Source organism: Trichosurus vulpecula, chromosome 7 (assembly GCF_011100635.1).
Source record: "Trichosurus vulpecula isolate mTriVul1 chromosome 7, mTriVul1.pri, whole genome shotgun sequence".
NCBI lineage: Eukaryota > Metazoa > Chordata > Mammalia > Diprotodontia > Phalangeridae > Trichosurus > Trichosurus vulpecula.
In genome coordinates this window covers 222813449-223390164 of record NC_050579.1, presented here as the reverse complement: position 1 = coordinate 223390164, position 576716 = coordinate 222813449, and the positions used below count along the sequence as shown (strand labels likewise).

The following is a 576716-nucleotide window of genomic DNA, read 5'->3' as shown; positions in this document are numbered from 1 at the left end:
GAACGTCAAATTTTCTATTCAGCTTTGGTTTATCATTAGGAATGCTTGAAAGTCTTCTATTTCATTAAATATCCATTTTTCTCCTGAGACAGCTATGTGGTCTAGTGGTTAGAGGGCTGGACTTGAAGTATGGAAAGTCTATTTTTTAGCCCTGCCTCAGGCAAATACTAGCTATATGATTGTTGGCAAATCTCTTAACCTCGTTCAGCTTCACTTTCCTCATTTATAAAATAAGGAAATTGGATTCAATGACCAATTCTTTTCCAGTTCTACATCCAACATCCTATGAGTCTATGTGCTAAGTGAATAACTACCAGCTTGAAATTGGAGTTTAATGGGAAGAACATGATTAGGGTAATTAACACCTATATCACACCAGTTGTAGTGCATACTTTAAAAACCATAAAATGAATTGAAACAGGTTTGAAAAATATTTTAACAAAAACCCATAGGATGCTAACAAAACAAAGTACCTATCACCCTGAGGCAGCTAGAGAAAGGTTAACACTTCCACCCTAAAAAGGAATAAAAAGATGGACATTCTCGGTGCATGTGATAAACACTTCCAAAACCTACAGAAACACTGTCAGAACTGACATCATTTTACCAAGCAATAGTAAAAGCTATTAACAGGGACATATCCTGTTGCTGAACATAACTGAATGTGGTTTACCTCCCAGTGGAGCCTAGGAAACAATATACAGGAGTCTGCAAACTATGGCCCAAGGACCAAATCTGGCCTGCTTTCTTTTGTAAAGCCCACTGAGAATGGCTTTTACATTTTAAAACACAATACCATTTTATGTAAAAATGTAAAAATCACTCTTAGCTAGTGGGGCTTGACAAAAGCAGGTGGCCAGATATTGCCTGCAGGCCACAGTTTGTGGAACCCACTCTAAGATCCAAGAATGGAATAAAGAAAAGCCTCAGTGGGAAACATCTACATTAAATCAGCCTACAATATGTTTTAAAAGCATTGAACAAATAGTTAAGTCAAGTAGACTTGGAAATAGATGAGTTTGTGATAGCCAGGTCATTGCCACTAGAAATTATATACAGTTATCCTTGAGCCTAGACTTAGTTGTCACAGGAAACTATGCAAGGAAATGGTAGAAATTATGCAACACAGGCTACAAAAATGTGGCCTTTACCGAGTACCTTCCAAAGAACAAGACAAATATTAGTCAATATTTTTTAAAAGGATAGCTCATATTTCTACCTAACATAACAAATACTTATTGAAGACCTATTTAATGAATGAATGAAAAAGCATATATGTAGTGCTTAATATTTGCCAGGCACTATGCTAATTCCTGTGTGTAAATCTCTGTTATGGACTATTGGGACTAAAAGATGCAGATAAGATACAGTTCCTAGCATCCTGAATAATTATAATCTAGTTGAGGGATAAGATACCAATGCAGGTAAAAATAAAAACATTTTTAATGATAATTGTGTCAAAAAGAACATAAAAATGTTATGTGAAGTCTAAACAGGAATATGCTATTGACCTAAATCATCAAAAAAAATCATGGTGGAGTTTTGTTTTAAAGAATAGATAAGAATTCAATAGATGAAGTAATATAGAGAGGTCATCCTGCACATAACAATAATAATATTAATATACTGCTGAAAGCACTAACACATTTTCCTCACAATAATCCTGCAAAGGATATAGCTTATAAAAGTATTATTATTTCCTATTTTATAGATGAGAAAACCAAAGTTCAGAGAGGCTGAAGTGACTTGCCCATCACCAAACCTGTTAAGTGCAGGTGCAGAGTAGGAGCTTAATAATTGCTTGATTGATTGACTGTTTATGGAAGATTTTGAATGATAAGAATAAAAGGTATTATCTTTACTTCTCAGGCTAGTTAAGTGGAACCATTGTAAAAAAAAAAATTAACAGCATCAGGACCAGATGTATTCATAGTTGTTACTGCTCCCTCCTTCCTCAAATTGCTCTTTATTTAATTATTTGTGAATAGGTTATATCCTCTTATCACCTGTTAGTAGCTCTTTGAAAATATTTTGTTTTTTGTTTTTGTCTTATGGTATCACCATTGCCTGGCAAATGGCTTTAATAATTGTTTATATATTTTAATGCTGGCAATATTTGGAGGGAGAAGCATTGGAGAAGGCTTTGGGAGGACTTGTCTGAAAATTATTGCTAATGTCCAACCAGGTGATAATAAAGTACTTAGTCAGTGGCAGACAGAGGTGATGTGATGTGATGTGATGTGATGTGATGTGATGTGATGTGATGTGATGTGATGTGATGTGATGTGTGCACATGTATAAAAAATGATAGAATTGATAGGACAAGGTAATTAAGGCTATGTCCTGGGCCCTATTCTCCCTCTAGTTTCCTTGGTGATATCATCAGCCCCCATGTAATTATTCTCAATTACTCTCTCTCTATGCAGAAGATTCCTAAGTCTATCAAAACCTAACCTCTCTCCTGGCCTCCCATCTGTCATCCTAACTGCCTCTTAGACATCTCAAATTGTAGGTCCTGTAAACATATTAAATTCAACATGTCTAAAACTAAATTTACCATCTTTGCCTAAAATCTCTCCCCTCTTCTTAACTTCCTTGATACTATCTAGGACTCCACTATCCTTCCAGTCATGCAGGTTCACAACCTTGATGTCATCCTCAACTTTTCAATCCCTTTAACCTCCATGTCCAATCTGTTACCAAGGCCTCTCAATTTTATTTTCAATACATTTTTGACACATACCTCTTTCTCTCCTCTGACACTGCCACCATCCTGGTCTAGACCCTGATCACCTCATGGCTGGACAAGTGCAATAGCATTACTGGTTAACCTTTCCTGCTTTATGTCTCTCTCCCATTCCAGTGCATCCTCCATTCAGCTATCAAAGTGATCTTCCTAAAGTACAAGTCTGAATGTGTCATCCTACCTACTCAGTGAACTCTAGCATAGCCCTATCACCTCCCTAATCAATTATAAAATCCCCTTTTTGGAGCTTAAGCCTTCATAATCTTAGGCACCCCCTCGCCCCACCCAGCTCATCAACCTTTCTAGCATACTTAACACCTTACCACCCTGCAATCCTCTATGATCCAGTGTCTTTGATTTCCTCGTCATTTTTCACACAAGATACTCTTTCTCCCTGTTCCATGATTTTTTACTCCCTCTCCCCAATGCCTAGAATTCTCCCCATCCTCTTCTCTTTCTCCTGGTTTCCCTGGCTTTCTTCAAATCTCAGCTAAAAATCTCATCTTCTGCAGTAAATCTTCCCTAATCTCCTTAATATTAATGTCATTACTTCAAGATTAGCTTCAATTTATCCTGTAAATATTTTGTTTGTACATAGTTGTTTCCCTGTTGTCTCCTCCCATTAGATTGTGATCTCCTTGAGGTCAAGGACCATGGTATTGTTTTGGTTTTTTTTTCATTTCTTTTTATCTTCAGCCTTTAGAATGGTGCCTGACACACAGTAAAAAGTTAGTAAATGTTTGTTCATGACTTGAATATGAGAGATGAAGATAGAAAAGTCACATATGACCACCATTCTAAAAGTATAGAAGAATAATTAAATGGCATTGCTATAGATCGAAGTGGGAAAAATAATTAACTTAATTTTGTACTTGTTGGGGTTGAGGTACAAGTGGGACACCCAGATAGAGATTTAATTGAATTTAAAATCTAGTAGTTATTTTTGGTAGTTCGATTGGTATGGCACTGAATAGATAGATTAATTTAGGTAAAATTGTCATTTTTATTATATTAGCTCAGCCTAACCATGAGCAACTGATATTTTTCCATTTATTTAGATCTGATTTTATTCACGTGAAAAGTGTGTCATAGTTATGTTCATATAGGCCCTGGGTTTGTCTTGGCAGATAGACTCCCAAATATTTTATAGTGTCTTATTATTAAATTATTTTACTGAGCTGGACAAAATAATAACAAAATTCATCTGGAAAAACAAGAGGTCTAGAATATATAGGGTATTAATGAAAAGAAATGCTAGAGAAGGTGGCCTAGCCATACCAGATATTAAACTGTACTACAGAGCAGCAGTCATCAAAACTGCCTGGTACTGGTTAAGAAACAGGGGTGTGCATCAGTGGAATAGGATAGGTACACAAGTAGGAGAAATCAACAAGTTTAGCAATCTACTCTTTGATAAACCTGAAGAGGCCAGCTTCTGGGCTAATAATTCACTATTTCACAAAAACTGTTGGGAAAATTGGAAAATGGTAGGGCAGAAACTGGGCATAGACCAATATCTCACACCATATACCAAAATAAAGTCAAAATGGGTTCATGATTTAGGAGTAAAATCTGATACTATAAGTAATTTGGGAAATCAAGGAATAGTTTATTTGTCAGATTTATGGAAAAGTAAAGAATTCATGACCCAACAAGAGATAGAGAGCATTACAAAATGCAAAATGGATAATTTTGATTATGTCAAATTGAAATGTTTTTGTACAAAAAAAGCCAATGCAACAAGAATTAGGAGGGAAGCAGAAAATTGGGAGAAAATCTTTGCAACTAGTTTCTCTGATAAAGGCCTCATTTCTAAAATATACAGGGAATTGAGCCAAATATATAGGAATACAAGCCATTCCCCAATTGAGAAATGGTCAAAGGATATGAACAGGCAGTTTTCAGAGGAAGAAATTAACGCTATCTATAGGCATATGAAAAAATGCTCTGGATCACTACTGATTAGAGAAATGCAAATCAAAACAACTCTCAGATACCACATCTCTCCTGTCAGATTGGCTAAAATAGCAAAACAGGAGGATGACAAATGCTGGAGAGGATGTGGGAAAATTGGAACATTGTTACATTGCTGGCGGAGTTGTGAGCTGATCCAGCCATTTTGGAGAGCAATTTGGAACTATGCCCAAAGGGCTATAAAAATGTTCATACCCTTTGACCCAGCAATACCACTTCTAGGGTTGTATCCCAAAGAAATCACACAAGCGGGAAAAGGACCCATATGTACAAGGATAGTTATAGTGGCTCTTTTTGTGGTAGCCAAGAATTGGAAATCAAAGGGATGCCCATCAATTGGGGAATGGCTGAACAAGCTGTGGTATATGAATGTAATGGAATACTATTGTGCCATAAGAAATGGGGATGATACGGACTTCGTAACAATCTGGAAAAACCTACACGATATAATGCTGAGTGAGCAGAGCAGAGCCAGGAGAACATTGTATACAACCACAGATATATGGATTCTGTGAGGACCAACCCTGACATACTTCGCTCTTCTCAGCAATGTAAGGTGCAAGGACAACTCCAGGGGACTTAGGATGGAGAATGTTATCTTCATCCAGAGAAAGAACTGTGATGTTTGAATGCAGATTGAGGCCCACTTCATGCTCCCCTTTTTTCTTCTCTTTTGTTTTTGTTTTTGGGTTTTTTTTTTTGGTTCTGTCTCTTCTTTCTCATGATTCACTCCATTGGTCATAATTCTTCTCCACAACTTGACTAGTGTATAAATTAATTCAATGCAAAGTTATAAAAAAAATCTAGTAGTTATTAAATTAAACTGAATAAAAAGTGTTGATCTGGAGCTCAAAAGTAAGAACTTGGCTTCAATAGAAATGTAATTGTGTAATGGAGCTTGCTCAAACTGGGTTTTGAGAGCCAACTTTTAAATTGTTTTAGCGTGAGTAAAATTAGCAAACACTCCAAATAGTGACTTTATTTATTGTTTTGTTGATTGTCTAGACTTAAGAAAGTAATGGAGAAAATGCTAATAGTGTAGAGCAGGGCTGTCCAACCTTAGGTTATCTTAGGGCCACGTTAAAATAAAATAATTATTCGAGGGCCGCACCCAGAATAAAAAATACAGCACACTAATAGAAAGTGGGGGAACGCACATCATCAATATGACATGCAAAGGCATGAAGCATGAAAGCAAACACAAAACAACAAAGCAACAACACAACAGTATAAAGGTAGATGCATACTGACTAGTCTGCACTGTACAGAAGGAATGCATTCCACAAATCAATTGAAAATTCCATGTGATATGTTCCATCCATACTACTTAAAAACACCAAAGAAAATTAATGTCAATGAGATCATTTATTAGTGATGGAATTAAAAAATCTATTATGTACCACATGCAAATTATTTTTATTTTTTCGCTCGTGAAAATTAAAACCCACAGGTGGGCCACATAAAATCGAACTGTGAGCTGCAAGTGGCCCGCAGGCTGTATTTTGGACAGCCATGGTATAGATTAAACTTTAAAATGTGTCTTGCACCACATTTTGGGGAGGGAGGAGCTGGTTGTTAAACATTTACCAGCATACCCTCTGGATATGTGCATGCTCTATATGCAAGTAGTGGTTGAAACTACAAGAATAAATTTGGACAGAGAAAGGAAGAGAGCCGATAACAGAACATGGAATAAAATCCACATGGAGTAGAGGGGAACAGTAAAAGGATGAGCAGCATGGATGGACAACAAAGATTTGTTCACTAAAAGAGGACATGCAAGACTATGACATGGTAGATAAAGCACTGAACCTAGAGTCAAAACCACATGAGTTCCCATCCAGCGTCAGACATTTACTACCTATGTCACCCTGAGGAAGTCACTAAACTTCTATCTGTCTAAGTTTCCTCAACTATGTAAGGATGATTATAACTGCATCTTACTCCCATGGTTATTGTGAGGTAAATTGAGGGAAAATGTACAAAACTTTTTGTAAGCCTTAAAGTATTATATAATTGCTAGCTATTATTAACTTTTATTATTGTTGAAAAGGTTACTAAATTAAGTCATGTACATTGTGTAGATGTAGTTTACAGAGGTTTCAGCAAAATGTTTGATACAATATCTCATTCTTATAAAAAAATGGAGAGATATGGGCTTAATGATATTGGAGTTAGATTAATTCAGAATTGGTCAGGGGCTAAACTTGAAGATAGTCGTTTTTTTTTAATTGGTGACTTGGATAAAGGCAAAAATTCCAATCTCATTAAATCTGTAATTGCACAAATCAACAAAGGAAAGCTAACACAAGGGATAACTGAAGTAGGCTCCAATAAATATCTTGACAGACTAGAAAGATAATCTGAATCAAAAATCAATAGAGATCAAGGTAAAGATGTTTGTATTAGAGGATTGCTAAGGTCTTTCCAACTCTAAATTCTACGAACTTTTCTTTTGTTTTAAGATGATCTTCGAAGGACGTAATAATTTGGCCTAGGAATTGCAAATCATAAGAGATCAAAGAATTCTCATTAACAAAGCATAAATAAAAGAAGTGGATAATTCTTTATTATCCCTGGTGTAAGCAGGGACACAATGGGGAAAAAAATAATACAATATGGACACCAGAGGGCAGTGTGTTCTCAATAATGTTATGGCTGAATTACATTGTAAATTAAAATATGAGAATTGGTATTATCTTAGAATTTGGAAGTGGAAGAAATCTCAGAGACCATCCACTCTACCTCCAGTTCTACAGTGAGGAAACAGACCCAGGGAGATTAAGTGATTTGCCTAAGGTACCACAGGTAGTAAGTGGGAGAGGCAGAATTTGAATCTTGACTTGGAATCCAGTCATACACACACACACACACACACACACACACACACACACACACCAAATATACAACTATAACAATGTAATTTTTTTCTAAGCCAAGTTTTATCTTATTAAGCAAGACAGTGCCTGCGAGACGTTATATTTATCTTGTTTTAAAACACAGAAGAGAAATGTAGCCATATCTGAATTATACACTATATAAGGGAATAAGGGTACCAATCCAAAATCCACGTGATTACATGATTTGGAATATGTCAGTTATATGATGTCTAACATGCTTTCCTAATAATATTTTAGCTCCTATATTTGTAAAATCAGTGAATCTTCTCTGAGTGCGCCTCAGCTTAGTAGTACGGGGAGGTAGCTTAAAGAGGAATATAATTTAAAAAGAAGGAATTGTTGTTGTTTAACCTGGAGATAGGGTTATTTTTTTTTAAATATGAACAAACTGCAAGACAGTATTTTTTCTCACATGAATATCAATTTGACCACAGTTTGACGTAGTAAAGGGTAGGTCAATTCAAAATATATTTTCAAAGAACAATTTTGTTTGTTTTTGTTTTTCCAATGAAGCAGTATAAGTGTATAACAGAGTCAGGAAGATCTAGTTGAATGTTTACCTCTGATTTTTACTGTGCCACTGTAGGCAAGTCACTTAATTTCCGATTCTCAATTTCCTCCTCTGTAAAATAAAGATAATAAGGTCAACAGTCCCTATCTCATATGCTTGCCATGAGGCTTGATTGAGATAAGGTATTTTAGCACAGCTGTGATAGGCAGCATTGCTCTGAGACCCCCAGCCTAGTGCCTCACTTCAGTCCTTGATCTTTAACTTTGTGGTCTGCCTGGTTTCAAAGGATGAGATTGCCTAACTTCCGGAGAAGAGCTGATTTCCCATTTTCAAGAGGAAAAGAAAGTAGATCTTGCCAACTGTGGGCTAGTGAGATTGATTGTGATTCCTGGCAAACTTCTAGAATGGAATGAAATGGTCGTTGTGCATCTAGAAATAGAAAGCTGTGATTACAAATAGCTAGCATAGCTTCATCAAGAACAGATCATGATGGACTGACCACATCTATGTTTTTCTAGAGTTACTGAACCAGTAGATATAGATAATATTAAAGCTATAGTTTACCTAGATTTTAGAAAGATCTTTGATAAATTATCTCATATTCTTCCTGAGGAATAGATGAAGAGATGTGGTCTAGGTTGTAATGCAGTTAGATAAAGACAGAACTGGTTGAGTGTCTGGACTGAATTCAAAGTGTGATTACACCGTTGAGACAGCCAAATGTCCCAGTGGATAGAGAGCTGGGCCTGGAGTCAGAAAAACTGACTCCAGGAAAACTGAGTTCAAAACTAGCTTCATATATTTACTAGCTATGGGACCTCAAGCAAGTCAATGAGCCTCTGTGTTCCTCAGTTTCCTAAACTGTAAAATGTGCATGATAACAGTACTCATCTCATAGTGTTGTTGTGAGGATGAAATGAGATATTTATAAAGTGCTTAACACATAGTAGGAACTATATAAGTAGTTATTCCTTCCTTTCACCTTTCCATTAATTGTTCAGTGTCAATTTGACAAGAAGTTTTCAGGAGAGTGGCCAGAAATCTGTATTTGGGCCTGTTCTATTAAATATTTTTTATCAATGAGTAAGAAAAAGATATGGATGTTGTGGTTATCAAATTTTCAGGTGACCACAAAGCTGAGAGGGACAGCATATTGGAGAAAAGAGTGAGGCTCTAAAAAGATTTTGACAGCCTAGAGAATTAGAGTGAATATAAGATGAAAATCAGTAAGGATGTGTCAAGTCTTAGATTTGGACCCCAAAAATAAACTGTACAAGTGCAAGATGAGGGAGATATATTTAACCAACAATTTGCCTGGAGAAGATCTGAGGGTTTTAGTGGGCTGAACCGTAAAAGGGCAACCAAAGAAAAAGTGATGCTATTTTGAATTGATGCGAAGCTTCTAGGAATAGGAAAGTAAAGATACTGCTGTATCTTTACTGGTGAGAACACATGTGGATTACTGTGTTCAGTTCTCAGTGCCGTAGTTTAAGAAAGATATTAATAGCCTTTATTCTAGGTGGAGCTAAGATGATAGGGTAGAGGCAGCAACCCAGCTGAGCTCTCCCAACATTAATCTCCAAACAACCTTAAAAAAACACCTCAAATCAAACTGTGGAGTGGCAGAGTCAATAAAAAGTTTAGGGCAAAGCATTTTTCCAGCCCAAGACAATTTAGGAGGTTAGTAGGAGAGGTCTATGAAACCTAGTTCAGGCAGGCCAAGAGAATATGCAGCAGCAATACCAGTGGTGGGCCTTGGAGGAGGCTGTGAGTAATATGAGCTTGGAAAGGCCTCATGTCAGAGATGGTAAAGGTGGGGCGAGGGGTGAGACAACTAGTGAGAAAGACATTAGAGGGGATCCTTTGTTGGCCTTTGTTGTAAGACACAATTCTGGGTCGCAGTTCCAGGATGGAGAGGAGCACTTCTGGTAGGTCCTAAGGGAGCAGGGGCCCTTGTTGCAGTTTCAAAGCAGAGAAGAGCATTAGTGCTTGTGGTTGCAGGACAGCAGGGGACTTAGCTGCAGGGGATCACGGGCTCTTCCAGAGGACAGACTAGGAGAGCAGGGATGGAAAATTGCAGACCCCCCGAACTAGATCAGAAAACTGCGGCATGAAAAAGCATGAGGCTTAGGACAGTGCCTTCCCCCGCTGAGTTGAGCAGAGCCCCACTTTAACATAAAGTTCAAAGTCAAGAAATAGGCTAGGAAAATGAGCAAATGACAACAACAAAAGAACTGGACCATAAAAAGCTACTATGGTGTGAGGAAAGATCAAGACACAAACTCAGAAGACAACAACATGAAAATAGCTATATGCAAAGCCTCAAAGAAAAACAAATGCTAATTGGACACAAACTCATCAAGCACTCCTAAAAAAAACTTAAAGAAAAAAAGTATAGGGGAAAATTTGAAAAAAGAAATCAGAACAATGCTAGAAAATTATGAAAAGACAATCAAACAGTTTGTTAAAGGAGGCACAAAAATACTGAAGAAAATAACACCTTAAAAAACAGAATTGGCCAAATACTAAAAAAAGACAACAAACTACATTGAAGAAGGGAACTCCTTAAGAAGCAGAATTGGACAGGTGGAAGCTAACAACTTAATGAGACATGAAGAAACAAACAAAAAAAAAGTCAAAAGAATGAAAAAAATACAAGAAAATGTGAAATCTCTCATTGGAAAAACAACTGAGATGGAAAATAGATGAAGAAAGCATAATTTCAGAATTATTGAGCTACCTGAAAGCCATAATCAAAAAAGGGCCTAATATTTCAAGAAATTATAAAGGAAAACTGCCTGAATATCCTAGATCCAGAGGGCAATATAGATATTTAAAGAATGCTCTGATTGCCATCTTTTGGCAAAGAGATCTTAAAATGAAAACTCTGAGAAGTATGATAGCAGATTTCAGAGCTCTGAGGTTAAGGAAAAAATATTGCAGACAGCCAGAAAGAAACAATCCAAACAGGGGCAGCTAGGTGGCACAGTGAGTAGAGCACCAGCTCCAGAGTCAGGAGGACCTGAGTTCAAAACCGGCCTCAGATACTTGACACATGTACTAGCTGTGTGACCTTGGGCAAGTCACTTAACCCCAATTGCCCTGCCCCCCCCCAAAAAAAACAAAGAAACAATCCAAATATTGTGGAGCCATAGTCAAGATTACACAGGACTTAGCAGCTTCCAACTTAAAGGTATGGAGCCCTCAACAAAACCGTGTATAATATTTTGGGGTGGGGAGAAATGGATATTCAATGAAATAGAAACCTTTTAAGCATTCCTTGTGATAAAATGAGAGCTGAATTGAAAATCTGACATTCAAACACAAGAAGCATAAAAAGGTGAACATAAAAAATTATAAGGGAATCCATAAAGCTAAACTATTTACATTTCTTTATGGGATGATGAAAGATGTAACTCCTAAGAACTTGATGATTGTTAAGGAAGTTAAAGGCGTGTAGGACAGCTAGGTGGCACAGTGGATAAAGCACCTGGCCTGGAATCAGGAACACCTGAGTTCAAACACCACCTCCGAGAGTTATGTGAACCTATGCAAGTTACTTAACCTTGTTTGCCCCAGTTCCCTCATCTGTAATGGTGTAATGTAATGTAAGCGCTCACCAGCTAGAGAAGGAAATAGCCAACCACTCTAGTGTCTTTGCCAAGAAAACCCCAAATGGGGTCAATAAAGTCAGACACAACTGAACAACAGCAAATGGAGTCTACATAGACAGAGGGAATGGAAGTGAGTTGATTGTGTTTGGATGGTCTAAAAGCAATGAAGTTGTGAGACAGAGTGATACCCTGGGAGAAGGGGGAAAGAGAATAGAAGAATAGGTTCCAATTGTGACTCTGCTACTCCCAGTTCCAAGCTAGTATCCTCATAACCTAGTGAACATAAGTTGCCTTATCTGTCCTTTGATTGTTTTTGTTTTTTGCTTGTCATCTCCACCTACAAAATCTTTCTTATTAGGACAGATTCTTGCAAATAATAGATGCTCAATACATATTTGTTTAATAAATGAAAATTAATGAATAATAAAACATTGTGTAGTCCGATGGCTATTTCCGAAAATGATGAATTTGAAATAAATAATCTCACCCCACTATTACCAAGAGAGTAAGTTCAAGTTGACAGAGAAGTGTTTGTCCCCAATCCTGCAAGCCCATTGTGAATGAGTATAGAACAGAACTAGTGACACTTTTCTGGGTTTCCAGGGCAAATCATTAGAAAACACTCATTTAGAGGAAAGGTGAAATTTCCTTCTAGTTAAGTGTTAAGCATCTCCTTTGATTTAATGCTGTATTTTGTTCTTTTCTAACATTTCAACACATTTAAAATGTTTTCATTACCTCAAGCCAAGACTTTTACAATAGCCTTCTGGTTGTTTTCCTCTCTCAAGTCTCTCCTCAATAAAAACATCTTCCACTCAGCTATCAAAATGAGCTTCCTAAAGTGCAGATCTGACCATATCATTCTCATATTCCATCATCTTCAGGAGCACTCATTTCATGGATCAAATGCAAAATACTGTGCTTAGCTTTTAAGAACCTTCATAACCTGGCCAACTTTCTATCTTTCCATTCTTCTTATGCTACTTCCCTCCACATACTCCCCTCTACAATCCAATGACACCAGCCATCTTGTTGTTCTTTGCCCAAAACACCCCATCTTTTGACCCTGTGAGTTATCACAGAGAGAAATATGATGTGGCTGTCCCTCATATCTGGAATGCTTTCCCTCTCCTTATTTCTGCTTCATGGCTTCCCTTCAAATCCTAACTAAAATCCTACATTCTACAAGAAGCTTATTCTTTCATGATTAAGGATTTTAAGTGCCTCCAATTTATCCTGTGTATAATGTTTGTTCAGTATCATTTTCATATTGTCTCCCTCATTAGTCTACAATCTCCTTGAGAGCAAAGGCCGCTTTTTGTCGTTGGTTTTTACTTTTGTATCTCCAGCACTGAGCACAATGCCTGGCATATCGTAAATACTTAACAAATGTTTGTTGACTTGACTCTTTTTCCTAAGGAACTATGACATGGAAACAGAAAATTAGATTATATTAATAAAAGAGAGGATAGAAATTGGGCCTGTGACTTCATTAAGACAAAGATTTCTCAGATAAGGAAACTCCTATCAATATAGGCTGACACCTACTCCCTAAGTTATCATCTTAGAGGGTTGCCTAGTGTAGTGACAATTGAAGTGACTTGCTTAGGTTCACACAGCCTTTATGTATCTGAAGTAGGACTTGGACACAGATCCTCCTGTCTGAGTCTGGTTTTTTATCCACAATGTATCACTATCTCTATCAATGAAAGATAGAAAATGATATTAAACTGATTAGAGAGAACATTTATTCAAGTGCTCAAGGGTCTGTGATTTCAACGATAAGGGTATTAACTCTTTTTACTCTAATGTTGCTCTTTCTATAACTTAGTAGAGGCTTTTTAGAGTTATCATTATCTCAGAATTCATCACTGTGCCTAAATTCATGATGACCCTTTCCTAATGTAACTAGGCAAATCCTTAAATAACAGATATCCATCACAGATTCCTAGAGTAAAGTCAAACTCTGATTTTTCATCATAGAGTGAAGGTGACCTAGGGTTCTTGAAGGTTTTGACAGCATAGAGTCTCTTCTGGTATGGTCTATCAAATTGGAAATGTTTCATGTGGGAGCCTGATGATGACTAGGAAAAAAATTTGATTTAATATTGTAGGATCCCTACTACATATAGGAACTCAAGAATTCATTGTCTCTCTTCAGCCTCTAAGTAGTACTTAATGTCTAAATTAGAATATTAAAACTCTTGACTTTAAAGATCTCCAGTCTTCTTTAATATCTAATTCTCATTGCTATGTCAACCAATACAATTCAAGGCATTGTGGTATAGTATTCTGATAATAGTGGAAAGTAAGAGGGTGATTCTGGGGCAAAGTTAAGAGAGCACTTTGCAAAGGTTAGGAGAGAAGCAAAGTATAGAGCTGAAAGAAGCAGCATGTACAGAAATGAGAGGAGACAGAAGTGTAGAGCTGAGGGGAGAAGAGGAAAAGAGGAGGCACGAAGTAAGTCTATTGATGAATATAAAGGTCACAGTTCTTATTGAGATCCTTGCTGTTGCCATGCATAGATTTCCAGATCAATATCTATCCTCCCCAATACATGTAGCACCTAACATGGTCTTCTTTTCTACTCTAACCCCTGCCTCCTTAGAACCTTGTGGCCTCACAGTTTCTCAATCTTTTTAATTCCCAAGACCTTTGACCAGGGGTGGGGAACCTGCAGCATCAAGGCTGTACCCCACCCCAGCTTTTGACACTAAGCTACCTCAAATATTCATAGGAGTAATCATAACTTACACTTTGCCCCTTCCTACCACATCTGCTTAATTGAATTTGCTCCAGGTGCCGGAACTCCTAGTTATGGCTTTATGAGCCTAATTCTCATCTTAATTCTCATTCATTGCACATATATGGATGGTAGCACACAAGGATACTTTAGCTCACAGAGTCAGAGCTGGAATAGACCCTTAAGGTCAACTACTCCAATCCTCACATTGAGGATTGGAGATGAGGAAATTGCGGTAAACATAAATGAAGTGACTTGCTCAAAGTCACCCAAATAATAAGTGTCAGATATAGGATCTGAACTCAGGTCCTCTGATTTCACATCTTGAATTCTTTCTAGGATGCCATGCTGTCTCTCCAAGTGCTATACAAATTATTGTTGTTAATAATATTAATATCATTATTAATAATAGCATAACTAACATTTATATAACTCCTTATGCATATATCACAACAAATCTGTGAGCTATGTGCCAGAGATGTTATAGCCTCATGAGGCTCGAAAGGGTTAAATGACTTGCCCATAGTCACACTGTTATCAAGAATAAGAATGAGGACTTGAACCCAGATCTTCTTGATTCCATGCCCAGCACCCTATCTAATATACCACATTATTCCTTCAGCTAGGTAGCCCTGCGTGTAGAGCACTGGGCCTGGAGTCAGGAAGACTTAAATTTAAATCAAGCCTCAGACACTTGGTAGCTACGTGACCTTAGGCAACTCACTTAAGCTGTTTGCCTCAGTTCCTCTATCTATAAAGTGGGGATGATAATAATAGCACCTACCTAACAGGGTTGTTGTGCCAAACAATTGAGATAATATTTGTAAAGAGTGACACATAATAAGTGCCATATAAATGCTAGCTCTAATTATTATCATTGCTCATGCAGAACACCAAGGTCAGCTTTACGGGTAGCCAGTAAGTTTGGAAGTACACTTTGTTGGCTACATCTTGAAATTCCCCACATAGACTTTGCTTCTGTTAGTTTATGGTTTTGTTGTCTACTAAAATGCAATGGGAAAATAACCCTTTGTCCTGGCCCGGTCTGGCCTGGCCCAGAATGACTGGTAGCGATTCACACAGGGAGCATAAACCCTGGCAGCTACCTGAGACAGGGCAGATCAAAGCCAGAGTTCTTGCAGAGGGTTGGGTTTTCCAAATGAGGAGTTAATAGCACAAGTAAAGCAGGAAGACGAAGAGTGTAGGATCAATCAGGCGCTCTTGGACCAAGCAGAGGTCCTTGTCAGTGAAGCAATCTTCACAGACAAATGAGCCTGAGAAAAGGTCAATCTAGAGACGACAAAGTAATTCAGGTCACAGCAGCTGAGTCCCAAGAATAGGAGATTTAACTAAAAGGACATAACCAAGAGGTTGATCTGCATCATTTCATCCTGGTCCAATTTATCCAGGGAGTGCTAATAAACAGGATATGGAACAGGGAGAATGAAACTGTGAGTTACAGCAGTAACGAGGATTTTATCTGACTTACCTAGCTGATAGCGATAACCATCTAGGCTAGAGAGGGAGTGTTCAGCCCATCTTTCCTCCCATTATAACATGAAGCATGGCAGTTGCTAGGGCTTCCAATATATTTCTCTTATTGGTGATAGGAATTTTTTGGTGATTGTGATTTTAGCATATTTCAGTGTAATTTTATATGGGAGTCCTATAATCAAGAAATCAAGTGCTACTAAGAACATTGGATTTGAAGTCGTAAGTGCTAGGTTTGAAATGGGATGGTATGTTCTGTGGACTGAATGATACTTAGTCTACTGACTTTAAATGTTATCTCTAGCTCTTTCTATTCTATGTATTCTATTTTGAAATATGGTCATGCTTTTTTTTTATTTTATCCAATTTCAAGGAATTCCCAATGAAGAAACTTTCTTTGTTGATTCAAGTAAACATCTTATCTTTGACTTAAAGTCTTAAGAGATTTTCTTGGGAGGGAGGGAAAGAAGGAGAACTAGACCGAGAGAGAGAGAGAAAAAGAGACAGATACAGATATAGATAATATAGATATATAAATATATATTTATACACACGTATATAAAACAATTACACACAAATATATAACACATGTGCATCTAGATGGATACAGAATATGTACATATATATGCATACATAGACAAATATATGCATGTGTATGTCTCTATAGACAAGTATGTATACACAATTATACACATATCCCTATATACATATGTATACTTACAATATTAATAAGCAATATTTAATATTTTAAGATATTAAGGTATCACATATATCAGTGGTAGGACTTGAACCCAGGTCTTTTTAACTCTGAGGCCAGAGTTCTATCTACTACACCATGATACTCATGCTTATTACATGCATTACATTGCATTTGTGGATTTCATGTTTTATTTACCTGCAGGGAACTATAGTAGTAGCCAAGATAATCATCTGTGACTATCTTATAGACAAATTTATAATGCTTATATGTCTAACATGTCCCTGCATATTACCATGTAATTTTCAGTAACTGAAAGTTCTTACTAGAGAAGAGATATAAAGGACTATGTGACCACGCACTCTAGCTGAAGCAAGACTTAGATAAGGTGAGGTAACTGGTGACACTGTGGCAACGTGACTTTCATTGTCACTATCGACTTGCAGATCAATAGTGACAGAGGGTACATATACCAGGATATAAAAGTATGAAGGTGAAAGAATGGGGGAGACAGAAAGACATAGCCATTCTGGAGTTTCTTCTCTAGATTCCAGCTTTCTTAGGTCCTCTATTAGGAGTGTTCCCAGCGGTCAGGCAAATGTAGACCTATTCTTCCCAATAAGAGTGGTTCTGGGAAGATCCAGCTAAGTCCAAATAGATCCTGAGACCACAACAAACATCATGGAGAGAAGAGGCTGCCAAACCACTCTAAGTCTTCAGTTTTATGATCCAGTTTTGAGATGATTTGGCAAGTTTTACCCTTTTCTACTATCTATTCACAGGAGTAAAACTCAGTGTGATCATGAAGAAGGAGAGGTTTCTGTTGCAGAAACAGTTTATTGAACAGCTGCAGTATGAAGACAGAGAAGCAGATTCTAGCCAGAACTTAGTTTCTGTCTTATAGAAGGATGAATCCAAGAAATGGCGGGAATGTGATGGCTATTTTACAAGTGACTGATGCTTTTGCTTTTACTATGTATTTATTAATCTTATTGAACTATGTGCTTCAATTATGTACTTGAGTGAAGGTGGATACAGTAAGTAACATGACAAAAAGGCCCAGAAGGGATAAGGCCAAGTAGGTGGGAAACAAGCCAGAATTTGAATGATTCATATATATTCTTATAAAAGAATCTAGGGCCTTACAGTGGCATGGCTTTGGAGGATAGAGTGCTGATTAATTGACAACCATGTGTCCCGGGATCCCTGATTGCTGTTAGGATTTAAACAACTACCTTTGTCTACCCCTGTTACACATATTAAATTTTGTTTCTTTAGGGACAACATGGGGGCCTCTACGTGGCACAGTGGATAGAATGCTGGGTCTGGAATCAAGAAGACATCTTTCTGAGTTAAAATCTGTGGCCTCAGACACTTACTTGCTGTGCAACCCTGGGCAAGTTGCTTAAACCTACTTGCCTCAGTTTCTCATCTGTAAAGTGAGGAGGATAAGTAAATGGCAAACCATTCCAGTATCTTTGCCAAGAAAACCCAAAATGGGGTCATGAAAAATTGGACAGGACTGAAATGACTCAGAATCAAAAAGTGACAAAACAATATGTTAGCCTGTTTAGATTTTTTTTTTGCATCTTTACAATGTCATTCAATAGATTAACCATCTCTCCTAGCTTCGAGTCTACCATCTGCAAATTTAATTAGCATCCCTTTTTGGAAGTGTCCAAGACATCTAGAAAAATGTTAAGCAGTAGGAGGCCAAGGACAGCTTCCCTTGGGCATGAATTTAGTTATCTGAGTCATTGATAATATCTAAAAGTTCACTTTCAATTGAGGAAAGAAGTCAGTTTGCAAGACTTAGTAGAACTATGGATGGATGGAATATGGAAGCATTGTTCTAAAAATTTTCTCAGTGTGATAGGGGTGATGTGCCAATAGCTTTAAGATGTTTAAGGGAATGATTGGGACAACCTGAGAACGTTTATTGTCAGGGAAGAATGGCAAGTGTAAAAGAGACTGAAGATGTCAGAGTGAAAGATATGACAAAGAATCAGGGAAGTCAGTAGGGAAGGCAATCAAGGACTCATGTAGTTCAGGAACCACTGTATTTGTAAAATCTTCCCTGGTTCGCCTCCCCCTCGCCTTTGCTAGTTAACGACAGTTAGCTTTATAATTCCTCAAATTTCCTTGCATGTATCGGTATACATTTTTTGTTTCTCCAGTAGAAGATAAGGTCCTACAGAGCACAGACTGTTCCATTTGTGTCTTAGAAAGGATTCTTCTTCTTCAGAGACAGAAAGAAAATGGAAGAGAATTAATGAGTATGTGGAGAAATTCTGAGACAGGAGAGAAACTGAGGGACTTCCCATTAGATTTCTCCAATTCTATAAAAGCATGGGTGAGCTCATCTATTGAGAGTGGTAAAAATTGGGTTTGAAAGTCTGTGGAGATGAAAATATTTAGAAAGCTACTGCTAGAAATATGATAGGGAGTAAATAAAAAGATGACTGAAAGGATCTGAGATGTAGAGCTTGAAGAGAAATTATAAGCTATCATGCAAACCCTCTCATTCAACAGATGAGGAATCTGGGGTCCCCCCAAATTAATTGTCTTGATTAAGCTTACCAAGTGAGGGGACTGAGGGGATTGGGTCAGCAAATGGTTAATTATGGCAATTGAGTGAATCATACTGACTCTGTCTTGTGAGAGAGGTAATAAGGGCATGAATTAAAGTGTGTCATTGGTAGCACAAAATATTTGAAAAAAATCAGAGAAAGCTCCCCAATACCTTGGGCAGATGGTGAGGAAGGATTTACAGAATGACAGTATAGACAAATCACATAAGAAAAAGTATGGAGGGAGTTGCATTGTGTACTCATGTCACACTTATGACAACACTGATTCATCAAAATCTTAAGCTACTGAAATAATGAAGAGAGGTAGAAAAAAGAAGGCAGGAGCTGGATTGACAATCGCCATCTGTTTTCAAGAAAGTGTTTATCGCTTCACTCAGTAAGTTTGTCTAGCTTTTATTTTCTGTATCAGGACTGAAGAGAGTTCTGGAGAAGTGCTCAGAGGGCATGAAAAGAGCACACAATATCTTTAGAATGCACTTGAGATTCTTGAAAGTCTCTAAGGACTCCAACACTTTGAAGATTCATATTTCATGTAAAAGTTTCAAAGGCCAAATCCAGCCTCCTCATAAGCAATCTAGCCCCTACATCGTCAATGGGAAACATCAAAGAAAGATCTTTCCACTTCAAAGCGCTAACAAAGGTGACCTATTAGAAAGAAATACATTCAGCACTCCTTCATCTAAGACAAAAGCATCCCCCATTGACCAAGAATATTACTATTTTGCGTGGTTATAAAACAGGCAAAGTATAAGAAGTTCCTTTTTGTTGCAAAACTACTCTGGGAAAGGCAGGGTCAATATGCAAGGATTTTTGCAGCAATTGGGACCCAGCAATAGTTATAAAGTTCATAAAAATGTAAGCAACCAGGAAGGAAAGAAGAGCTGAAAGTATAGTGTGATTTAATCTCTTTATGGGGCCTGAACCAATCTTCCTCTCAGAGCACTGTAGAATACAACTAGCGTTACTCAAAACACTGCCCCCCCCATAAAAAGCAAGAAAGTAAAGCATTAATAGGAATCTCCCCTCCCCCCCAAAAGGAGAAACTTGCACCTAAATGCCTCCTGGATTCAAAACTATATATGTATCAAGAGGGATGGAGCTGATACTAAGTGGCTCCTTCCAGTGTCCACATCCTCTGATTCTCCTGTGTCCCCACGACTGGGATTTGGGTCAAAGATGTTTAGTGATTGAGCTGGGACAAACTACCCACTCTGTATTTTATAAGGAGTTAGGAGAGACGGCTCCTGGTTTCATTTCAAGGGGCTTCTTTGTTGGGACACAGCACTTGCATGGATTTTCAGTAAGAAGGGAAAGAATTATCATCCATTTTCCCTTCAGCCGGGTCACCTGCACACACATGGCAGCAAGAATGTATACTTGCCTGTGAACATGGACAGTTCTGTTACACTTAGAATTAAGAATTAAGGAGGCCATCTATGAATATTCTATTCCACGACTTCATTGCTGCATGGGTTCTTGGGTACTATGCCAGCAGAACTCAAGCTTGGAGAGGTTCTATCAATCTTTAAAGGCCTTGAACATGGATTTGATGATAGATTGTTGTCCAAGAACAAGCCTGGCTAAAATTGAAAAAACACTCACTGTTTCTAAAGCTTGAAGCATCATCTTCCCAGTTATTCAGACTAATAGTCTCAGAGTCATTTTTATCTCTCTCCTCTCCATCATATCTTATCATTTTCCATACTTCTACAGCACTTTTTATTCACTCAATTCCAATTCCAACAACCTTATTTGAAGGCTTCATTATCTCTTGCATGGATTATTGTAGTGGCTCTTCAAATAGCCTTCTTAAATCTAGTAGAGTCAATCTCCAACCTTTCATTCATAGTATTCCATAAGTAAAGAGGATTGTAATAATGATAACAATATGATGATGATAATGATAAAGATAATTATAGCATTTATATAGCGCTTCACAAATACCTCACTTTTCCTCACAACAACCATTTTATAGATGGGTATAGATTTTATAGATGAGTATACTGAGACAAACAGAGGCCAAGTGACTTGCCAAGGATCACGCAGCTAATAACTACTTAAGACCATATTTGAATTCAGGTCTTTCTGACAATAAACTCCATGCTCTATCCACTGGGCCACTTAGCTGCCCTCAAGTAATCTTTTTAACCTTTGGAAGTAATCTATTTGAAATCTTCCAGTAGTCTCCCCGCTGGCTAGCAAATTAAATGTAAACTCCTGATTCATCCTATTAACCATGTACTATGCATTCCCTATGCCTTTCTCGTAGTTGGTTGCATTACTATCTTAATAAACAGAGGAAGCAGATACAGAGACTGTTTTCTTTTGAATCCTTTCTTTACTTTGCAGATAGGGACACTGATCTTTGGATTGAAGCTACAGCCACTGTTTGTACTTCTGTCTTTTCATCTCACCAGCTGTGATTTGCTGATGTTTTTGTTGCTGATAAAGACTTACTCCATATATGATCCTTGCCATACAGGTCTATCTGTGTGTCTCTGGTGTACTTAGGAATTGCTGTACCGAGGCTAACAGCCTCTATGGTGTTCTATGATGTACGTTTTTTGACTTTTCTTTCCTCTCTATCCCACTTCAACTCTCCATATAGCAACACTTTAGGACCCCAGTAATCCATTTGCCACCTTAAATATCTACATTAATTTGGCAAGGTGTAATGGATAGAGTATTGGAGTCAGAAAGATGTAGGTTCAAATCTTTCTAAGACTTTTTTTGCTAAGTGAATTCAGGCAAACCACTTAACCTGTCTAGATTTCAGTTTTATCATGTGAAAAAACAAAGGGTTAGAAAGCATTATCCTCTTAGGATTCTTCCAACTTGAAATCTGTAATCCTATGAACCTATTACTCTTCTATCTAGATAGAATTGCACTTCAATAGATATACTACTATTAAGACCAGATAGAATAATAATGGATAAAACTGAAAAAGGTCATAGCATCATAGATCTAAAGCTGGAAGGGGACTCAGGCTATTTGTAACACCATCCTCATTTTACAGATGAAGAAACTGAGGCCTAGGAACTTTAAGTGACTTGTGCAATATCACATAGGTAGTAAGCAGCAGAGCCAGGATTCAACCCTAGGTCCTTTGACTATGAATCCAACACTCTCTCTACTATGCCATACTTCCTTAAATGTAAGTAGATCTGTAGCTTGCTAGGACCTCCCCCTTCTAAAATGAGATTTAGGAATCCCAATTCCAATTCCTTCACATGCAGTGGATGTTTGTACTACATAGAGAAATCTCACCACCTGTCAAATTCCTATCAGGCAAGACATTTTGGCAGCATGCTATATGCTTGTTTGGAGCCAACTTTCTTTTTTTCCTTTCCTCCCTCTCTGGGAACTCCCTTCTGTATTCTGTTCATGAGAAAGCTATTTAAATCACTTTCCAAAAATGTATTCTGCAAAGCCACTTATAAGAAACACATCCTTTGTTGTGAGGTGAACCTGAATTTAAGGATGAGTTCCTTATTAGTTTAAAATCAGGAAACCAAAGTTAGTAGCCCAGATTTTTTACAAGGATAAGCATGCTGCCATCATTTGATAATGATAGTTAAGAATGCTGTTGTTCTTGACTCAGACCAAACTTAGATTAGAGAAATGCTATTCAGGACCTCTTGATTCTGCAGCATATCATAGTAATGTGGTCAGAACCACTATTCATTATTCAGTTTCTTACAGAATGCCCCATTGTTTCCTTCATCTGTCAAAGACCTTTTAGTATTCCAATACTTCAGCTTGAAGGATCTATGATTTCATTGCAGTGGATACTCCCCTCATTCATATAGAACACAAACTCTTGCTACCAAGTCAAGTCACTAAGAATTTATTAAGTACCTACTATGTGGCAAGCACATGCTAAGCACTAAAGATACAAAGGGGAAAAAAGGAACTCAGAGCCTAATGGAGATGACAACATGAAAACAATTATGTACAAATGAGATACATACAGAATAAATTGGAGATAATCAACAGAGAGAAGTCATTGGCATTAAGGAGGATTAGGAATGGCCTTTTGTAGCACCTGCGATTTTAGATGAGACTTTTAGGAAGTCAAGAAATCCAGGAAACAGAGATGAGAAGGGAAAAAAATCCAAGCATGGGGGACATCCAGCGAAAACACATAAAATCAGGAGATGGATTGCTTTGGGCAAGAAAGAGCAAAGAGGCCAGTGTCATTGGAACTTAAAGTATATAGAGGGGAATGAGGTGAAAGAAGACTGGAATAATAGGAAGGGGCCAAGTTAGGAAGATTATAAAATTCCAGAAAAAGGAATTGTACTTTTTATGTATTATATATAAATTTTTTATATATTATATATAAATTTATATTTGATCAAGCACATTTATATGCAAAACCTATAGGGGGGGAGATATTTTTGGAATCTTCTAAATACTGTCTGTGAGATTATCTGGAATTGATAAAATAAAGATCGTTGTGCTCCAAAGAAAGAAAAATATGACTTGGGAAAAATGAAATACCAAGTCTCTGGGAGAAATCTGATAATTCACCCTTTCCTAATAATTGATTTAAAATTATAAGACTCACAATTACTCCCATAAAAAAGAGTACAATAGAGTGTAACAATTGATAGTTGATATGGGGAAGGAGGTGGGAGAGAGAGATAGAAAGACAGAGTTAGAGACAGCCAGAGAGTGAGAGACAAAGAGAAAGAGGAGGGGGGAGAGAGTGAAATTAATAAATAAGTGAATGAATGAATAGAAAAATATACATAGGTGGATGGAAGAATGGATAGATAGATAGACTGACAGATAGATAAATAGATATACAGACAGACTTGAATCATTGGATATAGGAGGTCTGGCCCCATATATGAAAAGGAAATTTCTTCCTCAGTCTAGCTCACATGACTCACTGAGGATAACAGTTTTGACTCGAAGGGCCATACCTTATTCGTGATTCAATCTTTGAAACCGCTTATGCTGGCTGGAGTCAAGTGAGAGAGGAAGAGGTTATGATATGTCCTCTTCCTATTCAAGCAGCTGCTAAAATATGTCATCTACCAATTGATGCTACAGATGGATGAGCTGAAGAAGCCATGTAACACCTTCCACGATTTAACAGATGGATTTCATGAGTTTCTATGACCTAAACTTTAAATACTTATAAATCAACCTGGTAATGAGATGTCTCCAAATTTCTCTAGGCTGGCTTTCAGATGATGGACATACAGTCCATTTCTTGACCATACTTGAAGTCCTTTCAGTTGGTTAGGATCTTCTAGAAATTTGCTCTTCTTGCATAGACTTGAAAGCACATGATTAATTCTAGTCCATAATGAGTCTATGAAGGAGGACTTGGGTGTACTTATAGAGGCTAATTATTTAATTCTAAAAAGGGGTTTTGGTTGTCTGAACTGATTTATGAGTTGCTTATTTCATTTAAGAAGATTGACCCAATTTAATATCACAATTTGGTTTGGAACTGTGACTTCACTGGTATAGAAAACTTCTGGTGAAGAGACTCACTATTCCATCAGTACAGATTAGTAACTATTCTGCAACTTATATTATCTAAGCAAGCTCCCTTGAGCAATAAGAGATTAAGTGACTTATCCATGGTCATAAAGCCAAAGTGTTTAAAAGTAGGAGTTAATGTTAGGTCTTCATGTCTCCAAGTCTAGCTCTTTATGTATTACACTGTATTACATCCAATTACAATTCTCACAGTATTCAGAATACAATGACAATGTACCCATTTCCTCAATGTCCTTCATCATAAGAAAATTAGTGATGTAAGAAAAGGTTGAAACCAACTCAGTTAAAAGGTTCAATTAGCAAAACAGAGTTCAGAAAATTCCCACTCTTTATATGACCATTTAAGAATATAGATACTCATAACTTATTCACCTTCAGAAGGTGCTTGTTTAGTCAATGCTTCTTTTATTTGTGTTCAGATTTAAAGTTTCAGAATTAAGTTTATACATTGTTCATAGGACAGAAGACTAGAAGGGACATTAACAAAAAATCTAGACCAGCCTTTTCATCCAACATATGAGATAATCAAGCACTAGAGAGGAAGCACGTTCAGGACATAAATCAGGTGCTCCGACTCTAGGTCCAGTATATTTCCCACAGGCCCTGCATGCCTCTTGATTAACAGGACTATTTGGGTAGCTCAAGACTCTAGGAAATAATGGTCACCTTTTTTTTTGCTTTCTTGAACTAACATATGTAATTGTCTCTTAATTGTTGTCCATGCTTTAGCCTCTCCAATCCCTATCCTATCCTCCAAATAGCTGACAAAATCATCTTCATAAGACAGATGTCAGACCAGGTCAATCCCTTGTTCAAAGACATTCAAAAAGATTTCGTTGCCTCTGGATCAGAGGTTCCAAAACTTATTTGGCCTACTATCCCCTTTACAAAAAAAAATTTTACTCAGTGCCCCCCTGGAGATCTACTTTCTTTAACCCTTTAATGTTTCTTTTTAATTTGCATCATTTCAACTATATATATATATATGTATATATATATATATATATACATATATTTAAATGATACATCTTAAATTTAATAGTTTATTGTAAATTTGTGGGTTTTTCCTTCATTGAAATTTTGATAATGCAATATTGCATCATGTAACCATAAAGTATCATATTGTAAATAAGTCATTACACGCACGTATTCCTGCTGATGTATGCTGGACTTCCTGACGATGTGTGGCAAGCTCTCCTGCAAACACGTGCTTGTTAAGACCCATCCGTGGACTTGACCACTGATTGCATTTTGTGTGTTTATTAGGAAACTAGGATAATACTAATCTTTAATACAGAAAGTTGTTAGTCTGGGGATTTCAAAGAAGAGATACAGCTATGCCCAACTCTAGGTAACTATAAGTTTTCCTGAAAAAGTACAAAAGGATTTAGAATACAAGATTTATGTACTCTTTCTCTCTCACTGGAATCTCAAGTCTCTACTTGGCCTGATTTGGGAAAGTGAAGCTACACTGCATGTAAAAAGAGTTAGAGAAAGAAAGATATCCCTTTTTATTTCCTCTTATAACCTATGGAGTGAGCAACACTTCCTGGGTCCCATGCCAATCATCTTTAAAACAGCCCACAATCATAGGGACGCATAGGAGCAACCAGGATCTGCTTGTCACCCATGTTTTTTAGTAAAAGATCAGAGTATGAGATCCACCAGAAGGCAATGCTATGGTTGTTGAGTGGTTTCAGTCATGTCTGACTCTTCATGACCCCATTTGGGGTTTTCTTGGCAAAGATAGTGGAGTAGTTTGCTATTTCCTTCTCCAGCTCATTTTACAGATGAGAAACCTGAGGCATACCTAGCCCTATTACCCTTGTTACAAGAGGATGATAGCATCATAGATTGGAAGAGACCTTAAAGGTCATCTAGTCCATTACTCTCCAGCACAGCCATCAGCCATCAAAGTTGGCTCATTAAATAATGAAAGTAAGTACTTATTTCACCTAAGAAGACTGAATATAGCACATATAGCACAAGTATTCAGGGACAATGAAGTTGCCACATTCACCATCGGTGCAATACAGTCCCATATCACCTCTTTTAGCCTAAAGGTATTGTTGTTGTTTGTCCTTTGCTCTTGCAGAACACCATGGCATCAGGAAGGTGATGCCATGACCTACAAGTGAATTGGATTTAAGTGAGGGAGGGCTGTGCAAAGTCACCAGCCTCACTTCCTCCTCCAGAGCTATGTGGGTCCAGTGGCCAGATATAGATAAGAATGACTGGAGATGGCCCTCTAGCCTAAAGGAAATACTTAAGAGATGAGGTTAAGATTGCTTTTGAAAGAAATCCCTACTTTATACATATGAAATTCTTTTCATTAATATAATGCAAAGTATTTTGCCAGTTGTTAACCAGAAAAAATTTTGTCCTGGCTTTACAGAAAGGGAAATTGAAGCATAGAAAACGGCATGTTTAAGTGAATGAGTCAGTAAAGGAACTTGGGAAAACTTCATACCTCCTTCCTTCTAGTTAAGCAATTTGGAACATGAAATGATTAATGGTGTCACTCCACAGTAAAACTAAAAATAACAATGATCATTTTTTTAAAAAAATGTTTTATTAACTTAAATTTTAATTTATGGAATAAAGCAAGTATTTCTATAACATTGTATAATAATAAAAAAGATGATTTCACATGAAACTGCAAATCTATTAGGTACAACTTGCTATTCCTTTTAAATATATAATAAAATTATCTTGTGGTTTTCTAAAATTTTTTTCTTCCCCCCTGCCTGAGAGATGGCCATCATTAGACACAAATATGTATATAGATGTATGTGTATGTGTGTGTGTGTGTGTGTGTGTGTGTGTGTGTGTGTGTGCAGCAGCAATGTTGCTAGCAGCTGCTGTGGAGGTGAAAGACAAACAACAAGAGCACACAAGAGGGCTGCTAGCACAGGTTCTTTAATCTGCTTTCTAAGGAAAGCAACTTTAAGAGATTAACAATCTTACTTTAATGAAACATACATATGTCATTCACTTAGTTTAGGGGGGAAAGTCAGCACCCTGAACTTCAGAGCAAATACAAACAGAAAAATAAACAGATCAACAGACAGGCTTTTGTCTGATCAAGATATCACATATGTAGTTACCAGAAACAGAAGCCCCAACAACTGGGTTTTCAAGGGGGAGGGGCTTGATGGCTACCCAGAGTCTCCACACCAACACTCTTCGAATGGGTGTCCCCCCAAAAGCAAAACGTCAACTTCAGAGCTCATATACCCTGTTCAGGAACCTGAGGGCTCAGGGCCTACTTAGCAAAAGTGGTGTGGGAAAAATGTTTAATCACTAGCACCACATCATATACATTGTTTCCAATCAATGACTATTGATTAAATCAAAGGCAAGACTCAAAGACACCCTTATTGCCTCAGTGCTGAGGAGCACTCCAAGACAACAAAAGGTCCCATTTTACTTGCCATTACATTTGAAAGGCAAGACTCATTAAAGGCATTTGATTGCCTTAGCACTCCAAAAGAGAAAACAGTAAAAAAGTCCCATGTCCCACCCTTCTTACCATTGTAGAGAGAGAGAGAGAGAGAATGTGTATGTGTGTGTGTGTGTGTGTGTGTGTGTGTATGAGAGAGAGACACAGAGAGAGACAGCATGTGAAATCACTCTATACATAATTCTATTTATCAGTTCTTTTTCTGGATGAAGATAGCATCTTCTTTCATATATCCTTCATAATTAATTTGGCCATTTATAATAGTTAAAATGACTTAGTCACTCAAAGTTATTCTTAAACCCAATTCATTATTGGTGGAATAATGGTTAGAATTTAACATAGTAAGTAGCAAGTTGCAGATATGTATCAGAGAAGGGAGTTTCCATAGTGGAAGTTTACTGATGAAATCATGAAGTCTAGTCAAAAATCAATAAATCAATTACTCAAACCACTTTGTTTTTTTTTTTTTACCAGCCTATTTGCTTTCTGTGATCTACTCAATTCCAAAGCTCAGTATCTTCTACTTCAATTCTGCAACAGAGGTATATCAAGCAGCATTCCAAGGGAAAGTAAAAAAAAAATTGTTCAGTGTCAAATAACTGTGATTTTAAGTGAAACATGGGGAAAATTAACAACAACTAAAAAAGGAGAAGGCTCTTCTGATGTTCACAGAATCTTGTAATTGGAAGGGATATTAAAAGCTCTCTAGTTTGACCCATACCTGAACATAGATCCCCTTTTCAACACAGCTAAGAAGTGGTTATAGAAATTTTGCCAAAATATCTCCAGCGAGCAGGATCCCATTACTTCCTAAGGAAGCCCATTTCACTTTGAGACAATCTAATAGTTAGGAAACACTTCCCTTCTTTACATAGAAACTTACTTCTGCAATTTCCACATGTTTCCACTTCCACCCATTTTCAGTTCTGCCCTCTGGTCCCAAGAAGAACATTTTAATCCCTCTTCCACATGTTAGTCTTTCAAGTACTTGAGGACAACTATCACGTCTGCCTTCCAAAATCTGGCCCTGACTTACTTTTCCAGCCTTACTATACATTTGTCTTCTTTCCTCACTTGACATTCCAGACAAATCAGCCTTCTGGCTATTTCTTGCCCAGGACAATCCATCTCTTATTCCTATGCCTTTGCAGGGGTTATCTCTAACATCTGCAATGCATTACCTCCTTATCTCTACCTCTGAGAATCCTGTGTTTCCTTCGAAATGCAGTTCAAGCAGGACTTTTCAAATGAAATGTTTGGACATCCTCCAGAGGCAGTAGTGCCCCTATTCCCAAATTACTTCGTAATTATTTTGAGTTTAGATATATAGATTATATAATATAATAACATCATACATACATATATTTATCCACACAATGCATATACATATGTACATATTAGCTACAAAGGAACATTTGCCTCCTTGAATTAAGATCTTTATTTCATTTTGCCTATTACCCACTGCTACTGTCTTTCAATCATTTTAGCCATGTCCAACTCTTCATGATCCTATTTGAGATTTTCTTGGCAAAGATACTGAAGTGGTTTGACATTTTCTTTTCTAGCTCATTTTACCAATGAGGAAACTGAGGTAAATAAGATTAAGTGACTTACCCAGAGTCACATAGCTGGTAAGTATCTGAGGCCAGATATGAATTCAGGTCTTCCTGACTTTAGGCCGAACACTCTATCCACTTTACAACCTAGCTATCTAGTTATTACCCATAGATGCTTCATATCTGTATAGATATGATAGCATTTATTCCTGGTTCTTTCTTAGATTTTTCTCTCCTTTGATTTTTCTGGGCATCACATTTGCTATTTTCCCCTGTATTATAGTGACTCCTTATAGTATCTGGCTTTGTGGATAGATGTAGGCAGTTTCCTTATTTCCACTTCCCTTTCAAAGTTTTTTTAAACTATCTGAACAAGATTATGGCATATATATTCTTACCAAAACTTGCTATTTATACTCCATGCCTGGCCAGGAGGTTATCCTGCAGTCCATATATGCAAAGTCCATTCACATACATAATTTTCTTACCAGGTGGTCACTTTCCAAATCGGCCTTACTGTTATTTATGGTCATTTTCTTGTCTACTTCATTAGTGAGTGCTACAACCTGCCTCATGATCAAAGATGCTTCTGATGTATAAATTTCTACACATAAACCAAGGACAGGGATGGTCCAAACCCCTAAGACTGAATCCATTTATTACCTGCCTTATATAAAAACTATCAGAACAAAACCTCTTTCCTGGGTAGAAGTAATACTTCTATTAAATTAGTAGATATAATCTTTTTATTGCTTGCAAGCTAACTGTTTTCTTTTAAGTATATAATAATCACTTGTGACTTTTAAAAGTTCAACTTCTTTCCCTCTACTCCTCTTAGTAACTTTTATTTGAAGGCTTATTGTATAGATTTTGTACTCTAATGTAACACTACTTTCTTTAAGGTCTTTATTAGGGTAATTATGAAAAACTTCACTGGGCAGGCAGCCCACCTGGAGATAATAGCTGCTTCTAAATACTGATAAATGTGTGCCAAGTCCAAGATGCCCAAAAGAATAATTATGATTTCAGGAAGACTATACTTGGGCTCAGTCATCTATGCCCTGTCAATCAATGGACTCCCCAAACTTTTAAGCCTAGACAAAAATCAAGAACATACTAATAAAGCACATCAGAAGCAAGGCTTTTTTTTTCCTAAATGGCCAAGGACAACCCAGCCTCAAATGAGTGATGTCAAAGATTCACCACACTCTGCCCTCTACAGTCACGGGAGCTAACCATCAGCATGCAGATATGAAGACTCAACATAATCCCACAAAGAACGTTGGAGGCAGAAGTATTCTGATAACATTCAGCATCATCTTGGGATATGTCTGGTTTTGTTATATCCTTCAATAAACCATCATTAAATATGCTATGCATTATACCACTTTTGCTTTTTAGTGGCATGATGGTAATGCTTACCATATAGCCATGCATTTAGAGTATTCACAACTGAATGATGGGGAAAAAGCAGGAAAGATTGATAGTTCTCTAAACTAAAAAAAAAAAAAGAAAAAAAAAAAGATCTCAGTTCAAGGACTACATTCCATTCTGAAGTTCTTTACTTTTACCAGCAGGAATGAAGAAAACACAATTTGTTCCCCCTAAAGATCTTCAGTTTCTTTCCTAAGTCTTTGTAATCTTTAGAAATTCCTTCTGGAAGTATCATCTGTTTCCATAAGAACCACTGAAAGTTGATAGTAGTCACCTAATTTGGAGGTCTAATGACATTCTCTCCTATATCTTTCTATGTCCCTACTCAAGAAGAATCTTCACATGCTCCATCACAGGCGTACTCTGACAAGATCCTTATAAATACATAGATTTGAAGAATAAATTTAATGTGTTACCTTCTCTGCATACCACAGGCCATCAAATCAAACTTGTTTGTGCCCAATAGTCTAAAAATTGATCAGCTGTTAGAAATTACAAGTCATTTTTTATGTCCTTTAAGAAGACAATTCATGACAAGAGGTATTTAAGTTCTGCATAAAAAAATTAACAAGTCATAGTACATGAGCAACATTGAAAAGAAATGCTGGTCAAGGAAACATTTTTAAGCAAAACATTGCAATCATATATTCCATTCTGGGTGCTTGTTGGAATGAATGTATGATAATAACAGGATTATATTATTCTAATCATATTCTTGGCATGTTGGACCTAACCCCAGCTGCGTCAGCTGACTAAAATCAACAGCCTCAAATGTATGCATTTTTCTCTTACACAGATACCTCTCTAATCCCCAGATCAGGATGGGGGGAGTGGGAGAAATGTAGGGGGCGGGGGGAACCTGGGCCAGAATGATTTTTAGAAACTGCTTGTTTTTTCATACATTCAATCATACAATTTTGGAAAATTTGAGTCTTGCCAGGGACAACATCTTCAGATTAGCCAGAAGTTAGCAATTTAGGACATTTCTAAATGATATTGAAAGATACCGTAACTAAGCACCACCTCTTTACCTCCCCCATCTTCCTTTCTCATATTTCCATATCAAAAATTATTTTTTTTAATTTTGGTCAAGTAATTGATTTTTAATTCTACTTTTTCCACCTCTGGCAAAACTGCTGACATCCATTAGCTTCTGTCTCCTTTGAGAAAGAATGAGGGTCATAACAAATGGAAAGTACAAATTATGATTTTTTATAAAAGAGATATTTTTATTAAGTTATATTATGTATAGTAATATAAACTAATAGAGTTCCCCATCCCCCTGCCCCCAGTATTGCTGAAATGCTTTAATGGATAAGAATCATTTGTAAGTCTCTCTTTGTATGCAAATTGTTATTGCAAATGCCTTTTAAAAGTAGTTTTTGTTCCTATTATCTTAAATAAGTTAAACTTTCCCCAGGAAGTTTCTTTATACCATTTGCCTGGCAAATACACTTTTCATAGATAGCTGATAGTCCCTGTAAACTTCTCAACTCTAGACCTTTATGTTGAATATGGATAAATAAATTTTAACTGCTATTTAATTACTGATGATTGTCTAATAGAAGGTAAACTCCTTGAGGGCAGAGACTATCTTTTATACTTGTATTCCCAGTATCTAGCACAGCATCTCACATACAGTAAGACTTTAATAAATGCTTCCTTTTTGACTATTTGATTAATAGCAGAGAAAAATTAAATCAATAATTTAAGTGTCTGAGGGTTAAATGTCAGTCAACAGTCAATAAACATTTTTCAAGTGTCTACCATGTGCCAGAGGGCAGCTAGGTGGTGCAGTAGATAGTGTTGGCCCTAGAAACAGGAAGACTTATTTTCATGAGTTTAAATCTAGCCTCAGACACTAGCTGTGTGACTGTGTCCAAGTCATTTAACCCTGTTTACCTCAGTTTCTTTATTTGTAAAATGAGCTGAAGACAGAAATGGCAAACCACATCAGTATCTTTGCCAAGAAAACCTCAAATGGAGTCATGAGGAGTTAGACATGATGGAAAATGACCAAACAATAACGGTGCTGCTTATCAAATCTTAACTAGAAAATCATTGCATATTACTACCACTACCACCACTTCTACCAGGACACTGTGTTTACAAATTTCCTTTCCTCACAAAAATGTTACGAGACAGGGCAAATATTATTTCCGTTTTTCAGATAAAAACACCAAGGGCCAAAATCTTAATTGATTCTCCTGAGGTCATAAAACTAGTAACTGATTTAAATTCTAAGGGTTTCTTCATTAAAACCATCCACTGTAATGACATAAGCCAAACTAGTACATAAAAAGAAAATAGATAATATTTTCAAGCTGTAAATAAGGTGGTGGGTTTTTTTGGGGGGGGGGGAGGAGTTTGTAATCAACATTCTGTGATCATCACAGGGTCACTATATCGCAGTGTAATTGAACTTGCCTGACCTACAGCATTCCATTTCTGGATGAAAACAGCCCAGTGTCTTGTGGCAGCCTGTCAAAATATCCTTATCACTAGGCAACCAAAAACAGTCTAGTAGATTCACTAGACTTTATTTGCATGATTCTAAAATAGGGAAGTCTGATTTCTTCGACATAATCATGTCCAGGAATGATTTAACTGCTATATCATTTATTCAGTGCAGCTAATAAATATTATATTTACTTGAACTCTACAAACCTTTCTCAAAGAACAGGTTGACTTTATTTTTTTTTCCTAGTTACAATACAACCATGAAATATCACATAAGAAATTCCATAAAGAAGCAAAGAAAATGTTTTTCCTTTCCACAGAAGCACTCTATCATAGGACCAGGAATAGGCAAGTAAGTAAAGTAAGTACTATTCTACAATGTCCTTTCAAAGGCTTGAGAACAACCTCGAAGCCTCAACAAAGAGGGTGCCCCTGTCCCTTGACTAATCATAAAATTTCACCACATTCTCTCTTTGAGCTCAGTTCTTTAACTAGGCCTTTGATTCTTCTTTAAATGGACAGACTCCCAGAGAAAGTAATATTTTTAAAGCACAGCCAGTTATTTAAGTCTTAATGTGAATTAAAGACTTAAAGCAAGATTTAAATAATAGGGGAGAGAGAAGAGGAGGTATTGTGTATGGGAGAAGGCCAAACTGGGAACTGAGCAGTGGTGAGATGCAAATAAATTTAAAACTAGTTCATGTTTTGACTCAGTGATTTTTTTTTCAATTCCAAACATGATGTTCATAATGTGAATTTTTATCATCCTGCAAGACAAATTTTGCAAAAAAATTTTCCTCATCCAGCAAAGCATATGTAAACTAGGTCACTCTTAAACTGAGGTTCTACTGTACTGGACCTAAAGTCAGAAAGACTCATCTTCCTGAATTCAACTCTGGACTCAGACACTTACTAGTTGTGTGAGCTTCGCCATGTCACTTAACTCTGCTTGCCTCGGTTTCCTCATCTATAAAATGAACTGAAGAAGAAAATGGCAAACCAGTCCAGTATCTTTGCCAAAAAAAAAAACAAACAAACAACAGAAAAGTAAACCCAAATGAGGTCACAAAGAATCAGACACAACTGGAAAATGACTGAACAGATATATAGCTGACTTCAGTCAGGAAGACTTGGGTTCTTCAAGTCCTGCCTCTGACTCTTAGTGGTTTCTGGACCCTAGTAATACTCAGTGACTCTGAAGTTTCTAAGGCTACAAATTATAAAGGTGCTGTCCATCTGTATTTGTAGAAAGAGTTGCCTGAGATTTTAGAAAAACCTGGAAAGACTTACATGAACTGATACTGAGTGAAGTGAACAGAGCCAGGAGAACATTGTACACAGTAATAGTAACATTGTGCGATGTCCAACTTTGATACACTTAGCTCTTCTCAGAAATGCAATGATCTAGGACAACTCCCAAAGACTCATGATGGAAAATGCTATCCACATCCAGAGAAAGAACTATAGAGTCTGAATGCAGATCAAAACATGCTATTTTCTCTCTCTTTTTTTTTTCTTTCTCATGGTTTTTCTCTTTTGTTCTGATTCTTCTTTCATGACCTGACTAATGTGAAAATATGTTTAATAAGATTGTACATGTATAGCCTACATCATATTGCATGCAATCTTGGGGAAAGGGGAGGGGGGAAATTTTAAAACTCAAAATCTTATAAAAGGGGCAGCTAGGTGGCACAGTAGGTAGAGCACCGGATGTGGAGTCAGGAGGACCTGAGTTCAAATCTGATCTCAGACACTTGACACACTTACTAGCTGTGTGACCTTGGATGAGTTACTTAACCCCAATTGCATTGCCTTCCCCACTGCAAAAAAAAAATCTTATAAAAGTGAATGTTGAAAACTTAAAATGAATAAATAATACTTTAAAAAAATCATATGTATATACATGTATTTATATACAGGCAAGTGTCCTGTAATTCTCTATACTAGCATAAGATAAGACCAAAAAGATAATAATAATAATAACAATAATTTATTTAGACCATATGTCCTCAAGAAGATAATAAATTCTTTGAAGGGAGAGACTATGTTTTATACTTTTTTATATCTCTGATATTGAAGGCAACTAGATATTCATTAATTGATTGATTCAAGCCTCAAATTTGTCCTTTCACAAAAAGCTAATCCATGCTGAATCTAAAGATAATAAGATCATAGATTTCAAACTGGAAGAGACTTTTAAGATCATTCACTCTAATCTGTTTATTTTGCAGAAGAGGAAACTGAGGCCCAGTGAGAATAAGTGAATTAATCATTGCCCAGAGTCAAACAACTAGAAAGTGTCTCAGGTAAAATTTAAACCCAGAGCTTCCTGACTTGAAGGTCAACCAGTGCTCTATTAAATATACAACACTGCCTTTCACAATTCTTAGTGACATCACTCTCCACTTAAATTTAAGAGTACTTTTAGCTTGCATCATTCTTTTATACTTTATTAAAAATAAACTTTAAAAAATCTTTATGCAGCTAGGTGGCTAGTGGATAGAATGATGAGCTTGGAGTCAATACACCTGAATTTAAAATCAACCTCAGTTATTTACAAGCTGTATGACCTTGGGTAAATCATTTTACTTCTATTTGTCTCAGTTTCCATTGTAAAAATGGGGATAATAATAGTATCTACTTCCTAGGTTGCACTTAATAAATATTTGTTCCCTTCCCTTCCATTTATACTATCTTTTATATCATTAGGTGTGTATATTATCCTTTTCAATATCTACTTTTTAAAGATTCTTTACCTCACAACAAACGTAAAAATATGCCCTAATCACATGAAGTGAGTAGGAGAGGTACTAGATCTGTAATTTCATTGCTATAGAGAACTCTCAAGGTGGAAACTCTCTCTCCCAACACAGATAAACACTCCCTCAGCAAAAAGTTAAATGATTTGGGTTTGATGTGGTGTTAATGTGATTAAAGATCTTTCCCTGCCCATTTAATACGCCTCAGGTGGAGCTAGTAAAGGGAAGCTTGATTAGAAGAGGCTTTTTTGTAGGCAGGCCCACACCCTTTAGTTGATTAGGTGTGAAGCCCTCAGGCCCTAAAAAGGGTGTATATATATATATATATATATATATATATACCCTGAAGGTAGCTGTTAAGCTCAGAAAAGAGAACATTGAAGGAGGGAGAGCTGTGAGAGAGAAGAGAGAACTGTGGAGAGAAAGAAGATAGAACTGTGAAGATAGAGAAGAGAGAATTGCAGAGAGAGAACTGAAAGGGCTAAGAGAGAGAACTGCAGGAGGAGAGGACACAGGCAAGCAGACAGCTAGGATTTGTAGGTGAGTGTTTACTTGAAGGCCCCAGCAGAGGAGAAGGTTACAGAATGGCTTGGCTCTTTGCTGTGATACTGTGTTTTAATTTCCTTGCTATTATGATAAAGTGGACTTACTGGTTTTGGGACACAATAGCTGCTATGACAAATTGGAATTATTGGTTTGGGGATTTGATCCTCTGGTGTCTGAATAAATTACTTCTTCTGCCTTCTATGTAGAGATTCTCTTATATTATGTGATACCAAACTATAAAGGCATATTCATGGTCACCACTGATATCGTGAATCTTGTCTTACTGATACACTTAGTCACATAGTTACTATGCATTAGAGGCAGTACTTGAACCCAAATCTTCTAGATTCAAAAATCAGTCCTGTCTACACTATACCAGGTTGCCCTGTTATATCTATTGCTTATCTACTAACCTGGTACCTTACTTCTATTTATGCATACTTGACAATATGCACATATGCACATAATTTATGTATCTATCTATATGTATATATACATATTCACACACATAAATATACACATGCATATGTGTTTCTATATACTCATTGTGTTTACAAATTTTGCATTCATATATACAAGAAATAAGTATATATATGACTATATATACATATACATATTTAGGCAAATATAAGCAAAATTGTATTGCATATGGATGCAAAAAGGGATATATGAATAGATGCAGATGTATATATGCACACATTATATATAACATGCATATTGGAAGGAAAGAAATGTCTTAACATGTAAGTACATATATGCACATATAAGTTTACATAGTAATGTATATGTACAAAAATAATTATATGCATATACATGTATTTATACACAGACAAAAACATAAAAATATAGGGAAGGTACAAGATTAGTGGGTTATAAATTAAGTTTTAATAGATTGAAAAAAATCTTCTCTGATTCTAGAATCAGGATAGTACCTTTATTTAAAATTGCCCAAACTATTTTCCCACAAATAAGGCAAAGTTGGGGTAGGCATACCAGAATGTTTTATCTGCACTGAATTAAGGCCACTTATCATTACTCAGAGGTTCTTAATACTGTCATATGAACATGATTAGAATTTATGTTAGTGAAAAGTTTGCTAATTTTCCAATAGATAACTGCAATGTTTAGACCACTGGAAAACTAAAGAGGTCCATCCTGAGTAATGACACAAGGGGACAGAGAAAAGACAATGGATCTGTTCTTTTTTTTATTTCGCAAAGATTCAAATAACTGTAGGAATGAAGTTCATAATGTTCCACCCTGCTACCACATGACTTGTGATTCATTGTGTATTTAAGAGAACTACAATATTTTCCAACATCTATTCATTACAAACCCTAATTTGTGAATTTCAAGACCATTGGAAGAGAGGAGATATCTTTGAACAGTTTCCCCATGAGGAAACTCATTGCTGCTAGGATCTATGATCCCACTCTCTTATGCAAATCACAAACCATTCTATAACTGTATGCCAATATCAGAAAATAAAATGGTTTCTCATTCATGCATTTATTAAGCACTTATTTTTTGCAAAGCATTTTTCTAGACACTAGGGATACAAAGACAAAAACAAATAAACACTGCAGTCCTTTACATCAAGGAACTTACTGGGGAGATACAACCTGTACACAAATGAATAAATAGAAAGTAATTTTTTTTGGAGGGGGCAGGCAGTTGCACTAACAGATAGGAGGACCAGGAGTTGCCTTGTTTCCTTTGCATAAGATGGCACCTACCTGAGCCGAGCTTTAGAAGATAAGATTTTAGAGGCAAATTGAACAGGTAATCCAATCCAAACACAAGGAACCACCTGTAAAGCAATGGAGGCAAGAGAAAGAAGGTTGGTTGTTTTTTAATCAACTTTATTTTCTTTCTTTCTTTGATCCCCTTCAGTCATCTGGGCTTACAAAAGCCCAGTGATATGCTAGATCGGGGTGGGGTTTGTGAAGTTTGGATTCAGTCAAATGGCAGCACTTGGGGACCTCCCTAGAGGGCCACATGTGGCCTTGAGGAAGCAGGTTCTCCACTCCTCTGCTAGATCCTTCCCCTATCTACCCATCACATAAGGAAACCTGTCTCTTTAGAAATTACTTTATACTCAAAGTTCATTATGACTTATCAGTGACTAATGTCAGACTCTGACCTTACAGAGTTAAGCCATTGATGACACAGACTACGAAAAATTCCTGGAATTTGTTAGCTGAGTGATGATGACAGAAGCCAAAACAATTTTCATAAAGGTCATACTAAGTCAATGCTTCCCTCTTACACTGAGGGAAAATCTCTGAATTCTCTAAGTAACTTTGGGCAAGGTTATAAGGTTCCCCACACTTGAGGTATTCCTGAAATATGTTGACATACAAGTTTGAGGGACTTATTTGTCCCTTATAACTCACAGGCATACTCCAATGCACAAAAGACCCACTATTTTATCCCACAGAGAATATAGAATATTAGTAATTTAGTACCGATCCACCTAGTATGTTTCTGAACATTTATTTATATGCAAGAATTTCATTTTTCTGCAATCGACAAAAGAAAAAAAAGCACCCAGATGTGTTCATCAGCTTGACTGATACTCCTAAAAGTTATGGTTATATACTTCATCACTGATCAAAAGTTTTGGGGTGAGAGTTGTTTCCTGCTGCCTGGTCAGATCTACATTTAAGGAAAATCATTTTGGCAGCTGTGTGGAGTGGGGAGAGACTGGAAGCAGGGAGACCAATTAGGAGGTTTTGGAGTAGTCTAGGTTGTTGTTGTTTGTCCTTCATTCTCAAAGAGGACCAGGACACCAGGACACCAGGGAGGTGATGCCATGACATACAAGTAAATTGGATTTAAAAGAGGGAGGGCTCTGCAAAGTCACCAGGCTCACTTTCCCTTCTGGAGCCTTCTAGGTAATGAGGGAATGGACCAAGGTGGTGATTGTGTGAATAGGTCACATGTAACACCGAAGAAATGATTCGGTCAATAACAATGATTTATATATGTGGTACTGATGCCTGTCAAGAGCTCAATCCAAACATACAACTGTCAGAAATGAAAATTAGAATCTTTAGTTATAATTATAAAGATTTGAGGCACAAAACTATTCCTGGAAAGAAGAGAGCAATGTGTTAAATAATTAATATTTATCCAAGGCCTTTTAGTGCCCAACTAGACATGGGCAAAGTGGACATCTCAGCTTCTAATAGAGAGAAAAAAGAGACAAAAGGAAAAGAATGTTTGGTGTTCTTCTGCTCACCAGATGACAACCTACTACCCACCTTTTTCCATAAAAGAGGATGGAGGGTCTCTAATCTTCCTGTGGTTCTGTTAAAAGGAAAATTCTTGCCCAGATTAAAGAGGCAAAAGTCAGGAAAATAAAGTTTAAAAGGAGTTTATTAACACACCAGTGAAACAGTGTTGGGCCAAGCCCTAGGCTCACCAGAGATTCAAAGTGAGCTCTACTTTTATAGACAATAAGTAAGCATCTTCCACATAATGGCAAAGGTATTTTGATTGGATTAAGCAAGTATGAGGAGGTGGGATTAGTGTAGCCTCAGCTCCTCCCTAAGTATTTTGATTGTTGAGGAGATGGGGTTAGTAAGCATGCGTGGCAGCTGCTGTCCAGAGGAATTACCTCTAAGGAGATATGACTACAGATAAGGAGTTAGGATTACCACAGAGCACACTTGGAAGGTCCTCTAGTGCAGGACTACCCTTCTTGAAGTCGAACAAGGTTAAAACATGAGGTCACTTCAGAAGGAGTGCATTAGGGACTCATTTTACACAATTCCCTCTTCAAAAAGAAGAAAGAATTGAGAGAGAAAGACTGCTGTACTCCTTGATTTAACCTGAGGGAAAAGAGCAGAGAGAGCAGAAACAAGCAAAAAGAGAGACATCTGCATTCAAGGAGATTACATTTCTAATGGGGTAAGACAGCACAAAAAAATAAGCTAAATGGAACAAGTGGGGTGAACATAGAGGGAGGGAAAGGTATCCTTGTTAGGGCATTGTTCTCATGTGCTGCTTTAAGGAAAGGAGTAAGGCCAAGAGAAAGACCCAAAAAGGCTGTCTCTTGAAATTCCATCTTCTACTGCGGTCAAGTTGGGTCATACGCTCCTAGTTATTTTGTACTCCTGTGGAAGGGAGAAGATAATTCTAGAATTTTGCCACCACTTCCTCTCCTTAGGTCTCCACTTCTTGCAATATGGCTTCTAAATTCTTCACATCACAGAAAATGCTTTTCTCCAGTGTTGATCTCTAATCTAAAAGCCTTTTAGCATCATCAGTCCTTCTTTTCCCATTCACATCATTAAGCGCTATTATTACCTATTCCCTTTGGATGTTCTCTGCTTTCTGGAGTCCCATGCTATTGATCTCTCTTGATTCTATCTTTCTTTGTGTTACACTTCAGTCTCCATTGCTGGATAATCATCCATGCCCCATCCCCTAAATGTGTGTATAACTCAAGGCTCTCTAATGGGTGCTCTCTTTACACTTCTTGCTGTCCTCATCAGTTCTCATTGACTCAACCTTCAGATAGTTTCCTAAGCTCCAATCCTTTGTCATCATCTACTTATTGGACATTTCCAACCGAATCTTTCATAGGTATCACAAATTCAACATATTCAAAACAGCACATAGTATATTTTCCCAGAAACCCATCCTGTTTTCTAATGTCCTAATTTGAACTCATCTTTAATCCCTGACTTCCCTACCACACTAATATATCAAATAAATTGATAATTTTGTCCATTCCACCATATCTCTCACATCTTTCTCCTTTCTACTCCTACAGGTACCACTCCAATTTAAGCCTTGTTAGCCTATCACCTAGATTATTACCATACTAGCCTTCTAACTAGTCTCCTAATTAATCTGTCTGGTTCAAGATTCTCCCCTCTTCCAACCGTCCTCTTCACAGCTCTCAAAGTGATTTTTCCCGAAGTGCATGTCTGACCATATCACTGCCCTGTTCAATAAGCTCTATTGGCTTCCTCTTCCTGCTTTTTGGATCATACTCTTTGGTCTGGTTTTTGGATTACTTTACCACCTGGCTCCAGCCTACCCCATCCAGACTTATAAAGTAATCCCCTTCACACAAAATGAAGTCTGTATCTATTGGCCTAGGTAACTATTCTCTCACAAGATATTCCATCCCCTAACCATGTGCCTCACCACACAATCTATTCCCCTAAGCCTGGAACACATTCCTTTCTTACCTTTTCTTCTTAGTCATGGTCTGCAGTTTTAAATTGCACCCGTATCCACAGTTCATGTACCACCTCCTTGAAACCTTTTTCTTATTCCCCAGTATCTAGTACAAACAGCCACTTGGAAATTACTTTGTTTTAACTTTGAATATATTTTGTATCTACTTACTTATTTCCTCCTACATAATATAAGTCGGCCTCAACATATCTTTCCAACTTCTCCCTTCCATACTCTGTCATTGTAGCAACAGTCTTGCTAGCAGCTACTGTGGCTGTGTAAAACCAACAACTAGCACACAGAAGGCCACTAACACAGGTTCTTTGATCTGCTTTTCTAAGGAAAGCCACTTTAAGGGGTTAATAATCTCAGTTTAATCAAATATACATATATCAATTACTTCATTCAAGGGGAAAAGATCAACCCCCTGAACTTCAAGGCAAGTACAAACAGGAATTACGAACATCAGCAGACAGACCTTGTCTGATTCAAATCACAATTCATGGTTATCAGAGGAGCACCAATATCTGCCTGGGTTATCAAAGCCAGGGGGCAGTTACACAGCTTGCCCAGAGTCTCAACACTCCTTCCCTGAGTGAGCCCCAAAAGTCAAACACCAAGCTCACCTAAATTATATCCTGTTCAGAGCCCTGAGGTCTCTGACCTCACCCGGGCTGGGTGTGTGAAAGTTCCCCATCCCCAGTATCACATCATATACAAGTCAATGACTTCTGATTGCCTCAGTACTGAGAAATTTTCCAAAACAAAGACAGCAAAAGTTTCCCACCAATTCAAACAAAGGGGAGCCTTCATAGTCTTAGCATCCCAAAAGGGAAGAACAGGGAAAAGTCTGATTGCCTTAATATTTCCACCCCTCCAGGATCCTTGGCTTTAATATAAGTTAAATAGCCATGGATCCTGGAACCATAGAGGCATTACATTTTGTGATCCCATCTTAGAACTAAAGCATAATATTCACAACGTATCATTCAGTATCATTCCCAAAACACCATCCACCCCTGGGTCAAAGCAAGTAACAATTTCTTTAGTCACTACAGAGTGTCCAAGCAAAGTTCTTCTTGAGGGGTGTGTCCTTCTCCCCACACAGCCCTTGCAGATTCCTCCTGGTACTCTCAGGTACCTGTATGCTTTAATTAGCAAAGTCCCAAAGCAAACAAAAAAGTCTAAATAAAGTTCTCTTGGGGTTGTGTCCTTCTCCCCACACTGCTCCAGGACCTTGCTTCCAAGTCCTAAGGGGAAGTTGGGCAAAAAAGCCAGCACAGTGGGGTCCTGGGGGTCTATAGCACTTCCCTCCTACCACCATGGTCAACTCCACCCCTCCCTCCTGGGTCCCAAACCATCTCAGGGGAAGGCAGCAAAAAAGCACACTCAGGGCCATGCTACAAAGTTTCCATCTTGCCCCAGGTCTGAAGTCCAAGCTCCTGGGTTCCTGGTTATCCAGCTCCTGCTGGCCACTCCTGGCTTCTGCCGGAATCCCCATGTAGGCAGTTCCTTACCTTTGTGCTCACCTCATCAAAGTGGGCTCTAAGGCAGCTCATAGCTCTCATCTTTCCAAAGTTCTCATGCAAGCAGTCTTCCACTCCGTCTGGATCAATATGTTGGCAGCCACCTTCTGCTTCTTCCTTCTCCTCACCAGTCGCTCCCACCAAATTTGTATGAAGGCCATTCTCCACTCCTGTTTCAAAACTCCACATACAATACAATCTCAAGACATTAGCCTTTTCAGCACAATCTGGAGCTGGGCTAATCCACTCAAGTCCTTGCTCATGCCACCCACACCTCCCCCAAGCCTCTGCTTGTTTTCCTCCCACAGCTTCTGCTCTGGCCCTGTCTCCTTCAGAGTGCTAGTGGGGTAAGGAGAGGGAAAGAGAGATTATCTCCCAGGGCAGCTGCTCTGGGATCCTGGGAAACCACTTCCATCACTGCCACTTGCCTGTTCTCTTTCAGGCCTCTGGGGCTCCACAGAACCATAGCCTCCACAAGTACAAAGAGCAGCCCAATAACGGGGCCACATTCAACCACTATCTCAGTACCCCAGACCTCCATACTTTCCTTTTAATCTGCAGATCCTGCATACAACAATCTTGCTAACAGCTACTGTGGTTATGTAAAACCAACAACAACCAGCACACAGAGGGCTGCGAACACTCATTTTGTCAAACTGGCCTTCTTGCTGTTTCTCACATATGACAATCTGTATCCTGTCTTCATGCCTTTGAACTGGCAAATACTCATGCCTTGAATGCACTCCTTCCTTACCTTTGCATCGTAGAATCCATTTCTTCTTTTCTTTAAGATACAATTCAAGCCTCATCTTCTACCTGAAATGTTCCTTGATCCCCAATTCCTAGTGCTCTCTTTGGCTCACTACCTTGTATTAAATTATTTGTGCTTATTTATTATTCTGTTCTATTTGTATTCATTCTCCACATATTTAAATGTCTTCTCGAAGCCCTAGTTAGAATATATGCTCTTTGAAAGATGTGATTATGTCATTCTCCATATTTGTATCTTCAGCATCTAACACAGTGCCTTTAACATAGTAAGCAGCCTTGATAGGTCCCAAGGCTGTGCTCCAGACCTATGATTTCATCATTTTAGGAATCACCTGGTGAGGTGGCAATTATTCTGCAACTTATCCTGTTAGGGAAGAAAATTGACTGGGACACTTAGAAGTTAAGTGACTTGCCCTGAGTCACACAGATTATATGCAGTTAGCATTTGAGCTCAAGTCTTCCTAATTCTGAGGCCAGCTTTCTATATAACCTTATGATCTCTCCTATGGATCATTGCCATAGTCTCCTAATTAGTTTTTCTAGTTCAAGCCTGATCATGCCTACCAAAATGTATTGGGAAGATTGAGTGCATAGTATATACCATGTATAAACAAAGATGTATATACAATATAATTTGAGGAGGGCACTAGCAGTTAAGGGAATCAGGAATCAGGAAATGCTTTTTCTAGGTGATGACCCAGGACATGAGCTCTGAAAGAATATAAAAATTTTATGGGCCAAAGGTGAGAAGAGACAGGATTTGAAGCATGAGGGATTATCTTACAAAAGCACAATTTTGAGAGATGGAATGCCAAGTTTGAGGAACAGCAAGGAGGCCAGTTTGGTTAGAACAAAGAGTATATGCCATAAACTTGGCAAGATAAGCTGGAGCTAGATCATCAGGGGCTTTTTCAATTAAAAAGACAATTTTAAATCAAAGGCATCCTTCTCTGTTTATAATGGAATTCTTCCCCAAGCAACCTGAAGGTCTTTGTTCCAGATGTTGACTATGATGTTGTCAAGGAAGGGCAAGATGAAGAGGGTTTACAAAGCTTCCAGATATTTAAACCAGAGTAGAAAAACAAAGTTTCTTATATGGCAAGGAAAATAATTTTTATAATCCACTAAAAATTCCAATCTGGCCATTCCAGACAAAACCAAAGAAATTTTTGAATTCCTGAATAGAAAACAAGGTAATTATGAATTTGAAAAAATTTCTAGTGTTTGGAGCCAAAATAACAATTATATCTTTTTCTATTGTAACAAAATATGTTATTTAAGTATTCCAATGTGTTTAACACAGAAACCTGAAAACATGAAATGGAATAAAATCGAAACACAATACAGTAAAAGCAAACTGGAAAGATTGTCCCTTGCACTTTAGTTTATAATCTGAAAGATGTATCATTAACAACATAGAGTAGATAGTACATTAGATTTGTGTGTCATAATATTTACATTTGAATCCTACTTCTGTTATTTCTCATTATGTGACCATGGGTTAGTCATTCAACCTAACTGGGTTGTCATTTTCTCAGTTATAAAATAGGCATAATATAATAGCACCTTGTGCATATGGTTTTGAGGCTCAAGTGAGAAAATAAATATAAGGTACTTTACAAACTTTAAATGTGACAAATGTCAATAATTAACAGTATTATTCTGTTACAGAGCAGCTTTGTTAATGTCTAACATTACAAAGTTTCCTGCTTTTCGATGTTCTTACCCTGTTGCTACCAATCACTTAATGAACATTTATTGAGGTTATACAGTGACTTAATTTGGACAATATTAACCACCAGCTCTCCTCCTGGGTACTCTCTCTTCCCTGGGTTTTTGTTATACTATTCTTTCCTGGTTGTCCTTCTGTCTGCCTAAAAACTCCTTGGTTTCCTTTGTCTACTCTTTATCTCTCAGCTGTGAGTATTCTCTCCTGGGTTCTCTTCCCCCTCTACAATTTCTTCATTGATGGGCTCACAAGCTCCCAGAGTTTTAATTGTCACCTTAGAAAGAGGACTTAATGAACTATATATTTAGTCCTAGTCTCTCCCCAAACTTCAGTCCTGACTCACCAGCTGCCAATTGGGTATTTCACACTATATATCCAGGAGACATATTAAACCAGAGGTTCCCAAACTTATTTGGCCTACCACCCCATTTTCAGAAAAAAATATTACTCAGCGCCCCACCCCTGGAAATCTACTTTCTTTAATCCTTTAATGATTTTTTTAAAATTTGCATCATTTCACAAAAATATAAAATATAAATTTTTTAAAATGACCCATCTTAAATTTAATTATTTGTTGTAAATTTGTGGGGTTTTTCCTGCGTTGAAATTTTGATGACACAATATTGGATCATGTAACCATACAATATTGTATTGTAAACAAATCATTACATGCACATATTCGGGCAGCTGCATGCTGGACTTTCTGACAATATTCACCTGCCAACATTTGCTTATTAAGACCTGTCAGCAGACTTGACCACTGATTGGTTATAACTTGCATTTTTTGTGTTTACTTGGAAAATAATGTGATCGCTACAACTTTAACTCTGTTACAGAACAGATGAAACATGCATGAATGGTTTTTCAAAATTTTCTTATGTTCTCTTCTTTCCTTGTGCTTCCACTCCCCCTTATTTTTATTCAATGTCCCCCAATTGCAGCCGAGGCTACTACCTTACCATCCTCCCTGATCATTCTAGTGCCCTCAACATACCCGACACTGAACTCATAGTCTTAACCCACCCTTCTAAATTTCCTGTTTGTTTTGGTTTTTTTTTGAAGGTACCACCATTCTTCCAATGTCCCAGTTTTCTAATCTTGGTATTTTCCTTGACTCCTCACTCTTTCTCACTTCACACACATAATTAGTAGTCAAATCTGGTCATTTCTATCTCTACAATAGCTCTCACATTTCTTCTCTAAACAGCTACCACTGAAATCCAGACCCTTTTTACCTCTCTCCTTCAATTTAGTTTACCTTCCTCAAGTATCTCTCTACTATAGCACATTTACTCAACTGCCAAAGTGACATTACTCAAGGGTGGGTCTGACCATATCATTCCTCTACTCACAAATTCTAGTAGTTCCCCCTTGCCTGAAAGACAAAATAAAAACTTCCCTGTTTAGTTTTAAGGACCTTCACAACCTTGTCCCAACCTACCTATAACATTTTGCTACCTAAACTCTTTAGTCGAGGGAAGCTGGATAACCCCCTGCTGTTCAAACATAATACTCCTTTTTCTCATCTTGGTACCTTTACATGATCTGTCTCTCAGATCTTTGATGTGCTCCTTCCTCCCCTGTGCCCCACAGAATACCGTTAGTACCACCATTACTACTACTGCTAGTACAGTATGGTAGTAGTAGCAGAAGTAGAAATAGTCGTGGTAGTGGTAGTAATGGTAGTGGTGGTGGTAGTAGTAGTAGTATTGATAGTACTGATAGTAGCAGTAGTAGTAGTAGTAGTAGTAAAGTATTTTAGTAATAACTAGCATTTATATAGCTCTCAAAAGCTTGCAAAGCACTTTACAAATATCACCCTGGGAGGTAGGGACTATTGTTATCATTTTTATAGATGATGAAACTGAGGCAGAGAAAGGTTAAGTAACATGCCTAAGGTCACACATCTAGCAAGTGTCTGAGTATTTGAACATAAACTTCTCTACATTAGCTTTTCTTTACACAATACTGACTGCTCTGGATTGTCAGGAGGTGTCTGAAGCTGCATTACCTCTCACCTGGTACCAGTGCTTGGTGGCATAGAAGAGGGACTACTTGGTTCCAGGTGATGTACCTGACTCCCACAGGGTTATGGACATGTTTGGTCCTAGTTCTTTTACCACCTGGTCATCTTTTCCAAATTATTCACTTCCAGTAGGAGCTTATCCAACCACACTCCACAATGGGGCAGCATTATCAATTGATATCCTCTGTGTGTGTGTGTGTGTGTGTGTGTGTGTGTGTGTGTGTGTAACTGGGGGTTTTTGGTGGGTTTTTTGTTTGTTTTGTTTTTTAGTGTTATAACTTTTCTGGTCACTAAGATATCCTTATTTTTGAAGCCTTACTGAATTCAGAGTATTTTTTTCCCTCAGTTGTCTTTTTCTCAATCAACATATGACTATTAGCACAAGTATTATCCTGTGGAAGTCCATTACAAAGGGACCTTCATGGGGCAGCTATGTGGTGCAGTGAATAGAGCACAGGCCGTGGAGTCAGGAGAACCTGAGTTCAAATCTGGCCTCAGATACTTGACAGGTACTAGCTGTGTGACCTTGGGCAATTCACTTAACCCATTAGTAATTGCTTTGCCTTCCCCTCTCCAAAAACAAACAAAGGGACCTTAGTATTTAAAGAAAGATTAAGAACTGCTTGGCTTAAAGTGATATTCCTTGCAGTGATCAACTCTGGAATTTGTGTCTTTGTCTAGTTACTGCCTGTCATAATAGTGCTGAAAGCTAGCACAGAAACCTTACTCTGCTTCTGTGATCTGAGCAACATAGATGCTGCTTGCTTCTGAATGACTTTCTTGGTCAGTTATAAATGCTAAGACCCCCACTGCTTCTCACCCTGGCATTCTTCACAGGTTTACTCCTCAGTCCACCCTGGATTTTTGACATATACCTTGGCATAGTGAGTGAGAGAGCTGTCAGTTCTTGCACCTTCCCAGGGTTTGGTCCCAGTTTGCTGGTCCTAGTGAACAGTCTCTCTGTGCCCTAGAGTGATCCAGGCAGCATGAGTGTGACTAGATTTTGTCACCATTGTCCACAGACTTTCCTTTGCCTTTATGATGACCTGAGCCAGAAAATTATTCATCGTGATTTTTCTTTGGATTTTCCTATAAGGATTCAGTCTGGCACATTTTGTATATTGGTTTAGGAGTTGGGAGCAGTGCAGAGCTTGCTGGGTTTCTTTATTGCTACTCTGACATCTGACATCTTAGTTCTGACTTCTAATAATCTCTTTTTTTCCTTTTTTGGAGGGGAGAAAGCAGGGCAATTGGGGTTAAGTGACTTGCCCGAGGTCACACAGCTAGTAACTTGTGTGTCTGAGGTCACATTTGAACTCAGGTCCTCACGACTCCAGGGCCTGTGCTCTACTCACTGTACCACCTAGCTGCTCCCTAATAATCTCTTAATTACTAAATTCAATGGGCTCTTATCAACCTTTATCTCTCTTGTATTTTCTGTAGCATTTTATAGTCTCAAGCACCTCCCCCTCCTGGGTGTTCTCTCCTCTCTGTTATTCCTAACACCATTTTTTCCATATCTCCTCCTGCCTGTCTGAACATTATTTCTGTCTTCTTAGCTCATTCATCAATTAAGCCATACCTCCCAGCTGTGAGTGTATCTAAGGCTATATCCTGGACCCTCTTTTCTTCCTTTCTATTCTCGCTTAGTGACCTCATTAACTCCCATTGACTGTGTTACCACCTTCGTGTTGCTATCTCCCAGATCCATATAGCCACCCCTTGCCTATTTTGTAACAGACATATTTTCATTTCTTCAATAGTCCTCTGGACATTTTGAGCCAGATGCCCTGTAGGCTTCTGAAAGTCAAGATGTACAAGACAGAATACATAATTTTTCTCTACCCCCTACTGAATTGCCCCATTATTGTTGAGTGCGTCACCATCCTTTCAATCAGAAGGTCAGCTACATCAGTATCATCCTCGAATCCTCAATCCCATTCAACCCACATATCCTATCAGCTGCTAATCTTGTCTTTTCTATCTTTTTATAAATCTGTCTTTTTATAAATCCATTCAATGACAATTAAACATCCATGAGCCTAGTTCAGGTCCTCATCCTCTTTCCTCTGAATTACTGCCTTAGTCTCCTATTTTTATTTCCCTGCCTCAAACTTCTCCCCACTCTAATTCATGTGCCTCATAACCACCACAATTATTTTCCTATATTGCAGAGCTGATCATGTCAAACTCCTATCATTCCCAATTAGCTCTGGGACCAAGTATAAACTTCTCTGTATGGCATTTAAAATACTTTAGAAACTGGTCGCTACCAACTTTTCAAACTTATACATTATTCCCTTCTACTCAGTAAGATTTGACTTACTGCCCTACTACCATGTCTGCTATTCTTTTATGCTTTTGCAATGACTGCCCCCTTTTCAGGAGTATAGCCTTTCCTTACCTCTGCCTCTCAGAATCCCTAATATCCTTCAAGACCCAGCTCAATAACCAAGACTTAGCTCAAGTACCACCTATTAGTCATCATAGGGTTTTGATGTGCCTGATGACTGATGCCCACCCCCAGAAAGTGGGCTAGCAGGGTGTAATTATAGAGAAGGAAAGAAGACTGGGATATCTGCTCTCTAGAAATCATGGCAGCCAGGGTAATGTCTCTAGATACTAGAAAGCCCTAACCTGTCTTGTGGGTGGTGATCATGATAATATACACATATTCAAAGGCTGAAAGAATGACCATGGCCACTACTAGACCATTGACATGTGGAACCTTCAAGCTAATTTGTACTTATTTTGTATATATTATGAATTTACTTTTATATGTACTTATGGTCTCTCCCATGACAATATAAACTCCAAGATCTATTGATTGATTGAGTAACAAAAGGGAAAGAGAGGCATCACATAATATTTGACATAGCACTAAATATAGAAGCGGCTCATTCCCTCCAAGGTCTCCCCCCTCATTTTCATTGTACAGTTTTTCAGGGTAACACCATTGTCTGCAAATACTTTCTGTCTATTCTACAAATAACTCTTCCTTTCATGACTTTAAAGTCTATGAAGGAAATGAGCATTTGTATGTTTAAAGGAGGAAGAATAATGGAAGCTGAAAGTTACTGACAACAATGAACAATTTGTGAGCTTTTTGTGGTTAGTTAAGGGACCAATTGGGCAACTACTTCCCTGAGTACATGGAGTAGTACTGGGCCTGGAGTCAAGAACTCAAATCCCTGAATTAAAAATCTGACCTCAGACACTTACTAACTGTGTGACCCTGGGCAAGTCACTTAATCCAGTTTGCCTCAGTTCCCCATCTGTAAAATGAGTTGAAGAAGGAAATGGCAAACCACTCCAGTATATTTGCCAAGAAAACCCCAATGAGGTCACAAGGAATCAGGCACTATTGAAACAGCTGAACAAAAAAAATGGTATTAATTATATCATCAAGCACATAAAGGGTCTATTAGGCCTAGACCAGGAAAAAGCTAAATATCAAAGAAGCTTTGCATTTCCAAAGCCATTTGCAAAATGACATAGAAAAGTAATTCAATAATTTTGCAAATACCTGGAATTCATTCTCACCTCACATTGACCTCTGAATCTCTTTCTTCCTTCAAGATTTAGCTCATATGCCACTTTCCACAGGAAGTCTTTTTAATCCACTTGGTTGTTACCAATTTCTCTCTCCTTTTCAAATTATTGTTTATATACTTATTAGTTTCAATCTCCTAAATAAAGAGGGACTGTTTTTCATGTTGGCTCTATACCCTAACCTTCACGCCCAATGCCTCTCACATAGTGATTGCTTATTGTTTCTTCTTTGGTTGTGTTAAACTATCTATACAAATGATGGTGGATGTATCTATCTAAATAAGTGGGTCAGAAATATCCTAAGTTTAACAACAATGTTGCTAGCAGCTGCTATGGAGGTGAAAGACCAACAACAAGAGCACACAGAAGGGCTGCCAGCACAGATTCTTTGATCTGCTTTTCTAAGGAAAGGTTTTATCTGTCTGACCAAATCACAATACATACATTGTTACCAGAGAGTAAAACCAATATCTGGGTTTTCAAAGCCAGGGGCAGGGGGCAAAGGGCGGAGTTTGGGCACTCCAACAGCTACCCAGACTCTTGTCTGGCCAAATCACCAACTCTTCCAATGAATGTGTCCCCCAAAAGAAAAATGCCAACCTCAGAGCTCTTATGCCCTGTTCAGGGCCCCAAGGCACTTGATTACCTCAGTGCTGAGAAGCACTCAGACAAAAAACAAAAAAAAAAGTCCCATTTTGCTTGCCAGCACATTTGAAAGCCAAGATTCATCAAAGGTACTTGATTACCTTAGCATTCTAAAAGAGAAAACAGTAAAAAATAAAAAAATAAAAAAATAAAAAAAAAGTCCTACCCTAATTACCATAACACTAAGCAGGAAAAGTTAGTGACTGTTCATTCATAATTCCATTTATGAAGAAATGCACATGAAATAAAACCAGGTGCCCTGCAGATCTGAAAAGGCCTTGTGCTGAGCTGAGTCCTAATCACATATACAGACGATAACACAGAAGCCATAACAGAAAAGGAGCAATTTTAAAACTATGTAAGGAATACACGAAAGTGGCTGGGGTGGGGTGGAAGGTTTTAAAATTAAGGCCAACCTAAACAGATGATTCTGCAAAGCAATCAAGGTCTTTTACAGAAAACAAGAGGGCTTGTAATCATTCCTCTAGAGCAGAAAGGGATCTTGAGGACATATAGTTCAATGTTCTCATTTTCCACATGAAAAAACTGAGCCTCAGAGATGTTAACTGACTTATCAAAGGCCATACAAGTAGTAAACAGATGCAGGATTTAACTTAGGTCCTCTGACTTCAGAGCCAGCCTTTCTTCTACTGCCTTCTTTCAGAGACATCCACAGTCCTCTAAGTTGTGTGAAGTCGTTGATCTGTTGGGACATGTTGCAAACGTCTTCATACCTTCCAAGATAAGAACATCTGGAGACTTTCATCTTTTCTGTCAGATCTCACATGCATTTTATAAATTATATGTTCTGTATATTTAAGATATGTGTTTTCATGTTTCCCTTCTTATCTGCATTGATGCTGTTATTATAAAAACTTTTCAATTTCATGCACCAAAATCACTTATTTTCATTTAGTCTATTGCTTATCTGATTAAGAACTCTCTCTAAAAGTAGCCAAAATTGTGAAAAGTATCTTTATCCATATCCTCCAATCTTTAATGGTGTCTTTCCAATTAGGATTTGATGAATTATATGGCATAAGATGCTATTCTACACTAACGTTTTTGCCTTCTTCTACACTAACATTTCCAGCTTTCCTAGCAGTTCTTGTCAGACAGGAAGGTTTTTCCCCAGAGTAGTTTGTACTCTTTGTATATAGACCATTGGGTCAGCTGTTTCCCATTGTTGCTTATCTAGGATGTTCATTCCACTAACCTATTTTCTACAATTTGTTTACAATTCATTTGATAGTTACTCTAATGGATAAAAACTCTTTAGGGGAAACACCACCACCAATAATCATAATAATGACAATAATAAGAAGCATTTTAAATGTTTTAAAATTTGCAAAATGTTTCATATATGGTAAATTATAAATTTGAAATATGTCAAACCATAACATTCGTTGACTCATAAGCTCTTATATAATTAGGATCTCAATTATAATTGTAATTTAAAAGTCTCCAAAATGGAGACTTTACCTACTGAAACTATTGTGATCTGTAGGAGATCTGTGAGAATATAAGCATTTGGTAAAACCTGCCAAGGCATTGCCTAAACTAAAAAAAAAAATCCTCTGAGTTCAGAGAACTCTGGAATATAGATGGACAAAGTATGCATATGTGTGTTCATGTGCCCATGTGTCTTCTGAAAAGTATGGACAATCAAAGAGTAAAAGTGTTTTTGAGCTTCTGCAGACGTAGTAGTATAATTATACTTTTGGCTAGATTCAACCCAGTTTGTTGTTTCTGTCTCTGTACCAATGCTGCATATGCTTGTACAGATTGAGTGAGAACTTTTTAACAATGGATTTAGAGCATTTAAATTATAATCTTGAAACTGGAAATGAAAGAGTCCTGAGGTTTATAGCCTCAGCCTGTGTATACTCATTGTGAACATAAACTCAACAGGCATCCTAATGTTTTAAAGTATGATGACTATTTACTACAATGAGTAAACAAGAAAAACTTAGAATTGTGGCTTTGTGGTGCCCTTTAATAGCCATCTCCAAAAATCTAGACAGATTTCCAGGGGTAGAGCTAAGATGGCAGAGCAGAGAAAACACTCAGCTGAACTTTCCCAATATTTCCCTCAAAACAACTTTGAAATAATGCCTCAAATTAAGTTCTGAAGTGGTAGAGCCAACAAAAAGTCAAAGTGAGGCATTCTTCCAGCCCAAGACCGCTTAGAAGATCAGAAAGACAGATGTGTGATATAGACTTGGTACCTGGCCCTGAGCTCATATGGATGAAACTACGGTGGTAGGACCAACTGGTGGCAACAGAAGCAGCAACAGCTTCAAGAGCTCTCAAGTCAAAGATGGACTTGGCAACTGGTCGGAAGATGATGGGGGATCCCTGTAGCACTAGACACAGAACCAGATGCTTTTTGGCAACTCCATTCCCTGTACCCACTCTGGATCATAGTTCAAGGACTAAGAGGAGCACTTTCAGTCAAGAGGAATCAGAATACCTGAGAGGTAGTGTCACTTTTGCTCAAAAGGGATCAGGGACCCTGAGGAACAGTATCAATTGCAATCCCAAAGGATTCAAGACCTTCCTGGGAAAAGACCAGAGTGCAGACCAGGAAAGCAGTGACCATACCTTTCCCCAGATCACACCACCTTAGAAGTACTGAAAACTTCTAACTCTCTATCCCCCAGAACTAGCTGTGAAACAAGCAAAAAGCAGTGTGAAAAAGTTGAAGCTAGAGACAGCCCCCCACTCCCACTCATGCCAGAAACAGAGCACAATTTTAAAATAAAGTTCAAAATCAAGAAATAGGGTAGAAAAAATGAGCAAACAACTGAAAAAGAACCTGACTGTGAAAAACTACTATGGTGATAGGAAGATCAAGACAAATTGAGAAGAAGACAATAAAGTCAAAACAGCTATAAGCAAATCCTCAAAGGGGAAAAAAAAATAAGAATTGGATGCAAGCCTACTAAGAATTCCTAGACGAGCTAAAAAATGATTTTCAAAATCAAGTAAGTGTGGTAGAGGAAAAATTAGGTAAATCAATAAAAGTAAAAGAAGAAAATCATGAAAAGACATTTAACAGCTTGGTAAAAGCATGCATGCATTCTCGCACATGCACATGCACGTGCATGCACACGCATACACACACACACACACACACAAACACCACTGAAGAAAATAGCATCTTAAAAAACAGAATGGCCAAATGGAAAAAGAGGTACAACAGTTCAATGCAGAAAACAACTCCTTAAAAAGCAGAATTAGCAAAATGGAAAAAAGAGGCACAAAAGCTCACTGAATAAAATAAGTCCTTAAAAATTGGAATTGGACAAGTGGAAGCTAATGACTGTAAAACCTCAGTAAACAATGAAATTAAAAAGAATTTAAAAAAGAAGAAAACATGAAATATCTTATGGGAAAAAAACTTACTTGGAAAATAGATGGAGGAGAGATAATTTAAGAATTATTGGATTGCCTAAAACCATGATCAAAGAATGAGCCTAGGCATAATATTTCAAGGAACTGTTAAGGAAAAACTGCTGAGATATACTAGAACCATAGGGGAAAAATAGAAATGGAAAATTTATTATACCTCAGCTGGAGTAAAAAGGCAGGCGTAGCATTCATGATATCAGAAAAAGCAAAAGGAAAAAATAGGCCTAATTAAAAGTGACAAACAGGGAAACTACATTTTACGAAAACAACATATATGTACCAAATTGCATAGCATCCAAAATCTTAGAGAAAAAGTTAAATGAACTATGGGAGGAAATAGGCAGCAAACTATATTAGTGGTGGACCTCAACTTTCCCCTGTCAGAACTAGATAAATCTAAGCATAAAATAAATAAGAAAAAAAGTCAAGGAGATGAATAGAATCTTAGAAAAGTTAGATACAAGATCTCTGGAGAAAATTGAGAGGGAATAGAATGGAGCATACCTTTTGCTCAGCTGTACATTATGCCTTCACAAATTGTAAATAATATATTATTGGATTCTGGTTTCTAATCCATTTTGCTATCTGCTTCAGTTTTACGGGTAAGTTCAACTTATTTATATTCACAGTTATGATTACTAACTGCATTTCCTTTCATCCTATTGTTTTCTGTTTCTTCTCTTTTTTTATCTTCTTCCTACTTTAGAGTTTGTTTTGCTTCTGACCGCTGTCTTCTTTTATCTGCCCTCCTTTTTATCACCTTGCCATGTCTTTATCCCTTTTCCCTCCTAGTTCCCTGATGGGTAAGATAGATTTCTATTACCAACTGAATATGTGTGTACATATTGTGTGTGTGTGTGTGTGTGTGTGTGTGTGTGTATGCACACAAATATATGTAAATAAATTGAACTTACCCATAAAACTGAAGTAGATAGCAACATAGAAACCAGAATCCAACAATATAATATTTACAAGAAACACATCCAAAACAGAGAGAGATACACAGAGTCAAAATAAACATCTGGATCAAAATCTATTATGCCTCAGCTGCCATAAAAAAGGCAGGAGTAGCAATCATGATATCAGACAAAGCAGAAGGAAAAAAAAACAGAACTAATTAAAAGGGATAAAGAGGGAAACCACATTTTAACAAACTTAACCAAATGGTATAGTATCCAAATTCTTAAAGAAAAAGTTAAATGAACTATGAGAGGAAATAGACAGTAAGCTATACTAATGGGGGACCTCAACTTTCCCCTCTTAGAACTAGATAAATCTAAGCATAAAATAATCAAGAAAAATGTCAAAGAGATGAATAGAATCTTCGAAAAGTTAGATGTGAGATCTCTGGAAAAAATTGAATGGAAGTAGAAAGGAGCATACTTTTTTCTCGGTTGTACATTATACCTCCACAAAAAGTAACCATGTATTAAGGCATAAAAACCTTACAATTAAATTCAGAAAAGCAGGAATATTAAATGCATACTTTTCAAAACATAATGCAATAAAATTATATTTAATAAAGAGCCATGGAAGCATAGATTAAAAATTAATTGGAAACTAAATAATCTAATCCTAGAGAATGAGAGGTCAAGGAAAAAGTCATAGAAACAATTAATAATTAATGAGAATGACAACAATGAGACAACAATCCAAAATTTATGGGAATCCATAAATTGGTAAAACAGAAAGAGCAGATCAATGAATTGGACATGCAACTAAAAAAGCTAGATAACTAATAATTTAAAAATCCCCAGTGAAACATCAAAATGGAAACTCTGAAAATTAAAGATTAATAAAATTGAAAGTAAGAAAAGTGGATCTGGTCTTATAAAATTGACAATAAAATAAACAACCATTGGTTAATTTGATTTTAAAAAGAAAACCAAATTACTTTTTCTCAAAAATGAAAAGGGTGAATACACTACCATGAAGATGAAATAAAAGTATTTATTAGAAGCTGTTTTGCCCAGTTATGTATCAGTAATACTGACAAAAATGAAGTGGATAAACATTTATAAAAATATAAATTTCCCAGATTAACTAAAAGGAAATAGAATATTTAAATAACCCTGTCTTAGAAAAAAGAAATTCAAAAAGCCATCATTGAGACCCTACCCCCCCAAAAAAAAAGAAGTCCCCTGGAATAGATGGATTTACAAGTGAATTCTACCAAACATTTGAACAGTTAATTCCAATAGTATATAAACTATTTGAAAAAGGTCAGTAGAGGAGTCCTTCTGAATTCCTTTTATAACTAAAAATGGTTTTGATACTTAAACCAGGGAGAGCAAAAGTGGGGGTGGGTGGAAGCTATAAACCAATTTCCTTAATGAATATCAATGCAAAAATTTTTAAATAAAATACTAGCTTAGAGAATATAGTAATATATTACAAAGATCATCCACTATGACCAGGTGGGATTTATACCAGGAATGCAGGCCTGGTTCAGTAATAGGAAAACTGGTAGCATAATTGACCATATCAATAACAAAAACAAGAGAAATCATATGATTATTATCAATAGGTGCAGAAAAAGTCTTTAACAAAATATAATGCCCATTCCTATTTGTAATGGGGATAAGCTAGAAGCCTTTTACATAAGATCAGAGCCAAAGTACCACTATTATTCAGTATTGTACTAGAAATGCTAGTTATAGGATTAATACAAAAAAAGGAAACGAAAGAATTAGAGTGGGCAATGAGAAAGCAAAACTCTCACTCTTCGCATATGATGCGATGGTATACTCAGAATCTTAGAAGATCAACTATTTGAAACAATGACTTAGGCAAAATTTCAGGATGTAAGAAAACCCATAGAAATCATCAGCATTTCTACATATTACCAATAAAGTCCAGCAGGAAAAGACAGAGAATTTCCATTTAAAATAACTGCAGGCAGTATAAAAAACTTGGCAGTCTACTTGCCAGGACAAACCCAGTGATCATATGAACACAATTATAAAACACTTCACACAAATAAAGACAGATAGAAACAATTGGAGAAATATTAGTTGCTCATGGTTAGGCCAAGCCAATATAATAAAAATGACAATTCTAGCCTAATTAATTTATTTATTCAGTGCCATACCAATCAAATTATTAAAGAATTATTTTATAGATCTAGAAAAAAATTAAAAATTCATCTGGAAGGAGAAAAAGGCCAAGGGAAAAACACCAAGTGAAAGAATGAAAAAATGTTAAGGAAGGCAGTCTAGTAGTACCATGGTGACTATAGAAATATGATTCGCATGACTCCACATGTATAATTGATATCCAATTACTTGACTTCTCACGAAGGAATAGGGATGAGAGAGAGAGAGAGAGAGAGAATTTGGAACTCAGATTTTGAAAAACTTATTGTTAAAAATGTTACATGTAAATGAGAAGTGTTAATAAAGTAAATAAAATATATTTAAAAGTTTTTAATAGCCATCTTTTTAGTCTTGCATTCACCTTTGCCTATATATTTTAAAAGATTTATTTGAAATTTTATTATTTTTTCCCTGAACTCCTCTGAAACAAGAATCTGGAATAGCCGTAGGTTCTGAACCAAAGTACTGTATGGATTCCCTAGATTTCTTCCCAGTCCTAATTGACTTTTGCAGTTTATTTTTCCATTTGGGTAATAATTCCAGGACTTTGGACTCATGGACACAATATTTGTTCTCCTCTGCCTTGAAATGGTTTTAGATAGATTGGTGATAGATACATAGATAGATGGATAGATGGACAGATGGATGGATGGATGATTGGATAGATAATCAGAAAAGATAGTGCTTCTTATTCTTTTTGGTAGTACACTTATAGCCGGTATGTTTTGCCACCAAGATCTCTGTTTCCTCATATTTAAAAGCAAGATATTGCTGCTTAGAGTGCCTACCTTAAAGAGTTGTGAAGAATCTTTGAAATGATGTGTGTAAAATTCTTTGTTCTTGAAGTGTTTTGTTGACATCAACTGTCATTGTTCTAATCCTTCTTTTATCCTGAAGGACAACTGGTTTAGACTGTTTTACTTGTTGCGATTACTAATTCATCCCATATTTATGCTGTTTGACTGGAATTATATTTTGATTTTCCTTCCAGCCATATTTTCACTATTCTCTTTCATTGTCTGGCCAAACTGATCTCGTTATTCCTCATATACTCTATTTTTCATTTTTGTGCCTTTGTACTAATTGTCTCACATGTCTAGAATTACCTCTTTCCTCACTTCTGCCTCTTAGTACCATTAGATTTTCTTAAAACTTAGTTCAAAAGCCACTCTCTAAATGATGGTGAAAAGAGCTTGTTCTAACAATATAGATTCTTTCCATCTTTCTTTTGGTTTTATCCTTTTTCTTTTTTTAATTTTTAAATGTATTTGGATTTAATTTGGGTATTTCTTCAAGCTTTCTTTAAACTGGCTTTCTCCACTACTATTTCTATTTTATGAAGTGATATTGCTCATAATATACCCTTATTCTTTTTCATAACATTTTATAAATGGGTTCATATCCTAAACTGATCTTGTCTTTGTCAGCCATATGGCTCTGGCACATAAGCCTTGTGTTTGAGGTGCTCTTTAGGACTTTACATAATGACAATCAATTTTCATTGGTTAAACTTCTATAGGAAATTATGGTATTCAATGTCTGTCACTTTTCCTTCCTCCATAATGTATTTTCCATCATGAATAATTTGTTTAAATAAACTTATGTTAGGGGTGTGTGTGTGTGTGTGTGTGTGTGTGTGTGTGTGTGTGTATGCATGCTTGACGGGGAGAAGGAGAGAGAGAGGGAGAGATATCAAAACATTATGATTTGGATAATCCACCAAGATAGCTCAAGAGAGAGTCTCCGTAATTTGAGAAATAATTAGGGAGAAATTAGAGTACTATGTAAGTTTTAGAATAATTGAAGAGTCATTGCCTAAAATGGTAGGTGAGGTATCCCTTCTCAGTATCTGAGATAGAAAGTATATCAAGATTTGTAGTCACCCTATCTAGAACTGGTGTTAGAGACTACACAAAAGTCCTTCTTTTGAGTATGCTTTTAAAAACTCAGAGTTCTTGTGCTTAAAGGGCTATAAAACTGTGCATATCCTTTGACCCAGCAATAGCACTAATAGGTATATATCCCAAAAAGTTTAAAGAAAAAGGAAAAGACCCTGTATGTCCAAAAATATTTATAGCAGCTCTTTTTGTGGTGGCAAAGAATCAGAAATTCAGGGGATGGCCATCAGTTGGGGAATGACTTAACAAGTTGTGGTATATGATTGTGATGAAATACTATTGTGCTATATAAGAAATGACAAGAAGGATGGTTTCAGAAAAACCTGAGAAGATTTATATGAACTGAATCAAAATGAGGTAACTAAAAGCAGGAAAACATTGTACATAGTCATAGCAATATTTGTAATGATGATCAATAGTGAGAGACTTAGCTACTCTGATCAATACAATGATCCAAGACAATTCCAAAGGACTCATGACAAAAAAAAATGCTGTGCACCTCCAGAGAGAGAACGGATGAACCCTGAGTACAGATTGAAGCATACTTTTTTTCCCTTTCTTTATCTTTCTTGCTTTTTTTGTAACATAGCTAACATGGAAATATGTTTTCATGACTTCACATTTATAATTGATATCATATTGCTTGCCTGCTCCGTGGGTAGGGAAAGGGTTGGAATGAGTAGAATTTGAAACTCAAAAAATTTTAAAAGGAATGTTAATTAGTTAAAAAAAGACAAAAAAAAACCCAAAAGAGCTGCCAAAGAATTATAGGAGGCAAGAGCAGAGGACCAGGTTATAGTCGTAACATTCTAATACTTGATATAGGTATTTGAGAAAGTGTTGTTCATTGAAAGGTGTCTTTATTTTCCAAGAGTACTGTTTTTGAGAGTTCTATTTTAGTTTCTATATCTTTTTAATAAAGCCTCTTTTTTGTGAGCTCCCTGTTTTAGAAGGAGTCAGCCTAAGTGTACCAAGGGCAGTAAAATACAGATATTCCCCCTCTCCCCAAGTTTCCAGGGTGGAGATTATAAGCCTATCTTCCTCAAAATCTGTCTATCCAGACTCTTTGTGTCAGGTCTCCAATGTGTACCTTCCAGATGTCATATTTCCAGGACTGACAGAGTCTATTATGGTTCAGGTAGGTTATATACTTGCATAAAATATGGAAGGATACAATCTTTTGCAGCCAGCCAACCCATTAGTGAGTCCCAGAGGAATGACCTCTAGGATCCAAATCAGAAGTAGATGACAAGGTCTCATACAGTGGCTTTGCCCCATTTGGAAGTGAACTTGGTGAGACAAATGTTGTATAGAAATTGTATCTACTTTAAGCCCACTATCCCCAAAACGAAGAGAGAGTCCATGAAAGGATATTCTGTAATCCAGGCAGTGAGGTGAAAAATATCAAATAACTTGCTCGACTCGCACCACAATCACATAGTACTGGGGTTGGTAGGGTCAATTTCAGGTAGAAATCACTTTATGTTTTGCCCGCTCTCCCAAGGGACTGAAGTAATATGAGAAAAAGTATGCCCAATGTGTTTGCAGGAAATGATTGTAACTTTTACTCTTATTATACCTTTTCAATAAATACCCTGTTGTAAAAGCTAATTTTATTAATTCATTAAATGGGTCTGGAGTGTTAATTGATGTCAGCTAACAGTTGGGGAAACACCTGAATAGGGGTTCCAACCAATAAACACTACAGAAATATACCCTCAATACTTCAGGGATACCCTTAGTATCTGAAGGGAGAGATGTTGCTCGTCTTGCTCTGGCAAAGTGAATTAAACATCTCACTGCATCATCATTATGAATATTGTTTTCCCTTGATTAATCACAATTCCCCATGTTCTTCTGAGTTCTTCATAGTAATCATTTTTCTAAAATAAATTTTATAAATATCTCCTATTGTTTGATTACATACATTTCCCAATTAAAAAAGAATAAAATGAGAACAAAAAAAATTGAATTCAGTAAAACTAAACAATACATCAAAATTCTGTCCTTGTTCCAAGCCTCCATTCTCCTTCTATGGAAAGAAGACAGAATTCTCGTATTTCTTTTTTGGGCTCAGGCTTGGTTGTTGTCTTTTCATAGAGGTCATTGTCATTTCGTAAAGGTCATTGTCATTTCATAGAGGTCATTGTCATTTCATGGTGTTGTTATTTCCATTTTCATTCTTGTAATCATTGTCCATATGTTGTTTTCCTCATTCTGCTAACTTTACTTTGTATTAGTTCCTATAAGCATTGTCGTGCTTCTCAGTATTCGTCATAGCTCTTTTTTAAGTATTGTAAACACAGAAAACTGTAAGTCAACAATATTCTACTACATCATTGTGATACAATGTGTTTAGCTGTTATTCAATGCATGGGAATCTATTTTGTTTCCAATTCTTTGATGCTATGAACAGTACTGCTATGCATGTGTTGGTCTTAAGGGACTTTCAGTCATTTACTTCCTTCTGATATATGACTAATAGTGACATCTCTGGGTCAAAAGGTATGAACATTTTAGCCATTTTTACAGCACAATTCCAAATTGTTTTTCAGACTTATTGGATGAATTTACTGCTTAACTTACAGTATATTATTAGTGGATATATTCTCTCACAGTCCTTCCAACATTGACAATTCTTACCTTTCGTCATCTTTGTCAGATTGCTGGATGTGAGGTACAACCTCAGAATGGTTTTGCTTTGCATTTGTAACTTTATTAATTTGAGCAATATTTTATATGGTTCCTAGTGGTCTGTAGTTCTTTCGAGAACTATGAAGTAAGGCTGGAAAGTAGCTATCTTTGTCATGGATGCCATGTGATTACTATGATATTTCCAAGATCTAAGTAGTACTTGCATAGTAGTTGCTAAGCAAATGTTTATTAACAGAAGCAAACTATATAATCAAATGCAGAAGACCAATATTCTGAGTTGACGGGGAAGAGAAAGCAGAGAAATGAAGGGTTGACTTTATTCGTCCACAGATGCCAGTTTGATTTCGTTCTGGCTCTAGGATTGGGGGGAGAGGGTGAAGTAAATATGTATGAACTCCTTTGAATTCTTTCCTTTCCCCTATCTGGTAATGATCTTCCCCCTTGAATCTTACATAGTGTTTTATTTTGTAAGTCTAAGGCATTTATCAGGTAATATTATATATTTTAGCTGTGTTCTTTTACCTTAAAAACCAAGGGACTTATCTAAATGTTGTATGTTCTCCAATGCCTAGTATAGTTCTATTAGGGGAGGTCCTGATTTCTGCATTACATCAGTTCAGGTTCAACATTAGGACAAAATGAAGTATTCATAAGCCAGTGAATAATTAACAAAAAGGTGTTTACTTAGCCCAAACACAGCAAGTACATGCAACAAGGGTGCAGAGGCTCTTTTTATGTAGTCTTCGGATATCCACCAAGTTGGATAGGCCTGGACTCCACATGGGTGGGACTTTTAATGCTTTTGGATTTCCAGGAAGAATGTCACCACAGCAAGATATTACCAGGAACCTGGATCAGAGGAGGCAGTGGCCAGTCAGGCCCTAGGAACAATTTTGTTGCCTTTTAGGGAAAAATTAATTCATATTGCTGGGGGGAAGGATGGAAATCCCTAAGATGTACTAGTACTCTGACAAGGACACTACATGCTGTAGCACTTACCAAATAGTTATTATCTTGTAATATTGTAAACTTTAAAAGCTAACTTCACAGGGATTGTTCGTCTTCTTCTATTGCATTTTTTGAAGTAATAACAGAAGATTTTAAAGTTAGAAATTTTCACAAACACATATACCATTGCTGATTTGCCACAGACCCAAATGACTTGGCCTAAAAAAGAAAACAATTTGTAAGCAACTAAAAAGTAGAGTGCAAATTGAAATTCACAACTAAGTAATTTTGCAATTCTCTAGTAACTATGGGAAAAACCAGTACTTTTTGTTTCGATTCATAGAATCATAAAAGACCTCTGGTGAGGGAAACTCATGCTAACTCTTACTCCAAAGTCAACAAGTTCCATTTTCAAAAATCTACATACATTAAGATAGAAATGTCTAGAATTACGAAGTATCTTCACAACATTCAAGTCCACCTGAGATATGAAAGGAAGCCCCACTATAACACATCCAACTAGCTGCTCAAGGTGCAGAGTGGAGAGAAACCCAACAGCTCCAGAGGCAGCCCACTCTATCTTTGGATATCTCTAATCATTAGGAAGTATTGTTTTTGGCTTTGGGGGTTTTTTCCCTTACGTTAAGCCTAGATTTGCCTCACTACAACTTCTAACCATTGTTCCAAGTTTCAGAGAATTGAGTAAAATAAATTGCCTCCATGTAATGCCACCCAATCATTCATTCAGGAAGAACATTCACTAAAACAAAACAAAACTATATATATATTATTATGGGCTAGGTATTGTAATATGTGCTTGAGAGCATAGTGACTAAGAATAAACTGACCCAACTCACAAGGAGTTTGCGTTCTACTGAGGGGAAAGTAGATATATAGGGATAAGGAATAACCTATGATTCTATTGATAGAGTGAGTTCATTGAGAACACTGTGGCTGGCAATGAAGGTGAGCACTTTCTCTCTAGATTATAGTTTTAAAGAGTTGCTTGGACTATTGAAATGTCAAGTGACTTGCCCAGGGTCATACAGCCAATGTCTTAAACTAGACTAAACCCTTCCTATGATATGCTTATAGGAACTTGACACTGTCATATTCATCCTACAACCCTCCCTTCCAGCTGTCATAGAGCCTCCATTCTAAGTAAGTTTAACTTATTTGATAAACTTCTCTGTACAACCCAATCCATCTTTAAACACTTCCTTTCTTATGTAAAATCAGAGCCAGTTGTGACTAAGTTGCCAGAATATCATTCTTGACAGCTTTCTACTTTTCATGAACTATTTTCCCTTTTAAAGATCAGGCCATCGCCTAAGGCAAATCTCTGAACTCTTCAGCCTAGGCTTTCCGAGGTTTGTCTGAGAAGCCAAGGATGCTACTTAACATAGCTCAGTGAATGGAGCTGTTGGAATCTATTTCCCCTATCCTTACTCCCTATTTCAAATCTATAAGCTCAGTCGAGTTCAGAGAGCATGCCTTATATCTCCTTTATTTTGCTCAAGACCTAGCCTCAGACTTGCATCCCTCCCCTCCACAACCCAAAAACCCCTCTGCTCTAAAACCAGAAAGAAAAACGATTCCCTCTGTCGTTCATTCCTAAAGATTAGCACACCTGCTGAGGCTAGGGAGCTGGAGTTTTCTCCCTTTCCTTCTCCTCTAAGAGGACCCCTTGCTCTATGTCCATAAAAGCAGATTAAATTGGTTCACTTCTAGGGGAGCCTTGCCTCCAATTGAAAAGGGTTACTTAAGTCTCCCTTTTCTCGTACTCTAACTAATTACATTGCCACCTGGATAAAATATCCTTGGCTTGTGGTTTATGTCCAGGGTCACTTCAAAAGAGGGGCGGGAATAGAAAAGTGTTCAATATGCAATACTAATTAAATATGGACAGGTATTTATTTCCTACACACAACAGAAATGCTGACAGATGTAGAAGACTAAAGGCAAGTATTGACAAGATTTAAATAATCAGTTAATATACAACACTATTGCAATCTGCTGGGAAGTAGAATCATGGGAATGTGTTTTGTAAGGTGGCTGAATACAAATTGTCACATAAAGCATCAGTTCAGCATTGTACCCTTCAAGGCCAATGCCTTCTGCTAATCCTGCCAATCTAGCACAGAGTTTGGACCCATTCTGCTGCCAACAATCATTTTTTTTCTCTGATGATGAAACTTCCTTTACCATAAATCAGTTCCACCCAATAGACACAATATCTCTCTGGACCTTTCAAATACCCAAAGTCACTTCCATTCCTGGACACATCAATTTCAAGACCAATATTTAGTTACCTATTCAAGAAATTAAACCTAAAGCAGGAGCTTAGGGATATGGTCTCCTAGTTGAGTCTCCTAGCTTTAGAAGCTATGTGGGGGCATTCTCCAAAAATCTGGATTAGGTTAAGGTGTTTCCCATTTCCATATCACCTCAGGGAAATTCTAGTGAAAACATATCTACTTGACCATCCCCTCCCCTCTGCTTTATTGCCTCTTTTTGTATGTTTTCTTCCATTTTAGAATGTAAGCTCTTTGATGGTAGAGAACATCTTTCTTTTTATTAATCATTTACCCAGAGCTTAGCACAGTGCCTGGCACATAGCAGGCATTTAATAAATGCTGATTGGATTAGATTGGATTGGACCCTTGGGAGAATCTAGGACAGAAAGAGAAATTGGCAGTTGCTTCCTGAGCAAGTGGCTCTTCATGCCCAATAGTTAATAAAGATATGTTAATAAAGATATTTGTTCACATGCTTACAGACAGAGTCATCTGGAATCAAGAAAGACAACTCTATTCAAACCAAAATTATACATGAGACTGTCAAAGATACCTCCCCACCTCTATAATCAAAAGATCCCTACATTCCTTAGCAAATGCTAGCGTAAAACACTGAATCTCCAGCTGCCAAAGTGCCCATTCTTCACCCCTTGCCACAATTTCCATTTATCTTATCCTCATCCACCTCACTTCTGCCCCTCCAATGTCCCAATTTAGTTCTGCCTACCCCTTTCCATTGAACCTTTTGGAATCTTTATTCTGACAAAATTCCCTTTATCTTAGACTTTGTCTTCTTCTGCTCCTCCCATCTTGTGGCATTTGTGAGGGCCTTAACATCCTTTCCAGTACAGTATTGCTGGCATATTTTCTCATAAGTCTCCAACACACAGATACTAGAGAAGTTAACATACTCCTTGCATTGCATTACCTCTTCTAAAGCATCCCCCACTCCCAAATCTATATATCTAAACTGTCTCTCCTGAATTCAAAACTCATATTACCAACCTCCTATTGTATATTTCTGCTTGAATGTTTTATATGTCGAGCTCAAAATCTCTAAAATGGAATTTAGTATCTTTTTTTACCCAAACTCACTTCTTTCTCAAACTTTACAATCAAGTAAACGTTTATTAAGTGCTTGCAATGTGCTATGCACTGGAGACATGATTAACAGAAAGAAAAGCAGTCCCTATCCTCAAGGAGCTTATTATAATCTAATGGAGGAGTTCACAATCCCCCTACTTCTGCTTAGGGTACCAACTTCTTTCCAATCACCCAGTTTCACAAACTCAGTACCATGCTCAATTTCTCCATCTCCCTCACCTCACACAATCATTGCTAAGACTTGTCAATTCTGACTTTACAATAGCATTTGCGTTTGCTCCTTTCTATCTAGTAATATAAACACCATCCTAGCTTAGGATCCCATCACTTCTTGCATAGAATATCACAATAGTCTTCTAATTGGTTTACCTTTCTCCAGTTTCTATTTTCTCTCCAACCCATTCTCTAAATTACTAAAGGAATATTCCTAAACACAGATGCCATCCCCTATCAATGAACTCAAGTGACTCCCTATTACCTCTATGATCAGATTTCAAACAAACAAACAAACAAAAATTCCTCTGTTTGATATTTAAAGTTCTTTACAACATGAATCCAACCCATCTCTTTGGCATTATTGTATATTTTTATACTTTAGTTCAGTCAGTTTGTTCTTGTCCTCACACAGGACATCTTATTTAAGCAGCTAGGTCATATAACACATAAGCATAATGGTCTTAGACTCAGGAAAATCTGTGTTAAAATACTACCTTACATGCTTAATAGCTGTGTGACCCTGGGGAGGTTCACTTAATCTCTCTCAGCCTTAGTTTCCTTGGATCTGTAAAATGGGGTTAATAAAAGCATGCATCTCACAGGGTTGTTTTAAGGATCAAATAAGTTAACATGTTCAGTGCTTTGAAAACTTTAAGGTGTTATATAAATGCTAGCTATTATTATTATCTCCTATTTTCATGCCTTTAAAGTCTGTCTCTCTTGCCTGGAATGTATTCCCTCCATACTATTTCCTCTTGGAATCTCTGTTTTTCTTTAAACAAGGTGTTACCTCCTGTACAAAGCCTTTCCAGTTCTACCAGCTGTTAGTGCCTGCCCTCCAAAAAATGACTTTATATTTATCTTGTATTTATAATTTATATGGTTATGTGTTCCCTCTCTTGGTACAGTGTAAATTTCTTCAGAGCAGGGATTGTTTTGTTTTTATCATTGTGTCCTAAGTATCAAGAACAGTGTCCGGAACTTAGTAGGCACCAATTAGTTGATTCAGAATCTATTACCCTTAAGACTAAAGTATGACATGCCTACTTTTCCTTTTTTACAATTTACAATTTAAAGTAATTTGCAATTACCTTTGTCACTTCTTCTTCCTTATGAAAAATTAATTATCAAGAAGACAACTCTAAATGCCTTAGCTATTTGGCTTTTGGCAAAGAGAGAATTTCGGAATACTTCTAGATATCTGAAGGACCCCATCACAATTATATCTTGTTTCTGTGCCAATTTTATTATCTATATCAGGAACTCATCTTCCCTTTCCTCTAGGCCACCCCTACCTAGTATACCATGATAATATTTCCTCCCTTTCTTTGATCTTCACCCAAATGCATCCCATCATATTTCCCCATCAGACATGGATTTCCCACATGGGTGAAAATCTTTTTAATGTATATAATATGTGTATAATGTATATATACAATGTATATATGTATGTATACATATATAATGTAGATGTATATATAATGTATACAATATGTATACAATATGTGTATGTACATATACTACGTATGTACATAATGTATATAATAATGTACAATTCTTTTCCTCTGCCTCCTTCATCTAATCTATTCCTTTTCAACAATGCACACTCTTCTATTGCCACATGGAAAGTGTAAGTTATGTTCCACAAAATCCTAATGGTACTTTTTTCACAGAGATTATTTATTTTGGTTTAATAGGGTATTTTTCTCCCAGTTACATGTCAAGAACATTTTTAGAATTTTTTATGAGATTTTGAGTTCTAAATTTTTCTCCCTCCCTTCCCTCCTCTTTTCTGGAAATGGTAGACAGTTTGATATAGTTTATACATATGCCATCATGTAAAAATATTTCCATATTAGTCACAGTTGTGAAAAAAGAAATAGATCAAAAGGAAGAAAAGAAACAATGAGAAAGAATGAAGTAAGTGAAAAAAATATGTTTCAGCCTGCATTCAGAGTCCATCAGTTCTTTATCTGGACATGGATAGCATTTTCCTTCAAGAGTATTTTGTACTTGTCTTGGATCATTGTGTTGCTGAGAAAAACTGAGTCATTCATAGTTGAACATCACATAATGTTGCGGGTACAATGTACAATGTTTGCGTGGTTCTGCTCATTTCACTTTGCATCAGCTAGTCAAAGTCTTTCCAAGATTTTCTGAAATTTGCCTGTCCATCATTTCTTATTGCACAATAGTATTCCATTACATTTGTAAACCACAGCTTGTTGTTCAGCCATTCTACAATTCCAATATTTTGCTGCCATGAAATGGGCTACTATAAATATTTTTGCATAGGTAGGTCCTTCCATTTAATAGGTGACTTCATCCCACTCACATTTATAGTAATGATAATTAACTGTATATTTCCCTCCATACCATTTTCCCATTGTTTATTCCCCTCTCTCTGTTATGCACCTTCTCCCTCCTCAAAAGTGTTTTAATTCTGATGACTGCCTTCTCCAATCTACTCTCCCTTTTGTCAGTCTCCCCTCTCCCTTCTATTATTACTATCCCTTTTTACTTCCTTATACAGTGAGATAGATTTCTGTATCCAATTGAGTGTGTATGCTATTCCCTCTTTGAGCCAATTTTGATGACAGTAAGGTTTAAGCTTTGCCCACCCTCCTGTATCTTATTCTTCATTATAATAGCTCTTTCATGCCTCTTTTATGTTGGATAATTTACCCCATTCTTCCCCCCCCCTTCTTCCACTGCAATTTTCTTTTTCAACCCTTTATTTAGGTTTTGTGGGGAGTATCATCCCATCAAAGTCACCTTATATCCACACTCTCTGTCTACATATACTCCTTCTAATTGCCCTTATAGTAATAAAATACTTAAGAGTTACAAATATTATCTTAACATATAGAAATATAAACAGTTTAACCTTATTGAATTTCTTATGTTTTCTCTTTCTAATTTTTTTTCCTTTTTATGTTTCCCTTGAGTCTTGTATTTGGAAGTCAATTTTTTTTTTATTCAGCTCTCACCTTTTATTTGGGAATGCTTGAAAGTCTTCTATTTCATTAAATGTCTATTCTTCCTCCAAAAGATTATATTCAATTTTGCTGGGTAGGTGATTCTTGGTTGTAATCCTAACTCCTTTGCCTTTCAGTATATCGTAGTTCAAGTGGAAGCTGATGAATCCTGTAATCCTGACTGTAACTCCATGACATTTGAATTGTTTCTTTATGGCTGCTTGCAGTAATTTTTTCTTGAACATATAAGACATACTATAGTGGAGATGAAAATGGGAGGGTAGACCATGAGCATACCTTGAACCTTACTCTCATCAGTATTGACTCAAAGAGGGAATCATCTACACAGTCAGTTGAATATAGAAATCTAGCTTACCTGACAGGAAAGTAATAGGGGAGGAGATTAAGTAAAGGAAGTGTGAGAACTGACAGAAGGAATGCCAGATTGGGGTGGTGGTAGACAGAAGCAAAACACTGGCTAAGAGGGAAAATGTGAAAGGAGAGAGAGAACAAACAGGAAAATAGGTTGGATGGAAATATATAGATAGTAATCATAACTGAATGTGAAGGGGATGAACTCTCCCATAAAACAGAAGTGGATAGCAGAATGGATTAAAAACCAGAGTCCTACAATATGTTGTTTACAAGAAACACACTTGAAGCAGAGAGATATACCTAGGGTAAAGGTAAGTGGCTGCAGAAGAATCCATTGTGCTTCAGCTGAAAGAAAGAAAGCAGGGGTAGTAATCATGATCTCAGACAAAACAAAAGCAAAAAATAGATCCAATTAAAAGATATAAGGAAGGAAACTATATCTTGCTAAAAGGTTCCATAGACAGTGAAATTATATCAATACTAAACATATATGCACCAAATGGTATAACATTTAAATTTTTGAAGTTGAATGAGCTAAATGAGGAAATAGATAATAAAACTATACTAGTAGGGGACCTCTCAACTTTCCTCTCTCAAAACTAGATAAATCTAACCAAAAAATAAACAAAAAAGAAGTTAAGGAAGTGAACAAAATTCTGGGAAAGTTAGATATAATGGCTCTCTGGATAAAACTGAATGGGATAGAAAGGAATATACCATTTTCTCAGCAGTACGTGGCACCTACACAAAAATTGACCATTAGGACATAAAAACCTCACAACCAAATGCAGAAAATAAAAAAAAATAGTAAGTGAATCCTTTTCAGACCATAATGCAATAAAAATTACATTCAACAATGGACAATGAAAAGAGATTAAAAATTAACTGTAAGTTAAGTAATCTAATCCTTAAAAAATGGACCAAGGAAAAATAATTGAAACAATTGAAAATTTGAACATACAAAAATTTATGGGATGCAGCCAAAACAGTACTTAGGGGAAAATGTACATCTCTAATTGCTTATATCAATGAAAAAGAGAAAAAGCAGTTCAATGAATTGGGCAAGCAACATAAAAAAAAGCTAGAAAAGAACATATTAAAAATCCCCAGTTAAACACCAAATTGGAAAACTTAAAAGTCAAAGGATAGATAAATAATATTGAATGTAAGAAAACCATTGAACCAATAAATAAAACTAGCAGGTGGTTTTATTTAAAAAGCCAATAAATAGATAAACCATTGGTTAATTTGATTTTTTTAAAAAAGCAAAGAAGAAAATCAAATTACTATATCAAAAACAAAAAGGGTAAATTTAGTACCAATGAAGAGAAAATTAAGATGATTGTTAAGAGCTATTTTGCCCAATTATACACCAATACATTTGAAAATCTAAATGAAATGGACAAAACTATAAATTACTCATTAACAGAAGAAGAAATAAAATATTTAAATAACCCAGTCTTAGAAAAAGAAATGAATAACCCATCCATGAAATTCCTAAGAAAAAGTTCCCAGGACCAGATAGATTCACAAATGAATTCTACCAAACATTTAAAGAACAATTAATCCTAATACTATGTAAACTATTTGGAAAGATAGGCAAAGAAGGAGTCCTACTAAATTCCTCTTATGGCACAAATATGGTGCTAATACTTAAACCAGGAAGAGCCATAACAGAGAAAGAAAAAATTGTAGACCAACTTCCCTAATGAATATCAATGTCAAAATTTTAAATAAAATACTAGCTAAAACTAAATACAGCAATATATCACATGAATTATACACTATGACCAAGTGGGATTTATGCCAGAAATGCAGAACTGGTTCAATATTAGAAAAATTACCAGCATAGTTGACCATATCAATAACAAAACCAACAGAAATCCTATGAATATCTCAATAGATGCTTAAATAGCACCCCTTCCTATTAAAAACACTAGAGAGCATGTCATTGATTGATCAGCAGTAGGTCCCAAGCCAAGCCCCACTTGATCATTGTTTGGATCCTCATGGGCTCAGAGTGAATGTAAATAGCAAATGTTTCTATTTTGGCTAGAAGCCCTGAGGGTCTTTCCCTCCCAGATTGATTTTGCTTTTTGGACTAGGTAAAAAAAAGCCATTCTCTGCCTCCTTTCATATTACCTAGCCTTAATCACTGAATGGCCATTACCTCAGTCAAACTGAGACATGTTAAAGACCTTAGCTTAAAAAAGAGCAAACAGAATTCCCTGTCAGAGGGCACAGAGTATAGAGTACTGAGAATCAATTTAGAAAGACCTAAGTTCAAACCATCAGAGGCAGGTAGATGGCTCAGTGGATAGAGCACTGGACCTAGAGTTAGGAAGACTTTGAATTCAAATCCAGCCTCTCAGACATATTAGCTGTGTGACCCTGGGCAAGTTACTTAACTTCTATTTGCCTTAATCCATTGGAGAAGAAAACAGCAAACCACTCCTGCATCTTTGCCAAGAAAACTCCAATAACATTATGTTTTGTCCATGAGGTCACAGAGTAGGACATGACTAAACGACTGGACAACAACAAAATTCAAATTTGCCTAATTCTCCACTGCTGCAGTAGGGTACCCTTCCAGTTTTTAAAGTCTGAATCTATCTCAGGCCTGCAGGGGAAGAAGCATCAGGATATCAGGAGTGGCAGGTGGAAACATGTTTTCCCTAAATCTAGAATTGAAAGGGACTTCAAAGGCCATAGTCCAAGGCCCTCATGTTACAGAAAAGCAAACTAAAGCTCAGAATAATTTAAGTGACTTACCCAGTGACACATGGGTGATAAACATCAGAGGTTGGATTCAAACCCAAGTCTTTTCACTTTCGCCTTCCTCCATTCTTTCTCTTGTCTTTTTCCTTCAAAGTTCTGTGTGTGACTTTGGACAATTCATTTGGTCTCTCTCTCTGTTTCTTCAGTGGTAAAATGGGGATTTTTTTTCTGGTGCTGTTGTGAGGATCAAATAAAGCACTTAGCACAGTGCCTAGTGAATAATAGGTACTCAATAAATGTTTCCTTCCTTCTTTCTACTTTAAAAATGGGACTAGAAAAAGGTTAAATGACCCTCTCACTATCTATAGCTGGAGAAGAAAATACTCCTCAGCCCTAGAGAGGATCTAAGGATTTTGCCAGTTCTTTAGCTTAAGGGAAATACTTGTCACTGAAATAGTTAAGACTGAGTGCCCTGGCAAGAGTGGCTGTGTGCTAAAAGAGGTTAGCCCTGTTTTAATGGCTCAAGGGTAGTAAGGACCAGAAAGCAAGCAGATGGGAAAGAAGTGGTTTTGCCTATCAAGTGATGTGTGTTTCAGATTCTTCTCTGAAAATACCAAAAGCACCAAAACCTGCTATCTAAAATTGTAAGTAATCCCAAACATAAGTTTCCTTACTTATGTACATCCCTGATAGTTTTCTGTATGTGTACCTATTCTTTCTTCCCAGATATTGAAGGCATTGATGAGAAAATGTAACCCAGGTTGTGAACTATTATATTGTGATTATTCCTGCTTTTCTCATCTATTTAGTAAATGTTATTATTATTGCTGTTTTTGTCTTCTATTGAGTAAATATTATAATTACTCTTGCTTTTTACCTTCCTGTTTAGTAAATTTGACATATTTAAGAGCCAGTGATGCCATTATGTCAGATTCTGTGTAAACTGGAAGTATGCCTGTTGGAGCTCAGCAACTACAGTGTTGAATAGTAGGATTGTATCCCTTCAACCTGCTCTCCCAAGTGCATACACATACACACACACACACACACACACACACACACACACACACACACACACACCCTTACCCTTCTGTGGTTACTCAGGCTAATGAACAAGTTCAATGGTGGTGGCATCCTCTCCAAGAAACTACCTGGACCTGAAAGGTAAGTATGGGTTGGGGTGGGCAAACCAGCATCAGCCCAGGGAGAGAGAGAGTGAGGATAACTGGAGTTTAGAACCGTGTCCAGGCTACACATATTAGTGCATTCTTCTTGGCCCTTATAATATATACTATGTCTAAGACCAAGACCCCATCATTCCTCTCTCATAGTCTAGAAATTCAAATTCCATTCTCAGACACCACCTTCTTAGCCAGTTTCTCTCTTTCCCATCTAACTACCTCATTGCTGATTAGCAACACTGATGAAAGTATTACATCTGTATTTAAATCCTTAAATTTTCTGTGCATGTCTTTATAATTGTGAAAAATTACTTCCAGGTTCCTTCTGCATTTACTGTATAGGGGTCACCATAAGTGTACAGTAATTGTCAGGTGAGATGAATCTCAGGAAGCTCTCAGGCATATCCCAAGTGCATACACTGGGAAGACAGCCGACCTCCCAAATATTTATTTCAATTTGACATGTGTCCAACATATGGTTGACAGATATTTTTGCTTTGCTCTGCAAGTTTGCCTGATGTTATTCTGTAAAGTCATACTCCTCTAGCTTTGGAGCTAGAATGTCATCTATTCTAATACCTTCATTTTAAAGATGAGTCCATTTTACAAATGAGTATCCTAAAGTCCTGAAAAGGTTAAGTGACTTACCAAAGTTTGTCCAACAAGTTAATTGAAAAAAAAAAGAACCATAACTCAGATCCCCAGAGTCTCTTTCTAGGCTTTGCCCTTAGGGTAGTAGGAACAGTACTGGAATTGTAGTCATAAGACCTGGATTCAAATGTTGGCTCTGCCACCTATTATTTATGTAACTTGGGGTAACTCTTAAACTCTCTGAGACTGTTTCCCTATCTGCAAAACATGAGTGTCAGAGTAGATGATTTTAAAGGTCTTTTCCAGCTCTAACACTAAGACATCATAATCCTAATTTCCATTGACTGATTTCAAATTACCCTAATTGCTTTCACCATAGCTTCATTCCCTAATTCTTCACTGCTGCAGTAGGGTACCCTTCCAGTTTTTAAAGTCTGAATCTATCTCAGGCCTGCAGGGGAAGAAGCATCAGGATATCAGGAGTGGCAGGTGGAAACATGTTTTCCCTAAATCTAGAATTGAAAGGGACTTCAAAGGCCATAGTCCAAGGCCCTCATGTTACAGAAAAGCAAACTAAAGCTCAGAATAATTTAAGTGACTTACCCAGTGACACATGGGTGATAAACATCAGAGGTTGGATTCAAAACCAAGTCTTTTCACTTTCACCTCCCTCCATTCTTTCTCTTGTCTTTTTCCTTCTGAGTTCTCAAATTCTCAGTACCATTGTAAATTATGACATTCAAATGAAGATTTCTTGGATAGGTAATTAAATGTAAATGTAAATCTTTTTAGATCATTGAACTGGCAGTTAAGAAAACTTTAACCTCTGACTTTGTGGTTGTTCGGATGATTCAGTCATGTCCAACTCTTGGTGACCCCGTTTGTAATTTCCTTGGCAAAGATACTGGAATGGTTTGCCATTTCCTTCTCCAGCTCATTTTATAGATGAGGAAACTGAGGCAAACAGGATTAAGTGACTTACTGAGGGTCATATAGCTAGTAAATAAGGCCAGATTTGAACTCAGGAAGAGGAGTTTTCCTGATTCCAGGACCAGCACCCTATCTACTGTGCCACCTAGCTGCCCCTGACAATTAGCTGCAATTCACTTCATTTCCTTAGGTGAACTTTCCCCATCTGCAAAAATAAAGGGATTGGAACAGATTATTTCTAATGTACCATACAGCTCTAAAATCCATAATAGAATATTCTTTTAGTTTTCAAAGTACAACTTCACTTTTAAGGATAATATCTCAAACTCAGAAGTCAATTTGCTTGTTGACTTTACAATGCATAATTTTCCAAATGAAAAGGCCAAATAATAATTTTCCTAAATGTGGAGCCACAAGTGAACTTTGAATATACTTTGCTCATGCAAGCCCACGGCTGTAAAAACGTCACTTTCTGTGAGGGAGTTTCCAGTTGTTCTTACTCTGTTTACAGCAAAAGTGTCATATTTTAACATTAGGCAGGAGAGTAAGTTTCCAAATGCACTGTTCATAGCAACAAGAAACAAGATTCAGTTTGCTAGCCAGCACATATGGTAGGTCCATTAGCTTAGAGAGTAACCAATAGGAATACCTCAAGATCGGCTATATACAGGAGCTGTTGAATTCTGTGGCAGCTGCGTGTATTTTTTTTTCCAGTTTAACAAACTGTGCTAATAAGTTGGCTGAAAAGTCAATGATTCCTGGCAATTTTATTTATTGTATCAGCATATGTTTTAGTCACTTTCTAGTTTTTGTCAATGTGGCTGAACAATTAAAAAATGAGGGGAAAAACACAAGGTGACTTAGATAGTAGGGGTGGGGTAGAGGGGAATGGGACAGGAATTTATTGCGCCATGAAGTGAACTTTGTTTTGAACTTACTTTTGGAATTCAATTCAACAAAAATTTATTAAGTGTCTACTATGGGAAGCATATTGCATTAGGCACTCTGGCAGATATGAAGGTGAAAAACCCTCAGGAAAATTGCAAGCTATTAAGGGCACAAGAGAAGTACACAAATTATTATGATACACGTTAAAATATAACTTCAGAGGTGAGGGGCCTGGGGTCCATGAGCATAGAACATTGTACACAATGTCAAGTTTTTATTTAAGGTATTTGATTGGTTTTGCTGAATATTCTACTCTTATTTATTTATTCTTCTTTTTTTAATATTGGCTCCTAGGAATTGTTCTATGGCTATCTGGGAGGGGGGAAGGGGACATACAGAAGGGGAAATCTAGGCAAAGTAAAAATAAAAGATAACAATTAAAATCCATTATATATGCAGAAGGGAGTTGAAATAAAGGAAGATGGGAAATTGAGGAAGGACGGAAATAGAACAAATGATTTTGGAGACAGAGTATTGTTGTGTGTTGCTTTTAGAGTCAGAGAACTTGAGTTTGAATCTTGGCTCTGCCATTTACTACCTATATGATGTTGACCAAGGTCACTTAAACTCACTAAACCCAAGTTTCTACATTTGTAAAAGGAAAGGGTTGGATTAAGTGGCATATAAGGTCCCTTCTAACTCTGAATCTTTGATCCTATAAAATAGAGTTTTAGTTTCTAATTCACAATTATTCTCCAATAGGTCTCTGATCTCATCCACATGAGCTCTCCCTGTAACGATACTGGTTACAACTCATCCCTCATCCATACCTGCCCATCCTGTGTTAGTCTCATTTATGCCCTCCTAACATTCAAGAGTGTCCACCCACAGGTGTACTTAAAGGTGGACTGTGGTCCTCTGGGTACATTCCCTCAGGTCCTTAGACTAATGAAAAGGGGAGGTCCAATAGAAATGTTTTCCCAATCTGTAATAATAGACACCATCTACACTCCATGCCCCCAAATGCTAAGGATTTTCTTCACTTATTCTTGACATTATGTCAATATCCATAGAACATGTGGGCTGTCTGCTGATTAACTCTGCCTCTTGCTGCATGAATATACTCTCTTTTTTTCCTGGTCAACTTGAATTTCCCCTAAGGAAACAAAGAAATCAGCTAATATTAATCATTGATTATAATTACCTATCATTTAACCTTATAAAGATCTTATGAGGTGAGCCTCTTCAACCTTCAGTCTCCTAGCTAGTGCCATATTTTTTTTAAGTGGGAGAAGACAAAATGAGTAGCCTAGATTCAGAGAATATCCAGGGTAGTTTGAACCATTCAAGATCAGATAGTCCAATCCCCTTGTTTTACAGATGAGCAAAGTGAAGCCCCAAACCAGGAACTGATTTGCCCAAGGATTTAACAAGGATGGTTGCCATAAAAGCATTTGAATCCCAGACTTTTGTCTCAGTCAGTTGATCTACAGCAATGCTTTCTCATGTAGCAGAGGCCTGGCACTTGTGCAAAGCCCTCTGATGGTATGTGACTACCTTGAGATAATAAGGAGTTATGATAATGTATAAAGGAAGTGTCTTGGAGAGACCTTGGAGCAGGTGTAGACATTCTGTAACTTGTTTCTTCTTGCTAACTGATGGGAATGGGGTCTGAACCCCTAAAAGGAAAAGACAACGTCTTTGGGCTCTGGATCCCAAAAAGGGAAAAGCCCCTAAAATTTCCCACGTGGCCCAGGTCCCTGGCGTTTACCAGGGGCACCAAGCCCTTCCTGATCCTTCCGTTACCTCCCAGTCACCCCAGACTATTAGGCCATTCCTGGATCGTTCCCACAGTCTTTCTGTATAGAAGGTCCATATTGCCTCCCCCCAATAAATTGCTCAGATTCCTTAAAAACCTGGCATGCTTGCATTAGCGATACAAATATGCTCAGGTTCCTTAAGAGTCTGGCCAATGCTCAGATTCGATCTGGCCCGCTTATCAATACAAGTGTCACAAATACAGCGGACTCTTAAATCTCGTCCACCCAGACAGATGTTCTAATAAACCTTACCTCTGGCTGAAAGAAGGCTTGAATGAAATTCATTCAAGGCAGGACCTGCGTATCTTTTGCCCTTGAATTTCAGGGTTCCAGAACCCCTAGACCTCAACACTAACCAGATGGGTAGGAGAAGCCTTTTTCAATTGGCTGTTTAGCCAGATACCTTCAAGAAACACCTCAGCCATTCTCTTAGGCTCATTAACTTCCCCTTTCTACTCATATTTGGACTTTGTCACTGATTGTGTCAGGTGAGAATCTGCTATAAGGGGAAAAGACTTAGGCCAACATAAGGCAATTGTGTTTCTGCTCAGCTTTTTTATAACTTTGATAATTATATAATCTTATCCATTGTCATTGAATGTTGTCCAAAGAGAGTAGAGGGAAATAACTCAATGAATTAATTTAAAATAATGTTGGGTAGATGTGGGTAGTATAAAAGTTCAATTCATTCACATTTGCTAAGTAATAATTTCATAAATAAAAAATTATACAAAGGCAGTATGGTGTGATGGGCAGAAAGCTTGAGAACAAGATCTGGATTTGAATCTTGGGTGACATACTTATGAGCTATGTGATCCTCTACAAATCATCCAAACTCTGTAAGCCTCCTTTTTTTCACCTAGCTCTCAGGATCAGATGACTGAATTAATGCTTGGCAAGTCCTAAAATGCTATAGGGATGTGAGCTGTTTTTAAAGTACTGAACTAGAAATTGAATACAGAATTTCTTTCAAAGACTTGATTATAGCTCTCTCATCCTTGAAGACAGAAGAAAATCAGGGATATCCCAAATAAAGTCTAAATATAACATGGGGAAATTTCAAGAAGGCTGAATTTAAATATAAATATAAAAGAAATAGATTCACTGTAGCAGAAATTGTAAGTCTGATGAGAGCCTTCCAAAAGTCTTTTTTTAACGGATTCATGAGAAATTAGAGGAACTTTGATTTTATAGTATTTAAGCCCATGTGGCCAAATCATCCCATATAATTCTTGAACAATTCTCTGTAGATGAAAGGCCAAAACAAAGCCCTAGGTTTTCTTAACAGATACTTCCCAAAATGTGTAAGTTCTATGTTTTCCAGTTTTCTTAAGGTGTTAAATTATGTCATATGAATCTCTAATTGAAAACAGGCTGACTGTAAGTACATACTTGGGCCACCTCTGTGAAGTAAACCTCATCACTTTTAGTGAAGCTGGAGGCTGGAGGGCAGCAGGGGTGGGGGTGGGGGGTCTTACTCTCTGGCTTTTATTTAGATCACCCAGAGAGAGAGATAGTTTCTAAATATCCTAAGTCAAAATCTAAACTCTCTGGAGATCAGCGACCTACATAGCTAATTCCATTTCCAGCTTAGTTTTCACTTGCCTGAAAACACCTCCCCAATGCATTTATAGAACCTAAGAGATTACACGTTCCCTACTCTAACTGTGGAATTATTTTTCCATGTCCTTTTTCTCCTTTAGCAGTATACTGCATGAGCATTTTGCCAGTTTTAATGGAAAAGGGAATATGCCAAATAAGTAAATACTCATGCCATGACAACAAATGGGGGTTTGTCTTAGTTTGGAAGACAATGGACCAGAAGAAATAGGAAGACTTTTTTAAGCATTTTTAAATTATTATCTCACTGAATCCTCTCAACAACCCTCAGAGATAAGTGTTGTTATTTTTCTCATTTTCTCATTTTATTGCTGAGGAAGCTGAGGCAGAGGTTAAGTGACTTGCCCAGGGTCACACTGCTAGTAAGAGTCTGAGGCTAAATTTTTACTGCAAGTCTTCCTGACTTCAGGCCCAGTGCTCTATTCACTATGCCACCTAGTTGCCTAGATTGACTTATCTCTGTTACACATCTTATAGTGCTGGGGAGTTATGATTCTCCAACATCACAGACTCATAGTATTTGGAATTCCAAGAAACCTCATAAGGCATCTAATACAGTTGCTCATACTTCCCCATTCCTCTCAATAAAAGAGAGAGAACATTTTATTACTATTTTCAGAAGGGGATTCAATATGCCGAATACAATTATTTTGGACCCTGCATTATTATCCTCATCTGTAAAACAAGACAGATTTCTTTGATAAAGATGTTGACATGGAAGGTGCCAGCCAAATTCAGCTTCCTCTAAAACTACTTGAATAACAGTAAAAAATTAAATAAAATACCAGTAAAAGAGATCAATGAAAAGGAACTACAATAAGCCAATCTGTATAAAAAAGAAACTATATCAAAGGACCAGACTTCAAAATATACACAAAGTAAACACAGGGCAATTTCTAGGGGCAAGAGTGCTAGTACCTTGTTGGCAGGGAGGGAGTCAGCAAAAGCCCCATGTAGAAGGTAGCAAAAGAGTTTGACTTTCAAGGAAGCAGAGGAATCTATGAGTAAGAGGTGAGACAGGAGTACATTTTCAAGGACTGCAGACTGATGACAGAATGTCGTCCACTGTTAGGCCAGTTCAGCTCTTTATAAGGAGAATAAAATGCAGTATGCCTGGAAAGATAGGAGGCAGATTGTGAAGAGCTGTAAAAGCCAGTCGGAGGAATTTGACTTTATCCTAGAGATAGGAGGAATCCATTGGAGCTTCTTAAATCAGAGAATGATCATTATCAGGCCTGTGTTGTAGAAATGCAACTTTGACAGGTATATGAAGAACGGATTGAAGAGGAGAGACACTAGAGGAAGGGCAACCAATTCAAAAGTTATTGCAATAATCTAAGTAAAACGAAATGATGACCTGAATTATCGTGATGGCTATGTGAGTGGAGAAAAGGGAACATGCAAGAGAAAGAATGTGGAGGTACAAGAGACAAAAACTTAACAATTGTAAGTATATGAAGAGTGAAGGATAATGAAAAGTCCAAAATGACTTCAAGATTTTGTAAACGAAAGGATGATGGTCCCTTTGAAATTAGGAATAGAGACAGAGCCAAAATGGTAGGTTAAAGGGAGCATTCTAGCCAAACTCTCCCAATATTCCCCTCTATGAAACTTTAAATAACACATCAAATAGAGTTGTAAAGCAGCATGACCAATTAAAGGTTGGGATGACACATTTTTCAAGTCCTGGACAACTTAGGAGGTGGGAAGCCAAGTTCATTGGAAGGACTGGCTGGGAGCCCAGCATGGAGGTGAAATCATCTATTGGCCTTGGAGGCAGCAAATGGTAAAGGCAGTGGTGGCAGCAGAAACAGTACCGGGAGCTCTTAGTCCAGAGATGGCAAAGGAACTGAACACCTGGTCAAAAAGAGATTCTAGGGGTTCCCTGTGCTATCACTGAACAGAGGTCCAGGTGCCATTTGGAAATTCCATTGCCCAGTACCCAGATCCAAGTCACAGATCCAAGGCAGAGAAAAGTACTTGTGGTTGCAAGGGAGCAGGAGCTCTGGTTCCAGGGTCTTAGTCACAGGGCAGAGAGGCATAGTTACCCTACCTGGGTAAGGACCAGAGCACAGACCAAAAGAGCATGACCACACTTCTCCCTGGTTCACAACACCTTAGAAGCACTGGAAACTTACAGGTCCCCAGAACTAGCTGTGAAAACAACAGGGTGAAAACTGTGAAGCTTGGGACATTGATCCCCCCTCACTACTACCACACCCTAAAACAGGTGAGCAGTGCCCAGCTCTACTATCAAGTCCAAAGTCAAGAAATAGGCTAGAAAAATGAACAAACAACAACAACAACAAGAACCTTATCATAAAAAGCTACAGTGTTGTATCACCAATGCAATATTCACAGTGCTGGAGAAGACTATGAATACGCTGGTGTAGTTCTGAATCGCAAAATATGACAGACTCTCTGTATGGAAGACAGAACCAAAACATTTATTCAAACACCAGAAAGCCAAATCCATCACAGCAACAAAAAAATCCATATACAATAACAATGCAGGAGGCACTACCATCCCAAAGCCTTCCCCCTGCTCAGGCCTTCCCACAAACAAACACTCACAGCTAGCTGCCTGCTTGCCTGGTTCCTCTCTCTCACTCAGCTCTAACTGCTCTGACCAACTTCCTCCCAGCTCTGCTCCACCTTTCCTGCTCCTTCTGGAAGAACAATGTTGCTACCCGCTACTGTGGCTGTGTAAGACCAACAACAATAGCACACAGAAGGGCTGCCAACACAGATTCTTTGATCTGCTTTTCTAAGGAAAGCAACTTTGAGGGGTTAACAATCTCAGTTTAATTAAACATACATGTATCATTCGCTTAGTTCAGGGGGAAAAGATCAGCCTCCTGAACTTCAGGGCAAATACAAACAGAAATTATAAGCATACATTATAAACAGAGCAAATAACACAAACCAGTCTATCCATAGCAACACATAGTTACCAGAGAAGCACCAACATCTGTCTGGGTTATCAAAGCCGGGGAAGGGGGGTGCTTTTTCAACAGCTTGCCCAGAGTCTTGTCATTCTTTCAATGAGTATATCCCCAAAAGTGAAACGCTAACCTTCCAACATATAAACCCTGTTCAGGACCCTGAGGGCTGGGGCCCAACTTAGCATTTAGGGTATGGGAAACCAGGGTGTGGGAAAGCTCTCCAATCACCAGTACCACATCTTATACACATCAATGCCTCTGTTTTGTGATTGTCCCAGTGCTGAGAAACCCTCCAAGACAAAAAAGATCACACTTTACCTGCCCCATTCAAACAAAGGAGAGACTCATCAAAGGCATTTGACAGCCTTAGCATTCCAAAAGAGAAGAACAACAAAAAGTCCTGCCCTGATTACCATTATACCTTCCTGTTCAGCCAGCTTCTCCCACCACAGGCTTCATGTGACTTAGGCTTCCCTAATTGACAAATGGTCAAAGGATATGAACTGACAATTTTCAAAAAAAAAATTAAAGCTATCAATAGTCACATGAAAATTTGCTCTAAATCACTAAAAATTACAGAAATACAAATTAAAATAGCACACCTATCAGAATAGTGTAATGACAATGTGTCTAGCAGCTCCTGTGGCTGTGTAAGACCAACAGCCAGCACACAAAAAGTCTGCTAATACAGGTTCTTTGATCTGCTTTTCTAAGGAAAGCAAATTTAAGGGGTTAACAATCTCAGTTTAGTCAAAATACATATATCATTCACATAGTTCAGGGAGAAAAGATCAGCCCCTTGAACTTCAGGGCAAATACAAACAGAAATTACAAACATCAACAGACAGACCTTATATGATTCAAATCACAATTCATAGTTACCAAAGAAGCACAAACATCTATCTGTCTGGGTTACAAAGCTGGGGTGGGGGGGCACTATTTCAAGGGCTTGCCCAGAGTCTCATCACCCATACTCTCTTAATGAGTATACCCCTCAAAACAAAACACCAATCTCAGATCTTATATACCCATCTCAGGGCCCTGAGGGCTCAAGGCTCACCATTTAGAGTGGGAGAAATGACTAACACCAAGAGTGTGGGAAAGTTCCAACCACTAGCACCACATCATACACAATTCAATGACTCTTGGTTGTCTTAGGGCTGAGAAACACTTTACTTGCCCCATTCAAACAAAGATCAGTGAAAAGTCCCATTTTGCTTGCCATTACAATGGGCTACTATGACAGAAAAAAGAAAATGATAAATTCTGGAAAGGATGTGGAAAAAAAATGCTCTGTTGGTAGAGTTCTGAAATGGCCCAACTATTCTGCAGAACAATTGGGAACTATGCCTCAAGTGCTCTCAAGTTGCCCGTACCCTTTGACTGAGCCCCACTTAACTCTAACTCACACACAAATCAAGACATCACCCTATGAAGTCATTGGTCGTCTTCAAAAACAAAGGACAAGCAACAACAACAATAACCACTCCTGGTTCTGTATCCCAAGACTTCAAAGAAAAAGGAAAAAAGCCCCTTATATACAAAAATATTTATAGTGACTCTTTTTGTGGTAGCAAAGAATTGGAAATTGAAGAAATACCAATCAGGTTAGGAAAGCTAAACAAGTTGTTATGTGTGTATGATTGTCTATGGAATACTATTGTATTGGAATATGGAATACTATTGTGCTATAAGAAATGACAAGCAGGATGGTTTCAGAAAAACTTGGGAAGATTTATGAATTGATGCAAAGTGAAGTGAGCAGAACAAGGAGAACATTGTGCACAATAAGAGTAATATTGTCAAAATGATCAACTTTGAAAGACTTAGCTATTGTGATTAATACAGTGATCCATGACTACTCGAAAGGATTCATGATGAAAAATGCTATCTACCTCCAGAGAGCGACATGATGAATTCTTAAGTACAAATTGAATCATATTTTTTCTCTTAATTTTTCTTGCTTTTTTTTTGCAACTTGGCTAGTATGGAAATGTATTTTGTATGACTTCACATGTATAATGGGCATCATATCATCTCAATGGATGGGATAGCAACTGGATGGAGAGAAGGAATTCAGAACAGAAAATAAAGAAAAATGCTTAAATAAATAAAATAAAACATTTTAAAAAGAAAAATTGAGAAGTTAGGAAGGAAGGTTTGGGTAAAAACATAATGAATTCACATATTTAGCAATACCTCTCTGGCATTCTTATGGAGAAATAACAGCAACTCCCCCTCCCCACCCCCTCAGCCTGGCACTGGTTTGTTTTATTTCACTCTAAGACTTAAAAGGTAATCCAGAAATATGCAATGGAATTGCCTCTTTCTATCTGTCTCTGTCTCTCCCTCCCTCTCTCCTCTTTTTTTTCTCTCTTCAGCTCAATCTCAAAGGAAAAAAAAGATATACTTTTAATAAAATTAAAGACTTCCTAGTATTCTTCATGAGTTAAACAGAGCTAGGTAGAAGCTTTGAAAACACAAATTCTGGAGAAAAGAGAAACTTTTAAAAAGCTTAATAATAGTAAGTAATCTAAAAAGATTGAATGATAATCAAATGCTTATGTCTACCATGTCTAACTCTGGGCCTGGGTGACAGAAGAAGGAAAGGGAAGGAATACAGGACTGGAGAGGGGAGGGGAAGGAAAGGGGTGAGGGGACTAGGGAAAAAAGCATCCTATGGGTAAAATGAAAAAGGATAGAGAATCTTATTTCTTATAATTGAACTTCCAATGATATTATACAAGCATAGAGGTAAGTGGGTGAGAGAAGTGAGTAATTCCATGTAATTTACTATTATATGAGCTAGTTAGGGGAAATTGAGGGGGACATTGTTTATTATAAAAAATAGTGTAAAGTAAATGGGATTTGGGGTTGAGAAACCAGGGAGAGAAGGGGAGTTTAAGAGGAAAGATGGAGTTAAGGATGGAAAAATCAAAAGGAACACCAACCATCTAAGGAGGACCAGTTATGAAAGCAGGAAAGGGGAAAGGCAGCATCCAATAATCTGAATGTGGGTTGGGAGAAGTGGGAAAATATTTCTCCAAAGACAAATGACACTTCTCCCCTGCCCACAAACACATACACCTTTTTTTCCTTATTAAAAAGGGAAGGGCAAAGAAGGAAAATAAGTTGGAATGAAGGGGAAAAACAACAATCATGATTATAAATAAGTATGGTATAACAGAGGGAGTGGCACAATGGATTAGAATTCAGAACTCAACAATTTGCTATTAATAAAAAATACACGAATTATAAAGATTCATCCGGATTTAACAATTGAGTTAGAGTAAAATGTTTTATGCCCTAGCTGAATCCAAGAAATATTATCTTAGAAAAGGTAATAGTGACAAAAAACATGGTGGTAGTGGGGCATAGTTAAGAGATATAACAAAATTATGCTCTAAGTCACTACAGATAAAAAAATATTGCCAAATATAAACTAAATAAATATGCACTAAGTAGCATAACACATAAGTTTAAAAATGAAGAGCTAACCCAACTACACTAGAAATTTTTTAACATTTAATTTTGGAGGCCTTCAATGTATCTTTTCCTTATCTTGACAAATACAACATAAAGATACATAAGAAAGAAGTTAAAGATTTACACAAATTAGAATTATTAGATATGATGAAATCCAAGCAATTATTGGAGAAAAATCGTAAGTATCAATATTTTTCAGCTTTTCATGAAACTTTTGCAAAAATTAATAATGTACTAGGGTCTGACAACTTATATTGAATTTATAAATATAGCAGAATTGAACAACTCCTTTAAAGACTACAACAAAATTTTAAAATGTAATTAATAAGGAAAATTCAAAGATACATATGTCCCTTGAACACTCTGATCTCCCACTGTACTGACTAATGCAATTCTTGTGACTTTCATCTCTAGTACCTCTTAACCATCTTTCATCACCACAAAATGCAACTTCTTCATGGTCTTGAATTCTGACGTTTCTGTCCTTGATAAGATAGAATCTTCCGTCTTTCCAGCTCTCCCTCTCCCTTCCTTTAACTTATTCTTTGTCTTCACTAGGGTCCTTCTGTGTTCTCCTAGTTTAGAACATTATTTTCCTTCTACCATAGTGTTTACACTATAGTTAACCAATTCAACTTTGTACCATCCTCCACCCTTGTAGCCCTTGCCCCCTTGTCCCTACCACAGTTTATGTTCTGACAATTATCAAACATGGGTCACTTCAACTATTTCCTTTATCATATTCCACTCCCCTAATACTAAATAACACTGAGAGAAGTTACACAATCATGTGGACCTGGTGCAATAAAAATCTATACCATATAACCTGTTAATGTTGTTGTCGTTCAATCATAGAATTGTATCTAACTCTTTGTAAGCCCATGGATGCTACTGCTGTCCATGGGGTTGTCTTGGCAAAGATACTGGAGTGGTTTGCTATTTCCTTCTCCAGTGTATTAAGGCAAATAGAGGTGTGACTTGCCCAGGGTTGCACAACCAAGTGTCTGAGGCCAAATTTGAACTCAGGTCTTCCCAACTCCAGGCCTAGCATTCTATTCACTGAGCCACCTAGCTCCTTCCACTATATAATCTAGTAATTCTTAATTCTTATCTTAATCTCTCATATTCAGTCAATTTTGAAGTCCTGTCATTTATACTGTCGTTATGTCTCTTGGATCACCATCATCTTCTCTTCCATCTGTGGTCATCATATGGTCCTCTGGTTCAGGAATTTATGTCCTCCAACCATCCAATGGGATGTAATTTTAAACTCCTCACTTTCATTCACCCCACAGAGCTAGTCCAATGCCACATCTGGTTTCTACCTTCACATTGCTCATGTATGTTACCTTCTCCACACTCATCTAACCACAACCCTAGTTCATGACCTTATCCCCTCTTAAATGGATAATTGCAAAGCCTTTTTAGCTATTCTCCCCTCCTCAAGTCTCTCCCAGTCTACTTCATCCTGCATTCAGCTACCAAGGCCTAATTTTGCCTCCTTGCCTGTAGTCCCACTCCTATGCTCCCCAAAGCTGTCAAATTATCTTTCTGAGGTAGAGGTCTGACCATGTCACTGATGCTCAAAAAACTTAAGGGGTTTCCTATTGCCCGTAGCATCAATTGCAAAGACTGCTGCATGATGTTTGAGGCTTTCCACAATCTTAGTCCAAAGAAAAGGGAATAAACATTATCAGGCACCTACTACGTGTCAGGCACTGTGCAAATCACTTTACAGTTATTATTTTACTTGAGGCAACAACCTTGTAAAGTAGGTTGTTATTATCCATGTTTTAGAGTTGAAGAAATTGAGGCAAACAGTTTAAATGACTTCCCCAGGATCATATAACTAGTAGGTACCCGATTCCAGATTTGAATTCATGTCTTCTTGACTGACTTCAGCCCAAATGCTCTATCCATTTTACCATCTCCAGGTGGTTCAACCACCTGTCCAGACTTATTTCATTTCACTCCCTAAAACATACTTTTCTTTACAGCTAAACTGGGCTACTATTTATTCCTCAAATTCAAAATTCAGTCTCTCACCTCCATCAATTTATACATGCTATTTTTCATGACTGGGATATACTGCCTCTTAGTATTTTCATTTCAGAATTGTTATCTTCTTTCAAGGCTTAGCTCAGGTTCCAACTCCTCTGAAAAGCATACCTAGATTCCCTCCTGCCAGGTCCTGTCCTCTTGTTGGAAGTCATTCCCTACCCAAACTACTTCATACAATATGTAACCATGTCCCTATTTTAGACATAGATGAGTTTTACTGTAACACATGCTAGACCTGTAGGGAAACACCACTCTGGAGTCTAAACCTGCCTCTGACACTTTCGAGGTACTTAACCTTGAAAAAAATTGATTAAAATTTATATTCTGCAGGCAACTAATTCCTTAGGTTCCACAGGAGGAATGTCCATCTTTAAACTCCTTGAATTCAAGAAGAGGTTGTTTCTTTTCTAGCTTTTGCTACTAGTGGCTTACACATAGTAGGTGCTTAATAATTATTTATTGGATTTTATTCTGTGGTCAGAATTTGAGCCTTGACACACAAATGAATTTTCCAGATGAATGATGCATACTCCTTTAAACACTGAAAGGGAAAATTTCTTTCCTCAGAATTCAAATTGTTCTTCATAACTTTTTACTAGGTACAAACAAGTGTTTGTTTTATTTGGGATTATAGCTTTTTGTGTTCAAGTTTTATCTTTCCTACCGTATGGAAAGTTCTTTGAGGGCTAATCAATGTATTATAATAGCAATACGTATGATAATAACAAATAAATGATGACAACAAAGACGGTGATGATAACCATGATTGACCTTTATTTAGTGCTTTAAGTTTTTCACATTTTCTTCACAACAAGCCTTGTGAAGAGGGTAGTATAAACCTTATTAGCAGCTTTTAATTCAAAAGACAACAGTCCCAGTGAGGTAAGTGATTTGCCATAGCCAAGCATCTATTAAGTGTCATAACTGGCATTTGTACCCAGTTAATAAAGTCTATAGTTCTTTTATTTGCCTTTTTATCTCCTTCACCAGTCATCACAAAATAGATTGCAAGTATCTTTAAATACATGGAGGTCTATCATGTGCGTCACAAGAAAAGAAGCTTAGTTTGCCTTTTCCTTAATTCCAGCAGGTAAAATAAGCAGAAGTAGAAGAGTGCAGAATTTTTGCAACCTAGTTTGTCTGGTTTGTCTGGAACTCAGAAAATTTGTCGGTCTAGTACAAGATAAGGAGGATCTTAAGGAATCAATGTATGCCCCGTCCCACCACCCTGGACAGAGCCCCTAAATGACTTCCATGGGGTGAAGGCTCAGCTTTGGAGAGTGTGGAGGTCTTGAGGCAGAGCCATAAACTTGTCACTATAGGGGACTCTAGAGCAGAATAACCCAGGTTCTATGCAGAAATTTGAAGAAAAAAGGTCAGTAAGAGAGAAACAAACTGAAAATAAACTGAAAACTATTGAGTTGATAAACAAAACTAAAAAGTAAGCTAAACATTAACTAATATATTAAAAAGGTAAATCAAATAACCAAAATGAAAAATGAAAAGGAAGAATTCACAACAAATGAAAAAGAAATAAAGGATCTTAGAATCATGGAACAAGAATTGGAAGGAGCCTCAGAGGCTATCTATTCCAATGCCCATATTTTATAGATGAGGAAACTATGATCCAGGGAAATTTAATGACTTGCATAGGTAATAAACATAAGAAGTAGCAATTGGACCCCAGATTGGGGGTGGAGGAAAGGAATTGGCTCCAAGTTATCTTTAATTTTATTTTATTTTATTTTATTTTTTTTGCTTTTTGGCAGGGCAATTGGGATTAAGTGACTTGCCCAAGGTCACACAACTAGTACATGTGTCAAGTGTCTGAGGCCGGATTTGAACTCAGGTCCTCCTGACTCCAGGGCCAGTGCTCTACTCACTGCGCCACCTAGCTGCCCCTTTAATTTTATTTTTAAAAAATCCCTGTCATAAAGGTTACAACTTCACTTCCCATACCGCCTCTACTCCACATCAGATGCCAGATGTGATGAAATAATTAATTATTCCTGATAACTTGATAAAGTCTATTTAAATAGGAAGGCAACTAACTGTTCTCTTACTCTGAGTAGGCAGGTGGCATGTGGGCATTCTCCCAAGCAGTGGCCTTGTGATTTTGTGGGGTCTCTATTTCCTGCCCCACAAATACACACACACACACACACACACACACACACACACACACACACTGGTATCTTCCCTCCCTCCAAGTTAAAGTACTTTGACTGCCACTTGTCCAGAAAACAGCTTGAGGTCCCTTGTCCAGATACAAAAATTCCTAATTATGACTTTTTTTCAGAATCACAGAGATGATACATGAAACCATGAGTTCAGCCAAAGAGAGGGTGTAGAAATAGAAAGGAGGACCAGGATAGATCCTGGAAAATACCCACAGTTAGTAGGTAGGACATATATAAAGAACTAGTGAAAACTTAGAGAGGAGAAGACTAGAAATCAGGCAAACACAAAATATGCAATGAATAAAATTTCAATCTTGAATTTTCTGAAATTACAAAAATACCCATGATAAAGCATGACTAGAACTGACATGGAGTGATCAGGGTTTTGACCTAGAGTTGGTGCTGATAAAATATGAACAGTTTAATGGCAAAGACTTTTATTTTTGTCTTTCTATATCTAAACCAAGTATAGTACCTGGCACACAATGGTGCTCAATAAATTTTTTTTAAAAAGATAATGATTTGGTCTTCTGGAAGCCAAAATGGAAGCAGTAAATCACTGTAACTCTCCCATAGTCACCTCTAAACAATCATAAAGTAGTATCCCAAAACAAATCCTGGAAGAGCAGAACCAGCAAAAAGATAGGGAAAAACAATCTTTGAGCCCAAGAAACTTGGAAGATCAGCAAGAAAGTTCCCTCTCACTTGGGGAAAAAAGGAGCACATTCCAGGACAGGAAGTATCCCAGAAAGTCAGCAGCAAGCTCCACTTCAGCAAACCAGCAGGAGATTCTGAGCCCCAGTGTGGTAGAGCAGGCAAACACCAATACCAGGACTTCCCATATGCCTTAGCAGGGGAACTGGCAGATTCCAGCCCCAAGAAATAGGCATCCTCCAGTGGCCAGACCTCCACATGATTTGGTGTAGCCCTGGGGAAAGGCAGAAACACTACTGGACCACCCCACCAGGCCTCAGCACATGCCAGGCACTACCACTAGGACCCCAGCTCAGCACCAGGTAAGCTGCTAAATCCTATGGCCTCCAGCAGTGCAAGCAACCCACGCTCCACCCCCCTGCATAGCACCAGACACAAGAGTCCCTCAGGGACGTCAGGGAAAGCCCAGGTAAACAGCCAGGGCCTATAGCCACTGGCACAAAAAGCCTAAGGAAGTGTCCCTTCCACCTTGGGTGCAGAGCTCAAATTAAAAAGAAAGGGAAAAGGCTATTAAAAAAAAGAGATGAGCAAAAAATAACAAAGAAAATATTCTGACCATAGAAAGTTATTATGGTGACATAACATTCACTCTGAGCTGAGAGGGCCCAAAAATTAACCAAATAACCATCTGCTTGGGCAGATACCTACTGTTGTCCAATCCTTGAGATCCAGAGTGAGTTGGGTTTAAGCTTTCTAATTTATTAAAATAAATTTTTTTGAGTTTTTGAGAAAGAAATCTAGCCAGTAAACACAAATTTAACTAAGTAGCTTTCTGCCATCAAAATTTACCTTCCTTTGGGCAGAACACACTCAGGTAAGGGGAGAGAACAGGAGAAGAAAGGAGAGGAGAAAAGACCAAGCCTTAAACCCAACTCACTCTGGATCTCATGGATTGGACAACCACAGGTCCCTGCCCAAGTACCACTTAATGCTTATGTTTTGGACCCTCCTGGCCCAAAGTGAATGTAAATAGTAATTGCTTCCCTTTTGACCAGCAATCCTGAGGGTGTCCCCCCACCCATTTTGACTTCCTTTCTTTTTTTTTTTTAATTAAAGGGTCCATCCCCTGACTCACTTCTTATAGAAGCCTATTTACTGAATGGGCATTGCCTCACTCAAATTGTTAGCTAAACCCAGTGGTATATCGTTCAGATAAAGAAGAAATTAAGTGAGTTACAGGAAGAAATAGATAACAAAATTATACTAGTGGGAGCCCCAACTGTAGTCTCTCAGAACTTGATAAATAAAAGCAAAATTAAAGAAGATACTAAGGAGGTAAATAGAATATTAGAGATGTTAGATATGATAGGCCTTTGGCATGATTTAGACGTAAAGAGTGACACCATAAGCAAATTAGAAGAGCAAGAAATAGCATTATAAAATGTAAAATAGATAATTTTAATTGTACTAAATTAAAAATCATTTGTACAAACAAAACCAATGCAACCAAGATTAGAAGAAAAGTAGAAAGCTGGGAAACAATCTATATATATATATATCTGATAAAGACCTCATTTCTCAAATAGATAGAGAACTGAGCCAAATTTACAAGAATATAAACCATTCCTCTATTGATAAATGGTCAAAGGATATGACGAGGCAGTTTTCAGATGAAGAAATCAAAGTTATCTACAAGCATAAGAAGAAGTGCTCTAAATCACTGTTGATAAGAGAAATGCAAATTAAAACAACTCTGAGATACTACCTCACACCTGTGAAATTTGATGACAGAAAAAAAAGGAAAATCATAAATGTTAGAGAGGATGTGGGAAAATTGGGACACGTGTACTGTTGGTGGAATTGTGGACTGATCTAGCCATTCTGGAGAGCAATTTTGAACTATGCTCAAAGGACTATAAAACTGTGCATACTCTTTGATTTAGCAATACCATTACTAGGTCTGTATGCCAAAGAGATCATAAAAAAGGGCACAGGACCTACATGTGCAAAAACATTTATAGCAGCCCTTTTTGTTTTGGCAAAATATTAGAAATTGAGGAGTGGCTGAACAGCAAGCTATTGTATATGAATGTAATGGAATACTATTGTGCAATAAGAAATGACGAACAGGCAGATTTCAGAAAATACCTGGAAAGATTAAGATGAACTGATGCAAAGTGAAATGTGCAGAACCAGGAAAATATTGTACACAGTATCAACAACATTGTGTGATGATCAACTATGAATGGCTCAACACAATGATCCAACACAAGTACAAAGGACTCAGGAAGGAAAATGCTATCCATATCCAGATAAAGAACAGATGGACTCAATGTAGATTGAAGCATATTTTTTCATTTACTTTATACTTTCTAATATATTTTTTTCCTTTTGATCTGTTTCTTCTTTCACAACTGTGTCTAATATGGAAATATTTTTATAAAATGGCACATATATAAAGTATATCAAACTGCCTACCATTTTCAGAAGAGGGGAGGGAGAAAAATTTGGAACTCGAAGTCTTATAAAAATGAATTCTAAAAACTTTCTTGACATGTAATTGGGGAAAAAATAAAGTAGTATTTAAAGAAAAGATAGGTCAAGTAGATTAGGAGAACCAGGAGAGAATACTATTATGAAAGTTGAGGGAGGAAAAAAGAGATGCTAGTAGGGTAAAAAGCTGAAGAGTGGGAATAAGAAAAATGAGGAAAGACTATTGAATTTAGCAATTAAGAGGGCCTTAGAAATTTTGAATGGAATAATTTTTGTCAAGTTATAGGGTACAGGCCTTGGAAACTCTTTCCCCTCCACCCCGCCCAACTTCCCCTGAACTCTCCTTCAATTTTCCTACTTGGTCAAGTCCCTGGTGTTCCCCAGAGGCATTGACCAATCCCAGTAATCCTCTCAACCGGCTTTTCATTGTGGCCTACACCCAATGCCCTACCTTGTCTGTTACCTCAGGATCACCCCCAGCTATTTCCCATCCTTAATTCTATCTAGGCCCCATTCTCTCTTGGCCACATAGTCCAGGTCCCCGGCATTTGCCTAGGGTACCGGGCATTTCTCTATTACCTCCCAGTCATCCCAACCTACTGGTCACTCCCATACAAATCTTCCCTAGACCCCTTCTCCAAATCACCCCAGACTACTTGACCACTTCTAGATCCCTCCCACAATCTTTATGTAAGATCCATCTTGCTTCCATTAAGGTGCTCATATTTAATCTGGCTCACTTGTCAATTCCAGCATCACAAATGGTTAGATTCCTTAAGAGTCTGGCCAGTATGGTGGATTTTTAAAATCACAGCCACCCTGACTGGTGTTCTAGTAAACCTTGTCTTTGGTTGAAAGAAGGCTTGAAATGAATTCATTTGAGGCAGGACTCATACATCACTATTTCTGGGTCCCAGCACCCCTAAACCTCAATAAAGTGATAATGTCACAAGGGTTGAAAAGTGAGCAGGAGGAAGATGGCCTGGTCTTCTATCCTTTATCTTCCTTCCTCTCTTTTCTAGCATCATAATTTCAGTATGCACATAATCCCAATCCTAAAGTATTACACTAAAGTATTGATAGCTGGTAGCTAAAAGTATTATCCCCCAGGGATATTTGTATTTTAATGAAAGGCAATTCCTTAACAAGCCAAAGGAATAAACCTCAAAAGGCAGAATTTTGGGCAGTTACATAGTCTAGCATATAGGAATATCTAAGGTCACAGGGACTTTCCAAGTATCTTTCAAATCATAGAATCAGGCATTTTGCTTCTTTGTCCTTTATCTGTATAAAAACTTCTCTAACTTCTGCCCCAAGATGTGGAGTTGGCATGAATATTTCTTCTGTGGTTGGATGGACGTTGAAATAGTGCACAATCCCTATGCTGCAGGCGGGTATCAAGATGTTCAAGACCCGATCACAGCAGGCTCTCTGCCTGCGTCAGACTCTATTTGCCTGGTTAATGCCATTTCATCCTTCAAAAAATCAGCCTAAATACCACCTCCTCCAAAAAGCCCTTCCTGATCTCCTAAGGTGGGAACAACCTTTTCCTTCAGATTTCACATAGTACTGGGAGCTGTACTCTCCCATTCATTTACCAATTAAATATTATGCATTGTCTATGCTGGTTTCATCCCCCTACCTACCAGATCTTTAAGTTCCAGAAGGGCAACAGCTATGCTTTATCAGAATCCTTTATATTCTCTAGTATCTAGCATAGTGCTCTGTGCAGAGTAGGTGCTTGTACAGGAATCATGCTGTTAAAGGTTTCTACTTTCTCAAGTCAAATGAATTTCTCTAACTCTTCCTTGAATTAAGATCCAGGAATGGTGTGGCTGCAGGTTCCTCTGATTTCTGGGACATCCCATTGAAATATAAGTAATTTGGTATTAAGATCATCTGGTATTAAGATCATCCCTCTAACTCATAATGTGGGAAGGTAATGTGAATCAGTGGGAAAAGTAGCAAATTTGAAGTCAAGGGCTGTTGTTATTGTTCAGTTGTTCAGTCATGTTTGACTCTTTATGACCCCAGAAACCATAGCACATCAGGCCTTTCTGTCTTCCACTATCTATTAATTGTTTTGGAGGGAGGAAGGCAGGGTAATTGGGGTTAAGTGACCTGCCCAAGGTTACACAGCTAGTATGTGTGTCAAGTATCTGAGGCTGGATTTAAAACTCAGGTCCTCCTAACTCCACGGTCAGTGCTCCACTCACTGCACCACCTAGCTGCTCCTTCCACCATCTCTTAAAGTCTGTCCAAATTCATGTTCATTGTTTTTATGACATTAACTATCCATCTTATCCTCTGCCACCCCCTTTTGTTTTGCCTTCAATCTTTCCCAACATCAGGGTCTTTTCCAAAGAGTCCTATCTTCCCTAGGTTCAAATTTCAACTTAGGTACTTACTACTTTTTTGACCTTGGACAATCTCTCTAGGTCCCTTTTCTTTGTTGTGTGTGGGTTTTTTTGGGAGGGGGGGGGGAAGGCAGGGCAATTGAGGTTAAGTGACTTGCCCAAGGTCACACAGCTAGTAAGTGTGTCAAGCATCTGAGGCTGGATTTGAACTCAGGTCCTCCTGACTCCTTGGCCAGACTCATTGTGCCACCTAGCTGCCCCACTAGGTCCCTTTTCTTAGCTACAGAAATAGAGTACAAAAGAAACAGGAGACTACTAAAGTCCGTTTTAACTCTTAACCTGTGATACAGGGATTTCAAATCAAATTCCTCAAAGCAACCAGGCATGAAACTGTAGGAAGCTCTTTGTATTTTCTTTGCTCCCTCCAAGAACATAAATAAAGTTAAGAAAGGTTTCAATAAATTCATAAATGAAGAATCATAATGGATTATTAAAGGGAAGTTAGGGATAATCATTTATATACATACATATATTATATGTATATGTGTGTATGTATGTGTGCATGTGTGTGTGTATGTGTGTGTAAATTATAGTGAGCAGTGTTGAACGTGATACAAAGGGAGAGGGGAGGAGAATGCCATAGCTATGTCCATTTGGCATTTCTACTTTCATCCCTCCACTTCCCAGTAGTACAAATTGCTTAGGAAAGCTCCTCCCACCTCCTCTTCTCTCTTTTCCCTTTTTCACATCTTTCTTTTCCTTCACTAAAGTCTTATTCACGTTTCTTATAAGGTGTGGAAATGGTTGTAGGTTCTTGAAAATAATATCTGCAGAGCGTAAACACTGGCAAGTGCTCCCAGGATAGAAAGGAATTAAGAATGGCCCCAAAGGTGGACATATTTCTTTCATAAGTATCAGCCTGAGTATGAAAAAGCCAGAAAGTTGGCTATCAGGGGGTGAATTATTTGAGCCAATGATATTCATCCTAGACTCTGATATATACACATGACTGTGAGTCAGTCATGTTGCCTCTCTGGACCTAAGTTTCTTGTTAGACAAGATGATTTCTAATTTCCCTTCCAGGCCTAAACTTGTCTTGGACATCTACATTGTAGCTAGATGCTTGTCTCACCAAGCTTTTGACTGTCCACTCTGCCAATTTGTGACAACGGGGACACCCCCCTACACATACACTTTTCTTTTCCTCAGTGAACAGTCATCAGATTAATCCTACCAAAGCTCCTAGAAAAGATACTTGGAAATATACTCTCCAATGGGTCTATTCACTTTCCCTCTAACTTTCCAAACTAAAATATCCCTTCCTGGCTACCACTTCTCTTTACGTGTTTTCTTCCCCTTTTACAATGTAAGCCTCTTGAAGGCCTGTCTTGCATTTGTATCTGTGTCCCCAGTGCTTATCAAGTACCTGGTGCATTGGAAGACACAGACCTTTGAACTGCCACGAGACCTTTCCCCTTCTCTTCTTCCAAAGTGAGAAATGAATGGAGATCAAGGTGGAAGAGTACTTGAGATTTAGAAATAGCATTTAGGGTTAGTAGCAGAAGAGATATTCTAATTGTTCTCTTGTTGATTTGTGTCTTAAACCACTAACCCTCATGGCCACTACATCATTCTCCCACAAATCATCCCTTTGAGAAACTGCCATGACTGGATAAACTGTTTGTCTGCCCCAGTGTTTCCTTTCTTGTTTCTGTCCTCTGAAAAATGCTCGCTGTTGCAAATTGGATCCAGAATTTCCTCATCAACCCTTTACATGTTGACTTTGAGGCAATATCATCACTCATATAACTTGTCTGGTCCTGACATTCATTTCTGTATTTGTAGATTGTTCCCCAAGTATATTCCCTAAACATTTCACAAGACCAAAACAAACAGTAAATATCACTAGGGGAGGAAGGAGTGAGATATCACACCTAACCTGGTTGTAGGTAACCACCCAAGAAGTCCTTGATAAAAGACCCAGGGGTGCATAATGGCAGAAGGAGTCCTAAAAGACACCACCAACCTGGAATTCATTGTATGGTCTGTCTGCTCTCAGATTCTGCAAGGCAAATCACAAAGTGTTATTGAGATCTATAAAGATCCATTAACACACTGTTTTGAATAGAAAATATTCTCTTCAGTTAGTCCCTCTAATTTAGTAAGGAAATACCCACTTGCTGAAAACCAGTTACCTCTGGTACTCCTGTGGTTCCGATCTTCAGGGACAAATATGAAAGGCAATGAAAGGGCCAACTGACATTATAACAAGATAGAAAGATACAGACAAGTGTTTCCATCTTTTCTCTCAATAAAAACCAAAATTCTTAACAAATCCTTATTTGATTTTTCATGAGAGTGTGTAGGTGACTCTGTTCTTCACTCAATCAACCAACAAGCATGTATTGAGCACCCATCATAAATCAAGCATTGTGATAGGTCCTAAGGATATAAAGACAAAATGTAGTACAGTCCTTGCCACCATTGTGTGTGTGTGCCATCCTTGATGAAGTGAATCAAGCAAAGTGCATGGGTGGGCAGAACAGGAGGAGTTTTGTTGGAATATAACACAACCACAAATAAGTAAAATAGGCAGCTAGTTGGTGTAATAGCTAGAGTATTGCACTCGATTTAGGAATTTAGGAAAAACTTAAATGAAAATCCTGTCTGTGACTTTTACTAGCTGTGTGACTCTGGGAAAGTCAGGTAAGCTCAATCAGCCTCAGTTTCCCCATCTATAAAATAGGACTGTATAACATAAATAAAAGCGCTGAATAAATTTTAAAGTGCTAAATAAATGCTAACTTTTATTACAGGATGTATACAAAATGAATCGCAAATTATTATGGAGGGGGAATCAACATTGGGGGGTAAATGAGGAGGGGCCTTAAAGGAAGCAGTACTCCTTGAAGGTTATGTAAGTAAAGTTTAAACTCTGTCTGCCCTACCAAACTGAAATGGCTTGAAATAGAGGGCCCAGCAAGAAAGTGGACGTCTGATCAGAAAATATGCCACAGCAGCTATGGCAGACCAATTTAGGAGATCCATAGTCTACATAAAGCAAAAAAGAAATCTCAGAGCGTTAATATATAGGTGCAACTACCCTGAACTGAAAGAATCCAGAAATGCTTTTACTTGGCACTTAATAAAAGGCTTGGGAGACAGTTAAGAAACTTGATTTTGGTGTCTAATATTTCCATCTATCTCACGAGGGTTTATCATTAAATTGATTCAACTGATCCCATAGTAAAGATTTAGCCTTAATTACCTTTTATTACTAGATATTTTAAACTGTAATAGATAAAGAAAAAAAATCTTCACTTAAAGGGCAAAAAAAGAAATTGTGAAGGGAAAGAAAAGATCAGTCCAAGACACCATTCTGTCTACTTCTGTCAAGTCATGCTCTCCCAGAAGAGGGCAGTGCTAAGGAATAAATAAGTGAAACTCATCTTACAGCCTGATCTTGGGGTTAAATCTAATTCACATCCACTACAAATATGTTTGACTAGATTTGTGATCTCATCAAGGTAGATCTATACGTGTCCGTTCTCTACTATTCTTCCAAGTGTCCTCCTATTAATTGTTCATAGTTGAATGAAAATAATCTCTATGAAAGACTTCCCTGTTTCCTACTGTTATCAAAAGGGCATAAGGGGAGCACATAATTTGATCAGCTCATCTCCTTTTTTTGATTGTATGTTTCTATGATGACATTTTCCTCAGATGCTCATTCAGATCTCTTTGCTATATGTTGCGGCCTGCAATTCACTTCTCCATTGTCCTCTAAGTGAAAGTCAGTTTTAATTCTTTGGAGACCATACTCTTCCATTACTTATAGCCTTACAAAATCTTTGGCAGAATATGAGTATTAAGCAGATTTTTTAGGAACAATTTGTGGTCATTGAAGGAGCTTTGTAATTGATTTATTTTGGGGTGGGGGGGTTGAGGCAATCAGGGTTAAGTGACTTGCCCAGGGTCACACAGCTAGTAAGTGTCAAATGTTTGTAGCAATATTTGAACTCAGGTCCTCCTGACCCCAGGGTCAGTGCTCTATCCACTAGCTTTGTAATTTCTTGAGAGAAATCTAGCCCATTGTCTTCTATTTGGATAATTCTAGTGCCATTTGCACTATATGTTGAATATAAGCATACATACATACACATACACACACAAATACCCATGTATGAGCTCTCTAGGTTGTCCATCAAAATGCATATTAAAATCTGGATAATAAGGATTCTTCATTTTGTTTTCCTCAGTGGATGGTTGAATTATTTACAGTGACTATAAAAGGCATTCAGAAGGCCCTGTAGTATTCTTGGGCTTGGGAGAACAAGCCCAACATCATCCACAAACAGGAATATTTGGAGGCTCTCGCCATCCATAAAGAATCGTTCTTCTATTGTACTCTGCTAGGTCTCTTACATGAATAAAGGGTTAATGATGTGTAGATGTGGAGTTTCCGCATAATCTACAAGTCTTTATATTTATTCCATATTCCTCCCTTCTAATATATTTCTCACTATCTTTATTTGTTTTCTCCTTTGCATTGATATCACCAAATATCAAAGCTCAATTTTCAAGAATAGCCATTTAAATCAAAGAGGTGTTTTCTTCCAAGATCACCTTCTAACATATATGAAATTCATCTTTAGTTTAATATTGGGCTTCTATAATATCATAATTACAATTACTCTTCAAATAACCGTATAGCAATTACCTTATAATCTTCAGAAATCTAGCACTATGCTATCATATACCATCTAGTACTCACATTGATGTCAGGCTCCCATAAATGTCAAAGGAGGTTATACCATGTCCAAGTGAACACTAATCAAATCACAAGCCTACACTGTCCCAAGAATCAGCATCCCCTCAGCATCTGTGGGACTGTGAAATCCTGGTATTCCTTGCAAAGACAAGTAAGTGATAAATACTCAGAAATTTCAATTACCACTCTACTTCAGGGACTGTCTTAAGAATGTATTCACATATCAAAAAACTGGAGAGATTGATTTGGACAATTGGGAGGCTATTGAAAGACCACAGCTTAGAATCTACCTCAGAGCCTTTATAGAGACTATAAAACACATATGTAACAAAAAATATCTGATTTATTTCATACATTCATTTAAAGTTTTTGTTTTTGTTCTGGGCTGTACACAAATAGAGCCACAAAGACCTAAATTCTGCCCTTGGTTACGGAAGAGACTGCCGCCTTACAAATAACATCATGCTTTCATCTGGTGACAGAGTGAGGTCTTGGCTCATTCTTTTGATGAACCAATTTGGGTTAGTTGCTATTTGTTTGGTTAGACAGGGCTTACTTTATCTCCTTAGAATATTCACAAAAAGGGGGAAAACAATACAACTATGCTTTGAAAATAGGAGATGTGCAATATTCAGTGGGTCTGGGGGAAACTTTAGAGCACTCTTGTATAGTACTTAGTACTTATGGTGTGTGGGTTGTTGCTTTTTTTTTAATTGTGGTACTTTTTTGCCCAGGACTTAAATTTTCATATTTTACCTTCAAGATACTAGTCCCGAAAATTCAAGAGATTCATTTCCCCAGTCCAAAGCAAGGCAATACCAAAAAATTATAATAAGACTTTAGAAGAATTTTTTTTGATCTAGAGATGGAAGGGAACTAGATGAAGAAAATGAGACCTAAAGGGATTATTTTCTCAAGATTATGCAGTGCCTCCTTCAACCATGCGACCCAGTTAGCTAACTCAGTTTCTAAGTATTTTATGGATCAGAACCTTTTCTATACTGTAACCCAACAACAGGTTAACTTTTTTTTACTTTACTGTTGCTAGTCATTTAGAGAATATGCCTAGTTCAAAACAAAGACATTTGGAAATATCACAACAATAAAGATAATAATAGGAATTTCTTCACATAAACTTGGAGCTCTCTTATAAATACACTTGGCCTCAGGAGGTAGACCCGGATCATACGCAAAGATCACATCTGGGACATGCATATATATGAAAGCCGTGTGTGAACAGGATACCTGCATACAAGGGCAATGCAAATCAATGATGAGCTGCCCATGCTTTCTCTTGATGTTATCATGTTGCTTTCTTCTAGGCCTTCTCCTCATTGGCATCCTGTCTCAGGTCCACCTGTTATCCAGTATTGTAGCCATCTTTTAAAAATATTTTCCTTTTTTGTTATGAACTTAACAATTATTAATAAAACAGCATTTCAATAATTTTTTAAAAATATTATGAACCACTACAGTTTATCTATAGGAGTGTGTGTTAAATTTGTTAAAATAGTACAATTACCTTGTTTGTATCATCTTCTCAATTTCCTTTAATGATTTTTTATGTATTTTTATATTTTCTTCATAGGTTTTTCTTCTCTTCTCTCTCTCTCTCTCTCTGTCTCTCTCTCTCTCTCTCTCTCTCTCTTTCTCTCTCTCTCTCCTTCTCTCCTTCCCACTCTCTCTCTCCTTCCATTATAACAAACAAGGATAGTCAAGCAAAATACATCAATATATCAGCTGCGTCAGAAAATCGATGTCTCATTATGCACTTCTAATCCATCATATCTTGGGTAAAAGGTAAGATGAATGCATCACCAGTTTTCTGAAGTTATGGTTGGTTACTGTGTTGATCAGAGTTCTGAAATAGCTCAAAGTTGTTTTCTTTTACACTACTGTAGACATCCTACAAGTTGTTCTCCTAGTTCTGTTCATCCTAGTCCACATCAGTTCATGCAAGCCTTCCAAGATTTCTCTGAATCCATCCCTTTCATCATTACTTAAGATCATTACCTTTGTACACCATAATTTGTTCAGCAATCTTGCAGACACCATGTGGATGCCTACTCTCATTTTTTTTACCTCTTTGATATATGTGACTAATAGGTGTATTGCTGGTTCCAGGATATGTATATTTTAGTAGCTGTCAAGGTATGGTTCCATTTTCTTTTCAGAATAAACTGTCCTCTCATAATACTTCTAACATCTGCCATTTTTGTCTTTTGTCACCTTAGCCAATCTGATTACCATGTGGTGGAACATCAAAATTGTTTTAATTTGGTTCTCCAACTGCTCCTCACCATGTTTCTTCTGAGCAGCATCTTTGGAGTTCAGCTGTTGCGGTCAACATCTTGGCAGGAAATGCCAGGATTGGATACCTAGCCCCAGTTTCTGAGCTACAACTCTTATGTCAGGTTGGCAGTTCAAAGACATCACCCTTTCTGACTTCAAAGGGAAATGCAATGTGTTCTTCTTTTATCCCTTGGTCATCACCTCCATGTGTCCCATGGATATTACTGTATTAAGTGATTGAACAGAAGAGTTTAAGAAACTCAACTGCCAAGTGATTGGTGTTTCACTGGACTCACACTTCTGTTTCCTTGCCTGGGTTAATATATTCAAGAAGCAAGGTGGTCTAAGAGCCATGATTATCTCATTGGTGTCTGACCCCAAATATACCATTGCCTAAGATTATGAGGTCTTTAAGACAGATGAAGGAATTTCATTTGGGGGTGTTCTTAGTGCTGGCTGGAAACCTAGGAGTGATATAATCAAGCCAGAAGTTCAGAGGAATAAAGAACACTTCTCCGTGAAGCACCGAGCATCTCTTTACAGATATCCTACCTCAGGGGGACACACCTAGCTTCTGTTGGCAGGTCAAGAACAAACATGCTCGATCCTTTCTCATGCTTTCAAAAGGAAGGCCTTTGTAGAGGCTGTCAAGGCAGTGTGGTATAGCTGAGAATGTCTTCTCCTCATGGGGAGAATTCAGATCATCCCTGCCTTTCCCCCTCCCTCAGAGCAGCAGCTGGGCCTCTGCCTTAGGCCTGTTGTGTTTCTCTTTCTCACTCTAATAACCAAGTGCTGTGTTAACAATGTTTGTTTCTACCATAGTCAGCCCTTGGGGACTGAGCCCATCTGATGTCTTTGGAAATCTGTTAAACTTCCCCTAAAGGAAAAAAATGTTTTAATCTGTATTTCTCTTACTTTTATGATTTGGAGCATTTTTCTTGTAGTTGTGAACTTTGATTTCTTCTACGTAAAAGAGTGTCTTTTCCAAAAAAAATAGGTCTAGTAGATCTAACTTCTAAAAATAGGCTAATATGGAAATGTGCTTTGCATGACTCCACATGTATAATTGATATCATATTGCTTGCCTTTTCAATGGGCAGGGAGGGGCTGGAGAAAGGCAGAGCATTGGGAACTCAATTTCTTTTTGGAAAATGAATGTTAAAATAAAGTATAATTTTTAAAATATGCTCTAGTTTTATCAATTTTTATTCTATTTGAAAAACAATGTCTCTTCTGCGATTCTCAGAATTTCAATTTTGTTTTTATTTTGTGTGTTTATTGATTGATTTTTAGTGCTTGCTCTTAGTTGCAAGTTAAATTCACTTTTCTCTTCTTTCTTTTGTTTAAGAAAGTGTTTAATGATACATATTTTCCCTTAAGAACTGCTTTGACTGCATTTCAAAAGTTTTAATAAGTTGTCAAATTGTCATCACTTTCTTTGATATAGTTATGTGTTATTTTAAAAATAAATTTCTGTTCACATCTTTTGTTTTCACCTCACCTATATTTTCTACTGTATCTCTCCCTTATCTACTTGAAGAGACAGATCCCTTAAAAGGAAGAATTTTTTAAGAAGATTTAAATTTTTTAAAGAGAATTCAGCAAAATTAAATAACATACAGAAAAAAGGATGACTTTTATATATAGTGGTACACAGTCATGTTCCCCAAACTCTGCAAAAAAGCAAATGGACATGTCTTTATGTATCTTTCTTGTGCCTAAGTGTGGTAATTATAATTTTTACCAGATTCAATTTTGTTTTTTGTTGCTGTTATTTTTTCTATTATATATGGTAATCATTTTATATTATTTTTCCAGCTCAGCTGGTTTTACTTTGTATCGGCTCATCTAAATCTTCCCATGGTTTTCTCTAGTTTATATTCATCATTTCTTTATGAATAGTTATATTCTATTGCATTCCTATATGACAATTTGTTTAACCATTCTACAAGCAATTCGTATCTAGTTTGTTTATATTTCTTTGGTGATACAGAAAGTGCTGGTGAAATATTTTAGTGTACATATGGTGTATTTCTCCTTTATCACCAACTTCCTAGCCATATACTCCAATAGTGCAATCCCTGGGTCAAATTGCATAGGTATTTTAGAAACTCTCTTTGCACAATTCTGGTTTGCTTTCCAGAATACTTGTACAAATTCACAAGTTAACCAACAAGGCATCAATCTTTTTTTTTCACAATCTTTCCAATATTTACTATTCCAGTATTTTTTTTCTTTTCCATTTAGCTAATTGTGAGGTAAAATTAGGGAATTTTGATTTGAATTATTCTTTGTATTTTTGGTGTTGAGCATTATTTCATATGGTTGCTAATGACTTTGCTTTTTTTCTTCTAGAAACTGATTGTTGATTCCTTTTGATCATTTACCTTTTGGGGGATGACCTTTGATCTTGTTTGTTCCTGTTGTCTATATATCTTGAATATTAGACCCTTATCAGGGACTTTTTTATAAGATTTTTTCCCCCAGAGGAATCCCCTTCTTGTCCTACTTTCATGAATTTTGTTAATGCAGAAATCCTTCAACTTAATGAAAGTGAAATCATTTATTATATCTTTTGTAACTGCTTCTATCCCTCCTTTGACTCCCTCCCTGCCCCCTCCCAGCTATGATTGTTTAACACTGGAAGAATTGAGTGTCTCGATAAATGTAAAAGTCTACTTGGTGCTTCAAGGTATTCTTGAATTCTAGTAAGCTACTCGATCTACTTCTCTTTTGCTTCTAATGGTATGATCTTTATTATATGTTCAGCATATTCATTTTAAATTTATTGTGCCATATAAGATGTTGATCTATCTTTTCCAGTTTTCCCTGTTGTCAACTGGATAAAATTCAGCATCAAAATTCTGTTGACACTGTAAATCTTGCCAAATATGCTGGGGTCCCATTCCCACCAAGGTAATCTATGTTTGTGAAGGCAGCTACATGGTGCAGTGGGTAGAGTGCCAGGCCTAGGGTCAGAAAAACTTATCTTCATAGTTCAAATCCAGCCTCAGACACTTACTACTTATGTGACCCTGAGCAAGTCACTTAACCCTGTTTGCCTCCATTCCTCATCAGTAAAATGAGCTAGAGAAAGAAATGGCAAACCACTCCAGTGTCTTTGTCAAGAAAAACCAAATGGTGTCACAAATGGACCCTGAAACATGCCTGGAAAATGACTGAAAAATCTATGTTTGACCCATTCTTTTACATATTAAATGTTATTTTTAAATTATCAAACATTTATTTATTTTACCTTTCAGAACCAAATTTTACCCAAAGTACCAAAATCCTTGTAACAAATAAGCAGAATCAAGAAAAACAAATTCCTGTAGAGGTTACACACAAAAACATTTATCTCAGTTTACAAATCGGTTTGTCCCTCTCTGTCAGGAAGGCATAGCATTCTTCAACATTGGTTCTGTGGAATCATGGTTGATACTTGGATTGGTCAGAGTTCTTCAGTCTTTCATTTTTGCTTATATTTACATTGTTGATATTATCATATAAATTGTTTTCCTGGTCTTTCTCACTTCATTCTGCATCATGTCATAAAAGTTTTCCCCAGTTTCTCTAAAACTAATTCTTTCTTAGTTTCTTAGAAAACAATAGTATTCCATTATATTCACATAGAATAACTTCTTGAGCAGTTTCCCAATTGACATCTCTTAGTTACTAGTTCTTTGCCACTAAAAAGAACTGATATAAACCTTTTTATATGTATAGAACCTTTTCCTCTTTCTTTGATTTTCTTGGGAGTATAAATAGACCTAGTAGTGGTATTGTTGAGTCATATGGCATGCACAATTTAATAAGTTTGGGGGTAGAGTTCCAAATTGCTTTCCTGAATGGATAGATCAGTTCAAAGCTCCATAAACATTACATCAGTGTGTCTGTTTTCCCACAGCCCTTACAACATTTGAAATTTTCTTTTTTGCCAATTTTGCAATCTGATGGGTGTGAGGTAGAACTTCAGAGATGCTTTAAGTTATATTCCTCAAATTATTAGAGATTTTGAGCATTTTTCATATGGCTATACCTAGCTTGGATGTCTTCCCTTGACAACTGCTTTTTCATATTATTTAATATTTATTAATTTAAAATGCCTCTTATTCTTATAAATGTAAATCAGTTCCATATATTAGTTGGAAATGAGAACCTTATTAGAAAAACATTCTGCAAAAAAAATGTTTCCCTCCAGGTTAACTTCTTTGTTTCTACTTTTTAGCATTTGTATTTTGAAAAACTCTTTTTAACTTTTAATAAAACTGTCTAATTTATCCATTGTGATGATTTCCATTCCTGGTTTTGACCAACTGATCCTCTAGGACTGCATAATTTAGTCACCATTTATATTTGAATCCTTTCTTCAAATTCATCTCACTAATTATAGTTTTTTCACTGTGATAGGTCAAAGAAATATTTAATATTTCTATTTTTCTGCATGTATGTAATTTTTTATCCAGCATTTGTAAAATTTTAAAAAGTAGAAACATACAACAGAAATGACATATATACTCACTTAAATAATTTTATCTACTTCTTTAACCAAAAGACACTAATTTCCACAAGAAAGAGAACAAGAGTCCAGAAAGTATATTAGTTAGAAAACATGTGACTTACTTGCTTGTTAGAGAAAGATGACTGCCAAGGTAAATACCAGGTAAAAGCATAATTCATTTTAAAAACCTTATGAAGGGGAGGAGAGTAAATCATGATAGTGGAGAAGCAGAAGAGAAGCATCACTAATCTCTACCCTGTGACTCTTCAACACAGATCTGGAAAATGTACTGGACCATTACTGAATGAGAAATCTAAGAGAGAATTTGACCTTTAATAGAATTTGGAACTTTCCCACATTTCTGTTGACAAAACCAAAGCTGGTTAGAAATAAGAACCTAGGATATAAGAGAAATCTAGAAAGGAAAATATATTTGAGCAATTTGAAAAGGGACAAATAGTTCCCATAAACATCTTTCCTAATAGGAGCAAAAGACACCACTATATTTATATTAGAATCCACTATATTTAAGGATAAAAGAAGTAACAAACATGAACTCAGAGTTTTAATGTGATTTTACTCAGTTTTGCTTGTTTGTTTTTTAAAGAAGGAAAGGGGAAGAAAAAAATAAACTAGGAGGGAAATGAAGATATGTCCATGTCCTTATATCATAATTAGGGTCCATCGAATGAAGAACATGAAAATACATAATTTTCACCAGGCGAGCCAGGATCTAATGATCTTCACACATCTGAGCTAAGCAGGCAAAGAAGGTTAAATGTCCAGATAAACCTTCATAAAACAATCAGAAACCCATTTTGTTTCTTGGTTCCTATCTTATTCTACTGAGCAGGGGCCAAAGGGACCCCAGGAGTCTATTTCCTTAGATGGAAAAAGTTGAGTGAAGCTACAGTAAAGAAATCTTTTAACATACTCAAATAATCTTCTTTCCTATGAAATTATAAAGACTAAGATAGTTGGTGAGTTTTGATCTACCTCTATCAGCTCTACCAGATCTACCAGCTCTGAGTGAATGTAGATGGTAGTTGTTTCTGTTTAGGTGAGAAACATTGAGGGTCTTCCCCTCCCAGAGTAATTTTTTGGTGAAGGCAAATTAGGTCAACTTTTGCCTCCATCCTTAACCTTTAATTACTGAATGAGTGAGGCCTCAGACAAAGTGAGACCTGGGAAAGACTGCTTAAAAAGGCCAAGGTCTTCCACTGTATCTGGGGCCATTGCCAGTCATCCTGACCTATGTCTTGCCACTGGACTCTGATGACTCTGGAGGAGAGAGTGAGGCTGATGACTTTGCTTAGCTCAGCCTCATTTGAATGCAATTAACTTACAAGTCAAGTCATCACCCTCCTAATGTCATTGGTCCTATTTGAGAATGAAGGATGAACAACAACACCTCCACCCAGCAACCAATCACAGCTTAACTTCTCTACAGTAGTGAAGCAAAGATTCCAACACAAATCTTCTGAATCCAAATTCAGTGCTCTTTCCACTATTTCAAACTATATCCCCATGGAGAAACTGAATTTCCACGGAAGATTTCCAAATTTCATGTGTGTTAAAGAGAGGGGAAAAATGGAATGATGCCATTGAAAACAGTGATTAACACAATAAACAACTAAGAAATTAAGTAACATCTGGACTTCATTCAGATTGAATCATATAGATGAATGAGTTGCTTTTAAAGATGGATTCATTCAAATTAGCTACTTTAAAAAACATTGCTGAGCATGGTGTAGTGGTGTAGTGGGGAAAATATTAGGTTGGGAGTCAGAAACCCTGGGCATTAGTTGGACCTCTGCTACTAGTTTGTTCTGTGGCTTTGAAGAAGTCACTTAATATCTCCAGACTTCAATTTCCTTGGTAAAGTGAAGAGAATGGATTAGGTTGTTCATTTGTTTTCTCTTTATTTTTTGAGCCTCTTCCATAAACAAAGCACTGGCTGAAATGCAAAGATTTATAGGGGCCATTCCTTTGCCATAAAAGAGCTTATAACTGTAATCAACAACAATTAATAAGTATTTACTAAATGTTTAATATCCACCAGCCCTGTGCTAAGTACTGAGAATCCCAAGAAAGTACAAAAAGCCCTCTTCTCTCAAGAAACTTACATTCCAAAGAGAGGAAACAACATATTTAAATCTGTATACATAAGATAAATCCAGAGAAGGTGAAAGGTGGCCTTAGAAGAAATGTCAGTAGAAGCTGTGGGGACTGGGATAGTATTCCTGAAGGAGATGACACTTGAACTGATTCATGAAGGAAGCCAGGGGAACTAAGTGGTAGAACCAAGGATGTTAAATATTCCAGACACAGAGAGTGTCAGGATAATGGATGGAGAAGGGAGATGGAGTGCCATGTCTGAGGAATAGCAGTATCACTAGATTATAGATTTCATAAAGGGGTGTAAAATATAAGGAGACTGAAAATGTAGGAAGGATCCCGCTGGTGAAGAGCTTTAAATGCCAAATAGAGAACTTTATATTTTATCCTATAGGTAATTGGGAGACATGAAAGTTTACTGAGTAGAGGAATAACATGGTCAGACTTACACTTCAGTAAAATATATTTGATAGCTGAGTGAAAGAGGATGGATTAGCATCGTCAGAGACTTGAGGTAGGGGAATTAACAAAAAAACTTACTGCTATAGTCCAGGAGATAAGGGACTGTTCCAGTCTTGTTATTGTATGAATAGACAGAAGAATTTGTACATAAAAGGTAATGTGAAGGTAGAAATGACAAGACATGATAATAGATTGAATAGGTGGGGTGAGTACAATAGAGAAATCAAAGAAAATAATGAGGTTATGAGCCTGGATAACTGAGAATACAGTGGTGCCCTTAACACTAATATCTAAGTTGGGAAGAGGAGAAAATTTGTGAGTAAAGATGACGAATTATATTTTGGACATAATGACTTTGAGATGCCTATGTGATATTCAGGTCTAATGTCCCAAAGGAAGTTGGTGGTGTGAGATCAATGCTCAGAAGAAAGGTAAAGTCTGGATGTATAGATCTGGAAATCTTTTGCATAGGGATAACAATTGAATCTATGGCAGTTGATGAGATCCCCAAGTGAGATAGTATAGAGTGAGAAGAGGGTCAAGGACAGATAATTGAGGCATGCTCATGATTATTGAGGGTGACCTGGGTAAAAGCCACCAAAGTTGATTGAAGGAGAGCAGCAAAATGAGAAAACCAGAAGAAAGCATTGTCTCAGAAACCTAAAAGGAGAAAGTATTCACTAGGTGATCAATAGTCAAATACTGCAAAGAGTTCAAGAAGAAACATGATTGAGAAAATGTCATTAACAGTGAGTAGATGATTAATAATTTTGGAGACAGCAGTTTTAATTGAACCACAAAATCATAAATCAGATTTTAGAGATCATCAAGTCAGCAATATGTATTATTTTCTTACTATGTGCCAGGAACTGGCTAAGGACTTGGGATACAAATAGAAGGAAAGGAAAAGCAGTCCCTGCCCACAATGGGCTTACATTCTAATGGGGCTTCTCCCATTAGAATGTAAACACCTAAAAGGGATGGGGAAAGAATACGTGTGGTTGGGGAGGTGGTACCTATGTGTCAGCATGGTAGCAAAATTTTGAGAGTAAAGAACAGCTGGCAAAAAACTGAAGGATGCCAAGGCTGGATCCTTAACATGGTTTCAGGAGGAATCCACCGAAGGGAAAAAGGGGGAACAAGGGTGGAGAAATGTTCCAAGGGGAGAAGGCCACAAGAGAGTAGAAATATAGGACAAGAGCTAAGGATATGGGTAGGATCAAATGAACATTTTAAAAAGATGGTGGGGATCGGGGTCTGTTTCGGAGCATCAAGAAAGGAACTAGCAGATAGGGAGAGATGGAAGATTACAAGGAATTTGTGGATGACAATGGGGGAACTTTGCTAGAGGAGATGGAGTCAAAGGTATGTGTAAAGCATTTTGCCTTGGCAAGTAGAAATATCACCTCATTACTAGTGAATGGAGTGAAGGAAAACATAGCAATGCCTGATGTCAGGAGAATATGAAATGAACAGTGTGAGCTGAGGTCCTTGGCAGAAAGGCTGAGGGAAAGAAGGGCTGTAGGAAGCTTGAGCAGAGGAAGGTTTGGAATAGCTACTGTGGAGAAACCATTAGTGAAGAGTAGAAGAATTGCCTTTCTTTAGGGGATCCTAGTTTATATTAGCTGCAAAATCTGTACTGGACCCAGTTGATGTTAGATTCAAAATTTCTCTAGTCCTAGAGTAGGAGTTTAGGAAATGAAAACTAGGGGTAATCCACAGTTGGAAATTGGCAAGGCATGATTTGCCAGGAAGCCAGAGAATGGAGAATGGTGCAAAGTTTAACTGGTAAACAAAGGGGTCATTATTTCGAAGGAAGGAGAATGTAGCTAGAGCAGTGATAGTGGCCTGGGATAGGATTATGGGATGGAGAGATTGAAGGGCATAGTTAGGATGAAAAGTAGGTTTAGGAGTAAGGCACAGGGGAATTCAAACTCTCTGACCATGGGAAGTAGAACACTTCTGGGTGATGGCAAATTTAGGTCCTTTCTAGCTTTGACATTCTGAATCTAAAAAAAAAATAACATCTCCAAGAAGTTCTGTTACTAATATACTGAAGCATTACAAAGAAATGGTGCCACTTGCAGCTTTATGTGGAAAAAATGAAAGAGAAGGAAAAGTTTCAAGATTAATTACTTTAAGATGTGTTGCTAAAGTCTCTTAATGGAATAGGCTTAAAGGATAACTTCACATTTATATGCTTCATATGGATTTACTGAACTAAAATTTCCAAGTATTTTAAGAAAAAAGTTTGTTTTCAAATGAGTAGCTTTAATAAAGGGAACACCATATTCTTTTAATATTGTAAGACTTCAAAAACCTAGTTGTTGTTGTATACTCCCTGCATGCCTCAGTTGACAGTTTCCTGAGTCTCTATGGCAAGAAACTCATTACCTTGTAACCTACTTTCTGGTGATGAGTCTTTCTGAAGTAGTATTGTCCTTCAATAAAAGACATATGGCCCATCATAGTACCCAGTGTGAGAGACTTTCAATCTGCTGTTCTGCCTAGTTTCAGCTCTGCAGAACAAGATGTCCGTCTTAGGTTAAGCATATCATCTCTAATCTCAGCACCATACTGCTAACTCAAACCTATATTGACACTACCTCCTTCAGTTTCCTCTCTCTTCTGATTGGAGGGCTGGAGGGCGACATACCAAACTCCTCCCAATACCTTCCTTTACAGAGGGCAGAAACTAGACGTTCAGCTCACTCCACTCTGAATCAGCTGCTCTGTCTGCTTTCAAATCATGGCATAAGATGTCCCCATGACAGGTACCCGCTATTGTCCTTCCCTTCTAACTCTTTCCACTTCCTACCTCCTTTTGTGTATTGTCTCCCCCATACACATTAGATTATAAAATCCTTGAGGGCAAGGACTTTCTTTCTTTTTTATTCTTTTTTAATTTTTTAAATTTATTTAATATATTTAGTTTTCAGCATCGATTTTCATAAAAGTTTGAATTACAAATTTTTTCCCCATTTCTACCCTTCCCCTCACTCCAAGATGGTGTATATTCTGGTTGCCCCATTCCCCAGTCAGCCCTCCCATCTGTCGCCCCACTCCGCTCCCATCCACCTTTCCCTTCTTCTCTTGCAGGGCGAGATAAATTTCTATGCCCATTGCCTGCATATCTTATTTCCTAGTTGCATGCAAAAACTTTTTGTTGTTGTTGTTGTTTTTGAACATCTGTTTTTAAAACTTTGAGTTCCAAATTCTCTCCCCTCTTCCCTGCCCACCCACCCTCTCTAAGAAGGCAAGCAATTCAACATAGGCCACATGTGTATCATTACGTAAAACCCTTCCACAATACTCATGTTGTGAAAGATTAACTATGTTTTGCTCCTTCTTAACCCATCCCCCTTTATTGAATTTTCTCCCTTGACCCTGTCCCTTTTCGAAAGTATTTGTTTTTGTTTACCTCCTCCCCCCATCTACCCTCCCTTCTATCATCCCCCCTTTTTTATCTTCTTCCTCCTTCTTTCCTGTGGGGGGAGATACCCAATTGAGTGTGTATGGTATTCCCTCCTCAGGTCAAATCCAATGAGAGCAAGATTTACTCATTCCCCCTCACCTGCCCCCTCTTCCCTTCCTACAGAACCACTTTTTCTTGCCACTTTTATGCGAGATAATTTGCCCCATTCTATCTCTCCCTTTCTTTCTCTCTCAATATATTCCTCTCTTATCCCTTAAATTGATTTTATTTTTTTAGATATCATCCCTTCATATTCAACTCACCCTGTGCCCTTTGTGTGTGTGTGTATATATATATATATATATATATATATATATATATATACATATACCTACATATATACATACATATATATGTACATATATACACATATATATATGCATATTCCTTTCAGCTACTATGATATTGAGGTCTCATGAATCATACACATCATCTTTCTATGTAGGAATGTAAACAAAACAGTTCAACTTTAGTAAGTCCCTTATGATTTCTCTTTCTTGTTTACCTTTCCATGCTTCTCTTGATTCTTGTGTTTGAAAGTCAAATTTTCTATTCAGCTCCGGTCTTTTCACTGAGAAAGCTTGAAAGTCCTCTATTTTATTGAAAGTCCATATGTTACCTTGCAGCAAGATACTCAGTTTCGCTGGGTAGGTGATTCTTGGTTTTAATCCTAGCTCCATTGACCTCTGGAATATCGTATTCCAAGCCCTTCGGTCCCTTAATGTGGAAGCTGCTGTTATCCTGATTGTTTTTCCACAATATTCAAATTGTTTCTTTCTGGCTGCTTGCAGTATTTTCTCCTTGACCTGGGAGCTCTGGAATTTAGCGACAATGTTCCTAGGAGTTTTCTTTTTGGGATCTATTTGAGGAGGCGATCGGTGGATTCTTTCAATTTCTATTTTACCCTCTGGCTCTAGAATATCAGGGCAATTCTTCTTGATAATTTCTTGAAAGATGATATCTAGGCTCTTTTTTTGATCATGGCTTTCAGGTAGTCCAATAATTTTTAAATTATCTCTCCTGGATCTATTTTCTAGGTCAGTGGTTTTTCCAATGGGATATTTGACATTGTCTTCCATTTTTTCATTCCTTTGGTTCTGTTTTATAATATCTTGATTTCTCATCAAGTCACTAGCTTCCACTTGCTCCAATCTAATTTTTAAGGTAGTATTTTCTTCAGTGGTCTTTTGGACCTCCTTTTCCATTTGGGTAATTCTGCCTTTCAAGGCATTCTTCTCCTCATTGGCTTTTTGGAGCTCTTTTGCCATTTGAGTTAGTTTATTTTTTAAAGTTTTGTTTTCTTCAATATTTTTTCAGTATTTTTTGGGTCTCCTTTAGCAAGTCATTGACTTGTTTTTCATGGTTTTCTTGCATCATTCTCATTTCTCATCCCAATTTTTCCTCTACTTCTCTAACTTGCTTTCTCAACTCCTTTTTGAGCTCTTCCATGGCCTGAGACCAGTTCATGTTTTTCTTGGAGGCTTTTGTTGTAGGCTCTTTGACTTTGTTGACTTCTTCATGCTGTATGTTTTGGTCTTCTTTGTCACCAAAGAAAGATTCCAAAGTCTGAGACTGAATCTGGGTGCATTTTCGCTGCCTGGCCATGTTCCCAGCCAACTTACTTGACCCTTGAGTTTTTTGTCAGGGTATGACTGCTTGTAGAGCAAAGAATACTTTGTTCCAAGCTTGACAGGATGTGCCATTGATTTCAGAGCTATTTCTATATAGCCAGCTCTGCCACCCCAGCATTCCTCCTTCCTCAAGAACCACCAACCCGAACCTGATGCAAAATTTCAGCAGGCTCTTCACTCCTGCTCTGATCTGCCACTTAATTCCTCCCACCACATGGGCCTGGGGCTGGAAGTAAATGCAGCTGTAGTTCTGCAGCTGCACCTTCCCCGCTGCCCCTGGGGCAGTGGCCAAACCATGAACTCTGTCCCCCGCAACTTTTCCTACTAACCTTCTCCATTGTCTTTGGTGTTTGTGGGTTGAGAAGTCCAGTAGCTGCCACAGCTCACTGATTCAGGGTGCTAGGGACTGTTCTGCCCGGCTCCTGGTCTGGCTGGTCCTGCTGCCTCCCACGCTGAGCTCCGCTCCCTTGTACTCCATGGGTGATAGACCTCATCCAGCGACCATCCAGGCTGTCCTGGGCTGGATCCCTGCTTCCCTCTGCTATTTCGTGGGTTCTGCAGTTCTAGAATTTGTTCAGAGCCATTTTTTATAAGTTTTTCGAGGGACGTGGTGGGGAACTCAAGCAAGTCCCTGCTTTCCAGCCTCCATCTAGGAGTTATTAGTTCTTAAAAGCTTTCTTTCTTTTTATTAATTCTATCCCCAGTGTTTAGCACAGTGCCTGTGTTTCAATAATTCAGCCAGCAGCTGCTGTGGGGGGTGTAAAATCAACAACAACCAGATCAAAGAATGCTGCAAAAGCCCAGGTTTTTTTGATATGCTTTACTAAGGAAAGCAATGTTAAGGGGTTAACAAGCTTACTTTAATTCACTTAGTTCAGGGGAAAAAGCCAGCACCCCAAACTTCAGAGCAAATACAAATTACAAACATCAACAGACAAACCAGATACAATTCATAGTTACCAACATCTAAGTTCAGCCTGGGAGCTCAGAGTCATGAGCCACCACTGCTGTGGGTTAGAGCTCCAGAAAAGGAAAGCCAACCCCTGGTTTTATATCTTTTTGCAGGGTCAAGGGGAGTCACACACGCGACTCACCCACGTCACCTAAAATCATCACAAGAAATGGGACTTAAACCCACTTGGTCTAAAAGTCTCCGATGTCACAAACATGTCACTCAAACCCATGTAAACTAGTCCTTCCCTTGTGGAAAGGAGGTCCTCAAGGACTCCTAATCTAATCAAGGAAATAAAGGCCAAACTCTTCAAGGGCACTTGGTTGAATTAAGTGCTAAGTGCCCATTTTGATTGTCAGTGTGCTCCACAGTTAATCTCTTCAATCAATCATTGCATATCAATAAATGATATGAATCAATGTATAATGCCTCTATTTGTTCCAGGACGCATGGCCATTTAATTTAGATTTTTCTTAGGCCATGGAACCTGGAAGGGGTGGGGTGTAATATCAATTAAGTTGGGACTTTCTTACTGTTTTAAAATGATTAATTAAGTGTCTTTGATTGAGTCTTACTAGGTGCTAAACCCCAGGCCCAAATCCCTATTAAGTTCTAAGTCTATGTGTTTGTGAATTAGTAACTAAGGTGGGGTTCCAGGTGGGTCCAGTGAAGGGAGGTGCTAACACCAGAGCCAATCATAGGAGCCTAACTTCTGGTCGCTCAGATGATGCTTGATGACATCTGAAACTTTATAAAAAGGGAGAACAGAGCTATTTGCTTAAGGCTCTCACTCCTGGAGGGTGGGACTCGGGGCAGCCTATGTAAGGGCCTTCTGGCTGAACTCAGATGTTGATGGCTCTCTTGTTAACTATGAATTGTATTGGATCTGTTTGTAATTTGATTGTATTTGCTCTGAAGTTCAGGGTGCTGGCTTTTTCCCCTGAACTAAGTGAATGATATTTGTATGTTGGATTAAAGTAAGATTGTTAACCCCTTAAGGTTGCTTTCCTTAGTAAAGCAGATCAAAAGAACTTGGCCTTGTAGTGTTCTGTGACCTGGTTGTTGTTGGTTTTTCACCCCCACAGCAGCTGCTAGCCGGATTGTTGAAACAGCCTGGCACATAGTAAGTGCTTAAGAGGATTGAATTGGATATAGGACCCACCAGAAGTGGTGTTCTGCTGACAATGCCAATGAGATTTTTGAGCTGTCTTCATGGCAAAGAGAAAAACCAATGGGCAAGAAGATAATATTATCTGTCTATCTATCTATCTATCTATCTATCCATCTATCTATCTATCTGTCTGTCTGTCTCACCAGGACAGCATCTTTCTCTGTCTACTGCCTTAGTTATCAAGCAAAATATGACCACAGAGCACACACATGGGCCTACACCTGACCACAGCAGAGCAGGATCAGATCCCAGTGGAATGAATCATCGGCTTCAGTGGCAACCCCCAAACCTCTCAGTGCAGGACTGGAGTCTGTCAGAACTATGTGAGACAAGTGCAGAACCTGCAGCAGTGGCGGCAGCTACTCCTGGGGCTATCAGCCTACACACTAAATGTTTGAAAGTCACTTTCTTGAACTTCTGGGAGGAATGATTATAGAGTAAAGTGTAAGTCCTCTCATCCCACCCTTGTTGACCTTGAATAATCCAGAGAATACAGCCCTAGGAAGAACCCTGGAATAAAGGGGCCAGAAGTAGAGGTACACTAGTCTTTTAGCTCAGGAAGATAGGGAGAAGGGTCCCTCTTGCTGTGGCAGTAGAGGACCAGTGTAGGAAGGAAGGCATCCAAGCAAGCCCCACTGCAGCAGACCAGTGGGAGTTCTTGAGTCCCAGGGGGGTGGAGCCAACAAGTGCCAACACCAGGACCCCAGGCATGCCTTTACACAGTCAGGGGAAGTGGCAGATAACAGCGCAGGTGATGGCTGAGGCACCCAGTAAAACCCTAGGGGAAGAGGAGACTCCCAACAGCCAGACCACCCCTCACACACACCTCACACTGAGAGCTTCAGTGTGACCCCAGGGAAATTCAGAAAGATTTCCCTAGGCCTCGATCCTTGGCACACACCAGCCAGCTCCAGCTCAGCACCAGATGAGCTGCAGCATTACATAGCTTCTAGCTGACAAAACCAAAGGCCACAGCACATAAAACCAGTAACCAGGCCCCTAGTTCCCAGGACAAGAAGCTTGGGACAGAGGCCCCTGGGGCCCAGAAGCAGAGATCCATTTTAAAAGCCAGGAAAAAAGCACAGCCATGAAGAAGCAAACTAGGAAAGCAAAAACCATAGATTCTTACTATGGGGACAGGGAAGATAAAAATATGAATTCAGAAAAGGACAGTATTGACACTGTACCCACATCTGAAACCCCAAAAGGGAATGTGAACTAGTCTCAAGCCCAAAAAGCATTCCTAGAAGAGCTCAAGGAGGATTTTTAAAGATGAATAAGAGAGATAAAAGAAAAACTGACCAATTCTTTTAAAAATACAACCAAATGGAAAAAAATGCACTGATAAGTACAAATCTTTAAAAAGTAAAATGGATAAGGAGATATAGAATCCAACAGGAGTAAATAACTCCTTGAAAAGTAAAATTGGCCAAATGGAAAGAGAGGTACAGAAGCTAACTGAAGAAAACAATTTGTTAAAAATTAAAATTCGGTAAGTAGACACTAATGATGACTCTATGAGGCATCAAGAATCATTCAAACAAAATCTAAAGAATGAATAAATGGAAGAAAATGTAAAATATCATATTGGAAAAACAGCTGACCTGGAAAATACATCCAGGAGAGATAATCTAAGAATTGTTGGTCTTCAGAAAGCCATGAGGAAAAAAGAGCCAGGACAGTATCTTCCAAGAAACCATCAAGAAAAATTTCTCCAAGGTCCTAGAACCAAAGGGTAAAATAGTCATCAAAAGAATGCACTAATCACACCCTGAAAGAGATCCCAAATTGAAAACTCCAAGGAATATTGTAGTCAAATTCCAGAATTATCAGGCCAAGGATAAAATACTGCAAGCAGCCAGAAAGAAACAATTCAATTAGTCAAGATCACACAGGATCTTGCAGCTTCTACATTAAAAAATCAGAGGGATTGGAATATAATATTCCAAAAGGCAAAGGAACTTGGACTACTGTTTCAACAATTTGGCTAGCAGCTGTTGTGGGGGTGAAAGAGTAACACAAGCCCAACAACAAGAATGCTGCCCAAAGCCCAGGTTCTTTTGATATGCTTTACTAAGGAAAGCAATGTTAAGGGATTGATAATCTCACTTTAATCCAGCATACAAATACCATTCACATAGTTCAAGGGAAAAAGGCAGCACCCTGAACTTCAGAGCAAATACAAACAAATTACAAACATCGACAGACAAACGGAATGCAATTCATAGCTACCAACACATAAATTCAGCCCTGGAGGTCATAACAAGGGCTGGCCCAGAGTCACATGAGCCACCACAGCTGTGGGTAAGAGCTCCAAAAAAGAGAAAGCCAATTCCTAGTTTTATATCATTTTCAGGATCAAGGGTGAGTCACACATGCAACTCACCCACGTGACCTGAAATCATCACAAAGAGGCGACTTAAATCCACGTGGTCTAAAAGCCTCTGATGTCCCAAACACGCCACTCAAACCCATGTAAACTAGGCCCTCCCCTGAGACAAGGAAGTCACCAAGGACTCCCAATCTAATCAAGGAAACAAAGGCCAAACTCTTCAAGGGCACTTGGTTGAACTGAGTGTTAAGAGCCCATTTTGATCGCCAACACAACTACAACCAAGGATCAATTACCTAGCAGAACTGAGCATAATCTTTCAAGCAAAGAGATGGACATTCAATGAAATAAGGGAATTCCAGACCTTCCTGAAGCAAAGGCTAGAGCTCAATGGAAAATCTGACATTCAATTGTAAGACTCAAAAGAGGCATAAAAAGTTAAACAGGAAAAAAAGGAAACAAACCTTGTTATTCAATAAGGGCAAATTGTTTACATCCCTATATAGGAGAATGATACTTGTTAATCTTGTGAATGGTATAGTTGTTATGACATTTAAAAGGGATATACATAGACAGAGGGTTTGGGTATAAATTATCTGATGTGATGATAAAAAACCTAACTAAGGGGTGCAAAAAGATTGTAATTGGAGAAGAGGTAAGGAGGAGGCAGAAAAGGTAAATTACATCAGATAAAGAGACACAAAAGCATATTATAGTAGAGGGAAAGAAGGGAAAGAGAAGAGCAGCGTTCAAGCTTTGCTGTCATTGGATTTGGTTCAAGGAGGGAATAACATACTCTGTTAAATTTAGAAGTCAAACTTGCCCTACAGGCAGTAGGAGAGGAAAGGGGCAAGAAAGCGGGGGGGGGGGGGCTGGTTAGAAGGGAAGGAAGAAGTAGTAAGGGAAAAGGTTAAGATAAGGGAGGGGGGCTGACAGAGAGGGGAAATTGAGGGAGGCCTTGGTCAAAAGCAAAACTTTTTTGAGGAGGTGAAAGAAGAAGGGAGAAGAAAGAGCATAAACAGGGTAGAAAATGGGATGGAGAAAAAGACACAAATAGTAATCATAACTGTGAATGTGAATGGGATGAACTCCCCTATAAAATGGAGGCAGATAGCATAATGGATTCAAAACCATAATCCTACAATATACTGTTTACAAGAAACACACTTGAAATGGGGGGATACACAAAGGGTAAGGGTAAAAGGCTGGGGTAGATACATTATGCTTCTGCTAAAGCAAATAAAAGCAGGGGTAGCAATCGTAATCTCAGGCAAAGCAAAAGCAAAGATATATCTTATTAAAATAGATAAGGAAGGAAACTATATCCTGCTAAAAGTCACCATAGACAATGAAGTAATATCATTATTTAACATATATGCACCAAGTGGTATAGGATCCAGATTCTTAGAGGAGAACTTACTAGAACCCAGAGGATCATTCAATCGCCTAAACGATGCATTCTCACATCACGTCCCAGGCCTGCAGACCACAGACTTAACATATTCTGATTCTAGTCTAGCATGACCACTGTGAATCAAAAGTCCCAAAACTTCCTTACTTATCTCAGTTTTCTTCAGCTCATGCTGCTTCTCTCAAATACATTCTGACTCTCTTGCACACACCATCAATTCTTAGAATCACATTTTGCTTCTCTCAAGGCTCTGACTCTGCACTAAACTCCATTGTTAGTTCTCGTCCTCTGTTCTTTACACACCAAATCTCCTTAAATACTCTTTAGGGGTGGATTGTCTTCACAAATGACTCATACTACTATCCTAAATAAATCCTGACACCTCTTAAATAAGCTCATAAAATTATAGGCAGGTATATAGGAATACCTTTCTACCTTTTCAAGTCAGGCAAAGATTAGTAATCAACCACAGTAATTACTTATTAAAGGGATTATTTTATTTATAACATGAAATATAATTAACTAGCTTGCACTCTTCCTGCTAACTCTGTTTTCCAAATCTGAGGAAAGCCTAGGCTGTGTACCCATGCATTTAAATTCCAAAGCATCACTATTCACTTGGTGACAATTACTAGAAGGGAAGATCGAATGATCTAACGCTCAAGAGGAAGCAAACTATCTTGTAAATGCTTGCCTTGAAACTCCTTATTTTAAAGCCGATATTTTTTAAATCATAGTAGAAGAAAAGAACAAAAGGATAGACTGAAGTTTTGATTCTTCTCAGGGCCAAGGCATTGCAAGGAGGCACAGAGGAAACTTGAATAAGGCAAGTATCTCCATTTCTAAGAAAATCACTTGCGTACACCTTGGTTACAAAATGGAGCTGTTTAAGTGAGCTCCAGAAACATTGTGTCCAGAGGAGGGCAACCATCATGGTACAGGGTTTAAAGTCTGGAGAAGGAAAGACTCAGGGAGTCTATGTTTAGTTCTAGTCAACTATTCAAAGGGAGGAAAGATTAGATTAGGACAGAACCAGCAAACAAAAGTGGGGCAGGAGACAAGTTTAGTTTTAATGTCAGGAGGGAAAATTAAAAAAATTAAGGAAAACCCTTTCGAATAAATAAAGCCATCTAAAAGTGGACTGGCCATGTAGGTAGTGATTTCTTTCTTAGTTGAAATTGTGGTTTCTCTTTTCTTGAAGGTACTTATGAAAAGGCTAAATAACTCATCAGTTAAGTTATTGCAGGGATTCCTCTTGGGTATGTAATAGATTAGATGGATAGTAGCTTTTGGGTTTTTTCCAATTCTCAAATTCTTTGACTCAATGATTTAAGCCAATTCTAGCATCCTCCCTTGCTGGAGAGAGCCCTACCTCTCTATAAGGCTGCTGATATCATCTGCAGGTTTTCTCTGTTGAGCTTCTGGTTCTCTGCTGAATTGCTGCTTCTCTCTGCTGGTTCTCCACTAAATTTCAGCTATGTGGAATCTTCTCCATGGGGAAATGTTTACAGCTCTTTTGTAATGATACCCCATAGTATCAATCAAGTCTGTTTTGACTCTTGGTGAGTCAAATCCTCATCTGTACTTAGACCAGGAGTGGGGAACCTGCAGCCTCAAAGCCACCTGTGGTCCTCTCGCTCAAGTGCAGGCCTTTGACTTAATGCTTTAATAAAAGGATTTGTTCTGTAAAACTTGGACTCAGTCAAAAGGCTGCACTTGAGGACTGAGAGGGCCACATATGGCCTTAAGGCTGCAGGTTTCCCACCCCTGACCTAGACAGAACTGTCAGTGTAATTTAATTCAATGCTTTGCTTCACCTTCCTAGACCTACCTGATATTTTTCTTATGGTGAGTAATTTTTTTTCCCATTACTAACATTAAGATGTTAGTAATTAATGGACATCTATTCATAGAGCTCAAGGGCTTATAAATAGAGTAGTGTGATGTGTGATGAAGTATGTGATCATCACTGTTGTGATTAAGGCCTTATGAAAAATCTACATTCAAGTGATTGGAAGCACTGAGTTTTTATTTCAGCTACCTTGGGGATGAAGTCTATGAAGAGACCTAAATAGATTGCATATTTGAAGAAATGTAATGATTGAAAAATACATAATGGTGTCCACTTAGTATAATTAAAAGAACATTGTACAAAGAGCCAGAGGACCTAGGGCCAAGTCTTTGGTTCCGCTGTGTACCAGCTGCATGAGCAAGAATAAATCCATGAACCTGTTTCCTTTTCTATAAAGGATTCTATTACTAAAATGTATCTGTGATTACACTGATATGGATATTCCCTTCAGTGATTTAAATAACAGTCCATTATCCCTGCCCAACCTATGTGGCTCTTGTCCTTGTCCTCCCATAAGTTTCCCACTGGGGTCCTAAAGACTTCACTCTCTTCCTCTTTTCATCAAAGTGGAGTTAACAGGCTGTCTAATGTCCTTTGCTCTCATCATATGACTAGCTCATCTTTTGTTTCCCTCACACATTTCTCTTATGACAGCATTTCTCTTCTCTAGTTCATAATTGTTCACATCTTTCACAGCTTGCTCATACCCACCGTGGTCCCTTTCCATTATCCATTGTATGAGCTTCAATTTCAGCTCTTCCAAAACTATAGCATTCCATGACTTGTAGCCATAAGAAACAGAATTGAGGCAATATTAGCATTAAAAATAGAGGCTTTTTTCATGGAAAAGCTTAAGGTCATTAAGAGAATGGCAATTTCTCAAAGCCAATTGAGTACACTCTTATCCTTCTACTCAATTCCGGTCCAAACTCATTGTCCATTTACATTATGTGTGTGCAAGCACTCTATAAGTATTCCAGCCAATTGCATATCACTGGCTGTCTAATGCATTCTTTCTCCACTATGTTATTCCTGTGTGGATACTTAGGTCAAACTCTTTCAGCAATTTGGGATCTTATTCAAAAGGGTCAGCAAAATTTGGGACTTGATACAATAAATACAATTTCATACACAAAAAGGAGCATCTACAATCCCTCCACCATCTGTAGGAATTTACGGTTCAAATCACTCTGCACTGGATCTGTTATATAACAGTGGTGCCTTTGCTCACCATTGGTGAGCAAAGTGTGTGGTTTTTTTGGTTTGTTTCATGTCTCACCTCATATTAATGATGAAAGAATTTTAGAACAAGATTATTTCTGGAGATAAAATTTTCTAAGAATATTGCATTATTTTGACGTGTATGGGAGATGTATCTTTAGAGGAAAACCTTTGACGCAGCATTTTGTTCTACTTAATCAGATAGATGGATTGATAGAGATAACTTTGCATACTATATACATGAAATAAAAATCACAGTAAGATTGTGTTCTTTACATGCATTTGATGATGAAAATGTGGTCTACTGTAGATATATCACTTATAAATAATTGTGTTTCCTTCTAATGCTCTAGACTAGTAGTAACCCTTGATGCATATTTAGTCATATAACATGTCCATATAGAAGCAAATGTAGCTAAATGTATCAACAATTACAAATGTTCTTTCAGTTGTCTTTTGGGGGGGATAAGTAAGATTTGAGTCTTTTGCCATGCTTTGTGATATCTCTCCTTCAGACATTTTGCAAATTGATCCCCCAATGCCATCAAAATTGTATTGTCTCCATAACAGCTGTTCTCTGTGAGTACTTGATGTATTCCAGCTGCTTCTCCAGTTGTTGATCTCTTCAGCACCATTTCCACATCCTCTCTAATAATATCCAGGATGGTGATGTTACAGTCAAAATATGGTGGCTCCGCTGTGGTTAATGATGAAAATAATTTGTTACACTTTTCTCCCAGATCTTTTCTATGTTTTGTTTGTTGTCTGCCTTCCTTTTTCATCCTGAAATGTTCCCAGGATGGCTGATAGCTTAGGTTTCTTGCCAATCTTTCTTTAATTTTTATTTACAGCTATTCTTTTTGTTTTATGAAATAATACTATGTGTAATCTTCCACTATACATCTCTGAAAGATTTTACAAATGAGTTTACATCCTAAAGAATTTCTGCTCTTAGCTGCTATATCTTTCCATTTGTTAATTAAACCAAGTGTTTGTTGACTAAGGTGCTTTTTAGGCCCTGTTGTTTTTCTAATTGGGATAGCTGATTTATATCAGTTATACTTCTGTAAGAAATTATTATAATTAATTGCTCTTTCTGTCATTCTGTCACAAATTTCCCAATTTGGCATTAAAGTTTGTTTTAATAAAACAAGTTGGTCTACTTGCAGCTAAAACTTTTTCTCATTTTCCTTCTTTTCCACAGTAATTTATTTGACTTTTATACTTTCTCAAGCAGGGAAATGGTCTGATTTTATACAATTGATTCCGAAATTACTTTCACATCAATAAGTTGTTTCCTGGCTATTAAACATGTAATTAGTTTCATGTTTTGTGATGTTATTCAATATTCACAATGAACTTTGATTAATGATTCTTTTTTAAAGAAAATATTGTTTCCCCATTGATAAATGGTCAAAGTATATTTTCTGAAGAAGAAATACAAGCTATCAATAGCCAGGTTAAAATGGCCCAAATCACTAATAATTAGAAAAATGAAAATTAAAGTAACTCTGAGGTTCCACCTCACACCCAGCAGATTTATAAAGTTGAAGAAAAAAAAAGAAAAATGAAAAATGTTAAAGGGGCATCAGGAAAATGTGCATATTGATGGCCTGTGGACTGGTATAGCTATTCTAGGGGTAGCTAGGTGGCACAGTGAGTAGCGTACCAGCCCTGAAGTCCAGAGGACCTGAGTTTAAATCCAGCCTCAGACACTTGATTTACTAGCTGTGTGACCTTGGGCAAGTCTCTTAATCCCACTTGCCCTGCCTTCCCCACTGCAAATAAAAAAAGAAAGAAAGAAAGGTATAGCTATTCTAGAGAAAAATTTAGACTCATAGCCAAAAAGTTATTAAATTGTACATGCCCTTTGACCTTATAAAGCCACTACTAGGTATATATGCCAAAAATGGTGGGGGGGACCCAGTATGTACAAAAATATTTAAAGCAGTTCTATTTCTAGTAGTAAAGAACTAGAAACTAAGTGGGTACCCATTAATTGGGGAATGACTGAACAAATTATGGATGTAATTAATTTCTCTTATGCCATAAGAAATGGTGAAATGGATGGTTTAAGAGAAACCTATGAAGATTTGTATGAACTGATACAGAAAAAATTAAATAGAACTAGAACTTACGTATTAGCAGCATTGTAAAAAGAAACAATTTTAAAAGTTGTAAGAAATCTAATAAATGATGATTCCAGACAATTGATAACGAAAGATGCTATCTACCTCCTGACAGAGAGGTTGTGATATATCCAGGCTTCTGAATAAAACATATATTCATTGGATGTTACCAATACAAGGATTTTTTGACAACAGATATTTGTTTTTTTTCCTTATCTCCCCATATTGAGGGGAGGAGAAGTTTAGAGGGAAGGAAAATATATTTTTGTCAATTGAAAAAATGAAAATAATTTTAAAAATTTAAAGAAAACATTCATAATGGAATGTTGTGAGACTTCTGTGTAGTCTTCATATATTTAGTATCTTTCACTATGACTGAACAATATTTTCTAACATTTTTGTCTCATTTTTTACTATTGCCACCTTTTTACAAAAGTCTGCAAGTGTCAGAATACATATTTATTTAATTGGGGAAGGAAGTTTTCTCGAGGATTCTGTAGAATTTCTCTGTCTTTTCATCTGTATCAATAGATGTTGCTACATAAGCTATAGTTATCTTCTTGGTGGTCTTTTCGCAAGTACTTATCATCATGTGTTGCAAAATAAGATATTAAAATGTTTCATAAGATGATGCTTCTTTTTTGCCACTTGACACATGATAAAAGTCATGAAAAAATTATCCTTTCTCTTTCTTTTTTTGTCTCTCCAAGAAGAACCTCAGAACCATCTCAACATTTTACTACCAGTTCCTTGTCTTCTGGTTTCATTTTTAGCAGGAATGACAAGTTGATATGATTCAGTTCTCTTAATAATATGTCCACTCAAGGTCACTAAACAAGGAGCTCATGTTTATAGTAATTACAGCTTTGTTAATGTTTCTAGATTCCTTGCACTCTCTCTTCCCCTTTCCACTCCTTCACTACTATCACTACAGAAGCAGGAGGGACACATAAGACTGAGACATTTTGTCTTTTTTCTGAAATAGGATTCCTTGGCCAAAGATTTCATCACCAAGTAGCAAGTCTACTTTTAATGAACATCTTCATCCATCTAGGATGACAGATGAAGAGTTGAAAGTGTTCTCTGAATCCATCTAGTCCAATTGTCTCATTTTATGGATGAGGAAACTGAGTCTAAGGAAGTTAACAAGCATTTATTAAGTGCCTACTGTGTGACAAAAACTGTGTCAAATCATAAGGAATCAGAGAAGAGCAAGGAAAAAAAACAGTCTGCTCTCAAGAAACTCACCATCTAATAGGGGAGAGAATATGCAAACATCTATGTACAAACAAGATACACACAGGATAACATAATGTGTCAGAGCTTTTACTGTGCTGACATTATCTCTGAGAAATGAGGGTCTACTCTGCAACCATTATGAGGATTCAGTGTAGGACTTGGTATATGAGCTATGAAATGGGGATAATAATACATTCCCTGTCTAATGTACAGAATTGTGGTAACATCTACCACTTGAAAGGACTTCATAAGATTGTAAAGAACTACACAGACATAGAGTACTATTATTGTCCCTTTTGATTACTTTTAGTTGTGGACAGGGCTCCAAAGTCAGTACCTTCTTAGTTCAGGTTTGATGTTGGGACCAAATGAGGCGCTCACAAGTCAGGGAACTTTTAAGAAATTACTTTGCCCTAATACATCAAGAGTATGCAAGGATACAGTGACACTAGTCACCCCTCTCATCTCTATCTAAAATGGTTTTAATCAGTTAACAGGAAAGGATGAGAACACACAAGTTCTCAGGCACCCACTGAATATGAGAAAAGTACCAACTACATGGATCTGGGACCTTTTTTGCCCCCACACCAGGAAGTTGCTTCAGGGAAGCTTAAGCTGATCAGGATGTAAGGTGGGGAAGGAAGCTGTGTCAGGGACAGGGAATAAGATATGTTAAAAACTACTGGTCCCATAAGTCTTGAACTCAAAATTGGGGCACAAGATAACACAGTCTGTACATTTGAATTGGGGCATATTGTTCTATCCCATTTTATGCCCCACATATTAATTCTTGCATTCGACCTAGTTAGAAGCTTGGAAACTGACATTTTGCTAATGCTATTTCTAACTACATCTTAAAGAACTGCTCAGGTTCTTTCCCCCATCCTTTTCTCTTATACAACCTCCCTCTTCCTTATAGGAGATACGATGATATTAAAAATGAGCGATAATGATGATTATAGGATAATAATAATGGTAATAATGAACTGAAGTTGATTTCATATTAATGGATCAATTGGTCATTATAATTGCAAATTATAATTTAATTTTATGTTACTCAATAGACATGATATTAAAAAGAATTATGCTAAGGCTAACCTAGCATAATAACCAATATGCAAAATTCTCAGAGGCATAAAACAATGACCATGGAAAATTTAAAAAAAAACACCAAGGACATCCCACAGAGGCAGAGATACTACCATATATTAGTGTGAACCTTTGCTTACCACAGACCTTAGGCAATGTAACAGATAAGAGGGATAAGCATAAATAAGCAGAAAAGAAGACTCTGAGACCAGAGTCACAACTAAAGCAGTACAAAAGGAGCTTTGTCCTAGGGCAAAGGCACTAAATTTAAAATAATGATATATTTTTATGGATCATGGAATTGAAAATTTTTTACATTAACATTTTGACAGAATTCATACTCCAATAGTGTAGAAATAAGTGAGTTTAGTATTTAAATATTAAGAATAATTATTAAAGATGGGAAACTACTTCTCCCACACACATTTTAATGTTACCTCCAACTAACTCCCTCCTTCCCAACTGCACCTTGCCCCTCAGATTCCTGAATTAGAGTTAGAAAGATCTGCTTTCATCCTGTCTTGGTGGTCTTTTGGTATCCTGAACTCTGTCTCCTGCAAAGCTAATGTCTAGGACACTCAACCTTGGAACACTGTCTCTCCCACATTATTTCAGCGCCCTGACAGCTTGTACTATTTTTACAACATGAATTAGAAAGTTGATTTGGGGGCAAGTTTTGTACTACTTTTTCTAGGTGCCCAAATAGCCAGTTATAACACAGCAAAAACTGCTGGGAAAGGATTCACTTCTACCATGGCTTATATGACCTCTGAGGTCAACTTTCTGGTCACAGGCCTCTCTGAGTCTAGCTAGGCTAGACCTTGAATAGCACTCTATATTACATTAAAATATAGAAGGAAATTCTATATAACATTTGACAGTATACTTTTTCTATTAGCATTCCTAATTGGATACCTTGTTCCTCTGATTTTCCTGACTCCCTCATAATATCAGAGAGCAGCTACGTGGCACAGTGGATAGAGCACTGGCTCTGGAATTAGGAGGACCTGAGTTCAAATCCAGTCTCAGACACTTGACACTTAATAGCTGTGTGACCCTGGTCAAGTCACTTAACCCCGATTGCCTCCCAAAAATTCACTTCTTAAAGAGGCTTATTCACTGAATCGGCATTACCTCCCTCAAAGTGAGAACCTGAAAAGATCTTGGCCTGAGAAGGCCAGGGTCACCCAATGCATCCTGGGCCATCTCTAGTCATACTGGTGAATATCAGGCAACTGGACCCAGATGGCTCTGGAGCAGAAAGTGAGGCTGATGACTTTGCACAGCCATGACTTACTCAAATCAAAGTCAACTGCAAGTCATATCATCATTTCCCTGATGTCACGGTCCTCTTTGAGAGCAAAGGATAAACACACACACACAAAATATCAGAAGTTGTCATATCTATTATACTAATGATGGTGATGATAAAGATGATGATGGTAACTCTCATTTATATAGCACTTTAAGATTTAGACTGCACTTTACGTTGTTATCTCATTTGATTATTACTATGATTTCATGTAATATTATGACCTGTCTAATGAGGCACAGTAGACAGAGTGTTGCATTTGGATTTGAATCTTACCTCAGTTTATAGGTTCTGAATTTCCTCAACTGTAAAATAGGATAATGATAGCATTTATGTCACCTACTTTTTGAGAAGGTAAGATGAAATACTGTATGGGAAGCTCTTTGTAAACCCTAAAAATATCATATAAAAATAAGTGATTATTAAAGAAAATATAAAACCTAGAATAGCAAGGACTCTGAAAAATAAGAAAAGAGGGTTCCAGAACAAAACTACATAAACGCAAAGATTCCCTGTGTTCTTAGCCTTATCCTTGACATAATTCAGTTGATAATTTGACTTTGAATGAACCCCCAAAAAATTGAACAAAGGAAACAGTTATTAGTGCCTGTGGTCAGTATAATAGGAATAGGAAATAGACCTGTATTTTCATTTGTATGTAGGGAATTCTTGGATGAGGAAACTTCCCATATCAATAATATTAGCACCTTCTCTGCAATTTAGTCTTAGATCTAAATATACTAAGAGACAAAGTAAATTATCTAAAGTAATATAGCAGGTATGTGTTAGAGGCGGAAATTTAACCCAGATCTTCTAGAATATAAGCTAAGTCTCCATTCATTCATCACAGCTGCTTCTTGGGAAATACAATGCAATTTTTAAATGGCCTCTATAGCCCTCAAGAGCTTCCAATCTAGTGAAGGAATTGAAATGTTTATCTATATAAAGAGATAAGCAATGTAACCAAGTTGTAAAATTAAGCCAAGTGAAGAGTATCACTGAACTTAGAGGAGGGATTATTGTGGGCTAAAGGCTTCAAAAAGAAAATGTTCTCTTAAGGGGCCTTTTTTTTAATTGGAAGATTCCTTTTCTCAATTGCCTCTATAGTAATAGGATATAGATCTGGTTAATGTGTTTGGTCTTCAAGAAAGCCAACCAAATTAGGGCCAAATGAAAGGAAAAGAGATGATTAATAATTAGCCTTTAAGGGAGTGCCTGGGGAAGGAGTGGGATGGAAGATGACCGGAAAAGGTAGACCAGAAGTTTGGCAAAGAGAGTCACTCTAGGGAGATGTCACAGAAAGTTTCTTAATGGCAAAGTGAGACTGGAAAAAGATGAAGAAGAAAAGAATTGATGATAAAAAAAAAGGAACAAAGGTTTGGAGAACTAAGAAAAATGAAAGATGAAAAGGAAGTAAAAGATACTCCTCCAGCATACTCCAACTAAAAGGGTCATCATTCCCATCATTTCCAGATCATTTCTCTACCACAGTTCCTCAAAGCTTTTTCCTCTTTTGAGGTCCATATAATTAATTTACACCACCATCTCCCCATCCTTGTTACTATAGTCTACACACTCTCAGGCTATTCTATCAGTATGTTTTTAATTGACTCATGATCTACAACTCTACTTCATCTTCAGCATTGATATTTATGAAGATTTTTAAGTTAATAGGCTTTTCTTTGGCTGGGGAGAGGGGGGATAAATCAGTCAAGCTTCCTAAAGGACCTTTTATAAAGAAACAGATAAACAAAAAATTCTTAGAGATAAGGGCATGGAAACTTTCTGTAAATCATCCCCAACATAGCTTCACCTCAAAAAATTGAACAAAGGAAACAGTTAGGCAAAAACATTTAATGAATGACTATGTTTCACAATGTGAATAATATGCTGCCCTTGTAGTCACTGCCAAAATGTCATTGGTTCTCTCCACAAACACCAACTTCCTGTTTTATTTTTACTGTTTATTTTTAGATCCCAAATGTATGTCATATGTATGTATATATATATGTATTATGAATACATATGTATCCCAATTAAATATCATCTTAATAAATTTGGCTCATCCTTCTACCATTTCTAAGCCTTTTAGGACCCTGATTTTATTCATCCAACTTGGTAGCCATCTTTTCTATTTTCATGCTATTAGAAAATTTATTCCTACTTGAGGCTCAAGTTTATCCTTCAAGAATGATTGTGATAGGCAGAGATGTGGTCAAAGGTAATCCCCATGTACCTAAAAGAAAAAGACTTATTTGGGTAATAGAGTGCAGATATATTTGACTAAAATGGAAAATTCATGTGGAGTAGTAGCCTATGTCAGCAAAGGAAGATGGTACTAAGATTATAGATGGTACTTAATGCAAAGCTTAGTAGTTTAGACTCCTCAGGGGGCATGTTTTGGCTGGGTATGATTGTTCTTTATAAGATTATACCCTACCAAACACATGGTTTTTACATCATTTCCCATAGTGGATATGATATATGAGTGTATATGTACTTTGATGGTATCAATATTTTCAACTTATGACAATTCTGGAGGTGTTTGGGGGATCAGAAAGCTTGGGGATCAGAAAAGGTCCTTACCTTATCTAGGACTTGAAGAAATCTAAGAGGCAGAGGTGAGAAGGGATAGGATTCTGGGCATGGTGACCAGTCAGTGAAAATTCCCTGAGTCTGGAGACAGAGTTTCTTCTTTGATGAACAGCAAGAAGACCATGGTCACGGGCTCAAAGAGCACTCAAAGGGTAGGGGTGAGGGGTGGGAGTAAGGTGGAAGAAGACTGGAAAGGTACAGGGGAGGCAAGCTGTGAAGGGTTTTGAATGCCATAGGATATAATATTTGGCCCTAGAATTAATATAAAGCCACTAGATTTTATTGAATAAGGCAGTTGCTGTGGCCAGATCTGCATTTTAGGAAAATGACTTTGGCAGCCAAGTGGAGGATTGACTTAAATGAGGAAAGATTTAGGTCAGGGAAACCAACCAGTAGGCAAATGCAATACTATAGGTATAAGGCAATGAGGGCCTACACCAGGATGGCAGTGTCACCCTCCAACCTTTGGCAAATCAATCAACCTTCTAGAGCTCTAGGCAACCATCTAAAATTACAAATTGCAGAGAAAGTGCTGACTTGTTTTGGTTGAATCAATCAGTAAACGATCAGTAAATAAACATGCACTGTATGTGAGTCACCAGGCTAAGCCATGGGGATAAAAAGGAAGGCAAACGCTGAACCTGTCCTCAAGGAGCTTACATTTTAATGGGTGAGAAAATATGCAAATAACTAGGTACGTACAAGAAATATACAGAGTAGATGAAAGGTTAAGATAGAGGGAGTTACCTGTACCAAGAGTCCTTTACAGTGATGAAATAAAGCTTGAGTTCATCCCTAAACTTTCCCCTACAAGCTTTAGGAGTAATGAACAAAACATACTGTATGTTTTCTGAAGTGTTTCTTTTCAATTCCACATCCCTCTAAATTCCTGCAATAAATAATAATTATAACGCATGCTGCGCTGGGAACTGACTGACTCAGCTTTTTTTTTTTTAAATTAGGAAATGAACTTAGAGTTCATTTAGAATTCACGTCAGCATGAGCCAAATTTTGATGAACACTGGGGCTCTCACAATCACTTTTGTTCTTTTTTTCTCCTGTCCAGGATACTAATATGTTCATTCTAAGCTAATTTTCCCAGCCCTGTTATTCTCATTTAGCTCATTTTGGGTGTCCTTTTACTGTAAAGCCATACTTTCTCCACAATGAAAAATCATTCCCCTTTTCAAAAAGTCTTCTCTTTCCTTACAACTTCTTCTCCCGCACATCTCCCCTTTCTTTTTAGTTTCATCATTCCTGTAGTGGACTGAACTGTAAAAGCATAAACTGGGGTTGGAGGCTGGAGGTTCAAAACCTTTTATGTATCGTGGACCCTTTAGTAGTATGGTAAAGCCTATGAACCTCTTCTCAGAATAATATTTTTAAAAAGTATAAAATAAAATGCATAGGATTACAAAGAAAATTACATTGAAACATAGTTATCAATTTTTTTAAAGCTCACAGACTCCAAATTAAGAACTTTTGATATTGGCATAATATAATAATTTTATCCAGGATTTTTTAAAGTGCTTAAAAAATAAAAAAGAGACCAGTCAACCTGTACAGGCTAAGTCCTGGAAAAAATCCCACAGCCCCAGATCTACAATCTGTTCTCTTGTCTCTCCCTGACAAAAATATCGATATAAATTCAACATGCATTTATTAAGTACCTACTATCTGATAAGCACTGTATCAGGCCCTGGGGAATATATAAAAAAATAAAACTACCTATTCTCAAGGACCTTTCTTACGACAGTTTTCTATACAAAAAGCTAACCTACTTACCTAGAAAATTAACAAAGTTAAGAGCCTGATATATGTCACAAATATATAGTAGTCAAGAAAATCTAACTAAGGGGCCTCATGAGTGTCAGAGATAGGGGACAGCAAGAACACAGAGGGAAATAAAAACATGCAATGTTAGGAATGCAGATGACCATGGGAGACCAGCAAAGACAAACAAGAAAAAAAGAGAAAAAAATAATTTCCATAACCCTACCATGAAAAAGGAGTCTTAATTTATGAAGTGACTACATATATTATAGTTTTAATAGTCATATAAGTTGTTACAGCCTATGATTTTTTTCTCACTCAGTGGCTCATGTGACTAAGGTAATAAACTGTTTAAATTCCTAGGCTTTTAAAATAAAATTTTATTGATATATTTTGTTTTTACACCACACACATTTCCAAATACATCCATCCATATTACCTCCTGGAGAAAAGAAAGAAGGCAAAATTGTACTTTCTTGTTTCAATTCTTTTGGTTCAATCATGTTCATTATAATATGACAGCATTAAGTTTTAATTACTTTGCTATGGTTCTTTTTATTTGTGTTATAATCATTGCATACATTCCTTGTTGAGTTACCTTTATTTCCATCATTTTATGTGTCTTTCCATGTCTCATTATATTCATTCTTTCTTATGGCACAATAATATTCCTTTGTTTTCATTGGCTACAATTTGTTCACTTCTCCATTGACATATACTTTGTTTCTAGGTCTTTGCTACTGCAAAAAAATACTTTGAACATGTTTTGAGATATATATGTGTGTATGTATATAGATATAGATACAGATATATAGATACATACATCTCTTTTTTATCATTGACTTTCTTGGTCAATATGTCTAGTAGTCAACTCTTTGGAACAAAGTATATGGGCATTTTTCTCACTTTCATGGCATAACAATAAATTGGTTTCTTGATTGGCTAGACCCATTCAACCAAGCTCAAAATTTCTGGTATTACTATACACATTGTCTTGGGAACAAATTGGTTGCATAGCTGCTACCTTCCCCCAAACCCAGTACCTTGGAGCAGGAATGTATCACATAAATTGGGATGGAAGTCTTCCATTTAAGTACTCTTACTTCTGTGAATTGGAGAAAACGTAATGGGATTAAGAACAGGGCCAGTTTCTGTAGAAATAAATAACCAAAAAAATTGTCCTTGTTCTCTGACATTTCAAAAAGTTGAATACCAAGGGACATAACTTTTGGATTTACTATAAACTTATGCTTAGGTGATATGGATGTAATTTATCTCTGTCATTAATTCAACCTTTTCCCCCTCAGGCTACAACTATAAACAGTTCAAACACAGGCAGAAACCACCTCTTAGCTTCCTTACTGCTCCAAGCACATAATAAAGTGAGGGCCACAAATCTTACCCCAGTTCACAGATATAATAATTAAAGGCTAGCTATGCCAACTCAAAACCTAGTCTCTGAACCTGCTAATCAACTGACTTCATCATCAGACCTATTACTCTGCCAGAACCCATTCCCCAATGGTTAGCTTTCTTCCATCACCTCCTATCCTTCTCCTCCTTCTTATGCTGAACACCTAGCTGCTAATAACCCCTCTCCCTAAAAAGCAAACATATAAACAAACGACCAAAAAGAACCTCAGCTAGACTATTTGCTCTCTCATCCCTACCCCTCTTACCTCTGCCTTCTCAATGTCCCACTCCAGACTTACCCATTCCTTCTACTGTGCTCTAGGGTATATTTGCTCTACAATAAACAAAATCATATTCATCTTAACCTTCATCCTTTTTTGCTTGTTCCATCTTCTGGCACTTAATGCATCCTGGCTCCCTCCTAATAAGACTGCATTCCTATACACCCCATCTAGTACCAGTGGCACTTTAATTCATAGCCCCTTCTTCTCTCCCCCATAAACCCTTGGCAGTTTTGGTAGGGGAGTTGGAATTCTACTTGCTTACCATTGCTATTTCATGACTCTGCCTCTATTGTCATCACTTTGCAACCTCTCCTCCTGAGGTTCATGGAATCCAAATTGTAACCCAACCCAAAAGCTACTGGTCATTATGTACCAATAGCTGCAATTATATTGAAGATATATATATATATATATATATATATATATATATATATATCTCTTAAAGACAGAAACGAAAGAGAACGAATAGCTCTTGCTATATAATGACCAATAGGTTTTGGTTTGCGTGATTATAATAATTTTATGCCTCTCTCTCTCTCTCTCTGTCTCTCTCTGTCTGTCTCTCTGTCTGTTTCTCTCTGTCTCTCTCAAATATGCATGTACATATATAGGCATCTAGGTGCCACAATGGATGGAGCTCCAAGTCTGGGGTCAGACTCATCTTTATGAGTTTAACACTAGCCTCAGACACATACTAGCTGTGTGACCCTGACCAAGTCACCTAACCTCATTTACCTCAGTTTCCTCATCTGTGAGATGAGCTGGAGAAGGAAATGGCAGACCATTTCAGTATCTTCACCAAGAAAATCCCAAATGTGGTCACAAAGAGTCGAACAAAACTGAACAAGTACATACATACATATGCGTATATGTGTGTATCAGGAGGGCAGAGTTTATAATCTCAAAGAAGATCATAAACATGTCTGAAAGGTTCGGAATCGCCGGATAGAAGAAACTCTCAAAGTAGAAGGCAGAAGAATCAAAACATTTATTTAGGCTCCACAGTAACCAACCCATGAACCAGAAGCCCCATTTTGATATGTTGGTCATAATCTTCCAGGCCCAATAAGTACGCCTTGAAAGAGTAACCAGGAGGCTACAGAGAAACATGATTGCGTAAAGCAAAATCATGTTTCCCCCTTGATGGTAATAAGATTACCCACTGGACTGAAGTCTTTGTTCAGCTTCCTCCCGTAGATCAGCTCTGCTGCTGGCAGCTCCTGCCTCAGCTGTGTCTGTTTCTGAAACTGAAGCTGCAACTGAAACTGACGATGTAACGGTCGTAACTGCCTCTGTAACGGTCGTTGTAACTGCCTCTGGCTCCAACCGGAAAAGGAAAGAGAGGGAGAACTCTCCGAGCTGTCCTCTCCCCTCTTATAGGGTCTCTGACATCATCAAGCTCCGCCCAAATGACCAGGGCCGATTGGTTCTTGAGTTGGCCCCTCCCCCTAGCATAGACATCAACACCTCCCCTCAGCCAGCCCCATGACTCCTCACACAGGAAGCTGTCTGCTTCCCGGCATGCTCCCCGGGCCTCCTGCCCCGGAAGAGCAAGCCACAGTGTCCAGAGGCTCAATGAGGCAAGCTGAGCCATTCAAAGAAAACAAAAGCCATTATGGCTACACTCCACCCCTTGTTATAGGATACATAATCTAATCAGCCATGTATCCTAGAACATACATTGTGATCCAATTACAAAGGAAACTAAAACATATCATTCATTATAAAGCAAAACATATCATTCAGTGACATTCCCAAACATTGGTTAACGATTCAAATGCAATCCACCCCTAGATCCCAGCAAAATAATCTCTTCAATCAATCATCCCCAAAATAATTATTAATAATTCAAATGTCCACCCCTAAATCCTTGTATCCATTACATAGGATCAATAATATCATAACAATAAAACAACACAGCAAGGATAACACAAAATAAGTAAACAGAACACTATCATCATTTCCACCCCCCTTGAACGATTGGGGCTCAAAATCTTGGGGTGAGGGGTGAAGGTCTCATTTTCCATAGCTTCTTCATGCTGAAATTGGATGTAGAGATGGCCCTGCCCCCAAAAAGTCCCATTCCAGAGGTCATTTCTTTAACGAGCTGGCAGGAATTCCAAGAATGCTACATGCTTAGGCAGTCACCGGAAAGTGCAGGGTGCTTAAGCCTGAAGGAAACAAAACTAGCAACAAGGTTAGCCAAAACAAAGGACAAAAAGAATAGTCTGTATGGACTATAATTCTTCAAATAAAATCATCTCAAGTTTGGTTGAGATTTCAGTTATGCAAAGATCCAACATCAGAGCCAAACTCAGGTGGGAAATGTTTCTTTTCAAAAGGAACATAATGAGGAAGCCAAGAGGATCCCACCCTAGATATAGACTAAGATTGTCCTCCCAGCCTTTCCCCAAATGTACAAGTTTTCATCCGTTAATCACACAAGGTCACCTTCAGTCTGAGTGGCTTGTAGGCTTGCAGGAGCAGTTCTTATTTCCCTATTTCTCGTGTTATCAAGTCCTCTATACATTCTGTATAATTCATTGGTTGGAATTCCATCTATCATTTCAAAACCTACCCCTGCTCTCAATAAAGTAGTAAACATTTCTTTCCTTGTTACTCTCCTTTGGCGCCAAGTTTGCTGGTTATTCACCCTTCTCTCTTGAGGAGATCTATCCCTTCCCCAGTCACCTAAGTCATATAACTGTAAAATCTTATTTATCACTGTTGTAAGACGGCTCCCTACTTCTCCAAGTAATAAATTCAAAATTAGTTGTTTATAAGCAGGGGGAGCTGTCCTAATTATTAAATTCCTATGAGACAGTCCCATTGGATCATTGTAATATTTGTCTGCAGTTCCTGTCATAATGGCAGTCTTCATTACCTCCTCCTTTAGTCTCATGATACAATCTCTAAGTGAATACCAGGGTCTGTGCTCAGTGGGCCACATAGAATCAGTATCATATCTCTTATTGCATCCCACAGCGGCTAATGCCAACAGAGTAGTCCTGCTATCACCATCTCCTTGCTGATGATGTTCCCTAAAAGCTTGTTGAACTAGAGGATCATGGCTGATACCTATGAATCTCATGCAGTCTGTCCCATCTACTGATATTCCACCGGCCCCTTGATCACTGAGTCTTACCATCCAAGATATCAATGGTTCTCCTATTCTTTGGCTGAATCTACTCAAAATATCTGTGACCTCTTGCGGTGAGAAATCTTCCTGAATTTCCCTTGTAACTGAATCTTCACCTCGGGTTTCTGTCTTCCTCCTTTGTATGGGTCGAGCCCTTGTCTGATCATTTAACCATCTCCTATGCTCTGTGTGTGGCACATCCTGAACCCCAGTAGTGTTTTGTGCCTCAGCCGGCTCTTTCTGGGCTGGGTTGAAATGCACTCTGGGCTTTTTTGGTCTCCTATTGCTCTTAGCCACATTAATAGAAAAGTTCTCATTTGAGTCAGTTTGGTCTTCTGCTATCTGAGATTTCCCTTCTTCCTGTGGGGTAGGAGTGCCCCCATGTCTTTCACTTAATCTCAATCTTTCGTATACTAGCCGGTAGGCTGATAACACTATCCAGCTTTGCCTAGATAGTGATGCCCCTGACTGAATCCCAACTTCTCGTAAACACTTTTCCAAATCCCTAGGATCTCCTCTCCGTAGCCTTGGTTCCCAGTTTTCACAGGGTCCAGCTTTTTTAGCCAATTCTTTTGCTAGGGAGGAATAAAATGGATCCTCCCATCCTGGGATATTTATCTCTTCCTCTGGAATTGTTCTGCTTCTAAATAGAGATCTTATACCTAGCGATCCTGTTCGTGACGCCAAATGTATCAGGAGGGCAGAGTTTATAATCTCAAAGAAGATCATAAACATGTCTGAAAGGTTCGGAATCGCCGGATAGAAGAAACTCTCAAAGTAGAAGGCAGAAGAATCAAAACATTTATTTAGGCTCCACAGTAACCAACCCATGAACCAGAAGCCCCATTTTGATATGTTGGTCATAATCTTCCAGGCCCAATAAGTACGCCTTGAAAGAGTAACCAGGAGGCTACAGAGAAACATGATTGCGTAAAGCAAAATCATGTTTCCCCCTTGATGGTAATAAGATTACCCACTGGACTGAAGTCTTTGTTCAGCTTCCTCCCGTAGATCAGCTCTGCTGCTGGCAGCTCCTGCCTCAGCTGTGTCTGTTTCTGAAACTGAAGCTGCAACTGAAACTGACGATGTAACGGTCGTAACTGCCTCTGTAACGGTCGTTGTAACTGCCTCTGGCTCCAACCGGAAAAGGAAAGAGAGGGAGAACTCTCCGAGCTGTCCTCTCCCCTCTTATAGGGTCTCTGACATCATCAAGCTCCGCCCAAATGACCAGGGCCGATTGGTTCTTGAGTTGGCCCCTCCCCCTAGCATAGACATCAACACCTCCCCTCAGCCAGCCCCATGACTCCTCACACAGGAAGCTGTCTGCTTCCCGGCATGCTCCCCGGGCCTCCTGCCCCGGAAGAGCAAGCCACAGTGTCCAGAGGCTCAATGAGGCAAGCTGAGCCATTCAAAGAAAACAAAAGCCATTATGGCTACAATGTGTTACATATAAATATATATATATATGTGTGTGTGTTCTGAACTTAAAAACACACACAAAATGAGTCAGTGCTTGAAGTTACTACATCACTCTTTCCTTTTGGGATATCTTTGTATTTGTTGTTGTTCAGTCATTTTCTAGTCATGTTCGACTCTTCATGGGTCCATTTGGGGTTTTCTTGGCAAAGATACCAGGCTGGTTTGCCCTTCCCCCCTCCAGCTCATTTTACAGATAAGGAAACTGAGGCCAACAGGGTTCAGTGACTTGCTCAGGGTCACACAGCTACTAAATGTCTGAGGCCAGATTTGAACTCAGGAAAATAAGTCTTCCTGGCTCTAGGCATGGCTTTGCACTGTGCCACCTAGCTGCCCCTATCTTTGTACCTACAATAATTTTAACAGATTTTTACCACTATCTTTTATTTTTGACATCATGAGAAAGCTCATGGCACAGTCAATAGAGGGCTGAGTATGGAGTTAGGAAGTTCTGAGCTCAAATCCATTCTTAGATCATTACTAGCCTTGTGATGCAAGTCACTTAACCTCTGTTTGCCTCAGTTTTCTCAGCTGTAAAATGAGTATAATAATAGCACCTACCTCTCAGTGCTTTTGTAAGGAACAAATTATATATGTGTTTGTCTTTTTTTAAGACTGCTTAGCACTCTTTTTTGTGGTAGCCAAGAATTGGAAATCAAAGGGATGCCCATCAATTGGGGAATGGCTGAACAAGCTGTGGTATATGAAGGTAATGGAATACTATTGTGCTATAAGAAATGGGGATGATACGGACTTCATAACAACCTGGAAAAACCTACACGACATAATGCTGAGTGAGCGGAGCAGAGCCAGGAGAACATTGTACACAACCACAGATATCCTGACAGACTTCCCTCTTCTCAGCAACACAAGGTGCAAGGACAACTCCAAAGGACTCATGATGGAGAATGCTATCTATATCCAGAGAAAGAACTATGAAGTATGAATGCAGATTGAGGCACACTTCATGCTAGCCTTTTTTTCCCTGCTTTCTTTTTTCTTTTTCTCTTTTTTGTTTTTGTTTTTGGGTTGTTTTTTGTTTGTTTGTTTGTTTGGTTTTTTTTGGTCCTGTTTCTTCTTTCGCATGATTCATTTCATTGATCACAGTTCTTCTCCATAACTTGACTAGTGTGTAAATTAATTCAATGCGAAGTTATACGTGGAAGCTATATGGGATTCCATGCCATCTTGGGGAGGGAGGGAAGAAAATCTGGAACTCAAAATTATGTGGAACCGAGTGTTGTAAACTAAAAATAAAAAAAATGCCATAAAAATAAAATAAAATATAAAAAAAGACTGCTTAGCACTGTGCCAGGCACATAGTAGGCACTATATAAATATCCCCTTCTTCTCTCCCCATAACCCAACCATCTAGCCCGCTCTTGTTTCAGAACACCGTCTATCCAATTAAGATTGTTTTCATGAAAAAAGAATATATTTCAACAAAGTTAGGCAATAGTTTGAAAAAAATATGACATTATATCCAAAGTTTCCCATTTGTGTACCTCCCACTCCAGCCAAGCAAAAGAATGTGAGGAAATACCTTCTCATATCTCCTCTTTGGAGAAAAGTTTGTTCTTTGTAAATTTTTCAATTATAATTTTTGGTTGTTCTTTTCATTTATATTATTGTAATCATTGCCTGTATTGTTTTCTTTACTCTGCTAAGTTTAAATTGATTTATGTAAATCTTGCTATGTTTCCCTGTATCTACAAAAACTGTTTATACTAGTTGATATTTTCTTTAATTTACTTATCTCTCAAGCTTTACTTCCTGAATTGGGGCTTTGTGCCAAGTCCCAGCTCCAGCCCTGCTGCTGCTTTTAGGTTTGGAGTCCTGTTTAATCTCTCTCTGGGTTCCCTGGGTTTCTTCACTGACTTCCATTTCCTGGGGTTAGCTCCCCTTCCTCTCTCATTTTTGAAGTTCAGAGCTTTAGATATTTGGGACTCTCTGTGGCACCTCAGGACAAAATACTAAAGGCCTAAGAGTCCCTGAGCTGTCTCATTCTGAGCTCTGCTATGTTTCTCTAGTTGCTGCTGGTCCTCAGGGCTTCCAAGGCCCTCACCTTAGAGTTTTCTTGCTTCCTTGAAGTTTTCTCAGGAGAGCCCCTGCTCTTTCTGTCTCTAGACACACAGGCCTGTGTACTATATGTTTTGTTTTATTTTTTTTTACTTGTCACTGGTTGTACTGGGAAGCTTGGTTTCTTTGCCTGCCCTGGAACTGGCTTGGCTAACAGCCCCATTTCCTATTGCTTAATGAGTGAGTTTTTTTGTAGGTTGCAGGTGGGGAGGACTAGAAGTAGTCATTCTAGTTTCTCACTGGATTACTTGATCATTATTCAAACTAGTGCAGATTTCAAGGATTGTTTTGTTGCAGTAGTTGTTATTTTTTTTTTCTTTTCTGCCTGTTTCTCTTTTCTTCCTGGAGTAGTTTTGTGGAGCTGAGTGGTTTGCTTACTCCCCAGGCAGCCATTTTGGCCAACAGTCTCTCCCTCCTTTCCCTGAGAGTTCAGCGCTTTACCCACTTTTTACTTTCCCTTCTAAAACAATCCCTTCCTCCATTTAGAGAACTTCAACATACATGTTGATATTTCCTCAAATACCCTCAGTCTGAACAAACCCCCCATACTGCTCCTCCCCTCCATCTCAGCCACTCACACAGGAATGGTCATGATTTTAATCTTGTTATGGCCCCCAGGTATTCCATTTCTGTGATCCAGAACTGAGTTACCTTTATCTGATCATAATCTTTTATCTTTCCATCTCTCCATTTGAACCACTCTTCCAAAACCTACTCTTAGTCCTCATCATGGCATCCATTTACTCCATCCCTCAGTGCTATCTCAAAATATTACCCATATTTAGACTATGTTTTTCTTGACCCCTCGATGAAACAGTTCCACTCCACAATTCCTCTACACATAGTCTCCTTTTCCTTTGTCTTGTCCCTGAACAATTCTTGCCAAATACCAACCCTGGATTATTCTTATCCTCTGCTGCCAGTGAACCTACTAATGTGCTCCTGAATGGAACTGGAGTAAATTATGAAACCACATTGGCTCAGTCAACCACAAATTTATACTAGTCAATCTAAACAGAGACTTCACTACATCAAGGAAATCCCACTACTCATCCCTAAATAATGTTGCACTTGCACACACTACAATTGCTGTTCCAAATCTTTTCTTTTTTGCTGAGGGCTTCCATACCACTACTCAGACCTTAAATGATACTTAATGCAAAAAAATTGGAGCCATTTACAGAGAGCTTCTTCTCACATCCTCTTCATTTCACATCGCCCTCCCTATCTCCTCCTTCATATCTCCTCTGATGATGTCTCTGTGTTTGCCAAGGCCAACCCTTCTACATGTACCCTTTATTCTATCTCCTCTCATCCTCTCTGATAGATTGTTCCTACCATCTCCCCCAACTTTTTGCAATCTTCAACCTTTCATACATACTGGTTCTTTCCCTGTTACCAACAAGTATATTGAAGTTTCTCCTACCTTAAAAAACAAATTTACCATATCCTACTATGCCTATCAACTATCATACTGTATCTCTCATCCTTTTCTCATTTAAACTACTTGAAAAGCCATCTATAATATATACCTCTTCTTTTCTCACTTTCTTCTAAACTCCCTTACTAGTGACCTCTTAATTGACAAATCTGATAGCCTCTTCTAATTCCTTTATAGCGTTTGATACTGTTGATGAGCTTTTACTCCTGAAAAATCTCTCCTCTATGGATTGTCATGATTCTGCTGTCTCTTATTCTCCTTCTATATATTTAACTTTTGTTCTTAATCAATTTGGTTGGAACTTCATCCATGTCATGCTCATGGGTGCCCCTAGGCTCTATTCAAGGCACACATGTGCTCTCTCTCTCTCTCTCTCTCTCTCTCTCTCTTTCCACCACCTCCTCTTTCCCTCTATTCACACAGCTGCCACCTACTTTAAGGCCTCAGCCCGCTCACATATACCACTGCAATAGCATACTAACTAAACTCCTTACCTTAAGTTTCTTTCTTTTCCAAAGCTAGTCTCAGAACAATTTTCCTAAATCACAGGTCTGATCATGACACTTGCCTACTCAATAAATACCAGATTCATCTAGTGTAACCCCTTTATTTTACAAATGAAGTAACTGAAGCCCAGTAAAATTAAATGACTTACCCAAAATCATACTATTAGTAAGTGACAGAGCTAGCATGTGAACCCAGATCCTTTCATTCCAAAAATACTCATTGAATTGAGTTGAAGGAATTAATTTTCAGACATGTATTGTACTATACAATTTGTGAGATCCCTTCCAATTATTTTTGTGTGACAAAATGATTCTGAGTCTTGATGGCAATGGAGAGCAGGGTCAGGGGCATATGTGCTCAGGTGCTTTCTATGTCATTTAGCACAAAAAGGAAAAAATCAAATAATCTGGAGTTTCAATGCTTCCCAAATGATGAATTGGTTAAACTCTAAGAACTTTTGCATGTATTTCCTTCAAAAACAAATGCTTATTGACTGTTGGTTAAATAGGCTGTGTTTCTTGCTTCATTTAGTAAGATTTCCTAGGTCTTCTTTAGACCCGCCCTTGAGAAGAATCATAGCTCTTTATGGCACTAGAGCTTGAATTGATGGTTAGCCTAAAAGAGGGTAGAGTCTTTCACTCTATACTCGTAAATGTATATTGCCAAGCTAATGACTTGGCCATGCCAAAATAGAGCTGAGCTTTTCTTCCCCTTTGACAAGCAATCGTCTATCTAGCATGACTCCCTGTAGCAAAGCTGGTAAATTAATAAGCCCCTCACTGAGAAATCTTACACAAAAGACTGTTCTTTTTAGTTATGAAGCCTTCTTTCATTTAGGCAGCTTTATTTTGGTTGCTGGAGAGCAGGATCTGTTAGCAAAAGAATGCCTTTTTATTGGCCCCAGCAGTGATGCACCAAGTAGAATAATGTAGCAAAGAGTGTTGGTTATGGGAAACTAAATGCAATATCGATGTAAAAATAGGACAGAAAGAACATCTAAAAACTCATGATAATAAATTTTAAGAGCCCAGAAAAACTGAGCACCAGGAATTTACTAGCTTTATGAGAACAAGGGAAACTGCCAAACAGTCTTAAGTGACCAGGAAATTAACAGAGAAAACTTAGTAGAAAAGAAATATATATATATATATAGCGCCCTAGATATGGAAGCTAAACATATGAATGCATGTAAACAAAAATAAGCCATCCTTGTTAAAAGATATCATCACTTGATATTCTTTTTGGCATAGAAATGATCCAGTGGTTCTGACTACCTCCATCCCCAAACCCCCAGGGGAAGAAAGAAGGGAGAACAACAATGTCTGGGCAGAAAACAGAGAGGAAAAAACTCCCTTCCTCTAAAGAAATTGGAGAACTGCTACGTGGCATCTATTTGCCCATATGTAGGCCTCAGTACACAAGATCCCATGGGGACACATTGGAGGGCAAGGACAGAGCCAGAAGCCAGGGTGGCAAACTGTATCATATCATCTTGTATTATTATGTCATTGCAGCTAGTGCTCCCTTCTACAGCATTAACTTCCTCAGACATCACTTTACCCTTTAAAAGCAACAAAGGAAACTTCTTGGTGGTTGCCTATAGTCAGCCAGAGCAACTGAGGTATAATGGCTTTGGAGGATTTACCTAGGAGAGAGTTCTTGGAGTCCAGGTGGCTGGGTTTAAATGATGCCTCACATAATGACTAGCCATGCGATCATGGATTAGTCACCCAATCTCTCAGAAACTTGGATTTTCTTTTATCTATAAAATGATACTTATTATACCTCTATTTTCTATGACTCCACTATACCGCAAGCCAGGTTCTTTGCTTTGCAAAAAGTAAAGTGTATTTTTTGGTTCCTGGATTCCAAGATGACCAAAAAGAGGAGAAAACAATGGGTTGCCAAGAAGCCACAGCCCCATGTAGCCCTTCTGCTAAACCCAGCTGTGCCTGCTGTGTGTCCAAAGACAAGGCCTTCGAGAAGTTTATCATCTGCAGCATCATGGAAGCCACAGCAATCAGAAACATCTCAAGGCCAACATGTCTGACTCCTATGTGCTGCCCAAGCTGTATGTAAAACTCCATTACTGTGTGAGCTGCACGATCTACAGCAAGGCAGTGAGGAATTGGTCCCATGAGCCACAAAAGGATCAGGCACCCCCCACCCTGCTTCAGACCTGCAGCTGCTGCCCCCAGACCCACTGCAAAGCCCATGTGGAATGCTATCTGCCCATCAACTTTCTTGAACTGATCAGAGGAAAATAAAAAAGTTGGTCTAAAAAAAAGTGAAGTATATAGAATACACATACATGGATAGAAACAAATGTACAAAAACCATAAATGTATTGAAATGCCACAAGTAAAATGGCATCACCTTCCTTTTCATGGCAGGTAGAGGAGGAAAACATATGATTCTTAAATCCCAAATATGAAGGAATTATTGAGACAATGCTAGTCAGTAATTTTGCTAAGATCAGAATACAATGGAATTATTTAATGTGTATATTACTACTGAAAATATACCACTTTTATTAGTTTTATATTTTGAATTAATTCCCCATCCCACTCCCTATCTTTATCTAGTATAATAATTTATAATTGTAAAATCTGTTATAGTTCACAAATTGCTTTCATAATCCATTATTTCTCTTGATGTAACAATCTTATGAGAGAGCCAGTACAGATTATTCAGGGGCATACTTGCGATCCATCAATGGGAAGAAATTCCTGTGTGAAAATTCCTTTAAGCAGTGCAGCTTGTTATGAATCTTAGTCTTAGAGAGACACCAAGGCTCTGACAGGTTAATTAGCCTACTATGGTCATGCATATAGCATGTGTAAGAGGCAGGACTTGAACACAGGTCTTCCTGATGATAAGGCCAGCCCTCTGTGCATTAGACCACACTATCTCTTGGCAGATATTTTTCATTCGATTTTATGGTAGAAAGGCAACATGGTGTGGATAGAGAGCAGGCCTTGGTTACAAGGAAATTTTAAGGAAACTTAGTTAAAATATATACTGCATGTGTGACCCTACAGAGGTCACTGAGAAATAGGTGCTATTAATATTCCCATTTTCCTTATCTGTAAAATGGGGATAAATAATACCAACTATCTCAGAGAGTTGCTATCAGAATCAAATAATACAAAACATGTGTTTTACAAACATTAAGGTGCTGTGTAAGTAGATTGTCAGCATTCTTATTACTACCATTATTGTTATCATGTTCCAGACAAGTCCCAGTGTCCCAGACAAGTCTCTAAGATTATAAATTGCAGAATAGGTATGTCTTTTGCATTGGTAGTGGAGGTTTCCCAACAGTGATGAAATTACATAGATGGCAAACAAAAATATGGATAAGGAAACTGAAGCTGAAAGAGTTCTGCTGACTCCAAACCCAGTGCTCTTTCCAGTATAATACGCTGCCTTTTTTATCAACATTTTCCTCTAGTTGTGTGTTTTTATTCTCTCTCTGAAGAGTCATGACATCAAGTTCATTTCAGTGGGATTCTGAAGCGACACCGGCAAAAGCCAGAACTTGAGTCAAACTGATTTAAACTCTGGAATAGCATATTCTTCTGTCAATGCTTTAATTATTTAAAGTGCACTGGAATAGGAAACATCAGCAGACATACCAAGGTCCCCAGGATAGGTTGGAAACGAAAGTCCTAAACAGGACAGAGATAATGAGAAGATAAGAGAATGGCCTCTTCTTAAATAGAGAATTCTGCTTCCCAACTGAAGAGGAGAGGAGAGAAAAGTCATAAGATGCATCCACCAGGGAATACAAAGTCACTTTTGGAAGCCTTGAGGTTTGATCAGCCCTTGTAAACCAAAGGTCCACTTTTGGTAAGCTCAAGGTTTGATGAGCACCTGGATAAAGGGCTTTTAAACCAAAGATTCCACTTTGGGAATGTCTGAGGTTTGATCAGCACAAGAAGCCTTTAAACCAAAGGCCCACTTTTAGAATCCTTGAGGTTTGATCAGCACCTGTACAAGGTTTGTTTCAAACCAGTTTGTTCATGCTATATTCCAACATGAATATGGACACTTTGTACCACCCACATAGATCAAATAAACAAACGAGCACTTGCTAGGTGACAGATATTATACTAGGCACTGGACATCCAAGTACAAAAATAGAGACATTCCCTACTCAACAGAAGCTTACATCTTGACAAGGAAAACAACAAATTCATATATAAGCCTATATTGGGTAAATATAAGGAAGATAAATACAAGGTAGTTAAATAAAACATAAGAAGGGCACTAACAACTGGGACAAGGAAAGGCTTTATGTGGAAGAAGATGCTTCCATTTTATCTTGAAGGAAGAGAGGGATTTTTCAAGAGGAATTGAAATTGGAGGGCATTCCAGTGTAAAGGCATGACAATGTTTTGGTACAGTGATGAGCAATATGGTGTGATCCCTGAAAGGGAACTCATGAGACCCAGATCTCAGCACCAACTCAACCACTTACCAGCTCTTCTTGTGCACTGGTTCTTTGGAAATATCCAGTGAATAAGCACTAAGCTCCACTGAGCCTACTTTTCTCATCAACATAAGGATAATAATACTATAGGGTGATTGATCCAGACTTGGCAGAGATATTAGGAATCATCTACTCCAATCCTGAAATTTTACAGCTATAGAAGCCACTAGTGGCAGTGAAGAGGGCACTGGGCTTGAAGTTAGTCCAGAAGACCTAAGTTCAAATCCTACTTCAGACATTTACTACACTTACTGAAAAGCACTTTCCACTTATAAAGTAACCCTAGGCAAAACAGAAGCAACACAAATTATCTCAGCCTCACTTTCCTCATCTGCTCAAAAAAAAGCATCTGGACTCTGGACTTGATGGCACATAATGTCTTTTCTACCCCTAAACTTATTATTCTATGTTCCTAATAGCTTGAGGCCCAAGAAAGTTAAATGACTTACCCAGGGTTACAAAGATAAGTGTCAGAGCTGGAATTTGAACTAGATCTTCTGAATTCAGAGTTCTCTCCACTGTACCCTACAGAATTTTCTACCCGCCTTATAGAGTTGTTGTGAATAGAGAGAATTCTCTGTAAATGGCAATATACTGTAGAAATATAAATTATTTATCATTATTTAATCCAATTCCTTTGACATACAGATGAAGAAAATGAAACCCAGAGATGTGAAAATGGCTGAAATAATATACAGTGGGGTTTTAAAATTGAAATGATACTTGGGTACCGTTTCAAAGTATAGTAGATATACAATGTACTTGGTAGTTAAAAGATCTAGGTTCAAATCTTAGGTTTGCTGCTTAATTGGCTCTGTGATCTTGAGCAAGTTACTTCACCCCTCTGAGCTTTTTATGTTCTTAGGATTATGGCTTCAGAGCTGGAAAAGACAATAGAGATAATTGAGTTCGGTCCCCTCATTTTAGAAAAAAAAAAATGAAACTGAGACACAAGTGACATAGTTGGTAAGTGATAAAGCCAGAATCTGAACCCAGGTTGGGTGACTCCAAATTTAGCTCTTCTCCTGCTGTTGTGCAATCTCATATGAAACATGTTGTTTCTCCCACTAGAATATAAACTCCTTGAGGACAAGAAAGCATCTGTTTTGCTTTGTCCTACCTTTCCGGTCTTCTTACAACTCACTCCCCAATATGTTCTCTTTGATCCTCTTTAATACGCTGGCCTCCTGGATGTTCCAAGAGCAAGACACTCCTTCTCTCGGCTCCAGGAATTTTTTCTAGTTGTTTCCCATTCTTGTAACACTTTCCTCCTCCATTCTGACTGATGACCTCCCTGGCTCCTTTTAAGGCCCAACTAAATTCCTACCTTCTACAAGAATTCTTCCCCAACCTTCTTAATTCTAATGTTCTCTCTTTTTAAAGTATTTTCTGTTTATCCTTTACATACTTGCCTTGTATATATGTGTTTACATTTTTTTTATCCATTAGGTTGTATGTTCTTTTAGGGTAGGGACTGTCTTTTGCCTCTTTTGGTGAACCTAACATTTATCACAATGCCTGGCACATAGTAGGCACTTAGTAAACACTTATTGAATTGAAATGAATCCTTATAGCCCAGAGACTGGTAGTGTTCTGGGCGCATACTTTCTTTTTTTTCTCTTCCTCAACAAATTTACGTTGAAATCAAGCTCACACTATGTCTACTTTCTCAAGCAGGAGAGTTGGTGGTGAGGGGGCAGGGAGGGGATGAGGGGAGAGGTCACAGCAAATGAGAGACAGATTTTATCCCCACCACCTGTGGTTAGAGCAGGGATGGGCAGAAATTGAACCCTAGAATTAGCCTTGATTCTCAAAGGCAGCCACAGGTCCAAAGAAAAGGTCATCTGGTCAGTGAGGAGGAACACAGGGGTGACCAAGGACTGGGCTTCAGTAACTGAGTGCGACAACGCTCCCTGGGGATAAAATGTAGCAGGGTAGGTGATGGAAGGCTTGGTCTGGAGTTCTATCCTGGGACAGAGGAGAACAGAGAGATTTATGTATGTGTGTCTCTGTATATCTGACTTTCTCTGTGTGTCTGTCTGTGTCTCTGTGTATAGCTGTCTCTACTTTTACCAATATCTGTTTCAATATGTGCCTCTGTGTGTGTGTGTGTGTGTGTGTGTGTCTATATCTATAGGTGCATGTGCCCCCAGGGGCCAAACTTCCATGATGGTCTGAGTCAGGAAGTAAGAGGTGTCTGGGTAGGTGGAGGGCTCCTCCAAAAGATGTCCAGCAGGCTCAGACAAGTGCTATTTGCAGTTGTGGTTGTAGTAGCCAGTGATGTAGCCAATGATGAAGATGACCCAGAACAGAATAATTCTACCTGCCACCTTCACGGCAATGCCCAGCTTCCCAGTGCATAGTTTGGTGCAGATCCACTCACAGTACATGCCTCCTGAGGCTGACATATTCATGCTGAACTCATCTTGGCTGTTGCTATATCTGTTGTACTAATGGTGCTCTTCTGGGGTTCTGTCATTCCAAGGTGGGAGTGAGAGACCTTAGGATCGAAGGTCTCAAGGTCTGTGGATCTGCTGCTCTGGTACACAAAGTCACCCAATGGAACCTTGTGTTCTTCTCAGTCTTAGGAGAGAGTGTTGGGTGCAGAGGTATTTCCCCTGACTCTCACCTGCAGCTCCCCACCTGTCCCCCAGTTCCCTGGCTCTGGGCCAAGATGTGTCTTGGATGAAGAGTCCTTCTGTTTCTGACCTTTGGCAGAAGTTGGTGTGGGGCATCTTACAAAGCCAGTAGTTCAGCTCACTGGGTTTTTCTAGGCACATACTTAATAAAATTTCATTAAATGGAGAGACCTCAGGTTCCTTATCTATAAAATGAAGGGGTCGGACTAGATGGCCTCTGAGGAACCTTCTAGTTTTAAATCTCTGATTCACTAAAATTAATAATTTATATCCTAAAGCTACATTTTGTAAACTATGTAATGTAATATTGATTGCTACTAAGGTTATAAACATCTAAGGGACTATGACAATCCATTGAAAATCAATGAAAGGGATTATTCTTTCCAGTTACTGGCATTCTCCACAAGTTGACCATACTACAATGTTGTGATGCTTGTAAAAATGTTAGAGCCATCATCCTTTGCTTTCAATGCCATTGTCCTTATTTAAAAGCTCAGCCAAGTCAAAGAATAGAGTGAGGCCTAACACTTGATTTTTGAAACCCTTCCCATAGGGAGTGTGTTTTCATTTTCTTTTATTATTTTTCTGCCCATTGTTTTTCTTTTTTGGAATAATTTACAAGATCAGAGCTGCAGACTTCAAAGTGACCTCTGATGACATCCAGACCAACAAGACTAAAAGAAGATAATCATTTGCCCAAGGGCACATGTTGGGTGGGGAGAGATTTGAACCCAGGTTCTCTGGCTCCAAAGCCAATACTGTACCATACAGCTTAAGACCAAAAGAATATTTGTAATGAGCAAATCTAAAAATAGCAGCAACAACCAAAAAAACCCCACAGAAAAACCCTCACAAAAATACATGAAATAAAGGGTATTGATTTTATTGGTGTAGGGAACTTTTTAACTTGAAACTCCCTTAGAGAATTGCCTAGGTTGGATGTGGGAGGGATTAAGAAATTAAGTAATTTGCGGATTACAAAAAAAAAAGTGTCAGAGATATATCAAACTCACCTCTTCTAACCACAAGATAGGCACTCAAGACACTACCTTCATTCCAGTCTTCCAGGATTCTAACCTTGGAGTCATCTACTTATCACTCTCGTTCACCCCACAAATCCAATTAATTGCCAAATCTTGCCATTTCTACCTCCACAAGATCTCTCTCATCAGTGCCTTCTCTCTAGTCACACAGCTACCGCCTTACTCCATGCCCTTATCACCTCTCACCTAGATGATTGCAAAAGCCTTCTAATTGCTCTCCTTGTATCTAATGTCTGCTTACTTCAGTACATTATCCATTCTCTTGTTAATAAAATTTTCCTTAAACATAGATCTGATCATGTGCCTTTTCTACTAAATAAATTCCAATAGCTTCATATTGCCTCTAGAATAAAATAAATACTCACATTTAGTTTTTTTAAATTTATTTTTCCTCGGTTTGAATACTGGATCTGCCCATATGACCTTGGGTGTGTCACTTAGTCTTTACGGGCTTCAGTATTCTATAACATGCTGGGTTTGGACCAGGACCCCTAAAGTCTCTATCAGCTCCAAATCTATGAATAGATCGTGATATCATATACAACTCTATAGCCCTTTGTAGTTTATTTAGCTAGATTCTTGTGTCTTCCCTTAAAAATAGTTCCTATTCATTCTGAGAGTGGTAGGATGACATAGTGGATAGAGAGCTTGTATCAAAAACAGGAAGACCTGGCTTAAAGTACCTCATACACATATTGGCTCTTTGGCCCTCAGTAAATCTTTTAACTTCTTAGTGACCTAAAAACTCACTAGGATTGTTAATTGAGTAGAAGTTGCCCACCTGCATTGGGAGAGGGGGTTTTCTGACTTCCAATCTCCTGATACCAATCACTGTCGTTGCTGGGTTTGTCCTTCATTGTCAAAGAGGACCATGACATCAGGGAAATGATGACGTGACTTGCAGTTGTCTTTGATTTGAGTGAGGAAGGGCTGTGCAAGGTCACCAGCCTCACTTTCTCCTCCAGAGCCATCTGGGTCCAGTGGCCTGATATTCCCCAGGATGACTGGAGATGGCCCAGGATGCATTGGGAGACCCTGGCCCTTTCAGGCTAAGGTCTTTTCAGGTTCTCACTTTAAGTGAGGTAATGCCCATTCAGTGAATAGGCCGCTTTAAGAAGTTACTCAAGGGGTGGCCCCTTTAATCAAAAGTCAAAAAAAAATCAAACTGGGAGGGGAAGATCCTCAGGGTTCCTGGCCAAAAGAGAAACTGTTACTATTTAGTAATTACAATCAAGGACTTACTCAATCACCAGGCACTGTGCTAAGGGCTAGGGATCCAAAAAGATGCAAAAGAAAGTCTCTGCCATGAGGAAGCTCACAGTCTAATGGAGGAAACAACTAGCAAACAAATAGGTACAAATAATTTATAATGTAGGTCAACTAGGAAATAATTAACAGAGGAAAGGTGGTGGGATTAAGAGATGTTGGGGAAGGCTTCCTGTAGAAGGTAGGATTTCAATTGAGATTTAAAGGAAGCCAAAGAAATCATTAGTCAGAACAGAGGAGGGACAGCTTTTTAGGCAAGAGGGAAAAATAGAAAAAATGCCCAGAGTCAAGAGATGGAATGCCTTGTTTATGGAATAGCCAGGAGGCCAGTGTCACTGGATTGAAGAGTATATGTCTGGCAGGGAATAAGGTGTAAGAAGATTGTAAAGGTAGGAGGGAGCTAGATTATGAAGGGCTTTGAAGGACAAGCAGAGGATTTTTTTTATTTTATCCTGGGGGAAATCGAGAGCCACTGGAGTTTATTGAGTGGAAAGGACAGGGCAGGGGGTGTGGGGCAAGGTGGGGTGGGAGAGGTTTTAATTAAATCCATGACAGTTGAAGAGGTCACCGAGTGAAATAGAATAAGAGAGAGGAGAGAGCTCAGGACAGAAGCATAAGGGACTCTTGGGGTTAGAGGCCATGACCTGGAAGAAGATCCGGAAAAGGAGACAGAGAAAAAAATAGTCAGAAAGGTAGGAGGAGAACCAAGAGAGAATGGTATCTTGAAAGCCTAGAGAGAAGAGACGATCAAGGAGGAGAGAGGGATCAACACTCAAAGGCTACAGAGAGCTCAACGGGAATGAGGATTGAGAAAAGTTCATTGGATTTGGCAACTAAGAGATCATTAGTAACTTCAGAGAGGGCTTTCAATGAAATAGCAAAGTTGGAAGCCTGACTGTCAGGAGTTGAGGAGAGTGAGAGGAGAAAGTGGAGGCACCTATAATATATGGTCCTTTTGAGGAGCTTATCTACAAAAGATATAGGACAATAATTATCAGGGATGGTAGAATCAAGTCAGGATTGTTTCAGGATGAGGCAGACATGGGCATGTCTGTAGGCAGTAGGAAATGAGTCAGAGGACAGGAAGAGATTGAGAATAAGTGAAAGAGTAGGGGTGTCTGTTGGAGGAGACAGGATGGAATAGAATCACTTAAACAAGAGGGGGGTGGTGACTAGTCTTAGGAAGGAGTAAGGCCACTTCATCATATGAAAGTGGCGAGGAACAAAACAGTGGAAGAAGGTATCTGAATGACAGGAGATGAGGAAGAAGGGGAAAGGGGAAGTTCTTGGCAAATGGCTTTAATTTTATCTGTAAAACACAAGACAAGGTTCTTACTGAGAGACTGGGTAGGGGGATCCATGAGTAGTTTGAGGAAGAATGAAAACGTTTGGAAGAGCTGCTATGGAGAATGGGATGGTGAGCTGATAATAGTAAGATATAGTAATAATCATAGAACGATAGTAATAATGATAGAAGTAGTAAGATTACCTAGCAGCAGTGAGGGCCCAGCTGAAATTGTATACCATAAATTTGTAGTACACCCAATCAGGACAACTGCATGATTTTTTCCACCTTCATTTAGCAGCGTGTATGTATGAGTAAAAGCTGTGATTGGTGAAAGTGATCAAAAGTTGAGGCTTGACTACACATAATCAATGATATGATAATGGGGCTAGAGATCCAAGAGAGGACAGTGTGGAGTTGAATTGGTTCAGCAAGGAGTGAAGAAGAGGAGAGGAGGAAAGTGTGGCTGGCGCAGGGGAGGTGTCCTGGCAGAGAATTGAGGGTTCAAGAAATTGGAAGTCACAGTTCAGATGAAGAGTAGGGTTTTGTAAGAGAAGGCAGAGGGTGAGGTGAAAGGTCCGTAGAGTATGGACAGCTAAGGGGATTTCAGAATTCTTGAACATAGAGGTAGCACTTTTGTGGGTGGGTGATGGTAAGATCAAGGGTATGAACGTCTCTTTGTGTGGCTGAAGTTGGGTGGGCGAGTAGCTTATGAGAGAGGAATAGGTTATGAAATTGAGTGATTAGGGGATTTGAGAGAGAATTAATATGTATGCTGAAATTCTTTAGTATTTATAAGGACAGGAGGAGAGGAAAATTGTGAGGCAGGTGTGAGACTCATAGAAGAGGGAAGGGAAATGACCTCAGGTTCTATAGACAACAGGCACAAAGATTTTGGTTGGGTGGTGGATGTGAAAAGCATGAAGCTCAAAGAAAGGTAGATTATTAATTGATTTATTACAAAGCACTTTCACAGCTATCACCTTATCTGAACTTCTCAACAAACCTGTAATGTAAGCAGAGCCTCTATTCCTATCTTACAAAGGAAGAAATAATGATCCATAGAGGTTGATTGACTTGCTTAGTGTCACTCCCTAATAAATGAGACAAGCAAAACTTGAACAAAGAGCTTCTAATTATAGGTCCAGTATTCTTTTTTAAAATTTTGTTTCTTCAACAAATATCTACATACAGATAATTCTCAGATCGTTTTATCTAGCCCTAATCTCTCTCCTGATTTCCAGTCTCACTTCCCCAATTACCTATTGGACATTTTCAATTGTATGTCCTATAAACATCTTGAATTCAACATGTCCAAAACTGAGCTCATTATCTTCCACCCCCAAACACTTTCCCTTTCAAGTTTCCCTTTTACTTTTAAGAGTATCACCATCCCCCCAGTCATGCAAATTTGAAACCTTGATGTCATTTTCTACTCTTTACTCTCTTTCTCACTCCCATGCACCTCTAATCTCCCATTTGTTGCCAAATCTAATCAATTCGACCTTTATAACAATTCTTGTTTGCACTCCCTTCTCTTCTCTTGACACTGCTACCAATTTGGTGCGGGTCCTCATCACCTCACCTTCCGACTATTGTAAAAACTTTTGGTTTGTCTCCCTCCTTCAATTCTTTCCCCACCCCAATTCGTCTTTCACTCAGCTGTCAAAATGATCTCCCTGAAGTGAAGATCTGATCACGTCATCTTCATAATTCAATCAATTCCTATGGGGTCTTCTATGATCAAATATAAAACCCTTTAAAAATGTAAAGATGTTTATAACCTGGCTGTTTCCTACCTTTCCAAGATACTTATACCTCACTCCTCTCCACATATTTTACAATTCAGTGGTACTGGCATCCTTACTTTTCCTTGCACAAGACATTACATTGTTTTCACTGGCTGTCTCCTTCCCCTCCCCAGCCCCTCCACCCCAATTTTCTGCCCCCTGTTTCACTGTTACCTGGCTTTTTCCTTTGAGTATTGCTAAAATCTTACCTTCTACAAGAAGTCTTTCCCAAATTTCCCTTAATCCTAGCATCTTTGCCGTTAGACAATCTCCAGTTTATCCTTTATATTTTGTTTCCACATAATTGTTTGTGTATTTTTTCTACCATTAGACCATGACCTAGGGAGAGTAAGGACTATTTTTTGTCTTTCTTTATATGCTCAGCACTAATAACAGTGCCTGACATGTTGTAGGTACTTAATAAATGTTTCTTGCCTTGCCTTGACTAAAACAGACATAAATTTTTCTCTTCAGACTGTCCATTCATTACTGATCCATTAGCAGATAAAACGTTTAAACAATCTCTGTACTTAGTAAATTTTTCATTGATACTACTTGGCCCTCCAACAGACATAATAGTCTTCATAATTTGGTTTTCTTTCTCTTTGTCCATTGGTACATCTCCGCATGGTGCCATGTGAGGGGATGTATGGGATGGCTTCCAAATTAAACTTTGATTTGGGACAATTTTGAGAAACCTCCTCTGAACCAAGTCTCTAAATTCAATGTTATATCAACATTACCATATTTGGCATATTGGTTCTGATCTATTCCATGACTATAATTGTAATTGTGGAGTGTTACAAACTGCTATTTGTGGCGTAAAGCATGCTATTGGACATCCCGCTAAATAAAGAGTCCCTGAAGGAGAATTTGAGGACGTAGACATCTGCCCTCAATCATAGTGACTTTTTGACTAGATGAGACCTTCCATGTTGTACAAATCATGCCATAACGTCAGGACTGATCTCATGCCTAAGTGCTTGACTATGCGATATGGTTTGAAGGATACTGTTAAGGCTTCCTCTATCCAAATATTTCTCTCTTACTGGTTTACTTGCGGTCTGCAGAATTCCACTGACAGAGGTTCATCCCTTTGGAATAAGGATTTTTGTCTCATGGAGTCAAATTTTCAAATACAAATATTGCTGAATCAGGAAGTTAAGATGCTTTTTATTCACTAAACCTTAAAGCGCAAGGTTTAGTGATATAGCAAATTACTTTAAAAAGTGCCATCTAGCTAGGAAGCAAGGCTGTAGCAGAAATATTAATGAATTAGGAATCAAAGTACCCAGGTTCATAGGCTTGTAGATTTAGGGCTAGCAGGGACCCTACAAGGCCACTGAGCAAACCCCCTTATTTTACAGATGAGGAAACTGAGGCACAAAGAGGTGAAGTCATTTTGCAAAGTCATATAGCTAATAAGTATCTGAAGCAGAATTTGAACCCAAGTTTTCCGAATCCCAAGGCCAGTGCCCTATCCATTCCATCTCCTCCAACAGATTGCCTCCTCAGTCATCCACACTTTTTCACTTATTTCAATCTCTCCCTCACTATTGACTCATTTTTTCTGCCTACAAAAGTGCCCAGGTCTCCCCTATCTTGAAATCAACCCTTCGCTTGATTCTTCTATACCTGCTAATTATCATCCTGTATCTCATTTGCCCTTTGTAGATAAACTCCTTGAAAAGGTCATCTACAATAGGTGCCTCCACTTTCCCCTTCAGAGGATTTTGTGAGGAGGGAATGTCTCCAGCCAAAAATTGAGGAACAACTGAAGAAGTGTTTCTTCTGCTGCCATGCTCCTAGTTCAGATTCTGTTAGTGAAACACTGAAAGCAGCAAAGTTATGGCAGCTGGCAGATATGCTGACAAGGGAGGTCCAGGAGAACCAGGATGTCAAGAAACAGCAGAAAGGGCAGTGCTCCTCGAAAATCAGATTTCCACCTATTCTCAGAAGCTCCTCTGCTGTCTTTCACTGCTGCAGAGGCTTCTTCAGGAACACTGGCTAAAAACACAATCAGAGCTGGATCATATTAATGCCAAGTACTTGGAGATCAACTGTTGTACCATGATTCTGAAGCTAAGAATGGAGGAGCTACAGATTTTGTCAGACACACATCTGAGAAGGTTCATCGACTCTTTAGGGTTAGTCTAGAGGGGGCCATTCACCTACAGGAGGAAGACATGGAGAAATCATGCCAGGTCTTGAGCACTTATGAGGTACTGCATGAGAAATGTGACAAGCTGCTGAAGGAGTACACCCATTTGAAGCAGGCAACTGAGAACAAGTGCTGGGCTCTTCAAGGGTTTAATAAGTCTTACCATTGAGTTTTGCAGAAACCAAGGACCACGATCCTTCTGCCCCAGCAGCACACATGCTTCCTGCCCTGTTTTTCCCATATAGGTATTGCCTTCTCAATTCTCAAAAGGGGGAATGAGGTGATACCACTCATATATAAGAACTCTAGTGGACTAGTTTCTGTCTTGTGCTTGCAATTACCTGGCTTCCTCCAATTCCTCCCTAGGAATAGATTTGCATATCTTGTGGTCTTTTAAGAAAACCTGCCTTTTGTCCAATTGTTCCCTAAATAAAATGATGATATGGTTTAAAAAAACTGAAGAAAAAAAAACCCTAAACTTCTGTCTCTAAAGTTATGAGCCATGTCTTAGTTGTCAAATCCAGTAGCCTTTTCTCAATCTTTATTCTCCTTGAGCTTTCTGTAGGCTTTGACTTTATTGATCACTCTCTCCATCTTGATCATCTCTTTTCTCTAGGCTTTCAGGACACCATTCTCTCCTGGTTCTCCTCATATTTATCTGACCACTCCTCTCCCTCTCCCTCCTTCTCTCTCTCCCTCTCTCTCTCTCTCTGTCTCTCTCTGTGTCTCTTTCTCTGTCTCTGTCTCTGTCTGTGTCTCTCTGTCTCTCTCTCTTTCTCTGTCACTCCGTCTCTCCCTGTGCCTCTTTCTCTGTCTTTGTCTCTATCTCTCTCTCTCTCTCTCTCTCTCTCTCTTTCTCTGTCTTTGTCTCTATCTCTGTCTCTCTCTCTCTCTCTCTCTCTCTGTATCTCCCTGTGTCTCTTTATCTTTGTCTCTGTCTCTCTCTGTCTCTCTTTCTCTGTCTCTCTCCCAGATCACAGCCTCTAACCCTAAATATCCCTTGCAGTTCCATCCTAGGCCCTTTTTTCTCCCTCTATACTACTTCATTTGGTGATCTCATCAGCTCCTATGGATTTAATTACCATCTCTATGTTGATGATTCTAAAATCAACCTTTCCTGCCTCAATCTCTCTGCCGACCTCCAATCTTACATTTCTAACTGCCTTTTAGAAAGTTAAAAATGGATGTCCAGTAGACATCTTAAACACATTATGTCAAAAAAAGAGAACTTGCTAACTTTCCCATAAATCCTCTGCTATTCCTACCGTTCCTATTATTGTAGAAGTTAAATCCAATTCTATCCTCCCAGTCCCTCAGGCTCCCAACCTGAAATTATCCTGGGTTCCTCATTATCTCTTACCCACTATATCTAATCTGTTGCCAAGGCCTCTTGATTTCACCCTTGCAACATCTCTTGAATATACCTCCTTCTCTCCCCTGACATTACCACCACTCTAATACAAGCCCTCATCATCTCGTGGCTGGATTTTTGCAATGGCCTGCTTGCATGCCTCAACTCTCTCCCCACTCCAGTCCATCCTCCAATCAGCCATTGAAGTGATTTTCTTAAAGTGCATGTCTGACCATGTCAACTCCTCCTACCCACACTACTCAATAAATTCCTGTGGCTTCCCATTGCCTCCAGGAACAAATACAAAATGCTCTGTTTGGCATTCAAAGCCCTTCATAACCTAATTCCATCCTACCTTTCCAGTCTTCTTAAATCTTACTCTCTGATACCTACTCTTCAATCCAGTGACACTGGCCCTCTGACTGTTCCACAAACAAGACTTAGTTCCCAGCATTTTCTCTGGCTTTCCTTCATGCCAGGCATGCTTTCTCTCCTCAACTCTGAATATGGATCCCTTTAAGTACCACTTAAAATTCCACCTTCACATGAAGCTTTCCCCAACCCCTCTTAATTCTAGTATCTTCCCCCTGTTAATTATTTCCTATTTATCCCATGTATAGCTTATTTTCTATATATTTACTTGCATGTTGTCTCTCTCCCCCATTAGGTTGTAAGCTCCTTGAGAGCAGGGACTGTCTTTTAACTTTTTTTGTATCCCCAGTGCTTAGCACAATACTTGTCAGAGAGTAGATACTTAATAATGAAATAAATAAATGTTGGTTGATTGATTATACAATACTCCCTCTCAAGTCATGAATCTTACTTCAGAGTTCTTGTAAAGTTCTGAGGCTTGCTGTTACCATACGCTACTGTTCAGAAGCAGAAGCTTCTTGAAGCTCTCATGAACTATAAGCAATCCCTCCTCTATTTGGACCTACCCTAGGACACCTTTCATTAACTTGGTGAACACCTTTGACAAGCATACATCTCATTATGTGATGTCTTTCTGGATGGCAATAAATTAGTGAGCCATTGGAAAACTGAACAGTTTTAACTGTGTTAACATTTATGAAGGGCTTGACTGATTTGAATATGTGTACAAGAGTCCTTGTTCTAGGAAATCCATTAAAGTTTTTTGTTCTTCCAAGCAAAATGCCTTTGTTTGCAGGGGATTGGGAGTACAGGAAGAGATATGAGGACATAGGATCATTAAAAAACAATAATGCAATTTCTGCACCTTCTAGAAAATACAGTTGGACCTCCCCTCCTACTATAAATCTCAAGATTCTACTAAAACAAACACAGCAGGCACATTTTGTTTTCCAATTATGTGGCCAAATTTTTCTCCTTCCCTCCCTCATTTCCCCCCTCCCTAAAAGTCTATTTTATTTTTTCTAATTACATGCTCAAATTTAACATTTGCTGTTGTTATTAAGTTGTTTAGCAGTCACACTTTGATAAGAAGAAAGGGGAAGGATAATAAGAACGTTGCAAAAAGAGGGTAGGCATGGGTGAATTGATGCAATAGTGGATGGGCATCAAGGGAATAGTATAAGGGCATTAATTGTATGGTTAAGGAAATACCTAGAGATAGATAGCAAGAGGTAATTTGGAGGTAATGAGTGCAAAAGAGAAAGTTAGTCAATTTTAGAATTTTTCATGGGGAAATAGCATCTTATAATTTATTAGCAATTATATCTTATAATTATTGGTAGTAACATTTTTATTAATAATAACATTTTATAATTTATTAGTAAAAATTATATATCCAAGGATGTGATATCTATCAGATACTTCAAAATTATAATGTACTCATTCCACCGACTGTGAGGTTGCTCAACCACCAGAAAATGATTTGTGTTTGTTTTAAAAAAAGAAAAAGGAAAAAAAATCTTCTGATCACCCCCTCTGTCTTAATCTGAGTGAGATTCTTGAGGTAGAGAAATGAAATAACTGGGAACTTTTCTTATAAGAGTCACAGAATAAGCTATTGTTTCAAATAATTTTGATGGAAAAGATTTTGTAAGAAAAGATTGCTTGCTTTACAGGTTACATGTTAAGGCCTTTTTAAAAATCAGAAATTTAGAAAAATAATTTTAGAAGCAAATAATTATTCTATCATACTGTAACTCCCTAGTTGTCTGAAATGATGGTTGAAGCCTGGTGCATTTTTCTTGTTAATCTTTTAATCACCAGCACTTTTTTAAGTCCTGTTGATGGAAATTTGAAATATCAAATAAAGAAAGAATATTGAACATGCTAAATTTGAAATAGGTCATAGGTTTCATGAAGAAATAATATTGAATATGTTCTTACTCTTTTTTATTCTATAAACCATTGTACTGTACTGGAAATGCATATGGATTGGGCCTTAGTGCTGGCAAACATAACTAAAGATGGCCGGGACTCAAATATTAGAAAAACCTCCAGGGTAGTAACATGTCAGTGAAAGAGGCCAAAGCAAAGAAGATGATGCCCAAGAAAAGTAGAAATTGGCATTAGTTAGTCTGTCAGAAAACATTTATTGTCTGGCGTTGTTTTAGGAATTTGTAATACAAAGACAAAAGTGAAAAATCCCTGCCCTAGGGGAGCATGTATTCTAATAGGGAGACTATACATATAAGTGTGTTCATAACCTATACAAAATGAATACCAACAAGTTATGATTGAGAGGGACCAGGACAAGCTTCATGTAGAAAGTGGAATTTGAGCTGAGTCTTAAAAGGAACTAAGGGCCATAGGGCTTCTCCATCAGACTTAAAGCTGAAACTTCCAATATGTTGCCTCCTTATTGCCACGTGAACTCCTTAAGAGCAAGGGCTATCTTGTTTTTCTATTTATATCTCCAGCATTTGGTAAAGTACATGGCATATAGTAAGTACTTAATAAATGCTTCTCCATTCTCTTATTCACTCACTCACTGACTCACTCATACATTCATTCTAAGAAGTGGAGATTAGGAGGAAATACATTCCAGGCATAGGAGACAGTCAATGGAAAGTTAGGGATCTAGGGGATGGAGTACAATGTGTGGGGAACAGCAAGTAGCCGAGTAGGGCTGGATTGCAAAGTGTGTAAGAAGACTGCAATGGTAGGAAGGGGGCAAGCTATGAAGAGCAGTAAGTGCCAAAAAGAGGTATTTATATTTGTCCTCAAAGTAATAGGGAACCATTAGAGTTTGTTGAGTAGAGCAGTGCCATGATCAGAATTGGACTTTAGGAAAATTAGCAAAGACTATCAGTAGACATAATTAGAAACTTCTGGCAGTTGCAGTTGATGTTTCGTATTGCTTTGCTCATGGAGATGCAGGCACAGGGGAACAGGTCTCAAGAGAAAGACAATTACTTGTATGAATTGGACAAGTCAACTAATGTCTTTTGGCTTCAGTTTCCGTGTATGTAAAATGAAAGGACTGAACTAGACAAATTTTAAGGTCCTTCCTATCTCTGAATCTATGCTCTACTGACAACTTCACACTGTGACCGAAGGCAAAGCAAGATCCCTATCCTGGAGGAATGGGGTACTAGGTACATAAGACATGCTAGGGGCACTGATAGACAAAGTAAGGGTGCAATTATTGTCCCTGCATATAAGAAATGAGTTTGGTTAATGGGAAAATGTCAGAATCATATTTATTTGGAACAGGAAAGGACAATGGCTATAGGGCCCTTACATAGAGCTATGCTTGGTCCTAGATTTTATGGTGGAGTTGCATTTACAGATAGAGGTAACGTAACTGCATCAGGGAAATTAAGAAGTATATCGAACTATGGAGTTAAACACCTTGTTACAATATTCAACTGAATTGGCATTAGTCTCAGGCATACTCCAGAATTTGCTCTTAAAAAAATCACTTATGTCACCTTGGTTTCCCACTCTTGAAACTTTCTTCATAAAAATGGATTAAAAGATATGTACTACATGATTTATTCGTCATTAATTACTCAATCAAAGATGAAGCAATGTTTTCTAAGTGATTTTTTTCTTCTCCCAATTCACCCTCATTTGACTTATCAGCAGGCTTTAATTTCTCAATAGCCCAGAGCATTCTATTATATTGGGTCTATGTCTATGCATCATGAATATTTTCTTCCAAAAAAAAAGAGTTGGAAGAGACTGGGCATAACAAGGACCAAATAAAAGCACACCACTTGGCACAAAGTAAGTACTCAAATGTTCATTGACTGAAATGACTGATTACTGAGGTGGGCATCATATAAGAACCAACTGTGTATGGTCAGAACATTAATGACTATTTGTGGCAAAGATCAAAATCAACATGGAATTAGAAGAATACAGATGAGAAGAGACTATGAACGACTATAACAGCTTATGGCAAATAGAAAAAAAAAAGGTACTGACTTCATAGAATATGACCATTTCCTACAATAGTTTAACACAGCAATATCCACAATAAACAAGGCCAAAGAGCCCCTAACCCACAGCCAGCAGGCATTTGACCTCCTTACCAACCAAAGAGATATGGAAGACAAACAGAGCACTGTTTTAGAATATAGCATTAGAGTAGGAAGGGAATTCTGTGTTCATTTAGTCGAACATAGACAATACAAACTTATTTTTAACAGAATAGCAAAAGATTAGAAGCAATTATTCCTTCATAAAATAACAAAATAAAACTTTGGAAGCAAAAGTAAGTCTACAAAAGCTTAATGTGAATCTCAACAGAGACATACCACCTCGAGACAATTTATGCATGAAATTAAGAAAAGATGGATAATAGATGGACTATAGAATGCATCTGTCTATATTTCTATAGCTATCTTTCCAACTTATTGACTTTTCATTTTTTTAATCTTATATTTATTTGCATTACATTTTGATTTCTGAGCTGTCTCCCTCCCTGCTAAACCCACACTAGAGAAAGCTAACATCTGACACAGATATAGCCGTACAATCCATACTTCTATATATCAGTTCTTTCTCTGGAGGTGGATAGCACCTTCCTTTGCAAGTCTTTTGTAGTTGGTTTGAACATTCATATTGCTCAGAATACCTTAATTGTTCACAGTTACTCTTTGAACAATATTGCTATTCCTGCACAGGGTTCTCTTGATTCTGTTCATTTCCCTCTTTATTATTTCATGCAACTCTTTCCCTGTTTTTTTTTTCTGAAATCAACCTGATCATCATTTCTTATACCACAGTAGTATTCTATCACAATTATATAGCACAACTTATTCAGTCATTCCCTCAATTGATGTACATCCCCTCAATTTCCAGTTCTTTCCCACCACGAAGAGAGCTGCTATGAATATTTTTGTACATATAGGTCCTTTTTCTTTTTCCCTGACCATCTTGGAAAACAGATCTAATAGTGGTATTGCTGGGTCAAAGGTTATGTAGTTTCATGGCTATTTGGGCATAAATCCAAATTGTTCCCCAAAATAGTAGAGTCAGTTCACAGTTCCACCGATAGTGTATGTGTTCTAATTTTTCCACATCCCCTCCAATATTTGTCATTTTCCCCTCTTCTCATAAAGCTATTTATTCTCATAATCAGTAGAACTACTGGGATTGAACTCAACAGCTTAGTCCCCTTTGTGATATGTGAAGTTAAAATTTAAGTAGAGAAAGCGCTGAAAAGAAGCTGGACAAGATCAAGTACTCACTGAAGAAATCTATGCTGCAGGCCATAATCTTGAAAGCAACGAGTGATTCTTTTATAAGGTAACTCAAAGAAAGGGAGAATGCCAAACTAATGGGAAAAAATCAGAGAGGTTACTCATAGGGCTCTCTTCTCATATTTATAAATCATCTACATGCACATTGACAATATTCTTAATGAAAGTAGGAGATGGGAAAGGAAATGTTTCACATATGATCTTGTATAATATACAACATATTTAAAGCTATACAGTTGCCTGAAAAGTTAAAAGTATAAAATCCCTCTGTGTGTATTGTTTGTTAATATTTAAAAATTACTTGACTTGTTAAGTACAATATAGCCTTAAAGAGTTTCCTTCATTAAGGACTGTCATGCACATAGGTTAAACAATTGTGCAAGATTCCTCAACCAGTGATAACTGTTCAATTAGTCTAATTATTACAATCATGAAAGCTGTAACAAAGTTGTTCACCATTGTCATCGAGAATGTCCTGTATGAGGTGCAAGTGGAAGAGTGATTCCTAATATATAGTTACAGGCCTTAAGATTTTCCTGTTTGTTATCTGATTCCATCAAGCCTCAAAAATTTGCAAGACCTCCTCAACGAGATACATGATTGCTCCAAAGATTTAAACTTAATGGATGAAGAATGAATGTGACATGAATTTGGAGGGACAGTCTATTGAATAAATCAATGGATAAATATTTATCTGAGTCAGACATTGCAGATAGATAGTGAGTTGAGTTAAGCCTTGAATAGTAAGAAGAAATCAGGCTGAATTACATCTGGTAAACTGTTCTGTTTTTTTCAATGATCTCAGGCTGCTTTCCAGAAAAAAAAAAAACTAAAGAGTTGGACTGTCTTGAATAGTAAGAAGAAATCAGGCTCAGTTGTATCTGGGAAACTGTGCTGTTTTCAATGATCCCAGGCTGCTCCTCAGAAAAAAAAATGTTTATACATATGTATGTGTATATATGTGTGTATATTTGTGTATGTCTGTGTACACATATATAAATACACACATACACATATATGTACATGTATATATTAAACTTATGCACGTATACTTTCTAGATGAGGTATACTTGGGAATTACCATTGTAGATGACTCAAAGAGGGTAATGGAAGGATGCACATTAGTCTCAAATAGGCTATAATAAATTAACAATAATGATTTAGATAAAAACAATGATATAAAATACAAAAAAGGGAAAAGTGTGAAATGAAAAGGAAGTAAGTAAACAATTCATATAGTGAAGGAAAACAGACAGAAAGACTATTTAGTCAACAAACACTTTTTTAAGCATCTACTAAGTGCCAGGCACTGCGCTAAGTGCTGTGGATATAAAAGAGGGGGGAACACACAATCCCTGCCCTCAAGCTCATAATCTAATGGGAGAGACAATAAGTGAACATATATGTACAAATAAGCTCTATATATACGATAATAGAAAATAATAGAAGGAAGTCACTAGAGTTTAGGGAAAGGCTCCATGTAAAAGATAGGATTATAGATGGGACTTAAAAGGATCCAGGAAAGCCAGTGGGTAAAGATGATGGAGGAGAGTATTCCAGGTATGAGGGACAGCCAGGAAATGTACCCAGAGGGGAGAAATGGAAGTGTCTTGTTCATAGAATAACTGAAGGCTAATATCCCTGGATCAAAGAGTATATATTGGGGAATAAGGTGTAGGAAGACTGGAAAGTAGGAGAAGGTTAGGTTATGAAGGGCTTTGAAGGCCGAGAAGAAAATTTTTTTTATGAGATCCTGGAGATAACAGAGAGCCACTGGAGTTTACTGAGTGGGAAGGGAGGGTGGGAGCAGGGGAGGGTAGTGAGTGGGGATGATGTGATCATAAAAATAACTTTAGTGGTCGAATGGAAAATGGGTTAGAGAGGGGAGAGACTCAAGCTATGCAAACCCACCAGCAAGCTATTGCAATAATCTAGGCATGAGAGGGCTAGGGCCTGCCCTACAGTGGTCAGAGGAGCAAGGGGACCATATTCAAAAGATATTTCAAAAGTAAAATCAACAGACCTTGGCGACAAATTGGTTATGGTGAATGAAAGATAATGAGGAATCAAGGATGATAGTTTGAGATCCTGAAAAACTAGGAGGATGGCAGCACTCTACAGTAACAGAGAAGGGGGCAGGAGGGGGAATTTGCAGGTTTAGAGAGAAAGACAATAAGTTCGGCTTTAGATACGCTGAGTTTAAGATGTCTAGTAGACATCCAGTTCAAGATGTGAGACTGGAGGTCAGCAGCAAGGTTGAGGCAAGATAGATAGATTTGAGAATCATCGCCAGAGTGATGTTAATAAAATCCCTGGGAGCTGATCAGCTGACGAACTTCATAAAGTGAAATAGTATAGAGGGAGAATTGAAGAGGGCCCAGGAGAGAACTCTGTGGGACACCTAGGGTCAGAGGCTGGATGAGGATTCAGCAAAGGAAACTGAAAAGGAACAGTCAGATAGTTAGAAGGAGAAACATAAAAGCATGGTATCTCAAAAACCTAGAGAGAAGAGTGTATCAAGGAGAAGAGGGTGATGCAGCTGTCAAGGTGAATGAGGATTGAGAAAAGGCCACTGAATTAGGTAACTAACATCATTGGAGAGAGAAGCTTTGAAGGAAAGAAGAGGTCAGAAGTCCAATTGTAAGGGATTAAGAACAAAATGGGAGGAGAGAAAATGGAGGCATCTATCAGGCAGACAGAGTCAGGAAGACTCATCCTCCTAAGTTCAAATCTGGCCTCAAGCACTTACTGGATATATGACCCTGGGCAAGTCACTTAACCCTGTTTGCCTCAGTTTCCTCATCTGTAAAATGAGCTGGAGAAGGAAATGGCAAACCACTCCAATACCTTTGCCAAGAAAACCATAAATTGGATCATGAAGAGTCAGATACAACTGAAAACAGCTCAACAATAACAACACTGTAAATGGTCTTTGCAAAGTTTGGCCACAAAGGGAAGGAGAGATATAGGCCTTTAGCAGAGATGGAAGAATCAAGTGAGAGTTTTTTGAAACTAAGTGGAGGGACCTCCATGAAATGTAAAAAGACCTAGAAGATGTTGGATAGAGGATCTAGGAGAACACATGGATACGGGTTGCAGAGTATGAGAAGTCATGAGTGGAGACAATTTACACTGATAGAGGCAATGTCCATATCAGAGAGTAAGGAGATCATAGATTCATTAAATTATTGAAGTGTATGTGAAATTATTTTAATATTATACTAGAACTCTGTTTTCACAATACTTTACCTTCATTGTTCCATGAGCCATACATAATATCATGAGGTAAATAATGTAAATTTTATTACCATTTTACAAATGAGGAAACTGAGGTTCAGGGAGGAAAATTTCTTTACCCCATATCCCATAGCTAGTGAGTGGCAATAAAGCCAACATTTGAATATTTAACTCTCAACTCCAGTTCTCCTGCTTGTTCCCATTATAACCATGTTAACATGATGCTTCATTAACCACAACTTACAGGTGTGGTACATTAGAACATGCTGTGTGAATGACAAGACCTAGGTCGTACTCCAGGCTGTGCCACTAACTAATTTGGAACAAGCCAAGTAGTCATTTTTGATTTTCAGTAAAGTCATCTATTAAAAAAAAGGTTGATTAGACTCCTAAGGCCTCTATTAGATCTAACTTTCTAAGATTCTTAGATACTATCTTGCTTTAATTTCTCATCTAGAAAATATTGTATCAATCTACATACCTTTGTTAATACTATTTCCTCTGCCAGAAAAAATGCTTTATGATCTCCCATCCTACTATTCCCTCCCCCTACCTGGTTCCACAACCCCATTTTGCCTATGGAAGAGGCCATGGAGTGTAATGCCTGCCTCCCACCACCCCCATCAAGTTTTATACAAAAATCCCCAAAACACTGAAGCCAGAATGTTGCAGATTCATGATGTGTTGTGGTGGGACCATCTCAAAGAATTTAGAGTAGACAACTTCTAATCCAAGTATAGGCATTTATTGACACTGACGCTCCTCATGAAGCAGGCTAAGTTCCAAGAGGAACTAGCAAACTTCAGTAAGGCAAGACATACAATTTTAGAGAATATGATGCTGATTATGAAATAAAAATTTACATAGAATATAGGAATATGATTAATATTAAAAAGGCAGGAAGAGTTTGTCAAGAGATTAGGTAATAGGGGAGGGGTCCCTTCTGTGGTTCAGTGGTTAAGCATTCTGGTTGTGCTGCCCTCCAGTAGACTAGCTATTGTGGTCTTGTCTGGTCAAGATAGATAGATATTGTGGTCCTGTCTTGGGCTAAATGATGTGATTGTGGTTGAGTACAAAGCACACCTGTTGTTCTAGTGAGGCGTGAGGCATATATGAAGAAGTTAGGATATTGAGTGGGGGGGTGGTGGTGAGTGGCTAGGTAGGTGCAGTGGACCTGCTATTCAGTGGGGCCTATAAGGGAGTTAGAATATTGGGGCTGGGGGCAGCTTTATCAGGATTCCATCAAGAATATTAAGTGAATTGCACAAGATTACATAAGAGATCTGGGATTTGACTTCCAGTCTTCTTTCTTCAAATTCAATACATTTTCCATTCTGTTCCACATTCTATGAAAACTATTTTTAATAAAACTAAGGAAAAATCTTGTTCAATCACAATTCAGGCCAATAGGAAACTCTATATAAGAGGGAAAAAAGTAAGAAAAAGCTGCCCCTTAAGTCAAATAGAAACCAATATGGGTGATTGTTTTGATTAACTAAATTCAGAACAAAAAAGACAAAGTTTATTTTATGACTTGTGGTTTAACACAAGCAGGAAAGAAAGAAGAAAGGCCCATTCCAGGTTCTTTTGAAATTGTAAAACACTGAAAAAAGGAAAAAAAACCACCCCATTCTTTGGTTCATTGGGTTTATAAATCATGTTTCTTCTGTGTAATCAGATGCATAAAGTATTGTGATTTTTTTCAACCTCAGCGTTTTTTCCCCTTGGGAGACATTATGTAAGAACTTTGTGCTTTGATAGGCATTTAAAATTTGTGTGTGTAAATACATATTTGGGAAAGAGTGTTTCCTTGCCAATTTCCAATGTAGAAATTAGATAATACTAGACTGAAGAGTTTAGTGATTTTTTTTCTTTCTCCTTCAGGCCAAACTTTGATTCTAAAGTACCAAAATGTCCAATACTCACTTCTCTCTACATTCATTTTCCTGCCCAATAACATATTTCATTAGCAATTAGCACTGTGGAATCCAGAATTTGAAGCCAGAGGAAAAATTATTCCTTTGACAATTAGATAACACATTCATGTCACCAGAAAGCATGAACATAAAGTCAGTGACTCAGTACAAGGAATGAGTTTGAGGATCACAGCAATGTGTTATTCCAGAACTGTTTATGTTGCTCATGGATCCTCCTTTCCACAATGTCTCACTTTCATCTTTTTCCCCCAAGACTGACTCTCTGGCTTAATTTTTAACCTAGCATTTTATTTTTCCATAGAACAAAATTAACCATAATGTTTAACTAACTTAATATTTTTTCTTCTTCATTCATTCATTCCCCCATTCAACAAAACATTTATTAAATGTGTATGCTGTTCTTGACCTTAGGGATACAGAGATACTAATACAAATTATCTTTTCCCTCAAGGAGCTTACATTTTCTTTGGGGACTAGAGTATTTTATTGACAGATAAGTGAATATAAAGAAAATTTCTAAGCACTGGGAGATCAGAAAAAGGCTTCATGTAGGAAGTGGTGCTGGAGAGGAGCCTTGAAGCAAATTGGTGATTTCTAGAGTTAGAGGAGAAGGAAGAAATAGTGAATATTGCAGTGAAGAAAAAAGTTATCTTTATTATTCATGTAGAAAAACTAGAAAAAACTGGGTTATATATTAATGTAGAAGCTTCATGAGGGCAGAAACTCTTATTTACCCTTTTTTCTCTGTCACTGTCTCTGTCTCTCTCACAGCCATACGCAGCTATGGTGGCATAGAGTAGGCATTTTATATATTTGAATGAACGAATACTTTATGAACACCTGCAATTGTCAAAAAAGATTGTCGTAATTCCATTATAGCACAAAAGATAATAATTACAACCTATTCCCTTTCCCAGTGGAATTGTGAAATGTTGTTGACTACTATATGAAATGAAGCCATGTGACCCAATGGATAGAATGCTGGGACTGGAGTCAGGAAGACCTGAGTTCAAATGTGGCCTCAGACATGTAATAGCTGTGTGACCCTGGGCAAGTCACTTAACCCTGTTTGCCTCAGTTTCCTCATCTATAAAATGATCTGGAGAAGGAAATGGTGAGCCACTCCAGTATCTTTGCCAAGAAAACCCCAAATGGGGTCAACAAGAATTGGACACAATTGAAAAATGATTGAACAAAACTGTCTAAAAAGCTGGAGCAGAATAAATACAAACAGAATGAAATAAGAAATATTATAAGGATATATGATTTAATGTCACCATTCAACAATGATCAGCAATTCAGCTGGTCCAAGGGATGACTAAAGACAACATCAATTATAAATCTATCTGCCAGCTCCCATGTTGACAATGCCCTATCAGTGTAGAAAAGGCTGCACATAATGAGGAAGAATGAGGATAAGGAAGTGGGTGAAAATAGTGATTTCACATTCAATGAATCAATTAACATTTCTTAAGTGCTAATTATGTGCCAGGCACTGTGCTATGTACTGGGGATAGGAAAAGAGCCAAGGAAGCTGGGGAAGGCAATAGGCAGAGATGAGCAGGAAGAACATTCCAGGAATTGAGGATAATCAGAAAAAATGCCCACAGGTGAGAGGTGGAATGCCTTGTTTGTGCAGTAGCAAGGAGGCCATTTGTATTGGATCAAGGAGCATTTATCTGGGAGTAATGAAACTGGTGAGTCAGCTAGATGACAGAGTAATGGGCCTGAAGTCAGGAAGACCTGAGTTCAAATCCAGCCTCAGAAACTTACTAGCTATGTGACCTCAGGCAAATCACTTAACATTTTGCCTCAGTTTCCTCATCTGTAAAATGAGCTGGAGACGGAAACGGCAAACCATTCCAGCATCTTTGCCAAGAAAAACCCCAAAGGAGTCACGAACAGTTGGAGGGACTGAAATAAACAGCAATCTATCTATATATGTGTGTATATATTTGCACATATATATTATATATACACATACAAACATATGTATATATATGAAATACCTATCATATATATGTGTATTTTGTATATGCATATAAATATAATACAATAAGGTGCCTGGAATAAATATAGGGCAATATAAAAATAGGGGTGGGAGGGCAGGGATACGGACTGGACCTCTCATTTTATTTACACAGAAATATCTTGGTTAAGGATACTTCCTCTACTAATGCAGATTGGCACCTTTGATGCTATTTATACTCTTAGAGAGTTGCCTAGACTAGTGACTTAAGTGTTCTGTTCAGAGCTTGCACAGCCAGTACGTGTCAGAAATGGGAGTTGGGGCTGCCGCGTGGGAAGGCGGAAGTGCATGGTGGGGCGAAGAGCCCCTGGGTCTGTGATCCTGGGATCTGGTGGGAGGCTGAGCTCGCTATGGCGGCCGGGGCCGGGGCCATTTCTCCCGCAGCCCCGTCGCTGGTGGATCGCTACTTCACCCGCTGGTACAAGGCCGATGTGAAGGGAAAGCCGTGTGAGGATCACTGTATATTGCAACACTCTAACAGAATCTGTGTGATCACATTGGCAGAATCTCATCCGCTTCTTCAAAATGGAAAAACAATTAAGAGCATTAACTACCAAATCAGTGCCAGCCGTAGCAGACTGCAGAACGAGGTTTCTGGGAAGTTTAAACGGGGTGCACAATTTCTAACAGAACTTGCACCGCTTTGTGGGATATCTTGTTCAGGTGGAGAAGAATATACTGTGTCAAGCTGTGTGAGAGGACGGTTGATGGAGGTGAATGAAAATATTCTAGATAAGCCATCCATTTTGCAGGAAAAGCCATCCACTGAGGGTTATATTGCTGTCGTGCTACCCAAATTTGAAGAAAGCAAGACCGTCACTGAGGGATTATTGACACGAAAAGAATATGAAGAAGTTGTGGTGAAACGAATTAATAACAGATCAGAAACATCATGAAGATAGATGAAATCAAAAGAAACATAAATTTACACGTGTTAAAGGACCAACTGCTGTTGACCATGACTGGACAAGAAAGTGGTGGAACAGTCCTCTCCATAGTGTGGGATGGCTGTGCTTCAGTTCCTGGCCACTTGGGTATTGGTGGTCTTTGCCAGTTCATCTTGATTTATTAGGTCATCTTTCTCTCCCTCTTAGATTGGCTCTGTCCCAGTATGCCCCATTTCTCCCTAGCTCTTTTCACTTATTTAAACACAACATAAACAATTGGGAAACTGCACACACTATTTCCTAAATACTTTGTTTTTATTTTGTGTTCACTTTGGTGAAACAAAAGACACTCCCCCTCCCCTCAGGCCTCCTCCTTTACCAGTTTCACCAGAACATTTAGACAAGGTAGTATACTTTGCCCAAGGACACTTCTTTTTTTAGTGTTTTTATTTATTTGGAGGGGGAAGGCAGGGCAGTTGGGGTTGAGTGACTTGCCCAAGGTCACACAGCTGGTGGGTATGTTAAGTGTCTGAGGCTGAATTTGGGCTCGGGTCCTCCTGACTCCAGGGCTGGTGCTCTGCTCACTGCACCACCTAGCTGCCCCCCAAGGACATGTCTTGATTGCCTGAACTGGAAGAGTAGCGATTGGGAATGAGAGGAGGTTATTTTTTGACCAGACCTATTATTTTATCAGTGTGGGGAGCTTTTGGTGAGGCTTTCTCACTCCCATTGCAGATGGCCACATGCCTTTCAGTTTAAAGAGCCTAAAAAAGCTGCTTGGGGTCCCAAGAGATTAGGGATGTTACCAAGGTAAAATTGTCTGTGTCAGAGGCAGGACTTGAATCCAGGTCTTTCTGTCTCTAAGCCCAGCTCTTTCTGTCCATCATGCTATTTCCCTTGTCATCAGATCTTCAGTAAAGCTTTTTTTATGTCTATTCCTCCCTTGTTTCTGGGGTGTCCTCTCTCATCTTGGCCCAGAGCCGAGACTCTGAGATTTAAGTATGTGAATTCTTGCCACCAGCGGCTATGGCGCCAAATTGGCCCAAGATGGCCAAATGCCCCGGAGAGTGAAAAGATTACATGGGCCAGGCAGGAGAGTATAGGACAGCTCCGTTTATTAAGCTGAAGAAAAGGGCTTATATACCTTTTTAGGCAAGCAGATCAACAAATTCATGTGCGAGACATTTGTTACATTGCATGACTTCCTTATGCTTTGTTCCCCTTTTGCTGAAAACAATACTGTGTTAATAGCCTACAGGTGGTGTTTAGCAGTGTGTGCCATGGAGGTTTTAGAGAGCCCACGTGCTGAGTTATCAACCCAAGGGCAAGAACAGGCTTCAGGGAAAAACGTGGCCTGTATCCTATCCCAGAATGGACTTTCTCAGAGCTGGCCCTCTACAGATTCTCACTAAAGTTGGTAGCAAAATAGTTTTAGTGCATATGAAAGTACTATAAAAAGTATAAAATGCTAAAAAAAAAAAAAAAAGAAATGGGAGTTGGACCCGAGTCTTTCTAGTTAGGTCTCAATCCGCTATATCATACTGCTTCTCTATAAAAATACATCAATTGATAAGTAACTTGGTAGAGGAGACCATAATGAATCAACTATAGACAGGGGAATATGTGGTGGGAAGGAAAAACTCTTATTTAAGGACCAAACTACAAGACACATATGGGCAAGCCTGTAATCTTTGGATTGTGCTTATAGGTAAAGAACAGCTGTTTGACTTGGTTTGGGAAAGAGGTTTTCAAAAGAGCTTTTTAAAAATCTGTAACTAGAGCTTTCCTTAGTTTCCTCTCAGCCCCAGATACCTCCCAAAGTTTAAAAAAAATGTTCACAAAAGCCTCAGAATGATTATGGTCCTGATTAGAGATAAGTTCTGAGAAAATGCACCGAAAGGATTCCACCCATCAATGTCTGACCCTCTGTCCCCATGGTCCCTGGTAGACCTTGCTCCCAGCTAACCTCATAATCCCTTCACCGTATCCCTTAAGAAATGACCTTTCCTTCTTCAGAGCTACCATATCCCCTGGCTTATAGCATTCTATGTTTCGCATCCTCTATTTTATTATCATAGTCTTGTCCATCTCATCTACCTCATTTTCCCAATTCAGTTGGAAGCAAGGACCATGCTTTGTTCATCTTAACTGCCACCCCCACTGTGCCCCACCCCTCGCCTCCCAGGGGGGCTATACACGTAGGAGGCATTTGATGAGTGCTTTTTAGGTTAAGCTGAATCTATTCACGTCAGGGTTGTCCAGTGTATTAGTCACCAACCAGACCTAGTATCTCTTTCTTAATGAGTCCCACATCACAAGACTGAAATAAAAAATCAAGGTCATTTTCCATGCTTTCTTATTACTGTAACAGAGACACCAATCGAATATGACAACGAAGTACTTCTTCGCCTTGTCTTGAATGAGAGATATGGAGCCAGTAATTTGCCAGACATTTTGGTGCCACCAGAAAATACAAATGAGAAATGGTTAGAACTTGAATGGACTCTAGTAATCAATCCAAACCTTTCCTTTCATAGAAGAGAAAGCTTATATCCAGGGAAAGACCAAGTACCTTATTCAAGGTCACAGAAGACATCAGTGGGCTCTTTCTACCTTTTCCTCAAATTGACTAATTCCACAGCTGATTTTGCTTTGATCACACTATTCAGACTGGATTTTGACACCACCCTATCTTAAAGGACAATGGAATTAGAAAAAGAAGTGAGACTATTAGAAGGAAAAGGGTGCCTATTCCTCATCCTGTCTGAAGTGTTCCTCTAGCTTTGGTGTTTCAAGGAGTTGCCAAGAGATAGACCGATTATACTTACAGGGACAGTTATGACTTTTGCAGACTTGGATATCAGCAAAGTATTTAAAGTCTGCCTAATACTCCAAAATTCATATTTCATTTACCACAAGGATGTTGCCTGGGAAAGCAGAACCTGGAAATTTTCATTTAATGAGAATTTAGTGTGCTGGGGTTCATAGTCCAAGACCAGAAGAAAGGTAGGGAGATAGGACCACACAGTTGCTCAAAACCACTACAGAGAAAAACCTTGGCACCTCCTTTTAAAACTAAGAGAATGTTCCATTCACAGAAATCCTTTCATTGTTATTTGCTTTAGCTTTCAAGGAAGTCTATTTCCCAATATTTAATTTCTGTCACTATTTTCACCAAGGCAAAGCTGCTAGCTAACTCTACAAATATGTACAACCCATAAATCGGAAGCTTGTCTATTAATATCCTGTAGTTGAGCCCTTAAAGTATTACTTTTCTCTTCACATAATGTCACTCCTACTGCTGAGAGCCTGCTTGGAGTAGCAGATAGAGACCAAACCTCGGAGCCAATAAAACCTGGGGTCAAATTCGGCCTCTGCCACATACCATCTTTGTGAGCTTATTAGGCAAGTCACCAAACCTCTCACTACTCTAAGCCAGAGGTGTCAAACATGTGGCCCTGAGTGTAGATCCAAACCAGATTAAAATGAAATTGGGAAATATTTAAACAAAATCAATAAAAATACGATAAAACTAAAAATAGAAAATAGTACATTTTACAACTAAGTCAACATGTGATTGATGCTTCAAGATTCTTACATACAGATTAGTAGCCCTGCTTCTATTTGATTTTTGACACTATGGATCTTTATAAATCCAGCTTTTTAAGGCTATGAGCTTTAAAAATGGTAGAACCTATATTAGTAGAAGGGGGTTGCTTCCGTGGAAATTCTCTATGCCTGTGAAATCACAGGTCCAGCGCCTCTTCCTCTTTATACCACAGCTTTGTATCTGTGATTGATTCATTATGATGTTTCCAAGTGTGCCACTAAAAAAAGGAAATGCCTTTCTATACGAGGTAATAATGCTGCTAAGAGTGTGTCAGTTTGGTGAGTAAAAAGGTTAGAAAATGCTTGAGGTGATCTTGAAGGGGGTTCAAAGCAACCTTTCCTGAAAATAAAAAAATAGCAAAATAGTAATTTAACATATATAATATATAATTAAAGGCTAATTTTTTAAGCTTATACATTTCTTCTACCAGCACTTTAAAATGAGTAACCATCATATTCATGGATGACTTTAAGGTGTGGGCCCAATCATTCCTTTTTTTCGAAGGGGAAACAAAAGTGAGGTACTCCAGAACATGTGAGCATTGGTCTGTTACCATAATGAGAACTGCACTGTCTTGGGACCTAATCTTGCTTCTAGTTTTAGGGCATTAAAAATGAAACAAATAGCAAGATATATCCCATATCTCATTCTGCATGTTAATTCCATCACCTCTGTGTCACACAAGGGGTAGCATTCTTTTTCTACTCTGAAATTGTTCTTCTTCTTCTTTTTTTATTTTTTGCAGGGGGGAAGGCAGGGCAATTGGGGTTAAGTGCCTTGCCCAAGGTCACACAGCTAGTAAATGTGTCAAATGTCTGAGGTTGGATTTGAACTCAGGTCCTCCTGACCCCATGGCCAGTGTTGTACTCACTGTGCCATCTAGCTGTCCCTACTCTGAAATTTTGGTGATAATTATGATAATCAGAGGTCTTAATCTAGAAACAAAAAATATCTTGAGATGAGAAACTATGGGAGAAAACAATTATTTTGAAAATATGTGGAAATTGAAATTTGCGGGATTTTCTCTAACTTTTCCTTATTCCTTTATCAAGCCTGTAGCGGTATCATGAAGAAAGAGCCCCTTTTATTCCTCCTTAAGATAACATATCATGTACATTGTCAGTTGGGTTATCCAAGTCTCTAAAAGTCTTATTCCATCTCTTGGACTAATGAGATCAGAAAAGTAAGAGATCCTAGTTTTTATTGGTATTTGAATGAGAACTATCTTTCCCAGGTAAGTCAAATGGGGTCTTATGCTCTGAGCTATAGTTTTAAATTTTCTTTAAAACTGTTGGGAACAGGAGCTAAGTATTTGAAAAGCTACAGACTTTCCCTCAAGCTAGATACTCCTGTTTCTTGCAGTTAATTAAAGGGAAGATCACCAAACAACAAAAGTCAGCTTGCCCAAACCCAAGAACAGAACATCCAATAGACCGTTTCATTAGCCATCATTAAAGTGTTTTCCTTTAGAAAGCAAGCTTACAGTGCTCATCTTTTGGAGGGAATGAGCTGGTAATTAAGCTACCCCACTAGGTTCAGCCAACAACAACAAAAAAAAATGATCAGGATAATTACGTACACATAGTGTGAATAATAGAATTAGTGTGGCAGTAAAAACATGATGGCTTTGGCTTTTTGCTGCCATCTGCTGGGGACAAAGTAAAACAATGTTTTCTAGTTGAGTTGAAGGCCGTACAACTGGTCTAAGGGTGGAGCATTTTACCAATGGCAAAACCACTTACGGAAAAAAGCACTGAGAATAAATGGCAAGATTTGGCTTTCTAACTATCCCTTCATGTGGTCATCTAGGCAAAGGTATTATTTTGGCATTTGGACCACTAGCTTAGATTGCATTATATTGCATTATATTTGATAGAAAAGCCTCCTATCAGACCAAGGTTTTCCATGTTCTATACAGTGTAAGAAGGGGTATCAAACACTGAATTCTTCTAAATACAAAATAAGTCTCCTGTCTCATGTTCTCTATTAATAATTGGTACAGAACTGAGAGCTTCATTTTTGACGTGGTTAAACTGAAGGATTTCATTCATTATTCATTATGACCAACATTCATTTAAATAATTTCTAATGGATTTTCAGTATCTTTTAGCAGAACTATGATGCTTCAGCATCCACAAGATCACTCTGACACAATAAGAAATTATTTGTCGGGGCGGAGCCAAGATGGCCGCATGAAGGCAGCCTCTTACCGGAGCTCTCTCACAAGGTCTGTCAGATTCCCATAAAAAAGTGAATTTGAGCAGATTTGAGAGAGTCAGAAACCGCGAGCAGTCTGCGTGGGGCAAATTTCCGAGCCGGGAGAGTCTGAAAGGCCAGAGGAACGAACCTGCAGGCGCGGAGAGTGCTCGGTGCGGAGCTGCTCCAGACCAAGGCGGAAGCGGCCGGCCGGGAAATCCACGTGGGAGACGAGCTGGGAGAAAGCTGGGCGCCCGAAACCGGCAGAGATCCCCAGGCCTCCCAACACAGGACGGCAGTCTCTGGGAGCGACGAGAGGCAGCGCAACGCCAACAGCCGCGAAAACACCCAGTTCTGACGCTTGCAAAACCCAGGATCTCGGCCTCTTGAACTTCCGGAAGACTCAATGGCTAGGTAAGCGGCTCTAACCCCTCCCCCCCTCACCCAGAGAATTCCTCGGGAAAAAAAAAAAAAAAAAAGAGAACTGAAACAGAGGAGAGAGTAGCGGGGCTTCACAGGACTAATACTAGAAGCTCATTAGTCCCAGAGGGGAAGAGTCGGCAGGGGGCCAAGCCAGGAGCCCAGACGTAACCTTGCTCCCCCAGGGGAAGCGCCAGTCATCAGCTCAAACAACAAACAGCTGAGACCATTGCTGAAAAGCAAGTGCTGGAGAGCACCCATAGGGAGTGAGACGCCAGGGAGCCAGACCCCTCCCCCACACCTCAGGAAACTGAAGGTTATAATTTTAGACTCACAACCCCCAGAATAAGAAAGCTGGGACAGAAAGCCCTGAGACTCACAGATAGAAATTCGTTCTAACGCCAGCAAAAGGCAATCCAACATGAAGAAGAACACAAAAAAACCGAGGACAATAGATTCTTTTTATGGAGACAGGCAGGATCAAAATATCGACTTAGAAGAAGATAGCAATGACACGGTAGATGCATCAGATACCTCAAAAGCTAATATGATCTGGTCTCCAGCCCAAAAAGCACTGCTGGAGGAGCTAAAAGAGGATTTTAAAAACCAAATTAGGGAGCTAAAAGAAAATATGGAAAAAATGGAAAAAAGGGAGAAAAAATCCACTGACGAAATCAAGTCCCTAAAGAATAAGATTGGCGAAATGGCTATGGAGATTCAGAATCTAGAGAGAGAAAAGGACACCCTGAGAGGTGAAATCAACCAATTGAAAATGGAGGCTCAAAAGCAAAATGTAAACACTAACTCATTTAAAATTAGACTTGAGCAAGTGGAAGCTAATGAATCTATGAGGCATCAAGAAGTAATAAAACAAAATGTAAAGAATGAAAAAATAGAAAAAAATGTGAAATATCTGATTGGCAAAACAACTGACCTGGAAAATAGATCCAGGAGAGACAATTTGAGAGTTATTGGTCTACCGGAAATCCACGATGAAAAAAGGAGCCTTGACAGTATCTTCGAAGAAATTATCAAAGACAACTGCCCAGAGGTCCTAGAACCAGAGGGCAAAATAGTCATTGAAAGAATTCACCGATCACCCCCTGAAAGAGATCCCAAACTGAAAACACCAAGAAATATTATAGCCAAATTTCAGAGCTATAAACTTAAGGAGAAAATACTGCAAGCAGCCAAAAAGAAGCAATTCAAATATCGTGGAACTACAGTCAGGATCACGCAGGATCTCTCAGCTTCCACATTAAAAGACAGGAGAAATTGGAATATGATATTCCGAAGGGCAAAGGAGTTGGGACTACAACCAAGGATCAACTACCCAGCAAAACTAAGCATAATTTTCCAGGCAAGGCGATGGACATTCAATGAAATAAGGGAATTCCAGACCTTCCTGACGAAAAGGCCAGAACTCAATGGAAAATTTGATCTCCAAATACAAACCTCAAGAGAGACATAAAAAGGTAACCGGGGGAAAAACGCCACAAACTTCATTAACCAATAAGCTTAGGTTGTTTACATCTTTATGTGGGATTATATCATCTTATGTATGTTTTTTATGTATATATATATACATATACATATATAAGTCATTCTTGTGAATGGTACAACTATTGTGAGAAATGAAAGGGATATACATAGGTTGTGAATGCCTGTATAAATTAACTGATGTAAAGATATAAAATATAAATAAGAGATATAAAGGGAGGGCTATGAGGGAAGTGGTAAGAAGGTTGTAGAAAAGGGTAAATTACACCAAAGGAAGTGGCAAAAAAACATATTATAGTAGAGGGAAAGAAGGGAGGGAGAAGAGCAGTATTTGAGCTTTACTGTCATCTGATCTAGTTCAAGAAGGGAATAACATACTCTGATAAGTTTAGAAATCTAACTTGTCCTACGGGAAGTGGGAGGGAAAGGGGGGAAAAAGGGAGGGGGGAGGGCAGAAGGAAGAGGAGAAGTAGCAAGTGGGTAACGGTTAGATAAGGGAGGGGAATAAAGAGGGAGGGTTAACTGAGGAAAGCGGCGGTCAAAAGCAAAACTTTGTTGGGGAGGAGAAGGGGAAAGGGAGAAATAAAAGCATAAACAGGGGGAATTAGGATGGAGAAAAAGACACAGATAGAAATCATAACCCTGAACGTGCAGGGGATGAACATTCTCACAAAACAGAAGCAGATAGCAGAATGGATTAAAAACCATAATCCTACAATATGCTGTTTACAAGAAACACATCTGAAACAGGGGGATACACATAGGGTTAAGGTAAAAGGCTGGAGTAAAATATATTGTGCCTCAGCTAAAGTAAAAAAAGCAGGTGTCGCAATCCTAATCTCAGACAAAGCAAAAGTAAAGATAGATCTAATTAGAAGAGATAAGGAAGGACATTATATCCTGCTAAAAGGCACCATAAACAATGAAGCAATATCATTGCTTAACATATATGCACCAAGTGGTAAGGCATACAAATTCTTAGAGGAGAGGTTAAGGGAGTTACAGGAAGAAATAGACAGCAAAACTATAATATTGGGAGACCTCAACCTCCCCCTTTCTGAACTTGATAAATCTAACCTCAAAATAAATAAGAAAAAAGTTAAGGAGGTAAACAGAATTTTAGAAAAGGCACATATGATTGACCTCTGGAGAAAACTGAATGGGGATAAAAAGGAATATACTTTCTTCTCAAAAGTACATGGCACATACTCAAAAATTGACCATGTACTTGGGCATAAAAACCTCACAATCCAGTGCAGAAAAGCAGAAGTAGTCAATGCATCCTTTTCAGATCATGATGCAATAAGAATCATTTTTAATAAAGCACCATGGAAAAATAAGCTAAAAACTAATTGGAAACTAAATAATTTAATTCTAAAGAGTGGGCCAAAGATCAAATCAGAGAAACAATTAATAATTTCATTCAAGAGAATGACAATAATGAAACAACATACCAAAACTTTTGGGATGCAGCAAAAGCTGTTCTTAGGGGAAGTTTTATATCTCTAAATGCCTACATGAATAAAATAGGGAAAGAGGAGATCAATGATCTGGGCATACAGCTGAAAAAGCTAGAAAAAGAGCAAATTGAAAACCCCCAATTAAATACCAAATTAGAAATACTGAAAATCAAAGGAGAGATTAATAAAATTGAAACCAAGAAAACTATTGAATTAATAAATAAAACAAAGAGCTGGTTTTATGAAAAAACCAATAAAATTGACAAACCTTTGGCCAATTTGATTAAAAAAAAGAAAGAAGAAAATCAAATTACCAGTATAAAAAATGAAAAGGGTGAGGTCACCTCTAATGAAGAGGAAATCAAAACAATAATTAGGAATTATTTTGCCCAACTGTATGCCCATAAATTTGACAACCTTAGAGATATGGATGAATATCTACAAAAACATAAACTGCCCAGACTAACAGAGAAGGAAGTGAAATTTCTTAATGACCCCATATCAGAAAAAGAAATTGAGCAGGCCATCAACGAACTCCCTAGGAAAAAATCTCCAGGGCCAGATGGTTTTACATGTGAATTCTATCAAACATTTAAAGAACAACTAATTCCAATACTTTGCAGACTATTTGGGAAAATAGGGGAAGAAGGAGTCCTACCAAATTCTTTTTATGACACAAATATGGTACTAATACCTAAACCAGGTAGAGTTAAAACAGAGAAAGAAAATTATAGACCAATTTCTCTAATGAATATTGATGCAAAAATTTTAAATAAAATATTAGCAAAAAGATTGCAGCAACTCATTACGAGAATAATACACCATGACCAGGTAGGATTTATTCCAGGAATGCAAGGCTGGTTCAATATTAGGAAAACTATTAGCATAATTGATCATATCAACAACAAAACTAGCAAAAACCATATGATCATCTCAATAGACGCAGAAAAAGCCTTTGACAAAGTACAACACCCATTCCTATTAAAAACACTAGAAAGCATAGGAATAAGGGGAACCTTCCTCAAAATTATAAATAGCATCTACCTAAAACCATCAACAAGCATTATTTGTAATGGGGATAAACTAGATGCATTCCCAATAAGATCAGGGGTGAAACAAGGATGTCCATTATCACCCCTATTATTCAATTTGGTTCTAGAAACATTAGCTGTAGCAATAAGAGAAGAAAAAGAAATTGAAGGAATTAGAATAGGAAAAGAAGAAACTAAATTATCACTTTTTGCAGATGATATGATGATTTATCTAGAGAATCCTAGAGAATCAAGTAAAAAACTACTTGAAATAATAAACAACTTTAGCAAAGTTGCAGGATATAAAATAAACCCACATAAATCCTCAGCATTCCTATACATTAATGACAAAGCCCAACAGCAAGAGATAGAAAGAGAAATTCCATTCAAAGTTACTGAAGGCACTATAAAATATTTGGGGGTCTATTTGCCAAGACAAACCCAGGGCCTATATGAACATAACTATGAAACACTTTTCACGCGAATAAAATCAGATCTAAATAAATGGAGAAATATCAGTTGCTCATGGTTAGGCCGAGCTAATATAATAAAAATGACAATTCTACCTAAATTAATCTATCTATTCAGTGCCATACCAATCGAACTACCAAAATTTTTTTTTACTGAGCTGGACAAAATAATAACAAAATTCATTTGGAAAAACAAGAGGTCTAGAGTATCTAGGATATTAATGAAAAGACATGCTAGGGATGGTGGTTTAGCCACACCAGATATTAAACTGTACTACACAGCAGCAGTCATCAAAACTGCCTGGTACTGGTTAAGAAACAGGGGTGTGGATCAGTGGTATAGGATAGGTACACAAGTAGGTGAAATCAACAAGTTTAGCAATCTACTCTTTGATAAACCCAAAGAAGCCAGTTTCTGGGCTAATAATTCACTATTTCACAAAAACTGTTGGGAAAATTGGAAAATGGTAGGGCAAAAACTGGGCATAGACCAATATCTTACACCATATACCAAAATAAAGTCAAAATGGGTTCATGATTTAGGAGTAAAAGTTGATACTCTAAGTAATTTGGGAAAGCAAGGAATAGTTTACTTATCAGATTTGTGGAAAAGTAAAGAATTCATGACCCAACAAGAGATAGAGAGCATTACAAAATGCAAAGTGGATAATTTTGATTATGTCAAATTGAAATGTTTTTGTACAAAAAAAGCCAATGCAACAAGAATTAGGAGGGAAGCAGAAAATTGGGAGAAAATCTTTGCAACTAGTATCTCTGATAAAGGCCTCATTTCTAAAATATACAGGGAGCTAAGCCAAATATATAGGAATACAAGCCATTCCCCAATTGAGAAATGGTCAAGGGATATGAACAGGCAGTTTTCAGAGGAAGAAATTAAAGCTATCTACAGGCATATGGAAAAATGCTCTGGATCGCTGCTGATTAGAGAAATGCAAATCAAAACAACTCTTAGATACCACATCTCTCCTGTCAGATTGGCTAAAATAACAAATCAGGAGAATGATAAATGCTGGAAAGGATGTGGGGAAATTGGAACATTGTTGCATTGCTGGTGGAGTTGCGAGCTGATCCAGCCATTTTGGAGGGCGGTGTGGAACTATGCCCAAAGGGCTATAGAAATGTTCATACCCTTTGACCCAGTAATACCACTTCTAGGGTTGTATCCCAAAGAAATCAGGCAAGCGGGAAAAGGACCCATATGTACAAGAATATTTATAGCAGCTCTCTTTGTGGTAGCCAAGAATTGGAAATCAAAGGGATGCCCATCAATTGGGGAATGGCTGAACAAGCTGTGGTATATGAAGGTGATGGAATACTATTGTGCCATAAGAAATGGGGATGATGCAGACTTCATAACAACATGGAAAAACCTACACGACATAATGCTGAGTGAGCGGAGCAGAGCCAGGAGAACGCTGTGCACAGCCACAGATATGTGGATTCCTTGAGGACCAACCCTGACATACTGCGCTTCTCTCAGCAACCTAAAGGGGCAAGGACAACTCCAGGGGACTCACGATGGAGAATGCTATCTTCATTCAGAGAAAGAACTGCGAAGTTTGAATACAGACTGAGGCACACTACTACATGCTCGCCTTTTCTGCTTCTCTTTTGTTTTTGGTTTTGGGGTTTTTTTTTTGTTTTTTTTTTTTTGGTTCTGTTTCTTCTTTCTCATGATTCATTCCATTGGTCAAAATTCTTCTCCACGACTTGACTGGAGCGTGGATTAATTCAATGCGAAGTTATACATGACAGTTGTATGAGACTTCATGCCGTCTTGGGGAGGGAGGGGGGAGGGAGGGGAGAAAAACTGGAGCTCAAAACTATGTAGAACCGTGTGTGGTAAACTAAAAATAAATAAAAAATAAATTTAAAAAAAAAAAAAAAGAAATTATTTGTCGTGTTTATGTTGACTCCTTAGTGATATTGACTTGTGAGAAGGAGTTGATCATGTAATTCTCAAGGTCTCGGTGTTCTAGTTACTATCCTAGCATGGATTTCCCCATTCTTCTCTAAAGAGAGAATAAGGAACAAAGATGTAAAATATGCCCAATTGCATGAAAATCCTGGATCACTACTATGTTATCTTCAGATATGTTTTTAACAGCTTTTTAGAAAAAAGTCATATATTCACCTTAGGTCTTTCCACAATGCTGCTCCTTCCTTCCCTCCTTCTTTCCCTCCTTCCTTCCTTTCTTCCTTCCTTCCTTCCTTTCTTCCTTCCTTCCTTCCCTCCCTCCTTTCTTCCCTCCTTCTTTCCCTTCTTCTTTCCTTCTTTCCTTCCTTTCTTCCTTCCTTCCTTCCTTTCTTCCTTCCTTCCTTCCCTCCCTCCTTTCTTCCCTCCTTCTTTCCCTTCTTCTTTCCTTCTTTCCTTCCTTTCTTCCTTCCTTCCTTCCTCCCTCCCTTCCTTCCTTCTTTCCCTCCTCCCTCCCTCCCTCTGTCTACATGGAGAATCATGTACTTACATGTGGGTGCTCTGCCAAAAGGAAAGTAGATTTCTTGAAATACAACTCTGGAAACCAGGCTTTGGTAAGGCCCACTGGGATTCAAATGGTGCTACTTGAGTATGACTTAAACCCAAATCCCTTGGCTCTCACTGACTGGCCAATAATAAGTCCCAGCCCAAGTCTCCCTTGGTCATTTTGATGTCTCAGAGTAAGCGTAAAGAGAAATTGTTTCTGTTTTGGCCAGAAACCCTGACAGTCTTCCCCTGCAGATTGATTTTTAATCTGAGTAGGTAAAAGAGGCCTTCTTTGCCTCATTTCTTAACTAGTTTTAATCACTGAATGGGTACAGTCTCCGACAAACTGAGACTTGGGAAAGAATTTAGCTTAAGAAGTCCAAGGTCTCCCACTGAATCCCAGGCCATCTCCAGTTATTCTGATCTATCCCTTGCCACTGGACCAGATGGCTCTGGAGGAGAGAGTGAGGCTGGTGACTTTGCACAGTCCTCCCTCACTTAAATCCAATTCATTTGCAAAACAAGACATCACCTTCCTAATGTCGTTGGTCCTCTCTGAGAACAAAGAACAAACAACAAGGTATATTCCATTCTGCAGGTTAACTCCATCACCTCTCTGTCACACAAAGGGGTAGCATTCTTTTCCTACCCTAGTTTGGTTTATAATTAGGTTGATCAGAGGTCTTAAGTCTTTAAAATTGCTAATGTTTATTTGTTTGTGCGTATTTGTTATAAGGGATTGGTTTTGGTGGAGAGAGAGAAAATAAATACTCAAGTATCAAAAATAATAATTAAAAATATATTCTATATTTCATTCTGTTCGCAGAAGAGTAGCACTGTGATTTGTGGGATCCCAGGTGGGTACGTTGGTATGCAAAGAAATCATACTCTTGCAGCTACGATTCCAATTCCAGTGGTCAACCTGGCTCCATATACTTGGAATAAAAGAAGTTCCAGGGCATAAACAAAAATGTAAATTATAAGCCTATGGAAGTGTTGGAGCTTCAGCATTATTTCTGCAAGCACAGAAAGATGGAAAGGGATATATGATAGGCAGAGAATGACTTACAGCGGTAGAATTAAACTCAAATAGAAATAGATCCCTGTGGACCACTAATTAAGTTAGGAAACCATAGCTTAGCATCATCTATGTTATATTTTTATTTCTATTGTTAAAAATGTCCCTATTAGATTTTAATCTGGGGCCACACTCTGGAGTTTTAGTGTACTAGCAGCCCTGGGGCAGGCGTTTGACACCTTTGGATGTTCGATACTTCGGATTGAGCAGAGCCTCCAAGGGAACAAAGTGGCATAGAAGAATGAACCTTGATTTTAGAGGCACAGGATTCAAATTCCAGCTTTGTTGCTTACTGTTTAAACGAGCTTGAACAAGTCCCTTTATCTCTCTAGGATTAAGCTCCCTTATCTATAAGATGAAGGGATTGGAATAGATCATCTGTAAGGCACCTTCCAGATCAATGTCTGTAACCCTATAATCCTAACACTTAAGTAAATATGATAGGGCAGCATGTGGGCAAAATTCAAGGAATCTGGATAGCCAAGACCAACTCTTATTTTGAGAATTGAGAAGAATACCCTATCAGATTATCCTAAAATTTATTTATTGGTTAGAAGAAACAGTTATTCTGGAAGTAGGAAAACATGTACTAGATAGCCACTAGATAGGTATGAAAGTTTGAATGATGGAAGAATTTGTTGTTCGGTCATTTTCAATCATGTCTGACTCTTTGTGTTCCCATTTGGAGTTTTCTTGGCACAGATATTGGAGTGGTTTGCCATTCTTTTCTACAGCTCAGTTTACAGATGAGGAAACAGGCAAACAGGGTTAAGAGACTTGCCCAGGGTCACACAGCTAGTAAGTTTCTGAGGCCAGATTTGAACTTAGTAAGATGAATCTTCCTGACTCCAGGCCTGGCACTCTATCTATCATCTATCATCCACCTAACTGCCCCTAAAAATTTGATAGTACCATTAAATAGCAAAGTGAATGTAAGGAAGGAAAAATGTAAAGAATGACTTCTACCACCATCATCAGAATCTGTACAAAATTTTATTTGACCTTGAATGTCAAGCACAGTACAAAAGTTATAGCATGACAACTGAAAAACCAAACATCTGAAAGTCACTTCTACATAAAAGCTTTTCTGTACAGTACATGACTGAGCAATATTAATTTAACCATCTGCCTTAATTGATCAATGAGCAGTGGGATTTGTGCAACTGCTGTCCTTTCAACTGAAGCCTGTTTTGTTTTCTTTTTTCCTGTTAGGGATACATACAAAAATTAACATACATTAACATAGACATGTAGTGAATAAAATGGAAAATGAAGGCATACAACAAACATTGCAGTTAGGCAGAGAGCATGGGGAATGAAGGCCTCAGCATTTGTACTCATACTTTTTTTTTTGAACATGCAGGAGAGAGTAATAATGAAACTGACTTTTCCCCACAACATTCTGTATTTTTTAGTATCATCTGTCTAGTATAATTTCTTTCCTAGTCAGTTTTAAATTAATCATTATGGTCATTAATTAAGCAGTGAGAGAAATAGCTACATAAAGGATATTTCATGTAGTTTTCAATAACCAAATTCATCTTCCCCTTTGGCTAATGAACAAGCAAGAATTGTGAGATATGAAGCATACATAACCATGAGATTCACACAAACATGAAACTGAAATCAAATGATTTGCTGCATGGAGACTGAATGTGAAACATTTCACAGTGATGGGCAACTGATAAACTAATACTGCACTGCTACAAGGCAATGGTGGTAGCTAATTTTATTCAATTTTAATTCAAATTAGTGGACTTATGAGGAACCCTCCTCATTTAGCTAATGCTTCTAATGTAAAGGCTCCATATGGAGAAGCCTTTAAAACCAAGAAGCAGCATTATCTTTTCATTATTTCATTATTTGTTTTCTTTATAAAACCGAGGTACTTCAGTTCCTTTTCAAAGGATTATTGCCGATAATCTTCCTGAGACTTGCAAGACCGTAAAAGAAAAGCACCATGCCTAGTCTGCTGATGAAGGCATTGCATATTAATAGTTTGGCCCTTTTCTAAATGGATCTCTTCCAACGATCACACTGAAACATAAGGATGGATCACAGATTCCAGGGGGTCCAGTTGGCCCTTGTATTCCAGGATTTCCTTGGTCTCCATCTTTGCCGGGAAGACCTGGTTCTCCGGGATGCCCTTCTTTGCTAATTCCAGGAGGACCCTCGGGACCTACAACAAAAATATTATTCATCGATGAATAGACAACCTTCTGATTACACCACCTATCACATTAGACAGGGCAGCTAGATAGTTCGATGGATAGAGCTTTGAGGCCAGAGTCAGGAAGACCTTAATTCAAATTCAGCCTCAGACACTTACTAGCTGTGTGACCCTGAGCAAATCACTTTAATCTCTTATTTGTCTTAATCCACTCAAGAAGGAAATGGCAAAGCACTCTAGTATCTGTGCCAAGAAAACCTCACAGACAGTAGGGTCCTTGGGGTCACGAAGAGTCGAATGTGACTGAATCAACTGAACAGCAACCACATTAGACAGATCAACATGATTTTTTAAAAAGCAATATCTATTTTGCCAAAAAGCTAAGCTAACATGTTGGGGCAATTGATATTTCCCTTCCTGAAAACTGCAGTCATCCTTCAGCTACTCCGGGGCTGACTTTTCCATTTTTGACATGTTCTTGCTCCTTTATTGGGAAGAAGGCAACGCTTCCTGGATTTTAGAACCAGAGAACCTGTGTTCAAATTCTGTTGTTGTTTTTGTTGTTCAGTCATTTAGTCTTTCAGTCAACTCTTCATGACCCCAAGGACCACACTGTCCATGGGGTTTTCTTGGCAAAGGTACTGGAGTGGTTTGCCATTTTCTACTCCAGTACATGAAGGCAAACAGAGGTTAAGTGACTGGTCCAGGGTCATGCATCTAGTAAATATCTGAAGCCGAAATTGAATTCAGGTCTTCCTGACTGTAGGCCTCCATTGAAATCCTAGTGATTCAAGTTACTTCTACCCATGTGACTTTGAGCTTCTACCTGCATGACATTAATATCTCTGAGCCTCATTTTTCTCATAAGGAAAACTAAATAACATCAAAGTCTTCTTCTAAATCTAAATCTATGGTCCTATGATTCCATGAGTCTTTTGAGGCGTTTCATGATAAATCAGGAGTGGTTGAATTAAGGTACAGACAAATAAGTTTTACTCCTTATTAGAAGATCTATAATATATCTAAGATGTGCAATTTCTATTATCTATTTTTTTACATATCTAAACTTATTATCATAATCCAACATATGTCAGACCAATGCCCAATTGTTTGTTCTGGCACTATTCAAACGACTACATTCAACTCAAATGTGGATTCACTAAGCCACCAAAATTAGTCAGGGATACAGAATTACAGATTCTCGGGGTTAGACAGGATCTCAAAGGTCATCATCTAGTTCCATAAATACTTAAAAATAAATGCCTTTTCTACAAATCCCTGACAAGTGGTTATCCAGCCTTCACTAGGATGCCTTCAGCAATAGAGAACTCACACCTCCTGAGGCAGCCTATCACCTCTCTAGAGAAGTCAAGGCCTAGTTTGGCTTGGCACCAGATAAACCACTCTACGAACTGGGTGGCAGAATTTGTTGTTGTTGTTGAGCTGTTTTCCAGTTGTGTCCAACTCTTCGTGAACCCATTTGGGGTTTTCTTGGCAAAGATATTGGTGTGGTTTGCCATTTCCTCCTTTAGTTCATTTTACAGATGAAGAAACTGAGGCAAACAAGATTAAGTCACTTGCCCAGCTTCACACAGCTAATAAGTGTCTGAGGCCAGATTTCAACTCAGAAAGATGAGTCTTCCTGACTCCAGACCTGGCACTCTATCCACAATTCCACCTACCTTCCCTGTTCAGTCATTTCAAACTCTTTGTTACCCTATTTGTAATTTCCTTGGCAAAGATACTAGAGTGGTTTGCCATTTCTTTCTCCAGCTCATTTTGTAGATGAGAAACTGAATCAAAGAGGGTTAAGTAACTTTGTCCAAGGTCATAGATCTAGTAAGCATCTGAAGCTGGATTTGAACCCAGGTGTTCCTGAATCCAGGCCTGGAACCCTATATCACCTAGCTGTTCTTGTGGCAGAATTAAATAGGTACTAAGAAAGAGATAAGGATCAGAGGATTCATGGAAAATCTTCAGATGACAAGAAGCCAAACGTATTGCTGTATTAAATATATTAAAATGGATAAAATGAGATATTTGTACAGTACTTTGCAACCTTAAAGTACTATAGAAATGCTGGCTATTAATATTGTTATTAGTTAATTCTTAAAACAAATATGCAATATTTACTTGGTTTATGTCAACCCTTACCTGGAGGGCCTGGGGGGCCTTGTTCTCCTGGAGGCCCAAACCCTTGGTTACCCTTTGCCCCATTTCTTCCTGGTTGTCCTGCAGAATATTAAACTATTATCTTTCTTGATAAATCACTCAAGTTTGGGGGTTTTTTAGAGGGGGAGGGAAGAGTTAGGAAGATAATACATATAACCAAAGGGAACAAATATTTTTTTAAAAAATATATAAACAGACTTGCAATCTATCATTCTTGTTCATTTAACTTAATTTGCAACAAACATTAAAGGTAATTTTATGCAATTGTTCATTTGAGGACTAGACACTGGAGTGAATCAAAGGCCAACATGAAAATAGAGATGCAGAAATTGACTAGTGGTCTTATGCTGTTTTTTGGAAACCACAGATTTTCACTTACTACCTCAATGAAGAGAGGCTTAAAAATGTTTGTATGAATTGGGATGGAAAGAGTTGAAAGGGAAATAATCACAATTAACACAGTGTATCTATTGAATCCTGAAAGGCACACAGAATAACATTAGAAAGTAGTTGAAAAAGGTGAACAGTTGAGAAACAGAAAGGTCAAAATCTTAAAAAAAAATTTGAAGGAAGGGAAGATGCTTTTGTGTAAAGATTGTGTATGGAATTCACTATGAAAGGAAGAAAATATCCTAATCAAAAGTATAGGATGATTTCAACATTTTCATCTTGTGATTCCACATTACTTATAGCTTTGGCCTTTCTCTCTAAAGCATCTCACCAGGAGGGCAAAAACCTTGGTGTTCTCTAATGTGTTTCGCTCAGAAGGTTGAGGTATTTATCAAATGTATAGACAGAAGACTAAGCTCTACCATACTAAGAAAAGGGGAAGATATGCATGCTTTTCCAGAGATTTTCCAGGGAAAGGATGAATTTTCATTCATTTAATAGAGCAAAGAAGGGCAGAATGACATAGCAATTAGAGAGTTGGCCTCTAAGACTTGTTTTTAAGTTGGTTTAAGTTTTAACCCTGACACATAAAAACTGTGTGACCCTGGCCTAGCCAACTAACTTCATGCTGTAGGCAACTCTCTAAAATCACAATTTGCACAGAAAATGCCAACCTGCATTTGTAGTTTCCTCACCTGGAAATCCCTAATACAATGAAAACATAGATCCAGTCCCTCTCCCTATATAGCAAACCAAATGGAATACCTTTTAGCCCTCGAGCACCTGGGTGTCCAGGAGTTCCCATTAGTCCAGGAACACCATCTCTTCCTGGCAACCCAGGAAATCCTCTTGGACCTTCTGGTCCCATTGGACCAGGTGGCCCAGGAAGACCGGGGGAGCCATTTTGAGACTGACAGTGCTCGCAGCTTTGTAATCTTCTGCTATGAAGTAAGACTGGCAACTGGGCTTAAAAAAATAAAAAAAAAACCTTAAAGTGATTATTAGGCATTAATAGGTTCTTCATTTCAAACTGTATTTTATTTTATTTTATTGTTACATTCTGTTAAAAAATTTTCAGGTTTATTTTTTTAATAATAGTTCTTTATGTCACCAAAAATGACAATCTCCTTCCTCTCTCTGAATACTGTGTTATATTCATGAGGGTGAGGAAATATTCTCTTTAATATTTTTAATACTTACCTCTCAAAACATCTGTGCAAACTTGCCGTATGAACTGCTCTGAAAATTCTTTCCCCTGCATTAGAGATATAGGTATTATCATATGTATGATAGTTACTTAAAAAGCAATAAAGAACATATTTTTTTTAAAAAAATAGAAAAAAAGACATACTGGTTTCCCATCTAATCCCGGAGGTCCTCGAGGGCCTGTTTCCCCATCCTGTCCTCTTGGACCAATGGGCCCCATTAAGCCATCCAGCCCTGATTCTCCTTTAGGCCCACTGGCACCTCTACTGCCAGGATCTCCCTTTTCACCCTTCTAAATCCAAAGAGAACAAAACAAAATCTTAAATACTGCATAATATATGACTGCTACAAATGACGACAACAAGAACGAATATTCCAAGACATCATATATAAAAGAAAACTGGGTAGGCTAAAAATGGAAAACTCTGAAATTGATGTGTAAAGAAATTTAATTCACGTTCCTCTCCAATTAGAATTGGTTATAAAAGAGACAATCAGCCTTGCCCATCACTCAGACTGCAAGCTCCCTGAAGACAGAGACCAAGGAGATATTTATCTATAAATCTCACTTGGTACCCAAAACAGTAATTTTCCTAAATTTACCATTTAAGCACTTATTGGATTGAATGAAATGAAATTCTCCTTTTTCCTGTTGTCTGAATTTTGGTAATCTGGGTTTGTAGGCCCTTCACCATGGATCAGTAGAGACTAAGAAATAAAACTCAATAAGTCATTTCTAATACTCATTCAAATTCATTTTAAATCATTAACATAGAGCTTATAAAAAAACTATTGACCAAAACCATAAAAGAACAGTTCGTGGACTTTAATTTCCTGTTCAATGGATTTCGTTATCTATAATCTCCCTCTAACACTTTAAGTTGATCATAACTTACTTGGAAGACCTTTTGTTTAAATACATAATTGATAATACTACTGAGATAGAAAATGCATAATATAGAAATTTTTAAATTGTGATTTTTCTTTTATCAAACTCATATAGTTATAAGGACTTAATGAAATGTCAATTTATCTCATGGACAAACCTCTCAATTCAATAATGTGGATGGATAAGAGAAATCCATCATTTCAATTAGAAAAACCAACACGAAAACATAAAAACCACATTTTTATATCAATACATGCAAAAAACTCTAACAAAGTATATCACTTGTTATGTTTGTAAAAACCTACAAAAACAGGTATAAAAGAGCCTTTTAATATCATAAAAGTATATATCTAAAACTCAAAACAAGTATCATATGCAATGGAGATACAATAGAACCTTTCCCAATAAATATAGGAGCAAAGCAAGAAGGCCCCCTCTCCCCACTGTTATTTAATATAGTTCTAGAGATGTTTGCAATAGCTATAAGATAAAAGAAAAAAAATAGAATACAGGCAATGAGGAGACCAAACTATCTCTACTTGCTAATTGGCAAATTGGCAAAAATGACCAAAAAATTGGGAATTGTTAGTGGTGAAGGAGCATAATTGGTGATATATGAATCAATATGACCATTGTGGGAAGCTTTTTGGAATTATGAAAATAAAGTGACTAAAATTTCCATATCCTTTGACCCAGAGATTCCATCAATAGACATATCCCAAGGAGGCCAATGATAAGAAGAAAGATCTTACATACTAAAACATTTACAGTACAGCATTTGGTAATAGCAATGAATTGGTGAAAAAAAAAAGGTTGCTGGGTATTGATTTGAAAATTGATAAAGAAATAATGGTACATGAATGTAGAGGAATATAACTGTCCTACAAGAAATGACCAATGTGATGGAAACAGAGATTAAAAGTGAATGTTAGAAAATTATAATAAACAAACATGGTTCAAAACAAGAGATATGAGAAGACCCAGTGGACTAACCCCTACCCCTTTGCAAAGGCAGAACGTCCATAAGTATTGTACATTACATGTATTTTCAGACTTTTTCAATGTATTGATTAGTTATACTGATTTGTTCCTCTTCTTTTTTTCTTTAAAATACTATTTATTATATAATTCAAACTCTCTGGGAGGGAGAATGGATGGAATATTGGGGCAATTATAGTGATGTAAAAAAACCAAAAGATATCAATAAAAATTGTTTTTGTTTTTTTTTTTGTAAAATAGCAACTTCAAGAATAGGCCCTCCTCGCGATGGGTTGGTGGCATCAGTGGTCTTCTTGTAAAAAGCACAATACTATTATCATGACTTAAATAATTGTCTAGCACTCCCACTATTGTTTTTTTTCCTGCAGCCATTCTTTGTATTTTAACAGTTAGAAATAACAACAGCTAGCTTTTATTGCTTATATCAGTGATTTTTGTCCTTGAAAAGAGTGCCCTAAGGTCCTCACCAAACAATGTATAGAAAACAGATTCCCACCTGGAAGAGGAATCTGACCAAAGTATTTCAGAGCAACTTAATATCAGTGAGAATAAGGACAGGTGCTCTCAGAACCAATGGGAAGCAACAACTTTTGAAATTTATCCAACATAACATGCAGTTTGGGTGTTCAAATTTCAACAGTTACACTGCAGTGACAATGTTCATTGAAGGTTATTGAAGATCAGTTATGAGGAAAATTAAGGTTTTAAAGCACGTACCTCTCCTTTTGCTCCATGATGGCCTGGAATTCCCTATAGAAACAGAGAAGGGGCAAAAAGACACTATTTTACAATGAAAAGAGAGAGAGAGAGAGATTCGTGTGTTCAATTTACTTAATGTATGATCACTAATGTCAATTTATTTATTTTTCTGTAGCTCCTAAATTTGTTTGAAACTACAGCAATCCACTCTAAAATGTACGTGAAAGGATAGGAGATAAAATGAGATATTTATGAAGTTCTTTACAACCTGAAAACACTGTGTAAGTATTATTATTATTATTATAACCAAAATGCTGCACACAGCACAATGCAGTTGCCCAAATAATCTTTGTAATTCACAATTTTGATCTTCCCCCACTTCTTAACAATATTCAGTGGCTTCCTATTCCTTTGAGTTGTTCAGTCATTTCAGTCATGTTCAACTTTTCATGACCCCATTTGGGGTTTTCTTGGCAAAGATACTAGAGCAGTTTGTCATTTCCTTTTCCAGCTCATTTTACAGATGAGGAAACTGAGGCAAACTGAGTTAAGTGACTTACCCAGGGTCACACAGCTAGTAAGTGTATGCGGCTATATTTGAACTTAGGTCTTCCTGACTCCAAGCACAACACTCTATCCACTGTACCACCTGACTGCCTTTAACCCCTTTATGTTTATATGGAGCTTGCAGAGAGCCCTACCTCCCTTAAATTCAGTTCACTTGCAAGTCAAGACATCACCTTCCTGATGTCATTGGCTCTCTTTGAGAATGAAGGACAAACAACAGTCTGTGAGTAGTAGTAACTGACCCAAACAGCAGTTACAGTTAGGCAATGCTGCTTCCTCCCTCCTGCCTTTCCTCCCTCCTTCCCTTCCTCCCTTCCTTCTTTCCTTCCTTCCTTGCTCCCTTCCTTCCTTTCTCCTTTCCTTCCTTCTTCCTTTCCTTTCTTCCTCCCTTCCTCTCTCTCTTTGCCTCCCTCTTCTCCTTCTGTCCACACAGTGAATCATACCCTTACCTGTGGATGCTCGACCCAAAGGAATATAAATTTTTATCACTGAAACCTTGCAAGATATCTTGTGTTTTACAGAATAGATTTCAAAAAAATGAGACAATTAACTGTTTGACTCATGCAGTTTCATTTATGATTTCTTGTAATACAACATCGGAAACCCAGGCTTTAATAAAGCTCATTGGGTTTCAAATAAATCTTCTTGGTGGTGCCTCAAACCCAAATCACTCTGAATCACTGAATGGCTAACAGTAAATCCCAGCCCAAGCCCCACTTAGTCATTGTTTTGGTTCTGATGCCTCAGAGTGAGTGTAAATAGTAATTGTTTCTGTTTAGGACAGAAATCCTGAGAGTCTTCCCCTCCCAGGCTGATTTTTTTTTTGCTATGTTAAAGCGGTCATTTTGTGCCTCACTTCTTACCTAGCCTTAATCAGTCAATGGATGTTGCCTCAGACAAATTGAGACCTGGGAAAAATCTTAGCTTAAAAAGGCCAAGGTCTCCCCACTATATCTGGGGCCATCTCTGGTCATCCTGATCTATGCCTTGCCACTAGACCCGGATGGCTCTGGAGGAGGGAGTGAGGCTGGTGACCTTGCACAGACCTGCCTCATTTAAATCCAATTCACTTGCAAGTCAAGACATCACCTTCCTGATGTCATTGGTCCTCTTTGAGAAGGAAGGACAAACAACAACAATGTGGACAGGTTGAAATAGGGATTGGAGAAGAAGTAACTGTAAGAACAGTGTTGGTAGCAGCTGCTGTGGGGGTGAAAGACCAACAACACCAGCACACAGGAGGGCTGCTAGCACAGGATCTTTGATCTGCTTTTCTAAGGAAAGCAACTTTAATGTGCTCACAATCTTATTTTAATTAAACATACATATATCATTCACTTAATTCAGGGGGAAAAGCCAGCACCCTGAACTTCAGAGCAAATACAAACAGAAACTACAAACATACATTACGCAAACAGAGCAAACACAAATCATTAGACAGGCTTCTATGTGTCCACAGCAATACATACAATTACCAGAGAGAGAAGCACCAACATCTGTGTCTTCAAATCTGGGGTGCTCCTTAACAACGGCTACCCAGAGTCTCATCTGGTCAAATCACACAACACTCTTCCAGTGAGTGAGAGCCCCAAACAAAACACTAACCTCTGAGTTTATATACCCTGTTCAGGGTCAAAGGCATCACAACCATGGGACTCAAAACCGTGTGAACTAGGCTTTCCCTTGAGGTAAGCAGGTCATCAAAGACTCCAAATTTAATCAAAGAAACAAAGGCCAGACTCATCAAAGGCACTTGATTACAACAATGCTCCAAAAGCGAAAAACAGTAAAAAAAAAAGTCCCACCCTAATTACCAATACAGTAACCTAAAGCGTAAAGTGATGGGCAATCATTAGCTGTTACACTGAGAACACAGAATGGACTGCTTGACAGGCACACATTATTTGGTAATAAATGAGAATGAATGAATCAGTCATTTATTAAGCATCTTCTATGTGCTCAGTGATTTTACAAATATTATTTTATCTTTTCAGTAACACTGGAATTAGTTTCTATTATTATCCTCATATTCCTGATGAGGAAACTGAGGCAAGCAGTGGCTATGTATCTATCCAAGGTCACAGGCTAGTAAATATCTAAGGATGGATTTGAGCTACCTAGTCTGTCTGTCTGTCTGTCTCTCTCCCTCTCTCTCTCTCTCTCTTCTCTCTCTCTCTCCCTCTCTCTCTCTCCTTTATCTCTCTATCATAAAAGTATTCTAAACCATGATGCAGGAATTATTTCCTTTTGAGTCACAGGATGTTGGGGAAGAATATGAGTCTTCATGTGAAATGAGGTACAAGCTGTATGTTTGGAGATTTTTCAAGAGTATATGGTTGGTGCAAAATAAATGAGTGAGGCTCGTGACAAATGCATTAAATACTTAAAGTGAATGATTTTCTACACTGAAAATTAAAGACTGAGCTTAAAAAACCTGAGCTAAAGCACAGGTGGGCTGGGTAAGTACTCATTGTCATTAGGACAACTTCCCAAACACTGTGAAACTACAGCACCAGCCCCTTCCCATGGGGAGATCCTACCTTATTACTTTCTACTAATGGGTATCACAATCCATTTTTCATCCAACAGGACAAAATATGAATTCATTAGCCTGGTATTCAAGGCTCTCCATAATCTAGCTCTCAAAAATTAGTATTTCACAGTGCTTCCTTTTTTGCACCCTATGTTCCAGCCAAATCAAATAACAAGCTGTACCCTAAACTTAGCATGCCTTTCCCCACACCTATGCATTTACACTTGCAGCCAGATGGAAGCAGCTAGATAGCTCAGTGTACAGAGGACTGGGCCTGAGTCAGTAAGACATGATTCAAATCTGACCCCAGACACTTGCTAGCTGTGTGAGCCTGGTCAAGTCACTTAACCTCTGTTTGCCTCAACTGTCTAGAGAAGGAAATGGCAAACCACTCTATTATCTTTGCCCAGAAAACCCCTTGGACATTACGGTCCATGGGGTCTTGAAGAATTGGACACGCCTGAACAACAACATCTGCAAAACACTTCCTTTTCATTTCCCTTTAGAATTCTTCAAGGCTCTGTCCATATACCCCTTTCTCTTCCACCTGCATGGGCTCTTTCCTCCTCATATTTAACTACAACACTTTGCTGAGATCTCTTCTTTGTCCTGATCTTGTAACTTGATTTTATAACTTGTATTATATACTTATTTTGGATGGAGTACTTGCATGTCTACCCTATCCCTCCCCTCCAGTGGAATGTAACCTCCTTGAGAACAAGGATGGTAGGATGTTTTTATCTTTGTCTCATCAGTACCAAGATTTAGAAGCCACTGACTTCAACTTCCTCATATTACAGATGAGGAAACCCCAGAGAGGTTAAAAGACTTGTCCAACATTACACAAGTAATGTGTAGTTAAACTGGCTTTTGATCCCAGGCTCTCTTTCTTCCTCCAAAGCCAGCATACCTTCCATTACCCATGCTACATTTCAATGAGATTCTTCGTCTAGGGACACCTGGACTACATTCTACGCAACCTAGAGGCCTTAAATGTTTATTGACTATTAATTTGCATTACGTGGTAAAAGCAGTAAAAATTATTCCCCCCAAATCAGAGTGGTCTCTCAGTTCCTCTAGTACTTAAATCACACCACCAGTTGTGACCTAGGTGATTAAGGTAATCAGTTTGCATTACACCTTATACCATCCTACAGGAGGAGCATTGCCCGTATTGACTTAAGCGTGAAGGAGAAAACACTTGCATCTTCTTGAGTCATAAACAGCATTAGATCATTTACTTTAGCCCAGACATTTAGCCTTAAGGGGGTTTATCTTAATTTCAATCTCACCAATGACTTCCACACAGGAATCAAATGCTACATTGAAGATAATATAGACCACAGGAAGACAATGAAAAACACTGATTTTCTACATTTTTATTTCATCAGGGCTACAGACATTCAGTTCAAGTCCAAGGCATACAGATGTAACTGTTTAGTATATACATATTAACATTGACTAATTCAATTTTTAAGTGTGATATTGATTAGTGACAGGGCAATGTAAAATACTGTAGCCTGAGCTTCTCTGGGCCTGCTCAAAACAGGCCCAGAGAAGCCCAGGCTACAATACAATAAGAAGTGTCAAAATTAGTTTTGACAGCTTCATTCAATATCATATACTTTTTTAAAGCTGGGCCTTGGCTTTCATTGGTTTAAAAATCTCCCTTTTCTCAGGCAGATCAGCATCATCTCTGTGCTCACTAGAATATTCTATAGCAATGATAGGTTAGGGCCTTGCCTGATGTCAGAAAGCAGTATGTGTCAAGGGTAGGACTTGAACCCAGACTTTTCAGCCTCCAAGACCAGTTCTCTATCCACTATGCCATATTACTCTCTATGATATGTTTTGATTGTGAAAAATTTAAGTGGAGAGAAGAAATGAAAAACAGGCTAAAATCATGCCTGTTATAAGCACACACCAAAAAAGTGAATACAAACCACGTTCTCATAAATTAAAAAAACAAAACATATGAATTTGTAAGTGGATTAATTTTCATGGGGTTAAAGGAACCCAATAAGAAACATTCTGTAGAGTGAAGTATCTGCCTCCCTATTCCTAATACTCCAATTTACTCTACAACAAAATTTGAAAACATGTTTACAGACTAAGAAAGTGAAGGTAGGCTTTATCCTGCTGTAGTCAAAAAACACAGAAGGTTAAGTTAGAGGAACAGATAAAAAGGGTTGATGTAAAGTATTACAATTAAATTGCAGTGGGAAATGAAAACAGCTGTCAACTATGAATACATTAAAAAAGAGAGATTTATGCTGTTTGTGGGAGAAACATTCACTTGGACTTGATATGTATCATTTAGGCCAAAAATATCCATATGTGCAGGACTTGCTAAACTAAAAGGTATGGGAGAATTCAGCCACAGTACAGAGTTTCAGATATTTTACACTGTACTCAAATATAAGTTCCTCAGGAGGAACAGCTGCTCTGCTCCCTAGTCACTACCCCCACCCCACCCCCACTATCCTCCCACCACCACCACCGCCCAGGGATACCAGGCAGTCCACATACTATTAGAACTTAGCAACTAACTGACTCTTTTAGTTTTAGGTTCTAAAGAAAAGCAATGGGATCCAGGAAGGAATTTATTGCCATTTTCCCACAAATCTTGGAGAGTTTACTCATAAGGAGCCAAATCCTGCAAGAGCACAATCTCTTCTTTTTAAAAGCAGATCCTTCTGGAACTCTCTCCCTTCTCATTTCTGCCTCCTGGCTTCCCTGGTCTCCAGCTAAAATCCTACCTTCTGCAAGAAGATTTTTCTAATCCTCCTTAACATAAGTGCCACGATACTGTTGTGATTATCTCCCATTTATCTTATATACATATATATGTATGTATATCACACATACATACGTATCATACATACACACGCACACATATTTGTACATAGTCATTTGCATGTTATCTCCCTCATTAGACTTCGAGCTTCCTGAGAGCCTGGGCTGCTTTTTAACTTTCTTTGTATCCCCATCACTTAGCATAGTGCCTGGTACACAAGAGGCATTTAATAAATGCTTTTTGACTTCTTATTTTCTTTGAAAGTTATACGGGGAGGGAACACATATTTAAGGAGTAGGCAGCAGGCGTTCTTGCTGCTGAAGGCAGTAGCCACAGCTGATGTAGTCCTAATTATCTTGAGTAATCTGAACTGTGCTAAACAGTGGTTCTTAACCTAGGGGTGTACTGGAACCAGCTTGAATCACCTTACAGAGCCAATTATTAAATTTTTAGCATAAGCATATACACCTCAAAAATTGGCAACCACTACAAATCAGAGCCTTATTTATTGTTTTTGATACTCTGGATTTAAGAAAGTGATAGAGAAATGTTAATGATGCAGATTAAACTCAAAAGTATATCATGCACACTTTTTTTCCCTGGAGATATAATTGTTAAACATTTACTAGCGCATCCCTGACCCACGGGAAGCATGGACAGATTTTTTTTGTTTTTTTTTAATTTTTTTTTATATTTTTAAAATTTATTTATTTATTTTATTTATAGCATGGATAGATTTTAAGGGGTCTATAAACTTGGCTGAAAAAAAGTACAATTCTATTTCCACTAATTTCTAATTGATATTTAGAGCTTCCTTCAAGCAAAATAGACACATTATACAGCAAGGTTCTAATATAGTTCCTTCAATAGCTATCATTTACATAGAACTTTAAGGTTGGAAAAATATCTGACCTTTTTTTGAGATATATTTGCTTACTTTGAATGTGAAGTCAAAGCTTATTAATCCATTTGAAACTCACAGCAACCCCACGAGGTAGGTAATTGTCACCATTTTACAGCTGAGGAAACCAAGGGTAAGACTGATTAAGTGATCTGTCAAGGGCCACACAGCTAATAAATGTCAGAGGCAGAATTTGAATTTGGGTCCTCCTATCTCCAAGACTAATGTTCCTGCCCCCTCTTTATAACTACCTAAAAGAACAACAGGAATTTCATCTCCCTCCATGTAGTGCATTCTTTGGGAGGCAAGACTTCATGGTGGAAACAGTACTAAGTAGGAAGCAATTAAATAGGAAGCAACACCTTACTTGTGCCATTTACTGTCCATATGACTTTATACAAGTCTTAGTTTTCTGAGCTTCGCTTTCCTCATCTGTAAAATACCAGAGTTGAACTAGATGACCTCTATGGTCTCTTCCAGCTCTTACTTTCTACAATCCCAGGCCTCTCTTTCCATAGCTGCTGCCATCCACAGTAGGAGAGTGAGTTTCCTTTGACTTCAGTAAATGACTCCAAGATGTGGGTGGTTTCTTTCCTCTCAAGATCACATGTAAGGGCAAGCAGAGCTATGAGTGAGACTTACAACCTACAACAGACCTATAACCCGCTCAGCAGGACTTGCTCCCCCGCTCCAGAAAAGCAAGCACACAACACACTGGGTTGTCATCTGTTTGGGATCCAAAATTTTGTGCTTGCTCATGTCTCCAAAAAATCAACATCCAAACTCCAATATTAACTTTATTTTTATTTTAGATATACCTGTTAAAAGGATACTCAATTTTGTTGTATTTCTTTTTAAAAATACCTGTGGTCCTGGATCCCCTGATCTTCCATTTTCTCCCTTTTGACCCTTTAAAAGAACATAAAAAATTATTAGCACATGTGTGGAAATCCTATTTAATTCTACAAGCTATTAATTAATAGCAAATCAAAATGAAAATGTCACAAATTCTATGTGACCGGAATCACAGATCTATAATCTAGGTATCAGTTAGGCAAAGTGCCAGGAGGAAAACCCACAGAAAAATTCACAAATAACAAGAAATAAGAAGGAAAATTGAACTAAAGATGATAGAAAATGTAGAAAATGATAACTTAGAAGAAAAAATAAAGCACAATGGGGAATTATCTAAATGTGAATTCCTAGATAATTCAGATGCACAGCAATTCAGACATGAGTTGCCAAATACACATTAGTGCATTAAATACTTTATAAATTTACTTTAAAAAGATTAAATCTGTGATTTAATTCTTGCTCCCCAGTGAGGAAACTCCCTTTGCCAAAAGCAGATTTGGGACCTTCTGTACAACTTATCTTAGAGAGTATCCTGAGGCACTTTTAGGGACTTACTAAACCACTGAGAAATTTGTCCCAACTGCATTCACAGGATCATATTCCATAATTCACAGGGGAAGTAGGAAAGTACAGAAGTCCCAAAGATCTGCATTCAAAAGGTAATGTTTTAAACTCATCAATAAAAATGAAAAAAAATCTTCAGTAGACACTTTTACAGATATAATTACTAAAGCTATTAATAGGAATAAAGATTTACTGGGAATTCTAGGCATTTTCACCCCAACAAGTAAGAACTTTTCAGTTTTTATTTTTAAAATATTTATCATATCTCATGTATATCTTAATATTTTTTTTCCTTTTTCCCGTGAAAAAATTTGGGGAGAAGTTTCATTTGTTTACTTTTAAGTTATCTGTTTACTTTTAAACCAGTTTAAAAATTTTGTGTGGCATTTTTTTTAAAAAGTCAGTATGGTGGATATTAGGATACTAAATTGAAGATTAGTGGATGAAAAAAATGTATTTCTAAATGCAGGCAACTGAGAGATCAATTAATACCCTTTGTGCATGAGCATCTTTGATCCAAGCAGTTTCACTGCATAAAACGTTTATTTTCAATCAAATAGGATACTAATTTCCCTTACCATGCCAATTAGCAGTCCTAATAAAACAAAACAAACTGACAGAACCTCACTAATTTCCACAGGAATAGCAGAGTTCTTCTTAAGCCATATGTTTTTAGTGAGGAAGACAGCTTAATTCATATCTCCTAGCATAGCATTAAAGTGAAAAAATGCTAAATCCTAGGTGAGAGGCCCTAAAGAAAGACCTCTGAAGATAGAAAAAATTCTAAAGATACAAGTAGTACCTAAGAGATGAATGTGGAATGCAAGAACAGGAAGAATTAGTGACAGTACAGGAACTAACTATTTAAGAGAATGGCAGAGGTGAACTCTGACAATGCTATCAATCTGAAGGCTGGAGGAAATGGGAAGTACCATACCTGAGGACCTTTTTCACCTTGGTTTCCACTGTCACCCTGTAAAATATTAAGATGTAGATTAAGTTTTCATTATAATCAATCTTGAAGGATTTTTTTCCCTTCAAAGAATATAATGACAAAGAATGACTTCTTAACAATGGCAATTACAAAATAAAGGGTATATGCACTTTAGAAGTAGAAATTTATAGATAACATCATAAATTAGGACGTACTTGGTCAAGCATGAAGGGGAAATGGGAGGGAACAAAACATTTATTAAGCACCTACTACATGCTAGATACTATGCTGTATTCTACAGATATTACCTCATTTGATCCTCATTTTACAATGGAGGAAACCAAGGCAGATAGAGGATATATGACTTGCTCAGGGTCACATGGCTAGCAGGTTGTCATGTTTGTCCCTCATTTTCAAAGAGGAGATGACTTGCAGTTGACTTTGATTTGAGTGAGGGAGGGTCCTTCAGAGCCATCTGGGTGTAGTGGTCTGATATTCAACAGGATGACTGGAGATGGCCCTTTCAGGCTAAGTTCTTTTCAGGTTCTCATTTTGAGTGAGGTTACTCCCATTCAGTGAATAAGCCTCTTTAAGAAATTAATCAAGGGATAGCCCCTTTAATCAAAACTCAAAAAAAAGAATCAAATTGGGAGGGGAAGACTCTTAGGGTTCCTGGCCAAAAGAGAAACAGTTGCTATTTAGCGTTAACTATTTAATTATCTTTCTGAAGCTGGACTTGAATTCAGGTCTTTCTGGCTCAAGGACCTGTGTTCCTTCCAATGTGCCACCTACCTTCATGACTACTGCACGGTGTAATCTCACAAATAGAAACAATTTTTGATACACTCATATAGGACTTATAGTAACTTCTATTTCCCCTGATTAAGGAAAACTTTAAAAAAGGTTAAAAAAAACCAAAAGGCCTATTTTTAACAGAATGATGTACTTAATTTCTAAATAGGTGAATTGACTTGCTTATGAGTATGAAGGGTTTGGGCAAATCACAAAGGATCAAATATTCAAATATTTTAAAAATAATTTTCAAGAAAAATTTTCCTGTGATTCCATTGACACAGTTAATTCCTAGTGATTTCTTCTGACAGTTTTATACGAGCACCTTCTTTGCAGCTTATAGACTTAAAAGTTGTGTAGGGAGGTAATAAGAAATAAGTGACTTGCCCAAGTTTCTTAGCCTGCATGTGTCACAGTGTGAACCCAAGTCTAGGCTAACTGTGTAGTCCACTGTGGCTTCCTCTTCTGGAATTGTGTGCTATTTTTAATGATATCCCCTACTATATACTAAAGAAATAAAAGTGAAAAGGACCCACATGTTCAAAAATGATGGCACCTCATTTTGTAGTACAAAGAACTTGAAGCTAAAGGGGTAACCACCAATTGGCTAAAAGCTGAACAAATGACATTTATGACATGAATGTGATGGACTAATATTGTACCATGAGAAATAATGAAAAGGACTCTTTCAGAGGCAGCTAGGTGGCACAGTGAGTAGAGCACCGGCCCTGGAATCAGGAGGACCTGAGTTCAAATCCAGCCACTTGACACACTAGCTGTGTGACCTTGGGCAAGTCACTTAACAACAATTGCCCTGCCTTCCCCCCTCCAAAAAAAAGGCCTCTTTCAGGGAAGTTGGGCAAGACTAGTATGAAATGCTATGAATAAAGTGAGTAAAACCAGGAGAACAATTTATATCAAAACACACAATATATAACAAAGCAACAACAAACAATGTAAAGACAAAAAACTAAACAACTTGAAAATTCCAATCTATTCAATGACCAACTACAATTCCAGTGTACTTAGTATATGCGTATTTGTGAAAAGAGTTTTGCTTTTCTTCATTTTGTTCAATGGCAGGAAGAGGCATAGGAGGGAGAGAAAATAAAATTTTATTAACAGAAAAAAATTAATTTAAAAACATATTCTAGAAAAATTGTACATTTCATAGAGGATAGAATTCCTATTCAGTTGTTTCCCTTAATGCCTTGCTCTGATGCCTTCCTGTATCATCAGTGACATGGGATTCTCAAAGGCACTGCCAGCCAAAAACAAGCTCTAAAAGAATCTACCAGGCTGGAAAGAATTTGAGGATGGCTCTTATAAAGGCCACTATATCTGAGGAGCATGCTAGCTAAGTCAAGAGCAGATCCTCAATAGGTTGTTGGCAGCGTGAAATTTCAGGCCATGACAATTGACAATGACTCAAGTCATGAGGAAGTTACAATCTGCTTCAGTGGAGATTGTATCCATTTATATCCATGAGATATTAAAGTATAATGACATCAGAGAACTGAGGATTTGAGATCAATACGAGGTAAAACTCCCAAACAATTCAGAGCTGTCCAAAAACAGAAAGGGCTGCCTGGCAAGTTGGGAGTTTCTCTCAGTTTGAAGTCTTCAAAAAGGACTTATTTGGGATCACAGAGTAGGATGAGACCCCAGAGGCCATCTAGTCCATTGTGCTCCTAAACAAGAATGCCCTCTACAACATATCAGACAAGGAGATTTTTACTGAAGGAGAAGGCAACTAGGTGACGAAGTAGCTAGAATGTTGGACCTGGAAGTAGGAAATCCTGAGTTTGAATTCTACTTTAGAGACTTAGCTATGTGAACCCAGGCAAATCCCTTAGACTTTAGAGACTTCAGTTTCTTCAGCAATAAAGTAGGGATACTAATAACATCTATCTCCCAGGGTTGTTGTGTGAAAAAAATGACATAATAGTTGGAAATGTTTTGCAAACCTTAGTGTTACTTAAATGCTAACAATATAGGTATTTTATTTAAGATGACCTCTGTGATCCTTCAATTCCACATCTAAAATATTAGAGTCAGAAGAGATCTTAAAAATCAATCCATTTTATAGATGAGGAAATTAAGAGAGACTTAAGAAGGTTTCACTTAGGCTCAGGGTCACACAGCTGTTTAAAACTAGAAACTGGGATAATATTCTCCTGATTCTCAGGCCAGCCCACTTTATATTCTGCCATCTCTAATTACAGGGTCATATCATTTTAAATCTGGAAGGAAACCTGAAGCTTGTGGAGTCAAAATCCTTGTTTTACAGTTGAAGAGACTGAGACCCAGAGAGAGGAAATGAATTGACCAAGGTAACACAGGAATTTAATGGCAGAGCTGAGATTTAAACCTGTCTTCTGTCTCCAAATCCAAGGTTAAAAAAAGAGATTATACTGGGCATTGGGTACATGAAATCCATGCATCTTATGCAAGGAAAAATAAAATTTATGTAAAAGGTAAAAATTTTGACTGTGAGAACTCTTCTGGCCAAAAGTAGGCTAATAATGGTTTTAGAGTTTTAATGAATGTGAACTAAACAGTTCCACTGCTGCTATGAGATGTAATCAGTGTCTCTGCAGGCATATGGAAGTCCTGCCAAGCAAACCCCACTGACACCAGATAGCCTTTAATCATCCCTGGAGGGGTCCTGCCCCAGAAGTCTCTTTAGGAACTTTATGAGATCAGGAAAAGAAATTTGACCCTCCTCTGCCCTCTCTTCTTCCAATAGGAAAGTTCCTTTCCCAAAATTTTCTTTGGCCCTCAGCAAACAAGAAAGAATGCTTGCCAGAAATACACAATCACACGTTTAAGAAATAACATGTGTCATGAAATTAAAATCAACTCATCCAAGCCCTCTGTAGATTTCATTGTTTTATTGCTGTTGTTGTTGTTCTGTTTTAATTTCTGTTTTAGATACTATCTCCTCATTCCTTATCTTTAATTATTTGTCCATCCTTTTGTACCTCACTTTCCCCTTCTTAGTTACTTTTTACATTACAGTACTTAAAAAAATTGCCAACTACTTCGAGTCACCCCACCCACAATAACTTTTCCTTGTGTCCGCCTGTGGTGTCTTCTCACCCACTTAGAATTCTTCCTGAGTAATTTCACTTTTGGTTTTTATTTGTCATTTCCTGCTTTAAAAAAATAAACTTCGATATATTTTTAAAAGCTTTTACCATAGAAGACTCTTTATCCAAGACAATTAATTAGGAATATTCACACATTTGGAGATTTTTTTAAATTGCAACATGTATTTGATTTTTTAAAGTATTTTTTAAATGTGTGCAATCATAAGAAGGAAGGAAGGAAGGAAGGAAGGAAGGAAGGAAGGAAGGAAGGAAGGAGGGAAGGAAAGAAAGAAGGAAAGGGGGAGGAAGAAAAAGAAAAGAAACACTTCCTGATCTCAAAGAGTTTACATTCTGTCAAGAAATGTATGTGTGTGTATGTTTAAGTGTGTACACCAAAGTAAATATTGTATTTTTAAAAATGTGATAGAACTCCTAATAGTCAGTTTCCTGTCCAAGTGTCTATGAAATTACAACCATTGAATTCCTCAAGAGCATAGAGGGTTTCAGTTTTATCTTTGTATCCCCAGGACCTAGCCCAGTGCCTGGCATACACCAAGAACATAATAAATGTTAATAAATAATTGATTTCTTGTTCATGAGGCAAAGCTTTTCTCACCAGGTTCAGATTAAGGCTTAATTTTAAGTGTTTTAAAATGTAAATCAGACTTTATCCAATCTCATAGGTGAGGTTCATATCCAAGTTCATACAGTGAACCACACATTTGGACTATCTTTCTTTCCCCTCCTCACCTGCATTATTTTGGCCCCACATAGAAGCTCAGAGTTCAAATTAATAATTGCTTGAGAGCACAGAGCTCCAGCTGGCTGGATATGTTCCAGAGAATCCAATGTGAATCTCTGAGGACTGAAATGATTAATTTGGGGAAACACACCATATATAATCTTGATAATAAATGCATAGACATTTATTCTGCAAACGGTCTGTGCACCCAGGACATTAGCCATAAATGAACACATATATGGTTCATATCTTTTAGTGAGTAGAGTTTTATTTTTTTATTTCTTCTCCTCTCAAATCCCTTGCTTTTCCAATTTACCTGATACCATCATCTCACCTACAGTTTATTCTGAATTAGCTTCAACAAGCATTTAATATTTCTAGGCCACCTGAAAATATAGGGCATTCATTCTATTCAACTAACCAATTTGTTAAGAAGGATATGTGTTCATACTTAATATTATAGCAGACAAAATCTTTTTTTGTTGGTTCCATACCTGATAACCCACTATGTTTTCTTTGCTTCTGTAAAGACCATTAAGGTGAATAGATATGGCACTGTTAATTTTTTGAATAACTCTTACTGTCTGAATTCACTAAATAATATTACTCAACCCTCTACTCTGCATTCTAGAGACTTGGTAAAAGCAACTTGATCAAAGCTACTTTCTAGGATACCTTCACCTAAATAACACATGATATAAATATGCATGAAAATGCATGCTAAGGCATTGTGTCACAGTGCTGAACATTCATTACGTGAGAGAGAGAGAGAGAGAAAGAGAGAGAGAGAGAGAGAGAGAGAGAGAGAGAGAGAGAGAGAGAGAGAGAGAGAGAGAGAGAAAGAGAGAGAGGAAAGGAGAGAGATTTTTTTAAACAAGAAATAATGGACAGTTTTCAAAGGAAGAAATCCTACTAAAAACCATATGAAAAAATACTCAAAATCACTGAAAATTAGGGAAATGCAAATTAAATCAGCTCTAAGGTTTTACCTTATACTCAGCAGATTGATAAAAATGATAAAAGAAGAAAATGACATATTAAAGGAGCTATGGGAAAACAGGTACACCAAGAGCTATAATTTGGTATAATCATTAATCATTCTGAAGAAGAATGTGAAACTATGTCCCAAAAGTCAATAACCTACAGCCCAGCTATCCCACTAGTAGGATTATATCACAAAAAGATAAAAGAAAGAGGAAAAGGAATATAGGTAGCTAGGTGGCACATGGATAGGGGATAGTGGGCTTGGAATCTGGAAGACCCATCTTCACGAATTCAAATACAGCCTCAGACACTTATACCTGTATGACGCTGAGCAAGTCACTTAGCCCTGTTTGCTTCTATTTCCTCATCTGTAAAATGACCTGATGAAGGAAAAGGCGAACCACTGCTAGGAAAACCTCAATGGGATCACAAACAGTAGGACATAACTGAAAACAACTCAATAACTATACATACATACATACACACATGTATACAAACACACACATATATACAAATATACATATATATGTATATGTATACACAGATGATATATATATGTGTATATATATATATATATATATATATATATATATATATATATATATATATATATATATATAGGATAGAGCCATGCAAAACAATGCAGTTTTAAATGTGTATATGTGCATACACATATGTAATGTGTGTATACATATATGTGTGTTCACACGTATATGTATTGTGTGTATGTATAGCAGCTTTTTTGTAATAGCAAAAATGAGAAACTAAGGGAAAGATACTTATTAAGAAATAGCTATACAATTCATGGCACATGTGTATACTGGAATATCTTTTATTATACAATAAGAAACAATATGACTATTTCAGAAGTAACTGGGAAGATATATATGAATCGATATAAAGTGAAGTGAGCATAACTGGGGATTTAGAAAATGGCAACAATATTGTAAAGAACAACGACATTGAATGGCTTAAGAGTTCTGAACAATGCAGTAACAAACTTAAATCACAGAGAGCCTAAGGAAATACGCTGCCCACTTATTGACAGGAGGATCACGGACTCAAGGTGCAGAAGGAAACGTACACCTTTAGACATGGCTGATGAGAGAACATGCTTAGCATGACTACACATATTTGTTAGGAGGTCTCCCTCCCTCCTTCCTTCTTTTCTTTCTCCCTTCTTTATGGGAGAGTGTCAGGAGACAAAATAAATGCTTTCTTTAAAAAAAAAACAAAGCACACAATAAATTCTCAAAAATAACCATGTTATATTCTAATGATATTACTTTCATGAATTTAAAAAGATTCATGAAAAGAATTTACTAAAAAGAAATCACCCTAAATACATACCTTTTTCCCTGGTGTCCCAGGTAGGCCTGGGTATCCTGATTCTCCTGGGGGGCCTGGTACTCCTTGTTCTCCCTAGGAAATAGAATGATTCCATGAATACCATTGATTTGCTAGATGCAATCAGTCCAAAAACTGCCTTTCCTCAAAATACTAATATCTGGAACATGGCATTCACATATTAGGTCTTTCAAAGTAGCTGATGTCCATGTTGTAGATATTACCTATGTTCAGAAAGTCAAATGAAGTTAGAATTGTATTTTCTTATGTCTGTTTCTCTTAGTCAACTGAAATTCTCATCTCAATTATTTATGACTTACCAATAATAAATGCTTAATCTACTTTATTATTATCAGTTTTTAAAAAAATCTTTTCTCCACTAAAATCCTGAAGTGATGTGTTATTAAGGCTTCGAAGTGGCCATAGGTCATTGGCAGACAAAGCCAGACAGGTCCTGCCATATACAATTGTACGGCCTTGAAATATGGGTCTGACGAAAATACTGCCATTCAAGCACTAACATAGCAAAATGTGGAAAGGGCTATCATCAAAACATTGCCAACCATGTAGTTGTTTGTTTATCTGTGCTAAATGTACAGAAAACCTCATGAAGGCTATCAACCAATTTTGAAGGATTTATTTGTTTCTTTTTACGGAGAACCCTCACTCGTGAAACTATAGCTGTTGGCTGCCTGAAGCATTTTATACCTTTGTACCTCAAAATATGAGCTCCTTGAGAGCTCAGACTGCCTTTGCCTTTCTTCACATCCCCAGCTCTTAGCAGGGAACTTCAGCCATAGTAAATGTTTAATAAATGTGTATTGTTGACTTGTTGACTTTTTATTGTTGCTTAAATTTTACATGTTTTCTTAGATACGTCACACTTTTTTGGCAGTTCTGCTCAGACTTCTCCCTCATTGGAGATAATGTATATCAAGTGTCTTGCAAAGCTTACTACATAAATGTGCTACTTACTGAAAATCTTCAAGTTTATTGTTTATATGTGTTGTAGACCGGGAAATAAAAGGTAACTTACAAACCATGTGCTCTAATTTCTTCATTCTACAAATAAGGAAACTGAGACCTAAGGAAGTTAAATGATTTGTACAAGTTCACAAATGGAATAAAGGTCAGAGTTAGAGTGCAGGTCCTGGGGCAGCTTGGTGGCTCAGTAGATAGAGTGCTAGTCTGGAGTCAGGAAGACTCCTCTTCCTGAGTTTAAATCTGGCCTCAGATAATTACTAGTTGTATAACCTTGGGCAAGTCACTTAAGCCTGCTTGCCTCAGTTTCCTCATCTGTAAAATTAACTGGAGAAGGAAATGGCAAACCACTCCAGTATCTTTGCCAAGAAAACCCCAAATGGGGTCATGAAGAGACACGACATAAAAACAATTGAATAACAACTTTTACTCCAGATCCATTGTTTGCTCTCTCTGTTAGATCTTGTTGCTATATTCAAATGTCACCTCCTTTGTGAAACTAACTCTGGCTCTCCCATCTGGAAGACACTTCACCTTCCTCTGAACCTTCTTATATTTTATACTTTTCTTAGTAACTTAGCATATTTTATTTTTCATTATTTATTTCTGATTATACCATTGTTCCTATAGACTGTGATTGCTTTGAGGTCAGTGATCTATTATAATCATTTCTGTATCTCTTAGAGTGAATAGACAAAAGTCCTGGAACACAGTAGTTACATTATAAATGTTTTGTGTATTCAGAGAATATGTTAATATTATTGTACACTAGCCTATTTCTCTTTACTACCAAATTTCTTTGCTCTATGTAATTATTTTTTTCTCCCATACTGCCATTATTAAATTGACATTCAGGCTAGGGGGAGTCATATAACTCAATTTTAAAATGTATTTCCCCCAGCCCTGATCTTTGAATGCTTTTCCATCATTAAAAGGGCAATAATTCTCTTTCTGACCATAAAGAGCCATTTAAATCACCTTATGGGACATATTCTTTGCTTCTCACCATATGTTATATTTATATCTTTTGACAAGTTATAGGATTATAGCACCATGGAAATAGAGCTAGAAGATATTCTAGAAGTAATATAACCCAACTACTTCATTTTCCAACAAGGAAAACTGAGGTCCAGAAAGGCTATGATTTTCCAAGCTCAAGCAGGTGATAAAGAGCAAAGCTAGGATGTGATCCCATGTCCTCTACCTCCAAATTCAGTTTTGTTTTTGTTTTTTTTTTTTTCTACTGCATCATATATTTAGAACATAAGGGAAATCACCCTGTACCGTCTCCAGGATATTCAACTGCATAAGTTTAAATGACAATTATATTCTGCACAACTATCTTTATAGCAATGGAACCAGGCCTAGAGTGTGCCCATTCCTGGGATCTTCAACTTCCACTTTTGTGTATCCAGGAAGCTGATGCCCATTAGAAAGCCCATGGAGAGGTCTTTGGGCTATGAAAAATACTTGCTGTTGCTTATTTTTTTTGTATCCCCAGAATTTAGCAAATTGCCTAGCACATAATAAACTTGTCAATGGACTGATTGTTTTCTAATGTGATCCAAGTGTCCCCATAATAAACAGTGAGAGCCCACCACTTGATGTGGGGAAAATAAAAATAACTACCATGTCTTAGCCTTCTACAAATTTAATCCTGGATCAGCCTGACCTGTGCAATCCTAAGTGCACTCCTGTTGTTTCCAGTGGCATGGGAAGAGACTACGGGTGGACCAGCAAAAGCAAACAATCAATGCTATTTGGAAAAACAGCTTGAAAGTACATCACTGCTAATAATGGGTCAATGGTGTCATGTTTGCCATTATGCAGATAATGGTAAATAATCAAAAGTGAAGCAAAGTTACCCCATATTGGTTATGGCTATTTGTTTAGTTTGTATTCATAATAGCTATACTGATTGATTCCATGCACTTATAAAAAAAGGAAAACCTTTTATCATTCATCACATTAAATCCTTCTTTATTTAATAAATAGAAGAAAATGACATTCCTCATTATGATTCACTCTGGAGCATTTCCAAATTAACCAAAACCAAAATTACCTTGATCCCAGGAGACCCCGATATTCCTTGAATTCCAGGTTCACCTTTATTTCCCTGTTAATAGAATAGCAAGAAGGGCTGTGGTTTTTTGCCTTGTTTGTTTGTTTGTTTAAAGTTGGAGTGATAAACTTTTGTCATGCATATTAACCAAAGGTACTTAAAGATCTGTTTGAAATGATTGTTTCAAACATGAAAACACAGAAGTTGAATTGAATATTATTCAATTTGGGAGGGCTTCACATTTCTGAATCACTCTAAAATAAGGCTTTTATAATTTCCAACAATCTGTTTTCAAAACTGCTGGTTTAAAAGGGTTTTGTTTCCCTCCTCATCCAGGATTCTCTCTGCAACGACTATAGCTTGTCAACACCTCTAACCCTAAAGTGTTTCACTCAGAACTGACAATAATACTCTGAATATTGGTTCACCTAAGCAAACTACAATGGGACTATTACCTTTCTCTCTGGACATTGTGTTAGTACAAACTCAGATTGAATTAGCTTTCTCATATTCCTTATCACACTGTTCACTTATGTGGCCTAAAGCACAACTGTTGCATAACATAAAAGCCCAGTTTGATACTCTTGTCATCTAATATGGTGATTTTTCCTATTCTCTCTAAGCATATAATTTAGGCCAATACTGTCTACACTAGACACGTTAAGTCTTTCATTCTCACAAATTTGCTTTCGAGTCATATTTCTTTTCCTTTCCTAAACTTGTTTGATTACTTGAACCCATGTACATAAGTATACACTTATGAAATTTCATCTTACTAGATAGGCTCCACAATTTTAGTCTATTAGGGTTTTAATGGATCCTACTTCTATCATCAAAAATATAAGCTATTTCTCCTAATTTAGTGTTACCTGAAAAGTCACTACGCATGCCACTGATGCTTTTTTTCCAAGTAATTTCTATAAATGCTCAAAAGAGCAAGACCTACCTAGGTTTTTCAAGGGATACTTCACTAATGACCTTCCTCCAGAATAACATCAATGTTATTTTCAATATAATGAAAGGGATTCACATTTTCTTCAAATATAGCATAGAAACAGGATGACTTCACTTTGGAAGAGGAAACTCCCAAGAGAGAACACTGCCCCTACCAACAAGGAGCAGCACCTTCTCTGTTGCTTATTGAGTTATTTATCTATAGCAGAGGTGTCAAACTCTCCCAAACCACTAGCCAAACTCTCAAGCTCTGCTAAACTAGATTAATATGTAATTGGGAAATGTTTAACAAAATAAATAGAAATACAATGCATTGTACATAATGTTAAGCTGTGGTTTTCTAAGTCAATATGGGGCATTAGGTTTCTATTTGAGTTTGAAACCACCAGTCTAGAGCACAGAGAGGTAAAATCACTGGCCCAAGGTCACATATATAATATGCGTCTGGGGTAAAACTTGAACCTAGCTCTTTTTTCCAGCATGCCATATTGCCTCTTCAAATAAAAATGTATTTTCTACAATTCTTTCAGAAGATAATTTGTAATAAGATAACCTCTAGCCCATTCTAATTCATAAGTTACAGGGACCCTTTATGACAGGTAAAAGACCTAGGGGGCATAATCTAGAGATACAATAGGATAATTATATGCTTAGAGGGAACAAGACAAACTATCATATTAGATGACAAAAATATCATACCAGGCTTTTACATCGAAACAGTTTTTATGCATCATTCATGTTTTAGGCCACATGATTTGATCTCTGGTAGATAAGAACATCTATGATAAACATATGGATACACACAGAGAAAATTTAGCAAAGTACTAAGAATTCCCCTAAGTATTTGTTTCAATTTCCATACTTTCTTTCTGTTGTATTCTGTGCATTTAAAAATGTTTTAATGATGTTCTTTTATTGTTTTTGTTTTTATTACTATCCATTAACTTACCCTACCTCCCCTCAAACACAAAAGAGAAGCCCTTCCTTTTAACATATATGTATAGTCCAGCAAAGCAAATCCACACATTGACAGTGTTTGAAAATGCATGTGTCCTTCTGAATCTTTAATCTATCACATCTGTGTCAAGTGGTGACGTGTGTGTTTCATCAACTACCTTTGAACACTGATCCTTCCTGTATAATGCCTCCCTCTCAGTCACTTCCAGTGATAATTCATCCAGACATAAGTACTTTCCAAAGCTTTGTCACGGACTCTTTTCTCATCTTCCTCTGCCCTCTTACCCTTGGCGACTAGTTCCCATTAGTTCAATTATCATTTCAACATAAATGACTCCATACATGCATTGTGTATGCATACATGTATGTGTATGCATATATACTAACTGAATTAATATGTTGTACATGGCAATGCAATATAAATAATTATGTATATATAAAATATAAACATGTGTATACATATATGCATGTACATGTGTACATGTGTGTGTGCACTGACACATATGCAGACAAACACATTCTTAACTTCTGTCTTGAATTTCAGTTCTACCTTGATTGTATGCTGGATATCTCCCCTAGGATGTCCCACTGAAATCTCAATCCCAATATTTTTTTTTTAAATGGATCTCATCATTTTCTCCCATAAAGCGTACCTGCCTGATAACTTTCCTACTCATGCTGAGGGCATTACCATACTCTCAGTCATCAATATTCTTAATTTTGAAGTAAAACTTGACTCTTCCTCCATTAAGTTCATGTATCTAATACTTTGCAGTCTAGTTTGATTCTATATTTGCAATATCTCACACATTCTATCCCCTTCTCTCCACTAAGAAAGTCCAACATCCCAATTTGAGATCTAATCACCTCATTTACTATTAATAGCCTTCTAGAAGACAATGGAAAACAAGGCATCAGAAATCAGTAGGTCTAGGCCAGGGGTGGGGAACCTGCAGCCTCAAGGCCAACAAACAAATTTGTTCTGTGAAGTTTGGATTCAGTCAAAGGGCTGCACTGGAAGACCTAGAGGGCCACATGCAGCCTCGAGACTACAAGCTCCCCACCCAGGGTATAGGCTTTACCTCTCCTCCCCAAATTAGCAATGCATTCATTGTTCACACCATACAAGTCATCCCTATGCTAATGAAAAGAATCAAGACTCATTTGTTTATTATGCCTAAAGAAAATATTAGTTTATTGGTTGCCTATTCTAATTAGACCTCATTCTCTTTTTTTTTCTTCATCCAAGAGATATGACAGAATAAGTCCAATTATTCATTTCTTCATAGTTTATTTTTATGCAAAGCAAGTGCCAGGATGTATTTATGTTAAGTAGGAAAAATAAAGAAAACTCATTACCAAATATTCTGTCATAAGAGGTGTCCCCTAGACATGCAATTGTGACTTGTGCCTCATTTAAAGAAAATATCAAAATCGAAAAATCAAAATTTCTAAATGAAATTAATGAATTAATGAAATTAACTTTCATTTCAGAAAAGAGTTCTTAACTTACATTTGTAATTCATGGTAGAGTTCTCTTAAATTGTGATGTTTAAAATTTGATTCAGTTGTTAAGATATACATTTTTGAGCTGTTAAGTAGGGTCAATCCATAAAAAAGTATGCATGCCATGTGAAAAATGGGTACAATTGAGTATTAAAATTAAACGCATTTTCAAAGCACATAAAATGTTGCCTAATTCTAGAAAAGAGTAAGAAATAAACTGGCCTGCTTTTCTGGGAAAGCATGTTATTTCTTTCATTGACTTTTAAGACCATGCTGATATATTTCAGACACTGCATCAGTAATATGTGCCAGATAATCAGAGCCAATGAACCCAGGAAAGCTCCAGGGCTGGGGAGCATGTCTCCTAAAAATTGATAGGATTCAAGGGAATCGTAAGAATTAATTCATCCCTGAAAGTCAGCAACAGTTCATTTTCCTCACAGGTAGGTTCAGGACTGGTGAATTTTGATATACATTTGAACAATTCCAAACAAAGAATGTCCATCACTTGCCTTAGGCAGTTAGTTTCAAAATGTGCTTATCAAATGATTATGGCGCAACAGATAGAATGCCCAGCCTGCAATCAGGAAGACCTGAGTTTAACTCCAGCCTCAGACACTTACTAACTGTGCAACCCTGGGCAAATCACTTAACCCTGTTTCCTATGGTTCTTTATCTGTAAAAACAGTTGGAGAAGGAAATGGCAAACACTCCAATATCTTTGCCAACTCTTTGCCACAAAGAATTGGACATGGCTGAAATGACTGAACAATGTTGATTAAATATAGTTTCCTCAATTCCGACCTATATGTGCAGCTGTGCTCCCAGTCATATTGGAAAGCATTCTTACTTGACTAGATCCTATGATCAGCTTGAATAAATAAAAGAGGCTGCTACAGTGGTATTCCTGACTGTTTTTGCTTTTTTTGTATCTCCAGTCCCTGGCATGGCTCCTGGCCATAGCAAACTTTTAATAAATGATTGTTCACTGAGAGAAGAGAAGGGAAGAGGGGAGGAGAGGAAAAGAGAGGAAAGGACAGGATAGGACAGGACAGGGCAGGAAATGGAAGAAAAGAAAACCTCTTTATATTACTTATGGAAATCATTAATATCCAAGATGTCTTAGATAGTGAAGAGACAATTAAAATATTAAGCCTGGTTACATGAGATTCCATGTTTACTAAATAAATTTTAGCTTACTTTCAATCCAGGTGTTCCAGGCTGACCAGGTGATCCATCATGTCCCATTAAACCCTGCAATTTTTAAAAGTGAATTCTCTAGAAAACAACTTATGTTTCAAGCTTAATAAAATGAAAGGTTTCAATTCAAACATTTGGAGAAACCCCATCCCTTTTCTGCCCCCTAAAAGTATCTTCCAACAGAGACTAAAAGAATGATTGAAAATCTCATTTTTACTGTAGAAAAGCTGACCACTGATCAATTCCAGACTTTGATAAAAAAGTTAACTAATGATACCCATTACTTGACATAGGGAAGATTGTAAAGAAAAGGTTGTTTACATATTATTCCATCTTCCTCTTCTTGGTGATAAGAATAAGGTTGTTTCACCAGGAGAAATTCCCCTTATTTCCTCCAAGTAAAACATTATGCCAGGAAGAAAAACAAAATCTGTTTCAAGCTATATAGTAGCCATCCTTTGTATTAATTATGCCATTTAAAACAAGAAAGCTATTCAATTAAAATAATGACATTAATAGTTCCTTTGTCACAATAACACAATCCACCCCAGCTAAGTGTGTTGAGGTGCCCCTTAGGCTGTTAGAATAATAGGGGAACATAAAATTCTACTAATTGATCTCATAAAGGCACAATGTTGGGAATCACTGAAAAAGATAGTCAAAGTTTAATATTTAGTAGAAGGAACAGACCTGTGTTTTCACTGATTTAAAAATTCCTACCTCCTACTTCCACTATAGAAGGTCTGCAGTTCTTTCTCAGCAATTTAAAGTATTAAGGGGATGCCTACAGCTATGAGAGGTTCAGTGGTCACATAGCCAGTGTGAGTAAGTAGACTTGAAACCTGTTTTTGTTGGTCCCAAAGATGGCCTACTTTCCACTATATTACTCTGCCTTTCATATTTTTCTTTTTCATTATTAATTTGGCCATTGAGACAAATAATCAGGTGTGTTTCTTTTTCATTCCTTTACAGAAGAACTCAGTGAGAAATAATCCATCTTTAAAAAGGTATTCTTCTTACAATACCCACCCCCCCACACACACACTCAAAAATTGAATTGACATTTTTGGGGGGAAAAAACCTCAATATTCACTCATAAATGAAATCTACCAAAAACCACATTTTCCAGTAAGCAGAACATCTGATGCATTTTTAAGGCTTGTGAAATTAATAAAAGTCATAAAATACAAAATACGAAACCAATTAGCTTTAATGAGATACTAAATTGCAGATAAAAGAATTTGTAGGCTAAAATCAACATTTTTAGCAATAAGTTTAGGAATCTTTATAGATTCATACATTCCATATGATTTTCATTAATTTCAACATTGCAATGAATTTGTGCTTTCCATCCTTGGCAATTCCAAAAGAAATTTTCAAAAAACTTTAGCAGGGTATTGGAACTCAGTCTTCTTGATTGGCAAATCAGGAGAGGTTGGTCTAGAAGCCTTCACTATGAATGCTGTCAATCCTTGATTCCAGTGATTAGCACAGTGCCTGGCATGTAGTAGGCATTTAATAAATGTTTCTTGATTAATTGACTGAATTCAGAGAATTCCTATTTCTAATCTACCTATATAGATTGGGCTGAGAAGATTAAGTGGTTGGCCTACATTTTTCATAGGAAAAACCAAGCACAAACATAGATCATTTAAGCTTCAAGGGACTTTGGAGACAGATTTATCCAATCCCCTCATATTATAGATTGTTGGTTTGTAATGTTTGAAAGGAGAAGCAGCTCAAGGCCATTGTTAGCCAGTGATGAAGCTGAGATTAGAAGGGCGGAGCTTCTAATTCCTGTTCCAGTGATCCTTTCATCATACCTGCTTCCTAACAGCTGCCCTTTATTAAGTCTTTATGGAAACAGGCATAGTAGTTGGTTCTAACAAAGCCTTCTGGAAACTGTATTATTATCATCTGCTTATTTTCTGTCCCTTTCTCTCTCCCAACCCTCCTCCCCCTGCTGCCATGCAACAATGCCATATACTGGGTGGGTGTGTTTATATTTTTAAAATTGAAGTTAATTAAAATTAATTTTGTCCTTTGGGATAATTAGAATGTCGCACTGGAATGCCAAAACCAGGGCTGAGAATCACTGAAATTCTGTAACTGTGTCTACTCACAGGCAGACACTGTCCTATTTCACACGCAAGCCTATTATGGGATGTTAGAGTATACTTCCCACCCTTGAACTAGCTTTTTAGTCAAGCCTCAGAAGGCAGTGGCAAACACACCGATCTAGCACAGCTCATCTGCTAGTTGGTGGTTCAAAATGTCATTTGCAAAATTGGTCATTAGTTGAAGCCCTACTTCAAACTCAGTGATTCCAAGCTGTCACTCTGTTGTATTTTTTTTTCTCTGTTGTATTTTTCCCCTCTTTTACTTCTTTTTTATACTTTCATCTACTTGGTGATATAGGGGATATGACATGTCAGACATTCGGTCTGACATTGACATTCAAGTCAGACAGTCGGTTCAAAACTTGGCTGTGGTACTTATTAACTACATGACTTGGATGTCACTACATCTTTCTGGGCCTTGCTTCCCTTGGTTAAAAAAATAGAGCATTAAACTGAATGTTCTCTAAGCACCTTCTAGCTTTAAAACCTTAATCTGTTTATATAGGGTATCCCAGAAGTGTTAGTGTAGTTTTTAGCTTCATAGCTTAAAACTGAACAAAAACTTTTGGGACACCCTGTAAGTCTCCCTGATATCAAAAAGGGTCTAGGGTATCATAAATCCCAAAAGGTTAGGGATCATTCTAGGTCTTCCTACTATGTCCAATAAGGGGACAAACTTAACAAGGAAGTGGAGGTGGGGGGGGTGGCGTAGTGAGAAAAACAGAGAAGTCAAACTTTCTGAGTTTCCAAGTCAGTTTTGTTTCTACCTAAGTTCTGTCAAATATGTCATAAATTGGCTCTATTTTGTCTCTCTATATTATAAAATGCCTTTCTGTGACATTAGATATTTTAAATAAGTAGCTAAATTGTTTTCATCTTAAATTACCTATGGCATCCACCGTTACACAACGTAACACAGTAATTACTTTAAAAAATTATATCAACATACATTTAACCCAGGTGCTCCTTTCTTTCCTTGTGGTCCAGGAAGTCCAATTTCTCCCTAAAATTAAAGGTAGATCAAATTAAAAACTTCAATGAAAATAATTATTAACATTTCCCTTTTGAGGACATCTTTCCCAGTATTTTTTTTTCTTTAGAGAGGGGAAAAACGATGAAATGCCAGTTGGATGTAGATAGCTTCCATTTATTTCCAACCTGGAGTGTTTCTGCCATGGGGCTCAAGTTGTCCTCATTGGTGATTCTCTCTCCAAGTTTATTTCAGTAAAGATCAAGTAAGTCACATTTGACTTAACCCATACTGTTTGGCCATCCCCTCCACAGCAACATCAGTCCCCTTGCCATTTCTCTTCCCATGCCCATCCCCCAATTTTGGAACATGACTTAATCAACCTTTTCATTGTTTCTTGAACTCCTTCATGACTGCACTCATTCTGACTCTGTTTGGACCAACATATCTATTCCTGACGAACACTCTCTTTCATGTACTGTTTCTCCCAATTAGAATATAAGCAAACTGAAGATGTGAGATTGTCTTTTCTTTTGCATCTGTAGTCTCAACACTTTGCAGTATGATTGGCACAAAGTAAGTGCTTAATAAATGCTTTTTTGCTCACTAATTCATTCCTTTTAGTTTCTCACTGTAAAGAGCTGGGCAAAACGGAGGGCCAGAGGGAACTTGAGAAAATGTTGACAAGGGAAAACAGAGGTGAATCAACATTCCCCCCACTTTTTTTTTTTACTAAAGAAGGATGAAGTGCTAAAAATATCTTAGAGAAAGGGACAGAAAGAAATCAGGAGTGGGAAACCATTCATTAGGAAGAGGTAAGGATCTTTAGGAAAACACAAATAGACAAAGAAACACACTAAGGTATTACCTAGAAGTATCTGAAGCTAAATTTAAAAATCAATTATGTTGATAAAAATATTTAATACAGAAGTCATTTAATATCATGGAATACACACATATGTATATGTATATATATTATATATATATATATATATATATATATATATATATATATATATATATATATATATATCACATAAATACAAGAAATATATTCCTCCCCATTTATTTAAGTAGACAAGATCTTTCGAAACTAATCAATACTCACCTTTTGTCCCATTAACCCTTGGCTTCCAGGAAATCCAGGAATTCCCTAAAAAAGCAAACATTTAAAAATGTATCACCTTTTCTAGGCAATATAGTATTGTGCTGAGGGCAGTTTCAAAAGCATAATATAAATAGCAACACTTCTACCTCATGTCATAATTCTTAAAACAAAAGTCAATTTAAGAAAATTCAATTTTGCAAGAAAAGATATTATAAAAAATTAAGACCACTTAGGGTCCAGCAACCATATGTCAGTAGGCTAACCTGTGGGTCATTAAGATGCAAGCTAAATGAAAAAGAAATGTAAGCAATATCATCTCAGTTCCTTATTCAAAGTAAGATTTCTGGATCCTGTGAGCAACAAGACATTTTGTCTGATCCACATGACCTCTCGAACCTTTCTAAAACAAAAGTTTTGTACCAAAAATAAAGCGATTTAAGCTGTCTTCATGTTTTTAGGGCAACCAGAATCCAAAAGGTTTAAAAAATACCAATGAATTACAGCCTACTGATTCTGACCTCACTTGGTACCTCTTCCCCTCTCCTACTCAACCAAAAAGGCTGTACTAGCAGACCCAAAGACTCAAAACAAGCCTACAACAAAACTCATACCCACACTCCATCCTTTTCTCCCTTTTTCCAGTGCTGTGGAAACCCTAGCTCCAGGATACAGAAGTTTATTCGGGCCTCAACAGCCAGATTGACCACAGCCTTTCAGGAGCAAAATTCCACTGTGGGCTACAACCTGAGAGAAGGAATGGTGCAAAGTTCTGAACTGCCAGTGCCAGGGCAAACAGGCCTGCAAAGTTCTGAACTTCTGATTCTGGGCCAGAGAATGAAGAATATAGGGAATGGGACAGATCAGTAAGACAGGACACTGGTAGCATGTAGGAGGTTGTGCAGAATTCTACCAAGTCTGAGGGAAAGAGCACAGCATACAGGTTGGGCCATTTCTGACCACCCAGAAGTCATTTAAGGCAGAGATCTAGGCTATTGAACCATGGATTACCCAGCATGCCAGGAGGCTAAGACACTTTTAGATCTAGCCCCCAAGGAAACTACAATCAGAGGGGAAGGAGTCAGGAAGTGAGTGATACAGAAAATGGGAAGAGGCAGACTAAAAGTACCAAAGATTTCAAGATGAAGAAAACTCAAAGACTCTTGAAATAAACAGATGAATCAACAAATGGCCTCCAGATCTAGTAAATGAGTTTAGGCTTCATGAATAAATACTGCAAAATGAAAGAAAATGATCCAACACTTGATGAGACAGAAGAACCTGTGGAATTTGAAGAGAACATGGAACTATAACATAATGTTTCTGAATGATTTAAAAGAGAAGTGAGAATCATGAGAAAAAATTTATGTCCTGCACAAATAATAATAATAATAATTAGCAGAACAGAAAAAATTGAATCTGCAGTGGCAAGTTTCACCAAAGGAACAAAAGAAAGGACCATAGATCGGGAATGCAAAAACAAGTGAAGGACGACCTAGAAAAAGAAAAGCAATGAACAATAGCATTAAGAGAAAACATTCTCACTATGTAAGTAAAACACACAATTCTTTAAGACAGAAGGCATAGAGATAACCTAAGGCTCATAGGTCTCCCAAAAGAACATAACATGACAAAAAAAACAAATGCAAAAAAAAATTTAATAGCATAATGAAGAAAATAAGAGAAGAGAATTGCCCAGACCATCCAAACATAGAAAATGAAATTCCAACTGAAAGAATTTACAGGTCATCTTGGAACAAACTAAAATGATAACATTAGAAGTATATATTTACATTACAGTATATTTTAACTGTTCATAACAAATGGTGCAAGTTCATTTATGTTTAGGAGATCTAATTCATCTCATCATGCTCAAAGTACAAACTTAATAAGCTGATATGGTCTTCTATTCTATCGACCTTATCTGAAATTAACCATATAATTTGAACTAAAGCACTGTCTCCATATTGACTTGAATTGCTTATTCAAATGAAGGTACTAAACTCAATCGTTTTCACAAAATATAGTAATCTTTTTCCACAAAAAGAGGCTATTGGCAATATAAACATAGAGAACACATTTCATCTGTCTTGTAAGCAAAACAAAACAAAAAAGATATGAATTACCAATTTCAAAGGGTGACAATGTGATTGAGTATGGAAAGAGCATTAGTCCCTACTCCGCTGATCACTATATGTGTAACCTTACACAACTGACTTAACTTTTCTGGACCTCAGTTTCCTCATGTATAAAAGGAAGGAATTGGCTAGATGACTTCAAACATTGCCTTGTATGATGTAAAATTTTCAGAACCTGCAGCTTACAGTCTTGTCAATAAATGGTAGCCTATGGAACACAAGGTGAAACTTCACACATTAATTGATGGAAAAAATTATAGGGCACAATCGACTACTGATTTTACATATACACATAATGGTATAAACATAATACAAACAATGACAGTAACCTTTCTATTTGATGAACATATTTTCCTTTTATGCTGATATGCTCTGCTGTTCAAGTGATTAATACTATTTTGTATTTCTGAATTTTTAATCTAGACATATCCTGAAAATGTACTTTATAATTTACAAAATGTGTCTTTCTAAAGGAGTTTAATCGTTTTAATAATAAGTCAAGACACAAGGACTAACTATGCATCAAGCATCATGTCATTGCAAAATGATGAAATGAGCCGAAGTAAACCAAACAGTCCTAGAACTTGTAACATCACAAAAGATATCTTGCCTCCTAATACACTATTTACTCATTATTAATTTGATTTCTATAACTTGACTTCATAAGTATGATAATAAAGCTTAATATTCTTTATATCAAAACAGTCTAAAGTACAAAGGTGTATAGAATGATAGTCAGTTCTGGAACTTAAAATTATATAAAAAATTAATTCACTTTGGTAAATATTTATTGAATATTATATTACCACAGAGAGATGTAGTTTGGTACAGTGGATAGAGGGATGTCCTAGGACTAAGGAAGGGATGAGTTCAAATCCTATCTCTGACACATCCTAGCTGCTTGATGAATAGCAAGTCAATTAACCTTTCAGTGTCCTAGACAACTCTCTCTATGTATAGTTATAAAGCATTTATTAAGAAAATCCTATGTGGCATACTAGAAGGTGAAGAGGATAGAAAATAAGGCAAGGAGAATGGCTAAAAAACTTGTGATATATGAATACATTGGAAAATTATTGTGCTGTAAAAATGATGAAAGGAATGAATACAAATAAACATGTGAATGCTTATAAGAACTCATCAAAAGTGAATTGAAGAGAATCAGGACAGCATTTTATATAATAAATACAATGCTGTAAAAACATTATTTTGAAAGACAAATATTCCAAGCAATTAATACCCTACCATGACTTCACAGAATAAATGATGAAGCAGTCTACCCACTTCCTCAGAGGGGAAGAGTGACAGTTTTCAACTGTACTGAATTTACTATAAATTCAAAGTAGAGACTCATGTATCCATGTCAATCATCTTTTTGTGCTTCTGTGCAAATGGAAATGCTCATGTGTGTTGATGTTTGTCAAATTTTGGAATAATAAAAAATAAAGAAACAATTTAAGGAGGAGTTACATTGGTGGAGAAACTTACCACAATAGTTCTTTAACCTCATACAAAATACCACAGGTATGAACCAAAAAGAAAACAACAACAATATCATAGTTCTATGCTAGGTTCTGTGACAAATGTAAAAGGTATAAAAGACATCTCAAGTAGTTAATAATCAAGGTGAAGAGTTTGGGGCTTACATCCATTAAACAATTAGAGAATAAAACAACACAAGAGTACTCAAAAATATGACATAGGCAATAAAATTTATTATGAGGTAAAAACAACAAAGCACTTTTCCTTACTGTCAGATACTTTAAAATAGCAGAAGTCCATATTACTGCACCATAAGAAGTGATTAATATTATGAATTCAAAAATAACTTTTGAAGACATATAAATAAAAGGGGATATAATTATATAATGAAGAGCATGATACATCTGTTAAATTCTCCTGAAAACAAAAAAAGAAATGTCAATACATTAGGCTAAAATAAACATTTTCTTATAAGGAAGAATTGTCTGGATCCACAATAATTATTTTCTCATTATCTTCATTACCCTTTCTAGAAACCAAGTGCTAATTTTATATTCAACAGCCACTATAAACTATAAAGCTAAGAAACATGAGTCAACTTCACAACAGCTCAAGTAAGTAATTTTGCAGAGGAATGTGAAGTATAAAAATCATACTAATTCAATGGTCATTAAAGATAGAGGTACCTACCTCCATCATGAAGGTTGTCCATTAAAAATTTTAATTAAAACAGACACAACACTATGACCATGGAAGTAGTAAAAGATTTTGCAATTTCACACATTCAGACAATTGGTAAAGAGGATAAAAGATGAAAATAGTCAATGTTGGGGGAGTTCTAGAAATACAAGCAGGCAAATAGACTGTCAGTAGGGTTATCAATCAGCCTCAATACTGACTCTCCATCTCCAGACTCTAGGCATTTTCACAGGCTATTCCCCAAATCTAGAATTCTCTCCCTTCTCCTCTCTGCCTCCTGGTTTCCTGGCTTTCTCCAAGTCCTAGCCAAAAGCCTTCTTTCTATGTGAGCCTTTTCCTAGATCCTGTTTAATTCTGGTGCCTTCCCTCTGTTGGCTATATCCATTTTATTCTGTATATATGTTACTTATTCATAGTTTTCATGCTGTCTTCCTAATTAGACCATAAGCTTCTTGAGAGTAGTGACTGTCTTTTGTCTTTCCTTTTCTTCAGCACTTAGCATGGTGCTCACCACATAGTAGATGCTTAATAAGTGCTTATTGGCTGGCTGATAATTTGGAATTATGTAAGAAAGGGACTAAAATGTCTACACCCTTTGACCCATTGCTAGGCATAAACCCAACATATCAAAAATAGAAAGGTCTAATATATCCCAAAATACTCAACATTTTTTTGTAGTTGCAAAACATTGGGAACATGCCCACTGATTGGAAAAGAACTAAATTTTGGTGCATGAATGTGATGAAATTTTAATGCTCAATGATGGATATGAAGACTATAGGGAGGCATGGTAGATTAGTGTGAATTGATATAAAATGAAATAATCAGAACCAGGAAAACAACATACAGAATGATGACAACAACATAATTAGAAAGAAAGTAAAAAAGAGCAAAACTGAACACAGTTATTTATAATAACCAAGCTGAATCTTGAAAGAACTATAAAAATGCACCTCCTTCCATTCTTTGCAAGGGAGGGGCAAACTATAAATATGGAACATGACATATGATATCAGGAGCTGATTTATGGGTTGGTATTTTTGCAAAAGTGCTTTTTAAAATCGTTTTTTTTTGTCGTAAGTGATGTTTCTTTGGGTGGGACTGAGAAATAGGGTGATGCCAAAAATAATTTTAACAACTATAAACTTTCAGCGTTTATTATTTTAATAAAAGTACAATTCATATCTTTTTCTTGTACATCTACTCTGTTTACAGATTTATGACAACGTTGTCAATTTCACAGTAGTCAAAACATCATTTGAAAGTTAATGGCTTGTTTATCCAAATAATAAATCACTTACTTCTTACAGAAAAAAAAAAACATTTTCCAAATAAACTGTTTGTGACTTTATTATCAATTTGTGTGGTTATGTTTAAGCAACTAAATATTTTACAAGAGCTTTTTTTCTCTCTGGTTCTTTAGCTTCCTTTTGAGTTTGACAAAAAGAATGTTTATTGTGGAAAAAGCAATATTTGTGTCATTAGGGACTGACCTTACTTTTAAGCTGTAATTTCTTTTAGAGCCTGCTTTAACCTCTTTTTGAGTAATAATTGTGATTAAAATGAAATATTAAAATCAAGGAGGAAGAACTCACACCTTTTATTTGGACACTTGTTATGCAAAGGAAATAAATTCATGAAACTTGGAAAAGATGAAATATCACATTATGTTTTCTAATAACAGAAATACCTTATGTCTGCAATTTAGTTTGGGTTGTTTTTATTTTAATAATACAATTCACTAATTATATTAAAATTGATTTGATTTGTTGAAACATTTACATGATGGTAGGATGGTTTCAAAATTCTAATCTTGTAGCACAGTAATAGAATAGTATTATGCTACTTGGTATTAACCATATATAGTAGTATATATAGTATGGCATTAACCACCTAGGCAGGGATTGTAAAACTTATTCAAAGGGTGGTGTGACACAGGGAAAGAGCACCATCTCTGTTCCATCTTACCCATGTAACTCCAAGTAAGTCATTTTAACTTCCCTCAGTTTCCTCATCTGTATAATGAGAGAGTTAGCCCAGATGGCCACTAAGGTCTATTCCAGCTCTACATGTATGATCCATGAACTTAAGTAACAAAAAATCCTGTCTCCTTTAAGTCACATAAAATGTATTTAAATTAGAGTCTTTTGTGTCACTTAGTATTTGCTAGGAACTTGATAAAAACATGTTGAAATAAACAAAGTTACCAAAATGGAATGATCATGATTTGATTAATATTTTGGTTCTGGTCACTGAACAAGGATCTCACACGAAGAGTGTTTTTACATTCCAGTATAACTGATATACCTATGATCTTATCAACATGGATATTCCCTCCAATTATCCAACTAGACGCCTACCCACAACTTCTCTTCTAAGTGTGATTCCTCTCCATGTATCCTATTAATTCCCTACAGATGGACATGGTGACATTTTGTGTATACCAAATATCTATTTAGACTGATGCTCCATTTCTCTTGTCATATGATTAGCTCATTTCTTAGCCATGATAGTTTTGATTAATAGTTCAAAGAAATTATATTAAGTTATTTATACTCATTTTAAATGATCAAGGCTAAATTCCCTTTGTAGGGGCAATGGATAGAGTATCTGGTCTAGAGGCAGGAAGACTCATCTTCATGAGTTCAGACATATCCTCAGACACTTACTAGCTGTGTGACCCTGTACAAGTCACTTAATCCTGTTGGCCTCAGTTCTACATCTGTAAAATGACCTGGAGAAGGAAATGGCAAATCACTCCAGTTTCTTTGCTAAGAAAACTTCCAATACGGTCGCAAAGAGTTAGAGATAACTGAAACAATTAAATAACAACAACTTTAATTTAAATCCTTTGTTATGGACCCTATATTTTAAGAGAAGTTATTTAGGACCCCCCAGGAAAAGAAATTATGGAGAAATTCAAATTAGTTTGCGAATCTGTCCCACTAATTGTTCTTTTGACTATATTCCCTTTCTTTCCTTTCTCTTATCCCTCGAAGGTACCCCAGTACCTACTTTCTGACTTCAGCTGCCCAGAGCTTCTCCTTGTTATTGTTTTTGTGGTAATTCAATTTAAAAAAATTCACAACCACCACTTTTAAGTATTAAAACAGAACTTTTACATTTCCTTATTTGTTCTGAATATCATTTATATAGAAGTTTCCTAAAAGATTTGTTTTACTGAAAAAAATCAAACATGTTTACTATTTTGGAAGGCATTAAATTAAATATATATGTATATTCACATCTATATAACATCTAAAGGATTGTTTTTTTTTCTTTCAATTTGCACTAAGAGCCAATTATAGCAGGCCTCTTATGGTAAGTTCAGTAAAAGCAGAAATAACTTCCCAAAATACTAGCTGCCAGACTTAAAGAAAACCAAAACACAAGTATTTGCAGCAAATATTTAATAAGAAAATTACCAGTCTTATTGCTCCAATATTTTCTCTGGGTTAGTCCAGTGAAAGAAGAGGAAAAAGGTTGCAGTGATGGAGAGGATCTAAAGAAATGATAGATAGAATTATTGCATAGTTTTTTTTTTTTTGTGTGTGTGGCCTAAGAAGCTCAGCCTGCATGAAACTGAACCTGAAATTTTCTCATGTAAAATAATTCAAACAAAAAGTAACTCATGATCCACAGTAATTTTTCAGATGAGTAAAATTTCTTCCCATTGGAGACATCATCATTATGACACTTAAATATATTGGCAGCAGTAATAAAGATTGCATAGGAAGAAAAGTGATTTTCTAGTTATGGAGCATTGTTCAGCAACTAATATCATACATGATATGACTTTTTTTTTAAGTCAGAGACTGGCCTCGTCAAAGGTAGAACCGTTTTCCAGCAAGAAAAACATAAATGTTTAGAATGTTAAAAATGATTTATTATCACATAAGAGGCAGTGTAGGAATGAGTAGAAATGAGTTCTTTCCTTAGTTCTCTAACTTATATGATGGTGGATTAGATGATCAAATGAAAGAATGACGCTTGATAGTTTCTAGACTCTCAAGATTGTCTTACTTACAAAATGGCTTTCTTTTGTGTGTACTTGATTTGGTCTGGCTGCTTTTCTCATTTTCATCATTAGTGCCATATTTAGTTTCTCATATAATAATATAATAACACACTGGGATAGAAGATGTTAGATTCCAAATGTAGTGGTTTCACTGTCACCAGTGATGAAATAGCTTATTATAGAAACACTGGATGATCTTGTCCTATTTTTCATCTCTTTGAAAATTCATCTGAAATTCATCATGAAAATTAAAAATTTCATTCTTTTGAAAATATCAAGAATGTATAGCCTACTGAAATTATAATAGCAACTTGCCTTTAGGAGACAAATGTTATACTTCACAAAGACTCCCAAACAATATAGTAACAGAAATACAAATTGCCATCTGTACCTTGCCAGACTCTGATCACTCCACACCCCATGGAACGAAAGAAACAAATGGTTCTTTCTAACACTTGACTCATATGGGCATACAAAACTATATATTCTCCTCCCATAAAGATTAGGTCAAGACACTAAATGCCTTGGCTACTATTCAACAAAAGACTTTAACTATTCATGAAAGAAATATAGGCTAGCATTCAAACACCAGTATTAAAAATTATTCAATCCCTGTTCCTTGTGTATGACTCACTCCTATGACCTTCACAGAGTGAATTCAGCCTCAATGTTTATGTCTGCCTAAGTCACTAGTGCACAGAATATTGCTCATACTTTGCTCACATTCTCACTGTGGGACAAAGCCCAAAGTATTTCCTAAGAAATCACAATACTGTACTTTAAATGTGTCTTCTTTTTCAGAAGCTCTAAGAACTTGCAGTTTCATTAAGTGGAATGAATTGGCTCTATGACTCAAATACATGGTGGTATTTCCTGAGGTATTAGATGTTTCTGAAAATATAGAACATAAAAAAGTGTGTCAACTTTGCTCAAACTAGATAAAGATGCAGAAACATGATTGACTAGAATTCAGATAGTAAAATGTTCCTATAAATTTGCTAATAATATTTCTGGAAAATGAAAACAGGATATATGGCAGAAATTCCTTTCTTAATAGGGATCAATGTATTTTCCATGTAAGGAATAAGATTAGCTATGAAAAATTGCCTACAATTTTATCACCTTTCTTACTAGATTCATTCCTGAAAAAATGAGTATTAATCAACTATTTATAAATTTAATGATATTTTAAGTCACCAAGGTGATCTTACTGGTTTATGGCATCTTATTGTGAATTTTCTCCATAAAGTCAATGAAGTAATCTCTGAATTTTTTGGAGGGAGAGGGAGAAATCTAGTTTTTATGTACTGGGTTAATCTAAAGTTAAATATACTTATATATCTTAAAGGAACCTGTATGAAAGATGGTATAAGTTTTTCCTTAAATTGACTTACAATTGGCCTGTCTGTCACATCAAGTTATTAAGTCTAATTCATCTTCCATATGACAAACCATCTCTTGTGTGAAGACTGTTCTTATGTTCCCTTCCCAGTTGCCTCTTCTCTTAGCTAACCATTCCAGTGCCTTCAGATCATCTTATTGCAGACTTCAAGTCATCTCAGGATTCTAAACTATATCACTTCTGGACACACTACAATTTGTATATGTTTGTGTGTATAGATACATGTCCATATGTGCATGTGTATATATGTGTCTATGTACACATACATGTATGTCAGTATATACTCTGGCTGGAGTTGCCTGGGACCAAGACTAGCATGACTCCCTCACCTAGGACATAATATAGTAATGGAGGAGATCTATTTAGGGTTTTTTTGACTGTCATGTCATACAGCTAACTCATACCAAATTAATGGCCCACTAAAACCCCTAGTTCTTTTCATATTAATTACCCTTTTAGCTATATTTCCCTTTGTATTTAATGTGTTTTTTAACCAAAGTGTACGATTTTATGTTGATCCTTAGTATACCTGATCTTGACTCCTATCACCCCCCCCAAAAAAAAAGGTAAATGAGAGAATATCAGTAACTACTGAGCCATGTTTATTTTCTAATCTATACTACATTTTATGAAAACAATCTAAGCATATATCAAAAGTTTGTTTAATAAGCATTTTTGAAATAGAATGATAAACTATCGTAAACAAAATTTGAGAGAATAAACATATCTTTATCAACATAAAATTGATAGAAAAATACAGTGAATCCAAGTTTGTGCATACTCATTGTCAACTAAAGTTTTAAAAATAATTTGATAGAGCAAAATGGCACCTCAAAAGCTCTCTTCCAACAGTGTATTTTATATATGTAACAAAATCATATTAGATCCTTTGGAAGGCATATCAGAGATAACTTTATTCAGTTATTCATATCAAGTGAGCATACAACAGAAAAACATGCTCACCAGATTTCTTCATCACTGTCATGAAAGAGATCCAACACAGAGCCCAAGTCAAAAAGGGTTTATTGACAGAAGCTGATGTCCTCCAGATGCTTCTACCACAAGGAGAGGCCCTAACATGTTGGATATATCCCAGTGGAGAATTTATGGAAGCTATTACACAGGATAGGCAGAGATGGAGGAATTGTAATCTGTATTGTGTGAGGGATTATCCAAACGGATGATGTCATAGACACATTAGCATATTGGATTATCATGCTAGTAACCCTAAAAAAATGAGTTTGGTTTGTCATTTTTTCTTAGCTTCTAATGATCACTGCTCTGTAAGTGCTTTAAAAACCATTCCTTCAATAATGTACTCTCAAATTTCTTCTCCCTCTCCCTTTTGAAAACAGGGATATTTGCTCATTTCCTGTTCTGTGGCATCTCTACCATTTCACAAATATCTAAGACATTGGTTTAGCCATCAGGTTTACAGGTTCTTTCAGTACCCCGTTATACACTTTGTCTGGGTTGCATAATTTGAGTTTATTGTGGGCAGTTGTCTTTTCTTCTCTCTTCTCTTGGCTTTTAAATCCATGCAATACACTTTTGTCTGTCCCTCCCACTCTACATATGCCTCCCCTTTTTGATAAAAATGGTAATGTCATTTTCATCATATCATTTCTCTGCTAAACTTTTAAGTGGCTGACAACTGCCTCTCAGAACAAATTCAAATACTTGTATCTCACTCTTCAAAATCATCCACTAAAATAACTCACAGGTCAACTATACAGCACAGTGCATAGAGTGCTAGGCCTGGAATCAAGCAGACTTATCTTTCTGACTTCAAACCTGGCCTCAGACACTTTCTGGCTGTGTGACCCTGGGCAAGTCACTTAACCCTGTTTGCCTCAGTTCCTCATCTGTAAAATGAGTTGGAGAAGGAAATGGCAAATCACACCAGTATCTTTGCCGAGAAAACCCAAATAGGGTCATAGTCAGACAGAACTGAAGCAACTGAACAACAGCAAAAATTATCCCCATACCTCGTCAACCTTATTTCTCAATACTCCTCAACATAGACTGAAAATGGAACAATGAATCTGCTAAAGTTAATCAAATTTGCTTTCTCTCTTTCCCATACATGTTCCTACCCACCTCTACCTTCCATTTCCTTATAACCAAATGTATCCTCCCTTTTCTCTAATTCCCTCTGTCTTCTTTCAAAATTCTTCTCAATAATCATTTCCTCCCAGAAGTCTTCTGTCATGAAAACCAATAGATTTGAATGTTCTATCTACTTTGCTACTTACTGTATACATATGCTCAGTTTGGACTTGATATATTTTACACATTTCTAGTTTATCTTACATGTTTCATTTGTGTGAATTTTTAAAAATCTCGTTAAATCAAATTATAAATTTCCTAAGTATACGCATCATTCCTTGTATTTATTACATTGCCTAGTATTCTGCATACAGTGGATGCTTGACAAATATTTCTCATTGATTATATTTGTACATATACATATACACATAAGTCTGGACCTATGATGGTTCTGGTGCAGGAAACAATGATGGGCACTCAACCAAAGCAGACTGACACCTGTTTTATAACCTACAATGGTAGAGAGTCACCTAGTGCATTGAAAAGCTATGTGTCTTGTCCCAGGTCATACAGACAATGTTTCAGAAGCAAAACTTAAATCTGGATCTTCTAGAAAAGATAGCACAGCCAGTTTTCTATCCACTACACCATGCTTCCTCTCTCACCTAACATATTTTAGCCAAATAAATTAACTTGATACAATTTTTAAACTCTCTAAAGGAAATACTACATTATCCTGTGGCTATTCATCCCATATTTTAACCACCTTTAGGTGTGACATATTCAGCAAGCTATGTCTGGGGACAATTTTCTTTTTTTCCAATTAAAATCAGAATGAAAATCTGCCCAGATGTATGTGTGTATGTGTGTGTATCTTTGCTAAATTAACTGAATTATTTTTCTCATATGGCTTATTCACAATCTACTAAGCATCTTTGTGGTGTGTTTTTTTTTATTCTGAGCCTTTGAAAATTCTTGAAATGGGCTCATTACAGTACAACAAAAAACATTTATTAAGCATTTACTTTATGTATAGCCCTGTGTTTTGGAGAAGACACAAAGTTTAGGTGAAAAACGCCCCTACTCTCACATTGATTACTCTAGAAAGAAGCTGACTACCATTAGATTCTCTAGTTCTTTTATTTTATGTTTCTTCATTCCTATTTAGGTTTTCTTCCTTGTGATTTACAAGAAAGAAAAAAGATCCACCTCAGCCACTTACTCGTATGGCTCCTATGAAAATGTTCATTTAAATGGCATGTTTACAATGCATGCTAAATACAATCTTTTTCTTAAAACAGATTTTTTATTTGCTTTTTTCACTACAGTACCAAAAGTACTCTTATCCTTGCCAAAACCATTGTGAACCCACAATATTTTAGATGACAAAAATAAAAAGAGACAATAAACAGTCAACTTTTACTTAACTAAAACAAGGCCTGTCTACTCCAAGCTACAATTCAGCAGTCAAAAAATTCACTTAAAATATTTGCCAAATTTAGAATTATCTGTCCATCTGAAAGCTTTCCATTATGGGAGGGGGGAGGGTCTGGACCTGTGATTTCTTCAGTGAGGGGAACTCAGGTATGAAAACTCTCTCCACTGATACAGACCAATTCATTTTTAAAAATTACTTCTTAAAGAGTTGCCTAGGCTACTAAGAGAAGAGGGCCTGGTCCTTGGTAACAGAGTCTGCATGTGTCAAGGGGTTCCAAAACTCAGATCCTTCTGATTTCCAGGCTGGTCCTCCTATTCCTTAACCCAAATTGGCTCTCAAATAAAACATTCAATAAAATAAGTATTTTAAGTAGTACTTCAGATCAGAGTGTGTAATATTCTTAAATTTTAGTTTTCCTCACACAAGTAGAAACTCCTTTATTGGAAGCAGAATAGAAGGGAACTATTAACATTTCCATTGGCTACTCTTTCATTTTCTGTTACATGCAAATTATCAATATGTACTGGAGGAGAAAAATTCGAAATTGTGATGTCCCTACGAACAAGAAATCTCAGTTCCAGCCAGTGTGAATTGTCACACACAATGGAAGCTGGCATTATAGGAATGAAATCTAACTTCATCTCTTAAAGACCAATTAAAACTAGAAAATAATTTGTACTGGAGAAGGATTTGATATAATTATTTGTTGGAGAATCCAAAATTCTGAATCAAGAAATATACATACTCCTTTTTTTTTTTACAAGTGAAGGATATAAAATTACACTCCCAGATGACCACTAATATGTGAGAGTGAAGCCTAATAAACCTCTACTATGGGAGATTAACAATAGCTGATATGAGTTCTTCCTATGGTCCTTTCAAAGCAGAGAAAACATTTCCATAATTCCCACAAAGGAAACCACATAAGTTCAGCTAAATAAGATATAAATCATTCATCCCATTTTTCTTAGGCCATGATACACAATCTGAGCAGTAATGATGATACCCAATTTTCACTTTCACCTCTGATCATTTCCATGTTTAACAATAATTGTTTCAGAGTTTGAAAAGGTAAACAGAGGGGAAGTGAAATGAGAATCAGTACATTTGGGAGTTCAATTGCACTTTTTGCAGATTTCCAAAAACTATATTAACATGGATCTTTTTGGCACCAAACAATTCAGTGTTATAGGAAAAGAATTATTTTCAATTTATTGTTTCTTTATGGTGCTGTATAGTGAGTGTGTCATATCATGCTGTTATTCCATTGATAACTTAAGAAAGTTATTGCTGTTGCTGTAACTTTACAGGAATCCCACATGATGTTAACATAGGCATGGGAACCATCTTGTTGGAGAAGAGTGTTGAAGCTAGTATCTTGTTCTACCAACAAATAATAAACTCAGTCACTTCCTGTATTTTTTGTACCTTTCAGTCAACTGTGTGAGTGCAAAGGCATAGTCTACGGCAGAATATTATTTGCAGAATCTTGTCTTTCTCCATTCCTATATATTCATCAAAGAAGCCCTCAAAGCATATACAAATTTTGATGATCCTTGAGAGATATGTAGAGTAGCCACAAGGGTTAGTGCTTATTAATATCAGGAAGTATATTCTTGTGCATAAATTACAAATGGCTGGATGAATTGAACTGCATAGGCTCTGTAATCCTTTTTACCTCTCAAATTCTGATTCTGTGATGTTTTCTTGATCATTTTTCATAGAAATATCCATGCTTTTCCCCCTAAGCTTTTGGTAAACTTCCCTTTTCCAAACATCTTGAAAATAATCCCTTGGTGTGATGTCCTCAAAGTCAAGTAGCCTGAAGCATAAACCTCCTTGGTATGTGTGCTTTGTTGGCTCCAGCTGTTCCTCCCATCTTTGTTTACTTTATTGTCATTTCTATTTCCTCAAACATCACTTCAGGGACTATGATGTTAGAACTCAAATGTGGTGGGCTCCATGTCTGTGGTGGGGAAATAATTTGTTACAGAAATTTTGACAAGTCTTTTCCATTTTTTTGTCTGCCTGTTGTTCTCCTTCCAGTTTCAGCATTAAATGTTCTTGTGATAGGCTGGTTTAATTGGATCTCTTGTCAAGCTCTTTATAAACTGTTTCCCACCCCCTTCCAATGTTTCTCATTGTTTTATGAAGTGATACTGCTCATGGCTTTCTAGTACTCTCCTCTGTGAGATTCTTTTGATGCCTTTTGTTTAACATCACAGCTATTTCCTGATATACACATCAGTCTTCCACACTGAACCTTCTTTCCTTTATAACAAAGAAAAAGTTAAGCAAAATCAAACAAGAAAGATGTGGTAACATCTGATAATCTGTACCACAGTCCTGTATTTCTCCACTAAGATAAAATATTTCCATCTTCTGTTTTATAAAACAAAGACTGTTCATTGCAATCAATTGGCATTCTTAACTGCCTTTTTAAGCATTTACATTTACAAAATTGTAGTTACTGTATTTATTGTTCTATTGGTTCTGTTTTTCTTTACTCTTAACCATTTGATATGAGTCATATCTTTCACTGAATTGTTCATATTCATGATGTCTTAAGATTCAATAATATTTCATTAAAATCATTTATAATTTGTTCAAACATTATCCAAACAATGAACATTAACTTTTTTATGGTATTTTTTCATTTACCATAAAGATTGCTCCTACAAATATTTTTTCTCTGTAAGATTTTAAAACAAGTTAAATTGGTGCTGCCCTTGGCTATCATTTCTCTCTCCTTGGCAAGAAGATACAGTGCTTGCCAACTGCACCCATTTCTAGGTTCTTATGGCTTCTTCATTATGGTGATTGCTTCTCATCTTATTATTAATTTCAATCAAGGCATACAAGAGGGATAAATATATTTGCCAAAGACATTTGCTTCCATCACGGAGGATGTTCAGGACAGAATCCAAGTGTTGACTGTAGTGATTGATTCTTACCTTATTACTAATTTCATTCAAGCATAAAACAGGACCATACACACATATATGTAGCTATGGATCACATTTATGAAGCTCTGCAGTGTTCCTGGGATTACTACTACTAATGTCATCTGCAAACAGCACCATCTTTCTTCTATTTGGATTCTCTGCTAAACATCTTCCACGATGGTGGCAAACACTTTTGGCAAACATGCATACATGTGTGTGACTCTATGTGTGTGTGTATGTGTACACATATACACATATACATGTATGTGTGTGTATCTTGTGCAAACATGATAGAGTTAACGCTCTAGAATGAGAACTCAATAAAATAAATTCAGCTGAATTACACTTGGAAAACTTTAGTTTTTCCTAATTCCAAATGTCTACCTAAAACAAAAAACCATGGTTTTTTTAATGCAAATAGTCTTCCAGAGACATTGCATAGCTGAGAATCACTGAACATCATAATCTCCCAAAATTAACAATAGTGGCAATAGGCAGAAACATAGAGTGTATAAATATGTGTGTAATAGAGTGTATAGTACATTATCAACAATAATCATTCACAAAAAGTGGTATAAAATATAACATGTGAGAGACATATGGCTACAAATGGGTAGTCCATGTACCATGCTACAAGTGATATAAAGGACCCCGGAGAAAGTTTCATAGAATGTTGGTTGGATGCCTTAAATAGGAATGAGGGGTAGGCACATATAAGACTTGCACAGGACAATACAGTATAGACAGGTTGTCATCCATACCACTTGAGACAGTAGCCATGTTAATGAAATCATAGAACCACTTAAGGAGCTAAGTACATGTAAAAGTCATACTATTAACAAATTCGAGGAAAGAATTCATCAGATTTATGATTATATGATTACAACTTTATTAACCAATATTTGTGAAGATTATGGAAGAAAATTTTGAATAGAAGGAAAAATTAAATTTAATCTAAAAATTCCATTTACAGATCCAATAGAATAAAATTTTCATCACGAATCATTTGATTGGTTATAAGAAATATGATGCTTACAAATCTAGTTACTTATGTATAAATTAAACTGTTGTAGGAAAGACAACATTATTTGGTCTCACTGTCTCTCTTATCCTAAATCGTAGCAAATTATTTATACAGGAATTGAGGAAGAATAGCATGACATAGTTGACAGAGACCTATTCTTGGAGCGAAAAAGACTGTGGTTCAAGTTGAGCTTTTGACACGTACTGGCTGTGGGACTCCAGGCAAGTTCCTTAACAACTCAATCTTCCCAAAGAACTCTCCAAGACTACAAGTTTGCAATGCTGGTCCACATTTCCTCAATGAAAATAATCCATACCAATGAAATCTCGGGTGTGATCGAAAAAAAGTTATGCCATATAAAGTTATTCACATAACAATACTTACTTTAAGAATCTGTCATTTCTTCAATATGGGTACTCCCACCCCTAAACAGTGATCATAGCTTCTCTATATCATGATTTTTGAGAACTGCTCTTGCCAAAAATGTCATCAACTCTTTGAAATGAGTGATCTTGGCAATCCTCTCTGAATTTTGCTAGACTGGTTCTTGGAGAATAAACATACAGTCCCTTATCAATATACTTACTACTCAAGAACTTTCCAGTTTGGTAAGATCTTCTAGAATTTATGTTCCATTGGCATAGGCCTTGAGTACTCAGGGTCATCTCTGTGACCCTCAAGATGAGAAATTGAAGTAGGACTTCAGGAGAGGGTTCTTTCTTCATTTCAAATCGTGATGAATGAAAATGCCTTCCTCTGCTGGCAGTAGACGCATTTCAATAGCAAATGAAGGAACATTTTTATCTTCCATTTCGAAGTCCACTACATGTCTTCAAGAAACATTACATAAAATTCTTAATGTTGGTGCTATTGGAAAATGGAGTTGTAGCATCCCTTACACCTGGAGTAGGATTAAGGAAAAGTGTTATTTATTTGCAAAAAGGGGACATAATTCCATGATTTTTTTTAAATAAGAAGCATATTTTTGGATGCCTCACTTACAAACTAGTTTTTGTTTCAAATCAATGGCCAGGTAGCCAAGGTAAGCCACCAAATTACTAGCAATTGGATGTGGGTGGCCAAAAATTAGGGAACTGCCACACACAACCAATATCCACCTTTCCAGTAATTACATCGATGTCTTCCTTCTGTATAAAACAACATATGGCAAACTGACAGAACCAAAGAAAAGGCAATTAAAGAAAAGCACTGACTTCCCTGCCTGGAGCAAATCATGACTAAAACTGGGAGACCTAAATACCCTCTCTAAGCAGCTAACATTACTCCGTGAAGGCAGGCATAAACTTATGGCTCAGTAAGAATTTTTAAAAGCTTGAGGAAATGAATGAAACAAATATGATAGTGGGATCCAAGAACCCATGTCCTCAGCATGTTATATGTATTCCTTAGGGAGATAGATGACAATGAATCAAGAGAAATGCAATACAATAAATATTTGAAGAGTAAAAAAGTGAATGAAATATTTAGTTACAAAGTCCTCACTTACCTATACAGATCCAGAGTCCTTTGTCTGCTTCTTCTCATCCACAAAGATCTAGTCATTGCAACTGGTGGCAGGATGGTGAAATCCCAGAACTATCTGATGTACTGTGGCAGCATATAAAGTGTGCTTGAAAAAAAAATTCATGGAGTGCCAAAGATAGCTGAGTTATGTAAGGATTGTTGTCATGCTTGACCATGCTGGCACTAGCTTTAGCAAAGTGTGGGAGTAAACTAATGCAGATGTGAATAAGATCACCATCTTATTCACTTGCCTTAAGAATACTAGGTACAATTGTTATAATGATAAATAAATAGAATAATTTAGAGAATTAAAATGTAATATGAGTGTTTCTGTTAGCATAGTGCCTGCCACATTTTAAGTACTTAAGTGTTTGCTTAAGAAATACTTATTTCTCTCTCTCTCTCTCTCTCTCTCACACACACACACACACACACACACACACACACACACACACACATACCTATCTATCTATCTATCTATCTACCTACCTACCTGTTTACTAAAATTCTACTTCAATGCTTGACTGTGGCCCGGAATAAATGAGGGATTCAAAAAGGTTCTGCCAATATGAAGTGAAAGGTTTTAAGTAAAAGCTTAGTAACAGACTGTGTGTCCACTGTTGGATATAAATGCAAATCTGAATAGGGTCATAATCAGAAAGCTGGCCACGAGGTGATTGATTTTTTTGGCAATGGCAACTCATAAAAATCAACAAATATTTGTTAAGCAGCTGATATGTTCCAGGCACTGTGCTAGGTATTAAGGACACAAAGACAGAGAATGAAACCATCCTTACTCTCAAATTTACATTCTAAAATCATCTCTTAAGAAAGTGAGAGAGAGAGAAAGAGGAGAGGAGAGAGATAGAACTTTTAAAAATTGCTTACCATGTGTAAGGCACTATGCTAAGCACTGATAATACAAAATATGAGCAAAAAGAAAGACAACCCCCTGCTCTCAAGAAGCTTATATTCTAATGAGGGAAGACAGCCCACAAAAGGGAGCTGGAAAATTAGGGGTGGGGTGAGGGAGTTATCCCTGAGATATATAGAGGTTGTGTGTTGTGCTGGCAGAGGGCACACCAATCCTAATAAACTCAGAGATCTTCTAACTATTGTAGCATGAGACATTTAGATTATTTGATAAAGAATAATTTCATGACTGAAATAGCTCAAAAACATTGGAAAAGGTAAACAAAGGGAATGGGGAATCTTGTAAGTAGTAGTCTTTGAAAGTGTGATTCATTCAAGATGGTTCATAGCTTTGTCTCTGTGTGGAAGACTTATTAGAAGGAAATCCTGATTTCTGAAAATGAATCTTTTTTTTCATACTTATTTTATTTTATTTTATTTAATATATTCAGTTTTCAGCAGTGATTTTCACAAGAGTTTGAATTGTGAATTTTCTCCCCATTTCTACCATCCCGCCCACTCCAAGATGGCATATATTCTGTTTGCCCCTTCCCCCAGTCAGCCCTCCCTTCTGTCACCCCACTCCCCTCCCATCCTCTTTTCCCTTCCTTTCTTGTAGGGCAAGATAAATCTCTATGCCCCCTTGCCTGTGTATCTTATTTCCTAGTTGTATGCAAAAACTTTTTTTTGATTTTGAACATCTGTTTTTAAAACTTTGAGTTCCAAATTCTCTCCCCTCTTCCCTCCCCACCCACTCTCCCTAAGAAGGCAAGCAATTCAACATAGGCCACATGTATATCATTATGTAAAACCCTTCCACAATACTCATGTTGTGAAAGACTAACTATATTTTGCTCCTTCCTAACCTATCTCCCTTTATTGAATTTTCTCCCTTGACCCTGTCCCTTTTTGAAAGTGTTTGTTTTTGATTATCTCCTCCCCCTATCAGCCCTCCCTTCTATCATCCCCTCTTTTTTATCTTCTTCTTCCTTCTTTCCTGTGGGGTAAGATACCCAACTGAGTGTGTATGGTATTCCCTCCTCAGGTCAAATCCAATGAGAGCAAGATTCACTCATTCCCCCTCACCTGCCCCCTCTTCCCTTCCTATATAACTGCTTTTTCTTGCCACTTTTATGCAAGATAATTTACTCCATTCTATCTCTCCCTTTCTCCCTCTCTCAATATATTCCTCTCTCATCCCTTAATTTGATTTTATTTTTTTTAGATATCATCCCTTTATATTCAATTCACCCCGTGCCCTCTGTCTATACATATATATATACACATACATATATACATACACACACATACATATGTGTGTGTGTATATATATATATACACACATACATATTCCCTTCAGCTACCCTATACTGAGGTCTCATGAATCATACACATCATCTTTCCAAGAAAGAATATAAACAAAACAGTTCAACTTTAGTAAGTCCCTTGTGATTTCTCTTTCTTGTTTACCTTTTCATGCTTCTCTTGATTCTTGTGTTTGAAAGTCAAATTTTCTATTCAGTTCTGGTCTTTTCACTGAGACAGCTTGAAAGTCCTCTATTTTATTGAAAATTCATATTTTGCCTTGGTGCATGGTACTCAGTTTTGCTGGGTAGGTGATTCTTGGTTTTAATCCTAGCTCCATTGACCTCCAGAATATTGTATTCCAAGCCCTTCGATCCCTTAATGTAGAAGCTGCCAGATCTTGTATTATTCTGATTGTGTTTCCACAATACTCAAATTGTTTCTTTCTGGCTGCTTGCAATATTTTCTCCTTGATCTCGGAGCTCTGGAATTTGGCAACAATATTCCTAGGAATTTTCTTTTTGGGATCCTTCTGAGGACGTGATCTATGGACTCTTTCAATTTCTATTTTGCCCTGTGGCTCTAGAACATCAGGTCAGTTCTCCTTGATAATTTCTTGAAAGATGATATCTAGGCTCTTTTTTTGATCATGGCTTTCAGGTAGTCTAATAATTTTTAAATGATCTCTCCTGGATCTATTTTCCAGGTCAGTGGTTATTCCAATGAGATATTTCACATTGTCTTCCATTTTTTCATTCCTTTGTTTCTGTTTTATAATATCGTGATTTCTCCTCAAGTCACTAGCTTCCACTTGCTCCAATCTCATTTTTAAGGTGGTATTTTCTTCAGTGGTCCTTTGGACCTCCTTTTCCATTTGGCTAATTCTGCCTTTCAAGGCATTCTTGGCTTTTTGGAGCTCTTTTGGCACTTGAGTTAGTCTATTTTTTAAGGTGTTGTTTTCTTCAGTATTTTTTCAGTATTTTTTTGGTTCTCCTTTAGCAAATCATTGACTTGTTTTTCATGGTTTTCTCACATCATTCTCATTTCTCGTCCCAATTTTTCCTCTACTTCTCTGACTTGCTTTTCCAAATCCTTTTTGAGCTCTTCCATGGCTTGAGACCAGTTCATGTTTTTCTTGGAGGCTTTTGATGTAGGCTCTTTGACTTCATTGACTTCTTCTGGCTGTATGTTTTGATCTTCTTTGTCACCAAAGAAAGATTCCAAAGTCTGAGTCTGAATCTGAGTCGGTTATCTCTGCCTGGCCATGTTCCCAGCCAACTTACTTGAGTCTTGAGTTTTTCAGTGGAGTATGACTGCTTGTAAAGAGTACTTTGTTCAAGCTTGAGGGGATACACTGTTGTTTTCAGAGCTATTTCTATACAGCCAGCTCTGCCCCCCCCACACTCCTCCTTCCCCAAGAATCACCAACCCGGAATGGACTCAGATCTTAAGCAGGTTCTGCACTCCTGCTGTGATCTGCCACTTAATTCCTCCCACAAGGTGAGCCTGGGGCCAGAAGCAACTGCAGCTGTAGTTCTGTAGCTGCACCACCCCTGCTGCCTCTGGGGCAGTGGCCAAACCTCGAACTCCTTCCACTCTGTCTGCCACATCTTTTCCCACTAATCTTCCCTGTTGTCTTTGGTGTTTGTGGGTTGAGAAGTCTGGTAACTGCCACAGCTCACTGATTCAGGGCACTAGGGCATGTTCTACCTGGCTCCTGGTCTGGTTGGTTCTGCTGCCACCCTTGCTGGGCTCAGCTCCCCTCTGTTCCCAGCTCCATGCATGATAGGCCTCACCCAGCGACCATCCAGGTTGTCCTGGGCTGGATCCCTGCTTCCCTCTGCTATTTTGTGGGTTCTGCAGTTCTAGAATTTGTTCAGAGCCATTTTTATAGGTTTTTGGAGGGACCTGGCTGGGAGCTCACACAAGTCCCTGCTTTCCAGCCGCCATCTCTGAAAAGAAATCTTAATATTAAGGTACTAGTGATGCCCACTTTTTCAACTTCATTTCTCATTATTTGTTGAGATACATAAACTCTGTATTAAAAAAACTTTGGCTATACAAATTCAATTCTTTAATGATTAGGTCAAATTAAGATTTCAATATAATCCCTAAACAAGGAATATGACTGGAAATAATTTCAGCTTTCAACTTTTTCATTAACTGCAATAATTCTAATGCTACTTATTAGATAGCTAAAGCTACGTGGATGGCAGTCAAATGGAAAATGACTTTATTACTGTAAAGTAAGTTGGATTAATCAATGGATAATTTCCTGGCCTTCTGACCAATATCAGCCTCAAAAATTCAAAACCAAACATAATAGCATTTGGCATTAAGGTACTCATATTTAAACACAATGCAGCTATTGTTCTGAATATGAACTACAGAAGTTTTCACCTTTGTAGCTCTGCCAGAGTAATCAGGCTGCCATCAACTCTATTTAATTAGCTTAAAATTTTTTTTCAGAGCTTCTGCCTTTCCAGCAAAAGCACTATAAAGTTTTTGGCTGCCAAATCATAAAGCAAATATGGTTCCCATGTACATTTTCATGTGGCCAAATCATTCACCACAAATACTTAGCACCATCATTCACATGAAACAGAGGAAGTTCTTCATATAATTGATGACATGAATCAGATGCATTTTAAGTTATTTTTAGTCTTTGATGTTTTTCAGGAATGATGTCAAAAAACCCCTCTTGCTTTGAAATAACATACAAGGAGATAGATTTGCATCCCAGAAATACAGAATATTTTGTATTCTTAAGTATTCTTTTGAGCTGGTAGTAATATAGGATCACGTATCTGAAGCCAGAAGGGATCTCAGAAACCAACTAGTTCAAACCCCTCATTACATATCTGAGGAAACTGGGGCCTAGGCAGTTTAAGTGACCTGCAGAAGGTCACAAGAGTAGCAAGACTGACATATATTCATTAGAGGAGAACTAAGCCATCATTCATTTCCTTTTACTCATTCAGGAAAACTGAATAGGTTTTTGTGGGGTAACCTGGTTACTTAACCACCATTTATGTTCTTTGGAGAAATGCGTTGTAACCTTCAAACAACTCACAGACGTACTTATAAAAAATAACCCACTGGTAGTTTCTTCACATATGTATATGTGTATAGATACACACATATGTAATATGTATGTTATATATAAAATGTGCACACATATGTGTGTAATATAACATGTATATGTACTTTGTATACGGAGAGAGAGAGAGTGTGTAATACTAATTTTCCATTACTCAAAGGAGATGAGAGCTGGTGAGACTAAGGATAGGTGTAAAGGTTCTGGCCCTGACACTAAAGGGTCCACCCAAAGTGGACCAATCCCTAAACACTCCTTGCGCTTTCCTGTGTCACAATTTTTGCTCATTACTTCTAGAACCCCACTTCCCATTTCCATCTAGTGAAATTGTTCCCCTCCTTTCAGGCCCAGCTCAAATACTGGCTTTTAACTGTAGGCTTTCCTCATTAACAGTACAAGAGTTCTCCACTAAACTCCTACTTTTCTTGTGACACTTATCAAATCTTATCTTCAGTGATCATTATATGTCGACATGTTGGCAGAAAAACACTTTATTCATCCCGGTGTATCCCACAGCCTATAGAACAGAGCTCTGTACAAAGTATAATAAATGACTGAATTAATAGAATACAATTGAAAGAATCAAAGAATGTCACAATCAGAAGGAATGTCAGAGGTCATTTAATCCAACTCCTGCCTGAGCACACTGCAATTAAATCCCAGGCTTATATTCCGGCAATTAGGTTGATAGTGTAACAAGAGTTATCGAAGCACATTTATTGTTTTACTCTCATTGTAGCATTTTATTCCTAACTTTTAACACCTATAGGTTCAGTATTTTAATAAAGTAAAGCTTCTGACAGTAGGGCATGAGTGAATTTGTGAAGTTAGGTGCTTGGGCATGTTCTAAATGACTGTACCTGAGACAAAGTAACCCTGAGAAGTATTAAGAATTTTGAGTGTTCATGGTTTCAAAATCTCCATGAGAATTCTAGAGAGTACTACTCCTGTCCCAGCTAGACTTTGCTAGGACCCACCAAGGAATGAAATAGTCAGGAAGGCATCTTGATCAATGAAATGATTAACCATGATTCTAGAGGACTAGTGATAAGGGATGCTACCCACCTCTTGACAGAGAAGTAATGAACAAAATACGCAGAATGAGAAACAGAATTTTGAACATGACTAATGTGGTAATTGGTTTTGTTTGATTATGTATATTTGTTATAAGGATTTTCTTACTCTATTATTTTGTTTTCTATTGGCTGTGGAAGTAAAAGGAGAAAATACAAATTCTTGATAACCGGAAAAAATAAAACTTGATCAAAAGAAAAGAAAAAAATAACTGAAAAGCCTTGTTAGTACAGGGTGTCATGGATCAAGAGGGTGAGAAATCATTCAATATGATAACAACTGCATGAGTGATTCCCCATTAGTACAATCTTGAAATAACAAACAAGATTACAGAAAAGTTTAAGCTAAATCATGATTTGGGTTACAATGAATCTTTTGAGCTGGCCTAGGAGATGCTAGCCAATTTTCTTTTCCCCATTGCAACTACTACAAGTTTTCAGGTCTCCTCTTCACCTCTGACACCTCTGAAAGGCCTACTTTTTATTAAGATTCTGAAAATTGACATATCTCTTCACCATCTCAGGCATCTTCCTTTCACCAGAGGCTCCTTCTGGAGTCCTGGTGATTAATGATGAGTTTAAGATGAGACTTCACAGAACTGCTCAAAAAGAATAAATCTCTTTTTAAGAAGATTCCACTTTACCTTTATCATATTGGAAGGGATTCCCTAACTTTATTAAAATTACAGCAAATAATGAAAGTCAATGCATCTAACCTGGTATCTCAAACAGCATATTTGCAACAGAAAAAAAAAGTCAGTGCAGAAGATTAAATTCATCACGTGACCACTTTCATGTACACAATCTGCATGGTTATATTAACTATATTAACATAAGCATAGGGTTGAAAGTACCCCACACCATTTAGTCTTGATGATTTAACTAGGTGAGAAACTGCAATCAATCATTCATAGGTGTCAGAGTAAAATGCGGTCTGAAATGGAATACACACAAGAATTGACTTTAGACAGGCCAAAGAAACTTGGCAATGCCCTAGGAATCACTATAAACTATCAAGTGAGTTGAGAAGAGATGGAATTCCAAAAATTAGAGTCAGTGTTGCTTTCCAACCCACCTCTGAGGAAGAACCACCTGGAGGGAAAAGAGAAGCTTTGGCTTCAGCCTTAGCCAGGTCTCCTTTGCCCTCCTTCCTCCCTTTAATCAGAAGAAGACTTTACAAGCTTCAAAAGGTCTGGAGGATGTTGGACCACCCACCTTCCTATTGGGGTCCTGCCCAAATACAGAATAGACTCGATTTCACTACAGAGAATCCAGCAAAGAATCCATACCAAAGCTAAGAGGAATTTCTCAAGCCCTGCACAATTAGGAGGAAAAAGACGTTCTGTAACAAGAGCTGTGAGTTATCACTGCTCAGTTTCCCCTAGAATCTGCCTACACTTGTAGAAGAGAGTGTCACCGATTTTTTTTTTGCAGGGGATACTTTGTATAAGCTGTTCTTAATGTACCTCTTTCTAAAATGAGCCTGTCTTACTAAATCTTTAACTATGAACCTAGCTTATTAAATTTTTGAGAATAAGTCATTCTTAACTCTTATTTAAAACCTCTTCTCTTTGCTATTTATACTTTCTCCCTCAGAGATCTCATATGTGCTTAAAACTTTTATTATTACTTCATGTCGATGACTTAGAAAGCTATACCACCATGTCCTACCTGTCCAGAGCTCCAATTCTTCATGCTATGGTAGGCAAAGGGTTAAGCTGGTTAAGGACTAGAGTGAAAGAGACTTGAGCACAGAGGCTGGTCCAGGCTCCCAGACATTTGGGACCTTCTCAAGCTTGACAGAGAGGCAGATAGACTGACAGACACAGAGAGACATAGAGACGTGGAGAGAAACTGAGATAATGTGAGCATTTATGAAGTGCTTACTCTGTGTCAGTCACTGTGCTAAGTGCTGAGAATATAAATACATGAAAACCAAATAGTTCCTACTTTCAAGAAGCTTACAATCTAATAGAGGAGGACAAAATTTAATAAAGGGGAACTGGAAAGGGAGAAGGGAAGAAATCCTACTGAGGAGAAACGGTAGCAGTTTGGAGCATCAGTTGACCTGGAAGCAAAGCAAGCATGCCTTGATCTCTTTATGATATGGCAGTCCTCATCAGGAATTCACTAGTCAGGAGAGCGGATTCAAGGCATAGGAATCTCAAGGTAGGCAAGGCTGCTGGTGAGTATGTAGAATAGTCCAGAGAATTAATTACTTTAGAAATGCATTATTATAAGCATTTTATCTCAAGAATACAAGGTAGAGACAGAACAGAGAGGAGAAATGAAGGCCCTTTATTACTGGGCCTGAGTCATGGGCTTCATGAGGCACTGAAAGGAGGAAGATAGCCCACAAAAAGACCACAACAATACAGAATCAGCAGAGACCAGGCCAACAAAGCCGAAAGATGAACCAAGTCATTGTCATGCTAGCACAATAGTACTGTTACTGGAATGAAAGAAGAATCTGTTCCCCTTCCCCAACAAACTTACACTACTGCAATAGCCTGATGATGGGTCTGCCTACATCATGTCTCTCCTCACTTTAACTCATCTTCCATTTAGCCATTAAAGTAATTTGCCTTTTTTTCTTTTGTGGCAATTGGGGTTAAGTGACTTGCCTAGAGTCACAAAGCTAGTGTCTGAGGCCAACTTTGAATTCAAGTCCTCCTGACTCCAGGGCCAGTGTTCTATCCACTGTACCAAATAGCTGCCCTAGGACATATCTGATCACATCAGCCTCCCCTACTCAATAAACTCCAGTGGTTCACTATCACTTCTAGGATCAAAGATAAAATCATCTCTTGCCATTTCCCCCAAGATGGCACCAAAGGCGAAGAAGGAAGCCATTGTCCCCCCCAAGACAGAAGCCAAGTCCAAGGCCTTGAAGGCCAAGAAGGCAGTGCTGAAGGGTATCCAATAGCCATAAAATAAGAAGATCCAATATCCCCCACCTTTCAGTGACCCAAGACACTAAGACTTAAAAGGCAGCCCAAATACCCTCCAAAAAGTGCCCCTTGGAGAAACAAGCTAGATCACTATGCCATCATTAAGTTCCCTTTGAACACTGAGTCTGCTATGAATAAGACTGAGGACAACAGCCTAGTATTCATTGTGGACATCAAGGCCAACAAGCATCAGATGAAGCAGGTGGTAAAGAAGCTGTATGACATCAATGTGGCCAAAGTCAACACACTGACCCGGCCTGATGGAGAGAAGAAGACCTATGTCCGATTTGTTCCAGACTATGATGCTTTAGATGTTGCCAACAAAATTGGAATCATCTAAACTGTGTCCGGCTATGCCACTTTACCTGCAATAAAAAGTTTTCCAGTATAAAAAAATAAAATAAAATAAAATCCTCTCTTTGCCTTTTAAAGCCTTCCATGATCTAAACCCTCTTTCCTCACCTTTCCAGTCTTTTTACACATAACTCTCTGTCATGTAGTCTTCAAATACAGTGACAATGGAATCTTTGCTATTCCTCAAACAAGATACACTATCCCTTGGGTCTGGGTATTTTTCCTGGCTATCCCCAATGCCTGGAATGCCCTCCACCATCATCTCCACCTACGGCCCTTCCTGGTTGCCTTTAAGACCCAACTAAAATTCCATCTTCTACAGAAAGCCTTTCCAACCCCTCTTAATTCTAATGCTTTCCCTCTTTTAATTATTTCATTTTTTAAATGACTTGTTTGTACATATTTGTTTGTCATCTCTCCTATTAGATTGTCAGTTCCTTGAGGGCAAGGATTCTCTATTATCTCATTTTGTATTTCCAGCATTTAGCACAGTGCCTGGCACAAAGCAGGCACTTAGTAAATGCTTAATGACTGGCACATGCAGGTTTATGCTACTGTGTGTCATTGACACTGCAATGAAAAAAAGTGCCAAATCCAAATTTTTTCTCCCTTGGATACCACTGCTCTATTTATTTTATCTTCCCTGATTAGAATGTAAGCTCCTTGAAGGCATGGAATACTTAGTTCCTTGCAAGTATAGTATCACCTGTGCTTATCACATACAAGTTTGTTTACCATATACTTAGTCCAAAAACTGTTTAATAAATGCTTTTACATTCATTCATTCACCCATCTGAGACAGATTGAGGGCTGAGAATGGGTTAGGGAGGATCAATGGCTATCAACACCACCATGGAGCAAACTAGGATGTGAGCTAAGTGATTATAAATTCTTATATCAAGAGAGGAACTTTGTAGAAGGTCATGAGTATAGGATATCTTTAAGGAATTGTGTAACAAAAAGAGAAAAGAGTTTAACCACATGGCAAGAGTGAGGGACAAGCAGACTGTTCCACTGCTATCTTAGACCTCAGAAGAAATTGAGGAAGGCTTCCAACATGTTGGATGGACAGCACCGCCCCCGAAATGAAGTTTTGGTAGAATGTGGAAAAGCATCCAATAGGATGGGCAGGTGAGTATGGGAGTTGCAATTTGCATTATTGAAGGGAACTTATGAACCAATGAACTGCTAAATCCATCTGAGTAGTTGGAAAGGAACTTGGATTCAAGGTATGCATGCACAGAAAGCTTGGTCCCTATAGTTTTAAGCTAGAGTTATATAGGCTCAAATATAATACTAAGATAAATCCATTACTCTTTGACCCTGGCAGGCAATGATGCAAAGGGGGAGGGGGTCTGGGAGCAACACCTTCTTCAACTGTGTTCTGAACATTTTTATTTAGTTATTGCCTCAAACTTAACAAGTATTAAACTGAATGCATCATTCCATCCTCTAAAACAACAGCTCTTCCTTCTAACTTCCTTGTTGCTGCCACTAGGACCATCATTCTCCAGGCTATAAGTGTCGGCAGCATCTTTGATTCATCTTTCTTCCTCTTGTAAAGACATTATTCTCTAATTTCTGCCATTTCTCCCTTCATAACAAATCTTTAATCTATCCCTTCCTTCCCATTTCCACTGCCAACAGCCCAGCTTAAAGCCCATTTGCCCAAAGGCTTGACTTGTAATATCCTCTTAGTTTCCAAGCCTAATCTCTTCCTCCTACAATTCATCCTTCCTATTGACAATATATTAATTTCCCTAAAGTACCATTTTCATCAAGTCACACCCATAACTCAAAAACTATTAACAATTCTGTGTTGCTTATAGGATAAAATTAAAACCAAATGGCAAGGCCTTAAGGCTTCTCATAATCTAATCCGACTCAAATTTTCCAGCCTTACCTTTTACTACTCCTCTATATAAACCTTCCCTTTCACTCCAATCCAAGTAACCTGCAGTAAAATTTACTGGTATCCAAATATACCTTGTGCACTCTGCTTTGGTATCTTCTTTAAAGATGACTAAGTAGATTAAGCTCTTTCCACCCTCTTAAATTCACCACTCCACTGTGATCTTGATGAAGATAATTTTTTTTTCCTGAGGACACTGTAAAATCCTTCAGGTTATAAGCAGTTTCATCATTTCTTCTTTTTCCCTAATTACACCTGGCATGATGATGATTAGAGAGATGAGTGGCTACTCAATACAAAGAAAGTTTGAACTATTGATCAATAATTTCAAATAAATAAGATAACATTTGTCCAGCACTTCGTGTACTCTACATTCATAGGGTCATAGAATTAAAATGAACCTTAAAGATAATCTCATCCAACTACAGCATTTTGCAGGTAGATAAACTAAAGCACTGAGAGGTTAAAGTGACTTGGCTGAATATTCTTTTTGATAATATTACCTAATTCTCAACACATTTTAGTTGTTAAATGAGATGAGCTGTTTTTTTTATTTTTTTGTTGAGTGGGAAAAGTCCTGTAAAAATAAACTATTAAATATTACAAATTTGATTTTAACAGAGTAAAATTAAGCCCCAAATTCCAGATTATGCAATAAAATAATAAGACAGCAATAAGAGAACCTTGAGATACAATAGATGAATTCTAAGGTACTCACAGGTTCTCCTCGTTGGCCTTCTGGTCCTGGAGCACCTTGTTGTCCTGTCTCTCCCTTTTAGATGATATGACAAAAGACAAAGAGAAAAGTCATTTTAAGGTAATCTTCATGATGTAGAACACAGAGTAACAAATGATACAGTATTTTAAAGCCTACTAGAATTATTTTCATTGACTGACTTACACCTACAAAACATACACTTTTACGATATGGCAAAATTACTACATTTTGAATATCCAAATTACTATTTAATATCCTATAGCAAACCAGATAATTAAGTTAATTAATGAGGAACTGTGGTTATCTATATTCAAATTTCTGAATGTTAATAAAATGAACCACTCTTTGTTTTCACTGTAAACATAGCAAATATTATAACTACTTATATATAATTCCCCTTCAGACACATTCCTGTCTGCTGCCCCTCCATTTCTCCTGTTTCCTCGTATGGTCTGCTCTCTATCCTGCTCCTCCTCCTCATACCTCTGACTCATTAGTTTTCTGCAGTGCTCAAGTCAACATGTGGCCTTCCCTGATCCCCTCTAGCTACTTAGTGGCTTCACCTCAAAATGTCTTGTCACTGGACTCTCATTACTCTGAAGGAGAGAATACAGTTGAGGTTAATGATTTTACCCAGCTCTGCCTCACTTAAATCCAATTCTCACACCTGTCAAGATATCACCCTCATGATGTCATTGGTCCCCTCCAAGACTGAAGGATGAACAACAATAACAATACAGCATTTATGTATTTATACTGAATATGTTTTAAATATACTTAACATACGTATTTTTTGTTTTGGTTTCCTCCCTGGAACAATGTAAACTCCTTGAGAGCCAGGACTATTGTCTTTGTATTCCCAACACCTAGTATAGTGCCCAACCTATAATTAATTAATAATCTGTAAACTGATTGATAAACCAACTAAATTCAACAAGCACAAAGCACTTATGTTGTATACAAAGCAAGACACTGTGCTAGTGGTAGGGATAAAAAAAAACAGAAAACCATGGCTATCTTTTGGGAGCTTTCATTCCACTGAAGGTATACAGCAAATACATATAAAAGTAAATTCAAATGATACATAAAAAATACAAAGAGATTTCAATAAAATAAAATGGTATGAGGGTTAGGAAAGGCCTCATGATCAACAACTGACTATAGATGTCATATTTGTTTTGAAGTTTATTCTTTTTTGACCTAATTTCCTTTGGCTCTTCAAAACAGCATTTTAATTTATTAAGTGGTTAATTAAATATGAATGTTAAATGAGAGACAAGATGACAAGACATATAGAAAACTCTCCTCAGTGCTAAGAAGACCTGGATTCAAGTCTTTCCTCTGACATATGCTAGTTCTGTGACCCTGGTTAAGTCACTTAACCTAAGCAATTCTCTAAGACTCTAAGATGCAGAGAAAGCCCTACATTGGTAGAGTTTTCTTATCCAGGAGTTCCCTATATCTATGAAATTACAAGTCTAATCTCTTTCCCTGTTAAGACAATATCACATTCATTTACTCCTGCTGTTCTAACTAGATACTAAGTTTCTGATGACTTATCACTTAAATTATCTAGAAAAGTCAATCAATCAATAATTAATGAACATTTATTAAGTACCTACTATTTACCAGGCACTGTGGTAAGGTGCTGCAGATGCAAAAAGAGTTAAAAGACTGCCCATGCCCTCAAGGAGCTCACAATATAATGAGGAAGACAACATGAAAACCAATACATACAAAGTAAGATATATGTGTGTACACATATATAACAGGAAAAATAGGAAATAATTAAAAGAAGGAAGGATTAAGAAGGATTAGAAAAGGCTTCCTGTAAAAACAAATGGGAAAGAATTTAGAGGGCTTAAGAATAGCTTCCTATTTTTCTAAAAACGGAAATAATTGAAAGAGGGAAGAATTAAGAGGGGTTAGAAAAGGCTTCTTTAAAAGATGGGACTTAAAGGAAGTGAGTAGGTGAAGCAGAGGAAGGAGAACGTTCCAGACATGAGTGACAGTCATTGGAAATATCCAGAGGGAAGAGATGGAGTGTCTTGTTTGTAGAACAGTGTCGATGGAATGAACCATACTAATTGGGGAAGAAGATATAAGAAGACTGGAAATGAAGAAGGAGGCTTTTAATATTTTTGTCAGTCATCGTCTGGCACAAAGTTTGTCTGTTTTCAAAGAGGACTAATGACATCATGGGGTGATGTTTTGACTTGCATGTGAATTGGATTTAAGTGAGGTAACCTTGCACAAAGTTGTCAGCCTCACTCTCTCTTCTCGAGTCATTGAAACCCAGTAGCAAGACAAAAGTTAAGACAAATGGTGGTGGCTCAGAATGCAGTGGCATCTTGGATGCAAAGAACTTGGTGTCTTTGATACAGGACCAGACTCTAGGAACTCCATAGCACCTGCTTCATCTGCCTTCATGGTCATTGGAAAAAAAAATTGTTCTCATATGTCCATTCCTCCACAAAGTAATAAATGACTGCTAGTTGACTGATTGACTACATAGTTTTACAAAGGAAACCAATTACATTTAAATAGTTAGTAAAATACTTTATAAAAAAAGTTCATAGACTAAGCAAAGTGCATAGTTAATTTAGCATGTGACTGGTTTTTGAAACTAAGAAATACTGCTATGTTATATTTGCAAAGCTAAGGGAATCTACATGACACTTTTAAAATAATTCCTATCACTTTCATTTTGACTACATTACTACATTCAGGCTGTTTTTAATCTTACTTTGCAGCCATATATATACATGACAAAAATGAATTCCCTAATTAGTCTAGGCCACTTCATTCTGAATTGAGAACTGATAAGCCTTGCTCACAAATCACTGTAGCCTTTAAAACTACCCTCAGGAAAAGGAAGGGCTTTAAAAACAAAATGACAAACAAACAAACAAAAATCCACATCCATTAAATATTTCTTCAAACTATCTCAGAAAAGAACAGAGATGTAATATGCCACCCTATGTGCAAACAATTATGCCATGTTTGTTGCAGGCCAAAGGAAACTTTATTTGTTTTGTTTTTAGTTTTGTTTTCCCTGGAGGGAGCAAGGAGACAGAAAGAAAAGTGAATGTAGTTTGTCTCAAAAATACATTATGTACCAGAACTTTGTTTTTGTTTGTTTTTTTTTTTAAGTTAGGAAAGAAAATTTATTCAAATTAAGCACCTTTCTTGAAACAAGTTTACTTATCAGACAAAAATAAAAAAAAACTCCAAAGGGAATATTTCAATAGGTCCATCCTTCCAGTTTCATATTCTCATCCAAGTACCATGACAAGAACTGTAGACATTAAATCAGAGTGGGAAGGCCCAATAGATTTTTATCAAAGCAAGCATTATTTTTGAAAAGCCCTTTTAGTCATGCTGTATGCAACAACAACCATATCACATTATGCAGGAATGGGCTTTCCCCCTTTTGTGAATACTTTATGGTTCACTAGTATGATAAAATGCCATTGAAGCCGAATATTCCATCTGGTCCACCTTTATTTACAAACATGGTATGAAAGTTTGGAGACTGGAGTAACTGAATAATACGTTCCTGTAAAATGATTGGGTTGGGGGGAGAAAAGGGGCAAGTTACTGACATTCTCATGATTCTATAAGAACGAATATGAAACTATGAAAGGAAAGGAAATAAAAGCAAATTTGGATAAAACAGTAAGAGCACTTGTCAGGAATCACTTAATTTGAGAGCTAAGCTTTTAGAAATCCAGATGAATGAGAAATCAAAGCAACCTGGAAGGAACTAAGGCCTTAGTTAATAAAGGAACAATTGCCTCATACTGACTCATTTTGGGCCTAATTTATTAGTCACAGCTAGTTAACTGAACAATTAACATGTTCTGGCCACTACTACCTGCAGATGCAACTCTTAACATTGAATCCTCTGCAGGCAAGATTATGTCTTTTCTAAGAATTAAAACACACACACACACACACAGACACATATGCACACACACACACACACACACACACACACACACACACACCTTCAGAAGTAGGATTATAGATTTAGAACCAAAAGGGACATATGAGGCCACTAGCTCTAAGCTCTTCATTTTTAGTCACAAAGAAACTGAGGCCTAAGGAGGTTAAATGGCATGTGTCATATAACATAAATAGCAAATGGCAGAGGCAGAATGTAGACCTAGATCTTCTGACTCAACAGCCTCTACTCTTTCCACTGTGTCATGATCTCCCTCCACCCCCACTCCTACTTGTGAGTATTGATAATTTGGGATCATCCAAAACTTGAGAAGAAAGGAAGAAAGGAAGGAAGGAAAGAAGGAAGGAAGGAAGGAAGGAAGGAAGGAAGGAAGGAAGGAATGGAGGGAGGAAAGGAGGGAGGGAGAAAGGAAGGAAGGAAGGAAGGAAGGAAGGAAGGAAGGAAGGAAGGAAGGAAGGAAGGAAGGAAGGAAGAAAGGAAGGAAGGAAGGAAGAAAGGAAGGAAGGAAGGAAGGAAGAAAGGAAGGAAGGAAAAAAACCAAAATATTCTTCTTCTACTTCATTTTTTTAGTTGCCTAATTTCCCCTCCTTTCTTTGATTGATACATTCAAAGTCAAGCATAGTAGAGGAGAAAAATAGGAATCTATAGAAATCAGCTGTATTTGACTAAAATGAAATTTTGAAGATACAATTATGACATAATGAAAAGTAATGCAAAGACTACTTTTTACATGAGTGAGAAAATTGGATTTTGAACAGCAGCTCCACCACTCACTACTTCTTTGTCCTTGGACAAATAACCTAACCTCTCTGAGTTCTTTTCCCACAAAATGTGAATGATAATAGCTGCACTAGTTACCTCACAGCATTCTTCAATTCAACAGTCATTTAGTAAATGCTTACTAGTGCCATGTACTAAAATAAACACTTGCTGGAGTCTAGCAATACAGTGACAAAAACTAGGTTGTTGTTGCCTTCATGGATCTTATATAATACTAGTTGTTTGGAGGTCAAATGAAATAATATCTCTAAAGTACCAGATAGATAGATATCAATAATTATTACATGTCAGTTTATAGAATCATGGAAGCCAGATGTAGAAGGGGCCTTAGATATCATTTATGTTAACCCTCTCGTTTTTTGAAACATGGTTAGTAACAACCATGTTTCAAAAAACAAGAGGGTTAACATAAATGATACCATAAATGATAAATGTACCAGCTCACAATAATTTCACTTCAATGTACTATTCTAATATCCCACAAGCAGAGATAATTGACAATTGCCTGCATAAACTGCTCATCTTTCCACATACAGTTTGGTTTCCCTCTTCCATGACTTATCTCCTGACTCCTCATGCCCTTATTCTAACACCAACAGCAATTTATAGCGAATGTCCACCACACCATCTAGTACCCGATTATGGTTTTTGTTATATTGGCTCAGTATTTCTTCATCCATCTTAATCTTTTCTCCCCCATAGCAAATTCCTTGAAGGTACTGATCATGTCTTTTATGTCTTCTGCATCCCCCTCCATGCGGAGCAGTCCTTATCATGGAAGATGAGAATCAGCCAGTGCTAATGAGCTGATTTGATTGCAATATGCTAGCATTCCTTAAAAATAACTGGCATGTATGGCACAGTGAATAGAATGCTGGGCCGGGAGTTGCAAAGACATAGTTCAAATGTGACCTCAGACACTTACTAGCTATATAACCCTGTGCAAGTTACTTAACCTTGTTTGCCTCAGTTTCCTTATCTATAAAATAGAGAAGGAAATGGCAAACCACTCCAGTATCTTTGCCAAGAAAACCCCAAATAGGGTCATAGAGAGCTGGACAAAACTGAAATAACTGAACAACAGCAACAACAAAATTGTGTGTTTGATTCTCACAGCAACCCTGTGAATCAGATGTGATTAGACCCATTTTTAATATGAGAAAGTTAGGGTTCAGAGAAGTTGACTCAATAATAAATGTCACAGGTATTTTTCTGACATCACATCCAGGCCTCATTAAAATATGCTATATCGGGATTGTCCTATAAGTTATTCTAAAAAAGTTGGCTCAATAAATTAAAGAATGATGGCTTTTTCTCTGAAGCGTATACTACTCTTCTCACTTTACATATACTAGACCATAAAGACTGACTAGCTTAAAAATGTCCACCAATATGGTATAGTTACTCAGTTAAGAAATGTCTAATTAATTGCATGTTATGTGTCAGAGATTATGGTAAATGCTAGGGATTCAAAGAAAGGCAAAAACACTGGATTTGAAGAAATAGACCTGCTTCAATTCTGGCTCTATTATTTGGACGTGACCTTAGGAAGTAATTTAACCTCTCTGGGACTCAGTTTCTTAATCTTTAAAATGAAGAGTAGATTTGCTAGTCTCTAATTTCTTTTCCAGATCTATGTCTATCATCCCACTTCTGGGTTTCTTTTTTCTTTTCTAATTCTTACAAAAGGCATTTTTTTACCTGCAGAGAATTCAAAGTTAAGGAGCATTTTGTGATTCATGCTAAGTTGCATCTGGTGCAAGTGGCCTCAAGTGTCCCCATCCGTAAAATGAAGTTGACCTATATGGCATCTAAGGCTCCTTCTATTTCTAAGTATGTGATACAGTGAGCCCTCTTTGTGGTTGTCGGGATATCTGCCCTATATCTGAGAGCAGAAAGCATAATTAAACAATGGAACATGATATTCGAACGAGAACTAGAGCTTGTAAATTTGCATGGTTGATGTATAACATCACAGAATATTTCCATCTGCCAATTTATTATTTTGCTATTTTTGTTACTTAATTTCCTTCATGTTAAGATTATTTAGAACACTTCATGCTCAAAATTATCATCAAATCATACTTCAGCATCTAATGTTATAAAATGACATTCTACAATAGGTCAGGGAGAAAAAAAGGAAATTTAACCAAAAACAGACATGTGAAAATCACATTATATATGTTTTCTTTCATCCTGTGGTCTTTGGGGCTTGCCCACAAAAATAAAGGGGTTGGGAGTAATTCAGCTTGTGGTCATGACAACATTCAAAATCAGAGTGGAAGGAGTGGTTTACAAACCATGAAACTATAATTGAATTTAGAAGAAGATCCTTTCTCCCTTGTTAAACAAACACACTACTTTGATTTTGATCTTAACATAAGGTTTATTTATCAAGTTTTAAACTTGTCTATAACCTACCAGAGGTCAGATATTGAAAATTCAAAGTTTAGGAAATCTTTCTCACCTACAACTGAGATAAATGAGCAAGTTACAAAAATGTTAATGTTTTAACCATCCTTTGCTTCAAGCATCCAGAATTGATTCTGTACTCTACTGTTTTCTATGTTACTGAGAGATCACTCTAGAGCAAAGAGTAAAGTTGTATTGCTTCATGTCTTAGAACTATCTAGATTAGAAGACCTTTACATCTGGCAAAAGACATTGTATGCACATGTTGTTTTTTTTTAAAATGAAATGGTTTATGAGAAACTTAACATTGGACATAAATGTAAATGATGTGTAATTTTATTCGGCTTAAGGCCAGTTAAAAAATAATCCTTGACTTAAAAAAATTAGGGTAACAGCTGTATTTTTCTTTCCTGTGCTTGGAAAATGATTGGCTTTCAAATGGCTTCTCTACAATAACTTGTCAATAATATTTTACTATAAATTTCCATTAAATTACTGATAAGCATACACAGGAGGGAGTGATTCTGATTGTCCTCGGAACTAGTAAAGTGCCCCTTATCCAAAAAGCTGTTTTAATCATGAGAAAATTCACTTATTTTGATATAGATACTATATTTTTGGCTTCAATCTTGGTATTGTTTCCTTGATTATCAAATGAACAACGTAGGTAATTAATTCGTATTGTCTATCCTATTCCCAACCATCTCTACTTAAAACTAAATCTGTAGTTAAAAAATAAGGCCGCTAACAACCATTCATTTACCCTGCTGCAGACTTCAAGTATATAGAACATTGTTGAGGAGTATAGATGATTTAATTATATATATCCCAGCCCAGTCTTTCTCAAACTACACATGCCCATCCTTGGATGGGTGCCTTAATTCATACTTTGAAAAGGATTTAGAAGATGTCACTGGGGAACAATCCCCTTAATCAGAAACAACAGGAAACACTAATTTATTTAGGTTATGTCACTATAATAAAAAAATATAGATTCATCTGTGATTATCCATATCAGGGGGGCTTAAGCTTTTTTGCATGCTATGGGCCCATTTGGCAGTCCGGTGAAACTTTTAGACCCAGAAAATAAACAAATAAATAACTAATATATGTTTTAGGAAAAGCCAGAGGTAGGTGAAAATTAGGTTAGTCAGAGGTTAGTGAAAATAAAGATGTGATTTTTTCCCCCTCATTCAAATTCATAGACCCCCCTCCCTCTACCACCTTGCCTCCACCCCCATCTACACGCAGATCCAAGTTAAGAACTCTTGGTCTATATAGATAATGTAAGATTTTACAGATAAACGGACACACAGAGACACACATATACATACACACATTTCTTTTTTCTGGTTTTTTTTTTTTCTGTGCTTTACATAGTGGGTACTGAATGTGGTCATCATGATTAAACACACTTATATAGCTTGTTATATATATATATGTATATGTTTATTCATGATAATTATGTGTGAAGTACCCACTACGTGCAAAGCATTGAACTAGGTCCTGAGGATGGAAAGATCAAAATGGAGAACAGTCACTCTCCTCATAGAGCCTGCCTTCTACAGGCATTCCTTGGCCAGGGACTGGAGTGGAGGTGAGGAGGTCTGCCGAGGAGAGGAGGGAACATTGTGAACATAAATAAGTAAATACATTTGAGGGAAGAGAGGAAACTGGGGTAGGTGGGAGGGTGGGAATTAGTAAACGCTGAGCATAAGAGCTGATAGTCAAGCTGATTCCTAGGGAAGGAAAGGACTCTTAGAGGCAGAAGGGAGGAAGAAACACATCACAAAAGGGGACAGCCGATGCAGATACATGAAGAGAGGAGATGGAATGTAGAGTTTGAGAAAGAAAAAGTGGGACAGTTTGGCTAAAGAATGGGAGGGTAAAAGGAAATGATGATTATGATAAAATAGTTAATAGCTAACATTTCTACAGTGCTTACAATGTGCCAGGTACTGTGCTAAGCATTTTACAATTCTATTTCGTTTGATGCTCACAAATAAAACTGGGAGGCAAGTGCTGTTCTTATCTCCATTTTACAGATGAGGAAACTAAGGCAAACAGAGTTTAAGTGACTTGCCCAGGGTTAAGGAGGTAATTAAATATCTGGGGCAGATTTGAATTCAGGTCTTTCTAATTCCAGGTACAACACTCTATCCACTGTGCCAACTGGCTGCTCAAATAATGTGAAATAAGTCTGGAAAGGTAGCTTTGAACCAATTTGTGAAGGGCTTTAAAGGAATGAGGATTTTGTATTCATTTCTAAAGGCCACCTGATACATAACTTGATACAGAATGTAACATGTGAAATTCCGATTTATTCTTCAATTTATATTGCTCGACTCTTAGAATGACTTCCTCAGCATCAGGCTTATGTTCCAATTTACAGGTAATTTCTTATCCCATACAAACAAGAATCATTCAATTTTTATCAATACCTTAAATCCTTGGCTGCCCATTAAGCCGTCTTTTCCATCTCTCCCAGGCTCCCCCTGCAAAAAAAAAAAGGCAAATCTCTTATGTATTATGTACATGTATATATAGATAAAAGGTTTACAAGAGAAAGAAAATTTGTGCCAAACTCACAGAACGTCCAGGAAGGCCAGGAAAACCAGTATTTCCTTTTTCACCTTTTGCACCCTAATTATGAAAAAGACGCATTAAAATCTAATTATAGTTATATTTTTATAAAATTTAAAAAATTAACTATCGCAAGTTAGCTAATAATTAATTGGAGAATTCATGGAAATTTTTTGCCTTCTAGAATAACTATATAATATGGCTTCTCAGCACAATGCAAGTTTCTTAAAGGCAAGAGATATGCTGGTTTTGTCTGTGTGCACCCAGCATCCCAAACTGTCTCTGTGTACTTAATAGTGCCGGGAATACAACTGACATTGAAGGTAAAACAGGAAAACTTAAGACGCATAAATTAAATCATGCTATTCATGGGAACACTAAAATCATTTATTGGAATAATTGAAAGGCAATATATATTTAAAATCAAGGGGAAGCAGGAAAGGTATTGCAGATAGATTTTCTTCTCTAACATGAACAGGAAGTGTTAAGACACATACATGTCGGTGAAACCTACATTTTTTTTAAAAACAAATAATATAATGAATGATATTGAATAAGAGTAATGATTCTTCATATCTTGTATTCTTAAATTCACATCTAAAGATGCAAAAAGAATAGAATCCCAGGGAGGCAAATGGAGAGAATTAATTGTTTTGTATAAGTCACTTGATTATTTTGTGTGACAGTTTGGACTAGAAATCAAATTTTCTTACTTTCCTTAATCCATGATTCTTTTCATTAGACTATGGTGAATTGAAAGTGAAATGTGCATACTTTTGTTCATGATTTATACTTTCCTTTTTCCCATAAAATCCAGGTGATCCCTTTTCTCCTTTGGGTCCCATTTCACCCTAAAGAAACAAAAGAGATTTTTTTTAAATCTTAACTATAATATAAATAACTGCCATAGCTGCAAATTTTATTTTATTTTGTTTTTGAATTATGATATCTGGCTTCCATGTTATCCAAATTTCAGTTTAAACTTAAAGATGCAGTTAAAATAAGGCTCTATCTTTCTATACTAAGACATGCAATAAAAAAATATATAAAATGGTTCTTAAGAAAGACCAAAATAGAAGAATCCTCCAGAGAGTGGTAATGATAAAAATGACAATTTTTATCAATGAATTGTGCACTCTTCTAATCATTCAGGATCTGTTGGTTTGCCTGATTTTCCCATTAGGTTGGCTACCCTACTGTTACCTGGCCTTCTAGCTTCTCATTCATATCCAGTATAATTATGAAGTTGGCTTGTCCATTACCCAGCCAATTGAGGTCACTTCTTTCACCTAAATCAAACTGGCTTCCCCTAACCATCACTAAAGGCAGAGTGCATTGATTTAGCTTCCTTAAAAGCCACTGTCTTTCATTATTAGTGAAACTAACTTAAACTTCACTATATAGAACTTGGAGGAAAAATAGGGAGATGAAGATAAATACTAAAAAGTATTGATGAGTGATACTATAGGGTTTATATTTTGACAGAAATATATGACGAGGAGGCAAGTGACTAATATTTTAGTATGGAACTGCTAAAAATGATCATAATGGCTCTGTCTTTCAGCATTTTTACTGACCTAAGTTAGAGAAGTATAGTTGGTATTCCAGTCACAAGCACATGGTCCATACATTTCAGAGTCAAGGTTCAGAGCAATTTACATGAAACTCAACCATTAACTTTCACATGCTAAAAGAATTTGAAATTGCTGGTAGAAATTTTACAGGTAGTTTTCCTATAGTTTATCTGAAAAGGTTTTGCAAGTTTCAAAAAAGCAATGACTTTCAACTCAATTACTTTTTTTCTATTTCTGGCCTGTAGAAAGTAGCATTTATTATCATTGCAGTTTAAAATTAACTTGTAATTTAAATGGTATTGCAAAAATCAATAAGAACATATTTTGGAACTTCAAGGACATTTCTTTAACCTTTGATCCTGGCATCCCATGCTGACCAGGAAAACCAGGAAGTCCACGATCACCCTGGAAAATAAAACTCAAATTAATTAAAGGCGTTCTTTCCCCTCTGGCTTTGCCCAGCCTAATGTCTTCATTATTTCCATCTCCCATCCTCCCTGGCCCTTTCTCTACTACCTCATTAAAACCTTTTTTACAAAAGGCTCTGATATCATACCTTACAGTGTCGATGTGTTAAAAGGATAGCAGTCATTCAAGCATTATTTCAAATTGTGAAAATATATCCTCTTCAAAAACATTTGAGAACTAATTAACAGATTGGAGAAATATTTATCGGTCTCCTGGTGCAAAGAACAGTCATCTTACTTTTCTGACTGCTTGTGGCTAATAGAATATGTGTACAATGGGCTCCCTCTTTTGCTTTCAAGAATCACTTTTTGTGCTCAAAGTAAAGCTGGGGAGGAAAGGAAAAGCTGGGACACAGTGGGAGGGGGGAAGGGAGAGGAGAGGGAAACAAGAAAGGGGAGGGGAGAACCTAACAGTTAAGGTAAAAAATAAGAAGATGCCTATGGCAGTGATGGGGTGCTTGGGCCCCTGCCCTAAGATCATATCTCTGGAAGCCTCCCAATTTATTAGTTGGCCCCAGTCCTGTGAGACAACTTCTTCTTGTTGCAGAACATGTTCTCTTATCAGAACAGAGAGAGGGGTACCTGGCTCGAGGATTTTTGTCCCTGGCTGGCCCAAGGACTCATCCTCCTGCCAGATCCCCAAAGTCCATGACTGTGACAATTCCCTCAGTGTCTGGTGTACTCCATACACTTTCCCATCCACATCTCCCAAAGACACCTGGACCCTTAGATGACCTAATTAGCATCCCTGGAATTCCTTTCCCATGCCCTTTTTCCATATATGCCCCAGGACCATCCTCACTTTCTCAAAGGTTCCATAAGGACCCTTACCTACTTTTTCTAAAGTGCTACAATAAACTTTTTGCCACTTGACTGAAAGAAGGCTTGAGTGTGTGAATTCATTCCAGGCAACTCTGCCTTGGCATTCTCAGGGTCCCAGCACCCCAAAACCTCATCAGCACCTTGAACACACATTGCAGGTAAGGCAAGACTCCACAGACTAACTACATAGCCCCATGAAAAAATGTAGTTTGTAATCTTGATGGAAATAACCCACAATGTATGGACTAGACTGTGAAATGTTGCAAGCTTCAGAATCTTTAAAAAGAGAAAATGCGTGGCAGGATAGTGGGAGCAGCTGAGCTTCTGTGATGAAGGAAGGGATGGGTGGAGAAGGGATAGAGGCATAGGCCACAATGGCATAATGATATAGGTACTGATCAAGTCTTACCAGTGTCTTTGGCCACAACCACCAGACTTGATAATATTGATCAAAATGATGGAGTGCTCTTTTCCCCTACCATATCCCTTCTCCTTTCTTTCAGCAAGCAGTTGAAACTCAGTGCTTCAGGATTCCTCTTAAAGCTGCCTTCTCCAGTTTCATTAATATTGTAAGGCTGTTTCTTCTAAAGATGAGACCAATACAATTGATTCCAATTGTTTTCTGATAGTAAATTAGGTAACAGTAATGTGCTTATTAAAATGCTGGACTATATAAGCTCTGAAGGTTCAATTGCAGGGCTTAATAAATAGGTAGAGCTCTCCCAATCCAGCTTGGGAGTTAAAACTCACTTTAGGCAAACTGAGCTGATACTTATTTTTCTATTTCTGTTAATAATTTCATAATTGTCTCAAAAGACATAACCTTGACATTTGAAGCTCTTCTTTCTGTCCCTCTGACTAAGCTCTCTTTTCTTTCATTTCTGTTCTGTTGTAATTGAGGTTAAAATCCTCTCCAACTCCCTGGCAGAGAAGATCTGGGGACCTGAAGGGAGGAGTAGGTGGTGGTTATCATGAAAGGCCCTTCTTTTAGCCAGACTGAGACAGAAGAAACAGGAGTGGTCTGAGGATTTCAAGTCTTCTCCTTTTGAGAAAGGAAGGGAAGGGGAATTGGAAGGAGAAGAAGGGGAAGGGAAAGAGAATGAATAATGTGATAATGAATCTCAGACTAGAACCCCACCACTTCCAACTTCTGCTGCTCACTTCCTCGTCCCCATTTACGTCAATACTACCCTTCCCCCCCTTAACCATATCTCAATCCATATCTGCTTTCCCCTTCCATTATGGTCTCGAGATTATGCTCTATAATTAAGAAACTCCCCCTAATTTTAAAACTACTTATGCTCATATTCTTTCCATCCTCTGGTACTTACTGAGACCTGGCCCTTCCTGGATGACACTGTACCCCACACTTTACCAATACTAGTTGCACCTTGTTTCATAACACCCCATTCAACTGATCCTGGTAGGGGAGTCAGTACCCTTGACCTCCACCGACTTTACCACCAGCACCTAGCAACCTCTCTTCCTTTGACGTTAACTTTATCCAAATTTATCACGTAATCCAGGTTCTAACTGCTGTAAATCTACTGACTCTAGAACACTTTTCTTTCTCAGTGAGTTCACTATCTAGATTAACAGTGTCCCTCTCCACTCCAACTACTACTGTCATACTAGGGAGCTTTAACATATATGTTGATATTACTTCAAATATCTTTAACTCCCACTCCCCCAATTTGCTTAACTCCCATGCCTTCCTCCTTTACTCCATCATAGCTACACCCAAAGATGGTCAAATACTTGATTAAGCCACTACCCTCAAGACCTCATTTTTCTTGATCAAGAATGTGGATATTCCTTTATCTAGTCACTATCACCTATGATTCTAGTTCTCCTTATGTCTTTCTCCTTCCAAACCTATTCTTTGTCTTGAGAGTGATGTGGAATCTCTCCACCCCTAAATATGTTACCAAGCCCATCACGCTACTCTCACTACACTTTTCTCTCTTGCAAATCTCAACAACTCAGTGAATGAATGAAAAGCAAATGGATGAAAAGGCACGAGCATTATGAATATAAGTACAAAAAGCAAAACAGTTCCTACCCTCAAGGAGCTTAAATTCTCATAGAAGAAGATAACATAGACAGAGGAGTAGTGGCCAAAGAAGAGTAAGTAATATGGTCAGGAATATCAAAAGAATGATGAGTTGAACTATAAAGCAACTAATTGACATGTACCTTCCATTGAAGTATTTGATTGCTATTCCCAGAGCTGATGGGAATGGAGAGTGATATACCTAGTATATGTGGTATATGTGGCATGAAAATTTCTGAGGAATAGTAGAGTGGTGTGTCTAACCTGGGTTAGTTGTGGTAAACATTCACAAATCAGAAACCAGGGTTCAGGGCAGGAATGTCAACCTAGAGGTGGAGGCTGGAGTTGAGTAGCAGGGTCATGGATCTGACCCAGGCTGGTTATGATGAATACTTACTAATCCAATTAAACTCTTCACTCTTCTCTTCTCCCAAATCCCTTCTTCCAGTCATGCCAAACCTCAACCTTGGATTGCTCCCACCATCTACTTCCTCTGCTTCTGTTTCTGTGCTGCTAAAAGATCTGGAAAAGTACTTCGACCATGCTGGATGGATACACTCAAAAATTATTTTATCCAAGCTCAATTGGGCCCCCACTACAGCAAGGGAATCTCTTTATTCCTCCCTAGTTGATTCTCTATCTCAGTGGTTCCACAGAGTGTGATCTGGGGAAGTCTGGGGTCCTGAGATTCTTTCATGGTATCTGTGAAGTTAAAACCATTTTAACTTTGAATATGGTAAATATTGATATGTAAGCCATAAAAATGAAAGCCCTTTGGAGGATCATCAATAATGTGTAGAGTGTAGAGGGGTCTTAAGACCAAAAAGTTTAATATCAATTCTATCCCATTTTCTACAACTTTGGCCCTTCAAAGCCAATTCTCCCACAGCACCTTCTCTTCTTAGCTTTTGCTTAGCATTTGCCTTATACTTAACCAAAAAGAAAAGAAAAAATAAAGGCTCTCTACTGAGAATTCCCTCTTTTCTGCCACTTCTCACCTAACAATCTCTCCTTCTCACCTCACAACCCCTGAAATTATCTTCCACCATTTCCTCATTTATTTCACTTTTTGATGAAGAGGGGCCTTTCTCACTAAGGCCAACCCCTCCACATGTACCCTAGATCTCCTTCCTTCACATCTTCCACAGCAGAATGCCCCCATTATCATCCTCTCTCCTTGCCTAATCTTCCATCTCTCCCTCTATATTGGTTCCTTTCCTGCTGCCTACAAACACATCCAAGTCTCTCCCAGCCTCAAAAACCTCTCAGTAGATCCTAACATCCTTGTTAAGTTTTATCATGTAACTCTCCTCTCTTTCTTAGCTCAATTCCTTGAAAAATCGACACACTTCGTGTCTCCATATCTTGTCCTCTCTCTTTTCTTTCCCACTCCCTGCAATCAGGCTATTGACCCTTTGACTCAATTGAAACTGAGCTTTCCAAAATTATCAGTGATTTCTTAACCACCAATTATAATATAATAGCTTCTTCTCAATTCTCATCAACCTTGAACTCTCTCTACTTCTGACCAACCTCTCTCTTCCTAGATACTCTGCTTCTCTGGGTTTTTATGATAGTGCTCTTTCCTGGTACTTTTATCTGAATAAACTCTTTCCCTTTACCAACTTGTCATTCAACAACCATGGGCATACCCCAAAGCTCAGTCTTGGGCTTACTTCTATTTTCTCTTGACACACTTTCTGATTATGCACAGCAGCTCCCTTGGATTCAATTACAATCTCTATGTTGATCAACATATCCAGGTTTATTCTCTCTAATGAGCCACAAATCCTGTATCATCAACTATCCATCAAATATTTCAAACTCTGTAACCTGGAGACAACTCAAACCCAACATGCCCAAAACAGGACTTCTTTTCCCCTCAAAATCAAACTCTTTCAAATTTACTCATTTTTGTTAGAGTACCAGCATCCTTCTAGGATGTCCAGGTTCACAACCTTAGTATCATCCTCAATTCCTTATTCTTCTTCATTTCCATATCTAATCAGTTGCCAAATTTTGTCATTTCCATTTGTCAATTTCTCCCTTCCTCTCCAATAATATTGCCATCATCCTAGTCATCACTTCTCTCCTGCACTATTGCAATATCCTCCCATTTGGTCTCCCTAGCTCAAGCTTCTCCACATTTCAATATGTTGTGCACACAGGGGCTGAAGTGATTTTCCTAAAGTGCACTTTATAAATGCATGTGAATTCATGAATTTTTGACTACATAGATGATTTTACATAGTGTATGATATTCAGTTCAAAGGAATTTCATTGCCTGATAGCTGGGACAGGTGAGTCAAAATTCATTTTTTTAGTATAGCTACACTTCTATAAAGTCACAACCTGGTATTTAGAACATTAAATTAAAAAAAATACCTTTGAAGGAGATACATAAACTAACACCAAAAAAGCACACACAGTCCACATGTGAATGACAAATATATTTATTGCTGTTTATAGGCTCCAACACTGAACTATGTTCTAAGATCTAGATTCATTTCTCTAATTGCTTATAATACATCTCCACCTTAGTGTTCTGTGGATGCTTCAGATTCAACCTATCCAAAACCAACCTTAGTATTTTTCCGCTAAAACCTTGCATCATCTTCTTCTGATTTCACTAAATCTATCAGTGGGAGCAATTCAGTCTTCCATAACTAAAACCTTGTTGTAATTTCTATTCTTTTCCCATTAAACTAATCTTATATATGCAAAGCAGTTCATTTTCATAATCAAAAGCCTCACACTTAAAAATATGATCAGAGTAGAATACATTGGGCATAGGAGGGATGTTCCTGTTGCCATCAGGGGAATACCATAGCCTAAATCTAACTGTATAAATAAAGGTATAACCTGACTTATTCAAACAAGGTGTTTCTTGGAAATTGCAGACTGAATTTTTTAAACTATGCCATAAGGTAAATTTATTAGGGATGAAAACTATTTTAAGAAGGCCAAAAGCAAATCTCTTTGAGGCAAAGAATCTTTTAAAAAATAAATTATAATCCTCAAATGTATCCGTTTTTAAATTGAAATATATGTGTAGTAGATTGTTTTTAAATGAGGGACAGCCATTCCTAGGAAAGAGGTATAAAAATTGCTTACAAAGCAGGAGAGTGAGTCCTCATTTTTCTATCTAGAACTTTCTCATCTTAAAATATTTATATTTAAACCTGAAGCCCAGCCTATTTATGAGACACTGAAAAGAATTAAAAGTCACAAATTGTTACAAATATAAGCAAGTTATTTACCTTATTACCACCTGTTCCTGGTTCTCCTTTGTAACCCGGTAGTCCACGGGCTCCCTAAATTAATAAGAAAATTAAACTTGGTTAGTTACTTTTTTAGGTTCTTTAAAAACAAGATTATTTTTAAATACCTAAAGCCTGATCACATACTTGAATCCCTGGTGATCCTGGAATACCTGGACTTCCTGAAATTCCTTGATATCCCTATTTTTTAAAAAAAAGAAAAAGAATTGTTAATTCATTATATTTCCAAATACATTCTTTCATTTCAGGATTTCTTGGGATTTCCTGCCTGTTTTCATATATTTCCTTATCTAGCACTGCACACCCCTCCTCAACTCATTTCTTTTGAATTTTTTACCTACTGGCTGGCTGCTTGTGAGTCTGGGGAATTAAGGCATTAAATGCCTTTTCCCCCTGAGAGATTTCTTAGAATCTATTTTTTCTCTTAAGATTTAAAATTAAAAGTTTTAAGGTTTTGCAATATTTTGGCTAAAACAGATATCTAGAAATGCTGAAATTTAAAATACAGGCTTTGTGTTTACCATAATCATTAGAAAGAATGGTAAATACCCTTTGAAGTTAGCTAGTCTTGTAGATAAAAGCATCTAAAAGTAACTATTATAGGAACATTTTAAAAGAAAAAAAATTACCCACATAAAGATTTAGAAAACAGAATCAATAAAATATGTTTTATATCAATTTATTAATGAACATCAAATTTCACGCTCAGAGTAAATTAATTATTTTCTTCAGTTTGAGCCTATATAGCAGTTGGGATTGCTCACAATGAGATGCAACCTATTAAATTGCTAATACTGCATAAGTCTATAGATTTATGCAGAGCCAACTGAAGGCTTCCTACTGATACATGCAATTCAGCATCTACAGACCCATATACCAGGCCCTGGACCTAATCAGGTTTAATTCCTCCAGGTTCAACCTCGCTGAGCAAAAGTTTCCATTTCCAATGTTCTACCAAAATTCTTCTCATTGAGGTCCAGTTTTTCATCACCAATGCAATAGCTTCTTCTCTGTTTAGTGTAATACAGTGGAAAACATACTGCCTCTGGAATCAAGGTCCTGTGTTCAAATCACACCTTTGATAGTCACTAACTTCCTGGGCCTCAGTTTCCTCATCTGCAAAATGAGGGCGTAAGATCAAAGGACTTCTGAGGTCCTTCCCAGCTCTAGACTATGATTCTAGGTATGATACAATTTTTCACACTTATTACTTGTGTAACTTTAGGGAAATCATTTAATCTCCTTGGGCCTCAGTTTCCTTATCTGTAAAATGAATGAGTTGGACCAGATGATCCCTGAGGTCCCTCCCAGCTCTATACCTATGATCCTATGTGTGATACCATTTCTGATGCTTATCACCCATGTAACCTTGAGCAAACCACTTAATCTCCTTGTGCCTCAGTTTCCTCACCTTTAAAATGAATGAATTGGACCAAATGACCTCTGAGGTCCCTCCTGGGCTCTGGACCTATAGTCCTAAAAAGATACCATTTCTGAAGCTCATTACTTTGGTAATCTAGGGTAAATCATTTAATCTCCTTTGGTTTCAGTTTCCTCTTTGGTTAAAAGAGGACTGGATTAACTGCCCCCCCCCCACCCCCAGGTCCCTTGTAGATGTAAATCAATGATCCTACTTACAGTCAATTTTAACTAGCTCTGATCATGCTGGCTTCATTCCCTTTCAATATCTTTTCTAGCTGTAGTTAGGGACATCCCAATTATCTACTTCTTTGATTTTACCTCTCAGCATTCTCTCAAGGCTTCTTTATTGACCCTTCTCACTATCCAGAAAGCATGATTGTTATGCAAGGGAGAGTCTCAGACACCTCCTTTCTCCTCCCCCACCCTTTTACTGCCCACCTAAGTATTGCATCAATTAGCATACTTCCAGTTTTTGCCTTCACATTGACTATTCCAAAACCTACAGCACCAGAATGCAGCTCATAATTAACATTGTCTCATCCACATCCACACAAACTCACAGAATAATAGCATCAACACAGGATCATAAGGCCCTCTGATTCCAAAGCCACAAGTCATCCCTTTTTCAGTGATTTCTCAGCTCCATCTCTGCTTCCCAGAGCCCAAAACCTAGGCTAATTTCTAAAAATCTCACAGACACTCTGTGAGAGTCAGACTGCCAAACCTCTTTGCCTGCAGATTCTCCTCCATATAATCCATCTTTTATACAGAGGCAGCTAGGTGGTGCAGTGGGTAAACTGCACCACCTAACTGCTTCTGGAGTCAGGAAGATCTGAGTTCAAATCCTGCCTCAGATACTTATTAGTTGTGCCACCCTGGGTAAGTCACTTAACCCCTGCCTGTCTCAGTTTCCTCTCCTGTAAAATGAGGATAATAACAGAACCTACTTTCCAGGATTGATATGAGGGTAAAATGAGATATTTGTAAAGTACTTTGTAAACCTGTATTATTATAATAAATCAATGGAATTATCTTTAAGAGAGTAGCTCTAATTATATTATTTTGAAAAGCCTCAAAATGATTCCCACTCGATAATTGCATCAAAAAAAAATTCTAATAATGAATTTTAAGACCTTCTACTTGTTGACAGGGGAAACTAGGTGGCATTGTGGATAAAGTGCCAGGCCTGGAGTCAAATAGACTCATCTTCCTGAGTTCAAATCCAGCTTTAGACACTAACCATGTAACCCTGGGTAAGTCACTTCACCCTGTTTGCCTCAGTTTCTTCATCTGTAAAATAAGCTAGAGAAGGAAATGGTAAGCTGCTCCAGTTTCTTTGCCAAGAAAACCCCAAATGGGGTCACCAGGAGTCAGACAGGACTGAAGTAACTGAACAATAATGACTTGTATATGCCCTTATTTCCAAATATGATTAGTTTAAAGAATCGCTGAGTTTCAATATTGGAAGGGACTTCAGAGGCTATTTAGTTTAAGTTATATCTTATTAAAAACTGCTTTTATAAACATATCCAATAAGTGGTGATTAACACTTTCCACAAGACTTCTTTTAAGAGCAAACTCACCACCTATGAGAAAATCCATTCCATTTTTTTTTTTGCTATTTCTAATTTTTAGGAAGCTCTTCTAAATACTGAATTTCCTTTTTTGCAACTTTTAATAGTCACTCCTGGTTCTGCCCTCTGGAGCCAATGAGAACAAGCCCTACTTTTGCTCCGTAGGTCAGGCCGTCACATTTTTGAAGAAAAATATTACTTCTCTGTGCCAAACATCCTTACTTCCTCTAATCGACTTTTATATGCCATAACTGCAATATTTACATCAAATTTTTTATTTATTAATTTATGGAATTATGAAATGGCAGCAGGCATTCCCAGTTCTTTGGGTACCTGCTGGGAAAGATGATGATGGAAGTGGGAATGACACTTTAATAAGGCACAGAGGGTGCAGGGGCAAATAACACAAAGTACAGAGATAAAGAAAGAAAAAGTAGAGGGGAATGGAGGGGCAAAGGTCAGAGAGACATGGATGGGTTGGTGGATGAAGGTAAGCAGCAGTGAAGAAGTGAATAATGACTGGGAAAGTCACAGAGAGTAACTCATATAATCACAAATTAGCGTTGGGAGCACTGGGCAGCATAGACCCAGATGGAGATGCAAGAGTGCTGGGGAGGAGAAACTGTAGTTGGAGGTCTCATTTTTACAGGGTTTTGAAGGGGAGTGGACTAACTTCTCATCTGTGCCACCTTGCAGTTAAGTTCATTAAAATATCCAAATCATTTCAAAGTTCTCAGTAAAACTTTCAAGTTAACATGTCCACATCATCTCTACATTAACAGCACCATTTAGCGTTCTGCTAGTCTCACTGCAGATGTCTGGAACTCACTTGAAATTTACATATCATAGGACCAAAGGGTCCTGACAGCAAAGCCTAGATGGCTTCCCTTGCACATATTCTCAGGGTGTGAATAAGACCAGAATAACTGAACAACAGTTGCAATTATATTAAAAACCCATACAAAATAACCCATCTTTTTTATCTATAGTATCATAGTCAACAATATATTTTTTAACCTATCCAGAGTTAAACTAAGAAAAACCTCATACCACTGGCAGTGCAATTGGGAATTAAATCATTTTTTTCAGTCTTGTCCAACTTTTTGTGACCCCATTTGGGGTTTTCTTAGCAAAGATACTAGAGTAGTCTGCCATTTCTTTCTCCAGCTCATTTTACAGATGAGGAAACTGAGGCAAACTGAGTTAAGTGATTTGCCCAGGGTCACACAGCTAATAAATATCTGAGGACAAATTTGAATGAAGAAAGATGAGTTTTTCTGACTCCAGGCTCGGGACTCTATCCATATACCACCTAGCTTTCCTAAATATAGTCAAATGTACTGAAGTAATATTCAAGAAAATGTTTGCTAGGCCTGACTATGCCACTAACTGACTTCCTGACAGTGATCAAGTCACTCAACCCCTCTGATACTCAGCCTCCTCATCTATAAAACTTAGAGGGTGCATTAAATCACAGGATCATAAATTTAGAGCTGAAAGGGAGTTTAAAGGCCTTCAAGTTCAACCCCCTCATTTTACACCTGAAGAAACTGAGCCCAAGAGAGGTTAAGTGGTCTGCCTAGAGTCACACAGCTGGGAAGCACATGAGGCAGAATTCTGCCGTTGTCTTGACTTGTGTGTGAATTGGATTTAAGTGAGGTAGAGTTGCACAAAGTCATCAGCCTTACTCTCTCTTCCAGAATCATGGAATGTCAAGTGGCAAGACATAAGTCAAGATGACTGGTGATGGCCCAGGATGTAGGGGAAGACCTTGGCCTTTCCAAATTAAGGTCTTTCCAAGGTCTCAGTTTGTCTGAGGCAATACCCTTTCAATGACTAAGGGCTAGCTAGGTAAGAACTAAGACAAAAGATAGCTTAATTTACCATAATAAAAATATCAATTTGGGAGGAAAAGACCCTCAAAGATTCTGGTCAGAAGAGAAACATTTGCTACTTACATCAAAGAAAGTAATATATTTAAGCTATGGGGGCACTGAGGCAATAACTGCAGTCAGTATCTGGCCATGGATGTCTTTAGATTTATGTTGTGTGTTTATTTTTGGCTGTGAAAGTTCCCCTGGGTTGCTGAGCTATAACTTTGGGCTGCCTAAGTTCTTGGGCAAAATGAACAAAAAAAAAATTGGCTTCGATGGGTTTCTGTCATGAAGTTGATGAAGGTTTTATTTATTACAATACTATGTAATACCTTCTAAGCCATTCTGTTTCCATTAGTATGTATTGAGATCAGAGGATGAAAAGAAGTTAAAGGATCTCAAATAAAACAGTTTTGGGATGTGTGCCTGAAATAATTTACAAAACTTTCTATAACTGAAAATTATGAATGTGTCCCATTGTAATTTATTCAGTACCAATTTAAGGATTTCATAAACACTAAACTGATTCAATAAAATCTATTTTGACAGTTGATTCTTTTGTTTGCTATCTGCAATAGGGGTGGAGGCTATGTTCAGGGAAGACTAGTACCTCTGGTGTGAGAGCTGCACAGCCTTTTCCACTGCTGCTTTCCAACTTTGTGTCTACCTGATCCACCCAACTCTCCACCCAGCTGTGGCTCCAAGAAGCTGTAGCATGTGGAGTGGCCACACCCTGTCAAATAGTTTCAGCAGACAGGATAAACCAGGTTGAGGGTAACCAAGGGGTCTCCAACCCATCAATGAGTTAGGGAGGTGTCTACCACAAGCATGTGAAGACTTCCCCTGGTGGAATGAGCGGATGAGAACAATTTATTCCAAAGGCCATGAAGGCAGTAAAACAACAATGTTACTAGCAGCTGTTGTGGGGGCATAAGGCCAATAACACCAGCACACAGGAGGGCTGCTAGCACAGGTTCTTTGATCAGCTTTTCTAAAGAAAGCAACTTTAAGGAGTTAACATTCTCACTTTAATTAAACATACATATATATATATATATATATATATATATATATATATGTATGTATATATATATATAGAGATAGATAGATAGATAGATAGATAGATATCATTCATTTAGTTCAGGGAAAAAAACCAGCACCCTGAACTTCAGAGCAAATACAAAGACAAAATATAAACAGATCAACAGACAGGTTTTTGTCTCATCAAGACATCACATACATAGTTACCAAAAAGAGAAGCAACAACATCAGGGTTTTTCAAAGCCAGGGGCCTCCATGATGGCTACCTAGAGTCTCATCTGGTCAAATCACACAGCATTCTTCCAGTGAGTGAGAGCCCCCAAAACAAGATGCCAACCTCAGATCTTATATACCCTTCTCAGGGTCAGGGTGTCACAATCATGTGACTCAAACCCACGTGGACTAAGTTTTCTTATTTCTTAAGCAGGTCATCAAAGACTCTTGATTCAATCAAAGAAACAAAGGCAAGATTCATCAAAGGCACTTGATTACCTCAGTGCCAAGAAGAAAAACAGCAAAAAGTCCCAGACTTTGCTTGCCATTAGATTTGAAAGGCAAGACTCAAAGGTACTTGAATAACTTAGCATTCTGAAAGAGAAAACAGTTAAAAAAAAAAGTCCCACCCTGATTACCATTACAGGCAGCTGAAGTAGGTGCTGTGGAGTACTTAGAGCTTGGTTAGACACTGAAGATGCCAAGGTCATCCACTGCATCCTGAGACATCATCATCAGTTGTCTTGACTCTGTCCTGCCATTGGACTGACAATTTGGGAAGAGACATCACCCATACCTTTTTATCTATCTCAAAGTCCTTTGTGGCAACAGGCAAATGACGAAGCAGCAGGTACAGATATACTTGAGCTGGAGTCATAACCCTATATCCAGGCAGCCCAAGACATAGGGTCCTCTTCTCACTGGAAGTAGCGGTGGGATTCAGCAGCCCCCTGGGTATCTTATCAACCTTTTAAAGACCACACTGCTCATCTCCTGGTGGGAGAAGGGGGCTAGAAAATGCACCCTAAAAATTATCTGCTTACCCTTCCCTGGCCTGGCTGGAGGGGATACAAAAACTTCTGCAAAGATGATTCCACCATGGTACATGGAATGTGCATACATTTATATACAATACAAAGTCCAGTAGACCTGAAAGATGAACAGCTCTCATTGCAAGAGGACTCAGCAGGTATCACATCCAAATAGCAGCCCTGAGTGAAACAAAACTGACAAATGAAGGCCAGTTTCCTGCAGTTGGAGCTGTATACATGTTTTTCTGGAGTGGACACAGTGAAGGGAAGCACCATGAAGCTGGAGTAAGTTTTACAATCAAAGCTAATCTAGTCAACAAGCTTGTTGCAAAGGGAGTGAACAACAGGCTTATGACAATGAGATTGCCACTTGCAGGAAAATGCCATGCCACCATTATCAGTGCCTATGCTCCCACCATGACAAGCCCTGATGAGGGCAAAGAAAAATTTTATGAAAGCCTAGAGACCTTTATCATCAATGGGCCAAAAGAGGACAAGCTTGTGATTCTGAGTGACTTCAATGCTAGAATAGACTCAGACTAACAGACATGGCAGGGAATCCTTGGGAGGAAAGGAGTTGGAAACAGCAACAGCTATAGTCACTTACTACTGAAGACTTGTGCATTTCATGACATTCTTATCACCAACACTATTTTCCATTTACCTAAATGCAACAAAACTTCATAGATGCACCCTTGCAGCAAATATTAACATTTAATAGACTGTGTGCTTGTAAGGAGAAGAGACAGCTAGGATGTGAAAATGATGAAGGCAAAGTGTGGTGCAGAGTGCTGGACTGATCATAGACTTATCCTCTCCAAGATAAATATTCACCTTCAACAAAAGTGGTATCTCCAAGGCAAAATGACTAGAGCACTTCTTTGAGCAGGTACAGTTTGTTGCTAAGTTTGGGGGAAAGTTGAGCCAACACATAGTTAGCAAGAGTGGAGCAGAAAAGGAGTGGGCAGCTTTCAGAGATCTGGTGCATAGCACTGCATTTGCTCATCTGGGTCAGAACACTCACAAACATCAAGACTGGTTTGACAAAAATGATGGGGAAATTCATAAACAGCTATATGAAAAATGAGAATTCCACAGGATTTATCAGCAGGATAGTTCATCCATCTCTAAGACAGTATTTAATTTCAGCAAAAGTAAAATACAAGCAAAGCTTAGAGAGATGCAGGATTCTTGGCTCAGTAAAAGGCAGATGAAATTCGGTTTCATGCTGACAGTAACAAGTCAAAGCATTTTTATGATGCCCTTAAGGCTATTTATGGTGTATCTCAACTACTCAGTGCTGATGTAGCCATATTGATTAGTGATAAGGACCTGATCCTAGAGAGATGGGCTGAACACTTGCATAGTGATCTCAACAGACCATCATTAATCAGTGCTGAAGCCATTGACTATTTACCTCAGGTTGAAGTCAATCGCTCCCTACCTGAAGCTCCAACTGAAGAAGAGGTTTTGAATGTCATTAGGTTCCTCTCCTGTGGCAAAGCACCTGGTGCTCATTCTATTCCAGCAGAGATTTACAAGGTGGGAGGTCCATTGTCCATATAAAAGCTGACTGAAATTTTCTGGGTTATATGGCAAAAGGCTATTACCCCCAGGAGTTCAAGGATGCCTCCATTGTCCACCTCTATACAGATAAAGGAAATAGATTGTCCTGTGACAATCACAGGGGGTCTCTCTCTTAGTTATTGCTGGCAAGATTCTTGCCAGAGACCTCCTTAATAGGCTGATATTTCACTTGCAGGGTGGTCATCTACCTGAGAGCCAAGGTGGGTTCAGAAAGGTCCAACAAATGGTTGATATGGTGTTTGCTGCCTGACAACTCCAGGAGAAATACCAAGAACAGAACAGAGGTCTGTACACAACATTTATAGATCTGACCAAGGCCTCTGGTATTGCCAATCGTGAGGGGTTATGGAAAATTATGTCAAAATTTGGTTGCCTGGAGAAGTTCATCAGTAATGTACATCAATTTCATGATGGCATGCTTGCCTGGGTTTTAGATGATGGACAATGCTCTTGCACTTTCTCAGTCACCAATGGAGTGAAACAAGGCTATGTATCTGCTACCATGCTTTTTAGCATAATGTTTTCAGACATGTTATCAAATGCCTTTAATGAGGTCAAAAACGGCGTAAAGATCAGCTACCACACTCATAGTAAATTCTTCAACTGGAAAATGCTACAAGCCAAGATCAAAGTGAAAGGAGTGTTGATGCATGATTTTTTTGTTTGCAGATGATTGTGTACTCAATCAAGTCTCTGAAGCTGAGATATCCAAAGTATGGATTGATTCTCTGCTGCTTGTGCTAATTTTGGCCTAACAACACCAAGAAAACATAGCTGCTCCATCAGCTAGCACCACACCATCCATACACGGAGCCATCAGTTACAGCAAATGGAGAAATTTTAAATACTATGGATAAGTTCATTTACCTTGGCAGTGTGCTTTCCAGGGATTTATACACTGATAATGAGGTTGACACACACATTGCCAGAGCCATCTCAGTGTTTGAGAGGCTCCAAAGGAAAGTGTGGGAAAGAAGAGGTATTAAACTGACTACTAAACTGAAGGTCTACAGAGCCACTGTGCTGACCTCATTGTTGTATGACTATGAAACCTGGATAATACTACCAGCACCCAGGAAACTGAATCACTTCCATTTTGATTGTCTTAGGAAGATTCTGAAGATCACCAGGCAGGATGAGATATCAGACACTGAGGTCTTTTCTCAAACTAAACTGCCAAAGAGTTCAAACCCTACCGCAGAGAGTGCAAAACCAATGGACTGGCCACGTTCAAATACCAAATTTATGCTTGCCTAAAAGAGTATTTTATAGAAAACTCACAAAAGTGCTCTCAAGATGGTCAGAAAATATGATACAAAGGAAAATTCAATTTTCAAGGTTCCTCTTAAGAACTTTAGAATTGTTTGTTGGGAGGCGCTGGCACAGGACCACTCAGCATGGTGTGCCCGCTTCAGAGAAGGTGCTGTGCTCTATGAGCAAAGCATAACTGAAGTAGCTTAAAAGAAATGCAAGATGTGCAAATTTATGCAATCCATCCCAAATGTTCACATGGTCTATTTGTGTGGTAAAGCATTCTGAGTGTGTATTGGTCTAATCAGCCATAGTCAGACACACTGTAACTTAATTCTAACTTAGTGATGTCATTTAGGTCTTCGTCAAGAACAAAGAACAAAGAGAACTTCAAGAACCATCTGTGATAATAAGTTGTAAGAGAAAATAAATGTGAATAAAGTTCCTGAAAGGAAGCTATTATGAAGAAATACCTTGCAGATGTAAACGCTCAAGAAAAGCAAAAATGACCACCTGTCAGGAATACTGAAAAGGAGATTCCTTCACTAGGAGGGACATTAGATTAGATGGCCTCTAAAGTCCATTTCAGTTCTAGAATACACTAAAACTTGGTTGTGAAACAAAAGAGAAGCAACATAGCACGGTGAACTAGAGAGGTTAGAAGATGTGTCCTGGTACCGATCCTACCAGAGAGTCATAAGATGTGTCTTAGGACTTTCTCTACATTAGACAGCTGTGTAAACCATTTAACCCACCCTGGAGAGAGAAGTGATCTCTAAGACTCCATCTACCTCTAAAGTACAATTATTCTAAGGTATTCTGTTATTGACAAAGGTCACATTTCTGGAACTACCCTTTTTTTCTAAAAAATGCTAAGCAAAAGCTTTATTTTTTATATTTCAGCGAATCTTTTAAGGAACATCCAGTGATATATGGAATGCTTTCTCTTATAGAAGTAAAGTAGTTAGTCTATATCTGCACCAGGGTAGGGACCATGTCTAATTTAAACTTTTTATCTTACTCAGTGTCTACCACAATATTCAATACACACTAAGTGTTCAATGTCTGCTGAACTGAATTGAAGCTAATCTGACCTATTTATTATACAGGACACGGTTAAGGAGAAGTAAATAAGAGCTAAACTATGTCCTACCTCACTCATGACTCATTCCATGAGCTATGGCAGGTGACTAATACCATTATCCTTCATCTTCTCCAGGAGGAACATTTAATGTCTTCCTAAAAAATGTATCAGATCATAGATATAAGGCTTTGAGACCAAGGGGAATTTGGAGCATGAGTGTATAAGTGAATTCTGAAGAATGTTACTCTACAAACTGTCATTTAGCCAGGCCTTTGAAAATGCCACACCTAGTCATCATCACTGTTTAATATTCATCCAACACACAAAATAGACTAGTCTTAAATGCGGGGAAAGAGAGAAACCACCGGGATCACTGTATATAATGCAGGTATAGTAGATAATAGTAACAATTGTCGACCCCAGTTTTGTATCTCCAATTGTCTATTTGACCTCTCAAATTGGATGTGCCAAAAACACTTTAAATTCAACATGTCTAAAACTGAATTTGTTACTTTCCCTCCAAAACTCTACCCTTTTCTTACCCTACCTATTACTAGTGAGGACACCACCATCTCCCCAGTAACACAGGATTGCAATCCAGGTGTCTTATTTGATTCCTCAGTTTCTCTTCTCCCCCCCCCCACACCTATCCAATCTGTTGCCAAGGTGTGCTATTTCTACCTGTATAGCATCTCTTGTACATGCTTCCTTCTCTCCTCAGACATTGCCTCCCTGGTGTAGGCCCTCATCATCTCATACTTAGATTACTGCAATAAGTCTCTCCCCACTCCAGTCCATCCTTCACTCAGCTGTCAATGTGATATTTCTAGAGTACAAGTCTGACTCATGTCATGCCCCTACTCAATAAACTCCAGTGGCTCCCTATCCCCTCTGGGATCAAATATAAAATCCTCTGTATGGCACTGAAAGATTTGCATAACTTTCAACCCCCAGAGTTTCCAGTCTTGTTATACCTTATACCACTTCCCCACCCCTCATTCTAAACTCTGGGATCCAAAAAAGTTGTCTTCCTTGCTATTTCTAGAAAAAAACACTTCATCTTCTGACTCTGGGCATATTCACTGGCTATCCCTCCATATCTGCTTCTCCTCATCTCCTTCTCCTAGCTTCCTTCAAGTCCTAGGTGAAATCCCACTTTTTACAAGAAGTCTTTCCTGATCCTTCTCCATTCTAGCATCTTTCCCGTGTCGATTATTTCCAATTTGTTCAGGTTATAGTTTGTTTGCTTGTTGTTTCCTCCATTAGACTGTGAGCTAGTATTGTCTTTTGTTCCTTTTAAAAATATCTCCAGCACTTAGCATAGCATCTGGCAAACAGTAGGTGCTTAATAAATGCCTACTGACTAACATTTATATAGCACTTTAAAGTCTGCAAAGCACTTTACATATATTACATCATTTGATCTTCACAACCCTACAAAGTCAGTAGTGTTATTACTCTCATTTTCAGATTTGGACATAAGGCCTAAAGAGGTCAAGCGACTTGCCCAGGGAAACATAGCAAGCTAGTAAGTGCCTGAGGTGAGATGTGAACTGAAGTTTTCCTGACACCAAGCTGAGAATGCTTTTCATCATAGCACTTAGCTCCTATTACTTACGACTGGGAAAATAACAAAAACTTATGGCCGGGTGGATTCCTAAAATTTTGTAGAATAAAAATGATAATAATCATTCATTTTATGAGCTAGAGGAAACATTAACATAGATACTACATAAAAATTTTAAAGATAGTCCAAGCAGGGGGCCCAGGGCGAACAGCCAAGAAAAATTGGATACAGTTGAAAAAAAAAAACAAAATTGAAGTTTAATATCAAGGGGGGAAATGACTAGTACCAGTTCTACACAACAACTTAAAATGAAAATGGCCATAAGACACTATGCTATGTAATAAAACTAACAAAATAAAAAAGTGCCTTCATATATCTAAATTTTATTGTTTTGATGTTATACTTCAACAAAAGGCAATGCCTCTTTTCAGCTACACTATATTTCAATTGCATTAGTGTACTGAAGTGTGGCATTGTATGATTTTTTAACTTTTGTATGAACTTTGATTCATTAGAGCTGTTGAACATGAATTTTTCCACTTTTGTCAATATTACTGGTTCAAAATCTCCACTCCCTATCCCAATTTCTGAGAAATTTCTGTAAAGCCTTTTCCATGTTCACAGAAAATCCCTTTGTCAATGACTCACTTTCAGGAAAAAACTTCTCACTGCCAAATTGTAGGGTTGAAAAAAATACAGAATCAATTTAATTTTCCTTCATGATTCATTATGTTACAGTCCTCCAGAGAATATGTATAGCACTGAAATGGAAACCAAAGAAAAACAAATCTTCAAACTTGCAAGAATTACAATCACTTGTGAAAGCCATCCTAATTACACTATTGATATAGCATACAAATCTTTTCACAATCCTTGATTATTTAAAATGTGGGAGAAATTCTCATTATCTTAAATATGCTATACTGAGAAGTGCAAATAAATCACAATATCAGAACATAATCCTTAAACATTTCACTTTTCTTATTTGTTGTGTTCTTAAGAAAAATATAATTACCTGAAATTTTAAAATGGAAGAATGATGATTGAATTTCCTTTACATTTAATGATATCTGCTTTGAAGAGCAATCAGACTTTGGTAATAGCAAAATTTACTAAGCAATAAATTAGATAGATCTGACTATAACATAAATTCCAGTGCTGGTTCACATTGATAAACTGCATGTTTCTTAGTTCTATAGACCAGTATAATAGTAGCAACAGAATGAATCTTCTTGGATACTTAGTAATTATTTAGATGTGATACAATGAAACAAAATAAAATTTTAGAAAAATGGTCCTATCTTTTACACCTCCCTTATGCAAGGACGGCAGCAGAGTGAAAATGAGATCAGCTTGTACTAAAAAAATATCACATAGTTTTTGACTACTGACAAACCTTAACCTGGTTGTTCATAACCATAATACGAGTTATCTAAACAGGTAAGCAGACATGCTGCTTAAGGAAGTGAATCATGTCAAAATTGCCATGAAGTGAATCATATCAATATTCACATTCTTATTATAAACAAATCTAGAAAAAAATAGATATGTTAAAGTTATAGGGAAAGATAGCTCTTATACTCTACTGGAAATAGCACAAAAAATTCACAGAATTGGTTTTATTGTATGACCAATGGCAAAAGGAAATATCATCATGACATTTTTAGTCTTTTCTTATTCTAGTGCACATAATCAATGTTTGCAGAAAGACCACAATGAATATAGCTGCAATTTATGTACAAATGCTTGTTGCAAAAGAAAAAGGGTTTGAGAAATTCAAAGAATAACTCACTAAGACCCTTCAAAGCAAATCAACATACCTTCTATGTCAGGTGATTTAAATGCAAAGATGGGAATGAGTGATGATGGCAAAGAACTGGAGAATGTGGGTCAGGAATAAAGAATGAGAGAGACCAAAGACTTATAAACTACATAGAAGTCTATCTCTTCTACATCATTAACATTTTCCTCAAGAAAACAATTGGTAAATGTTAGATAAGAAAAATGCTAACTGACAACAAAATAAGTGAAAAGATTATGTTTTATCAGTAAGAAAAGACTCATTATTGATATAGGAGTCATTACCTTGAATAAGTTGCCTGTGTATAGTCAAACCACAGGCTTGTTAGAGAAAAGATCAGTACAAAGGCATAAGAATAAAAATGAAAAAAAAATACAGCATACAATTGAAACAACATTCCCAGTGCTTAGCACAGTATCCCCATACTTAATAAGCACTTAATAAATACATGTTGACTTGTTCACTTGAAAGAAACAACAAAAAAAAAAAGCTTTTCTGACAGAACATGGAAGGGTTCAAATATGTAGGATAAGTTATGACCAATCTATGAAATTATCTATTGTTTTTCTTTTGACAGCTATACTACATAGTGTAAATCCTTAATAATCTTGAATTATCGATTAAGCATGACTTTTAAATTTTACTTTCAATTAGTCTCTCTGGCCTTGTATCTCTTTATTTGTAAAATGAAGGGATTGGGCTCAATGAGTTCTAAGTTCCATTCCAGCTCTGAATTCAACAATTCTATAGCTGATAACTTAAAAAAAAGAAAAACAAGCCAGAGTTAAATCCAAAATGATATTTTTGTTGGTCTGTGGTCACGGCTTTGCGCTAAATTGGCATAGCTGTTAATGCATTCAATCACTAAGGCAATAGAGGTATTTGAGTAAGAAAAACAAACAAAAGGAAGGAAACAGGCCTTCAATTCTGGCTATAGGCATTTTCCTTATGGACATTAGTGTTTCTCCTAAATGGAATAACTTTCTATTAAAAGCCTAAACTTGGCTTGATCATGCTTTCATATGAAAAGCGTTCAAATGGCTTGCAAAGGGGGATTGCACAGAACCAAATCCAAACAAAGCAGAATTCCCTTAAAATATTTCTATCCAAGTTTCCTCAGCCCAGATGGCTTTAATGGCCAGGCTAAAGACTCCACCCACACCTTCCACTCCCTCTATGTGTTGGCCCTTGACTGTCACTAATGATACTCAGCTGTTTTGGCTCTTAGTCTCTTCCTGCCTGGCCACCCAACCTCACATCTCTTACAAGGGGAAAGATTTTTTAAATGAACCTTTTAAAAATGTGATTTCTAAGCTAAAACAATCCCAATAAACATAAAATTTCCAGATCATCTGGGTCTACTATGAATAGAGTACCATGGATCACCACCCCATCACTTAGAAATCTTATATTTAAAGATATCGACTGACACAAACCTATGATCGGAGCATCACTTATAAATCTTATATTTAAAGATATAGACTGACAACAAACCTATAATCAGAGCATAAATAATCCTGAATCAGTTCTAATAATACTGATGTTCCTGTTATCAACTAATTCTAGTACCTTCTGCATGTAAAAGGGACAATTAACTAACACTTAAAAATCCATGGGGGATTCCCACTCACTCTGGGGATGCTCTTGTTGGAATTCTCAAGACAACATAATAATTATCCAACACTATCCATCGCAAGGAAAAAAAAAAGAAGCAGAATCATATCAGGCAACAGCTGTCATCATGGACATCGATACTGGTTGTATTCTGGTCTTAAAAACGCCTTTAAGGTATGTCCATTGGACACTCGGCCAGTTCAAGAGTTACCAGGTTCTTTAGGACTATGAGTTAAAGACCAAAGTATAGATACATTGAATTACTTTGACTCATGCCTGATCCTTAGTTTTCTTGATCCTGTGAGGCAATGAACTATAGTGAAAAAGTAGGAGATATAGAATCAAGGAACTAGGTTCCAATCCCAGATTTGCCACTTATTGTCTATAGGACCTTGAACCATTCATAGGACCATTCATCATCTCTTGGCCCCATTCCGAGTCTATATTCCATAAGGTATTTTAATGGAGGTAGTAGGGAGAGAGGAAGAAATGTTTGAGTCCTTCTGTCCTACTATAGCATCCTGTGAATTGTAAGCTACACAAATGGAGAATCTTGTAACCCAAATTGAATAAATTTGCCCAACAGCTGTACCCAGGGGAATCAGAATTCTAAGAAGGGAAGGGGTGATGGCTCAGAACCTACATGATAGCTTGAGAATATTCAGGGATAGGGTGAGACTGAGGCCAGAGTAAAACTTCTAAGGTCACTACATACCAAACTGAGTCTAGGAGGTGCTTTTACACTGACCACTCAGTGGAGCCATTTGATGGTGTTTTTAAAAGTACCCAGTGCCCCATGGGTATTATCAAACCTTGGAAATAAGGCCAGTTTTTATGGTCTTCATCCCTGTACCTGTTTGGTGAGACAAAGAGAATAGAGATTACCCCAGATTTTATTTTCCTTGAAGGATAGAACTGAGATCCATGGTGTTGTGGTACTGGACATAGGTTGAACATGAGTTCAAATCCCAGCTATAAAACTTACTGCCTATATGAATTTTAGCAAGTCATTTAATTTAGAGATGGAAAGGACATTAGAGGTCATCCAGTCCAACCTCCTCATTTTAGAGATGAGGATACTTAGACCCAGAGTGGCGAAACAACTTTGCCAAAAATTACATAATTTGTGAGCGGCAGAGCCAGGATTCCAACCCAGTTCTTCTGACTGTTGATCTAAAGCTCTTTTCGCTGCCTCATACTACCTCTCTTAGCCTCAATTTCCCCATCTTTAAAATAAGGAAGTTAGATTAGATGACCTCTACATTTTCTTCCTGTGCTAAGTCAGGATTCTCTCTCTCTCTCTCTCTCCCTCTCTCTCTCTCTCTCTCTCTCTCTCTCCATATGTGTGTGTGTATGTGTGTGTGTGTGTGTGTATGTATGCAGTGGTGGGATTCAAATAAATTAACACACAGAACCAAGCTGAGGCACCACCACTGCCACAGTTGACATGGTGAGTACAGGCCCTGCCCCCACTAACAAGTGGTTCACCAAACTCAATCTAAAATTAGGTACCGGTTCTGCCGAACCAGTGTGAACCAGCTGAATCCCACCACTGTATGTGTGCATAGTTGGCCTACACTGGCAAATGGCTATGTTGCATCTAGCAAATCACTTGGTCTCTTTCTAAAACTCATTTATAAAAGTTTCCTCATTTGAAAAATAAAGGACTTTGGCTAGATGATCTTTCTGTAAGGTCTCTAGCATAGTACCTTGAATGCTGTAGGTGCTCAATAAATGTTTACTGGATCAGATTAAAACTGAATAGAGCTCTACCTAAATTTCTATGACTTCTTTTTAATTTATAAGTTGAGAACAATACAAATATATATGGATTTACTAAATTTTAATAAGACCTCTTAATGAATTACATTCTAAAGTTTCCTTTGAAAGAGAAACACATAGGTTTCCCATAATATAGTCAATCAACCAACCAGCACTTATTAAGTGCCTACTTTTGTGAATCAACTGTGGCTTTGACAATATAAAGAAAACAGTGAAAGTCTGTGCTGTCAAAGAGCTGCTAATTCATTAGGAAAGAGAAAACATACATAGATATATAGAAAAAAAGGTAAAAGTACTTTGGGAAGGACATTTGCAGCTAAAGAAATCAGGAAAGGCTTCATGATGAAGGGAAATCTTCAGTTGAATCTTAAAGGAAAATAAGGTCTCGAAGGAGCAGAGGTAAGGAAGGAGTGAGTACATTCTGGGAATGAGAGGGGGGAAATGGAAAGAGACAGAGAGACAGAAACTGAGACAGAGAATATAAAGACACAAAGACAGAGAAATGGAGCATTGTGTATCAGGAACAGGAAAAAGGCCAGTTTAGTCAGGAGTGTACAAAGGATTACCATGCATAATCAGACTAGAAAGATGTGTTGGGGCCAGTCTGTGAGAGACTTTAAATGGTTAATCAATAGTCAGTCAGTCAGTCAACAAGCATTTATTAAGTACTTAGAGGCACTATGCTAAGTGCTGGAGATACAATAAGAAACAAAAAGAGTCCCTGCCTTCAAGAAGCTCTCATTCTAATAGAAATAGAAATAATAGAAATATAGATATAGATATATACAGGGCAAATTGGAGGTAGCCTTAGAAGGAAGGCAATAGCATCAAAGAGAACCAGTGGATATTAACATTAAAATGTAAAGAAATACAATAGTTTATAATAAATAATATTCAAGATCACAGAAACAAAGTGAAATGAGTATTAACTACTGTTTAAATGTATTATTCAGGGGCACTTACACAATAAAACTGCTATGTTTTTTTTTTCTTTCTTAATTCACCTTGGAAGCAGGAGTAAATAGAAGCAAACCATCTCTCCCACTTTTTGAGGTTCCACTGACACTGTGTCCACAAGCTAAATGTTCCTAATGAAGTTAGAAACCACTAATTAATATACAGAAGATAGTTTTTAATAGAGGTATTGACAGACACAGTCTATTAATTGTGGATAATAACAATAAGTTACATTAACAAAGCACTTACTACATGCCAGACAGTGTGTTGTGTAAGTAAGGTGAATTTTAGTGTGTATAAAGTAGATTTTTGTTATTATTTCTTAGAGTGCAGTTTCCCAGGATCTGTGGCCGTAACAATCTCTTGCTTCCAGGTATTTAGATATGAGTTCCCAGGTTCAAGGTTCAAAACATCTCCACCACACTTGCACAGTATTATATAATGATGAATAATATGAACATGTGTGCTGAAACTGTAAACATCCACTGCGAATGCACAATGGGATATAGGGATGAGGTGATGTAAACTTGTGAGGCTATTACTGGCAATATGCCTTCTTTGTCTGTCACCCTATAAAATAGGTAGGTACTAATCAGTGAATGGGGAAGTCTTTAGGGTCGGGTGCACAAACTGTGATGCTGTATGCCTTGACTAGCCCCCATCAAGGCTTAGGGGGAACCCTCTAGGGTTAAATGCAAAAGCTGGAATGTTGTGTGCCTTGACTGGCACCCATAAGGCTTGGCAGTGGGGAATCTGTGTGAGCCTCAGCTGGCTTTGAGGCTTGAGGGAATTCAGGGCAGTGCACAAGTTGTGCCTGTCTCAATTGACCCCATCAAGATGTAGGGGTAGTTGCCCCCCTTTCTCACTAGCCCTGGTGACAAGGATGATTAGGGAATTCTGTAGGAGTTTGTGTTGATTATAAGCAATACTATGAGAAGACTAGACTAGAATAAAGTAAGATTATTAACCCCTTTGAAGCTGTCTTTCCAGTCTGACCAGATCAAGAGTGAACCTGTGCTAGCAGCCATCCAGTGTGCTAGTGTTATTTGTCTTACAGCACTTTACAAATATCATCTCATTTGATCCTCACAACAATCCTGTGAAGTAGATTCATTATTACCTCTATTTTACAGATGAGGAAACTGAGGCAAATAGTGGTTAAGTAACTTGAATATGGTCACAGAGCTAGTATATGAGTGAGGTTAAATTTGAACTCAGGTCTTCTTTTTCCATCAGGCCAAGGTTCTATCCACTGAGCCATTCATATTACCCATACTTCCTAAATCTTACTGCAAGGTTCACATGCACATATAAGTTCATTTCCAAATGTCCACTTGCTCTGGGCAATTTAAATTTATTAATAATGTCAGCATTTTAATAAAAGGATGGTTATTTGACCATCTCTCTCAGACCAAAGACCATTATGGCAGTGGGCTCAGAGTTTACATGCCCTTTTGGAAGTTGAATGTTCAAAAGGATGACAATCAACTCTGATTGTCTAGCAATTAATAAGAAGTGGAATTTACAAAGAGAAGTGGGCTTACTCCAATGAGGGACTGAGCATGACATCCTCTCACCCTTGGACAGAGAAACCATCTCTACACCCAGACCACACCCAGCCTTGGGCAATTTAGACAAAAGGGCCTATCTCCACTCAAGTCTGATTGAATGGAATTCACCTTACACTTGAGATTGTAGGGTTAGTTGGAGTTGAATAAGCTGGAGGTTAGCTCAGCCTTCAGAGACTGAGGACTTGAAATGAGAATAAAGGAAAGGAGGAAATCTGATTCTTCCCAAATCAATGGCTATTAATTAATAATCATTTCTCTCAACATAAAGGACCTATGCAAGATGGTGGACTTTAAAATAATGGTCAATTAAAAAAAATTTCTTGTTTGAAATCAAAATCCTGAGAAGGAAATGAATTATAAAAGAGTTTAGTGAATGAAGATAGCTCTCCAAAAGACAAAAAGGTTATATTAACTAAATTATCTTTTAATGGTCTATTTTGAAACTACAAAAAAAAACCTGCTTTTAAAAAATTTAGACACTGTTTATTTTTAACTCTTAAAGAAAACTATCTCCAAACCAGTGAAAATCTAGAAAGAATGAATCCTGGATATTAAATCAAAAGACGTACACTCAAATTCCAACTCAGTCAATTATTCTCTGAGTGACCTTGGGCAAGTGACTGAATATCTTAGTGTTTCTGTTTCTGTTTGGGCTAAATGATTCCTAAGATCTCTCCTAATTCTGACATTTTGTGATTCTGCCAGCCCAGCCCATTATCAATCTATTGTTATTTTACATGTGCACTTTCACATATAAACACATAAAGACCAGATTCTTTTCATTAGCTAGCATCTTCAAATGAAATTAGAGACACCAACAGCAGAAGAACTACAGGTTATAGCAAAAATACAAAATAAGAAAAATCCTTACCAAGATTACAACATTTTTATAACTAGTGCTTATGCTGAAGAAAGGAAGGGGGTAGCATTTTGTGGTTTGTGGGTTCCTTCTTTCCTTTTGTGGATGGTGCCTGACTATACTAATGTTAAGCTCCCAATGTTAATCAAAATTCCCTAAGAATAAAATGTGCAAAGGGTTTCCCTGAGAAAGTGTGGTTGGTTGCTTGGACACATACACAAATTTCAGGGAAATGAAATATAACAAACTGTACCAAGTTAATAAACTGATAAAAATTTTTGGAAAAACTTAGTGTTAGGCTTCAAATTCAGCAGGAAAGAAAAGGGCTATAACTTAACATGTCAACACATTAAAAAAAATACTTCAAGTAAAAGCAAAAATATTCATGTTTTCCTCATGATTAGAGTATAACATTTCAAGAACCCCAAGGATCAGCTCTTCTCTAAGAAATACCCTCAGTTTGAAATATTTGCCCTCCTTATAAAACTAGCTAGCTGCTAGATCAGATAGGGTACATATTGTCAGTGGGACCTTCCTTTGAGGTTTGTGGCTTCCTACACTCATTTTGTGGTTTATATCTGGCCGTTTCAACAATAGGCTCTTAAAATTAATCACAATGCTTTAAGATGAAATGTTCAAGAGTTGCTCCCTCACCAACATATATACCCAGATACACACACACACATACACACACACACACACACACACACACACACACACATTTATTTATTCTACAAAACATCACTTGGAAACACACAGAGAGCCATCATTCAGAAAGCCAATGCACCATATCATAGCAGTTTGGAAAGAATGGGAGAATCCAAATTCATCAGGGGAAAAAAATAAGATGTGATATGTCACCCTGCAGGACACGTTCCTATTGAATTTTCCAGAAGTATTTTAAAAGATGATTTCTTTTGTAACTATCTTGAATTAATATCGTTAGTATGTTGAGATGTCTTAATACCTTTCCACCGGTAAAATTCATAGGATAGAAGAGTCATTTGTAGATTTCATTTTTCAAAGTAAGTTTTCTCTTTTAATCATGTATCCCAAAGAATATAAATGTCTTTAAAAGTCAAATCAATATGAATTTTCTTTTCACATCTGAACCAATTTTAAGTTTGTATTTCTTATAAACTACCATTTCAATAAAAGAGAAAGCCATAGGAATAAGTAAAGCCATGACACCAGTTAGACTATAGCTCACACTACTGGAATATGTATATTATATGGAATAAAGATCAACAATATTTAAGGGGGAAATGGAGAGATATGGGGGAAGGGGTAAAGGGAGAAAAAGGAGATGGAACATGGTACTTAACAAAGTGATACAAAGCTAATTTTACAATGACAGGACTATAGATGACTAAGCTTTTAGTACTCACAGGCTTACCATCTTGACCAGGCTGTCCTGGATAACCATGATTCCCAGGTTGTCCAGGGTCTCCCTTGAAAGACAAAAGTAAATAAATATATCACAAAATAGCTCTGTCCATCAGTATAACAAAAACATAATGTAATTAATATCATGATGACAATCTAACCTCTGTCTCCTAACAAACCTGTGGCCTTCAAAGAATGGGCAATAAACTTGAGCATATTTTTGAAAAATTAGTGACTACACTAGAGTATTGCTATAACCAACATTGCAAACCAGAAACCTACCACTCACTAAACAAAACAAAACAAAAAACAATTAATGGGAATAAGACTGCATGTTTTTCTCCAATTCTGGTAAAGACTCATTTAAATAGTACTAAGTTCTTCATCTCTCTTTCTAGGAGCTTGGCTTGGGGCATCCTGCTGAAACTTACAACTTAAACTCACTCATTCAGTCAGTCCTAAAAAGTGCCTGAAACAGATATAAATGAATTAGAATCCACTCTTTAGCACGTGGGCCATTCTTTTGGGTAAGAGATTATTCCTGTAAAGTCCAGTGATTAAGTTTTAACTAAAGGCCTATATTGGCTAGAAAAAGGCTGTATGAAGTCAATCTCCTTGTTCCAAAACAATTCTTTAGGTTACTGGCTGGAGTGCTGAAATGCAACAGGAAAAGTGAAAATGGCTCAGTTTATTTCAGGGGCATAAATGGAAATGTGAAATAATATTTTAATGTATCATCCAATACTCCAAAGGGACTTTAACAGAAAAAAAGAGAAATTACATTCTTAAATCTGATGCAGAAAGAATAATTAAAAATCTAGAAACAGCAGCTGTAAAAATGCAAGTAACCTCTACCTAATGGGACATATTTTGCAAATAACATCTCCTCTTTAGCAGTGGGAGGGATGGGAGATGGAAATGAGATACAGAAGCCTTTACTAGGGCAGTAAGAGCAGAGGTAGTATAATTGCACTCTTACGTTTTTGAGAAGATAGTATGTGTGTGTGTGCATGTGGATGTGTAAGTGTACTTGGGTTTGCTTGTGTTCCCTTCCTCCAGTTCTATAAATAAAAACTGTCTAAAAGATACAAAGCTCATCTTCCACAATGGCTCCCAAAGCATGGATCATTCTTTTCACAATAGAAACACATTCCAGCAACATAAATTTTCCTGCAGCTTCATTATCATTCAGAGAAATATTCGAATGTTTAGGAGAAAAAGAAGAATAAAACCTTCCACTAGACAAGTTGAAAACTTTTTATAAGGAAGAAGTTAAGAAGGATAGCCATTGGGAATGGAAACTTTTAAAAAGTACTTTAGAGCACTTTCTAGCCTGAGATCTCTCTTCTATTAAGTTACCACACATCTGCCTTTCCTCAGACCACAGGAATTTCTGCTACAATTCATGATCCCATGATTCAGCTACCAGAACTTAACTTCCTTCTTTTACTTTTGTCTATGAGTACTTAGCATACCTATATCCTTTTGTTGTAAACACACACACAGAGTTAATAAATATCACTAACAAATGATGTTCTATTTAATGTTCAAGACATCACGTTTTGTTAAACTAACAGTCATTCTGACTTTCCAATTGTCTAAGTTAAAAAAATTCTATAAAACATGACTTCTTTAAATGAAAGATATTTTAAAATTAACTTCTCTAAATTCAGTCCAATGGCAAACTGATAACAAATCCAAAAATCATAAGCTAAAGTCACAGAATTTCAAGTCATCTGGCCAAACACATACCTAAGCATGCTATGACCAAATCTCAGACCAACTTTAGAAATGATGCCAATATTGAATAAATGGATATAAGATGAATTTTCAGTTTTATTTTTGTGATAGCATTTGAGCTTTAACATCTTCAGGTTTAGACTTTAATTGTAAACAGAGAATGAAACAAAGGATGAAAATTTATGTGTGGGATTGACGTACAAGCTAGAAAAATAAAAATTATGTGTTTTGATAATAGGACTACAGACTATAAAATGAAGATGTTCCAGTTGTGGTGAAATTGTGATGCTAGCAATTTAGAAATAGGAAATTGAATTAAATTTGATATTACACATTCTAATTTAATCTAATCTGAGCCATTAGATTTGGCATGAGAAGTTTTACTTGCAACATTAAAATCAGTTACAGTCTTATTTTGCATTTGATATTTTCATTTTGCCAATTTAAAACCAAATATTACCAAGTGGGGGACAATGAAAAATAATACTTTTTTTGCAAATCATACATCTACCTTGAGCAGGAAAAATCAGTTGGTTAAAGCATGATGCTCATGGGGTTCATGGATTCTATTACCACCAGTACAAAAACTGAAAATATTTGCCCCATTGTCATGGGGACAATAGCATCATCTTCCTATTTAAAACACTGCTAACGTAGGCATATAAAAAGAATTATATAAAGCCAAGTTTATAATGGTTACTTTAGAGAGAGTGTGGTACAATTCTCCAAGACTTAGTTGCAGATGTACATTGATAAAAGAGGTTCTCTCACTGGGATTTCTATCAGTGAAAATTACAGGTTCACATAAAAATATTACATTGAAATGAAAGACAAAGATAGTAAATGGTACATAGGCATGTGTATGTGTGAAGAAAAGTCCGTTTTTCTTTACTACAACTGCATCATAGAATTCACTCACTTTGGGGCCTGGGAGTCCTGGTTTTCCTGGTGGACATACACAGGGAGCTGGGGTAGAGCCAACATCACTGGGACCATTCAAGCACTATGCAAAGCAAATTAACAATAAGCAAAAACATAAGCTTAAAATCTTTCAAATTTTCAAACATGCATTTGAGTGAATCATTGTAATAGCATTTCACCATCACTTGGTCCTTGGTCCTTGAACAGAGTACCACAGGTGAGAGAGTGTGACCAGAAAATCGCCATGGTAAAACCTTTATACTGTCTTTCCCAGCTTACTAATACAGATCACACAAGTTCAGAGACATGATATGTGAGAATTTATTAAATTCTTTTATCATCCCTCCTCAATGTATCTATCATGTACATTTCTTGATCTTTGACACAGAATCCATCACTGTTTGCACTGGTTAATTAGCTCATTGACATTTGTATCTCTTCAGTTAATGTCTCTATATGTGAGATGTTGGGAACAAAATAAGCATGGTATCTTTGGACACTGCAAGGTTGCCCAACACAATGTTTTGGGATGCTTCTTCAGCTAAGAGCAGCACAGGAAAACACCTGAGCTTGGAAAATATATTGACTACTAAGACTGCATATCCTCTCTAAAAATGAAATAGATGGGTTCCTCTGAGTTTGAGCACATAAAGAAGGTTTGATGGTAAATTATATATCCTGGCCCCCAAAACTAGCCTACTACTCAAGAACCATCCTAAAGAAGCCATCCTGTTGAATCAGCCTGAAGCATCAAGTTTATTAAATCTGTTAGCAAACAAAGAATACCAGTAGGACCCTTTGGAATTTCTCCAATTCTTCTGTCAGGTCCCATCCTACAGCAAGGTTATATATTATAATCTTATTTCAAGCTCTTTGCTTGGCGTCTTATGATCCCGTCACCAATGTTACACCACTAATTAAAGTAAAAATAACTTTTATTTACTGCAAGAAAAATTTCATAGGCACTTTCCATTTTAAGCCAATCTAACAGGGAAATCCAAGTCAAGATGACTTCATTGAATATGAAAATTTTGATTCTGTAGTATATGGCTACATTTATAAAAGCTGTTTCAAACTGGTCAATCTACTTACAGTTGTTAGAAAAATATTTAATATGCCCAGAGTGCTCGTGTGACACAGTGAATAAAATGACTCAGGCTTACCTCTCCATTCTGCAACAAGAACAAAAACAAAATATATAACTAATCAAATTTATGTAAAATAGATCTATAATCATCATATTCAATATAGGTAAGGGATCATATTATTTTATCAAAACTTAGGAAAAAGGATAAGAATAACTCATATTTATATATTACTTCAAAATTTGGAAAGTGCTTTCTTACAACTATCCTGTGAAGTAGATACAGTATCACTATTGACACTTTACAGGTCAGGAAACTGAGGTTTACATAGGTTGAGTGAAACCCAAAGTCATCCAGCTAGTAAGTACCAGAGACTGAAATTGAACACATTAAATTCTGAAATTAAACAAATTAAATTCTGAAAGCAATTTAAATATAATCAAATAAATGGCAGCCAAATTATAAATTACTATCATCTTTTAAAAGTCTATCTTAAAGAAAGGACATGTCCAATAATCAAACCACATCTGATATTAACCATATAATATATCTCTTTTCCTTCCCACAATAAATTGGATATCCAAACAAGTTGTATATTATTATTGTATAATATCATATAATTATCATATATTAAGTTATTATTTAAGTTTAAATTCCTTTAGTTTTTTCCTATTACACTTTAGTGAGTTCCTTTTCCTGCATGCACATGTTCTATGAACTCACAGAGGTCTAATTCAGAAAACAAACCAAAAAAAATGAATAATCAATATTTATTCATTGTAAATGGCAAAATACACAATACTTTACATGCTTGTTATCATATTTGCCATAGCTGGGCCTAATATTTCAGATAATAAGTGAGAGATTTGCCCAGTTATTTTAAAAAGGTAATTAAACATTCCTGCCATAGAAGTAAAAAGTATAAAAGGATTATAAATCTGGAGTTGGAAGGTATTTTAGAGGACATATATTCTAACTTGTCCATTTTGCCAGTGAGAAAAGTAACAACCAGAGAGAGAAAATGGTCACATATCCAGCAAGAGTGGCAAAGCCAAAATCTGAAGCCTGGTCCCTCTACCCATTGTGTTTTTGACAGAATACCACCTATGTTAGTGTTGACCTGGTCCAAATACTTCATTTTTATACAGAAATAATCACAATCACAAAAATTACTATACCTTTTTCACATTCTGTGAGAAAATAAAAACACCTTTAGAGAAAGTGGGCTGGGCTTTTCTTATAAGTGTTTCCCACTTTCCTGACAGGGACCATTGCTTTGCACTTCTCATTCCCATTCAGGCATTGTCATAGTGTGATTTCCCTTTCATACAGTAAACCTCAAAGTAGTTTTCTTTCGCATGTAACAATTTCTACTCATGTCAAAAAGAAAATGAACTGTAAAATACACATTAATTGAAGGCTAAACCATCAATCTGTTTCTGATTTGTTCTACCATTGCTGAAGCAAAAGCTTAAAAGTGAACCTGTTCTACTTACAAATCCAGGGATTTCACAAGCTGTTTCACGGCTGTTTTGTTCTGGGTCACAGTAGATTCTTAGTTTTTGGACATCAAACTATAAACAGAAAAACAGTAAAGTAAGTATGGTTTAAAGAAGGGCACATGACAATTCACTCTGAGTATAATAAAGAAGACACAAGTATCACAAATTTCAAATGAATTAGCAATTGTTAGAAGCTCAAAATCATAGCATTCAATTAAATGCAATGCATTAAGCAATGGTGAAATTATTAGTATAGCCTGGTAGTAGCAAGATAATATCATTATGATAAGAAAAAAACCCTTTCAAGATCTACAAAACCCAGATTTTTCATGGTCCTTTAATATCCCTACACTTAGAACTGGTCCAGGTCTAAAGAGGATTTCCTAGGATGGTTCTTCCCAGGTCTTCCCACAATAATTCAGAACCCCAAGAAGAGTCCTAAAATTTCAGAAGATTCTCTGTAGTCACCTCGGAGCTCAAGGTTTGAAATAGGAATACACAATATTTTGAATAGAGGTAAGTGGCCAAAGTTATGAGGCCTCATGCAGTAGCTCACTCATTCTTAATTAACAGTTTCACTTCTTCTTACTTTTGAAATAGTTATAATTATTAGACATAAAATATTGTGCCACAACAGTATGTGTAACCCATCACTTGACAGCTGTATCTTACATTACATATCCTGTGAGTTGGAGCTACACTCCACAGATGGTGAATATCTACATTTTTTAGAAATGGTTTATTATTTTAACCTATGAGATAAACTCTTGTCCTCCATCTCTACAATTCTGACTCATTCATAAGCAATGTTTTGGGTTTTTTTAATAGCTTTAAGTGTAAGCTAAAGACAATCCATGACTATTTTGTTTTCACATGACATTCTCATTTTCAAAAAGCTTTAACTTTCAAGTACATCAGATTCTATGATTTTCACTTATTGCTCTAACCATGTTCTTTTCTATATCCCTGATGTCTCTTTTCTTCAGGGAAAAACTAAACCTAAGAGTGGGAAATCCCACGTGTTCTGGGAAGCATTTTCCACAAACCATTGTATAGGTCTGCTAAAGTTTCATTTAGTTCCTCTCCCCACAAAAAGTAAACCAGTTTATTAATAAGCAAAAACCCTATGACTGAAATATTTCAAAAGGAATATTGACTATTAAGTTAAAATCATATATAGGATATGATGCTTCAAATGCCAGCAAACACTTAATAACATGCATTGTAAAATCTGAATAGTGGAACTTACCTGGACAGTTTCTTCTTTCCCAGAGTATTTCCCTATTTGAGTTTGGCCACTGACATAAATACCTAAAACTGGATGTAATGGCTTGCTTTCTATTTGCTGATCATCAATATACAAAGTTACATCCTTTTCAGTTACTAAGAGGCGGATTTGATGCCAGCCTTCATCAAACAGAGTCTATAGACACAGACAAAAAAAAGGCAATTTTTACAAATTCAATTTTAATGAGCATATTAAATGAATAGATAATATAAAATGCAAAGTTGTAGATTTATATTCTACAATATGAATTCCCTAAGTTTGAAGCATAGACAGAGTATTAACTGTTATCCTGGAGAGGGATACGATCCACTGCTTCTGTAGATTAACATAAAACTAGAGAAAGAAACATTAGTTCTGATCTAACCTCTGCCACTGATATATCGCATGATTTAGGTTCATTTTATAAAAACTTATCATTAAAACTAGTTCTATGACCACTCTCTAATCTTATTAAGGCTTACAAAACATTTGGATACATCAAAGATCTATGATTTCACTAGTTTAAAAGGGACTACTTCAGCCACTTCACATTTGTGCCTTTCCTATAAAATCTTAGATAACTTGCTTAAGGTTTAATAACTTGCTTAAGGGTAAATGACTTGCCCATGGTCCCAAAAATAATACGTGTCAGAGGAAGGATTTGAACATAGGTATTCTTCATTGGAAAAGATCCTGATTTTGGGAGAGATCAAAGGCAAAAGGAAAAGCAGATGGCAGAGGATGAGATGGATAGAAAAGTGTCATGGAAACAATGAATATAAACTTGGACAGAATTCAAGAGATAGTAGAAGATAAAAGGGCCTGAATTGTTGTGGGCCATGAGGCCAGGAAGAGTCAAACAGGACTGAATGACTAAACAAGAAAAAACAATTCTAGATTTCTAGTTCTACACTGTATCCACTATACTATGATGCCTCACTACTAAGTCATTTGTATCTTAATAGCATATAAATGTATAAATCAGGCTTCCTTCAATTCCACTATTCGTAAAGCAACAATATCAACATCTTCCATTTCTGTGGCATTTCCATCATGTAAATGATGATGTTCAAGAAGGGACTAGTCAGAGTAAATTCCTTTCTGTCCCCTGAAAACATCTAAGTGCACCTTCATAAATACCCTTAGCATGGCCGTATAGCTTTACCTTAACATCAGGTTCTGCAAAAATGACAGCTTGAGTGCCATTCATTATGCTTGTAGTGGTAAATGACAGAGTTTTTTCAGCTCCATTTAAGGTAACAGCAATCTGTGGCCTTCCATCGCTGGTGACGATCCTCCATAAGTCCCACTTTTTCTTAACTTTGAACCTCTGAGTGGAGACATATACATATGAAGGAGGAAGACCTTCTGGGAAAACATTGCTGAGGAAAAACACACACACACACACACGAACACTGACTCAGTGAATTTTCAACACAAGCAGCTATCTAGGAATCAAGACAAAATCAAGACTGATAGACACTAATCACCTTGTGAGCTCTGATAAATCAACTTGTGATGTTACTTCATATGCTTTTGTCTTGGTTGGTGAAAGCTGAATCCTTTTCTTTACTTTCTTCTTCACACCCAAGCCTAAAAGAATGTCAAATCCCTTTTCATCACGGGCTGCTACTGGAATTCGTGTTGGACAAACAGATTCTAAAAACCAAGAGGAAAAACAACACGGGTAATTGGACATGTACACAACTCATGTATAAAAAATTACATGTGGAAAATGCCACAGAATGAATTAGTACAGATTCAGTTAATCAACAGTTTTAATTTAAGCACCTACTATTTATGTATTATATACCTACTGCACTAAGCACTAGGAAGACCAAGGCAAAACTAAAGCAATCCCTCCATTCCAGGAGCTTATATACTATCAGGTGAGAAAATATGAACATAGATAATTGCATTTAAAATATATACAAAATAAAAACAAGGTAAATTGGGAGGTAAGGCAGAAGTACATAGGAAATATGGAAAGAGTTTATGCAGAAGGTAAGAAACACTCACCAAATTTGTTCAGACTGGATGAATATTCTGAGAAACTAGATGGGACTGTTAAGAAAGTCTTGGTAATATCTGAAAACTATATATCTCCTTTTGGGAAATAGAACAGAAATGAATTAGCTAAAGTTTTGATAGAATGGCTTAAGGGTTGGGGAGGGGAACATGTGGAAGAGAGGGGAGTAGAGGGAGGGGGAAATAGGAGAGGGAAGTAGAGGAAGGGGGAGAGAGGAGAAGGAGGGGAGTTTAAGGATATCTCTATTATACAGAATTCCATCACACTATTTGGTGCTGCTCAGCAACTTAGATTTAAGAGGCAACAAGGGGAAGCTGAAAGAACATACAAAGATCCTAAGAAATCCGGGCATTAGTGCCACCTCTGCCACTAAATAGGTGTGCATTCCTGAACACGGAGCCCCTCTGGACCTCAGCTGGCTCATCTACAAAATAAGGGCTTCGGGCAATTTAATCTGCAAAGTGCCTTCCAATTCTAGCATTCTGTGTTCTATGGATTACAAGCAAGGGGATAACCCTTCTCTTGAAGGTCCTTTCCAAATCTAGGCATCTGTTTTATAGCTCAGATCTCACAGGTTCCATTCCCTTAGGGGAAAAACAGCAACATTGAATCTGGGAACTTCAGTTTTCATTTGGCTTCAATGGAGTTTTACAACTTTGTTATATATTCTAGAAATAAGGCAAGAATTACTCCCTAAGAAGAGTCATTAATATTAACATTACAGTGTTTTATTTAGCAATAAAAAACATTATGTACTTTAAACTTTCCTGGAAAACCAATACTTCAAATTATGTGGAAATTTTATATAGATAAATACTATAAAAGATTTTTTTATTAGACAAGAGATTTAATCCATGTAAGGAGCTCCCAATGAAGAACTCCTTCTTATCAATACAGACCAGAACCTACTCTAACAATTACAATCTTAGAGAGATGCTTGGAGAATTAAGAAGATAAGTAACTTGTCCAGGGTCACACAACCAGTTATGTGTCAGAGGGAGGATTGAAAACTGTCTCTTGATCCTCTAAGCCAAGTTGCCTCTAGTCAATAAACCTACACTTATTAATGGTCTCTCAGTCAAGTCAACAAGTATTTATTAGGTGTTTAGGGCATTGTGCTAAGCAAGCACTGGGAAAAGAAAAATTGATAGCTTCTCCCCTTCAGGAGCTTACATTCAAAAAAAGAAAGACAATGCACAAAAGTAAGCTGAAAAACTGGAGGGAGAGAAGAAGAAACGAGGGTATCCAGGGAAAGCCCAAAGTTGGAAGTGCAGCCTGCAGAAGAATGAAGAAATAGTTGGCCTGGGCATCCTCCATAAAAGAGAAGTCCTGGAAGGAACTAATTGGAGAAAAAATAGGGGCAAAGGGCATTCCAATGTATGAAGTCCAGGGGTGGAGTGAGCTTCCAGGAAGAAAAGGTTTTTATGACATTGTGGACAAAGTCCAGAGAGTCAGGAACTTCTCAATCAAGAGAAGTCTGAGGCCTAAAGATGTTCCTGCTTACTCCTAACATTGCTACCTGTTCCAGAAGTGGTAAACAACCTCTTCTAAGGATCTCATTAAAAACATAAATCGAGCATTCTAAGTCTTTTGTTTGTTGTTTGACAAAGTATTTTTTAATGATTTGGACCTCTGATTTAGACTAGCCAATTCCTTCCATTGATGAAGATAAAAACTTGTCTGCACATTACACTTAGCAAATTAGCTGGGACATTGAGAGGTTAAATGACTTGTCAAGGATCACATACTAGCTGTATCTTTCCTAGACCAGTCCTTAAGCACTAAATAGAAACAACACCATTCTACCTCTCTAAAAATTAGCTGATATCAGAATTTTTAAAATGAACTTAAAACAGAGGTCCCTACAGGTTAAGTGACTTTCCTAAAGTCACCTAGATAGCAAATATATGAGCTGGAATTCAAATCAATATCAAATATGATTCTAAATCTAGGACAATTTCCACCATACCCCATTGCCTCCTTTGTACCACAGGGCATTTAAAATAAAATGAAGGCATGGTATATGTGAAATTCACCATGTCCTTGTAGAAACCTGTATAAACAGAAGACACCTACCACCAAAGTATCATGGATTTAGAGCTAAGAAAAAAAAACAAAATAGAGAATATCTAGCCCAGTAGTTATGCAATGCTAACAGAAAAAAAGAGCACATATCTACAATATATGAATCTTATTTGTAAATTATATACTGTAGGGGGCGGAGCCAAGATGGCGGCTGGTAAGCACGGACTAGAGTGAGCTCCGTACCCGAGTCCCTCCAAAAACCTATAAAAATGGCTCTGAACCAATTCTAGAACGGCAGAACCCACAGAACAGCAGAGGGAAGCAGGGCTCCAGCCCAGGACAGCCCGGATGGTCTCTGGGTGAGCTCTATTCCACACGGAGCTGGGAGCTGGGAGCTGGGAGCTGGGAACGGAGTGGAGCAGAGCCCAGCCTGAGCGGAGTGGACGATCCAGACCGGAAGCCGGGTGGAGGGGGCCCTAGCGCCCTGAATACGTGAGCAGTTACCAGACCCCTCGACCCACAAACACCAAAGACTGCGGAGAAGGTTAGTGGGAAAAGCTGAGGGAGTGGAAGGAGTTCGCGGTTTGGCTTCCAGCCCTGGGGGCAGCGGAGGTGGGGCAGCTACAGCTGTTGTTACTTCCGGCTCCAGGCCCACCTGGTGGGGGGAATTAAGTGGCGGATCACAGCAGGGGTGCACAGCCTGCCGAAGATCTGAGCCCAGTCTGGACTGGGGGTCCTTGGGGAAGGAGGAGTGCGGCTCTGACAGAGCTGGCACCTCCCCCCCAAACGTAGAACATAGAACTCTGTAATCTACAAGCAGTCATACCCCACTGAAAAGCTCAAGGGTCAAGTTAGTTGGTTGGGAATATGGCCAGGACGCGAAAACGCGCCCAGATTCAGTCTCAGACTTTGGATTCTTTCTTTGGTGACAAAGAAGACCAAAACATACAGCCTAAAGAAGACAGCAAAGTCATAGAGCCTACAACCAAAGCCTCCAAGAAAAACATGAACTGGTCCCAGACCATAGAAGAACTCAAAAAGGATTTGGAAAAGCAAGTTAGAGAAGTAGAGGAAAAATTGGGAAGAGAAATAAGAAGGATGCGAGAAAACCATGAAAAACAAGTCAATGACTTGCTAAAGGAGACCCAAAAAAATACTGAAAAATACACTGAAGAAAACAACACCTTACAAAATAGACTAACTCAAATGGCAAAAGAGCTCCAAAAAGCCAATGAGGAGAAGAATTCCTTGAAAGGCAGAATTAGCCAAATGGAAAAGGAGGTCCAAAAGACCACTGAAGAAAATACTACTTTAAAAATTAGATTGGAGCAAGTGGAAGCTAGTGACTTTATGAGAAATCAGGATATTATAAAACAGAACCAGAGGAATGAAAAAATGGAAGACAATGTGAAATATCTCCTTGGAAAAACCACTGACCTGGAAAATAGATCCAGGAGAGATAATTTAAAAATTATTGGACTACCTGAAAGCCATGATCAAAAAAAGAGCCTAGATACCATCTTTCAGGAAATTATCAAGGAGAACTGCCCTGATATTCTAGAGCCACAGGGCAAAATAGAAATTGAAAGAATCCATCGATCGCCTCCGCAAATAGATCCCAAAAAGAAATCTCCTAGGAATATTGTTGCCAAATTCCAGAGCTCCCAGATCAAGGAGAAAATACTGCAAGCAGCCAGAAAGAAACAATTTGAATATTGTGGAAACCCAATCAGAATAACCCAAGACCTGGCAGCTTCTACATTAAGAGATCGAAGGGCGTGGAATGCGATATTCCGGAGGTCAATGGAGCTAGGATTAAAACCTAGAATCACCTACCCAGCAAAACTGAGTATCATGTTCCAAGGCAAAATATGGACTTTCAATAAAATGGAGGACTTTCAAGCTTTCTCAGTGAAAAGACCAGAACTGAATAGAAAATTTGACTTTCAAACACAAGAATCAAGAGAAGCATGAAAAGGTAATCAAGAAACGGAAATTGCAAGGGACTTACTAAAGTTGAACTGTTTTGTTTACATTCCTACATGGAAAGATGATGAGTATGATTCATGAGACCTCAGTATTAGGGTAGTTGAAGGGAATATGCATATATATATATGCATATATATATATGTTTATGTATATATATAAGTGAATGTGTATGTATGCATGTATCTATGTGTATATGTATGTATGTGTATGTATGTGTATATATATATATATGTAAAAGAAAGAGAGCAGACACAGGGTGAGTTGAGGATGAAGGGAAGATAGCTAAAAGAAATAAAATGAAATTAAGGGATGAGAGAGTAACTTACTGAGAGAGGGAGATAGGGAGAGATAGAATGGGGTGGATTATCTCCCATAAAGGTGGCAAGAGGAAGCAGTTCTAGGAGAGGAGGGGAGTGGGCAGGTGAGGGGGGAATGAGTGAACCTTGCTCTCATCAGATTTGGCCTGAGGGGGAATACCATACATACTCAGTTGGGTATCTTACCCCACAGGAAAGAAGAGGGAGGAAGATAAAAAAAAAATAAAAGGCAGGGGGATGATGGAGTGGAGGGCAGATGGGGGTGGAGGTAATCAAAACAAACACTTTGGAAAGGGGACAGGGTCAAGGAAGAAAATTCAATAAAGCGGGATGGGTTGGGAAGGAGCAAAATATAGTTAGCCTTTCACAACATGAATATTGTGGAAGGGTTATACATAATAATACATGTGTGGCCTAGGTTGAATTGCTCAACTTCTTAGGGAGGGGGGGTGGGAAGGGAAGAGGGAAGGGAATTTGGAACTCAAAGTTTTAAAATCAGATGTTCAAAAACAAAAAAACTTTTTGTATGCAACTAAAAAATAAGATACACAGGCAATGGGGCGTAGAAATTTATCTTGCCCTACAAGAAAGGAAGGGAAAAGGGGATGAGAGGGGAGGGGGGTGATAGAGGGGAGGGCTGACTGGGGAACAGGGCAACCAGAATATACGCCATCTTGGAGTGGGGGGGGAGGGCAGAAATGGGGAGAAAATTTGTAATTCAAACTGTTGTGAAAATCAATGCTGAAAACCAAATATGTTAAATAAATAAATTGCATTAAAAAAAAATTATATACTGTAATATTGTGCTAGCAAATGTATAAATCATGAAATATCCACAAAATAGAAATCTTTAAAAAGATGACAAAGATGAAATGATTTTTTATCCTAGTTTAACAGTGAGTCAATGAAGCTGATAAAGTGGGAGAATGATGTAATGAGAACAACACATTAGAAAAAAGTCCCTTTGGAAGTAGTGTAAAGAATGAATTTGAGAAAACTACTGCAACATTCAAGGGAAGATTTGATGAGTGATTGAACTAAGGTGTTAGACATGGGAATAACAAGAAGGGGACAGAGAAGAGAGAAGTTGTGAATGCAGAAATGGCAATATTTAGCAATGATTGGCTATGTAGCATAAGTAACAGTGAGAAGCAGAGATTGACACCAGGGTTTTAAACTTCAATGCCTGGAAAGATGGTGGGGCCTGCAAGAGAAATAGGAAAGATCAGGAGAGTATAGGAATGGGTAGTGAGATGAGAATGATGTATAGACATATAGAATGGAACCCATCCATGCTTGGTCTTTCTATAGGTCTCACTCTGTCCCACTTACAACTAAAAGGAATTGGTACATGGTATTCACTTATTGGCTGTTACCCTAAGAGAAAAACCTGCTCCTCCTCTACATCAGAGACACCTATCAGCCACTGATCTGAGGACTAGATGAGACTACCATGGGGAAGGAGAGAGATGTTGCCAGCACAGCTGCAGCTGTGGTATGATGATATTGTTATAACCACCCTAAGAGCCAAACATTGGGTAGAAAAGGGAGGAGGCTGGCACCTTGAACACCAGTAAAAGGGAGGAGGAGATGCTAGAAATAATGGATGTATGTAAGGGGAAGGAATAGTGAATGTTGTGAGAGACTAAATATTATCTATTGCTACTGTGGAGAGCATAGAATACTCCTCTTCTCCCACATACACCCCAAGAGGTCAGTCACAATCCTTGGGAGTCATGCCATGCCACTTTTGCAAGGCACCCACTTTGAAGACCTCCCATTTTACAGATGAGGAAAATGAGACTCAGAAAGATTATGAAATGCCTAAGATCACACCGGTATTAAATAGCAGAAGTAGGATCCATATCCAGGTCACATGACACTAAATCAAGCATTATTTCCACTAAACTACACCTTGGTGTGCCTAATGCCACAGATCTATGGATTAAATAAATTTCTTATAGACACCTGAAGAACGACTTTGGATTAGCTATAAATAGAATTTTCTGTGAAGCCCTAGTCAAAACAGACCTGAGCTTAAATTGATAAACAGGGCTTACATTTTTGATAGATGAATAGATAATTTATTAATGTAGCAGCCATATTTTTTATGATGACTGTCTATAATGATCTTTCCCTTCAAAGTCAGTAAGTTAAAATAATTGTAAAAAGTATACTTCTGGGGTGTTATTCCTTATTTAAAATAGGAGAAATTCAAATATATACCAATATATAAATCTATTTTGAATATATTAAGCTATCAAGTGTTCTCCTGATTTGCCTTGGAAACAGGATTTTTAAGCCATGTACAGTACGACTTAGAATTTAGAAAGTTAAATCAGACTTTCTTAGAGTCATAATGGCACTTGTTTTTCTATGATATTATTAATTAGGTCACATTTTAAAACCACATCATTATCATATATCCACAAAATATTGATTGTCCTGACCTGCTTAGGAAACTTTAGAGAGTGTAAATTAACATTATAAGGCTCTTTATGAAAATATTGCTCAGGAGCCAAATAAAAGATGTAGTTTAAAGTTTAAAAATAGATTTTGTATGTTTGAATATGTATACATGCAAGAAACTTTAAAAGAGCCATTTCTGTCCATAGAAGTCCACTTTGATCATCAATACAAATTATGCTAACTTCTTCAGTAGAAATAAAGTCAGTAAATTAAATTTCATACGGTGTGGGAAGGGATCACTGTACAATCAAAACTAGAATGGGGAAGATAGAGGGATGTCACACTGCTTTCCTTGGGGGAAAACTACCTCTAACCTTCTGCTTTCATTTGACAGAGACAGTCACAGAAATGTGTGAGGAAGCTTTCATCTCCTTGCTTTGCAGAATAGAGTGTTAAGATACATATAGATATAGATACATAGATACACACACACACACACACACATACATATTAGGTCTAGCTGTGCTGACACCTGTAATTCACTAGAAAAAGGACTTAAGTAACCTGACTACTGAGTTAGTTATTTGAAAAGGAAGACAGAGGTTCTTGAAACAGGAAGCTTAAAGAAGCGTAATAACATTTATTTAGTCAACAAGTATTTATTAAATGTCCTTTATGTGAAAAGCATGGTACAAACCTCAACAGGAATATTAAGGAAATATGACAGAGTAGCCTCAAGGTGGCTACCAACCTGGTGTGAGTAATTTGACAGAAGTAAATATTGTGCAAGTTAGAAAACTAGTAAGAGCAAAAGAAATGTTGAAAAATTTGGAAATGACATAAAGGAGAGATATATTCAATCACTCCAGTTTTATATTTGCTCCAAGTGATATTTCTTTTTCTAGCATCTCTTCTTCTTGTTCTTCAGTCATTCAGTTGTCTCCAACTCTTCATGACTCCATAGACCATAGCATGACAGTACTATCTATGGGATTTTCTTGGCAAATGATACTGGAGTAGTTTGCCATTTCCTTCTCCAGTGGATTAAGACAAATAAAGTTTAAATGACTTGCCCAGAGTCACATATCTAAGTAAACATGTGAGGCCAGTTTTAAATTCAAGTCTTCCTAACTCCAGGAAAAGTGCTCCATCCACTGAGCCACCTTGCTGCTAATATCTCTTAAGGAGTGTTTATTTCTTTTTTTAAAAAAAAAACATGTATTTAGTATTTTATTTTTCCCCAGTTACATGTAAAAACAATTTTAACATTCATTTTTAAAACTTTGAGTTCCAAATTCTCTCCCTTCCTCCCTCACCACCCACCCTCATTGAGAAAGCAAGCAATTCGATACAGGTTAAACATGTATAGTCACCTCCATAATAATGTTGTGAAAGACTAACTATATTTCCCTCCATCCTATCCCCCTGCCATTTATTCCATTCTCTCTCTCCTTTCATCCTGCACCTCCTCAAAAGTGCTTTGCTTTTGACTACCCCTCCCCCAATCTTCCTTCCCTTCTATCACCTCCTCTTCTCTTATCCCCTTCCCCTCTACTTTCCTGTAAGGTAAGATAAATTACTATACCTAAGTGAGTTGTGATGATGATGGTGTGTTGATGATTGTGTGATTGTGATTGTGTGATGATAGTAAGGTTCACTCACTCACTCTCACCTCACCTGCCCTCTTCTCCCCCACTGTAAAGCCTTTTCTTGACCCTTTTATGTGAGATAATTTACCCCATTCTACCTGTCTCTTTCTCTTTCTCTCAGTACATTCCTCTCTCACCTCTTAATTTCATTTTTTAGATATTATCCTTCATATTCAACTCATTCTTGTGCCCTCTGTCTATACATACTCCTTCTGACTACCCTAATAATTAGAAAGGTCTTATGAGTTACAAATACCATCTTTGATTTAGGAATGTAAACAGTTCAATTTTAATAAGTCCCTTATAATTTCTCTTTCCTGTTTACCTTTTCATGCTTCTCCTGAGTCTTGTATTTAAAAGTCAGATTTGCTATTTAGCTCTAGTCTTTTCTTAAGAAGGCATGATATTCCTCTCATGGAATGTCCATTTTTTTACCCTGAAGTATTATACTCAGTTTTTCTGAGTAGGTGATTCTTGGTTGTAACCCTAGCTCCTTTGACTTCTGGAGTATCATATCCCTAGCCCTCTGATCCCTTAATGTAGAAGCTGCTAAATCTTGTATTATCCTGATTGTGGCTCCGTGATACTTGAATTGTTTCTTTCTGGCTGCTTGTAATATTTTCTTCTTGACTTGGGAACTCTGGAATTTGGCTATAGTATTCCTGGCAGTTTTCCTTTTGGGATCTTTTTCAGGAGGTGATTGGTGGATTCTTTCAATTTCTATTTTCCCTTCTCGTTCTGGAATATCAGGGCAGCTTTCCTGGATAATTTCTTGAAAGATGATATCTAGGCTCTTTTTTGGTCATGGCTTTGAGGTAGTCTAATAATTTTTAAATTATCTCTCCTGGATCTATTTTCTAGTTCAGTTGTTTTTTCCAATGAGATATTTCACATTGTCTTCTATTTTTTTTCATTCTTTTGGTTTTATTTTACCAATTCTTGATTTTCCATAGAGTCATTAGCTTCCATTTAATTTTTAAGGAATTATTTTCTACCGTGAGCTTTTGGACCTCCTTTTCCATTTGGCCAATTCTGCTTTTTAAGGCATTCTTCTCCTCATTGGCTTTTTGGACCTCTTTTGCCATTTGGTCTAGTCTATTTTTTAAGGTGTTATTTTCTTCCATATTTTTGGGTCTCCTTTAGCAAGCTGTTGACTTGTTTTTCGTGATTTTCTTGCATCACTCTAATTTCTCTTCCCAATTTTTCCTCTACTTCTCTTACTTGATCTTCAAAATCCCTTTTGAGCTCTTCCATGGCCTGAGATCAATTCATGTGTTTCTTGGGGGCTTGGATATAGGAGCTTTGACTTTGTTGTCTTCTTCTGAGTGCATGCTTTGATCTTCCTTGTCACCAAAGTTTCTATAGTAAGAGGGGTTTTCCCATTGTTTGCTCATTTTTCCAGCCTATTACTTGACTTTTTAACTCTTTGTTAAGGTAGAGATCTGCTTCCAGTGTAGAGGGCATACTGTCCAAAGCTTCAGGTGTTATGTGCAGCTCTTTTCAGAGATACTTCTAGGAACCTGTAAGTTTTCAGTATTTCCAAGGTGGTCTGATCAAAGGAGAGGTGTTTACTCCTCTCCTGGCCTATGCTCTTGTCTGTGAGCAACCACAAGCACTCTATTCTGCCTTGGAACTGTGAGGAGGGTCCCCTCTCCACTGCTGCCATGATCTCTGCTATGCTATTGCTTCTCCTTGCTCCAGCACTGCCACCCAGGACTGTGACCCAGTCCCAAGTATGGGCAAAAGAACAGAGTCCTACCTCAGTGCTAGCAAAGAGACCCCTGTAACCTTCTTCTGACCAGTCATTTAATCCCCTTACATTATGTAGGCTGAGAACTCCAGAAGCAGCCACTGCATAGCTGCAGACAACTTGAGCCGCTGCCACTGACACTGCTGATTCAGTTACTCCAACACCTGCTCCTGGTTTGCTGGTACCAGGGCTGTATTGGTGCAGCCTGTGCTGGACTGTGCTACTCTCTCACCCAGGTCCAATAGACCTTTCCTGATGACCTTCTAAGTTGTCTTTGGCATCTGTGGGCTGAGAAGTCTGGAAACCACCACTGCTACCACTGATTCAGTCCCCTGAGTCCTGCTCCAACTTTGCTGGGGCCAGGTCTGCATTGGCATAGCCTGTGCTGGACTGTGCTCCTATCTCAGTCTGGTGCAACAGACCTTTCCTGATGACCTTCTAAGTTGTCTTTGGCATCTGTGGGCTGAGAAGTCTGGAAACCACCACTGCTACCACTGATTCAGTCCCCTGAGTCCTGCTCCAACTTTGCTGGGGCCAGGTCTGCATTGGCATAGCCTGTGCTGGACTGTGCTCCTATCTCAGTCTGGTGCAACAGACCTTTCCTGTCAACCTTCCAGGTTGTCTTGGACTGGAAATTTGTTTTACTCTGTCTTTTTGTGTGTTCTTCTCAGGACTGTTTATTTGAATGATACAGCTATATTTTAGTATTAAAGAATATATGTTCTTAGAAAATATGAAATCCCATTTTTAATTCAGAGCACTGCTTATAGAGAAAAGGCAAAAATGAACAAGGGTATCATCTCCTGATGACTTTCTGAAGCCACCTACACATCATCTCTGCATCAAAAAGTAGGCAGTAGTGATTTATCTAGCTTATTCATTTCTCTATCATCACATAACATTGTCTCAGGGAATACTAGGTATACTCATAAAATGCACTTTTCACCTTAGTTTAAGAGTATTTCAATGTGGTTTGGTTCATGGCTGCCAAGTCAAAGAAAAGCCTTTCTTTCCTCAGAAAGTCTTTGCCAAAATTCAGAATGAATCCCTCAAGTATACACTGGGCCAGAGACTGAACAAGGGCCTATCAGACATAATCAGACATTCCAGTAGGGACCAATATGTTCCTCCTCCAGCTCAGTTCATAACCCTGCAAGTCAAACCTTTAAAGATATGCTTGGGCTAAGAGACTTGGCCAGACTTGAATTTAGAGCAACTTAATACTCTAAACCAACACTTACCATTCACTGGAGAAACTATTTTTTCCTGTAATTTCCTTATAATAAAAAAGAGGTAAAAAGTGTTAAGTACTTGGGGTCCTTACTAAAACTGCTCAGTTTTTCACATGAAGACTAATTTGAGTACATTACATATTAATTATAATTACTAACAGGTCTAATTATATTGAGTCTTTAAGAAAGATCTAGTAAGTAATTAGTAAGGCAGTCCTCCCCACCTACCCCCCCAAAAAAAGTCTTGCATGACTTCAACAGTAAAATATAATCATTTTACACTACTTGTTAATAATGCTTATATGGTCAAGTTGATTTGAATTGAATTCTTCTAACAAAATGTGTCTTCCAGATGCATAGCTGCAGACAACTTGAGTAAATATTGAGGTATATGACATTCAATGTTAAGTTTTGTCTATTCAAGAAGTATATGGATTGGATCCAACTAGCCCTATTTGCAATTTGTGTTCCAACTAGAAATGTCAGAATCTTTTGAGCTACTAAAATGAGGCTAGGTTGGTAGTATTACTGATTCTAGCTTATTTAACCATATAAATAACAATTAGTGTATGAATAAAAATAATAAACTGACTTTTTAAAAGCATAGTAAGCTACTTCAATAAAGGATACTTGTTCCTCTAGTGTCTATATATATGTATGTATATATACATACACACACATATATAAAACTTGAGTGCTAAAGGAGTAAAAAAAGTACTTTTGTGTAAAGAAAAAGTTTCAAATAAACCGTTAAAAGATAAAAAAAAAACATTGTCATTCTTATAGATAAGAATTTTAATTCTAACAAAAGTAAGGAAAATAACTTTCATTTAATAATAATTGCTAAAAGACATTTAAGAAGAAACACAGCTTTCAGATGGGACCAGAGCAGAATTAATCATGGCGTAAATATAAAAACTCAGATCACCTCATAAAATATGCCAGATGAGGTTTTATCTGTGAATAGTTTGATGGTATAAATGTGCATGGGAAGAACTGTTATTTATTAAAAACTAGAAAAATATGTGTCTGAAAAATCAGTTTAAGGACATAAGATGAGATGTTGGACTTTCTTGAAGATTTTAGAGATACAGGGCATTATGGTAGCAGTTCATCTGTATATAGCTGTTTTATGACTAAAACAGGTAAAACAAATGGGAAATCATAACTATTTGGAGACTAAGGTATGCTTTTAAAAGAATTTATAATTTTATGGGGGCAATTTGGAAAGGTTTTACTTTTTAACTGACAGGTGAGTCATTGAAAGCAAGGAGGTTGTGATTTAACCCACTGAAAAGGTATTTAAGAGATAAGAGAGGAAGCTAAAGGATTTAACACTGAAGAAAAGAAGGAGAGAAGAAACAGCAGGGAGTCAAAAAGACATTAAACTGTAGAGGTGAACCTTCTCAAAAGAGTATGCTACCTCCTTCTGTTCCTTCCTGTTTGCAAGGGAAAACAGAGAGAGGAAAACAGGTACTGCTACTGCTTTGCTATATAAGAAGAGCTAACTAGACTAATTTTTCCTTCCCATCAAATTGTCCCAGAAAGCAATTAAATATCTATATCCCTAAGTGAGAGGTCTTGAGGCACTAAAGAATATGTCTAAATCTCCAAGGAATAGTATTCAGTTCTAGCATTGGCAAGAAAAAAATTTTCATTGTAAATCAACAGAAATAGAAACATTTTAGCACTTGCCATTCATTTAGCAATCAATTATCCCCTTTCTTGTGACATCCCTTTTATCAAGAAGTGCCTGTACTATTAACAACAAAGAAGAAGAAAACGAATGAAGGAGAAAAAAATCATCTACACTGTATACATTTCCATGAGTAAAGAATAAATATTGATTTGTGAACTGTTTGGAGCAATTATTTCAAGAAACTCTTAATTTTTGCTTCAACAATGAAGGTGTTTGGGTTTATTGGTAGTGGTGTTGTTGTTTTGTTTGTTTGACTTTACACACTCAAATACTCAAATGGGCATGTGATTCATCAATTCAGGGGTTATACTACAAATGATACATTCATACTTACCTATACTTTGTGACTATCCTCTTTCTCTCAAAATTCTCCACAGGTGGTTCACCCTACATGCTGTGGGTCTTCCCCAATATCTCTCAACAGCATGAAGGTACCAATGGAATTGTCTAGGTTTCATTGTGACAGCTCTTACTCTCCCCAAGAGACAAGCCTATCTTCTCTTTCTGTCATTTATTTCTGTGATGACATCTTTTATTCAGTTTCTCATAATTTACGTATTCTATCCTTCTCACAACCACCATGCACCTTGCCATTGCCTTCTGTGTGATCCTCAACGTTGGTTCCTTCTGAGCAGCAGTGTTACACGCCTCACTGTCATATAGCAACACAGATGAAATGGTAGTATTGAAAAGATAGGCCTGTGGGACCTTATTTTGTGTTAAGTAAGATTGCTTTGCAACTTCTCAAGGGAATCCAGGTTACTCTTATTTTAATCTCACTTTCCATCTGTACTGTCTGTTTCAGATACAGAAACTTTTGGATAAGCCCTACAGCCTGTCCATTAAGATTCCTGTGGAAATCTGCATAATAAATTATTTTTTCATCCATGTAGTTTTACATGGATAGAAAAGGTCAAATTTTTATAATTTCATTAATTCATTTGTCTTGTGCTTTATTTTCTCTCTCTGAGCAAGATAAACAGTAAAAGTAATTTGTCTCAAAAGTGTTAAGAGGCATAATAAATTAGCTTTTGGAAACTGCTTTGAAATAGATTTCCTAGATCCTCTGTGAAAGAAAATACAATATGACAGTATTTCCTTTTCATCTAGTAAATTTTAAAATATGTCAATCTTACTTTAACTAACATTTTAATTTAATTACGTTTAATTATGTTATCAGGTTTCCCATCATAAAGATGTTAAACATATAGTATGTTGACATTACTTTTTTATCTGAATCCACAGAAGTGTGGATGTTTGGTTTTGAATCACATCTTCACACCCACAACTCTGTAAAAATCCTGGCAAGAGACTCATTTATGCAAAATCATTCCAAGAACATTTAACTATGAAACTGGAAAGAGGACATTAAACAGATAAAAAAAATTGGAAAGATTGGAAAAGATTTTTATAACAAATTCATTTCCTTAAAAGACAGTGCAGTCATTATATTTGTTTTCTGCAGTGTGCTATGTGAGTTTGCAATGTGCTACACGAGGAAATAGAAGTGGCACCAGACAAAGATATTACTTCTACATTGGTACAAAGATAAAAAGGGAACAGATAGTGCTAAGAATAATAAAGTTTTCAGATTATCTACAAATATTAAAGTATTGATATTCTTCATCTAAGATATTTGCTCACAAACTGAGTTCGCAAAATACTGCAACAACTAACCCACATACATTGTCTCTCCAGAAATGAAAGCAAAAGACATAATAAAATTTTAGTTAAATGGAACTATAGCTCATAGGTTTTCTATAGAGAGTCAGATTGATAGAGCTGGTGACTCCCTGAAAGTAACCAAAAACGTCATTTGTTTATCTTTCTTTGTAGCAGTAATGATGAACATAAGTAAAAAGACTACCCATAAAGATAATTTGATATATTTATACAATAAGATAGGATTCTAAGAAAAAATAAGATGTAGGTTTGTTGTGATTAAATCCCAGTCTTTCTCTTGAGCTCCAGTTCTGCAATACATACTGCATATTTCACATTATGAACTGGATGTCGTTTGGCAATTCACATGTCCAAAAGGGACTATATTGTATTTTCCCCTCAATCATCTCTTCTTTTTAAATTCCTATTACCTGTCAAGAGCAATCATCATTTCAGTTGTAGTGTCTTCCTTGACACTTCCCTCTCGTTTACCCAACAATCTAATCTCTACCTAACAGTTGCCACACCTTGCAATTTCCATCTCCATAAGATCCTTCATGTATGATCTTTTCTCTCTAGTCATAAAGACACCACCTTAGATCAGACCCTCATCATCTCTCAACTGGTCCTCATCACCTTCTAAAATAAATTCCAAAATGAAAACTCCCAGGAACACCATAGTAAAAATTCAGAGCTTCCAGATCAAAGGAAAAACTACTGTGCAGAGCCAGAAATAAAGAATTTAAGTCCTAAAGAGCCACAGACAGGATCACATATGATTTACTGGCCACCATTATAAAACATGAGAGAACTTGGAATACAATATTCCAGAAGGCAAAGAATACAGGCTTATACTCAAGAATAACATATCCAGCAAAAATTAATATTAATTCTGCAGGGCAAAAATTGATTTTAATGAAATAGAGGTCTTCCAAGCATTCCTGATGAAAAGACTAAAGCTGCAGAGAAATTTTGAAGTTTAAACACAAGCATAAAGAGAAGCATAAAAAAGTAAACACACATGAACATTGATAAAGATCTAAACAAGGACTAACAGCTTACATTGGAATTGGGAAAATAATACATGTGTCTCCTCTGAACCCTATCATCATCAGGGTACATAAAGAGAGTCCAATTAGACAAGGTCTAGGACTAAGTTTTGTTATGTCTTGATGATCTTAAGAAAAGAATGGAAAGAAAAAAGAATAGGAATACACTGGGGAGTGAAGGGAAGGGAAAAGAAGGTTAGAAAAAATTATCTAATATATTCAGGGTGCACAAGTAGATATCTATACAAACAAGGTGGGAGGAGGATGTAGAAGGAGTGGCTGTCACATGAATTTCACTGTTATCCAAATTGATCAAAGGAAGAACATACAAACACACACACACACATACACATAGAGTTGGGTGCAAAAATCCATTTCGCTTAACAGGAAAATAGGTAAGAAAAGGGAGAAGAGGAGGGTATTAAAGGAAAGGTAGGTTAAGGGAGGGATTGGTCCTGAGTAAAACAAATTCTAAGAATATGTAAAAAGAATATTTATGACTTTTTTGAGATGGCAAAGAATGAGAATCTGAGAGAGTTTACATAAATTGGGGAATAGGGAATACTACCGTGCTGAATTCTCATCAGTGCAATGACCAACCAGGATTCCAGAGGACTAATGAAGAAACATGCTATCCACTCCTGAAAGGGAGGTGAAGGACTCAGAATGCAGAATAAGACAATTCCTTATGGACATGGCCTATGTGGAAACTTGTTTTGATTGACTATCAGTGTTTGCAATAGATTTTGTTTTTCTTGTTTTCTCTATTGGGGTAGGACTGAAAGGGGAGATCTTGGCTGATTAAAAGAAAGTTATTTTTTTAAAAGAAAAACATTAACTTAGGTGTAGAGAGGTCATCTAATCCAATGTCACCTGATTTTATAGATCAGGGAGCTGAGTCCCAGAGATGTTAAATAACTTGCCTAAGGTCCCATGGGCAGTAAGCATCAGAGATAGATTATGAACTCAGGTCTTCAGACTCTGCAGTCATTGCTTCTTCCATTGTAGCACAAAATGCCTTTTAGCTAACCTGGAAAACCAACTAGCTTTTATCATTTTGTTTCTCTGGGAAAAATCTCTTCTAAGTCCCAAAGAACTGACTTTAAATATTTTTTCGGAATGTACGCAACTAGCAAATTGGGAGTGCCTGTATATTAAAGCCTTCAAAGAGATTTATCTGTTACTTCACAGGAAAAGGTCAACTCAGAGTCACCAAGACAGAAACATGTTTGAAAATAGATGCCAAGGAATGTATGAATCTCAAGAATTTCAGCTAAATTATTTTTGAGTTCAAGACATGAATAGAAATAACTTTCGTTTTCTTCTTTTCTCTTTCTAGTTGATCTCTCACCCGCTCCCATGGGTTCAATTGTCATCTCTATGTGAATGGCTCACAGATCAAGCCTTCAGCTCTCTCCTGAACTCCAGCCTCACATCATACTTACTGCTCACTGAACATCTCCCCCTAGATATCCTACAGCCATCTAAAACTCAACATTTCCAGAACAAACTCATTATCATACTCTGAAAAACCTACCCACTACCTATCTTTTCAATTTCTTTTGAAATCCTTCCACTCATCCAGGTTCACACCTTGGAAATCATCCTCTACTCTTCTCCCTCTTTCATCCTCCATATGCAATCATTTACCAAGTAGTATCAACTTTAATTCCACAATAGTTCTCTTAGCTATTTCCTTATCTCCACACACATACAACTACTTTAGTTCAGGCCCTCATCACTTCTTTCAGGAATGGTTGAATAGGATTCTATTTGGTTTCCCTACCTCCAGTTCCTTCTTCTATCAGTCATCCCCCATAAACTGTTGGATTGGTATTCCTGAAGCACATGTCTATCTATTTATTTCCCTTACTCAGGAAGAATGAGTGGTTTCATATTATGAAATGTGGAGTTACACGTAAACTCGGTATTTAAAATTCTTCATAATCTGGTTCTAACCTATCTTTCTAGACTGGCTCCATATTACTCCCATTCCCCCTCTCCCCCATTCCTTATTCCTTACTTTCCAAAACTTGATCTATCAGCTCTTCCACATAGATTATTTAACACTATGTTTCCTGGCTCTTTGTCTTTTTTGCCCAAACTGTCCCTTATGCTTGGAGTGCCTTCTTTCCTCCTCACTTCTATCTGTAAAATCCCCAGTTCCATTCAAAATATAATTCACATTAGGTCTCATATTAGGCCCTTCCTGATCTCAGCAGTCTCCTCAGTTGTATTCTTCACCACCAATAACTCCCCCAAAACTGCTGCATTTCCTTTTTACATATTTTACATTTACCTGTCTGTGTACATGTTTCTCCCCACAAAATACTCTACAGTTATTTTGTGGTTATTTATATATGTCTACATTGTCTCCTTTTTGTAGAATATAAGCTCTTTGAGGGAAGGGTAGTTTTATTTTTGTTCTTTTTTTTTCCTCAGAGCCCAGCACAGTACTTGGCACATAGTAGGTGCTGAATTTATGCTTGTTGACTGAAGTATAATTTCAAAATTATTCATTTTATTCTGAATGAAATTTTATATTCCCAGCCTATGTAAGGCAAAGTATTGACAACTATAAACTGATTCAATTCAAAGCTCAACAATTTATTGTACAGGATAATGAAATCTAGACATCTATCAATAGTAGAAAGAGGTCCAGATGAAGAACCTAACAACAAGGTATCTAAATAGCCAGGTAGGAAAAAAATGATGAGTGCATAAGGAAAGGGGAAAAAAGCAGACAATTATGTGTCAATTATTTAAACAGTACACCAGTGATTTAAATTACTCTGGTTCTTTCTCACTTTTCATAATACTGGTACTCTTAAAATGTTACCTGTACCCTCATACCCTCTTTTCTGTGCATAATACATTTTTATTTTTAAGTGAGATCCATATTTAAAGGAAAGAATCGTAGGGAGAAATTGTGTGTGTGTGTGTGTGTGTGTGTGTGTGAGAGAGAGAGAGAGAGAGAGAGAGAGAGAGAGAGAGAGAGAGAGAGAGAGAGAGAGAGAGAGAAGAGACAGAGAGACAGAGACAGAGACAGAGAGAGACAGAGAGAGAATTAAAGAATCCTTTATAATATAAAGACATTTGCAAATTTTATTTTATAAAACTCCAGATTTTCACATATTTGACTTTACATAATTTCCTTTAATCAAAGTATTTGCTCATAGAAAAATTTTCCTATACTTATTTTTCCTCATCACTAAGAAATCTTTCGTGCAAAGAAATAGTATATTACTATAGTGGCAAGAACTGGAGTCAAGAAGAAGTGATTTTTAATGCCACTATCAAAATTTTCCAGTTATGTTACCTTGGGCAAGGAACTTAACCTCTCCAGCACCCAGCTTGCTCATCAGTAAAAATGGACTAATAATAATATGTCTTACATTGCTGAAATGATGAAATGAGATCACATCTACATGGTGCTTTCAAAAGCTTAAAGCACTACATAAATGCCAACTGCTATTACCATAAAACAAAGACCTGAATTCATTTTGAACATCCAGTCCCTTTCTGAACTAGACTTGCCCAAAACTACTCTCAAATTAGGAAACTCCTCTATACATTCAGTTCGGTGCCTTCATTGCAATTTATGGTCTTAAAGAGTAACCCAAAGCATTGAGAATTTAAATGACTTACTCAGGGTCACAGTACCAGTATGTGTCAAATTTGAACTCAAATATTGCTTATTTCAAAGCCAGTTCTCCATGTACTACTCCACTGTCCCTCCATAAATAAAAATCCAATAAACAGGAGCTACCTAGATCATAAAGTTAATCCTAGTCAGTCATTTCTAACCATACTTCTAATCTTAAATGATTACTTGTCTACATGTGTAAGAGCAACTAAAGTGGGACTTTTTACTGTTTTTTCTTTTGGAGTGCTTCTCAACACTAAGGCAATCAAGTGCCTTTGACTAAATCTTGGTTTGTAGGAAGGCCCACACCATTTTGCCAATTAGGTCATAAGAGATGTGAAGCCTTCAAGAGGTATGAAGCACTCTGACCCTGAAGAAGTGTATATATACTCTGAGGTTAGCATTTTGTTTGGGGCTCACTCACTGGAAGAGTGTTGTGTGATTTGACCAGATGAGACTCTGGGTAGCCATTAATGAACACCCCACCCCAGCTTTGAAAAACCCAGATGTTGGTGCTTCTCTCTCTGGTAACTTTGTATGTAATGTCTTGGTGAGACAGCTAGAAGCCCTGTCTGTTAATTTGTGTTCATTTGCTCTGTTTATATGATTTCTGCTTGTAATTTCTATTTGTATTTGCTCTGAAGTTCAGGGTGCTATTTTTCCTCTGAACTAAGTGAATGATATATGTATGTTTAATTAAAGTAAGACTGTAAACTCCTTAAAGTTGCTTTTCTTAGAAAAGCAAATCAAAGAACCTGTGCTAGTAGCCCTCCTGTGTGCTGGTGTTATTGGCCTTACACAGCCACAGTAGCGGCAAGTAGCATTGTTGTTACAACATCACGAGAAGATGATGAAAGAATTAGCAAAATGAAATTAAACTGACTAGTTTAAGTGCCATATTTAAATAACTGACATACTGTTTAGAGATCAAATAATTGCTTTTCTACCTTTCTTTATGTACCTACCCCATTGTTTTTTTTTGTTTGTTCATTTGTTTTTCTACCTGGTTATTTAGACGCCTTGTTGGTATATTCTGAATCTGTACCTCTTTCTGATCTTGATGAATTGAAAGATCTTGTAATCCTATAAGAATTGTGATGTTTACAAACAAGACAGGAAAAAATAATTCTAAAAGTGATATAATTGCACAATAACTATTAGGGCAAATTTTTACTTGATTTTGATTGCATTCAATGCAAATTACAATGCGATCTAGAATTTTTTTGAAAATAGATAAAAGTAATTCTATACACCACACTTGGATTTCAAATATTCCAGGAATGAAATGAAAATAAAGAATTTTTAACTATTTTGAAAACTGCACTGTTTCCAATGTGATCTTTCTTTGATGATTCAAAAGGAATTTCTGGATCTTTTAGTTTCTCACTGTCACTTGAATAGCCATCAAATATCACAACATAAGGATATATTAATTGAGATTTCTGAATGACAGAGTGCCTCATGGATCAGTTGTTTTCTTTTGTGTTTTTTTCTCCCACAAGAATAGGAAGAAACATCCAAATGATAAATATGCACTGTTATCTAGACACAAATGCTGCCTTTCTAAAAGTGATAAAATGTATAGGAAATTCAGTAATTATATGGAAGGTATCGCTATATTATTTTCTTGAATTAAAAAAGTAAAACAGCATAGCATAGTGGACAGAGCATGGCTTTGGAATTAGAAGACCTGGTTTCAAATCCTACCTCTGACAAATACTGGCCTAGGCAAGTCACTCAACCTCTTCATGCTCTCCAGTGCTTCTTAAATCCACATTTTAAGTGACCCACAGATGCACTGAAGGCGTCATGAGTGGAAAAAGTTTAAGAAGCGCTGCTCTAGGTAATACTCTAAGACTACAAATTGCGAAAAATGAGTTAATCTATCTCTACCAATGGTAGAGTAAATTCCCTTATTGGAAGTTTCTTATACCAGTGAAGTCACAAGTCTAATCTCCATCCTTATTCACACATGGTCATAAAACCTTCAAACTGTACCTTTTTTTTAAAGACATGGCCTGGCTTTTTCCCCCTTATTTCTTCTTTCCCTTGTGGAAGAACAACATCTGCCTGATGATACAGCTGCATCTAAGTCCCATTATAGTTCTTGGCAGCAAGGAAATCACTCTCAGGAGTACTGCCTGACTCAAGGCCCAAGCTGTTTGGTTTTTTCCTGACTCTGCATGGTTTACATTCACGCAGAAAAGAGGAGAAACATCCAGACATTACAGGAGGGCAGCAAAGTCAAATGCACTACTTCTGCTCCTCTACTCAAATCTTCTTTAATCAAATGAACAAAAGGGTAATATGAGGGACACACTTCATAACCACAGAGCTATAAATCTCCTCAGATTTAAATTTATTTGGTATGATGGAGAAAATACCGGTCAAATTATTGGAGTTTTTCGACTATACATGAAATTTTTGTGCCCATTTCCAACCTTCCTTCCCTAAACACCCCTATCAAGTAAGTGATTTAGAGGTTAAGAAATGAAATGAAATTGAATGAGATCCAGTGAAATGAGAGGACTACATGTAGGCAAGAGATAATTAACAATAGGAGGGGCACTTCCAGCCTGAAAGGAGGAAGTCTGCCCAATTCCCAGATATGTATTCCAAGCAAAACCTTAAATTCATGATAGACAGAATAAAGATCAAGAAATCCAATGAAAAAGGACAGTCTGATGTCTTACTCCTCCAAAATACATTAAAAAGTCAGCCACATATCCAACAGCAATAAGAAAGAGGGCTGGCCATCAGCAAAACCAGCACCAGCACAAGCAAACAGGTCAGCAGCTTCCCAGACCAGTATGATCAGAGATTGGACAGGAGCACAGGTAGTCTTCTGGGCTACAGATGAACTTGAAACAAAGGAGAGTTGAACACACACATACACACACACACACACATATTGATGTAGAAATATATCAAACTCAAAAGAGAAACAGGGGTAGGGAAGAGGAATTAAGAGGGAGGATATCACTAGAAAAGAGACTCAAGCAAAAATAAATATATAAATGAATGAATGAATGAACGAATGCTTCTGGTTCCTGAATGGACTATGAAAGGGGGAAAAAAGAAAAGCCAAGAACTAGAATCTAAAAAGAAACTAAAAACTGAGAAGGATGTTGAGAAAAGAATAAACAAGTTGTATTGATTGATTGTAATAGAATATTATTGTGTTGAAAGACATGACAAAAGACATTATTTCAGAAAATCCTGAATAATATGAATTGATGCAAGTGAAGTCAGCAGAATTCAGAGAATTTATATAAGGACAACATTTTTTTTTGAAACTTTTTTAAAACTTATTTAATATATTTAGTTTTCAGCATTGATTTTCACAAAAGTTTGAATTACGATTTTTTCCCCATTTCTACCCTCCCCCCACTCCAAGATGGCATATATTCTGGTTGCCCCACTCCCCAGTCAGCCCTCCCATCTGTCACCCCACTCCCCTCCCATTCCCCTTTCCCTTCTTCTCTTGTAGGGCAAGATAAATTTCTATGCCCCATTGCCTATGTATCTTATTTCTTAGTTGCATGCAAAAACTTTTTTTGTGGTTGTTGTTTTTGAATGTCTGTTTTTAAAACTTTGAGTTCCAAATTCTCTCCCCTCTTCCCTCCCCACCCACCCTCCCTAAGAAGGCAAAAGCAGTTCAACATAGGCCACATGCGTATCATTATGTAAAACCCTTCCGCAATACTCATGTTGTGAAAGATTAACTATGTTTTGCTCCTTCCTTACCTATCCCCCTTTATTGAATTTTCTCCCTTGACCCTGTCCCTTTTTGAAAGTGTTTGTTTTCGATTACCTTCTCCCCCCGTCTGCCCTCCCTTCTATCATCCCCATTTTTTTATCTTCTTCCTCCTTCTTTCTTGTGGGGTAAGATACCCAATTGAGTGTGTATGGTATTCCCTCCTCAGGTCAAATGCAATGAGAGCAAGATTTACTCATTCCCCCTCACCTGTCCCCTCTTCCCTTCCTACAGAACCATTTTTTCTTGCCACTTTTATGTGAGATAATTTACCCGATTCTATCTCTCCCTTTCTCCCTCTCTCAATATATTCCTCTCTTATCCCTTAAATTGATTTTATTTTTTTAGATATCATCCCTTCATATTCAACTCACCCTGTGCCCTTTGTGTGTGTGTGTGTGTGTATACCTACATATATACATACATAGACACACACATATGTATATATATGTATACACACACACACACATATATATATATATATATATATATATATATATATGCATATTCCTTTCAGCTACTATGATATTGAGGTCTCTTGAATCACACACATCATCTTTCTATGTAGGAATGTAAACAAAACAGTTCAACTTTAGTAAGTCCCTTATGATTTCTCTACCTTGTTTACCTTTTCATGCTTCTCTTGATTCTTGTGTTTCAAAGTCAAATTTTCTATTCAGTTCTGGTCTTTTCACTGAGAAAGCTTGAAAGTCCTCTATTTTATTGAAAATCCATATTTTGCCTTGGAGCATGATACTCAGTTTTGCTGGGTAGGTGATTCTTGGTTTTAATCCTAGCTCCATTGACCTCTGGAATATTGTATTCCAAGCCCTTCGGTCCCTTAATGCGGAAGCTGCCAGATCCTATGTTATCCTGATTGTTTTTCCACAATATTCAAATTGTTTCTTTCTGGCTGCTTGCAGTATTTTCTCCTTGACCTGGGAGCTCTGGAATTTGGCAACAATGTTCCTAGGAGTTTTCTTTTTGGGATCTATTTGAGGAGGCGATTGGTGGATTCTTTCAATTTCTATTTTACCCTCTGGCTCTAGAATATTGGGGAAATTCTCCTTGATAATTTCTTGAAAGATGATATCTGGGCTCTTTTTTTGATCATGGCTTTCAGGTAGTCCAATAATTTTTAAATTATCTCTTCCTGGATCAGGAAGTGGTCAGTGGTTTTTCCAATGAGATATTTGACATTGTCTTCCATTTTTTCATTCCTTTGGTTCTGTTTTATAATACCTTGATTTCTCATCAAGTCACTAGCTTCCACTTGCTCCAATCTAATTTTTAAGGTAGTATTTTCTTCAGTGGTCTTTTGGACCTCCTTTTCCATTTGGGTAATTCTGCCTTTCAAGGCATTCTTCTCCTCATTGGCTTTTTGGAGCTCTTTTGCCATTTGAGTTAGTCTATTTTTTAAAGTGTTGTTTTCTTCAATATTTTTTTCAGCATTTTTTTGGGTCTCCTTTAGCAAGTCATTAACTTGTTTTTCATGGTTTTCTTGCATCATTCTCAATTCTCGTCCCAATTTTTCCTCTACTTCTCTAACTTGCTTTTACAAATTCTTTTTGAGCTCTTCCATGGCCTGAGACCAGTTTATGTTTTTCTTGGAGGCTTTTGGTGTAGGCTCTTGCACTGTGTTGACTTCTTCAGGCCATATGTTTTGGTCTTCTTTGTCACCAAAGAAAGATTCCAAAGTTTGAGACTGAATCTGGGCGCATTTTCACTGCCTGGCCATGTTCCCAGCCAACTTACTTGACCCTTGAGTTTTTCATCGGGGTATGACTGCTTGTAGAGCAAAGAGTACTTTGTTCCAAGCTTGCGGGGATGCACTGTTGATTTCAGAGCTATTTCTATATAGCCAGCTCTGCCACCCCAGCACTCCTCCTTCCTCAAGAACCACCAACCTGGACCTGATGCAAATCTTCAGCAGGCTCTTCACTCCTGCTCTGATCTGCCACTTAATTCCTCCCACCACATGGGCCTGGGGCCGGAAGTAACTGCAGCTGTAGTTCTGTAGCTGCACCTCCCCTGCTGCCCCTGGGGCGGTGGCCAAACTGTGAACTCTGTCCCCCGCAGCTTTTCCCACTAACCATCTCTGTTGTCTTTGGTGTTTGTGGGTTGAGAAGTCTGGTAACTGCCACAGCTCACTGATTCAGGGTGCTAGGGCCTGTTCTGCCTGGCTCCTGGTCTGGCTGGTCCTGCTGCCTCCCACGCTGAGCTCCGCTCCCCTCCACTCCATGCGTGATAGACCTCATCCAGTGACCATCCAGGCTATCCTGGGCTGGATCCCTGCTTCCCTCTACTATTTTGTGGGTTCTGCAGTTCTAGAATTTGTTCAGAGCCATTTTTTATAGGTTTTTGGAGGGACGTGGTGGGGAGCTTATGCAAGTCCCTGCTTTCCAGCTGCCATCTTGGCTCCACCCCAAGAACAACATTTTAAAGAAAAACAAGTCTGATAGACTTAAGAATTTTGATCAATGTTATGACCAGCTATTTATCTTGAAGACCTATAATGAAGAATAGAGTATCTACCTACTGAGAGGGGATGGACTTAAGGTACGGAAAGAGACACATTTTTGTACAAAGTTATTGTGCAGATTCATTTTACTTAATTATGCCTACTCATTATAAGATTTTTCTTTCTACTGTTTTTAAATTTGGGGAGGAGAAAATGTTGCAATAATGGTGATAATAAAGGATGCTATTGAAACATGTTTTTTAAATACACAGAAGTGAACAGAGTGAAGTTCAGAAAGCATAAATAGGCAGAATAGTTTTGAAAGCAATACATTAATTTGTTTTACCATGCTATATGAAACAGAGATTCACAGGATAATCCTCTTTTTTGGAGTGTTTTACTATGTTAATAGCTAGCATTTATATCTAGCAAAAATGTAGACGAGAAGCCGTAAGGACAAGGAATTTTTGATAATGGAGAAGAGAAGACAAGGAAAAATAATAGTAAGTGCTTCTTGTTCTAGAAAGGTAACAGGAACAAGGGCTCTTTGGTAGCCAGGGAAGTCTAGGTTTACTGGAAGTCTTGGGAAAACCGAAAGGAAAGAAAAAGGGGTTTTCAGTGGAAATCGACTAGGCCAATTTAGGAGATGAGAGTTCTATTTATGGCTCTACCATTTCCTATTTGACCTTTAGCAAGTCAAGTACACTGTCTTAGTTTCTTCACCTGTAAAATGAAAACAACTTTAGAGATGAAGAGATCAACTGACCTATTACTGACAGAGCTGTCAAGATCATACAAGATGAGAAAGAAATTCAAAAAGTATAAGGTGCTTTACAAAGTTCATGTTAAGGTAGTCATCTGGCGGCTGGGATACATAGACCTGCCTTTGGACATTTTCTCTATGGGCCAGTGAGATTGCTCACACATTTTAGTAAAGGAGCAACAGGGGCCCCGAGGCTCTACTTCTGCCACATTCTTCTCCGTCACTAGTGGCATCATTTGGAAAGTCCCCTTCCTAGAAGCTTGGTGGGATAGACATCACTGAAATTTACCTTCATGGCATGCTGGAAAAACCATCTAATCCATAAGAGTATAAAATATCAAACTGTACTACAAAGCACTTATGTTCAAAATTATTTTGAACTGGTTAAAAAATAGAAAAGTTGATAAGTTAGATACATGAAGCATACAACCAGAAGCAGTCAAATATGGTATCACAGTCTTCAATAAACCCAAGAACACAAACTACTGGGGAAAGGTCTCACTATCTGACAAATACTTCTGGGAAAATTGAAAAGCAGTTTGGCAGTAATTAAGCTTACATCAGCTTCTCATAGCATGTACTCCAATAAACTTCCTAATGGATTCATGATCGCCATGCCTGAAATTCTTTCCCTCCTCATCCCTACTTCTTAGAATGCCTGGCTCTCTTCAAGATTCAAGTCAAGTGCTACCTTCTACAATAGGCCTTTCCCAGTCCCCACAAGTATGAATGAATCTTTCTAAGATTAACTTTTATCTACTTTATATGTATCTTGTATAGACCCAAATGTGTGTGTGTGTGTGTGCGTGCGTGTGTGCATGTGCGTGTGTGTGTGCATGTGTGTGTGTAATGTCTCCCCCATTACAATTTAAGTTTTTGAAGAGAGGGCATTTTTATGTTTCTTTGTATACCCAGCACTTAGCACAGCACGTGGCACACAGTAAGTACATAATAAATATTTAATGATTAAGATAATAAATAAATTAGGGAAGGAAAGGAAATACCTTTCACAGCCATGTGAAGTAAAAGTGTAGTAAAAAGTGAAGTAAAGTGAAAAAACAAGGAAAATAGATGATCATAAAAGATACAATAATTTTGTTACATAAAATTGGAATGAGTTCACAAAAGGAAAATCAGTACAGGTAGGATTAGAAACGAAACAGAGAAGGAAAAATTGGCAGCAAATTTCTTTGATAAAGACCTGACATAAAAGATATATGGGAAATTGATATAACTATATGCACTAGTCGTTAAGCTATAGATAAATATTGAACAGATATAAACAGGCAATAGGATGCTAAGGATAGTGATGCAAATAAAATTAAAGGAACAAAGAAAAGAACATCAATGAAACATTAAACAAATACACAGAATAGGGAGTTTAAAAAGCTTAAAATTGCCCCAAGCTTTTTGGAATATACTGTATATATTTTAAAATAAACCAAGCTGTGCATAATGGAGAAACATGGTTTCATAAGCAATCCTCTTTTTCTCTTATTGGTTGCACATAGAAACACTCATGTTTGTTGATGCTTAGATTCATAATTTCAAAGGAACATGTAATAATAAAAAAACATGTAATTCAACCTCTTCATTTTACAAATAAGAAACTGAAGTTCAAAGAGATGACTATGTTCTAAGCCACAATGCTAGGTAGTTAAAGACCCAGGGCTACTAGAACCAATTTCTCCTAAACCCAATATTCTGTATAATATTTCCATCCTCTTTCCCTTCCTTCCTCTTGCCCCTCACCTCTCTCTCACTCCTTCTCTCTCTCTCCTTTCTCTCTCTCTCTCTCTCTCTCTCTTTCCATTCCTACCTCCCTTCCTCTCTCCACCTCCATCTCTCTCTCTGTTTCCCTTTGTGTCTCTCTGTGTCTCTGTCTGTTTCCACTCCTCCCTCAGTTCATTCATGTAACCATGTGGAGTTCTCTTTGGAGCATGCTCTCTGGTTTCTTGCAGAGATAAATGTGATACTTTTTTTTTCTAATTCGGAGTTTCTGTAAAAACAAGCCACGAATCCCCACATAGCTTGTGAATAATGACCCCTATACTTAGCTGCCACACTTACCTGTGTTTTGTCTTGTTAATCCTAAGTGGCTACAAGTGCCTGAACACACATCAAAAAAAGATTCATTACAGGAACGGTTGAGGGGAAATCATTTCCTCCCAACACATTTCAGTATTTTATGTGAACAAATGACTGACTGTGATATCAACCTGAGGTAAAAGATGAGCAATCAACAGACAGGAAATGAGTCCATCAGAAATCAGAGGGAGTTTGACAGAAAAAGTGTTAAAGTGTTGAAAACAGAAGAGTGTCAGGAAGACTGTATTGAGGGAGAGTAGGAGATGGCCAAGCAAGGAATAAGCTCAGTAGTTAGAGGGGATACAGACTACCTAAAGTACAAGTCATAAATGGAGGCAAAGAATGTTATTGTTTCTGCCTTTATATCCCTAACACCTACATGCCTTATGTGTAATATATGCTTAGAATTATTTGTAATATTGAACAAAGCAGAAATTGATTCTATTAGAAAAGAAAAATTAACCACACAACTCTAATCAGACTCACATGGATATATGAGCTATATACATATACATATATAGATGATGACTGGCAATCACCTACATGGCCATCAAATTGTTCAAATAATACTATTTGGACATTCCTGCTATATCATAAGCAGAGGCATAGTAGTCATTTTTGGTTCTATATCAAGTACATGAAATGTGTGGTAATGGAGGGAGGAAGTTGAAATTTGCTATTTTAATTAATTGTCCTTGTTAATTAGGTAATAACCTTAGTAGTTTGTGAGCTGCTAGTAGCAGCTTCTAAATTTTGATACCCTGGAACAAGGCCCTGTAATCTAATCACCCTACTTTGTTATAGCACTAGTCAGAGGATTTATGGGAAATATCTACTCTGCTGCATGAGTTCTTTGACAGAAATAATGTGGGGTATTATGTAACATGGATTCACAATTAATAGGTAATAGTGGAAAAGAAACAGAAAGAGGGAAAAGAAGACAAGTAAAGAAAAAGAAGGAAAAAATATTTGTAGCAAAGGAACAATTCTAACTCAATTTTGTTGGTTTTTCCAGATAATTCTTTAAATTATTAAATTCTGTTGATTTATTTGTTTTGCAAATTACAAATACAACAAAGCAGAAGAGGGGATTGTTTTGCTGTTAACAGAAAAATGCAGAAACACATTTTAGAGCAAAAATAAAACACATATCTCTGTGAAATTCATATTTTATGAAAATGAAGGATAAGAAAAGTAAAATCATTTTTACCATGAACTTATACTGGCATTCAAGACCTAAGAATAAAATGCTAAAAATTATTGTAAGCCCAAAGTCCCATCATTTACCAAAATGTATGATTGCAGTTAGAGCTTATAAAAACAGTTAGAAGTAAAACTTACTAGAGGCACATAGTATGACTGTTAAACGTAATACTTTTTTTTTCTAATTTGGAGTTTTACATAGAAACGAACTGTTTCTGACTAAAGCATAACACATCTGGAACCGAGGTAGCAAATTATAAATTACTCACCTCGACTGTGTACATACCTAAGGGAAAACATTAAAAGAATTTTAACCATCAAATATCACAGTCAACAGTAGGGTAGAGTTGAAGCTAATTTCACTTCTAAGGCAAGGCCTAGAGGCAAGTCAAAACTGATTGTCTATATTTTCCAAAGAAAGGTTAAGATTTACCTTCACAAAGTTTCTGTTTTATGACTTCTCTTATTTTGGAAATTGCAATGTAATCTTCCACATAAAAGACATAGGTTGATGAAGGCTTATTGGCAATGGCTCTAAGTTCAGCATCTTCAGTTTCTGAACCAACACCAATGGCAAACAAAGTTATTCGATTGTCTCTAGCAGCTTCTGCTGCATCTTTTACTTCATCTTGGGATTTGCCATCAGTAAGAACGACTGCTATTTTAGTTAGAAATCTTGGTGATTTAGCAAAAAGATGGTCAAGGGCAAACTGAATAGCTTTTCCTGTCCTTGTATTGCCACCCAAGTAATGAAGGGATTCCATTGCTTCAATTAAGTTCTCTCCAGAATGGTGGCTTCCCAGGGGAATCTCGAGTACAGGATAATCACTGTACTGTACCACGCCAACTTGAATAAATTTTGGCCCTATATCAAAGTTATTTGATATGTTGACAAGCCATTTTTTTACTATTTCAAAGTTTTCTGGGCCAACACTATAGGAACCATCTAAGATGAACACCAAATCTGTTGGAGCCGTTCTGCAACCTAAAACAAAAACAAAGAAACAAAGGTATATGTATGGATGTATGTATTATGTCAGTAGTCCCCCCCCCCAAAAGGGGGGAAATAGCATCAGGTGATTTTAGAAATATCACAATATATAACAATTACAAAAAATTCACACTTAACAATTGTCCTCCAAACTAGCTTGGGGATGAGGGGGTGATTGGTGATTATTGAAACAGACAGGAGTAAACTGATAGCAAACCCCAAAAAAGGTTTTGCTATATAATAATCACTCATGTGATGGCCACCTCAAGGAATGATTATACTATTATTTTGAAGGAGAAAGTACTTCATTGTCTTCTTGGACAGTGTTGCAAAGAAAGGAAGGAAGGAAGGAAGGAAGGAAGGAAGGAAGGAAGGAAGGAAGGAAGGAAGGAAGGAGGGAGGGAAGAAAGGAAGGAAAAGAAAGGGAGGGAGGGAGGAAGAAAGGAAGGAAGGAAGGAAGGAAGGAAGGAAGGAAGGAAGGAAGGAAGAAAAGTATTGCTAAACTCCTCCTCTGTGCCAGGCACAGTGGTACATGTTTTACAAATATTATTTCATTTTCATTTCATCATCATAACAATGCTGGGAGGTAGATGTTATTATTATCTCTACTTTGTCATTGAGGGAACTGAAGCAAACACAAGATCAGCGACTTACCCAGGGGCATACAGCTAGTGTCTGAGGCTTCATTTGAACCCAGGACTTCCTAGCACTTTATCCACTGTGCGTCCTAGCTGCCTCTGCCATTCTGCTAAGTAGACAAACTCTGGGATTCAGAGTCAGGATGGCATGGATTAAATCCTCTCCCAAATACTCATTGACTGTGTGAACCTGAACAGGTCATTCTAATCTTTGATAACATGAAGATAATGATAGCCATAGCACTCAGCTCCCAGGATTATTATAAATCTTAAATGAAATAATGTATGCAAAGTATTTTGCAAACTTCAAAATATATAAATTTCAGTTATTTTTATCGTTACTTTATCCTTATTCTCAGTAATATGTGTATTCCCTCTGCTGGTACAGAGCCCAATCCATTTTTATGTTTCTATCCTGTTTGATTTTTGTCCATATCCTTCCACAGAGGATCTACCCAGCACATGGGTCTTGTTTCTCTGAGTCTTTTGCTCCTGTTGCATTACAACACCAGCACCATCCATCTATCTCCTATCCTTTGTTTTTGCTACAACAGCACCCACCTTCTATTCTAATTGTATGTGATCCAGGTGTTGTGAAGGATTTTCAATTTGGACACTGCAAGTGGCACGGCATTCTACTAAAAGTGGAATCAATGTGTACTGACACCTCTTTGATTTAATTCTCAACAATCCTGAGTAATTTCAAACCTTCATTAGACTGTCTTAAATTACTCCAATAGCCCCCTAACTGTTTTCTCATATGATGTGGTAAAAAGAGTATTGGCTTTAGACAACTGAGATTTGCATCACAGCTTTACTACTTCCTACCTCTGTAACCTTAGGCCAGTCCACTTAACCTCTCAGGGCCTCCCCATTTGTAAAAATGAAGGAGTTAAGATTCTGTGACATCAAATGCCAGCTTGAAATCTATGATACTGTTATTCTTCCTCCAGTATCTTCCCAACTCTTATCTACCCTTCATGATATTGACAGATTAATTTTATTTACTTCCATGGATCTGATCAGATCACTCCAGTGCTCTGAAACCTTTAGTCCCAGAGACTAGAGAATAATATCTAACCCTTCCCATAGTCTACTGAATACTACCTAAATTCTTTAGTCTTTGATTCAAAGATCTCCATAATTTAAATCCCAACTGCCTTCCCTTGCATTATTCTTTTTCTCATGCCCTATACTACATAAAGCCTGGCTTAATCATCTTTTTAACAAGCGTGTCTCACATTTACATACTATTATGTTTTTGATTATGCCACTAACCATATCTAAATGTACTACCCCAATATTTGCTTGTTGCAGTTCTACTCCATAAAACCTCCCAAACGTCCCTCGCCATTAGAGGTCAGAAGTGAGCTCTTCATTTTTTCTAAGCTCTCATAGCACTCATAATATTCTGATTTGTACCATTGTTACATGTGTACATTTCTTATCTTCTTCACTGGACTATAATCTCCTTGAGGGAAGGGGACTTTTTTGAAATTTATCTTTGGATCTCCTTCAACACGTAACACATTTTCCTGTGCAAAATATGTGCTTAAAAATGTTGGTTGAATAAAGTTGAACCAGTCTTATTGTCCAAAACTCTATCTCCCTGTCTGTTATGGTTTCTATTAACTATAATGTTCATCCTCATACAATGGTAACTATCCTGGCAAACTCTTTGATTTGTTGGCGCAAAAAAATATTAAAAAGTGAGATTATTAGATGAGTACATGGCATTTGAAAAATTCGAAATAGACAATCATTGTTAAGACTTTTTTTTCCAGAATTTTGCCTCTACATATATTACTCCTAAATTTAGCAATGGAAATGCACTGCATGTTGGAATATTGCACCCATCTCAGGTAGTCTCTGTCAAATCAATTCTGGGCAGAGTTCTAGGGGTGAGGACATTCCAAATGGAATTATCCCAAAGTAAGTTCATCAGTAACTGCATGTTCACACCTCCCAAAATATAATGCTGTTGTTATCTTTGGAAACAAGACAAAAGTGATAGGTAATCTTTGGATGATGAGAACTACATTAAGGGAGCTATTCAGTGTTTATGTTTCCCAAATATTGTGAAAACTCCTAATGTGTAGACCTACCCTTGTTCGCACATCACCTCACTCTGTGGTTTTGTTTTGTTTTGTTTTGTTTTCTCCCTAGGGTGATGAGTTATACTTGGTGGTCTCCAGTGTCTTTGCCTGTCTCCCACTCACAGCCACAAAGTATATATTTCATTCCTACATGGTTAGCCAACAATATGGGTGCAAAAGTAGTCACTGCCATCTCTATTCCCAGATTCTGAGCAAGTCTATCTGTACAATTTGGCAGACTCCTCAAATTTCAGCCTGTGCTTTGTCAAATTTGCCAACTGTGTGATTTTATCTATTTGATATATAGACATTACACTTTTTTTCTTCAGCAGCATGGTTATTTTTCAAAGTCTAAGAAGGCAAAGCTCAGAAGAAATGCCAGAGATTGGAAAGAGTGCTGCTTTTTAAGTTATGATTTAGAAACATGGTTGCTACTAGATTTCCCAGGAGAACTTTACCAGACAGACATCATTACTTATAGCCCTATATCGCTGAGGCAGTTCTTGGTACAGCTAGCTTAGGAATCAAGGATGAGTGACTTTTAGGGGCTTCATCTCAAGGTTACTTTTGAGAGACATCTTTGTGTTTCATCATGTCGCAGTGTGGGAATAAAGGTAATATGCAATTAATTCCCCTAAGATGGTGTCAGAAATCCTTCAGTTTGGGTTTCTGTGGAATTTCATATTCAAGCTATAACAAAAATAAATTGCATAATCATTATTCTTACTTGATCTTATTTCACCATCATCAGTTGATACAAAATCCTGAACCAAGAGAATGAGAATTAATTGAAGATATCTTGTGTGGTAAGCCATGTAGGTGATCTAATCCTGAATGTTGCAGTCTTCTTTACCTGGGGAAAAAACCAAAATGTAAAAATTATAGTTCCATAGGAATAGCTGAGAAACCTCACGGCATAGTGGATTGAAAGCTGCTCTTGAGGTCAAGAAGAGGAGAGTTCAAGTCTTGCCTCTTACATAAAGTGGTCATGTGTGATCATGAAGGAATCACTTAACTTCTCAAGGATCCAGTCAACTCTCTAAGAACATAAGTTACAGAGATGACAGTTTGCAACAGTACGGGAGAGGCTCACCAGAAGCCAAATTGAAATCATGAATCCAAGGTAGGAAACAAATCAAAATAAGTAGACATAATGTTAAGGTTTGTTTGTTGTTTTTTTTAATTTGCCTTCCCTAAATTCATAACAAGTGAACAAATAAAATTCAGCTTCTTCCCTAAGATAAGACTTGTAAGTAGCTGTTATTTATCTATATTATCTATATATCTATATTTGATTAAATAAATATATATTAAGCACCTACTACAAAGGCCAAACAGGTACTGATAATACCATTCCTATACCATTCCTGCCTTCAAAGAGTTTATGTTCTATTTGGGAGTTGGAAGAGGGAGCAGTATATAAGGATATGACATATGCATGGCTAAGTATATAAATCCTTGTTACATGTATAAAATGAGGTAAGGAGTAGAGTAGAGTAACATGAGAGAAGAGAGACCAGACAAAAAGAGAAGACTAACTGAGGAAGAAGAAAACATTAATAAGTTGGGGGGAAAGAATGAAAGGTGGATCACTAAAGACTATAGTAAGAAGGTGACATATGAGCTGAGTCTTCAAGGAAATGGAAAAGCAAGGAGAATTTGAAGGATAGAAGATAATCTAAGTAAATAAACAAATCAAAGATGAAATGCTATTTTGGGTAATAGCTACTACTTCAATTTGACTGGAATATGGTATCTACAAAGAGAATTATATGAAATATCTTAGCATCCATATTGTCAAGTCCTGAAATAAATGGAAGCCATGAGTTGAGGAATAAAGTGCCTTTAATGGAGATAGCATGGTAATAAACCTGCTACCCTGGGGAATATCCAGTGTATTTCCCATCCAAAAGGACCAATGAAAAAGTTTTTATAATTTTAGAAGGAGAGAGGAAAGAGGCAGTATGAGGTAGCAAGGCATGATCATGAGACCCCAGTGGCCCTTGGCAATCCAGGCAAGGAAAGCCACTTAATTCTGGCTGTTTTGCCCTTCATGCTATGAATCCCAATGGAATGGGGTAAGAAAGTCAAAGGGGAAACCTGGCTTGAGTTGATTTTGTTTACCAGAAGATTCTGAGGTGGAGGCTTGAAGAATCTAGGATGGAGGTTAAAGGTGTGGCTCAGCTCAACCTAATCTCATTATTTTAAGAGTAGGGATGTAAGGTCATTACCGGAACTTTGAAGTTGTCAGGATGACCAAGAGGTTGAGGCAGTTCATATTACAATCAGTATTGACAATTTTCCATCATTACATTAAAATTATATTAACAATTTTGTCAATATCAATATAAAACAAGACTGAAAAAATATCTCAAAGGCAGGTTGTGAAGGGCTTCAACTACCAGTCTTTGGTGTTTTTATTCTATCCTCGAAAATAAGGAATTGCTAAAGATTTTGGAGGAGGGAAGTAATAATGATCAGACTTGTGCCTTAGGAAGATTATTTTGAGAGCTCTTGGAAGGACAGATTATAGGAAACAGACTAGAAGTATGATAAGGAGGCTATTACAATAACCAGATAAGGGGTGATGGCCTGAATTAGAAAGTAGCAGTGTAAACAGAAAGAAAGGGAAGGGTGCAAAATGATGATGTGATGTAGAACTAAAAGGACTTAGCAACTGACTGGATAAGGGTGTGGGAAGAGTGAGTGAAAGGGAAAAATAAAAGAAAACTCTTAGGATTCAAACTTAAGTTACTGGGAGCAAGATAGTACAGTCAATAGAAATAAACTAGCATAGAAAAGGGAATAGATTTAGTGGAGGAAGGGGATGAAGTAGAAGGGATTCAAGTAGAGATGTCCATCAGGCAGGTCTAAATTCTTAAGTACAGTTTATTTGGAGTGACCAGATTTTAAACGTACTAGTAGCAGGATACAGGGTAGGGAACAGGGAGAAACCCAAATTAATCATACGCTTAAGGACAGGAGTCCATGAAGTAATGGGATTAAGATCAAGTGGTTGCTAAGCCTAAGAACAGTGAAATGTAGAAAGTTTTCTCTTTTATCCCCTAAATTGAGAATAGTGTATATTATAGACTAGTGGAGTCAAATTCAAATAGAAATGGGGGATGTATGTGTATGTATGCGTGTGTGTGTGTAAGTGTGTTTGTGTGTGTGTGTGTGCATGTGTGTGTGTGTGTGTGTGTGTGTGTGTGTGTGTGTGTATACAGCTCCCACTTCCATTGGAATTTGATACCACTGCTCTATGATACATCACTATTCTCAATTTAGGGGAGAAAAGAAAAAATACTTAAATATATGTATACATACACATATATCCATATTGGTCACATAATGACTTAGAAAAGCACATATAACATGATCTATGTTTTATTATATTTGTATTTATTTCTTTGGGTAGTGTCTACCACAAGCATGTGAAGACTTTCCCTGGTGGAATGGGCGGTTGAGAACAATTTGTTTCAATAGCCGTGAAGGCAGCTGAAGCATGCTCTGTGGAGCACTTAAAGCTTGGTTAGACATCGAAGATGCCAAGGTCATCCACTGTATCTTGAGCCATCACCAGTCGTCTTGACTCTCTTCTGCTAGTGGACTGTGATGACTCTGGAAGAGAGAGTGAGGCTGATGACTTCCTGCAACTCTGCCTCACCTTAAATCCAATTTATGTATGAATCAAAAGACATCACCCATACCATTTTGCCATTTTTTCTATCTCAAAGTCCTGTGGCAATAGGCAAGTGACAAAGCATCAGGTGTGGATATCTGGGAGTTCTAGTCACAACCCTGCACACAGGCTACTCAGGCCATAGGATCATCTTCGCACTGGAAGCAGCAATGGGATTCTGCAGCCCCTGGGTGTCTGAGCAGCGTTTTAAGGACTGTACTGCTCACTTCCTAGTGTGGGGAAGGGGCTACAAAAGGTGCCCTAAAAACTGTCTGCTTACTGAAACCTGGTCTGACTACCATGGCAGGTGGGGATCCCATCCTACAGCCAAAACACAAAAAAGATTCCACTCATCATTGGTACATGGAATGTGTGCATAATTATAGACAACACAAAATTCAGTAGATCTGAAAAATGAGCCGTTCTTGTTGCAAGAGAATTCAGCAGGTATCATATCCAAACAGCAACCTGAGTGAAACAAGGCTAACAAATGAAGGCCAGCTTACTGAAGTTGGAACCAGATACATCTTTTTCTGGAGTGGCCACAGTGAATGGGGAATGCTGTGAAACTGCTGTAGGTTTTGCAACCAAAACTAATCTAGTCAACAAGCTTCTATGCCTAGCAAAAGAAATGAACAACGGGCTCATGATGACGCAATTGCTACTTGTAGGAAAATGCCTTGCCACTATCATCAGTGCCTATATTCCCACCATGACAAACCCTGATGAAATCAAAGAAAAATTTTATCCCTTATCATCAATGTGACAAAAGAGGATAAGCTTATAATTCTTACTTACTACTCACTTACTACTGAAGACTTGTACATCTCATGACTTTCTCATTACCAATACTGTTTTCCATTTACCTAAATGCAATAAAACTTCCCAGATGCACCCTTGCAGCAAACATTGGCATTTAATAAACTTTGTGATTATAAGGAGAAGAGACAGACAGATGTGAGAGTAACAAAGGCAATGTGTGGCACTGATCATAGACTTATCCTCTCCAAGCTAAATATTCACATTCAACAAAAGTGGCAGCCCGGGAATAGTTCATTACTAACTTGGAGAAAAAGTTGAGTCAACACATAGTTGAAAACAGTAGAGCAAAAAATCAACTTTCAGAGATTTGTTGTACTGCATTTGCTCATCTGGGTCAGAACACTAGCCAACATCAAGACTGTTTTGATGAAAATGATGGGGAAATTCAGAAGCTGCTAAATGAAAAAATGAGAACTCCACAGGGTTTACCAGCAGCATAGTTCATCCATCTCTATGAAAGCAGCATTTAATTCCATCAAAAGTAAAATACAAGCAAAGGTTAGAGGGATGCAGGATTCAAGGCAGGTGAAATTCAGAGTCATGTGGATCCTAACAATACAAAACACTATTATGAGGCCCTGAAGGCTATTTATGGGCCAAAGACCTATAATGCATCACAACTACACAGTGCTAATGGAGCCACATTGATTTGTAATAAAGATATGATACATGCACTGAACACTTCCATAGTGTTCTCAACAGACCATCATTAACCAATCAGTGCTGAAGCCAGTGATCATTTACCTCAGGCTGAAGTCAATCCCCCTCAAAATGAATTTCCAAATAAAGAATTTTCAACTAATTTTGAATGCATTAGGTTCCTCTGGTGCTGATTCTATTCCAATTGAGATTTACAAGGTGAGGAGTCCACTGCTCATACAAAAACTGACTGATATTTTCTTAGTTATATGGCAAGAGGAGGTTATCCCCCGAGGAGTTCAAGGATGCCACCATTGTCCATCTCTATAAAGGTAAAGAAAATAGATTGTCCTGTGAAAATTAGAGGGCTATTCTCTCTCTTAGTCATTGCAGGCAAGATTTTTGCTAGAGTTCTCCTTAATAGGCTGATTCTGGAAGATGCTCATCTACCTGAGAGCCAGTGTGGCTTCAGAAAGGGCTGAGGAATGGTTGATATGGTATTTGCTGGCTAACAACTCCAGGAGAAATGCCAAGAGCAGAACAGACGTCTGTAGATAATATTTGTAGATCTGACCAAGGCTTTTGATACTGTCAGTCATGAGGGCTTATGGAAAATTATGTCAAAAGTTGGTTGCCTGGAGAAGTTCACCAATATTGTACATCAATTTCATGGTGGCATGCTCGCCCAGGTTCTGGAAAAACAAATTATGCTCTCACAATTTCTCAGCTACCAATGGAGTGAAACAAAGTTATGTGTTTGCTATCATGCTTTTCAGCATGATGATTTAGCCATGTTGTCAAATGCTTTCCTGATAATGAACACAGCATCAAGGTCAGCTACTGCACTGATAGTAAATTCTTCAACTTGAAAAGGTTACGAGCAAAGATCATAGTGGAGGGAGTGTTGATGCATTTTTTGTTTGCAGATTATTGTGTACTCAATGCAATCTCTGAAACTAAAATGCAATAAAATATGGATTGATTCTCTGCTGCTTGTACTAATTTTGGCCTAACAATTAACATCAAGAAAACACAGCTACTCCATCAGCCAGCACCATACCACCCATACATGGAACCATTGGTTACAGCAAATAGAGAAGTTTTGAATTCTGAGGATAAGGTTACTTACCTTGGCAGCATGCTTTCCAGGGGTGTACACATTGATAATAAGATTGACATATTCTATCTGAGTATTTGAGAGGCTCCGATGGAAAGTGTGGGCGAGAAGAGGTATTCGATTGACTACCAAACTGAAGGTCTACCGAGCTATTGTGCTGACCTCATTGTTGTATGCCTGTGAAACCTGGACAGTATACCAGTGCCATACCAGGAAACTGTATCACTTCCATTTGAATTGTCTTAAGAAGATTCTGAAGATCACCTGGAAGGATAAAAGACCCTGAGGTCTTTTTGCAAATTAAACTGCTAAGCATCCAAACTGTATTACAAGGAGCACAACTCCAATGGGCTGGCCACGATGTTCGAATGCAAAATGAACAATTGCTGAAAAGACTATTTTATGGAGAACTCACACAGGGCAATTGTTCACATGGTGTTCAGAAGAAGTGATAAAATGACATTCTCAAGGTCTCTCTTAAGAACTTCGGAATTGATTGTGTGACATGGGAGACACTGACACAGGACTGCTCAGCCTAGCAAGCCTACGAAAGAAAGGTGCTGTGCTCTATAGGCATAGCAGAATTGAAGTAGTGCAAATTTAGAAAATACACCCCAAATGTTTACATGGGCTATTTGTGCCTGACCTATGGTAGAACATTCCAAGCTTGTATTGGTCTGATCAGCCATAGTCAGACATGCTGTAACTTGACTCTATCTTAGTGATGTCATTTTGGTCCTCTTTGAGAATGAAAGACAACAACTATTTATTTGTTAAATATTTCCCAATAACATTTAGGTTCAGGCCACACTCCATAATGTTCTAGGCCATATATGGTCCCATGTGTTTGATATCTATCATATATATATATATATATGCACAATACACCAGAATGTGCTACTACATTAAAGAGAAGATTACTTGGAAAGGAACTATAGCATCAATGCTTCCATAATGAGGATATGGAATTAGCCTTATCTTCCTTCACAAACTCTATATCTCCTTGTCTGACCCTGATTGGCTCAGAATGAATGCAAATAACAATTGTCTCTACTTTGACCAAAAACACTGAGGGTCTCTCCCTCCTAGATCTTTTTTTTTTTAAGAGGCCATTGTTTGCCTCATTTTTTATTAATCCCTAATAACTGACTTGGTGCTGCCTCAGTCAAACTGAGTCCTGTTAAACACTTTACCTTGAAAAGGCCAAGTCCCCCACTGCATCCTGGGCCATCTCCAGTTGTCCTGATCCATATCTTGCCACTGGACTCAGAATGGCTCTGGAGGAAAAAGTGAGGCTGGTGACTTTGCACAGCCCTCCCTCACTTAAATACAACTCACTTGCATGTCATGGCATAATCTCTCTGATGTCATGGTCCTCTTCGAGAAGGGAGGATGAACAGCAGCAGTATCTCTATTCATAATTCTATAGCAATCAGGTAAATTCCTTCATTGCTATTACATAATTTTCACTCTTTGGTAACTTTTACTTTTTCATACAAATTGAGAAGAGTTATCTGCCCCATCTCTAAAGACAAAATCCAAAAACAACTTATGTTTGGATTTGGCATGTTTTTGTACATAGTTTTGATGGATATTGTCTAATTGGAGAATTTCTAAAATGAAATAAACAAACAAAAAAATGAAGCCACATCTCAAAGAACAGACTCAATGGGAGCTATAAAGTTGGGCAGAATGGAAGATCTGGACTTCTGCCCAAGAAATCTTACTTGAGGATTATCTTCTAGGAGGGAGGTAGAAAGGACCACCTCTTTGAGTGCAAATACTACCTACGTTAGCAGTCCTGTCATGCTTCTATCTCTAGTTCATGCTTTCCTTGAGTTGATGGTTATAATACTATGCTTTGGACTCTTTTGCAGGATCAGGAGGTTATAAGTGGAATAAGTGCAAAATAAACAATATTAAGTAGTGCTAACAAAGCCCATTGTTACCCTGTAATGTTAATTTTGACCTTTATATGAGAAATATCATGAGGATGCTCCTTTTCCTAATTTTTATACCATTAAAACCCTGCTTACAGGTTGTCACCAGTGCTGAAAATCATAATGAATCGATCAAACAAATGGCATTTAAACACCTACTGTGTGTCACGGTGATGATAAGTAATGCTCTCTAATTTGTAAAAATATGTATTGATACATTTTATTATTTTACAGACTGACATGAACAACACCCACCTATATGGAGCCTTTCTTGCTACTCATGTAGATCCTATTGCCCCTTCTCCCAAAATTACTAGGTATTTATTTTTTTTAATATATCCTGAATATAATTTTGCAAATGTTGTCTCAATCAATAGGATACAAGCTCCTTAAGGACAAGAACTGCTTCATTTTTATTTTTATCTCCTCAGCACTAGACTTACAAATAGTAAAAACTTAACAACTACTTCTTATCAATTGACTGTAGTAGAAAAAATGCTACACTTGGAGTCTCTAGACTTGGTTCAACTCCAAGCTGTGTCATTTACTCTCAGTAAATTTGAAAAATTCACTTTACCTATCCAGACCACCATTTTTTCATTCACAAAAGATGATTACATTTGATGAAATCTATAGCCTCCTTCAGCTCTAAATCACTGCTCCTACTTCAGTTGGAAGCTTCTTGTAGGCAGGGAAGACATCTAATATTCTTTTAAAACATCCTTGTAGTGATTAGCACAATGCTGGGCACAAAGTGTACAATCTAAGAATGATTTGATGTGTTATATCAGCCAGACCCTAAATAATTAAAAGCATGAAGTAATCTAACCTATTTTGGGGTATTCAAATTTGGGGAAAGATCAAAAAGTGCAAAATCAAAAAATAATAAATGTTGTGACTAACATAACAGAAGCTAAAACAAGTCACCCAAAGAAAATCTTCCACAAAATATGCTCCGCCCAAAAACTGTTAACAGTAAGGATGTATCTTTCCATTTTGACAGGAAGTACTAACATTAACCATTGTATGTAGCAATTAGGAAGGTGGACAGAATGATTGACTGTAATACAAGGAAAATTAGGAACCCCTGAGAAACCCCTAGCTACTGACAAGCACCCCCAGAAAGAATGGACTCAGATATCTTTGGCATTTAGCAAACCCCCTGGGACTCCATGACTCCACCAAGGAATGTCAATAGATAGGACCATCCCACTGAAGGATAACCTGGCAGACCCTTTCTAGCAGATATCCCTGGGGCTCCGTGACTCCACCAAGAAATGTAAATGAGATTATCCCACTAGTACAATAACCTGAGTGAATCTTTGATCAGCCAGGACCTTTGTTCCTGTACCCCCAGACCACCCTGTGACTTGGCATGTGAATTCTCTATATAAACTACCCTTTCACTTCAACACATTGCCATTGATTTGTGGTGCAGTACCCCAATGGCCGCCGGCTAATAAATTCTCCACTTAAAACTTATACTCTGTGGTGTGTCTCGCTCACTTCTGGTACAACATGACTTGTCAGGAAGACCTGAGTTCAAATGCTGCCTTAGATACTTATCAGCTGTGTTACACAGGGCTGGTCACTTAACCTCCCAGCCTCAGTTTACTCATCTGTAAAATTCAGATAATAATAGTATCTGCCTCAGAAAATTATTAGTATAAATCCTATGAAATGCTTTGCAAACCTGAAAGCATTATATTATTGCTGCTATCATTATTTTTAGGTCTATTTCTTAGATGAAAAAATTGGAGGTTTGGATTAGTCAATCAGCAAACATCCAAGAAATAAAATGACTTGCCTTAGGTCACACTTGCAGGAAATGATGGAGTCAGAATTACAACTCATTTTATCAGATTCAGTCTGGTGCTCTTTCTGCTACAATACTATTAGTCTCTAAATAATGTTCTTCTGTTCCTGATGCTGAAAACAGTTAAAAGTTTCCTTCATTTTTGCCGAGGAGAGCTGGATTATAAAAACCATCGCGTTAAGCAAATCAAAATTTTAACTGGCAAAATAGAACTATAGATATCTCATATAAATAGTTTATATTCAATGCCGGACAATAGAAAACATTCAGAGTAGTATTTTTTTTTCAAAGAAACTTCAAGACCTATATTTAAAACACAAGTAATTAACTACCTTCCAAAATAAAGTCTATTTTTTTCTCAGAGATTTAATAAAACCTTAGAAGTAAATGGTTTTTCATGATTAGCAGCAATCTACAACTTATTTCTACCCATTGTGTTTATATCCAATGGGTGTATATACCCATTGTATATACACAATGGGTGATTATACCCATTGTGTTTATATGAATCCCAAATGACCTTAAAGTCAATTTCCCTAAACTTCTATCTAATTAAGTACTCAGGCTAGCTAAATGAACTATTCTCACTTATTTCAGGACCCAGTGCTTCACCCATTACCCCTACTTTTTCCAAATGATACATGAGGCAGTGTGGCTTAGTAGATAGGATCCTGTCCTTGGAATTAGGAAGATCTGCCTCAGACCTTACTACCTATGTGACTTCAAGCATGGAACTCAATCTTCTGGGGCCTGATACTTTATCTTTACTCAGGTCTTCCTGCCTCCAGGTCCAGGGCTCTATCCTATATGCTACCCAACTGCCTACAATATACTAATTACATATCTACTCTCATTGGTTATGTCACCTAAGCAAACAATATAGAGAAAAAAGATATTTGCTTGAGTGTGAGAAAGGATGGAAGTGAAGAAATTTTAGGTTGAAAGGTGCTTGACACCCCAAAATATTGACGCACTGGGTCCTGCTGAAAGAATTCGACTCCAGCCTTCTTAGCCAAAGAAAAAGACAAAGTTTATTAGGGACCAGTTACACTGGCCAGATCCTCCAGCAGCCCCACCATAGGCTAGATTCCTAAAGAATCTGAGCGCCTTTTGGAAGCTGGATGGGATTTAAATACAGAAAAGATTGTGGGAGCAATTGAGAGGTCATCTGGGGTGACTAGAGGAGGGGTTCAGGGAGGGTCTTGAGGAGGAGTCAAAGGAGGGCAAGGTGAGGTCAGAGTCCAAGAATCAAGAGAATGGAATTAAGGGTGGGAAGTAGCTGAAGGCATGGATATAGATAGTATCAAGTTTGGGAGGTAACTGAAGGCATGGATATAGATACTATCAAGGTTGGGAAGGTTTAGGTAGAGATTTGGGCCTAATGATAATGCAAGGCTATAGCCTCAGACCAATTGGGAATCCCAATCAAATTGGGAAGAGTCAAGGAGAGTTCAAGGTAGGGGTTTCTTCCAGGGCCTAAAGACAAATGGGCTTTTTTGGGGGTTAGGAAAAAAGGTCTCTGTTTGGGGCCTGTACCCCATCAGAAGGAGTTTTGTTTCCACAGGATTAAAAACACTCCCTCTCCCTCTCCCCACCCCAACCCCCACCCCAGCTTTAGCAGAATGTAAGTCAAGTGACTGTCACAACCAGACTTGTGATCAGGTGAAAGGCTTGTGTGCATGCTTAATGAGCTGTTTGGTGGGGGGGAGTCAGGGGAGGCATGATGTGGGCAGTTCAGGGGCTTACATCTAGCCAATGAAGAGCGAGGTGGGAGATTCATATTGGGAGCCAATGAAAGGGCTGGCATTTGTCTGAGTCCTTGTACTCTCTTGTACTCTGCTCAGGGGACTTACCCATTTATTCAGAAAGAATAAATGTAAAATATAATGAAAACCTTCCTGCCTTTCCAACAAGTATTGCTTATTTCTAGACTAAGCATATTTCTAGCATTGAGCATCAGGAGAAACGAGATAAAGCCTCAGAAATATTTATACTAACAGTCCTTGAACCTATATGTAATTCTTGCCCTGCCTTTGCTGCTAACTAGCTGTAACATTAATCAAGTTATTATACTTCTCTGGGGTTCACATTATCTGTTCAAGGAGATCTTGGATTGGATGAGATGATCTTAAAGCACTGAATCAAATCTGCAACATGACACATATCAACATAATCACACATTAGATGTAATTATATCATATAATTGTACTACTTCCACGAATTTGAACTTCAAAATTTTATTCTCCAACCATAGCTTAACCTCTCTCTTTCATTCATGCATACTAAACCCATTTGCTACCATCATCAAGGCCCATCCCTATATTCTTCCCCAATTTGGCTTTACTTACCTCCATACTTATCTTTGAACCCATGTTCTTCTATTTAAAAATCATTTATAGATACCACTTGAGAATCTTTCAAACTCAAAATTTTCTGGCATTCCTTACCTGAAGCCAATGTAAACACTACCATCATAATTTATGCTTTCACTTCTAATCCTGGCCTGCTGAGCATGGCTGGAGAAAGTTATAAAATGGAGCTGATTTTACCCACTACAAATTTAAGGTGAAAAACTTCAGGTGGGCCCTCACTGCTTCCAAATAAGCATTTTTCTCACCTCTTCTTGATTAACCTTATCTCCTCCCTGATAGTGGTTGATTCCACATTCTTTCTCTGCTCAAACTCCTACCACATCCTCCATACTTACAGTAGATGCTATAGCGTTTTACATATTTCCCTGAGATTAGGTCTATCATACAAGAATTCACTTAACACCAGTCCTCTGCTTTTCAAAAAAGCTTAGTGCCATCATATAGTCTTTTCTCCTCCCCTGTTGTCTCAAAGGAAGAAATATTCCTAAACCTCTGGAATAGGTGATATTACTGATCACCACCCCCTTTAGGTGTCCCCTCTCCCCTTACCTTGTCTTCTCCACTTCTCTAGCCCCTTCTTAACTGTCTCCTTAAATGTTCTTCATATTCTTACTAACACAGGGAGGTTTCATTATTATTTTTTTATTTCCCAGTATTTTATCCTAATCTGTCTTCTCCCCTCTTTCTACACTCTGTCCCTAGGTAATTATGATCATTCCTGGGGTTTCGACAATGAAGATAATCCCAAATTCCAAATCCACATTTGCAATCATGCTATCTCTCAGGAGGTCCAGATCAGTATCCCCAAATGCCTATAGGAAAACTCTACTCAGCAGCCCATGCCACCAGCACCTCAACCCAGCATGTACAAAAGTAAGAAAATTTTCTTACCCTCTCCCCACGAAAAAACATATTCCTTTTAATTCAATGAGAAGTATCCTTATACACTCAACTTTCCAGTTTTGAAATTCAATATTATCTTTATATTTTTTCCTTTCCCACTCCATTTTTCAGTTAGTAAGTCTTTTCACTCTCTGAGGAGTATAGATAGATAGATGGATGGATGGATTGATGGATGGCTGGATGGATAGATAGATAGGTAGATAGATAGAAAGATAAATAGGTAAATAGATAGATAGACAGACAGATAGATGATAGAGACAGATCATGTGTATACATACATAATACATACACACACACACACAGAGTAAATACAAACTAATTTCCAAGGCACCTGAGCAGTACTTTATATGAAGCTGGGGATTTCAAAAGGAAGAATATCACTGACATGGGAGACACCCTGTGCAAATTTCATTGCAAGTATTACTCCATGTTTAATATTGTGGAATTCTGAAAGTGGGGAAGTGTGACAAATTAAGGGTTTTTATTTCACATAGTCACTTTGCAACCTTGAAGAATACATGACAACCTCAACAACTCTGGCAATAGGCCTTGTGAGAAAATATTGCACTAGGTTCCTTTGATGATCATTCATACACTGTGTTTGTAGGAAATGTCCTTTTTCACATGACACCCAAGTTTGAATCCTAATGTAAATATTGGAATATCTTGAACTGAAATGATAAAATAGAAGTTGATTGAATCAATAAATCAAATAATTCTATGCCATTTATGGTAGCTAACAACATACTCTAGCCCTGATAACTTTATCAGATGAAAACATCTATTGAAATAGTCAACATGAAATGTGAACTAAATGGAAACAAGGACTAAACATATTCATTGAATCAAACAGTTAATCAATCAGAGGCTCTTAAATTGAGCATGAAAAGTCTTTGGCCAATTTAGAAGTTCTTGAACGCCACTGAAATAGAGAGATGAAGCAAAAGAAGTGGTTTTGGATTGTTTGAGGAGACTTGGTCACATCATGTATGTTTTGTATAAAATACAAAGCCATTTGGAACCCAGGCATTTGAACATCTGGCAACTTAATAGTGAAAGCCTTTGAGCCAAGCTCTAGAAAAACAATCACTTGCAGGAGGAGAAAAAGAGCTCTAAACTTGGCCTTGACTTCAGTCTTCTCCACTCTAACCTCCTTCCCCATGGCTAGAGCAGGATTTAATGAGTTTCCAGCGGTAGGAAGGACTTTGGACTTCTCATCACATCTTAGCTTTGTCTAATGATCTGTATCTTGGCAAAAGGAAGAAGGGATATAGGAAAGAATTGGAATCAGATTGCTTGACCTATATATAATCAATGTTGATTTCATTTGCTCCTACTTTTTTCTCTTTTGTAAGTGAGGGGTATGAGAGAAATCAAGGAAACTACAAATGTGACTGAGATGATATACTCCCCTGATCACAGCACTTTGGAGGCAAAGACAACTTACAGTGCCCACTCCCCACCCCAACTGAACTGTGCAAGCAGACGCAGGACCTAAAAGACAGAAGTTCTGGCCAGAAATTCCCCCCAGAAGTAAGCAGAACTCAGTACAACATAAAGTCCAAAGTCAATAAATAGACTTGGAAAATAAGCAAACAACAAAAAAGGACCTGACCATAGAAAGTTTCTGTGGTGAGAAGGAAGCTAAAGACATAAACAAAGAGGAAGTCTATGATTTAAAAATGTCTACAAGCAAAGCCTCAAAGAAAAATGTGAATTGGATAGAATCTCAATAAAAATTTCTGGAAAAGTTAAATACATTTTTAAAGCAAAATTTTAAAAAGTTATTTAAAATAATTTAAATAAAATAAATTTAAAATAAATAAAAAATAAATAAAAATGTAAAATAAGAGTGATAAAGGATAAACTGGGGGAAAGCAAGAGTTATACCAAAAAATATGAAAAATATAATTAACAACTTGGTAAAAGAAATACAAAAAATACTAAAGAAAATAGGTCCTTAAAAATCAGAATTCACCAAATGGTAAAAGAGGCCCAAAATCTCATTGAAGAAAATAAGTCCTTGTATTGATAATTAAAATGGGCTTTTAGCACTTGTTCAATCAAGTGCCCTTGAGGAGTTTGGCCTTTGTTTCCTTGATTAAACTAGGAGTCCTTGATGACCTCCTTGCATCAAGGGAAAGCCTAGATTACATGGGCTTAAGTGACATGTTTGCGACATCAGAGGCTTTTAGACCACGTGTGCCTATATTCATCAATTCTTTCATTCATTTATGCATTCCAAATTAAACATATTACAGGTGAACCAGACCAAAAAAGAAAATTTATATATTTTTCCACCTTTCCCCATCTCCACAAGATAAAAACTTTGTCAACATATTCATTGGCTGTTGAAGGCCATAATTCCATCTCTGTATGGCTGATTTGGTATGTGTTCACAGGCATGTCACCAATTTGAGAATGGGATGTGTTAAGAAGTGTGGGAAAAGTAACAAAATACATGATATCAACATGTACAGTAAGATGCTTTATGTTTCTCCATGATGAGATGGTATGTTAATGGTTTCATGCAAATAATATGCATTAGTCAGGCCTCCTCAACTCCACACCAGGATCTCACCTATTAAATTACATATAGCTATCCCACAGTATACATTATTTCACAAAAGACTTTGCCTAATCCCGTACAATAAGAAACCCAAAAAAGTCCATACTCTTATAAAAAGATTTATTTTTGGTAAGTTAACAAGGGCAAAGGAGGACTTGGACTTTTAAAGGCTTTGTTTGAAAAAGAGACAGAAATGCAAAAAGTATAACTCATTTATATGGTATTTCAAAATTTATAAAAAGTTTGTTCTTCAAAATTACACTGAGGTAGTCAGCAATAACATTGTTGCTCCCATAATTGAGCTCCCATGATATTAAATGACTGTCCATGATCAAATAAATATTAAGCCAAAATATTTATCAGTGGACCCTGAAACCACAGCAAATACTACTTCCCTTAGAAAAAAGTTCTTTTCTATCCTTGAGGCAGATTTTTTTAAACAGAAAGTATAAGGAATGAACTAGTAAAGAATGGTACCTATGGATCAGTGTAGTTCCTTTTCAGGGTAACAGAGAAGCTATATTTTTGGAGGCAGCAGGAAAAAAGGCATTGATAATGGAGAGATTGAAGGTGTTTGAGAAAGGGAATAATTAATATAGCCAATTTCCGGAGCTATTAGAAGATGACATTGAGAATAAGGGTGGAAAAATTACCTTTGAAAAAGTACATTCCTCTTGCCAAGATGGCTACCCAAATGGGAGGCAGACCTATAATTCCCACATTCCTACTCCAGCAATGCCCTGACATTCACAGTATAATAATAAGAATATAATAGAATTCCAATAGGAAACTAGAGGATCCTACTTCTTTCGTGTGAGAACAGCGTAGAAAGTCAGATAGAAGCACATAGGAAACAGAGAAGGTGGGCCCTCCAGTAAAGGGAGTGCTAGTGTGTATTGTCAAGCAGCCTAGTACACCCAGGATGGCCTGCTAGCACGGGTTCTTTGATCTGCTTTTCTAAAGGAAAGACAGCTCCTTAGTCAACAATCTTATTTTAATTACAGATAAGTAGAGAGAAGTGAGCATCCAAGAAAAAATCCAATAGACAGGGCTCCAACTGTTTCAACAAAATAATAGATACGCAATCACTAAACCAGGAAGTGCCAACACATGGGTTCATAAAGCCAGGGGGCTCCTTAATAACAGATACCCAGAGTCTTGTCTGGCCAAATCACAAAGACATCAGGAGAACATTCTTCGTATGAGTAAGCCCCAAAGCAAAATCTCACCTCAGAATATATATACACTTTCAGGTAATAGGCTCAGAGCCAGAAGGCATCACAATCCTTGTGAGTCAGTGCCTCATTACCCTAGTACCAAAAGGTATGAAAGCCTCCCTGTAAGCAAGCCTTCCCATAAGCAAGCTTCCCTTTAGGCAAGTCCCTCTTAGGCAAGTTCCTCCCCCAGTGGGCTCTATGTGGCTCAGCATGTATCATAGCTGTGAACTGGGCCAGAGCTCAAAGCAGCAAGACATCCATGGTTAAAATACCTGTGTACCTTTAGACCTGGGAACATAGCCCCTATTCCAAGGGGAAAAGGGGACACATGGTCACATAGGTCTATTAATGAATGGGGAAGATCTTATATTCCATTAACCGTACACACTGTTACTAAAAACTGGACATATGCAACATGCAAGGTTTTATGTTCAAAGGCAGCAAGAGTGGAGAACTCCCTTAAGAAAGCCCCAGGGTGGGGAATTTTGAAGTACAAAAGAGCAACCATCAGGATCACACAAGATCTGGCAGCCCTTCTACTAAATGAGAGAAGACTGAAGAATAAAATGTCCCAAAAGGCAAACTATATAGGCTTGTTATCAAGAATAACTTATGCTGCAAAACTGAGTATACAAAACAAAAAAATGTTCTTTTAACGGGTTAGAAGACTTTCAAGCATTTCTGATGAAAAGATCAGAACCGAATAAGAACTTTGAAATACAATCACAAGAGTCCAGAGAACCCTAGACATCTGAGGAAATTGGGGTCCATGAAAGGTCACACTTTCCCAAGTTAAATAGCAAAATTGGAATTTGATCTCAGGTCTTCAGATTCCAAAACAAGCATTCTTTCAAAATATACTTGATTGTCTTCTCATCCTATTCTTATGACTAATCATTGTGTAGAATATTTTCCTCATCATTAAATGGAGTATTTTTAGGTAGTGGTATATGATTGGTTCTCCATTAGTTCCAACTTAATTGACAAAGAGAATATGCCAGAGGTACACAGACTGGCAGATCCTACCAAGTCAACTAAGCTTCAAGTAAGGAAGGACCCATGATATATGTATCATCTGAGAATCAGCCTAGCTCACTACCAAGATGGTCACAAAAGTCAAAGGTATTCTTACTTTATTCTGCATGGCATGTCCTAAATAGAAGACAATAGAATTACAGCATTTTATCCTTTGTGTGTCTTTCAAAGTTAAGTATCTCTTCTATAGTAACAGCTTAGGGATATAATATTTAATACCCTGTTATTTATGGACACACATAAAATTATGTATTTCTTTGTAACAACAGCTTCAACAGATTTTTAGAGCCTGTTATTGTATTGTTGAGAAGCAACAGAATCTTGGGAGACTAGTAGTTTAACTTATTTTTCTGGACTGAATATAACCAGAAGATGTGCTAAAGCTAGCTATTACTGGCTAGAAATTGTTAAAATTTGTGAGAGTTTATACCTAAGAAATTGAAAATTTATATAAATCACAAATTGATTTATTGTTTTGTTGATTATCTAGACTTAAGAAAGTGTCAATAATCCAGATTAAACTTAAAAGTGTACATACAGACTTTTAAAATTTTCTATAAAATACAGTTCAACATCATGAGCATACTCCCAGGTGTAACTATGATGGCTGAAGAGAAACTATGAGAAGATGGAAAGAAAGAGGATGAAGAGAATTTCCCTTGAGATAATTAAGAGAACCCTTACATCACAAATGATTGAGAGACTTTGGCTATTATCCTAGTAGGTGAATGGGTGGTCTCTATTCCAGAAGTGAGAAGTCAAGAATAGAGTGATGGTTAAAGATAACTCTGACTGTGATTTTTTTCACAGCTGATATTATATATTACAAATTATCATTTGTCTATTTTATTTTTATTGTTTATCTATTTTAGTGTTAAAATATGTGGCTATGTTTTTGTTTCTTTTAAATTAAGAGTTACATTTGCCCTTTTCAGATAAGATCCCAATAGTTTGAAGAGATCTAATAGGCTTGCTTTGAACATGTATGCTCTCTACAACATACCTGAGAAAATGGTCACCTAGTCTTTGCTTAAAGAAATTCAGTATAGGGGAATACATAGCTAAGATTGTTAACCCATTGCACTTTTGGATAGCTCTAATTGTTAGTTAAGTTTTTTTCATCATATTTTTCTTACATTTGCCTCCCTGCAATTTCTATGCTTATTATTTATGCCCACTGAGGCAAATCTATTTCCCTTTTCGTATCAAAGACCTTTATAGATCATAGATTTAGAGAAGGAAGGAACTTTGGAGACCATACATCTCAGCTTCCTCATTTTTCATATGATGAAACTGAGAAGTAACTACCCTAATGACACACAGCTAGCAAGTCATAGGCAAGAGCCTTCCCTCTGTTAATTATTTCCTATTTATCCTAGATATAGCTTGCTTTGTATATATCTGTTTACATGTTGCCTGACAAGATTGTAAGCTCCTTGGGGGCAGGTACTATCTTTTACCTCATTTTGTATTCCCAGCACTTAGCACAGTGCCTAGGCATAGGGTAAGTGCTTAATAAATGTTTATTGAATTGCATTGAAAAACTCAGGTCTTGAGACAGAGCCAAGATGGTGTAGTAAACACAGGGACTCTGTTGAACTCTCCCCCAAACTTCTCCAAATGACTTTAAAAAATGATTCCAAACAAATTTTAGAGCACTAGAACCCACAAAAAGACAAAGGGAAACAAATTCCCAGATCAAGACAACCTGGAAAGTTGGCAGGAAATGTCCGGGTTGGGAGAGGAGTATAGACCAGTGAAAGTTATGCCATTACAGACCCAGCCCCAGAAAACCTGGAGCAAGCCTCAGGGGATTGAATTGCAGGCAGCTGCGGTGGTTTCCAGACTTCTCAACCCACAGACTCCAAAGACAACATAGAAGGTCAGTAGGAAAGGTCTGTCTGATCTGGCTGAGGGAGGAGCATGGCCAGGCCCTGACCCCAGCAAAGGTCCAGGGCAGCAGCTGCTTCCAGAGCTCTTAGCACATAGATGGTAAGGAGGATTGAACAACTGGTGAGAAGGAAATTACAGGTGTCTCTTTGCTAGCACTGAGGCAGGACTCCATTGCTTTGCCCATACTTGGATTTGGGTGGCAGTCCTGGGTGGCAGTCCTTGGGTGAGGAGGAATAATAGCATAGAAGAGCTTGCAGCAGCAGTGGAGAGGGAACCCTCCTCACAGTTCCAGAGCAGGAAAGATGCTTTGTGGTCCCTCACAGACCATAGCACAGGCCAGGGGAGGAATAACACCTCTCTTTAGATTATACTACCTTGGAAGAAATGAAAACTTACAGGTCCCTAAAAGTGTCTCTGAAAACAGCTGCAGAAAACCCCTGAAGCTTGGGACAGTTTGCTCTCCACATTAGAAGCAGAGTACTACATTAATGAAGAGTTAAAAAGTCAAGTTATTGGATGGGAAAATGAGCAAAGCACAGAAAAAAACTAAGACTGTAGAAACTTACCTTGGTAACAAGGAAGATCAAAACATACACTCAGAAGAAGACAACAAAGTCAAAGCTACTATATTCAAAGCCTCCTAGAAACATATCAATTTGTCTCAGGCTATGGAAGAGCTGAAAAAAATTTTGAAAATCAAGTAAGAGGAAATGAGAGCAATGAAAGAAAATCATGCAAAATGAATCAATAACTTGCTAAAGGAGACCCCCAAAATATGGAAGAAAATAACATCTTAAAAAATAGACTAGACCAAACAGCAAAAGAGGTCCAAAAAGCCAATGAGAAGAATGCCTTAAAAAGCAGAACTGGCCAAATGGAAAAGGAGGTTCAAAAACTCATTGACGAAAATAATTTCTTGAAAATTAGAATGGAGCAAATGGAAGCTAAGGACTCGGAGAAATCAAGAAATCGTAAAACAAAACCAAAAGAATGAAAAAACAGAAGACAATGTGAAATATCTCATTGGAAAAACAACTGAACTGGAAAATAGATTCAGGAGAGATAGTTTTAAAATTATTGGACTACCTGAAGGCTATCACCAAAAAAAAGAGCTAGACATCATCTTTTAAGAAATTATCAAGAAAAACTGCCCTAATATTCTAGAACCAGAAGGGAAAATAGAAATTGAAAGAATCCACCAATCACCACCTGAAAGAAACCCCAAAAGGAAAACTTCCAGGAATATTATAGTCAAATTCCAGAGTTCCCAGGTCAAGAAGAAAATATTGCAAGCAGTTAGAAAGAAACAATTCAAGTATTGTGGAAATACAATTAGGATAAGACAAGTTTAGCAGTTTCTACATTAAAGGATTGAAGGGCTTGGAATATGATATTCCAGAGGTTAAAGGAGATAGGATTAAAACAAAGAATCAGCTGAGTGTAATCAATGAAGGGGGGGAAATTGATATTCAAAGACATAGAGGAATTTAATGCATTTTTTGTGTAAAAGAAAGAGCTAAATAGAAAAATTGACTTTCAAATACAAGACTGAAGAGAAGCATGAAAAAGTAAACAGGAAGGAGAAATTATAAGGATCTTATTAACATTAAACTGTTTACATTCCTACATGATATTTGTAACTCAGTATGAGGGTAGTTAGAGGGAATATAAATATATATATATATATATATATATATATATATACACACACATATATATGTATATATATGCATAGGAGAGTTGAACGTGAAGGAATGATAAATAAAATGAAATGAAATGAAAATTAAGTGGTGAGAGAGGAATGTACTAGGAGAAGGAAAAAGGGAGAGGTAGAATGGAGTCAATTATCTCACATAAAAGAGGCAAGAAAAAGCTTTTACAGTGGAGTGGAAGAGGAGGGAGGTGAGAGGGAATGAGTAAACCTTACTCTCATTGAATTTTACTTAAGGAGGGAATAACATATACACTCAATTGGGTATGGAAATTTATATTACCCTACAGGAAAGTAGGGGGGAAGGGGATAAGAAGGGGTAGGATAGAAGAGAGGGCAGATCGGAGGAGGGGGTGGTCAGAAGCAAACACTTTGCATCACTACACATGTATAACCTGTTTCAAATTTCTTGCCTTCCCAATGAGAGTGGGTGGGGAGGAAGGAAGGGAGAGAATCTGGAACTCAAAGTTTTAAAAATGAATGTTAAAAATTGTTTTTACATGCACCTGGGAAATAAGATACACAGGCACTGGGATATAGAAATCTATCTTACCCTATGGGAAAATAGAAGGGGAAAGGGATAGGAGAAGGGGGTTGGGGAGATAGAAGGAATGGCAGATTAGGGGAAGGCTAATAGAATGCATGCCATCCTGGGATGGGAGGAGGGGAGAGATGGAGAGAAAATTTGGAACTCAAAATCTTGTGGAAGTGAATGTTGAAAAAAAAAATAATTAAAAGAAAAAAATAAACATGAGAAAACAGAAAAAAAAACCCTCAGGTCTTCTGTCTCCAATTCAGTGCTCCTTTAGAGCTTAGAACAGTGCCTGATACATGTGCTTAAAACATGACTGTTGACTGAACTCTTTCTACTGTACCAATTCCCTATCAGTCCCTAATACTTCTCTTCTGCAGGTTAAACATCACTAGTGATATTTTGCCTCACCATTCTGTCCCAAATCTTCTAGATATAATATGACTCAACAATACCTTTCCTTAGCTTCCAGTACTGAACACAACACATTGCATATGGTCTGAATGAACCTGATATGGTGATTGGAACATCCCCCCTCATTCTGGATACTGTGTTTTAATACATATGAATGCTTTTATTAATGTAGTATAAGCTTATGTTTCTTAAGTCTGTGTGGTATAGTAGATGAAGAGACATCTGTAGTCAGAAAGATCTGGGTTTAAGTCTTATGTCTGACACATACTGGGTATGTAACTACAGGCTAATTCCCTTAACTTCTCTGTGGCTCCAAGAAGCTGTAGCATGTGCCATGTCCACACCTTGGTAAAACCAGCTCAATGGATGGGCTAAACAGGGTCAGGGTAACTGACAGGTCTCAAACTCATCATTGAGTAAGGAGATGGCTACTCCAAACATGTGAAGACTTTCCCCAGTGGAATGAGAAGATGAGAACAATTTATTCCACTGGCCATGAAGGTGGCTCAAGCAGGCACTGTGGGGCACTTAGAGATTGGTTAGACATGAAAGACCCCAAGGTCATCCACTTAAGAGAGAGGGAGGCTGATGACTTTGCACCACTCTTTCTCACTTAAATCCAACTGACCCTCAAGTCAAGACATCACCCTGTGATGTCTTGGTCCTCTTCAAAAATGAAACAACAACAACAACAGCCCCCTGGTAACTAAAACTACAAGTCACAGAGCCGTTGCCTATCTGCATTGGTAGAGGGAGTTGCCTCATTGGAAGCTTCCTATACCAATAAAATCACAGTTCCAGTACAATTTTACAAAAAAGTTTGCGTAAACTTTCTTGGCCACCAAATTGAAGTCCACTAAAACCCACAGGTCCTTTTCTACGATAACTTATCTAAGTACATTGCCCCATCCTACACTTGAGTAGTTGTTTTTGGAAACCAAGTATAGTACTCTACATCTATATCTATCAACCTTCCTCTGTCTGGACCAAATCTTCATCTATGAGTATCCTGCTCAATGTCACACAATTGGTATGTGTAAAAGACATGTCATATAACCTCACAGTGAATCAATGGTGCTACCTAGTGATGGCAGTATTGAAGCAGCTGAAATAAACTAGATAGCCATATTAAAGCAGATGCAAGATCAGCCAAGCTAGGCAAGGATTCCATAAGAGTACTAATGGATTGAGTGAATCTGAAGGGGCTGAGGCATTAAAGACCACAATAAGTTTTATTGGAAGCTTGTATTGCATTGCATTGCTTTGCACTGAATTACATTGCAAAGAGTAAATTCAGAAAGTAAGGAGAAATAGCTGAGAAACCAGAGAGAGGTAGCATCATGTTTGGTGCTGGATCTTTGGTAGGGGATCTTGGAGGTGGAACACAAATGTGCAATAAAAGTTGGGGTAGCCAATGTGGAACAGTGAAAATCAACTGACACCATATTATAGTCTCATAGATTTCATAATGAAAAGAATCTATGAGGTCACTTAGTCCAACCCCCTCATTTTTTTTGCAGTTGAGGAAACTAAGGCCCAGAGATTTAAATGACTTATCGAAGGTCACAAGGTAATAAGTGGCAGAGACAGGAGTGGAAACTGGGTCCTCTGACTCCAAATCCAGCCTTCTTAAAAATCATATAACAATGAATTAATGAAGGCAGAGGACTTTCCATAGAAAGTCACTTCCAATCAATATCTAAAGGTCATGGGAAAATATAAATTGCTTCTAAGTGGTTTTCCTAATAAGAGGTGGCACATTTTGTTTAATGAAATTCACCACTGACTTTTAGAATGGTGAAGGTCATCCAACATCAGTTCTTTAAGTCAGATGATGTAGTTAAAAGAGAGCTGGCTTCAGAGTTAGGAATTGAAGTCCTATTTCTACTGGGTACTGGTTGTATTACCCTAGAACAATTACATAATTTTTTCAGTTACCAGTCTAGAAGACTTTTAAGTGGCACCATAAGTGCAATCTGCATTGATAAAGGAAGTTCACCATTAGAAACTTTCAACACAAAACCATAGATCACATCTGACCCCACGTCCCCTCTCAAAAAAATTTTTTTAAAAAGTTTGGGACATATATAAGAGGAAGCCCTATAAATCCCGGAACAGCATAAGTTTAGAAATTCAATACAGATAACTGGCCTTCAGTTTTTATTCTACTGAATAGCTATAGCTACATCTGCTGGTCAGAAAGAAGTAGCCTCTGAAACGGCTAAACTTAATGCCCTACCTGAAGAATAAAATCAGTCTGACCTCTTTAAAAAAGCTCAAGGCAAGCATCAGAAAAGCCCTATTTCAAAATAGAACCTAAAACTACTGTTGCTTCCTCCAAGACTTTGCCTGTGTCTCTGAGTCAGAAGTCTTCATTTCCTTCCCTTATGCCTTGACATTTTTTTTATTTAGAAAACACTAAGAATCTCCTCCAGTTATTGCAAATTCAATAAAGCATTGCCTACAGTCCAGAAAAGAACAATGGGGGAAGCAGGAATATGGGAAATGATCTTTCCATGTCTACTTTGGGATACATTAATCCTATTCCCTGATGTCTGAGGTGCTACATATCATTCCCAAAATGACCCCACTACCTCCTCTTTTCTACTGTTTCCTCTTCCAAAATCTAATTATTAAGTATGCTGACACTGGCCTATATTCAGGGTCATGATGAAGGATGTTACAATGTAGTTTTTTCTCCATCTTTCAGCACAAAACCATTCTTGAAAGGGACCAGATTATCCTAAATCAATCCTATGATTCTTTTAAAGGAGCAAATGTGTAGTCACCACGTGTACTACATTATTAATGGTGGCCTTTAAAAATAGCTGTGACCAGAGCAGAGCCAAGATGGCGGCTGGAAATCAGGGACTTGCCTAAAGCTCTCCCCCAGGACCCTCCAAACACCTATAAAAAATGGCTCTGAATAAATTCTAGAGCTGCAGAACCCATGAAACAGCAAAGGGAAGCAGGGCTCCAGCCCAGGACAGCCTGGACAGTCACTGGGTAAGGTCTATCACACCGTGCTAGGAGCAGAGCAGAGCCCAGCATGGGTGGTGGCAGGACCAACCAGACTGGGAGCTGGGACGGAACAGGCCATAGTACCCTGAATCAGTGAGCTGTGGCAGTTACCAAACTTCTCAACCCACAAATACCAAAGGCAACAGAGAAGGCTAGTGGGAAAAGCTGCAGGGAATGAGTGAAAGGAGCTCGCAGTGGGCCACTGCCCCAGGAAAGTGGAGGTGGTACAGCTCTGAGGCTACTTATAGAACTACAGCTGCAGTTGCTTCCAGCCCCAGGCACACCTGGTAGGAGGATTAAGTGGTGGATCACAACAGGAGCGCAGAGCCTGCTTAGATCTGAGTCGTGGTCCTGGTTAGCGGTTCTTGGGGGCGGAGAAGTGCTGCTGTGGCAGAGCTTGCTGTATAGAAATAACTCTGAAAACAACAGTGCAGCCCCTCAAGCTTGGGACAAAGTACTCTTTACTCTACAAGCCTTCATACCCTGACAAAAAGCTCAAGGGTCAAGTAGTTGGCTGGGAACATGGCCAGGCAGAAAAAACTGACTCAGATTCATACTCAGACTTGGGAATCTTTCTTTGGTGACAAAGAAGACCAAAACATACAGCCAGAAGAAGTCAACAAAGTCAAAGAGCCTACATCAAAAGCCTCCAAGTAAAACATGAACTGGTCTCAGGTCATGGAAGAGCTCAAAAAGGATTTGGAAAAGCAAGTTAGAGAAGTAGAGGAAAAATTGGGAAGAGAAATGAGAATGATGCAAGAAAATCATGAAAAACAAGTCAGTGACTTGCTAAAGGAGAACCAAAAAATACTGAAGAAAACAACACCTTAAAAAATAGACTAACTCAAATGGCAAAAGAGCTCCAAAAAGCCAATGAGGAGAAGAATGCCTTGAAAGGCAGAATTAGCCAAATGGAAAAGGAGGTCCAAAAGACCACTGAAGAAAATACTACCTTAAAAATTAGATTGGAGCAAGTGGAAGCTAGTGACTTTATGAGAAATCAAGATATTATAAAACAGAACCAAAGGAATGAAAAAGTGGAAGACAATATGAAATATCTCATTAGGAAACCCACTGACCTGGAAAATAGATCCAGAAGAGATAATTTAAAAATTATTGGACTACCTGAAAGCCATGATCAGAAAAAGAGCCTAGATATCATCTTTCAAGAAATTATCAAGGAATACTGCCCTGATGTTCTAGAGCTAGAGGGTAAAATAGAAATTGAAAGAATCCACAGATCACGTCCTCAAAAAGATCTCAAAAAGAAAACTTCTAGGAATATTGCTGGGAAATTCCAGAGCTCCCAGATCAAGGAGAAAATACTGCAAGCAGCCAGAAAGAAACAATTTGAGTATTGTTGAAACACAATTAGGATAACACAAGATCTAACAGCTTCTACATTAAGGGATTGAAGGACTTGGAATATGATATTCCAGAGCTCAATGGAGGTAGGATTAAAACCACAAATCACCTATCCAGCAAAACTGAGTATAATGCTCCAAGGCAAAATATGGACTTTCAATAGAACAAAAGACCTTCAAACTTTCTCAGTGAAAAGACCAGAGCTGAATAGAAAATTTGACTTTCAAACACAGGAATCAAGAGAAGCATGAAAAGGTAAACAAGAAAGAGATATAATAAGGGACTTACTAAAGTTGAACTGTTTTGTTTACATTCCTACAAGGAAAAATGATGTGTGTACTTCATGAGACCTCAGTATTAGGGTAGCTGAAAGGAATACACACACACACACACACACACACACACACACACACACAGGGCACGGGGTGAGTTCAATATGAAGGGATGATATTTAAAAAAAATCAAATTAAGGGATGAGAGAGGAATATACTTAGAGAAGGAGAAAGGGAGAGATAGAATTGGGTAAATTATTTCACATAAAAGTGGTTAGAAAAAGCAGTTCATTGGAAGGGAAGAGGGGGCAGGTAAGGGTGAATGAGTGAATTTCACTCTCATCAGAATTGACTTAAGGAGGGAATAACATACACACTCAATTGTGTATCTTACCCCACAGAAAAGAAGGAGGAAGGAGATAAAAGGGGGAGGGGTGATTATAGAAGGGAGGGAAGATAGGAGGAGGAGGTAATCAAAAGCAAACACTTTCAAAAAGGGACAGGGTCAAGGGAGAAAATTGAATAAAGGGGGATAGAATAGGAAGAAGCAAAATATGGTTAGTCCTTCACAACATGAGTACTGTGGAAAGGTTTTGCATAATGCATACATGTGATCTATGTTGAATTTCTTGCCTTCTTAGGCAGGGTAGGTGGGGATGGAAGAGGGGAGAGAATTTGGAACTCAAAGTTTCAAAAGCAGATGTTCAATAAAAAGTTTTTGCATGCAACTAGGAAATAAGATATACAGGCAATGGGGCATAGAAATCTATCTTGCCCTGCAAGAAAGTAAGGGAAAAGGGTATGGGGTGAGTGGGGTGACAGAAGGGAAGACTGACTGGGCAATGGTGCAATCAGAATATATGCCATCTTGGAGTGAGGGGGAGGGTCGAAATGGGGAGAAAATTTGTAATTCAAACTCTTGTGGAAATCTAAAAATACTAAATAAATAAATAAATGAACACATAAATAAATAAATAGATAGATAGATAGATAAATAAATAAATAAATGGATGAATGATTTTTTTAGAGATTAGCTGTGACCCAGTTGGTCCCTTCAGGACTTGGGAACATTTATGAAAAATTCTGGAAACTACAGAATCATTAATTTCATCAAAAATGTATTAGCACCTACTATGTTATAGGATTGTGCCAGGCATTGGGTATATAGGAAGATACAAAAGAAACAGTTTCTTCTCTCGGGTAGCTTATATCCAATTTACAGAAGACTTAAAGGGAAAACTGAACATGTAAAACCCAATAGAAGACAATGAAATCATCTAGGAATAGGACGAGGTGCATATTATCCCTATCATCCTTTCTGCTCTTGGAGTAGTCCCAAAGATTCTTTCAGTAAGTTTACAGAAGATGAGTTTACATCTTAATAATTTTATTCAATTATAAAAGTTATCATATTGAACTTCCAGCAGAATTTTTGATACCACTCAGATCTACAAAAAATTATATTTACACATAAAAGGCATGTCAGTAAAATCTCCAAAATCCTGAAATATACTCACCTGCTAAAGATAAATTACTCAATTAGTTATGTAATCAAATGAGTTGACATTTGTAAAGTACTTTATAAACCTTAAAGCAATACATACGTATCACAGATAGATATATGTTTACTAATGATGATGTAATTCTAATCTAAAATAGAAAACTATGAAAGGAGGAATAAGCTAGAATATGAGAAAAGGAGCCTTATGCTGTCAATGACTTCTTTCCCCCCTCCCCACATCATAACATTCCACTATGTTTCTGTTTTGTAAGGAAATAAGACTGTATTCATACTATAACAAAAGTGGAGTGTTGGGGACAGCCCTTCTATGGTTTTTTCCAGTGGGCCCTAAATTTCTAGCTTTGTCTTTCTCTTATCCATGATGATATACCTATTACTATTCCTTGATGCTGAAGCACTAAGCTAAAAATCCTAAGTAAAAACAAAGTGAGAAGCAGTATGGTATGACAGAAATCACTGACCTCCCAAATAATCCTAGAGGTCCAAGCACCAGCCATGCTTTTTATTAGCTATGCATAGGCCAGGATCCTTTGAGCTCTAGCATTGACATCCTCTTAGGAAACAGAACGGTAAATTCAGCCAGTACAGTCAGATATGTACTCCTAGGCTGAATCTGAAATGCAGGCTCATCATCCTTCAGCTCCTCCTATCTTTGTGGAGCCTGTGTCCAGACTCTGAGAGAACAAAATAGCACTAATATGGACCACCATGACAACTCAGGGAACATGCACATCACTTGTGTTCCTGATGTCTACTCCAAAGGGTCAGAAACTGGCTGTACACACAACACAGTGAGGAAATTGCTCTAAAGCCTTATTTCACCACCCATGCCATGCCCACGTAGTCTCTGCTCCAACATTACCCTCTCCTACATACACACACACACACACACACACACACACACACATACTTATATATGTGTATATATGAGTGTGTATATATACACAAATACATATATACATATATTCATATATATATATATATATTCTCTGTTCACCATTACATAGAAATTATATCATACTCCTTCAGAATCCCAAAAGCACATAATTGAAAGCCCTACTAGAGAATATAACTATGACTAACAAGAGGTAAATGAGTTGCATTCCTTTTTAACCTCTGTATGCATCTTATTTGTCCTTGGGTTACAATGTTTATTCATATGATATGCCTGTCATTGTTTATGGATCTATACTTAAGACTGAATTCCAATTTTCTTTGATTCTAATTGTTTTGTCCCCTTATCCCTCTGTGCCTTATGCTAAAGTAAACTTTCACTGATCTTGTAAAATTTGATTTTTGAAAAAAAATGGTTTTCTAACATGAAACCAAAATTGGCCTCTCCTTACGCCATGTGTCCTAGTTTTGCCAAGCAGGAAAAGTCTAAGCCCATTTCCTTATGATTGACGCTAAAATATTTGAAGATGTCCTTCATGTTCAAGTTAAACATCCTCTTATAGGCTAGACCCCATAGAGAATTTTTTGAAGTCTCTTCACCTTTGAGCCAACCTTCTTCTGACCTTGATCTATTGGTAACGTCCTTCCTAAAAGGTGAGATTCCAGTCCAGGGCTTTTTAAATTGGGGACTGTGAACTTGTTTATTTATTCATTTAATACTGATAATTTTATTTCTATATAATTGGTTTCCCTTCTAATCCTATTTTATTTTATGCATTTAAAACATTTATAAAAATAGCTAGCATTTATATAGCACCTATCATGTGCAGGCTCTGTACTAAGCACTTTGCAAATTTTATTTCACTTGAGCCTCACAACAACTTTGGGAGTAGGTGATATTACTATCCCCAACTACAGTTGAAGAAACTGAGGTGCAGGTTAAGTAACTTGCCCAAGGTTGCACAGCTTGAGTTCTGAGATGTGATTTGAATTCAGGTCTTTCCACTGGGCCCTATCCACCACACTACCTAGCTGCCTTTAATGAATGCAAAGATACCATAAGCTTCACCAGATTGCCAGAAGGATCCATCACACAAACACAAACAAACAAACATACACACACACAAACACACACACACACACACACACGCACACACCCCAACTCTGTAAATTTTTGGAAGAGAAATTCAAATTAAAAAAAAACCCTAAGGTTTTACCCACACTCAGAAAATGGGCAAGATGAAAAAGGATGGGAAAAAGGAATGTTTTCATTTTAGGAAAATGGGAAGTAGATACTGCAGGTGGGTTATGGGAAGATAAGTATACTAATACACTAAGTGGTGGAGTTGAGGACCAATTCAACCATTCTGGAAAACAAAATGGAATTATACTGAGAAAGTGGCTAAAATGACCAGACTTTTTGTCCCAATCAAACATTCAATCAATATGCATTTATTAAATGCCTACTATATTGCCAGGTACACAGACATGTCAGCCAGTTAGTTGCCAAATATCATTCAGTATGCATTTAATAAGTGTCAAGTGCTGTCCTAAGCTTTAGAGATACAAAGAAAGACAAAGCCAGCCTTTGCCCTCAAGGAGCACCTAGTCTAATGGGATGTGTAATGTAAATAACATAGAATATATAAGATACACACAGAGTAAATGGAAGAAAATCTCAGAGAAAGCACTAGAAACTTGGGGGACAGACAGGAAAGGCCTCCTGTGGAAGGTAGTATTTGAGCTCAGCCTTCATGGAAAAAAGGAAGCTAAGAGGCAGAGGGGGAAGGGAAAAATTTCCAAGCAGGGAGATATCTAATGCAAAGGCACAAAGGCACAAAATAGACTGTCATGTATGAGAAACAGCTAGTAGGCCAGAGGAGCAAGAACATGGAGTACATGCCATATACCCTAAGGAGGCCCAGGATAGAAAGCAGGATCCAATATATACAAAAATATCTGTAACAGTACTATCTGTGGTTGCTAAAAAGAAAATAAAAAACAACCCTGGAAACCAAGTGATGGCCCTCTATTGGGAAATAGCTAAATAGTACATGACTGTAATTGAATATTACTCAGCCAAAAATGATGAATATGAAAAATGTAGGGAGAGAAGACATAAATCAATTGATACAAAGTAAAGTCAACAGAACCAGAAAAAACAGTATATACAAAAACAATCACAATGTAAATGGAAAGAAAAACAAGAATTAGAATTAAACATTGTATAATTATAATGACGGAGCTTGGCTCTGGAGAACTGTAGAGATGGAACAAGGCAAAAACTATTGGACTTGAATGTTGTTCCTTAGTTTTTTTAAATTGCTTTTTTTTTCTTTTATATTCTTTGTTACAGGGAATGACTCTGTGTATGCAGGAGTGGACATTTGAAAACATGGATTTAAAAACAAAAGATGCAAAAAATTTTTGAATAATAGTCACATTCCCAGTCACTACTATATCATATAACTGTGTTAAGTTTGTAATATGTTACCTGAATTCATCATTTATTTTCTTGCCTTCTGGCAGGGTTGGGGAACTTGTGGCCTCAAGGCCACATGGGGCCCCCTAAGTCCTCAAGTGTGGCCCTTTGACTGGATCCAAACTTTACAGAACAAATCCCCCAAATTAGGGGCTAATAGTAAAAATTTAAAACTAATTAAAACTTTAAAATAATCAATAATAAAATCCCCTCTTACTAAGGGGATTTGTACTATGAAGTTTGGATCCAGTCAAAGGGCCATACCTGAGGACCTAGAGGGCCACATGTGACCTTGAGGCCGCAGGTTCCCCACCCCTGGTAGATGGTCTGTAACATAATCCAACCACAATATTGCTTCTATTTTTCATCCTCACCCCAATGTTCTCCACCATACTTTTTGCCCACTCAGATTCATGAATTTCCTCCTGTGGGTAAATCACCTTGATATACAATGCTATCCTATCATTATTTTTAATCTATTTCTAGATGAGGTATATTCTGACATAGACATATTCTAATTAAAGGTTATGTCCCACAATGACTCAGTTTTATTTGTGAAGTCAAATTTATGTTTCCATATTCATATAACTAATTCAACTTATCATTAATATCTTTCTTATTTATGTAATATCTATACTAATGTTTGTCTAACACTGTCAATGCTTAAGGCTACCTAAATCATTCCCAAATTAAACAAGTTGAGGGCAATAAATGCCTTGTTTTTGTCTTTGTATGTTGCACATCTGGCACATAGTAGGTGTTTAACAAATGCCTGTTGAATTCAGACAAACTGAACTTCTGGCAGAATCTAATAGCTTCGTGCACTGATCTCTGCTAAGGCCCCATATTATGCTTATGTAATAAGGCTACTGAATTATCGATCCCAGCTGGGGGGGAAAATGAAACCAAAGTTTGTGGTTTCCTGCTTTCTCCACTGATGATATGAAAAATTATAATGAAGATGAGTCAAAAATGGACCCACCATGAAGACAACTGATTTTGCAACCTTTGTCTCTTGGGGGCAGGGGTAAGGAAAGGAAAGCTTAATTACATAACTCTATGGGATAATTCAAAGTCTTTGTTGGCAGAACTAGGCAGTTGCATTTTCTTAGCATCTGTCCATATCAATAAAGTTCCTTTATCCCACCCAATCAAGATGTTCTTCTATCCCTTTCTTAGCAATCCCATGAAAGAATCTATGTGATCATAAATTTAGACCTCTAAGGGACATTAGAGGTCATCCACTCCAAACCCTTTATTTTACAGAAAAGTAAACTGAGGCCCAGAGCAGTTAAGTGACTTGCCAAACATCACATAGGTAGCAAATGGTCAAGCCAGGATTTGAACTCAAGATATCTGACTCTACTGCTCTTTCTGATATGCCACTGCTTTAGTTTGATGTTCCTTTTCAGAATTCTAGAGAAAATCTGATCATTTTTATTATATTATACTGAATTAAGAAGTATTTTCATAACTATCAAGAAAGTTTCAATTAGGCACTTAACAAAGACAGATCAGCTCAATCTTGAAATATTTTTTAACTAATAAAAAGCACTGGCTTACTAACAGCTGATATGCAATGATTTATAGTTTGCAAGTACTTTACATACTTTAACACATTCAGTCCTAAGCACAACTCTCTGATACTAGGATCTCCATTTTTCATATGATGAAAGAGAAGCTCAAAAAGGTTAAATGGGTGCCCAAGGTCATAGAGCTAATAAATACTAGAAGAAATATTCAAAGGCAGAATACTCTTAACTCCAATACTCTTTCTACTATTCTGTGGTGATTAAGAGCCTGACACATAGAAATCTTTTCCCTAAGGTGTTTTTTAAACCTAAGGCAGCAAATAAAATGGGAAATTAATATTTCTTATCATTATAATTTAATTACAAATTTATTATAATACATATATGAATGTGTGTACATACATATATACATACATGCATGCATGTGCGCATATTTTACATTGACATGAGAGGCCACATACCATAGTGATTACAGAACGTTGACTTCAAAGTCTGGAAGTCCTTTGTTCAAATACCACCTCGGATACTGACTAGCAGTTTGACCCTGGGCAAGTAACTCATATTTTCCAGGTCTTAGTTTCCTCATCTATAAAATGAGAGGGTCCCAATTGATGACCTCTATAATCCCTTACAGCTTTAAATCTGTGATCCTATGACCTGGGTTTAAATCATCTCTCTGTCACGCAATGGTTGTGACCTTGGGTAATTCACTTAATGTTTCAACACCTCAGGCACCTCTTAAAAGTAGAAGATGCAGAGCAAATATTTCTCTTCATGGGTAGATTTCCCTACAGGGAGCTCCTGATATCAATAAAATCACAGATCCAGTAAATAAACAAATAAACGTCTGAAAGGAGGCATAAATGCATCCATAAAAACATAAACAAAGACTCTGCAATTTGTACAACTACATTGTACTGTCTATGTAGTACATGATACTGTCTAAAGCTCTGATGAGGTACACATTTTTTCATATTATTTTGCAAAAATGCACAGATTTCTTATTCTAGAAAGTGAGTATTTATTTGGTGATCTTTTCCAGTGAAGTTTTAGCCCCATCTTCCAACTTTATCTATGGTGTCCAAATGCCATGTTCCAGCTCTATCCAAATTGTTCACTTGTCGGTATTTGATAAGACTTGCAGCATGATTTTACTATCAGAGAAGTTTATAATTGTAGATTTAATTTTATTAAATATTGATTATATCTGTGACTAATTCAAGACTAAATCCTTGATTGAGAAAGAAAAGAATAAATTACAGTGTGGTTGCTGTGGGAGAACACAACCTGTTGTGTCATGAAGTTTCTAGGAATGCAATACTGTGAAAAGCCAGGGACTGAACTGTGGTCAATCCAAGCTATTAATCTAAAATTCTTGTTAATTGAGCTAAGAATCTGGTTGGAACCTGCCTAGTATGAAACTCAGTATATGAAGAATGGAACTAAGCTATCTTAATCTCTCAATGATTAATAAGTAGTAAAAATGGAATTTGCCAATAAACCAAAAACAAATTTTGTAAAAAAACCTTTACAATAAGCTTTGGTATGCCATATCAAACTCATGTTGTTCCATTTAAGGACCTATTGGAAAGAAAATTTAATTAAAATGGATAATGATATCTCTCATAATCATCCTAGTAGAATTTAAGCTTCTTGAGGATGGAGAGTGTTTCTTTTTCATCTTTATATCCCAGCATAAAATATAACACAGAGTAGATAATTATAAATACCTCCTCTATTGAATTTAATGTAATTAACTATTCTAACTCCCACTGGTATTCCTTCCTCTAAAGTGTAACCAATACCCCACAATATAGAACTGCACCATGGGTAGTGGATATAGTTCTGTCCTTAAAACCAGAAAGATCGAGGAGAAAGTTTTGCCTCTGAAATATGCTATGTGACCCTGGGCACTTAACTCCTTAGTGACTTTAAGTCAAAATCTCTGAGACAATAAGTTACAGAGCAGTTGCAAATCTGAATGAAATTGTGAATATAACTTGTATATAGCTTAAGGAATGTCCCAAAAGTCTTAGTACAGTCAAAATTTAATAATTTCAGAAGTATAAATGTTACAATTTTAAAAAGATTTTTGAAAGTTTCATTATTCCAATTTCCTTTATACTTATTTAGTTTTGTGAATTTTGAATAATAATTTTTTATCTGAATTTTAATAAGGCAGGACACTCTGTCATTATGCATTGCATTGCAACAGTTCCTGGATGACACTTTCCCAGAATGGGGGACTAGTTGAAGACATCCTATTGCTTGGCCACCTTAGTCACCTGATTAATTTCCATTAGAATTTTTCTTGTGGGGTCTCATCAAAATTGTTGCATATGCATTAAAAGCTCATTCTTTGGATGACCGTAAGTCAAGGATTACAAATAGAAGCTTTTCAGTCAGAAGCAGCAGTTGATAAAAGTTCTTGCAAAGTTCAAAAATTGCCTAGAGGGATGGATAGCACAATATGATGGGTATGTTGAATTTTAATAAGAAAAATGAATATTTTATGATTTCAAATAGTTAGCCTTTCAAATATTACTTCATAGGTTTGTAGTATTTGTACTTCTAAAGTAAGTACTAAAACTACACTGAAATTTTGCAGATACCTTTTATATGTACATGTTTTCTCAACTGATAGAATGTAAGTTCCTTGAGAGCAAGATCTATTTTGGTTTTTTGCTTGTTTTCCCAGGGATTAACAGAGAGCCTGGCCTATAGCTGGGGTTTAATAAATGCTTCTTGACCGACCAATTGATTGTAGCAGAACAGGACTGTATTTGGGATCAGATGACCTGGGTTCAAACCAAATTCCATCACATACTAAGTGACCTAGCACAAGTAACTTAATCTCCTAGTCTTTAATTTCCTAATTGTAGAATGAGTAGTTGGGTCTCAAAACATCTAAAGCCCCTTTCAGTTCTTAATCTATGATCGTAACTGAATTGGAATCTCTTTGAGGGCAGGGGAAATTTTTGTTGTCTGTTAATCCTCTGCAATACTTAGCATGACACTCAAAAGCAAGTGCTCAATGAAAGACTGATTTTATATCTTAAATCATCCAGACACCAAATAATGAAAATACTTAGAGTATGAGGTAATCTTAAACTATCTTTGGGTATTCAAAATTTGGAAAAGACCAACTTGCAAAACCAAAAACAATAAAAGCCCAGCCAACATGAGAAATATGAAGTAGTTTGGTCTGTTGTTATTGTTTATGCTCCTGTCATGATCACTTCCTTCTTAGTTAGACTTTGGTCAGCAAAAAAAAGGTGAATTTCTATGTCATTGATAACCTATTTTCTTTGCAGCTGAAGCAGTAATCACTAGGAAAATATTGCAGTCTCAGATTCCATGATAAAGGGAGAAATAATAGCATGGGTTTTTCAGAGACAGAATGAAATCATGATTTCCACAGAAACATTGAACTGGTTTGTTACAACCCAAGTCTTGTCTTGGCAATTGTGGCCAAATACAACTATAAAATCAATCTATCAATATATGTAGCTTGCCTATCTTATTTTGAATGTTGCTTTCATATGGTAAGTATATGGTGGGAAAACATCTTGCTGGCCCTATTTTTTTAAGTGACAAATAATCACTACCCAACTCTACCTGGCACAGGCATCATCTAAAGTAGAAACAAGTCCAGTAAACTATGGAAAGGGCCAGAATAAACAGGATCAAAATAGAGTCCTCCTCTGACTCCAGTGTTGGATCAAGAACAGGGACAGGGACTTCCTCTATTATAGACTAGAGGAGTCTGTGGGTTTAATAACCTTTAATGAACATGATAATAAAAATAGACTCAACATCCTCTCCCAAACAACTGAATGTGTGTATGTTTTCTTTCATTTCATATATTTTTACTTTCCAATTCAGAAATGTCTTAACTCAGAGTCAGATTTGGTACATCTGCCAAAAGCTTGTCTGTATTTGATATCAGTGTTTAACATGATAGTTTTGATCCATTTTTTTCTTTTTTTAAAATCTTTATTACCATTTTCTAATATATTTCTTTAACAATACAAATTTGGTTATGTGAATTTGCTTCATGTTTGTTTCCTTTTCTTATCACAGAATTTTAAGAGGCATTTAAATGCTTAATTTTGATAAACATTCATTTTAGTGTGAGGGTCAGGATGCTCATTGAAGTTCTAAGCACAATAATTTTGGACAGACTACAAAATATATGTTGCTTTCTTTTTCTTTCATGAATGGTTTATTAAATAAGATTCATGTTAGCTTTTTATTAATTATAAGGACATCAAAAGTGAGCTATAAAGGATGTTAATATTTATAGTCCAGAAATGCATAAGCAGCTCAAAGTAATTCCCTAAAATCATTCTTTTATTTACTTTAAATTATTCATACTGATGGGTTGGGGGATTGGCAAGGGGGAAGGCAGGGAATAGCATGGGTAAGTACAACTCAGAGATTGTCCAATATATTTATTTCAGTTCATCTTTCAATTTGCTCCCCTACCAAGTATTACACAAAAGACTCTTAACAAGTAGCAGAGTTGATTGATATGAGCTTCATCTTTTTTTCCATTCTTCTGGTCCACATCTGTTGAAAATAATGAGCAGAAACTTAACCAAAAAAAGTAAGAGGGAGGGAGGGAGGGAGTAAGAAAGAAGAGCCAAAGAGCATATAAAATATACCAATTAGATAGCCAGCCTGTGAGTGATGGTGAGTTTAAAGCCATGATACTAATCTGAGCCACCTAAATCACTATATCTAATATTTATACTCCCCTATATATTCTCTCCCTCACCCCAATCTCAAATGGTTAGTTGCAATATCCTATGCACATGTTTCAGCAAATCCTCAGGCTGGGCAATTTACAATGTGCCCTGAAGGAGACTTTAAATGAGACAATTTTTTTTTATTTTTCTGCCCAAAGCAAATCTATATTTGGTTGGCTGCTATCCCAACATGAATTAGATGTAGGCAAGGCACCCTTTGCCAGTGCACAATGGGGACAGGGTTGCCCAAATCAGAACAGCATAGGATTGAGACCTAGAAAGTCCCTTGGAGGACTTCCAGACTGATTCATTCATTCTACAGATGAGAAAACTGAAGCCAAAAGGGGATGTTACCTGCCAAAGGCCACATAGGTATGAAGGAGCATAGGTAGGATTCAAATCTACATCCTTTGACTCCAGATTCAATGCTTTTTCCACTACACGATGTTGCCCTTCAGCATATGGTATGGTCCCAGGGTACACCCTGTAGTGGAACCAGGGCTAGGGTTAGAAACTCTAAACTCTTCTCAATACAGAAAGATTTCTCCATGCATCCCATATTACCAATTGCCAAAGAGTAGGGATAAAAGAGCCATTTCATACATTGGAATAGAAGATGACTGCTAGTCTCATTCCTCTCAATTTGAAGTTTGCAATCCATCCCTAATTGACAGTGGAACTTTGCATGCAAATCGGGAAAGGGATCATTTAAACTGTCTCAAGAGTTTCCCACATCCAGGCACTTCTCGAATTACATGGGTGAAGCTATGTAGTCTCCTTTTGGCTCTTTGAACATTAAGATTTGTCAAAAAATAAGAAGGCACACTAGGATTTGCTTGAAGCATTAACAACATGAGCCTGTTCACTCCCATGGAGAGAATATGTGCTTTGAGGCTTTTCTCCTGGGAGTGATGACGGATTTGTGCTGATGCATTGACATACCCTGGACAGTTCTCCCTAGTGATCAATAATACATTTGCGAGATTGTTGAGCATATACCATGGCAATGGACCACAATGAGACCCCAAGATATAAGAACCTCATCTCAGGAGCAACCATACTCTAACGAGTTTACCAGTGGAGATACTCTTCAAACAGAAACATCATGGTACCATGGGAAGACCACTGGATTTTAAGCTAGAGCCCTTGTGTTCTAATCCTGGATCTTCAACTTATTACCTGTGTAATATTGGACAAATCACTTACTCTCTCTGGGCCTCAGTTTCTTCATCTGTAAAAACAAGGTGTTAGACTAATTGATTGCTAAGGTCCCTTTCAGTTCAAAATCTATGACCTCAGTATATGAAAGAAATAGTAATTTTTTTTAAAAAAAGCTATCCTTAGAGATAGAATATTTTTAGTTTTCAAGTACTAAAGGGCAACGCCAAAATGGTAATAAAAGGAGAATTTTATTTTTAAAAAAAGGACTCACAGCACCTGGAATTTTTATTTTCTGGTCATTGGTATATTTCAAGGGCTCGGTTCTCACTGGGATGACTCAGTGAGATCCTAGGAATGTTTAACTTCTTGTTCTCTCCTCACACCTTCTTGTCTTTTACCAAAAAGGGTCCCTGAGGAATCCTAAAAAGAGTTCCTTCATAAGACCAAAGGTCATTCATAACCCAGTGAGGTTCCTTAAACTTTTGTCAATCTAACAATGCCAGTTCTGGAATTTTCACTCCCACTGGACCATGAAATGTACAAGTCCAGGTCGGTTCTCTTCTCTATATACTCACAGAGTCTCTGAGTTTTACTTTATTTTTATGTATCAAGTTATCCATTCCTAAAGTTCATAACTCAGAATGCACAGAAGCCAGTTTAGAAAGCTATATGATTTCACCTTCTTTAGCTTTTCATCCCATTCTAACCAACAAATACATATTAAAAACCCTCTACAAACAAGGCTCTATGCAATATATTGGGAAACAAAAAAACAAAAAAAATAATCAGCCTCTGCCCACAAAGAGCTTATATTCTACCAGGAGAATACAATGTGTGGATAACAAACTAAATAAAAAATAAGCCAAAGTAATTTTAATTATGGAAGAACATAAAAACCTGGGAGAATCAGGAAAGGCCTTGTGGTACCAGAATTGTTTCTGAAGGGGGTGGGGATTTTTGGAGATGGAGAAAAAGGAAGTATGTTTCTGGTATATATTTGTCTTCACAAAGACACAGATGAGGGAGATAAAATGACCTATTATCAGGAAGTATTACATTAAGTGACCTGGAACAGAACATGTGTGAAGGGGAATAACATAAAATCAAATTGGAAGGGTAAGCGGAATTGGACTACTCTTACTAAATATGATGATGATTCTAAAGAATAAAAAATATTCTATAAGGCACATAATATTTGCACACTAATAATTAAAGTTAATCTAACTCATAAGAGAGTAGACAAAGATTTTTATGGTCTGATTTCAGAAATTCTAAGAAAGTTTACCCCACCCACCAAAACATGTTTATCTCACATTCTTTACAGTGCCTGTACCTAATATCTTTTAATAGGGGACAAAGTCATTCATTTGACAGCTAGAGGCAAAGAATTTTCCCCCTAAAAGTAAAAGTTGTGAAGCTTGGTTTGTGAAAATGATGAAATTTCCATGATCAATTGTATAGCATATAATATTCTTGCCTAAAAACAGGTTTTGATAGGAAGAGAGCACAAGGGCACAGTACCCCTAAAACTCTGGAAGAAAGGATACTATGGAGAGATTACAAAACACTATGAAAAGGAAGCCGCATGGAATGAGGAGGTTGTGGCCACGTAAAATCAACTTCTATTTTTCAATTTTGCCTGGAGTCCTAAAAATCGTAACACAGGTATTGAATGTAGGTCAATAACATTTATTATACGAAGTCAAGCACTTGTCCTAAGTTTAGGAATGCAAAGAAAGGCATAAACAGCATCCCTATCCTCAAGGAGCTCATATCATAACAGATGAGACAACATGCAAATAACTGTGTATAGAGGAGATATGCAACAGTATACAGCAAAAGTAATCTATGGAGAAAAGTAATCTATAGAGAAATCACAGCAATATAATACTAGAAGGAAACCAGGGATGTCAGACAGAAGTGAGGAGGCAGAGCATTCCAGTTATAGGGAAGAGCCAATAAAAAGGCATGGAATTGGGAAATGTGCTATTTGGGAGGAATAGCAATGAGCCAATATTGTTGGATCACAGCATACATGGAGTAGAGTAAAATATAAGAACAGTAGAAGGACAGGAAGAGACCAGGTTATGAAGGACTATAAATGTCAAAGAACATTTTCTATTTGACCTTTGAGATCATAGGGAGCCATTGGAATTTGCTGAGTAAGAGGAGGTGACATGATCAAATTTTAACTTAGGGAAATCACTTTGGCAAGTGAGTGAGAACAGATTGTTGTGGGTAGAAGCTTGAAGTAGGGAGACCAAATAGCAAGCTATTGCTATAGTCTAGGTGAGAGGTGATGAGGGCCTCCATCAAGATGGTGGCTATCAGAGTAGAGCAAGGAATATATACAAGAGATACTGTATAAAGATAGAAAATACAAGACTTGGCAACAGACTGAATATGGGTGGTGATTGAGAATGAGGAGTCCAAGATGACACCAAGGTTGGGAAAAGTTGGATTCCAACTTTCCAAGGGTATCCTTCAACTACAATTACTTAGTTTTTCCTAATGGTCTGTTGTGGCACAGGGTCATCTGTACGTAAAATTCCACATTCTCTATTCCCATAGATAATGCACATTATTTAGTCTATTTATTTACCGATAAAAAGGTTCTAAATAGAAGGTCCTATATGATTCTACTCAATTCCTCTCCTGTAATTATCACCAAGAATAAAAATCTACAAACAAAGTCCTACTTGATTTAATGATAGGGATAGGGGTTTGGATTTATGATTTCATGTAGGGTGTAGAGAATTCTCAAATGAGGAAACTCTCTCAACAATACTGGTCAATACCTTCTCTGAAACTTAATGAGTCTTAATGAGTTGCCTAGTACACTGAGATGTTGAGTGACTTGCCCAGACTAACACAGCCAGAATGTGTCAGTCGTAGATTTCAAACCCATCATCTTATCTTTGAAGCCAGTTCATTACATACTACACTAAGCTACTTCTCAATATAAACCTTATTCATTACCACATTAGTGTATAATATTTAGTATCCTTACGTTAAAATAACACTTAAAGGAAAAATATTTGTGAGAAAGTCAAAGTTCTTTGTCATCTATTATACCTCTCAAACCAGGAAGAACTTAAATTACAGATGTGGGTTTGTTTTGTAAACTGAACAAAACTCTCCTACTCCAATGCCTCATAGTGGCCTGGCATTGACCTTGGGTTTCCAAAAGCTGAGCCAACAGAATACAAGCTCAGGCATGTTAAACCACAATAGAAAGGTTTTAAGGATGATCCCAGAGATAAACAGTCTCTGCTGTCTGAAAGCTAGTTTATCTAAGTACAGAAAGGCTGATCACCAGAACTTGATACATTATGGGCCATAAAAAGATAAATATATAAAGTAGTCTTCATTACTGTGTCCTTGGACTAAATATCAGAAGTTCTTAACCTGGGATTCTTGACCTTTTAGAAATATTTCCATAACTCTATTTCAATATAATTGATTTCCTTTATAACCCTGTGTATTTTGTTTCACGTATTTAAAAACATTATTCTGAGAAGGGGTCCATAGGCTCCACCTGACTTCCAAAAGGGTCAAAGCCATAGCAAATGTTAAGAAGATTTGACTTTTATCCACGCATTAACTGTTACTACTCTTAATTTAAGATTTTTATCCAGTGATAAGTCAGTGTTAAACACTGAACAATGTCACTGAGAAAAACACCTATACAAACAAAATATTGGTTACCAACATAGGAGTCACTTTTCCAATCAGCTGTTAATATGTCATTAAATCATGAACTCCTGGAAACAAAAGGGAAAATCAATATCAAATGAGAAAAGTAATGCTATGATACTGTATAGTTGTAGTTCCAATTTAACTTTAGAGAGACTAGACTCCAATAAAATGGACAATCGACAAAAGTAAAGACACTTACACTATGACTATTTCTTAGGAAAAGTTTAACTGATAAAAAAAAGTCTAAGGAACAAGGACACTGAAAAAGTCCAGAAACCACCTCAACCAGAAAAAGCTTGATGTCCTTGCCAAACTAAATGACATGGTAGCCAAGGGCTATACTCCTTTAGAGGACAAGCTAATGCAAAACATGACAGGGGGATATGGGAAAAGTAAGTACAGTATTTCCTCAAGAAACAAAAGAAGTTGAAGGGGAAATGAATTTACAGAGTTCTTATCATGAGACAGCTCAGCCAGATCATCCCAAGGGCATTTGTGGAGGAAATCATTCCCTCTCATCTTCCACATTCAGCAATTTACCAAGTCAGTCAGTCACTTCACAGTCAACAGTGATTTTTTTAAAGCACTTCCTCTGTGCCAAGCACTGTGCTAAGTGCTGAGGATATGAAGCAGAAAGGCAAAAATGTGGTTTTTGCCCTCAAGGCTCTCACAAGTATAATGGGGGAGACAACATGCATATAACTATGTACATACAAAATATGTACGATGTAAATGGAGGAGGGGTAATCTCAGAGGTAAGGCACTAAAAATGGGAATGTGGGGGCTAGGGGAGGGAAAACAAGGACCTCTTGTCACAGTCAATTTCACCTACACAATACAACATCTATCACACCCAATCCCTGATTTCTATTTCTACTACCACTAGTACAGACCCTTATTGCCACCATCCTGAGTACTGAAGTAAACTTCATATAGGTCTTTTAAGCTCCACTCTTCCCTTTCCATTCCCCTCTTTAATCTATTATTCATCATTCTCAAAATATTTCTTTCTATAAATTTACTTATATCACTCTCAAAAATCTTCTGTATTTTCCTATTTTTCTAGAGATAAAATAAACTTAAAACTACATAGTTACAATGAGAGATAGATAGACAGTCCAAGATATGTAATGGTATCTAGAATATAGTAAAAGCACCAGAGGAAAAACTCTGTGTGTTGCATAGCACCTTCTTGAGGATTTTTTGGAAGATTGGAGTTAAGAATTGCACAGCATGAGAAGATATGGATTAACTGTGATCTGTACTGTTGGAAAGAATACAAGCACATTGAATTATTGAAATATCTGTAACTAAACAAATATGACCCAAAGGTAACTAAAATGTGCGGGAAAAGAAAATGAATGTTTTAGATATGACCATAAAGATTAAGACCATGGGCACAAATATTATTTCTCCACTAAATGCCATGTGTTCTTACACAGGGACTTGCCTCTTTCCTCTACTTTCCAGAGGACAAAGGATGCCTCCAAACTTGTAGTGATAGTCTGATGAATAGATGTTGAATTTAAAATCTGAATTCCTATTCATCACTGTTTCAGGCATACATATAAGTAGGGTTAGAGTAAAATATTTTCCTGAAAAGAAAATCCAAAGTAAGAGCACACAAGTAGAGTTAATCTCTTCATGATTGCTTTTTTGGTTCTGCCAATGTATTCAGTGGGATATTCAAATAGATCTGTGATCTCAAAGCTCCCTCAAGCAATGCCATTCACAGCTCATCCATGCCTACCCATCTCGTGTAACTGTTGTCCACATCCTCCTCATTGTTATATGTAGTTCATTTCAATAAGAAAACTAAAACTTAAACTATTTTTCTTCTAAGTTGTGCCATAAGAAATGGCAAATGAAGATGGTTTCAGAAAAGCCTGGAAATACTTATTAAGCATTAATAAGTATTAACTTATTTGTATCACTTATTGGGTGATGCAAAGTGAAGTGAGCAGAACCAGAATAACATTTTACATGGTAACAGCACAATTTTAACACTGAGCAACTGAGAAAGACTTAGCTAATCCAATCAACACAATGATCCAAGACAATTCCAAAGGACTCATAATGAGAAAGGCTATCCACCTTGAGAGGGAGAACTGATGATCTCTGATCGCAGGCTGAAACACATTTTTTCCACCTGCTTTCTTTTTCTTTTTCTTTGCACCATAGCTAATAGACAAATATGTTTTGCATGACTTTACATATGTAATTGATATCACTTTACTTGACTTCTTAATGGGTGGGGAAGGAACAAGAAGATGGGAGAGAATTCGGAACTCAAAATTTTAAAAAATGAATGTTAAAAAATCAATTTTTAAAAATTCTTTGTTATATATTGCAATCTATTCACACCTACTGAGACCCTCTCCATTGCCTAAATAATTAAAATTTTCTCCCTAAAGGCATGGAAAATTATTATTATACTTGAGTTTCCTTGCTTTATTCCTATAAAGGAACAGCTGAATCATATAGAAAGTCCTTCTCAGCCACTTTAGTTCAAGAAAAAACATGCAAATATATCTTGCCCTATTGTTCTTTCATTTCAAATCCCACTTGGGACTTTTGAACTTTTGTTATTAAATCTATGATTCATACGCAACAATGAATATCTCCTATTTTTAAAGTAATTGTCATATATGTGATGTCATTTGAATGTGGTGGGTATTTTTAAAGGGTAAAAAACAATAATAAAGGATAATTAAATCATTTAAGGATTGTGCTACATTCAGTGAATAAACCAAAGATATCTCATAAGAATTACATAATTTCAGAGTAACAATGAAGGTTATAGATCCTCTATTTTAATCTCTCCAAAGAAAAAGAATCTCTCTTAAAATATCACTGACAAGAAGTCAACCAAACTTCACTTCAGTACTACCACTGAAGGAAAACTTACTACCCATACTATTTTCAAACAGTTCTAAGTGTTAAGAAGTTTTTCCTTATGTTAATCTGAAATCTTACTCTTTATAATTTCTACTCACTGCTACTAGTTCTCCTTTTTAGGATCAGCAGAATAAATCTAACCCCTCTTCTACATTATAGACTTTAAAATAGCTTTAAAAAGCCATCTATCACATTATTAGAAAAACATGGATAGACTTGCACCAAATAAGAAAGAGCAAAATGAGTAGTAAACAACAGAATGAAGATTTGAAATAAGGTCTTTTGACTTCAAATCCAGCACACTTTTCATTGTACAATGCCACCCAAATTTTCAGTACTCTCAGCATTGCATTTGCCTCTTTTACATACAATTCAATTTGCCAATGTCCATCCCAAAATATGGCATGAAGACCAATATTCTAGATGGTGCTAGGGCAGAGCAAAGTAAGTGTATCACTCACATTGTTCTAGATACTACAACATTAGTATTAATACATGCTAAGTTTACATATAAAGTCTTACTTTCATGGTTCCTCATGGGGTGGAGGTAAGCCCTAAACCAGGTACTTTTAGATCATAAGAATTCTAGGATAATCTGGTATAGACCTAGGGGTGTTTGGTATAGCGGAAAATCCTACCTCCACTTTTTTACTACTTGTGACTTTGGGCAAGACCTCCCTAGGCCTCCCTTGACCTCAGTTCCTCAACTCTAAATGACAGGGTAGGACCTGATTGACCTACAGCTCTGGATTTAAGACCCTATGATCAGGCTATGGACCAGAGTGACCACAGATGATAACTTTTTCAGTCACAGCAACTCTCAAAGACCTTCTTAGGCCCTAGAGAGGTTACAATATGCACTCATAACAGTAGTGCCCACAACAGTGAAATCTCAAGTTTATTAAGTATTGAAGGAAGATATTAGCTTTTTTGTTCTTGTTGCCATGCCATACTGTTTGTATGCCATTAAAAACCTCAGATCTTTTCTAAATGAACTACTGTTTAGACCCACCTCCTTCATCCTATACTTATTTAGTTGATATGTTTAAGCCCAGGTATAGGCCTTGGCTCATTTACCACGACTATATCTTTTATGTTCCTACCTTTAAAAAACTGGTCAGTTTCATTCTTTGTGATATGGCTTGATGCTCAACATATCTAGCACCTATGAATTTTTTTCAAGAAAAATGAAAAAAGAATCTCATTTATTATTGATTCCCAAAAATTATGAACAGGAAAACAACAAATATCATTATATGACTACTCTACCATCTATACAAAATATTTATGAAGGTCATTTATATACATAAATTTAGGACATTTTGATGAGGGTATTAGTAGGAAGCAAGTAATATTTTTCAAATGATATTCAGCAATGCACCACAACTTTGCCATTTCACAACTGACTGAAAGATGTAAAGAATATAAGATCCCACTGAAGTTATTGTTTCTCAATTACAAAAAAATCATTCAACTCAGTAAAACAAAATGCTACTTTACAGGTTCTTTTACAACAAGATATGTCCTACCCATATATCAAAATCATTCAAGACTTCTTGGATAAGTAACAACAGACATAATCTTGTTCAATGACCTTCTGATAATGAACACCAAGCATTACATGAAACAGAGAAATGTTTTCTTGCCAAGAGTGTTGGCCATTTTGATGTGGAAGATCCAGTGAAGAGTTTGAATCAAGGAAAATGGTAATATCCTCCAAATGCCCCTCTTTGTGGATGACATTACAATGACTGTATCAAACCCAAGACACTGAAGAGACTATTGGAAGAGATCCATAACCTGTCAAAGGAGTTTGGCCTTTTTCAACCACACAGCAAAGACCAAATGGATGAAGAATGTCTATTGCCCAGATTTCAACATGAATCTGAATGGACAGCCTATACAATGTGTCCAAAAATTTGCATTTGGGACAGCCATTTGTATCAGTAAGGCAATAAACACAACATCAGCAATAATCATGAGTATGCCTATGTAGTTCTATATCACAAAGTACGAGAGACTTTCCATAAAGAAGGTAGAAGAAGTATAACATTTATTCAAACACCCAAGAACCATATCCCATAACCAAATGTTCAGCTCCCACAGCCAGTTAGCCCACTTCATCACCACAGCATGGAACCTGAAACACAATATCACCACATGGGGCCTCGCCACCCCAAAAATGCTCTGACCCCCTGCTGGGGTTTTCCCCAAAACAAACTCACAATGCAGCTAAGTCAGCCTCCTTCAGTTCTAACTATCATGACAACGGCCATTAGCAGCCATAACTGCCCTCTCTCTCACTCTCATTCTCTCATTCTCTCTCTCTCTCTCTCTCTCTCTCTCTCCATTTGCTGTGACATAACTTCCTTTTTCTATCAAGAAGCTCCTCTCACCACACATGACTTAGGCTTCCTGTGACATAAGCAGGTCACAGGGCCTATTAATAATGAGCAGGAAATATCTTTAAATCTAAATTGCTACTATACCATTATAAATGGGAAATGAACTGGGAGGAGAATTGAAAAGAAAGAAGATGGGCTGATTTCAGGAAATTACAAGGCACTTTTACTGACCACCAAGGTGTCCATAACAGCAAAAACATACCTTTTCAATATAAACCTCCTAAAGGTTTTGCTATATGCCTGTTAAATCTGGAATATCACTGACTCAATAAAAAATGAACAAATAACATCAGCTGAAGGGAAATAGAAAGGTGAGCAGTTGCAACACATAATCAATGAAGAGCTCTAATGAAGTAAATGAATAAGATTAGATAGATAGATAGATAGATAGATAGATAGATAAAATCAATGAATTGTATAATAGAGAAATGCTGATCACATGGCAAATGGACGGTATGATTAATGGGTACCAGGGTTCCATTGTGATGTTGGGAAAAAACAATAAAGATCATAGTACATTGGGTACCAATAAATCAACAAGTATTTATTAACATCCATTATGTGCTTCAAACTGTGTTAGGTACTAGGGACAAAAGTCCAAAGAATAAAATAATCCCTATTTACAACAAAGTTATATTTTAATGGGTATACAAAGGAGGAATGGAGGGCCTGCATCATGGAAAAGAACAGATACATTTAAATATTCAAGTAAATCTCATTTTATTAAATTTAACCCATAATTCAAGAGCAAGGATTCTTAAACTTTTTTTTTCCTTTTGTCATAGATCCTTTTGGCAATCTAGTGATACCTATGGACCTCAAAATTGGTTTTTAATGCATAAAATAAAATACATTAACTTCAAAAGAAAACACATATTTTATATAAAGATGCATTTTTCCCATCCAATTTGTTCATGGATTCTTTTAAATCTATTCCCGAAACTAAAAATCTCTAGTCTGAATCGTCAAATATTTTAGATCTTGATTTTTTTCAGTGTTTTAGTGTTCCCTCCAAGATTTGTGCTATTTGTGAATCTGACAAACACACCATCAACAACTTTATTCAAATCATTTTTAGTGAGACTGTTACATAGTGCAACCCAAAAGGTCTTAGTGCAGTTTTGATTTATTATCTGTTATACAGGGTATCCCAACCATCTCAGATCAGTTTTAAACTTATAGATATTAAACAAAAAAATTGCTTCCAGAATCATCACCACCATCACTAGAAACAATATAAATATACACACATATACACACACACAAACAGACACATATATACATAAACATATGTATGCAAATATATGTCTATACACACACAGAGAGACAGAGAGAGAGAGAGAGAGAGAGAGAGAGAAAGAGAGAGAGAGAGAGCAGTTCAAATATTCTGTTGTCTAATAAAATTAGCTTTTAAGTTGGTGTCAGTGACAGCAGCAAGTTTGATATAGGATCTCATAAAACCTCAGGGCAGAAAAAAACTTTAAGGATGATTTATACCAACGACTTTATTTTACAAATAAGGAAACAAAAACTCCAAAAGACGAAATAATTTGACCAGTGGGATTGGTAACCAGGAGAATAATTGAAATCCTTTGTTACATTTTGAGATCTGAGATATCTCCCTCCCTCTCTCCTTCCCAACCCCACACTAGAGAAAGCCAACATTTGACATAGACATGAAACTACATAATACATACTTCCATCTATCAGTTCCTTCTCTGGAGGTGTATAGCATCTTCCTTCACAGGTCTTTTGTAGTTGATTTGAATATTCAGGTTACTCAGAATAGCTTGGTCCTTCAGTTATTCTTTGAACAATATTGCTGTTACTGTAGGTAGTATTCTATTGATTCTGCTCCTTTTACTCTTTATTATTTTATGTAAGCCTTCCCATGTTCTTCTAAAATCAACCGGCTCATCATTTCTTACACCATAGTGGTACTCCATCACAATTAAATGCCATAACATATTCAGTCATTCCTCCAATTCATAGGCATCTCCTTAATGGCCAGTTCTTTGCCACCACAAAAAGAGCTGTTATATATATTTTTGTACATATAGGTCCTTTTCCTTTTTCCCTGATCACCTTGGGAAACAGACCTAATGGGGTATTGCTGGATCAAAGAGTATACACAATTTTATAACTCTTTGAGAATAAATCCATATTGCTCTCCAAAATGGTTGAATCAGCACACAGTTCTACCAACAGTGTATCACTGTCCTAATTTTTCCACATCCTCCCCCATCATCCATCATTTTTCCCTTCTATCATTTTAGCCAATAGAAAGGTGTAAGACAATATCTCAAAATTGTTATAATTTGGATTTCTCTAATAAAAGATTTAGAACATTTTCTTCTTCCAAAAACTGCCTCTTCAAGTCCTTTGACCATTTGTCAATTGGGGAATGACTTGTATTCTTATAAATTTGACAAAGTTCTCTATATATTTGACATATGAGGCCTTTACACAAAAAACTGTCTATAAGAGTTTTCTTCCAATTTTCTGCTCTCCTATTTTTGGCTATATTGGCTTTATTTGTACAAAACCATTTCAATTTAATGTAATCAAAATTATCCATTTTACATCTCACAATGCTCTCTACTTTTGTTTATTCATAAATTCTGCTCTTATCATAAATTTGCATAACTGAAATTCAAATTTAGGTCTTTTGAATGCAAATTAATTTTTTTCCAGGTTAACACATGGATTGAACTCCCTACTGACAAAAAACTACTTTGTGGGCAATTACATTTATAATTTTACTTTGAAATACACCTTGTTTTGGGGCAAAGAAATAACAACATATCAGAGACATCTAAAATTACTGAAATATAAATAAAAAGAGATATAATTTGATTTGCACAAATAAAAATCTATTACATAAAACACAGTATGTTAGAACAGATCAAATTCCATTATGAACTATTTTAGAACAATTGTCTAAGCTAAGAATTAAATGGGACCTCAGAGTTCATCAATTACAACCTAACCCTGAGCTGCCTCTAGAACCTCCCCCAAAAAATGATCATCCAATTAACTTCTGCCTAAACATCTCCATCAATGATGGGCTCTCTATTGACACCTGAAGTAGCACAATACACTTTGGCCTATTAAAAATTGTTAGGACCTTTCCTCGATATTAGGCTAGATCAGAGATTCCTAAACTTATTTGGTCTACTGCCCCCTTAAAAAAATTAATCAGTGCCCCCCCTGGAAATCTACTTTCTTTAACCCTTTAACAGGGGTTGTTTTTTTTCTTAAATTTACATCATTTAAAAAAATAAAATATTTTTAAATGATGCATCTTAAATTTAATAATTAATTGTAAATTTGTAAGTTTTTTCCTGCATTTAAATCTTGATTACACAATATTGCATCATGTAACCATATAGTATCATATTGTAAACAAGTCATTACATGCACATATTCCTGCCAATGCAAGTTGGACTTCCGGACAATGAGCAACATACTTGCCTGCCAACACTTGCTTGTTAAGACCTGTCAACTTGACCACTGATCAATTATAACTTGAATTTTGTGTGTTTATTTGGAAAATAATGTAATCACTATGACTTTAAATCTGTTACATAACAGATGAAACATGTACGAACTGTCTCCAAAATTTTCTTCTCTTCTTTCCTACTGGCCCCTTACTTTTATGCAATGGTCCCCAATTGCACCTGAGGCTAGTACCACCTCCAAATCCCCATAAATCTAGTGCCCCCCAGGGAGCTGTATTGCCCACTTTGGGACCTATGGGCTACACGGTACTTGACGTAAACCAATTGTTTAATGAAGGCTTGTTGATTGAGCTGAAATATTCTACTTCTAATTTCATATAAATTTCTACTCACTTCTTATCTCCTACAGTATTTATCTTCTGTCACATAGTCTGCATTCTCAAATAATCTCATACCAACACTGAGCTCTGGTACACCATGAAATTGTTCTCAGAGGGATAAAACAAAATACAAAGAAATCCATAATAATTAAAGTGGTCTAACTATGGACACCAAAAAAAAAAAACCCCAACCCAACAGCAAACTTCCCCCACACACACACAAATAAACCCAACAACAATAACAGCACCCAGAGGAGATGAAAATTTAATCTTGTTCACTCTAAGCCATTTATAGCTGAGTGACAGCTTATCAATCAATAAATAAACATTAAGTGCCTACCATTTGTCAGGCACCATGATAAGCACTGGAGATACAGAAAGAGTCAAAATATACTTTCTGCCTTTAAGAAGTACCCAATCTATGGGGGAGACAGCAAAAAAGTAAATATATGCCCAAAAGCTACATGCAGGATAAATAGGAAACAATAATCAAGGGAAGGTACTAGAATTAAGAGGGGTTAGGAAAAGCTTCCTGTGGAAAATGTTTTAGTTGAGATTTAAAAGAAGCTAGGGAAGCCAGTATATTAGATCCTAGAGGTGATAGGGTTCCACTAGAGTTTATTGAGTAGGGGAGTAACATGGTCAAACCTTTACTTTAGGAAAACCACATTAGTGGCTGAATGGAGGGACGGATTGATGGGAGGAGAGATTTGAGGTAAGTAAACCTACCAGAAGGCTATCTCAATAGTCCAGGTGTGAGGTGATAAGGATCTGCACCAAAATAGGGGGCAGTCTCAGAGGAGAGAAGGGGACATCTTCAGCAGCTTATCAAATTAGTCCTGGATAAGCACTGCAAATGGGCCATGAGCTCAGCATGAATGAATAGGAGGAATATATCAGGTTGCATCGCATTTAGAAAATTGCTCAAGTGCTTGGACTGGACCTTAAAAACTGTCTTCAAGAGCTCATTTCATTAATAACAGTATTCTTACAGGAATGCCATATGGCTGCCGTTCATGAAACATCATGATCTTAAAAGAATTTAAAGTACAAATAACCCAAATGTCAATGGCTTCCTATTACCTCTATTACAAAATACAAACTCTTCATTCTGGCATGGTGGGTCCTCTACAATCTGGCTCCAACTTACCTTTCCAGCCTGATTTCACATTACTCACTTTCATATACTCTGTTTTCCAGCTGGCTAGACTGCTAGATGTTCCCTGAAATTGACATTCCATTCCCACCTTCATTCTTCTGGGCAAATTGCCCCCCCATGGCTTAAATGTATTCTGTCTTCCCTAGTTTTTTTCAAGGCTCAGTTTAGATAAAGTGTCCCCTGGGAAGCCCACCCAAACAGCTTCCCCATTCCTCCATCCTATACAGTAGTGCTCAAAGTATCTTGCATTTAATTTTACGTGTATATGTTGTAACCCTAAAAGAATTCCAGCTCCTCTAGGTCAGGGACCATCTTATTTTTGTTTTATGTTTTGCACTCCTGGTACCTCACACAATGCCTTAAATATTAAGAACTTAACAAAGATTCGTTGAAAAAATAAATGGAAAAATATTTAGTGGGCTTAAGCAAGCTATGGGATATTGCCAGCGATTATAATGGTCATGATGATGATAATGATTTTCAAAAATATCTACGTCCAGAAAACAAAGTGGGCTAATCATGTACCAAGAATGAAAGATACAAAACTGACAGCCCAAGTTCTATATTGATACCCTAAAGAGGAAACTAAAAGAAATAGGCCTCTAGAAAATTGGTAGAAAACAGAAAAGAATTTCACAAGCTTAGATAAGAAGGGTTATGATCTACGGTGAAATTACAAATCCATCAAAAGGCATATGTTCATATGTCTTGCTTTTCACCCATTTTATGTTATTATCCCTTCCTTGCTAATTAAAATGTAGCCACTTCAGGATAAGGATATATCTTATAAGTCCTTGTATCTGTATGCAATAAAGGGCCCAACACTGTTATCCATTGTTAGTTATAGTCATGGTTATTGAGTTTAAGAGCCAGAAGGGATTTGAGGAATCATCTAGTTCAACTCTCTTATTTTCCAGATGAAGGAATAGAGACCCAAAGAAATGAAGAAAAGACCCAACTCAAAGTCAAACAATTATATAGTTAGATGTCAAGGACTACAACCTGTTTCCTAAATCTGAAGCCCCTTAATTCCTCCCTGATTCCTAGCTTAGTACTCATTCTACTATGCCACAGTGTCTTTTACTTCTGGAAATTGTATTTTCTGTCTGCTGTACTGAAGTCCAGATTTTTCTCTGCAATCAAATACAGTGAAAATTCCATTCTACAATACTCTGCCAAATTAGACGCACTATAGAATCTTTTCTTTCTGCCATGTTCTATCCTCCCTCCTTCCAAATAAAAATCTTATTTTTTTCTGTTCCCAAATAAAATATTAGTAAAACCTACCAAGTGCCCTCCAATCCTAGATATTGCTTGGGAATAACATCAGACAATTCGAGTAACTTTTCCTAGTTAGCTTTAGTCAGATATGAAGGTGTAGAACGAAAATGAGTGGTAAACAAGGATATATTTGGGTATTGCTTTTGTTCTTTTTCTCCAAGCCTTTAAACAGTTAAAAAAAATTGTGATCTAAGTGGATTGTTGTGCTTGTCCTTCATTTTGATCATGGCATCATGGAAATGATGACACAACTTGCAGTCAACTTTGATTTGAGTGAGGGAGGGCTGCGCAAGGTCACTAGCCTCACTTTCTCCTCTGGAGCCATCTGGATACAGTGACCAGATATTCACCAGGATGACTGGAGATGACCCAGGATGCAATGGGAGACCCTAGCCCTTTTAGGCTAAGGCCTTTTCATGTACTCACTTATACTGAGGTGCCCCCTTTCAGTGAATAGGCCTCTTTAAGAAGTGAGTCAAGGGATGGCCTCTTTAATTATAAAAAATGGAAAAAAATCAAACTGGGAGTGGAAGACCCTCAGGGTTGCTGCTCCAAAAAAAACCAGTTACTACTGACATTTACTCTAAGCCAGGAGAGCTCCAAATACAGTGGAGCTTGGGCAAGGACCTATTGTGGTCCAATCTATGAGTTTCAGGGAAACACAGTACATAAGAGTTGAGAAAAAGTGGTCAATCGAAGATGAATGGAGCTGGTTTTTGTTCCTGATGGCTGACCACATTATATTTAGCGCCAGAGACGGGGGGAACCCAGGTGCAGCCCAAGTAAGAGGCTTCAGAGCAGCAGTAGGTGTCCTGTAATAATCTGTATAATTCCACAACATCGAAATCCCGAACCTGTGAAATATCACCCTCTGTTGGTTGGCTTGTGACAGAAGACTTTTCTTCTGAAAGAGGCTATCTATTAGTATCTGCTGGCAACTGCCAGAACAGCAGGAAGAAGACAAGCTGTAGAACATAAGTGGAGACCACCACTTAGAGAATAATGGCTTTAGATCTGAAAGGGGCTTTAGTGGTCATTGAGTCCAATCCCTTCATTTTGGAGATGCCAAGAGAGCTTGAGCATGGTTATGCAGGTAATAAGTAACAGAATCAGGACTCGAACCAAGATCTCTGTATTCCAAATCCTGCACTATTTTCCCACTGTACCACATTTTCTTCTTATAGGTTGGACATTCTGGAGGAGTGATGGTAGTCTACCCTTTGTTGGGAGGTGTGGAAAGCTTCAGGGCAGATGACACATTGTTGGATTATTGGGTACAACACTGAGTGAAAACGCAATTGCATATCTCTAAAGGATTGGGACTACTCAGGTCTCTAGAGAGGGATTTTTTGTTCATAAACATTGGTATTATCCACTCTGTTGATTACTTAGAATTTATCCTATATATGTATCTTGCTTGTACAAAGTTGTTTGCATGTTATCTCCCCCATTAGACTGTGAGCTCCTTGAGGGCAAGGACTGTCTTTTGCCTTTATTGTAGCAAGTAAAAAGAACTCAGAGCAATCGGGAAGAGATAGAGATGTCACATTTTAATCCTTTGCCATTACTCATCCAATCTGCTGCATTGGAGAGGAGTAATTGGGGTAGAGCTAGAACTTTAGCTGTCAATTTGGAAAGTCTGAGGTGGAAAACTACTAGAGAAACTGTTAACTATTAAAACAGAAAGCTACCAAACATTCAACTACTTCTCCCTATAGTTTTACCTTTCCCTGTGAACTATCATATTATGTATGCCTATAAATATATATAAACAAAATATATGTAATATAATTATATATAACAAAATATGTATAATATATTATGCATATAGCAAAATGTTTATTCACGTACATATACATATAAAAACTTTTTTCCCTCTGGAGACAGCATACTGTGTTCTTTCATCATTGCTACTACATAGAAATGGCCTGGAGAAACCATTTGTTTTAGGCATTTTAGAGAACTTGTAACCATTTAAAGCACAACATTTTAGAATCTGATAAGGACCTAGTATAAACCTTCACTTTGAAGTGGAGAACTTGCGGTTGAGAAGCAAAGTGATTTACCCGAGCAACATATTGGAAGCATGTTGCTAATACCAGTCTTGCACTCAGATCCTGGGACTTCAAAGCCGGGAGACTATGATAATAACATGATTCATTGGGTATTTCGGAATAAATTAGAATAATTAATAAATATCCATTGTAGGGAAAAACAGAAAATGCATGAATCACTGCCTTGCCTATAATTTAAACAAATAAACATTTATTTAGCTATTCTTAGAATCTTACTACATGACAAACTATTAATAATGATTAGTTAATTAAGCTTATTTTCTTTAATAACCCACCTCTTTCATTTCACACTAAGAATCTGAGCTCATTCATCACCAAAAGGCCCCGCCAGCCTCTCGGTCTAAGATGTCTCCATGAACTCAGAAGCAAGTGACCAGGTTTATTCAAACTAAAACATATGGATATAGAGAGGAGAGATGGAAAAGAAAGTAAAAATCAGCTTGTTTAACTAATGTATAACTCAAAAAGTAGCTAATTGTTTCCCCTTCAGTCTTTAGTGCTTTTTCCTTAACTATGTTTTTCTTTTTTTCCTTTTTCTTTTTTTCCTCTTTGCCTCTAGCTATTCTAGAATCAAAATGTTCCTGGAATAGTGCACCAGAATTTCCTGAAGTAAACAAAATGTCAAGGAAATCTGTGGCACAAAGTTGCATAAGAAATTCACTGCTGATTCTTTTCAACTCAACTCAACAAATGTGTGTTTACTTACTGAGCACCTGCTACACAGAGCATGTTGCAAGGCTCTGCAGACGACATACACATATGGATAAGTAGGGCAAAGTCCTCCCCCTCAAGGAGCTCATAGGCCATGACGGGCAGTAGAGAACAGAAAACCAGTATGCAGGTAAACTCAGCACAGGCAGAATATGGTAAGTACTAGACTGGGTAGAAAAATGTCTTACAGGTTCAGAAGAAGTAACCATAAGGTAAAGTGATTTGGAAACTTGATACACAAAACATAAACATCATTCACTTATTATTGTTGTTACAGCTGGTAGAAGGAAAGGCAAATTTTATGAAGGAAGTAGCATTTGAGTTGGTCCTTAAAGGATGTACAGAAAGGACTTCATGAACTATTAAGATTCAGGGTTGAAATAGGCCTTAACAACTACCTATTACAATTCTCTCAGGTTACACATGAGGAAACCGAGGTGCATAGAGCTCACGTGACTTGCTGGAGGTCGCATAAGGATGGCAGAGATGAGATGTGAAACCAGATCCTCCAACTTCCCATATTTTCAATAATCAAAAAGAGGGAGAGTGGTATTACAAGTAAAAGGAACAACACGGACAAAAATAATGACCAGAAGATTCTATATTTAGCACTGGAAGAAACATTATAGGCCATCTAATCCAACTTCCAAATTTTACAAAAGAGGAAACTAATGCGCAATGAGGTGAAGTGACTAATCCATGGTCCCACAGGACACAGACAAAAATAACGATATTGAAAGGAACCTCATCGGCCATCTAGACAACTTTATCATTTTACAGAATAGGAAAATGACAACCAGTGAGGTTGGGAGCCCCACTAAAAGTCACACAAGTAAAGATGAGAAGTAGAATTTGCATCTAGGTCATCTGGCTGCAGAAGCATCTTCTATTATAACAAGGTGGGAAAATGGAGGTGTGCTATAGGTAATGCAGTAGAAAGAAGGTAAGATGAGGAGGCTAGTGATACAGATTCAAATAACAGCTCTGCTACTCTTCTCTCTGTGTGAACTTGGGAAAGGCATTCAACCCCTCTTGGCTTCCATTGCCTCACCTGTAAAATGTGGGGATTGGACTGGATAACCTTTGATGCACCTTCCACCTCTGAGTCTAAGATGTCTCTCTGATCTCAGAAACAAGTGACCAGGTTTAGTCAGGCTAAAATCTAAGGAAATCTAGAAAAGAGAAGAGAAATAAGGATGGGAAAAAGTTGGGGGCCATTAACAACTTAACATACTCTTTTTAACGATATTTTGTAAAATAATTCTACCCTTGTGGACTCTTAGCTGAGAAACTAGAGGTTAATGATGTCACCTATTACAATTTTCACTTTGTGGCATTCATTCACCTCATTGTTATTTTGCTATGTCTGTCATTATCCTCAGTACATAAACGGGTATATATGTCTCCAGGTTCTCATGTTTATAGTGGAATCACTCAATCTGTGGCTTTATTACATTCTGAGTATACATTATATAAAGGACACTGCTTCTCTGGGGAATAATTAGGCCTAGGATACTGTGTTTCAGTTTTATGATGAAGTACAGACTTCCAAATGAAAGATTTGTCTTCTAATAGGAAGAGTTGAATAGGAAAGTACTTTTAAAAAATCCATCTGGTTATATTTAAGGCTCTAAAAAAGTAATATGTAAGAATATCATCTGGCTTGTGGCCTACATCATTTTCATTGAATTGCAAATTGTATTAATTTTCATTAATTTGGGGTGGCTCTTCTTCAACCTGACAAAGTTCAAGACTACCTTGGGCAGGTTGAAAGGGATCACAAAAACCAGTATCTGAGATCTCCAAACTGAAGTCCAAAAAAAGTTAAATGGCTTGCCCAAAAACACACAGGCAAAAAGGGGCAAAGCTGAGAATTGAAGCAGGGTCCTCTAACTCCAAATCTTTTCAAAGGCCAAAAAAGGAAAGTGGTTACTCTAAGGAGAAGGGACCATAAGGATACAGGTGAGGAGGGAGCTCTTTAAACTTCCTTCCAATTCTAAAACTATGATTCTTTGAGTGTAGAGGTAGATTGGATGGGGTAGGGGAGGAAACAATAATTTAATCCTTGAATAAGAGTAACTTTAATTAGTTATCTTTTGTCATTGCTGTCTTTTGATGGCAGCTGCAGTAAGAATGCTGAATGGTTAAATCAGGAGACAACTAAGACTAAATCCCGGATCTGACACTGTGTGACCATGGGCAAATACTTCTCAGTTTCCTCCTTTTCTTCCTTTGATATAAAATGAAAGATAGTAAGTAATACTTGTACTATCTACCTCACAGGGTTGTAAGGAAAGCATCTTTAAAAATATAAAAAGATGCTATAAATATTAAATACTATGATACTTTTACAGTTTTATGTCCATATATATATAAATGAAATATAAAATACATTTCATAAAGGTCTAAATAATACATTACTTGGCACAAAATGATATATAAATTTTATTAGTATATGTTATCTGTAGTACATCTCTCTCTCTGTTGGTGATCAGCTTCCAAGGACTCATTCATCTCTACAAAGATGATTCAAACATTTACATACCCATCTCTAATCTCTCTCCTGAGCTCCATTCCCACATCACCAACTAAACTACTTGCTGGACAACTCCTTTCTATGCGTTCCATTGACCCCTCAAGCTTGGGATGTCTAAAACTGAATTCATCATATTTCTCCATAAGTCTATCCCTTTATCTAAACTTTTCTATTTTCCATCTTTAACTGTTCCATATTCCTCATCCCTATCTCACAAAATAAACTATAATTTGCTAAATTTTCACTATTATCCCTGGTTTATGTCTTCTGGATCATCCTCTTCTCTCCAGCCACCTCTCATTAGACTATTTCTTCCTAATTAGTCAGTCAACCTGCTTCCAGTCCTAACCCCTCTCTAAAGCATTGTTCTCATGACTACCAAAATAATCATCACAAAGCATAGACATGAGTGCCACTTTCTTACTCAAAAACCTTTACTAGATCATTACTTCCTAGTCGAGGACAAAATACAAACTATTCATTCTGATACTTAAGGCTCTCTGTGATCTGGTTCCTGGTAGCTAGGTGGTTCAGTAGTTAGATCAGTGGGCCTGGAGTCAGAAAGTTCAAATTTGGCCTCACATACTTACTAGCTTTGTGACCCTGGGCAAGTCACTTAACTCTGTTTCCCTCAGTCTCCTCATCTGTAGAATGAGCTAGAGAAGAAAAATGAAAGCCAATTCAGTATCTTTGCCAAGAAAATCCCAATGGGGTCACAAAGAGTCAGACACAACTGAAATGGCTAAACAACAACAACATAATCTGGCTCCAACTAACTAATTTAATGGATTTAGGGAATCACAGTTAGGAAGACTGAGGTTTGAGTCCCACCTCAACCACTTATTAGTTGGTCTTCAAGTCAATAAATAAGCTGGAAAATGTAAATAAGTCTCAGGCCCAAAGAGAATTCCTAGAAGAGGTCAAAAAGAATTTTAAAAATCAAATAAGAGAGGTAGAGGAAAAATTGGGAAAAGAAATGATAGTGATGCAAGAAAATCATGAAAAAAAGAATTCAGAGGTTGGTAAAGGAGGCATAAAAAAGGAAGAAAATAACATCATTAAAAAACCAATTTGGAACTTAAAAAAAAATCTAATGAAGAGAACACCTTAAAAAGCAATAGAATTGGCCAAATGGACAAAAAAGATATACAAAAATTCACTGAAGAAAAGAACTCCTTAAAAAGTAGAATTGGCCAAATGAAAAAAAGGTACAAAAGCTCACTGAAGAAAATAATTCCTTGGGGGCAGCTAGGTGGTGCAGTGAGTGGAGCACCAGCCCTGGAGTCAGGAGGACCCGAGTTCAAATATGACCTCAGACACTTGACACATGTACTAGCTGTGTGACCTCAGGCAAGTCACTTAACACCAACTGCCCTGCCAAAAAGACAAAAAAAAAAAAAGAAAATAATTCCTTAAGAATTAGAATTGGTCAAATGGAAGCTAATGCCATCAAGAAGCAATAACACAAAATCAAAATAATGAAAATAGAAAAAAATGTGAAATATCTCTTTGGAAAAACAACTGGCCTGAAAAATAGATCAAGAAGAGATAATTTAATAATTATTGGACTACCTTAAAGCCATAATCTAAAAGACAGCCTAGACATCAACTTCCAAGATATTATCAAGGAAAACTTCCCTGATACTCTAGAACCAGAGGGTAAAATAGACATTGAAGGAACCTACTCATCACCTCTACAGGGTACAATAGAAATTAAAAGAATCTGCTTGATCACCTCCTGAAAGAGATCCCAAAATGAAAACTCTCAAGAATATTACAGCCAAATTCCAGAGCTCCCAGGTCAAGGAGAAGATATTGGAAGCAGCCAGAGAGAAAGTTTAAATATTGTGGAGCCACGTGAGTATAGCATAAGATTTAGCATATTCTACATTACAAGATTGGAAGGCTTGGAATATGATATTACAGAAGGCAAACGAGTGAGAATTGCAACTAAGAATCACCTACCAAACAAAACTAAGCTAATCTTCAGTGAAAAAACTGAACATGTAATACAAAAGAGGACTTTCAAGCATTCCTGATGAGATCATAGCTGAATAGAAAATTTGACTTTCAAATGCAAGACTCAAGAGAAGCATGAAAAGGTAAACAGGAAAAAGAAATCATAAGGGATTCAATAAGGTTAAACTGTTTACATTCCTATATAGAAAGATGATACTTGTGATTCCTAAGAATTTTCTTATTATTAGGGAGGTTAGAAGAAGTGTACACAGACAGAGGGAAAGGGTGAAAGTTAAATAGGATGGGATGAATATCTAAAAAATAAAATAAGATTAAGGGGTAGGAAAGAGGAATGACACATTCCTCTGGGAGAAAGGGAATGAGGTAAATTATCTCACATAAAAGAGGCAAGAAAGCTTTTACAGGGGGGGAGGAGAAGATGGAGAATACAAGAGGAAGGAGTCCGTGAACCTTACTCATTGAAACTGACTCAAAGAGGGAGTAACATACACATTCAGTTGGATACAGAAGCCTATCTTACTGTACAGGAAAGTAGGAGGGGAAGGGGTAAGAAAAGGAGGTGCTGATCAAAGAAAGAGTAAATTGGGGGAGGTGGTAGTCAAAAGCAAACACTTTTAAGGATGGACAGGGTGAAAGGGGAGAGAGAGGGTAGGATAAATGGGAAAATAGAATAGAGGGAAATACAGTTAGTAGTCATAACTGTGAAAAGAATTTTACACAAGTTTCTCTGATAAAGACCTCATTTCTCAAATATATAGCAAACTGGAGCAAATTTATAAAGAATAAGCACCATTCTCCAATTTTGATAAATGGTCAAAGGATATGACCGGCAGTTTTCAGACAAAGTAATCAAAGCTATCTATAGCCATACCAAAAAATGCTCTAAATCACTATTGATTACATAAATGCAAATTAAAATAACTCTGAGCTACCACCCCACATTTGTCAGATTGGCTAATATAACAGAAAAGGAAAATGACAAACGTTGGAGGGGATATGGGAAAATTGAGACACTAATGAACTGTTGGTGGAGTTGTGAACTGATCCAACCATTTTGGAGACCAATTTAGAACTATGCCCAAAGGGCTATGAAACAGTGACATAGCAATACCACTACTAGGTGTATATCCCAAAGAGATACAAAACAAAAAGGAAAAGGATTTATGTCTACAAAAATATTTATAACAGCTCTTTTATTGGTGGCAAAGAATTAGAAATTGAGGGAATGCCCATAAGTTGGAGAATGGCTGAACAAGTTGTGGTATGTGGTTGTGATGGGATACTATTGTGCTGTAAGAAATGATGAGAAGGATGTTCTCAGAAAAACCTAGAAAGATTTACATGAACTGATGCAAACTGAAATGAACAAAACCAGAACATTATACATGGTAACAGCAATACTGTACAATGATCAACTGTGAAAGACTTAGCTATTTTCAGCAATATAATGATTTAAGACAATTCTGAAAGAATTATGATGAAAATCCTATTCACCCCCAGAGAAAGAACTGATGGAAACTGAATGCAGATTGAGGCATACTTTTTTTTACCTTCTTTATTTTTCTTGGGGGTTTTTTGGTCTGTGTTTTCCTTCACAGAATGACTAATATGCAAATATGTCTTGCATGACTGCACATGTATAACCTATATTAAACTGTTTGCCTTCTCAATGAGGGGAAATGGAAGGGAGAGACAGAATTTGAAATTCAAAATTTTTAAAAATGAATGTAAAAGTTGTTTTTACATGTAATTGGGAAAAATAAACACTAAAATAAATAAAATTTTAAAAAAGAAAATTGCATGTTAACGTTAAAAAAACAGGAAATTAACAGATAAGGGGTTGGAGTGAGAAATTCTTAGAATATGGGAAAATTACGCACATATACAAACATATATAAATATCAACAAAGATAGCCCCAAATGATATCAAATACTTAAGACATGTTTTGGGTGACAATTGTTAAAAATATAGCAATAGGCAATAGCTTTAATACAAACAAAAATTAACCCCAGCTTTTAAAAAAAGAAATAAAAAGGAGCAGCTAGATGCCAAAGTGGATAGAGCACTGGGCCTGGAGTCAAAAAGACTCATTTTCCTAATTTTAAGTCTGGCCTATGAGACTTTCCATCTGTGTGACCCCGGGCAAGTCACTTAACCCTGTAAACCTCAGTTTCTTCATCTCTAAAACAAGCTGGAGAAGGAAATGGCAAATCTTTGCCAAGAAAACCCTTAATGGGGTCACAAAGAGCTAGATACAAGTAAAAACAACTAAACAACAACAAAGAATTAATGTTTTGGGAGTTAGATATGGCAAACTATTTCCAAAATAACTTAAGATCTGAAGTCAATTTGTAGAAATAGTTTGCAAAATGTAACAAATCATCAGTTATGAAACTGATAGTGATGATGATGATGATGATAGAGTACCTATTATAAGCCAGATTGTAACAATAATTCTGGGAAGTAGATGCTTTTATTATCCCCATTTTACAGTAGAGGAAACTGAGACAAACAGAAGCTACATGACTTATCCAAAGGCACACAATGTGGACATACCTGAGGCTGGACTTGAACTCAGGTGTAATGGACACCAGACCCAGTGTACTTTTGCCACCCAGTTGCAATTAAATTACCAAAGGTCACATAGGCACTAACAGAACAGGCAGTAAGAAGTAAAGCCAAGATTCAAACGCAGGTCAACAGTTTCCAAATTGAGCATTCTTTTCTCTCTCCCATGTAGTCTCTCCAAATCAGGTTCTAAAATCTCCACAAGGCACGAATGATATTCTAAACCTTAAGTCAATTAAGATATATATGACATGGAACATAATGTATATTTGTTTAAATATTTTCTTATCTAGTTTTACAGTAATTTTAAAAATCAACATTTAATTTTCATTACTCTCAAATAAGCACATGATTTTCTATATGACAGATGTATGCATGTACATACACATATATATTTACATATGCATATATAGATATGGTATATATCATGATATAAAATTTGAGTTGGCACAATAGCAGGTGAGTCATCATTTATATTCTTATCATTCTTTTACTAGACCTTTTAAAAGTGGAGGTGAGAACTGATTCCACTGCTGTAAATTATGTCTAGAATATATTGGATAGTCTAACAGAGTTATTGCCTTAGGTTCAAAGAGGTTATTAATTGCCCATAGTCACCATTAGTGGCTGAATTTGGATCCAGGTCTTCCTGACTGAAAACCTAACATTCTAGGCACTGTACCATACTGCCTCTCTCTTTAAATCAGTTAGTCCATAAATATTTATGTGTACTGTGCTAAGCTCTGGTTATACAAAGAAGACAAAAGATACTTCCTGCTCTCAAGAAACTCCAAAGTGTCTGGAAATTAATAGCAAAAGAACAGCAAGAGATCCTTCTATTTCAATGCAATGGGAGGAGAGTAAGCAACAGATCCCACCATCTACTTTAGCTAAATCATTCCATGGGGTGAAAAAGTTGGTGCTTTGGTATGAAACAGCAAAACCTGTTTGGTCTCATGGTTCTTCCCCTCATTCCCCAGACAGTGAAGGATGAAGGGACATGGAGTGCTGCATCAACTGGAAGTTCTCTCTCTTCCTTCTTGGTTTGAACAATGCCCAGGACAAGGTGATCATCTGAAATCTCATCTTCATACAGTCTTAACTAAGTATGAAACAGCAAACACTGTTTGGTCTCATGGTTCTTCCCCTCATTCCCCAGACAGTGAAGGATGAAGGGACATGGAGTGCTGCATCAACTGGAAGTTCTCTCTCTTCCTTCTTGGTTTGAACAATGCCCAGGACAAGGTGATCATCTGAAATCTCATCTTCATACAGTCTTAACTAAGTATGAAACAGCAAACACTGTTTGGTCTCATGGTTCTTCCCCTCATTCCCCAGACAGTGAAGGATGAAGGGACATGGAGTGCTGCATCAACTGGAAGTTCTCTCTCTTCCTTCTTGGTTTGAACAATGCCCAGGACAAGGTGATCATCTGAAATCTCATCTTCATACAGTCTTAACTAAGTATGAAACAGCAAACACTGTTTGGTCTCATGGTTCTTCCCCTCATTCCCCAGACAGTGAAGGATGAAGGGACATGGAGTGCTGCATCAACTGGAAGTTCTCTCTCTTCCTTCTTGGTTTGAACAATGCCCAGGACAAGGTGATCATCTGAAATCTCATCTTCATACAGTCTTAACTAAGTCTTGTATGCTCAACACCTTCTGAACTTCCTCAGCATCCTCTCCCCTCTGAATGGAGGGAGGAATACTAAATTTCTCCAATCTCTCTATAAGAGGGCTAGATCTGGATTCTCCAGCTAACTCCCCATTTTCTATCTCCAAGGCTGCTTGTCTTGAATTGCAAGGCACGAGATGCCCCTAAGCAGGGAGTCAATTTAATTCAATTTAAACATATATTAAGCACCTACTATATGCCAGGCACTGGCATATCCCATTCCCCTTTTCTGATTCCTTTTTGTGCGTTGTCTTCCCCCATTAGATTGTAAGCTCCTGGAAGGGCAAAGACTGCCTTTCTTTTTCTTAACTGTATTCCCAGTGCTTAGCAAGGGACCTAGGTGCTTAATAAATGTTTAATGAATTGATTTAAAGTAGCTCTCCCTCCCTGTACTTCCTGTGAACCATTCTTCCTTCCTTAGCCCCAGCATAAGTAGGCAGCTGTGAGCAAATGACTGCTCAAGCCCATGTTGATTTAGCAAGCTTAAGCTGCCCCTTCTGTTTCGTTTCTTTTGCTGAGAATAGATGACTAAAAAGTAATCCTGAGATTGCTGTTTCCACAGCTTTGGAGGCAGCCTCATGAGTTCTAGAGGTCCAGAGATCCTGGATCCCTAAGCCAGAGTTGACTAGCAGCAAGAGGAGTTTCTACATTGGAGAATTGAGCAATTAAAGGACTAGGCCCTCCACCCTGGTTTACTTTCCAGAAGACATGAAACTGGACAAAATTATTTGGATAGTAAATAGTCAAGGTGAAATGAAAAAGGCCACAATCTGCTTCATATGTTGATGTTTAAACCTCAATCTCTTAAGAGAATATTTATGTTATCACTACTACTGCAATTCTTTTGTCAGCACATGCCTGTAGATTTTGTATATGATAAGCATTTCTTTCTCATGGAGGAAACAGCTGCCTTGCACCTGGTTTTCGTTGAACTCTGAGTACCTTTCTATTCTCTTTCTGGGGAGACCCTAGAAATGAACCAAACTTAAGCATCAATTAATTTTCCCCAAGGTTCCAGGGTGGGTGCAAAAATAAAGAATGAATCCAACCCCTCTCTTTAGAAGCGAGACTACCCAAGGACTAAAACCAGTCCACATCTGTGAGTCTAGAGCTGAGAGAGACCACTTAGTGGCAGAAAGAAAAAATTCAAACACACTAACATCCTTAGTCCAACAATGGTTCTTACTTTAATGACTAAAATAAATCAGCTAATTAAATCAAAACATGAACAGATTTTATTGTAGGGGGTTTGGGAGGGTTAGGGGAAAGACAGTATCAGCGGAGATGAATCTTGATAATGCCCTATTATAGAAAGTTCTTCAATGGAAAAAGTACTTCAATATGTATGTAATATGGGAGAAAAATAATGAAGGATTGAATTTCATTTGGACAACAGTCCTGGAAATATTATAGTTGGCAACATTATATTCTATCTAATGCTATCCTTTGAAACTATTTTACAAAAAGAACTATATGAACTACCACAGTCAATGAACCAAGTCATACTAACCACTTTTCCTACATAGTAAAGTAACAACAGTTTTTCTAACTATGGAAACATTGGAATGGCCTGATTATCCCTCAAATGCAAATAAAAATAATAATAAATGTGACTTTCCAATGTCTCTCCTATTGCTTACAATACCTTCTCTCACGACAAAGAAGTAGAACACGTTATAATGGGAAAGGAATTGAACTTGGAATCATGGAGAGCTGAATTCAAATACTAGTTCTGCCACTTACTCCCTGGGTAACCTGAGTTATGTCCCTCAGCCATCCTAGGCTTCAGTCTCCTCACATGTAAAGTGAAAGTTTTGAAGTAGTCCATATATAGCAATGTGTGTTTCATCCTGCATCTATACTCCTATTGCCTCTTTACTGGAACAAGAGTCACTCTTCAAAATTACTAGCTGAAATCAGGATTAGTTACAGCATCAAAGTGCTAATGACTTTTCAATGTTCTCTTCCTTTACGTTGCTCTGGTTATTGTGGAAACGGTTCTGTTGATTCTACTCATTTCACTCTGTAACAGTTCACATGAGTCTTCCAAAATTCTTCATATTTCTCATATCTCATAGCACAAAAGAATTCCATGCCACATGCCACACCCCAATTGATAAGACACCCCCTCTCCTTTGTTTCTAGTTCTATTTCAGAACAGAAAGTGCTGCTATAAGCACGTTTGTATTTATGGGATCCTTCCCTCTCTCTTTGATTCAAACATAATTCTTGAGGTGTCAATAAGCCGAAAAAGGTACAATGAAGGCCTGTTCTCCCCTACCCTGTATTGTTTTCACAAAATAATAATAACCAGAAAAAATTATTTCTCTTGTCTCCAAACAGAACTTCTAAAAATGAACATTTTAGCCACTAAATTAACTTAAACACCACTGACTCCTCTAAAACCACAAATTTCCATTTTCCCCCAAACCCTTAAAATATTCTGTTTTCCTTAGATGTTATGCAAGTTCCAACATGCCTACTTAGCAACAATCTTGATCCGTACTCCATTTCCCATTCTCCTCTAACTTGATTTAAGTCCCATACCTAACAAAGAACTAACTACCCAGTGATTCCATATACCTACTGTGGAATTAGACAGTTATTCTGGGGTCCTGCTTCTAAATTCTTATTGTACTTTTTCAAGAGCTTCACTATGTATGAACACTACTGATTTGTTGGTAGAATTTAGGAGAATCAAGTAACCAGACCTTTCCGCTAAAGCATAAAGAGGAAGTGGAGATATCATCTGGATAAATGTAGGAAAATCTGGCTCTACCAATGTACCTTACCTTTGGCTAGACTATCAGTTGCCACTAAATTTTAGCCTCCATTTTCTCCCGCTTATGAGAATAACTATTTGATGAAAATAAAACTACCTACATAGGAATACCATCCATCAATGTACTCTCATTTCTAGCAATAATAATAGCCAGCATTAATATGGTGTCTTAAAATTTGTAAAGTGCTTTACAAATATTATCTCATCATATTAATATGGTTGCACCAGTGATGTCTGACCTGGCCCAGTCCCAGTCTCAGTGGATGCTGCCAGAGAAGAAAGGATATTTCTTGCATGGTTGAAGATCCCTTCCACAAAGATGGTGTCCAGGAGAGCAAAGAATACTACTACTGGGACCAACAATGGTATAGATGTATCATAAATTATCAATAGATTAAAATATCCTACACAAAATAATGATAAGCTATTAATAACATAATGTCAATTTTGGTATTCAAGGTTTCTGTTGAACATGACATTGAACAACAATGGGTGAAAATCAAGGATTCTAAGAGGTGAAAGGGACCTCATGTTCTACTAGTCAAGCATGTGCCTAAACAAAAATTCCCCCTGCAACAGTCTCAACAAGTGCCTCCAATCTTTTCTTGTAGGCTTCCATTGAAGGAGAAGCTCCCATGGCAGCTCATTCTACTCTTAGATAACTTTAATTGTAACAAAAGTGGGTTTTTTTGTTGATGTTTTTGTTTTCATTATATCAAGGCTAAATCCTTTTCACTCCAAGTTATACCAGTTATTTCTAGTTCTGCCTCTGGAGCCAAATAGGATAACTCCAACCCATCTTCCACATGGCAACTCTTCAAATACACAAAGTCATTTATCATTTCCCAACCCTATCCTCAAATCCCCCCTTCTCTAGGCTAAATATTCCCAATTTCTTCAACTTATCTACATATGGCAAGATCTCAAGAATTTTCACCATCCTGGTTAGCTTTCTCTAGAAATTATCTCTGTCTCTCTGTCTTGTGTCTGTCTCCATCTCTCTCTCATACACACACACACACACTATGTATGTATGCACATGATGTATATACATGCATATATGTGTGTATGTGTATTTTTTTCTTTAAGAATGCAATCCAGTACAGGGAACTCTTCTGAGGAAATGTCCTCTTCCAAAGCAACTATTTGGTAACTCAGTCTTAAATAGTTGCTTGGAACACTGAAGGTTGATATGACTTTCCCAGAGTCATTCAACTAAGAGACAATAATTCAACTCAGGTCTTCCTAACTCCACGACCAGCTCTCCAACCACCAATCCATGCTGCCTCCACCCATTAATATCACTTGTAAAATATTATACTGGGAAAGGAAACAGTACTCCAGGTAAGTAATACTATGGATCAGTAGGAATGATCTGATCTCCAGTGTGGAAAGGGAGATTCCTGGCACAGAGATCACCAAATTGCAAAATGGGTCTCAAATCAATCCACAACCAGCATTTTTAAACTAAGGCTCCATAAGAGTTGTGACTTTTATTTATCTAATGGCATAAGTTATACCACACATTTTTCTTTAGTCCACATTTCTAAAGAATATGTTGTTTATGTTCTTTAGTCTACATTTGTTCTTTAGTCCACATTTCTAAAGAACCAGCTTTCTCAGGTCTATACAGAAGGGAATCACTTGGCCTTTCTCATCTAGAAAAAAAACGCCTTTGATGCTATTCTTCTCTAGTTTTTCTATAGGTTTCTAGACATTGGACCTGGGCAACATTTTACAAGTTTTCTCTTCTCATTAAATGTGGGCCTACACAGGAGCTCTGATGCAACTTTATAAAATGAATTTATTCCTTATTCCTTATCATCCCTGAAGAAAAGGTAATTATAAAATGGTTTTGACTGCCTTTTCCACTGATTCAAATTCAGCAGTTCTGCTAAATTAATGTTATCTGGTTGCTCAGAACTGAAATTGGTGTGTGCCTGAGTTTATAAACAACAGATCTGAAATTTAAACTCCCAGTTGGTGATAAACATTCATTAGCAGTTCTGTTTCAAGTCATGTTTTATTCGGAAAATAGAATTTCTCAAGCTTAATTTCTCTTGACTCATTCTTTGTCTTGTGGAAATCTGCTGTTCATTCAGTAACTCTCTGAAAGCATTGCTGCTTTAATCAGTTGTCAGTGACTTTTAAGAAGAAGCCAATAAAAAGAATGTGAAAGCATTAAGGACTTGCATATTAAAAACAGACAAAGCTAGGTGGCACAGTAGATAAGGTTCTGGGCCTGGAGTCAGAAGGACCTAAGTTTAAATCCAGCCTCAGATGCTTAGTAGCCTGGGCAAGTCACTTAACCTTGTTTGCCTCAGTTCCCCATCTGCAAAATGAGCTGGATAAGGAAATGGCAAACCACTCTAGTATCTTTGCCAAGAAAATCCCAAATGGGGTCATGGAGAGTCAAACATGACTGAAATGACTCAATGACAACAACAAATAATGTTGAATGAACTTAAAAGAACTATTGGAGAAATTTTCTTCAAAGAAAAAAAGAAAGAAAGAGAATTCCAGATAGCTAGAACACTGAAATGCTGGTTTTGTGACCTTGGCTCAATGCTCTGGGATGTACCAGGAAACCACAAGTCTTGGAAAATCCACATTTTCCGTATAAATATTTACCAGATGTTAAGTTCATATGATTGATCTAAGGCAAGTAATACAAACACAGATATCTTTACCATGACATGTAGGTTCTTCTTGTAAATTAGTGAATGAGATTATTGGCTTCACAAACATTTAGCCAAGTATAGCTGGTGTGACATTAGAGGCACTAAAAGTGCCTTCGAAAAAAAATCCACCTGTTGGCTACTACCTGAAATTTAACAGATTCCTTCCTATATCTTAAGTTTCTGATCCCTGTTAAAACATAAATCCCCTTGGGGTATTTATGACATACTTCATCACAGATATCTAGGGGTTGGTTTCTGTCCATGACTATTCCAATGACTCTAAGCATCTGTTGAATGTCTGAACACACCTTTTGTATGGACCAACATATATAATTCAGTATTTTAGGCTATGATGATCCTTCTTTATCTTCATCAGTGCATAAAATGCCACCTATTCAAAGTCTATCTGTAGAGAAAACAAGATTCAACTGTTAATTACCAAAAAAGGCACTTGATTCAGTTGAGAAAAAAACTATAGACTTAAATACTCTCCTCCAATAAGAAGTATCTTCTACCTTGTTAGATGTAACCACAAAGATAACTTTTGCTATTAATATCAAATGAAGCATAAAACTAGGGGACCAACTGCTTGTATAAGGTTTTTGCTGCCATCACTGAAGATGTTCTGCACATTGTCCAAATAGAATTCCCTGTAGATGGTCCTAGGAGTTCTGTTTATAAATGACCTATTCTGGTTATAGTAAGCCCTAGACTACTACCAGGCTTTGTCATTGAGATTTAAGTACAATCAAAAGAGAACAACACACACACACATACACACACACACACACACACACACAACTAAATGACAAAATGGTTTAAGGAACACTCACAACATTTATCTGAGATAGGCAGTGAAGACAGAAAATGAGCTAGGCCCAGAACTAAAAAGGAGAGGAAAGTATGTTAGATTGCATTTGGGTGCTTTAAATAATCTTGTGCTGCTCTCAGACAGAACAGGGGAAAAAAATTAAAACATATTTTTAATAGCAGAGCTCTTCCTACTGGCTTTCTACATGGCTACAAATCATTAAACACCATAATGTCCGAAGAATCAAAATTGTAAATAACACAAAATGCAAAGCAGTTGATAGGTGTTAAGTAGTCTACAAGATATTGCCAATAAAAAATTGCATTCAAAGTGGCAGATACATTCCAAATATATCAATGGAAAAGGAGATGGGTCAGTTACAAAGAGAGATTAAATGATAACAAATGGCCATCCAAGTGGTGCACTGGTATCAGTGAAATGTTAAAAAGACGTAGAAAAAAGACCCCAATATATTGGATAAATCATCTCGGGAGTGTCAAAGGGAAAAAATAAATTAGAATGACAGAGAATGAGAGGACATAGAGTCCCATATATTGGTGAGATTAATAATTCAATAAGAAATAAATATTAGACATTTTAAAAGTAAATCTAGGAAATAATAAAATGATAATGTTAATAGAATCCAATAAAATTAAATTAAATGTGCCTCTATTTGTCATGGTAGCTTTGTCTCTATCATCTTTAATATTTTCTTAACTTTATTTTTTTTAAATACTGGTTTTACATTTTACTCTAATTTTGTATTTGGGGAAACTACAAAAAAAATTAAATTATTTTCAAATGTATTGATAATTTTCAGATTGTAAGCATGAATCCCTTTGCTACTGCTACATGGATATGATGGGGTGCTTAGGTGCCTGTGCTCCGACCCAGTTCCAAGACCACATTTCTCTCTTGCTTCAAAAACACTATCTCTGGCAGTTTCTCCTCAGCCCAACGCCTAGCAATTACTCATGAGTGGGCCCCAGCAAAAAACTTATCTGTCTCTCCCTGGCATAGCAACAAACTGCACCTGTAGGAATTATTAGTTTGAACTAGCATTGTACTGGCTCATAAAGATATGTGGTACCCACTAGACTATCTATACCAATTCCCTACCTCATTATATGCATCCTAGACTCCTCATTATGTGTCTTAGACTTAAGACATGGGTATACTCCGTACATCTAACTTGTCAAACAAGATTGATTGGTAGCAGAAGGGACAATCCTTAGTCGGCCCTGACCACCAGTTAATTTAGTGATGTAGCAGACCTAAAAACCACACCTCTCGGTGAACCCTCTCCCCCCTCCCCTTTCCTCCCACCCTCAGTGGGCTTTTCCTGGTAAACTCTGGGTAAAATACTTTCCAGTAGATACAAAAAGCACATGTTCTTTTAAGAACTGACCACTCCTTAATCACTCTCTAATCCCACCCTGAATCACCTAATTAGCACACTGGACACATTTTATTATAGTTTTTCCTATAAAAGTTTCAACTGTGCCCATCTAAGGTTGCAGGTTCTTTGAGAACTTTTGCCCACTGACTAGTGTAACAATAAACCTTTGCCAACTTAATTTAAAGATTGCTTGAGTCTGTGAATTCTTTCCAGATGACTCTGTCCTGCTCCCTGGTCCTTGAGGGGTCCCTCAAAACCACATCAGATAATGCTTCACCTAGCTACTGTAGATTCACCAGCCCTGATGATTTCTTCTTTTTATCTAATGTTCTTGCTATTCTATCTCCTTGAAAAAAAAAGACAAAAAATAGTGAGGCCAGAAATTGGCCTCATTTACAGAAGTATTTGCCATCTAGCCAATAATAACAAAAAGGCTCATCTGGGATAATGCTTTTTTTTATTTTAACCTCACAAATAATTCTATAACCAATTACCAAATATAACAGAAGAGATTTTCCTGAGGAAAAAAAGCCTCAAGACCATAAGCCACCTACACTACTTAATACCAACTACTCTTCTGAAATTCAAGAGAATCTAGCAAGTATGACTAATTATGCTTAAGAGAATGGAAAACAAACCAAAAAAAAACCCTACCCTAAAAAATAAACGAGTCTGCAACTTTTTATATATAAAGGGAAACCCAGGGTTGGAAAAATGATGAACATCCTGCATCTACTAAATAAAGGAAACGGTATCATTCAGTACTGTAATAGTGTTTGACTATAGGGACCTTTTAAAAAATGATGAATCACAAAACCTAATTCCTTCCTGGTATTATTCAGCATGGTGTAGTGGAAAGAGGAATGGAAGCCAACAGGCTAGGGTCATAGGTCCGTCCAGCTCTATCACTTACTAGAAGGTAGGTGTGTAGTCCTAGGAAGTTAACTTACAATCTTTAGGCCTTGGATCTCTCATCTGTTAAATTATAATACAGTTGAACAAGATGATGTCTAAGATTCTTTCTAACCCTAATATTCTATAATTTAGGTCTTGAAATATTTTAAAGTTTATCTATACTATCACATATATGATTATTTTAACTTAATAAAATTCTAGATTCACCATACTATTCTGAAAGATATTTTCTTTTTTCTCTATTCCCAGTAACAAAATCTATTATATCTAAAATCTGGTGAAATACCATCCAACTTAAGCTTTGCCAATAAAATGTCAACATCTGTTGTTGAGTTCAAAGACCTTTAATGATACTTGTTTATTTCATTGAAATATTCTGATGTTTTCATTGTAAAGAATTGTTTCTTAATTTCTAAATTGTTCAGGAAAAAATCATATGCAAATGATTTTCATTTAAACAATGACCATACAAATACAATAACATGCTCAGGTCATGGTATCATAAAAATCATAATCATAAAAATCAGCATTACTATAGCAAACACAATGTTCTTCACAATGGCAATATACAGTATACAACTAAAAAATGTTTCCACATAAGTCACAGAATCAAATTTTCATTATCTGTCCACTGGCAGAGAGATCAGGCAGTAGCACAGATTATCCAGAATGGTGTTTAATAGAAAAGGAATTTATGATTGCCTGTGGAGTCTTTTTTGTACTTACATTTCAATAAAGGTGTGTGCCTGATGCTCTGGAAATCCACAGCCCTGTAATTCACACTAATAACTTTTGTTTAAACGAAGCTATTCTATGACTACCCCCAATTAGAACTAGAAAGCTTTCCTTGTTGCGAGGTTATTTGTTCTCACCTTTGGAAGATGGGGAAAGGACTAAAATATTATTAAATATTTTGGTTTTAAAGATTTTCCCTCTTAGGTCCTGCTGTGCTAGAAGAAGGAAAGGATTTAATTAAGCAGGTGTTGATGCCAACAAGAACTTGACTGCAAGATTTGTTACAGATAATCCATCTGGGAATGATTGGAGACTTAACGATGTATTGAAATAAATGAAATGTATTGTAACTTTTCTGTGTAAGCCATCATTCAGTCCTTCATTTCTGGAAAGAAACAGTTTCTAAGAAAATCAGCTTAGTCATTTGGAGCCATATGCAGTGAATGTTTCTGCTTGAAAGTACTCTCTACACAAAAGATATTTAAATGCTCATTCATTGGTGAATAGCTAAACATGTAATGGCATATGAATGTAATGGAATGTGTGAAATGATGAATATTATAAACATAGAGAAACAAGGGAAGACTTGCATGAACTAATGCAAATCAAAGTAATCAGAATGAGGAAAACAATAGATACAATGACTATAACAATGGAAATGGAAATAAAACAACAGAAGAGACGAATGTTGTGAAATTATGACCAATTTGGCCCCAAAGAAGAGGAGATGCAGAATGCACCTTCCTTCCTTTTTTGGGGGAGGAGGTGGCTAGGGGGCAAGAAGGAAACTATGAGTGTGGAGTTCTACATATAATATTAAATTGATAGGCTTGTTAAATTTTATCTTTTCCCTCTTTTAAAAAAATCTTTGTTGTAAGGCAGGGTTTCTTAACCTGGAGTCTATGAACTTGTTTAAAAATATATTTTGGTAATTATATTTCAATATAATTGGTTTCCTCTGTAATCCTATGTACTTTATTTTATGTATTTGAGAAAATTATTCAGAGAAAGACTTCACCTGATAGCCAAGGGAATATACACACACATTAACGATACCTTTGGCTGGCTCTCTGGGAGGGGGAAAAGAGGCAAAAAATATATTGGGAAATGTAGTTGATTAGAAAAACAAAAGATTTCAATAATTTTAAAGAGAAACAATTTTGATAATTTATGTCATATACATTCAAGCTAGTAGTGTTATCACTAGTTCTCCTTGCCACCCTACAGTAAAATGAGAAAACTCAGTGGATTGTATCCAATTCCTAAGGTAGGGAAACCTCCCCTTTCATTCCTTTCTCCAAAGCCAGCTGTTATATTCCCTTATAGAGCCTCCCAAATGAAATGATTTGGAAGTAGTGACAGCTGTACTGGACGGAGTTCATCCTGGGAAAACTGACATTTCTAAAGCACATGCCAACTGCACTCTCAGAAGTACAGTATTTCAGAGTTTCTCAAACTGAACATACCCTTATCTTCTGAAATGTCCAAATGCTCTTCTAAAGAAACTGCAAACAAGATCCCAGGGGTTATTTTAGACACAAGTCCAATAAAAGAATATGACAGCTGTCTACATATTATCATAGTTGTTATTTCATGGTCCTAAAGCCAAAAACAACAATATCACTTAACAAATCCACTTCACTGACCACATTACATATTATTCACCGGCTGAACTATTGATTCTTCCTTCTATAGCTGAAGCATTAGTTTAGCAGTTAATACCAGACCCAGCTCTTTAAGGAAAGAATAACAAAGATAGATAGATAGATAGATAGATAGATAGATAGATAGATAGATAGATAGATAGATAGATAGATAGATAGATGATAGGTTGATAGATGATGGATAGATAGATAGATGATACATAGATAGATAGATAGATAGATAGATAGATAGATAGACAGATAGATAGATAGATAAAATTAATTCTTGATGACGGAAGGAGGTAGCTGTAATCTGAACTTAAAATGTACAATGTTTACTAAATGTGCAAATGTTTATCCCTTATTATCAAACTAGCAGATGACTTGTATTACCTCTTCAATTGTTTTTTTTAAATGTTGCCAACATTTTTTTGATGAAAAATTAACTATCCAAAAGACTTTGTTGAGGGTCCAAGTATCTTATCCCAGATATCTCTAAAGGAGACTTCTTAATCCTCCAGAAAGATTAGGGTATCAACCTTTTAAAACAAAAAACTCATCTTTGGACCCTTTGCAAACCTAAAAGTATTTCCTTGCTCATAATAAAATAGCATAAATTGGGCTTGGAGAAATGTGTCCTAGGAGAGCAAAAAGTCAGGAGCAAAAGGCACAAGTCAAACTACGACAATAGCCTTTTGTTATTCTATATGAACAATGATATGCCTACTTCATTGGAAAATGACAAGACAACAGTAATTTGTAACTTGATACCTTAAACACATCCCTCAAACAAAATGTATGGTGCTATCCTCTTAGGAGATAGGGTGGGGAGAATGGCCCAAAGATACATAAAACTCAAAAACATCTTTTTTTTTACTAATTTCATCTTATGAGAAAAATAATAAAACAAAAAGCATGCCATACATTTATTTTAAAGTTACAAATCCGTTGGTGTGCAAAGGACGTTATAAAAATGAGTAGCATGATAACTGTTTTATGCTATTCATGGCTGTTTTGGGCCTAATGCCCAAAGCATGGTGTGTTACTGGAGGGGAACTTTGGAATGTTGCCTTGGCACCCATTTCTAAAGTGATGTAAAAACATTGAAAGTGCAAAAAAAAACCTGATTGAAATACTTAAGCTAAGTATTTAATAATGTAATTGGCCTGGCCAAAAAAAAATGAACTAAATGAAATTGTACTATCCAGATAAAAATTTTTAATGTTTAGAGGCATGACTAACAGAACCCAGATGAACACAAATGGCTGTAGTTATTTTGCATAATATACTAAATATTTAATTAACAGTTTAGAATGAACTGAGATCATGCACATTCACACTTTATTTAACATTCTCAAATGTAGGAAAAAGTGATTCAGAGTCTCCCATCATCAGAACAGCTTCCTTCTCACAACTGAATTCAATGCAACGAACCTACCATGCGTTGAGTCAAGGCCAACACAAAATCAGAGAAGATATAGATAAATGCTGTTGTTCAGTTGTTAGTCATGTCTGACTCTTTGTGACCCCATGGACCATAGCATGCCAGGCCCTTCTATCCTTTCATTATCCCTCAAAATCTGTAAAAGTTCATGTTGATTGCTTCCATGACACTGTCCATGTATCCCATCCTCTGCTGTCCCATTTTTCTTTTGCCTTCAATCTTTCCCAACATCAGGGTTTTTTCCAATGAGTCTCATTATTGTATGTATGTATGCATGGGTATGCATATGTGTGTATGTAAATGTATGTGTATACACATATGCATATATACTTACACCTATGTCTATACGTATATACACATGTATATATGTATGCCTATTCATGCATACATATATATATATATGTGCATATATACACTTGTGTGCATATATATGAAGGGACCATGGGTCCTCTAGTCCATCTGATGCCTAAATAAGAATTCCTTCTAAAACATGGCTGACAAGTGGTTCTCCAGGCCCTTTGTAAAAATCTTCAATGATGAAGAGCTGATATCTCCCAAGGAAATAAGTTCCACTTTTTCATCTCTATTATTTACATTTCTGATCTTTGAGGACAAGAAAACACCTTTCATCTATCCTTCATAGGACAACTCTTCAAATATTTGATTACATCTATCATTAGGCTTCCTTATTGGAGCTAAACATATCAAAACCTCTTAACTGATACTCTATGGAATGGCTCTTATTCCTTTTATCATCCTGGTCTCATTCTCTGGATTTACTCTAGTTTATAAATTTACTTTCTAAAATGTGAAACCCAGATGTAAAAACAATACTTCAGATTCAGTCTGACCAAGGCAGAGTGTAGCAGGTCTCTCTAGACCTTATACTTGTAGTAATGTAGACTAAGATCATGTTGATTCTTTTGACTGCCAAGTCACCCTGTTGATTGACTCAAGTCTTCATGCAGAGCGTAATACCTACAGGATTTGTTTTACTTTGTTTTTCATCAAAAAGACTTGGGATTCTAAATCAACTTAATTCATTAAAGAAAGTCTCTTCCCTCTGAGAGCTTGCATTCTACCCCTTTCTATTCTTCCCCTGGTTCTGCCCTAATGCATACTAAACCTTAGTACGACACTTTCCTGAGACTTTGCGATTCTAATTTCTGTTATTCTTGACACAGGTTTGGCAAATCTAACCAATCTCTTGTGTTTCTGATTTGGATTCTTGTTTGCTGTGTCTGGTTCTCCTCAAATCCTGATCTTTGAGGTTGCCAACCCAGTCTATTAATCTGATCTTAAATTACTGGTTACTGTTTTTACTTAACTATTTGCCTTTACCAAATCGGTCTAATTTTGCTGTTGATTTTTTACCATTTACTTAATATTTAATATAACATTCCCACATTTATGGCAAATAAACTTGATCTTAAAGACTCACATTTTTATTCTAACCTGTACATACAGTTTTGATTCTGATTTATCCATCCAACAAGTTAGCTATCTCTCCAATGTTTTATAGCACCAAAAATTTTGATAAGTATGCTACTTATGGATTCATCCAAATCGGTAAAAATACTAAACAGAACAAGCCCACAGACAGATTCTTAAAAGTACTCAATTATAGTCATGCATTCAGGCTGACATCAATCCATTAATTAAAATTCTTTGGTTCTGGTTACTCACAGTTTCAAATGGACTTAATATTATCAACTCACATCTTTAAATCTCATCCACGAGGATTCTGTGAGAAACTTTACCAATGTCTTACCAACAGACCTTGACTATGGCATTTTCTTCATTCCCACTCTAATGACTCTATCAAAAAAGTAACTTCCCAGAAGGAATTTATGTTGGTTATTACCTTTATCATAGGTTTAGATAAAACACAAGTCTGAGAAAAGTCTCCACATAGCTGAACTCTGTTCTTGGGACCTGTGAGAGGGGCTCCTATGGCATCCATTTCAACTCTACCTTTGGGCCTTCAACAAGAATTTGTTAAATACCTACTAAGAGCTTAGTTCTCATCATGACTTAAAGCTCAACATCCAAGATCTTGAACTGTAAAATTCCCTTCTGTCTTCCACTTCTCCCACTGTCTCATTTCTCCTTAACCCACTCTTCATTCTCATTGAAACTTCTACTCCTTGTATCCCTCCTGGTACTGTTAGTCCACTACTCCTCACCTAGTTCCATTTCTTCATCTTCATAGTCTTTGCCCTCTAGCCAGTTATTTCAAAAAGTTGCTGACCAATAATCCTATCATTTGGTCCCTTTCTCTTATGGTATTTCTGTAGGGGCAACTACCAGCTCTGCATTACTCCATCAGCATTTTCTGATCCTGATTCCTCAACACTCCTAGAAAGTCCCATAACTGTGCCCAGATTCATTACAAAGTCATGCTATCTAAATCCAGCTGGACCATCACCACTGTGTGGAAATTTCATTCATCTTTAATTAACTCCCTATAAAACTACTTATAACAACTAATCCATTTCTCCCCTAAATTCCCTAATTCCAGTCTACTTTTTCTTCCCACACTTTAATGAATACATTGAGGCCATCTATTTTGTTTCCTTATGTTCCCTATTTCATACATCAAATGTCCTATAATGTCTTCACCCACTCTCTCCTTCCTTTTAACATCAGAGGAGGAGGCAGTTCTCTACCTTCTCACTGTTCATCCTTCTCACTCTAGGCTTGATCCCATCCCTTCCTCCCTCCTTCAGGACCTTGCTCCAGGATCAGCCCTTCACTTGCATTTTCAACATCTCCTTCTACACTGGTTCCTTCCCTCCTACCTACAAAAATGCTCAAATTCCCCCTTGCTTTACAAAAAAAGAAAGAAAAAAGCCTTTTTCCTTGATGATGATACTCTTAAGCTTTTTTATCTCTTACTGCTCCTACCTTACGTAACTAAACTTTAAGAAACGAGTACTCTACACTTAGTGTCTCCACTTCCACATCACCCACTCTTTCCTCTGCACTTATAATTCAGCTTCTTTCTTCATCACAATAAAGAAATTGTTCTCACCAAAACCAAAAATGACTTATTCAGTGATAAATCCAGTGGCTTTTTGCCAGATATCACCCTCATACACCTTTGGAACTATTAGTAACTCCCTCCTGCCTTGACTCAGATAAACCAGTGTCTCTTGATTCTCCTCCTGCTTCTCTTTTTCTTTTCAGTTGCCTGCCCTCGTTGCTCTTCCTCTACCCATTCCCAGAATATGAATTTTCTGCATGGCTCAGTCCTAGGCCCTCTTCTCCTCCTCCCTTTTCTCCTCTGTAAAGCTAACCCAACTCACAAAGCTTTAATTTTCACCTTTATGAAAATCGCAAATATATGGGTGGTATAGCAGATAGAGGGCCAACCTGGAGCCAGAAAGATTCATCTTCCTGAGTTCAAATCTGGCCTCAAACAGGCCCTGGGCAAGTCATTTAACTCTGACTCAATTTTCTCATCTGTAAAGCAGATTGAAGAAGGAAATGCCAAACCACTCCAGTTATCTTTGCCAAGAAAACCCCAAATGGGGTGCCAAAGAGTCAGACACAAATGAAACCACGGAACAACATAAACAAAGCCACTTTCTGAAGCAGGCACAACCAGTTGTTCAAGGGAACTGGACTGCCCCTCTGCAATATGAAGGAAATATCACACTGGTAAAAACAGTATGCCCACCATCACCTATATCCTACTGAGATTATAATCTGTTTAAATGAGGTAGAACACTATAACGACCATAGCAACATAAGCAGATTAGGTATTGAAAGGATTACTCTGTGGATGTAGAATGAAATATTCTTTTCTGCCCTAGGCCACCTTTTCTTTTGCTTAAATACTATGAACACACATGGATTCAATTATCATATCTCTGCAGATGATTTCCAGATCGATATATTTAGCCCTAATCTCTCTCCAGAGTTTCAGTCACATATCTCCAGCTGCCTTTTGGACATCTCAAATTCAATACATCTGAAAGGGAACTCATTATCTTTCCCTCCAAATCCTCTCTTATTCTCTCCATCTTCACCTCTAACTCCTGGCTTCCCTGACTTGCTTCAAGATTCATGTCAAATCCCACCTGTTTCAAGAGGTCCCCCATCTTCCATTTACACTTTCTATATCTTTTATACTGAGCTATTTGCACGTTGTTTTCTCCATTAGATTGGGAGCTCCTTAAGAAGAGAGACTGTGTTTTCTGGGTTTTTTTGGCTTTGTATCTCCAGCATTTAGCAAAGTGCCTGGCACATATAAAGTACTGAATAAATACATGTTGACTGACTGACTTGACATGCATAGAAAGCAATAAACTGATTTTTCCACTTGGCAAAAATCATGAATTTCAATTTAGCCTGATTTTATTATCTGTAATTAGTGTGCCTTCTGTACATAAAAGCATGTCTGGCACAAGCTGTATTTTATGAATCACAGTTAACTTGCAATATTAAGAATTTAACATCTGTACTATGACAATAATTATCTTTCATTTTTATGTAAAATCAAAACTGCTATTTCAAAATTTGGAGCTCAGAAATCACAAATTAAAACTATACAATCTAATTACAATTAAACCACATCTGTATTTATTTTTATTTTTATTATATTTATAGAGATGGGAAGACACTTAGAGATTACCTAGACCAGTCCTCTCACCTTGCCAATAAGAAAGCAGAGGTCCCAAATGTGGATGTAGTTAGTCTAAGACCATAAAGCAAACCAAATAGTAGAACTGGGACTCAAACCTAGGACTCCTATACCAATGCCAAGCCTCTTCCCACCATGCCTCAGATACCCTTATAACTGTCAACAAAAATTTAAGTGTTGAAAACATTAATGAAAAATTCAATGTATCATAATGGTCCAAGTGCAAGCTGTATTTCTCCGCCAAAAATCTGATTTGCATAAAACCTGAGTATAGTCTATAATGAGTTATTCTTTCTAGTGTATAGCTATATTTTTTTCTTTTCTAAGGGATACCATTCTAAGGATGTGGTGTATACAGGGGCAGCCAATATTCAGACCAATAAAATAATTCTCAAGTGAAGGCAAGAGAATCATTTGATAAGTAACATGAAAAATAATTTTAAATTTCTTGCACAAAGATCTAGAATCATTTCATCACAGATGTATTCATTCTTTAAGCAATATATACCTTCATTGTGAACAAGAAGGATGTCTTTAATAGCAATATTTTGTTCAGTCATTTTTCAGTCATGATTGACTCTTTGTGACTCTAGGGTTTTGTTTGCAAAGATACTGGAGTGGTTTGCCATTTCCTTCTCCAGCTCATTTTGCAGATGAGAAAACTGAGGCCAACAGGGTTAAGTGATTTGCCCAGGATCACACAGCTAGTAAGTGTCTGAGGTCAGATTTGAAATCAGGAAGATGAGTCTTCCTATCGCCAGAACTTGCACTCTATTCACTGCACCACCAATTGCCTAACAATATTTTAATAACAATGATTTACGTATTTTCTAGTTAATTAAATGTACTACTTTATGTTGATTTCAATATTCCATTTATAATTTCTCTGGGATGAAATTCCTTCATAGGTTTAAAGAACTTTCATGTCTGTGATTAATAAGGAAAGAGAGAAACTATTTTTAAAGGGGAAAAAACCCCATCCATACACAGGTCCTCTTCAGCAAACTCTGATTAGTCATTGTGGGTAAGGAAGGATGTCAACTACATCCCTGAATGGAAATTTGGCCTGTAACACTCAGCTGGTGTTTAATATGCGCTATTAATATGTGTATTATTGTGCTTTACATAATATTTGCTTTAACATGCGTATTATTGTTATATCCATTGCATTAACGTGGAATTTTCATATTAGATACAAATATTACAAACTGTCCCTGGGCCAAGCAGCATGAGATGGACCTTTAGTTGAGTCAGAAGGGAAGGGCCAGGCATTGCCTCACGGGGAAAGACAGACATCCTGAAATAGAGGCCTGAGGTCAATATTGGAGAGGCTAACACATGGAAGGGAGAAGGGAATAGGATAGGACAGGAAAAGAGCTCACCCCAGCTTGACATCTGCTAACTTCTTGTTTTACCTAACGTTAATTAATTATTTTCAATAATTGGGTACTAAACTCTGCTGTTTCTGTCTGCTGAAGGAATACAAGTGATGTTGCCACCCTGAAGCAAAGGCCCAGTTTCCCCATCCTAGTTATAACTGACTGTATTTCTTTGACACAGATGTCCAATATTTCCCAAACTATGTAATAGGTTTCTTGATGGGAAGAACCATGCTGTAGAAAAGGTGCCTAAATCCAACTTAGTCCAGCCCCTTATTTTACAGATAAAAGGAAGCATTCATTAATAGATAGAGTTCTGAAATTGAAGTCAAGAATTCCAGGATTTGAATCCTGCCTCAGGCAATAACCAACTCTATGATGCTGGGAATGTCACTTAACCTTTGTGAGTTTGTGTCCTCATTTATAAAATGGAAATAATATGTACTGGGCCCACTAGGTTGCTATGAGGATCAAATTAGACAACATATGTAAAGCACTTTGGAAACCTAAAAGCACTATATAAAAACACCAGCTGTTACTACTACTACTATTACTGCTTCTGCTGCTGTGGCTACTATTACTACAACTACTACTACTACCACTACCTAAAAGGAAAATGGGAAGAGGGGAAATGACTTGCCTGAATTACACGGTCAGCTGCAATCCCAAAAATAAATTCAAATATACCTAACTCTCAATTCACTGCTATTTCTACATAGCACACTTCCTTTTTGTAGTTTTAACCTGTTAAAAGGCCTCCAAGTTCTCTTCCATCTCTAAAACTAAGACTCTAGTCTAATGCTTCATATATATTAGGCACTCTGTTAAGGATGATAATGATCATGGAGGAACATTTGATGGATGAGTTAACATTTCTCTTTTGCAAGCAAGAGGTGCACTCTGACCTTTCTCATTCACTTACAGTCTGTCTCTGATGCCTGCTTTGCCTTGTACTGCTATGTTGCCTGCATGCTCTAGGGAAAGGAAGGGAGTGTGCATTTGTATAGTGCCTACTATGCGCCAGGCACTGTACATTTTACAAATATTACCTCATTTGATCCTGATAATAACCCTGCAATGTAGGTGCTATTATTGTCCCCCATTTTACAGTGGAAGAAACTGAGGTGGAGAGAGGTTAAATGACTTGCCAAGGGTCACACAACAAGCAAGTGTCTGAGGCCAAAGATGAATTCACAAAGATGAGTCTTCCTGATTCCAAACCCAGTGTGCTATTCACTATACCACTAACTGCCTAACTAAGGCTCATAACTGTTGTGATTTAATTGTTTTTGGTTGTGTCCAACTCTTCCTGACCCCATTTGGGGTTTTGTTGGCAAAGATACTGGAGTGGTTTGCTATTTACTTCTCCAGCTGATTTTACAGATGAGGAAACTGAAGCCAACTGGGGTAAATGATTTGCCCAGAGTCACACAGCTAGTAAGTGTCTGAGGCTGGATTTGAATTCAGGCCTTCCTGATTTCAAACCCAGTGCTCTATCCACTGCACCAGCTAGTTATCCGAGTAATGCTAGTCATCAATTACACTGTTCTATATCATTCCTGTTATCCTCTTTAGCTGCAATGTTATCCTTACCGTTTCTGAACTTTGTGCCACAGATGTTATGACTGAGTTTAGTCTATTCCCCATCTCTTTTGGACACCTAGAAATAAATAAGTCAAAAGACTGACATGGCAGCAGGTGAAAAGGGGGAAAGAAGAGCTGATTTTTTTTAAATAACTGAGTAACTAAGCCCAGAAACTATATACAGTGTTGACAGCTATCAGAATTTCCAGGAAAAATAATTTGTCTTCCTAGACATTATCCCTCTATGGGATCATTTTTTTCATTACTTGCTGAGACATTACTTAAATTCCTAGCCTACCCTTACTGAAGATTAGGATTTTACGGACAAATTTGTGCTAGCAAACTACATTTGCGGGGGGAGGAGGGGGAAAATAACACCCAGCTATTCACACTATGGGCATTGTTTTATTTTTGTCATTTATTTTGGGGAGCAAGTGGAAGAGCATGTTTTTTTTCCTAGAAACTAGTTTTGTCTACCAATATTTTGAAGCAAAGATTTCTGTGAAACTTACTTTTGGTATATAAATGGGAGTTTTCTGCAAAAATATTTCTGACTGGTTATATAAAAATATCCTAATTAGGGCCACTTATATTTTACCCTGTATCATCACAGATTTCTAAAGTGCTAAAAAAAGGTCACAGGGTATTTTTTATGTTGAGAGATAAACAATATATTAGGAGAGGGTGGGCAGAATTGGTCAAACAATTCAGTATTATTGGAAAAATTTGCCCAGAAATTCCTGGACAATAACTTTAACTTCTTGGTGCCCTACCACTTTGTAAAAAGAATAATCATTTATATATTGTGTACTCACCTATTTTCAGGATAAAAATATCCTTTCAAAAATGTTTGAAGTTTTGGCTAGTAATAGAAATGCTTTGTTCTAAATTTAAAATAACCTGCTAAAAAGTTGTTTTTTTTTTTTTGAGGAGTGGGTATTGCTAACAGGACGTATCATTTGGAAGTTTTAAAAACAACATCTTAGTTAACTTTTGTAAAAAAAATGACTTCATAAAGCTCATAAGTGGAATTTTTTTCTCTTAAAAGGTAAACTTATTAATTCCTAACATTTTCTTTTTTTGACACCAATAATGAGGAAAGCAAACTGTTAATGAGCAAAATAATACTGCAATCAGGGTTGAAGTGACCTAGATCAAAACAACACAGGCCAAAACAAAAACTTACTAAACATTGAATCAAAATACAACATCTGGCAAGGTTCCCAGAAGGTCACCAAACTTGGATTTAGAAGAAAAAGTATCCAAGTTTTCTGAAACTTTTTAAGATGTCTTTGAAAAAGGATTTATAGGATCCTAGATTGAGAGCTAGTAAGGAACTTAAAGGTCATTGAATCTAACCTCCTTATTTTGTGTCTTCATCTTACAGTTGAGGAAACTGAGGCTGAGAGGTTGAATTACTTGACTCAGATTACATAGTTAGTATGTGTCTAAAAATCCCTACTCAAATCTGAAATGGCAAAATAACACCAGAAAGCAAAAACTATAGATTACAAAGTAAGAGACACCCAGGTGGGTAATTATTGAAAAAAAAATAAATACACAAACCAAAGATAAAATTCTATTACTACCAAGTCTTTTTGAAAGGGGAGAAATTTGTCACTGGGGAATCTTTGAGGGGGTGGGTTGGGAATTATTTGTTGTTACATAAAGGAGACAAAAGGTTTGGCATTTTCCTCTCTCTTTTCATTTCATGTATATTTGTATGCTCACTATAGAGAACATCTTCTACTGACTCCCAAGAATACTGGCTCTTTGACTAACTACATACTCTCCAATAAGTTGTCTAGCAAGATGCTAGTGATCCCTAGAATTCCTCTGGCCTCAGTTTTCTCATCTAAAAGAAATATGCGGGGGTTTGAAACAAGATTATCCCTAAAATCCATGGTTCTTAATCAAGAGACTTACTTTGTACTAAGTGTAAACATATTATACTTTGCATCTAGATGGAGTGATGGATTGAATGATAGACCTGGAATTGGAATGACCTGACTTTGATTCCTGCCTTTAATACTTCCTAGCTGTATGATCATGAGAAAGTCATGTGACTTCTCCAAACCTCAGTTTCCTCATCTGTAAAATTGGCATTAAAAAAGCACCTAGTTCACATGGTTGTTGCAAACATCAAATGAAATAATATTGGTAAAGCATTTTGCAAACATTAAAGTATTGTTCAGAAGTTTCAGTTGTGTGTGACTCTATGACTCCATTTGGGGTTTTCTTGGCAAAGATATAATAGGGCTTGCCACTTCTTTCTCCATCTTATTTTACAGATGAGGAAACTGAGTTTCCTTAAACAGAGTTAAGTGACTTGTCTAGCATCACGCAGCTAGTGAGTGTCTGAAGCCAGATTAGAACTCAGGAATATGAGTCTTCCTGACACCACATCTGGTGCTCTATCTACTGTGACACCTAGTTGTCCTATATAAATGTTAGCTATCATAATTATATATTTAAGAATGATATGATTATCATAGAAAGGCAGCATAGCATGATAGACATTGAGAGAGGACAAGGATGATAAGGGTCCAGGTCTGACGTATGCTGACCATATAATACTGGACAAACCACTTACCCCCTTGTAACAGTAAGGTAATAATAACAATATAGATGATAATTGTCAAAATGCCTGTGTAGTTCTGTGTTGCAAAGTATACGACACTCTCCACATAGAAGGTAGAAAAAGTAAACCATTTATTCAGACACCAGAGAGCCATATCCCATAACCAAATGTTCAGCTCCCACAGCCAGTCAGCCCACTTTATCATAACAGCAAGGAACTTAAAACACAATATAACAGACTGGAGACTCGCCATCCCAAAAACCTCTCTGACCTCCTGCTGGGGTCTTCCCCAAAACAAACTCACAGTACAGCCTGCTCAGTTCTAACAATCATGAGGGCTGCCATTAGCAGCCATTAGTAGCCATAACATCTCTCTCTCTCTCTCTCTCTCTCTCTCTCTCCCAGTATTTTCTATAACATAAACATAACTTCCTTTTCCGGTCAGGAAGCTCCTCCTACCACACGTGCCTTAGGCTTCCTGTGATGTAAGCAGATCACGTGGCCTATTAATGGGTGGGAAAGATCTTCAAATCCAAACTGCTACTATATCCCTCAACACCACCTGGTCACTAAGATCATGAACAGAAGAGTAGGTAGTAATTTGCATTGCTTGAGAGAGTTTCCTCATCCAAAGTTTTCTATACAAATTAAATCACAGGTCCAGTGGGGAGTGGGGGAGGAGAGGGAATGAGAGGTAGCAATCAAAATTCATTACCATGTGGATCAAAATTTACTGTAATTGTTTCTCTGGCAATGCAAAGAACTTCGGCTATTTTCAAATAAATTCTCCAGTGTATTATTAAATTAGTATATAAGTCAGAAGGACACATACTGAAGATGAAGCTTTAAATACTTTGGCCACAAAATGAGAAGACAGGACAGGAAAAAACTCTGATGTTGAGAAAGACTGAAGGGAAAAGAAGAAGGGGACAACAGATGATGAGATGGAGAGACAGTGTCATGGAAGCAACAAACATGAGCTTGGACAAGCTTTGGGAGATAATGGAGGACAGAAGGGCCCTTGGTGCTATGGTCAACAGGGTCATGAAGAATCAGGCATGACAGAACAACTGAACAACAACAAATATAAGTCAACAATTGAATGGCCTAAAAAGAGCTGATGCAACATTAAAAGGTTCCAAGTTACCATTTAGAGTTGTTTACTCCCTACTTCACAAGGAAATTATAATTATTATTTTAATTTGGTGAATTCATTTATAGACAAGGAAAACTAATAAGCTTCAGCTTAAAGCACCTGCTTGTGGATTTCCAACATAGACTGTAATGTAACAAGGTCTTCACAATCACACGTGCAATTCTGTTTTTATTAGACTACATTGCTTCAAGAATCAGAGGATAACAGGTTTAAAGCTGAAAGAAACCTTAAAAGTAATTGAATCCAACCCTTCAGTTTACAGATAAGGAAACTGAGATACACATCTAATAATCATATGAAGTCAGGCTTGAACCTGAGTTTTCTAACACCAACTCTAATGCCATGGATTTATCAGTGAGTGTTCCTTCCACCAAAGTCAATCAGTCTGTTTATACTCCATGAGTTTCTTTGGCAAAAAAAAAAAAAAAAATTAGTCATGCAGTGGTGAGCCTGTCCAAATTTTTCTAGGCTAACCTTTCAGCCAACCATGAATCAACAAACATGTATTAAGTACCTACTGTGTGCCATCCATTGTGCCAAGCACTAGGCAAGCAAAGACAAAAAAGAAGCAATTATTACTTTTGAGGGGTTCATATTCTATCAGGGGCCACAGTATTTTCATATAAGGAGATACAATATATATACACAGTGAATATAAAGTAATTTCCCATGGAGACACCAGCAGCTAGAGGAAAGAAGGAGGAAACCAGAAAAGGCCTCAGGTGGTATTTGAGATGGAAGTCAGTAAATCAACCAGCACCTATTAAGTGCCTAGAAGGTACATGCTTATTGACTGACTGAATGTCACCTCCTGAGGTAGGGGTCATCATTGTCCCCATTTTACAGGTAAGGAATATGAAACTGGTTAAGTAGTTGTGCTCCAATTAAGAAACTATCACAGTAGTCCTGATCAGTGGTAATGAGTGCCTGAACTAAACTGGTTATCTATGGAAGTACAGAGAAGAGGGTGGATGTAAAAGATTTTGCGGAGGTAGAAACAACAGAACTTAGCAATTGTTTGGATATGAGAGGTAAGTGAGAATGAGGAGTTGAGGATGATTCAGAGGTTGTCCTGGCGTGATTAGGAAGACCCTGATACCCTCAACAGAAATGGGGAAATTACAAAGAAAGGGGAGTTAAAGGCAAAGATAATGAGTTCTGTTTTGGATATGTTGCATTTGAGATGCTTATACAATATCCAATTAGAAATACTTAATAGGTAATTAATACTTCCAGACTAGAATTCAGAACAGAGGCTAGGGTTAGACTTAGGTATCTATACTTATCTTTTGAAAGATGATAACTGATCCCATAGGAGCTGAATGTAATAATCAAGATCCTTTCATGACATCATACTTTGTAGTGGTGAAAGTGGTACTGGACTTAAAAGTGAAAAAAAAGACAATAAAAAAATTGCATCAAAGTCAAGGCCCTATAATCTGTGTGTGTGTGTGTGTGTGTGTGTGTGTGTGTGTGTGTGTGTATGAGAGAGAAAAGGAGAGAGAGCATGCAAAACACATTTAACCTCTGTCTGTTTTCACATCTGTAAAGGGGGATAGTGTTTATGATAATAACTACTTCAAAGGGTTGTTTTTGTAAGTAAAGCACTTTGCAAAGTCAAAGAGATAAATAAAGGTGACATTTTAATGTATCACCTAGCTCATATTCAAAGCTTTTCTATTTTGGGAAGACTTGCCATAGCCTTTGAAAACCTAGGATCATCTTTTACCACAATGAGGTATCAGAGTATGCTTCAACACTAATATACATAAGGAAATACAGCATTTTATCAGAGTTTAATGTAATTTATTTGTTCAAAATAGTAATAATATAAGCAACATAATATTATGAGTTATATGAGACGTATTTGAAAAAGCAGCAGGGAATGGTAAGAAAAGCACTGAACTTAAAGTCAAGAAAGACATTATAGAGTTTCCCAGTTCTCACTGTATGATACACTGGAAAAATCATTTTGGATTGGTAGTCAGAAGTCTGAGGTTAAAATCCCAATTCTATCCTTCTCTTTGTGACCTTGAGCAAGTCACTAACCTTCAGTTTCCTCATTTTCTTAAAAAATTAAGTAAAATGAAGGATTTAGACTAGATGATTACTAAGGGCCTTTCCAAGTATAACTCCATGGTCTTAGTTAATTTTTTGCCATCAATAATTTTTCTCACAAACTATGTGACTCTGGGGGTCACTCAGACCAATTACAATCAAATTACGTAAAAATGAATTGCTTTTCTTATTTTTCATTTTTTTGCATTGTTTAAGGCATTCTAGAATTATTACAGCTAGAGAAGGAAACAATTTGTTAGAATCTAATAATTAGATGGTTTCAACTAATAAAGGCAGCATTGTGCAGTGAATTTGGAAAAGCTCTAAGACTGGAAGACCTGAGTTTAAGATATGCCTCAGATGGGCACTATCTGTGTGACCCTGAGGAAGTCTCTTAAACTGTTAACGTCCCCAGGAAAGGCTAAAGTTACAAGAAGTCTACCAGCATTGATAGGGGAAGTTTCCTCACAAATGTTTCTTATGCCAATGGAATCACAAGCCTCATTATAAATAAACAAACACAATGAATGAACGAATGAATGAATGAATGAATGCATTGATGAATGAACGAATGAATGCATTGATGAATGAATGAATAAAATTCCCCTAATCCCCCAACTTGGACCCAGTATGGGTTTATTTCTTGTTCTGGGTCCTCATTGTTTCTCTTATATTGTCTTAAACAAATTCTGATGTAGTTCTTTAAGTTTCAGGTCATTCTATCACTCAGAAGCCAGGAAAACCCATAGTCACTTCTAAACCTAGCTTTTTTATTGATGAGAGTATGCCTTTTTATTATCCATTTCTTCATTTTACAAGAATAATATGAATCAAAGCCAGTTTTCCTGGCTACATATTGATTTGTGACATCAATACCCCTCAAAAGGGAAATTTCCTCTGACCAGTTTCACTGCATTTATCAAATTCTACCTTGAACTGCAGGATTGATGTGTCCTTGACAACAAGGGCCATATGTTCAAGGGCCAGAGTTCACAGCAGGTCCTAGAGCACATGCTGTCATGCAGCTCAGCACAATGAGTAAAATCTGACCATGAAGATAAATTTCCAGTGCCCAAATAACTGTATTCTGGCAGGACAGAGGGATTTTATTCAGGTAATTAGCTAAAGGGAATGTACAACACATTTATGCACCAGCCAAAGTATCAACCCATTATACATGGGGGTTTTCAGGGTTAATTAAATGTCAGATCAGTGACTCTCTCTTAACAGGTCTACTGGCATTTACCAAAAACTGGCACGAACAGCAATATCTCTAAGAGTCATCCTGCTTCTCCGAACAAAAAGTCTTGGTACAGTTAGCACAGTGTTCACCACAGCACAAATGTGTTATGACTGGACCAGTGCCTATTCAAGATTTTCTAATCCAGTTTTAGATTTTCTAATCCATTTAAGCCCATTTGCCGAGTCATTTTTATCTATTTTTGTACTCAAGGCTTAGCAACAGATGAAATTTTTAGCTAGCCATCATGAATTTCCAAACTTCTACGAAACTGGATTGAGTATGCATTTCGTCTCAACGTAGCTAGAGTTTCTTCAGGGGAAGAAGTTCCATGACTTCCTATATACCTTAAAGCTCTAAATGCCTAATAAAAAAAAAAGTTATTCTGAACCATGAAGTCTAACATCTGCAAGCATGACAGAGATCCTGCTGGATCATCTAATCTGTTGCCCGTGATCAGTGCCAGATTTTCATGTTACTACAGCTAGACAACTAATACATACACCCCCTTCTCTGGCTTCGTTTCCTTGGTTTAAGAGGAAAAACAAACAGGACCACTATTCCCACTAGACTCCCAAGGTAGCAAATTTCACTATGTTAAAAAAAAAATCCAAGAAGATGGGTAGGTCTCCGCCCCTCTTAGTCTCTTCCAGGAAAAAAAAAAAATAGCTTAAACCTTGAAGCCTGCATGGTTCGTAGATATGCGTAGAGCCAGTAGCACCTGCAGGTGCCGAAGTAACCCCACCTCTTCACAGAAACACCTTGGAAGGGTTTTGTTTGTTTCTTTGGGCATTTGTTTTTATAGGTGTCCAATCTTTTATGGCAGGAGTTCTTAACCAAGGACCCTTGAACTTTTAAAAATATTTGGATAACTATTTCGGTATAATAGGTTTCCTTTGTAGTCCTGTATACTTTATGTATCAAAAAGCATTATTCTAAGAAGTGATTCATAGGCTTCACCAGATTGTCAAAAAGATCTAGAACACAAAAATGTTTAAGAACTTTTTTTAAGTAGTGCCTAGCTACCTGAACTCCCAATCTTAGATCTTTTCTGCTCACTTCTAACGGAAGGTAGAAAACAGTTGGGGAGGCAGGAGAGTGAAGGGGGATCTCCATCAAAAGGATCTCTTGGATAGCTTTAAAATCTTACCACCTTGTCCACCATTCGCACCTCTTCCCGCTCCCCCACCCCACCCCACCCGTCACCACCCACCACCACCACCACCACCACACACACACACACACACACACACACACACACACACACACACACCCCTCACCAGCAAAGCCAGTAGGCTCTATACCAGAATTTGCCTAGGACGAACCTTTTAATTAGTAAATGGCACATACTAATCCCTGCCCTGCCCTCTCTAGGCATCAGCTTTCCTGGGACTGCTCTGTCTCCCGCCCTCTCTTCCTTCTCTGAGGAAGTAGAATAGGGGATGGACAAACCAAGGACGACAAGGCGACAAGAAATGTATTCATTCGCCCCTGTGCCCTGGCTCCGACGCCGGGGAAGCTGGTTGATCAGTCAGAGAAGCCTGGGAGGCTAGGCGTCTGTCCTCCAGGGCTCTTACCTGGAGCGCTCACACTGGGCGCGCAAAGAGCCAGGAGCAAAGAGAGAGAAGAGTCAGTAGCCTGCTGCGCGCTCCGCAGTTCCCACACCCTCAAACTCCTTCGGGCAGGTGAGGCCACCAAGAATTCGGAAGTTTCCCCAAAGGGCGCTAAGCAGAGAGACAGCAACCACAGGAAGAGACCTGTGTTCCAGTCCTCCAGCGTCCCCCGGCTGCTTTCGCAGCACCGTCCGCCCTCAGCAGCGTGCAGTGGGGAAGGCTCACCAGACGCGTTCTGAAACTTTCTCTCTGTCCTAGGGAGGCGGAGCCTGAGAGATAAGGTCCTCGACTCACCGCCCCCACCCCCACCCCCACACTCTTTCCGGCTCTGAAAGCTGGAGGGTGGGTTTTGGATCAGTGTCCCAAAGGGCCAGCGCTTCCTCCTAGAGTCCCGAACCTGCCCTTGGGCATGCTCAGATTCGCCGCTAATCTATGCAGAAGAGGAGTCCCAGATCCCCGGTCTCTGAATTTGGCGAGGGCAGAATGAGTACAGAGACCTGCAGAAAGACCAGCAGAACACTGGCTGTTCGGAGATTGGACCCTGAGGCAGAGAAAGATCAAGCTGAATTCTGAAAATGGAGACACGAAACACGAGAAAGGGAGAGGGGGTATGTGGGGAGCATTATCTTTCCTAGTTCAGAGAGGCTACTTGTGCCTAGACTGAGGCGACGCCTGGGAGAACAATGTTGGAACGATGCATTTTTTTCTGAGTGGCATACGGAGATCAACATCTTAGTTGAATAGTTCATTCACTTGCAAGGGTATGGTAGAAGGTTCCCTTTGGGAGCAAAGAGATCTGTGTGTATTGCTTTACTGTGAAATGACAGCAAATGAGAACTCTACTCAGGGAAAACCCTTTACAATGAAATACCACTTTCATTTCGTATTATTAGTCAGTACTACACAAGTAAAACTCGAGCCTTCCTTGGTTACATCAACAGCAAAAATCCAATAGAAATCCTTTAGTCTGTACATTTTGGTCAATACAATCGATTCTGTTAACAAAGAAGAATGCAATCATTGAAATTCCTGCCTGGTTCCTCAGAAATTTCATTACCGAGGTGAAAATGTTTTAGGAATCATAAGGGATCTGTTCCTGAATGGGTGTCCTTTCTTCCTCGACATTTAGTGACAGGGATATTTCTGCCTTCCCTCTCCTTTCTTCCATGCTGCTAAGGTGAGATCTAATTCCTAGAAGCTTTCTTGATTCTCAATAGTGTTCCCTGCCTAGTTCCAAGTGACCAGACCATGCCAGAGATGTCCCTTGGAAAGGCCTTGGCCTACACTGAGATGCTAAGAGGGAAGTTCCTTTATCCTCTGCCCCTGGGACTACCACATTCTCTGCAACTAGCCCAACACTAAGAAATCCAGACCTCCCAACACCCTCCATATTCAGATTTTTCATGACTTTTTGTTTGTTTGTTTTGATAAAGCCAGTCATCACTCCCAGGAGATTGATTAATCAAAGTCTGGTAATGGAAATGTTCCTTTAGAATCTTTGACACTCCCCCCTCCCCTCCACCTCCACATTCTGGTACTATAATCTATATCCTACTTTTCCCCAGGAAATGGAAGTGCATGTCATACATATTGTAGGTGTTATCCTTTAAAATCTCCCACAGTCAGGGCAGATTTAGTCTAAATACTAAGATTGTATATTGTTTCTGAGCGTGTAGCAATCACCAAAAATCACTACATACACCAAGTAAGAAGTGTGTTCTCGCACCGGACCACATGGGTCTTCTAGGCTGGCTGCATCACTTGAGGAAGACTTGCAGATTCTAAAGGGTTCTCTACATCACCGTTATTAGGGTGTTTCCAGACTCAGGGCAAATCACACTCTGTGTGCACCCTACAGCCATCATACCTTGCCAGAAAGTTATGTCCATGAAATATAATTAAAATTACCATAAAGGAATGCCATGATGGGGAAAGTAAGGAAATAGTAAAAATAACAGAGAGCCTGAAGGGCATACATGAAAGGAGGGACTAGTATGTTATTACTAGACAATCTACTTCAGTCCATCTCAAGTTACTTTCATTTCAACATTTTAAAAATGCCTGTGATGGTGCAAAGCACTCTAGTCAATGCTCAAGGAGATGAACAGGCAAATTCTTTAGTGTAGAGGTTGTAGGATTTATCTTAAGGAAAAATAGGATTAGAGACTGGAAAGCTGAATTTACATCTTTAATCTGCCACTTACTCATTCGATGGCTGAGGGCAAGACATTTAAAGCTCAGCCTTTGTCTTCTCCCTTAGTGGACCTCCAGTTTTAGTCTGTCTCTTTCACAATGACAGACAAAGGAGAGGCCTTAGACTCTCCCCCTCAAAAGCCATCCTTGTGGACCCATGAATATAGGCCTTGGTTCTTCTCCTGCTTTGGTATTTGGTCTTTTGTTTAAGATGAAGGAGGTTAATCTGGAACCTTTGAATTTTGAAGAGTCAGGATTCAGGAGTCTGGGAATCATGTCCATGCAGACTTTTGTGGGCATCCTAGCACTGATGCCCTCCAGCAATAGAACTTTAGGATTCAGCCCAACAGTAGCGAAGATACATTTGGACCCAAACTTGATGGAAGTGATACTATGTAGAAAATGTGTCATCTGAGATCACTTTGGGAGCATATGCTTCTGAGGCGTTGGGGAGTAGGAGATATTTGTACTTTTTTCTTGTAAGCTCTTTGAATTAGCTATTCCTCTTAATTTTAATTAGTGAAGACTAATTAGTAAAGACAAATTAGTCAAGATTAATTGAAGCTAAATAAAACTATTGTGCTAGTCACTGGTGGCAACAGTGTGGGAAACAAACCAAGAATGTGGCAGCCTGACTCTAGGAGAGTGAGTCAAGTCTATATCCTCTCCAATGTGGCATCCACAGATATCACAATGATTTTCCTAAAGCAAAGTTCTGACAAGGTCACTCTACCATTACTCAAAAATTTCCAGTGGCTCCCTAGCAGCACTGAATTCAAGTACAAATTCCTATACCTAGTATTAAAAGCCTTTCCATACCAGGCTCTAACTTACTTTTTTGAAACCCATTATACTTGACTCCCCTTCTCACACCATACAGTTCAACCAAAATGTTCTGCTTGCTGCTCCTCACACTCCATCTCCCATCTCAGTGTCTTTACACAGCTATTCCTTGCCCAAGTCCCTCTCACTTCTGCCTCCTAGAATCTCTAATTTCCTTCAAAGCTCAACAATTTCCTTCAAAGCCCAATTGTTACCTTCTAAATAAAGCTTTTCTTGATTCCCCCATCTGCCAGTGGGTCCCCCAAAATTATCTCATATTAATGTATTTATTTTGTCTATTTTTTGTAAATACTTCTATATATACTTTTGGCCCTCAATAGAATGTAAGTTCTTTGAGGGCAGGAATTGTTTCATTTTTGTTTTTATTGCCAGTGCCTAGTACATAGTTAAGCACTTTAAAAATATAATTGATTGATAACTAATAAAGCTCAAAGTTGTTATTTGTCCTTTGTTTTCTAAGAGGACCAATGATATAATAAAGTGATATCTTTACTTTCATATTAATTGGATTTAAATGGGGCAGAGTTGCACAAAATCCTCAGCCTTACTCTCTCTTCCTAAGTCGTTGAAGTCCACTGCCAAGACAAATGTCAGAATGACTGGCCATGACCTTGGAGTCTTCAATGTCTAACCAAGCTCTAAGTGCCCTAGAGGCTGTTGGAACAAATTGTTCTCATCCATTCCCAGGGGAAGTCTTTGCATACTTGGGGTGGACATTCCCTTAACTCAACTTACAGGTCTAAGGCCTCTCATTAATCCTCAACCTGGTTTAGCCCGTCTGCCAAGATAGTTTTGTTGGTGTGTGGCTGATGCACATGCTACAACTTCTTGAATCCACAGGTGACAGCTGGGTGGCAGATAGACACCGTGAAAAGGACTCAGCAAGTTCTCACGCCAGAAGTGTTAGTCCTCCTGAACAACATGTACACCCCATAACCCAAAGTAGAACGCAACTATACCGTATAGTAAAAAGAACACTGGCTCAAGAATCAGATGACATGTATTCGGGTCCTACTTCTGATGCTTACTACCTGTATGACCTTGGGCAAGTCTCTTAACTTCCTTGGACCTCAGTTCCCTTATCTGTAAAATGAGAGGTTTCGGCTGGATGAACTCTAAGGTGAAATCTGGCTCTATATCTATGATCTTATGATCCTAAGAGAAGTATATAAAAGTTCTGTGAAAGTGTCTTAGTCATGAGTCCATCATGTCTTTTTTTTTGGATCACTTCTTTCTAGGCTAGATTTCTGACTCACGTACAACTCCTAACAAACAGGTATCCCAAAGATTAGGCCAAGGGCAAGCTGCCAGATTTTCTGTAGCCTATGAATGGATTTGGTCACCTGAAATGGACCTTCCCAGGCAGTCTGGTGGGACAATTCTAAAGAATATAATCAACTCCTAGTTAAAAATAAAGTTATGGTTCTTTATGCAAGAAGATTGTCACTAAAGAGCATACCATCCTAGGGTCTTAACTCTAAAAGCCTAGATTTTTCCCTGTTGGTATCAAATAGAAAGATAAGACAGTCTCTGCTCTCAGAGAGCTTGCATTCTAATTGGGGAGAAAGCAAGAGGGTTTAGCTGCAGGGAGGGTGGCAAAGTCCAGGAGTCTTTAAAATGTTTTAGCAGGTGAAATGGAAATGCCCAAGCATAGAAAAACTGGTTATCAAATTCTTAGTAATATTCATATCAGTAAATACAACAAAAATTAAGTACCTAGTATATGAAAAGAAAGACACTGATTTAGTAGATCCTCAGAATCAAGACCTAAATTTAAGATTTACAATGTGCCTTCATCAGCTAGCCTCGATCCTTTCTTGTCTCCCCCATCTAGACTCTTCAGCTCTTTTATGTCTTGCCTTTTTCCACTGTCTCTCTTTGGGCCAACATGTATGTCTCCAGTACTTAATACAGTGCCTCACACATTGTAAGCAAGTAAGTGCTTAATGGGGCAGGTAGGTGACTCAATGGGTAGAATGCCAGGCCTGGAGTCAGGAAGACTCATCTTTCTGAGTTCAAATCTGGCCTCACACGTGGACTAGCTGTGTGACCCTGGGCAAATCATTTACCCCAGTTGGCCTCAGTTTCCTCATCTGTAAAAAAATCAGCTAGAGAAGGGAATGGCAAACCACTCGTGTATCTTTGCCAAGAAAACTCCAAATGGAGTCATAAAGAATCAGACACAACTAAAATGACAAGTGCTTAATAAATAAATGCTTATTGACTCAACTGAGGGAAATACAAAAATGTCTTTCTCTCCTTCAAGAAGCATGTAATGTAGCATGGACAACAAGTCTTATAATCATTATAATACTAAATAGAATATGGATAAGTTAATGATGATGCTAACAAAGTACTACAAGAGATATAGAAGACTATTGGGGGTGATCAGTAATCTATAGCTTCATAACTGAATTGTTGAAATCATCATGATTGGGAGGCAAAGACTATTTCTAATTCCCAGTAGACCAGTTAGCTTCACAATTATATAGTCACTACATAGTTACTGTTGTAGACTGCAACCATAGCCCAGAGCAGAAGACCAATAACAAGGGAGTTAGATGAATCAACACAAATACTTTTTCACTATTGGTTAAAAAGCGAATTCTGTTGAGTTTTTCAGGTTGTTTGGTAGACATTCTGTTTAGGAAGAGCAGAGTACTAAGTGTTTTTATCAGAACAAATCAAAAACATATGCGCAGTTAGAAACCAAGAGAAGTTAAAATATTCACTAATTAAAAGCAAAATTTACTCTCTAACTCCAAACATGCATCAGACTCAAAAGTTAAGATAATGTTGAGCAGAGAAGAAAATGTTTACATACAATGTTTTGGGTTTTTTTGTTTGTTTGTTTCAGGACAACTTAGGCATTAAGAAATAATTTTGAGTGGTAAGAATTCAAGCTATAGTATTAATGATTAATTGTAACTAGATTATGTAAAAGTCCCCCCAAATTTTGTCTATAGTAACATTAGACTTAAATGATCTTTCTGCTTTAATTTTTTTATGTTACAGTGATGCTGTTTGCTTTACACATCATAATCAATTCCCTATACTCCTCTCCCCTTCTCTCTATTCTAAGCAAAACCAAAATTGACACAGTGAGCACATGTGCGTGTGTATATGGTATTTCACATTTGTAGTCATAGTGTCTCTATATACCTTAACTGTTCTTTTAAGCTAATATTGGGAGACATTGTACCCTTGAGTTTTTGACAGTTTTCTGGAAGAATAACCTCTACATAGATGAAAACTAGAAGATTTTAGCCCTAGAAACAACAAAGGGAAAAATAATTATTTTTTTCCTCAATCACCAATTCTCTGGAACATAGAGCAGCAGATTATTACTGTCATAATTAGCTCTATTTTTCTAAATGAATTTCCTGGTTACTGGACCATGCTTACCAAGCCCAACAAATGTGTATATATGTGAAATATATTAGGTTTACATGTGATAAATATATATATATTATAATTTCAAAAATAGAATTAATTGTGAAAGCAATAACTTGCTGCTCTGCATTTCTTTCAGAGGATTGGTACTTGAGGCAAGATCTCTCTAACCAGAGCTCTGAAAGAAACAGAAAGGTAGCTCCTCATAGGATAAAAAGCTAGGAAGGTGTTCTGTTTGTTTTGTTTTCACACACTAGACTCCATTAGTATGCCTCAGATTCCTTCTCTTTCTTTCTCAGCTTCCCCCTTCTTCCATTGGTGAATTTCTCCAGGAATCTCCATGCTGGGAAAGGCCCCAGGTCCACCATGCTTCACTCTCTGACTACATCATCAGTTCCAATGTTGATACCTTCCCCCAACCCTACAATACTACTCAAAACTGCCAAGGTTTTCTCCTCCTCACCTCTTCAGCTTCCTTTTAAGTGTTCTGTCTTTCCTCGTTAGAGTATAAGCTCCTAGAGGGTTGCCTTTATGCTCTTATTTATATCCTCAGTACTTAGCACTGTGTCTGGCACATATTAAGTACTTAACAGATCCTAGTTAACTTGGCTTGTTTTTTCTAGGAAAGTTTTCTCACTCCAATCATTTGGCTAAGTGTGTTAAGGGTTTCTTCTTTCTAAAAGAGCCATAGACAGTCTTAAGATTTTAAAACCTTGTTTGTGAAGAGTCTTCATGTCTAATTCCAGCTTTGTGGAGAATAGAAATCATTTCTTTTTGTAGCAGTTCCTGATGGCAAAAGTACTCTTTGGCAGAATGTCAGTAGAGAATTATTTGTTCTTTCTTATCTATTAAATTTAACAAGCTCTTGCATACATATATGTGCATATGTATATTCCACATATATTTATGTATGTATACATATATTAATTCCTACTTCTGATATCACTTGTCATCATAGTTTTGCTTTTTAATTGGACCTTAAAAGTTTAGAAAGTATTAAGTAGCAAGGATATAAATGACTGAGCTCAGGGACGGTATTTCCAAACTCATCATTGGTCTCTTGGACAGCTTAGGCTCAGCATACTTCCAATCAGGAAGTCCAATTAGGACTTCCTCAGTAATCCTAAACATAAGGGGTTATTATTTAGATGGGGAAGAGTGCCTATACTGTATAATTTCTCATAATTATCCCAAAGATGACAAACATTCACAAACACATGGGAAGTGGTTGTTATCTTAGAGTAAGCAGACTGAACAAAACTGGTAGATGCTAATAGTTATTCTGAGAATACTCCTCAGAGAAGTTACTATTATCTCACAGTAGAGAGGGGGAGGAGAAGATACATATGATATAGGTATCTTAGTTTCAGTGTTATGGACTTTTAATGATATTAAGGAAATGTCATTTTATTTATCATTTTTAGTGCATATGATAAAAGTAGATGCTGCATTTTGTCAGAATTTTTCCTACATCTATTTATAATCATGTTTCTCTTATTAAGAAGATTTATTATATTTACAGTGGGTTGTTTGTTTGTTTTTTTAATTGGAAAGCATCCTTTCCTTTCTGGTACAGATGTAGTATGGTCACAGTGATTTAAAAAAATCATTACTGAAACTTCAGCTCAGTATTTTTAATACATTTGAAGTAATGAATGAAAAAATTATAAACCACTGTGCTTAAGGCTGGAGACATAAGTAGAAACTTAATACAGTCCCTATTCTGAAGGAGCTCACATGGGAGAGATATCATATACCAAAGGCTTGAGTTACAAGTCATATGGGAACATTCCATGGTCTTAAGGGGATGATGATAAAGTAGATCATGATGCACCATCTTTAATGTCATTTCTGCTAATTAAATCATATCAGTTTCTAATGTTTAATCATTTGACAGTACCCAGGATGTTGGTAACAAAAACTTTCTTTCCTAGGTCTTTAGCAGAAGCGATTGCCAGGCCACATCTTCATGAAGCTTCCCAGACTGACAGCTACCAGGGCTTGGCTGGAAACAGAACTGTGGTCTTTAGAGTACTGTCACTCCCAGGGTTCTTGAGCTTACCAGCCTGTTCATGGAAGCTGCTCAGCAATTAGTGTTGGTTATGGTGGAGATGCTGGAACAAAAGCTTCTCCACAGTAATTTCTCCCTTCAATGATTATTGCTGGACTAGGGCTAGAAATAGGACTGGTAGTTTGAAGACATTTCTAATCCCAAGGCTCTTAGTTTCAGGGTATTAGGTTATTTTATTCAAGGTCTGAGGGGAGGTACTAGCCAATTACCATAAAGGTAACTAAATAATCAATATTTAAAAATTTATTAGTTATATGGGTCTAAAGTTTTCATTTTTCTTCCTCCTTTCTCCCTGGTTTGTGGCATTGGAGCTGATAATGTTAATTGTTCTTTAAATGTTTTATAGAATTTAATTATAAATCTAATTATAGTTTTTTTAACTTTGGAAGCTCATTTGCAATGTCTTGATTTCTCTTTCAAATACTGAATTGTTAGATATTCTTTTTTGTTCTGATCCTCTATTATCTTATGTTTTTAAAGACATATTTAAGTGATCAGTTTGGCTGGCACATAACTTAGAGTAAAAGTTCTCTAATTCCCCACCCCCTTAATTTTAGCTCTATTTTTGTGACTTCCCTTACTTCTATTTTTAAAAACTTAGTAATCTAAGAATATTAAACTACTAGCTGTCTGGGACAGTCGAAAGAACAGTAACACCTAAGTTCAAACCCATTCTCAGAAACTTACTAGCTGTGTGACCCTGGACAAGTCACTTATCCCATCTATCTCAGTTTCCTCACCTACAAAATGAAGATAATAATAACACCTACCTCACAGGGTTGCTCTGAAGATCAAATGACATAATAATTGTAAAGAGATTAGCATAGTGCCTAGCACATAGTAAGTGTGCCATATAAGTTTAAATATTTATTATTATTAATCTTGAAATTAGCATATTTTATGTTTTCTTGGTGTGAAAAAACAGCTTAGTTTTATTCATATCAGTAACTTTTTGCTTTCAATTTTTAAATCTTTTTTATTTTCTTTTTTTAATTTATTTTTTATTTTTAGTTTACAACACCCAGTTCCACAAGTTTTTGAGTTCCAAATTTTCTCCCCCTTCCTCTCCTCACCTTCCCCACCAAGACAGCATGTAATCTGATATAGGCTCTACATATGTTTCGCATTAAACTTATTTACACAATGTTCAAGTTGTAAAGAAGAATTATAACCAATGCAATGAATCATGAGAAAGAAGAAACAAAACCAACAAAGTTGAAAAAAGAAAAAAAGAGAGAGAGAGCAAATAGTTTGCCTCAATCTGCATTCAGACTATGTAATTCTTTCTCTGGATGTGCACAGCTTTTTCCATTATGAGTCTTTTGGAGATGTCTTTGAACCTTGTATTGCTGAGAAGAGCCACGTTCATCAGAGTTAGTCAACACAGATACCATGTGTCTGTAATCGTGTATAGTGTTCTCCTGGTTCTGCTTCCCTCACTCAGCATCACATCACATAAGTCTTTCCAGGATATTATGAAGTCCATCTGCTCGCCATGTCTTATAGCACAATAATATTCCATTACATTCATATACCACAACTTGTTTAGCCATTCCTCAATTGATGGGCATCCCCTTGATTTCCAATTCTTTGCCACTACAAAAAGAGATGCTATAAATATTTGTGTACATACAGGTCCATTTCCCATTTCTATGATCTCTTTGGGATACAGCCCTAGAAGTGGTATTGCTGGATCAAAGGATATGCACATCTTTATGGCCCTTTAAGCATAGTTCTAAATTGCTCTCCAGAATGGCTGGGCCAGTTCACAACTCCACCAACAACGTAACAGTGTTCCAATTTTCCCACATCCTCTCCAGCATTTATGATTTTCCTGTTTTGTCATGTTGGCCAATCTGACAGGAGAGATGTGGTACCCAAGAGTTGTTTTGATTTGCATTTCTCTTATCAATAATGATTTAGAGTATTTTTATATGACTATAGATATCTTTAATTTCTTCCTCTGCAAACTGCCTGTTCATATCCTGTGACAATTTATTTTATTTTCTTAAAAAATGTTTTTCTTCATAAAGTATGAAGAAGAGACCCATACAAGAAACTCTAAACTCCTATTTCATAGACAGTTTTTCTATATCTATAAAAGTATAACCAAGAAGTAACAAATTTTTCAGATTTTGAACCTTCCTTTATTTCCTCTCCCTCTCCTAAACTTTTAAAAATTCTTTATTGATGTTCTTTTATAAAAATTTTTTTTTACTGTTGCAGAACACTTCACTCTAAAAATATGCATAGTCAACCAAAATAAATCAAGATAATGACCATATCTGAAATGCAGCCCTGGTTCTATACCTCTAGTCTATAACCCCTACCACAAGATAAATGTATTCTTCATTGTCAGTCTTCTGAAGGATAATTGGCTGCTACCTCAGTCAAAGTTGTGAGGAATTCAAGAGTTGATTCCTCTAAGATTATTGTAGTTATCCCATGAACGCTTCTGTTAGTTCTGTTCCCTATAATCTGCATCAATTTATGCAAGTCTTTCCATATTTATCTGAATTTGGCACATTCCTAATTCTTTCTGGCATAATCAAATCCCATTGAAATCATACACCATGATTTGTTTTGTGATTTCCCAATTGATGGGTTCCTTTTTTTCCAGTTCTTTTCCACAACCAAAACCAAAATGGTAACATAATTTTCCCCTCTGTCTGCCATGAACTCCTTGGGGTACATACATGATAATAATATTGATGAATGTAATTGTATGTATATATGTATGTTGTGACTTCCCTTACTTCTTTTTATTAAAACTTAGTAACCTAATATGTATACATATGATATATATGCATATATATGTCCATACATACATACATGCATGCAAAACATAGAGGAGATTTAGTCACTTTTTAGATATAGTTAGAAGCTATTTTTCCAGAATGGTTAAGTCAATTCACTGCTGTACCAACAGCACACTAGTGTGCCTGTCCTCCCACAACCCCTCTAGCAGTAGTTATTTTCCTCTGTAGTGATCTTAGCCAATATGATGGGTGTGAGGTGGAACTTCAGCATTGTTTTGATTTGCATTCCTATTATTTTTAGTAATTTGGAGCATTTTTTCATGAGGTTCATCCTCACAAGTATTTCTTTATCTGAGAACTGCCTATTTATTCCTCTTTGGCTTTCATGATTTCTATTTTTGTGCTTATTTGAGGATACTACTTTTATTTTTAAGTCTCTTTTAGTTGAGCACTCAATTCATTGGTCTTTTGTTTTTGTCATTTTTGATACAATTTTGTGATATAATAGTAATATGATTTTCATAGAGACAGCTTTAGTGGCAATCCATAAATTATGACATTTTATCTCATAGTTTTTATTTTATTTAAAGACCTATTCTAATACATTTTCCACATAGATGCTAAAGTACTTTTCCTAAGCCTTAGACTATATTGTATCACATCCCCATTCAAGAAACTCCATTGACTTCTAATTTCCTTTAGAGGCAAATATAAATGCCTCTGTTTGACTTTTAAAGCTCTTAAAAATCTAGCCCTAACTTGATATAAATTAATCATTAGTCTTCTCACATTTTATTATCTACCTAGATTGACCTTCTTGCACTTCCTTACATGTAACTCTGTATTTCTAAACTCTATAAGTTTACACTCACTGTCCCCCCTTCTCCCTGCCACTTCTTAGAATCCTTTGTTTCCTTCAGAATTCATCTCAAATGATATTGGTTACAATAATCTTTTCTTGATCTTTTTCTCAAGATTTTGGTGCTCTCCTCTAAAACTATCTGTAACTTATGTGTATTTGTTTTACTTACATATGTATGTATATATTATCATTCCCAAATATAATATAAACTCCTTGAGAGCAGGAATCATTTCATTTTTGTCTTTGTATTCCATGCATGTAACACATAGAATGGTTAGTAGTAGGTACCTAATAAATGCTTGTGACTAATTAATGGTTTTGATGATTTATTGGGAATTACATCATTTGGTCTATATTTAAGATAGTCCTATGCTCATTTCCTCCTTTGACTAAGAATTCTATTGTATTATGATCAATAAAATTAATGTTTTTTTTTATTTCTGAATTTACTTATGAGTTCTTTATGATTTAACATGGAGTCATTTTATTAACATTTATATTTCTTTTAAATTTATATGTCTGAAAAGGCATATTAATTAAATAATTACCTTTTTTATCTTAAGCATATTTATTTTAATGGCTCTATCTTTGATCTCATGACTATTATTTTATATTTGGAGGATTCAGTTAAGTTTTAAATTCCATCCCAATTTCCTTGTTTTAATGCTGTATGACTTTATTTTAAAAATGTGTCTCCTATAAATATCAAATTGTTGGATTTTTCTTTCTAATCCATTACACTATCATCTTCCCTTTTATGGGCAACTTTATTCCATTAACATTTAGAATTATACTATTTTGTTTTTTTTCTTTCCACTAAAACCTATAGAAATATTTCTTCTCTTTGTTTATATTCTTTCTTTAGAATTAAAAAAGGGGGAAATCATGAAAGCAACATTATATACCTATAATTTATTGGGTTTAGAATAATCCAACATCAGTCTTCTCTGTGTGTTTAATCATTTCTGGAAGCCCAGATTACCAGGTATTTCCTTTTTCTTTTCTTTTCTTTTTTTTTACTTTTGGAATCTGTAATTCCCTGGCTCTACCCTCAGACATCAATAGGAAAGGAAGAAGAAGGATCCATTGTATTTTGCACTTAGGAGATCATTGGCAAATTTAGAGTTATTTTTAGTTGAGTAATGGAATCAGAAATCATATTGGAAGCAAAAGAACAGGAATTCTAGGCAGGGAGTATAAATGTTTGTTTTTCAAAGACTTTGACCTTGTGAAGGAGGATAGTATGATCACCTCCAGGCATAATAGAATCAAATAAAGTTTATTTTTTTAATGATGGAAGAGAAGTGGGCATGTTTGTAGGCAGTAGGGTAGAAGACAGTATATAAGGATAACTGATAGCCTGTATGTTCCATTGGAATCCACAGGACATTGGAATTAAAGGAAATTACCTGCACATATTGGTAAACTCCCTATTATAATCTTATGGGAGGAAATGGTCAAAAGTGGTATAGGAGAGATGGATTGTGACTTGCGTTGTTAGAGGGAACATTCCCACTGGTGAAACAACATCTTCATTTGAGTATTTGGGTACCTTTCCATATCAGAAATAGGTAAGATTAATTGTTAGGTATTAGTTTGTTGTTTGTAAAACTATCTGTCTGTGAAGATGGCCAGAGTAGGTCAGAAATTTCCAGGCTTCCCAGATTTCCTCCACAAACAGACAGAAAATTGCCAGGAAATGAAAGTAGAGCAACAAACATAAAGGAGTAAAGTAATTATCTTCCTAAGATAACTTAAGAGGACCTCAGAAAAGACAGGGCCTCCAGGCTCTGAGATTTGACCTGAGTGAATTATAGACACCACCAGGCTGACTCCACTGAATTTTCAAACATCAGGCCCTGAGGGCAGCTCTATTGGGAAGCAGATCAGGCCTGAAGAAATTTCACATCCCAACCTCTCACCTGACAGCCTCAAGAACTTTCACTTCACAGACTTTTACCTCACAAATTTTCATCTAAGGCACCTGAGGTGGCTACGTGGGGGAAGATTGAAGGACCACCACTGTTTCCAGAAACCAGGCCTAGTGTTGCTGACCAGACATGATCCTAGACTGTGGTTGTTGGCAAGGAAGAGTGAGCACAACATGATTGGTTGAGTGTGGTACTGCAAGGAACAGGAACATTTTTGGAACAGCATGTCTGGGAAGGCTAACTGTGGCTTAGGGCAGGAGAGGAATCCCTGAGGTTGAGCCCCTAGAAAGAATTCAGAAAACAACAGTAAGGAGAACATGAGGCCCAGAGCAGCATTATCTATAATTTGGGCTTAAAATCTTATTATAATAATGTTACTAAAAATAAAATTAAACAAAATAAAAATAAGTAAGCAAAGAAAAAAGAATCTAACCATAGATAGCTGGATTCATATTCAGAGGAAGACAGTGAAGTTAAAAAAAAAAAGCCACTTCTACCCCAAAGAGTAACATCAAATGGTCACAAACTCAAAGAGTTATTGGAAGAACCTATAAAGTAATTCAAAAATCAAATAAGAGATATTGAGAAAAAATTAGGAAAAAAAAAGCAATGCAAGAAAATCAGGAAAAAGTTAACCAATTGGAAAAAGAGGTCCAAAATTTTAAAAAAGAAGGTAAGTCCTTGAAAACTAGAATTGAGGAAGAGGAAACAAATGACTTTGTTAGACACTGAGAAATAATAAAACTTAAAAAAAGAAGAGAATCTGAAATACATCATTAAAAAAACGGACCTGGAGAACAAATTGAGAAACAATATAAGATATATCGGGCTACCTGAAAATTATAATTAAAAAAAGAATCTGGATACAATACTACAAGAAATTATTAACGAAAAATTTCCTGAAGTTCTGGAACAAGAAGGTAAAGTAGAAATAGAAAAAAAGGAGATGCCAGGAAGAAAACTTACAGAAATGTGATAGCTAAGTTTGAAACTCCTAGGTTAAAGAGAAAATATTGCAAGCAAGGAAAAAAATTAAATACTGCAGAATTGCAGTCAGGATTTCACAAAACCATAGCAGCGTTCATTCCAAATGATCATAGGTCTTGGAACACTGTATTTCAAAGAGCAAAACAGGTGAAATTTCAGTCAAGAATATCTTACTCAGAAACATAGGGGGTGGAGCCAAGATGGCAGCTGGAAAGCAGGGACTTGCCTAAAGCTCTCCCCCAGCACCTTCCCAACCCTCATAAAAAATGGCTCTGATCAAATTCCAGAACTGCAGAACCCAGGAAATAGCAGAGGGAACCAGGGATCCCACCCAGGACAGCCTAGATGGTCATTGGGTAAGGTCTATCACACTGTGCTGGGAGCAGAGTAGAGCAGAGCTCAGCATGGGCTGCACCCAGACCAACCAGACCAGGAGCCAGGCAGAGCAGGCCATAGCACCCTGAATCAGTGAGCTGTGGCAGTTACCAGACTTCTCAAACCACAAATGCCAAAGACCACTGAGCAGGTTAGTGGGGAAAAAACTGCAGTGACAGAGTGAAAAGAGTTTACGATTGGCCACCAGCCCGGGGCAGGGGGTGTGGGGGGTGGCGTGGAGGTGGGCCAGCTCTGAGGCTGTTTACGAAGGTACAACTGTAGTTGCCTCTGGCCCCGGGCCACCTAGTGGAGGAATTAAGTGGCATATCAGAGCAGAAGTGCAGAGCCTGCTTAGATCTGAGTCGCAGTCCTGGTTGGCAGTTCTTGGGAGAGGAGGAGTAGTGCTGTGGCAAAGCTTGCTATGTAGAAATAACTCTGAAAACAACAGCACAACCCCTCAAGCTTGGGACAAGGTACGCTCTACCCTACAAGCAGTCATACCCCTAAGAAAAGCTCAAGGGTCAAGCAGTTGGCTGGAAACATGAACAAGCAGCGAAAATGGACTCAGATTCAGACTCAGACTTTGGAATCTTTCTTTGGTGACAAAGAAGACCAAAACATACAGCCAGAAGAAGTCAACAAATTCAAAGAGCCTACATCAAAAGCCTCCAAGAAAAACATGAACTGGTCTCAGGCCATGGAAGAGCTCAAAAAGGATTTGGAAAAGAAAGTTAGACAAGTAGAGGAAAAATTGGGAAGATAAATGAGAGTGATGCAAGAAAACCATGAAAAACAAGTTGACAGCTTGCTAAAGGAGACCCAAAAAATACTGAAGAAAATAACACCTTAAAAAATAGACTAACCCAAATGTCAAAAGAGCTCCAAAAAGCCAATGAGGAGAAGAATGCCTTGAAAGGCAGAAATAGCCAAATGGAAAAGGAGGTCCAAAAAATCCCTGAAAAAAGTATCACCTTAAAAATTAGATTGGAGCAAGTGGAAGCTAGTGACTTGATGAGGAACCAAGATATTATAAAACAGGACCAAAGGAATGAAAAATGGAAGACAATGTCAAATATCTCATTGGAAAAACCACTGGCCTGGAAAATAGATCACGGAGAGATAATTTTAAAATTATTGGACTACCTGAAAGCCATGATCAAAAAAAGAGCCTAAACATTCAAGAAATTATCAAGGAGAACTGCCCTGATATTCTAGAGCCAGAGGGTGAAATAGAAATTGAATGAATCCACAGATCACCTCCTCAAAAAGATCCCAAAAAGTAAACTTCAAGGCACATTGTCACCAAATTCCAGAGTTCCCAGTTCAAGGAGAAAATACTGCAAGCAGCCAGAAAGAAACAATTTGAGTATTGTCAAAACACAATCAGGATAACACAAGATCTAACAGCTTCTACATTGAGGGATCAAAGGGCTTGGGATATGATATTCCAGAAGTCAAAGAAACTAGGATTAAAACCAAGAATCACCTACCCAGCAAAACTGAGCATAATGCTCCAAGGCAAAATATGGATTTTCAATAAAATAGAGGACTTTCAAGCTTTCTCAGTGAAAAGAACAGAGCTGAATAGAAAAATTGACTTTCAAATACAAGAATCAAGAGAAGCATGAAAAGGTGAACAAGAAAGAGAATTCATAAGGGACTTACTAAAGGTGAACTGTTTTGTTTACATTCCTATATGGAAAGATGATGTGTGTAATTCATGAGATCTTTCTCAGTATTAGGATAGTTGAAGGGAATGTGTATATATATATATACATACATATATATATATATGTATATATATATATATATATATATATATATAGAGAGAGAGAGAGAGAGAGAGAGAGAGAGAGAGAGAGAGAGAGAGAGAGAGAGACAGAGGGAACAGGTGGAGTTGAATATGAAGGGATGATATTGAAAAAAATAAAATTAAATTAAGGGATGAAAGAGGAATATATTGAGAGAGGGAGAAAGGGAGAGATAGAATGGGGTAAATTATCTCACATAAAAGTGGCAAGAAAAAGCAATTCATTGGAAGGGAAGAGGGAGCAGGTGAGGGGGAATGAGTGAATATTGCTCTCATTGCATTTGACATGAGGAGGGAATAACATACACACTCAATTGGGTATCTTACCACACAAGAAAGAAGGAAGAAGGAGATAAAAAGGTGGGACAATAGAAGGGAGGGCAGATGGGGGAGGAGGTAACCAAAAGCAAACACTTTTGAAAAGGGACAGGGTCAAGGGAGAAAAATGAATAAAAGGGGATAGGATAGGAAGGAGCAAAATATAGTTAGTATTTCACAACATGAGTATTGTGGAAGGGTTTTGCATAATGATACACATGTGGCCTTTGTTGAATTCCTTGCTTTCTTAGGGAAAGTAGGTAGGGAGGGAAGAGGGGAGAGAATTTGGAATTCAAAGTTTTAAAAGCAGATGTTTAAAAAAAGTTTTTACATGCAACTAGGAAATAAGATATACAGGAAATGGGGCATAGAAATCTATCTTGCCCTACAAGAAAGAAAGGGAAAAGGGAATGGGGGGAGCGGGGTGACAGAAGGGAGGGCTGACTGGGGAATGGGGCAATCAGAATATATGCCATCTTGGAGTGAGGGGGAGGGAAGAAATGGGGAGAAAATTTAGAATTCAAACTCTTGTAGAAATCAATGCTGAAAACTAAAAATATTAAGTAAATAAATAATAATTAAAAAACAAAACAAAAAAAAAAAGAATGTCTTAACCAGCAAAGTTGAGTATAACCCTGAATGGAAAAAAAATGAATATTTGAGGAACTGAAAGACTTTCAGACATTTGTAACAAAAAGACAAGAATTCAATAGATCCAGAAGAAGTATGAAGAAAATATTAATGACTAATTATAAGGCACTAATTAAGGTCAAACTGTTTACTTATATGTGAAAATGTTATCTGTATCCTTAAAATGGTCACGGGGGCGGAGCCAAGATGGCGGATGGAAAGCAGGGACCAGCATGAGCTCCCGGCCTAGTCCCTCCAAAAACCTATAAAAAATGGCTCTGAACCAATTCTAGAACTGCAGAACCCACGACACAGCAGAGGGAAGCAGGGCTCCAGCCCAGGACAGCCTGGATGGTGTCTGGGTGAGGTCTATCCCACATGGAGCTGGGAGCAGAGCTGAGCAGAGCCCAGTGAGTGGCACTGACCAACCAGACCAGGAGCCGGGCGGAATGTGCCCTACCACCCTGAATCAGTGAGCTGTGACAGTCACCAGACTTCTCAACCCACAAACACCAAAGACTGCTAAGAAGGTTAGTGGGAAAAGCTGCGGGAGTGGAAGGAGTTCGGGTTCGGCGTCCAGCCCCGGGGGCAGCGGAGGTGGGGCAGCTACAGCTGCTGTTGCTTTTGGCCCCAGGCTCACCTGGTGGGAGGAACTAAGTGGGGATCAGAGCAGGAGTGCACAGCCTGCTGAAGATCTAAGCCCAGTACGGGTTGGCAGTTCTTGGGGAAGGAGTAGTGCTGGTGGGACAGAGCTGGCACCTCCCCCTCAAACATGGAACATAGAACTCTTTAGTCTACAAGCAGTCATACCCCACTGAAAAACTCAAGGGTCAAGTTAGTTGGTTGGGAATATGGCCAGGCAGCGAAAACACACCCAGATTCAGTCTCAGACTTTGCATTCTTTCTTTGGTGACAAAGAAAACCAAAACATACAGACAGAAGTTAACAAAGTTAAAGAGCCAACAACAGAAACCTCCAAGAAAAACATGAACTGGTCCCAGGCCATGGAAGAGCACAAAAAGGATTTGGAAAAGCAAATTAGAGAAGTAGAGGAAAAATTGGGAAGAGAAATGAGAAGGATGTGAGAAAACCATGAAAAACAAGTCAATGACTTGCTAAAGGAGACCCCAAAAAATACTGAAAAATACACTGAAGAAAACAACACCTTAAAAATAGACTAACTCAAATGTCAAAAGAGCTCCAAAAAGCCAATGAGGAGAAGAATGCCTTGAAAGGCAGAATTAGCCAAATGGAAAAGGGAGGTCAAAAGACCACTGAAGAAAATACTACTTTAAAAATTAGAATGGAGCAAGTGGAAGCTAGTGACTTTATGAGAAATCAGGATATTATAAAACAGAACCAAAGGAATGAAAAAATGGAAGACAATGTCAAATATCTCATTGGAAAAACCACTGACCTGGAAAATAGATCCAGGAGAGATAATTTAAAAATTATTGGACTACCTGAAAGCCATGATCAGAAAAAGAGCTTAGAGATCATCTTTCAAGAAATTATCAAGGAGAACTGCCCTGATATTCTAGAGCCACAGGGCAAAATAGAAATTTAAAGAATCCATCAATCGCCTCCTCAAATAGATCCCAAAAAGAAATCTCCTAGGAATATTGTCGCCAAATTCCAGAGCTCCCAGATCAAGGAGAAAATACTGCAAGCAGCCAGAAAGAAACAATTTGAGTATTGTGGAAACTCAATCAGAATAACCCAGATCTGCAGCTTCTACATTAAGAGATCGAAGGGCTTGGAATACGATATTCCGGAGGTCAATGGAGCTAGGATTAAAACCTAGAATCACCTACCCAGCAAAACTGAGTATCATGCTCCAAGGTAAAACATGGATTTTCAATAAAATAGAGGACTTTCCAGCTTTCTCAGTGAAAAGCCCAGAACTGAATAGAAAATTTGACTTTCATATACAAGAATCAAGAGAAGCATGAAAAGGTAATCAAGAAACAGATATTGCAAGGGACTTACTAAAGTTGAACTGTTTTGTTTACATTCCTACATGGAAAGATGACATGTATGATTCATGAGACCTCAATATTAGGGTAGGTGAAGGGAATATGCATATATATATGTTTATGTATATATATATAAATGAATGTGTATGTATGTATATATCTGTTTGTGTGTGTGTGTGTGTGTGTGTGTGTGTGTATATATATATATATATATATATATATATATATAAGAGAGAGAGAGCAGACACAGGGTGAGTTGAAGATGAAGGGAAGACATCTAAAAGAAATAAAATCAAATTAAGGGATGAGAGAGGAACATACTGAGAGAGGGAGATAGGGAGAGATAGAATGGGGTGGATTATCTCGCATAAAGGTGGCAAGAGGAAGCAGTTCTGTGGGAGGAGGGAAGAGGGCAGGTCAGGGGGGAATGAGTGAACCTTGCTCTCATCAGATTTGGCCTGAGGAGGTGTAACCAGAATGGCCTTTGTTTTCTTTGAATGACTCAGCTTACCTCATTGAGCCTCTGGACACTGTGGCTTGCTCTTCCGGGGCAGGAGGCCCGGGGAGCATGCCGGGAAGCAGACAACTTCCTGTGTGATGAGTCATGGGGCTGGCTGAGGGGAGGTGTTAATGTCTATGCTAGGGGGAGGGGCCAACTCAGGAACCAATCGGCCCTGGTCATTCGGGCGGAGCTTGATGATGTCAAAAACCCTATAAGAGGGGAGAGGACAGCTTGAAGAGCTCTCTTTTCCTTTTCCGGTTGGAGCCAGCGACAGTTACATCGTCAGTTACAGCGACCGTTACATCGTCAGTTACAGTTGCAGCTTCAGTTACAGACACAGACACAGCTGAGGCAGGAGCTGCCAGTAGCAGAGCTGACCTACGGGAGGAAGCTGAACAAAGACTTCAGTCCAGTGGGTAATCTTATTACCATAAAAGGGGGAAACATGATTTTGCTTTACGCAATCATGTTTCTCTGTAGCCTCCTGGTTACTCTTTCAAGGCGTACTTATTGGGCCTGGAAGATTATGATCAACATATCAAAATGGGGCTTCTGGTTCATGGGTTGGTTACTGTGGAGCCTAAATAAATGTTTTGATTCTTCTGCCTTCTACTTTGAGAGTTTCTTATATCCGGCGGTTCCGAACCTTTCAGACATGTTTATGATCCTCTTTGAGATTATAAACTCTGCCCTCCTGATACATTTGGCATCACGAACAGGATTCGAACCTGTGCGGGGAAACCCCATTGGATTTATAAATAAATTTAAATTTAAAATAAAATAAAATGGTCACTATTACTAAGGTCATTTGAAAGAAAGGTTGGGTTTATGAACAAACAAGAGATAGAGAACATTACTAAATGCAAAATGGATGATCTTGATTACATTAAATTGAGAACTTTTTGCACAAACAAAATGAATGCATTCAAGATTAGAAGAAAAGCAGAAAGCTGGGAAACAATTTTTTACAACCAGCATCTCTGATAAAGGCCCCATTTCTAAAATATATAGAGAACCAAGTCAAATATATAAGAACACAAGTCATTCCCTAATTGATAAATGGTCAAAAGATATGAACAGTCAGTATACAGACGCAGCAATTAAAACTATCCATTGTCATATGAAAAAATGCTCTAAATCACTATTGATTAGAGAAATGCAAATTAAAACAACTCTGATGTACCACATCACACCTATCAGATTGGATAATATGAAATAAAAGGAAGATGATAAATGTTGGAGAAGATGTAGGAAAATTGCAACATCAATGCATTTTTCTGGTTTCATATTTTATTATTTAATATTTTAGTTTGCAACATTGATTTCCACAAGATTTTGAGTTACAAATATTCTCCCCACTTCTACCCTCCCCCTGATTCCAATATGACATATATTCTGATTGCCCCCTTCCCCAGTCAGCCTCCCTTCTGTTACTCCACTCCCCCCCCCATCCCTTTTCCCCTTACTTTCTTGTAGGGCTGGTTAAATTTCTATGCCTTAGTCCCTATATGTCTTATTTCCCAGTTGCATGCAAAAACAACTTTTTTTTGAGCATCTGCTTTTAAAACTTTGAGTTCCAAATTCTCTCCCCTCTTCCCTCCCCATCCACCCTCCCTAAGAGGGCAAGCAATTCAACATAGGCCACACATGTATCATTATGCAAAACACTTCCACAATGCTCATGTTGTGAAAGACTATTTTTCCCTCCATCCTATCCTCTTCCCTTTTATCTGATTTTCTCCCTTGACCCTGTCCCTTTTCAAAAGTGTTTGCTTTTGATTACCTCCTCCCCCTATCCCTTCTATCATCCCCCATTTTTTATCCCCTTCCCCCTACTTTCCCGTGCGGTGAGATACCCAAATGAGTGGGTATGTTATTCCCTCCTCAAGTCAATTCCAAAGAGAGCAAGATTCACTCATTCCCCCTCACCTGTTCCCTCTTCTCTTCCAACAGAACTGCTTTTTCTGGCCACTTTTATGTGAGATAATTTACCCCATTCTATCTCTCCCTTTCTCCCTCTCTCAATATATTCCTCTTTCATCCCTTAATTTAATTTTATTTTTTTCAATATCATCCCTTCATATTCAACTACCCCTATCTATCTATATGTATATATATATATATATATATATATATATATATATATATATATATATATATATATATATATTCCCTTCAACTACCCTAATACTGAGAAAAATCTCATGAATTACACACATCATCTTTCCATGTAGGAATGTAAACAAAACAGTTTACCTTTAATAAGTCCCTTATGAATTCTCTTTCTTGTTCACCTTTTCATGCTTCTCTTGATTCTTGTATTTGAAAGTCAATTTTTCTATTCAGCTCTGTTCTTTTCACTGAGAAAGCTTGAAAGTCCTCTATTTTATTGAAAATCCATATTTTGCCTTGGAGCATTATGCTCAGTTTTGCTGGGTAGGTGATTCTTGGTTTTAATCCTAGTTTTTTTGACTTCTGGAATATCGTATACCAAGCCCTTTGATCCCTCAATGTAGAAGCTGTTAGATCTTGTGTTATCCTGATTGTGTTTTGACAATACTCAAATTGTTTCTTTCTGGCTGCTTGCAGTATTTTCTCCTTGAACTGGGAACTCTGGAATTTGGTGACAATGTGCCTCGAAGTTTACTTTTTGGGATCTTTTTGAGGAGGTGATCTGTGGATTCATTCAATTTCTATTTCACCCTCTGGCTCTAGAATATCAGGGCAGTTCTCCTTGATAATTTCTTGAATGTTTAGGCTCTTTTTTTGATCATGGCTTTCAGGTAGTCCAATAATTTTAAAATTATCTCTCCGTGATCTATTTTCCAGGCCAGTGGTTTTTCCAATGAGATATTTGACATTGTCTTCCATTTTTCATTCCTTTGGTCCTGTTTTATAATATCTTGGTTCCTCATCAAGTCACTAGCTTCCACTTGCTCCAATCTAATTTTTAAGGTGATACTTTTTTCAGGGATTTTTTGGACCTCCTTTTCCATTTGGCTATTTCTGCCTTTCAAGGCATTCTTCTCCTCATTGGCTTTTTGGAGCTCTTTTGACATTTGGGTTAGTCTATTTTTTAAGGTGTTATTTTCTTCAGTATTTTTTGGGGTCTTCTTTAGCATGCTGTAGACTTGTTTTTCATGGTTTTCTTGCATCACTCTCATTTATCTTCCCAATTTTTCCTCTACTTGCCTAACTTTCTTTTCCAAATCCTTTTTGAGCTCTTCCATGGCCTGAGACCAGTTCATGTTTTTCTTGGAGGCTTTTGATGTAGGCTCTTTGAATTTGTTGACTTCTTCTGGCTGTATGTTTTGGTCTTCTTTGTCACCAAAGAAAGATTCCAAAGTCTGAGTCTGAATCTGAGTCCATTTTCACTGCCTGTTCATGTTTCCAGCCAACTGCTTGACCCTTGAGCTTTTCTTAGGGGTATGACTGCTTGTAGAGTACAGAGTACTTTGACCCAAACTTTAGGGGCTGCACTGCTGTTTTCAGAGCTACTTCTACTCCGCTATCATCAGAAGCTCTGCCACAGTGGTAGTCTTCCTCCCCCACGAACCGCCAACCAGGATCGGTACCCAGATCCAAGGAGGAAGCAGCAAGAGAACTGGCCTATGCACCAACAAAGTGCTCATTGCACTCCCACTCTGATGCACTGCTTGATTCCTCCCACCGTGTGAGGCAGAGACTCTGGAAGCAGCTGACACTGGAGCTCTGGAAGCAGCTGCAGGAGCTTCCTGCTGCTGCTGCTGCTGCCACCACCACCATACCACCTCCTCCACCCCCAGGCCTGGGGCTGGACCTCTTTCCAACCCAATCCAGCAGTTTTGCCACTAACCTTCCCAGTGATCTTTGGTGTTTGTGGGTTGAGAAGTCTGGTAACTGCCACAGCTCAATGATTCATGGCCTTCTGGCCTGCTCTGCCCAACTCCCAGTCTGGTCTGTCCTGGCACAGCCCAGGGTGGGCTGTGCTCTGCTCCCAGCTCTGTGTGATAGACCCTTCCCAGTGATCATTCAGGCTGTCCTGGGCTGGAGCCCTGCTTCCCTCTGTTATTTTGTGGGCTCTGCAGTTCTAGAATTTGTTCAGACCCAGTTTTTACAGGTGTTTGGAGGGATTTGGGGGAGAGCTTAAGCAAGTCCCTGCTTTCCAGCTGCCATCTTGGCTCTGTCCCAGACACCAATGCATTGTTGGTGGAGTTATGAACTAGTCCAACCATTCTGGAGAATAATTTGCCCAAAGGGCTGTAAAACTGGGCATACCCTTTGATCCAGCAATACCACTCTAGGTCTATATCCAAAAGAGATCACAAAAATGGGAAAAGTTCCCACATGTACAAAAATGTGTATAGCTGCTCTTTTTGTGGTGGCCAAGAACTGGAAATTGAGGAGAGGCCCATCAATTGGGGAATGACTAAACAAGTTGTGTTATATGAATGTAATGGAATACTATTGTTCCGTAAGTAATGATGAGCAGGCAGATTTCAGAAAATCCTGGAAACGTTAACTGATGCTAAGTGAAGTGAGCAGAACTAGGAGAACATTGTACACAGTAACAACAGCATTGTGCTATGACTAACTTTGATAGGCTTAGCTCTTCTCAGCAATGCAATGATCTAAGACAATCCCAAAAGACTCATGGTAGTGGAAAATGCTATCTGCATCCAGAGAAAGAACTATGAAGTCTGAAAGTAGATTGAAGCATACTACTCTCTCTCTCCCTTTTTTTTCTTTCTTGTGGTTTTTCCCTTTTGATCTGATTCTTCTTCACAACATGACTAATGTGGAAATATCTTTAATGTGATTATATATGTACAGCCCATATCAGATTGCTTGCTGTCTTGGTGGGGAGGAAAGAAAGGCATAGGGAAAATGTAAAACTCAAAATCTTATGGAAGTGAATGTTGAAAACCAAAAACAAATAAATTTAATAAAAAACAAAATGTTGGGTCTGAGTTGTATATGATGGGATGATTCTAAAAAACAAAATTGGGTAGGAAAAGGTAAAGGGGGGCAATTATATTATAAAATGTGGAATGAAAGAAAGAACTAACACAGAACAAGCAGGAGGGAGTGGAGGATTGGTAATTTTAGAAACTTACTCTTATCTGGTTTGAAGAGGAAATGTTGTACGTCTGGAAAGGTGTAGAAGTCTTCTGAACATGAAGAGAGGTGAGAAAACTGAGGAGTAGATTCAGGAGGGACTTTTAGAGAAGTGTGTAGATTGGGATTTGGGAGGATGGGTGGAGAGGATGGGAGAAATCTTGGAGGGGTGGGTGAAATGGGGGTTGGGAGGGTGGAGGGAGAAGATAGGGTAACAGGGATAGGGTAAAAAGAGAAACTGAGAAAGAAATTAGTAAAAATAAGATGGAGGGAAATTCACAAATAGTGATTATAACTTTGAATACAAATGGTATGAGCTTTCTTTGTGGTGGCAAAGAACTGGTGGATTTGCGGTTACCTCTGCAATCATATTTATTGTACTGCATTATGGAAATGCATATAGTACACGTGGGAACTTTTCTTTGGGATGCAGACCTAGGAGTGGCCAAGAATTGGAAATTGAGGAGAGGGGAATGGCTGAACAAGTTGTATTGTATGGTTATGATGGAATACTACTGTACTATAAGAAATGATGAGCTCAGTGATCTTAGAAAGGCATGGAAAGACTTGCACAAAATGATGAAGAGCGAAGTGAGAAGAAGCAAGAGAGCATCGTATACAGTAACAGCAATATTGTTTTAAGAATGACTGTGAGCAACTAAGTAATTTTGACTACTATAAATACACAAATTAAAAATAAAGGACATATGAAGAAAGACACTATCTACAACCAGAGAAAGAAATGATAAATAGAAGTATGCATAGGATAATTTTACATATATGTATATATATATATATATATCTGCGTGTATGTATTCATATCTAATGTTAGTCATCTCTTGGGCTGCATGGGGAGGGAAAAAAGAAATTTACATAATAACTTTGTTGTATTTGTGGAGGGAATAGTAAGTTTTATGTGGTTGATTTGCAGTTCCCTCTGCAAATATGTTTTTTTTATTGTACTGTATTATGAAAATGCATATTTTTCTGTGAATTGAAAATAAAATAAATTTTAAAAAAGAAAAGCTATCTATAACATAAAACTATACATTGAATGCCATTTTTCTATTGTCTTACATTTTAAAAATAGTGACATATTCTTAGTCACAGGTCTCTTAAATAATGAAAATCCTGCAACATTGTGTAAGAGAAGACTAGAGCAGGAATAATGATTCAAATTTCGCTATTAGGCAAGAATTTAAAACAACATTTTAAACTCATTGCCCGGTTTGTAAATTCAGCAGAGGAAAATTTCACTTATTTACTTATCATGTTACAAGGAATGGAAAAGGAATCAATAGTTTATTCATTTCAATTGAATTCAACAAGTACCTACTAAGAGCAAGTTACCAGGATGCAAAGATAAAAACTGACACCATTCCTGCCTGGCTTCAAGAAGCTTACAGTTAAATATAGGGGAGTAGGATGTGCACACAAATAAGTGTGATACAATTTGGAATATGACAGATAAGCATGATGAGGAAGTCTAGGAAAAATGCTTAAAAGAAATATTTTAATGAAGATATCAGTTTTAGCTAGGAGGCAGGGAAGGCTTGAGGGAGGATATTACAGACAGAGGGGTTGCCTTTAGTAAACACATAAGAGGCAGACACAGGATAGCCACTAGGCCAGTCTGGCTGAAACATAAAATCCATAAGGAAAACAATGTGGAATAAAGCTGGAAATATGGTTTAGAGACAGATTTCTGGGGTGCAATAGATGGAATCAAAAATGAGGGTGAACCAGAGAGCTTAACATAAACAACAAATTTTAATCTCGGAAGTTTCACTGTACCTCAGTAGAATATGAACCATCCATCTTAGCACAGTAGAAAGAGTACTCGATTTGAAGTCACAGGACTCTGCCACTTAAAACCCATAGGACCTTGGGCAAATCAATTTCCTTATATGTAAAATCAAGGTTTTGTACTGGATGACCAAATAAAGCTACTTCTTTCTTTCATTCCTCTCTAAAATTGCCTTCCATCTATTCTGCATGTGTCTTGAATCTTCCTGGCTATTTACATGTTATTCCTCACCCACCCCCACCCCTACTAGAATGTGAGCTCCTTGAAGATAAAAAAATCCTTTTGCCTGCCAATCAGTCAGATGCCATGATATGTAGGTAATTTAGATTTAAGTGAGGGAGGGCTGTGCAGACTCACCAGTCTCACTTTTTCCTCCAGAGCCATCTGGATCCAGTGGTAAGATATATATCAGGAAGACTGGAGATGATGCAGTGGGAGACCTTGATTTTTTTAGGCCCAGGTCTTTAACAGGACTGAGGCAATGTCCATACAGTGATTAAGGCTAGGTGAGATATGAGACAAAGAATGGCCTCTTTCATCTAGTGAAAAAAAACAGAAAAAAAAATCTATCTTGGAAGGGAAGACCCTCAGGGTTTATGGCCAAAACAGAAACAGTTATTATTTGCATTCACTCTGAGCCAATCAGGGCCCCAACAATGATCAAGTGAGGCTTGGCCTGGGACCTATTGTTGGTCAGCCAATGAGACCTAGAGCAATTTGGGTTTAAGGCATGTTCCTTAAGGCAAAAAAAATTATCTAGCCCTAAACCCTAAGGTCTTTAACAGATCTCAATTTGACTGAGGCAACCTCCATTCAATGATTAATGCTAGGTAAGAAATGAAGCAAAGAATGGTCGTGTGCTAAGGATACAAAGAAAGGTAAAAAAGTCTTGTTCTAAAGTAACTCATACTCCAATGAAGGAGACAACATTCAAACAACTTCACACAAGCAAGATATCTATATCTATATAGATACATAGGATAAATCAAGGCTAGTCTCAGAAGGAAGGCTCCAAAAAATAAGGAAGACTGGGAAAAACTGCTTGCCTTTCTTTAGGTCAATGTCTGGCACATAGTAAATAAATGCTTGTTGACTGACTATGAATAGAATGAAACTATTTATACCTTATTCGAAAGAACACATTAAAAGGGGGTGGGGGGAGGTAGTGAGGTGACTTTGTATATCAACATAATATATTGTACAACTGAATAGCTTTCTAACAAACCTTCCTATTCTTAGTCTTCCTGTGTTCCAGTCCAACCTGCATACCACTACCTGTGACATCCTTTTCTCCCATGTTGATACCTAGAATAGCATCTAATAGGTTCTAGTTACTCTGCGAGCACCCAATTTTCAAAATGATATGTTTCCACCCATGTGTTTACTTTTTTCTCTACTCAGCCAGAGAATACAAGTATTTAAAAGCAAAGGCAATGAAATACCATAGTAAGAAGATTTGAAATAAAAATATCCCTTCTCCTCTTCTACCCACCCTCATTGCCCATTCTCTCTTAAATATGCCTACCATCAATGGGAAAAGTGAGTACACATAGGAATCCACACATGTGAAGGGACAACTCACACCTCTAACACTGTGGGATCCCTAATGTTCTGATGATGTTATCACATTGCTCACATCAGGCCTTCTATTCTCTGGGAACAGTACCTCTGTTGGGTGTGGTGTTCGGCTGAGCTCTCTGAGCTTACAGTCTTTGCTGGGCCTGCTTCTCCCTAGATGTGTTGTTATCAGGGACTCTGCTTTTCTCATAGTTTGCATTGGCAAGTTCTTCTCTTAAGGACCAGCTCCAAACATCAGCTTCAATAGGCTTGAGCATAATAGCTAAAACCTTTCCCTAATAAGGACAAGCTGACACATTTGTAGTCACAGCTACCATGCCTACCTAAAACAAGCCAGGCAGAGTGCCCCAGACTAAGAGGAAGTCTTCCTCTTTTTGGCACCTATGACTGAGTAGAGATCAAAATCTTTTGTGATAGAAAACCTCACACGCTCCTGAGTTGTTCTCTACCTTACTTGCAAATGAATGCGAGCCAGAGAAAATGGTCGGCTAGCTAAGGAGGCAAGTTCCACCCGTGTAGCCCAAATTCTCATGGTGCAGGATCAGTCAGGTGACCCAGTGGACAGGACACTGGGCCTGAAGTCAAGAAGATCTCAGTTCAAATCTGGCCTCAGACACAACTAGCTGTGTGATCCTGGGCAAGTTCCTTGACCTCTCTTTGCCTCAATTTCCTGTAAAATGAGGATAATAATAGCATTTATCCCCAAGGGTTGTTATGAGGATAAAATAAGATATTATCTGTAAAACACATAAAACATAGTGCCTGGCACATGGTAAGCATTATATAAATGTCTATTATTGTCGTTATTATTTTTAATCGTTATCATACATAGCTATCATCAGCAAAGCCAGTATGTTTCTGGTGCTATGTTTTGACCAGCTAAGCCTTCATCTTTGCCATGTGTAAGTCTGGTCATGTCATTACCCTGTTCAAAGACCTTCATTAGTTCCTGTTCCCTGGTGACTAATGTCCAAATGCACTAACTTATGTATTCAGCACCCTCCATAACTTGGCACTGGTCTACCTTTCCATGAGTGTTCTCTCATCTCCTTTTCATTGTTATATTCAGCTACATTAGACTATTCCCTCTCTCTTCACCTTGCCCTGAAGTTTCCCAGCTCTATGCCTTCGATCATGCTATTCCTTATACGGATATGTTCTTTGCCCTATGTTCCACTTGTCATCCCATTAACCTTAAGGAAAAAAATGAACACACATGCTACCTTCTCAATTAAGCCTTCCTATGGGATACATTGTGGTACGGTAGAAAAGAGATCCCTGGTTCTCAAGTCAAAGGATTTGGTGTTCAAATCCCACCTCAAATGCTTCGTATCTCTGTGACCTGGCCAAATGACTTCAAATCTCAGTTTATCTATCTGTAAAATGAGGGGGTTGGAGTTGATGACCTTGGAGATATCTTCAAGCCCTAGATTTATTATCCTTCCCTGATCAGCTCCACAGAACAAGATGCCATGATTTCAGTCATTTTTAAGTAGTGTCCAACTTTTTGTGACCCCATTTGGAGTTTTCTTGGCAAAGATACTGGAATAGTTTGCCATTTCCTTCTTCAGGTGATTTTATAGATGAGGAAACTAAGGCAAGTGAGGTTAAGTGATATGTCCAGGGTCACACAACTAGTAAGTGTCTGAAGTCAGATTTGAACTATGGAAGAAGAATCTTCCTGACTCCAGGCCTGGCACTCTATGCACTGAGACACCTAGCTGCCCTTCTCCCATGATTAGATCAGTTCTAATCTCTTTGCCATGTTGCTAACTCCAATCTTGAACACCACCTCTTTCATCCTCCTCCTCTATGTGATTGAAGGGCTAGAGGGCAGTGTACTTCTCTCAGAGGCTTCCTTCCTAGAGGGCAGAAATTGGACATCCAATGCATTCCATTTTTTATCTGCTGTTTTGCCTGGTTTCAACTCCACAGAACAAGATGCCCCAGCACTGGGTACCCTCTGGTTGTTCCAGCTCCACTCCCCCACCCCCAACCCCCATTTTCCAATACTTAGCACAGTGTCTGGCACATAGTAGGCACTTAATAAAGGTTTATCAAATTGAATCAGTCCTCTTGGTCAGTAATGAAGAAAAGAGCTTTCAGACTTTACATATATCAATTCACTTACTACTTATCCAATGCACCTATCATGTAGGATTTTACATCATTTTTTTGAATGTGTGTGTGTGTGTGTGTGTGTGTGAGAGAGAGAGAGAGAGAGAGAGAGAGAGAGAGAGAGAGAGATTTTTTCTCTTCTACTGGAATGTAAACCCCACCAGAGAAGGAACTGTATCTTACCTGAAGTTTGTATATCAACCAGAACTTAACTTAATACCTTTTATATATTTTTCTAGCATATCAAAGATGGAAAGAACCTCAAAGGCCCTTAGTTTCCTTATCTATAAAATGAGGGGTTAGGATTAGAAACTCACTCTTTTTGATCAAATGAGATAAGGTATGTAAAATGTTTAAATACCAATATAGTTATCACTATTATTTTGACCCTATGACTATGACCTCTTTGTTCTAAAGATATACCTCTATTAATAGGACCTAAGTTTGCATTATGGTTTGTTTGGTATTTTATTGCCACATTCCTCTGTTATGCCTATAATCTATTACAACCCCCAGATCCTCTCTATCCTATGCTTACAAAGTTAATTTTTGAACCAAAGTTCAGGATTTATTTATTTAGTTTATTAATTTTATTTTATTTTATTAGATTCAACCCAAAATTCCCATAGTATCTTTTTTTGGATTCTTGCTTTGTCATCCAACATGCTAACTATTCCTCCTAACTCTGCGATATCTACAAACAGGAGAAACATTGTCATCTATACCTTCATCAAAGTTGAGTATAACCATGTCAAACAGCAAAGGGTTCAGGAGGAATCCTTGTTAGATACTCCATGAGAAACCACCTTCCAAGTCAACATTGAGAGACATTAAGTATTACACTTTGGTGCCATCATTCAACTAATTCTAAATTAATCTATAAATATTTATTAAGTGCCTACTATGAATCATGCTAAGCTCAGGGATTCAAAGAAAAAAAAAAGATAACCCTTATTCCCAAGGAGCTCACAATCTAATGGGGGAGACAACATGTAAACAACTATATACAAACTAGCTATACGTAAGAAAAATAGGAAATAATCAACAGAGTGCAGTCCTAGAATTAAGAGTAATTAGGGAAGGCTTATTATAGAAGGTGGGATTTCAATTGGGATTTGCAGCAAGCCAAGAAAAAAATATAAGAAAGGAGAGCATTCCAGACCTGGGAGAAAGCCACTGAGCTCTACTACTGTTTAATCCACAGCTTGTCCACAAAGAAAGCATGAGAAATTATCAGTGCTTTGTTGAAGTAGTATCTTACTGTATGCCTATATCATTACCCTGGTCTAGTAATCTAGATGTCTAGTAATCCTGTCAAAAACATAAATGCATTTTCTCTGCTGTGACCTGTCCTTGACAAATTTAATCTGGCCCTTAGTGATCAACATTTCTCTTTCTAAATACTCATAAACCATCTCTTTTATAACACATTCTGGAATTTCCCCTTGGAAATTCATAAATGCTGCACTGAATTAAACAGAATTGTATAACTTGATATGATATTAAACTAACTATAGTGAACCCATGATCATCCATGGTAATGGGAGGACAAAAATCATGGATTTAGTAAAGCTGAATAAAATTTCCTTGAGCCTCATTTACCTATTTTTGAAGGAAAAAAGTAATAAAGGTATGCTTAAGCTATTTTAAAAAGATAGCTTACTCTGATCTTAAAAATCTCTGTAGGAGATTTCAAAAACGTGTTGTGGTAATAAGTTCTAGCATCTCACAAATCATGTTAAGTGATCTGCTCCTAAAGCTGCATTTTTGTCCACCGGGCCTATTGTATAAAGATATCAAATCTGCCCAACGAGGTGCATAGAATTTACTTGGGAGGTGATAAACCATTCTTGAGTTTCAAACTCTATTTATTATATTATATTCTACTGTTAAATAGAAGTCCCAATCTGACTCCACATGTGCAGCTTAAGTGTTTTTCTTATATTAAACAACAAAAAAATGAAGCATGGGGAAGAGGGGAAACACTAACCAAATCCCCAGCTAGAACATGATACCAAGCTTGGGGATAAAGAGAAGGGGGAGAGTAGGGGAGGGCAAAGCATATACCACGTTACAACTTGTCCCTGGCGAGTTGATTTCTTTTAAATTGGCCTGAACTAATCCAGATTCTTATACTGCGGTTCAAAAAATGACAAAGATTTCCCTAGACATGTGTCTCACAAAGTTCCAGTTCGAAAGAGAGCATTTTTGGGGTCTGAAATAATTGATAATGCTGAAAGATTTACTGAGCCAGAACACTCCTCTGGACCTCTTGAGTGTAGGTTGTGGTCTTTTTGCTTAGAGAAAAATAGAAGTATTCCTAAGAGATTATTAATGAGTTGGAGGGCCAATTTAGACCTTTCTCCCTAGTGATCGTTAAATTATCGAGGATAAAGCCAAAGAACAACAGCGAGGTGCATTCAGGGGGTTTGGATAAATTCTGTACTTAGAAAAATAAATGCAAGGACACTAATCTCATCATAGCTGGATGCACATGTTTTTGCAGATGGAATTCAGTTTACTGAAATGCCAGCTGTGCTGGTCTCATAAATAACTAAAATGCATGTTAATTTTTGGCAGAAGTTGGGGGAGGGGATGTTGTGGTGATTTTAAAAAAATGTAAATTAATTATTGTTGTGTTAACTGTTAGAAATATAGAAAATGAAGAGGAGAAGGGAAGGGGAAGGGAGAGGAGGGGAGAGAAAGAAGCATTCTATGGGAAGAATGAAAAGGATGGACCAAGTCAAGAAAGTAAAAAAAACACTCAAAGAATTTAGAGATGCTGAGTCAAGAAATGCTGATCCTATCTCTCTTACACACACACATACACACACGCGTGCGCACACACACACGTATGTATGCATAACATGTATACATATATTGTGGATATAAGTATACACACATGCTGAACATTCATGTGTATTTATGTGCATACCTGCATATATGCATACAAGTGTATTTATACACAAGTATATTGGGAGAGGAAGGGAGTGGAGGGAAGAGGAGGGAAAGAAGCATTCTATGGGAAGAATGAAAAGGATGGACCAAGTCAAGAAAGTAAAAAAAAAAACTCAAAGAAGTCAGAGATTCTGAGTCAAAAGAAAGTGATCCTATCCCTCTTAAACACATGCACACATGTATGTATACATAATATGTATACATATATTGTGGACATAAGTACATGCACATGCAGAACATGTCTGTATTCATGTGCATATGTGTGGATATGTATACACATGTATGTATACACAAGTATATACATATACTTGTACATGTATATATATACATATTCAACATTGATATGGTGACCCCCAGGAGTGGAGCCCCATTAGGCTGCCTAAGATGAAGCTAATCAATCTAGGTCAGGAATAAAAGCAGGTCAAAAAGAAAGTCAAAAAGAAAGGGAAAAGTAAAAGAAAAAAGAGAGGGGTAAAAGAGGGGAAAGAAAAGAAGAGGAGAGGATTTAGAGGCAAAAGGGTTGCTGGAATGGAGAGGAAAACAGGAAGTGGAAAAATTTGAAGAAACTCAGAAAGGGGAAATATGAAAGGAATAAATGTTAGAGCAAATGAGAGAAGAGCAGCTTTTGAAACTGGGCATGGTTCTAATGCCTGGGCAGAGTAATACATTTGTGCCTATGGGGTATGATTTGGCCACTGCTGGAAAGAACCCCTTGCCCCAAAATGTCTCCCCTCATTGACTTAGGCACTTTATGTGTTGCTTTAAGAGATTTATTTCTTTGGGTTCAAGAGTCTTGCTTTTAAAATGCTAACATTCCTTGAATTATGTGTTAAGTCATCATCAGATATGGCCACCTCAGTATGGACTAGTTTATTAGATTTCTTTTCGAAGTAGGATACAGAGGGAAGGGGAGACAGAGAAGGTAGTGTTTCCTAACCTACTCCCTGGCCCCAGGGTAGAAAGTTAGGTTTGGAGCATAGGGTATAGCCAAGAGAGTTGGATAGATTGCCCCTTAGCAAAAGGCAATGAAGAGTTACGGAGTAGCAGGAGGGCATTAAGTCCTAATGGTTAGTAGCATCCCTAAAGTAAGGAGAAGGATGTTAAAGTATGAGTTTTAAAAACAGAAGCCAATTTTTGGTTCCCACAAAACTTTGCCGAGGGTATTAATCAAGGCCATCATTCCTGGAACTGGCTGTGGAGAAGCAAGTCTTTGTCAATGTTTTAAGCAGAATCACAGAATTTTCAAGTTAGAAAGGACCTCAGCAACCCATCTTATACAATCTGTACAGTCATAATCTTCTAGCTTTTGCTTGAATATTTTCAAGGAGAGGGAACCTATTACCTCTCTAGGCAGCCCATTCCACTTCTGTAAGGATCTACGTGTTGAAACAATTTCCTTGACAGCAAGTCAAACTTGCCTTCTTTTCGATTTCTATCCATTGCTCTTGGTATTGCCTTCTGAAGGACAATCCTAATCTCTCTTCCATTCGACAACCCTTCAAATACTAGAAGACAGCAAAAACATGTTCCCTGCTATCTAGTCTCCCAAGTTCTCTCTGCTCCTTGTTTAGTTGGGAATTTTCCTCTTAGTCATAGTTGTAAAAGGAACCTCATTTCATTCATTGGAAAGATGTGACTTTTCACATTCAGATCATGTATTCATTTTAAGTTTCTTGTGGTATATGTTGTAAGATATTAGTCTAAACCTAATTTCTGCCAAACTGTTCTATGTTTTTCCCAGCACTTGTCAGATAGTGAATTCTTAACAAAACAAGTTATGTTTTCAAGTTTATGGAATAGCTTTCTAGTTTTTCCAGAACTTTTTTTGTCAGATAGTGAATTCTTACCCCAACAATTTGTTTTGGGGTTTATTGAACATTAGGTTACTTATTGATTTCTCCTGTCTTATAAGTGGGATGGTATGGAATGAGATTTTTGACTTCACTGCTATAAGAAATTCCCTCTACCAATGCCATATCTGTGATTCAAAGAGTTGTCTAAGTCACCATGAGGTTAAGTACTCCTTGCCCAGAGTCATCATAGCCAGTGTGTGTGAAAGTTGGGACTTAAACTTAAGTCTGCCTAACTCTAGTCTGTCTTTATCATGGTACACTGCCTCTCTCTCATAAGTATTTACACGTTAAATGTTTAGCTTTCTAGACCCTTTAATAATCTTCATTTAAATTCTGTATGTTGTCCACAAAAATAAGCCTGTCTATATTCTCTTCTCTGAATATTCCTTAGGAAGCCAAAAGAGTATCCAAACTGAGAATGGCCAAAGGAATTAATTCCCAGGACAAATGGGTCCCACTTTGGTCTGAGTCTGCATTTCTGGTAAACCATAGATCAAAATTGACCTCAAGAAATAGAGAATTTTAGAAATAGATGAAGCTAAAGGATGATCTAGTTCATTGGTCTGTAAAAATCACTTTTTTGGAGGGGGGAAGGCAGGGCAATTGGCATTAATTGACTTGCCCAAGGTCACACAGCTAGTAAGTATGTCAAGTGTCTAAGGCCGGATTTGAACTCAGGGCCTCCTGACTCCAGGGCTGATGCTCCACTCACTGTGCCACCTAGCTGCCCCCAATCTACAACAATTCCTAAGAAAATTCCTAAGGAAGTTGGGCTTATCCTTTAAGGGATGTATGATCATTCTCCCCTACGACTGGAAGGTGGGAAGATGGGGCATAGCCCAGAGTTGTTAATCAGGAGGCTTGTCTCAAACACAACTACAATGTCCTTTAACTATTATAGCTCAGTCCTCCTCTGGTCCACCTCCTCCCTCAGCTGAGGAAGCTTCTAATGGCCCCTTTCTGAGCTGATCATCAGCCCCTCATGGAAGTCATAAAATAAGCCTTACTGTAGTAGCTATGTAGGTATCATCGAGATAAGCACTCTTTCCATCCCCATTCCTAGCCATTAGTATGCTCAGTGAAAAAAACACATATATTTATAAGGGAGCATGATAAAGGGGGTTTTTGAGACACTGATCTAGCCTACTCATTTTATTTTATTCATAGCATACAGCTTACAAAATATGACTTGGGGACTTTTGCCTTTCACTTGTACTAGGTGCCTGGTGGATTGCTTAGCTTACAGTGTGCTTAAATTTTAAGGCTTGGATTTTTGGAAGGACAAAAGGGAAAGCAGCATCATTTTGTACACAGATATTCACAGAGAATTTTGCCGCAACAGAGAAACTGTTCCCTTTTAATAAGTTGGCAGTTTATCTGTGAAAGTTAGGCATCCAGCCAAGCAAGACTTCATCTCCACCCCAACTGCTCCACAAGGCTTCCCAAATGGCCTTTCAGCCAGGGAAAATCCTCAGTAGAGTGGAAAAGAGATACGTCCTTGCCTGTTCCACTAGGAGGTAATACAGGAAGGTGGCCCAATTTATGAAAGTGAGTTCTGATGATGTTGCCTAATAAAAAAAGCAGAAAAGCTTTGGAAAAAGACAAAATCTTTGGGGTTTTAACTAAGGAAAAAAGTTGCCTCCATTTAGGAACAACATATGGGGCTAGAAAAAGGCCCACCGCAAAGACTGGAAATAAAGGCATGGCAAGGAGGAAAGGACAGAAGGAATAAATTCAAGATGATTTGCTTTATGGGAATGTGAACTTGGGAATGGGGAAACAAGAATTACTTTGCAGTTTGATTCACAACCACACTTTGTGTTGTGGTTAGTAGATTAAAATCATAATCACAGAAAGTTGGAGCTGAAAGAGATCTTGGAAATCATAAAGGCCAACCCTACATATAGCTCACAGGAGTGTGGCAAATAGACTCAAAATAGCTGATTATTAAATCTTCAGTATAGGCATTTTTACCTCAGATATCAGGAAATATACAAATCAGGGCCGGATTTATTTGGCTGATTGTCTAGATTTAAGAAGATGTTAGATGCTAGAGAAAATGCTAATAAGGCAGACTAAACTTGAAAGTAGATTCAGACAGCTGATTTTCAATATTTATTGGCACACTCTTAGTATAGAACAATTGTTTTCCTCCTCCAAAAAGATGCAGAAAGAAACTCCAGGTTCTAGGTGATTTGTGGTCACATTCCTTTCCAAATCATAACTCACAAGCCCCAACCAATATGTTTACTTTTGCTAGTCAGCCAGATGACACACTTAGCTCAAAGCAAAGGCATATAATGAAATAGCATAGTAATAAAATAATGAAAGGATATTTACCCCAACAAACCTGGAATTTACTCTCTCCCAAATACATGTGAATATATATGATCAATGGGAAAACTGAACATGCAGAGGGATTATATGTGGTTTTTCAAATATGTAAAATAAATGTAGCCAAGCAATATATGTAAGGGAACAGCTCATGCTTCTGATGTAACAGAACTGCCAGTGTCTGCTGCTGATGTTATTCTAATGCACTTTGATGGCAAGTCCATTAGGTACTATACCTCCTCTTTAGGTATTCTTCTGTTAGACAGGAATCTTCAAGGTCATCAAGTAACTTATTAAATATCCTCAAGGAATGTTGTAGTTAGTAAACCTCTATCCTTCAGTAGAAGGCTATAGTTCTATCAACCACCTCTTTCAACCACCTTCACCATCTAGAGTGTGCAGTGAGGAAGAGGGAGGAGACAGAGCTAGTACTAGAAGGTTTTCCATTGCAGAAAAGAGGTATAGCCCTTTCAGGTAGTGCTTTGGCCTTCCAATTACTAATAGATATAGTATCACCACCTCCAGTGCTGACTGTACTTTTTCTAATGACTCTGACATAGCTAGGAAGAGATCAGGTTCCTTCTTGCTACTGCCAGATGTGTACTCAGCCACCATTACTCAATAACCTCTCCTCTGTATGGTACAGTAGAAAAGGGCTGGATTTTACCTGGCCTTAAGTACTAGCTCTTCTCTGTTCTATTTGTTAGACCCTTGGCAAAGTTACTCAACCTTTCTAGGCCTCAACTGCTTTATCTGTAAAAATGAAGAGGTTGGAGCAGATGGCCTCTGAGGTTCCTTCTGTTCCAAATCTGTGATTCTGTGATCCTATTATCTATTTCTATCAGCTTCTCCAGGTTGTTGTCCTTGATATTATCGTCTACCAGTCCTAGGATATTCTTCCACTTTCTTCCTCAATGATTTCAGCACCTATCTCATAGACTTCTTAAACTCAGTTTGGTTTATTCATCTGGAAAAGGAGCTATTTGGACTACATTACTTCTAAGATGCCTTTTCAGTTCTTTAATACTATTAGACTACGATTTCAGACTAATAATCACCTAAACTACTCTAAGATCCTGAAATCTGAAATTCTCCTCTTTGATGATAACATTTTGCCTCTCAAATTCTTCCCTCCCATCCTAACCCCACCTCCTAACTCTCCACTTTATCTTCATTGTGACCTAGTCTAGTTCCTCAATCTCTCCATTTTGTCCTAGACCAAGACCCCTACTTCTGCTCAATTTTTTTCCCATTAGAGTCCTTAACCCTATAATTAACTCTTCCAAGGAAGCACTATTCTCTGTTTGTCTTTCAGTCACTGTGGCCCTGTTAATCCCCAATTCTGAATAACTCATTCCATATGCCTTATTCTCGACATCTCCTCAGCAACTTAGCATTTATGGAAGTCATAAAGCCATGCTAACTAGTTCTACTCCAAATTTAGACTGTTTAACTCCAACTGTACCCTCACTGCTGCAAAGGTTTTCTTCATCTCTGATTCACTATCATACTTATTGTAGCCATTTCAATTTGTTTTTCTTCTCACGCTCTCAGCTTCACCCCTTGACCCTCCCCTCTCTCCCAGTAGATGATCTTTCTTCCTAGCTGATTAATGATGAATAAAGCCTTGACATCGAATCCAGTGCTCTTCTCACCGTATCACATCATTTTCTACCTCAACGGCAGTAATCATCTTCCTTATTGCCACATTTGCCCCAATTACCACTCTTTATTTTTTTATACTCTACAATCTTCCATGACACTGCCCTACCCTTGTTCTCCTTCCTATCAGTCTGACTACTTATTTTAAGTCATTGATCCATCTTTCTCCTTTCATTCCCCTATTTTGTAGCCTCCTCTATGACAGCATTCTCAGTTCTTTGTTAATTTCCTTGATAATCTCATCCATTGCCAATGCTGCGATTATCACCTCAGTGTAGATTAATCCCAAACCTAGATGTCCAGTTCCATTTCTCTCCCAACATCCAGTTACTCATTTTCAACTCTATGCTATAATTTCTTACCTAAATGTACTAAAGGAGTTTCTAATGCAGAATCTGCAAAACTGAATTCATCATCTTCCTCCAAAATCCTTCCCCTTTCCCCACCTTCTTACTTCTGTTAATGGGGCCATGAGGTACCATCACTTTCCAAGTTGTCCAGGCTCACAACCTAAGATTCATCTTGAATTCTTTCTCCTCCCTCAGAAATAGTACCCACTTAGTTGAAACCTCCTGATGATTTTCCTACTTGACTTTACATATTTTAAATGTCACCCATCTTTGGCTTTGGATCTCTTCCAGCATGAGGCAGGCAGTAGTCTAGGGAAGTAATGACCAAAAAGGTAGATTAGGAAAAGATTATTGAGGTCCTCAAATTTCAGTTGCTAACATAGAAGTTGAATGTGAAACTGCTATGTAATGGAAAAAAATATAGGATTTAGAGTCAGAAAACCAGTGCTCAGATCCTGCTTCTGCCATGCTTTCTACCTGTGGGAGCTTTATTAAGTCATAAACTTAGCATGCCCTCAGTTTCCTCATCTGTAAAATGAGAATTTGGGATTAAATGATCACTAAGGATTGACACATGGGGAAAAGGAGAGCTCACTGGGTATGGAGTCAGAAGAGATTTGGATTTGAATCTTGACTCTGATGCCTTCTAGCTGTGTGACCATGATGAAATCCTTTCTCTAAGCTCTACTTTCTTTTTCTGTGAAATGAAGATTATAAAATCCATAATATCTGCCTTGCAGGGATTTTGTGAACCTCAGATGAGGTAATGTATATAAAGTGCTTTGTAAACATTAAAGCATTATGCAAATGTCAGCTATTATTAAATCTTATAATCCTGTATCTCCTAGGAGTATGCGAATCTATGGTAAGGCTAGAAAGAACAAGTTGATAGGCGCTTTCCGGAAGAGGAAGATTTTAGATCTAGAGCTGAAAGGAGCCTTAGAGACCGTCTAGTCCAACTCCATGATTTTACAGATGAAGAAAAAGAAGCTAAACGACTTGCCCCAAATCACACATGTATTAAGTGGAGAGGCTTGGATTTGAACCCAGGTCCTGTGACTTCAAATCCACTGTTTTTTACTCTGTCAGATTCATTGTGAGAACCAGACCTTCTACACGGGCCTAGTAAGGCAAGTGAGGATCACAGCCCTGAACCCCAAAGGGTCTAGTTTCCATTCCTTTCACTGACTAGTCCCCAATGTGCCTTGCAGATTTTTTCCTCAACATATAAAAAGCTCCTTCTCTGTAATATATTACCATACTCTCTGGAACTGATTATATCACACATGGGCAGTAAGCTGCTGAAGTTAATTATTGCTTAGTAGCACGAAGTTTTCCAAATGTGTGCATTACAAAACAGATTCTTAAAGGTCTAATTTTGGTTCCATTTGTATTGTTTCTTCATTTGACAAATAAATAGTTATAAAGAAAATAAGAATAATAATGATAAACAAATTTGTTAGACATTTAGCCTCTGTTTGGCTTTTAAAGCCCTTCACAACCTAGCTGTTTCCTACCTATTTGGCTTCCTTAAACCTTATTCCCCTGCACACCCAGTGACCCTGACCTTTGTGCTTTTACTCTAACACATGGCTTTCCATCTCCCTACTCTTTGTTTTCCCCCTGGCTGTTCTCTATGCACTTGGAAATATTCTCCTTTTCATGTCCACCTCCTGACTTCCCTGTTTCTTCAATACTCGAGTCAAATCCAATGTTCTTAAAGAGAAACTCTCCACTGTTAGTGCCCTCCCTTGAAGATTACTTTGAATTTACAATGTGTGTGTGTATATGTACAGTTTTTTTTTTTGCACGTGGCTTTCCCCACTCAAGTATGGGTGCTTTGAGGGCAGGGACAGTGTTTTTGCCCTTTTTTGCATCCCCAGCACTTAGCACAGTGCCTGACACATAAGGGGTGGTTAATAAGTGCTTGTTGCCTTCAATTATTGATTTTTAATTAATTAATCTATTAATTAATAGATGCTTGTTGACAGACATGTAGATTGTATCTACCCTTGTGATCACTATGAGAATATCACTGTTGAAAAATTAAGGTATATCCTAGAACCTATATTTGAAAAACTGTTCTTTTGCAGATGAATATGCCTGTTTGGACCATATAGAGTCAGTCATTCAAAACCAAGTTCAATATCCATATCCTTTTGTATGACGCTGTGATCCTTTGAAGGAGGATTGTTAGGAATATAAATACCAAATTTCACTTTGATTAGATGCAAATCCTAGAACAGTGTCCGGCACATGGTAGGTGCTTAATAAGACAGCTACATATAGCACCAGTCCTAGAGTCAGAAAGACCTATGTTCAAATCCAGGCTCAGACGCTCACTAGCTATGTGACCCTGGGCAAATCACTTAACCCTGTTTGCCTCAGTTTCCTTTTCTGTAAAATGAGCTGGAGAAGGAAATGGCAAATCACTCCAGTATCTTTGCCAAGAAAATCTCAAAGGAGTTCATGAAGAGTCAGACATGACTGGAATGACTGAACAACCACAAGTGCTTAATAAATGCTTGATGATGGAAAGATTAAGTGGAAAAACTCAGTATTTCTTTAGATCAGAAGTAGCCTTGATAATTTACTTTTGACAGAGATGAAGTATTCTTTTATAGACATCATAACCAAGGACTAATATTTTATTTTCAGTTTACTGTCCTTATTCTGCTGGTACTTTGTCAGAAGATCACTCCTTCAACCCACTAATCAGAATGACTTCTTGGGGGAAAATGAAGATCTCAAATTAGAACTCCAGATCACAAGGGAAAACTAGCACTGATTCTGGGGATCCTAAGACTGTATTTATCTCCAAATTTGAATTTTATTTTCTCCCGAATACCATCAGATGAGTCAATTTGAGCTATTCTTTGCATCCTGCTTATCAACATAGGGATGACTGACATATGTGTTAAATTGTATCAGGTTTGATTAGAAACCAGTGTCGGTGGCATTCTGTAGGACCTAGTCTCTAATATTCTTTTGTTCATTTTCTTTACTTGCCATAAATAAGCCAAAAAGAGGCAAAACATGCCATGGAACAAATATTGGAATATGGTTCAAATAAATTTGCTTCCTGTACTCGCTTCTTACTGCTGAGGAGAGCAGAGATTTGAAAAAATAATCTCTTTTATTTCCAGAAGATTCTAATCCTTCCCGTCTCAAGTCTGACTACTTTTGAAATACTTATGATTATATCATCTTTTCCATGCATATTCGACATGCTTCTACCTGCATGGTGTAAATAAATGGGCTCCTGTTCTGCCAGCTGGCAAAGTGTTGGTTTCTTATTAGCATTTGCCCTAGGAATTGTTTCAGAGAACTTTTCCCAATTCCATGATTGTTAGTATCAGTTATATTTTCTTTTATTAATGAAATCTAATGTCATTTTATACATGAGGAAACTTGGTCTAGAAAAAGTCAGATGACTTACCCGGAATCACACAATTAGTAACTATCTAAGACATGATTTGAATTTAGGCAGTCTAAACTCCAAGTCCATCATTCTATATATTGTGCCTCAAAGATCATCCTGTAAAAGAAAATCAATCTTATCTTTTATATGAGAAAAAAGCAATTTCATTTAAATATTGTTAAAGTTTAATCTTGGCAGAAATCTACAATGATAGGCCATAGGAAGTATTCATAGTTGAAAAGCATTTGTTCAAAGCTTCTTTTCTACATTGCTTTGACTTTATTTGGTTTTTTTGTTTTGTTTTTTTGGCAGGGCAATTGGGCTCAAGTGACTTGCCCAAGGTCACACAGCTAATACATGTGTCAAGTGTCTGAGGTTGGATTTGAACTCAGATCCTCCTAACTCCAGGGCTGGTGCTCTACTCACAGCGCCACCTAGCTGCTCCCTTTGCTTTGACTTTAAAAAGGCACTTATCCTAGCCCTCTTCTTTTCTCCATATCTTTCCATTGGCAATAGCCATTGGGAGCATTTTATCTAACAAGATTGTGCCAGCAAACATGATTTTATAACTGATGACAAAAAAATAGTTAAATAGTCAAATCTGTGTCAGCTAATGGCTTCTACCAACCAGAGAAAAAAGGGAGAAAAGGCTTCCAAACCCTGCAGAGAAAAATAAATGTTTTGAACAAAATTAAGGCAAGATTATAAAACATAATGTTTTAAATATTATTTTGCACTCCACACAACTTGCAAAGTTCCCCAATGATGCTGAAAATTCCTTTTAAGCAGGAAGTGCCCTGAATGTCTTAATTTTTCCCTAATGTAATCTCTCTCCCTGAAAACAAAAAGGCAAGTTTCTATGGCTATGTGAAAATTTAATTAGTGGCCTCAGTGGAGGCCTAGGCCCCAGTGTGCTCTGTGTGCAGTGTGCTCTGCCTGCTGCCAACCCAAGTAGGGGGCTTGATGTGCCTGCTTCTGGAAAGGCCTAATGATGTGTAATGGAGGGGCCCTGCCCCTGATTCAGAGCATGTGTGGATATTTTCTGAGTGTTTCCTGTCCATGTATTGCATGGTGAAGAAAAGCTTTTTAGATGATTGCTGAGCCAAAGCTGAGAGTGCATATGAAAGGCTCCAATGAAGAAACTTGATCACTCTATATTTTGTGGTGGCATTCAAGACAAGAACTGCTATAAGCCCCCAGGCTGGGAGGGAGCAAGTTCCAGCAGTATACTCTCCCCACCTGGGCTGACATATGAGCATGGATACATGGCACCTCTATTTCTTTTCATCCTTTGAAATTTTTCTTTCATGGTCTCAAGTGAATGAGTGTTGGAGATAGACCAAGTTTATGAGCTTCAAAAAGTCAGAGGAGCCATGGAAAGTCCAGCTGAGAAGGAGCCATCGCAGAATACCAACCAGCTTGGCCCAGCCTAGAAGTGAGAGGACTGGTCCAGAAACCAAGATGTTGTGTCCTACAAGTGAGGGAACAACTGTCCATCCCCAAAGCAAACTTGGTGGTGCAAATGTTTTGTAGTTACCACTTTACATTTACATCTCTTCTTCCCAGAGTCTAAGAGATACCTAGAGGGGAGAGAATGCTCCCAGGTTTAGAGACAATTGCACTTTGGTGTTTTGTTATATCTTTTCAGTAAACATCTTTGCATAAAAGCTAATCGATGTTAATTGGTTATCAGTGATATCAAGGAAATATCACTAGGCTAAATGATATGGGGGCAGTGATCACTGATAATGATACTGAAGATAATATAACAGATGCTGATTCAAGCCAAGCATTTGAAAGATACACTCATTCCTTCACAGAGTACTCCTAGAATCCAAGGGAAGATGTAGCCAGTCATACTCTAGGGATCCAAACTGCTAGCATATGTTGGGGGCAGGAGAGCAACTGCAGAGAGTTACTATACTCACATAAAAAGGGATAAATTAATTGAAACTTTTGCTTTGGAGAACTGGAAAGAGCACTGGCTTTGGAGTTAGAAAACCTAGGTTCTAATCCCTGTCCCACCACTTACAGGCTCTGTGGTCTTATATAAGCCAGAGATAACATTGTATGATGGAAGAGAAATGCCTGGCCCCATGAGGCTTGGGTTCAAACCCTACCTCTGATGCTAATTACCTATATGACCCTAGACATATCACTGAACCTCCATGAGCCTCTATTTCCTTGTTTGTAAGATGAAAGCTTCTAGATGATCTCTAATATCCCTTCCAACTCTAGAGCTATAATCCTATGACTTTATTTTCTCATACTGTATGCTCTATTTACCCCTACAGATTTATGAGGTTCAAATTAAATTATTTACATGAAGTATATTGTAGACTGTAATACCAACTATATCTAGGATTTGTGATTTCTTCATGGGAAACACAGTCCACTAACCTATTTCTACCAATCTGTTTTAAAATACATCCTAGAAAGTTACTGAGGCACGTAGAAATTGAATGATTTGCATAAGATCACACGGTGAGTGTCAGAGAAGGGATTTTAACACAGCTCTTCCTGACTCTAAGCCCAGGATTCTGCTACCTTTTTTGTTTTCAGTCATTATTCAGTGGTGTCCAACTCTTCTGATTCCATCTGGGGTTTTCTTGGGAAACACACTGAAGTGGTTTGCCATTTTCTACTCCAGCTCATTTTTGCAGATGAGAAAACTGAGACAAATAGGATTAAATGACTTGCCCAGGGTCACAAAATTAGTAAGTGTCTGAGGTCAAATTTGAACTCAGGAAGCTGAGTCTTTCTGATTCCAGGCCTGGAATGCTACACACTGAGCCACCAATTTCCTTATCTACTACTTACAGTACCTCATATAAAAAGTAAAGTGACATGTAAGTATGAGTTCCAGCTATGATCATTTTATCTCCACATTAATTCTCTGTGCTCTCTTTTAACATATTAGATAAAATAAAAAATATTCACCAAAACTTAGCTGAAAAGGAAGGAATTAGTTTTTCTCCATATTTCTATTTTTTTATTTTTAGCATTGTTGTTTGGGTTCTATTCCTTCTGGATACCTTTCACAGGATATAACATAATACTAGGCACATAGTAGGTTATTATTAGGAGATTGTATGGTAACATAGTGGAAAGGCATAGTTCTTTTTTCAGCTTCTTTTAATTTTTTTTTCAAATTACATGTAAAAACAAGTTTAACATTCCTTTTTTTAAAATTTTGAGTTCCAAATTCTCTCCCTCCTTCCTTATCATCCCCCATAAAAGAGAAGGCAAGCAATTTGTTATAGGTTATACATGAAAGTGCATAGTTCTTAAGAGCTGGAAGGCCTCAGTTTGAATCCTTATTAGTTGGGAAAATTGCTCAGCCTGTCTCAGGCTCTATCTCTGTAACATAAGAAAGTAATATTTATACTACTGTATTGGGGATCCTTGAAGAGCCTGGCCTTTGTTCCCTTTGATTAATTCAGTGTCTTTGATTGAGTCTTACGAGGTGCTAAACACCAGGCCCAAACCCCTATCTACTAGGTGCTGAGCCTAGGTCTATAACCCACTACCCCTCACTAGGGTACCCTCATGAAGCTCCCAGGGTAACTGTGAATTGGGATTTGAATCAGACAAGGTCTCTCTGTTGATGTTTGTAATTTGTTTGTATTTGCTCTGAAGTTCAGGGCACCAGCTTTTTCCCCTGAACTAAGTGAATGATATTTGTATGCTGAATTAAAATAAGCTTATTAACCCTTTAACATTGCTTTCCTTAGTAAAGCAGATCAAAAGAACCTGGGCTTGCAGTGTTCTGTGAGCTAGTTGTTGTTGGTTTTAAGCCCCACCACAGCAGCTGCTAGCCGGATTGTTGAAACGACTACTTGTCTCACTGAGTTGTTGTATGATAAGTTCTTTGTAAATCTCAAAACACTATATAAATAACTTATATATACTTTAGAAAAACCTTTAATTTCACTTGAGTTAAATAAGGATGTCTGTCCTTTTGAATTCTTTCAACCTGAGCTCTCTATTATTTAGACTTATTATCTGCAGAGGCTGCATCTACCAAATAATAATATTAATGCTCAAGATAATAATTATACTTTCCATTTCTTTTTAGATTGGGCGTTAGGCAGCTACTATGTGTATGACCGGGCCAAGGCAGTTAAAATTTCGGCACTGATGCATTTACAACAGATATAATGTTGAAAATGTTAGTATAAACTCTGTATCTGTGCAACTCTAATTTCAACTTGCTAGTAAAAGCAGAGCCCAAGTCAAGTTCAGTGAGGTGTTCCTCTCTGGAGAGATTTAAATTGTAGCCAGTTGAGCACTTGCTGAGTTGTTGTAGAAAGGTTTTATGATTTGGGAAGGGGTTGGATTAGATTACTTCTGTTCTGTGACACCAGATTTTTATGAAATAGCATCCCAAAGCAGGATGTGCCCCAGGGTCTCTTTCCCTGGGTTCTCTCTCTAGTCTCTTTCTCACTGATCTAATCAGCTCCCATGGAACCACTTCTAATCTCTATGCAAATGTCTCCCAAATCTCTCTAAATAATCATAGTCCCTCTCCTAAGTTCCATTTGCTCATTACCAACTCCCTATTGAACATTTCCAGTAGATGTTCCAAATACATCTCAAACTCAACACATCCAAAAAAATCAAAGTAATTTTTGTTCTCCTCATATTGTCCCCTCCTCTTGACTGAGCTATCTTTGTTGAGGGCACCATCATTCTTTTAGTCATCCAGATTCTTAACTTTGGAGTCATGCTTGAGTCTTTTCTATCCCTCCATCTCAACTCATGTACAATCAGTTGCTAAGTCTTATTGCTTTCACCTCCACAATATCTCTAGAATACAACCCTTCTCTCCACCTATATTTTCACCAGTTCAGTTCAATTCTCTCCTGAATGATTTGAATAGCCTCCTCACTTGTCTTTCTGCCTCCAGTCTCTTCTCCAATCCATTCTCCACATTGCTGCCAAACAGATATGTCACTCTAAATAGACCATGTCACTTATGTGGCTTCCAATTGCCTAGAATTCTTTCTCTTCTTGCCTCCATCTCTTGGAATCTATCTTTGAGACTTATCTGAAAAGCTATCGCCTACATGATGCATTTTTGGTTCATCTTAGTTGTGAGCATTCCCTTTGAGAATTGAACTATATTTATTTTAACTATATTTTGTATTTACTTATATGTGTACTTATATGTAAACTCAAAGATGGGGGAAGCTTGCTTCACTTTTATCTCTGTACTCCCAGCACCTAGCAGTGTCTGGCATGTAGTAGGTGCTGACTAAATCCTTTCTGAAATTAATTGCATCCCATGTGAGTCAGTAAAAGTAATGCTGAATATCTTTCTTTTCTTCAGGGACAAATGAGGAGAAAAATGATACTATTCATTATTTTAATACCAGGAAGAACACTGGGGCCACTAATATTGCAAGTTTTTTCTTTTGTTCCTGACTTTGAAGCTGTTATAGAAAGGGTCCATAAATCCTGGTTAAACACTAATGCTCCTGAGGACACCTAACATTTCTAATAAGCACCTTAATTACGGAACATTACGAACAAAAGTCAAGACTCATCTTAAATGTTGTACCTAAGAGATATTCCTGTCTTGCTAAAGGCCTGGGTTTGAAATGGTGACAAGAGCAATCGTAGCACTTAAGGACTTCCTTCAGACAGTTACAAAAAGTCAAGTCCCCAATAATAATTTTGGAATATTTTTATGTCGTTTATGGTGAAATTTTATTTGGCCTTCTGGCAAGTTTTGGGGGGGGGTGTGGCAAGAGTGCTATTTGGCAACCATGGGAATAACTCCAAGCCAGAATTCCTTGTATTCCCTTTCCTGAACCACAAAGATTCACATAATCTCTACCATCCTTATTAAGTTTTAGTCCTGTCTAATTTTATTTATGTGAGGAGCCTTGAAGAAATGGTGAGACATTTGGACAACAGGAAAAGCAACCCTCAAGAGGCCACATTTAATAGTCTCCAGAATCATTGAAAACTGACAAATCATTGTTAAGGACCCAAAATAAAGCAAGATGATTGCAGAGTGGGGGAGAGGGGTCAAACTGCTTTTCTTTAGGTACTTCCTTCTTTATCCTTTATTTCTCTTTTTTCAAAAATTCCTTCTCAATTTTTGCTGTGGGTTATAGACCAGGGAGTTGGAAACCACTGACTACCCCTCACTAGTTATCGTAATCATTCTATCTAGCATAATCCAGTGGAAAGAGCACGAGTTGGGAGTCAGGGCATCTGGGCTTAAATCCCACCTCTGATATTACCTCTGTGACTTTGGATAAGTCATTTAATTTTCCTGAACCTCAATTTCCTAAGAAAATCTGTAAAATGAGTGTGTTAGATAGTCTTTGACTAATCTTCCAACTCAAGATCTGTGATCCTATATGTGAATCAGATTTGTGATTTCAGTGTTATAAGAATTTTCTGATGAAGGAACTTCTCCTATCGTTATAGAACAATATATTCTCCACAGATTACATACTTAAGTTTGCCTGGATCACTAGCCAGTATGTGTTAGAGGTAGAACTTGAAACTAGGTCTTCTGGACATCAAAGCTAGCTCTCTATCCATTAACCCACACTACTTTTCATATATGTTTACATGAATATAGTTTATAAGCATTGATTTGCTGGAGCTAGCTCCAACTCAAGCCAATTATTAAATTTTCAGCATAATCATTTGCACTTTGGAAATCAACAAATGCTACAAATCAGAACTTATTGTTTCATTGATTGTTGAGGTATAATAAAATGATGGAGAAAATGTTAATAATGCAGATTAAAATTAAAACAATTATGAGGTACTACTTCATACCTATTAGATTGGCTAATAGGACAGAAATAGTAAATGACAAATGCTAGAGAAGATATAAGAAAAATGAGACATTAATGTACTGTTGGTAGAGTTGTGAACTGATTATTCTGCAAAGAAATTTGGAACTATGCCCAAAGGGCTATAAATGTATGCATACCCTTTGACTTTGCAATACCACTATTAGGCCTGTATCCCAATAGAGATAAAAAACAAAAAGGAAATGGATCCATGTGTGCAAGAATATGTATAGCACCTGTTTTCTGGGGGCAAAGAGTTGGAAATTGAGGGGATGCCCATCAGTTGGGGAAAGGCTGAACAAATTATGATATGTGATTGTGATGGAATACTATTTTACTATAAGAAATGATGAGCAGGGTGCTCTCAGAAAAATGTGGAAAGACTTGCATGGGCTGATGCAAAGTGGAATGTACTGTGTACAAAGTAACAGCAATATTGTAAGATGATCAGCTGTGAATGACTTAGCTATTCTCAGCAATACAACGATCCAAGATAACGCTGAAGGATGTATGGTGCAAAATGCTATCCATCACCAGAGAAAGACCTGATGGTGTCTGAATACAGATTGAAGCATATTTTTTTACCTTATTTTTCTTGAGTTTTTTTTGTCTGTTTTCTTTCACAACATGACTATTATGGATATGTTTTTCGTAACTACACACGTATAACCTATATCGAATTGCTTGCCTTCTCAATGAGAGGGGGTAGGGAGAGAGGAAGGAAGAGAAATTGGAACTCAAAGTTTTAAAAACAAATGTAAATTTTTTTACATGTAACTGAGGGAAATAAATTACTAAATAGACAAAAAATAATGCAGATTAAAATTAGAAGTATGTTATGCATACATTTCTCTGCAGAGAACCAGTCGTAAAATATTCACTAGGATACTCATGTTTACAAGCCACCTAGAAGCTCTGTAAACCCCTGTCCCTTTCTTTGGGTCACTGACGCAGTATTTTTTCAGTGTTTAAATGAGAATGAAGTGACTTCAGCTTAGCCTAGGAAATAATTTCTTGGAAAAACATCTGACAAGTACCTACTATGAGTAAGCACTGAGTCAGGTGCTGGTAGATACAAAGAAAAGTAAGACACATAGTTCCTACTCTCAGCCTTATTTGCCATGATGTTTGTCATTCATGATCTATGCCTGGCCCCCAACTGTTCCTGGAATCTCGGATAGCAACAGGAGCGCCTTTCTTTTGGCAAGAAAACAGTGACCTCGCCTCTCTGATGCAGCTCTCAAGAGATCCATTCCTTTCTGATTGCCAGATCTGATAATTCCAGGGTTATGCAGGAAAAATACTGAAAAGGGAAAAAAAAACACTTAATGACCACTTAGAAACCTCACCAGGTGCAAAATTAAGGCTAGAACTCATGTAGAGGAAGGAAGTTAAATGAGGCTCTTTTCCTTCTCACAGTTTTACACTGGCTACCAAACCACCTCTCAAGGACTGATTCATAACATTAGGCTACAGATTGAGGTAATATTTTGTCTACCTCCCACCCACTTTGGGCAACTACATATCTAAAACACCCAAGACAGCTGAGATTGTCTCCTATGTTTACTACCTCCAACCTCCCTCAGTAGTTGATTCCAAAGTTCAACAACCCTGATGGAAAATATACCCAGATGTTATCTATATCTCTCAAGTAGTCATTTAGGTCTGCCTTCCCCCACTCATCCCACACACAGACTTTTTTGGTGTTGTCATTGCTGGTTTATTAGCCAATGGAGAATACATTGTCACCATCTTTCTTTTTCAAATTTTTCATGATTTTCTTTTTTAATTTTTTTAATTTATGGAATAAAACAAGCATTTTCATTACAGTACAATAAAAAAATGATTGTACATGAAACTGCAAATCTATTATGTACAACTCGTTATTCCTTTCAAATATAAAACAAAATATCATGTAATTTTTTTCTTTTTTTCTTTCCTCTGCCACCTCTTGCCCTAGAGATGGCCAACATTAGACACAAATAGGTATACATATGTAAAATTATTCTATATGTACTTCTATTTATCAATTCTTTCCTTGGATGCAGATAGTGTCTGTCTTTGTGTATCCTTTATAGTTAGTTTTGGTATTTATAAGAGACAAAATAACTTAATTCACTCAAAGACATTCTTAAGACAATATTGCTGTTACTGTATACAGTGTTCTCTCAGTTCTGCTCATTTCACTCTTCATCATTTCATGCCAGTCTTCCCTTGTTTTTCTAAGATCATTGAGCTCATCATTTCTTATAGCACAGTACTATAGTATGTTCCATCACAATTATATACCACAACTTGTCCAGCCATTACCCAATTGATGGACTTTCCTGCAATTTTTGGTTCTTTGCCACTACAAAGAGAATTGTTATAAACATTTTAGAACATATAGCACCTTTTCCTTTTTCCCAAATCATCTTTGGAAATAGATCTAGTAGTAGTGTTCTGTCTTCTCTCACAGTATGACAGAAAAGGAATGTAATTATAGAACATCAGGTGCTCCTTGGTCTTCTCAATGAACACTTCACAAATACTAGAAGAAGGGAAGGGGAAGAGGACAGGCCTTCATTCTTTAATGAAGCTCATTTGTTATTGAGGAAAAAATGAAGAAAAATAGGATGATTTATCACCATTATAAAAGCTATAAAACACTTCAATTTAACAGGATTTTATGATACACTCTATCAAATAGAGTATATGTTGTTGTTAAGTCATTTTCCAGTTGTGTCTGTCTTTCCATGACACATTTTGGGGTTTTCTTGGCAGAGATACTGGAATGGTTTGCCATTTCTTTCTCCAACTAATTTTACAGATGAGGAAACTGAGGCAAACAGAGTTAAGGGACTTGCCCAGAGTCACATAGCTAGTAAGTGTCTAAGGCCATATTTGAATCGGGAAGTCTTCCTGACTCCAGACCCAGCACTCTATCCACTGCACCACCTAGCTGCCCAATAAAAAATGTATATCCATAATATTCTGTTCTAGAAGTCTATTTGGTTTTTTCTAGATCAAGTGTTCCCAGTTTAACCTTTTCATGGCCAATATAATTTCATTGGCAAAAAGGTTGTCTCCTTCCTCAGCCTGAATAATTAACTTCTAATAAGGGACAGAACAACCAATTAGAACCTCTCAAGAAAGTGGTTGTCTCTAAGTCAATTTATGAAATTGAAATAATGTAAAGAACTCTAGGTCCACATTAAAATCCTGCTCTGAGCTCTGATCATGACCCGGAAGAGACCTTGAGATCTCAAAGGCCATGTCAAGTTCCAGTGGGTCCTTGCAAACGGAATTGCTTTATATACAAATCTGGCAACAGACTATGACTCCAACAACTTTGAACTCACCAAGGGAAGTGAGAAGACTATAAAATTGGCCACCGAGTGATGACTATGTTTTGGCTACAGCAACTCATGATAATAATCTGCTGAAGGCACAGAGGAGTTGCAGTCTTGGTGGGATGTTTTGATATTAGGTCCTAATTACTATGAATAGTGAATTCCATGAAGTGGTCACATGCATTTGAATTCACACTATTCAAAGTTAAAATTATGTAAAATATGGTAACTGTTTCCAGCCCAACGGAAATATGTAGTGAAAATTAAAATAATTTGACCAATTCATGACATTCATTTTTTGCACTAATTGAGATCTAGTTCTACTGAAAAACTTCAAATGTTATCTAGTGTGACTATCCTGTTCCCTAATCCCTAATCCTTAGACAGGATTAAATTAGACTATTTCAGAAAAATTGGTGACCAACGTTTTCCAGATCTTCCAAGTAGGGTCTCCTAAGAAATCTCTTTCTAAACTAAAAACATTTACTGCTACTCTAGAGAGGAAATTCCAAGACTGAATACTTAGTCTGAAGGAAGTTTCTTTCTAGTAAACTGACCCTTTAGTTCTGAAGGTCTTTTTAAGTTTCCAAAGTAGTTTTTTTTTCCTACTCAGAATTCTCTTAATACTTGGGTTTTTTTTTTTGCACATCTCTCATTCATGGATCACTTTCTATCTTTTCTACAGTTGTTTGTGTATGTTTTACCCACCACTGTTACTTAATGGATTGTAAACTCCTGGAGTACACTGGAACAGTCTGATTTATCTCTGCATTTTTATCAAAACCTAGTACAGTACCTTGCACATAGTGGGTACCTCACGGAGCTATGTTGTGTAGGAGTAGTGAAGATAGACTTTTGATGTCTTCAGAATAAAAGGTGAGGCATAGATTAGATTCTCAACACATAAGCTATTGGTTCTTGCCATAATGCAACATATACATATATATATATATATATATACACTACATACATACACACACACGTGTGTATACGTGCATACATGTCTGGGTGCATAAATATATATGTATGCTTGTGTGCACGTGTGTGTGCATGTGTGTGATCCATGTACATATGTGTAGTACATGTACACACATATGGGGGGTATGTATGTTTCTACACAGTTATTTGAATGTTGTTTCCCCCATGATACTGTGAGTTTCTTGAGAGTGGGGATGTGTTTTTTTGTCTTTCTCTGTAGCCGCAGCACTTGTCACACTGCCTGCCGCATGGGTGCCTTATAAATGCTTATTGACTTGATTTGTAATTTTTTAAAATTATCTTTTCTCAGTCACCATTTCCTCGTCTGTAACATGGGGATAAAAATAGTATCTACCTGCTAGGATTATTGTAAGGATAGAACAAAATAAAGCAACTTTGCAAACCTTGGAGCATATATAAATGTTAACTATCATTACTATTATTACTAATGTGAATATAATTTGGGGATTATGTTTGGGGGAAAAGAAGGAAAGTAAGAATACATATTATGTTTTATGTATATTTTATGTATGTGAGGCAACATGGTATAGTGAATAAAGTGTAGGCCTCAGAGTCATAAAGACTTAGTTTCTACTCTCACCTCTCACAGCTACAGCTGTGTGACCCTGGGCAAGTCATTTAACCTCAGGCAACTCTCCAAGACCATAAAGTGTTAATCTGTATCAGTAGAGGACATTTCTCACTCAGAGATTTCCATGCTGATGAAACCATAGGTATGATCCAAAAATTAAAGTTGTAAGCACATAGTCAATTACATAATATTTTATATTTATATATGCAAATATACAACAATGAATGAAATATATCATTACTTTTGGCATAAATATCCTTTTAAATTAATACAGATGTTTCTTGCAAAGCAAAATGGCTTTTTGCCATAATGAAAGAAAATAATTAACTTTTAAGCAAACATTCCCAGGGAAAAACAGCAAACTGCAGACAAAGGTACAAAGAATAAAGCCACATTAGTATTGTTCTCTTATAATGAGGCATATGCAGTCAGAGAGAAGAGTTTCTGATGCCAGATACATCATTAAAAAGATCCAAAGCTTCTACAACATAAACTTATGCTGGGAAAGCTCCCTTGTGGTCAAACCAGCATACAAAACATTGCACAGGATGAAGACTTTTTCCAGATGCATTACTTGTTTGTTGTATTTAAATAAACAAAATCCAGAAAACCAACTCACACAAGGCTTTCATAGAAGAAGCTTTCCCAGAAAAAATGAAGGTATAGATAACTACGAGAAAAGAAGCAAGGGGGAAAAAAGCTTCTAATAAAATGATTGCACAGCTAACTTCCAGTTATCCACAGGTGAATTAGCCACATTACAAATTACCTTCATAAACTCCATGAGTTTCTAAAGGAGTCATCCTCATCACTTAGCTGATGTCATAATTGTGAGAAGCCCTGTTTGCAAAGAGAAAGGCAGCAAAATGTGTCAAATCTCTGCAGATAAGCCTCCATTTTCCATTATCTGCATTAATAGTACCCTCCATTAACAAGAATACTTAAGCGTTTTGTTGTTGTTTACTCAATCAGTTGTGCCCAGCCTTTCATGACCCCATTGGGGGTTTTCTTAGCAAAGATACTGGAGTGGTTTGCCATTTCCTTCTCTAGCTCCTTTTATGGAACTTGAGGCCAACAAGGTTAAGTGACTTGCCCAGAGTCACACAGTCTGAGGCCAGATTTGAACTCAGGTCCTCCTGACTCCAGGTCTGGTGCTCTATTCACTGTGCAACCTAGCTACCCACATGTAAGCACTTGCTGAATTCATTTACTATAAACAATTCATATTTGTGTCATTGCCATTGTATTCCTAGCAGAAATGTATTTAGTTGAATCTATGATCATTCTCATCTTATTTTTCTCAAGTATTTAAAGTAGATCAGAATTAATTATTGTGATAATTATATTCTATTTTAGTTGTATTCTGAATACAAAACTTACTGGTGAATGCAACAGAAATAACAACAACAACAAACTTGCTGTTTACCATGTGCTATAGGCTGTGACAGGATGGGGAGAGAGATAAAATTTAGATAAGAAATGTCCCCTGCACATGAAGAACTTGCAGGTTGTACAATTGGAATAGTAGAGTACAAAGAACATTTAGAGTTACAGAACCTGAGTTCAAATTGTGACTGCCTCTTCCAGTGTGTGTGTGTGTGTGTGTGTGTGTGTGTGTGTGTGTGTGTGTGTCTTTGGCTAAATCATTTAATCTCCCTGTATCTCAGTTTCTTTATCTGTAAAATTATGGGATTAAATTAAGTGATTTCTAAGGTCCTGGTAGCATTAAATCTATGATTCCATGGCCTGTGTAATTTAGTAATAGAGGAGAAAGTCTAATATTTAATAAGGAGGGAAAGAACAATTAGGACATTTACTGAGAAGACAGCATTCCATTTACCATAAACAATAACAAAAATGAATGATATTTTTTTTTATCAACAACAGACCTCTAATCTAGAGTTACGGAAAGGGACTGGACGTGAGATTTCATTCATGCAAGGAATTCCTATCTGAAGCGATTCTCTTTATGATGAAGATCAGCAACTTTGCTAAATGTTATGTCTTAGAGCATTGCCTCAAGCACTGAGGTTGTTACTCACACTGGGTTACACAGCCAGTAAGTGTCACAGATGGGATTTGAACTCACACCTGGCTTGCTCTTCCTGGAGCTCTCTAATCACTTCTGCCAAGGTGTTGATTCAAAGTTTGGGATGATTGCCAATTAAAATTAGATTATCAATGAAAATTTGAGAAGCAAACTTCCTATGAATAGGAAGAAAATCCCTTTTTGTCAATTTATAGCTGGAAGAGATCATAGAACCACAGATTTAGAGATGGAAGGGACCTCAGCGGTCTTATGGTACAACATGTTCATCTGACAGATGAGGAAACTGAGGTACTAAGAGGTAAAGAAACCCAAGAAAACCCAAGACAATGCAGGAAGTAAGTGGAATAGCCAAGGTTCAAACCCAGGTACACTGACTCCAAATCTAGTGCTTTTTACATTGTGTGATTAGTGGAGAGATGTCTCAGAGGTCTTATCATCCATAATTAATTTTTAAAGGCAAAGAAACAAGCTCAGAGAGATTGTGACCATCCCAAAGTCACACAACTAATAACAGTTAAGACTTGACCTTTGATCCAAATCCATTGCTGTCTTCACTTTACTTCTTAGACTGACAAGTACGCATTAAGCACTTAGGTACCTAGATATCAGGACTATGCTAAGTAAGCTCTTGGGATACAAATACAAGGAAAAATAAGACAGCTCTTGTCATCAAAGAGCTTACATTCTAAAAGGAGGAAGACAACACATAAAAAGGAGCTGACAAAATGGGTCTGGTACCTTAGTGGGATATGGTGGTAAATTCCAAAGGGTCAAATTTAGAGCCAGAAGAGAAATGATGGATGGTTGGCCTCAGATCGTCTTCAAAGTATAGGTTCCAAGCAGAACTCACCAATGGAAGGAGGCCACAAAGACCACAGTTTTTGAAAAAGAATTGTTCACAAATATAAAATGCAGTGATAGTTTATAATCAACTGTTTGGTTTCCCTGTCTTCAAATCAACAACTCAGATGGTAAGCCAAAGCGGAAATGATTAACACAAGTGCTAGAATTCGATTCCTGTTTTAATAATGTCATAGAATTATGGAATTAAGAACTATAAGAGACCTTGGAGCTTATCTAGTTTTACCTCCCTTAATGACAAAAATGATTCATTGATACTGAGTAAAGCTTGTTCTGTAAAGTATAACTTATACACTAAGAATAGTAAATATTTCAGAAACTATCTCCATAATTTTAATTTTTGTACATGTAGATTTCAGTAAAGACATAGCTTCCATTTTTTTTTCCTTTTGCCAAAAAACAGGGACAAAGTATAAGCATGAAATGTGACTTCTATACGATTTAAAGGAGATGTATAAATTTCTCAGAAATTCACTTAAGGTAGAAACCATGTAATACAATTTCAAAATAAAAATGTAATCATAGCACTTCCCATCTGTGGCTCTATTTTGTTTGTCACATCAAATATAGAATCTTCTCCTTTCCCTTCAAGGCTCCTCCATCATCCTACTGCTCTGCCTCACACATTTCCTCATTCCCCCACCCCAGACTCTTCAGCTCCCTTTTTGATTATTTCTCTTATGCAGATTCTTTGTTCAAACCAAGGAATTCTGCTTGTCCCCTCAACAGAACATGTCTATTTCTTCTCTCATGCTTTTCTATATAGGGACTCAGAATAAAGTATAGGAACAAGACTTGTGACTTCATTGGTGAAGGGATTTCCTAATGAAGAGCTCTCCCACTAATGCAATTCAGTACCTGTTCTCATTCCCTTCTTGGATATACTTCTCTAGTTTTACCTTCTCCCCTCGTCCCCTCACCCTGTAACACCCTGTAACACTTTCAGCCATGGTAGCCTTCTTCATTCTCCCACTGATGAGTTCCTTCACAGGCCTCCATTTTGGGAAAGGGTCCAGGCTGGCTCCTCTTCTTACCTTTGCTTCTGACTCTCTGAACTTCAATACTGTGCCCTTCAAGGTGCACCTTCTTCTTCCCACCCACACATTGAGCTGAATGACCAAGTGAACCAGGTAGAAATGGATAGTGAATGGTAGTAATGGATAATGAGACAGTTTAGTTTGCCTGCTGTGCTCATATTGACATGAGGTCACGAATTCACCCTAGACACTAGCTCTACATCTGAAAGGAATATCAGAAGCCATCCCTTCTAGACTCTACATTTAATACATAAGGAAACTGTAGCACACGGGAAGTTATGTGGCCTGCTTAAAGTTACATTGGTAGTAAATGACAGAGGCAAGATTTGGACCCAAGTACTAACTCCAGAGCTAATGTTCCTTTCATAATACTATGGCTATCTGAGTATCCCAGTTTGTTTAACCTTTGTGTCAGATAAAGGGCTTGGGGAACACTTTGGAAGATTGTTTCACTTTTCCTTTTTCATCCAAAGATGATGATAAAATAGGAAGGACTTATATTGAAGGTAGTTGTGCAAAAATATATTAATACATTGTTGGTGGAGTTATAAATGGGTTCAAGTGCTGTAACTATATAAGAAAATTCACTAATACATTAATGCACTTTGACCCAATGCACCTATGTCATTGTTGTTGTTGTGGTGGTGGTGGTAGTGGTTGTTCAGTCATATCTGGCTCTTTGTGACCCCATGGATCCATAGCATGCCAGGCCCTTCTATCTACCACTATCTCTCAAAGTCTGTCCAAGTTCATGTTCATTTTTTTTCAAATATACTATGCATCCATCTCATCCTCTACCATCTCCTTTTCCTTTTACCTTCAATTTTTCTCAACATCAGGATCTTTTTCCAATAAGTCCCATCTTCTTATTATGAGTCCAAAGTAGTTAAACTTCAGCTTCAGTGTTTGACCTTCCAGTGAATAGACAGAATTAATTTAAGTATTGAGTGATTTGATCTCCTTGCTGTCCAAGGGACTCTCTTCTCAAACACCATAATTCAAAAGTATTGATTCTGCAGGCACTCAGCTTTCCTTATTGTTTAACTCTCAAAATTCAGGGTGCTAGATAAGTGATTCAATGTGCCATAAGCCCATAGCTGTTGCCTTCCAGTATTGCATTCCAAATTCTTTGCTGTTTTGTGGTGGTGGCTGCTAAATTGTGTGTGGATTGACTGTGACTCCTTGGGACTTAAATTCAACTCCCCTGCCCAACCAAGTAAAACAATTAAATAAGAAAAACAGTCTTATGGGGGGGAGGGAGTGGTTAGGGGAATTCTTTCTGACATTAAGCTCCTCAAGGTACATATTCCTTGTCATCACTGTGCTGACAAAGGTCCATATAGTCAAAGCTATGGTTTTTCCAGTAGCAATGTATGGCTATGAGAGTTATGATGATGGTCTTAAGAAAATAAGGGAAAAAGAGGGAAAGACAAATACACTGGGGGAGGGGGAGGAGGGAAGAAAAAGGAAGATTAGGGGAAATTATCTCACATAAGCAGGGTGCACAAGTACATATCTACACAAACAAGGAAGGGGGATAGGGTGGACTAGCTGACACTTGAACCTCACTCTTATCTGACCGGTCAAAAGAAGGAAAATACAGACAGACACAGTTAGGTACAAATATAAATTTTATGCAACACAAAAGTAGGGAACAGGGCAGAAGGGTAGAGGGGGAACTAGAGAAAGGATAAATTAAGGAAAAGATTAGTACTAAGTAAAATAAGCCCTCAGGATGAACAAAAATATTTATAGCTCTTTTTGAGGTGGCAAAGAATGGGAATCTGAGGGGGTATCCACAAATTGGGGAATTGATATAAATGCAATGGAATGTTGAACTCATCAGCATAATGATCAAACAGAATTCCAGAGGCCTAATGAGGAAACATGCAACCCACCTCCTGATAGGGAGATGAAGTGCTCAACAAAGAATGAGACAAATATTTTTTTTGGACATGGCCAATGTGGGAAATTGTTTGGATTGACTATACATGTTTGTAATGGGTTTTGTTTGTCTTTTCTTAGTTGGGGGGTAAAGGGTTTTGGTGGGAGGATGATAATAAGAATCCTGGCTGATTAAAGCAAATAAAATATTTTAAAGCAATAATAAAACATCTTTAAAAAGAGAAAATACACATACCACCACATTAAACTGAAGCAGACTTACCACTTGTAAATTAATTCCACATATATTTTTAAAAAGTGATATGCTAGCCACTTCGAATTCAAACAGTTTAAAATTCAGTGGAGACAAGATGTGCACAAGTTACTATGATATAAGGGAGAATGAAACAGGTACAAAAATAGTGAAAGAAACTGTCTTTAGAGACCAGAGATCACTTTCATCGGGGATGGTAGTGGTAGCTAACCAAAGAATGCTTTTCAGAAGAAGCATCACCTGGGCAGACAGAACTTCAGTAGACAAAGACAACAGATGGCAGGGATTATCAAAGGTTGAGCATTTGCAGGGTGTGAATAATTGTAGGACAAGTGGACAAAGGCTTAAAAAGTTTAGTATAGTATGAATTAAACTAGTTAACTCATACTATCAAGTGAAGAGGATGAAGGCTATTGAAGGAGTAAAATACGACCAGGGTAGGGATGACAGATTGGAAGAACTGGGAAGAGTGGAAGTCAAGGACAAAGATAGTTTTATCAGAAAAGAAGCAAAGGGAGACATGGAATGGCAGGAGATTGTGACCAGAAAGAGAAATTTCAGAGCTAAGGACAATAGATGTGGCAAAGTTACAGGTTATAGTGATGTCAAGCTCTTTCCACAGATGCCTGAGGTAGAATGAAGATGAAGGCCATGAGAATTGAGGAATTATAGGAACTGAGAAGAACAGGAGTTAAAAGAGCATCTCAATATATGTACTAAAGTCCACAAGTATTAAAACAGGGTTAGAATAGAAGACTGAATTCAATAAATAAGAAAGAAGAAAAAGCTAGAGGCTTCTGGATTACAGTAACAAGCTAGATGCAGTTAAGATGAAGATGATGGTGATGGTTATGATGATATTAGAAGCTGATATGCATCTCAAGAAGGAAAGACTGACGAATAACCACAACAGTGGGAACACTTCCAGCATCACTGGAAATGACAGTGGTAAGCAAAGAGTAGGCTGATTTCTTCCTAGCCCAGTGTCTGAGGATCAAAGGGTAAGCAGGAGTGGTAAAAAGAGCAGCTAGCAGCAGAGGGGATAACAGAGATGTTGTGTCTCCCTAAGAAACTCATATTTTCACTAGTTCCAGAATATGGAGTTTTCAGGAGTTCCAGAGGGCACAGAAGAAAAGGGCATAGCAAGAGAGTGAAAAGGGGTAAGACTTAGCTGAATAGATATGAAAGGATGGAGAAAATTAGTGTTGGGGGGGCACAGGGGAGGGAGGGTTTTCACATCAGCAGACAGCAACTCTATATCACAGGGATTAGCAGAATAGCAAACTGGAATTTCTTAACTGTCATTAAAGGAAGAACCACTAGTCTGGACAACCACTCTCCAAGGTCCTGTCTGATTGAGTTAAAATGGTTGTCGTCCTTCTTCAAAGAGGACCAAAATGACATCACTATGTTGAGGTCAAGCTACAGTGTGTCCAATTGTGGCTAATGAGATTAATATGAACTTGGAAGGCTCTACCACAGGTTGGACACAAATAGTCTACAAGAACATTTGGAGTGGAGACGGTTCTAAATCTATGCATCTCATGTTTCTTTTGAGCTACTGCAATTCTGCTTCACTTATAGAATACAGTGCCTTTTTTGATGCAGACATGCCATGCTGGATAGTCCTGTGCCAGTGTTTCCCATGTCTCACAACAGATTCCAAAGTCCTTCAGAGGGACCTCGAGAGTGTCCTTGTACCACTTCTTTTGACTTCCATGTGAGCACTTGCCTTGTATGAGTTCTCTGAGAAATAGTATTTTAGGCAAATATAAATTTGACATTCGAACAATATAGCCAGATCATTGGAGTTGTGCTATCTGCAGTATTTGAATGCTTGGCAGTTCAGCTTGAGAAAGCACCTCAGTGTCTTGTACCTTATCTTGCCAGGTGATCTTCTGAATCATCCTAATATAACTCAAACAGAAGCTATTCAGTTTCCTGACATGGCACTGGTATCTTGTCCAGGTTTCACAGTCATACAACGAGGACAGCACAACAGCTCTGTAGAACTTCAGTTTGGTAGTCAGTCTAACACCTCTTCTCTCCCATGCTTTCCTTTGGAGCTTCCCAGACACTGAGCTAGTTCCGGCAATGTGTGTATCGTTCTCATTATCTATGTGTACATCCATGGAAAGTATACTGCCAAAGAAAGTGAACTTATCCATAGCACTTAATTTTTTCTGTTTGCTGTAACTGATGCTTCCACATATGAATGGTGTGGTACTGGCTGGTAGAAAAACTGTTTTCTTGGCGTTAATTGCTAGGCCAAAATTAGCACAAGCAGCAGAGAATTGATCCATACTTTATTGCATCTCAGCTTCAGAGGCTACGCTGAGTGCGTAATGATCTGCGGACAAAAAGTCATGGACCACTTCAAGTTAAATAATTTAGCATCAGTGTGGTAGCTGCCTTTGATGCCAATTTTATCTTTATTGAAGGTGTGTGACAAGATAGCTGAAAACATCATACTAAAAAGCATGGGAGCAAGCACACAGCCTTGTTTCATTCCATTGGTGACTGGGAAAGTGGAAGAACATTGTCCATTATCTAGAACCCCTGCAAACATTCTATCATGAAACTGATACACAATATTGATGAATTTTGGGGGCAACCAAGTTTTGCCATCTTCTTCCACAAGCTGACAATATCAAAAGCCTTGGTCAGATTAAGGAGCATTGTGTACAGACCTCTGTCCTACTCCTGCCATTTCTCCTGGAGTTGTTAGGCAGCAAACACCATATCAACCATTCCTAGGCCCTTTCTGAAGCCACACTGGCTCCTTGGATAGAGACCCAAGGTCAATGGCTTTCGCATTGATTGATGATTATCTGTTGAGAACACTATGGAAGTATTCAGTCCATATCTCCAGGATCATGTCCTTATCACTAATCAATGTGGCTCCAGTAGCACTGAGTAGTTGAGATGTGCCATAGGTCTTTGACCCATAGATAACCTTTAAAACATCATAAAAACCGTTTGGATTGCTACTATCATCATAAAACTGAATTTCATCGGCTTTCTTACTAAGCCAAGAATCCTGCATTTCTCTAAGCTTCACTTGCACTTTACTTTTGATGGAGTTAAAAGGTGCCTTCTTAGATGGATGAACTAACTTGCTGGTAAACTTTGTGGAGTTCTCATTTTTTGTCGAGCAGTTTCTGAATTTTCCCATCATTTTTATCAATCTTGATGTTTGCTAGTGTTCTGGCCCCGATGAGTAAAGGCAGTGTTGTACACCAAATCTCTGAAAGCTTCCCACTGCTTTTTTGCTCTACTGTTGACAACCATGTGTTGGCTTAGCTTTCCCTTCAAGTTAGCAATAAACTGTTTAAGCTCAGAAACATGTTCTAATCTGTTGACATTAAGTCCTGTGGTAGTTGTCTTGCCTTGGGGCCTCTTGGAGAGGATAAGTCTGTGATTAGTCCAGCACTCTGCACCACACATCACCTTTTGTTATTCTTGCATCCTGTCTGTCTCTTCTCCTTACAGTGACATAGTCTATTAAATGCTGATGTTTGCTGTGAGGGTATATCCATGAAGTTTTATTCCATTTCAATAAATGGAAAATGGTGTTGGTGATGAGAAGGTTATGAGGCACACAATCTTCTGTAGTAAGTGACCACTGATGTTACTGTTTCCAACTCCATTCCTCTCAAGGACTCCCTGCCATGTCTGATAGTCTGTGCCTACTCTGACATTAAAGTTGACCAGAATTACAAGCTTGTCCTGTAATTCAGGTCTTAAAAAAACTTTTATTTGCCCTCATCAGCATTTATCATGGTGGGAGTATATGCACTGATGATGGTGATGTGGTGCTTTCCTGCAAGTGGCAATTGAATTGTCATGAACCTGTCATTCACTCTTTTTGGGAAGGGTACAAGCTTGTTGATTGGATTAGTTTTGACTACAAAACCTATGCCAGCTTCACAGCACTCGCTATCATTGTGGCCACTCCAGCAAAATATGTATTCATCTCTGACTTCAGTAAGCTGGCCTTCATTTGCCATCCTCATTTCACTGAGGGCTGCTATTTGAATTTAATACCTGCTGAGTTCTGTCACAACAATAGCTAGTCATCTTTCAGGTACACTGGACTTCCTATTGTCCATAAGCATGTGCACATTCCATGTATCAGTGGTGAGTGGAATCATCTTTGCAAACATTTTTGATTTTTTTTTGTGTTTCAGACACAGGGTGAGATGCCTGCTTGCTGCAATAAGCAGGGCATGGTTAGGTTTGGTGAAACAGAACATTTTTAGGGCACCTCATCTGACCCCTTCCTCATGTCAGGAGATGAGCAGTGTAGTCCTTTAAAAAGGCTGTTCAGACATCCAAGGAGCTGCTGAATACCACTGCTGCTTCAGGACAATGAGAAGACAACCCTATGGTCTGGGCCACCTGCGTGAAGGGTTGTGACTGCAGCTCCCAGTGTATCCATACCTGCTGCTTCATCACTTGCCTGTTGCCACAGGACTTTGAGGTAGGTAAAGTTGGTAAAATAGTATAGGTGATGTCTTTTGACTCACATATAAATAGGATTTAATGAGGCAGACTAGTACAGAGTCATTGGCCTCACTCTCTTCCAGCATCATCCAAGTTCAGTGGCAAGACAAAAGTCAAAAAACTGGCAATGGCTCAAGATGTAGTGGATGACCTTGGCGTCTTTGATGTCTAACCAAGCTCTAAGTGCTCCGCAGTGCCTGCTTCCACTGCCTTCATGGCGCATTGGGACAAACTATTCACTTCCACCCATTTTGCCAGGGAACTCTTCACAGGCTTGGGATAAATACCCCTGCCCCCAAATCACCCATGGGTTAGAGGCCTATCAGTTACCCTCAACCTGGGTTAGCCCAGCTTCTTGGAGCCACAAGTGAGAGTTGAGTGGCAAGTGGACAGCAAAAGTAGAAAGCAGCCATGGAAAGGGCTCAGCAGCCCTCACACCAAAAGTACTAGTCTTCCATGATAGATGCACCTATGCTTTAAAATACCGGGGTCCCAGAGAAGGAGGCAGCAGGAAATTGGAGCCATGCATCTAGGTCAGCAAATTTTGGGCAATTGTTTCCCCTTTACCAGATTGACCTCATACTTGGTGCAAGCTCCGTAGACTTATCCTAAGATAATAAAGAATGAGGCATGCTCAAAATGTAACTCACAAATACTTGGATTTCTGGTGATTCAGAACCCTAGGTGGTGTGATCCCTCTGAGTGCCTCTGACACAGAGTTTCATGTTCTCCCATGGGTCTGAGACCCCAGAGGCCCAGGCCCTCTTTTCTGTCTAATATGTTCCTAGCCCAGACTAGTGAAAAAGTCTTATGATCAGTGATAGGTCGATTGAAGTGCTTTTCTACTCAAGAAAGATTGAATAGAAATTGGTAGCAGCCTTTGACTAGGGAAATCCCTGCCTATTTCATTGTGGGATCTGAGCAGTCCACATAAGATTAGCTCAATAGATAAATAGCTTTAGTACCCCAGTGCCAGAAGTAGGTTAAAAGAATATATCTTCTCAACATATGGATGCCTTAAACACTTAATACCCGAGGAAGCCAATAGAATATAAACTCTTTGAGGACAAACACTCTTGTTGTTGTATCCCCAGTGCTTAGCACATATAGGATAGGAATGATTGCATCAATACAAGTATTCAACCAAGACTGAGGAAACTGTCTCTCCCAAGGCAGATCAGTATCTTCTCTGAAACTCAAAGTCTTAGGAAGTTGCTTAGAGCACTGGTATCAAACTCAAATAGAAAGGGATCTCTGCCAGTTAGATATTGACTTATCAAACTACAAATTAATACTATCTATATTTTATTGTATTTTGTTTATTTGTTAAATATTTCCCAATTATGCTTTAATATAGTTCAAGGCCCACTGGGAGGAATTTGGCACCTTGGTCCCAGAGCAATGAAAGGTTAAATGATTTGTTCAAGGCCACACAGTCATCACTATCAGAGGCCGGATATGAACCCGGATCTTACAGGTTCTGAGACTACGTTTCTATTCACTATGATATGCTGCTTCTCTTGCTTGGTACATACCAGGTGTTTAACCCTGAATTGAATTGAACTGAACTGAACTGAAAGCACTGAGAGGATGAATTTGGAGAGATGAGATTTACCAAAGATAATAGTTAAAAGAGAAGTGGATCTGAACTGCAGGCACTGCATAAGTTTGGGTGACACCTGAGGTATAAATGACCAGGAAGAATAGGTCTAGGTTGAGAATCTCAGAGAGAGTCATAGCTGGGAGAGGCAGCATAATATGTCAGGCCAGGATTAATACCTGGGGAGGAAGGGGTACATGAGGGAAAGGATGACAAAAGGAGAGAGGAGTGGGGTTCCAAGGAAGGACTATGAAGGCTGAGAGCTCTGCAGACAAATTTTACCTAGCAATTTCAGAGACTGGGTAACATTTCAAATCACCATTCAGCCTTCTCTATCATCCAACTTAATGGGAAAGGCATAGTTACAACTTGGCTCTCAAGACTCAAAAATTTATCAAGGTGATGAGTGAAGCATAATACCTTGAGCCTGCCAAACTCATTAATCCCTGGCTCTGTTCAGACCTCCTAGTTGTTGATTGAGTGTCTTACACTTAGACCTCAACACATTTGGTGTTTCCTGATCGTTGTCATGGTTAGATTTAATTGGTCAGTCTCTCTTTCCTCAAGGCATTGGTTGATGTAAGGATATAGTGACCTATGCCTGAGTAGACAGGCAAGTCATTTGCCATTGCTCTTCTCATACCCTAGACAACCTCTCACTTCCCCTACTCCAAGGCAAGCATTCCCTATTCCTCTCATGGAGGAGAGTTGAACTCTCCACCTGTAGGTCTTTGCTCTAGCTCCATGCACAGGCAAGACTACGTGAGACTCTACATTGACTATTTCATTCCACAACAATCTGTCCCTCTTTTATTTCTTAGTCGCTTACTCTGTTCAACCTTTTTTTGTTACTTAACTATTTCATGCATGTAGGAGCGTTTGAATACATTAAGTCTTACACAAGAAGATAACTTCTCTAAGGTTTAGTCTTCCACTTCTTTTGCCTCATTACACTTAACAAAGTTTTAGGCATTCCATATACAGTTATCCCTTCCACATCATGGGAGTTAGGAGCATGGTATCCCCATGATCTGGAAAATCTGTGTAAAATTTTTTGGCCCTCCCTTTGTACCAGAAAAGGAGTTTGAATTATAATGATATTAAAAGATAAGATATGCTGATATTAGATAATATTATGAATATATTTTATGCATATCTGAGTTTCTAAACATTTTCTGTGTTATCTGCTGACCTTCATATGTTGTCTTCAACTTCTGCAAAACTCCCCCAAAATTCCCATTTAATTTCTTTTGCTGATCCATGATGCATTGAAACCACAATGGGGAAAGTCACAATGCAGAAGGGATAATTGTATATGTTTTTACATTTTGGTCTAGATCTGTGACTTCAAAAATATGGGGAAACTCTTAGTGTTTCCTTCCACCAACACTACTTATACCCTTAAGGTTGTCTGGGATATTAGGCTGTTAAGTAATTTGCCTATGGTCACATTATCTAGTCACTGTTTGAAGAAGGATCTTCCTGATTCCAAGGCTAGCCCTCCATCTTTCAATCAGTCAATCAAGGAACATTTATTAAGTGCCACATAGTCCAAGTAAACATAATACAAGTTATGTGTAAATGGGAATGATAGATATGAAAGGACATGACTCTTAGCACAGTCAGAAAGTCAGGGCAATAGAGATTTGAGAATAGGAAAAAAGTAATTGCTTCTAACAATCCTAAGGAAATTACCAACCTAAGCCTGACAACAGATGATTTAAAAAAAGGAAGACCCCAAAACTGTGGGATAAAATATCAAATCTAGTCTTCATGCTATGAATGTAGAACTAATGGTGTTGAGAAGACAGAGCAAGAGACTAAAGTGAGACTTGTTTTTGGAAGAGTAGTGCAATTCTGAGGGATCTGGCATTCTTAAATAGTTTTCTCTATATACCTGTGTTTGTATTACCTGGGAAAGTCATGTGTGCTGGGCTGGACTATTAGATGCCTGATGTTTTATAAAGAAAACAGTGAATGACTTAAACAATAATGAATACATCCCTGGAAACACTTTCTGAACCCTTTTTTATTCTCTGGGGTGATGGCAGGAGGATGCCTGCGCCAAAGATTAATGGATGAGTACTATAAGAGGTCAACAGAGAGAAGGATCGCTTCTGACTAGGGGATTAGGGAAGGCATCATAGAAGAGAATAGTGAATATTTCAAAACAGTTTGTGTACTCTTTGAGTTTACATGCTACTGAAGTGGAGGAGGCTGCAAGTTGTACATAGCTAAATAAAGAAAAAGTATGTACAAAGTATTTCGGGAGGTTAGGAATGGCCTAATATAGGAGGAGATAAGTCTTGAATGAGTTGGAATTCTGAGAGGTGACAGTGAAGAGGGGAAGCCTTTCATCATGGCACAGCCTATGAAAAGCCATAGAAGTAGGGGAGGGAATGTTGAGTTCAGAAAATACCAAGCAGGCCAACGTAAGGAACTGGGACTATTTTTAGCACACAATGGGAAGTCACCAATGGTTTCTGAGCAGGGGAGCTGTTATTGTCAGAGCTGTACACTAGGAAAATTAATCTAGCAATGGTGTGTATGCCAAATTGGACAGGAAGAGAGAATAGAGATGGTTTAAAACAGATAAAAGAGAGACTTATAACAGTACATGCAAAGGTAACGAGAGGCAATAGGAACAAAAGGGAGGAACAGATAGAAAAGATAATGTAAGTGACACCAATTAAACAAGGACTACTTATGTATAGTTCAGTTAAATAAAGTATTTAGAACATGATGCTAACTGGGTCAGATAGGTTCAGACATTTTCACTCCCATTGATTACGTTTAGATATGCTCAGAGAAAAACTGTTAATGGGATGTAGTCTGTATCACAGGACATAGTATATGTTGCTATTCCCTGACTCTAGCCACCAACCTGAAAAACATGCAACATTAGTTACAAGGAATATGAGGTGGGAGTCTGTGTTTGACTCTGTATAACGTTTGACCACTGCTGGGAAAAAGCATGAAATGCTCATCTTAGAACAGTCAGATTTCTTCTGTATACCAAGGACAGTACATTTGTGTCAGTTGAAATGTTGTCTTTTTGCATGTTTTCCTGGGCTACTCCTGCCACCCAGTGGATGATTCCTGGACTTTTTAGATTGAAAATTGTTTATAATTCTGATTTCTGTGATTTATACAGGGACTGAAACAAAATATTCACAAAAACTTCACAAGAAAAATATGCTTCTCCTGGGGAGAATGCAATGCATCATTCAAATGTATAAGCTTACATCATTTATATACATGTATATGTATTTTAAATAATAAAAATCATTTCTTGAACATCAGAAAAATACTTTCTATCAGTAGTAGTTTGGTAGAGAAGAACTATCAATCAGATTTAGAGTCCGAGCACCTGATTTCACATCCCACTTTGGTGCTTTCTTGGTGATCTCATTGACATTCATGGATTCGACTACTTATGCAGTTGACCCTCAGATCTCTATATCCAGCTATAGTCTCTTTGCTGAGCTACAGTCATGAATCTCCAACTGCCTCTAGGATGTTTTGACCCAGATCTCCCATAGGAATCTCAAATGCGTTATTTCCAAAACATAATTCGTTATCTTTCCCTTCTCTCCTTCTGAATTTCTATATCACTATCAAGTGTACCACAATCCTCCTTGTCATTCAGGACGGCACCCTCAGTGTCATCCTCAGCTCCTTACTCTAACTGAACATACCCAATCCATTGCCAACTATCAACATTTATATCTTCACAAACCTTTCCAAGAAGTCCATTTCCCTCTACTCAAAGTGCCACAAACCTAGTTCAAGTGCTTGTCACTTCTTGCTTGTATTACTACAATAGCCTTCTAACTAGTTTTCACATCATGATCTCTTTCCACTCAAATCCATTCTTCATTCAGCTGCCAAAGTGATTTTTCTAAAGCTCAGATCTGAATATATCACCATCCTGCTCAGTGAGCTCCAATGGTTATTTTTTTACCTCCAGGATCAAGTATAAAGTTTCCTGTTTGGCATTGAAAGTCCTTCATAATCTGGCTTCTTCCTACCATTTCAGTTATATTACACTTTACAGGACTTCCTCCTTGTACTCTACAATCCAACAACACTGGTGTACTTCTAGTACCTGGTACAAAAAACTCCATGTTCCATCTCTAAGTCTTTGCAATGGCTGTCCCCCATGCCTGGAATGCTTTGTCTCCTCACCTCCACTTCCTGTTTCTCTGGCTTCTTTGAAAACTTAACTCAAATCTAACCTTATTCTGAAAGTCTGCTGCTAATATCTTCTACTTTCAGATTACCTTCATCTACAGTATATGGATATTGTATATACTTAGTAATTTACATGTCGTTTTCCCGATTAGACTATCTTCCTTCAGGGTAGGGACTGTGGTTTTTATTTTCTTTGTATCCTCAGTGTTTAGAACAGTGCCTGTAACATAATAAGAACTTAATAAATACTTATTGACTGACTGCTATTTAATCACCATGTGCCCTTAATCAAGTTACTACCCATTTCTTGGCATCAGTCTCCTCATGTGTAAAATGGAAGAAAAGGAATACATGTTCTTTCCAGCTCTAGGGTCTATAAAGCACCAGTCTTGTAAAATCTTTTGTTTTCTAAAAAAAGAAATACAACTCTAATTCTAATAAATGCATGTTGAAATGAACTAAATTATCTGGGATATGATTATGAACTTTTTGGTCACTATTAAAAATGAGGAAATCCAGTATTTTCACACCAAAAAAGCCAAGAGAAATATCTATATATGCATTTATAATCCAAATATTAATCATAAATATATAAACACAGCTCAATTCTAAGATATTTCAGCATAATAGTACTTTATAGCTTACAAAGAGCTTTCACAAACATAAAAACTCTTATTTCCTAAAAAATTGTGCTATGAGATAGATTGAACAAATTTTATCATCCCAATTTAAGAAAAAAGATGAGCTCAGAGAGATCAAGTAGTTTTCTAATTGTCACATTGTTCCTCAAATCAAAAATTTGGAACTGGAAGGGACCTTAAAGATAATTGAGTCCAAATGCCTCATTTAATAGTTAAAGAAATTGAGACCCAAAGAGGTCAAAGCAATTACCCAGGGTTATACGGCTGATAAGTTTTTGAGAAAAGATTTGAACCAAGATCTGCGTGATTCTAAATCTATCATTCTATCCATATACAAAGATAATTCCCATGCCCTTTCTAGTAACAGCCTTTCTGGATAAATCCCAACTTGTATGCTTTCTAGCTATATAGCTTTAGACAAGGCGCTTAACTTCTGGATTTCAGAGGTAGCTGGGTGTTGCAGTGGATAGAGTCCTTCCTAGCCCTGAAGTCAGGAGGGCCTGAGCTCAGATACTTACTAGCTATATGACCTTGTGCAAGTCATTTAATCCCAGCTACCTCCCTTTCTCCCTCCCTCCCTCACAAAAAAAGACAAACTTCTGGGTTTCATTTTCCTCTACTGTAAAATAAGGACTAGGTGCTCTCTAAACTACTCATTCATTTCTAGAATGCTATGATTTCTTGATTGATCTTGCCACTGGATCTACTATTACATTGTTATATCATCTATGAAATGATAGAGAAAATGAATTTAGTTTTCACTATTTCCATTTGTTTCAGAGGCTTATTAAAACAGGCTAAGTGACATTGCTATGCTTGAGAATAGTGTTCTTTTTCTCACAATTTTCATGAATCATAGATTCCAAGATTTTCATGCTCTTTAAAAATACCCATGACATTTAGGGATTTTTATGAGTGGGCAGAAATAAGATGATGAATAAATGTTCTGATAAAATGTTGTATAACTAATTGGAACTCCTCAGGGAGCAATAAAAAGTGGGGCAGCACACAGAGGAATGTATCTGTGAAGAAGCAATGAGACTGAGAGACCAAAAGTCAAAAGAGAAGCAAAAGAAAAGAGTTGGTGGTAGCATGAAATGTTAAAGTGATATTTAGCAAAAGTAGGAAAATGGTGAAAATGGAGATCATGTGTAAAGCAGGACTTTGGCCCAAATTTTCATCTTCACTGGAGTTCTGGACAAGGCCTACATAGAGAGTTGCTCCTGGCATACATATACCTATAGTTCTACATTCTGTTCTTGAGAGTGGAATTAATGAAAGCTTGAGAAATCCACGAATAAATGAAACAATCTATGATAGTGAAATAGAATTAGCTGAATTAACTACAAGTTATGGTATATGATGTGATGGAACACTATCATACTATAAGAAATGAAAAGCTTGATGATCTTAGAAAAAATATGGATAAACTTGCATGAAATAATGAAGAGCAAAATGAGCAGAACCAAGAGAATGTTGTATACAGTAATAGCAATGTTGTTTAGAACATTGTTCATGCTCTAAATCTATTGTTTAGAACAACTTTGAGTGAATGTCATTTTGACTATTGTAAAAACCAAAATTAACTACGAAGGACATATGACAAAAGATGCTATCTGCATCCAGAGAAAGAAATGATAAATAGAAGTATGTATAGAATGATTTTACATATACATACATATCTGTGTCTAATGGTAGCCATCTCTAGGGCTGGGGTAAAAAGGAAGAAAAAAGAAAAAAAGAAAAGAAATTTACATGATAATTTTATTATATATTTAAAAGGAATAGCAAGTGTACATGATAGATTTGTAGATCAGTGGGTAAACATCTTAAAGTATACTGTGTTACGGAAATGCAATGCTGAAAACCAAATATGTTAAATAAATAAATTGCATTTAAAAATTAAAGAGAAAATGAACAATTTTTAAAGAATTAGCTGGATTTTTGAAATTTTTTTAAACGTTTTTCATTCCATTTTTCAAATCAGTTGACTTTTTGTTTCAAATAACAATATGTATTTTTCTTTTTTCCCAACTTAATAGTATTTTATTTTTCCAATTACATGTAAAGATAGTTTTAAACATTCACTCATGCAGGATTTTGAGTTCCAAATTTTTTTCTCTCCCTCCCTTCTTCTCTACCCAAGATAGCAAACACTGTGATATAGGTTTACACATATAATCATGTTAAACATATTTCCATATATAATCATGTTAAACATATTTCTATATTAGTCATGTTGTGAAAAAAGAATCCGAACAAAAGAGAAAAAACACGAGAAAGAAAAAACACACAAAAAAGTGAAATAATGTGCTTCAATTTGCATTCAGACTCCATAGCTCTTTTCTAAGTATGAATAGCATTTTCCATCATGAGTCTTTTGGAATTATCTTCAGTCATCATATTGCTGAGAAGAGTTAAGTCTGTCATAGTTTATCATTGATTGTACAATGTTGTTGTTACTGTGTATGGTGTTCTGGTTCTGCTCACTATACTCAGCATCAGTTTATATAAGTCTTTCCAGGTTTTTCTGAAGTCTTCCTGTTCATCATTTCTTACAGCACAATAGTATTCCACTACATTCACATACGACTACTTGTTCAGCCATTCCCCAGTTGATAGGTATCCCCTCAATTTCTAATTCTTTGCCACCACAAAAGGAGCTGCTATATTTTTTTTTACGTGTGGGTACTTTTCCCTTTTTTATGATCTCCTTGGGATACAGACCTAGTTGTGGTATTATTGTATCGAAGGGTATGCACAGTTTCATAGCCTTTGGGCATAGTTACAAACTGCTCTCCAGAATGGTTGGATCAGTTCATATCTCCATCAACAATGCATTAGTATTCAAATTTTCCCACATCTTTTCTAATACTTGCATTTTTCTTTTCTGGTCATATTAGCTAAACTGATAGGTGTGAGGAGGCGCCTCAAAGTTGTTTTAATTTGCATTTCTCTAATCAATAGTGATTTAGAGCATTTTTCCCATATGATTATAGATAGCTTTAATTCTTTCATTTGAAAATTGTTTATTCATATCTTTGGACCATTTATCAATTGGGGAATGACTTGTATTCTTAGAAATTTGACTCAGTTATTTATATATTTTAGAAGTGATGCTTTTATCAGAAATATTGGCTGTAAAAATTGTATCCCAGCTTTCTGCTTTCCTTTTAATCTTGGTTGCATTTGACTTGTTTGTGTAAACACTTTTTATTTAATGTAATCAAAATTATCCATTTTGCATTTCATAATGTTCTCTGTCTCTTGTTTGGTCATAAATCCTTCCCTTCTCCATAGATCAGACAGGTAAACAATTGCTCACTCTCTTAATTTGCTTATGTATCACCTTTTACGTCTAAATCATGTATCTATTTAGACCTTATGGTGATATATGGTGTGAGATGTTGGTTTGTGCCATACTATTTTCCAGTTTCCCAGCAGTTTTTATCAAATAGTGAGTTCTTATCCCAGAAGCTGGAGTCTTTGGGTTTATCAAACAGTAGATTACTATAGTCATTTAATACTGTTTCTTGCGTACCTAACCTGTTCCACTGATCTAATACTCTGTTTCTAATCCAATACCAAACAGTTTTGATGGTTGCCACTTTATAATACAGTTTTAGATCTGGTATAGGTAGGCCACCTGCCTTTGCATTTTTTTTTCATAAATTCCCTTGATATTCTTAACCTTTTGTTCTTCCAGATATATTTTGTTAATATTTTTCCTATCTCTATAAAATGATTTTTTATACTTTGATTGGTACAGCACTGAATAAGTAAATTATTTTAGGTAGAATTATCATTTTTATTATATTAGCTCAGCCTACCTATGAACAATTGATATTTTCCAATTGTTTAGCTCTGACTTTATTTGTGTGAAAAGTGTTTTGTAATTGTGTACATATAGTTACTGGGTTTGTCTTGGAAGGTAGTCTCCCAAATATTTTATATTGTCTACAGTTATTTTAAATGGAATTTCTCTTTCTATCTCTTGGTGCTGGGCTTTTTAGTATTATATAGAAATGCCAATGATTTGTGTGGGTTTATTTTATATCCTGCAACTTTGTTAAAGTTTTTAATTATTTAATTATTTCAAGTACTTTTTAGTTGATTCTCTAGGATTCTCTTATACTATAATATTGTCTGCAAGGAGTGATAGTTTTGTTTCCTCATTGCCCATTCTAATTCCTTCAATTCCTTTTCCTTTTCTTACTACTAAAACTAAAATTTCTAGTACAATATTTAATAATAGTGGTGATAAGGGGCATCCTTGTTTCACCCCTGGTCCTACAGGCAAAGCTTCTAGTTTATCTCCATTACATATAGTGCTTGCTGATGGTTTGAAATAAATGCTGCTTATCATTTTAAGGAAAACTCCATTTACCCCTGTGCTCTCTAGTATTTTTAATAAGAATTCATGCTGTATTTTGTCAAGAGTTTTTTCAAAACCTATTTAGATAATCATATGATTTCTCTTAGTTTTGTTATTGATATAGTCAATTATGCAGATAGTTTTCCTAATATTGAACCAGCCCAGTACAAATCCCACCTGGTGATAATATATTATCCTGGTGATAAATTGCTGTAATCTCTTTGATAATATTTCATTTAAAATTTTTGCATTGATATTCATTAGGTCTATAATTTTTTTCTCTATTTTGGCTCTTCCTGGTTTAGGTATCAGCACCATATTTGTAGCATAAAAAGAATTGGGTAGGATTCCTTCTTCACCTATTTTTTCTGAATAGTGTATTGGAATTAATTGTTCTTTAAATATTTGATAGAATTCACTTGTAAATCCATCTGGCCCTGGAGACTTTTTCTTATGGAGTTCGTTGATGGCTTGTTTGATTTCTTTTCCTGAAATCGGGTTACTTAAGTATTTTATTTCTTCTATTAATAGGGGCAATTTATATTTTTGTAAATATTTATCCATTTCACTTAGATTGTCAGATTTTTTGGCATACAGTTGTGCAAAATAGCTCCTAATCTTTAATTTCTTCTGTATTGGTGGTGAATTCACCATTTTCATTTTTGATACTGAAAATTTGATTTTCTTCATTGTTTTAATCTAATTAAACAAAAGTTTATCTAACTTATTAGTTTTTTCATAAACTAGCTCTTAGTTTTATTCATTCATTCAATACTTTTCTTAATTTCTATTTTATTAATCTCTCCTTTGATTTTCAGGATATCTAATTTGGTATTTAATTGGGGATGTTTAATTTGTTCTTTTTCTAGTTTTTTTAGTTGCATGCCCAGTACATTGAACTCCTTTCTGTCTATTTTATTCATGTAATCATTTAAAGATATGAAATTTCCCCTAAGAACTGCTTTGGCTGCATCTCATAAGTTTTGGTATACTGTCTTACTATTGTAAAATTATTGATTGTTTCTGTGCTTTGTCATTTGACCTATTCATTCTTTAAGATTAGATTATTTAGTTTCCAATTAATTTTTAGTTTATCTTTCCATGGCCGTTTATTCTATGTAATTTTTACTGTATCATGATCTGGAAAGGATGTATTTAATATTTCTGCCTTTCTGCATTTGATTGTGAGTGTTTATGCCCTAATACATAGTTTTTGTGTAGGTGCCATGTACCACTGAGAAAAAGATATATTCCTTTCTATTCCCATTCAATTTTCTCCAGAGGTCTATCATATCTGACTTTTCTAAAAGTTCTGTTCACCTCCTTGACTTGCTTCCTGTTTATTTTGTGATTAGATTCCTCTGCTTCAGAGGGGGAGAGGCTGAGGTCCCCCACTAGTATAGTTTTGCTGTCTGTTTCTCCCTGCAACTCACTTAACTTCTCCTCTAAGAATTTGGATGCTATATCACTTGGTGTATATTTGTTTAGTATCGATATTTTATTGTCTATGATACATTTTAGCAACATGCAGCTTCCTTTCTTATCTCTTTTAATTTGATCTATTTGTGCTTTTGCTTTGCCTGAGATCAGGATTGCAACCCCTGCTTTTATTAACTTCAGCTGCCTTTTACATTTACTCTGTGTGTATCTCTCTGCTTCAAATGTGTTTCTTGTAAACAACATATTGGATTCTGGTCATTAATGCACTCTGCTATCTGCTTCCATTCTATGGGAGAGTTCTTCCTACTCACATTTACAGTTATAATTACTTACTGTGTATTTCCCTCCATACTATTTCCCTCCATTTATACTGTTCTTTCTTGTTTCACCATGTCCTTCCTCAGCAGTGCTTTGCTTTTGACAACCAATTCCCTTTTATCAGACCCCCTCTATGTTCTTTCCCCTTTCCTTTCCTACTTCTGTCCTCTCTTTCCTTTCTCCTCTCCCCTTCTACTAAGAGAAATTTCTGTACCCAATTGAGTGTGTGTGTTACTTTCTCTTTGAGCTAAATCTGGTTGGAGTCAGGTTCAATGTTCACCTCCCCCCTTCTTTCCCTCTACTATAATAGGTCTTTTGTACCTCTTTATGTGATGTATTTTATCCTATTCTGCCTCCCCCTTTCCTCTTCTCCCAGGAAAATCCTTTTTTTCACTCCTTAATTTTTTTATATCATTACTTCAAAGTCAATTTAAAGCCCCACCCTTTGTCTATGTATACTCCTTCTAACTGCCCTAATACAAATACATTTCTCAAGAGTTACAAGTATTATCTACCTGTGTATAGATGTAAACAGTTCAATCCTATTGAATAACATGTTTTTTTCTTTCCTGTTTACCTTTTTATGCTTCTCTTGAGTGTGTATTTGGAGATCAAATTTTCTCTTCAGCTCTGATCTATTAGGAAAGTTTGAAAATCCCTTATTTCACTGAATGTCCATCTCCTCCCTTGAAAGATTATGCTCAGTTTTGCTGGGTAGTTGATTCTTGGTTGTAATCCAAGCTCCTTTGCCTTCTGCAATATCAGATAGCATGTTTCATCATAAGTCTTTTGGAATTGTTTTGGCTCATTTTATTGCTGAGAATAGCTAAGTCCTTCACAGTTGATCATTGTACAATATTGGAAACAGCTTATATTCTGATAGGGTAAGACACAAAAAAAGAGAGCAAAAAGAGGAAGCTAGTCAGCAGCATATTTTTTAAAAGGCCAAGAAATGGCCCAGAGGTGTGGTTCTGGACAAGAGAAGGTGAAAGCTCACTTATCAAAGCCCAGGGATCTAGGGCTAGAATCCATGCAATTCTGATGGGAGGTTTATGAAGATTCTTGTAGTGGAGGCAACATGGTCTGGAAATGGCCTTGAAAAAAAAAGTGTGTGAGTGTGTGTGTGTGTGTGTGTGTGTGTGTGTGTGTGCACATGTGTGCATGTGTATGTGTGTGTACATATACACAAACATACATACACTCATCTATATCTACACCTACACATGCACACAAATCTCAAGTTCCTCCAATTGATCCTCCAATGACATATTCTCTAGTCCCTTTACCATCCTGGTTACCCTCCTCTGGGTACTCTCCAGCTATCAATATCTTTTCTATAATGTGTCACTCTGAACAGAGTCCTCCAGGTATCAACTGACCAGGGCAAACAGTACAGCAAAAATATAATGTCCCTTATCCTTAACATCTTATTAGATTTTTTTGTCTGTCATATCATGTAACTGACTCATATTTAGTTTGCAATTCTTTAAAACACCTAGATTTCTTTTTTTGGAGAAATCACTATCTAGTCATGTCCCCCCTATCTTATGTTTAGGTTTAAAAATGATTTTGTAAATATAAGATTTCTCATTTGTCCCTATTCAATTTTGTCTTATTTGATTTATCCTAATGCTTTAGTTGTGGAAATCTTTTTTTGGATTCTGATGCCATTACCTTAATCTCTCTGAAATATCCACTGATGTCAGGAGGAATGAAAATGTTATTTACATAAATGACTTTACTGTCTAACTAGACTTTATTTTTAAAAAATCTGATGTTTTCTTTATGACATTTAATATAGGATATAATGTAGGACAAACAAGTGAACATATTTCCAGCCCACTGATTTCTTTTTATCCTCCACCTTTCACTCTGGAGCTGAAAATGAAATTAAGGTGAGCTTCACATGTTAGATAACCCCACAACTTAGTCTGGTTAAACAATCTATTCAATGTTTACAAAGAGTTCTATTCACTCAGTGTTCCACAAAGGTTATCTTTACTTTTCTCCTGCTTGGTCCAGCCTTTGTAATGAAATTTTCAAACTCTACCACAATAACACCCCTGTTCAAAGCTCATACTTCTTGCAACCTCAGCCCTCTAGAATAAAGCCACAAAACTAAAAGTGAGTGTAAAGGTCTCTGAGAACTCATAATAGATGTCTCAAAAATCCTTCCACAAAAGCCAAGCATTTTTCTCCCATGAGAGGGACTCTTTTATTCTTCTTCAGAGTCTTTTTTTCCCTTTACTTAGCAAAAAATTCCCAACAAACCTGGCAGTCAGACCACAACAGATCAGAAGCGGTAGATTAGAAGGAGATTGGATGGAGAATATGAGCTGGTAGAAGCAGATGCATTGGCAGGAGTAAGACAAACAAGAAATAAAAAAGCAAATAGTGAACTATACGGCATATTACAAAAGAGGCGTCAAATGCATGGCATGCAGCCCACAACACTTTGAGTGTAGCCCAAACCAGATTAAAATGTAATTGGGAAATAATTAACAAAATAAATACAAATGCAATAAAACACAGATAATATTGCACTTTAAAACTAAGTCAATATGTGACTCACTGGGATCCTTATGTATGGTTTAATGGACCACATCTCTATCTGACTGTGACAACATTCTACTACAAACCAGTACCATCATAAATAGTTATTATTATGACACTAAGTAATTTAGTCAAAGGCTAAATTATGTCAGTAATTCCCTCTTTAAGGAGACAGTAAAGAGCATAATACATCTCACAAAGATTTTACTAAAAATGATAAAAGTAGAAAGAATAAGGAAGTTATCTCTCTAGAAATTTTTTGATGTGGAACACTTCATCCTTAATGGGCAGAGATGAAGTTTCATTATAGTGCCAATTCACGTTAATTTAAAAAAAATTATATCCCATTAGCAGTTTTAAAAACACCAAATAGAGTGTTAAAACTTCCAAAATATTGAGAAACACTAGTTCCAAAAATCTAGCAGGACTAATCCAATTTAAGAATTTGGACTAAATTTTGTATTGGAAATCAACAAGGAAGAGGCTAAAGAATGAAGAATATAGAAATGGATTGGTCTTGTGAATTCATAGGGATAGGCAACTCCTAATGAGGAAATTTATCACCTTCTCTGCAATTTATAGTGTTAAAGAGAGTTGCCTAGAGCCCTAGGGGACTAAGCCCAGGGTCATACAACTAGTTTGTGTCAGAGGCAGGACTTAATGTGAAATCTTTCTGACTTTGCACCCAGCTCTCTTTTTCTGCTGTCATACTATTTTTGAAGAATAAGTGGAAAAGAGGACACATAATATCTCTTGGAAGACAGAAGAATGACAAGCATGGCAAAAGGAAGAAAAGTAGTAGCTAACAGAGCAGGTCATGAAGGAGTGGTATTGAAGAGTGATATTAAATTCACATAGAAATGGGAGTGACTAAATGATACAAAAGGATACCTGTTATAGCATATTGGCTTAGAAAACCACAAATTAATATTATCTATGTTTTAATTTATTTTTAATTCCTTTTTAAATTTAGATTTTCCATAGGGCCATGTGTTTGACACCTCTGTTGTAGAAAATGAGGTTTTCATAAATGATCATATTATCTGCTGCTCCACCGACCAAAGAGAAGTCATTTATTAGTATTATTCCACAGGTCATAGTTTGAGAAATATTGTTCTAGCACAAGTGTATCAAATATTTGTACAAATGATGGAGATTTTTAAAAATCTATTATTGAAAGTTCTCAAAGAAAAGAATTTAGCAGATGAAACACAGAACCTGAGTTTATTTTTGTTGTTGTTCAGTTATTTTCAGTCATATCTGACTCTTCATGGTCCCATTTGGGGTTTTCTTGGCAAACATACTGGAATGGCTTGTCATTTCCTTCTCTGACTCATTTTACAGATGAGGAAACTGAGGCCAACAGGGTTAAGTGACTTGTCCAGGTTCACACAGCTACTGAGTGGCTGAGGCCAGATTTGAACTCAGGCAGATGAGTCCTCCTGACTCCAGGCCTGGCATTCTATCTACTGTGCCATGGAACTGCCTCTTATTTTTACATAATTTCATATATCTAAAGCACATCAAGATATACATGAAATGCAATCATGAGCAAAGGTGAGGCTTACTCTCAAATGTGATTTATGGAAATTAATCTCACCACTTTATAATTAACACTTGTTCACTTTTGTGTGCATGGAATCATTTCTTTTGCCTCTTCAGACTGACAGGACTCCAACATTTGAATGGATCTGAGATTTTGTCAATGTAAATTCTCCCTCCAATAATACAGATTACAATCCATCCATGCCTATTCTGCCCATTATGGGCAATTGACAATATAGGTATACTTTTCATTAGCAACATCATGTTTTTTAAGATTAAACAACTTAGGAAGTAAAATTCTGAATTTAATTTTATTAAAACATTTTACATTAATACAGGAAAGTAAATCCATATTTTATTACTCTGTTTCATTGAAGATTCATTTTGAGGTCTTTTCCTCACATTCATCAATGTCGTTTAGTGTCACAAATTCCTGGGTTAGGCTGAAGACTCTGAAATGCAAATTATCTCCTAAATGAGTCAGATTGTGTGAGTGTGTGTTTATGTGCCCATGTATGCATTTTTGGGGCCCAGAATAACCTTGCAAATCAAAAAAATATTCTTTCAAATTCATCTAGAAAGCGAGATTAAAAAGCACATAAAGCTACTTGCTATTTCTGTTGACAATTTATGTTCCAATTTTAGCTCTGCAGAGAGCCTATACTATACAGAACAAATTAACTTCAATAGTAAGACAAATATTATTGTCTTCCCATCTTTGCTGGTTGGTCCAGACTTGACTTCATCCATCCATTGTATTTTTCTAAGTTACCATTGCAGCAAAAGTTTATGTTGAAGTCTAGGAGGTGAAGGATTGCAAGGGGTGAGGGGTGATAAGATTATAGAGTGGGAAGGAATCTCAGGGCTATATAGTCCAATTCCCCAATTTTATAATGGAAGAAACAGAGGCCAGGTAATTTGCCCGTGATCAAAAAGATAGTTCAGTGTCAGAGGTAGGATTTTGAACCCAGGTCCTCAAACTTTAGATACAGTCCTCCTCGTAGTGTACCATTCTGTCTCCTACCACCTATAATGGCAGAACTGGAAGTGAGGATTCATCATATTACACTATTTCCAGGTAGCTTCCCATGGATTCAGAACCAAGAGATTTCTTGGTCTTTCTTGGAAAAAGAATAATTAACATAGGTCATTTTCTAACCTGTCATCTTCAAGTTCTACTCCAACGCATCATCACAGTATGGAGATGATAAATGGGCTTTTGAAGGCTGTGCCAGCAGAGCACAGACCCTGACAGGTGCTGGAAAGCTAGAAAAGAGGCCAATATATAATCCAAGGACCAACCTAGCTAATTCCAGAGAGTTTCATCACCAGAAGGCTGGCCTTCAGGTGAAAGTGAAAAACATTTCGATCGTAGCATCTTATGAAGGCCAGCCATTAAGGAGTAGAAGGATTATAATATGTGCAGTATGGGTAGCATTCATTCTAAGGTCTTTAAAAACCACAAACTATACTACACCATCAATTTTCATAAAAATCAAACAAATCCTCCCCAAAGGCCAGTGTCCTAAGCAGAGTAATTCTATTATCTCTGTTCTTCACATCATCATTTCGTGCCCAAAGTTGAGGAAGTAATCATCAGCATGCATTTATTAATGCCTATTATGTACAAGGCACTCTTAACAAAGAAATAAGGACATACTTGAAGAAATCTGTCTGAACCTGCCAATGCCTTCTTCTGGTCTGATACCATATCATTGCCTAGAATGACTCCTCCTTGTGCTGTTCCTTTGAGTGCAGCCAACTAATCAAAATACCCTTAAGAATTCTTTGTTGTTTTGCAGTTCCTATTCTGTGTGGACTTCCTTGGCTCTGGGCCCTTGCTTTTGAACTAAGACTCTGTTTTCCTGCTGCGCCCCCCCCCATCTTGTTTCTAACCAATTGGAATTTCTGGAGTAGAACTTTTGACAATGTTATTACTTGCTCTGTTTGATTTTCCATAACTCTGACATTGTATTCAGACAGCACTGGCCCCATTTCCTTCGTTCTCTGACAATCTCAACGGATATTTTCACCTGTTAATCACCCACTAATCCCCAGTACAAGCAGACCTCTTCTTTATACTAACACCAAAGACATAAATGAGCTAAGTGAAGCATTTCACCAAATTCAATTTTATCTGTACTGATTTACTTGTCTCTCTTATCTGATCTCTACTCTAGGGGCTGCCTCTGAGCTAGGGACATAGTTTACAAAGAAAAGAAAACCTCTTCTTAGTCTAACTGGACGTTGTTGACCTTATGGCCCCATTCCATTTTTCTGAATTGATCCAAATCCACTGCGGACTTTAAAACTAAATTTTACTATAGTATCTCCAAAAGAATTTAAGTCCCTCAAGGGGAGAAAATGTTATTATTATTGATGTATTATTATTATTGAAAGAAGCCAAGGATTCTAAGAGGAAGAGGTAAGGAGGGATAGCATTCCAATCATGAACAACAGACAGTAAGTGGAAAAGCAGAGACCTGAAGTGAGATATGGATTAGAGTAAGAAGAGACTTGAGACAGGAAGAGCAGGTAGGTGGGTATTTCTATAGACTTGGTGACAGGGAATGATGATGATATGAACAAGGGAAGTGACTGTGAGTGGAGAGAACAAGATGTATACCATAGATGGTTTTGCCCTCAACAGTAATAGGGAAGTTCAGAAGATAAGTGGGTTTGGAAGGAAAGATGGGACATTTGCATACACATGGGTACACAAATACGTGTAAGATGGTAAGAGAAAGGTACCACTACAGCCCTAAGTGAACTGCAGTAGTGACTGCTGCCCTTGGGCAATATTTTAATGCATAAACCACATTTCACTAGGGAGCCGTTTCATGAAATACATTAGAATCAAGTCAAATCAAATTGAAATAAATAAACTACAATGGAATGTAATGGGATAGGATGGGTTGGGATGGAAGAGGAGGAGATTGATAGGATAGGATGGAATTAGGATAGTATAGCCTGGTCTGGATTAGTGTGAATAAATAATCCCCCTGAAATGGTCACATTATTTCAATTCACGCTGCATATTTCCATTGGGCTAGAACCAATTACCATATTTCATATAATCATAATCCAGAATTGTACGAATTTGAATATGTGCTATCACTTCAGGGTATTCTTTATTTGTATCAATCAGAACCAAGCAGTAGAACATATGTATTTCATGAAAAAATGTTTGCTTGACATTCTTTGGACTAATGAAACCATCTTTTGGCTGGACCCTTGAAGGAGGGAAAGTTACATCATAATAGTATCTCAACTGTATGAAGCATGAAATTCTTTTGCTTATGTCCAATAGGACCACACACTGACCATAAGCATCCTTGAGACTGTCATTGAAAACTTATCTGTTTGCAGCCATAAGACTTCTTGTGACCAAGGCTGACTGAGATCTTCAGGATATCCATAATTATTATCTAAGTGTTTCTGCTCTCAGGATGAACATGTGCATCTCCAGAATACCTACAGCCCCTTCCCAAGATATTGAATAAATGGCTTTTTGCTAAAGTGTTCCACTAAGTCTTCCCAGATACAGCCCCAATCAATCCATCAAAAAATACACCCACTGTGTGCTTAATACATTGTGATAGGTACTAGGGATGCAAAAAAAAATGTGAAACAGCTCCTGTCTAGAGTCAATAGTTAATCAACATTTATTAAGCACCTACTATGTGCCAGGCACTATACTAAGCTCTGGGGATGCAAATAAAGGTATGACAGTCTCTGTTTTCAAGAAGCTCCTAATCCAATAGGGGAAGAGAGCACATAAACGGAAGCTGGAAACCTGAGGGAGAGGTAGCTTACATGGTGGGAGGCATAATGAAGTCCTGCAGCTGGAGTGAGAAATGGTTTTAGGAGGTATGGGTTTCGGAGTTGATTTCATCTTGCTGAATAATGAGTTTCTGGATACCATAAAATTCAGGAGGTGAGCTGAGTGGGAAATGATGAAGTAAATATCCCTCAAATAGAGGGTCTGAGAGAAGCTGTTATCTCCCCCACTCTTTCCGCCCAGAGGGAGTGAGGGACCCCAAAAGCAGAGGGTACTGAGGAGGTATCGGTTTCAGCATCGATTTTATCTCTGGAATGCTGAACTTGAAGTCAGGGAGATCCAAGGTAGAATTCTGCCTCAAATGTTACTTTCATTGTTGTGCAGTTGTTCAGCTGGGTATGTTTCTTTCTGACCTTGTGGACCATTGTTTTAACAATCGGCTAGCAGCTTCTGTGGGGGAGTAAGATGCACCCAGGATGCTGCCGGCACGCTGGAAAAGCACAGGTTCTTTTTATCTGCTTAAACAAGGAAAGCACAGTAAAGGGGTTGACCAGCTTACTTTAATCCAGCATTCAGTTAGCATACAGACAACATTCATTTAGTTCAGGGGAAAAAACACCAGCATTCAGTTAGTTCAGGGGAGCATACGGGCAAGCATCAACAGACAGGCCAAATACAGATTATAGTCAGCTAGTTCAGGGGAACAAACAGCCAGCACCCTGAAGTTCAGAACATTCATTTAGTTCGGGGGAAAAACAAAAGCAGTATTCCGAAATTCAGAACTAAATACAAACAAATTACAAATATCAACAGACAGACCCAATACAATTCATAGTTACCAACATCTGGGCTCAGCCTGAGAGCAAGGGCTGACCCAGAGTCACGCTCGCCACACCTGCCGCGCCAACTGGAAAAGGAAAGAGAGATCTTCAATTCGTCCTCTCCCCTCTTATAGAGTTTTTGACATCATTAAGGGCTGCCTGAATGACCAGGGCCTATTGGTTCTTGAGTTGGCCCCTCCCCCTAGCGTAGACTAGGCTAACACCCAATAGGGCATGGCTCTGGAGTTAACACCTCCCCTCAGCCAGCCCCATGACTCATCACACAGAAAGTTCTCTTCTTCCTGGCATGGTTTCTGGGCTTCCTGCCCCAGAAGAGAAGCCCCCAGCACCCAGCGTGGCTCAATGAGGTAAGCTGAGTCACTCAAAGAAAACAAAGGTCACTCTGGTTACAACCATAGTACTCCAATACTATCTGTGGAGTTTTCCTGGCAATGATAATGGAGTGGTTTGCCTTTTCCTTCTCCAGTGGATTAAGACAAACAGGCTGACTGAATTCCCCAGGGTCATACAGCTAATATATGTCTGAGGCTGGATTTGAACTCAGGTCTTCTTGACCCTAGGCCCAGAGCTCTGTCACTGAGCCACCTCTCTGCCCCAAATACTTACCATCGAATTGACCCTGGGCAAATCATTTGGTGTCTCTTACTATCAGTTTCTTCATCCATAAAATGGAGATGAAAGTAGCACCTACATCAAGGGGTTGTTTTGAGGATCAACTGAGAAATTTTATGTAAAGTGTTTTTAAAAACCTTAAAATTTTACATAAGTTCATTTTTTTTCTATCAGGTGTAACAACAATGCTATTTGCCGCTACTGCGGCTGTGTAAGGCCAGTAACACCAGCACACAGGAGAGCTGCTAGCACAGGTTCTTTGATCTGCTTTTCTAAGGAAAGCAACTTTAAGGGGTTTACAATCTCAGTTTAATTAAACATACATATATGATTCACTTAGTTCAGGGGGGAAAGCCAGCACCCTGAACTTCAGAGAGTATACAGAAATTACAAGCATACATTATATAAACAGAGCAAATAAACACGAACCAGTAGACAGGCTTCTAACCATCTAACTATAGCAATACATACAGTTACCAGAGAGAGAAGCATCAACATCTGGGTTTTCAAAGCCGGGGGGCTCCATGACAGCTGTCCAGAGTCTTGTCTGGTCAAATCACATGACAGTCTTCCAGTGAGTGAGCTGCAAAACAAAACGCTAACCTCTGAGTTTGTATACACTTCTTCAGGGTCAAAGGGTGTCACAACCATGCCACTAGGCCTTCCCTTGACGTAAACAGGTCATCAAAGACTCCTGATTCAATCAAAGATTCCTTAGTGCTGAGAAGCACTCCAGAACAAAGACAACAAGAAGTCCCACTTTGCTTGCCATTACATTTGAAAAGCAAAACTCATCAAAGGTACTTGATTATCTCAGCATTCCAAAAGAGAAAACCGTAAAAAAAACACAGTGCCACTCTAATTACCATAACATCAGGGTAGATAGTATTCCAAATACAGTTACATGCAAGGTATGCACAAAAGAGATACAGGATGATTGGGGAGGGAGATGAGGCACTGGTAACTAGGAGATCAGGGAAGACTTCATGTAGAATGTGGCGCTTTGAACTGAGTCTTGAAGGATGTAAGGAATTCTAAGAAGTAGAAATGAGAGGGGACTGTATTCCAGACATGAGACAGCCAATGAAAAAGCACAGAGATGGGGGATGAAAGGTCATGTGTAAGACTTTCTTATAATAAATAATATTTTTTTGGCCTACAGGTAATATAGTGACTCCTCAGGTCCTTGTGGTTCCTTCCTCTACTGCTGGAGGGAGTATTTTATTATATTATATTATATTATGTTATATTATATTATTATTCATTTATATTAAATGGAAAGTTAGAAATACCATAACAACCAGTCTAACCCCCTAATAAGGAAAATTCCTAACATATAGGGAAAAGTTTAGTTTAATGTCTTAATTTGCATTTATATTTCTCTTACTATCCTCTGGACTCTTTATGGTTGAGGTACAATTCCAAGCTACTGGAAACATTTCAGTAGAGAATCTGCAGAATTTATCATAGTGTCTGTTAGTAAATAAGCAACAGTAGAGAAAGGTGAGGAAAGAACAGACCTTTTAGTAGGACTTCCCTTAATTCTTTTCTCTCTCCTTCTCCTTCTCCTTCTCCTTTCCAAAGGAAGTTAAATTTTGATGGCCAGAAGCTTCCCACTTAACTTGGGGTTTACTGGCTAGATTTCTCTGTTTCTTTCCATCTTTCTTTCTTTCTTCCTTCCTTTCTTTCTTTCTTCCTTCCTTCCTTTCTTCATTCCTTCCTTCTTTTCTTTTTTCTTTCTTTATTCCTTCCTTTCTTTCTTTTTCCTCCCTTCCTTCCTTTTTCCTTCCTTTTTTTCTTCCATTTTTTTTCTTTCTTTCTTTCTTTCTTTCTTTCTTCCTTTCTTTCTTCCTTTCTTTCACAAAACCTTAAACCCAGTTCATTGTAAAGCTCACAGATTGGACCACAATAGGTCCCTGCCCAAGCTCCACTTAATGGCTTTATTTTGGGCCCTCCTGGCTTAGAGTAAACGTCAGTGGTAACTGTTTCTTTTTGGAGCAGCAACCCTGAGCGTCTTCCCCTCCCAGCTTGATTTTTTTTTTCATTTTTCTAATTAAAGAGGCCATCCCTTGACTCACTTCTTAAAGAGGCCTATTCACTGAATGAGTGTCACCTCACTCCAAAAGGCCTTAGCCTAAAAGGGTCAGGGTCTCCCATTGCATCCTGGGTCATCACTAGTCCTCCTGATGAATATCTGGTTACTGGATCCAGATGACTCTGGAGGAGAAAGTGAGGCTCACTCAAATCATTCCCTCACACAAATCAAAGTCAACTGAAAGTCATGTCATCATTTCCCTGATGTCATGATCCTCTTCGAAAACAAAGGACAAATGCACCACCTGTGATACAACTGGTAGCATCGTCATAGTTCTCCTGCCTGTAAATAACTCCAGGGAAGAGGGCCAGTGACCCTCTTCAATACTTCTCCTTTCTGCCACAGCTCATTCCTATTTGTTTCTTCCTTTACCAGTTGACCACGTGTACCTGATTCTTTCTAGCTGAGTTCCTGATGTTCACACTCCTTTATCTCCATTGCCGGAACCTCAAAGTCTCTTACATAAGCTCTTCAGGGCACGACCAACTCCCTCACTCAACTGGTATATGATTCTTGTTGAACCTAATTAAAATGTCTTTGGATAAATCAAAGTGGTGCCCAGGCCTGGCTCACACCTAGTTAAACTTACAGTTGTGTTCTCAATCAGGAAATGTATCCAGGCTTAGTCTCTTGACACATTTTTGATTTGATTAATTCACTCAATCACCATCCCCCCCACAAACACACTTAGTTTTACACATGCATGAAGAACATTGAGAAGACCAGTTTAAACATAGATCACATATACAAAGAGAATATTGCATAGTAATTTGAAGCCAAGTTATGATGGGCTTCAAATACCAAACAGAAGAATTCATATTCATTCCTAAAGGTTATAAGGACTCACAGGAGGTTTTTTTTTTACAGTGGAAAAGTAGAATGATCAGATGTGTGCTTTGGGAAAATCACTCTGAGAGCTGTGTGGAAGATGACTTAGAACGGGGACAAGACTTGAGGCAATAACCCCAAATGTTTCCTATCCTATTTTGTACTCATTCAAAGCCAATCATAATCTCAACATACTTCGAAATAGTAGTGATGGAAGTAAGAATTCAATTCAGAAACAGAACCTGAGCAATTTATAGGTACAACACTGTGATAGGTGCCCTCTGAGAGTGATTCAAAGATAAAGAAGTGGACCTTGTGCTCATGAAGCAGAGGGTATAAAAAGAGGAATACAACATACTTAAGAGTAATGAAAAATGTAACACAAATGAAGATGATATGACTGAAGAGCCAAAATTCAGAAGAGAACATGATCTACAGAATGTAAGGTCCTTCGGGACAGGCATTACTTTTTTTTTCTTTTTATCCCTCATGCCTACCATAGTGCCTTGCATATAAGTGTTTAATAAATGTTTGTTAAAATTAAGTATGAGAGATAAACACAAAATGCTATGAAAATTCCAAGAAAGAAAAGTGCACATAAGTGATGGGAAAAATGAGGAGTAGGGTGGATTATATCTTTCTTGAGCTGAGCAGAATTAAAAAAGAAAAAAAGAGGAAAAACCCTCCATTCTTGTCTTTCTTAGCCTTTTGAAGTCCTCTTGGCTAATAATTTAAAACCGTCATATCCCCAAAGCTCTAATGGCTTCACTAGTTTAATCTTTATTCAGATGCAATTTGAAATTGTGTGTTGAATGACTTTAAATGGTTCTCTGAATTTGGCCATATCCCATCAGGCCATTCAAACTCAGGCCTTCTATTCTGCAAATGAGAAGATTTTTGTACAGAGGTCATCTTTTATATTTGACTTAGAGTCCTATGAAAGAAAAAATATCCAGGTGGAATAACATTCAAACAGATGAAGAACATTTTCTATGACTTTTAGATACTAAAGTCAGCTAGATGACCCAGTGGATAGAGCACTGGAATTTGAAATCAAGAAGACCGAAGTTCAAATCCTGCCTCAGACATTTATCGTGTGACCCTGGATAAGTCACTGAACCCCTGTAAGCCTCAGTTTTTTTATCTATAAAATGATAATGATAAGAACACCTGCTTCACAAGGTTGTTTCAAGGACCAAATCAACTGAAATAACATATGTAAAGAAGCAGTTTTCAAACCTTGAAACATTACGTAAATGCTAACTATTATTATGTTCATGTTCAATGCATTATGCCTCGCATTCTAGTTGACTTTGGGGCCAAAAGTTCATGAGCTATTTGACAAAAGGTCATATTTAGTTTGCTATTTGGGTTTATCTGAAATTAAGGTCTTTGAAAGCATGCATGATAACAATGACAATATGAGATATTGGAAAGTACAAGCAAGGCACAATAAATTCATGGTCCTCAAAAGGTCAAGATTTTGTAGACTGATGGCATAAAAATACCATTGATATGACTCAGAATCTATTCTCCATCCAGTTGGACACTGTTGCAAATGCAATTTCAAACCCAAGGACCTTTTAGCCTTCTTTTTGCTTTTGTTAAAAGTTTGAATATGTACTATTCATTCTTTAGATGGGCATTAACCCCAAAGACCTTCTTGGTTAAACATAGCTTACACACAAACACCCACACTAACATACACACTAATAAATGCATCATATTATAATTGTACTATCTTTCTGGTTTAGGATAATATAGCACTCAAACTCTGGAAACATTTCAGCCTACTAACTTTTCCCCATAATCCTGATGGATTTTGCCTTACTACACTTATATGACCCTACAATTATCCTTTTATTGCCAATGGCATTTAGCACTTTTGTTCAAAACATTTTTCCGACTTTTTTAAGTGGGGTTCGTTTTAAGCATCTATAATTTTAATATATATGTCAATAAAAATTTATAATTACCACAAGATAACATGAATAAGTAATATTTATATGTGAATTCATAATTTATTAATCATAACAGAATTTCAATACATCATAACAGTTAAAATAGCAATACTGAAATGTTCAAGACATTTGCTCTATAAAATACTTGCTTATTTGTTATACTGAGTCTCACAGCATACTTTGGTGTAGCTAAATAGGGATGAAGATGGCCAAGCCTTGTGTGGCTACAACATGCAACATGGATCTCATGGTCCCCAATAGCAGAATCTGGATTGCAAACTAAGCAGCTTGGAGGAGGAAGATGAAGAGGAGGAGGAGGAGAAAAAGGAAGAAGAAGAAGAGAGAGAGAAGGAAAGAAAGAAAGAAAGAAAGAAAGAAAGAAAGAAAGAAAGAAAGAAAGGAAGGAAGGAAGGAAGGAAGGAAGGAAGGAAGGAAGGAAGGAAGGAAGGAAGGAAGGAAAGAAGAGAAAAAAAGAGAAAAGAAGAGAAAAGGAAGGAAGGAAGGAAGGAAGGAAAGAAAAGAAAAGAAGAGAAAAAAAGAGAAAAGAAGAGAAAAGGAAGGAAGGAAGGAAGGAAGGAAGGAAGGAAGGAAGGAAGGAAGGAAGGAAGAAGAGAAAGGAAGGAAGGAAGAAGACAAAAAAGAAAGAAGGAAGGAAAGAAAGGAAAGAAGGAAGAAAAAGAAAGGAAGAAGGCACTTTTAAAGCCCTTTAAGATTTGCAAAGCATTTTATAGATGCTATCTCATTTCTAAATATAGTCATAAAATTATGGAATTTTCATATTTGAAGGGAGTTTGGAGATCACCTGGGCAAGTTCTTCATTTTAAAGATGAGGAAACTGAAGCCAAGAGAGGTACCTGATTTGCCCAAGGTTACACAGATAGCTGGTAGTAAACATTAGACCCCAGGTTTCTTGATTCCCATTACAATGTCTTGTCTACTATTAGTATTTGCTTCTATATAATTGTTAGAAATGGGTGTTGATAGAAACAGAACCCTCAGAGTGGTAGAGTGAAAAGAGTCTGTTATAATGTAAGATTCTTAAGGGCTGAGACTGTTTAGACTTAGTTTTTTTTTTTAATTTCCAGGGCCAAACATAGGACTTAACACATAATAGATGCTTTTAAAAATGTTTTCTGAATGTTTGATTGATTTATTTGAAGTCAGAAGGTTGGAGTTTGAAGCTTAGCTCCACCACTTGTTATATATGTGAACTTGACTTCATTCTGGCAGTTCTGCTTTCCTCATCCATAATCATGGAGGTTAGACTTCAGAGATTCTTAACTTTTTTGTGGGCCTTTTGAAAGTCTTTGGACCCCTTCTCAAACGATGTTTTTAAATACATTAAAATGAAATGCATAGGATTACAAAGGAAACCAAATACCTTGAAATACAGTTTTAAAATGTTTTAAAGAGCAAGTTCACAAGCTACAGTTAAGAACCCTTGAATTAACTGATCTCTAAGATCCTTTCTATCTGTGATCGTAAGAAATGTAGAATAAGATTTGTTCCTAGAACTAACTCAGACAACTCTTGCAATTATCACTACAGTTGGAAAGGCATATTTCTATATGTCAGTGTAAAAAAATTTAAAAAGACTATTTCATTGGTCTCAGCTGTCTCATGAATCATTCATTTCACTCTTTTGTAGAAATCCATCAATTGTCCTTATATTGCTTTTCATCTAAGTGCTATAGGCATGGAACACACACTCCTGTAAACTATATTCTGTCAATATCCACAGTATCAGGGAGCATTCAACTTGAAGGATTGCTGAAAACTGAATTTAGAATTGAGGAAACAAAAGGTTATCACCTGTCCTTCTAAATGTATTAATTTAGGGACTTAAAAAGCCCATTCAGCAGAAACATTCTCTCTGGCTCTTTTACAGCTAGAGATGGCAGATAGTTGATACATTTCAATTAATTGGATCAGGTTAAAAGTAAGTTGAGTCATAGAGTATTAGTTGGAAAAGTGCTTAGCACAGCAGTACTTGTGGCTGTGCATCCATGACCCTGAAGAAAGGCTGACTAACCCATGAAATGCAAACTTCACACATGCTCAGATGAGTAGCCCAGTCTGTCTCAGATGCACAAGCATTCTGTTTTGATCAGGGGTATTTAACACCAGTTGTTTGTACTACATTTCTTCCCTAGTATCTCTATCGAACTTATGATTATGTGTACATTGCCCCTTGTAGTTCCTTTTCATACCATGCAGTTAAAGCTACAAAAGACCGAAAAGGGGATGGTATGCCTTATACATAGTTCCTATTCATCTTGCCTCCTGATCTTACTTAGCCAGAAACATACCACATTTCTCCTGCTGCCACTGTGTCCCCTCTCACAGGAGCACAGGCTCATTGCTAAACAACTAGAAGGGACCATAGAAGACATCACATCCAATCTCCTCATTTTATAGATGAGGAAACCGAGGCCCAGAGAGATTAAGTGATTTATGTCAGCTAGAAATCATGTAAGGCAGGATTCAAACTCAGGTCTTCCTGACTCCAAGTCCAGTGCTTAATCCCCATACCACCTAGCTGCCTCATCTACACTTTCCAAATGTCCTTTCCAAAGCCAGGCTCCCTGCTCCAGGGAGTTTGAAGCTTGGCTGTGCTTTGATTTATTCATTTATTATCTATGTTAACTTGAGCAAACGACTTTGTTTTGGGGGGTTCCAGTTTTCTCATTTGTAAAATCATGGAGGTTGGACTTCAGTGATCCTGAATCCCTCAGGATTGTATTACAGCTCTTTCAGAATGAAATAGCAAGGTATAGCCAATGTGCTCTGGGCTATTTGAAGGTTTTTCTTTCCAGGCAAACCCAGGATTATAATTACTTTGGGCCATTTAATACTGTGTGGTCTTTCTCAAGAGGCCCTCAGTCTTGTTCACCAATAGGGTCTTTATAGGCATCTATGGGAGCTTGTCATTGCCTTGCTTTGCTCCAGTCTTTATTTTTCTCCCTCTTGCTAAGTTCATGGTGAATTCCTTCTAATTTTATACCTTCCTCAGCACAGAGGCAAATGTATCTCTTGTTTGGTCAGTATACCAACACTCAACTGAGATATGGAAGGCAGAGATCAAGAGGTGAAGTAACATGAAACATATAATACACATTGGTTGGAACTAGACTGAAGGAGGCCTTGAATACCTTGAATACTTTTATATTTTATTTGGTAGATGACAGGGAATTTTTTGAGTTAGAGATTGATATGATCAGACCTTTCCATCAGAAGTATCACTTGGGTAATGATGTGGAGGGTAGATTGTAGAGGGGGTGTAAACAAGGGATTAGAAAATCAGTAAGAATGTTACGCACGATAGTCTATGAGACAGACGATGAAAGTCTAAACCATGGTGGTAGTAGTAGAAATGGAAAGGAAATTACAGATGGGAGAGATATCTAAGATGTACAAATGACAGATTTTGGCAATTGTTTTGACGTGGAGGATAAAGGGACCAGTTAAAAATTACTGAAATTTTGAAACTGAGGAACTTGGAGAATAGTTGATAATAATAATAATAATAATAATAATAATAATAATAATAATAATAAACAAGCAGCATTTATAAAGCCCTTTATGTTTCGCAAAAGATTTACATATGCTATCTCATTTGATCCTTACAACAGCCCAATGAGATAGGTGCTATCATCATCCCCATTTACAGATAAGGAAACTGAGGCAGAAGGGTGTGTTTTTCAGATAATTTAAAATGTGGAACAAGTTCAGTGTTCCAATTGGAGACACAGAGTTGGAAATCATCTTCAGAGGGGTTATAATTGAAACCATAGCACTATATGCATTTTTCTTTCTTTTTTAAATTTATTTTAAACTTAAATACAAAATTTAAAATTGCCATGTACACAGCAGAACATAAGAGGATTCAAGATAAAGCAACAAATATCAATTTCTAGAAAACCTACATAATGAACACTACACATTATTTTTAAAGCTGTCCATCTTTTCTTTGTAGGTTTTGTCCTGTTATGCATTTTTTATTTTATTTTTTCCCTTCCTTTTCCCTTCCTCCCTTCCTCCCCCTCCAAGGAGGCTACAATTAAGCACAGGTATATATATATGTGTGTGTGCATGTGTGTATATATGCATATGCACACATAAATACATAAACATAGATATCCATAAACATACACATACATATACGCTCAAACGTATATACATAAAACCATATTATGCTTATTTCTACTTGTCGTCTGTTTCTTTGTACGTGGATGGTGTTTTCCTTTGTAAGTTCAAGTTCTTCCATATTTTTCTAAATCCACCAGCTCATCATTTCCTACATCACAACAATATTGTGACCCAATCACATTCTATCTGGGAGATGGTCTGAGAGTTTTGTTCCCCAATTTTCTGCATTCCCTCTATTGTTGGCTACATGGGTTTTATTTATACAGGAAATTTTTAATTTAGAATAATCAAAATTATCCATTTTGCACTTCAACACTGCTCTCTCCTTATAATATGGATTAAGGTCTAATACTACTGAATTTAGTTCCTACACAAAGATTTCCCCTGGTTTCCTTGAAATTTCTGACCCTCTGCTCTTCCAAATGAACCCTATTATTATTTTTTCTGACTTAGTAAGATAGTTTTTTTAGTAATTTAATTGGAATAACATTATATAAATAAATTTGTTTGGTAAATTTGTCATTTTTATTATATTAGCTTTACTTACGCATGCACAATAAATATTACCTCAATTACTTAGATCTAACGTCATATAAAAGGTGTTTTATGTTTATATTTATATAGTTCCTGTGTCTGTTTTGGCAGGTATACTTTCATACTTTTTATACTGTCTATTTTACATAGTCTAAAAGTATTTATTAATATGACTAATACATAGTATATTTTCCCTATTTTTCTCTTTTGATTAAATCTGATTTTAGCTCTAACTTTGTCTGAGATTGTGATTGCTACCCCTGCTTTTTTACATAATAAATTCTACTCCTGACCTTTATTTTATATTTACGTTGTAACTCATTTTTATAGCATTTCCTGAAAGCAACATATTGTTGAATTCAAAATTTTAATTTGCTATCAGTTTGCATTTTACAGGTAAATTCGTCCCATTCACGTTCTAAACTATTTATTACTCATTGCATATTTTCTTCCTTCCTATTTTCCTTGCTATCCTCCTCACCCTATTCCTATCCCTCTTCACTCCTCTACTTTACTTCCACCCATTACCTTGCCTTCCTCTTCCTTAATCTACTCCCACTTCAAGAATCTCTCCCTTATTCTCTCCCTCCACCCTATCTCCTTATCCTCTTATTTCTTTCCAGATTTAGAAGATTTTTATACCCTTATAAATATATGTGTTGTTCCCACTTTAGCCCATTCCCATTCATCTACACACCCTTCTATATTCTGCCTTATTCTATTCCCTATCCCTCCCTTATTCTCTCCCCTCTCCCTATCCACTCATTTCTTTCTGAATTTAGAAGACTTTTATATCCTTATGTATGTATGTAGGTATGTATGTATGTATTGTTCTCTCTTTAACCCATTCCCAATGAGAGTAGGGTTCCAGAACTACCTGCCATCTTCCCCCATCTAATTCTTCTGTATCAGTTCTTCCTCTCACACTATATTTGTATAATATAATTACTCTTTTTACCTTTTCATACATCATTTTGCTTTTTACAATCACATAATACTCAGCTCTACTCCACTCTTTCAAACTATCCAGTTACTACTGACAATCTTAGACATATGGTTTACATTTCCATGTAAGAAAAGTAAACAATCTGTCCTTATTGAGTCCCTTGTAATTAGTCTTTGATATTTACCTTATATTTCTCTTGGACCTTGTATGTCAAATTTTATATTAAGTTCTGGTCTTTTTGCAATAAAATCCTGAAAGTCTGTCAATTCATTGAATATCCCTTTTTTTCCATTCAGGATTATACTTAACTTTGCCGGCTATGGTATTTTCATCTGTAACTTGAATTCTTTTATTCTTCAATATACAACGTTTCAAGACCTGTGGTCTTTTAGTGCAGCCACTGCTAGGTCTTGTGTAATTCTAATTGTGCCTCCACCATATCTGAATTGTTTGTTTGTTGTTGTTGTTGCTCATATTTTCTCCTTAACCTGTTTTTTTGGAATTTGGCTATAATATTCCTGTAGGTTTTCCTCTAAGGATCTCTTTCAGGTGGTGATCAGTGGATTTTTTTTCTATTTCTAGTTTCTCCTTTTGTTATAACATTGCAGGACAATTTTCTTTAATTATTTCTTGTATTATTGTATCAATATTCTTTTTTATTATAGCTTCCAGGTAGTCTGATTATTCTTATGTTTTCTCTTCTCGATCTGTTCTCCAGATCAGTTGTTTTTCTTATGAGATATTTCACATTATCTTCTGCTTTTTTCATGCTGTATATTTTGTTTCATTATTTCTTGGTCTCTTATAACTTCACTGGCTTTCCCTTACCAATTCTAATTTTCAAAGAGTCATTTTCTTCCTTAAGATTCTGGATCTCTTTTTCCAGTTGGTTGACTTTCTTTTCATAATCATCTTGTTTTTCTTAGATTGTTCTTACTTTTAAAAAAAAATCCTCAATCTGTCTTATTTGATTTTTTGAAGTCTTTTTGATTTCTCTATGAATTCTTTTGGGGCAGGTGACCATTTGTCATAAACTCTTTGGGATAGGAGAGACCTTTTTTGCTTTGGTATCCTTTTCTGAAGACAAACCCTGGTCTTCTCTATTCCCATAATAATGGTCTATGGTTGGGTTCTTTCTCCTTTGCCTGCTCATTTAAAAAAATTAGCGGTTTGTTATTATTATCATCTCTAGTCTTGTGGTGTGTGATATGGTGCCTCTGGCCTCGGGTCCTTCTTGCTGTTATTTTTTGAGCTTTGTCCTGGGCCCAATCTTTACATTCCTTTCCCCCTCCAAGCCACAGGTAGGACACCTGGCACACTATGCCAGAAATGCTCTTGCTCCCTGAGAAACCTCTAGTGGCTATGACCTTCAGTACTCCCCTCTGGCCTGGAACTGAGATCAAGAATTCAGCTCTCCTGTAAGTTACCATAGCCAGCAGCATTCCCACCCCACTGCTTCTGCACTCACGGCGTGTACTGGTTCCTTCTTGCCCAGGACTGTATCTTGGCTGCACAGCTGGGTCTAGCATCCCTTGTCAGTAGAGGCTGACTCAGTCTTCCCCTCAACCCCGCCCTGCTCAGACACCCAACTCTCCACACTTTCTAGGAGGTGAAAATTCCTGTGGCTGAGGTTAAGGCTACCTTCCAATCCAGCTGCCCCCAGGACTTGCCTCTTGCTTTTCAGCTGAGCTATCCTGGAGGTATTTACACTTTGCTCAGGCTAAACCTCCATCCTGGGATCTTTTTTTCAATCTTGTCCATACCAGTAGGACCACTGTTCTGACCCAACTCTTGTTTATTTTTGCCACTGTACGTTCACCCTAAGGTGCTGTTTTGTCTTATTTGTGGAGGATATTTGCAGAGCTTGGAATGTTCTGATCTACTCTGCCATCTTCCCAGAATCCTCTCCTATACATAATTTTCAAGAGAGGAGAGAAGAGAGATAGTAGATGAATGCAGAGGACAGAGACTTGGAAGATGTCCATAAGGGACCTCAGAGGCCAAGCAGAATAAGTCCAATTTGAAAACATTTTTCTAAGTCTTTTCTTTCCCTAAGCATCCTTAGACCCTTCAACTGAGCTTACTATGACATAGTTTTGATGTCTCTAACTTGGCTACTATCCCCTGGGTACACGCTAGCCCATCAATGTCCTTCCCAAAACGCGGTCCAAAACCCAAACAAAATACTCTAAATGTGTTTTTGGCCAGAGTAGAGTTCAGTAGTCTAAAACTTCTATTGTTCTGGACCCTAAATTCTATAAATGTTGCCTCTGATGACATTAGCTTTTTTGTTTGCCATGTCACATTGTTGAGTTTGAAATTCAGTAACACCCTCAGGTCCTTCACACATGAATTGTTGTTTATGCCTTCCCTATCCTATAATCCTGTGGTTCATTTATTTCAGCCCAAGTACAGGGAGTTATATTTATCCTAATTAAATTTCACCTATTTAGATTTAGCCTATTGTGCCAGTCCGGTATAATTTATAATCTGATCATTTCTTTAATCACATAAGCTATTCCTCTTACATGTATATAAGGTGAGAAAAACACTGACTCTGAAATCAGAGAATCTGGGTTAAAATCCTGCCTCAGTTACTTTCTATTTATGTGACACTGGGAAAGTCACAACCTCCTGGGGTCTCAGCTTCCTCATCTGTAAATGAAAGGTTTGAACTAGATAACCTCTGAGGTCCCTTCCAGCTCTGAATCTATTATCCTACAATCTTATGTCAACCACAAATTTGACAACCATGGCATCAGTGCCATGTGTCATGAGTCATCAGCCCATCTGATGGATGTGAGGAGGTATCTTGGTTATTTTAATTTGCATTTCTCTATTAGTGATTCACAACTTTTTTAAAAAAAATGTGCCTCGGGGCAGCTAGGTGGTACAGTGAGTAGAGCACCGGCCCTGGAGTCAGGAGGACCTGAGTTCAAATTCAGCCTCAGACACTTGACACATGTACTAGCTGTGTGACCTTGGGCAAGTCACTTAACCCCCAAATGCCCTGCCAAAAAAAAGACTAAAAAAATGTGCCTACCAATAGCTTTGATTTCTTCCTCTGAAAACTATCCATTCATATCTTTTGATCATTAATCAATTGGGGAATGTGTACTTAAGTTTCTTCATGCGTAAAATGAAAATGTGTTCATTAATGGATGAATATCAACCCCAAAGAGAATTCTAGTGGAGTGCCACAAGACTCTATCCTTGCTTCTCTTGTGTTCAATTTTTTGTTTGTTTTGTGGACAAGAAAAAGGCAAGTGACAAATGCTAGAGGGGATGTGTGAAACTCAATGCACTGTTGGTGGAGCCATGAACTAGTCTAATCATTCTGGAAGGCCATTTGGATCTATGCCTGCCATAAACTTCTAAACTGTACATATCCTCTGACCCAGTGTTACCACTACTAGGTCTATGCCCTAAAGAGATTAAAGATGAAAAGGACCCATATGAGCAAAAATAGCAGCCCTGAGGGGATGTCCATCAATTGGAGAATGGCTGACCAAATTATGGTATATGAATTGATGGGATATTGTGCTGTAAGAAATGATGTAGGGGATGGTTTCAGGAAATCCTGGGGAGATTTCTACGAACGGAAACATAATAAAGAGAGCATAACCGGGAGAAAAATTCATATAGTAACATCAATATTGTAAAGATAATCTACTTGGAAAAGCTTAGTAAATCTTAACATAATGATTAGCCATAATCCAAGGATTCAAGATGATATATGCTATCTACCTCCAGATAGAGAACTGATGGACTCAGAATGCATGTTGAAGCATATTCACCTCTATTTCTTTCTTTTTCTTTATTGACTTTTTTTTAAAAAATACAACTAATGTAGAAATCTGTTTTTCATGACTATACATATTTGTTATGGGTTCTATTTTTCTTGCTTTCTAATTATTAGGAAAGTAAAAGAATTTGGAACTGAAAATAAAATAAAATTGAATTTTAGAAAAGAACCTGAGGAACAGAAAAGTCAAGGCAACTTGGCCAGGGTTACAAAGCAGTTAAGTATGTGACAGAATTTGAACCCAGGTCTTCCTTATTCTAGGTCCAACATCCTATACCATGCTGGCACTCTAATGTTCTGCCTTTAGCCAAGAGAATAAAGATTACTAAATAAGTGAAGTCTCTCATTACAACTCTGATTTCTTCTCTTGCCAGCTTTGTGATCTTCTCCTGATCGCTCCAGGAAGTCTTAAATACATTGCTTCCACAATATCAACAGGATATTATCCACTAGATTCCCAAACATCAGGTTTGTAGATAGGTATATGAGGAGGAGGAGGAGGAGGAGTAGCAGCATTTATATAATGCTTTAAGATCTGCAAAGTATGATACAAATACTATCTCATTTTATCCTCACAACAACCTTGAGAAATAAGTGTTATTATTATCATCTCCATTTTACAAATGAGAAAACTGTGATAGACATTAAATGACTTAGCTAGGATCGCACAGCTAGTGAGTGTCTGAGGCAGCATTTGAACCTACGTCTTCCTGAATTCCTATCAAGTACTATCCATTGTTCCACATGAGTAATTACGGTATGAAAGGGTGGGGGGAGGGGAAAATGAACATCTTTTTCACTTAAATATGCCTAGAAACATGATTTATATAACTGGAATAAATGCTTGAGTTTTAAGAGCAGATGAGAGAAGAAGCAAGGTGAGGAAAGGAAAGGAGGAGCACAAGGCGCACCATATGGTGGAAAGAACACTGAAGTAGGAATGAGTAAAGTCAGCATCTAGTCACAACTCTGCCACCAACATGTTGACTTCAGTTTCATCATTATTTGATTATAAAAATGAGGTAATTGGACTAGATGGTCTCTAAGTTCCCTTCTAGTTCTAAAATTCTAAGATTCGCAGGTAACCCACATTATCAAAGGGAATCAAATTCATTTAAAATTTTCTAATCAATTCTCATCAAGAAGATGGAGCTTCCCATCCTCATCTGTAGCTGTGAAGTACCAGATAAGGCCAAAGCCTATTCTTTCTTGCTGTCATTCTAGCCCTGTTGTGTTGGGGGAGGGGGGTATGTCTCCCACCCATCTCCTCCCACCCCCCCCAAATAGTAAAAATAGACTGCAAGTCTAATAGTCTTTGAGTGTTTATTCCTTAAATAAAAGCAACCATAGAACTGGCTTTTATTCACATTTCCTTTGAGACTAGCACTCCCATTCTCCTCCTCTAAATGAAAATGCAAATATTGTTTTAATGCCTGTTTTCAATGCCCACAATTTTCCACTTCCACGTTAGTTGTTTTTTAAAATGTGAAGTCATAGGAAAATAAAATGAGGCAGGCCTGCATGGCATTTTCTATATTTAGCTGGGATGTTTAATCTTCTTGTACAAAATGCCACATATGGTAAAGAAAAGACAGTAAATGCCAGGAAGATTATAGAGGAGCCAAGAAATACAGGAAGCCAGCATGAATATGAGGAAATTCGGGACAAAGTTAAGTGCCCCAAATATTGAACCTGTTCTATAACACAATGATTAATTCATATTTAACTAAAACTTGTCATGTTTCCTCTTGCAAATGCCTTTTACATGCTAGGGCAAAGCTATTTGATATCACAGAAATATTTGCCTAAGTAATAACATGGATTTTCAGGTATTCATGTACTCTTAGAATAATTCAGCTTAAAATGTTACAGTTAATTTGCTATATAGTCTCTTATGAAAAGCAGCTCATATGTTAGAAGCAAATCCTTGATTCATTTTTCTAATTTCCATGAAGAAAGTCCTTGAAAACTCTTTAATAAGTTCTTAACACGCCCTTTTGTATAAAAGGGTATCCTCTTCCATTTACTTTATTCAGCCTAGGTATTTAGGCAAAATGAATTGAACATAGTACAATTCATTTCTTTATTTGGTCATTTGGAGTTGATTCTACTGTATTCAACATTCCCCAAACAGACCCACTTATTTTTTCCTCAAACTGAACCTTCCCCAAACTTCAATATTTCTGTTGAGGGCTCCATTATCCTTCCAAACAATTGGGTTCACAACTTAAGAGTCATCCTCAACTCTTCCCTCTCCCCTACCCTGTTAAAGTCAACTTTACTTTTTTCTCACATCCACTCCCTTTTCTCCACGCACATAGCCATTTTTAGGCCCTCACCAGCTCTCCCATATCCTGTTGTAAGAGGATCCTAAATCAGTCTTCCTGAAGTTAGACTCTCCTCTATCCATTCCATTCTTCACACAACTGTAAATTGATATTTCAAAAGCACACATCTGATCAATCACTACCGTGCTTAAGAAGCATTAGTGTCTCCTTATCACCTCTTGGGTCAAATACAAACTTCTCTGGAGCTAAAGCATTTCACAGTCTAACACCAGCCTGTCTTTCCTAGTTAATTCCACATTTCTATATTCTCTATTCCTTTAGTCTCTGGTGAGGTAGCTTTTTTCCTTGCCAAAGCTGATCCCTCTACACACGTACTTGATTCTATCCCCTTTTGTCTTCTCCAATATGTTGCCTCCTTCAATCTCCACCCTCTAATATTTCATGTTTTCCTAGCTATTGGTTCCTTTCTTACTGTATACTAACATGCTCATGTCTCCTTCATTCCTAAAATTGTTGTCATTCAGTTATATCTGACTCTTTGTGACCCTGTGCACTATGGCACGCCATGCCTTTCTATCCTCCACTATCTCTCAAAGTCTGTCCAAGTTTATGTTCACTGTTTCCATGATACTATTTATCTACCTCATCCTCTGCCATCCCCTTTTTCTTTTTTCCTTCAATCTTTCCCAAAATCAGAATCTTTTTCAATGAGTCCTGTCTTCTCATTATGTGGTCAAAGCATTGAAGCTTCATCTTCAGGATTTGACCTTACAGTGAATAGCTTGTATTGATTTCTTTAAGTATTGACTGATTTGACCTCCTTGCTGTCAAGAGCCTCTCAAAAGTTTTCTCCAGCACCACAATTTGAAAGCATCAATTCTGCAGCACTCAGTTTTCCTTATAGTCCAACTCTCACAGTCATACATTACTCTGGGAAAAACCATAGCTCTGACTATACTGACCTTTGTCAGCAAGGTGATGACTCTGCTTTTTAGTTTGCTGTCCAAATTTGCCACAGCTTTCCTTCCTAGGAGCAAGCCTCTTCTAATTTTATGGATGCAGTCACCAACCACAGTGATCTCTGAGCCCAAGAATATAAAATATGATACTGCTTCCATCTCTTCTCCATTTATTTGCCAGGAAGTGATGGGGTCAGTTGCCAAGATTTTAGGTTTTTTTGATGTTAAGCTTCAAGCCAACTTTTACACTCTCCTCTTCTACCCTAATCAAGAGGTTTCTTAATTCCTCTTCATTTTCTGCCATCAGAGTGGCATCATCTGCCTAGCTGAGGTTGTTGATAGTTCTGCTGGAAACCTTAATTTCAGTTTTTTATTCATCTAGCCTGGCATTTCACATAGTGTACTTTGCATGTAAGTTAAATAATTAAGGTGACAACATACAACCTTGCCATACTCCTTTTCCAATCTTAAACCAATCAGTTCCATGTTTGGGTCTAGCTGTCGCTTCTTGGCCCACATATAGGTCCTTCAAGAGACAAGTAAGATGATTTGGTACTCCCATCTCTTTGGAGACTTGCTACATTTTGTTTTGATCCACACAATGGATCCCGAAGTTACCTTCATTAGACTCTGCTATCTTCTTGAGCTATACCTATTGTCCATATCTTTTCTTGCTTTCCCAGACAAGCTCCTAGAAAACAAGAAATCCTCTGTATTTGCTAACTGCATTTGCTAACTCCATTTCCTCTCTTCTCACTCACTTTTTAACCCTTTGCAATCTGTCTCCTCATCATTCATGTGAAACTCCTCTGTCCAAATTTACCAATAATCTCTTGATTTCCAAATATAATGGTCTTTATTCAGTCCTCATCCTTTTTTGACCTCTCTACTTCATTTAACACTCTTGATCACCCTCTTCTGGCTATTCTTTTCTCTGGATATTTATGACTTTTCTGGTTTTTCTCAGTCTCTTTTGCTTGATCATCATCATAGGAGATCCATTAATTGTGGCTATATCCTAAAGATTTGCCCTGGCTCTCTTTTCTTCTCTCTATACATGCATACTCTCAGCAACATTATCTAATCAGTTGCCAAATCTTGCCATTTTTTTCCTTCACAACATTTTTAACATCTATCCCCTCTTTATTATTTACAGAGCCAACACCTTAGTTCAGGCCTTCATCACCTCTCACCTGGATGTTTACAATAAGTTTCCTAACTGGACATGCAGCCTCAAATATTTCCCCATTAATCCATCCTCCACATGGCAGCCCAAGAGATTTACTTTAAGAGCAGATTTGACCATGTCACTTCTCTAGCCAATAAACTTCAGTGACTCTCAATTGCCTTTAGGAAAAATACCAGCTACTCCATTTGACTTTTAAAGTTCTTTTAACCTGACCCCAAACTACCCTTCCAAGCTTGTGCAGGTTTCATTGATTGATTTAAATAGAAAAATAAGTTATACATGTACAAGGTCGTAGGATCATAGATTTAGAGTTGGAAGATTCCTCAAAGGTCATCTACTCTAAACCACCACCCACATTTAACAGGAAGAGAAGTCAGACTAGAGTATATCCTCCAGGGAACATACCATAAGGGACATCCTGTGGAGCATCCAGCATGGCTCCTCTGGCAATCTCAATGTACATATAAGATTCAGCACTTCATGACTTGCATTTGAGAGAATGAATCAATTCTTTTATTGTCCACTAAAGAGTAAAAGCCCTGGATTCAAGGTGTTTTAAAAAGGGGCAGCCCTCTTCAAGTCTTTCTTCTCTTCCTAGCCACAGATCCTGTCAGAACTATTGAGCCTTTCCTTAGAAGGGTGGCAGTTGGGGTTGCTGTACTTCCCCAGTTCCTGACCATATGGTAGCTGTGAGCATATGGCATCTAAAGTTTCTATCCCAACTCCTAGAAGAGCTGTATTGATATAGAAAGGGCATCCCTTAGATTGACTAGGGACTTTAGATCTTTCAATCTCTCTCAGCCAGTGCAAAAGAGATCCAAATCCTTCCCTCCCAAGCTCACTTCAGAACTATGGAGTGCAGTGAACAGGATCTCTACCTGAGAGTCCCTGTACAGGAGATTTTAATCCCTAGCTTTTCCAACTCACCAAGGATTTCAGCAAAGTAAGACCTAGTTTGGGTATACTGAAGAGGAGAGGCCCTAAGTTCAGCAACTTATCTAAGACTGTGGAAGGAAGAAGAACCTGACACTTGCATAGTGCCCCAGTCCAGGATTGGGACAATGAGCAGGTCCTGCACTCAGACATTCCATCTAGGACCATATATCCCAGTGTGGTACTACTGCAGTGGAGCAGAGGCCACTAATATCTTATCTTGGCTACTCCATTTTGGTCTAATGAAGGGAGCTAGCAGAAACTAGGCTCCTTAGGTGTTGCAACAACTTGGCTAGCACCTGTTGTGGGGGTGAAAAATCAACATAAGCCCAACAAGAATGCTGCCAGCACAGGTTCTTTTGATCTGCTTTACTAAGGAAAGTAGCATTAAGGGGTTAACAATCTTTCCTTAATCCAACATATACATATAAACTCACTTAGTTCAGGAGGAAAAGCCAGTAATCTGAACTTCAGAGCAAATACAAACAAGTTACAAACACACACAATATAAACAGACCAGATCACAATTCATAGTTACCAAGAAACCATCAACATCTGGGTTGACAAGCTGGGAAGCTTTTAGAGCAGCTGCCCAGAGTCCCACACCAACGCTCCTCTTGGAGTGAGAGCCTCCAGCAAACAGCTCTGTTCTCTCTTTTTATACAGTCTTTGGACGTCATCAAATGTCATCTGAGTGACAAGAACTTAGGCACACACTATTGGTTCTGGTCTTAACAACTCCCCTTAGGACCCTGAGGGCTTCATGCCAACATTGGTTTAGCACCTAGTAGTTAGAAGTTTGGGCCTGGGCTTTTGCACCTAGTGAGACTCAATCAAAGACACTTAATTAATTTAGCATTCTAAAACAGTAAAAAAGTCCCAACTTAATTAATATTACACTAGGTCAGCCACATTCAGGACTGTGATCCATACTTCTTTGTCCTTTAGGCTTTTGGTGTGGGCAGAGAAAATATAGCATCAATAGCCATGCTTTCTGACTGTTCTACTCCAGGATGAGGACAAAGAGTTCAGTATGGATGTTTAGAGGATTCTACTTCAGCACCATGCCCCCTCAACCAGATTATTTAGAAAAGGACTGAAGTGATAATAACTCCAGTAAGAGTTCAAAATAAACCACAAGAACAAGGGACCATTGCTACCCATCTATAGCAGAGAGGCCGAGGACAAGAGCAAAGAGATGAATACAGCAAATACAATAAAAAGATTCTATGGGTAAAAAGAACTATAAAATAAAATCTGATAATTAAAAAAAAGAAAAATCTGCCAAAAGTACAAGTAGAAGCACATGGAAAAAAAAAAGAAAGAATTGTCTAAAAATAAGAGAAGGTAGAAGAAATAATGGAAGAGTTGAAGCAAGTGATGTTAGAATTCTTGTGGAAAAACTTGGCAGTATATAAACAGTATAGATTAGAAGGTAGAAAAACCTTATCCAGGGTGTAGACACCCTGAAAAGAATAGTGAAATAAAAAGAAACCCCAACATTCAATAATACTAGACGTCTTAGGAAAAAAGTGAAAAAAACTTAAAAACATATAAGAACATGTTACCCACTACTAAAACAACATCAGAAAACAAAATAAAAAAAACTAAGAATCATTGTGAAAAAATTAAAAATAAAATAAAAAGGAATCATTGTCCTCCCTGAAAATCAAGATAAACAAAAATTTTGTGAACTATATTTCATTTTTTGTTCCCCCCAAGTCCTGTCTGCTTAACTCTTTAAGTAAATATTAATTATCCTTTTTAGTAATGGACTGCATGTGAGCTAAGGAAAAACTCGGTATTTGGAATTATACACAGGATTCTCAATTTTTTAAATATTTTAATTGTTTTAATTATCCAAGCTTTACCTCCTCACCCTCTCACTTCAGCCCCCCCCACATTCCCAATTGAGAATACAAGAAAAACAAAATACAGGTGTAGTCAATCAAAGCAATTTTCTACATTAGCCATATTAAAAAAATTGTCTCATTCTGTGTTCTTAGTTCTGCACCTCTCTATCAGCAGTTGCATTGCATATTTCATCATTAGTCCTCTGGAATCCTGTTTGGTCATTACATTGATAAGAGTTTAGCACAATAGTATTCCATCACATTTATATACTCTAACTCGTTTATCTGTCTCCAAATGTAGGAGTATTCCCTCAGATTCCCACTCTTTGCCACTTCAAAAAATTATGAATATTTTTGTACATCCTTAGAATTTGTTTAGATTAAGACTAATTCCATCCTTAACCTACCCTCTCTCTAATTTACACTCCCTCCTCCTCTCCTTTCCCTCGTATTTTCCTATTTAAGTGAAATGGATGGGCAATGTTTTTACCTTCTCTAGCAAACTGTTAATACCCTTCCCAATTCTTTCTTCCATAACTCTCACTTCTTTACCATTTTTCCTCAAGTGCTCTCACTACATTCATAAAGACATTTTTAACCTTTTTTTTAAAAAAAAAGAGTCTTGTTTCATTTCTTCTAGGAATTCTAGTTGAGCTTGAATTCAAATTATGTTTTTCTCTGAGGCATTACTTGTAGATATTTTGGGTTTTTTCCTTTTTTAATTATTCAATTAGTATTTTCCCCCATTATATGAAAAAACAATGTTAACATTCTTTTTTTAAATTTTGAGTTTCATATTCTCTTCCTCCCTTCCACTCCCCATTGAGAAGGCAAGCACATACATATATATATATATATATATATATATGCAGTCATGCAAAACATCTTTCCATGTTAATCATGCTGTGAAAGAAAACACAAACCAAAAAAAGCCTAAGAAAAATAAAGTTTGAAAAAATATGCTTTGATCTTCTTTCAGACTCCATCAGTTCTTTCTCTGGGGATAGGAAGCATTTTTCATCATTAATCCTTCAGAATTGTCTTGGATCATTGTATTGCTGAGAATAACTAAGTCATTCACAGTTAATCATTGAATAATACTGCTTTTACAATGTACAGTGTTATGATTCTGCTCATTTCACCTTGCATCAGTTCATGTAAGTCTTTCCAGGTTTTTCTGGGAGCATCCTTCTCATCATTTCTTATATCATAAAAGTATTCTATCACAATATTATACCACAACTTGTTCAGTCATTCCCTGATTGCTAGGCATCCCCTCAATTTCCAATTCTTTTCCACCAGAAAAGAGCTGCTATAAGTACTTTTCTACACATAGGTCCTTTTCTTTTTGTTTTTAATCTCTTTGGGATACAGACTTAGTAGTATTGCTGGGTAAAGGGGTATGCATGGTCTTTTGGGCATTGCTCCAAACTGCTCTACAGAATGGTTGAATTAATTCACAACTCCAAGAACAGTACATTAGTGTCTCAACCTTCCCATATCTTTTCCAACATTTGTCATTTTCCTTTTCTGTCATATTAGCCAATCTGATAGATGTGAGGTTGTACTTCAGAATTGTTTTTAATTTGCATTTCTCTAATCGATAGTGATTTAGAGCATTTTTCATATGGCTATAGATAGCTTTGATGACTTTGTTCATATCTTTTGACCGTTTATCAATTGGGGAATAGTTCTTATTTTTATAAATTTTACTCAGTTCTCTATATATTTGAGAAACAAGACCTTTATCAGAGAAACTTGCTGTAAATTTTTTTTCAGTTATGATTACTAACCGTTATTTCCTTTCATCTTATTTCCCCCTGTTTATTCTTCTCTTTCTGCTTTCACCCTGCATATCCTCAAAAGTGTTTTGCTTCTAACTACAACCTCCCTCAATCCACCCTCCCTTCTATTACCTCCTCTATCTTATTTCCTTCCCCTTCTACTTTACTATAGGGTAAAAGAGGTATCTATATTCAACTTAATGTGTATTTTATTCCTTAGGTGTTCCCCTCTACATCTCCCATCTCTCCATTCACTGTGAAAGCTCTGTCTTACCTAAAAGAGGTAAGAAAATAAAAAGATAAAAGATGTGAGATAATTTATCCCATTCTTCCTCTCCCTTTCTCCTTCACCCAGTGCATTCCTCTTTCTCACATCTTAACTTTTACTTTTTTATATATTATTCCATCACATTCAACTCACACACATGCCATCTGTCTATGTAAACTCCTTCTAACCGCCCTAATAATGAGAAAGTTCTTAAGGACTTACAAGTATCATCTTCCCATGTAGGAATGTAAACAGTTTAACCTTATTGAATCCCTTATGATTTCTCTTTCTTGTTTACCTTTTTATGCTTCTCTTGAGTCTTGTATTTGAAAGTCAAATTTTCTATTCAGCTCTGGTCTTGTCATCATGAACACTTGAAAGTCCTCTTTCTCATTGAATATCCCTTTTTCCCCTGAAGGATTATACTCAGTTTTATTGGTGGGTAATTCTTAGTTGTAATCCTAGCTTCTTTTACCTCCAGAATATCATATTCAAACCTCTGATCCATTAGTGAAGAAGCCTCTAAATATTGTGTTATATTGGCTGTGTTTGCATGATATTTTAATTACTTCTTTCTGGAGGCTTGCAATATTTTCTCCCTGACCTAGAGGTCTGGAATTTGGCTACAATATTCCTAGGAGTTTTCTTTTTGGGCTCTCTTTCAGGAGGTGATTGATGGATAATTTTACCTTCTATTTTACTCTCTGGTTCAGGAATATCAGGGCAGTTCTCCTTGATAATTTCTTGAAAGATGATGTCTAGTCTCTTTTTTTGGTCATGGCTTTTAGGTAGTATAATAATTCTTAAATTATCTCTCCTGCATCTAATTTCCAGGTCAATTGTTTTTCCAAAGAGATATTTCACACTTTCTTCTATTTTTTCATTCTTTTTATTTTGTGTTACTGCTTCTTAATGTCTTGTGAAATCATTTCACTTGCCCAATTCTAAGTTTTTATATAGTATTTTATTTTTCCCCCAGTTACATGTCAAGAAAAATTTTAGCATTCATTTTTACAAGATTTTGCATTCCAAATTTTTCTCCCTCCCTCCCTCTCCTCCCCTCTTCTGAAAATAATAAGCAGTTCATATAGTTTGTACATGTGCTATCATGTAAAGCATATTTCCATATTAGTCACAGTTGTGAAGGAAGAAACAGATCAAAAGGGGAAAAAAAACACAAGAAAGAATAAAATGAAAAAAATATGCTTCAATCTGTCTCAGAGTCCATCAGTCATTTATCTGAATATGGATATCATTTTCCTGTATGTGTCTTTTGTGCCTGTCTTGGATCATTGTGTGGCTGAGAAGAGCTGAATCATTCATAGTTGATGATCACACAATAATGCTAATACTATGTAAAGTTTTCTTGGTTCTGCTCATTTCACTTTGCATCAGTTGGTACAAATCTTTCCAGGTTTTTTCTGAAATCTGTCTGTTCATCATTTCTTATTGCACAATAGTATTCCATTTCATTCATATAATAGAGCTTGTTCAGCCATTCCCCAATTGATAGGCATCCCTTCAGTTTTCAATATTTTTCCACCACAAAAGGGCTGCTATAAATATTTTTGCACACATAGGTCCTTTTCAGTTTTATTATTTGGGGATACAGACCTAGTAGTGATACGCTGGATCAAAGGCTATGCACAGTTTGGTTGCCCTTTGGGAATAGTTCCAAATTGTTTTCCAGAATGGTTGGATCAGTTCACAACTCCACCAACAGTGCTTTACTGTCCTAATTTTCCACATCCTCTCCAATATTTATCATTTTCCATTTTTGTCATGTTAGCCAATATAATAGATATGAAGTGGTGTCTCAGAGTTGTTCTAATGTGCATTTCTCTAATCAAAACTGATTTACAGCACTTCTTCCTATGCCTTTAGATAGCTTTGATTTCTTCATCTGAAAACTGTCTGTTCATATCCTTTGACCATTTATCAACTGAGGAATGGCTCATATTATTATATATTTTAATCAGTTCTCTATATATTTGAGAAATGAAGTCTTTATCAGAATCACTTCCTGTTAGGATTGTTTCAAGGCTTTCTGCTTTCCTTCTAATCTTGATTGCATTGGTTTTGTTTGTCTAAAAGCTTTCTAACTTAATATAATCAAAATAATCTATTTTACATTTTGTAATGCTATCTTTTGTTTGGTCACAGATTCTTTCCCTCCCCATAGATCTGACAGGTAAACTATTCCTTACTCTTCTAACTTGCTTGTGGTGTCACCCTTTATGTCTGCATGCACCCATTTTGACCTTATCTTGATACCCATTGTGAGATGTTGGTCTATACCTAGTTCGTGTCCTATTGTTTTCCAGTTTTCTCAGAAGATTTTGTCAAATAGTGAGTTTTTAACCTGAAAATCCAGGGTCATTGGGTGTACCAAATAGCACTAGGTTATCAGCTCTGCTATCTGCTTCCATTTTATGGGAGAGTTCACCCCATTCACATTCACAGTTGTGAATACTACAGGTCTCATTTCCCTCCATCATATTCTTCCTCCTGTTTTTCCTCTTTCTCTTTTCACTCTTTCCCACTGCACCAGTCTTTTGTTTCTATCTACTGCCTTCCCTGATCTACCCTCCCTTCTGTCAATCCCCACCCCATCTTTACTTGATCTCCTCCCCTTCTACTTCCCTGTGGGGTAAGATAGATTTCTATTTTCAACTAATTGTGTATATTATTTCCTCTTTGAGCCAATACTGATGAGATTAAGTTTTAATTGATGCTCATTGCCTACCCTCTCATCTTCCTCTCCACTATAACAGGTCTTTTGTGCCTCTTCATGTGAAATAATTTACTCCATTCTATCTCTCCCTTCCTTTTACAACCACTGTATTCCTCTTTCTCATCCCGTAATTTTTTTATGTCATTCCTTCAAATTCACCTTGTACCTGTGTACCCTGTGTCTGTATATTGCTTCTAGCTGTACTATTAGTGGTACAATTTTTAAATATCGCCTTCCCATAAACAGTTTAGCTCTATTAAGTCCCTTATATTTACTTTTGCATTTTTACCTATTTATGCTTCTCTGGGTCTTGATATTGGAGGGCAAAATTTTGGTTTAGTTCTGGCCTCTTTATGAAAGCTTGGAATCCTTCTATTTCATTGAATGACCATTTTCTCCCTTCAAGTATTATACTTAATTTTTCTAGGTAGGTGATTCTTGGTTGTAGTCCTAGGTCCTTTGCTTTCTGGAATATCATTCCATGACCTCCAAACCTTTAATGTTGCAGCTGCCAAGTACTTTGTAATCCTGATTGTGGCTCCCTAATAATTGAATAATTTCTTCCTGGCCATTTGTAGCATATTTTCCTTGACCTGATAGCTCTGAAATTTGGTTATAATGTTCCTTGGAGTTTTTATTTGGGGATCTCTTTCCTGCAGCGATCAGTGGATTCTTTCAATGCCAATTGTGCCCTCTGGTTCCAGGGCATCAGAGAAGTTTTTCTTGATAATTTCTTGAAGGATGCTAGCCTTGTTCTCCTTTTGATTATGGCTTTCAGGTAGTCCAATGATTCTGATATTGTCTCTCCTGGATGTATATTCCGGGTCAGTTATTTTTGCATGAGGTATTTTACATTTTCTTCCATTTTTTCATTCTTTTGGATTTGTTTGATTGGTTCTTGATGTCTCACAGAATTATTACCTTCCACTTGCCCAATTCTAACTTGTAAGGTGTTGTTTTCCTCAATTAGTTTTTCTACTTTCTTTTCCACTTGGCCAGTCGTACTCTGTAAGGACTTATTGTTTTCAGTAGGTTTTTGTATCTCCTTTTCCATTTATCCAGTTCCACTTTTTAAGCAATTTTCCAAACTGTTGACTCTTTCTTCATAATTCTCTTGCATCACTCTCATTTCTTTTCCCCATTTTTCTTCCACCTCTCTTATATGATTTTAAGCTCCCTTTTGAGCTGTTCCATGAGTTCTTTCTGTGATTAAGATTTTCTTTGGGGTGTTACTCATAGGTGTTTTAACATTGTTCTCCTCTACCAAGTTTGTGTCTTGGTCTTCCCTGTCACCATAATAATTTTCTATGTTCAGATTCTTTATTGTTGTTGTTGTTTCTGTTTTTTACTCATCCTTTTTTGTCTTTTCCCTTTCTTTTAAATTTGATCTCTGCTCCCAGGATGGAAGGGGCATGGTCTCAGTCTTCTTGTGCCAGTGGCTGCAAGCCTTGGCTATTTATTTGGTGCTACATTGATGTTGCCCTGAGGCCCATGGAGGACCGTCATGTCCGGTGCTGGCTATGGGGGTGGAGTTGGGGTTGGCTGGCATGCAGGAAGCCATAAAGATATGGCAGCTTACATGCTGCTGAGCAGGAGTCCTAGTGGTAGTGTCTGACATGTGCTGAAATCTGGTGGGGTGTTTTTGCATTTTCCTGGAGCTAAAGTGAAGCACATGGTGACTTGGCCTCTGGAGGCTTCCTGTGTGCCTGGGGCTACACTGAAGCATGTGGTGGTTCTCAGAGCTGGAGTCTCCCAATTCTAATTTTTAAGGAATTATTTTCTTCAGTAAGCTTTTGTTCCTGCTTTTCCTTTTGGCCTGTTTTACTTTTTAAGTTCTTTTCTTCAGTGAATTTTTATATATCTTTTTCCATTTGGCAAATTCTGTTTTTTAAGGAGTTCTATTCAGTGAATTTTTGTATATCCCTTTCTGTTTGGCCAAGTTTGCTTTTTAAGGTATTCTGCTCTTCGTTGGATTTTGTGCTTCTTTTACCATTTCTTCTATTCTGTTTTTTTTAAGTCTTATTTTCTTCAGTATTTTTCTGCCTTCTTTACCAAGCTGTTGACTCTCTTTTCATGGTTTTCTTGCATCATTCTCATTTCTTTTCCCAATTTTTCCTCTACCTTTCTTACTTGATTTTTAAAATCCTTTTTGAGCTTTTCTGTGGACCAAGACCAGTTCATGTTTTCCTTTGAGGCTTTGGATGTAGGACTGTTGACTTTGTTGCCTTCTTCTGAGTTTGTGTTTTGATCTTCCATAGTACCTTTCTATGGGCAGGACCTTTTGTTATTGTCACTGTTTCGTCATTTTCCCAGTGTATTCTTGACCTTTAACTTTACATTAAAGATAGGATCTGCTCCTAGAGTTCAGAGGACACTGTTCCAAGTGTAAGAGATTTTGTGCAGCTGTTATCAAAGCCAGTTCTGGGGGGTCATAAGCTTTCAGTTCTTCCAAGGTGGTATGATCTAAGGAGAGGTTTGTTTACTTCTCTTTGGCCCGTGCTGTGGTCTGTGAGCAACAATGAGCACTTTTTTTCTGCCCTCAAACTGTGACCCTCATCCCCTGTGGCCTTAAGCTCTGGTATGCTAGTGGCCCTCCTTACACTGGGACTGTGACCCAGAACCAAGTATAGGTAATGCAATAAAATCCTACACCAGTGGCACCAAAAGGACTCCTGTAATCTCCTTTTGACCAATTGTCTGACCCTTTTACCATCTGTGGGCTGAAAGCTCTGGAAGTAGCGATAGATACAACTGATTCAGTCACCCCCAAGGCCTGTTCTTGGTTTGCTGAGGTGCTGCCTGCACTGATATAATCTGTGCTCCATTCTTACCCCGTTGCAATACAACTTTCCTACTAATCTTTTAAGTTGTCTTGGGCTGGAAAATTGTTTCACGCTGTCCACAAGAGGAGTGACAAAACTTATCCTTACTTAACCCATGATCTTAATGGAAAGCCTTCAAGTGGTTCTCTGTTAGAAATAATACAAAGAGCTCTTGGTTTTTAGATAGATCCTGTTTATCATATTAAGGAAAAATCTGTTTATTCCTATTCTTTTTAGTGGTTTTAGCCTAAATGAAAACAGATATGAGAATGATATAAATGCATGTAAAATAAATAACTTTTAAAAATGCTATAAACAAGAAAAAATATCGAATAAGCACATGCAAAAAGGAGGCAAAAGTATTACTTTATACAGATGATATGATGGTTTACATAAAGAATTCTAGAGATTCTATTGACAAATTAATTGAAACAATTAGTAAACTTCAGTCAAGTAGCAGGATGATAAACCCACAAAACCACCAGCCATCCTATATATTCCTAATAAAACAGAGGATGAGATATAAAATGAAATTCCTTTCAAACTATGCAACAAGTTTTCTTCTTTCATCAAAAACCTAAATTTGTTCACTGTTTAACCTACTCATTCTAATTATAGCTAATATGGTGAGAAACTTCATTATCCCTAAATAAGTGTAGTTGTAGTAGGTGTGAGAACTGAATTGAAAGTAATGAATTAAAAATACTGAATTAACTTACAATTCCTAGGACAAACAAACAGCTGTGTAGGTCAAAGTCATTTCTAAAAAGACATGACACAATTTTCACAGTAAATGCCAGTGTATTTGTCAATCATCATTTCTATGAAGAGGAATATATCAGAAGTCTGCATTTTAGGATGTCAAGATAAAGGGTCTACTCATTACAACGCAACCAATTCAGATCAAGGTTATGCAACAATGGAGAGATTGGAGGAGGAAGGGAGGAAAAAGAGTGAGTAGAGGAAAGAGAGTTGTAGAAGGGATAAGCCAGTGAATATAGGCACAGGATTAGACTCACCAAATTCTGGAAACCAGTTCCAGGCTATGAATTGTCTCATCAGATCATTTGTTTGGAAACATGTATTTTTGTTGTAACGATGGGAATGGTTCAGACCAAAGCCCTCCAATTGCTTATCAGTGAATCACTGGATTCCTATTCTGCTACCATGTTTATTTTGAATATTCTCTCTAGTTTTATACTAAGAAAACCACGCAAAGCAGGAGATGGAGTAGGGGAAACAGAATGGATAGATTTTGTGCCAAACAGCAGAAGCTTTTTCAATAGTGAGACACTTTTAATTCTCCCTCACTTTTCACAGGGTCTTGTCCATTCTACCCCCTCAACATCTGTGCTATTCAAACTCTTACCCCCCCCCCACTCACATGGCTATCACCCTAGATTATGCCCTCATCATCTCTGAAATATTGAAATAAGTCATGATTGCTCTCTCTGCCCGGGTCTCTCTTTTCTCTAATACATCCACCATACAGGTGCTTAATTGCTATTCATAGAGTACAGTTCTTATCATGCCACCTTATTACTCAAAATGTTTTAATGACAACCTCCTGCCTTGCAGACAAAATATGATTAGCATATTCGGCCCTTAAAGCCCTTCAAAATCTGGTTCAAACCAATCTTTCCAGATTGACCTTACCTTATTTCCACTCAGATAGGATGAACATCTATCTACAAAGGCTTCTCTCCACACCCTCATTGTGGATTAGGCTAAATTTTCCCTAAAAGGTAAACAAAGCTTGGACCTAATTGGGCTAGTTGTGACCTAAAAGATCATACTTATTTGAGGGATACCCAAAGATCATTGAGTCACCGCCACCTACCCTACTAACCAGACCTGTTATAGAAGGAGAACGAGGCTATGTCTACCAGAGCTAAGTGATACTGTATATCCTTGCTGTTTTTGTTGTTCAGTCATGTCCAACTCTGTGACCCCATTTGGTGTTTTCTTGGTGAAGATACCGGAGTGGTTTGCCACTTCCTTTTCCAGTTCATTATACAGATGAGGAACTGAGGCAAATGAGGTTAAGTCACACAGAGTTCCCACAACTAGTTAATTGCCTAAGGCCAGATTTGAACTCAAGAAGATGAATCTTCCTGAGTCCAGGCCCAACACTGTATCCGCTGTGTCACCTAGCTGCCCCATACCCTTGCTGCACAAGGGCAAAGTAAACTTCCTTTTGTTCCTTGTTCAGTCACCAACATGTACTTCATTTCATCCTAAAATTGAACTACTCTTAGCACTCCTTTACATACTATGTTCCAGCTAAACTGGTCTACTTGCAGTTCCCCATATAAAATGTTCCATCTCTCCTACTTCCACGGCTTTACATAGGCTGTCCCTCATACCTGGAACCATTTGTTCCCTTCTTCTTCATCTTGAAGTGCCTCCTTCCTTCCCAGGCTTAGCTTAAGCATTACTTCCCATTTAAGGTCTTCACTAATCTACCTAGTTGTTAGGGTTCTTCCCTAAAGTTATTGACATATCGGTGTCCAAGTCATTTCTCTTTAGTACAGGAGTTCTTTAGCCTTTTCTGCGTCAAGGACCCCTTTGGCAGTCTAGTGAAGCTTATGTATCACTTCTAAGAATAATATCTGTTGCCTTCATTCATAATTGATGGAAAAGGAAAAAGTGATAAAAGCATTTACTAGTGAATTCTATCAAAAATATAAAGTACAGTTAACTCAGATTTTACACAAATCGCTAGCAAAAATAGGAAAAGACAATATATTACTTTCAAACTCCTTTTATGAGACAAATATGATCTTATTTCTAAACTATATAAGAGCACCAACCCTGGAGTCAGGAAAACCTGAGTTCAAATCTGGCCTCTGACACTTGACGCTTACTAGCTGTGCAACCCTGGGCAAGTCACTTAACCCCACTTGTTTTGCCTCCCCCTTCCAAAAAAAACTACATAGAGATCAAACCAGAGAAAGAAAACAATGGACCAATACATCTTGTGAACATATGTTTGTATATTAGCAAATAGACTAATAGCAAAATAAAAATATTAAATAATATGACCAGATCAAATTTCCATCTCTCTATTCCATTGTTTACAGTGAAAGTAATAAAATAAAAGGACTCTAATCAACATTAGCTAATCTATGAAGTGGTCTGATCCAACTCTTCTGTCATTCCTCTCAACCTAGTCCAAATGCTGATCCCTAGTTCTTAGCTTTTCTTTATCTTCTTTGCTAGTTTTATGGGAAATTTGGGGCATTCCACCATCTTAATAAAATTATTCCAGTTTGTATTTCCAGTTTTGACTATATAGTGGCTTATGTACTCTTCCTTTCCGGAATAGACCCAGTCTGATTTCCCTTCGACATACACACCCCACAACAGAGAAATGATGATAAATTCACCAAGCATTGCAACAGAAGGGCTGCACAACTGTGAAAGTTGGGGGGAGTAGGCAGTTTAGAGCTGACTAGAAGGAAACAAACCCTGTACTAAGGGACAGGGGAGAATATATATCCATCTCTGGTCCTTTTCCTATGTGATGATTTCAAATGAACTTCTGAATGCCTATGAATTTAATTTAGGAGAAACTAAATTTCTGTGGACTAATGTCATCAATATAATGTGCTCCATAAGGAAGGATATTAGTATGGTCAAAAGAGAACTTGAGAACAATTGCTTTAGACAACCACAAACCTATATTTAGCTCCCTTTATGACTGTACAAACAAGAGCTTCTTGTCAACATTAAGATGTCAACACTCATTATCTTCTCTTTCATTCCATTCTCATGCCAAGATGTGGCCCTTCTGCTTGCCAAAATCCTCTGCATGTACTTTACCCCCTTCTATCCCCATATTTTCCAAAATATTGTCCCTTCAATCATGTCTACTTTCTCATTAATCTTCAATGTATCCCTATCTACTGGCCCCTTTCCTACTGCCTATAAAAACACCCATTTTTCTCCTTATCTTTAAAAAATAAAAAAGCCTTACTGCACTCTACTTACTCTGCTCCCATTTTCTTCTAAATCCCCTGCAACTGAGTTCCATCCTCTTTATTCAAGTAAAACTCTCTCTTCAAAGTTACCAATGGTCTCTTAATTGACACATCCAGTGGTCTTTTCTTAATCTTTATTCTTCTTGACCTAAATTATCCATCTCTAACTGAACACCCTGTAGACATTTCGAACTATAGGGTGTTCCTAAAGTCTGGACACATAGGCAAAAATGCATATTTTCAAGAAATGAAATGAATGAAATTTTCAACAACATTTTATTTAATTGGAATATTAACAAATAACATCTTCAATATGATTTCCATCATTTGTGACGCAAAAGGTTGAGGGGCTTTGCAAGATTCACGTGAATTCGATGCAATAACTCCAAGTTGCCTATGTGTCCAGACTTTAGGGACACCCTGTAACTATGGCTATTACAGACTACATTATCTTACCCCTCCCTAAACCTCCTCCCCTTCCAAATTTTACTATCACTCTTGAAGACATCATCATCCTTCAAGTTACTCATGCTCACTCTCTTCCTCTATATCCAATCTGTTGCCAGTTTTGTCATTTCTATCTTGATAACTTCACTTACTCTTCCCTTCACACAACATCCATCCTGGTTCCTTTCCTCATCACCTCCTACCTGGAGGTATTGCAATTGCCTTCTGGTTGGTTTCTTGCTCCAAGTCTCTCCCAACTCCAATCCACCCTCCACTCACGCAGCTGCCAAAGTGATTTTTCTAAAACACAGATTTGACCATGTTATCCATCTACTCAATAAACTCCAGTCTTCCTGTTACCATCAAGATCACACGTCAAATCTTCCCTTTGGCTTTTAAAGCCCTTCATAACCCTGGCCCTTTCCTACCTTTCTGGCTTTCTTATTCTTTAATTGCTTCCACATATTCTATGATTCAACAACACTTGTCTACTTTCTGTCCCTTACACAAGACATTCTATCTTTCCTCCCTCCGCCTATTATACTACACATCTGGAATGCTCCTTTTTCTTACTTCCTCCTCTTGTGCTCCTTGACTTCCTTCAAGACACAGCTCAATTTCTACCTTCTGCAAGAGGCCTTCCGTGGTCTCCATTTCTTTCCATCCCCCATTAACAGTGTCTTTCCTTTGAGATTACCTTTCACTTACTGGTATACATCTTGTATATACATAGTTATTTGCATATGACCTTCTATATTAGAAGGCTATTTCATTGAGGGCAGGTACCATGTTTTTGCCTGGTATATAGAAAATACTTAATACTTGATAACTGACTGTATGAATATGCATAATTTCCTATCAAAAAGATTTCCTTTGTGTGGAGTAAATATTCCTGTAATTAGGAACAGCCTTTATTTATCATAACAAATTGCTAACAAATTTGTCCATGTACAAAGATCATATCAGTGTATAGAATTTATACATGCACAGGCCTTTCATCAGTCAGTCACATATTAAGGCCAATTCTAATCATCCATTCAGATGTTATCTAAATTATAAATGAAACTCTATGTTATGTTCTTTAGGAGATTTTCCCTTTTCCAGAGGAAAATAGAATAAGAACTTGGTAACTGGAAGCAGGAGCAGAAAGCAATCCACTAGAGGGCAATAGAGTAACATTATTTTCCCATTTTTATACCAGGTAGACATCATGTGTTATTGATATCATAATAATATAGTGAATATTTCTTAACTTTAGCAAATGTTTCCTGACCAGTAGTAGAATATTTCTACGACATCCCTAATAAGTGGTCTTCCAGCCTCTGCTTAAGGATACCTAGTGCTAGGGAACCTACTACTTGTAGAGTCCCATTCCATGTTTGCTTTATGAAAGGATTTCAAGTATATTTATGAGTTTATAAAAAATCTTCTTTACTTTAATTCACAATTTATGATAATGATTCTGAACATACAATCCATTAGAAGAACCAATATGGTAGAAGAAAAATTACAGTAGTTGGGAAAACAGAAACCCTGGGTCCTAGTCCTGTGACTTTTAACTATGTGACCTTGGGAAAGCCATTTATTTTGGCTATCATTTTCCTATCTATAAAATGAGGACAGTAAACTAATTGACTTGTATATTGCTTCTAACTGTAACATTCTTTGCTAATTTCATGCTCAACTTTGTCTCACATTTTAGGTGAGCAGCTATGGCAGCTAGGTGGCACAGTGGCTGGAATGCTGGACTTGGAATCCAGAAGACCTTAGTTCAAATTCTGCTTCATACACTACCTGTGTGACCCTGGGCAAGTCACTTTACCAATCCCTCTCAGCCTCATATATGTAATGGGGATAATTAATAATACCTGCCTCACAGGGTTGTTGTGAAGATCAAATGAGATGATAGATGTAAAGCACCTTATAAATGCTAGCTTTTATTATTATTGTTAGAAATGAAAATACCAGAGGTAGAAATAACATAAGAGAAATTCATTCCAAGATCTGGAGGCATTGGAGCTGAGGAAATCAATTAACATAAATTAAGTATTGAAGCATTGTGCTAAATTCTAGTGAAGCAAAGGAAAAGCAAATATAGTCCCTGCTTTCTAGGAGCTTCCCTTCTAATGGGGGAGGTAGCATAAACATAAATATCTAAAAAAAGATAAATACATGGTAGATTTGATGGGGTACAGGCCCAAGCCAAGACCTTTGCACCTTACCCCAAAAGAATTTGGGTCCCATTTGTTTGAAGGGGAAATGATGGGGTAGGCCCTGGAAACCCTGCCTTGAACTTTACTTCAACTTTGCCATATGGCCAAGTCTCTGGCATTCACCTGAGGCATCCACCCATCCCAGCAATCTTTTCAACTGGCCCTATCCTAGACTGCTACTCCTTAATTCCATCTAGACCCCTTCTCTGTTCCCACAGTCTTATATATAAAAAATCCATCTTGCTTCCATTAAAAGTGCTCAGATTCCTTAAGAGTCTGGCCAATGGCTCATTCAGTCTGGCCCACTTGTCAACACAAGTGTCACAAAAGTGCAGATTCTTCAAATCTCACCCACCCAGACTGGTGTTTTAATAAACCTTATCAAGGGCTGAAAGAGGGCTTGAATCGAATTCATTTGAAGCAGGACCCACAAGTCATTTGCCCTTGAATTTCAGGGTCCCAGCACTCCTAGACCTCAACAGGTTGAAAGAAATGATTATTAATAACCAATGATTGTGGGAGATCCAGAATTCCCCCATTGTCTAAACTCAGCCTCTGAAGGACAGGACTAATGATAGCAGATTGGAATTATGTCTTCCTCAATCTATGTATTGCTACCCCATGCAACCTTACAAGGAATTAGGGCCATTGTCTTCTGCTCAGGCTTGGGGGGGCGGGGCACATAGATTCCTTATCTAGATTTCCTTGAAGCTGGAGGTAATTTAGAAGTAAGTGACCTAATCAAAGTTACAACCACCCCACCCCACCCCACCCCCAGCCCCTCATTAGAATAGGTCTACCTCTCATTGTCCATTCTCATTACTTATTAACCAATCAGTGTTGATTGTCATCCCCAGGAACACTCACTCTTTCAAGGGCGTAAAAACTGTGAGCCCACTGCTATGAGTGGTCTTTGGCATTCAAGGGTATCACTGACTCTTTTATTAATAAAATGCCAGCATTATTAATAAAATGATTACTCAGAAACTATGTCTCTCAAACTTTTTTAAATTTGTACCCTCATAGGGAATGATAATAGCAATTACGACTTCAAGTTTTCTGTTTGCTATTTTGTTGTTTCGACTTTCTGTCCTCTTTCTGATCAGATTGGCTGAAGTTTTATCAATTTTATCAGTCTTTTCAAAGAACCAGCTTTTAGCTCTGTCATATCTGTATTTTTTTTTGTTTATAGTTCATTTCTACTCTTATTTTAACCTCCTCTTTGTGTTTGTGTTAGCTTCCTTTATTTGTTGAATTTCTATTTTTTTAAATGTATATTCAGTTCTTGAATCCTCTATTTTGTTATTCCACACACAAATGTGTGTGTGTGTGTGTGTGTACAGAGAGAGGAAGAGAGACAGAGAGGGGAGCAACACAGAAGGGCAGGGGGGGATAGGGAAAAGAGAGTGAGAGAATGATTTTACCCCTGAGCATTGCTTTAGCTACATTGTGGAAATTTTGGTTTGTTGTTTCATCATTATAATTTTATTTTACATAATTATTGTTTATATGATTTGTTCTTTAACCCATTCATTATTTAGGATTTCATTTTAAGTCACCATTTGGGTTTGTATCTGAATTACATTTTTCCTCCCTGAAATGATTACTATTTTTTTTGCATTATGATTCATAAAGGATATGTTTACTATCTCTGCCTGTGTTTGGGAGGATTAGCGGGAATATATACAGAGAGGGATAGAGACTGGACTCCTGATTTCATTGGCATAGGAAACTCCAATATAGAAGCAACTTAAATTCTTAGAGAGTTGATCAGAGCACTGAAAAGTTGACAAATTTGCTCAGAGCAAGAAAACCAATAAGTGCCATAGCTAGATATATGTATATCTTTGTATTTTTATTTATAATCTTTATGCACAAGCCTTAGAATATTCTTTGCACCTCTCAGGCAAGTTTCTGACTCCAACCTCATGGAGGTTCATAGGAACTCATTATTCTCTATATCCTCTTTCCCAGCATCCAGGCATTGAGTCTCTTGTTTATGTCAGCATTTCCTGTTGAATCTAAGATTTTGAAACTAATTGTCCCTTTATCCTCTATTCCACAATACCACCACCCCTACCCCCAGGCAGTTAGATTGGATTATTTAAATTACTTTGGACTATTTCCCAAAACATCTACAAAAGGGAGGAACATTTTACCAATTCCTGTTGGTATGGAGTGCCAGAGATAGAGAGAGAGAGCCCCTGATTCACAGGAAAAGAAAATTATCAAAATACCAGAGGAAGTCCACAGTAGGACAACCAGTGCTTGAGACTTCTGTAGACACGGGTTAAAAGTGAATAAACCTCATTGATTCACTGAGAATCCCTTAAAGGCAAGACAGGAACAGAACCTGTGATTTCATTGGTAATGGGAACTCCCAGAAAGGGAAACTGTACCAATGTAGTCCCATACTTTATCAGCAACTTATAGACCTAAAGTGATGCCTAGACAACCAAAATGGTAAGTGACTATCCCAGGGTTATACAACCAGTAGTTATCAAACTTGAACCTATTAAAGGTTATTAATATTTGCAAATTACTTGTTTTACCCAGTCTTCCTTCTACCAATATGCTGAGCCTAACTTTCTTGCTGGGTCTAACATCCCTGCTACCTAATTCTCCAAAGCCAAAACTCCTGAAAATACCACCTGGGTACTTTGAAAATCATTCTGCCCAAAAAATTGTGATACATGATGAATATGAAGAATATAGAAAATGAAGAAAGCAGAAAAAGGAAACCAAGAGGGTAGAAGAGGGGAAGGGAGAAGAGAGAGGAGAAGAGGAAAGTTTATATATAATTTTTTTTTTTATTTTACAGAGAGGTTTGATAGTGGTAAAGATCTGAGAAAAAGTCTAGTTCTCCATTTTGTTTGTCATGGGACACAAAATCCCTGTGAAGAGCTTAAATGCCAAACAAACAAGTTTGTATTTGTTCATAGTGGTGACAGAGAGCCATTAGAGGTTATTGAGTAAGAGAGTGACATAGTCAGACCTGCACTTAAGGAAAATCTCTTAGGCAGCTATGTGAAGTTTAGATTAGAATGGAGAGAGACTTGAAGCTGAGAGATATATGAGAATGTTATTGCAGTAGTGTAAGCAAAAGGTGATGAAGACATGACCTAAGGTGTTTGTTGAGTGAATATAGAGAAAGGAACATATTATAAATATATTATAAAGAAAAAATGGCAAAAATTAGCAGTGAATTGAATATGTGGGATGAGTGAGAGTGAGGAATTGAGATTGACAATAAAGTTGCAAATCTGGGTAACTAGAGAAGAGGTGGTGTTCTCAATTGTAATACAGAAGTTGGGAAAAGAAGATTTTGGCAGAAAAGTATAAGTTGTGTTCTGGACAGGTTAAGTTTGTGATACCTATGGTCCATACTATTAAAATATAAAATAGGCAATCGATGTTGCTTGACTGAAGATCAGGAGAGACAATAATGCTGGATACATAGGTCTAGGAGTCTTCAGTGTAGACATGATCACTGAGACCATGGTAATTTATGAGATCACCAAGTGATATAGTATAGATGGAAAAGAGAAAACGGATCAGAACAGAGACTTAGTTGATGGGTGGTACATGAATGAAGATCCAATAGCAGACACTTGGAAAGAGCAATCATCTAGAAAGGAGGAGAATCAAGAGGGAGAATAACAGTGTCATGAAAACCCAGAGAGAGGAGAATATCTGGGAGAAGGTGAACAATGTGAAAGGTTGTAGAGAGATCAAGAAGGATGAAGACTGAGAAAGGGCTATTCAATTTGGCAATTTAGAGATCCTTGGTAACTTTGGAGAGAAGAGTTGCAATTGAATGATAAGATCAGAAGATAGACTGAAGCGGGTTTAGAAGAAAATGAGAATAGAGGTACTGCACTGAGTGAGGATGACTTTTCCAAGGAAGTCGACTGAAAAAAGAAAGAAATATATAGCACAATGTTTGGGAAGAATGGCCAGCATCTAATACTTTAAGGATGAGGGAAACATAATATATTTGTAGGAAGCAAAGAAGGAACCAATATATTATTATAAGATTAGAGACAAAGCGAAGGTAATAATTTTGGTAATCTACTGAAAAAAGATGAGAAGGTTGGAATCCAGGGTGCATGTGGATGGGTCAGCCATAAGAAAGAGAAGTACCACCTCATTATCAAAGACTGGAGTGAAGAAAAAGATAGTGGGAAATAATATCATAGGAATATGATGTACAAAGGGGGGAAAGAGGGAGCTTTAGGTGAATGGTCTTAATATTTTTAGTGAAGAACAAATTGAGATTCTCAGTGGAGGGAGGTAGAAGGAGGTACAGGGAATTAGTACTTACTAAACTTGAGGAGAGAAGAGAAAGTCTGGGATAACCACTCTGGTGAATGGGATAAATAATCAGTTCAGGAGTAGGAGTATTACCTTACTGCCATTTGAGATTAGATGAAATACAACTGAAATGGACATAGTCATCATGGTTTCAACATGAATCAATATGCATGTTCAAATTTCCTAGTATGAGGGCAGGAGTCGGAGTAAAGAGAAAGACTGTGAGCCAGAAACTAAATTCATTGAGGAGGGAGACAGAATGTCTTAGGATAGTGGGGAAAAAGGAGGGGAGATTGATAGAAAACAGTAACCAAGATCTGGACCAGGCAACAAATTTGGATTAAATGAACCTTACAGGAGGAGAGGCTGCTGAGAGGGTGACAGTGGTAGAGGGAGAATATGCAAGTGGCGATTGGGAGTAAGGAGTATTCCAACTCCTCTGTCTCAACTAGTGCATCAGGTATGAAAGAAAGGGTTAGCTAGTATTTGAAAGGTAGCCAGTATTCCAGTGACGTCAATAAAGAGCCAAGTTGTAATGAGTGTCAGAAGATGAAAGGAATGAGAGTGGATGATGTTAAAGATGAGAAAAAGTCCGATAATTATAGACCAGGCATTCAAGAGTACATTGGAAGGGATGGATAGCTCTGGAGAGGGACATGGGAGGAGTAGGTTTGAAGTAGAGATAGAAATGAGGAGCTGACAGCTGGGATTGGGGAGGGAGGTTTATTCTGTAGCAGCTCAGGGTACTCCGGCAAAAGTTAAAGCCTGGGCTCAGCAAGTGATACTCTAAATGCCATATATTCAAAACAACAGTCCATTTTCTCATGCATATATTACAATCTCTGAAAAGAAAGGGTTTTGCAAAATCTGCTCTTAAATAATTGTTTCTCTTCTAACGTGTGAGTAGAATTTGTTCTTTTCTACAAGGTGTTCCTAAAGACTGGACACATAGGCAAAAATGCATAGTTTCAAGAAATGAAATGAATGAAATTTTTATTTAATTGGAATAGTAACAAATAACATCTTCAATGTGATTTCCCTCATTTGTGATGCAAAGGTTGACGTGCTTTGCAAGATTCGCTTGAACTCAATGCAATAACTCCACATTGCTGTCAATTGCCTATGTGTCCAGACTTTAGGAACACCCTGTAATTGGTAAAATATTTATGCTGAGGTATAATTTGAGGGATATTTTTCAGTTGCTATGATTTAACCTGCAGAAAAAAAATGCAATATAAGTGATTTTCTCCTAACATCCACAATTTAGCTGCTTTTTTATCATATATGGGCTCTTATGATGGCACACAAAATCACAGGTCCATCAAGGTATCACAGTAAGTATAATATTATTTTATACAATTCACTGTGCATTGAGGAATATTATAATGGCCCATAATATTTATCTCATGAAATTCAATGGTCATTGCTTTGGGCTGGAGAACTATTCCACCGTAACATAATATTCAGGAGGTTAGAATATAGAATGGTAGTCCATTTCATTTTAACACAATGATTTAGAAATCACAATGTTCTGTTCCATGTATCCTGAAGAAACTTGATTATTAGCTGATTAAAAGTTTTAAGGTTATAAAGAAAGGCTAAAATAGTCAAGCTCATTTGGCTTTTAAAATAGCTTACCAATCAATCAGCAAGCCTTCATTAAGTACCTACTAGTTGACAAGTACTGTTCTAAGCACAAGGGTTGCAAATATAAAAAAAAAAATGAAACAATCCTTACTCTCAAGAAGCTTATACAAAGCAGGGAATAGTAAAAGATAACTAAAGTCTGAAAAAATAGTCATCCTTCTGGATAAAGATAATTAAGGCTTGAAAATGTTTTGATGAATGACACTAATTTCATATGGACTTCGAATATTTATTTGATTTAAAGCATTTTATTAGTAAACAAGTAGATTTTATGCATGAATTTCCTATTCCATCATATTTAAAATAGCACAGGGTTTCTCTACATAGCAGAGCCCCACTACAATTGGTTGTCTAGCCAGAGCCAAGGGTCTAAGAAGCCAGGTAAGCAGTAAATAGTAAGGCAGTAGGCAAATACTAGAGTGGGAATCCACATGGATTGTAAACCAAGATGCCTCTTGAAGGTGGCACTGGAGAGAAGGGCCTCCACAAAGAGTGATAGATCTCAGGAACCAGAAAGTTCTAGGCAACCTTGAAATTGGAGCTAAGTCTTCCTCATGGGATAGTGTTTAGTCTACAGTCTGGAAATGAGAGGTGAGTTATATTAAGAAGGTGTTAGTTTAAGTTTATGTGGCTAAAGTATGGAATGAGTTGTGGATATGAAGAAATGTTGAAAAGAAATGGAAACAAAGCACATTAGTTGGGGGATGACAAAAAAAACTCATACATAGATATAATGGAATATCACTGTGCTGTAAAATACAGCAAATAGGATGGATACAGAAAACCATGGGAAGACTTACATGAACTGACTGATGCAAAGCAAAGTAAGAAGAGCCAGGAGAACAATGTAAACAATTACTACTACAATGTAAATGGGAAGAACAATCTCCAAAATAATGGAAAATGAGTATTGAAAATTTATAAGGAACACAGAGCCCTAAAGAAACCCCTAAGAGGCGTAAGAAAACACCTCCCCCACTCCTTTGCAAAGGTGGGCATTCCCCATGGGTGTGGAACATTGCATATAATGTCAGATTTTTAAAATATATTTATAAGTTTTGTTGAAGTTTTTCTTTCCTTTTTCTTTAAAAAATGATTTGGTAAAGAGAATGCCTCTCTGGAAGTGAGAAGGCAATGGGATATGGGGGAATCTAGGGGATGTAAAAACAAAAGATATCAATAAAAATCTATTTTTAAAAAGTAATGCTGATAATTTAGCTTGGTACCTCATTGGAAATAAACAGTATACTTCCTTAAGGATAGAATCACGCTACTACTGAATGCAAACAGGAGTTTGAATAGTTGTCCATTGGGCAAAAGCTGTCTGTTTTGCAGTTCTAGAAAAACTTGGTCTGTGTCATGGTTTTGATGAGTGGTCATGGTGATTGCAGTGAGGTGGACGCTGAGACATATACGTAGACACAGGCACACCTATGTCCATGGAGGTGCGTCAAAGTTGTATTTACTGACAGGAATCTTATTCAGTAAGGGGTCATGAATAAAGCAGGGAATCACAAAGCAGGAGGAAAGGCAACATTTAGAATGTTAAACATGCTTAAGTTGGCAATGCCTGTACACAGTCCAGATTAAAGGCTAAATCATAAATTAAATCTGAAATATACCTGTTTCTGTCAGACTAAGGTAGGGCAAATGGTCCTCTTAACTCAGGGCAGACTTGGTATAATGTGGCCAATTCTATAACCGAGACAATGTCTTTTCCTGGCTTCACAATGTCAGAGGCAGAATAATTACCCTTCCCTTCTCCTTCCTTCTCTTCATTCTCCTCAGCCTCCCAGCACATGGCTTCTTCTAAGGTGACTCAGGATCAAGATCAAAGTCAAATCCTGTGACTCCAAATCCATCGCTACTTAATAGCTAGCATTTATATGTTGCTTTAAAAAATTTACAAATATTATTTCAGTTTGTCCTCCCAATAACCATGAAGGTAGGTGCCATTATTATCTCCATTTTACAGATAAGGAAACTGAGGTAGACAAAAGTTAAGTGACCTGCCCAGGGTCATATCGCTATCAAGTGTCTGAGGCAGGATTTGAGCTTCAGTCTTTCTGATTCTAGATGCAACATTTTATCTACTAATTGCCTTTTCCCACTGATTTGTAGTTCAGTTGACTAGAGAAAACCAGAGATTTTTATTTTTTCTCATCTTCATCTTTCTCTTCTTCCTTTTTCTTCTCTTTTCTTCTCCTTTTCATCATTTTCCTCCCAGTATCCCTCACTATCAGAATCACTGACTGTTCCGGTGAGTCTGTGACTGTTTTGGCATGGAAAGACTTAATGGAGAATGAAAGACTTACCAGAATCTCAGTGTTCCTCTGTATGTAGCCTTATTTCTGGACAATGCACTCTCCCTCAGACATGGTATCAGAGGCACAGGAGTTTCTGGCCAAGGCTACAACAAAGTTACATCCATTTCCTATGACCCACAGCCTAGCGGCAGCCAGCACCATAAAAATGTTCCCTGCCTACTTTGTAATCATATTCTGAGGTCATTCAAGAAGCATATTTTCTGCTATTTAAGATTGGATCTTTTCTAGAAACCAGTTGAAGAACTAGCACACATTTCTACTCTCCAAGAACTTCAATTTTTAAATAAATATGTATGTACATATTATCTTACCTCATAGAGGATAAACTCCTTGATGGTAGGGAAATTTTGACATTTTTTTTCATAACTTCAGTACCTAACAGATATGTAGTAGCCACTTAAAAGAATACTTGATTGATTTGACAAATTCTACTTTCTCTAAATCAAGAAAACTTAACCCTGCCTTAAGGTTTGAGATTCCCTTTCTAAAGGTCCAAATGACTACCTTAATTCCCAATGAGCTTGCTAAAAGTGAGCCATGGTATTTCATAACTTTCCTCTCTGGAAAGATCACTATGTGCCTGAACTGATGTCTATCCTCAACAATAATTAAGTTCTGATTCATTACCAAACGATACAGAGGGCAATCTTTACTCTCTAGATATGACAACATTATTAGCTTCCCACCTCTATGTATTGAGGAATAATTAATTGGCTATCCATGGGCATTTAAAACTCTGACCAAAGGTGTTATACAGCTCCTAGTTTGCCTCTAGTTCTTAGAACAAGAAATAAATGTTTTAGGGGGTTGTTTGTTTGTTTTTAAGGGAATCAGGATTTATACCCTAAAATTCTTGAACTGCTTCTAGGTTTTTAATTACTCAAGAGTAGATAGAAATTCCCAGTAATATAAACCAAGTCGGGCAATTATGGACTCTTCACAATGCTAACTGCCAATGTTTTATAAGGCAAGATTCTCTAAAAAAACAAAAACAAAAACAAAAAAAAAAAACAAAAAAAAAACTTGAATGACAAGGTATTTGTGTTTGGGAAGTATAGCTTAAAATTAGTGATAAAAGGGTAAAAATATACTGACTCAAAAACTTGGAAATTGTTCTGTGACACTAGGAAAAAATATACTTTTATAGATTAGTTATTTTAACTCTTTACCAATTCAAATTTCATATGACAATTGTTGTGATGAATTTTAGGTTAAATACAGAATATCTTCCAAATGTTCCCAAATCATACACTTTGACTATGTTCATTGTTATTTTTATTCTATATTTCCCAAATATAAGGGAAGAACTAAGCTTTTATTCAATGTAGCTGAAAGTCATATTGAAGCAGTAAGGGGAATCACAGAAAACATTGTTCTCTTTCTGCTAAAAATTGTAAATTTGTGAATATGGCAAATTACAAACACTTTTAGGCCCTGTCCAAGAAAGCTGCATTGCTTACTTGACATCAGCCGTGAAGACATTTGAGAAGTCTTGCTTATAAAAAATAAACAAACCAAGCTTTGGGAGAAAGGTGTTGCTTTCTGAATATTAAAATTTCATTGTTGTTATACCTTATTGAAATTGCCACTTTCAGAGCAAGTCAAAGGAACACACAGATGATATGATATGCATGGAGAAATAAAAACAACTAAGACTAACCAGGAAACAGTCTTATGACTATTCCTAGACAACACTGTTCCTTGCATCCATTTGGATAATTACAACTAGTTTCAATGTCTCTCTCTCTCTCCCTCTCCCTCTCTCTCTCTCCCTCTCCCTCTCTTTCTCTCCCTCTCTCTCTCTCTCCCTCCCTCCCTCCTTCCCCACTTGATTTTTTCCTGATAAGCTATTTGCAGCATCCAAAGCTACATAATAAAAAGGCATAGTCAAAATAAATGTGAGTAGATAGTTCTCATACATCCCAGATTGTTTGAGATAGTCCTTTTTATTTTAAGGAAGTATACTTTTGACAAGATTTTGCAGAAGGATTAATTTGTGGTAGACTCACAATAAAAGCTCATTAAATTGAGGTGAAATTGATTATACTTTCTGCAGCGAATATTCTCATTGTCAAAGACCTACTGTGTTACGCACACATACGTATCTTTAATGAACAGAATTCCTCTCTCTGGTAAATATGGTGCTTACATATATATGTATGTTTAATTTGTGTCTATATTATATGTGCATATAAGATATGTATGCAAATTATATATATGTATACACACATATATGTATGCCTATAAACAGATAGATAGATAGATATACACACACACACACAAAATCTGGGATTTCATCATTCTACAAGCAAGTATTATTTAATTTCCACAACATACAAGGCTCTGTGTTCAGTAAAAATGCAAAATGCCTGCCTTCAGGTAGCTTATATTCTAGTAGATATTCATAATTTTGTAGTGATTACAAGGTAATTTGAGAAATGTGAGAATATGAACTAAGGAAGTCAGAAAATACTTCCCACAAGAAATAGCACCTGAGCTGAGACATGAGTGAAGCTATGGATTATAAAATGTATAGGGGAGGAGGAAATGCATCCTAGGCATTCTAGATAATCTATATAAATTCTCATGGTGGGGAATGGAACAGGCAGTAAGTACATTAGCCAAGAAAACAGAGTGCCTAAAGAGAAGAAATTTGAAATAAGTCTAAAAAGGCAGACTGGAGCCAGAAGTTGAAAGATTTTAAATGCCACACTGAGAAATTTTTATTTTGTCCTAGAGATAATATGAGGCCACTAATGATTCTTGAACTGGGGAGTCAAATAGTGAGATATATTTCATTGTTCATACTTTCTCCATAGATGGGGGCTGCAACCACCCTGTGCATTAACAAAAAGGGTTTTATGGGTTTATGTGGCCAAATCAATTCTTTACCCGACAGCTGACCTTGGGTCCCTCTGCATTTAGCTTGGCTTGCCCTCAGATAGGAAACGCCAAGTCTAGTACTGGATCCATATTTGAAACAAAGACAGTAGAAAGAACACTGAATCTAGAGTTAGAGGACTTGAGTTCCACACCTAGCTCTGCTATTTATTACCTTTGTGACCTTCAGCAAGTCACTTTTTGCTTCATGGGTCTCCTTTTTGTTATTGGTAAAATAATGAAATTACACTAGATACAGTCTGTTTCTTTCTAGCTTTATGTGCTACAACCCCATATGGGTCTTTTTTTTCATATTTAATAGAAGAAGCTTGGCAGAGATCATAGAAAGCTGGCCTCAGCGTCAGGAAGACATGGGTTTAAGATACTCCTGAGACGCTCTAGAAGCATGGCTCAAGACATAGCCTTTAAATCTTTGGTGGCCTAGGCAACAGCCTATGATTTTACATTTTAGAACAGGCACTTATCTACATAAGCTTAGGCAGTTTCCTCAACTTGCAGTCCTGACATTGAAGTCACTTTGCATTTATTTTGTATATACTTTGTACTTTGGATTTATTTTGTGCTTTGTGTCTCACTTCAATAGAATATAAGCTCAGTGAGCACAGAGACTATTTCATCTTTGCATCTACTATGTGCTGGGCACTATGCTAGGGATCAGGGATAAAAATAGACAATAGAAATCTGTCTTCAATAAGTTTACATTCTATTCACTCTTCTCGACTCGGAAGCCAACACTTTATCTACTAACCCACACTACCTTCCTCAACACAAAATATATTAAAAGTAAGTACAAAGTATTTGGGGGAAGTGAGCAGCAGACAACACTCACAAGTGGAAGAATCAGGATAGGCTATTTTGGTGGCCTGAACTTTAAAGAGAACTAATGATTCTAAGAGGTAAGGAAGGAAATCATTCCAGATACAAGAGAAAGTTGTTCAAGGAAAAAGCACTGAGAGAGAGAATGTTGTTTAGAAAAAACAATAAGTCAACCAGTTGGGCTGGAATAAGGCATACATGATGGAGAGCCATGTTCACTAAGCTTGGAAAGATAGGTTAGAGACAAAATGGGAAGGATTTAGGTGCCAAACAGAAGAGTCTGTAATTTATACTAGAGAAAAGAGAGATCCTCTGATGCTTTTTGAGCAAGGGATTGAAGTGGTGAAACCTGTACTTTAGGAATATTGAGTTGGCAACTGTACGAAGATGGATTGGAGAATGAGAAACTGGAGTAAGAAGACCAAATGGGAAGCCATTGCAATAGTCTATGGCGATTGTTGTTCGTTATTGATTCTCAAAGAGGACCTGTGACATCAGGAGGGTGAGGACTTGCAAGTGAGTTGAATCAGGGCCAGAACTAGGTTGGCTACTAAATGATTAGAAAAGAATGTATGTAAGAGAGATTGTGGAGATAGAATAGAGTAGACTGGTCAACTGATTGAATAAGTGAAGTTAGGGAGAATGAAAAGTTAAGACTCCTAGATTGTGAATTTATGGGACTGGACAGATAGTGGTACACTTGACAGAAGTTTATAAAGGGAAGAAATAGCTGAGGGAAAGAAAAGGGGTTCCATTTTGGACATGGTGGGTTTGAGATTCTTATAGGCCATCCTGATGTAGATGGCTGGCAAGCAGTTGGAAATGCAGAGTTGGAGCTAGAGAGAGAGAAGGAATAGCTGTTTAGATTTGGAATTTATATGCTAATTAGTTAAGCTAATTTAACCCTTGGGAGGAGAGAGGAGGAGACAGAGAGAGAGACACACAGAGAGAGACAGAGACAGAGAGACAGACAGAGACAGAGAAACATAGAAAGAGAGACAGAGAGAGACAAGAGAGACTTTTGTTGAACTGAACTGAGGGGAAATGAAAGGACTTGTTTGTCAGGAAATGTGTTTTATCATCCAGCTGAGAGTAATCAGTACAGAACAATTATTGTTTATATTACAACTCAACACTGGTTCTACAAGCTCAGTTGAACTGTTTAGATAAGAAATTGTTTTATTAACCCAGAATTTGCTCAGCAGCCTAGGGGAGGGCAGGATAATAGCCACTTAGGTAGAGAAGCCATTAGAAATAAAAAGTTGTAATATATTTCTGGAGCAAAATTGGAATAATCATTGGCCTATTTGGAAATGATTCTCCAGAATAATCTGTCTCCAAATTTCCCAAACTTAGACTTGCCTGTGGTATTGTCATTGGACCAGGACCTATGTTCAAAAACTGGGTGATAGCTTTATTCTTCCATCTCCTTCACCTCTCCAGTAGGTTGCCATGACCACAATGGAGAGACATGTAGTAGATAAAGCACTCAATAAGGAAGAACTGAATTCAGATCCTGACTCTGACACTTATTAGCTGTATAATCATAGCCAAATTGCTTTCACTATCTGAGCCTTAATTTACTCTATTATCAAGGATAGAAACACATTGCCAACTTCACAGTGCTTTTGTGAGGACAATGCCTAAAATGTCAGCTAATATTTCTCATGCTTGCCCTCTCCTCTATAACCTCAGTGCCAGCACCCTAGACAGACCCTCATCAGCACTTACTTGGATTATGGCAGTCATCTCCTAACAAGTCACCTCCAGTTTCTCTTAAACCCACTTCTTCCTTTGCACTACTCCCGGAATAACCTTTATGCATAGATTTATATGTCTTCTACCCTTTGCTCAAACATCTCCAATGGTTTACTCATGCCTACCAAATAAAGTTCAAAGTTGTTTTCCTGAAACTAAAAAACCCTGAATGTTTGTTACTGTCTTAGCTTTCTAGTCTTTTTAAATTACTCCTTTCCTTGTTCTCTATGTTCCAGTCAAACTGGACTAATACTGGTCCCCAAAACTGGATCTGCACTTTCCTGCATCTCTGGTTTCCCCTATTCTTGCAATATACTCCTTCTCCCCTCTCACCCACTGAATTCCTACCAGTCCTTAAGGACCAACTCAGAACCACTTCCTCCATGAAGTATTCCATAATCTCCCAATAGAGAGTGACTTTTCCCCTTGGGTCCCATGTAACATTTTGTTTTAGGTTTGGAAAAAAACATTAATAACAGAGGAGACCAGGAAAGGTCTTATGTAGATGACAGTTGAGCTAAACCTTGAAAGTAGCTAGAGATTCCAAGAGGCAGAGACAAACATGAAGCTTTTTTTCCCATGCCCCTCCATTTCCTAATTTGCCTATTTCTGTAAAGTATACTACCATCCTTCCAGTCATGAGGTTAAAAACCTAGTAATCATTTTCAACTCTTCACTCTCCCTCACCCCCCATATCCAATCAAATGCCAAATCTCATTGATTCTACTTCCATAATATCAAGTATGTGGTCCAGTAAATAGAGTACTGGATCTAGAGTAAGGAAAATTTAAGTTCAAGTCTGTCGTCAAATGCTTACCTAAGCTACGTGACCCTGCAAAAGTCACTTAACTTCTGCCTCCATTTCCTCAACTGTGAAGTGGAGATAATAGTATCCACCTTCCAGGGTTGTTATAAGAATCAAATGAAATAATATTTATAAAGCACTTAGCATAGGGCCTGGTACACAGTAGGCACTTAATAAATACTTCCTTCCTTCCTTTTCTCTCTCTCTCCTTCCCTCCCTGTCTCCTTCCTTCCTTCTTTTCCCTTCTCCACTCACATGGCTACTACTCTAGTTCTAGTCCTCATCGCCTCTCACTTGGATTATGGCAATACCCCAATTCAGCCAAATTGATATTTCTAAAGCACAGTTCAGATCATGTCACACTCATGCTAAAGAAGCTTTCCTGGCTCCTTATCACCTCTAAGATAAAACACAAAACTCCTATTTGACATTTAAAGCCTGTCACAATCTGGCTCCAATCTATCTTTCTAAAAGTGATTTCACATCGTTTACCCTTTTGTATTCTCTTTGGCCCAAATGATCATATACGATAAGTGGTCATCCAGCATTTGCCTGAAGACCTTCTGCAAGTAGTCCATTCTATTTTTAAATAGCTGTGATTGTTGGGCAATTTTTCCTTATGTAGAACATAGGTAAGCCTCTGAAATTTCATTCAATGCTCCTAGACCTGCCCTCTGGAGGCAAGAACAAGTTTAACCTCCTTTCCACTTGACAGGCCCTTCTTATACTTGAAAGCAAGAATTAACTTTTCCCTATATCTTCTCTTCCCCAAGCTAAATATCCCTAGTATTTTTTTTAATGGAGCCTCATATGGCAGTAACCTAAGGCCATTTACTGGACACTTTCTAAGTTACCAATATTCTTTCTAAAAGGTAGATCCCAGACCTGAACACAATATTCTGTATGCTGTATGACCAGGGCAAAGTAAAGTGGGAGTACCTGTTCCCTAATCCTGTAACAACTGTTCAGCGAAGTCAAAAGCATGAAAAAACTGAAGAATGTGCAAGGTATCTCATAGCAAAATCAACTGACTTGGAAAACAGATGGAGGAGAAAACAAATTAAGAATCACTGGACTACCTGAATCCCACAGTCAAAAGATCCCATAGAAAATCAGTGGCATAACTGAGATTCAAACCCTTTAGTGTTGACTGACCTTCTTCTCTAGCTTCGATACCTTTCCTATGCTTTCCTCTGGAACAGTTACTCATAGTCTCACAGATTGCTGGATTTGCTCAGGCTTCTTACATAATCAACCTACCGTACTGAAGAGATCCATAGTTACCTCAGCTTCTGCTAGAGTGTTTCCTATCACTTACTGGCAGAGAATATATGGCTCCTGGGGCTTTTGCCACTGTGCATACTGACAGTGGAAGCAGGGTCATTTCTTGGTAAGGAAGCTTCCCTTGATATCAAACTACATAGGCAGTCATCTACTCTGCCCTACCCATAGGGATGACAGGTTTTGTCTTCAGGGTGGAGAGAAAGCCAAGAAAAAAGGAAAATATTAGGTGAAAATCCTGAACTTGGGAGAGAGGAGGGGAAGGAATCATAGAGACTGAGAGCTCTGTGAACATCTTGTTATTGTTATCTTTCAGTAGTATTAGTCCTTTCTCTTTGTGACCCCATTTGGGGTTTTCTCGGCAGAGACACTGTAGTGCTTTGTCATTTCCTTCTCTGGGTCATTTTATAGATATGAACCTGAAGCAGACAGGGTTAAGTGACTTGCCCAGGGTCACACAGCTAGTAACTATCTAAGCCTAAATTTGAGCTCAAGAAGATAAGTCTTCCTTACTTCAAACCCAGTGCTCTATCCACTGTGCCACCTAGCTGTTGTGAATATCACATAATAGAAGTATCAAAGAGGAAATGAGAAATAGCTGTTCAGTATCTTTTCCTAAGACAATAAAGTTTTTGGCTATATTAGTAATATCACAAATTAAAATCATTTTGAGAACTCTCTTGTACTATTCAGTCCTGCCAAATTAGGCCATTCTGGTCCCTGAACTCTAGCATTCCATCTCTTTGTCTCCTTCCCAAACTTCTACATGTTTATTTGTATTTATTACCTTTGTTTTTCTCCTAAATGTATATATGCATGTATGTGTGCATACTTGTCTTCCCTATCAGAATGTAAACTTGAGAGTAGATTGTTTCTTTATGTCCCCAGTGCCTAACGTAGTGTGATTAATAAATGCTTGTTGATTAATTGGTTGATTTGATCAAAGAATATCCCCATGACTGTTCCTCTCTCCTCTAAGAATCCCCTATTTCCTACAATCCCTTATTTCTTCAACTCAGGTTCTCTGTCCCAAAGGAAATCTTTCCTTATCTGCCTAGTTGTTTGTGTACTCTTTCTCCTGAAATTAGTCTGTTTTTACTTATCTGTTTGCATGCTCAATTCCCCCACTAACAAGGTAAGTTCCTTGAGGGCAGGGACCATTTCCTTTTTGTCTTTATATCACTGGTATCTGGCCCAGCATCTTACATTGTATTAAGTGCTTAACAAATGTTTGTAAAATTAAATTAAAAACTCTAAATATTTAGATTCCTAAAATTGTCTAAAAAGGATTTTAGTTTTCACTGCAACAGTCTGTAAATTTTTTTGTTCTAGTTCTTTAAAAGGAAAAAAAACCTTACCAAGTGTTACTGATTCTTGTCAAATTAAAAATTCATCTTTATGTAAAATACTTAAACAAAAAAATGTATATTCGTATTATGTTTCCCTCACTGAAAAGGAAAATTGTGGCATTATAAAGTCACTCATACAACCATCCTTTTGTCATTCTTGGGTGTATACATCATGGAATGCACAGTCACAAGTCCTGATTATTTTAAACAGATGACACAATGCCTGCCTTCAAAATGTTTGAAATCTAACAGGAGATGTAAGGCAACTACAACCTCAAAGAGTAAAAAAAAATGTAAAAATATCTCCTTTAAGAAGATAAACCAACAAAAACAGAATGGAAAGATGAGGGATCATGAGTCCTGGACCAAAGCAACAAATATTTATTAAGTACCTTTTATGTGTGAGCCACTGTGTCGGTGCTGAGAATGTGAAGTATAAGACAAAATCTTTGCAGCTAAGGAGTTTATCATTTATTTGTAGAGACAAGCCAGTTTTCATATAAAGGAAACTGAAGAAAACTTGAAGACAAACAAGATCTGGGTTTGAATGTCACTACTGATAATTACCATGTCACCATACAAAAAAAAATTAGGTTCTTTGAGCCTCAGTTTCTGCATTTATGGGATAGGTGTTACTGTAT

The 576716-nt window shown here is 37.4% G+C and overlaps 2 protein-coding genes and 2 pseudogenes across 2 annotated transcripts; 3 read left to right on the top strand and 1 right to left on the bottom strand.

The window, feature by feature from the left end:
- Positions 1-92884: 92884 nt before the first annotated feature.
- Positions 92885-104989, top strand: LOC118857822 (annotated as a pseudogene).
- Positions 104990-112798: 7809 nt separating this feature from the next.
- LOC118857821 lies at positions 112799-160868 on the top strand (annotated as a pseudogene).
- Positions 160869-175236: 14368 nt separating this feature from the next.
- On the top strand, positions 175237-175807 carry LOC118858693 (protein Abitram-like). Its single transcript, XM_036769289.1, has one exon. The coding sequence runs from the start codon at positions 175246-175248 to the stop codon at positions 175789-175791; it is 546 nt and encodes a 181-aa protein (XP_036625184.1). The 5' UTR covers positions 175237-175245; the 3' UTR covers positions 175792-175807.
- A 15230-nt stretch (positions 175808-191037) lies between these two features.
- Positions 191038-435169, bottom strand: COL21A1 (collagen type XXI alpha 1 chain). The gene is made up of 30 exons (XM_036765998.1): positions 434987-435169; positions 340588-340713; positions 336569-337120; positions 305898-306066; positions 305573-305789; positions 304390-304563; positions 303135-303212; positions 301717-301725; positions 300552-300635; positions 297895-297957; positions 275624-275677; positions 275477-275530; positions 269226-269279; positions 268100-268151; positions 267307-267362; positions 267159-267212; positions 257559-257612; positions 226521-226565; positions 225392-225445; positions 222323-222376; positions 217706-217759; positions 214666-214737; positions 207709-207744; positions 206217-206261; positions 198573-198605; positions 196113-196259; positions 195962-196016; positions 195527-195727; positions 194354-194431; positions 191038-192208 (listed from the first exon to the last, which is right to left on the bottom strand). The coding sequence occupies exons 2-30, from the start codon at positions 340673-340675 to the stop codon at positions 192021-192023; spliced, it is 2874 nt and encodes a 957-aa protein (XP_036621893.1). The 5' UTR covers positions 340676-340713; positions 434987-435169; the 3' UTR covers positions 191038-192020.
- Positions 435170-576716: the final 141547 nt, after the last annotated feature.

Coding starts and splice junctions, on each gene's coding strand:
- LOC118858693 (XM_036769289.1), top strand. CDS start 175,246: ATGGCGGCCGGGGCCGGGGCCATTTCTCCCGCAGCCCCGTCGCTGGTG.
- COL21A1 (XM_036765998.1), bottom strand. CDS start 340,675: ATGGCTTACCACACAAGATATCTTCAATTAATTCTCATTCTCTTGGTT. Junction 303,213..304,389: donor GGAAAGAAGAAACTGTCCAG/GTAAGTTCCACT, acceptor TTCTGTTTATAG/TTTGATGTCCAAAAACTAAG. Junction 196,017..196,112: donor CGGGATTAGATGGGAAACCA/GTATGTCTTTTT, acceptor TCTCTAATGCAG/GGGAAAGAATTTTCAGAGCA.